Source organism: Falco cherrug, chromosome 21 (genome assembly GCF_023634085.1).
Source record: "Falco cherrug isolate bFalChe1 chromosome 21, bFalChe1.pri, whole genome shotgun sequence".
Lineage (NCBI taxonomy): Eukaryota > Metazoa > Chordata > Aves > Falconiformes > Falconidae > Falco > Falco cherrug.
The window spans coordinates 1-550335 of record NC_073717.1 but is presented as its reverse complement, the minus strand read 5'-3'; the positions used below and the strand labels follow the sequence as shown (position 1 = coordinate 550335).

Sequence of the window (550335 nt, the reverse complement as noted above, 5' to 3'; positions counted from 1 at the left end):
CCCACGACAGCCCGTCCGGGACCACCGCGGCCCGTCCCGGACCACCGCGGCCCACCAGGGCCCGGCCCGGCCCAGCACAGCCCGTCCCAGCCCACCTGTCTTAGGAACAATATCTCACCTTCTTGATGTTGGCACCTCCTTTCGCTACGATGTTCTTGTGGAACTGTTTGCAGATGGGGACAGAAATAGAAAAGCTGTTTTCAACCTAAGGGAGAAAGGAAGGGAGAACTGAAGATTACACTGTCGTGGCAAGGGAGGCCCGACTTCAGGAGCTCTGATAAACGAGCTTTTGAAAACAGACCCAAGGAAGTTCTCTATACGAGGGACTTTTGTAAGACTAAACAAAGGCAAGGACGTTCCCCTATAGCCTTCCCATAACAGGTACTACCCCCTGCCTCCATTCAGCCAAAACAGCGCCGACAGCTCCCTCCTCTTGAGGTGTTTTAGCTCTACCCAAGCCAGTAGAGCTCTGCTTTGCCCCAGGGTTATCCAGGCACGTAGAAGGGAAGAGCAGGCAGACCTCCTTACCAGGTCTGCCACCATCTTTTCCATCGCAGCCCACCACAGCCCATCTCAGCTCACCACAGCCCTTCCCAGCCCACCACACCCACCACAGCCCGTCCCAGCCCACCACAGCCCGTCCCACCCCACCACGGCCCATCCCGGCCCCCCATGGCCCGTCCCGGCCCGGCCCGGCCCACCACGGCCCACCAGAGCCAGTCCCGGCCCATCCCAGCCCGTCTCGTCCCATCCCAGCTCGTCCCGTCCCGTCCCAGAACAGCCCGTCCCGTCCCAGCCCACCACAACCCGTCCCGTCCCTTCCCAGCACAGCCCGTCCCAGCCTGTCCCGTCCCGTCGCAGCTCGTCCCGTCCCGTCCCAGGCCTTCCCAGCCCACCGCAGCCCGTCCCAGCCCGTCACAGCTCGTCCCAGCCCGTCCCAGGCCTTCCCAGCCCACCCCAGCCCGTCCCAGCCCACCGCAGCCCGTCCCCGCCCACCGCAGCCCGTCCCCGCCCACCGCAGCCCTTCCCCGCCCACCGCAGCCCGTCCCCGCCCACCGCAGCCCATCCCCGCCCACCGCAGGCCGTCCCCGCCCACCGCAGCCCGTCCCCGCCCACCGCAGGCCGTCCCCGCCCACCGCAGCCCGTCCCCGCCCACCGCAGGCCGTCCCCGCCCACCTTAGCTCGTCCCAGACCACCGCAGCCCGTCCCAACCCACCGCAGCCCGTCCCAGCCCGTCCCAGCCCACCTTAGCTCGTCCCAGCCCACCACGGCCCGTCCCAGCCCACCACAGCCCGTCCCAGCCCACCAGAGGCCGTCCCAGCCCGTCCCAGCCCACCGCAGCCCGTCCCAGTCCACCGCAGCCCGTCCCCGCCCACCGCAGCCCGTCCCCGCCCACCGCAGCCCTTCCCCGCCCACCGCAGCCCGTCCCCGCCCACCGCAGCCCATCCCCGCCCACCGCAGGCCGTCCCCGCCCACCGCAGCCCGTCCCCGCCCACCGCAGGCCGTCCCCGCCCACCGCAGCCCGTCCCCGCCCACCGCAGGCCGTCCCCGCCCACCTTAGCTCGTCCCAGACCACCGCAGCCCGTCCCAACCCACCGCAGCCCGTCCCAGCCCGTCCCAGCCCACCTTAGCTCGTCCCAGCCCACCACGGCCCGTCCCAGCCCACCACAGCCCGTCCCAGCCCACCACAGCCCGTCCCAGCCCGTCCCAGCCCACCGCAGCCCGTCCCAGCCAACCACAGCCCCTTCCAGCTGTCCCAGCAAATCCCAGCCCACCACAGCCCGTCTCAGTTCACCACAGCGCGTCCCAGTCCACCACACCCACCACAGCCCGTCCCAGCCCAATCCAGCACACCACAGCCCACCGCAGCCCGGTCCCAGCCCACCACACCCCACCGCAGCCGGTCCCAGCCCACCATAGCCCGTCCCACCACACCAGAGTCCGTCCCAGCCCACCACGGCCCGTCCCAGCCCGTCTCGGCCCGTCCCAACCCGCCACGGCCCGTCCCAACCCGCCACGGCCCGTCCCAGCTCGCCACGGCCCGTCCCAGCCTGCCACGGCCCATCCCAGCCCACCACGGCCCGTCCCAGCCCACCACGGCCCGTCCCAGCTCACCACAGCCCGTCCCAGCCCACCACTGACCACCACAGTTCATCCCAGCCCACCACAGTTCGTCCCAGCCCGCTACGGCCCGTCCCGGCCCACCACGGCCCATCCCAGCCCACCATGGCCCGTCCCAGCCCACCACGAACCACCACGGCCCGTCCCAGCCCACGAAAGCCCGTCCCAGCTTACCACATCCTGTCCCAGCTTACCATAGCCCATCACAGCCCACCACGGTCCACCACAGCGCACCACAGCCTGTCCCAGCCCACCATGGCCTGTAACAACCCACCACGGCCCGTCCCAGCCAACCATGGCCCGTCCCGGCCTACTACGGCTCGTCCCAGCCCACCACAGCCTACCCCAGCCCACCAGAGCCCATCCCAGCCCACCACCGCCTGTCCCAGCTCACCACGGCCCGTCCCAGCACGTCCCAGCCCACCACAGCCCGTCCCAGCCCACCACAGCCCGTCCCAGCCCACCACAGCCCGTCCCAGCCGTCCACAGGCCACTACAGCACACCACAGGCAATTACAACACACCACAGCCCGTCACAGCTCGTCCCAGCCCTTCCCAGCCCACCCCAGCATGCCCCAGGCCCGCACAGCCCACGACAGCCCATCCCAGCCCAAGACAGCCCGTCCCAGCCCACCACAGCCCGTCCCAGCCCACCACAGACCACTACAGAACACCACAGACCACTACAGAACACCACAGCCTACCGCAGCCCACCACAGCCCGTCCCAGCTCGTCCAAGCCCGTTCCCGCCCACCACAGCCCGTCCCAGGCCTTCCCAGCCCACCACAGCCCGTAACAGCCCACCACAGCAAGTACCAGCCCGTCCCAGCCCACCACGGCCCGTCTCAGCCCACCACGGCCCGTCTCAGCCCACCACGGCCCGTCTCAGCTCACCACAACCCATCCCAGACGACCACAGCCCGTCCCAGCCCACCACAGTCCACCACAGCCCGTCCCAGCCCACCACGGCCCGTCCCAGCCCACCACAGCCCGTCCCAGCCCACCAGAGCCCGTCCCAGCCCACCAGAGCCCGTCCCAGCCTGTTTCAGCCCACCACGGCTAACCACGGCCTGTCCCGGCCCACCACGGCCAACCACGGTCCACCATGGCCCACCAGAGCACACCACGGCCCACCACGGCCCTTCCCACTCCACCACAGCCCACCACGGCCCGTCCCAGCCCACCACAGCCCGTCGCAGCCCACCACGGCCCGTCCCAGCCCACCACGGCCCGTCCCAGCCCACCACGGCCCATCACAGCCCACCACAGTTCACCACAGCCCGTCCCAGCCCACCACAGCACACTACGGCCCACCACAGCCCGTCCCAGCCCACCGCAGCCCGTCCCAGCCCACCACAGCCCGTCCCAGCTCGTCCCAGACCACCACAGCCTCTCACAGCACACCACAGCCCGTAACAGCCCACCACAGCAAGTACCAGCCCGTCTCAGCCCACCACAGCCCGTCTCAGCCCACCACGGCCCGTCTCAGGTCACCACAACCCGTCCCAGACGACCACAGCCCGTCCCAGCCCACCACAGCCCGTCCCAGCCCACCACGGCCCGTCTCAGCTCACCACAGCCCGTCCCAGCCCACCACAGCCCGTCCCAGCCCACCACAGCCCGTCCCAGCCTGTCCCGGCCCACCACGGCCAACCACGGTCCACCATGGCCCACCAGAGCACACCACGGCCCACCACGGCCCTTCTCAGTCCACCACAGCCCACCACAGCCTGTCCCAGCCCACCACGGCCCGTCCCAGCCCACCACGGCCCGTCGCAGCCCACCACGGCCCGTCCCAGCCCACCACGGCCCATCACAGCCCACCACAGTTCACCACAGCCCGTCCTAGCCCACCACGGCCCGTCCCAGCCCACCACGGACCACCACGGCCCATCTCAGCCCACCACAGCCTGTCCAAGCCCAGCACAGCCCTCCACAACCCTCCACAGCCCGTCCCAACCCTCCACAGCTCATCCCAGCCTACCACAGCCCGTCGCACTCCAACACAGCTTATCCCAGCCCACCGCAGCCCGTCCCAGCCCACCGCAGCCCGTCCTAGCCCACCGAAACCCGTCCCAGCCCACCGCAACCCGTCCCAGCACACCACAGCCCACCACAGCCCATCACAGCCCACCACAGCCCGTCCCAGCTTACCACAGCCCACCACAGACCGTCCCAGCCCACCACAGCCCGTCCCAGCCCACCACAGCCCGTCCCAGCCCACCAGTGCCCGTCCCAGCCCACCACTGCCCGTCCCAGCCCGTCCCAGCCCGTCCCAACGCACCAAAGCCCGTCCCAGCACACCACAGCCCACCACAGCCCATCACAGCCCACCACTGCCCGTCCCAGCCCGTCCCAACCCACCACAGCCCGTCACAACACACCACAGCCCACCACAGCCCACCGCAGCCCATCCCAGCCCACCACGGCCCGACCCAGCCCGTGCCAACCCGTCACAACACACCACAGCCCACCACAGCCCACCAAAGCCCGTCCCAGCCCACCACAGCACGTCCCAGGCCACCACAGCCCGTGCCAGCCCACCACAGCCCGTCCCAGCCCACCACAGCCCACCACAGCTTGTCCCAGACCACCACAGCTCTTCCCAGCCCACCATAACCAACCACAGCCTATCCCAGCCGATCCCAGCCCACCACTGCCCGTCCCATCACACCACAGCCCACCACAGCCCGTCCCAGCCAACCACGGCCCGTCCCAGCCCACCACAGCCCGTCCCAGCCCACCACGGCCCACCACAGCCCACCACGGCCCATCCGGGCCCAACACAGCCCACCAAGGCGCACCACAGCCCATCCCAGCCCATTACAGCCTGTCCCAGACCACCACATCCCATCTCAGCCCACCACAGCCCGTCCCAGCCCACCACAACCCGTTCTAGCTCACCACAACCCACCACAGCGCACCATAGCCCACCACAGCCCACCACAGCGCACCAGAGTCTGTCCCGGCCCACCAGAGCCTGTCCCAGCCCACCACAGCCCGTCCCAGCCCACCGCAGCCCGCCACGGCCCGTCCCAGCCCACCAAAGCCCATTCCAGACCACCAGAGCCCTTCCCAGTTCACCACAGCATGTCCCAGCACACCACAGCCCACCACAGCCCGTCCAATTTCACCACAGCCCGTCTCAGCTCACCACAACCCACCACAGCCCGTCCCAGCCCACCACAGCGTATCCCAACCCGTCCCAGCCCACCACGGCCCGTCCCAGCCCACCACAGCCCGTCCCAGCCCGCCACGGCCCGTCCCAGCCCGTCCCAGCCCACGACAGCCCGTCCCAGCCCACGACAGCCCGTCCCAGCCCACCAGAGCCCACCAGAGCCCACCACAGCTCGTCCCAGCCCACCACAGCCCACAAGAGCTTGTCACAGACCACCACAGCCCGTCCCAGCCCACCAGAGACCACTACGGCCCACCACAGCCCGTCCCAGCCCACCACAGCCCGTCCCAGCCCACCACAGCCCGTCCCAGCCCACCACAGCCCGTCCCAGCTCGTCCCAGACCACCACAGCCTCTCACAGCACACCACAGCCCGTAACAGCCCACCACAGCAAGTACCAGCCCGTCCCAGCCCACCACGGCCCGTCTCAGCCCACCACGGCCCGTCTCAGCTCACCACAACCCGTCCCAGACGACCACAGCCCGTCCCAGCCCACCACAGCCCACCACAGCCCGTCCCAGCCCACCACGGCCCGTCCCAGCCCACCACATCCCGTCCCAGCCCACCAGAGCCCGTCCCAGCCTGTTTCAGCCCAGCACGGCTAACCACGGCCTGTCCCAGCCCACCACGGCCAACCACGGTCCACCATGGCCCACCAGAGCACACCACGGCCCACCACGGCCCTTCCCAGTCCACCACAGCCCACCACAGCCTGTCCCAGCCCACCACGGCCCGTCCCAGCCCACCACGGCCCGTCGCAGCCCACCACGGCCCGTCCCAGCCCACCACGGCCCGTCCCAGCCCACCACGGCCCGTCCCAGCCCGTCCCAGCCCGTCCCAGCCCACCACAGCCCACCACAGTCCACCGCAGCCCATTCCAGCCCACCACGGCCCGTCCCAGCCCGTGCCAACCCGTCACAACACACCACAGCCCACCACAGCCCGTCCCTACCCACCACTGCGTGTCCCAGCACACCACAGCCCACCACAGCCCGTCCAATTTCACCACAGCCCGTCTCAGCTCACCACAACCCACCACAGCGCGTCCCAGCACACCGCAGCCTATCCCAACCCGTCCCAGCCCACCACAGCCCGTCACAGCCCACCACGGCCCGTCCCAGCCCACCACAGCCCGTCCCAGCCCGTCCCAGCCCACGACAGCCCGTCCCAGCCCACGACAGTCCGTCCCAGCCCACCAGAGCCCACCAGAGCCCACCACAGCTCGTCCCAGCCCACCACAGCCCACAAGAGCTTGTCACAGACCACCACAGCCCGTCCCAGCCCACCACAGCCCACTACGGCCCACCACAGCCCGTCCCAGCCCACCACAGCCCGTCCCAGCCCACCACAGCCCGTCCCAGCCCACCACAGCCCGTAACAGCCCACCACAGCAAGTACCAGCCCGTCCCAGCCCACCACGGCCCGTCTCAGCCCACCACGGCCCGTCTCAGCCCACCACGGCCCGTCCCAGCTCACCACAACCCATCCCAGACGACCACAGCCCGTCCCAGCCCACCACAGCCCACCACAGCCCGTCCCAGCCCACCACGGCCCGTCCCAGCCCACCACAGCCCGTCCCAGCCCACCAGAGCCCGTCCCAGCCTGTTTCAGCCCACCACGGCTAACCACGGCCTGTCCCGGCCCACCACGGCCAACCACGGTCCACCATGGCCCACCAGAGCACACCACGGCCCACCACGGCCCTTCCCACTCCACCACAGCCCACCACGGCCCGTCCCAGCCCACCACGGCCCACCCCAGCACACCACGGCCCGTCCCAGCCCACCACGGCCCGTCCCAGCCCACCACGGCCCATCACAGCCCACCACAGTTCACCACAGCCCGTCCCAGCCCACCACAGCACACTACGGCCCACCACAGCCCGTCCCAGCCCACTGCAGCCCGTCCCAGCCCACCACAGCCCGTCCCAGCTCGTCCCAGACCACCACAGCCTCTCACAGCACACCACACCCCGTAACAGCCCACCACAGCAAGTACCAGCCCGTCTCAGCCCACCACGGCCCGTCTCAGCCCACCACGGCCCGTCTCAGGTCACCACAACCCGTCCCAGACGACCACAGCCCGTCCCAGCCCACCACAGCCCGTCCCAGCCCACCACGGCCCGTCTCAGCTCACCACAGCCCGTCCCAGCCCACCACAGCCCGTCCCAGCCCACCACAGCCCGTCCCAGCCTGTCCCGGCCCACCACGGCCAACCACGGTCCACCATGGCCCACCAGAGCACACCACGGCCCACCACGGCCCTTCTCAGTCCACCACAGCCCACCACAGCCTGTCCCAGCCCACCACGGCCCGTCCCAGCCCACCACGGCCCGTCGCAGCCCACCACGGCCCGTCCCAGCCCACCACGGCCCATCACAGCCCACCACAGTTCACCACAGCCCGTCCTAGCCCAGCACGGCCCGTCCCAGCCCACCACGGACCACCACGGCCCATCTCAGCCCACCACAGCCTGTCCAAGCCCAGCACAGCCCTCCACAACCCTCCACAGCCCGTCCCAACCCTCCACAGCTCATCCCAGCCTACCACAGCCCGTCGCAGTCCAACACAGCTTATCCCAGCCCACCGCAGCCCGTACCAGCCCACCGCAGCCCGTCCTAGCCCACCGAAACCCGTCCCAGCCCACCGCAACCCGTCCCAGCACACCACAGCCCACCACAGCCCATCACAGCCCACCACAGCCCGTCCCAGCTTACCACAGCCCACCACAGACCGTCCCAGCCCACCACAGCCCGTCCCAGCCCACCACAGCCCGTCCCAGCCCACCACTGCCCGTCCCAGCCCACCACTGCCCGTCCCAGCCCGTCCCAGCCCGTCCCAACGCACCAAAGCCCGTCCCAGCACACCACAGCCCACCACAGCCCATCACAGCCCACCACTGCCCGTCCCAGCCCGTCCCAACCCACCACAGCCCGTCACAACACACCACAGCCCACCACAGCCCACCGCTGCCCATCCCAGCCCACCACGGCCCGACCCAGCCCGTGCCAACCCGTCACAACACACCACAGCCCACCACAGCCCACCAAAGCCCGTCCCAGCCCACCACAGCACGTCCCAGGCCACCACAGCCCGTGCCAGCCCACCACAGCCCGTCCCAGCCCACCACAGCCCACCACAGCTTGTCCCAGACCACCACAGCTCTTCCCAGCCCACCATAACCAACCACAGCCTATCCCAGCCGATCCCAGCCCACCACAGCCCGTCCCATCACACCACAGCCCACCACAGCCTGTCCCAGCCAACCACGGCCCGTCCCAGCCCACCACAGCCCGTCCCAGCCCACCACGGCCCACCACAGCCCACCACGGCCCATCCGGGCCCAACACAGCCCACCAAGGCGCACCACAGCCCATCCCAGCCCATTACAGCCTGTCCCAGACCACCACATCCCATCTCAGCCCACCACAGCCCGTCCCAGCCCACCACAACCCGTTCTAGCTCACTACAACCCACCACAGCGCACCATAGCCCACCACAGCCCACCACAGCGCACCAGAGTCTGTCCCGGCCCACCAGAGCCTGTCCCAGCCCACCACAGCCCGTCCCAGCCCACCGCAGCCCGCCACGGCCCGTCCCAGCCCACCAAAGCCCATTCCAGACCACCAGAGCCCTTCCCAGTTCACCACAGCATGTCCCAGCACACCACAGCCCACCACAGCCCGTCCAATTTCACCACAGCCCGTCTCAGCTCACCACAACCCACCACAGCCCGTCCCAGCCCACCACAGCGTATCCCAACCCGTCCCAGCCCACCACGGCCTGTCCCAGCCCACCACGGCCCGTCCCAGCCCGCCATGGCCCGTCCCAGCCCGTCCCAGCCCACGACAGCCCGTCCCAGCCCACGACAGCCCGTCCCAGCCCACCAGAGCCCACCAGAGCCCACCACAGCTCGTCCCAGCCCACCACAGCCCACAAGAGCTTGTCACAGACCACCACAGCCCGTCCCAGCCCACCACAGCCCACTACGGCCCACCACAGCCCGTCCCAGCCCACCACAGCCCGTCCCAGCCCACCACAGCCCGTCCCAGCCCACCACAGCCCGTCCCAGACCACCACAGCCTCTCACAGCACACCACAGCCCGTAACAGCCCACCACAGCAAGTACCAGCCCGTCCCAGCCCACCACGGCCCGTCTCAGCCCACCACGGCCCGTCTCAGCTCACCACAACCCGTCCCAGACGACCACAGCCCGTCCCAGCCCACCACAGCCCACCACAGCCCGTCCCAGCCCACCACGGCCCGTCCCAGCCCACCACATCCCGTCCCAGCCCACCAGAGCCCGTCCCAGCCTGTTTCAGCCCAGCACGGCTAACCACGGCCTGTCCCGGCCCACCACGGCCAACCACGGTCCACCATGGCCCACCAGAGCACACCACGGCCCACCACGGCCCTTCCCAGTCCACCACAGCCCACCACAGCCTGTCCCAGCCCACCACGGCCCGTCCCAGCCCACCACGGCCCACCCCAGCCCACCACGGCCCGAACAAGCCCACCACGGCCCGTCCCAGCCCACCACGGCCCGTCCCAGCCCACCACAGCCCACCACAGTCCACCGCAGCCAATCCCAGCCCACCACGGCCCGTCCCAGCCCGTCCCAGCCCGTCACAACACACCAGAGCCCACCACAGCCCGTCCCAGCCCACCACAGCCCGTCCCAGCCCACCACGGCCCACCACAGCCCACCACGGCCCATCCGGGCCCAACACAGCCCACCAAGGCGCACCACAGCCCATCCCAGCCCATTACAGCCTGTCCCAGACCACCACATCCCATCTCAGCCCACCACAGCCTGTCCCAGCCCACCACAACCGACCACAGCCCACCACAGCCCACCACGGCCGACCACAGCCCACCACGGCCGACCACAGCCCACCACGGCCCATCCAAGCCCACCACGGCCCATCCAAGCCCACCACGGTCCACCACAGCACGTCCCAGCCCACCACAGAGCACCACAGCTCGTCCCAGCCCACCACAGTATGTCCCAGACCACCAGAGCCCGTCCCAGCCCACCACAGCCCGTCCCAGCCCACCACAGCCCACCACGCCCCGTGCCAACCCACCAGAGCCCGTCCCAGCTCACCACAGCCCACCACAGCCCGTCCCAGACCACAAGAGGTCGTCCCAGCCCACCACTAACCCACCAAAGCCCGTCCCCGCCCACCACAGCCCGTCCCAGCCAACCACAGCGCACCACAGCCCGTCCCAACCCACCTGAGCCCGTCCCAGCTTACCACAGCCCACCACAGCCCGTCACAGCCCGTCCCAGCCCACCAGAGGTCGTCCCAGCTCACCACAACCCACCAAAGCCCTTCCCAGCCCGTCCCAGCCCACCACAGCCCGTCCCAGCCCACCACGGCCGCCGCAGACCATCAGAGCCCGTCCCAGCCCACCACAATCCCGTCCCAGCCCTCTATAGCCCGTCCCAGCCCACCACAGCCCGTCCCAGCCCACCACGGCCCACGAAAGCCCACCACAGCCCACCACAGCCCGTCCCAGCCCACCACAAGCCGTCCTAGCCCACCACAGACCTCCAGAGCCCGTCTCAGCTCACCACAGCCTATCCCAGCCCACCACGGCCCACCACAGCACACCACGGCCCACCGCAGCCTATCCCAACCCGTCCCAGCCCACCACGGCCCGTCCCAGCCCACCACGGCCCGTCCCAGCCCGTCCCAGCCCACGACAGCCCGTCCCAGCCCACGACAGCCCGTCCCAGCCCACCAGAGCCCACCAGAGCCCACCACAGCTCGTCCCAGCCCACCACAGCCCACAAGAGCTTGTCACAGACCACCACAGCCCGTCCCAGCCCACCACAGCCCACTACGGCCCACCACAGCCCGTCCCAGCCCACCACAGCCCGTCCCAGCCCACCACAGCCCGTCCCAGCCCACCACAGCCCGTCCCAGCTCGTCCCAGACCACCACAGCCTCTCACAGCACACCACAGCCCGTAACAGCCCACCACAGCAAGTACCAGCCCGTCCCAGCCCACCACGGCCCGTCTCAGCCCACCACGGCCCGTCTCAGCTCACCACAACCCGTCCCAGACGACCACAGCCCGTCCCAGCCCACCACAGCCCACCACAGCCCGTCCCAGCCCACCACGGCCCGTCCCAGCCCACCACATCCCGTCCCAGCCCACCAGAGCCCGTCCCAGCCTGTTTCAGCCCACCACGGCTAACCACGGCCTGTCCGGGCCCACCACGGCCAACCACGGTCCACCATGGCCCACCAGAGCACACCACGGCCCACCACGGCCCTTCCCAGTCCACCACAGCCCACCACAGCCTGTCCCAGCCCACCACGGCCCGTCCCAGCCCACCACGGCCCGTCGCAGCCCACCACGGCCCGTCCCAGCCCACCACGGCCCGTCCCAGCCCACCACGGCCCGTCCCAGCCCACCACAGCCCACCACAGTCCACCGCAGCCAATCCCAGCCCACCACGGCCCGTCCCAGCCCGTCCCAGCCCGTCACAACACACCAGAGCCCACCACAGCCCGTCCCTACCCACCACAGCGTGTCCCAGCCTACCACAGCCCACCACAGCCCTTCAGAACCCACCACAGCCCACCACAGCCCGTCCCAGCCCACCACAGCACGTCCCAGGCCACCACAGACCACCACAGCCCACCACAGCCCATGAAGCCCACCACAGCCCGCCTCAGCCCACTACAGCCCGTCCCAGCCCACCACAGCACGTCCCAGGCCACCACAGACCACCACAGCCCACCACAGCCCATGAAGCCCACCACAGCCCGCCTCAGCCCACTACAGCCCGTCCCAGCCCACCAAATCCCGTCCCAGCCCACCACAGCCCACCACAGCTTGTCCCAGACCACTACAGCTCTTCCCAGCCCACCTTAACCAACCACAGCCTATCCCAGCCGATCCCAGCCCACCACAGCCCGTCCCATCACACCACAGCCCACCACAGCCCGTCCCAGCCAACCACGGCCCGTCCCAGCCCACCACAGCCCGTCCCAGCCCACCACGGCCCACCACAGCCCACCACGGCCCATCCGGGCCCAACACAGCCCACCAAGGCGCACCACAGCCCATCCCAGCCCATTACAGCCTGTCCCAGACCACCACATCCCATCTCAGCCCACCACAGCCCGTCCCAGCCCACCACAACCGACCACAGCCCACCACAGCCCACCACGGCCGACCACAGCCCACCACGGCCGACCACAGCCCACCACGGCCCATCCAAGCCCACCACGGCCCATCCAAGCCCACCACGGTCCACCACAGCACGTCCCAGCCCACCACAGAGCACCACAGCTCGTCCCAGCCCACCACAGCCCGTCCCATCACACCACAGCCCACCACTGCCCGTCCCAGCCAACCACAGCCTGTCCCAGCCCACCACAGCTTGTCCCAGCCCACCACAGCCCGTCCCAGCCAACCACAGCGCACCACAGCCCGTCCCAACCCACCTGAGCCCGTCCCAGCTTACCACAGCCCACCACAGCCCGTCACAGCCCGTCCCAGCCCACCAGAGGTCGTCCCAGCTCACCACAACCCACCAAAGCCCTTCCCAGCCCGTCCCAGCCCACCACAGCCCGTCCCAGCCCACCACGGCCGCCGCAGACCATCAGAGCCCGTCCCAGCCCACCACAATCCCGTCCCAGCCCACTATAGCCCGTCCCAGCCCACCACAGCCCGTCCCAGCCCACCACGGCCCACGAAAGCCCACCACAGCCCACCACAGCCCGTCCCAGCCCACCACAAGCCGTCCTAGCCCACCACAGACCTCCAGAGCCCGTCTCAGCTCACCACAGCCTATCCCAGCCCACCACGGCCCACCACAGCACACCACGGCCCACCGCAGCCTATCCCAACCCGTCCCAGCCCACCACGGCCCGTCCCAGCCCACCACGGCCCGTCCCAGCCCACCACAGCCCGTCCCAGCCCACCACAGCCCACCACAGCTTTTCCCAGACCACCACAGCTCTTCCCAGCCCACCATAACCAACCACAGCCTATCCCAGCTGATCCCAGCCCACCACAGCCCGTCCCATCACTCCACAGCCCACCACTGCCCGTCCCAGCCAACCACGGCCCGTCCCAGCCCACCACAGCCCGTCCCAGCCCACCACGGCCCACCACAGCCCACCACGGCCCATACGGGCCCAACACAGCCCACCAAGGCGCACCACAGCCCATCCCAGCCCATTACAGCCTGTCCCAGACAACCACATCCCATCTCAGCCCACCACAGGCCGTCCAAGCCCACCACAACCGACCACAGCCCACCACGGCCGACCACAGCCCACCACGGCCCATCCAAGCCCACCACGGCCCATCCAAGCCCACCACGGTCCACCACGGCACGTCCCAGCCCACCACAGCCCGTCCCAGCCCACCACAGCCCACCACAGCCCACCACAGCCTATCCCAGCTCACCACAGCCCACCACAGCCCGTCCCAGCTCACCACAGCCCGTCACAGCCCGTCCCAGCCCGTCCCAGCCCACCACAGCCTGTCCCAGCCCGTCCCATTCCACCACACCGAGTCCCAGCCCACCACAGCCCGTCCCAGCACGTCCCAGCCCGTCCCAGCCCGTCCCAGCCTTTCCCTGCACACCACAGCCCGTCCTAGCACACCACAGCCCCTCCCAGCCTAACACAGACAATCCCAGCCCACCACAGCCCGTCCCAGCCCACCATAGCCCGTCCCAGCTCGTCCCAGACCACCACAGCCTCTCACAGCACACCACAGCCCGTAACAGCCCACCACAGCAAGTACCAGCCCGTCCCAGCCCACCACGGCCCGTCTCAGCCCACCAAGGCCCGTCTCAGCTCACTACAACCCGTCCCAGACGACCACAGCCCGTCCCAGCCCACCACAGCCCGTCCCAGCCCACCACGGCCCGTCCCAGCCCACCACAGTCCGTCCCAGCCCGTCCCAGCCCACCACATCCCGTCCCAGCCCACCAGAGCCCGTCCCAGCCTGTTTCAGCCCACCACGGCTAACCACGGCCTGTCCCGGCCCACCACGGCCAACCACGGTCCACCATGGCCCACCAGAGCACACCACGGCCCACCACGGCCCTTCCCAGTCCACCACAGCCCACCACAGCCTGTCCCAGCCCACCACGGCCCGTCCCAGCCCACCACGGCCCACCCCAGCCCACCACGGCCCGTCCCAGCCCACCACGGCCCATCACAGCCCACCACAGTTCACCACAGCCCGTCCTAGCCCAGCACGGCCCGTCCCAGCCCACCACGGACCACCACGGCCCATCTCAGCCCACCACAGCCTGTCCAAGCCCAGCACAGCCCTCCACAACCCTCCACAGCCCGTCCCAACCCTCCACAGCTCATCCCAGCCTACCACAGCCCGTCGCAGCCCAACACAGCTTATCCCAGCCCACCGAAACCCGTCCCAGCCCACCGCAATCCACCACAGGTCACCACAGCCCACCACCGGTCACCACAGCCTGTTTCAGCCCACCACGGCAAACCACGGCCCGTCCCAGCCCACCACGGCCCGCCATGGCCCACCACAGCTCGTCCCAGATAAACACGGCCCACCACAGCCCGTCCCAGCACACCACAGCCCACCACAGCCCATCACAGCCCACCACAGCCCGTCCCAGCTATACCACAGCCCACCACAGATCGTCCCAGCCCACCACAGCCCGTCCCAGCCCCTCCCAGCCCGTCTCAGCCCACCACAGCCTGTCCCAGCCTGTCCCAGCTCGTCCAAGCCTGTCCCAGACCCCCAGAGCCCGTCGCAGCCCACCACAGCCCGTCACAGCCCGTCCCAGCTCTCCACAACCCACCGCAGCCCGTCCCAGCCCACCACAGCCCGTCCCAGCCCACCACGGCCCACAAAAGCCCACCACAGCCCACCACAGCCCGTCCCAGCCCACCATGGCCCGTCCCAGCCAACCACGGCCCGTCCCAGCCCACCACGGCCCGTCCCAGCCCGTCCCAGCCCACGACAGCCCGTCCCAGCCCACGACAGCCCGTCCCAGCCCACCAGAGCCCACTAGAGCCCACCACAGCTCGTCCCAGCCCACCACAGCCCACAAGAGCTTGTCACAGACCACCACAGCCCGTCCCAGCCCACCACAGCCCACTACGGCCCACCACAGCCCGTCCCAGCCCACAACGGCCCGTCCCAGCCCACCACAGCCTGTCCCAGCCCACCACAGCCCGTCTCAACTCACCACAGCCCGTCCCAGCCCACCACAGCCCGTCCCAGCCCACCACAGCCCGTCCCAGCCCACCACAGGCCACTACAGCAAACCACAGCCTACCGCAGACCACCACAGCCCGTCTCAGCCCACCACAGCCCACCACAACTTGTCCCAGCCCTCCACAGCCCTTTTCAGCCCACCACAGCCCATCCCAGCCAACCACAGCCCATCCCAGCCCACCACAGCCCGTCCCAGCCCTTCCCAGCCCACCACAGCGCGTCCCAGCCCACCACGGCCTGTTCCAGCCCACCAGAGACCGTCCCAGTCCACCAGAGCCCGTCCCAAGCTACCACAGCTTCTCCCGGCCCACCATAGCCCGTCCCAGCACACCACAGCCCGTCCCAGCCCACCACGGCCCGTTCCAACCCACCAGAGCACGTCTCAGCCCACCACAGCCTGACCCAGCCTGTCCCAGCCCACCACAGCCCGTCCCAGCCTGTCCCAGCTCACCACATCCCACCACAGCCCGTCCCAGCCCACCACAGCCCGTCTTAGCCCGACCCAGCCCCCCACAGCCCGTCCCAACCCACCACAGCTCACCACGGCCCGTCCCAGCCCACAACAGCCCACCACAACCCACCACAGCCCGTCCCAGCCCACCACGACCCGTCCCAGCCCACCACGGCCCGTCCCAGCCCACCACGGCCGGTCCCAGCCCACCACGGCCCGTCCCAGCCCACCACGGCCCATAACAACCCACCACGGCCCGTCCCGGCCTACTACGCCCTGTCCCAGCCCACCACAGCCCGTCCCAGCCCACCACAGCCCGACCCAGCCCACCACGGCCCATCCCAGCCCACCACAGCCCGTCCCAGCCGACCACAGCCCTTCCCAGCCCACCACAGCCCATCCCAGCACACCACAGCCTACCATAGCACGTACCGGCCCACCACAGCCCGTCCCAGCCCACCACAGCCCATCCCAGCACACCACAGCCCGTCCCAGCCCACCACAGCGCGTCCATGCCCACCACAGCGCGTCCCAGCCCACCACAGAGCGTCCCAGACCACCACAGCCCGTCCCAGCCCACCACAGCCCGTCCCAGCCCACCACAGCGCGTCCCAGCCCACCACAGCGCGTCCCAGCCCACCACAGCACGTCCCAGCCCACCACAGCCCGTCCCAGCACACCACAGACTACAACAGCACGTCCCGGCCCACCGCAGCCTGTCCCAGCCCACTACGGTCCACCACGGCCCGTCCAGGCCCACCATGGTCCGTCCCGGCCCACCACTGCCTGTCCCAGCCCACCACTGCCCGTCCCAGCCCACCACAGCCCGTCCCAGCCCGTCCCAGCTCGTCCCAGCCCACCACAGGCCTTCCCAGCCCCTCCCAGACCCCCAGAGCCGGCCCAGCCCGTTTCAGCCCGTCCCAGACCGTCTCAGCTCACCACACCCCACCACAGCCCATCCCAGCCCACCACGGCCTGTTCCAGCCCACCAGAGCCCGTCCCAACCTACCACAGCTTGTCCCGGCTCACCATAGCCCGTCCCAGCCCACCACAACCCGTCCCAGCCCACTGCGGCCCGTCCCAGCCCACCACAACCCGTCCCAGCCCACAACGGCCCACCACGGCCCACCACAGCCCGTCCCAGCCCACCACAATTCGTCCCAGTGCACCACAGCGCGTCCCAGCCCACCACAGCCCGTCCCAGCCTACCACAGCCCGTCCCGGCACACCACAGCCCGTCCCGGCACACCACAGCCCGTCCCGTCCCACCACAGCCCGTCCCGGCACACCACAGCCTACCACAGCCCGTCCCAGCCCACCACAGCCCGTCCCAGCCCACCACAGGCCACTACAGCACACCACAGGCTACCGTAGACCACCACAGCCCGTCGCAGCCCACCACAGCCTGTCCCGTCCCACCACAGCCCACCACAGCCCGTCCCAGCCCGCCACAGCCCGTCCCAGCCCACCACAGGCCACTACAGCACACCACAGGCTACCGTAGACCACCACAGCCCGTCCCAGCCCACCACAGCCTGTCCCGTCCCACCACAGCCCACCACAGCCCGTCCCAGCCCGCCACAGCCCGTCCCAGCCCACCACAGCCCACCATAGCCCAATACAGCCCACCACAGCCCGTCCCAGCCCATCTCAGCTCACCACAATTCACCACAACCCGTCCAAGCCCACCACAGCCCATTACAGCTCGTTCCAGCCCGTTCAAGCCCAGCAGAGCCCGTTCCAGCCCACCAGAGCCCACCAAAGCCCGTCCCCCGCCCAACACAGCCCGTCCCCGCTCACCACAGCCCGTCCCAGGCCACCACAGCCCTTCCCTGCTCACCACAGCCTGTCCCCGCCCACCACAACTTGACCCGGCCCACTAAAGCCCGGCCCGGCCCACCACGGCCCGTCACGGCCAACCAAGGCCAGTCCTGGCCCACCACGGCCCGTCCCAGCCCACCACAGCTTGTCCCAGCCCACCACGTCCGACCACAGCCCACCACGGCCCACCACAACCCACCACGGCTTACCACAGCCCACCACAGTTCACCACGGCACACCACGGCACGTCATAGCCCACCACAGCCTGTCCCAGCCCACCACGGCCCACCACAGCCCACCACGGCCCACCGCATCCCAGCCCAGCCCACCACAGCCCGTCCCAGCCCACCACAGCCCGTTCCAGCCCACCACAGCTCGTCCCAGCCCGTCACAGCTCGTCCCAGCCCATCACGGCCCGTCCCAGCCCACCACGGCCCGTCCCTGATTACCACAGCCCGTCCCGGCCCACCACGGCCAGTCCCGGCCCACCACGGCCCGTCCCGGCCCACCAAGGCCCATCCCAGCCCACCACGGCCCATCCCAGCACACCACGGCCCGTCCCAGCCCACCACGGCCCACCACGACAGATCTCAACCCACCACAGCCTGTCCAAGCCCACCACAGCCCTCCACAGCTCTCCACAGCCCGTCCCAACCCACCACAGACTGTCTCAGCTCATCACAACCCAACACAGCGCACCAGAGCCCGTCCCAACCCACCACAGCCCGGCCCAGCCCACCACATCGTGTCCCAACTCACCACAGCCTGTCCCAGCCCACCACAACCCACCACAGCCAAACACGGCCCACCACAGCCCGTCCCAGCCCACCACAGCTTGTCCCAGCCCACCACAGGACACTACAGCACACCACAGCCTACCGCAGACCACCACATCCCGTCCCAGCCCACCACAGCCCGTCCCAGCCCTCCACAGCCCACCTGAGCCCACCACAGCCCGTCCCAGCCCGTCCCAGCCCACCACAGCCCGTCCCAGCCCACCACAGCCCGTGCCGGCACACCACAGCCCGTCCCGGCACACCACAGCCCGTCCCGGCACACCACAGCCCGTCCCGCCCCACCACAGCCCGTCCCGGCACACCACAGCCCATCCCGGCCCACCAGAGCCCGTCTCAGCACACCACAGCCGGTCCCGGCTCACCATAGCCCGTCCCGTCCCACCACAGCCTACCACAGCCCGTCCCAGCCCACCACAGCCCGTCCCAGCCCACCACAGGCCACTACAGCACACCACAGGCTACCGTAGACCACCACAGCCCGTCCCAGCCCACCACAGCCCGTCCCGTCCAACCACAGCCCACCACAGCCCGTCCCAGCCCGCCACAGCCCATCCCAGCCCACCACAGCCCGTCCCAGAACACCACAGCCTTTCACAGCACACCACAGCCCGTAACAGCCCTTCCCAGCCCACCACAGCCTGTCCCAGCCCACCACAGTGCGACCCAGCCTACGACAGCCCGTCCCAGCCCACGACAGCCCATCCCAGCCCACCACAGCCTACCACAGCACGTCCCGGCCCACCAGAGCCCGTTCCAGCCCACCACAGCCCGTCCCAGCCCGTCACAGCTCGTCCCAGCCCATCACAGCCCGTCACAGCCCCCCACGGCCCGTCCCTGATTACCACAGCCCGTCCCAGCCCACCACGGCCCGTCCCGGCCCACCACGGCCCGTCCCGGCCCACCAAGGCCCATCCCAGCCCACCATGGCCCATCCCAGCACACCATGGCCCGTCCCAGCCCACCACGGCCCACCACGACAGATCTCAACCCACCACAGCCTGTCCAAGCCCGCCACAGCCCTCCACAGCTCTCCACAGCCCGTCCCAACCCACCACAGACTGTCTCAGCTCATCACAACCCAACACAGCGCACCAGAGCCCGTCCCAACCCACCACAGCCCGGCCCAGCCCACCACAGCCCGTCTCAACTCACCACAGCCTGTCCCAGCCCACCACAACCCACCACAGCCCGTCCCAGCCCACCACAGCCCGTCCCAGCCCACCACAGGCCACTACAGCAAACCACAGCCTACCGCAGACCACCACAGCCCGTCCCAGCCCACCACAGCCCGTCCCAGCCCTCCACAGCCCACCTGAGCCCACCACAGCCCGTCCCAGCCCGTCCCAGCCCACCACAGCCCGTCCCAGCCCACCACAGGCCACTACAGCAAACCACAGCCTACCGCAGACCACAACAGCCCGTCCCAGCCCACCACAGCCCGTCCCAGCCCTCCACAGCCCACCTGAGCCCACCACAGCCCGTCCCAGCCCGTCCCAGCCCACCACAGCCCGTCCCAGCCCTTCCCAGCCTGTCCCAGCCCGTAACAGCCCACCACAGCCCGTCCCAGCCCACCACAGCCCGTCCCAGCCCACCACAGCCCTTCCCAGCCCACGACAGCCCATCCCAGCACACCACAGCCTACCACAGCACGTACCGGCCCACCAGAGCCTGTCCCAGCCCACCACAGCGCGTCGCAGCCCACCACAGCGCGTCGCAGCCCACCACAGCGCGTCCCAGCCCACCACAGCCCGTCCCAGCCCACCACAGCGTGTCCCAGCCCACCACAGCCCGTCCCAGCCCACCACAGCCCGTCCCAGCCCACCACAGCCCGTCCCAGCCCACCACAGCCCGTCCCAGCACATCACAGCTTACAACAGCACGTCCCAGCCCACCAAAGCCCGTCCCAGCCCACTACGGTCCACCACGGCCCGTCCAGGCCCATCACCGCCCGTCCCGGCCCACTACGGTCCACCACAACCTGTCCCAGCCCACCACAGGCCACTACAGCAAACCACAGCCTACCGCAGACCACCACAGCCCGTCCCAGCCCACCACAGCCCGTCCCAGCCCTCCACAGCCCACCTGAGCCCACCACAGCCCGTCCCAGCCCGTCCCAGCCCACCACAGCCCTTCCTAGCCCACGACAGCCCATCCCAGCACACCACAGCCTACCACAGCACGTACCGGCCCACCAGAGCCTGTCCCAGCCCACCACAGCCCATCCCAGCCCACCACAGCCCGTCCCAGCCCACCACAGCCTGTCCCAGCACACCACAGCCTGTCCCCGCCCACCACAACTTGTCCCCGCCCACTACAGCCCGGCCCGGCCCACCACGGCCCGTCCCAGCCCACCACAGCCTGTCCCAGACCTTCCCAGACCACCACAGCGCGTCCCAGCCCACCACAGCCCGTCCCAGCCCACCACAGCCCGTCCCAGCCCACCACAGCCCGTCCCAGCCCACCACGGCCCGTCCCAGCCCACCACAGCGCGTCCCAGCCCACCACAGCCCGTCCCAGCACACCACAGCCTACAACAGCACGTCCCGGCCCACCGCAGCCTGTCCCAGCCCACTACGGTCCACCACGGCCCGTCCAGGCCCATCACCTCCCGTCCCGGCCCGCCATGGTCCGTCCCAGCCCACCGCGGCCGACCTCAGCCCACCACAGCCCGTCCCAGCCCACCACTGCCCGTCCCAGCCCACCACTGCCCGTCCCAGCCCGTCCCAGCTCGTCCCAGCCCACCACAGGCCTTCCCAGCCCCTCCCAGACCCCCAGAGCCGGCCCAGCCCGTTTCAGCCCCTCCCAGACCGTCTCAGCTCACCACACCCCACCACAGCCCATCCCAGCCCACCACGGCCTGTTCCAGCCCACCAGAGGCCGTTCCAGTCCACCAGAGCCCGTCCCAACCTACCACAGCTTGTCCCGGCCCACCATAGCCCGTCCCAGCCCACCACAGCCCGTCCCAGCCCACTGCGACCCGTCCCAGCCCACCACAGCCCGTCTTAGCCAGACCCAGCCCCCCACAGCCCGTCCCAACCCACCACAGTTCACCACGGCCCGTCCCAGCCCACAACGGCCCACCACGGCTCACCACAGCCCGTCCCAGCCCACCACAATTCGTCCCAGTGCACCACAACGCGTCCCAGCCCACCACAGCCCGTCCCGGCACACCACAGCCCATCCCGTCCCACCACAGCCCGTCCCGTCCCAACACAGCCCGTCCCGTCCCACCACAGCCCGTCCCGTCCCACCACAGCCCGTCCCAGCCCACCACAGCCCGTCTCAGCACACCACAGCTCGTCTCAGCACACCACAGCCCGTCCCGTCCCACCACAGCCCGTCCCAGCCCACCACAGGCCACTACAGCACACCACAGGCTACCGTAGACCACCACAGCCCGTCCCAGCCCACCACAGCCCGTCCCGTCCCACCACAGCCCACCACAGCCCGTCCCAGCCTGCCACAGCCCGTCCCAGCCCGCCACAGCCCAATACAGCCCACCACAGCCCAAAACAGCCCGCCACAGCCCGTCTCAGCTCACCACAACCCACCACAGCCCGTCCAAGCCCACCACAGCCCATTACAGCTTACCACAGCCCGTCCCAGCCCACCAGACCCCGTTCCAGCCCACCAGAGCCCACCAAAGCCCGTCCCCGCCCACCACAGCCCGTCCCCGCTCACCACAGCCCGTCCCAGCCCGTCCCAGGCGACCACAGCCCTTCCCTGTTCACCACAGCCTGTCCCCGCCCACCACAACTTGTCCCCGCCCACTACAGCCCGTCCCGGCCCACCACGGCCCGTCCCAGGCCACCACAGCCCTTCCCTGCTCACCACAGCCTGGCCCCGGCCACCACAACTTGTCCCTGCCCACTACAGCCCGGCCCGGCATGGCCAACCAAGGCTGGTCCTGGCCCACCACAGCCCGTCCCAGCCCTTCCCAGCCCACCGCAGCGCGTCCCAGCCCACCACAGCGCGTCCCAGCACACCACAGCGCGTCCCAGCCCACCACAGCCCGTCCCAGCCCACCACAGCCCGTCCCAGCCCACCACTGCCCGTCCCAGCCCACCACAGCCCGTCCCAGCCCGTCCCAGCTCGTCCCAGCCCACCACAGGCCTTCCCAGCCCCTCCCAGACCCCCAGAGCCAGCCCATCCCGTTTCAGCCCCTCCCAGACCGTCTCAGCTCACCACACCCCACCACAGCCCATCCCAGCCCACCACGGCCTGTTCCAGCCCACCACAGCCCGTCCCAGTCCACCAGAGCCCGTCCCAACCTACCACAGCTTGTCCCGGCCCACCATAGCCCATCCCGGCCCACCACAGCCCGTCCCGGCCCACCAGAGCCCGTCTCAGCACACCACAGCCTGTCCTGGCTCACCGCAGCCCGTCCCGTCCAACCACAGCCCACCACAGCCCGTCCCAGCCCACCACAGCCCGTCCCAGCCCACCACAGGCCACTACAGCACACCACAGGCTACCGTAGACCACCACAGCCCGTCCCAGCCCACCACAGCCTGTCCCGTCCCACCACAGCCCACCACAGCCCGTCCCAGCCCGTCCCAGCTCACCACAACCCACCACAGCCCGTCCAAGCCCACCACAGCCCATTACAGCTTACCACAGCCCGTCCCAGCCCACCAGACCCCGTTCCAGCCCACCAGAGCCCACCAAAGCCCGTCCCCGCTCACCACAGCCCGTCCCAGCCCGTCCCAGGCGACCACAGCCCTTCCCTGCTCACCACAGCCTGTCCCCGCCCACCACAACTTGTCCCCGCCCACTACAGCCCGGCCCGGCCCACCACGGCCCACCACAACCCACCACGGCTTACCACAGCCCACCACAGTTCACCACGGCACACCACGGCACGTCATAGCCCACCACAGCCTGTCCCAGCCCACCACGGCCCACCGCATCCGACCACAGCCCACCACAGCCCGTCCCAGCCCACCACAGCCCGTCCCAGCCCTCCACAGCCCGTCTCAGCCCACCACAGCCCACCACAGCTTGTCCCAGCCAACCACAGTCCGTCCCAGCCCACCACAGCCTACCCCAGCACACCACAGCCCATCCCAGCCCTTCCCAGCCCGTCCCAGCCCATCCCAGCCCACCACAGTCCGTCCCAGCCCACCACAGCCCGTCCCAGCCCACCACAGCCCGTCCCAGCCCACCACAGCCCGTCCCAGCCCACCACAGCCCATCCCAGCACACCACAGCCTACCACAGCACGTCCCGGCCCACCAGAGCCAGTCCCAGCCCACCACAGCCCATCCCAGCCAACCACAGCCCGTCCCAGCCCACCACAGCCCGTCCCAGCCCTTCCCAGCCCACCACAGCACGTCCCAGCCCACCACAGCGCATCCCAGCCCACCACAGCCCTTCCCAGCCCACCACAGCGCATCCCAGCCCACCACAGCCCACCACAGCTTGTCCCAGCCCACCAGAGCCCGTCCCAGCCCACCACAGCCCGTCCCAGACCACCACAGCCCACCACAGCTTGTCCCAGCCCACCACAGTCCGTCCCAGCCCACCACAGCCCGTCCCAGGACACCACAGTCCGTCCCAGCCCACCACAGCCCGTCCCAGCCCACCACAGCCCACCAAAGCCCGTCCCTGCTCACAACACCCCGTTCCCGCCCACCACAGCCCGTCCCTGCCCACCACAACTTGTCCCCGCCCACAACAACTTGTCCCCACCCACTACGGCCCTTCCCGGCCCGTCCCAGCCAACCAAGACCGGTCCCGGCCCACCATGGCACGTCCCAAAACACCACGGCCAAGCCCAGCCCACCACAACCCACCACAGCCCATTACAGCTTACCACAGCCCGTCCCAGCCCACCACAGCCTGTTCCAGCCCACCACAGACCGTGCCCACCCACCACAGCACACCCAAGCCCGTCCCAGCCCACCACAACCCGTCCCAGCCCACCACAACCCGTCACCACCCACCACAGCCCGTCCAAGGCGTCCCAGCCCGTCCCAGCCCATCTCAGCCCGTCCCAGCCCACCAGAACTCGTCCCAGCCCACCACAGCTCGTCCCAGCCCACCACAGCCCGTCCCAGCCCACCAAAGCCCGATCCAGCCCGTCCCAGCCCACCAAAGCCCGTCCCCGCCCACCAAAGCCCGTCCCCGCCCACCACAACCCGTCCCAGCCCACCACAACCCGTCACCACCCACCACAGCCCGTCCAAGGCGTCCCAGCCCGTCCCAGCCCATCTCAGCCCGTCCCAGCCCACCAGAACTCGTCCCAGCCCACCACAGCTCGTCCCAGCCCACCACAGCCCGTCCCAGCCCACCAAAGCCCGATCCAGCCCGTCCCAGCCCACCAAAGCCCGTCCCCGCCCACCAAAGCCCGTCCCCGCCCACCACAACCCGTCCAAGGCGTCCCAACCCGTCCCAGCCCATGTCAGCCCATCCCAGCCCACCACAACTCGTCCCAGCCCACCACAGCCCGTCCCAGCCTGTCCCAGTCCATTGCGGCCCACCACATCCCGTCCCAGCCCGTCCCATCCCACCATAGACCACCACAGCTCGTCCCAGCCCACCACAGCCCGTCCCAGCCCGTCCCGGCCCACCACAGCCCGTCTCAGCCCGATCCAGCTCACCACAGCCCGTCCCAGCTCACCACATCCCGTCATAGCCCCCCACAGCTCACCACAGTTCACCACGGCCCGTCCCAGCCCACAACGGCCCACCGCGGCCCACCACAGCCCGTCCCAGCCCACCACGGCCCGTCCCAGCCCACCACGGCCCGTCCCAGTTCGTGCCAGCCTGTCCCAGCCCACCACAGCCCTTCCCAGCCCACCACAGCCAGTCCCAGCCCACCACAGCCCACCACAGCCCGTCCCATCCCACCAGAGCCCACCACAGCTTGTCCCAGACCACCACAGTCCGTCCCAGCCCACCGCAGCCCGTCCCAGGACACCACAGTCCGTCCCAGCCCACCACAGCCCGTCCCAGCCCACCACAGCCCACCACAGCCAACCACAGCCCGTCCCAGCCCACCACAGCCCGTCCCAGCCCTTCCCAGCCCACCACAGCATGTCCCAGCTCACCACAGCGCATCCCAGCCCACCACAGCGCATCCCAGCCCACCACAGCCCGTTTCAGCCCACCACAGCCCACCACAGCTTGTCCCAGCCCACCACAGCCCGTCCCAGCCCACCACAGCCCACCACAGCTTGTCCCAGCCCACCACAGTCCGTCCCAGCCCACCGCAGCCCGTCCCAGGACACCACAGTCCGTCCCAGGACACCACAGCCCGTCCCAGCCCACCACAGCCCGTCCCAGCCCACCAAAGCCCGTCCCCGCTCACCACACCCCGTCCCCTCCCACCACAGCCCGTCCCCGCCCACCACAGCCCGTCCCTGCCCACTACAACTTGTCCCCGCCCACCACAACTTGTCCCCACCCACTACGGCCCTTCCCGGCCCACCACGGCCCGTCCCAGCCAACCAAGAACGGTCCCGGCCCACCACGGCACGGCCCAGCCCAGCCCACCACAACTCACCACAGCCCATTACAGCTTACCACAGCCCATCCCAACCCACCACAGCCTGTTCCAGCCCACCACAGACCGTGTCCGCCCACCACAGCACATCCAAGCCCGTCCCAGCCCACCACAACCCGTCACCGCCCACCACAACCCGTCACCACCCACCACAGCCCGTCCAAGGCGTCCCAGCCCGTCCCAGCCCATCTCAGCCAGTCCCAGCCCACCAGAACTCGTCCCAGCCCACCACAGCTCGTCCCAGCCCACCACAGCCCACCCCAGCCCACCACAGCCCGTTCCAGCCCACCACAGCCCACCAAAGCCCGTCCCCGCCCACCAAAGCCCGTCCCCGCCCACCACAACCCGTCACCCGCCCACCACAACCCGTCCAAGGCGTCCCAGCCCGTCCCAGCCCATGTCAGCCCGTCCCAGCCCACCACAACTCGTCCCAGCCCACCACAGCCCGTCCCAGCCTGTCCCAGCCCACCACAGCCCGTCCCAGCCCACCACAGGCCACTACAGCACACCACAGCCTACCGCAGACCACCACAGCCCGTCACAGCTCGTCCCAAACCATCACAGCCCGTCACAGCCCGTCTCAGCCCACCACAGCCCGTCCCCGCCCACCACAGCCCGTCCCAGCCAAGAACAGACCATTCCAGACCAGCAGAGCCTGTCCCTGCCCACCAGAGACTGTCCCCGCCCACCACAGCCCTTTCCCGCCCACCACTACCCGTCCCCGCCCACCACGGCCCGTCCCAGCTCAACCACAGCCCGTCCCAGCCCGTGCCAGCCCACCACAGCCCACTACAGACCGTCCCAGCACTTCCCAGCCCGTCCCAGCCCACCACAGCCCATTCCAGACCACCAGAGCCCGTCCCCACCGACCAAAGCTCGTCCCAGCCCACCACAGCCCGCCCCGGCCCTACACAGCCCGGCCTGGCCCACCACAGCCCGGCCCAGCCCACCACAGCCCGTCCCAGCCCACCACAGCTTCTCCCAGCCCACCACAGCTTCTCCCAGCCCACTAAGTCCCACCACAACCCACCACAGAACACCACAGTTCACGACGGCCCACCACGGCACGTCCCAGCCCACCATAGCCCGTCTCAGCTCACCACAGCCTGTCCCAGCCCACCACGGCCCACCGCAGCCCGTCCCAGCCCAGCACGGCCCGTCCCAGCCCACCACGGCCCGTCCCAGCCCACCACGGCCCGTCCCAGCCCGTGCCAGCCAATACCAGTCCACCACAGCCCGTGCCAGCCTGTCCCAGCCCACCACAGCCCTTCCCAGCCCACCACAGCCCGTCCCAGCCCACCACAGCCCACCACAACCCGTCCCAGCCCACCACAGCCCACCACAGCTTGTCCCAGACCACCACAGCCCGTCCCAGCCCACCACAGCCCGTCCCAGCCCACCACAGGCCACTACAGCACACCACAGGCTACCGTAGACCACCACAGCCCGTCCCAGCCCACCACAGCCTGTCCCGTCCCACCACAGCCCACCACAGCCCGTCCCAGCCCGCCACAGCCCGTCCCAGCCCACCACAGTCCACCATAGCCCAATACAGCCCACCACAGCCCGTCCCAGCCCGTCCCAGCCCATCTCAGCACACCACAACCCACCACAACCCTTCCAAGCCCACCACAGTTCATTACAGCTCGTTCCAGCCCGTTCCAGTCCAGCAGAGCCCGTTCCAGCCCACCAGAGCCCACCAAAGCCCGTCCCCGCCCAACACAGCCCGTCCCCGCTCACCACAGCCCGTCCCAGGCCACCACAGCCCTTCCCTGCTCACCACAGCCTGTCCCCGCCCACCACAACTTGTCCCCGCCCACTACAGCCCGGCCCGGCCCACCACAGCCCGTCACGGCCAACGAAGGCCGGTCCTGGCCCACCACGGCCCCTCCCAGCCCACCACAGCTTGTCCCAGCCCACCACGGCCCACCACAACCCACCACGGCTTACCACAGCCCACCACAGCCTACCGCAGACCACCACATCCCGTCCCAGCCCACCACAGCCCGTCCCAGCCCTCCACAGCCCACCTCAGCCCACCACAGCCCGTCCCAGCCCACCACAGCCCGTCCCAGCCCACCACAGCCCGTCCCAGCCCACCACGGCCCGTCTCAGCCCACAACGGCCCGTCCCAGCCCACCACGGCCCGTCCCAGCCCACCACGGCCCGAAACAGCCCACCACGGCCCGAACAAGCCCAGCACGGCCCGAACAAGCCCACCACGGCCCGAACAAGCCCACCACGGCCCGAACAAGCCCACCACGGCCCGAACAAGCCCACCACGGCTCGTAGCGGCCCACCACAGCCTGTCGCGGCCCACCACGGCCCACAGCGGTCCGTCCCGGCCAACCACGGTCCGTCGCAGCCCACCATGGCCCACCTCAGCCCACCACGGCCCTTCCCAGCCCACCACAGCCCGTCCCAGCCCGTCCCAGCCCACCACAGCCCGTCCCAGGCCACCACAGCCCGTCCCAGCCCACCACAGCCCGTCCCAGCCCACCACAACCCACCACAGCCTGTCCCAGCCCACCAGAACCCGCCTCAATCCAAAACAGCTCCTCCCAGGCCACCACAGCCCGTCCCAGCCCACCACAGCCCGTCCCAGCCCACCACAGCCCGTCCCAGCCAGTGTCAGACCGTACCAGCCCACCACAGCCCGTGCCAGCCCGTCCCAGCTCGTCCCAGCCCACCACAGCCCGTCCCAGCCCACCACAGCCCGTCCCAGCTTGTCCCAGCCCACCACAGCCCGTCCCAGCTCGTCCCAGCCCACCACAGCCCGTCCCAGCTGGTCCCAGCCCACCACAGCCCGTCCCAGCCCACCACAGCCCGTCCCAGCCCTCCACAGCCCACCTCAGCCCACCACAGCCCGTCCCAGCCCACCACAGCCCGTCCCAGCCCACCACAGCCCGTCCCAGCCCACCACGGCCCGTCTCAGCCCACAACGGCCCGTCCCAGCCCACCACGGCCCGTCCCAGCCCACCACGGCCCGAAACAGCCCACCACGGCCCGAACAAGCCCAGCACGGCCCGAACAAGCCCACCACGGCCCGAACAAGCCCACCACGGCCCGAACAAGCCCACCACGGCCCGAACAAGCCCACCACGGCTCGTAGCGGCCCACCACAGCCTGTCGCGGCCCACCACGGCCCACAGCGGTCCGTCCCGGCCAACCACGGTCCGTCGCAGCCCACCATGGCCCACCTCAGCCCACCACGGCCCTTCCCAGCCCACCACAGCCCGTCCCAGCCCGTCCCAGCCCACCACAGCCCGTCCCAGGCCACCACAGCCCGTCCCAGCCCACCACAGCCCGTCCCAGCCCACCACAACCCACCACAGCCTGTCCCAGCCCACCAGAACCCGCCTCAATCCAAAACAGCTCCTCCCAGGCCACCACAGCCCGTCCCAGCCCACCACAGCCCGTCCCAGCCCACCACAGCCCGTCCCAGCCAGTGTCAGACCGTACCAGCCCACCACAGCCCGTGCCAGCCCGTCCCAGCTCGTCCCAGCCCACCACAGCCCGTCCCAGCCCACCACAGCCCGTCCCAGCTTGTCCCAGCCCACCACAGCCCGTCCCAGCTCGTCCCAGCCCACCACAGCCCGTCCCAGCTGGTCCCAGCCCACCACAGCCCGTCCCAGCCCACCACAGCCCGTCCCAGCCCTCCACAGCCCACCTCAGCCCACCACAGCCCGTCCCAGCCCACCACAGCCCGTCCCAGCCCACCACAGCCCGTCCCAGCCCACCACGGCCCGTCTCAGCCCACAACGGCCCGTCCCAGCCCACCACGGCCCGTCCCAGCCCACCACGGCCCGAAACAGCCCACCACGGCCCGAACAAGCCCAGCACGGCCCGAACAAGCCCACCACGGCCCGAACAAGCCCACCACGGCCCGAACAAGCCCACCACGGCCCGAACAAGCCCACCACGGCTCGTAGCGGCCCACCACAGCCTGTCGCGGCCCACCACGGCCCACAGCGGTCCGTCCCGGCCAACCACGGTCCGTCGCAGCCCACCATGGCCCACCTCAGCCCACCACGGCCCTTCCCAGCCCACCACAGCCCGTCCCAGCCCGTCCCAGCCCACCACAGCCCGTCCCAGGCCACCACAGCCCGTCCCAGCCCACCACAGCCCGTCCCAGCCCACCACAACCCACCACAGCCTGTCCCAGCCCACCAGAACCCGCCTCAATCCAAAACAGCTCCTCCCAGGCCACCACAGCCCGTCCCAGCCCACCACAGCCCGTCCCAGCCCACCACAGCCCGTCCCAGCCAGTGTCAGACCGTACCAGCCCACCACAGCCCGTGCCAGCCCGTCCCAGCTCGTCCCAGCCCACCACAGCCCGTCCCAGCCCACCACAGCCCGTCCCAGCTGGTCCCAGCCCACCACAGCCCGTCCCAGCCTGTCCCAGCCCACCACAGCCCGTCCCAGCCCACCACAGCCCGTCTCAGCCCACCACAGCCCGTCCCAGCCCACCGCAGCCCGTCCCAGCCCACCGCAGCCCGTCCCAGCCCACCGCAGCCCGTCCAAGCCGTCCCAGCAAATCCCAGCCCACCATAGCCCGTCTCAGCTCACCACAGCGCGTCCCAGTCCACCACACCCACCACAGCCCATCCCAGCCCATTCCAGCCCACCACAGCCCGTCCCAGCTCACCACAGCCCACCGCAGCCAGTCCCAGCCTACCACAGCCCACCGCAGCCGGTCCCAGCCCACCACAGCCCACCGCAGCCCATCCCAGCCCACCACAGCCCGTCCCACCACACCAGAGTCCATCCCAGCCCACCACGGCCCGTCACAGCTTACCACGGCCCACCACGGCTTGCCACGGCCCATCCCAGCCCACCACAGCCCGTCCCAGCCAACCACGGCCCACCACAGCCCGCCACGGCCCGTCCCAGCCCGCGACGGCCCGTCCCAGCCCGTCCCAGCTCACCACGGCCCGTCCCAGCCCGTCCCAGCCCACCACAGCCCGTCCCAACCCACCACAGCCCGTCCCAGCCCACCACAGCCCGTCCCAGCCCACCACAGCCCACCACAGCCCGTCGCAGCCCACCACAGCCCGTCGCAGCCCACCACAGCCCGTCCCAGCCCACCACAGCCCGACTCAAGCTCACCAGAACCCACCACATCCCACCACAGCCCAACACGGCCCGTCCCAGCCCACCACTGCCCACCACAGCCCACCACAGTTCACCACGGCCCATCCCAGCCCACCACGGCCCGTCTCAGCCCACCACAGCCCGTCCCAGCCCATCCCAGACCACCACAGCCCGTCCCAGCCCACCACAGGCCACCACAGCCCGTCCCAGCCCACCACAGCCCGTCCCAGCCCACCACAGCCCGTCACAGCCCGTCCCAGCCCACCATATAAAGTACAAGCCCATAGAAGCCCACCACAGCCCGTCCCAGCCCACCACGGCCCGTCCCAGACCACCACAGCCCACCACAGCCGGTTACAGCTTATCACAGCCCATCCCAGCCCACCACAACCCGTCCCAGCCCACCACAGCCCGTCCCAGCCCGTCTCCGCCCACCACAAACTGTCCTCGCCCACCACAGCCTGTCCCCGCCCAGCAAAATCTCTCCCCGCCCACCACAGCCCATCCCAGCCCACCACAGCTCACCACAAACCACCAGCAGCCCACCACAGCCCGTCCCAGACCATCCCAGCCCATCCCAGCCCACGACAGCCCGTCACAGCCCGTCCCAGCCCACCGCAGCCCGTCCCAGCCCACAACAGCCAGTCCCAGCCCGTCCCAGCCCACCACAGCCCGTCCCAGCCCACCACAGCCCGTCCCAGCCCACCACAGCCCACCACAGCCCGTCGCAGCCCACCACAGCCCGTCGCAGCCCACCACAGCCCGTCCCAGCCCACCACAGCCCGACTCAAGCTCACCAGAACCCACCACATCCCACCACAGCCCAACACGGCCCGTCCCAGCCCACCACTGCCCACCACAGCCCACCACAGTTCACCACGGCCCATCCCAGCCCACCACGGCCCGTCTCAGCCCACCACAGCCCGTCCCAGCCCATCCCAGACCACCACAGCCCGTCCCAGCCCACCACAGGCCACCACAGCCCGTCCCAGCCCACCACAGCCCGTCCCAGCCCACCAGAGCCCGTCACAGCCCGTCCCAGCCCACCATATAAAGTACAAGCCCATAGAAGCCCACCACAGCCCGTCCCAGCCCACCACGGCCCGTCCCAGACCACCACAGCCCACCACAGCCGGTTACAGCTTATCACAGCCCATCCCAGCCCACCACAACCCGTCCCAGCCCACCACAGCCCGTCCCAGCCCGTCTCCGCCCACCACAAACTGTCCTCGCCCACCACAGCCTGTCCCCACCCAGCAAAATCTCTCCCCGCCCACCACGGCCCATCCCAGCCCACCACAGCTCACCACAAACCACCACAGCCCACCACAGCCCGTCCCAGACCATCCCAGCCCATCCCAGCCCACGACAGCCCGTCACAGCCCGTCCCAGCCCACCGCAGCCCGTCCCAGCCCACAACAGCCAGTCCCAGCCCGTCCCAGCCCACCACAGCCCGTCCCAGCCCACCACAGCCCGTCCCAGCACACCACATCAAGTACCAGTCCGTCCTAGCCCACCACGGCCCGTCCCAGCCCACCACGGCCCGTCTCTGCTCACCACAGCCCGTCCCAGCCCTCCACAGCCCGTCCCAGCCCTCCACAGTCCACCACAGCCCGTCCCAGGTCACCACAGCCCGTCCCAGCCTACCACAGCCCACCACGGCTCACCACGGCCCACTACGGCCCACCACGGCCAACGACGGCCCGCCACAGCCCGCCACAAACTGTCCCGGCCCGCCAAAGCCCATCCCAGCCTGCCACAGCCCGACCCAGCCCACCACAGCCTGTCACAGCCCACCACAGCCCGTCCCGGTCCACCACAGCCCGTCCCTGACCACAACAGCCCGTCCCAGCCCACCACAACCCACCACAGACCGTCCCAACCCACCACAGACCGTCCCAACCCACCACAGCCCGTCTAAGCTCACCATAACCCACCACAGCCCACCACAGCCCGTCCCGGCCCACAACAGCACGTCCCAGCCCGTCCCAACCCACCACAGACCGTCCCAACCCACCACAGCCCGTCTAAGCTCACCATAACCCACCACAGCCCACCACAGCCCGTCCCGGCCCACAACAGCCCGTCACAGCCCACCACAGCCTGGCACAGCCCGTCCCAGCCCGTCCTAGCCCGGCATAGCCCGTCCCAGCTCGGCACAGCCCACCACAGCCCGGCAAGGCCCACCACAGACCGTCCCAGCCTGTCCCAGCCCTTCCCAGCCCGTCCTAGCCCACCACAGCCCGGCACAGCCCACCACAGCCCACCACAGCCCACCAGAGCCCGGCCCGGCCCACCAGAGCCCGCCCCGAGCCACCACGGCCAGTCCCAGCCCACCACGGCTGACCACAGCCTGTCCCAGCCCACTACAGCCGCTGCCAGCCCACCACAGCCCACCAGAGCCCATCCCAGCCCACCACAGCCGGTCCCGGCCCACCACGGCCCACCACAGCCCGTCCCAGCACATCACAGCCTGTCCCAGCCCACCACAGCTCGTCCCAGCCCACCACAGCCCGTGCCAGCCCACCACGGCTGACCACAGCCCGTGCCAGGCCACCACGGCCCACCACAGCCCATCACAGTTCACCACGGCCCTTCCCAGCCCACCACGGACCACCGCAGCCCACCACGGCCCGTCCCAGTTCACCACGGCCTGTCCCAGCCCACCACAGCCCATCCCAGACCACCACAGACCGTCCGAGCCCACCACAGCTTGTCCCAGCACAGCACAGCCCGTCCCAGCCAGCCACAGCCCACCGCAGCCCATCCCAGCCCACCCCAGCCAGCCACAGCCCACCACAGCCCACCACAGCACGTCCCAGACCGTCCCAATCCTTCCCAGCCCGTCCTAGCCCAACAAAGACCGCCACAGCCCACCACAGCCCGTCCCAACCCACCAGAGCCCGTCCGGAGCCACAACGGCCCGTCCCAGCCCACCACGGCTGACCACAGCCCGTCCCAGCCCACCACAGCCCGTCCAAGCCCACCACAGCACGTCCCTGCCCACCACAGCACGTCCCCGCCGACCACAGCCCACCACAGCCCACCACAGCCCAACACAGTGCATCCCAGCCTGTCCCAGCCCACCACAGCCCATCACAGCACGTCCCAGCTCGTCCCAGCCCACCACAGCTTGTCCCAGCCCACCATAGCCCGTCCCAGCTCACCACAACCCACCATAGCCCGTCCCAGCCTGTCCCAGCCCGGCCTAGCCCACCACAGCCCGTCCCCGCCAACCACAGCCCGTCCCCGCCCACCACAGCCCGTCCCCGCCCACCACAGCCCGTCCCCGCCCACCACAGCCGGTCCCAGCCCACCACAGCCGGTCCCAGCTCACCACAGCCCACCACAGCCCGTCCCAGCTCACCACAGCCCGTCACAGCCCGTCCAAGCCCGTCCCAGCCCACCACAGCCTGTCCCAGCCCACCACAGCCTGTCCCAGCCCGTCCCATTCCACCACACCGAGTCCCAGCCCACCACAGCCCGTCCCAGCACGTCCCAGCCCGTCCCAGCCTGTCCCTGAACACCACAGCTCGTCCCAGCACACCACAGCCCGTCCCAGCACACCACAGCCCGTCCCAGCCCACCACAGCCTGTCCCAGCCCACCACAGCCTGTCCCAGCCCCACACAGACAATCCCAGCACACCACAGCCCGTCCCAGCTTACCACAGCCCACCACAGCCCGTCCCGGCCCACTACAACTCGTCCCAGCCCACCACAGCCCACCACAACCCGTCCCGGCCAACCACAGCCCGTCCCAACTCACCACAGCCCGTCCCAGCCCACCACAACCCGTCCCAGACCACCACAGACCACCACAGCCCACCACAGACCACCACAGCCCGTCCCAAACCACCACAGCCCGTCCCAGCCCACCACAGCCCACCACAGTCCGTCCCGGCCCACTACAACTCGTCCCAGCCCACCACAGCCCACCACATCCTGTCCCAGCCCACCACAGCCCGTCCCTGAGCACCACAGCCCGTCCCAGCCCACCACGGCCCATCCCAGCCCACCACAGCCCGTCCCAGCCCACCACAGCCCACCACAGCCCGTCTCAGCCCACCACAGCCCGTCTCAGCCCACCACAGCCCGTCTCAGCCCACCACAGCCCGTCTCAGCCCACCACAGCACACCACAGCCCGTCCCAGCCCACCAGAGCCCGTCCCAGCTTACCACAGCCCACCACAGCCCGTCTCAGCCCACCACAGCCCGTCCCGGCCCACTACAACTCGTCCCAGCCCACCACAGGCCACCACAGCCCATCCAGCCCGTCCCAGCCCACCACAGGCCGTCCCAGCCCACCACAGCCCAATACAGCACACCACAGCCCGTCACAGCCCGTTAGAGGCCACCAGAGCTTGTCCCGGCCCACCAGAGTTCATCCCAAGACACCACGGCCCGTCCCAGCCCACGACAACTGACCACAGGCCGTCCCAGCCCACCACGGCCCGTCCCAGCCCACCACAGCCCGTCCCATCCCACCACAGACCACCACAGCCCGTCCCAAACCACCACAGCCCTTCCCAGCCCACCACAGCCCACCACAGTCTGTCCCAGCCCAGTACAACTCGTCCCAGCCCACCACAGCCCACCACAGCCCATCCCAGCCCACCGCAGCCCGTCCCTGAGCACCACAGCCCGTCCCAGCCCACCACGTCCTGTCCCAGCCCACCACAGCCCATCCCAGCCCACTACGGCCCGTCCCTGCCCACCACAGCCCGTCCCAGCCCACCACGGCCAGTCCCAGCCCACCACGGCCCAGCCCAGCCCACCACGGCCCGTCTCAGCCCACCACGGCCCACCACAGCCCACCACTAGCCCGTCCCAGCCCACCACAGCCCGTCCCAGCTCGTCCCAGCCCACCACAGCCCGTCCCAGCCCACCACAGGCTGTCCCCGCCCATTACAGCCCATCCCAGCCCGTCCCAGACCACCACAGCCCGTCTCAAGCTCACCAGAACCTACCACAGCCCACCACAGCCCGTCCCAGACCACCACGGCCCACCACAGCCCACCACGGCCCGTCCCAGCCCACCACGGCCCGACCAAGCCCACCACGGCCCGAACAAGCTCACCACGGCCCGAACAAGCCCACCACGGCTCGTAGCGGCCCACCACAGCCCGTCGCGGTCCACCACGGCCCACAGCGGTCCGTCCCGGCCAACCACGGTCTGTCGCAGCCCACCATGGCCCACCTCAGCCCACCACGGCCCTTCCCAGCCCACCACAGCCCGTCCCAGCCCGTCCCAGCCCACCACAGCCCGTCCCAGCCCACCACAGCCCGTCCCAGCCCACCACAGCCCACCACAGCCTGTCCCAGCCCACCAGAACCCGCCTCAACCCAAAACAGCTCTTCCCAGGCCACCACAGCCCGTCCCAGGCCACTACAGCCCGTCCCAGCCCACCACAGCCCGTCCCAGCCAGTGTCAGACCGTACCAGCCCACCACAGCCCGTGCCAGCCCGTCCCAGCTCGTCCCAGCCCACCACAGCCCGTCCCAGCCCACCACAGCCCACCACAGCCCGTCCCAGCTCGTCCCAGCCCACCACAGCCCGTCCCAACCCACCACAGCCCGTCCCAGCCCACCACAGCCCGTCCCAGCCCACCACAGCCCACCACAGCCCGTCGCAGCCCACCACAGCCCGTCCCAGCCCACCACAGCCCGACTCAAGCTCACCAGAACCCACCACATCCCACCACAGCCCAACACGGCCCGTCCCAGCCCACCACTGCCCACCACAGCCCACCACAGTTCACCACGGCCCATCCCAGCCCACCACGGCCCGTCTCAGCCCACCACAGCCCGTCCCAGCCCATCCCAGACCACCACAGCCCGTCCCAGCCCACCACAGGCCACCACAGCCCGTCCCAGCCCACCACAGCCCGTCCCAGCCCACCAGAGCCCGTCACAGCCCGTCACAGCCCACCATATAAAGTACAAGCCCATAGAAGCCCACCACAGCCCGTCCCAGCCCACCACGGCCCGTCCCAGACCACCACAGCCCACCACAGCCGGTTACAGCTTATCACAGCCCATCCCAGCCCACCACAACCCGTCCCAGCCCACCACAGCCCGTCCCAGCCCGTCTCCGCCCACCACAAACTGTCCTCGCCCACCACAGCCTGTCCCCACCCAGCAAAATCTCTCCCCGCCCACCACGGCCCATCCCAGCCCACCACAGCTCACCACAAACCACCACAGCCCACCACAGCCCGTCCCAGACCATCCCAGCCCATCCCAGCCCACGACAGCCCGTCACAGCCCGTCCCAGCCCACCGCAGCCCGTCCCAGCCCACAACAGCCAGTCCCAGCCCGTCCCAGCCCACCACAGCCCGTCCCAGCCCACCACAGCCCGTCCCAGCCCACCACAGCCCGTTCCAGCACACCACATCAAGTACCAGTCCGTCCTAGCCCACCACGGCCCGTCCCAGCCCACCACGGCCCGTCTCTGCTCACCACAGCCCGTCCCAGCCCTCCACAGCCCGTCCCAGCCCTCCACAGCCCACCACAGCCCGTCCCAGGTCACCACAGCCCGTCCCAGCCTACCACAGCCCACCACGGCTCACCACGGCCCACTACGGCCCACCACGGCCAACGACGGCCCGCCACAGCCCGCCACAGACTGTCCCGGCCCGCCAAAGCCCATCCCAGCCTGCCACAGCCCGACCCAGCCCACCACAGCCTGTCACAGCCCACCACAGCCCGTCCCGATCCACCACAGCCCGTCCCTGACCACAACAGCCCGTCCCAGCCCACCACAACCCACCACAGACCGTCCCAACCCACCACAGACCGTCCCAACCCACCACAGCCCGTCTAAGCTCACCATAACCCACCACAGCCCACCACAGCCCGTCCCGGCCCACAACAGCACGTCCCAGCCCGTCCCAACCCACCACAGACCGTCCCAACCCACCACAGCCCGTCTAAGCTCACCATAACCCACCACAGCCCACCACAGCCCGTCCCGGCCCACAACAGCCCGTCACAGCCCACCACAGCCTGGCACAGCCCGTCCCAGCCCGTCCTAGCCCGGCATAGCCCGTCCCAGCTCGGCACAGCCCACCACAGCCCGGCAAGGCCCACCACAGACCGTCCCAGCCTGTCCCAGCCCTTCCCAGCCCGTCCTAGCCCACCACAGCCCGGCACAGCCCACCACAGCCCACCACAGCCCACCAGAGCCCGGCCCGGCCCACCAGAGCCCGCCCCGAGCCACCACGGCCAGTCCCAGCCCACCACGGCTGACCACAGCCTGTCCCAGCCCACTACAGCCGCTGCCAGCCCACCACAGCCCACCAGAGCCCATCCCAGCCCACCACAGCCGGTCCCGGCCCACCACGGCCCACCACAGCCCGTCCCAGCACATCACAGCCTGTCCCAGCCCACCACAGCTCGTCCCAGCCCACCACAGCCCGTGCCAGCCCACCACGGCTGACCACAGCCCGTGCCAGGCCACCACGGCCCACCACAGCCCATCACAGTTCACCACGGCCCTTCCCAGCCCACCACGGACCACCGCAGCCCACCACGGCCCGTCCCAGTTCACCACGGCCTGTCCCAGCCCACCACAGCCCATCCCAGACCACCACAGACCGTCCCAGCCCACCACAGCTTGTCCCAGCACAGCACAGCCCGTCCCAGCCAGCCACAGCCCACCGCAGCCCATCCCAGCCCACCCCAGCCAGCCACAGCCCACCACAGCCCACCACAGCACGTCCCAGACCGTCCCAATCCTTCCCAGCCCGTCCTAGCCCAACAAAGACCGCCACAGCCCACCACAGCCCGTCCCAACCCACCAGAGCCCGTCCGGAGCCACAACGGCCCGTCCCAGCCCACCACGGCTGACCACAGCCCGTCCCAGCCCACCACAGCCCGTCCAAGCCCACCACAGCACGTCCCTGCCCACCACAGCACGTCCCCGCCGACCACAGCCCACCACAGCCCACCACAGCCCAACACAGTGCATCCCAGCCTGTCCCAGCCCACCACAGCCCATCACAGCACGTCCCAGCTCGTCCCAGCCCACCACAGCTTGTCCCAGCCCACCATAGCCCGTCCCAGCTCACCACAACCCACCATAGCCCGTCCCAGCCTGTCCCAGCCCGGCCTAGCCCACCACAGCCCGTCCCCGCCAACCACAGCCCGTCCCCGCCCACCACAGCCCGTCCCCGCCCACCACAGCCCGTCCCCGCCCACCACAGCCGGTCCCAGCCCACCACAGCCGGTCCCAGCTCACCACAGCCCACCACAGCCCGTCCCAGCTCACCACAGCCCGTCACAGCCCGTCCAAGCCCGTCCCAGCCCACCACAGCCTGTCCCAGCCCACCACAGCCTGTCCCAGCCCGTCCCATTCCACCACACCGAGTCCCAGCCCACCACAGCCCGTCCCAGCACGTCCCAGCCCGTCCCAGCCTGTCCCTGAACACCACAGCTCGTCCCAGCACACCACAGCCCGTCCCAGCACACCACAGCCCGTCCCAGCCCACCACAGCCTGTCCCAGCCCACCACAGCCTGTCCCAGCCCCACACAGACAATCCCAGCACACCACAGCCCGTCCCAGCTTACCACAGCCCACCACAGCCCGTCCCGGCCCACTACAACTCGTCCCAGCCCACCACAGCCCACCACAGCCCGTCCCGGCCAACCACAGCCCGTCCCAACTCACCACAGCCCGTCCCAGCCCACCACAACCCGTCCCAGACCACCACAGACCACCACAGCCCACCACAGACCACCACAGCCCGTCCCAAACCACCACAGCCCGTCCCAGCCCACCACAGCCCACCACAGTCCGTCCCGGCCCACTACAACTCGTCCCAGCCCACCACAGCCCACCACATCCTGTCCCAGCCCACCACAGCCCGTCCCTGAGCACCACAGCCCGTCCCAGCCCACCACGGCCCATCCCAGCCCACCACAGCCCGTCCCAGCCCACCACAGCCCACCACAGCCCGTCTCAGCCCACCACAGCCCGTCTCAGCCCACCACAGCCCGTCTCAGCCCACCACAGCACACCACAGCCCGTCCCAGCCCACCAGAGCCCGTCCCAGCTTACCACAGCCCACCACAGCCCGTCTCAGCCCACCACAGCCCGTCCCGGCCCACTACAACTCGTCCCAGCCCACCACAGGCCACCACAGCCCATCCAGCCCGTCCCAGCCCACCACAGGCCGTCCCAGCCCACCACAGCCCAATACAGCACACCACAGCCCGTCACAGCCCGTTAGAGGCCACCAGAGCTTGTCCCGGCCCACCAGAGTTCATCCCAAGACACCACGGCCCGTCCCAGCCCACGACAACTGACCACAGGCCGTCCCAGCCCACCACGGCCCGTCCCAGCCCACCACAGCCCGTCCCATCCCACCACAGACCACCACAGCCCGTCCCAAACCACCACAGCCCTTCCCAGCCCACCACAGCCCACCACAGTCTGTCCCAGCCCAGTACAACTCGTCCCAGCCCACCACAGCCCACCACAGCCCATCCCAGCCCACCGCAGCCCGTCCCTGAGCACCACAGCCCGTCCCAGCCCACCACGTCCTGTCCCAGCCCACCACAGCCCATCCCAGCCCACCACGGCCCGTCCCTGCCCACCACAGCCCGTCCCAGCCCACCACGGCCAGTCCCAGCCCACCACGGCCCAGCCCAGCCCACCACGGCCCGTCTCAGCCCACCACGGCCCACCACAGCCCACCACTAGCCCGTCCCAGCCCACCACAGCCCGTCCCAGCTCGTCCCAGCCCACCACAGCCCGTCCCAGCCCACCACAGGCTGTCCCCGCCCATTACAGCCCATCCCAGCCCGTCCCAGACCACCACAGCCCGTCTCAAGCTCACCAGAACCTACCACAGCCCACCACAGCCCGTCCCAGACCACCACGGCCCACCACAGCCCACCACGGCCCGTCCCAGCCCACCACGGCCCGACCAAGCCCACCACGGCCCGAACAAGCTCACCACGGCCCGAACAAGCCCACCACGGCTCGTAGCGGCCCACCACAGCCCGTCGCGGTCCACCACGGCCCACAGCGGTCCGTCCCGGCCAACCACGGTCTGTCGCAGCCCACCATGGCCCACCTCAGCCCACCACGGCCCTTCCCAGCCCACCTCAGCCCGTCCCAGCCCGTCCCAGCCCACCACAGCCCGTCCCAGCCCACCACAGCCCGTCCCAGCCCACCACAGCCCACCACAGCCTGTCCCAGCCCACCAGAACCCGCCTCAACCCAAAACAGCTCTTCCCAGGCCACCACAGCCCGTCCCAGGCCACTACAGCCCGTCCCAGCCCACCACAGCCCGTCCCAGCCAGTGTCAGACCGTACCAGCCCACCACAGCCCGTGCCAGCCCGTCCCAGCTCGTCCCAGCCCACCACAGCCCGTCCCAGCCCACCACAGCCCACCACAGCCCGTCCCAGCTCGTCCCAGCCCACCACAGCCCGTCCCAGCTCGTCCCAGCCCACCACAGCCCGTCCCAGCCCGAACCAGCTCACCACAGCCAGTCCCCGTCGACCACAGCCCGTCCCAGCCCACCACGGCCCGTCTCAGCCCACAACGGCCCGTCCCAGCCCACCACGGCCCGTCCCAGCCCACCACGGCCCGAAACAGCCCACCACGGCCCGAACAAGCCCACCACGGCCCGAACAAGCCCACCACGGCCCGAACAAGCCCACCACAGCCCGTCTCAGCCCACCACAGCCCGTCTCAGCCCACCACAGCACGTCCCAGCTCACCACAGCCCACCGCAGCCAGTCCCAGCCCACCACAGCCCACCGCAGCCGGTCCCAGCCCACCACAGCCCACCGCAGCCCATCCCAGCCCACCACAGCCCGTCCCACCACACCAGAGTCCGTCCCAGCCCACCACGGCCCGTCACAGCTTACCACGGCCCACCACGGCTTGCCACGGCCCATCCCAGCCCACCACAGCCCGTCCCAGCCAACCACGGCCCACCACTAGCCCGTCACGGCCCGTCCCAGCCCGCGACGGCCCGTCCCAGCCCGTCCCAGCTCACCACGGCCCGTCCCAACCCGTCCCAGCCCACCACAGCCCGTCCCAACCCACCACAGCCCGTCCCAGCCCACCACAGCCCGTCCCAGCCCACCACAGCCCACCACAGCCCGTTGCAGCCCACCACAGCCCGTCCCAGCCCACCACAGCTTGTCCCAGCCCGTCCCAGCCCACCACAGCCCGACTCAAGCTCACCAGAACACACCACGCCCCACCTCAGCCCACCACGGCCCTTCCCAGCCCACCACAGCCCGTCCCAGCCCGTCCCAGCCCACCACAGCCCGTCCCAGCCCACCACAGCCCGTCCCAGCCCACCACAACCCACCACAGCCTGTCCCAGCCCACCAGAACCCGCCTCAACCCAAAACAGCTCTTCCCAGGCCACCACAGCCCGTCCCAGCCCACCACAGCCCGTCCCAGCCCACCACAGCCCGTCCCAGCCAGTGTCAGACCGTACCAGCCCACCACAGCCCGTGCCAGCCCGTCCCAGCTCGTCCCAGCCCACCACAGCCCGTCCCAGCCCACCACAGCCCGTCCCAGCTCGTCCCAGCCCACCACAGCCCGTCCCAGCTCGTCCCAGCCCACCACAGCCCGTCCCAGCTGGTCCCAGCCCACCACAGCCCGTCCCAGCCTGTCCCAGCCCACCACAGCCCGTCCCAGCCCACCACAGCCCGTCTCAGCCCACCACAGCCCGTCCCAGCCCACCGCAGCCCGTCCCAGCCCACCGCAGCCCGTCCCAGCCCACCGCAGCCCGTCCAAGCCGTCCCAGCAAATCCCAGCCCACCATAGCCCGTCTCAGCTCACCACAGCGCGTCCCAGTCCACCACACCCACCACAGCCCATCCCAGCCCATTCCAGCCCACCACAGCCCGTCCCAGCTCACCACAGCCCAGCGCAGCCAGTCCCAGCTCACCACAGCCCACCGCAGCCGGTCCCAGCCCACCACAGCCCACCGCAGCCCATCCCAGCCCACCACAGCCCGTCCCACCACACCAGAGTCCGTCCCAGCCCACCACGGCCCGTCACAGCTTACCACGGCCCACCACGGCTTGCCACGGCCCATCCCAGCCCACCACAGCCCGTCCCAGCCAACCACGGCCCACCACAGCCCGTCACGGCCCGTCCCAGCCCGCGACGGCCCGTCCCAGCCCGTCCCAGCTCACCACGGCCCGTCCCAGCCCGTCCCAGCCCACCACAGCCCGTCCCAACCCACCACAGCCCGTCCCAGCCCACCACAGCCCGTCCCAGCCCACCACAACCCACCACAGCCCGTCGCAGCCCACCACAGCCCGTCCCAGCCCACCACAGCCCGACTCAAGCTCACCAGAACCCACCACATCCCACCACAGCCCAACACGGCCCGTCCCAGCCCACCACTGCCCACCACAGCCCACCACAGTTCACCACGGCCCATCCCAGCCCACCACGGCCCGTCTCAGCCCACCACAGCCCGTCCCAGCCCATCCCAGACCACCACAGCCCGTCCCAGCCCACCACAGGCCACCACAGCCCGTCCCAGCCCACCACAGCCCGTCCCAGCCCACCAGAGCCCGTCACAGCCCGTCACAGCCCACCATATAAAGTACAAGCCCATAGAAGCCCACCACAGCCCGTCCCAGCCCACCACGGCCCGTCCCAGACCACCACAGCCCACCACAGCCGGTTACAGCTTATCACAGCCCATCCCAGCCCACCACAACCCGTCCCAGCCCACCACAGCCCGTCCCAGCCCGTCTCCGCCCACCACAAACTGTCCTCGCCCACCACAGCCTGTCCCCACCCAGCAAAATCTCTCCCCGCCCACCACGGCCCATCCCAGCCCACCACAGCTCACCACAAACCACCACAGCCCACCACAGCCCGTCCCAGACCATCCCAGCCCATCCCAGCCCACGACAGCCCGTCACAGCCCGTCCCAGCCCACCGCAGCCCACCACAGCCCACAACAGCCAGTCCCAGCCCGTCCCAGCCCACCACAGCCCGTCCCAGCCCACCACAGCCCGTCCCAGCCCACCACAGCCCGTTCCAGCACACCACATCAAGTACCAGTCCGTCCTAGCCCACCACGGCCCGTCCCAGCCCACCACGGCCCGTCTCTGCTCACCACAGCCCGTCCCAGCCCTCCACAGCCCGTCCCAGCCCTCCACAGCCCACCACAGCCCGTCCCAGGTCACCACAGCCCGTCCCAGCCTACCACAGCCCACCACGGCTCACCACGGCCCACTACGGCCCACCACGGCCAACGACGGCCCGCCACAGCCCGCCACAGACTGTCCCGGCCCGCCAAAGCCCATCCCAGCCTGCCACAGCCCGACCCAGCCCACCACAGCCTGTCACAGCCCACCACAGCCCGTCCCGATCCACCACAGCCCGTCCCTGACCACAACAGCCCGTCCCAGCCCACCACAACCCACCACAGACCGTCCCAACCCACCACAGACCGTCCCAACCCACCACAGCCCGTCTAAGCTCACCATAACCCACCACAGCCCACCACAGCCCGTCCCGGCCCACAACAGCACGTCCCAGCCCGTCCCAACCCACCACAGACCGTCCCAACCCACCACAGCCCGTCTAAGCTCACCATAACCCACCACAGCCCACCACAGCCCGTCCCGGCCCACAACAGCCCGTCACAGCCCACCACAGCCTGGCACAGCCCGTCCCAGCCCGTCCTAGCCCGGCATAGCCCGTCCCAGCTCGGCACAGCCCACCACAGCCCGGCAAGGCCCACCACAGACCGTCCCAGCCTGTCCCAGCCCTTCCCAGCCCGTCCTAGCCCACCACAGCCCGGCACAGCCCACCACAGCCCACCACAGCCCACCAGAGCCCGGCCCGGCCCACCAGAGCCCACCCCGAGCCACCACGGCCAGTCCCAGCCCACCACGGCTGACCACAGCCTGTCCCAGCCCACTACAGCCGCTGCCAGCCCACCACAGCCCACCAGAGCCCATCCCAGCCCACCACAGCCGGTCCCGGCCCACCACGGCCCACCACAGCCCGTCCCAGCACATCACAGCCTGTCCCAGCCCACCACAGCTCGTCCCAGCCCACCACAGCCTGTGCCAGCCCACCACGGCTGACCACAGCCCGTGCCAGGCCACCACGGCCCACCACAGCCCATCACAGTTCACCACGGCCCTTCCCAGCCCACCACGGACCACCGCAGCCCACCACGGCCCGTCCCAGTTCACCACGGCCTGTCCCAGCCCACCACAGCCCATCCCAGACCACCACAGACCGTCCCAGCCCACCACAGCTTGTCCCAGCACAGCACAGCCCGTCCCAGCCAGCCACAGCCCACCGCAGCCCATCCCAGCCCACCCCAGCCAGCCACAGCCCACCACAGCCCACCACAGCACGTCCCAGACCGTCCCAATCCTTCCCAGCCCGTCCTAGCCCAACAAAGACCGCCACAGCCCACCACAGCCCGTCCCAACCCACCAGAGCCCGTCCGGAGCCACAACGGCCCGTCCCAGCCCACCACGGCTGACCACAGCCCGTCCCAGCCCACCACAGCCCGTCCAAGCCCACCACAGCACGTCCCTGCCCACCACAGCACGTCCCCGCCGACCACAGCCCACCACAGCCCACCACAGCCCAACACAGTGCATCCCAGCCTGTCCCAGCCCACCACAGCCCATCACAGCACGTCCCAGCTCGTCCCAGCCCACCACAGCTTGTCCCAGCCCACCATAGCCCGTCCCAGCTCACCACAACCCACCATAGCCCGTCCCAGCCTGTCCCAGCCCGGCCTAGCCCACCACAGCCCGTCCCCGCCAACCACAGCCCGTCCCCGCCCACCACAGCCCGTCCCCGCCCACCACAGCCCGTCCCCGCCCACCACAGCCGGTCCCAGCCCACCACAGCCGGTCCCAGCTCACCACAGCCCACCACAGCCCGTCCCAGCTCACCACAGCCCGTCACAGCCCGTCCAAGCCCGTCCCAGCCCACCACAGCCTGTCCCAGCCCACCACAGCCTGTCCCAGCCCGTCCCATTCCACCACACCGAGTCCCAGCCCACCACAGCCCGTCCCAGCACGTCCCAGCCCGTCCCAGCCTGTCCCTGAACACCACAGCTCGTCCCAGCACACCACAGCCCGTCCCAGCACACCACAGCCCATCCCAGCCCACCACAACCTGTCCCAGCCCACCACAGCCTGTCCCAGCCCCACACAGACAATCCCAGCACACCACAGCCCGTCCCAGCTTACCACAGCCCACCACAGCCCGTCCCGGCCCACTACAACTCGTCCCAGCCCACCACAGCCCACCACAGCCCGTCCCGGCCAACCACAGCCCGTCCCAACTCACCACAGCCCGTCCCAGCCCACCACAACCCGTCCCAGACCACCACAGACCACCACAGCCCACCACAGACCACCACAGCCCGTCCCAAACCACCACAGCCCGTCCCAGCCCACCACAGCCCACCACAGTCCGTCCCGGCCCACTACAACTCGTCCCAGCCCACCACAGCCCACCACATCCTGTCCCAGCCCACCACAGCCCGTCCCTGAGCACCACAGCCCGTCCCAGCCCACCACGGCCCATCCCAGCCCACCACAGCCCGTCCCAGCCCACCACAGCCCACCACAGCCCGTCTCAGCCCACCACAGCCCGTCTCAGCCCACCACAGCCCGTCTCAGCCCACCACAGCACACCACAGCCCGTCCCGGCCCACTACAACTCGTCCCTGCCCACCACAGCCCGTCCCAGCCCACCACGGCCAGTCTCAGCCCACCACAGCCCGTCTCAGCCCACCACAGCACACCACAGCCCGTCCCAGCCCACCAGAGCCCGTCCCAGCTTACCACAGCCCACCACAGCCCGTCTCAGCCCACCACAGCCCGTCCCGGCCCACTACAACTCATCCCAGCCCACCACAGGCCACCACAGCCCATCCAGCCCGTCCCAGCCCACCACAGGCCGTCCCAGCCAACCACAGCCCAATACAGCACACCACAGCCCGTCACAGCCCGTTAGAGGCCACCAGAGCTTGTCCCGGCCCACCAGAGTCCGTCCCAAGCCACCACGGCCCGTCCCAGCCCACGACAACTGACCACAGGCCGTCCCAGCCCACCACGGCCCGTCCCAGCCCACCACAGCCCGTCCCATCCCACCACAGACCACCACAGCCCGTCCCAAACCACCACAGCCCTTCCCAGCCCACCACAGCCCACCACAGTCTGTCCCAGCCCAGTACAACTCGTCCCAGCCCACCACAGCCCACCACAGCCCATCCCAGCCCACCGCAGCCCGTCCCTGAGCACCACAGCCCGTCCCAGCCCACCACGGCCTGTCCCAGCCCACCATAGCCCGTCCCAGCCCACCACAGCCCGACTCAAGCTCACCAGAACCCACCACATCCCACCACAGCCCAACACGGCCCGTCCCAGCCCACCACTGCCCACCACAGCCCACCACAGACCACCACGGCCCATCCCAGCCCACCACGGCCCGTCTCAGCCCACCACAGCCCGTCCCAGCCCATCCCAGACCACCACAGCCTGTCCCAGCCCACCACAGGCCACCACAGCCCGTCCCAGCCCACCACAGCCCGTCCCAGCCCACCACAGCCCGTCACAGCCCGTCCCAGCCCACCATATAAAGTACAAGCCCATAGAAGCCCACCACAGCCCGTCCCAGCCCACCACGGCCCGTCCCAGACCACCACAGCCCACCACAGCCGGTTACAGCTTATCACAGCCCATCCCAGCCCACCACAACCCGTCCCAGCCCACCACAGCCCGTCCCAGCCCGTCTCCGCCCACCACAAACTGTCCTCGCCCACCACAGCCTGTCCCCACCCAGCAAAATCTCTCCCCGCCCACCACAGCCCATCCCAGCCCACCACAGCTCACCACAAACCACCACAGCCCACCACAGCCCGTCCCAGACCATCCCAGCCCACGACAGCCCGTCACAGCCCGTCCCAGCCCACCGCAGCCCGTCCCAGCCCACAACAGCCAGTCCCAGCCCGTCCCAGCCCACCACAGCCCGTCCCAGCCCACCACAGCCCGTCCCAGTACACCACATCAAGTACCAGTCCGTCCTAGCCCACCACGGCCCGTCCCAGCCCACCACGGCCCGTCTCTGCTCACCACAGCCCGTCCCGGCCCTCCACAGCCCGTCCCAGCCCTCCACAGCCCACCACAGCCCGTCCCAGGTCACCACAGCCCGTCCCAGCCTACCACAGCCCACCACGGCTCACCACGGCCCACTACGGCCCACCACGGCCAACGACGGCCCGCCACAGCCCGCCACAAACTGTCCCGGCCCGCCAAAGCCCATCCCAGCCTGCCACAGCCCGACCCAGCCCACCACAGCCCGTCCCAGCCCACAACAGCCAGTCCCAGCCCACCACAGCCCGTCCCAGCCCACCACAGCCCGTCCCAGCACACCACATCAAGTACCAGTCCGTCCTAGCCCACCACGGCCCGTCCCAGCCCACCACGGCCCGTCTCTGCTCACCACAGCCCGTCCCAGCCCTCCACAGCCCGTCCCAGCCCTCCACAGCCCACCACAGCCCGTCCCAGGTCACCACAGCCCGTCCCAGCCTACCACAGCCCACCACGGCTCACCACGGCCCACTACGGCCCACCACGGCCAACGACGGCCCGCCACAGCCCGCCACAGACTGTCCCGGCCCGCCAAAGCCCATCCCAGCCTGCCACAGCCCGACCCAGCCCACCACAGCCTGTCACAGCCCACCACAGCCCGTCCCGGTCCACCACAGCCCGTCCCTGACCACAACAGCCCGTCCCAGCCCACCACAACCCACCACAGACCGTCCCAACCCACCACAGACCGTCCCAACCCACCACAGCCCGTCTAAGCTCACCATAACCCACCACAGCCCACCACAGCCCGTCCCGGCCCACAACAGCACGTCCCAGCCCGTCCCAACCCACCACAGACCGTCCCAACCCACCACAGCCCGTCTAAGCTCACCATAACCCACCACAGCCCACCACAGCCCGTCCCGGCCCACAACAGCCCGTCACAGCCCACCACAGCCTGGCACAGCCCGTCCCAGCCCGTCCTAGCCCGGCATAGCCCGTCCCAGCTCGGCACAGCCCACCACAGCCCGGCAAGGCCCACCACAGACCGTCCCAGCCTGTCCCAGCCCTTCCCAGCCCGTCCTAGCCCACCACAGCCCGGCACAGCCCACCACAGCCCACCACAGCCCACCAGAGCCCGGCCCGGCCCACCAGAGCCCGCCCCGAGCCACCACGGCCAGTCCCAGCCCACCACGGCTGACCACAGCCTGTCCCAGCCCACTACAGCCGCTGCCAGCCCACCACAGCCCACCAGAGCCCATCCCAGCCCACCACAGCCGGTCCCGGCCCACCACGGCCCACCACAGCCCGTCCCAGCACATCACAGCCTGTCCCAGCCCACCACAGCTCGTCCCAGCCCACCACAGCCCGTGCCAGCCCACCACGGCTGACCACAGCCCGTGCCAGGCCACCACGGCCCACCACAGCCCATCACAGTTCACCACGGCCCTTCCCAGCCCACCACGGACCACCGCAGCCCACCACGGCCCGTCCCAGTTCACCACGGCCTGTCCCAGCCCACCACAGCCCATCCCAGACCACCACAGACCGTCCCAGCCCACCACAGCTTGTCCCAGCACAGCACAGCCCGTCCCAGCCAGCCACAGCCCACCGCAGCCCATCCCAGCCCACCCCAGCCAGCCACAGCCCACCACAGCCCACCACAGCACGTCCCAGACCGTCCCAATCCTTCCCAGCCCGTCCTAGCCCAACAAAGACCGCCACAGCCCACCACAGCCCGTCCCAACCCACCAGAGCCCGTCCGGAGCCACAACGGCCCGTCCCAGCCCACCACGGCTGACCACAGCCCGTCCCAGCCCACCACAGCCCGTCCAAGCCCACCACAGCACGTCCCTGCCCACCACAGCACGTCCCCGCCGACCACAGCCCACCACAGCCCACCACAGCCCAACACAGTGCATCCCAGCCTGTCCCAGCCCACCACAGCCCATCACAGCACGTCCCAGCTCGTCCCAGCCCACCACAGCTTGTCCCAGCCCACCATAGCCCGTCCCAGCTCACCACAACCCACCATAGCCCGTCCCAGCCTGTCCCAGCCCGTCCCAGCCCACCGCAGCCCGTCCCAGCCCACCGCAGCCCGTCCAAGCCGTCCCAGCAAATCCCAGCCCACCGTAGCCCGTCTCAGCTCACCACAGCGCGTCCCAGTCCACCACACCCACCACAGCCCATCCCAGCCCATTCCAGCCCACCACAGCCCGTCCCAGCTCACCACAGCCCACCGCAGCCAGTCCCAGCCCACCACAGCCCACCGCAGCCGGTCCCAGCCCACCACAGCCCACCGCAGCCCATCCCAGCCCACCACAGCCCGTCCCACCACACCAGAGTCCGTCCCAGCCCACCACGGCCCGTCACAGCTTACCACGGCCCACCACGGCTTGCCACGGCCCATCCCAGCCCACCACAGCCCGTCCCAGCCAACCACGGCCCACCACAGCCCGCCACGGCCCGTCCCAGCCCGCGACGGCCCGTCCCAGCCCGTCCCAGCTCACCACGGCCCGTCCCAGCCCGTCCCAGCCCACCACAGCCCGTCCCAACCCACCACAGCCCGTCCCAGCCCACCACAGCCCGTCCCAGCCCACCACAACCCACCACAGCCCGTCGCAGCCCACCACAGCCCGTCGCAGCCCACCACAGGCCGTCGCAGCCCACCACAGCCCGTCCCAGCCCACCACAGCCCGACTCAAGCTCACCAGAACCCACCACATCCCACCACAGCCCAACACGGCCCGTCCCAGCCCACCACTGCCCACCACAGCCCACCACAGTTCACCACGGCCCATCCCAGCCCACCACGGCCCGTCTCAGCCCACCACAGCCCGTCCCAGCCCATCCCAGACCACCACAGCCCGTCCCAGCCCACCACAGGCCACCACAGCCCGTCCCAGCCCACCACAGCCCGTCCCAGCCCACCACAGCCCGTCACAGCCCGTCCCAGCCCACCATATAAAGTACAAGCCCATAGAAGCCCACCACAGCCCGTCCCAGCCCACCACGGCCCGTCCCAGACCACCACACCCAACCACAGCCGGTTACAGCTTATCACAGCCCATCCCAGCCTAACACAACCCGTCCCAGCCCACCACAGCCCGTCCCAGCCCACCACAGCCCGTCCCAGACCACCACAACCCACCACAGCCCGTCCCAGACCACCACAACCCGTCCCAGCCCGTCCCAGCCTACCACAGCCCGTCCCAGCCCACCGCAGCCAGTCACAGCTTGTCCCAGCCCACCACAGCCCACCACAGCCTGTCCCAGCCCATCCCAGCCCACGACAGCCCGTCACAGCCCACCACAGCCAGTCCCAGCTTGTCCCAGACCACCACAGCCCGTCCCAGCCCACCACAGCACGTACCAGCCCACCACATCAAGTACCAGTCCGTCCCAGCGCACCACGGCCCGTCCCAGACCACCACGGCCCGTCCCAGCGCACCACGGCCTGTCTCCACTCACCACAGCACGTACCAGCCTGTCTCAGCCTACCACAGCCCGTCCCCGCCCACCGCAGCCCGTCCCAGCCCAGCGCAGCCCGTGCCAGCCCACCACAGCCCGTGCCAGCACACCACAGCTCGTCCCAGCACACCACAGCCCGTCCCAGCTCACCACAGCCCACCGCAGCCAGTCCCAGCCCACCACAGCCCACCACAGCCCGTCCCAGCCCGTCTCCGCCCACCACAAACTGTCCTCGCCCACCACAGCCTGTCTCCGCCCAGCAAAATCTCTCCCCGCCCACCACAGCCCATCCCAGCCCACCACAGCTCACCACAAACCACCACAGCCCACCACAGCCCGTCCCAGACCATCCCAGCCCATCCCAGCCCACGACAGCCCGTCACAGCCCGTCCCAGCCCACCGCAGCCCGTCCCAGCCCACAACAGCCCGTCCCAGCCCGTCCCAGACCACCACAGCCCGTCCCAGCACACCACATCAAGTACCAGTCCGTCCTAGCCCACCACGGCCCGTCCCAGCCCACCACGGCCCGTCTCTGCTCACCACAGCACGTACCAGCCTGTCTCAGCCCACCACAGCCCGTCCCAGCATGTCCCAGCCCACCGCAGCCCGTCCCAGCCCACCGCAGCCCGTCACAGCACACCACAGCCCGTGCCTATCCACCACAGCCCGTCCTAGCCCACCACAGCCCGTCCCAGCCCACCACAGCCCACCACAGCCCGTCCCAGCCCACCACAGCCCTCCACAGCCCACCACAGCCCGTCTCCACCCACCACAACCTGTCCTCGCCCACCACAGCCTGTCCCCGCCCAGCAAAATCTCTCCCCGCCCACCAAAGCCAATCCCAGCCCACCACAGCTCACCACAAACCACCACAGCCCACTACAGCCCGTCCTAGACCATCCCAGCCCATCCCAGCCCACGACAGCCCGTCACAGCCCGTCCCAGCCCACCACAGCCCGTCCCAGCCCATCCCAGACCACCACAGCCCGTCCCAGCCCACCACAGGCCACCACAGCCCGTCCCAGCACACCACAGCCCGTCCCAGCCCACCAGAGCCCGTCACAGCCCGTCCCAGCCCACCATATAAAGTACAAGCCCATAGAAGCCCACCACAGCCCGTCCCAGCCCACCACGGCCCGTCCCAGAACACCACGGCCCACCACAGCCCGTCCCAGCCCACCACAACCCGTCCCAGCCCGTCCCAGCCTACCACAGCCCGTCCCAGCCCACCGCAGCCAGTCACAGCTTGTCCCAGCCCACCACAGCCCACCACAGCCTGTCCCAGCCCATCCCAGCCCACGACAGCCCGTCACAGCCCACCACAGCCAGTCCCAGCTTGTCCCAGACCACCACAGCCCGTCCCAGCCCACCACAGCACGTACCAGCCCACCACATCAAGTACCAGTCCGTCCCAGCGCACCACGGCCCGTCCCAGACCACCACGGCCCGTCCCAGCGCACCACGGCCTGTCTCCACTCACCACAGCACGTACCAGCCTGTCTCAGCCTACCACAGCCCGTCCCCGCCCACCGCAGCCCGTCCCAGCCCAGCGCAGCCCGTCCCAGCCCAGCGCAGCCCGTGCCAGCCCACCACAGCCCGTGCCAGCACACCACAGCTCGTCCCAGCACACCACAGCCCGTCCCAGCTCACCACAGCCCACCGCAGCCAGTCCCAGCCCACCACAGCCCACCACAGCCCGTCCCAGCCCGTCTCCGCCCACCACAAACTGTCCTCGCCCACCACAGCCTGTCTCCGCCCAGCAAAATCTCTCCCCGCCCACCACAGCCCATCCCAGCCCACCACAGCTCACCACAAACCACCACAGCCCACCACAGCCCGTCCCAGACCATCCCAGCCCATCCCAGCCCACGACAGCCCGTCACAGCCCGTCCCAGCCCACCGCAGCCCGTCCCAGCCCACAACAGCCCGTCCCAGCCCGTCCCAGCCCACCACAGCCCGTCCCAGCCCACCACAGCCCGTCCCAGCACACCACATCAAGTACCAGTCCGTCCTAGCCCACCACGGCCCGTCCCAGCCCACCACGGCCCGTCTCTGCTCACCACAGCACGTACCAGCCTGTCTCAGCCTACCACAGCCCGTCCCAGCATGTCCCAGCCCACCGCAGCCCGTCCCAGCCCACCGCAGCCCGTCACAGCACACCACAGCCCGTGCCTATCCACCACAGCCCGTCCTAGCCCACCACAGCCCGTCCCAGCACACCACAGCCCACCACAGCCCGTCCCAGCCCACCACAGCCCTCCACAGCCCACCACAGCCCGTCTCCACCCACCACAACCTGTCCTCGCCCACCACAGCCTGTCCCCGCCCAGCAAAATCTCTCCCCGCCCACCAAAGCCAATCCCAGCCCACCACAGCTCACCACAAACCACCACAGCCCACTACAGCCCGTCCTAGACCATCCCAGCCCATCCCAGCCCACGACAGCCCGTCACAGCCCGTCCCAGCCCACCACAGCCCGTCCCAGCCCATCCCAGACCACCACAGCCCGTCCCAGCCCACCACAGGCCACCACAGCCCGTCCCAGCACACCACAGCCCGTCCCAGCCCACCAGAGCCCGTCACAGCCCGTCCCAGCCCACCATATAAAGTACAAGCCCATAGAAGCCCACCACAGCCCGTCCCAGCCCACCACGGCCCGTCCCAGACCACCACGGCCCACCACAGCCCGTCCCAGCCCACCACAACCCGTCCCAGCCCGTCCCAGCCCACCGCAGCCAGTCACAGCTTGTCCCAGCCCACCACAGCCCACCACAACCTGTCCCAGCCCATCCCAGCCCACGACAGCCCGTCACAGCCCGTCACAGCCCACCACAGCCAGTCCCAGCTTGTCCCAGACCACCACAGCCCGTCCCAGCCCACCACAGCCCGTACCAGCCCACCACATCAAGTACCAGTCCGTCCCAGCGCACCACGGCCCGTCCCAGACCACCACGGCCCGTCCCAGCGCACCACGGCCTGTCTCCACTCACCACAGCACGTACCAGCCTGTCTCAGCCTACCACAGCCCGTCCCCGCCCACCGCAGCCCGTCCCAGCCCAGCGCAGCTTGTCCCAGCCCAGCGCAGCCTGTCCCAGCCCAGCGCAGCCCGTCCCAGCCCAGCGCAGCCCGTGCCAGCCCACCACAGCCCGTGCCAGCACACCACAGCTCGTCCCAGCACACCACAGCCCATCCCAGCCCACCACAGCCCACCACAGCCCACCACAGCCCGTCTACGCCCACCACAAACTGTCCTCGCCCACCACAGCCTGTCCCCGCCCAGCAAAATCTCTCCCCGCCCACCACAGCCCATCCCAGCCCACCACAGCTCACCACAAACCACCACAGCCCACCACAGCCCGTCCCAGACCATCCCAGCCCATCCCAGCCCACGACAGCCCGTCACAGCCCGTCCCAGCCCACCGCAGCCCGTCCCAGCCCACAACAGCCAGTCCCAGCCCGTCCCAGCCCACCACAGCCCGTACCAGCCCACCACATCAAGTACCACTCCGTCCTAGCCCACCACGGCCCGTCCCAGCCCACCACGGCCCGTCTCTGCTCACCACAGCACGTACCAGCCTGTCTCAGCCTACCACAGCCCGTCCCAGCATGTCCCAGCCCAGCGCAGCCCGTCCCAGCCCACCGCAGCCCGTCCCAGCCCAGCGCAGCCCGTCCCAGCCCAGCGCAGCCCGTCCCAGCCCACCGCAACCCGTCCCAGCCCGTCCCAGCCCACCACAGCCCGTCCCGGCTCACCACAGCTCGTCCCGTCCCAACACGGCCGACCACAGCCCATTACGGCCCACCACAGCCTGTCCCAGCCCACCACGGCCCGTCCCAGCCCACCACGGCCCGTCCCAGCCCACCACGGCCCGTCCCAGCCCACCTCAGCCCACCACAGCCCGTCCCAGCCCACCACAGCCCGTCCCAGCCCACCACGGCCCGTCCCAGCTCACCACGGCCTGTCCCAGCGAACCACAGCCCGTCCCAGCCCACCACAGCCCACCATAGCCAGTCCCAGCCCACCACAGCCCGTCCAAGCCCACCACAGCTCGTGCCTGTCCATCCCAGCCCACCACAGCCCACCACAGCCCGTCCCAGCCAACCAGAAGCAGTCCCAGCCCACCACAACCCATCCAAGCCCACCACAGGTCGTACCTGTCCATCCCAGCCCACCACAGCCCGTGTCAGCCCGTCCCAGACCGTCCCAGCTCACCACAACCCACCACAGCCCGTCCCTGCCCAGCAGAGCCCGTCCCCGCCCAGCAGAGCCCGTCCCCGCCCAGCACAGCTCGTCCCAGCCTGTCCCAGGCCTTCCCAGCCCACCACAGCCCGTCCCGGCCCACCACAGCCCTGTCCGGCCCACCACGGCGCACCACAACCCACCACAACTTGTCCCAGCCCACCACAGCCCGTCCCAGCCCACAACAGCCAGTCCCAGCATGTCCCAGCCCACCGCAGCCCGTCCCCGCCCACCGCAGCCCGTCCCAGCCCAGCACAGCCCGTCCCAGCCCAGCGCAGCCCGTCCCAGCCCAGCGCAGCCCGTCCCAGACCACCGCAACCCGTCCCAGCCCGTCCCAGCCCACCACAGCCCGTCCCGGCCCACCACAGCCCGTCCCGGCCTACTACGGCTCGTCCCAGCCCACCACAGCCTACCCCAGACCACCACAGGCCACTACAACAGACCACAGCCCATCACAGCTCGCCCCAGCCCGTCACAGCTCGTCCCAGCCCTTCCCAGCCCACCACAGCCCGTCTCCGCCCACCACAGCCCGTCCCATCCCGTCCCAGCCCACCACTGCCCGGCCCGGCCCACCACGGCCCGGCCCGTCCCACCACGGCCCGTCCCAGCTCACCACAGCCTGTCCCAGCCAAACACAGCCCGTCCCGGCCCACCACGGCCCGTCCCGGCCCACCACGGCCCGTCCCGGCCCACCACGGCCTGTCCCGGCCCACCAAGGCCCGTCCCGGCCCACCACGGCCCGTCCCAGCCCACCACGGCCCGTCCCAGCACACCACAGCCCGTCCCAGCCCACCACAGCCCGTCCCAGCCCACCACAGCCCGTCACAGCCCGTCCCAGCCCGTGCCAACCCGTCCCAGCCCGTCCCAGCCCACCACAGCCCGTGCCTACCCACCACAGCCCGTCCTAGCCCACCACAGCCCGTCCCAGCCCACCACAGCCCGTCCCAGCCCACCACAGCCCGTCCCAGCCCACCACAGCCCACCACAGCCCGTCTCCGCCCACCACAACCTGTCCTCGCCCACCACAGCCTGTCCCCGCCCAGCAAAATCTCTCCCCGCCCACCAAAGCCAATCCCAGCCCACCACAGCTCACCACAAACCACCACAGCCCACTACAGCCCGTCCCAGACCATACCAGCCCATCCCAGCCCACGACAGCCCGTCACAGCCCGTCCCAGCCCACCACAGCCCGTCCCAGCCCACAACAGCCAGTACCAGCATGTCCCAGCCCACCGCAGCCCGTCCCCGCCCACCGCAGCCCGTCCCAGCCCAGCACAGCCCGTCCCAGCCCAGCGCAGCCCGTCCCAGCCCAGCGCAGCCCGTCCCAGACCACCGCAACCCGTCCCAGCCCGTCCCAGCCCACCACAGCCCGTCCCGGCCCACCACAGCCCGTCCCGGCCTACTACGGCTCGTCCCAGCCCACCACAGCCTACCCCAGCCCACCACAGGCCACTACAACAGACCACAGCCCATCACAGCTCGCCCCAGCCCGTCACAGCTCGTCCCAGCCCTTCCCAGCCCACCACAGCATGTCCCAGGCCCCCACAGCCCACGACAGCCCGTCCCAGCCCACGACAGCGCGTCCCAGCCCACCACAGCCCGTCCCAGCCCACCACAGACCACTACAGCACACCACAGCCTACCGCAGCCCACCACAGCCCGTCCCAGCCCGTCACAGCTCGTCCCAGCCCGTCACAGCTTGTCCCAGCTGGTCCCAGCCCACCACGGCCTGTCCCAGCCCACAAGAGACCACCACAGTTCGTCCCAGCCCGCCACAACCCGTCCCAAACCGCCACGGCCCGTCCCAGCCCACCATGGCCCGTCCCGGCCCACCACGGCCCGTCCCAGCCCTCCACAGCACACCACAGCCCACTACAGCCCATCCCAGTGCACCACAGCCCGTCCCAGCCCACCACAGCCCACCACAACCCCTCCCAGCCTGTCCCAGCTCATCCCAGCCCACCATAGCCCACCACAGTTTGTCCCAGCCCACCACAGCCTGTCCCAGCCCACCACAGGCCACTACAGCACACCACAGGCCACTACAGCACACCACAGCCCGTCACAGCTCGTCCCAGCCCGTCACAGCTCGTCCCAGCCCTTCCCAGCCCACCACAGCATGTCCCAGGCCCCCACAGCCCACGACAGCCCGTCCCAGCCCACGACAGCCCGTCCCAGCCCACCACAGCCCGTCCCAGCCCACCACAGCCCGTCCCAGCCCACCACAACCCGTCCCAGCCCATCACAGACCACTACAGCACACCACAGCCTACCGCAGCCCACCACAGCCAGTCCCAGCCCGGCACAGCTCGTCCCAGCCCGTCCCAGCCCACCACGGCCCGTACCAGCCCACCACAGACCACCACAGTTCGTCCCAGTCCTCCACAACCCGTCCCAGCCCGCCACGTCCCGGCCCAGCCCACCACTGCCCGTCCCGGCCCCCCACGGCCCGGCCCGTCCCACCACGGCCCGTCCCAGCTCACCACAGCCTGTCCCAGCCAAACACAGCCCGTCCCGGCCCACCACGGCCCGTCCCGGCCCACCACGGCCCGTCCCGGCCCACCACGGCCTGTCCCGGCCCACCAAGGCCCGTCCCGGCCCACCACGGCCCGTCCCAGCCCACCACGGCCCGTCCCAGCCCACCGCAGCCCGTCCCAGCCCACCACAGCCTGTCCCAGCCCACCGCAGCCAATCCCAGCCTGTCCCAGCCCACCGCAGACCGTCCCAGCCCACCGCAGCCCGTCCCAGCCCACCACAGCCCCTTCCAGCCGTCCCAGCAAATCCCAGCCCACCACAGCCCGTCTCAGCTCACCACAGCGCGTCCCAGGCCACCACACCCACCACAGCCCGTCCCAGCCCATTCCAGCCCACCACAGCCCACTGCAGCCGGTCCCAGCCCACCACAGCCCACCACAGCCCACCACAGCCAGTCCCAACCCACCACAGCCTGTCCCGGCCCACCAGAGCCCATCCCGGCTTACCACAGCCCGTCCCGGCCCACCACGGCCCGTCCCGGCCCGTCCCAGCCCACAGCCCGTCCCAGCTCACCACATCCAGTCCCAGACCTTGCCAGCCCACCACAGCCCACTACAGACCGTCCCAGACCGTCCCTGCCCGTCCAAGCCCACCACAGCACGTCCCCACCCACCACAGCCCGTCCCTGTCCACCACATCCCGTCCCAGCCCACCGCAGCCCATCCCAGCCCACCACAGTCGACCACAGCCCGTCCCAACTCACCACAGCCCACCACAGCCCGTCCCGGCCTACCAGAGCCCGTCCCGGATTACCATGGCCCGTCCCAGCGAACCACAGCCCGTCCCAGAACACCACAGCCCGTCCCTAGCCCAACACAGCCCGTCCCAGCCCGTGCCAGCCCATCCCAGCCTGTCCTAGCCCACCACAGCCCGTCCCCGCCCATCCCAGCCCACCACAGACCAGCACAGCCCGTCCCAGCACACCACAGCCCGTCCCAGCCCGCCGCAGCCCGTCCCAGCCCACCACAGACCGTCCCAGCCCACCACAGACCGTCCAAGCCCACCACAGACCGTTCCAGACCACCACAGCCCGTCCCCGCCCACCACAGCCCGTCCCATCCCACCACAACCCATCCCAGCTCGTTCCAGCCCACCACAGCCCGTCTCAAGCTCAGCAGAACCCACCACAGCCCACCACAGCCCGTCCCAGCCCGTCTCAGACCACCACAGCCCACCACAGCCCGTCCCAGCACACCACAGCCCGTCCCAGCCCGTCCCAGCCCGTCCCACCAAACCACAAACCGTTCCAGCCCACCACAGCCCACCACAGCCCTTCCCAGCCTGTCCCAGCTCACTACAGACCATCACCGCACACCACAGCCCTTCCCAGCCTGTCCCAGCCCACCACAGCCCGTCACCGCCAGCCACAGCCCGTCCCTGCACAACACAGCCCGTCCCAGCCCACCACAGCCCGTCCCAGCCCGTCCCAGCCCACCACAGAATGTCACAGCCCGCCCCGGCCCACCACAGCCCGTCCCGGCCCACCACAGCCCGTCCCGGCCCACCACAGCCCGTCACAGAATGTCCCAGCCCACCACAGCCCGTCCCAGCCCACCACAGACCGTCACAGCCCACCACAACCCGTCTCCGCCCACCACAGCCCATCCCCGCCCACCACAGTTCATCCCCGCTCACTACAGCCCGTCTTGGCCCACCACAGCTCGTCCCGGCCCACCTCAGCTTGTTCCAGACCACCAGAGCCCGTCCCAGCCCACCACAGAATGTCCCAGGCCACCACAGCCTGTCTCAGCCTATCCCAGCCTGTCCCAGCCCACCACAGCCCGTCCCAGCCCACCACAGCCCGTCCCAGCCCGTCCCAGCACACCACAGCACGTCCCAGCCCGTCCCAGCCCATCGCAGCCCGTCCCAGCCCACCACAGCCTGTCCCAGTCCACCACAGCCCACCACAGCCCGTCCCAGCCCGTCCCAGCCCACCACAGCCCGTCCCAGCACACCACAGCCCATCCCAGCCCATCCCAGCCCATCCCAGCCCGTCGCAGCCCATCCCAGCCCGTCCCAGCACACCACAGACCGTCCCAGTCCACCACAGACCGTCCCAGCATGTCCCAGCCCATCCCAGCCCATCACAGCCCGTTCCAGACCACCACAGCCCGTTCCAGCCCACCACAGCCACCGCAGCCCTTCCCAGCCTGTCCCAGCTCACCACAGACCGTCACCGCCCACCACAGCCCGTCACCGCCCACCACAGCCCGTCCCAGCCCACCACACCCCATCCCTGCTCCTCCCAGCCCGTCCCAGCCCACCACAGAATGTCCCAGCCCACCAGAGACCGTCCCAGGCCGTCTCCGCCCACCACAGCCCGTCTCTGCCCACCACAGCCCGTCCCCGCCCACCACAGCCCGTCCCCGCCCACCACAGCCCGTCCCCGCAAACCACAGCTTGTCCCAGCCCACCACAGCCCGTCCCAGCCCGTCCCAGCCCAACCACAGCTCGTTCCAGACCACCAGAGCCCACCACAGCCCACCACAGAATGTCCCAGGCCACCACAGCCTGTCTCAGCCTATCCCAGCCTATCCCAGCCCGTCCCAGCCCACAGCAGCCCGTCCCAGCCAACCACAGCCCGTCCCAGCCCACCACAGCCCGTCCCAGCCGACCACAGCCCGTCCCAGCCCACCACAGCGCGTCCCAGCCCACCACAGTCCGTCCCAGCCCACCACAGACTGTCCCAGCCCACCACAGACCGGCCCACCACAGCCCGTCCCAGCCCACCACAGACCGTCACAGCCTGTCCCAGCCCACCACAGACCGTCCCAGGCCACCACAGCCCATCCCAGCACACCACAGCCCGTCCCAGCCCGTCCCAGCCCAACACAGCACGTCCCAGTCCACCATAGCCCGTCCCAGCCCATCACAGCACGTCCCAGCCCACCACGGCCCACCGCAGCGAGCCACGGCCCAACACAGCCCACCACGGCCCGTCCCAACCAACCACAGCCTGCCACATCCCACCACGGCCCACCACAGCCCACCCCTTCCCATCCAGGCCCAAAACGGCCCACCAGAGCCCACCACGGCCCGTCCCTGCCCACCACGGCCCACCACAGCCCGTCCCGGCCCACCATAGCCCGTCCCAGCCCACCACAGCCCGTCCCAGCCCACCACAGCCAGTACCAGCACACCACAGCCCACCACAGACTGTCCCCGCCCACCACAGCCCGTCCCATCCCGTCCCAGCACACCACAGCCCGTCCCAGCACACCACAGCCCGTCCCCGCCCGGCACAGCCCGTCCCCGACCACCACAGCCCGTCCCCGCCCGCCACAGCTCGTCCCAGCCCGTCTCAGCCCGTCCCAGCACACCACAGTCCACCACAGCCTGTCCCAGTGACCATAGCCCGTCCCAGACCGCCACAGCCCACCACAGCCCACCACGGCCCGTCCCGGCCCACCACGGCCCGTCTAGGCCCCCCAAAGACCGTCCCGGCCCACCACCCGTTTCAGCCCACCACAGCCCGTCCCGGCCCACCACAGCCCACCATAGCCCGTCTCAACTCACCACAACCCACCACAGCACACCACAGCCCGTCCCAGGTCACCACAGCCCACCACAGCCCGTCCCGGCCCACCACAGCCTGTCCCAGCCCACCAGAGCCCGTCCCGGCCCACCACAGCACGTTCCGACCCATAACAGCCTGTCCCAGCCCACCACGACCCACCACGGCCCGTCCCCACCCACCAGGGCCCGTCCCGGCCCACCACGGTCCATCCTGGCCAGCCACGGCCCATCCCGGCCCACCACAGCCCGTTCCAGCCCACGATAGCCCGTCCCAGCCCACCACACTCCACCACAGCCCGTCCCAGGCCACCACAGCCCATCCCAGCCCACCACGGCCCACCACGGCCCGGCCCGGCCCACCACGGCCCACCTTCAGCCCGTCCCAACACGTCCCAGCCCGTCCCAGCCCAGTACAGCCCGTTCCAGACCACTAGAGCCCGTCCCAGCCCACCTGTGTTAGGAAGAATATCTCACCTTCTTCATGTTGGCACCTCCTTTCGCAACGATGTTCTTGTGGAACTGTTTGCAGATGGGGACAGAAATAGAAAAGCTGTTTTCAACCTAAGGGAGAAAGGAAGGGAGACCTGAAGATTACACTGTCGTGGCAAGGGAGGCCCGACTTCAGGAGCTCTGATAAACGAGCTTTTGAAAACAGACTCAAGGAAGTTCTCTATACGAGGGACTTTTGTAAGACTAAACAAAGGCAAGGACGTTCCCCTATAGCCTTCCCATAACAGGTACTACCCCCTGCCTCCATTCAGCCAAAACAGCGCCGACAGCTCCCTCCTCTTGAGGTGTTTTAGCTCTACCCAAGCCAGTAGAGCTCTGCTTTGCCCCAGGGTTATCCAGGCACGTAGAAGGGAAGAGCAGGCAGACCTCCTTACCAGGTCTGCCACCATCTTTTCCATCGCAGCCCACCACAGCCCGTCTCAGCTCACCACAGCTCTTCCCAGCGCACCAACACCACCACGGCCCATCCCGGCCCCCCATGGCCCGTCCCGGCCCGTCCCGGCCCACCACGGCCCACCAGAGCCAGTCCCGGCCCATCCCAGCCCGTCCCGTCCCGTCCCAGAACAGCCCGTCCCAGCCTGTCCCGTCCCGTCCCAGCTCGTCCCGTCCCGTCCCAGGCCTTCCCAGCCCACCGCAGCCCGTCCCAGCCCGTCACAGCTCGTCCCAGCCCGTCCCAACCCATGACAGCCCGTCCCAGCCCATGAAAGCCCGTCCCAGCTTACCACATCCCGTCCCAGCTTACCACAGCCCATCACAGCCCACCACGGTCCACCACAGCCCACCACAGCCTGTCCCAGCCCACCATGGCCCGTCCCAGCCGGCCACGGCCCGGCCCGGCCCGCCATGGCCCGTCCCAGCCCACCACGGTCCACCACAGCCCACCCCAGCCTGTCCCAGCCCACCACAGCCCGTCCCATGACACCACAGTCCGACCCAGCCCACCACGGCCCATCACAGCTTACCACGGCCCACCACGGCTTGCCACGGCCCAGCCCAGCCCACCACAGCCCGTCCCAGCCCACCACGGCCCGTCCCAGCCCACCACAGCCCGTCCCAGCCCGCCACGGCCCGTCCCAACCCGCCACGGCCCGTCCCAGCCCGCCACGGCCCGTCCCAGCCCGCCACAGTTTGTCCCAGCCTACCACAGCCCGTCCCAGATCACCACAGCCCGTCCCAGCCCACCACAGACCACCACAGTTCATCCCAGCCCACCACAGTTCGTCCCAGCCCGCCACGGCCCGTTCCGGCCCACCACGGCCCGTTCCGGCCCACCACGGCCCGTCCTGGCCCACCACGGCCCGTCCCAGCTCACCACAGCCTGTCCCAGCCCACCACAGGCTGTCCCAGCCGACCACGGCCCGTCCCAGCCCGTCCCAGCCCACGACAACCCGTCCCAGCCCACGAAAGCCCGTCCCAGCTTACCACATCCCGTCCCAGCTTACCACAGCCCATCACAGCCCACCACGGTCCACCACAGACCACCACAGACCACCACAGTTCGTCCCAGTCCTCCACAACCCGTCCCAGCCCGCCACGGCTCGTCGCAGCCCACGACGGCCCGTCCCGGCCCACCACGGCCCGTCCCGGCCCACCACGGCCCGTCCCAGCCCACCACAGCCTGTCCCAGCCAAACACAGCCTGTCCCAGCCAAACACAGCCTTTCCCGGCCCACCACGGCCCGTCCCGGCCCGCCACGGCCCGTCCCGGCCCACCACGGCCCGTCCCAGCCCACCACGGCCCGTCCCAGCTCACCACAGCCTGTCCCAGCCCACCACAGGCTGTCCCAGACGACCACGGCCCGTCCCAGCTCACAACGGCCCGTCCCAGCCCGTCCCAGCCCACGACAACCCGTCCCAGCCCATGAAAAACCGTCCCAGCTTACCACATCCCGTCCCAGCTTACCACAGCCCATCACAGCCCACCACGGTCCACCACAGCCCACCACAGCCCGTCCCAGCCCACCACGGCCCATAACAACCCACCACGGCCCGTCGCGGCCCATCATGGCCCGTCCCAGCTTACAACGGCTCGTCCCAGCCCACCACAGCCTTTCCAAGCCCACCAGAGCCCGTCCCAGCCCACCACAGCCCGTCCCAGACCACCACGGCCCGTCCCAGCCCGTCCCAGCCCACCACAGCCCGTCCCAACCCTCCACAGCCCACCACAGCCCACTACAGCCCGCCCCAGCCCACCACAGCCCACCACAGCCCACCACAGCCCACCACAGCCCGTCCCAGCCCATCCCAGCCTGTCCCAGCTCATCCCAGCCCACCACAGCCCACCACAGTTTGTCCCAGCCCACCACAGCCCGTCCCAGCCCACCACAGGCCACTACAGCATACCACAGGCCACTACAACACACCACAGACCGTCACAGCTCGTCCCAGCTCGTCACAGCACGTCCCAGCCCACCACAGCCCACCCCAGCATGTCCCAGGCCCCCACAGCCCACGACAGCCCTTCCCAGCCCACGACAGCCCATCCCAGCCCACCACAGCCCGTCCCAGACCACCACAGACCACTACAGAACACCACAGACCACTACAGAGCACCACAGCCTACCACAATCCACCACAGCCCGTCCCAGCTCGTCCCAGCCCATCCCCGCCCACCACAGCCCGTCCCCGCCCACCACAGCCCGTCCCCGCCCACCACAGCCCGTCCCAGCTCGTCCCAGCCCGTCCCAGGCCTTCCCAGCCCACCACAGCGCGTCCCAGACCACGACAGCCTGTCCCGGACCTACCACAACCCGTCCCCGACCACCACAGCAGGTCCAAGCCCACCACAGCCTGTCCCAGCCCACCACAGACCGTCCCAGCTCTCCACAGCTCTCCATAGCCCGTCCCAATCCTCCACAGCCTGTCCCAGCCTAACACAGCCCGTCCCAGCCCAACACAGCCTGTCCCAGCCTAACACAGCCCGTCCCAGCCCACCACAGCCCGTCCCCATCCCACCACAGCCTGTCCCAGCCCACCACAGCCCGTTCCAGCCCACCCCAGCCTGTCCCAGCCCACCGCAGCCTGTCCCAGCCCACCATGGCACACCACAGCCCACCACAGCCCGTCCCAGACCACCACAGCCCACCATGGCTTACCACGGCCCACCACAGCCTGTCCCAGCCCATCCCAGACCACCACAGCCCGTCACAGCCCGTCCCAGCCCACCACATAAAGTACCAGCCCATAGAAGCCCACCACAGCCCGTCCCAGCCCACCACGGCCCGTCCCAGCCCACCAAAGCCCACCACAGCCCATCTCAGCTCACCACAACCCGTACCAGACAACCACAGCCCACCACAGCCGGTTACAGCTTATCACAGCCCATCCCAACCCACCACAGCCCGTCCCAGCCCGCCACGGCCCGTCCCAGCCCGCCACGGCCCGTCCCAGCCCGCCACAGTTTGTCCCAGCCTACCACAGCCCGTCCCAGATCACTACAGCCTGTCCCAGCCCACCACAGACCACCACAGTTCATCCCAGCCCACCACAGTTTGTCCCAGCCCGCCACGGCCCGTCCCGGCCCACCACGGCCCGTCCCGGCCCACCACGGCCCGTCCCAGCTCACCACAGCCTGTCCCAGCCCTCCACGGGCTGTCCCAGCCCACCACGGCCCGTCCCAGCTCACCACGGCCCGTCCCAGCCCGTCTCAGCCCACGACAACCCATCCCAGCCCACGAAAGCCCGTCCCAGCTTACCACATCCCGTCCCAGCTTACCACAGCCCATCACAGCCCACCACGGTCCACCACAGACCACCACAGCCCGTCCCAGCCCACCACGGCCCATAACAACCCACCACGGCCCGTCGCGGCCCACCACGGCCCGTCCCAGCCTACTACGGCTCGTCCCAGCCCACCACAGCCTGTCCAAGCCCACCAGAGCCCGTCCCAGCCCACCACGGCCCGTCCCAGCCCACCACGGCCAGTCCCAGCCCGTCCCAGCCCACCACAGCCCGTCCCAACCCACCACAGCCCGTCCCAGCACACCACAGCCCGTCCCAGCACACCACAGCCCGTCCCAGCCTGTCCCAGCCCGTCGCAGCTCACCACAGCCCGTCCCAGCCCACCACAGCTCGCCCCAGCCCACCACAGCCCGTCCCAGCCCACCACAGCCCGCCCCAGCCCACCACAGCCCGTCCCAGCCCACCACAGCCCGTCCCAGCCCACCACAGCCCGTCCCAGCCCATCCCAGCCCACCACGGCACACTACAGCCCGTCCCAGCCCTCCACAGCCCACCACAGCCCACTACAGCCTGTCCCAGCCCACCACATCCCGTCCCAGCCCACCACAGCCCACCACAGCCCGTCGCAGCTCACCACAGCCCGTCCCAGCCCACCACAGCCCGCCCCAGCCCACCACAGCCCGTCCCAGCTCATCCCAGCCCACCACAGCCCACCACAGTTTGTCCCAGCCCACCACAGCCCGTCCCAGCCCACCACAGGCCACTACAGCACACCACAGGCCACTACAACACACCACAGACCGTCACAGCTCGTCCCAGCTCGTCACAGCTCGTCCCAGCCCACCACAGCATGTCCCAGGCCCCCAAAGCCCACGACAGCCCTTCCCAGCACACGACAGCCCATCCCAGCCCACCACAGCCCGTCCCAGCCCACCACAGCCCGTGCCAGCCCACCACAGCCCGTCCCAGCCCACCACAGACCACTACAGAAAACCACAGCCTACCGCAGCCCACCACAGCCCGTCCCAGCTCGTCCCAGCCCGTCCCAGCTCGTCCCAGCCCGTCCCCGCCCACCACAACCCGTCCCCGCCCACCACAGCCCATCCCCGCCCACCACAGCCCGTCCCCGCCCACCACAGCCCGTCCCAGCTCGTCCCAGCCCGTCCCAGGCCTTCCCAGCCCACCACAGCCCGTCCCGGACCACGACAGCCCGTCCCGGACCTACCACAACTCGTCCCCGACCACCACAGCAGGTCCAAGCCCACCACAGCCTGTCCCAGCCCACCACAGACCGTCCCAGCTCTCCACAGCTCTCCATAGCCCGTCCCAATCCTCCACAGCCCATCCCAGCCTAACAAAGCCCGTCCCAGCCCAACACAGCTTATCCCAGCCCACCACAGCCCGTCCCAGTCCACCACAGCCCGTCCCCGCCCACCACAGCCCGTCCCAGTCCACCACAGCCCGTCCCAGCCCACCACAGCTCGTCCCAGCCCACCACAGCCCGTCCCAGCCCACCACAGCCCCACCCAGCCCATCACAGGCCACTACAGCACACCACAGCCTAGCGCAGACCACCACAGCCCGTCCCACCCCGTCACAGCTCGTCCCAGCCCGACACAGCCCACCACAGCCCGTCTCAGCTCACCACAGCCTGTCCCAGCCCACCACGGCCCACCACAGCCCGTCCCAGCTAAACACAGTCCGTCCCAGCCCGTCCCAGCCCACCACACTCACCACAACTCGTCCCAGACCGTTCCAGCACAGCACAGCCCATCCAAGCCCACCACAGCCCGTCCCAGCCCACCATAGCCGTTCTAGCCCGTCCCAGCCCACCACAGCCCTTCCCAGCCCCCCACAGCCCACCACAGCCCCTCCCAGCCCTACACAGGCCGTCCCAGCCCGTCCCAGCCCACCACAGTGCGTCCAAGTCCGTCCCAGCCCACCAGAGCCCGTCCCAGCCCTCCACAGCCCACCAGAGCCTGTCCCGGTCCACCCCGGCCCATCACAGCCCGTCTCAGCTCATCACAGCTCGTCCCAGCCCACCACAGCCCGTCCCAGCCCACCACAGCCCGTCCCAGCCCACCACAACCAACCACAGCCCGTCCCCATCCCACCACAGCCTGTCCCAGCCAACCACAGCCCGTTCCAGCCCACCACAGCCCTTTCCAGCCCACCGCAGCCTGTCCCAGCCCACCATGGCACACCACAGCCCACCACAGCCCGTCCCAGACCACCACAGCCCACCATGGCTTACCACGGCCCACCACAGCCTGTCCCAGCCCATCCCAGACCATCACAGCCCGTCACAGCCCGTCCCAGCCCACCACATAAAGTACCAGCCCATAGAAGCCCACCACAGCCCGTCCCAGCCCACCACGGCCCGTCCGAGCCCACCCCAGCCCACCAAAGCCCACCACAGCCCATCTCAGCTCACCACAACCCGTACCAGACCACCACAGCCCACCACAGCCGGTTACAGCTTATCACAGCCCATCCCAGCCCACCACAGCCCGTCCCAGCCCACCACAGCCCGTCCCGGACCTATCAGAACCCGTCCCTGACCACCACAGCAGGTCCCAGCCCACCACAGCTTGTCCCAACCCACCAAAGCCCATTCCAGCCCTTCCCAACCCACCACAGCCGGTTTGAGACCACCAGAGCCCGTCCCCGCCCACCACAGCCCGTCCCCGCCCACCACAGCTTGTCCCAGCTCGTCCCAGCCCTTCCCAGGCCTTCCCAGCCCACCACAGCCCGTCCCGGACCACGACAGCCCATCCCGGACCTACCACAACCCGTCCCCGACCACAACAGCAGGTCCAAGCCCACCACAGCCTGTGCCAGCCCACCACACACCGTGCCAGCCCACCACAGCCCATCCCAACCCACCACAGCCCATTCCAGCCCTTCCCAGCCCACCACAGCCCGGTCCATACCACCAGAGCCCGTCCCAGCCCACCACGGCCCGTCCCAGCCCACCACAGCCCACCACAGTTCGTCCCAGCCCGCCACAACCCGTCCCAGCCCACCACGGCCCGTCCCGGCCCACCACGGCCCGTCCCAGCCCACCACGGCCCGTCCCAGGCCACCACGGCCCGTCCCAGGCCACCACGGCACGTCCCAGACCACCACAGACCACCACAGTTCGTCCCAGTCCGCCACAACCAGTCCCAGCCCACCACAACCCGTCCCAGCTCGCCAAAGCCCGTCCCGGCCCACCACGGCCCGTCCCGGCCCACCGCGGCCCGTCCCGGCCCACCACAGCCCGTTCCAGACCACCACAGACCGTCGCAGCTCACCACAGAAAGTCCCAGCCCGTCACAGAACACCACAACCCGTCACCGCCCACCACAGCCCTTCCAAGGCGTCCCAGCCCGTCCCAGCCCACCACAACCAACCACAGACCGTCCCCGTCCCACCACAGCCTGTCCCAGCCCACCACAGCCCTTTCCAGCCCACCGCAGCCTGTCCCAGCCCACCATGGCACACCACAGCCCACCACAGCCCGTCCCAGCCCACCACAGCCGACCATGGCTTACCACGGCCCACCACAGCCTGTCCCAGCCCATCCCAGACCACCACAGCCCGTCCCAGCCCACCACAGGCCACCACAGCCCGTCCCAGCTCACCACAGCCCGTCCCAGCCCACCAGAGCCCCTCCCGGCCCACCACAGCTTGTCCCAGCTCATACCAGCCGACCACAGCCCGTCACAGCCCGTCACAGCCCACCACATAAAGTACCAGCCCATAGAAGCCCACCACAGCCCGTCACAGCCCACCACAGACCGTCCCAACCCACCACAGACTGTCCCGGACCTACCAGAACCCGTCCCAGCCCACCACAGCAGGTCCAAGCCCACCACAGCCCGTCCCAGCCCACCACAGCCTGTCCCAACCTACCAAAGCCCATTCCAGCCCTTCCCAACCCACCACAGCCGGTTTGAGACCACCAGAGCCCGTCCCAGCCCACCACAGCCCGTCCCCGCCCACCACAGCCCGTCCCCGCCCACCACAGCCTGTCCCCGCCCATCCCCGTCGACCACAGCCCGTCCCAGCCCACCACAGCCCACCAGAGCCCGTCCCAGCCCACCACAGCCCGTCCCAGCCCACCACAGCCCATTGCAGCCCATCACAGCTCGTTCCAGACCACCAGAGCCCGTCCCAGCCCGTCCCAGCCCACCACAGCCCGTCCCAGCCCACCACAGCCCGTCCCAGCCCACCACAGCCCGTCCCAGCCCGTCCCAGCCCAACTCAGCCCATCCCAGCACACCACAGCCCATCCTAAAACACCACAGCCCATCACAGCCCACCACAGCCCGTCCCAACCCATCCCAGCCCACCGGAGCCTGTCCCAGCCCGTCCCAGCCCACCACGGCCCATCCCAGCCCACCACGGCCCACCACAGCCCACCACAGTTCACCACGGGCCATCTCAGCCCTCCATGACCTGTCCCAGCCCACCATGACCTGTCCCAGCCCACCACGGCCCACCACAGCCCATCCCTTCCCATACCGGCTCAAAACAACCCACCACGGCCCACCACAGCCCACCACGGTTCACCACGGCCCGTCCCAGCCCACCACGCCTCACCACAGCACATCCCTGCCCACCACAGACCGTCCCAGCACACCACAGACCATCCCAGTCCACCACACACCGTCCCAGCATGTCCCAGCCTGTCCCAACCCACCACAGCCTGTCCCAACCCACCACAGACTGTTTCAGACAACCACAGCCTGTTTCAGACCACCACAGCCCGTCCCAGCACACAACAGCCCGTCACAGCACACCACAGCCCGTCCCACCATGGCCCAGCACACCACAGCCCGTCCCAGCACACCACAGCCCGTCCCAGCCCATCCCAGCACACCACAGCCCGTCCAAGCCCACCACAGCCCGTCCCTGCCCACCACAGACCGTCCCAGCACACCACAGACCATCCCAGTCCACCACACACCGTCCCAGCATGTCCCAGCCTGTCCCAACCCACCACAGCCTGTCCCAACCCACCACAGCCTGTTTCAGACCACCACAGCCTGTTTCAGACCACCACAGCCCGTCCCAGCACACCACAGCCCGTCCCTAGCCCACCACAGCCCGTCCCAGCCCACCACAGCCCGTCCCAGCCCGTCCCAGCCCACCACAGCCCGTCCCCGCCCGTCGCAGCCCACCACAGCCCGTCCCCGCCCGTCCCAGCCCACCACAGCCCGTCCCCGCCCGTCCCAGCCCACCACAGCCCGTCCCAGCCCGTCCCAGCCCACCACAGACCGTCCCAGCCCACCACAGACCGTCCCAGCCCACCACAGACCGTTCCAGACCACCACGGCCCGTCCCAGCCCACCACGGCCCGTCCCAGCCCACCACGGCCCGTCCCATGCCACCACGGCCCGTCCAAGCCCACCACGGCCCGTCCCAGCCCACCACAGCCCGTCCCAGCACACCACAGCCCGTCCCACCATGGCCCAGCACACCACAGCCCGTCCCAGCACACCACAGCCCGTCCAAGCCCACCACAGCCCGTCCCAGCACACCACAGCCCGTCCCAGCCCACCAGAGCCCGTCCCATTCCACCACAGCCCGTCCCAGCTTGCCACAGCCCGTCCCAGCCCACCAGGACCTGTCCCAGCCCACCACAGCCCGTCCCAGACCTACCACAGCCCGTCCCAGCCCACCACAGCCCGTCCCAGCCCACCACAGCCCGTCCCAGCATGGCCCAGCCCACCACAGCCCGTCCCAGCACACCACAGCCCGTCCCAGCCCGTCCCATCACACCACAGCCCGTCCCAGCCCACCACAGCCCGTCCCAGCCCACCACAGCCCGTCCCAGCACACCACAGCCCGTCCCAGCCCGTCCCATCACACCACAGCCCGTCCCAGCCCACCACAGCCCGTCCCAGCCCACCACAGCCCGTCCCAGCACACCACAGCCCGTCCCAGCCCGTCCCAGCCCACCAGAGCCCGTCCCAGCCCACCACAGCCCATCTCAAGCTCACCAGAACCCACCACAGCCCACCACAGCTTGTCCCAGACCACCACGGCCCACCACAGCCCATCCCAGCCCACCACGGCCCACCACAGCCCACCACAGTTCACCACGGGCCATCTCAGACCACCATGACCTGTCCCAGCCCACCACGGCCCACCACAGCCCATCCCTTCCCATACCGGCTCAAAACGGCTCACCACAGCCCACCACAGCCCACCACGGTTCACCACGGCCCGTCCCAGCCCACCACGCCCCACCACAGCCCATCCCTGCCCACCACAGCCCGTCCCAGCACACCACAGCCCGTCCCAGCACACCACAGACCATCCCAGTCCACCACACACCGTCCCAGCATGTCCCAGCCTGTCCCAACCCACCACAGCCTGTTCCAGACCACCACAGCCCGTCCCAGCCCACCACAGCCCGTCCCCACCCGTCCCAGGCCACCACAGACCAGCACAGCCCGTCCCAGCACACCACAGCCCGTCCGAGCCCGTCGCAGCCTGCCGCAGCCCGTCCAAGCCCACTACAGACCGTCCCAGCCCACCACACACCATTCCAGACGACCACAGCCCGTCCCCGCCCACCACAGCACGTCCCAGCTCGTTCCAGACCAACAGAACTCGTCTCAGCCCGTCCCAGCCCACCACAGCCCGTCTCAAGCTCAGCAGAACCCACCACAGCCCACCACAGCCTGTCCCAGCCCGTCCCAGCCCACCACGGCCCGTCCCAGCCCACCACGGCCCGTCCCAGCCCACCACGGCCCGTCCCAGCCCACCACAGCTCTCCACAGCTCTCCATAGCCCGTCCCAATCCTCCACAGCCCATCCCAGCCTAACACAGCCCGTCCCAGCCCAACACAGCTTATCCCAGCCCACCACAGCCTGTCCCCACCCACCACAGCCCGACCCAGCCCACCACAGCCCAACCCAGCCCACTACAGCCCGACCCAGCCCACCACAGCCCCACCCAGCCCATCACAGGCCACTACAGCACACCACAGCCTACCGCAGACCACCACAGCACATCCCACCCCGTCACAGCTTGTACCAGCCCGACACAGCCCACCACAGCCCATCTCAGCTCACCACAGCCTGTCCCAGCCCACCACGGCCCACCACAGCCCGTCCCAGCCCACCACACTCACCACAACTCGTCCCAGACCGTTCCAGCACAGCACAGCCCATCCAAGCCCACCACAGCCCGTCCCAGCCCACCATAGCCCACCACAGCCCGTCCCAGCCCCCCACAGCCCCTCCCAGCCCTACACAGGCCGTCCGAGCCCGTCCCATCCCACCACAGTGCGTCCATGTCCGTCCCAGCCCACCAGAGCCCGTCCCAGCCCACCAGAGCCCGTCCCAGCCCGTCCCAGCCCACCGCAGCCCGTCCCAGCCCACCGCAGCCCGTCCCAGCCCACCGCAGCCCGTCCCAGCCCACCGCAGCCCGTCCAAGCCGTCCCAGCAAATCCCAGCCCACCATAGCCCGTCTCAGTTCACCACAGCGCGTCCCAGTCCACCACACCCACCACAGCCCATCCCAGCCCATTCCAGCCCACCACAGCCCGTCCCAGCTCACCACAGCCCACCGCAGCCAGTCCCAGCCCACCACAGCCCACCGCAGCCCGTCCCAGCTCACCACAGCCCGTCCCACCACACCAGAGTCCGTCCCAGCCCACCACGGCCCGTCACAGCTTACCACGGCCCACCACGGCTTGCCACGGCCCATCCCAGCCCACCACAGCCCGTCCCAGCCAACCACGGCCCACCACAGCCCCCCACGGCCGGTCCCAGCCCGTCACGGCCCGTCCCAGCCCGCCACGGCCCGTCCCAGCCCGTCCCAGCTCGCCACGGCCCGTCCCAGCCCGTCCCAGCCCACCACAGCCCGTCCCAACCCACCACAGCCCGTCCCAGCCCACCACAGCCCGTCCCAGCCTGTCCCAGCCCCTCCCAGCCCACCACAGCTTGTCCCAGCCCTTCCCAGCCCACCACAGCCCGTCTCAGCCGACCACAGCCCGTCACAGCCCACCACAGCCCGTCCCAGCCCATCCCAGACCACCACAGCCCGTCCCAGCCCACCACAGGCCACCACATCCCGTCCCAGCCCACCACAGCCCGTCCCAGCCCACCAGAGCCCGTCACAGCCCGTCCCAGCCCACCATATAAAGTACAAGCCCATAGAAGCCCACCACAGCCCGTCCCAGCCCACCACGGCCCGTCCCAGACCACCACAGCCCACCACAGCCGGATAAAGCTTATCACAGCCCATCCCAGCCCACCACGGCCCGTCCCCGCCCACCACAGCCCGTCCCAGCCCACCACAGCCCGTCCCAGCCCACCACGGCCCATCCCAGCCCACCACGGCCCGTCTCAGCCCACCACAGCCCGTCCCAGCCCACCACTAGCCCGTCCCAGCCCACCAAAGCCCGTCCCAGCTCGTCCCAGCCCACCACAGCCCGTCCCAGCCCACCACAGGCCGTCCCCGCCCATTACAGACCATCCCAGCCCGTCCCAGACCACCACAGCCCGTCTCAAGCTCACCAGAACCTACCACAGACCACCACAGCCCGTCCCAGACCACCACGGCCCACCACAGCCCACCACGGCCCGTCCCAGCCCACCACGGCCCGAACAAGCCCACCACGGCCCGAACAAGCCCACCACGGCTCGTAGCGGCCCACCACAGCCCGTCGCGGCCCACCACAGCCCACAGCGGTCCGTCCCGGCCAACCACGGTCTGTCGCAGCCCACCATGGCCCACCTCAGCCCACCACGGCCCTTCCCAGCCCACCATATAAAGTACAAGCCCATAGAAGCCCACCACAGCCCGTCCCAGCCCACCACAGCCCGTCCCAGCTTGTCCCAGCCCACCACAGCCCGTCCCAGCTCGTCCCAGCCCACCACAGCTGGTCCCAGCCTGTCCCAGCCCACCAGAGTCCGTCCCAGCCCACCACGGCCCGTCACAGCTTACCACGGCCCACCACGGCTTGCCACGGCCCATCCCAGCCCACCACAGCCCGTCCCAGCCAACCACGGCCCACCACAGCCCCCCACGGCCCGTCCCAGCCCGCCACGGCCCGTCCCAGCCCGTCCCAGCTCGCCACGGCCCGTCCCAGCCCGTCCCAGACCACCACAGCCCGTCCCAGCCCACCACAGGCCACCACAGCCCGTCCCAGCACACCACAGCCCGTCCCAGCCCACCAGAGCCCGTCACAGCCCGTCCCAGCCCACCATATAAAGTACAAGCCCATAGAAGCCCACCACAGCCCGTCCCAGCCCACCACGGCCCGTCCCAGACCACCACAGCCCACCACAGCCGGATAAAGCTTATCACAGCCCATCCCAGCCCACCACGGCCCGTCCCCGCCCACCACAGCCCGTCCCAGCCCACCACAGCCCGTCCCAGCCCACCACGGCCCATCCCAGCCCACCACGGCCCGTCTCAGCCCACCACAGCCCGTCCCAGCCCACCACTAGCCCGTCCCAGCCCACCAAAGCCCGTCCCAGCTCGTCCCAGCCCACCACAGCCCGTCCCAGCCCACCACAGGCCGTCCCCGCCCATTACAGACCATCCCAGCCCGTCCCAGACCACCACAGCCCGTCTCAAGCTCACCAGAACCTACCACAGACCACCACAGCCCGTCCCAGACCACCACGGCCCACCACAGCCCACCACGGCCCGTCCCAGCCCACCACGGCCCAAACAAGCCCACCACGGCCCGAACAAGCCCACCACGGCTCGTAGCGGCCCACCACAGCCCGTCGCGGCCCACCACAGCCCACAGCGGTCCGTCCCGGCCAACCACGGTCTGTCGCAGCCCACCATGGCCCACCTCAGCCCACCACGGCCCTTCCCAGCCCACCATATAAAGTACAAGCCCATAGAAGCCCACCACAGCCCGTCCCAGCCCACCACAGCCCGTCCCAGCTTGTCCCAGCCCACCACAGCCCGTCCCAGCTCGTCCCAGCCCACCACAGCTGGTCCCAGCCTGTCCCAGCCCACCAGAGTCCGTCCCAGCCCACCACGGCCCGTCACAGCTTACCACGGCCCACCACGGCTTGCCACGGCCCATCCCAGCCCACCACAGCCCGTCCCAGCCAACCACGGCCCACCACAGCCCCCCACGGCCCGTCCCAGCCCGCCACGGCCCGTCCCAGCCCGTCCCAGCTCGCCACGGCCCGTCCCAGCCCGTCCCAGCTCACCACGGCCCGTCCCAGCTCGTCCCAGCCCACCACAGCCCGTCCCAACCCACCACAGCCCGTCCCAGCCCACCACAGCCCGTCCCAGCCCGTCGCAGCCCGTCCCAGCCCACCACAGCCTGTCCCAGCCCACCAGAACCCGCCTCAACCCAAAACAGCTCTTCCCAGGCCACCACAGCACGTCCCAGCCCACCACAGCCCGTCCCAACCAGTGTCAGACTGTACCAGCCCACCACAGCCCGTGCCAGCCCGTCCCAGCTCGTCCCAGCCCACCACAGCCCATCCCAGCTCGTCCCAGCCCACCACAGCCCGTCCCAGCTCGTCCCAGCCCACCACAGCCCATCTCAGCTCGTCCCAGCCCACCACAGCCCATCCCAGCTCGTCCCAGCCCACCACAGCCCGTCCCAGCCCGTCCCAGCTCACCACAGCCAGTCCCCGTCGACCACAGCCCGTCCCAGCCCACCACGGCCCGTCTCAGCCCACAATGGCCCGAAACAGCCCACCACGGCCCGAAACAGCCCACCACGGCCCGAACAAGCCCACCACGGCCCGAACAAGCCCACCATGGTTCGTAGCGGCCCACCACAGCCCGTCGCGGCCCACCACGGCCCACAGCGGTCCGTCCCGGCCAACCACGGTCCGTCGCAGCCCACCATGGCCCACCTCAGCCCACCACGGCCCTTCCCAGCCCACCACGGCCCGTCCCAGCCCGTCCCAGCCCACCACAGCCCGTCCCAGCCCACCACAGCCCGTCCCAGCCCACCACAGCCCGTCCCAGCCCACCACAACCCACCACAGCCTGTCCCAGCCCACCAGAACCCGCCTCAACCCAAAACAGCTCTTCCCAGGCCACCACAGCCCGTCCCAGCCCACCACAGCCCGTCCCAGCCAGTGTCAGACCGTACCAGCCCACCACAGCCCGTGCCAGCCCGTCCCAGCTCGTCACAGCCCACCACAGCCCGTCCCAGCCCACCACAGCCCGTCCCAGCTCGTCCCAGCCCACCACAGCCCGTCCCAGCTCGTCCCAGCCCACCACAGCCCGTCCCAGGTGGTCCCAGCCCACCACAGCCCGTCCCAGGTGGTCCCAGCCCACCACAGCTGGTCCCAGCCTGTCCCAGCCCACCACAGCCCGTCCCAGCCCACCGCAGCCCGTCCCAGCCCACCGCAGCCCGTCCCAGCCCACCGCAGCCCGTCCAAGCCGTCCTAGCAAATCCCAGCCCACCATAGCCCGTCTCAGTTCACCACAGCGCGTCCCAGTCCACCACACCCACCACAGCCCATCCCAGCCCATTCCAGCCCACCACAGCCCGTCCCAGCTCACCACAGCCCACCGCAGCCAGTCCCAGCCCACCACAGCCCACCGCAGCCCGTCCCAGCTCACCACAGCCCGTCCCACCACACCAGAGTCCGTCCCAGCCCACCACGACCCGTCACAGCTTACCACGGCCCACCACGGCTTGCCACGGCCCATCCCAGCCCACCACAGCCCGTCCCAGCCAACCACGGCCCACCACAGCCCCCCACGGCCCGTCCCAGCCCGTCACGGCCCGTCCCAGCCCGCCACGGCCCGTCCCAGCCCGTCCCAGCTCGCCACGGCCCGTCCCAGCCCGTCCCAGCTCACCACGGCCCGTCCCAGCCCGTCCCAGCCCACCACAGCCCGTCCCAACCCACCACAGCCCGTCCCAGCCCACCACAGCCCACCACAGCCCGTCGCAGCCCGTCCCAGCCCACCACAGCTTGTCCCAGCCCTTCCCAGCCCACCACAGCCCGTCTCAGCCCACCACAGCCCGTCCCAGCCCATCCCAGACCACCACAGCCCGTCCCAGCCCACCACAGGCCACCACAGCCCGTCCCAGCCCACCACAGCCCGTCCCAGCCCACCAGAGCCCGTCACAGCCCGTCACAGCCCACCATATAAAGTACAAGCCTATAGAAGCCCACCACAGCCCGTCCCAGCCTACCACGGCCCGTCCCAGACCACCACAGCCCACCACAACCGGTTACAGCTTATCACAGCCCATCCCAGCCCACCACAACCCGTCCCAGCCCACCACAGCCCGTCCCAGCCCACCACAACCCGTCTCAGCCCACCACAACCCGTCCCAGACCACCACAACCCACCACAGCCCGTCCCAGACCACCACAACCCGTCCCACCACGGCCCAGCCTACCACAACCCGTCCCAGCCCACCGCAGCCAGTCACAGCTTGTCCCAGCCCACCACAGCCCACCACAACCTGTCCCAGCCCATCCCAGCCCACGACAGCCCGTCACAGCCCGTCACAGCCCGTCCCAGCCCACCACGGCCCGTCCCCGCCCACCACAGCCCGTCCCAGCCCACCACGGCCCGTCCCAGCCTACCACGGCCCATCCCAGCCCACCACGGCCCGTCTCAGCCCACCACAGCCCGTCCCAGCCCACCACTAGCCCGTCCCAGCCCACCACAGCCCGTCCCAGCCCACCACAGCCCGTCCCAGCCCACCACAGGCCGTCCCCGCCCATTACAGACCATCCCAGCCCGTCCCAGACAACCACAGCCCGTCTCAAGCTCACCAGAACCTACCACAGCCCACCACAGCCCGTCCCAGACCACCACGGCCCACCACAGCCCACCACGGCCCGTCCCAGCCCACCACGGCCCGACCAAGCCCACCACGGCCCAAACAAGCCCACCACGGCTCGTAGCGGCCCACCACAGCCCGTCGCGGCCCACCACGGCCCACAGCGGTCCGTCCCGGCCAACCACGGTCCGTCGCAGCCCACCATGGCCCACCTCAGCCCACCACGGCCCTTCCCAGCCCACCACAGCCTGTTCCAGCCCGTCCCAGCCCACCACAGCCCGTCCCAGCCCACCACAGCCCGTCCCAGCCCACCGCAGCCCGTCCCAGCCCAGCGCAGCCCGTCCTAGCCCACCGCAACCCGTCCCAGCCCGTCGCAGCCCACCACAGCCCGTCCCGGCTCACCACAGCTCGTCCCGGCCCAACACGGCCGACCACAGCCCACTACGGCCCACCACAGCCCGTCCCAGCCCACCACAGCCCGCCCCAGCCCACCACAGCCCGTCCCAGCCCATCCCAGCCCACCCGGCCCGTCCCAGCCCACCACGGCACACTACAGCCCGTCCCAGCCCTCCACAGCCCACCACAGCCCACTACAGCCCACCACAGCCCACCACAGCCCGGCCCAGCCCACCACAGCCCGGCCCAGCCCACCACAGCCCACCACAGTTTGTCCCAGCCCACCACAGCCCGTCCCAGCCCACCACAGGCCACTACAGCATACCACAGGCCACTACAACACACCACAGCTCGTCACAGCTCGTCACAGCTCGTCACAGCACGTCCCAGCCCACCAAAGCCCACCCCAGCATGTCCCAGGCCCCCACAGCCCACGACAGCCCTTCCCAGCCCACGACAGCCCAGCCCAGCCCACCACAGCCCGTCCCAGACCACCACAGACCACTACAGAACACCACAGACCACTACAGAGCACCACAGCCTACCGCAATCCACCACAGCCCGTCCCAGCTCGTCCCAGCCCATCCCCGCCCACCACAGTCCGTCCCCGCCCACCACAGCCCGTCCCAGCTCGTCCCAGCCCGTCCCAGGCCTTCCCAGCCCACCACAGCGCGTCCCGGACCACGACAGCCCGTCCCGGACCTACCACAACCCGTCCCCGACCACCACAGCAGGTCCAAGCCCACCACAGCCTGTCCCAGCCCACCACAGACCGTCCCAGCTCTCCACAGCTCTCCATAGCCCGTCCCAATCCTCCACAGCCTGTCCCAGCCTAACACAGCCCGTCCCAGCCCAACACAGCTTATCCCAGCCCACCACAGCCCGTCCCAGCCCACCACAGCCCGTCCCAGCCCACCACAGCCCCACCCAGCCCACCAAAGCCCGTCCCAGCCCACCACAGCCCCACCCAGCCCATCACAGGCCACTACAGCACACCACAGCCTAGCGCAGACCACCACAGCCCGTCCCACCCCGTCACAGCTCGTACCAGCCCGACACAGCCCACCACAGCCCGACTCAGCTCACCACAGCCTGTCCCAGCCCACCACGGCCCACCACAGCCCATCCCAGCTAAACACAGTCCGTCCCAGCCCGTCCCAGCCCACCACACTCACCACAACTCGTCCCAGACCGTTACAGCACAGCACAGCCCATCCAAGCCCACCACAGCTCGACCCAGCCCACCATAGCCGTTCTAGCCCGTCCCAGCCCACCACAGCCCTTCCCAGCCCCCCACAGCCCACCACAGCCCCTCCCAGCCCTACACAGGCCGTCCCAGCCCGTCCCAGCCCACCACAGTGCGTCCAAGTCCGTCCCAGCCCACCAGAGCCCGTCCCAGCCCTCCACAGCCCACCAGAGCCTGTCCCGGCCCACCCCGGCCCATCACAGCCCGTCTCAGCTCATCACAGCTCGTCCCAGCCCACCACAGACCGTCCCAGCCCACCACAGCCCACCACAGCCCGTCCCCATCCCACCGCAGCCTGTCCCAGCCCACCACAGCCCGTTCCAGCCCACCCCAGCCTGTCCCAGCCCACCGCAGCCTGTCCCAGCCCACCATGGCACACCACAGCCCACCACAGCCCGTCCCAGCCCACCACAGCCCACCATGGCTTACCACGGCCCACCACAGCCTGTCCCAGCCCATCCCAGACCACCACAGCCCGTCCCAGCCCGTCCCAGCCCACCACATAAAGTACCAGCCCATAGAAGCCCACCACAGCCCGTCCCAGCCCACCACGGCCCGTCCGAGCCCACCCCAGCCCACCAAAGCCCACCACAGCCCATCTCAGCTCACCACAACCCGTACCAGACCACCACAGCCCACCACAGCCGGTTACAGCTTATCATAGCCCATCCCAGCCCTCCACAGCCCACCACAGCCCACTACAGCCCGTCCCAGCCCGCCACAGTTTGTCCCAGCCTACCACAGCCCGTCCCAGATCACCACAGCCCGTCCCAGCCCACCACAGACCACCACAGTTCATCCCAGCCCACCACAGTTTGTCCCAGCCCGCCACGGCCCGGCCCGGCCCACCACGGCCCGGCCCGGCCCACCATGGCCCGTCCCAGCTCACCACAGCCTGTCCCAGCCCTCCACGGGCTGTCCCAGCCCACCACTGCCCGTCCCAGCCCGTCCCAGCCCACGACAACCCAGCCCAGCCCACCACAGCCCGTCCCAGCTTACCACATCCCGTCCCAGCTTACCACAGCCCATCACAGCCCACCACGGTCCACCACAGCCCACCACAGCCCGTCCCAGCCCACCACGGCCCATAACAACCCACCACGGCCCGTCCCAGCCCACCACACCTTATCCCAGCGCACCACAGCCTGTCCCAGCCTGTCCCAGCCCACGACAGTCCGTCCCAGCCCACCACAGCCCGTCCCAGCCCACCACAGCCCGTCCCAGCCCACCGCAGCTCACCACAGCCCACCACAACCCGTCCCAGCCCACCACAGCTTGTCCCAGCCCACTACAGCCCTCCACAGCCCGTCCCAGCCCACCACAGCCCACCACAGCCCGTCCCAGCCCACCACGGCCCATAACAACCCACCACGGCCCGTCCCAGCCCACCACACCTTATCCCAGCGCACCACAGCCTGTCCCAGCCTGTCCCAGCCCACGACAGTCCGTCCCAGCCCACCACAGCCCGTCCCAGCCCACCACAGGCCATCCCAGCCCACCACAGCCCACCACAGCCCACCACAACCCGTCCCAGCCCACCACAGCTTGTCCCAGCCCACTACAGCCCTCCACAGCCCGTCCCAGCCCACCACAGCCCACCACTGCCCGTCCCTGCCCGCCACGGCCCACCACAGCCCGCCACGGCCCACCACAGCCAACCACAGCCCACCACAGCCCACCACTGCCCGTCCCTGCCCGCCACGGCCCACCACAGCCCGCCACGGCCCACCACAGCCCACCACAGCCCACCACTGCCCGTCCATGCCCGCCACAGCCCACCCTGACACGCCACAGCCTACCACGGACCGCCACGCCTTGCCAGAGCCCACCACGGCCCGTCAAAGCCTGTCCCAGCCCGCCACAGCCCGACACAGCCCACCACGGCCCACCACAGCTTGTCTCAGCCCACTACAGCCCTCCACAGCCCGTCCCAGCCCACCACAGCCTGTCCCAGCCCACCACAGCCCACCACAGCCCTCCACAGCACGTCCCAGCCAACCACAGCCCTTCCGAGCCCGTCATAGCCCATCCCAGCCCACCACACCTTATCCCAGCCCACCACAGCCCGTCCCAGCCCGTCCCAACTCACCACAGCCCGTCACAGCCCACCACAGCCCGCCCCAGCCCACTACAGCCCACCACATCCCGTCCCAGCCCACCACAGCTTATCCCATCCCACCACAGCCCGTCCCAGCCAACCACAGCCCACCACAGCCCACAACAGCCCAGCACAGCCCATCCCGGCCCACCATGGCCAACCAAGGCCCGCCACGGACCACCACGGCCCGTCACAGCCTACCACAGCCCACCACAGCCTGTCCCAGCTCACCACAGCCAACCAAAGCCCACCACAGCCCGTCACAGCCCACCAATGCCCGGCCCTGCCCACCACAGCCCGTCCCGGCTCACCACAGACCGTCCCAGCCAACCACAGGCCGTCCCAGCCCGCCACAGCCCACTACAAACCACCACAGCCCAAAACGGCCCGCCACAGCCCGTCCCACACCACCACAGCCCACCACAGCCCACCACGGCCCACCATGGCCCACCACAGCCCGCCACGGCCCACCACGGCCCACCACGGCCCGTCCAGGCCCGCCACGGCCCACTATAGCCCACCAAACCCCGTCCCAGCCCGCCACAGACCGTCCCAGCCCGCCAAAGCCAGTCTCAGCCCACCACAGCCCGTCCCAGCCTACCATAACCCGTCCCAGCCCACCACAGCCCGTCCCAGGCACCACAGCGCGTCACAGCCCAGCACATCCCGTCCAAGCCCACCACAGCCCGTCCCAGCCTATCAAAGCCCATCCCAGCCCACCACAGCCCACCACAGCCCGTCCCAGCCCACCACAGCCCACCACAGCCCGTCTACGCCCACCACAACCTGTCCTCGCCCACCACAGCCTGTCCCCGCCCAGCAAAATCTCTCCCCGCCCACTAAAGCCAATACCAGCCGACCACAGCTCACCACAAATTACCACAGCCCACTACAGCCCGTCCCAGACCATCCCAGCCCATCCCAGCCCACGACAGCCCGTCCCAGCCCGTCCCAGCCCACCACAGCCCGTCCCAGCCCACAACAGCCAGTCCCAGCTTGTCCCAGACCACCACAGCCCGTACCAGCCCACCACATCAAGTACCAGTCCGTCCTAGCCCACCACGGCCCGTCCAAGCCCACCACGGCCCGTCTCCGCTCACCACAGCACGTACCAGCCTGTCTCAGCCTACCACAGCCCGTCCCAGCATGTCCCAGCCCACCGCAGCCCGTCCCAGCGCACCGCAGCCCGTCCCAGCCCAGCAAAGCCCGTCCCAGCCCAGCGCAGCCCGTCCCAGCCCAGCGCAACCCGTCCCAGACCACCGCAACCCGTCCCAGCCCGTCCCAGCCCGCCACAGCCCGACCCAGCCCACCACAGCCCGTCCCAGCCCACCACAGCCCGTCCCAGCCCGCCACAGCTAGTCCCAGCCCACCACAGCTAGTCCCAGCCCACCACAGCCCTCCACAGCCCTCCACAACCCACCGCAGCCCACCACTGCCCACCAAGGCCCACCACAGCCCGCCACGGCCCACCAAGGCCCACCACGGCCCGTCCAGGCTCGCCACGGCCCACTATAGCCCACCAAACCCCGTCCCAGCCCGCCACAGACCGTCCCAGCCCGCCAAAGCTGGTCTCAGCCCACCACAGCCCGTCCCAGCCCACCATAACCCGTCCCAGCCCACCACAGCCCACCACAGCCCACTACAGCTTACCACAGCCCAGCACATCCCGTCAGAGCCCTCCACAGCCCACCACAGCCCGCCACAGCCCGTCCCAGCTTACCACAGCCCGTTCCAGCCTAACAAAGCGCACCACAGCCCGCCACAGCTCACCACAGCACACCACAGCCCGTCCCAGGCACCACAGCCCATCCCAGCCCACCACAGCCCGTCCAAGCCCACCACAGCCCGTCCCGGCCTACCACAGCCCGTCCCGGCCCACCACAGCCCGTCCCAACCCACCACAGCCCACCACAGCTTATCCCGGCCCACCACAGCCGGTCCCGGCCCACCACAGCCCACCACAGCCTACCACAGTCTGTCTCGGCCCACCACAGCCCGTCCCAGCTCACCCCAGCTTGTTCCAGCCCACCACAGCCCGTCCCAGCCTGTCCCAGCTCACCACAGCCCGTCACCGCCCACCACCGCCCGTCACCGCCCATCACAGCCCGTCCCAGCCCACCACAGCCCGTCCCCGCCCACCACAGACCGTCCCAGCCCGTCCCAGCCCGTCACAGCCCATCACAGCCCACCACAGCCCGTCCCAGCCCACCACGGTCCACCACGGCACACCACGGCCTACCACGGCCCGCCACATCCCACCACGGCCCGCCACGGCCCACCACAACCCACCACGGCCCGCCAGACCCCACCACGGCCCACCACAGCCCGTCCCAGCCTGTTCCAGACCACCAGAACCCGTCCCATCCCTTCCCAGCCCACCACAGCCCATCTCAAGCTCACCAGAACCCACCACGTCCCACCACAGCCCACCACGGCCCGTCCCAGCCCAACACTGCCCACCACAGCCCACCACAGCACACCACAGTTCACCACGGCCCGTCCCAGCCCACCACGGCCTGTCCCAGCCCACCACAGACTGTCCCCACCCACCACAGCCCGTCCCAGCCCGTCCCAGCCCACCAGAACCCGTCCCAGCTCGTCACGGCCCACCACAGCCCGTCTCAAGCTCACCAGAACCCACCACAGACCACCATAGCCCGTCCCAGACCACCACGGCCAACCGCAGCACACCACGGCCCGTCCCAGCCCAGCACGACCTACCACAGCCCACCACAGTTCACCACAGCCCACCACGGCCCACCACGGCCCGTCCCAGCAGACCACATCCCGTCCCAGCCCACCACAGCCCGTCCCAGCCCACCACAGCCCACCATAGCCCACCACAGCCCACCACAGCCTGTCCCAGGAACCACAGCCCATCCCAGACTATCACAGCCCATCCCAGTACACCACGGTCTGCCACAACCTGCCATAGCCCACCACAGCCCGTACCAGCCCGCCACAGCTCGTCCCAGCTCGCCACAGCCCGTCCCAGCACGCCACAGCCCACCACAGCCTACCACAGCCCGTGCCAGCCCACCACAGCCCGTCCCAGCCCGTCCCAGCCCGCCACAACCCGTCCCAGCCTGCCACAACCCGTCCCAGCCCTCCACAGCCCACCACAGCCTGCCACAGACCGCCACAGCCCGCCACAGACCGCCACAGCCCGTCCCAGCCCGCCACAGCCCGTCCCAGCCCGCAACAGCCCGTCCCAGCCCACCACAGCCCGTCATAGCCCAGCACAGCCCATCCCAGCCCACCACAGGCTGTCCAAAACCGCCAAAGCTTGTCCCAGCCCAGCACAGCACTCCAGAGACCGTCCCAGGCCACCACAGCCTGCCACAGCCCACCACAGCCTGTCCCAGCCCACCACAGCCCGTCCCAGCGTACCACAGCCCACTACAGCCCACCAAATCCCGTCCCAGCCCATCACAAATGATCCCAGCAAACCACAGCCCGTCCCAGCCCACCACAGCCCGCCCCAGCCCACCACAGCCCGTCCCAGCGTACCACAGCCCACTACAGCCCACCAAATCCCGTCCCAGCCCATCACAGATGATCCCAGCAAACCACAGCCCGTCCCAGACCACCACAGCTCGTCCCAGCCCACCACAGTCCGTCCCAGCCCACCACAGCCCGTCCCAGCCCAGCACAGCCCACCACAGTCCGTCCCAGCCCAACACAGCTCATTTCAGCCTACCACAGCTCTCCACAGCCCGTCCCAGCCCACCACGGCCCACCACAGCCCGCCAAGTCCCACCACAGCCCAGCAGAGCCCACCACCGCCTGTCACAGCCCACAAAAGCCCACCACAGCCCATCCCAGCCCACCACAACGCACCACAGCCCGCCAAAGCCCGTCCCAGCACGCCACAGCCCAGCCCAGCCCACCACAGCCCACCACGGCCCGCCACAGCCCACCACAGCCTGTTCCAGCCCATCCCAGCCCACCACAGCCCACCATAGCCCACCACAGCCTGTCCCAGGAACCACAGCCCATCCCAGCACACCACGGTCTGCCACAACTTGTCCCAGCCCGCCACAGCCCGTCCCAGCCCTCCACAGCTCGTCCCAGCTCGCTACAGCCCTCCACTAGCCCGTCACAGCCCACCACAGCCCGTCCCAGCCCTCCACAGCTCGTCCCAGCTCGCTACAGCCCTCCACTAGCCCGTCACAGCCCACCACAGCCCATCACAGCCCACCACAGCCCGTCCCAGCCCACACCAGCCCACCACGGTCCACCACGGCCTACCACGGCCCGCCACATCCCACCACGGCCCACCACGGCCCGCCACAGTCCACCACAGCCCGTCACAGGCCGTCCCAGCTCGCCACAATGCGTCCCAGCCCACCACAGCGCGTCCCAGCCCGTCCCAGCCCGCCACAGCCCGTCCCATCCCACCACAGCTCGTCCCAGCCTACCACAGTCCACCACAGCCCGTCCCAGCCCACCACGGCTTATCCCAGCCCACCACAGCCCGTCCCAGCCCACCACAGCCCATCCCCGCCCACCACAGCCTGTCCCCGCCTACCACAGCCCATCCCAGCCCACCACAGCCCGTCCGAGCCCACCACAGCCAGCCACAGCCCGTCCAAGCCCACCACAGCTTATCCCAGCCCACCACAGCCCATCCCAGACCACTACAGCTTATCCCAGCCCACCACAGCCCGTCCCAGCCCGACATAGCCCACCACAGCCCACCACAGTCCGTCCCTACCTGCAACGGCCCACTACGGCCCGCCACGCCCCGCCACGGGCCGTCCCGGCACGCCACGGCCCACCACTGTTGAACACGGCCCACCACGGCCTGCCACAGCCCGTCCCAGCCCGCCACAGACTTTCCCAGCCCACCAAAGCCCATCCCAGCCCGCCACAGCCCGTCCCAGCCCACTACACCTTATCCCAGACAACCACAGCCCGTCCCAGCCCGTCCCAGCCCACCACAGCCCGTCACAGCCCTCCACGGCCCATCCCAGCCCACCACAGCCCACCACAGCCCGTCCCAGCCCACCACTACCTTATCCCAGCTCACCACAGCCCGTCACAGCCCGTATCAGGCCACCACAGCCCGTCCCAGCTCACCACAGCCCGTCCCAGCCCACCAAAGCCCGTACCAGCCCACCAAAGCTCACCACAGGCCACCACAGCCCACCAGAGCCCACCACGGGTCGTCACAGGTTGTCCCAGACTGCCACAGCCCGTCTCGGCCCGCCACAGCCCATCCAAGACCTCCACAGCCCATCACAGCCCACCACAGCTTATCCCAGTCCACCACAGCCCGTCCCAGCCCACCACAGCCTGTCGCAGCACACCACAGCCCGTCCCAGCCCACCACAGCCCGTCCCAGACTCACCAGTGTCCGTCCCAGACCACCACAGCCCGTCCCAGCACACCACAGCCCGTCCCAGACTCACCAGTGTCCGTCCCAGACCACCACAGCCCGTCCCAGCACACCACAGCCCGTCCCAGCCCACCACAGCCCGTCCCAACCCACCACAGCCCACTACAGCTCACCAAAGACCACAACAACCCGTCCCAGCCCACCACAGCCCACCACAGCCCGTCACCACCCACCACGGCCCACCACGGCCCACCACTGCCCGTCCCAGCCCACCACGGCCCACCACGGCCCACCACAGCCTATACCTACCCGCCACAACCCGTCCCAGCCCACCACAGCTTACCACAAACCACCACAGACCACCACAGCCCGTCCCAGCCAACCACAGCCCATCCCAGCCCGCCACAGCCCACTACAAACCACCACAGCCAAAAACGGCCCGCCACAGCCTGTCCCACACCACCACGGCCCACCACAGCCCGCCACGGCCCACCACAGCCCGTCCCAGCCCGCCACAGCCCACCCCGGCCCGGCCCGGCACACCGTGGCCCGCCACAGCCTACAACGGCACGCCACGCCTTGCCAGAGCCCACCACGGCCCGTCACAGCCCATCCCAGCCCGCCACAGCGCACCACAGCCCACCACAGCCCGCCACAGCCCACCACAGCCCACCACAGCTTATCCCAGCCCACCAGAGCTTGTCCCAGACCACTACAGCCCTCCACAGCCCGTCCCAGCCCACCACAGCCCATCCCAGCCCACTACAGCCCGTCCCAGCTCACCACAACCCACCACAGCCCACCACACCCCTCCACAGCACGTCTCAGCCCACCACGGTCCACCACAGCCCGCCACGGTCCACCATAGCCCACCACTGCCCGTCCCTGCCCGCCACGGCCCACCACAGCCCACCCCGGCCCACCTCGGCCTGCCAGAGCCCACCACGGCCCGTCCCAGCCGACCACAGCCCACCACAGCTTATCCCAGGCCACCAGAGCTTGTCCCAGCCCACTACAGCCCTCCACAGCCCGTCCCAGCCCACCACAGCCCGTCCCAGCCCACCACAGCCCGTCCCAGCCCACCACAGCCCGTCCCAGCTCACCACAGCCCACCACAGCCCACCACAGCCCTCCACAGCACGTCCCAGCCCACCACGGTCCACCACAGCCCGCCACGGTCCACCATAGCCCACCACTGCCCGTCCCTGCCCTCCACGGCCCACCACAGCCCACCCCGGCCCACCATGGCCCACCACGGCCTGCCAGAGCCCACCACGGCCCGTCCCAGCCGACCACAGCCCACCACAGCCCACCACAGCCCGTCCCAGCCCACCACAGCCCACCACAGCTTGTCCCAGCCCACTACAGCCCTCCACAACCCGTCCCAGCCCACCACAGCCTGTACCAGCCCACCACGGCCCGTCCCAGCCCACCACAGCCCACCACAGCCCGCCACGGCCCACCGTGGCCCACCACGGCCCACCACTGCCCGTCCTGACCCGCCACGGCCAACAACGGCCCGCCACGGACCACCATGGCCTATCACGGCCCACCACGCCCCGCCAGAGCCCACCACGGCCCGTCACAGCCCGCCACAGCCCACCTCAGCCCACCACAGCCCTCCACAGCACGTCCCACCCCACCACTGCCCACCACAGCCCACCACGGCCAACCACAGCCCACCAATGCCTGTCCCTGCCCGCCACGGCCCACCACAGCCCACCCCGGCCCGCCACGGCCCACCACGGCCCACCCTGGCCCGCCACAGCTAACCACGGCCCGCCACCCGTTGCCAGAGCCCACCGCGGCCCGTCACAGCCTGTCCCAGCCCGCCACAGCCCACCACAGCCCACCACAGCCTGACAGAGCCCGACACAGCCCGACACAGCCCGTCCCCGCCCACCACACCTCGTCCCCGCCCACCACAGCCCATCCCCGCCCACCACAGCTCGTCCCAGCCCGCCACATCCCGTCCCAGCCTGTCCCAGCCCGTCCCAGCCCACCACAGCTCGTCCCAGCACACCACAGCCCACCACAGCCCACCACAGTTCACCACAAGCCGTCTCAGCCCACCATGACCTGTCCCAGCCCACCACGGCCCACCACAGCCCATCCCTTCACATACCGGCCCAAAACGGCCCACCATGGCCCACCACAGTTCACCATGCCCCACCACAGCCCGTCCCAGCTCACCACAGCCCGTCCCAGCCCACCACAGCCCGTCCCAGTCCATCTCAGCACGTCCCAGCCCACCACGGCCCATCCCAGCCCACCACGGCCCACTACAGCCCGTCCCAGCCCGTCCGAGCCCACCACAGCCCGTCCCAGACCACCAGAGCTCATCCCAGCCCGTCCCAGCCCACCACAGCCCGTCTCAAGCTCACCAGAACCCACCACAGCCCACCATAGCCTGTCCCAGAGCACCACGACCCACCACAGCGAACCACGGCCCACCACAGCCCACCACGGCCCACCACAGCCCACCCCTTCCCATCCCGGCCCAAAACGGCCCACCACAGTTCACCACGGCCCATCCCCGCCCACCACGGTCCACCACGGCCCGTCCCAGCCCACGACAGACCATCCCAGTCCGTCCCAGCCAGTCCCAGATCGTCTCAGCGCGTCCCAGCCCACCACAGCCTGTCCCAGCTCACCACAGCCCGTTCCAGGCCACCACAGCCCGTCCCAGCCCACCACAGCTTGTCCCAGCCCGTCCCAGCACACCACAGCCCGTCCCAGCCCACCACAGCCCGTCCCAGCACACCACAGCTCGTCCCAGCCCGTCCCAGCCCGTCCCAGCCCACCACAGCCCGTCCCAGCCCACCACAGCTTGTCCCAGCCCACCACAGCCCGTCCCAGCCCACCACAGCTCGTCCCAGCACACCACAGCCCGTCCCCGCTCACCACAGCACATCCCTGCCCACCACAGCCCGTCTCCGCCCACCACAGCCCGTCCCATCCCGTCCCAGCCCGTCCCAGCACACCACAGCCCGTCCCAGCACACCACAGCCCGTCCCAGCCCACCACAGCCCGTCCCAGCACACCACAGCTCGTCCCAGCCCGTCCCAGCCCGCCCCATCACACCAAAGCCCACCAGAGCCCACCACAGCCCGTCCCATCCCGTCCCAGCACACCACAGCCCGTCCCAGCACACCACAGCTGGTTGCAGCACATCACAGCTCGTTCCAGACCACCAGAGCCTGTCCCAGCCCGTCCCAGCCCACCACAGCCCATCTCAAGCTCACCAGAACCCACCAAAGCCCACCACAGCCTGTCCCAGACCACCACGGCCCACCACAGCCCACCACGGCCCGTCCCAGCCCACCACGGCCCACCACAGCCCACCACAGCCCACCACAGTTCACCACAAGCCGTCTCAGCCCACCATGACCTGTCCCAGCCCACCACGGCCCACCACAGCCCATCCCTTCCCATACCGGCCCAAAACGGCCCACCACGGCCCACCACAGTTCACCATGCCCCACCACAGCCCGTCCCAGCTCACCACAGCCCGTCCCAGCCCACCACAGCCCGTCCCAGTCCATCCCGGCCCGTCCCAGCCCACCACGGCCCACTACGGCCCGTACCAGCCCGTCCGAGCCCACCACAGCCCGTCCCAGACCACCAGAGCTCGTCCCAGCCCGTCCCAGCCCACCACAGCCCGTCTCAAGCTCACCAGAACCCACCACAGCCCACCATAGCCCGTCCCAGACCACCACGACCCACCACAGCGAACCACGGCCCACCACAGCCCACCACGGCCCACACCAGCCCACCCCTTCCCATCCCGGCCCAAAACGGCCCACCACGGTCCACCACGGCCCGTCCTAGCCCACCACAGACCATCCCAGTCCGTCCCAGCCAGTCCCAGCTCGTCTCAGCGCGTCCCAGCCCACCACAGCCCGTCCCAGCCCACCAGAGCCTGTCCCAGCTCACCACAGCCCGTTCCAGCCCACCACAGCCCGTCCCTGCCCACCACAGCTTGTCCCAGCCCGTCCCAGCACACCACAGCCCGTCCCAGCACACCACAGCCCGTCCCCGCCCACCACAGCCCGTCCCAGCACACCACAGCTCGTCCCAGCCCGTCCCAGCCCACCACAGCCCGTCCCAGCCCACCACAGCCCGTCCCAGCCCACCACAGCCCGTTCCAGACCGTCCCAGCCCACCACAGCCCGTCCCAGCCCGTCCCAGACTGTTCCAGACCACCAGAGCCCATCCCAGCCCGTCCCAGCCTACCACAGCCTGTCCCCGCCCGTCCCCATCGACCGCAGCCCGTCCCAGCACACCACAGCCCGTCCCAGCCCACCACAGCCCGTCCCAGCCCACCACAGCCCGTTCCAGAACACCAGAGCCCGTCCCAGCCCGTCCCAGACCACCACGGCCCAGCACAGCCCACCACGGCCCGTCCCAGCCCACCACAGCCCACCACGGCCCACCACAGCCTACCACGGGCCGTCTCAGCCCACCATGACCTGTCCCAGCCCACCACGGCCCAACACAGACCATCCCTTCCCATATCGGCCCAAAACGGCCCACCATGGCCCACCACGGCCCACCACGGCCCACCACATTTCACCACGGCCCGTCCCAGCCCACCACGGCCCACCAAAGCCCGTCCCAGCCCACCACAGCCCGTCCCCGCCCACCACAGCCCATCCCAGCCCGTCCCAGCCCGTCCCAGTTCGTCCCAGAACACCACAGCCCGTTCCAGACCACCAGAGCCCACCACAGCCCACCACAGAATGTCCCAGGCCACCACAGCCTGTCTCAGCCTATCCCAGCCTATCCCAGCCTGTCCCAGCCTGTCCCAGCCCCTCCCAGCCTGTCCCAGCAAACCACAGGCCACCACAGCACACCAGAGATCACCACAGCCCCCCAGAACCCGTCCCAGCCCACCACAGCCCACCACAGCTCGTCCCAGCCCGTCCCAGCCTGTCCCAGCCCGTCCCAGCCCGCCCCCGCCCACCACAGCCCGTTCCAGCCCACCACAGACTGTCCCAGCCCACCACAGACCGTCCCAGCCTGTCCCAGCCCACCACAGCCCGTCCCAGCCCGTGCCAGCCCGTCCCAGAACACCACAGCCCGTCCCAGCCCGTGCCAGCCCGTCCCAGAACACCACAGCCCATCCCAGCACACCACAGCCCAGCACAGCCCACCACAGCCCGTCCCAGCCCGTCCCAGCCCACCACGGCCCGTCCCAGCCCGTCCCAGAACACCAGAGCCCGTCCCAGCCCGTCCCAGACCACCACGGCCCACCACAGCCCACCACGGCCCGTCCCAGCACACCACGGCCCACCACAGCCCACCACGGCCCACCACAGCCCACCACGGCCCGTCCCAGCCCACCACGACATGTCCCAGCCCACCACGGCCCACCACAGCCCACCCCTTCCCATCCCGGCCCAAAACGGCCCACCACTGCCCACCACGGTTCACCACGGCCCGTCCCTGCCCACCACGGCCGACCACAGCCCGTCCCAGCCCACCACAGCCCGTCCCAGCCCACCACAGCCCGTCCCAGCCCACCACAGCCCACCACAGACCGTCCCCACCCACCACAGCCCGTCCCAGCCCGTCCCAGCACACCACAACTCGTCTCAGCAAATCACAGCCCATGCCAGCACACCACAGCCCATGCCAGCACACCACAGCCCGTCCCAGCCCACCACAGCCCGTCCCAGCCCACCACAGCCCACCACAGCTTGTCCCAGCCCGTCCCAGCCCATCCCAGCACACCACAGCCCGTCCCCGCCCCCCACAGCCCGTCCCAGCCCACCACAGCCCGTCCCCGCCCACCACAGCCCGTCCCAGCCCACCACAGCCCGTCCCCGCCCACCACAGCCCGTCCCCGCCCACCACAGCTCGTCCCAGCCCGTCCCAGCCCGTCCCAGCCCGTCCCAGCACACCACAGCCCGTCCCAGCACACCACAGCCCGTCCCAGCCCACCACAGTCTGTCCCAGCCCACCAGAGCCCGTCCCAGCCCGTCCCATTCCACCACAGCCCGTCCCATTCCACCACAGCCCATCCCAGCCCGTCCCAGCCCGTCCCAGCCCACCACAGACCGTCCCCACCCACCACAGCCCATCCCCGCCCACCACAGCTCGTCCTTGCCCGCCACAGCCCGTCCCAGCCTGTCCCAGCCCGTCCCAGCACACCACAGCTCGTCCCAGCACACCACAGCTCGTCCCAGCCCACCACAGACCGTCCCCGCCCACCACAGCCCGTCCCAGCCCACCACACCCCGTCCCAGCCCACCACAGCCCGTCCCAGCCTGTCCCAGCCCGTCCCAGCACACCACAGCTCGTCCCAGCACACCACAGCCCGTCCCAGCACACCACAGCCCGTCCCAGCACACCACAGCCCGTCCCAGCCCGTCCCTTTCCACCACACCCCGTCCCAGCCCACCACAGCACGTCCCAGCCCGTCCCAGACCACCAGAGCCCGTCCCACCCTGTCCCAGCCCACCACAGCCCATCTCAAGCTCACCAGAACCCACAAAAGCCCACCACAGCCTGTCCCAGACCACCACGGCCCACCACAGCCTACCACAGTTCACCACGGGCCGTCTCAGACCACCATGACCTGTCCCAGCCCACCACGGCCCACCACAGCCCATCCCTTCCCATACCGGCCCAAAACGGCCCACCATGGCCCACCACAGCCCACCACAGCCCACCACAGTTCACCACAAGCCGTCTCAGCCCACCATGACCTGTCCCAGCCCACCACGGCCCACCACAGCCCATCCCTTCCCATACCGGCCCAAAACGGCCCACCACGGCCCACCAGAGTTCACCATGCCCCACCACAGCCCGTCCCAGCTCACCACAGCCCGTCCCAGCCCACCACAGCCCGTCCCAGTCCATCCCGGCCCGTCCCAGCCCACCACGGCCCATCCCAGCCCACCACAGCCCGTCCCAGCACACCACGGCCCGTCCCAGCCCATCACGGCCCGTCCCAGCCCACCACGGCCCACTACAGCCCGTCCCAGCCCGTCCGAGCCCACCACAGCCCGTTCCAGACCACCAGAGCTCGTCGCAGACCGTCCCAGCCCACCACAGCCCGTCTCAAGCTCACCAGAACCCACCACAGCCCACCATAGCCCGTCCCAGACCACCACGACCCACCACAGCGAACCACGGCCCACCACAGCCCACCACGGCCCACACCAGCCCACCCCTTCCCATCCCGGCCCAAAACGGCCCACCACGGTCCACCACGGCCATTCCCCGCCCACCACGGCCCGTCCCAGCCCACCACAGACCATCCCAGTCCGTCCCAGCCAGTCCCAGCTCGTCTCAGCGCGTCCCAGCCCACCAGAGCCTGTCCCAGCTCACCACAGCCCGTTCCACCCCCCACAGCCCGTCCCTGCCCACCACAGCTTGTCCCAGCCCGTCCCAGCACACCACAGCCCGTCCCCACCCACCACAGCCCGTCCCAGCACACCACAGCTCGTCCCAGCCCGTCCCAGCCCTTCCCAGCCCACCACAGCCCGTCCCAGCACACCACAGCCCGTCCCAGCCCACCACAGCCCGTCCCAGCCCACCACTGCCCGTCCCAGCCCACCACAGCCCGTTCCAGACCGTCCCAGCCCACCACAGCCAGTCCCAGCCCGTCCCAGACTGTTCCAGACCACCAGAGCCCATCCCAGCCCGTCCCAGCCTACCACAGCCTGTCCCCGCCCGTCCCCATCGACCGCAGCCCGTCCCAGAACACCACAGCCCGTCCCAGCCCACCACAGCCCGTCCAAGCCCACCACAGCCCGTTCTAGAACACCAGAGCCCGTCCCAGCCCACCACAGCCCACCACGGCCCACCACAGCCCACCACGGCCCGTCCCAGCCCACCACAGCCCACCACGGCACACCACAGCCTACCACGGGCCGTCTCAGCCCACCATGACCTGTCCCAGCCCACCACGGCCAAACACAGACCATCCCTTCCCATATCGGCCCAAAACGGCCCACCATGGCCCACCACACCCCACCACGGCCCACCACAGTTCACCACGGCCCGTCCCAGCCCACCACGGCCCACCAAAGCCCGTCCCAGCCCACCACAGCCCGTCCCCGCCCACCACAGCCCATCCCAGCCCGTCCCAGCCCGTCCCAGTTCGTCCCAGAACACCACAGCCCGTCCCAGCCCACCACAGCCCGTCCAAGCCCACCACAGCCCGTTCTAGAACACCAGAGCCCGTCCCAGCCAGTCCCAGCCCACCACGGCCCACCACAGCCCACCACGGCCCGTCCCAGCCCACCACAGCCCACCACGGCCCACCACAGCCTACCACGGGCCGTCTCAGCCCACCATGACCTGTCCCAGCCCACCATGGCCAAACACAGACCATCCCTTCCCATATCGGCCCAAAACGGCCCACCATGGCCCACCACAGCCCACCACGGCCCACCACAGTTCACCACGGCCCGTCCCAGCCCGCCACGGCCCACCAAAGCCCGTCCCAGCCCACCACAGCCCGTGCCAGCACACCACAGCCCATCCCAGCCCGTCCCAGCCCGTCCCAGTTCGTCCCAGAACACCACAGCCCGTCCCAGCCCACCACAGCCCGTCCCAGCACACCACAGCCTGTCCCAGCCCACCACAGCCCGTCCCAGCCCACCACAGCCCACCACAGCCCGTCCCAGCCCACCACAGCCCGTTCCAGACCACCAGAGCCCACCACAGCCCACCACAGAATGTCCCAGGCCACCACAGCCTGTCTCAGCCTATCCCAGCCTATCCCAGCCTGTCCCAGCCTGTCCCAGCCCCTCCCAGCCTGTCCCAGCAAACCACAGGCCACCACAGCACACCAGAGATCACCACAGCCCCCCAGAACCCGTCCCAGCCCACCACAGCTCGTCCCAGCCCGTCCCAGCCTGTCCCAGCCCGTCCCAGCCCGCCCCCGCCCACCACAGCCCGTTCCAGCCCACCACAGACTGTCCCAGCCCACCACAGACCGTCCCAGCCTGTCCCAGCCCACCACAGCCCGTCCCAGCCCGTGCCAGCCCGTCCCAGAACACCACAGCCCGTCCCAGCCCGTGCCAGCCCGTCCCAGAACACCACAGCCCATCCCAGCACACCACAGCCCAGCACAGCCCACCACAGCCCGTCCCAGCCCGTCCCAGCCCACCACGGCCCGTCCCAGCCCGTTCCAGAACACCAGAGCCCGTCCCAGCCCGTCCCAGACCACCACGGCCCACCACAGCCCACCACGGCCCGTCCCAGCACACCACGGCCCACCACAGCCCACCACGGCCCACCACAGCCCACCACGGCCCGTCCCAGCCCACCACGACATGTCCCAGCCCACCACGGCCCACCACAGCCCACCCCTTCCCATCCCGGCCCAAAACGGCCCACCACCGCCCACCACGGTTCACCACGGCCCGTCCCTGCCCACCACGGCCGACCACAGCCCGTCCCAGCCCACCACAGCCCGTCCCAGCCCACCACAGCCCGTCCCAGCCCACCACAGCCCACCACAGACCGTCCCCACCCACCACAGCCCGTCCCAGCCCGTCCCAGCACACCACAACTCGTCTCAGCAAATCACAGCCCATGCCAGCACACCACAGCCCATGCCAGCACACCACAGCCCGTCCCAGCCCACCACAGCCCGTCCCAGCCCACCACAGCCCACCACAGCTTGTCCCAGCCCGTCCCAGCCCATCCCAGCACACCACAGCCCGTCCCCGCCCACCAAAGCCTGTCCCCGCCCCCCACAGCCCGTCCCAGCCCACCACAGCCCGTCCCCGCCCACCACAGCCCGTCCCAGCCCACCACAGCCCGTCCCCGCCCACCACAGCCCGTCCCCGCCCACCACAGCTCGTCCCAGCCCGTCCCAGCCCGTCCCAGCCCGTCCCAGCACACCACAGCCCGTCCCAGCACACCACAGCCCGTCCCAGCACACCACAGCCCGTCCCAGCCCACCACAGTCTGTCCCAGCCCACCAGAGCCCGTCCCAGCCCGTCCCATTCCACCACAGCCCATCCCAGCCCGTCCCAGCCCGTCCCAGCCCACCACAGACCGTCCCCGCCCACCACAGCCCATCCCCGCCCACCACAGCTCGTCCTTGCCCGCCACAGCCCGTCCCAGCCTGTCCCAGCCCGTCCCAGCACACCACAGCTCGTCCCAGCACACCACAGCTCGTCCCAGCCCACCACAGACCGTCCCCGCCCACCACAGCCCGTCCCAGCCCACCACAGCCCGTCCCAGCCCACCACAGCCCGTCCCAGCCTGTCCCAGCCCGTCCCAGCACACCACAGCTCGTCCCAGCACACCACAGCCCGTCCCAGCACACCACAGCCCGTCCCAGCACACCACAGCCCGTCCCAGCCCGTCCCTTTCCACCACACCCCGTCCCAGCCCACCACAGCCCGTCCCAGCACGTCCCAGCCCGTCCCAGACCACCAGAGCCCGTCCCACCCTGTCCCAGCCCACCACAGCCCATCTCAAGCTCACCAGAACCCACAAAAGCCCACCACAGCCTGTCCCAGACCACCACGGCCCACCACAGCCTACCACAGTTCACCACGGGCCGTCTCAGACCACCATGACCTGTCCCAGCCCACCACGGCCCACCACAGCCCATCCCTTCCCATACCGGCCCAAAACGGCCCACCATGGCCCACCACAGCCCACCACAGCCCACCACAGTTCACCACAAGCCGTCTCAGCCCACCATGACCTGTCCCAGCCCACCACGGCCCACCACAGCCCATCCCTTCCCATACCGGCCCAAAACGGCCCACCACGGCCCACCAGAGTTCACCATGCCCCACCACAGCCCGTCCCAGCTCACCACAGCCCGTCCCAGCCCACCACAGCCCGTCCCAGTCCATCCCGGCCCGTCCCAGCCCACCACGGCCCATCCCAGCCCACCACGGCCCATCCCAGCACACCACGGCCCGTCCCAGCCCATCACGGCCCGTCCCAGCCCACCACGGCCCACTACAGCCCGTCCCAGCCCGTCCGAGCCCACCACAGCCCGTTCCAGACCACCAGAGCTCGTCGCAGACCGTCCCAGCCCACCACAGCCCGTCTCAAGCTCACCAGAACCCACCACAGCCCACCATAGCCCGTCCCAGACCACCACGACCCACCACAGCGAACCACGGCCCACCACAGCCCACCACGGCCCACACCAGCCCACCCCTTCCCATCCCGGCCCAAAACGGCCCACCACGGTCCACCACGGCCATTCCCCGCCCACCACGGCCCGTCCCAGCCCACCACAGACCATCCCAGTCCGTCCCAGCCAGTCCCAGCTCGTCTCAGCGCGTCCCAGCCCACCAGAGCCTGTCCCAGCTCACCACAGCCCGTTCCACCCCCCACAGCCCGTCCCTGCCCACCACAGCTTGTCCCAGCCCGTCCCAGCACACCACAGCCCGTCCCCACCCACCACAGCCCGTCCCAGCACACCACAGCTCGTCCCAGCCCGTCCCAGCCCGTCCCAGCCCACCACAGCCCGTCCCAGCACACCACAGCTCGTCCCAGCCCGTCCCAGCCCACCACAGCCCGTCCCAGCCCACCACTGCCCGTCCCAGCCCACCACAGCCCGTTCCAGACCGTCCCAGCCCACCACAGCCAGTCCCAGCCCGTCCCAGACTGTTCCAGACCACCAGAGCCCATCCCAGCCCGTCCCAGCCTACCACAGCCTGTCCCCGCCCGTCCCCATCGACCGCAGCCCGTCCCAGAACACCACAGCCCGTCCCAGCCCACCACAGCCCGTCCAAGCCCACCACAGCCCGTTCTAGAACACCAGAGCCCGTCCCAGCCCACCACAGCCCACCACGGCCCACCACAGCCCACCACGGCCCGTCCCAGCCCACCACAGCCCACCACGGCACACCACAGCCTACCACGGGCCGTCTCAGCCCACCATGACCTGTCCCAGCCCACCACGGCCAAACACAGACCATCCCTTCCCATATCGGCCCAAAACGGCCCACCATGGCCCACCACAGCCCACCACGGCCCACCACAGTTCACCACGGCCCGTCCCAGCCCACCACGGCCCACCAAAGCCCGTCCCAGCCCACCACAGCCCGTCCCCGCCCACCACAGCCCATCCCAGCCTGTCCCAGCCCGTCCCAGTTCGTCCCAGAACACCACAGCCCGTCCCAGCCCACCACAGCCCGTCCAAGCCCACCACAGCCCGTTCTAGAACACCAGAGCCCGTCCCAGCCAGTCCCAGCCCACCACGGCCCACCACAGCCCACCACGGCCCGTCCCAGCCCACCACAGCCCACCACGGCCCACCACAGCCTACCACGGGCCGTCTCAGCCCACCATGACCTGTCCCAGCCCACCATGGCCAAACACAGACCATCCCTTCCCATATCGGCCCAAAACGGCCCACCATGGCCCACCACAGCCCACCACGGCCCACCACAGTTCACCACGGCCCGTCCCAGCCCGCCACGGCCCACCAAAGCCCGTCCCAGCCCACCACAGCCCATCCCAGCCCGTCCCAGCCCGTCCCAGTTCGTCCCAGAACACCACAGCCCGTCCCAGCCCACCACAGCCCCTCCCAGCACACCACAGCCCGTCCCAGCCCACCACAGCCCGTTCCAGACCACCAGAGCCCACCACAGCCCACCACAGAATGTCCCAGGCCACCACAGCCTGTCTCAGCCTATCCCAGCCTATCCCAGCCTGTCCCAGCCTGTCCCAGCCCCTCCCAGCCTGTCCCAGCAAACCACAGGCCACCACAGCACACCAGAGATCACCACAGCCCCCCAGAACCCGTCCCAGCCCACCACAGCCCACCACAGCTCGTCCCAGCCCGTCCCAGCCTGTCCCAGCCCGTCCCAGCCCGCCCCCGCCCACCACAGCCCGTTCTAGCCCACCACAGACTGTCCCAGCCCACCACAGACCGTCCCAGCCTGTCCCAGCCCACCACAGCCCGTCCCAGCCCGTGCCAGCCCGTCCCAGAACACCACAGCCCGTCCCAGCACACCACAGCCCGTCCCCGCCCACCACAGCCCGTCCCAGCCCGTCCCCGCCCACCACAGCCCGTCCCAGCCCACCACAGCCCGTTCCAGAACACCAGAGCCCGTCCCAGCCCATCCCAGACCACCACGGCCCAGCACAGCCCACCACGGCCCGTCCCAGCACACCACGGCCCGCCACAACGAGCCACGGCCCAGCACAGCCCACCACGGCCCGTCCCAGCCCACCACGACATGTCCCAGCCCACCACGGCCCATCCCACCCTGTCCCAGCCCACCACAGCCCGTCCCCGCCCACCACAGCCCATCCCAGCTTGTCCCAGCCCGTCCCAGTTCGTCCCAGAACACCACAGCCCGTCCCAGCCCACCACAGCCCGTCCCAGCCCACCACAGCCCACCCCAGCCCTTCCCAGCCCACCCCAGCTTGTCCCAGTCCACCACAGCCCACCACAGCTCGTCCCAGCCCGTCCCAGCCTGTCCCAGCCCGCCCCCGCCCACCACAACCCGTTCCAGCCCACCACAGACTGTCCCAGCCCACCACAGCCCGTCCCAGCCTGTCCCAGCCCACCACAGCCCGTCCCAGCCCGTGCCAGCCCGTCCCAGAACACCACAGCCCGTCCCAGCACACCACAGCCTGTCCCAGCACACCACAGCCCAGCACAGCCCACCACAGCCCGTCCCAGCCCGCCACAGCCCACCACAGCCCGTCCCAGCCCGTTCCAGAACACCAGAGCCCGTCCCAGCCCGTCCCAGACCACCACGGCCTGTCCCAGCACACTACGGCCCAACACAGCCAACCACGGCCCGTCCCAGCCCACCACGGCCCACCACAGCCCACCCCTTCCCATCCCGGCCCAAAACGGCCCACCACGGTCCACCACGGCCCGTCCCAGCCCACCACAGACCATCCCAGTCCGTCCCAGCCAGTCCCAGCTCGTCTCAGCGCGTCCCAGCCCACCACAGCCCGTCCCAGCCCACCAGAGCCTGTCCCAGCTCACCACAGCCCGTTCCAGCCCACCACAGCCCGTCCCTGCCCACCACAGCTTGTCCCAGCCCGTCCCAGCACACCACAGCCCGTCCCAGCACACCACAGCCCGTCCCCGCCCACCACAGCCCGTCCCAGCACACCACAGCTCGTCCCAGCCCGTCCCAGCCCGTCCCAGCCCACCACAGCCTGTCCAAGCCCACCACAGCCCGTTCCAGAACACCAGAGCCCGTCCCAGCCAGTCCCAGCCCACCACAGCCCACCACAGCCCACCACGGCCCGTCCCAGCCCACCACAGCCCACCACGGCCCACCACAGCCTACCACGGGCCGTCTCAGCCCACCATGACCTGTCCCAGCCCACCACGGCCAAACACAGACCATCCCTTCCCATATCGGCCCAAAACGGCCCACCATGGCCCACCACAGCCCACCACGGCCCACCACAGTTCACCACGGCCCGTCCCAGCCCACCACGGCCCACCAAAGCCCGTCCCAGCCCACCACAGCCCGTCCCCGCCCACCACAGCCCATCCCAGCCCGTCCCAGCCCGTCCCAGTTCGTCCCAGAACACCACAGCCCGTCCCAGCCCACCACAGCCCGTCCCAGCACACCACAGCCCGTCCCAGCCCACCACAGCCCGTTCCAGACCACCAGAGCCCACCACAGCCCACCACAGAATGTCCCAGGCCACCACAGCCTGTCTCAGCCTATCCCAGCCTATCCCAGCCTGTCCCAGCCTGTCCCAGCCCCTCCCAGCCTGTCCCAGCAAACCACAGGCCACCACAGCACACCAGAGATCACCACAGCCCCCCAGAACCCGTCCCAGCCCACCACAGCCCACCACAGCTCGTCCCAGCCCGTCCCAGCCTGTCCCAGCCCGTCCCAGCCCGCCCCCGCCCACCACAGCCCGTTCCAGCCCACCACAGACTGTCCCAGCCCACCACAGACCGTCCCAGCCTGTCCCAGCCCACCACAGCCCGTCCCAGCCCGTGCCAGCCCGTCCCAGAACACCACAGCCCGTCCCAGCACACCACAGCCCGTCCCAGAACACCACAGCCCATCCCAGCACACCACAGCCCGTCCCCGCCCACCACAGCCCGTCCCAGCCCGTCCCAGCCCACCACAGCCCGTCCCAGCCCACCACAGCCCGTTCCAGAACACCAGAGCCCGTCCCAGCCCATCCCAGACCACCACGGCCCAGCACAGCCCACCACGGCCCGTCCCAGCACACCACGGCCCGCCACAACGAGCCACGGCCCAGCACAGCCCACCACGGCCCGTCCCAGCCCACCACGACATGTCCCAGCCCACCACGGCCCATCCCACCCTGTCCCAGCCCACCACAGCCCGTCCCCGCCCACCACAGCCCATCCCAGCTTGTCCCAGCCCGTCCCAGTTCGTCCCAGAACACCACAGCCCGTCCCAGCCCACCACAGCCCGTCCCAGCCCACCACAGCCCGTCCCAGCCGAACACAGCCCGTCCCAGCCCGTCCCAGCCCGCCACAGCCAGTCCCAGCCCACCACAGCCCACCCCAGCCCTTCCCAGCCCACCCCAGCTTGTCCCAGTCCACCACAGCGCACCACAGCTCGTCCCAGCCCGTCCCAGCCTGTCCCAGCCCGCCCCCGCCCACCACAGCCCGTTCCAGCCCACCACAGACTGTCCCAGCCCACCACAGCCCGTCCCAGCCTGTCCCAGCCCACCACAGCCCGTCCCAGAACACCACAGCCCGTCCCAGCACACCACAGCCTGTCCCAGAACACCACAGCCCATCCCAGCCCACCACAGCCCAGCACAGCCCACCACAGCCCGTCCCAGCCCGCCACAGCCCACCACAGCCCATCCCAGTCCGTTCCAGAACACCAGAGCCCGTCCCAGCCCGTCCCAGACCACCACGGCCTGTCCCAGCACACCACGGCCCACCACAGCCAACCACGGCCCGTCCCAGCCCACCACGGCCCACCACAGCCCACCCCTTCCCATCCCGGCCCAAAACGGCCCACCACAGCCCACCACGGTTCACCACGGCCCGTCCCTGCCCACCACGGCCCACCACAGCCCGTCCCAGCCCACCACAGCCCGTCCCAGCCCACCACAGCCCGCCACAGCCCACCACAGCCCGTCCCAGCCCACCACAGCCCACCACAGACCGTCCCCGCCCACCAACGCCTGTCCCAGCCCGTCCCAGCACACCACAACCCGTCTCAGCAAACCACAGCCCATGCCAGCACACCACAGCCCGTCCCAGCCCACCACAGCCCATCCCAGCCCGTCCCAGCCCGTCCCGGCCTACCACAGCCCGTCCCGGCCCACCACAGCCCGTCCCAGCCCACCACAGCCCGTCCCAGCCCACCACAGCCCGTCCCAGCCCACCACAGCCAGTCCCAGCCCACCACAGCCCACCACAGCCCGTCCCCGCCCACCACAGCCCGTCCCAGCCTGTCCCAGCACACCACAGCCCGTCTCAGCACACCACAGCTCATGCCAGCACAACACAGCCCATGCCAGCACACCACAGCCCGTCCCAGCCCACCACAGCCCACCACAGCTTGTCCCAGCCCGTCCCAGCCCATCCCAGCACACCACAGCCCGTCCCCGCCCACCACAGCCCGTCCCAGAACACCAGAGCCCGTCCCAGCACATCCCAGCCCGTCCCATTCCACCACACCCCGTCCCAGCCCACCACAGCCCGTCCTAGCACGTCCCAGCCCGTCCCATTCCACCACAGCCCGTCCCAGCCCACCACAGCCCGTACCCGCCCACCACAGCCCGTCCCCGCCCACCACAGCTTGTCCCAGCACACTACAGCTTGTCCCAGCCCGTCCCAGCGCGTCCCAGCCCGTCCCAGCCCGTCCCAGCACACCACAGACCGTCCCCGCCCACCACAGCCCATCCCCGCCCACCACAGCTCGTCCCAGCCCGCCACAGCCCGTCCCAGCCTGTCCCAGCCCGTCCCAGCACACCACAGCCCGTCCCAGCACACCACAGCCCATCCCAGCACACCACAGCCCGTCCCAGCACACCACAGCCCGTCCCAGCCCACCACAGCCCACCAGAGCCCGTCCCAGCCCATCCCAGCCCACCACAGCCCGTCCCAGCCCACCACAGCCCGTTGCAGCACATCACAGCTCGTTCCAGACCACCAGAGCTAGTCCCAGCCCGTCCCAGCCCACCACAGCCCATCTCAAGCTCACCAGAACCCACCAAAGCACACCACGGCCCGTCCCAGACCACCACGGCCCACCACAGCCCACCACGGCCCACCACGGCCCACCACAGCCCCACCACGGCCCACCAAGGCCCACCACAGCCCACCACAGTTCACCACAAGCCGTCTCAGCCCACCATGACCTGTCCCAGCCCACCACGGCCCACCACAGCCCATCCCTTCCCATACCGGCCCAAAACGGCCCACCACAGTTCACCATGGCCCGCCACAGCCCACCACGCCCCACCACAGCTTGTCCCAGCTCACCACAGCCCGTCCCAGCACACCACAGCCCGTCCCAGTCCATCCCAGCACGTCCCAGCCCACCACGGCCCGTCCCAGCCCGCCACGGCCCACTACAGCCCGTCCCAGCCCGTCCGAGCCCAACACAGCCCGTCCCAGCACACCACAGCCCATCCCAGCCCGTCCCAGCCCGTCCCAGAACACCACAGCCCGTCCCAGCCCACCACAGCCCGTAACAGCCCACCACAGCCCGTCCCAGCCCACCACAGCCCACCACAGCCCGTCCCGGCCCACCACAGCCTGTCCCAGCCTTTCCCAGCCCGTCCCAGCCCACCACAGCCAGTCCCAGCCCACCACAGCCAGTCCCAGCCCACCACAGCCCGTCCCCGCCCACCACAGCCCGTCCCCGCCCACCACAGCCCGTCCCAGCCCGTCCCAGCGCACCACAGCCCGTCTCAGCACACCACAGCTCATGCCAGCACACCGCAGCCCATGCCAGCACACCACAGCCCGTCCCAGCCCACCACAGCCCGTCCCAGCACACCACAGCTCGTCCCAGCCCGTCCCAGCCCGTCCCAGCCCACCACAGCCCGTCCCAGCCCACCACAGCCCATCCCAGCCCACCACAGCTCGTCCCAGCACACCACAGCCCGTCCCCGCTCACCACAGCACATCCCTGCCCACCACAGCCCGTCTCCGCCCACCACAGCCCGTCCCAGCACACCACAGCCTGTCCCAGCCCACCACAGCCCGTCCCAGCCCACCACAGCCCACCACAGCCCGTCCCAGACCACCAGAGCCCACCACAGCCCACCACAGAATGTCCCAGGCCACCACAGCCTGTCTCAGCCTATCCCAGCCTATCCCAGCCTGTCCCAGCCTGTCCCAGCCCCTCCCAGCCTGTCCCAGCAAACCACAGGCCACCACAGCACACCAGAGATCACCACAGCCCCCCAGAACCCGTCCCAGCCCACCACAGCCCACCACAGCTCGTCCCAGCCCGTCCCAGCCTGTCCCAGCCCGTCCCAGCCCGCCCCCGCCCACCACAGCCCGTTCCAGCCCACCACAGACTGTCCCAGCCCACCACAGACCGTCCCAGCCTGTCCCAGCCCACCACAGCCCGTCCCAGCCCGTGCCAGCCCGTCCCAGAACACCACAGCCCGTCCCAGCCCGTGCCAGCCCGTCCCAGAACACCACAGCCCATCCCAGCACACCACAGCCCAGCACAGCCCACCACAGCCCGTCCCAGCCCGTCCCAGCCCACCACAGCCCGTCCCAGCCCGTTCCAGAACACCAGAGCCCGTCCCAGCCCGTCCCAGACCACCACGGCCCACCACAGCCCACCACGGCCCGTCCCAGCACACCACGGCCCACCACAGCCCACCACGGCCCACCACAGCCCACCACGGCCCGTCCCAGCCCACCACGACATGTCCCAGCCCACCACGGCCCACCACAGCCCACCCCTTCCCATGCCGGCCCAAAACGGCCCACCACCGCCCACCACGGTTCACCACGGCCCGTCCCTGCCCACCACGGCCCACCACAGCCCGTCCCAGCCCACCACAGCCCGTCCCAGCCCACCACAGCCCGTCCCAGCCCACCACAGCCCACCACAGACCGTCCCCACCCACCACAGCCCGTCCCAGCCCGTCCCAGCACACCACAACTCGTCTCAGCAAATCACAGCCCATGCCACCACACCACAGCCCATGCCAGCACACCACAGCCCGTCCCAGCCCACCACAGCCCGTCCCTGCCCACCACAGCCCGTCCCAGCCCACCACAGCCCACCACAGCTTGTCCCAGCCCATCCCAGCCCGTCCCAGCACACCACAGCCCGTCCCCGCCCCCCACAGCCCCTCCCAGCCCACCACAGCCCGTCCCCGCCCACCACAGCCCGTCCCAGCCCACCACAGCCCGTCCCCGCCCACCACAGCTCGTCCCAGCCCGTCCCAGCCCGTCCCAGCCCGTCCCAGCCCGTCCCAGCACACCAAAGCCCGTCCCAGCACACCACAGCCCGTCCCAGCACACCACAGCCCGTCCCAGCCCACCACAGTCTGTCCCAGCCCACCAGAGCCCGTCCCAGCCCGTCCCATTCCACCACAGCCCGTCCCAGCCCACCACAGCCCATCCCAGCCCGTCCCAGCCCACCAGAGCCCGTCCCCGCCCACCACAGCCCATCCCCGCCCACCACAGCTCGTCCTTGCCCGCCACAGCCCGTCCCAGCCTGTCCCAGCCCGTCCCAGCACACCACAGCTCGTCCCAGCACACCACAGCTCGTCCCAGCCCACCACAGACCGTCCCCGCCCACCACAGCCCGTCCCAGCCCACCACAGCCCGTCCCAGCCCACCACAGCCCGTCCCAGCCTGTCCCAGCCCGTCCCAGCACACCACAGCTCGTCCCAGCACACCACAGCCCGTCCCAGCACACCACAGCCCGTCCCAGCCCACCACAGCCCGTCCCAGCCCACCACAGCTCGTCCCAGCACACCACAGCCCGTCCCCGCTCACCACAGCACATCCCTGCCCACCACAGCCCGTCTCCGCCCACCACAGCCCGTCCCATCCCGTCCCAGCACACCACAGCCCGTCCCAGCACACCACAGCTCGTCCCAGCCCGTCCCAGCCCGTCCCATCACACCAAAGCCCACCAGAGCCCACCACAGCCCGTCCCATCCCGTCCCAGCACACCACAGCCCGTCCCAGCACACCACAGCTGGTTGCAGCACATCACAGCTCGTTCCAGACCACCAGAGCCTGTCCCAGCCCGTCCCAGCCCACCACAGCCCATCTCAAGCTCACCAGAACCCACCAAAGCCCACCACAGCCTGTCCCAGACCACCACGGCCCACCACAGCCCACCACGGCCCGTCCCAGCCCACCACGGCCCACCACGGCCCATACCAGCCCACCACAGCCCACCACAGTTCACCACAAGCCGTCTCAGCCCACCATGACCTGTCCCAGCCCACCACGGCCCACCACAGCCCATCCCTTCCCATACCGGCCCAAAACGGCCCACCACGGCCCACCACAGTTCACCATGCCCCACCACAGCCCGTCCCAGCTCACCACAGCCCGTCCCAGCCCACCACAGCCCGTCCCAGTCCATCCCGGCCCGTCCCAGCCCACCACGGCCCGTCCCAGCCCACCACGGCCCGTCCCAACCCATCACGGCCCGTCCCAGCCCACCATAGCCCACTACGGCCCGTACCAGCCCGTCCGAGCCCACCACAGCCCGTCCCAGACCACCAGAGCTCGTCCCAGCCCGTCCCAGCCCACCACAGCCCGTCCCAAGCTCACCAGACCCCACCACAGCCCACCATAGCCCGTCCCAGACCGCCACGACCCACCACAGCGAACCACGGCCCACCACAGCCCACCACGGCCCACACCAGCCCACCCCTTCCCATCCCGGCCCAAAACGGCCCACCACGGTCCACCACGGCCCGTCCCAGCCCACCACAGACCATCCCAGTCCGTCCCAGCCAGTCCCAGCTCGTCTCAGCGCGTCCCAGCCCACCACAGCCCGTCCCAGCCCACCAGAGCCTGTCCCAGCTCACCACAGCCCGTTCCAGCCCACCACAGCCCGTCCCTGCCCACCACAGCTTGTCCCAGCCCGTCCCAGCACACCACAGCCCGTCCCAGCACACCACAGCCCGTCCCCGCCCACCACAGCCCGTCCCAGCACACCACAGCTCGTCCCAGCCCGTCCCAGCCCGTCCCAGCCCACCACAGCCCGTCCCAGCACACCACAGCCCGTCCCAGCCCACCACAGCCCGTTCCAGACCGTCCCAGCCCACCACAGCCCGTCCCAGCCCGTCCCAGACTGTTCCAGACCACCAGAGCCCATCCCAGCCCGTCCCAGCACACCACAGCCTGTCCCCGCCCGTCCCCAACGACCGCAGCCTGTCCCAGCACACCACAGCCCGTCCCAGCCCGTGCCAGCCCGTCCCAGAACACCACAGCCCGTCCCAGCCCGTGCCAGCCCGTCCCAGAACACCACAGCCCATCCCAGCACACCACAGCCCAGCACAGCCCACCACAGCCCGTCCCAGCCCGTCCCAGCCCACCACAGCCCGTCCCAGGCCGTTCCAGAACACCAGAGCCCGTCCCAGCCCGTCCCAGACCACCACGGCCCACCACAGCCCACCACGGCCCGTCCCAGCACACCACGGCCCACCACAGCCCACCACGGCCCACCACAGCCCACCACGGCCCGTCCCAGCCCACCACGACATGTCCCAGCCCACCACGGCCCACCACAGCCCACCCCTTCCCATGCCGACCCAAAACGGCCCACCACCGCCCACCACGGTTCACCACGGCCCGTCCCTGCCCACCACGGCCCACCACAGCCCGTCCCAGCCCACCACAGCCCGTCCCAGCCCACCACAGCCCGTCCCAGCCCACCACAGCCCACCACAGACCGTCCCCACCCACCACAGCCCGTCCCAGCCCGTCCCAGCACACCACAACTCGTCTCAGCAAATCACAGCCCATGCCACCACACCACAGCCCATGCCAGCACACCACAGCCCGTCCCAGCCCACCACAGCCCGTCCCAGCCCACCACAGCCCGTCCCAGCCCACCACAGCCCACCACAGCTTGTCCCAGCCCATCCCAGCCCATCCCAGCACACCACAGCCCGTCCCCGCCCCCCACAGCCCGTCCCAGCCCACCACAGCCCGTCCCCGCCCACCACAGCCCGTCCCAGCCCACCACAGCCCGTCCCCGCCCACCACAGCTCGTCCCAGCCCGTCCCAGCCCGTCCCAGCCCGTCCCAGCACACCACAGCCCGTCCCAGCACACCACAGCCCGTCCCAGCACACCACAGCCCGTCCCAGCCCACCACAGTCTGTCCCAGCCCACCAGAGCCCGTCCCAGCCCGTCCCATTCCACCACAGCCCGTCCCAGCCCACCACAGCCCATCCCAGCCCGTCCCAGCCCACCAGAGCCCGTCCCCCGCCACCACAGCCCATCCCCGCCCACCACAGCTCGTCCTTGCCCGCCACAGCCCGTCCCAGCCTGTCCCAGCCCGTCCCAGCACACCACAGCTCGTCCCAGCACACCACAGCTCGTCCCAGCCCACCACAGACCGTCCCCGCCCACCACAGCCCGTCCCAGCCCACCACAGCCCGTCCCAGCCCACCACAGCCCGTCCCAGCCTGTCCCAGCCCGTCCCAGCACACCACAGCTCGTCCCAGCACACCACAGCCCGTCCCAGCACACCACAGCCCGTCCCAGCACACCACAGCCCGTCCCAGCCCACCACAGCCCGTCCCAGCCCACCACAGCTCGTCCCAGCACACCACAGCCCGTCCCCGCTCACCACAGCACATCCCTGCCCACCACAGCCCGTCTCCGCCCACCACAGCCCGTCCCATCCCGTCCCAGCACACCACAGCCCGTCCCAGCACACCACAGCCCGTCCCAGCACACCACAGCCCGTCCCAGCACACCACAGCCCGTCCCAGCCCGTCCCAGCCCGTCCCATCACACCAAAGCCCACCAGAGCCCACCACAGCCCGTCCCATCCCGTCCCAGCACACCACAGCCCGTCCCAGCACACCACAGCTGGTTGCAGCACATCACAGCTCGTTCCAGACCACCAGAGCCTGTCCCAGCCCGTCCCAGCCCACCACAGCCCATCTCAAGCTCACCAGAACCCACCAAAGCCCACCACAGCCTGTCCCAGACCACCACGGCCCACCACAGCCCACCAGAGCCCGTCCCAGCCCACCACGGCCCACCACGGCCCACCACGGCCCACCACAGCCCACCACAGTTCACCACAAGCCGTCTCAGCCCACCATGACCTGTCCCAGCCCACCACAGCCCACCACAGCCCATCCCTTCCCATACCGGCCCAAAACGGCCCACCACGGCCCACCACAGTTCACCATGCCCCACCACAGCCCGTCCCAGCTCACCACAGCCCGTCCCAGCCCACCACAGCCCGTCCCAGTCCATCCCGGCCCGTCCCAGCCCACCACGGCCCGTCCCAGCCCACCACGGCCCGTCCCAACCCATCACGGCCCGTCCCAGCCCACCACGGCCCACTACGGCCCGTACCAGCCCGTCCGAGCCCACCACAGCCCGTCCCAGACCACCAGAGCTCGTCCCAGCCCGTCCCAGCCCACCACAGCCCGTCCCAAGCTCACCAGACCCCACCACAGCCCACCATAGCCTGTCCCAGACCGCCACGACCCACCACAGCGAACCACGGCCCACCACAGCCCACCACGGCCCACACCAGCCCACCCCTTCCCATCCCGGCCCAAAACGGCCCACCACGGTCCACCACGGCCCGTCCCAGCCCACCACAGACCATCCCAGTCCGTCCCAGCCAGTCCCAGCTCGTCTCAGCGCGTCCCAGCCCACCACAGCCCGTCCCAGCCCACCAGAGCCTGTCCCAGCTCACCACAGCCCGTTCCAGCCCACCACAGCCCGTCCCTGCCCACCACAGCTTGTCCCAGCCCGTCCCAGCACACCACAGCCCGTCCCAGCACACCACAGCCCGTCCCCGCCCACCACAGCCCGTCCCAGCACACCACAGCTCGTCCCAGCCCGTCCCAGCCCGTCCCAGCCCACCACAGCCCGTCCCAGCCCACCACAGCCCGTCCCAGCCCACCACAGCCCGTTCCAGACCGTCCCAGCCCACCACAGCCCGTCCCAGCCCGTCCCAGACTGTTCCAGACCACCAGAGCCCATCCCAGCCCGTCCCAGCCTACCACAGCCTGTCCCCGCCCGTCCCCATCGACCGCAGCCCGTCCCAGCACACCACAGCCCGTCCCAGCCCACCACAGCCCGTCCCAGCCCACCACAGCCCGTTCCAGAACACCAGAGCCCGTCCCAGCCCGTCCCAGACCACCACGGCCCACCACAGCCCACCACGGCCCGTCCCAGCCCACCACAGCCCACCACGGCCCACCACAGCCTACCACGGGCCGTCTCAGCCCACCATGACCTGTCCCAGCCCACCACGGCCCAACACAGACCATCCCTTCCCATATCGGCCCAAAACGGCCCACCATGGCCCACCACAGCCCACCACGGCCCACCACATTTCACCACGGCCCGTCCCAGCCCACCACGGCCCGTCTCAGCCCGTCCCAGCCCACCACAGCCCGTCCCAGCCCGTCCCAGTTCGTCCCAGAACACCACAGCCTGTCCCAGCCCACCACAGCCCGTCCCAGCACACCACAGCCCGTCCCAGCCCACCACAGCCCGTCCCAGCCCACCACAGCCCGTCCCAGCCCACCACAGCCCGTTCCAGACCACCAGAGCCCACCACAGCCCACCACAGAATGTCCCAGGCCACCACAGCCTGTCTCAGCCTATCCCAGCCTATCCCAGCCTGTCCCAGCCTGTCCCAGCCCCTCCCAGCCTGTCCCAGCAAACCACAGGCCACCACAGCACACCAGAGATCACCACAGCCCCCCAGAACCCGTCCCAGCCCACCACAGCCCACCACAGCTCGTCCCAGCCCGTCCCAGCCTGTCCCAGCCCGTCCCAGCCCGCCCCCGCCCACCACAGCCCGTTCCAGCCCACCACAGACTGTCCCAGCCCACCACAGACCGTCCCAGCCTGTCCCAGCCCACCACAGCCCGTCCCAGCCCGTGCCAGCCCGTCCCAGAACACCACAGCCCGTCCCATCCCGTGCCAGCCCGTCCCAGAACACCACAGCCCAGCCCAGCACACCACAGCCCAGCACAGCCCACCACAGCCCGTCCCAGCCCACCACAGCCCATCCCAGCCCATTCCAGCCCACCACAGCCCGTCCCAGCCCATCCCAGACCACCACAGCCCGTTCCAGACCACCAGAGCCCACCACAGCCCACCACAGAATGTCCCAGGCCACCACAGCCTGTCTCAGCCTATCCCAGCCTATCCCAGCCTGTCCCAGCCTGTACCAGCCCCTCCCAGCCTGTCCCAGCCAACCACAGGCCACCACAGCACACCAGAGATCACCACAGCCCCCCAGAACCCGTCCCAGCCCACCACAGCTCGTCCCAGCCCACCACAGCCCACCAGAGCCCGTCCCAGCCCACCACAGCCCACCAGAGCCCGTCCCAGCCCATCCCAGCCCACCAGAGCCCGTCCCAGCCCACCACAGCCCGTTGCAGCACATCACAGCTCGTTCCAGACCACCAGAGCTAGTCCCAGCCCGTCCCAGCCCACCACAGCCCATCTCAAGCTCACCAGAACCCACCAAAGCACACCACGGCCCGTCCCAGACCACCACGGCCCACCACAGCCCACCACGGCCCACCACGGCCCACCACAGCCCACCACGGCCCACCAAGGCCCACCACAGCCCACCACAGTTCACCACAAGCCGTCTCAGCCCACCATGACCTGTCCCAGCCCACCACGGCCCACCACAGCCCATCCCTTCCCATACCGGCCCAAAACGGCCCACCACAGTTCACCATGGCCCGCCACAGCCCACCACGCCCCACCACAGCCCGTCCCAGCTCACCACAGCCCGTCCCAGCACACCACAGCCCGTCCCAGTCCATCCCAGCACGTCCCAGCCCACCACGGCCCGTCCCAGCCCACCACGGCCAACTACAGCCCGTCCCAGCCCGTCCGAGCCCAACACAGCCCGTCCCAGCACACCACAGCCCATCCCAGCCCGTCCCAGCCCGTCCCAGCTCGTCACAGCCCATCCCAGCCCGTCCCAGCCCACCACAGCCCGTCCCAGCCCACCACAGCCCGTCCCAGCCCACCACAGCCCACCACAGCCCTCCACAGCACATCCCAGCCCACCACGGCCCGCCACGGCCCGCTACGGCCCACCACAGACCGCCACGGCCCATTACAGCCCGTGACAGGCCGTCGCAGCACGCCACGGTCCACCACTACCCACCACGGCCCAACACGGCCCACCACAGCCCGTCCCAGCCCTCCACAGACTGTCCCAGCCCACCACAGCCCGTACCAGCCCACCACAGCCCATCCCAGCCTGCCACAACCCGTCCCAGCCCGCCACAGCCCATCCCAGCCCTCCACAGCCCATCCCAGCCCACCACAAACCACCACAGCCCGCCACAGCCCGTCCCAGCTCGCCGCAACCCGTCCCAGCTCGCCACAGCCCATCCCAGCCCGCCACAGCCCGTCCCAGTCCGCCACAGGCCCACCACAGCCTGTCACAGCCCACCACAACCCGTCCCAGTCCACCACAGACTGTCCAAACCCGCCAAAGCTTGTCCCAGCCCACCACAGCCCACCAAAGCCCACCAGAGCATGTCACAGGCCACCACAGCCTGTCCCAGCCCACCACAGCTCACCACAGCCCACCACAGCCTGTCCCAGCCCACCACAGCCCGTCCCAGCCTACCACAGCCCACCACAGCCCACCACAGCCCGTCCTAGCCCATCACAGATGATCCCAGCAAACCACAGCCCGTCCCAGCCCACCACAGCTCGTCCCAGCCCACCACAGCCCATCCCAGCCCACCACAGCCCGTCCCAGCCCAGCACAGCCCGTCCCAGCCCACCACAGCCCACCACAGACCGTCCCAGCCCACCACAGCTTACTGCAGCCTACCACAGCCTGTCACAGCCCGTCCGAGCCCACCACAGCTTATCCCAGCCCACCACAGCCCGTCCCAGCACACCATAGCCCACCACAGCCCGTCCCAGCCCGACACAGCCCGTCCCGGCCTGCCACGGCCCACCACGGCACATTACGCCCCGCCACGGGCCGTCCCGGCATGCCATGGCCCACCACTGTTCGCCACAGCCCAACACGGCCCGCCACGGCCCACCACAATCCCGCCACAGCCTGTCCCAACCCGCCACAGCCCGTCCCAGCCCACCACAGCCCACCACGGCCCGTCCCTACTTGCCACGGCTCACCACAGCCCACCGCGGCCCCCCACGGCCCGCCACAGCCCACCACAGCCCGCCCGAGTCCACCACAGCCCGTCACAGCCCACCACAGCCCACCACAGCCCTCCACAGCACGTCCCAGCCCACCACGGCTCGTCCTGGCCCACCACAGCCTGTCCCAGCCCACCTGTGTTAGGAACAATATCTCACCTTCTTGATGTTGGCACCTCCTTTCGCTACGATGTTCTTGTGGAACTGTTTGCAGATGGGGACAGAAATAGAAAAGCTGTTTTCAACCTAAGGGAGAAAGGAAGGGAGAACTGAAGATTACACTGTCGTGGCAAGGGAGGCCCGACTTCAGGAGCTCTGATAAACGAGCTTTTGAAAACAGGCTTAGACCCAAGGAAGTTCTCTATACGAGGGACTTTTGTAAGACTAAACAAAGGCAAGGACGTTCCCCTATAGCCTTCACATAACAGGTACTACCCCCTGCCTCCATTCAGCCAAAACAGCGCCGACAGCTCCCTCCTCTTGAGGCGTTTTAGCTCTACCCAAGCCAGTAGAGCTCTGCTTTGCCCCAGGGTTATCCAGGCACGTAGGAGGGAAGAGCAGGCAGACCTCCTTACCAGGTCTGCCACCATCTTTTCCACCGCAGCCCACCAAAGCCCGTCCCAGCCCACCACGGCCCACCCTGGCCTGCCACGGCCTACCACGGCCCACCACGCCCCGCCAGAGCCCACCATGGCCCGTCACAGCCCGTCACAGCCCGCAACAGCCCGTCCCAGCCCACGCCAGCACATCCCAGCCAACCACAACCCACCACAGTTCACCACAGCCCGTCCCAGCCCACCACAGCCCACCACAGCCCGTCCCAGCCCACCACAGCCCGTCCCAGCCCACCACAGCCCACCATAGCCCACCACAGCCCACCACAGCCTGTCCCAGGAACCACAGCCCATCCCAGACTACCACAGCCCATCCCAGTACACCACGGTCTGCCACAAGCCGCCATAGCCCGCCACAGCCCGTCCCAGCCCGCCACAGCACGTCCCAGCTCGCCACAGCCCGTCCCAGCCCGCCACAGCCCACCACAGCCCACCACAGCCCGTCCCAGCCCACCACAGCCCGTCCCAGCCCGTCCCAGCTTACAACAACCCGTCTCAGCCCGCCACAGGCCCTCCCAGCTTGTCCCAAGCCACCACAGCCTGTCCCAGCTCACCAAAGCCCGTCCCAGCTCACCACAGCCCATCCCAGACCGCCACAGCCCGTCCCAGACCGCCACAGCCCGTCCCAGACAGCCACAGCCCGTCCCAGACCACCACAGCCCGTGTCAGACCGCCACAGCCCGTGTCAGACCGCCACAGCCCGCCACAGCCCAGCCCAGCCTGCCGCAGCTCGTCCCAGCCCACCACAGCCCGTCACAGCCCACCACAGCCCACCACAAAACGTCCCAGCCCGCCAAACCTTATCCCAGCCCACCACACCTTATCCCAGCCCACCACACCTTATCCCAGCCCACCACACCTTATCCCAGCCCACCACAGCCCGTCCCAGCCCATCAAAGCCCGTCCCCGCCCACCACATCCTGTCCCAGCTCGCCACAGCCCGTCCCAGCCCGCCACAGCCCACCACAGCCCGTCCCAGCCCACCACAGCCCGTCCCAGCCCGTCCCAGCCCACCACAGCCCGTCCCAGCCCACCACAGCCCGTCCCAGCCCACCACAGCCCACCACAGCCCGTCCCAGCCCACCACAGCCCTCCACAGCACATCCCAGCCCACCACGGCCCGCCACGGCCCGCTACGGCCCACCACAGACCGCCACGGCCCATTACAGCCCGCGACAGGCCGTCGCAGCACGCCACGGTCCACCACTACCCACCACGGCCCAACACGGCCCACCACAGACCGTCCCAGCCCTCCACAGACTGTCCCAGCCCACCACAGCCCGTACCAGCCCACCACAGCCCGTCCCAGCCCGCCACAGCCCGTCCCAGCACGCCACAGCCCAGCACAGCTTATCCCAGCCCAACACAGCCCGTCCCAACCCGTCCCAGGCCACCACAGCCCATCCCACCTCAACAAAGCCTGTCCCAGCCCACTACAGCCCACCACAGCCCGTCCCGGACCACGACAGACCGTCCCACCCCACCACAGCCCACCACAGCCCACCACAGCCCACCACAGCCAGTCCCAGCCCACCACACCTTATCCCAGCCCAACACAGCCCGTCCCAGCCCGACACAGCCCACCACAGCCCGTCCTACCTCAACAAAGCCTGTCCCAACCCACCACGGCCCACCACAGCCCGCTACGGCCCACCACGACCCACCACTGCCCGTCCCAGCCCGCCACTACCCGCCACTACCTGCCACGGACCACCACGGCCCGCCAGAGCCCACCACGGCCCGTCACAGCCCGTCCCTGCCCACCACAGCTTGCCACAGCCCGTCCCAGCCTACCACACCTTATCCCAGCCCACCAAAGCCCACCAAAGCCCTCCACAGCCCACCACAGCCCGTCACAGCCGACCACAGCCCACCAAAGCCCACCACAGCCTGTCCCAGACCGCCACAGCCAGTCCCAGCCCATCCAAGACCACCACAGTCCGTGCCAGCCCATCACAGACGGTCCCAGCCCACCACAGCCCGTCCCAGCCCACCACAGCCCACCACAGCTTGTCCCATCCCACCACAACCCGTCCCAGCCCCTACAGCCCACCACGGCCTGCCACGGCCCACCACAGCCCGCCACGGCCGACCACAGCTCACCACTGCCCGTCCTGGCCCGCCACGGCCCACCATAGCCCACCACTGCCTGTCCTGGCCCGCCACGGCCCACCACGCCCCGCCAGAGCCCACCATGGCCCGTCCCCGCCCACCACAGCCCGCCAGAGCCCGCCAGAGCCCACCACAGCCCACCACTGCCCACCACAGCCCATCCCAGCCCACCACAGCCCACCACAGCCCGTCCCAGCCCACCACAGCCCACCACAGCCCTCCACAGCCTGTCCCTGCCCACCACAGCACGCCCCAGCCCACCACAGCCTGTCCCAGGCTACCACAGCCCGTCCCAGCCCACCACAGCTCATCCCAGCCCACCACAGCCCGTCACAGCCCACAACAGACCACCACAGCCCGTCCCAGCCCGTCCCAGCCCACCACAGCCCGTCCCAGCCCACCACAGCGCACCACAGCCCGTTCCAAACCACCGCAGCCCGTCCCAGCCCGTCACAGCAAGTCCCACCCCGTGCCAACCCGTCCCAGACCGTCCCAGACCGTCCGTACCCACCACAGCCCCTCCCAGCTTACCACAGCCCACCACAGCCCACCACGGCCCGTCCCAGCCCACCACAGCCCGTCCCAGCCCGTCCAGACCACCAGAGCCCCTACCAGCCCGTTTCAGCCCGTCCCAGCTCGTCCCAGCCCACCACAGCCCGTCCCAGCCCACCCAGACCACCACAGCCCGTCCCAGCTCGTCCCAGCCCACCACAACCCATCTCAGCTCACCACAGCCCATCCCAGCCAACCACACCCAGCACAGCCCACCACAGCCCGTCCCAGCCCACCACAGCCCATCCCAGCCCACCACAGCCCGTCCCAGCCCGTCCCAGCCCACCACAGCCCGTCCCAGCCAAACACAGCGCACCACAGCCCGTCCCAGCCCGTTACAGCAAGTCCCAGCCCATGCCAACCCGTCCCAGCCCGTCCCTACCCACCACAGCCCCTCCCAGCTTTACCACAGCCCACCACAGCCCACCACGGCCCGCCACGGCCCAGCACGGCCCACAACACCTCGTTCCAGCCCACCACAGCCCGTCCCAGCCCATCCGAGCCCACCATAGCCCGTCCCAGCCCATCACAGCCCGTCCCAGCCCACCACAGCCCGTCCCAGCCCACCACAGCCCGTCCCAGCACGACCCAGCCCATCACAGAGGGTCCCAGTCAACCACAGCCCGTCCCAGCAAACCAAAGCCCATCCCAGCTCACCAAAGCCTGTCACAGCCCACCACAGCCCATCCCAGCCCACTACAGCCCACCACAGCCCACCACAGCCTGTCCCAGACTACCACAACCCACCACACCAAACCACCGCCCGTCCCAGCCCACCACAGACCGTCCCAGCCAACCACAGCTTCTCCCAGCCCACCACAGCCCGTCCCAGACTACCACAGCCCACCACACCACACCACCGCCCGTCCCAGCCCACCACAGACCGCCCCAGCCAACCACAGCTTCTCCCAGCCCACCACAGCCTGTCCCAGCCCGCCACAGCCCGTCCCAGCCTGTCCCAGCCTGTCCCAACCCACCACAGCCCAGCCCATCCCACCACAGCCCGTCCCAGCTCGCCAAAGCCCGTCCCAGCCCACCACAGCCCGTCCCAGACTACCACAGCCCGTCCCAGCTCACCGCAGCCCGTCCCAGCCCGCCACAGCCCGCCAAAGCCCGCCACAGTCCGCCACAGACCACATCTGCCTGTCCTGGCCCACCACGGCCTGCCACAACCCATAATGACCCGCCAGAGCCAACCACGGCCCACCACAGCTCGTCCCAGCCCACCACAGCCCGTCCCAGCCCACCACAGCCCGTCCCAGCCCCCCACAGCCCGTCCCAGCCCCCCACAGCCCGTCCCAGCCCGCCGCAGCTCATCCCAGCCCACCAGAGCCAACCACAGCCCGTCCCAGCCCACCCAGACCACCACAGCCCGTCCCAGCATGTCCCAGCCCATCACAGCCCGTCCCAGCCCACCACAGCGCACCACAGCCCGTCCCAGCCCGTTACAGCAAGTCCCTGCCCGTGCCAACCCGTCCCAGCCCGCCCCTACCCACCACAGCCCCTCCCAGCTTTACCACAGCCCACCACGGCCCACCACGGCCCAGCACGGCCCGCCACGGCCCACCACAGCTCATCCCAGCACGTCCCAGCTTCTCCCAGCCCACCACAGCCGGTCCCAGCCCACCACAGCCCGTCCCAGCCTATCCCAGCCCACCACAGCCCGTACCAGCCCACCACAGCACACCACAGCCCGTCCCAGCCCACCACAGCCCGTCCCAGCCCACCACAGCCCGTCCCAGCCCCCTACAGCCCGTCCCAGCCCGTCCCAGCTCATCCCAGCCCACCACAGCCAACCACAGCCCACCACAGACCGTCCCAGCCCACCACAGCTTATCCCAGCCCACCACAGCCCGTCCCAGCCCGTCCCAGCCCACCACAGCTTATCCCAGCCCACCACAACCCGTCCCAGCCCGACATAGCCCACCACAGCCCACCACGGCCCGTCCCGGCCTGCCACGGACCGACACGGCCCACCACGGCCCGCCACAGCCCACCACAGCCCGTCCAAGTCTACCACAGCCCGTTCGAGACAACACGGCCCGTCTCGGCCTCCCACGGCCCGCCACAGCCTAACACAGCCCGTCCCAGCCCACCACAGCCCACCACGGCCCACCACTCCCCGTCCCGGCCCACCACGGCACGCCAGAGCCCACCCCAGCCCGTCACATCCCGTCCCAGCCCGCCACAGCCCATCCTGGCCCACCACAGCCCGTCCCAGCCTACCACAGCTTATCCCAGCAGACCACAGCCCACCGAAGCCCACCACAGGCCGTACCAGCCCACCACAGCCCGTCCCAGCCCGCCACAGCCCGTCACACCTTATCCCAGCCCAACACAGCCCGTCCCAGCACGTCCCAGGCCACCACAGCCCGTCCCACCTCAACAAAGCCTGTCCCAGCCCACTACAGCCCACCGCAGACCGTCCCAGCCCACCACAGCTTATCCCAGCCCACCACAGCCCGTCCCGGACCACAACAGACCGTCCCAGCCCACCACAACCCGTCCCAGCACAGCACAGCCTGTCCCAGCCCACCACACCTTATCCCAGCCCAACACAGCCCGTCCCAGCCCGTCCCAGCCCACCACAGCCCGTCCCACCTCAACAAAGCCTGTCCCAACCCACCACGGCCCACCACAGCCCGCCACGGCCCACCACTGCCCGTCCCGGCCCGCCACTATACGCCACTACCTGCCACGGCCCACCACGGCCCGCCAGAGACCACAACGGCCCGTCACAGCCCGTCCCAGCCCACCACAGCCCACCACAACCCGTCAAAGCCCGACCCAGCCCATCACAGAGGGTCCCAGTCAACCACAGCCCATCCCAGCCCACCAAAGCCCATCCCAGCTCACCAAAGCCTGTCACAGCCCACCACAGCCCGTCCCAGCCCACCACAGCCCACCACAGCCCGTCCCAGGCAACAACAGCCCGTGCCAGCCCGTCCCAGCCCGTCCCAGCCAACCACAGCCTGTCCCAGCCCACCACAGCCCGTCTCTAGCCCGTCCCAGCCCACCACACATTATCCCAGCCCACCGCAGCACGTCCCAAGTCACCACAGCCCGTCCCAGCCCACTACAGCCCACCACCGACCACCACAGCCCACCACAGCCCTCGACAGCCCGTCCCAGCACACCACGGCCCACCACGGCCCGCCACAGCTGGCCACGGCCCGCCACAGCCCATTCCAGCCCACCACAACCCACCACAGCCCACCAAAGCCTGTCCCAGCCCGCAAAAGCCCATCCCAGCCCACCACAGCCTGTCGCAGCCCGCCACAGACCACCACAGCCCACCAGAACCTGTTCCAGCCCATCACAGCCCACCATAGTCCATTACAGCCCACCACAGCCTGTCCCAGGCACCACAGCCCATCCCAGACTACCAAAGCCCACCCCAGCACACCACAGTCTGCCACAATCCGCCATAGCCCGCCACAGACGGTCCCAGCCCGCCACAGCTCGTCCCAGCTCGCCACAGCCCATCCCAGCCCACCGCTGCCCGTCCCACCACACCACAGCCCGTCCCAGACCACTGCTGCCCGTCCCAGCCCACCACGGCCCGTCCCAGCCCGTCCAGCCCACCACAGCCCGTCCCAGCCCACCACGGCCCACCACAGCCCACCACGGCCCGTCCCAGCCCACCACAGCCCACCACAGACCGTCCCAGCCCACCACAGCTTATCCCAGCCCACCACAGCCCGTCCCAGCCCGACATAGCCCACCACAGCCCACCACGGCCCGTCCCGGCCTGCCACGGACCGAAACGGCCCACCACGGCCCGCCACAGCCCACCACAGCCCGTCCAAGTCTACCACAGCCCGTCCGAGACAACACGGCCCGTCTCGGCCTCCCACGGCCCACCACAGCCCACCACAGCCCGTCCCAGCCCACCACAGCCCACCACAGCCCACCACTCCCCGTCCCGGCCCACCACGGCCCGCCAGAGCCCACCCCGGCCCGTCACATCCCGTCCCAGCCCGCCACAGCACATCCTGGCCCGCCACAGCCCGTCCCAGCCTACCACAGCTTATCCCAGCAGACCACAGCCCACCGAAGCCCACCACAGCCCGTCCCAGCCGAACACAGCCCGTCCCAGCCCGTCCGAGCCGACCACAGCCTGTCCCAGCCCACCAAAGCCCGTCCCAGACCACCACAGCACGTCCCAGCCCACCACAGCCCGTCCCAGCCCACCACAGCCCGCCCCAGCCCACCACAGCCCACCAAAGCCCGTCCCAGCCCACCACAGCTTATCCCAGCCCACAACAGCACGTCCCAGCCCGTCCCAGGCCACCACAGCCCTTCCTAGCCCACTACAGCCCACCACAGCCCGTCCCAGCCAACCACAGCCCACCACGGCCCGTCCCAGCCTGCCACGGCCCACCACGTCCCGCCACGGCCACCCACAGCCCACCACGGCCCGCCAAAGCCCATTACGGCACGCCACGGGCCGCCACGGCCCACCACTGTCTGCCACGGCCCAACACAACCCGCCACGGCCCGCAACAGCCCGCCACAGCCTGTCCCAGGCCGCCACAGACTATCCCAGCCCACCACAGCCCGTCCCAGCCCACCACAGCCCACAACAGCCCACCACAGCCCGTCCCAGCCCACCACAGCCCACAAAAGCCCACCACGGCACACCACGGCACGCCACAGCTGGCAACGGCCCGCCAGAGCCCATTCCAGCCCACCACAACCCACCACAGCCCGCCACAGCCCGTCCCAGCCCGCCACAGCTCGTCCCAGCCCACCACAGTCCACCACAGACCACCACAGCCCGTCCCAGCCCACCACATCTTATCCCAGCCCACCACAGCCCGTCCCAGCCCGACCCAGGCCACCACAGCCTGTCGCAGCTCACCAAAGCCCGTCCCAGATCACCACAGCCTTTCCCAGCCCACCAAAGCCCGTCCCAGCCCACCACAGCCCGTCCCAGCCCACCACAGCCCGTCCCAGCCCACCACAGCTTATCATAAGCCACCACAGCCCGTCCCAGGCCACCATAGCCCGTCCCAGCTCAACAAAGCCTGTCCCAGCCCACCACAACTTGTCCCAGCCCACTACAGCCCACCACAGCCCGTCCCAGCCCACCCCAGCTTACCACAGGCCACCACAGCCCATCCCAGCCCATCACAGACGGTCCCAGTCAACCACAGCCCGTCCCAGCCCACCACAGCCCATCCCAGCCCACCACACCTTATCCTAGCCAACCGCAGCCCGTCCCAGGTCACCACAGCCCGTCCCAGCCCACTACCGCCCACCACCGACCACCACAGCCCACCACAGCCCTCCACAGCCCGTCCCAGCACACCACGGCCCACCACGGCCTGCCAAGGCCCACCACAGCCCACCAGAGCCCACCACCGCCCGTCACAGCCCACAAAAACCCACCACGGCCCGCCACGGCTGGCCACGGCCCGCCACAGCCCATTCCAGCCCACCACAACCCACCACAGCCCGCCAAATCCCGTCCCAGCCCGCCACAGCCCATCCCAGCCCACCACAGCCTGTCGCAGCCCGCCACAGACCACCACAGCCCACCACAGCCTGTTCCAGCCCACCACAGCCCATGCCGGCCCATCCCAGCCCACCACAGCCCGTCCCAGCGCACCACAGCCCACCACAGCCCGTGCCAGCCCACCACAGCCCGGCCCAGCCCAGCCCAGCCCGTCCCAGCCCGTCCCAGCCCACCACAACCCGTCCCAGCCAACCACAGCCCAACACAGTCCACCACAGCATGTCCCAGGTCACCACAGCCCACCACAGCCCACCATAGCCTGTCTCAGCATGTCCCAGCCTGTCCCAGCCTGTCCAAGCCCGTCCCAGCTCACCACAGCCCATCACAGCCCGCCACAGCCCGTCCCATCTGACCACAGCCCGTGCCCGCCCACCACAGCCCATCCCTGCCCACCACAGCCCGTGCCAGCCCACCACAGCCCGGCCCAGCCCAGCCCAGCCCGTCCCAGCCCACCACAGCCCACCACAACCCGTCCCAGCCAACCACAGCCCAACACAGTCCACCACAGCACACCACAGATCACCACAGCCCGTCCCAGCCCACCACAGCCCGTCCCAGCCTGTCCCAGACCACCAGAACCCGTCCCAGAACACCAGAACCCGTCCCAGCCCGTCCCAGCCCACCACAGCCCGTCTCAAGCTCACCAGAACCCCCCAATAGCCCACCACAGCCCGTCCCAGACCACCACGGCCCACCACGGCCCGTCCCAGCCCACCACGGCCCACCACAGCCCACCACGGCCCACCACATCCCGTCCCAGCCCACCACAGCCCGTCCCAGCCCACCACAGCCCCTCCCAGGAACCACAGCCTATCCCAGACTACCACAGCCCATCCCAGTACACCACGCTCTGCCACAACCCGCCATAGCCCGCCACAGCCCGTCCCAGCCCGCCACAGCTCGTCCCAGCTTGCTACAGCCCGTCCCAGCCCGCCACAGCCCACCACAGCCCGTCCCAGCCCACCACAGCCCGTCACAGCCCATCCCAGCCTGCCACAACCCGTCCCAGCCCGCCACAGCCCATCCCAGCCCTCCACAGCCCATCCCAGCCCGCCACAAACCACCACAGCCCACCACAGCCCGCCACAGCCCGTCCCAGCTCGCCGCAACCCGTCCCAGCCCGCCACAGCCCATCCCAGCCCGCCACAGCCCGTCCCAGTCCGCCACAGGCCCACCACAGCCTACCACAGCCCACCACAGCCCGTCCCAGCCCACCACAGCGCACCACAGCCCGTCCCAGCCCGTTACAGCAAGTCCCAGCCCGTTCCAACCCGTCCCAGCCCGTCCCTACTCACCACAGCCCCTCCCAGCTTTACCACAGCCCACCACGGCCCACCACGGCCCGCCACGGCCCAGCACGGCCCACCACGGCCCACCACAGCCCACAACACCTCGTTCCAGCCCACCACAGCCCGTCCCAGCCCACCACAGCCCATCCCAGCCCACCATAGCCCGTCCCAGCCCACCACAGCCCGTCCCAGCCCGACCCAGCCCATCACAGAGGGCCCCAGTCAACCACAGCCCGTCCCAGCAAACCAAAGCCCATCCCAGCTCACCAAAGCCTGTCACAGCCCATCCCAGCCCACTACAGCCCACCACAGCCTGTCCCAGACTACCACAACCCACCACACCAAACCACCGCCCTTCCCAGCCCACCACAGACCGTCCCAGCCAACCACAGCTTCTCCCAGCCCACCACAGCCCGTCCCAGACTACCACAGCCCACCACACCAAACCACCGCCCGTCCCAGCCCACCACAGACCGTCCCAGCCAACCACAGCTTCTCCCAGCCCACCACAGCCTGTCCCAGCCCGCCACAGCCCGTCCCAGCCTGTCCCAGCCCGTCCCAGCCCACCACAGCCCAGCCCGTCCCAGCTCACCAAAGCCCGTCCCAGCCCACCACAGCCCATCCCAGACTACCACAGCCCGTCCCAGCTCACCGCAGCCCGTCCCAGCCCGCCACAGCCCGCCAAAGCCCGCCACAGTCCGCCACAGACCACATCTGCCTGTCCTGGCCCACCACGGCCTGCCACAACCCATAATGACCCGCCAGAGCCAACCACGGCCCACCACAGCTCGTCCCAGACCACCACAGCCCGTCCCAGCCCACCACAGCCCGTCCCAGCCCACCACAGCCCGTCCCAGCCCACCACAGCCCGTCCCAGCCCCCCACAGCCCGTCCCAGCCCGCCGCAGCTCATCCCAGCCCACCACAGCCAACCACAGCCCGTCCCAGCCCACCCAGACCACCACAGCCCGTCCCAGCCTGTCCCAGCCCACCACAGCCCGTCCCAGCCCACCACAGCGCACCACAGCCCGTCCCAGCCCGTTACAGCAAGTCCCTGCCCGTGCCAACCCGTCCCAGCCCGCCCCTACCCACCACAGCCCCTCCCAGCTTTACCACAGCCCACCACGGCCCACCACGGCCCGCCACGGCCCAGCACGGCCCGCCACGGCCCCCCACAGCCCACCACAGCCCGCCAAAGCCCATTACGGCACGCCACGGCCCAACACAACCTGCCACGGCCCACAACAGCCCGCCACAGCCTGTTCCAGGCCGCCACAGACTGTCCCAGCCCGCCACAGCCCGTCCCAGCCCGCCACAGCCCGTCCCAGCCCACCACAGCCCATTCCAGCCCACCACAACCCACCACAGCCCGCCAAAGCCTGTCCCAGCCCGCCACAGGCCATCCCAGCCCACCACAGCCTGTTCCAGCCCGACCCAGCCCACCACAGCCCACCACAGCCCGTCCCAGCCCACCAAAGCCCACAACAGCCCACCACGGCCCGTCCCAGCCCACCACAACCCGTCCCCGCCCACCACAGCCCGTCCCAGCCCACCACAGCCCGGCCCAGACCAGCCCAGCCCGTCCCAGCCCACCACAGCCCACCACAACCCGTCCCAGCCAACCACAGCCCAACACAGTCCACCACAGCACACCACAGATCACCACAGCCCGTCCCAGCCCACCACAGCCCGTCCCAGCCTGTCCCAGACCACCAGAACCCGTCCCAGAACACCAGAACCCGTCCCAGCCCGTCCCAGCCCACCACAGCCCGTCTCAAGCTCACCAGAACCCCCCAATAGCCCACCACAGCCCGTCCCAGACCACCACGGCCCACCACGGCCCGTCCCAGCCCACCACGGCCCACCACAGCCCACCACGGCCCACCACATCCCGTCCCAGCCCACCACAGCCCGTCCCAGCCCACCACAGCCCCTCCCAGGAACCACAGCCTATCCCAGACTACCACAGCCCATCCCAGTACACCACGCTCTGCCACAACCCGCCATAGCCCGCCACAGCCCGTCCCAGCCCGCCACAGCTCGTCCCAGCTTGCTACAGCCCGTCCCAGCCCGCCACAGCCCACCACAGCCCGTCCCAGCCCACCACAGCCCGTCACAGCCCATCCCAGCCTGCCACAACCCGTCCCAGCCCGCCACAGCCCATCCCAGCCCTCCACAGCCCATCCCAGCCCGCCACAAACCACCACAGCCCACCACAGCCCGCCACAGCCCGTCCCAGCTCGCCGCAACCCGTCCCAGCCCGCCACAGCCCATCCCAGCCCGCCACAGCCCGTCCCAGTCCGCCACAGGCCCACCACAGCCTACCACAGCCCACCACAGCCCGTCCCAGCCCACCACAGCGCACCACAGCCCGTCCCAGCCCGTTACAGCAAGTCCCAGCCCGTTCCAACCCGTCCCAGCCCGTCCCTACTCACCACAGCCCCTCCCAGCTTTACCACAGCCCACCACGGCCCACCACGGCCCGCCACGGCCCAGCACGGCCCACCACGGCCCACCACAGCCCACAACACCTCGTTCCAGCCCACCACAGCCCGTCCCAGCCCACCACAGCCCATCCCAGCCCACCATAGCCCGTCCCAGCCCACCACAGCCCGTCCCAGCCCGACCCAGCCCATCACAGAGGGCCCCAGTCAACCACAGCCCGTCCCAGCAAACCAAAGCCCATCCCAGCTCACCAAAGCCTGTCACAGCCCATCCCAGCCCACTACAGCCCACCACAGCCTGTCCCAGACTACCACAACCCACCACACCAAACCACCGCCCTTCCCAGCCCACCACAGACCGTCCCAGCCAACCACAGCTTCTCCCAGCCCACCACAGCCCGTCCCAGACTACCACAGCCCACCACACCAAACCACCGCCCGTCCCAGCCCACCACAGACCGTCCCAGCCAACCACAGCTTCTCCCAGCCCACCACAGCCTGTCCCAGCCCGCCACAGCCCGTCCCAGCCTGTCCCAGCCCGTCCCAGCCCACCACAGCCCAGCCCGTCCCAGCTCACCAAAGCCCGTCCCAGCCCACCACAGCCCATCCCAGACTACCACAGCCCGTCCCAGCTCACCGCAGCCCGTCCCAGCCCGCCACAGCCCGCCAAAGCCCGCCACAGTCCGCCACAGACCACATCTGCCTGTCCTGGCCCACCACGGCCTGCCACAACCCATAATGACCCGCCAGAGCCAACCACGGCCCACCACAGCTCGTCCCAGACCACCACAGCCCGTCCCAGCCCACCACAGCCCGTCCCAGCCCACCACAGCCCGTCCCAGCCCACCACAGCCCGTCCCAGCCCCCCACAGCCCGTCCCAGCCCGCCGCAGCTCATCCCAGCCCACCAGAGCCAACCACAGCCCGTCCCAGCCCACCCAGACCACCACAGCCCGTCCCAGCCTGTCCCAGCCCACCACAGCCCGTCCCAGCCCACCACAGCGCACCACAGCCCGTCCCAGCCCGTTACAGCAAGTCCCTGCCCGTGCCAACCCGTCCCAGCCCGCCCCTACCCACCACAGCCCCTCCCAGCTTTACCACAGCCCACCACGGCCCACCACGGCCCGCCACGGCCCAGCACGGCCCGCCACGGCCCCCCACAGCCCACCACAGCCCGCCAAAGCCCATTACGGCACGCCACGGCCCAACACAACCTGCCACGGCCCGCAACAGCCCGCCACAGCCTGTTCCAGGCCGCCACAGACTGTCCCAGCCCGCCACAGCCCGTCCCAGCCCGCCACAGCCCGTCCCAGCCCACCACAGCCCATTCCAGCCCACCACAACCCACCACAGCCCGCCAAAGCCTGTCCCAGCCCGCCACAGGCCATCCCAGCCCACCACAGCCTGTTCCAGCCCGACCCAGCCCACCACAGCCCACCACAGCCCGTCCCAGCCCACCAAAGCCCACAACAGCCCACCACGGCCCGTCCCAGCCCACCACAACCCGTCCCCGCCCACCACAGCCCGTCCCAGCCCACCACAGCCCTCCACAGCCCTCCACAGCCCGTCTCAGCCCACCACTACCCACCACAGCCCGCCAAGGCCCACCACTGCCCGTCACAGGTTGTCCCTGACCGCCACAGCCCGTTTCGGCCCGCCACAGCTCATCCAAGACCTCCACAGCCCATCCCAGCCCACTACAACCCACCATAGCCCACCACAGCCCGTCCCAACCCACTACAGCCCGTCCCAGCCCACTACAGCCCGCCACGGCCCACCACCGCACGTCCCAGCCTGCCATAGCCCGTCCCAGCCCACCACAGCCCACCACGGCCCTCCACAGCCCGTCCCAGCCCACCACAGCCCACCACAGCCCACCACGGCCCACCACTGTCCGCCACGGCCCACCACGGCCCGCCACAACCCATTACGGCCCGCCAGACCCCACCACAGCCCGTCACAGGCCGTCCCAGACCGCCACAGCCCGTCTTGGCACGCCACAGCCCATCCAAGACTGCCACAGCCCGTCCCAGCCCACTACAGCCCACCACAGCCACCACAGCCTGTCCCATCCCACCACAGCCCGTCCCAGACTACCACAGCCCACCACACCACACCACAGCCCGTCCCAGCCCACCACAGACCGTCCCAGCCAACCACAGCTTGTCCCAGCCAACCACAGCCCGTCCCAGCCCACTACAGCCCGCCACGGCCCACCACAGCACGTCCCAGCCCGCCATAGCCCGTCCCAGCCCACCACAGCCCACCACAGCCCTCCACAGCCCGTCCCAGCCCACCACAGATTATCCCATCCCACCACAGCCCGTCCCAGCCTGTCCCAGCCCGTCCCAGCCCACTGCAGCCCACGGCGGCCCGTCCCAGCCCACCACAGCCCACCACGGCCCGCCACGGCCCACCACGGCCCACCACTGCCCGTCCTGGCCCGCCACGGCCCACCACGGCACGCCGCGGCCCGCCACGGCCCGTCACAGCCCGCCACAGCCCACCACAGCCGTCCACAGCACGTCCCAGCCCACCACGGCCCACCACAGACCACCACAGCCCACCACGGCCCACCAATGCCTGACCCTGCCCGCCACGGCCCACCACAGCCCACCCCGGCCCACCACGGCCCGCCACAGCCTACCATGGCCCGCCACCCCTTGCCAGAGCCCACCGCGGCCCGTCACAGCCTTTCCCAGCCCGCCACAGCCCACCACAGCCGACCAGAGCCCACCACAGCCTGACACAGCCCGACACAGCCCGACACAGCCCGTCCCAGCCCACCACAGCTTGTCCCAGCCCACTACAGCCCTCCACAGCCCGTCCCAGCCCACGACAGCCCGTACCAGCCCACCATAGCCCTCCACAGCACATCCCAGTCCGCCACGGTCCACCACAGCCCGCCACGGCCCACCATAGCCCACCACTGCCCGCCCCTGCCCGCCACGACCCACCACGGCCCGCCACAGCCCACCCCGTCCACCACAGCCCACCATGGCCCACCACAGCCTGCCAGAGCCCACCACAACCCGCCCCAGCCCACCACGGCCCGCCCCAGCCCACCACAGCCCACCACGGCCCACCACGGCCTGCCACGGCCCACTACAGCCCACCACAGCCCACCACAGCCCACCACGGCCCATTACAGCCCGCCACGGGCCATCGCGGCACGCCACGGCCCGCCACAGAGTGTCCCAGCCCGCCAAAGCCCGACCCAGCCCACCACAGCCCGTACCAGCCCACCACAACCCGTCCCAACCCGGCACAGCTAGTCCCAGCCCACCACAGCCCACCATAGCCCACCACAGCCCACCACAGCCCTCCACAGCCCTCCACAGCCCGCCACAGCCCACCACGGCCCACCACGGCGCACCACGGCCCACCACGGCCCGCCACAAGCCACAACGGCCCGCCAGACCCCACCACAGCCCGTCACAGGCCGTCCCAGACCGCCACAGCCCGTCTTGGCACGCCACAACCCATCCAAGACCGCCACAGCCCGTCCCAGCCCACCACAGCCCACCATACCCTGTCCCAGCCCATCACAGTTAGTCCCAGCCCGCCACAGCCCATCCCCACCCACCACGGCCCGTCCCCGCCCACCACGGCCCGTCCCCGCCCACCACGGCCTGTCCCAACCCGCCCCCGCCCACCACAGCCCACCACGGCCCGTCCCAGCCCACCACGGCACGTCCCAGCCCACCACAGCACGTCCCAGCCCACCACAGCCCACCACGGCCCGTCCCAGCCCACCACAGCTCACCACGGCCCACCACGGCCCGTCCCAGCCCACCACGGCCCGTCCCAACCCGCCTCCGCCCACCACAGCCCACCACGGCCCGTCCCAGCCCACCACGGCCCGTCCCAGCCCACCACGGCCCGTCCCAGCCCACCACAGCTTGTCCCCGCCCACCACAGCCCGTCCCCGCCGACCACAGCTTGTCCCAGCCCGTTCCAGACCACCAGAAACCGTCCCAGCCCATCCCAGCCCACCACAGCCCGTCTCAAACTCACCAGAACCCACCACAGCCCGTCACAGCCCACCACAACCCGTCCCAGCCCATCCCAGCCCACCACAGCCCGTCCCACCCCACCACAGCCCACCACAGCCCGTCCCAGCCCACCACAGCCCGCCCCAGCCCACCACAACCCGTCCCAGCCCGTCCCAGCCCGTCCCAGACCACCACAGTCCTTCCCAGCCCACCACAGCCCGTCTCAAGCTCACCAGAACTCACCACAGCCCGTCCCAGACCACCACGGCCCACCACAGCCCACCACGGCCCACCACATCCCGTCCCAGCCCACCACAGCACGTCCCAGCCCACCACAGCCCGTCCCAGCCCACCACAGCCCGTCCCAGGAACCACAGCACATCCCAGACTACCACAGCCCATCCCAGTACACCACGGTCTGCCACAATCCGCCAGAGCCCGCCACAGCTCACCAAAGCCCACCACAGCCCGTCCCAGCCAACTACAGCCCATCCCAGCCCGTCCCAGCCCGCCACAACCCGTCCCAGCCCGCCACAGCCCATCCCAGCCCTCCACAGCCCGTCCCAGCCCGCCACAGACCACCACAGCTCGTCCCAGCCCGGCACAGCTAGTCACAGCCCACCACAGCCCACCATAGCCCACCACAGCCCACCACAGCCCTCCACAGCCCGTCACAGGCCGTCCCAGACCGCCACAGCCCGTCTTGGCACGCCACAGCCCATCCAAGACCGCCACAGCCCGTCCCAGCCCACCACAGCCCACCAAAGCCCGTCCCAGCCCACCACAGCCCACCACAGCCCGTCCCAGCCCATCACAGATGGTCCCAGCCCGCCACAGCCCATCCCCGCCCACCACGGCCCGTCCCCGCCCACCACGGCCCGTCCCCGCCCACCACAGCCCGTCCCAGCCCGTCCCAACCCACCCCAGCCCACCACAGCCCACCACGGCCCGTCCCAGCCCACCACAGCTCACCACAGCCCACCACGGCACGTCCCAGCCCACCACGGCACGTCCCAGCCCATCCCAGCCCACCACAGCCCGTCCCACCCCACCACAGCCCACCACAGCCCACCACAGCCCGTCCCAGCCCACCACAGCCCATCCCAGCCCATCCCAGACCACCACAGCCCGTCCCAGCCCACCACAGCCCGTCCCAGCCCACCACAGCCCGTCCCAGCCCACCACAGACCGTCCCCGCCCACCACAGACCGTCCCCGCCCACCACAGACCGTCCCCGCCCACCACAGTTCGTCACAGCCCGTCACAGCCCGTTCCAGACCACCAGAACACGCCCCAGCCCGTCACAGCCCACCACAGCCCGTCTCAAGCTCACCAGAACCCACCACAGCCCGTCCCAGACCACCACGGCCCACCACAGCCCACCACGGCCCACCACATCCCGTCCCAGCCCACCACAGCCCGTCCCAGCCCACCACAGCCCGTCCCAGCCCACCACAGCCCGTCCCAGGAACCACAGCACATCCCAGACTGCCACAGCCCATCCCAGCCCGCCACAAACCACCACAGCCCACCAAAGCCCACCACAGCCCGTCCCAGCCAACTACAGCCCGTCCCAGCCCGCCACAACCCGTCCCAGCCCGCCACAGCCCATCCCAGCCCTCCACAGCCCGTCCCAGCCCACCACAGCCCGTCCCAGCCCACCACAGCCCACCACGGCCCACCACTCCCCGTCCCGGCCCACCACGGCACGCCAGAGCCCACCCCAGCCCGTCACATCCCGTCCCAGCCCGCCACAGCCCATCCTGGCCCACCACAGCCCGTCCCAGCCTACCACAGCTTATCCCAGCAGACCACAGCCCACCGAAGCCCACCACAGGCCGTACCAGCCCACCACAGCCCGTCCCAGCCCGCCACAGCCCGTCCCAGCCCGCCACACCTTATCCCAGCCCAACACAGCCCGTCCCAGCACGTCCCAGGCCACCACAGCCCGTCCCACCTCAACAAAGCCTGTCCCAGCCCACTACAGCCCACCGCAGACCGTCCCAGCCCACCACAGCTTATCCCAGCCCACCACAGCCCGTCCCGGACCACAACAGACCGTCCCAGCCCACCACAACCCGTCCCAGCACAGCACAGCCCGTCCCAGCCCACCACACCTTATCCCAGCCCAACACAGCCCGTCCCAGCCCGTCCCAGCCCACCACAGCCCGTCCCACCTCAACAAAGCCTGTCCCAACCCACCACGGCCCACCACAGCCCACCACGGCCCACCACGGCCCGGCCCGGCCCGCCACTATACGCCACTACCTGCCACGGCCCACCACGGCCCGCCAGAGACCACAACGGCCCGTCACAGCCCGTCCCAGCCCGCCACAGCCCACCACAACCCGTCAAAGCCCGACCCAGCCCATCACAGAGGGTCCCAGTCAACCACAGCCCATCCCAGCCCACCAAAGCCCATCCCAGCTCACCAAAGCCTGTCACAGCCCACCACAGCCCGTCCCAGCCCACCACAGCCCACCACAGCCCGTCCCAGGCAACAACAGCCCGTGCCAGCCCGTCCCAGCCCGTCCCAGCCAACCACAGCCTGTCCCAGCCCACCACAGCCCGTCTCTAGCCCGTCCCAGCCCACCACACATTATCCCAGCCCACCGCAGCACGTCCCAAGTCACCACAGCCCGTCCCAGCCCACTACAGCCCACCACCGACCACCACAGCCCACCACAGCCCTCGACAGCCCGTCCCAGCACACCACGGCCCACCACGGCCTGCCACAGCTGGCCACGGCCCGCCACAGCCCATTCCAGCCCACCACAACCCACCACAGCCCACCAAAGCCCGTCCCAGCCCGCAAAAGCCCATCCCAGCCCACCACAGCCTGTCGCAGCCCGCCACAGACCACCACAGCCCACCAGAACCTGTTCCAGCCCATCACAGCCCACCATAGTCCATTACAGCCCACCACAGCCTGTCCCAGGCACCACAGCCCATCCCAGACTACCAAAGCCCACCCCAGCACACCACAGTCTGCCACAATCCGCCATAGCCCGCCACAGACGGTCCCAGCCCGCCACAGCTCGTCCCAGCTCGCCACAGCCCGTCCCAGCCCACCGCTGCCCGTCCCACCACACCACAGCCCGTCCCAGACCACCGCTGCCCGTCCCAGCCCACCACGGCCCGTCCCAGCCCGTCCAGCCCACCACAGCCCGTCCCAGCCCACCACGGCCCACCACAGCCCACCATGGCCCGTCCCAGCCCACCACAGCCCACCACAGACCGTCCCAGCCCACCACAGCTTATCCCAGCCCACCACAGCCATTCCCAGCCCACCACAGCTTATCCCAGCCCACCACAGCCCGTCCCAGCCCGACATAGCCCACCACGGCCCACCACGGCCCGTCCCGGCCTGCCACGGACCGAAACGGCCCACCATGGCCCGCCACAGCCCACCACAGCCCGTCCTAGTCTACCACAGCCCGTCCGAGACAACACGGCCCGTCTCAGCCTCCCACGGCCCGCCACAGCCCACCACAGCCCGTCGCAGCCCACCACAGCCCGTCGCAGCCCACCACAGCCCACCACGGCCCACCACAGCCCACCACTCCCCGTCCCGGCCCACCACGGCCCGCCAGAGCCCACCCCGGCCCGTCACATCCCGTCCCAGCCCGCCACAGCACATCCTGGCCCGCCACAGCCCGTCTCAGCCTACCACAGCTTATCCCAGCAGACCACAGCCCACCGAAGCCCACCACAGCCCGTCCCAGCCGAACACAGCCCGTCCCAGCCCGTCCGAGCCGACCACAGCCTGTCCCAGCCCACCAAAGCCCGTCCCAGACCACCACAGCCCGTCCCAGCCCACCACAGCCCACCACAGCCCACCACAGCCCACCATAGCCCACCACAGCCCACCACAGCTTATCCCAGCCCACAACAGCACGTCCCAGCCCGTCCCAGGCCACCACAGCCCTTCCTAGCCCACTACAGCCCACCACAGCCCATCCCAGCCAACCACAGCCCACCACGGCCCGTCCCAGCCTGCCACGGCCCACCACGTCCCGCCACGGCCCCCCACAGCCCACCACGGCCCGCCAAAGCCCATTACGGCACGCCACGGGCCGCCACGGCCCACCACTGTCTGCCATGGCCCAACACAACCCGCCACGGCCCGCAACAGCGTGCCACAGCCTGTCCCAGGCCGCCACAGCCCGTCCCAGCCCACCACAGCCCACAACAGCCCACCACAGCCCGTCCCAGCCCACCACAGCCCGTCCCAGCCCACCACAGCCCACAAAAGCCCACCACGGCACACCACGGCACGCCACAGCTGGCCACGGCCCGCCACAGCCCATTCCAGCCCACCACAACCCACCACAGCACGCCACAGCCCGTCCCAGCCCGCCACAGCTCGTCCCAGCTCGCCACAGCCCGTCCCAGCCCACTACAGCCTTCAATGGCCCACCACGGCCCACCACGGCCCACCACAGCCTGTCACAGCCCGTCACAGCCCGCCACAACCTGTCCCAGCCCTCCACAGCCTTTCCAAGCCAGCCACAGTCCGTGCCAGCCCTCCACAGCCCGTCCCAGCCCGACATAGCCCACCACAGCCCACCACGGCCCGTCCCGGCCTGCCACGGACCGCCACGGCCCACCACGGCCCATTACGCCCCGCCACGGGCCGTCCCGGCACGCCATGGCCCAGGACTGTCTGCCACGGCCCACCACGACCCGCCACAGCCTGTCCCAGCCCACCACACCTTATCCCAGCCCACCACCTCCCGTCCCAGCCCGTCCAAGGCCACCACAGCCCGTCCCAGCTCAAAAAAGCCCGTCCCAGCCCATCACAGCCCGTCCCAGCCCACCAAAGCCCACCACGGCCCTCCACAGCCCGTCCCAGCCCACCACAGCCCACCACGGCCCACCACTGTCCGCCACGGCCCACCACGGCCCGCCACAACCCATTACGGCCCGCCAGACCCCACCACAGCCCATCACAGGCCGTCCCAGAACGCCACAGCCCGTCTTGGCACGCCACAGCCCATCCAAGACCGCCACAGCCCGTCCCAGCCCACTACAGCCCACCACAGCCACCACAGCCTGTCCCATCCCACCACAGCCCGTCCCAGACTACCACAGCCCACCACACCACACCACAGCCCGTCCCAGCCCACCACAGACCGTCCCAGCCAACCACAGCTTGTCCCAGCCAACCACAGCCCGTCCCAGCCCACTACAGCCCGCCACGGCCCACCACAGCACGTCCCAGCCCGCCATAGCCCGTCCCAGCCCACCACAGCCCACCACAGCCCGTCCCAGCCCACCACAGCCCTCCACAGCCCTCCACAGCCCGTCTCAACCCACCACTACCCACCACAGCCCGCCAAGGCCCACCACTGCCCGTCACAGGTTGTCCCAGACCGCCACAGCCCGTTTCGGCCCGCCACAGCTCATCCAAGACCTCCACAGCCCGTCCCAGCCCACTACAACCCACCATAGCCCACCACAGCCCGTCCCAGCCCACCACAGCACATCCCAGCCCACCACAGCCCGTCCCAGCCCACCAAAGCCCGTCCCAGCCCACCACAGCCCACCACGGCCCATCCCAGCCTGCCACGGCCCACCACGTCCCGCCACGGCCCCCCACAGCCCACCACAGCCCGCCAAAGCCCATTACGGCACGCCACGGCCCAACACAACCTGCCACGGCCCGCAACAGCCCGCCACAGCCTGTTCCAGGCCGCCACAGCCTGTCCCAGCCCGCCACAGCCCGTCCCAGCCCGCCACAGCCCGTCCCAGCCCACCACAGCCCATTCCAGCCCACCACAACCCACCACAGCCCGCCAAAGCCTGTCCCAGCCCGCCACAGGCCATCCCAGCCCACCACAGCCTGTTCCAGCCCGACCCAGCCCACCACAGCCCACCACAGCCCGTCCCAGCCCACCAAAGCCCACAACAGCCCACCACGGCCCGTCCCAGCCCACCACAACCCGTCCCCGCCCACCACAGCCCGTCCCAGCCCACCACAGCCCTCCACAGCCCTCCACAGCCCGTCTCAGCCCACCACTACCCACCACAGCCCGCCAAGGCCCACCACTGCCCGTCACAGGTTGTCCCTGACCGCCACAGCCCGTTTCGGCCCGCCACAGCTCATCCAAGACCTCCACAGCCCATCCCAGCCCACTACAACCCACCATAGCCCACCACAGCCCGTCCCAGCCCACTACAGCCCGTCCCAGCCCACTACAGCCCGTCACGGCCCACCACCGCATGTCCCAGCCTGCCATAGCCCGTCCCAGCCCACCACAGCCCACCACGGCCCTCCACAGCCCGTCCCAGCCCACCACAGCCCACCACAGCCCACCACGGCCCACCACTGTCCGCCACGGCCCACCACGGCCCGCCACAACCCATTACGGCCCGCCAGACCCCACCACAGCCCATCACAGGCCGTCCCAGAATGCCACAGCCCGTCTTGGCACGCCACAGCCCATCCAAGACCGCCACAGCCCGTCCCAGCCCACTACAACCCACCACAGCCACCACAGCCTGTCCCATCCCACCACAGCCCGTCCCAGACTACCACAGCCCACCACACCACACCACAGCCCGTCCCAGCCCACCACAGACCGTCCCAGCCAACCACAGTTTGTCCCAGCCAACCACAGCCCGTCCCAGCCCACTACAGCCCGCCACGGCCCACCACAGCACGTCCCAGCCCGCCATAGCCCGTCCCAGCCCACCACAGCCCACCACAGCCCTCCACAGCCCGTCCCAGCCCACCACAGATTATCCCATCCCACCACAGCCCGTCCCAGCCTGTCCCAGCCCGTCCCAGCCCACTGCAGCCCACGGCGGCCCGTCCCAGCCCACCACAGCCCACCACGGCCCGCCACGGCCCACCACGGCCCACCACTGCCCGTCCTGGCCCGCCACGGCCCACCACAGCCCGCCGCGGCCCGCCACGGCCCGTCACAGCCCGCCACAGCCCACCACAGCCCACCACAGCCGTCCACAGCACGTCCCAGCCCACCACGGCCCACCACAGACCACCACAGCCCACCACGGCCCACCAATGCCTGACCCTGCCCACCACGGCCCACCACAGCCCACCCCGGCCCACCACGGCCCGCCACAGCCTACCACGGCCCGCCACCCCTTGCCAGAGCCCACCGCGGCCCGTCACAGCCTTTCCCAGCCCGCCACAGCCCACCACAGCCGACCAGAGCCCACCACAGCCTGACACAGCCCGACACAGCCCGACACAGCCCGTCCCAGCCCACCACAGCTTGTCCCAGCCCACTACAGACCTCCACAGCCCGTCCCAGCCCACGACCGCCCGTACCAGCCCACCATAGCCCTCCACAGCACATCCCAGTCCGCCACGGTCCACCACAGCCCGCCACAGCCCACCACAGCCTACCACGGACCACCATAGCCCACCACTGCCCGCCCCTGCCCGCCACGACCCACCACGGCCCGCCACAGCTCACCCCGCCCACCACAGCCCACCATGGCCCACCACAGCCTGCCAGAGCCCACCACGGCCCGCCCCAGCCCACCACGGCCCGCCCCAGCCCACCACGGCCCACCACGGCCTGCCACGGCCCACTACGGCCCACCACAGCCCACCACGGCCCATTACAGCCCGCCACGGGCCATCGCGACACGCCACGGCCCGCCACAGAGTGTCCCAGCCCGCCAAAGCCCGACCCAGCCCACCACAGGCCATCCCAGCCCTCCACAGCCCGTCCCAGCCCGCCACAGGCCACCACAGCTCGTCCCAGCCCTCCACAAACCGTCCCAGCCCACCACAGCCCGTCCAAGCTCTCCACAGCCCGTCCCAGCCCGCCAAAGCCCGACCCAGCCCACCACAGCCCGTACCAGCCCACCACAGCTCGTCCCAGCCCGGCACAGCTAGTCACAGCCCACCACAGCCCACCATAGCCAACCACAGCCCTCCACAGCCCACCACAGCCCGCCACGGGCCACCACAGCGCACCACGGCTTACCACGGCCCGCCACAGGCCACAATGGCCCGCCAGACCCCACCACAGCCCGTCACAGGCCGTCCCAGACCGTCACAGCCCGTCTTGGCACGCCACAGCCCATCCAAGACCGCCACAGCCCGTCCCAGCCCACCACAGCCCACCACAGCCCGTCCCAGCCCATCACAGATGGTCCCAGCCCGCCACAGCCCATCCCCACCCACCACGGCCCGTCCCAGCCCACCACGGCCCGTCCCAGCCCACCACAGCCCGTCCCAGCCCGTCCCAACCTGCCCCAGCCCACCACAGCCCACCACGGCCCATCCCAGCCCACCACAGCTCACCACAGCCCACCACGGCACGTCCCAGCCCACCACAGCCCACCATAGCCTGTCCCAGCCCATCACAGTTGGTCCCAGCCCGCCACAGCCCTTCCCCACCCACCACGGCCCGTCCCCGCCCACCAAGGCCCGTCCCCGCCCACCACGGCCTGTCCCAACCCGCCCCCGCCCACCACAGCCCACCACGGCCCGTCCCAGCCCACCACGGCCCGTCCCAGCCCACCACAGCACGTCCCAGCCCGTCCCAACCCGCCCCAGCCCACCACAGCCCACCACGGCCCGTCCCAGCCCACCACAGCTCACCACGGCCCACCACGGCCCGTCCCAGCCCACCACGGCCCGTCCCAACCCGCCTCCGCCCACCACAGCCCACCACGGCCCGTCCCAGCCCACCACGGCCCGTCCCAGCCCACCACGGCCCGTCCCAGCCCACCACAGCTTGTCCCCGCCCACCACAGCCCGTCCCCGCCGACCACAGCTTGTCCCAGCCCGTTCCAGACCACCAGAAACCGTCCCAGCCCATCCCAGCCCACCACAGCCCGTCTCAAACTCACCAGAACCCACCACAGCCCGTCACAGCCCACCACAACCCGTCCCAGCCCATCCCAGCCCACCACAGCCCGTCCCACCCCACCACAGCCCACCACAGCCTGTCCCACCCCACCACAGCCCACCACAGCCCACCACAACCCATCCCAGCCCGTCCCAGCCCGTCCCAGCCCGTCCCAGCCCGTCCCAGCCCTCCACAGCCCGCCACAGCCCGTCCAAGCCCACCACAGCCCATCCCAGCCCGCCACAGGCAACCACAGCCCACCACAGCGCACCACAGCCCACCACAACCCGTCCCAGCCCGTCCCAGCCCACCACAGCCCGTCACAGCCCACCACAACCCGTCACAGCCCACCACAGGCTGTCCAAACTTGCCAAAGCTTGTCACAGCCCACCAAAGCCCACCAAAGCCCACCAGAGCCTGTCACAGGCCACCACAGCCTGTCACAGCCCACCACAGCTCACCACAGCCCACCACAGCCTGTCCCAGCACACCACAGCCCGTCCCAGCCTACCACAGCCCACTACAGCCCACCACAGCCCGTCCTAGCCCATCACAGATGATCCCAAAAAACCACAGCCCGTCCCAGCCCACCACAGCCCATCCCAGCCAACCACAGGCCACCACCGCCCGTCCCAGCCTACCAAAGCCCACAACAGCCCACCACAGCCCGTCCCAGCCCATCACAGATGATCCCAGCAAACCACAGCCCGTCCCCGCCAACCACAGCCCGTCCCCGCCCACCACAGCCCGTCCCAGCCTGCCACAGCCCGTCCCAGCCCACCACAGCCCACCACAGCCTGTCCCAGCCCATCACAGATGGTCCCAGCCCGCCAGAGCCCGTCCCCGCCCACCACGGCCCGTCCCAGCCCACCACGGCCCGTCCCAGCCCACCACAGCCCGTCCCCGCCCGTTCCAGACCACCAGAAACCGTCCCAGCCCATCCCAGCCCACCACAGCCCGTCTCAAGCTCACCAGAACCCACCACAGACCGTCCCAGCCCACCACAACCCGTCCCACCCCACCACAGCCCACCACAGCCCACCACAGCCCGTCCCAGCCCACCACAGCCCGTCCCAGCCCACCACAGCCCGTCTCAGCCCACCACAGCCCGTCCCAGCCCACCACAGCCCGTCTCAAGCTCACCAGAACCCACCACAGCCCGTCCCAGACCACCACGGCCCACCACAGCCCACCACGGCCCACCACATCCCGTCCCAGCCCACCACAGCCCGTCCCAGCCCACCACAGCCCGTCCCAGCCCACCACAGCCCGTCCCAGGAACCACAGCACATCCCAGACTACCACAGCCCATCCCAGTACACCACGGTCTGCCACAACCCGCCAGAGCCCGCCACAGCCCACCAAAGCCCACCACAGCCCGTCCCAGCCAACTACAGCCCATCCCAGCCCGTCCCAGCCCGCCACAACCCGTCCCAGCCCGCCACAGCCCATCCCAGCCCTCCACAGCCCGTCCCAGCCCGCCACAGGCCACCACAGCTCGTCCCAGCCCACCACAGCCCGTCCCAGCCCACCACAGCCCGTCCAAGCTCTCCACAGCCCGTCCCAGCCCGCCAAAGCCCGACCCAGCCCACCACAGCCCGTACCAGCCCACCACAGCTCGTCCCAGCCTGGCACAGCTAGTCACAGCCCACCACAGCCCACCATAGCCAACCACAGCCCTCCACAGCCCACCACAGCCCGCCACGGGCCACCACAGCGCACCACGGCTTACCACGGCCCGCCACAAGCCACAATGGCCCGCCAGACCCCACCACAGCCTTTCACAGGCCGTCCCAGACCGCCACAGCCCGTCTTGGCACGCCACAGCCCATCCAAGACCGCCACAGCCCGTCCCAGCCCACCACAGCCCACCACAGCCCGTCCCAGCCCATCACAGATGGTCCCAGCCCGCCACAGCCCATCCCCACCCACCACGGCCCGTCCCAGCCCACCACAGCCCGTCCCAGCCCGCCACAGGCCGTCCCCGCCCACCACGGCCCGTCCCCGCCCACCACGGCCCGTCCCAGCCCACCACAGCCCGTCCCAGCCCGTCCCAACCCGCCCCAGCCCACCACAGCCCACCACGGCCCATCCCAGCCCACCACAGCTCACCACAGCCCACCACGGCCCGTCACAGGCCGTCCCAGACCGCCACAGCCCGTCTTGGCACGCCACAGCCCATCCAAGACCGCCACAGCCCGTCCCAGCCCACCACAGCCCACCACAGCCCGTCCCAGCCCATCACAGATGGTCCCAGCCCGCCACAGCCCATCCCCACCCACCACGGCCCGTCCCAGCCCACCACGGCCCGTCCCAGCCCACCACAGCCCGTCCCAGCCCGTCCCAACCTGCCCCAGCCCACCACAGCCCACCACGGCCCATCCCAGCCCACCACAGCTCACCACAGCCCACCACGGCACGTCCCAGCCCACCACAGCCCACCATAGCCTGTCCCAGCCCATCACAGTTGGTCCCAGCCCGCCACAGCCCGTCCCCACCCACCACGGCCCGTCCCCGCCCACCACGGCCCGTCCCCGCCCACCACGGCCTGTCCCAACCCGCCCCCGCCCACCACAGCCCACCACGGCCCGTCCCAGCCCACCACGGCCCGTCCCAGCCCACCACAGCACGTCCCAGCCCGTCCCAACCCGCCCCAGCCCACCACAGCCCACCACGGCCCGTCCCAGCCCACCACAGCTCACCACGGCCCACCACGGCCCGTCCCAGCCCACCACGGCCCGTCCCAACCCGCCTCCGCCCACCACAGCCCACCACGGCCCGTCCCAGCCCACCACGGCCCGTCCCAGCCCACCACGGCCCGTCCCAGCCCACCACAGCTTGTCCCCGCCCACCACAGCCCGTCCCCGCCGACCACAGCTTGTCCCAGCCCGTTCCAGACCACCAGAAACCGTCCCAGCCCATCCCAGCCCACCACAGCCCGTCTCAAACTCACCAGAACCCACCACAGCCCGTCACAGCCCACCACAACCCGTCCCAGCCCATCCCAGCCCACCACAGCCCGTCCCACCCCACCACAGCCCACCACAGCCTGTCCCACCCCACCACAGCCCACCACAGCCCACCACAACCCATCCCAGCCCGTCCCAGCCCGTCCCAGCCCGTCCCAGCCCGTCCCAGCCCTCCACAGCCCGCCACAGCCCGTCCAAGCCCACCACAGCCCATCCCAGCCCGCCACAGGCAACCACAGCCCACCACAGCGCACCACAGCCCACCACAACCCGTCCCAGCCCGTCCCAGCCCACCACAGCCCGTCACAGCCCACCACAACCCGTCACAGCCCACCACAGGCTGTCCAAACTTGCCAAAGCTTGTCACAGCCCACCAAAGCCCACCAAAGCCCACCAGAGCCTGTCACAGGCCACCACAGCCTGTCACAGCCCACCACAGTTCACCACAGCCCACCACAGCCTGTCCCAGCACACCACAGCCCGTCCCAGCCTACCACAGCCCACTACAGCCCACCACAGCCCGTCCTAGCCCATCACAGATGATCCCAAAAAACCACAGCCCGTCCCAGCCCACCACAGCCCATCCCAGCCAACCACAGGCCACCACCGCCCGTCCCAGCCTACCAAAGCCCACAACAGCCCACCACAGCCCGTCCCAGCCCATCACAGATGATCCCAGCAAACCACAGCCCGTCCCCGCCAACCACAGCCCGTCCCCGCCCACCACAGCCCGTCCCAGCCTGCCACAGCCCGTCCCAGCCCACCACAGCCCACCACAGCCTGTCCCAGCCCATCACAGATGGTCCCAGCCCGCCAGAGCCCGTCCCCGCCCACCACGGCCCGTCCCAGCCCACCACGGCCCGTCCCAGCCCACCACAGCCCGTCCCCGCCCGTTCCAGACCACCAGAAACCGTCCCAGCCCATCCCAGCCCACCACAGCCCGTCTCAAGCTCACCAGAACCCACCACAGACCGTCCCAGCCCACCACAACCCGTCCCACCCCACCACAGCCCACCACAGCCCACCACAGCCCGTCCCAGCCCACCACAGCCCGTCCCAGCCCACCACAGCCCGTCCCAGCCCACCACAGCCCGTCTCAGCCCACCACAGCCCGTCCCAGCCCACCACAGCCCGTCTCAAGCTCACCAGAACCCACCACAGCCCGTCCCAGACCACCACGGCCCACCACAGCCCACCACGGCCCACCACATCCCGTCCCAGCCCACCACAGCCCGTCCCAGCCCACCACAGCCCGTCCCAGCCCACCACAGCCCGTCCCAGGAACCACAGCACATCCCAGACTACCACAGCCCATCCCAGTACACCACGGTCTGCCACAACCCGCCAGAGCCCGCCACAGCCCACCAAAGCCCACCACAGCCCGTCCCAGCCAACTACAGCCCATCCCAGCCCGTCCCAGCCCGCCACAACCCGTCCCAGCCCGCCACAGCCCATCCCAGCCCTCCACAGCCCGTCCCAGCCCGCCACAGGCCACCACAGCTCGTCCCAGCCCTCCACAAACCGTCCCAGCCCACCACAGCCCGTCCAAGCTCTCCACAGCCCGTCCCAGCCCGCCAAAGCCCGACCCAGCCCACCACAGCCCGTACCAGCCCACCACAGCTCGTCCCAGCCTGGCACAGCTAGTCACAGCCCACCACAGCCCACCATAGCCAACCACAGCCCTCCACAGCCCACCACAGCCCGCCACGGGCCACCACAGCGCACCACGGCTTACCACGGCCCGCCACAAGCCACAATGGCCCGCCAGACCCCACCACAGCCCGTCACAGGCCGTCCCAGACCGCCACAGCCCGTCTTGGCACGCCACAGCCCATCCAAGACCGCCACAGCCCGTCCCAGCCCACCACAGCCCACCACAGCCCGTCCCAGCCCATCACAGATGGTCCCAGCCCGCCACAGCCCATCCCCACCCACCACGGCCCGTCCCAGCCCACCACAGCCCGTCCCAGCCCGCCACAGGCCGTCCCCGCCCACCACGGCCCGTCCCCGCCCACCACGGCCCGTCCCAGCCCACCACAGCCCGTCCCAGCCCGTCCCAACCCGCCCCAGCCCACCACAGCCCACCACGGCCCATCCCAGCCCACCACAGCTCACCACAGCCCACCACGGCACGTCCCAGCCCACCACGGCCCGTCCCAGCCCACCACGGCACGTCCCAGCCCACCACGGCACGTCCCAGCCCACCACAGCACGTCCCCGCCCACCACAGCCCGTCCCTGCCCACCACAGCTTGTCCCAGCCCGTTCCAGACCACCAGAAACCGTCCCAGCCCATCCCAGCCCACCACAGCCCGTCTCAAACTCACCAGAACCCACCCCAGCCCACCACAGCCCGTCCCAGACCACCACAGGCCGTCCCAGCCCGTCCCAGCCCGTCCCAGACCACCACAGCCCGTCCCCGCCCATACTGTTTGTCACAGCCCGTCCCAGCCCGTCCCAGACCACCAGAACACGTCTCAGCCCGTCACAGCCCACCACAGCCCGTCTCAAGCTCACCAGAACCCACCACAGCCCGTCCCAGACCACCACGGCCCACCACAGCCCACCACGGCCCACCACATCCCGTCCCAGCCCACCACAGCCCGTCCCAGCCCACCACAGCCCGTCCCAGCCCACCACAGCCCGTCCCAGGAACCACAGCCCATCCCAGACTGCCACAGCACATCCCAGTACACCACGGTCTGCCACAACCCGCCACAGCCCGCCACAGCCGACCAAAGCCCACCACAGCCCGTCCCAGCCAACTACAGCCCGTCCCAGCCCGTCCCAGCCTGCCACAACCCGTCCCAGCCCGCCACAGCCCATCCCAGCCCTCCACAGCCCGTCCCAGCCCGCCACAGACCACCACAGCTCGTCCCAGCCCTCCACAAACCGTCCCAGCCCGCCACAGCCCGTCCAAGCCCTCCACAGCCCGTCCCAGCCCGCCACAGGCCACCACAGCCCACCACAGCGCACCACAGCCCACCACAGCCCGTCCCAGCCCGTTCCAGCCCACCACAGCCCGTCACAGCCCACCACAACCCGTCCCAGCTTACCACAGGCTGTCCAAACCCGCCAAAGCTTGTCACAGCCCACCAAAGCCCACCAAAGCCCACCAGAGCCTGTCACAGGCCACCACAGCCTGTCACAGCCCACCACAGCTCACCACAGGCCACCACAGCCTGTCCCAGCACACCACAGCCCGTCCCAGCCTACCACAGCCCACTACAGCCCACCACAGCCCGTCCTAGCCCATCACAGATGATCCCAGCAAACCACAGCCCGTCCCAGCCCACCACAGCTCGTCCCAGCCCACCACAGCCCATCCCAGCCCACCACAGGCCACCACAGCCCGTCCCAGCCTACCAAAGCCCACTACAGCCCACCACAGCCCGTCCCAGCCCATCACAGATAATCCCAGCAAACCACAGCCCGTCCCCGCCAACCACAGCCCATTCCAGCCCACCACAGCCCGTCCCAGCCTGCCACAGCTAGTCCCAGCCCACCACAGCCCACCACAGCCCTGCACAGTCCCTCCATGGCCCACCACGGCCCACCACGGCCCACCACCGCCCGTCACAGGCCGTCCCATCCCACCACAGCCCGTCCCAGCCCACCACAGCCCGTCCCAGCCCACCACAGACTGTACCAGCCCGCCACAGATTATCCCATCCCACCACAGCCCGTCCCAGCCTGTCCCAGCCCGTCCCAGCCCACTGCAGCCCACGACGGCCCATGGCAGCCCACCACAGCCCACCACGGCTCGCCACGGCCCACCGTGGCCCACCACGGCCCACCACTGCCCGTCCTGGCCCGCCACGGCCCACCACTGCCCGCCGCGGCCCACCACGGCCCGTCACAGCCCGCCACAGCCCACCACAGCCATCCACAGCACGTCCCAGCCCACCACGGCCCACCACAGACCACCACGGCCCACCACGGCCCACCAATGCCTCACCCTGCCCGCCACGGCCCACCACGGTCCACCACAGCCCGCCACAGCCTACCACGGCCCGCCACCCCTTGCCAGAGCCCACTGCGGCCCGTCACAGCCTTTCCCAGCCCACCACAGCCCACCACAGCTGACCACAGCCCACCACAGCCTGACACAGCCCGACACAGCCCGACACAGCCCGACACAGCCCGACACAGCCCACCACAGCTTGTCCCAGCCCACCACAGCCCTCCACAGCCCGTCCCAGCCCACCACAGCCCTCCACAGAACATCCCAGTCTGCCACGGTCCACCACAGCCCGCCACGGCCCACCACAGCCTACCACGGACCACCATAGCCCACCACTGCCCGTCCCTGCCCGGCACGGCCCACCACGGCCCGCCACAGCACACCCCGGCCCGCCACAGCCCACCATGGCCCACCACAGCCTGCCAGAGCCCACCACGGCCCGCCCCAGCCCACCACGGCCCGCCCCAGCCCACTACGGCCCACCACAGCCCGCCATGGGCCATCGCGGCACGCCACGGCCCGCCACAGAGTGTCCCAGCCCACCAAAGCCCGACCCAGCCCACCACAGCCCGTACCAGCCCACCACAGCTCGTCCCAGCCCGGAACAGCTAGTCCCAGCCCACCACAGCCCACCACAGCCCTCCACAGCCCTCCACAGCCCTCCACAGCCCGCCACGGCCCGCCACGGCCCGCCACGGCCCACCACAGCCCACCACGGCCCACCACGGCCCGCCACAAGCCACAACGGCCCGCCAGACCCCACCACAGCCCGTCACAGGCCGTCCCAGACCGCCACAGCCCGTCTTGGCATGCCACAGCCCATCCAAGACCGCCACAGCCCGTCCCAGCCCACCACAGCCCACTACAGACCGTCCCAGCCCACCACAGCTTATTGCAGCCCACCACAGCCCATCACAGCCCGTCCCAGCCCACCACAGCTTATCCCAGCCCACCACAGCCCGTCCCAGCACACCATAGCCCACCACAGCCCGTCCCAGCCCGACACAGCCCGTCCCGGCCTGCCACGGCCCACCACGGCCCGTCCCAGCCCACCACAGCCCACCACAGCCCTCCACAGCACGTCCCAGCCCACCACAGCCCACCACAGCCCTCCACAGCACGTCCCAGCCCACCATGGCCCACTACGGCCCACCACGGCCCGCCACGGCCCACCACGGCTTGCCAGAGCCCACCACGGCCCGTCACAGCCCGTCCCAGCCTGCCACAGCTTATCCCAGCCCACCAAAGCCCACCACAGCCCGTCACAGCCCACCACAGCCCACCACAGCCTGTCAAAGCCCGCCACAGCCCGTCACAGCCCACCACAGCCCGTCACAGCCAACCACAGCCCACCACAGCCCACCACAGCCTGTCCCAACCCACCACAGCCTGTCCCAGCCCACCACAGCCTGTCCCAGCCCACCACAGCCCACCACAGCCCACCACAGCCCACCACAGCCCACCACGGCCCGTCCCGGCCCGCCACGGCCCACCACGGCCCGCCATGGCCCCCCACAGCCTACCACAGCCTACCACAGCCTACCACAGCCCACCACAGCCCACCACAGCCCACCAAAGCCCGTCACAGCCCACCACGGCCAACCACGTTCCGCCACGGCCCATCACAGCCCAACACAGCCGCCAAAGCCCACCACATCCTACCACAGCCTGTCCCAGCCGACCACAGCCCGTCCCAGCCCACCACAGCCTACCACAGCCCATCCCAGCCCATCACAGAAGGTCCAGGCCATGCGCAGCCCGTCACAGCCCACCACTGCCCACCACGGCCCATTACAGCCCACCACGGGCCATCGCGGCACGCCACGGCCCGCCACAGAGTGTCCCAGCCCACCAAAGCCCGACCCAGCCCACCACAGCCCGTACCAGCCCACCACAGCTCGTCCCAGCCCATCACAGCCCACCGCAGCCCTCCACAGCCCGCCACAGCCCGCCACAGCCCTCCACAGCCCGCCACAGCCCACCACGGCACACCACGGCCCACCACAGCCCACCACGGCCCACCACGGCCCACCACGGCCCACCACAGCGCACCACGGCCCGCCACAAGCCACAACGGCCCGCCAGACCCCACCACAGCCCATCACAGGCCGTCCCAGACCGCCACAGCCCGTCTTGGCACGCCACAGCCCATCCAAGACCGCCACAGCCCATCCCAGCCCACCACAGCCCACCACAGACCGTCCCAGCCCACCACAGCTTATTGCAGCCCACCACAGCCCATCACAGCCCATCCCAGCCCACCACAGCCCGTCCCAGCACACCATAGCCCACCACAGCCCGTCCCAGCCCGACACAGCCCGTCCCGGCCTGCCACGGCCCACCACGGCCCGCCACGGCCCACCACGGCACATTACGCCCTGCCATGGGCCGTCCCGGCATGCCATGGCCCACCACTGTCCGCCACAGCCCAACACGGCCCGCCACGGCCCACCACAATCCCGCCACAGCCTGTCCCAACCCGCCACAGCCCGCCCCAGCCCACCACAGCCCACCACGGCCCGTCCCTACTTGCCACGGCTCACCATGGCCTGCCACAGCCCACCACGGCCCGCCAGAGCCCGCCACAGCCCACCACAGCCCGTCACAGCCCACCACAGCCCACCACAGCCCTCCACAGCACGTCCCAGCCCACCACAGACCGTCCCAGTCCACCACAGCCCGTCCCAGCCCACCACAGCCAGCCACAGCCCTTCCCAGCACGTCCCAGCCCACTACAGCCCTCCACAGCCCTTCCCAGCCCACCACAGCCCATCACAGCCCACCACAGCCCGTCCCAGCCCACCACAGCCCGTCCCAGCCCACCACAGCCCGTCACAGCCCACCACAGCCCGTCACAGCCCGCCACAGCCCGTCACAGCCAACCACAGCCTGTCCCAGCCCACCACAGCCCACCACAGCCCACCACAGCCCACCAAAGGCCACCACAGCCCGTCACAGCCCACCACAGCCCACCACGGCCCGCCACGGCCCCCCACAGCCTACCACACCTTATCCCAGCCCACCACAGCCCACCAAAGCCCACCACAGCCCGTCACAGCCCACCACGGCCAACCATGGCCCGCCACGGCCCACCACAGCCCAACACAGCAGCCAAAGCCCACCACATCCTACCACAGCCTGTCCCAGCCCACCACAGCCTACCACAGCCCATCCCAGCCCATCACAGAAGGTCCAGGCCATGCGCAGCCCGTCCCAGCCCACCACAGCCCGTCCCAGCCCACCACAGCCCACCAGAGCCCGTCCCAGCCCGTCCCAGGTCACCACAGCCCGTCCCAGCCCACCACAGCCCACGACGGCCCACCACAGCCCGCCACGGCCCACGACGGCCCACCACGGCGCGCCACGGCCCATTACAGCTCGCCACGATCCGTCGCATCACGCCACGGCCCGCCACAGACTGTCCCAGCCCGCCAAAGCGCGACCCAGCCCACCACAGCCTACCACAGCCCATCCCAGCCCATCACAGACGGTCCAGGCCATGCGCAGCCCATCCCAGCCCACCACAGCCCACCACGGCCCGTCCCTACTTGCCACGGCTCACCATGGCCTGCCACAGCCCACCACGGCCCGCCAGAGCCCGCCACAGCCCACCACAGCCCGTCCCAGCCCACCACAGCCCTCCACAGCACGTCCCAGCCCACCACGGCCCACTACGGCCCACCACGGCCCGCCACGGCCCACCACAGCTTGCCAGAGCCCACCACGGCCCGTCACAGCCCGTCCCAGCCTGCCACAGCTTATCCCAGCCCACCAAAGCCCACCACAGCCCGTCACAGCCCACCACAGCCCACCACAGCCCGTCACAGCCAACCACAGCCCGTCACAGCCAACCACAGCCCGTCACAGCCAACCACAGCCCGTCCCAGCCCACCACAGCCCACCACAGCCCACCACAGCCCACCAAAGGCCACCACAGCCCACCAAAGGCCACCACAGCCCGTCACAGCCCACCACGGCCCGCCACTGCCCCCCACAGCCTACCACAGCTTATCCCAGCCCACCACAGCCCACCAAATCCCACCACAGCCCGTCACAGCCCACCACGGCCAACCACGGCCCGCCACGGCCCACCACAGCCCAACACAGCCGCCAAAGCCCACCACATCCTACCACAGCCTGTCCCAGCCCACCACAGCCTACCACAGCCCATCCCAGCCCATCACAGAAGGTCCAGGCCATGCGCAGCCCGTCCCAGCCCACCACAGCCCGTCCCAGCCCACCACAGCCCACCAGAGCCCGTCCCAGCCCGTCCCAGGTCACCACAGCCCGTCCCAGCCCACCACAGCCCACGACGGCCCACCACAGCCTGCCACGGCCCACGACGGCCCACCACGGCGCGCCACGGCCCATTACAGCTCGCCACGATCCGTCGCATCACGCCACGGCCCGCCACAGACTGTCCCAGCCCGCCAAAGCGCGACCCAGCCCACCACAGCCTACCACAGCCCATCCCAGCCCATCACAGACGGTCCAGGCCATGCGCAGCCCGTCCCAGCCCACCACAGCCCACCACGGCCCGTCCCTACTTGCCACGGCTCACCATGGCCTGCCACAGCCCACCACGGCCCGCCAGAGCCCGCCACAGCCCACCACAGCCCGTCCCAGCCCACCACAGCCCACCACAGCCCTCCACAGCACGTCCCAGCCCACCACGGCCCACTACGGCCCACCACGGCCCGCCACGGCCCACCAAAGCTTGCCAGAGCCCACCACGGCCCGTCACAGCCCGTCCCAGCCTGCCATAGCTTATCCCAGCCCACCAAAGCCCACCACAGCCCGTCACAGCCCACCACAGCCCACCACAGCCCGTCACAGCCCACCACAGCCCGTCACAGCCAACCACAGCCCGTCACAGCCAACCACAGCCCGTCACAGCCAACCACAGCCCGTCACAGCCAACCACAGCCTGTCCCAGCCCACCACAGCCCACCACAGCCCACCAAAGGCCACCACAGCCCATCACAGCCCACCACAGCCCACCACGGCCCGCCACGGCCCCCCACAGCCTACCACACCTTATCCCAGCCCACCACAGCCCACCAAAGCCCACCACAGCCCGTCACAGCCCACCACGGCCAACCACGGCCCGCCACGGCCCACCACAGCCCAACACAGCCGCCAAAGCCCACCACATCCTACCACAGCCTGTCCCAGCCCACCACAGCCTACCACAGCCCATCCCAGCCCATCACAGAAGGTCCAGGCCATGCGCAGCCCGTCCCAGCCCACCACAGCCCGTCCCAGCCCACCACAGCCCACCACAGCCCGTCCCAGCCCGTCCCAGGTCACCACAGCCCGTCCCAGCCCACCACAGCCCACGACGGCCCACCACAGCCCGCCACGGCCCACGACGGCCCACCACGGCGCGCCACGGCCCATTACAGCTCGTCACGATCCGTCGCGTCACGCCACGGCCCGCCACAGACTGTCCCAGCCCGCCAAAGCGCGACCCAGCCCACCACAGCCCGTCCCAGCCCACCACAGCCCACAACAGCCCGTCCCAGCCCGTCCCAGGTCACCACAGCCCGTCCCAGCCCACCACAGCCCACGACGGCCCACCACAGCCCGCCACGGCCCACGACGGCCCACCACGGCGCGCCACGGCCCATTACAGCTCGTCACGATCCGTCGCGTCACGCCACGGCCCGCCACAGACTGTCCCAGCCCACCACAGCCCGTCCCAGCCCACCACAGCCCACCAGAGCCCGTCCCAGCCCGTCCCAGGTCACCACAGCCCGTCGCAGCCCACCACAGCCCACGACGGCCCACCACAGCCCGCCACGGCCCACGACGGCCCACCACGGCGCGCCACGGCCCATTACAGCTCGCCACGATCCGTCGCGGCACGCCACGGCCCACCACTGCCCGCCACGGCCCAACACGGCCCACCACGGCTTGCCACAGACCGTCCCAGCCCACCACAGCCCATCCTAGCCCGCCACAGCCCGTACCAGCCCACCACAGCCCGTCCCAGCCCGCCACAGCTAGTCGCAGCCCACCACAGCCCACCACAACCCTCCACAGCCCTCCACAGCCCGTCCCAGCCAACCACGGCCCACTAAGGTCCCCCATGGCCCACCACGGCCCGCCAAGGCCCACCACAGCCCACCACGGCCCACCACTGCCCGCCCCGGCCCGCCACGGCCCACCACGGTCCACCACAACCCACCACAGCCCGCCAGACCCCACCACATCCCGTCACAGGCCGTCCCAGACCGCCACAGCCCGTCTTGGCACGACACAGCCCATCCAAGACAGCCACAGCCCATCCCAGCCCACCACAGCCCGTCCCAGCCCACCCCAGCCCGTCCCAGCCCGTCCCAGCCCACCACAGCCTGTCGCAGCTCACCAAAGCCTGTCCCAGGTCACCACAGCCCGTCCCAGCCCACCACAGCCTGTCCCAGCCCACCACAGCCCGTCCCAGCCTGTCCCAGCCCACCACAGCCCGTCCCAGCTCAACAAAGCCTGTCCGAGCCCACCACAGCCCACCAAAGCCCACTACAGCCCACCACGGCCTGTCCCAGCCCACCACAACTTATCCCAGCCCACCACAGCCCGTCCCAGCCCACCACAGCCCGTCCCTGCCCGCCACGGCCCACCACGGCCCGCCACAGCCCACCACGGCCCACTACGGCTCACCACGGCCCGCCACAGCCCATTATAGCCTGCCACAGGCCGTCGCGGCACGCCACGGCCCATCACTGCCCGCCACGGCCCAACACGGCCCACCACAGCCTGTCCCAGCCCGCCAAAGCCCATCCCAGCCCACCACAACCCGTACCAGCCCGCCACAGCTAGTCCCAGCCCACCACAGCCCACCACAGCACACAACAGCCCTCCACAGCCCTCCACAGCCCACCACAGCCCGTCCCAGCCCACCACGGACCACCACAGCCCACCACAGCCCACTACGGCCCGCCAAGGCCCGCCACAGCCCACCACTGCCCGTCCCGGCCCGCCATGGCCCACCACGGCCCACCACAGCCCGCCACAGCCCACCACGGCCCGCCAGACCCCACCACAGCCCGTCACAGGCTGCCCCAGACAGCCACAGCCCGTCTTGGCATGCCACAGCCCATCCAAGACCGTCACAGCCCGTCCCAGCACACCACAGCCAACCACAACCCACCACGGCCCGCCACAGGCCACCACGGCCTTCCAGAGCCCACCACGGCCCGTCCCAGCCTACCACAGCCCACCACAGGCCACCACAGCTTATCCCAGCCCATCACAGCCCATCCCAGCCCGCCACGGCCCGTCCCTGCCCGCCACGGCCCAACACAGCCCGCCACGGCCCAACACAGCCCGCCACGGCCCAACACAGCCCGCCACGGCCCGCCACAGCCTGCCACGGCCCACCACGGCCCATCACAACCCACCACGGCCCGCCAGACCTCACCACAGCCCACCACAGGCCGTCCCAGACCGCCACAGCCCGTCCTGGCACACCACAGCCCATCCAAGACTGCCACAGCCCGTCCCAGCCCATCACAGCCCTTCCCAGCCCACCACAGCCCGTCCCAGACCACCACAGCCCGTCCCAGACCACCACAGCTTATCCCATCCCACCACAACCCGTCCCAGCCCGTCCCAGCCCACAACAGCCCACCACGGCCCACCACAGCCCGCCACAAACCACCACAGCCCACCAGTGCCCGTCCTGGCCCACCACGGCCCACCACGGCCTACCACGCCCCGCCAGAGCCCACCACGGCCCGTCCCAGCCCACTACGGCCCGTCCCAGCCCACCAAAGCCCACCACGGCCCACCACGGCCCACCACAGGCCCACCACGGGCCGCCACGGCCCATTACAGCCTGCCACGGGCCGTCGCGGCACGCCACGACCCACCACTGCCCGCCACGGCCCAACACGGCCCACCACGGCCCGCCACAGCACGTCCCAGCCCACCACAGACTGTCCCAGCCCACCACAGCCCATCCCACCTCGCCACAGCCCGACCCAGCCCACCACAGCCCGTCCCAGCCCGCCACAGTTAATCCCAGCCCACCACAGCCCACCACAGCCCTCCACAGCCCTCCACAGCCCGTCCCAGCCAACCACGGCCCACTAAGGCCCCCCACGGCCCACCACGGCCCGCCAAGGCCCACCACAGCCCACCACGGCCCGCCACGGCCCTCCACTGCCCGCCCCAGCCTGCCACAGCCCACCACCGCCCAACACGGCCCACCACGGCCCGCCACGACCCACCACGGCCCGCCAGACCCCACCACAGCCCGTCACAGGCCGTCCCAGACCGCCACAGCCTGTCTTGGCACGCCACAGCCCATCCAAGACAGCCACAGCCCGTCCCAGCCCACAACAGCCCGTCCCAGCCCACCACAGCCCACAACAGCCCGTCCCAGCCCATCACAGCCCGTCCCAGCCCACCACAGCCCGTCCCAGCCCACCACAGCCTCTCGCAGCTCACCAAAGCCTGTCCCAGCTCACCACAGCCCGTCCCAGCCCACCACAGCCTGTCCCAGCCCACCACAGCCCATCCCAGCCTGTCCCAGGCCACCACAGCCCGTCCCTGCCCGCCACAGCCCACCACGGCCCGCCACAGCCCACCACGGCCCACTACGGCTCACCACGGCCCGCCACAGCCCATTACAGCCCGCCACAGGCCGTCGCGGCACGCCACTGCCCACCAATGCCCGCCACGGCCCAACACGGCCCACCACAGCCCACCACAGCCCGTCCCAGCCCGCCACAGACTGTCCCAGACATCCCAGCCCGCCACAGCCCACCACAGCCCGTACCAGCCCATCACAGCTAGTCCCAGCCCACCACAGCCCACCACAGCCCACAACAGGCCTCCACAGCCCTCCACGGCTCGCCACAGCCTGCCACAGCCCACCGCAGCCCGTCCCAGCCCACCACGGACCACCACAGCCCACCACAGCCCACTACGGCCCGCCACAACCCACCAAGGCCCCCACAGCCTACCACAACCCACCATGGTCCACCAGACCCCACCACAAACCGTCACAGGCCGTCCTAGACCGCCACAGCCCGTCTTGCACGCCACAGCCCATCCAAGACCGCCACAGCCCGTCCCAGCCCACCACAGCCCACCACCTGAGCGTCCCAGCCCACCAGAGTCCGTCCCAGCCCGTCCCAGACCACCAGAGCCCGTACCAGCCCGTTTCAGCCCGTCCCAGCCCGTCTCAGCTCACCACAAACCACCACAGCCCATCCCAGTACACCACAGCCCACCACAGCCCCCCACAGCCCATCCGAGCCCACCACAGCCCGTCCCAGCTCGTCCCAGCCCACCACAGCTTGTCCCAGCCCGCCCCAGCTCGTTGCAGCCCACCACGGCCCGTCCCAGCCCACCAAAGCCCACCACAGCCCACCAGGGCCCGTCCCAGCCCGTCCCAGCCCACCACAGCCCGTCCCAGCCCACCACAGCCCGTCCCAGCCCACCACAGCCCGTCCCAGCCCACCACAGCCCGTCCCAGCCAGTGTCAGACCGTACCAGCCCACCACAGCCCGTGCCAGCCCGTCCCAGCTCGTCCCAGCCCACCACAGACCGTCCCAGCCCACCACAGCCCGTCCCAGCTCGTCCCAGCCCACCACAGCTTGTCCCAGCCCGTCCCAGCTCGTTGCAGCCCACCACGGCCCGTCCCAGCCCACCAAAGCCCACCACAGCCCACCAGGGCCCGTCCCAGCCCGTCCCAGCCCACCACAGCCCGTCCCAGCCCACCACAGCCCGTCCCAGCCCACCACAGCCCACCACAGGCCATCACAGCCCAACACGGCCCGTCCCATCCCGTCCCAGCCCACCCCAACCTCTCCCGGCCAGCCACAGCCCGTCCCAGCCCACCACGCCCCGTCCCGGCCCACCACGCCCCGTCCCGGCCCACCACAGCCCACCAAAGCCCACCACAGACCGTCCTCGCCCACCATATCCCGTCCCGGCCCACCTACAGCCCGTCCCAGCCCACCACAGCCCGTCCCAGCCCACCACAGCCCGTCCCAGCCCACCACAGCCCGTCCCAGCCAACCACAGGCCGACCCAGCCCACCACAGGCCGACCCAGCCCACCACAGGCCGACCCAGCCCACCACAGCCAGCCACAGCCCACCACAGTTCACCACGGCCAGTCCCAACCCACCACGGCCCACCACAGCCCGTACCAGCCCGTCCCAGTCCACCACAGCCCGTCCCAGCCCAGCACAGCCCACCACGGCCCACCACGGGCTGCCACGGACCATTACAGCCTGCCACGGGCCGTCGTGGCACGCCACGGCCCACCACTTCCCGCCACGGCCCACCACAGGCCACTACGGCCCACCACTGCCCGCCACGGCCCACCACAGGCCCACCACAGGCCGCCACTGCCCACCACGGCCCACCACTGCCAGCCACGGCCATTACTACTTCGCCACGGGCCGTCGCGGCACGCCACGGCCCACCACTGCCCGCCACGGCCCAACACGGTCCACCACGGCCCACCACAGCCCGTCACAGCCCGTCCCGGCCCGCCACGGCCCACCACGGCACGCCACAACCCACCACGGCCCGCCAGACCCCACCACAGCCCGTCACAGGCCGTCCCAGACCGCCACAGCCCGTCTTGGCACGCCACAGCCCATCCAAGACAGCCACAGCCAGTCCCAGACCACCACAGCCCGTCCCAGCCCGCCACAGCACGTCCCAGCCCACCACAGCCCGTCCCAGCCCACCACAGCCCGTCCCAGCCCACCACAGGCCACCACAGCTTATCCCAGCCCATCACAGCCCATCCCAGCCCACCACAGCCCGTCCCTGCCCGCCACGGCCCAACACAGCCCGCCACGGCCCCCCACAGCCCGCCACAGCCTGCCACGGCCCACCACGGCCCATCACAACCCACCACGGCCCGCCAGACCTCACCACAGCCCACCACAGGCCGTCCCAGACCGCCACAGCCCGTCCTGGCACACCACAGCCCATCCAAGACCGCCACAGCCCGTCCCAGCCCATCACAGCCCTTCCCAGACCACCACAGCCCGTCCCAGACCACCACAGCTTATCCCATCCCACCACAACCCGTCCCAGCCCGTCCCAGCCCACAACAGCCCACCACGCCCCACCACAGGCCCACCACGGCCCACCACGGGCCGCCACGGCCCACCACTGCCATTACTACTTCGCCACGGGCCGTCGCGGCACGCCACGGCCCACCACTGCCCGCCACGGCCCAACACGGTCCACCACGGCCCACCACAGCCCGTCACAGCCCATCCCGGCCCGCCACGGCCCGTCCCAGCCCACCACAGCCCAGCACGACCCAGCACGACCCAGCACGACCCAGCACGACCCAGCACAGCCCACCACGGCCCACCACTGCCCATCCCGGCCTGCCACGGCACACCACGGCCCACCACGGTCCACCACAGCCCAGCACGACCCAGCACGACCCAGCACGACCCAGCACGACCCAGCACAGCCCACCACGGCCCACCACTGCCCATCCCGGCCTGCCACGGCACACCACGGCCCACCACAGCCCACCACTGCCCGTCCCGACCCACCACAGCCCACCACGGCCCGCCAAGGCCCACCACACACCACCACAGCCCACCACTGCCCGTCCCGGTCCGCCACGGCCCACTACGGCACGCCTCAACCCACCACGGCCCGCCACGGCCCACCACAGCCCGTCACAGGCCGTCCCAGACCGCCACAGCCCGTCTTGGCACGCCACAGCCCATCCAAGGCAGCCACAGCCTGTCCCAGCCCACCACAGCCCGTCCCAGCCCACCACACCTTATCCCAGCCCACCACAGCCCGTCCAAGACAGCCACAGCCCGTCCCAGCCCACAACAGCCCATCCCAGCCCACCACAGCCCACCACAGCTCGTCCCAGCCCACCACACCTTATCCCAGCCCACCACAGCCTGTCCCAGCCCGTCCCAGCCCAACACGGCCCACCACTGCCAGCCACGGCCATTACTACTTCGCCACGGGCCGTCGCGGCACGCCACGGCCCACCACTGCCCGCCACGGCCCAACACGGCCCACCACGGCTTGCCACAGACCGTCCCAGCCCACCACAGCCCATCCTAGCCCGCCACAGCCCGTACCAGCCCACCACAGCCCGTCCCAGCCCGCCACAGCTAGTCGCAGCCCACCACAGCCCACCACAACCCTCCACAGCCCTCCACAGCCCGTCCCAGCCAACCACGGCCCACTAAGGTCCCCCATGGCCCACCACGGCCCGCCAAGGCCCACCACAGCCCACCACGGCCCACCACTGCCCGCCCCGGCCCGCCACGGCCCACCACGGTCCACCACAACCCACCACAGCCCGCCAGACCCCACCACATCCCGTCACAGGCCGTCCCAGACCGCCACAGCCCGTCTTGGCACGACACAGCCCATCCAAGACAGCCACAGCCCATCCCAGCCCACCACAGCCCGTCCCAGCCCACCCCAGCCCGTCCCAGCCCGTCCCAGCCCACCACAGCCTGTCGCAGCTCACCAAAGCCTGTCCCAGGTCACCACAGCCCGTCCCAGCCCACCACAGCCTGTCCCAGCCCACCACAGCCCGTCCCAGCCTGTCCCAGCCCACCACAGCCCGTCCCAGCTCAACAAAGCCTGTCCGAGCCCACCACAGCCCACCAAAGCCCACTACAGCCCACCACGGCCTGTCCCAGCCCACCACAACTTATCCCAGCCCACCACAGCCCGTCCCAGCCCACCACAGCCCGTCCCTGCCCGCCACGGCCCACCACGGCCCGCCACAGCCCACCACGGCCCACTACGGCTCACCACGGCCCGCCACAGCCCATTATAGCCTGCCACAGGCCGTCGCGGCACGCCACGGCCCATCACTGCCCGCCACGGCCCAACACGGCCCACCACAGCCTGTCCCAGCCCGCCAAAGCCCATCCCAGCCCACCACAACCCGTACCAGCCCGCCACAGCTAGTCCCAGCCCACCACAGCCCACCACAGCACACAACAGCCCTCCACAGCCCTCCACAGCCCACCACAGCCCGTCCCAGCCCACCACGGACCACCACAGCCCACCACAGCCCACTACGGCCCGCCAAGGCCCGCCACAGCCCACCACTGCCCGTCCCGGCCCGCCATGGCCCACCACGGCCCACCACAGCCCGCCACAGCCCACCACGGCCCGCCAGACCCCACCACAGCCCGTCACAGGCTGCCCCAGACAGCCACAGCCCGTCTTGGCATGCCACAGCCCATCCAAGACCGTCACAGCCCGTCCCAGCACACCACAGCCAACCACAACCCACCACGGCCCGCCACAGGCCACCACGGCCTTCCAGAGCCCACCACGGCCCGTCCCAGCCTACCACAGCCCACCACAGGCCACCACAGCTTATCCCAGCCCATCACAGCCCATCCCAGCCCGCCACGGCCCGTCCCTGCCCGCCACGGCCCAACACAGCCCGCCACGGCCCAACACAGCCCGCCACGGCCCAACACAGCCCGCCACGGCCCGCCACAGCCTGCCACGGCCCACCACGGCCCATCACAACCCACCACGGCCCGCCAGACCTCACCACAGCCCACCACAGGCCGTCCCAGACCGCCACAGCCCGTCCTGGCACACCACAGCCCATCCAAGACTGCCACAGCCCGTCCCAGCCCATCACAGCCCTTCCCAGCCCACCACAGCCCGTCCCAGACCACCACAGCCCGTCCCAGACCACCACAGCTTATCCCATCCCACCACAACCCGTCCCAGCCCGTCCCAGCCCACAACAGCCCACCACGGCCCACCACAGCCCGCCACAAACCACCACAGCCCACCAGTGCCCGTCCTGGCCCACCACGGCCCACCACGGCCTACCACGCCCCGCCAGAGCCCACCACGGCCCGTCCCAGCCCACTACGGCCCGTCCCAGCCCACCAAAGCCCACCACGGCCCACCACGGCCCACCACAGGCCCACCACGGGCCGCCACGGCCCATTACAGCCTGCCACGGGCCGTCGCGGCACGCCACGACCCACCACTGCCCGCCACGGCCCAACACGGCCCACCACGGCCCGCCACAGCACGTCCCAGCCCACCACAGACTGTCCCAGCCCACCACAGCCCATCCCACCTCGCCACAGCCCGACCCAGCCCACCACAGCCCGTCCCAGCCCGCCACAGTTAATCCCAGCCCACCACAGCCCACCACAGCCCTCCACAGCCCTCCACAGCCCGTCCCAGCCAACCACGGCCCACTAAGGCCCCCCACGGCCCACCACGGCCCGCCAAGGCCCACCACAGCCCACCACGGCCCGCCACGGCCCTCCACTGCCCGCCCCAGCCTGCCACAGCCCACCACCGCCCAACACGGCCCACCACGGCCCGCCACGACCCACCACGGCCCGCCAGACCCCACCACAGCCCGTCACAGGCCGTCCCAGACCGCCACAGCCTGTCTTGGCACGCCACAGCCCATCCAAGACAGCCACAGCCCGTCCCAGCCCACAACAGCCCGTCCCAGCCCACCACAGCCCACAACAGCCCGTCCCAGCCCATCACAGCCCGTCCCAGCCCACCACAGCCCGTCCCAGCCCACCACAGCCTCTCGCAGCTCACCAAAGCCTGTCCCAGCTCACCACAGCCCGTCCCAGCCCACCACAGCCTGTCCCAGCCCACCACAGCCCATCCCAGCCTGTCCCAGGCCACCACAGCCCGTCCCTGCCCGCCACAGCCCACCACGGCCCGCCACAGCCCACCACGGCCCACTACGGCTCACCACGGCCCGCCACAGCCCATTACAGCCCGCCACAGGCCGTCGCGGCACGCCACTGCCCACCAATGCCCGCCACGGCCCAACACGGCCCACCACAGCCCACCACAGCCCGTCCCAGCCCGCCACAGACTGTCCCAGACATCCCAGCCCGCCACAGCCCACCACAGCCCGTACCAGCCCATCACAGCTAGTCCCAGCCCACCACAGCCCACCACAGCCCACAACAGGCCTCCACAGCCCTCCACGGCTCGCCACAGCCTGCCACAGCCCACCGCAGCCCGTCCCAGCCCACCACGGACCACCACAGCCCACCACAGCCCACTACGGCCCGCCACAACCCACCAAGGCCCCCACAGCCTACCACAACCCACCATGGTCCACCAGACCCCACCACAAACCGTCACAGGCCGTCCTAGACCGCCACAGCCCGTCTTGCACGCCACAGCCCATCCAAGACCGCCACAGCCCGTCCCAGCCCACCACAGCCCACCACCTGAGCGTCCCAGCCCACCAGAGTCCGTCCCAGCCCGTCCCAGACCACCAGAGCCCGTACCAGCCCGTTTCAGCCCGTCCCAGCCCGTCTCAGCTCACCACAAACCACCACAGCCCATCCCAGTACACCACAGCCCACCACAGCCCCCCACAGCCCATCCGAGCCCACCACAGCCCGTCCCAGCTCGTCCCAGCCCACCACAGCTTGTCCCAGCCCGCCCCAGCTCGTTGCAGCCCACCACGGCCCGTCCCAGCCCACCAAAGCCCACCACAGCCCACCAGGGCCCGTCCCAGCCCGTCCCAGCCCACCACAGCCCGTCCCAGCCCACCACAGCCCGTCCCAGCCCACCACAGCCCGTCCCAGCCCACCACAGCCCGTCCCAGCCAGTGTCAGACCGTACCAGCCCACCACAGCCCGTGCCAGCCCGTCCCAGCTCGTCCCAGCCCACCACAGACCGTCCCAGCCCACCACAGCCCGTCCCAGCTCGTCCCAGCCCACCACAGCTTGTCCCAGCCCGTCCCAGCTCGTTGCAGCCCACCACGGCCCGTCCCAGCCCACCAAAGCCCACCACAGCCCACCAGGGCCCGTCCCAGCCCGTCCCAGCCCACCACAGCCCGTCCCAGCCCACCACAGCCCGTCCCAGCCCACCACAGCCCACCACAGGCCATCACAGCCCAACACGGCCCGTCCCATCCCGTCCCAGCCCACCCCAACCTCTCCCGGCCAGCCACAGCCCGTCCCAGCCCACCACGCCCCGTCCCGGCCCACCACGCCCCGTCCCGGCCCACCACAGCCCACCAAAGCCCACCACAGACCGTCCTCGCCCACCATATCCCGTCCCGGCCCACCTACAGCCCGTCCCAGCCCACCACAGCCCGTCCCAGCCCACCACAGCCCGTCCCAGCCCACCACAGCCCGTCCCAGCCAACCACAGGCCGACCCAGCCCACCACAGGCCGACCCAGCCCACCACAGGCCGACCCAGCCCACCACAGCCAGCCACAGCCCACCACAGTTCACCACGGCCAGTCCCAACCCACCACGGCCCACCACAGCCCGTACCAGCCCGTCCCAGTCCACCACAGCCCGTCCCAGCCCAGCACAGCCCGTCCCTACCCGTCCCAGGCCATCACAGCCCGTCCCAGCCCACCCCAGCCCGTCCCAGACAATCCCAGCCCACCACAGCCCCTCTCAGCTCAACAAAGCCCGTCCCAGCCCGTCCCAGCCGACCACAGCCCGTCCCAGCCCACCACAGCCCATTCCAGACCACCAGAGCTCGTCCCGTCCCACCACAGCCCTCCACAGCCCGTCTCAGCTCACCACAATGCACCACAGCCCACCACAGCCCGTCCCAGACCACCACAGCCCACCACAGAGCATCCCAGCCCACCAGAGCCCTTCCCAGCACACCACAGCCCGCCTCAACCCGTCCCAGCCCATCCCAGCCCACCACAGCTCACCACAGTCCGTCTCAGCTCACCACAGCCCACGAAAGCCCGTCCCAACCCACCACAGCCCGTCCCAGCCCACCACAGCCCGTCCCAGCCCCCCACAGCCCGTCCCAGCCCCCCACAGCCCGTCCCAGCCCCCCACAGCCCGTCCCACCTCATCCCAGCCCACTACAGCCAACCACAGCCTGTCCCAGCCCGTCCTAGCCCACCACAGCCCGTCCCAGCCCACCATAGCCCATCCCAGCCCGTTCCAGCCCGTCCCAGCCCACCACAGCCCATCTTAGCTCACCACAGCCCACCACAGCCCATCCCAGCCAACCACAGCCCATCCCAGCCGGATCCAGCCCACCACAGCCCATCCCAGCCGGTTCCAGCCCACCACAGCCCACCACAGCCCATCCCAGCCCACCACAGCCCACCACAGCCCGTCCCAAACCACCGCAGCCCGTCCCAGCCCGTCACAGCAAGTCCCAGCCCGTGCCAACCCGTCCCAGCCCGTCCCTACCCTCCACAGCCCCTCCCAGCTTACCACGGCCCGTCCCAGCCCACCACAGCCCACCACAGCCGCCACAGCCCGTCCCAGCCCATCCCAGCCTGTCCCAGCCCACCACAGCACGTCCCAGACCACCACAGCCCATCTCAGCCTGTCCCAGCCCACCACAGCCTGTCCCAGCTTACCACAGCCCACCACGGCCCGTCCCGGCCCACCACAGCCCACCAAAGCCCACCACAGACCGTCCTCGCCCACCATATCCCGTCCCGGCCCACCTACAGCCCGTCCCAGCCTACCACAGCCCGTCCCAGCCCACCACAGCCCGTCCCAGCCCACCACAGCCCGTCCCAGCCCACCACAGGCCGACCCAGCCCACCACAGGCCGACCCAGCCCACCACAGGCCGACCCAGCCCACCACAACCCGACCCAGCCCACCACAGTCCGACCCAGCCCACCACAGGCCGACCCAGCCCACCACAGCCAGCCACAGCCCACCACAGCCAGCCACAGCCCACCACAGTTCACCACGGCCAGTCCCAACCCACCACGGCCCACCACAGCCCGTCCCAGTCCACCACAGCCCGTCCCAGCCCAGCACAGCCCGTCCCAGCCCGTCCCAGGCCATCACAGCCCGTCCCAGCCCACCACAGCCAGCCACAGACCACCACGGCCCACCACAGCCCACCACAGTTCACCACGGCCAGTCCCAACCCACCACGGCCCACCACAGCCCGTCCCAGCCCACCACAGCCCGTCCCAGCCCACCACAGCCCGTCCCAGGCCATCACAGCCAGCCACAGCCCACCACAGCCAGCCACAGCCCACCACGGCCCATCACAGCCCACCACAGTTCACCACAGCCAGTCCCAACCCACCACGGCCCACCACAGCCCGTACCAGCCCGTACCAGCCCACCACAGCCCGTCCCAGCCCACCCCAGCCCGTCCCAGCCCACCCCAGCCCGTCCCAGACAATCCCAGCCCACCACAGCCCCTCTCAGCTCAACAAAGCCCGTCCCAGCCCGTCCCAGCCGACCACATTCCGTCCCAGCCCACCACAGCCCATTCCAGACCACCAGAGCTCGTCCCAGCCCACCACAGCCCTCCACAGCCCGTCTCAGCTCACCACAATGCACCACAGCCCACCACAGCCCGTCCCAGACCACCACAGCCCACCACAGAGCGTCCCAGCCCACCAGAGCCCGTCCCAGCACACCACAGCCCGCCTCAACCCGTCCCAGCCCATCCCAGCCCACCACAGCTCACCACAGTCCGTCTCAGCTCACCACAGCCCACGAAAGCCCGTCCCAACCCACCACAGCCCGTCCCAGCCCACCACAGCCCGTCCCAGCCCCCCACAGCCCGTCCCAGCCCCCCACAGCCCGTCCCACCTCATCCCAGCCCACCACAGCCAACCACAGCCTGTCCCAGCCCGTCCTAGCCCACCACAGCCCGTCCCAGCCCACCATAGCCCATCCCAGCCCGTCCCAGCCCGTCCCAGCCCACCACAGCCCATCTTAGCTCACCACAGCCCACCACAGCCCATCCCAGCCAACCACAGCCCATCCCAGCCGGATCCAGCCCACCACAGCCCATCCCAGCCGGTTCCAGCCCACCACAGCCCGTCGCAGCCCACCACAGCCCACCACAGCCCACCACAGCCCGTCCCAAACCACCGCAGCCCGTCCCAGCCCGTCACAGCAAGTCCCAGCCCGTGCCAACCCGTCCCAGCCCATCCCTACCCTCCACAGCCCCTCCCAGCTTACCACGGCCCGTCCCAGCCCACCACAGCCCGTCCCAGCCGCCACAGCCCGTCCCAGCCCATCCCAGCCTGTCCCAGCCCACCACAGCACGTCCCAGACCACCACAGCCCATCTCAGCCTGTCCCAGCCCACCACAGCCTGTCCCAGCTTACCACAGCCCACCACGGCCCGTCCCGGACCACCACGGCCCACCACGGCCCACCACGGCCCGTCCCAGCGTACAACGGCCCGTCCCAGCGTACCACGGCCCGTCCCAGCTCACCACGGCCCGTCCCATCCCACCACGGCCCGTCCCTCCCACCACGGCCCGTCCCATCCCACCACGGCCCATCCCAGCCGGTTCCAGCCCACCACAGCCCGTCGCAGCCCACCACAGCCCACCACAGCCCATCCCAGCCCACCACAGCCCACCACAGCCCGTCCCAAACCACCGCAGCCCGTCCCAGCCCGTCACAGCAAGTCCCAGCCCGTGCCAACCCGTCCCAGCCCATCCCAGCCTGTCCCAGCCCACCACAGCACATCCCAGACCACCACAGCCCATCTCAGCCTGTCCCAGCCTACCACAGCCCACCACGGCCCGTCCCGGACCACCACGGGCCACCACAGCCCACCACGGCCCGTCCCAGCGTACCACGGCCCGTCCCAGCTCACCACGGCCCGTCCCAGCTCACCACGGCCCGTCCCAGCTCACCACGGCCCGTCCCTCCCACCACGGCCCGTCCCATCCCACCACGGCCCGTCCCATCCCACCACGGCCCATCCCAGCCGGTTCCAGCCCACCACAGCCCGTCGCAGCCCACCACAGCCCACCACAGCCCGTCCCAAACCACCGCAGCCCGTCCCAGCCCGTCACAGCAAGTCCCAGCCCGTGCCAACCCGTCCCAGCCCATCCCTACCCTTCACAGCCCCTCCCAGCTTACCACGGCCCGTCCCAGCCCACCACAGCCCGTCCCAGCCGCCACAGCCCATCCCAGCCCATCCCAGCCTGTCCCAGCCCACCACAGCACGTCCCAGACCACCACAGCCCGTCTCAGCCTGTCCCAGCCCACCACAGCCTGTCCCAGCTTACCACAGCCCACCACGGCCCGTCCCGGACCACCACGGCCCACCACAGCCCACCATGGCCCGTCCCAGCGTACCACGGCCCGTCCCAGCTCACCACGGCCCGTCCCAGCTCACCACGGCCCGTCCCATCCCACCACGGCCCGTCCCATCCCACCACGGCCCGTCCCATCCCACCACGGCCTGTCCCAGCCCACCACGGCCTGTCCCAGCCCACCACAGCCCGTCCCAGCCCACCACAGCCCGTCCCAGCCCACCACAGCCCGTCCCAGCCCACCACAGCCTGTCCCAGCCCACCACAGCCCGTCCCAGCCCACCACAGCCCGTCCCAGCCCACCACAGCCCACCACAGCCCTCCACAGCACGTCCCAGCCCACCACAGACCGTCCCAGCCCACCACAGCCCGTCCCAGCCCACCACAGCCAGCCACAGCCCTCCACAGCACGTCCCAGCCCACTACAGGCCGTCCCAGCCCGTCCCAGCCCACCACAGCCCATCACAGCCCACCACAGCCCGTCCCAGCCCACCACAGCCCTCCACAGCATGTCCCAACCCACTACAGCCCGCCACAGCTCGTCCCAGCCCTCCACAGCCCGTCCCAGCCCGCCACAGCCCATCAGAGCCCTCCACAGCACGTCCCAGCCCACCACAGCCCGTCCCAGCCCACCACAGGCCACCACAGCCCACCATAGCCCACCACAGCCCACCACAGTCCATCACAGGCCATCCCAGCCCATGACAGATGGTCCCAGCCAACCACAGCCCGTCCCAGCCCACCACAGCCGGTCCCAGCCCATCACAGACGGTCCCAACCCATCACAGACGGTCCCAGCCCACCACAGCCCATCCCAGCCCACCACAGCCCACCACAGCCCTCCACAGCATGTCCCAACCCACTACAGCCCTCCACAGCTCGTCCCAGCCCTCCACAGCCCGTCCCAGCCCACCACAGACGGTCCCAGCCCGCCACAGCCCGTCCCAGCCCACCACAGCCCATCACAGCCCTCCACAGCACGTCCCAGCCCACCACAGCCCGTCCCAGCCCACCACAGCCCACCACAGGCCATCCCAGCCCATCACAGATGGTCCCAGCCAACCACAGCCCGTCCCAGCCCACCACAGCCCACCACAGCCCGTCCCAGCCCATCACAGACGGTCCCAACCCATCACAGACGGTCCCAGCCCACCACAGCCCACCACAGACTGTCCGAGCCCACCACAACTTATCCCATCCCACCACAACCCGTCCCAGCCCGTCCCAGCCCACCACAGCCCACCACAGCCCTCCACAGCACGTCCCAGCCCACCACAGCTCGTCCCAGCACACCACAGCCCACCACAGCCCATCCCAGCCCATCAGAGACGGTCCCAGCCCACCACAGCCAGTCCCAGCCCACCACAGCCCACCACAGCCGGTCCCAGCCAAACGCAGCCCACCACAACCCACCACAGCCCGTCCCAGGTCACCACAGCCCGTCCCAGCCCACCACGGCCCACCACAGCCCGCCACGGCCCACCACGGCCCATCCCAGCCCGCCACAGAGTGTCCCAACCCGCCAAACCCCATCCCAGCCTGCCACAGCCCACCACAGCCCGTACCAGCCCACCACAGCCCGTCCCAGCCCACCACAGCTAGTCCCAGCCCACCACAGCTAGTCCCAGCCCACCACAGCCCTCCACAGCCCACCACGGCCCACCACGACTTGCCACAACCCACCACGGTCCACCAGACCCCACCACAGCCCACCACAGGCCGTCCCAGCCCATCACAGACGGTCCCAGCCCACCACAGCCCGTCCCAGCCCACCACAGCCCACTACAGCCCTCCACAGCACGTCCCAGCACACCGCAGCCAGCCACAGCCCTCCACAGCACGTCCCAGCCCACCACAGCCCACCACAGCCCTCCACAGCACGTCCCATCCCACCACAGCCCATCCCAGCCCACCACAGCCCGTCCCAGCCCACCACAGCCCTCCACAGCACGTCCCAGCCCACTACAGCCCTCCACAGCTCGTCCCAGCCCACCACAGCCCTCCACAGCTCGTCCCAGCCCACCACAGCCCATCACAGCCCACCACAGCCAGTCCCAGCCCACCACAGCCCACCACAGCCCTCCACAGCATGTCCCAACCCACTACAGCCCTCCACAGCCCGTCCCAGCCCTCCACAGCCCGTCCCAGCCCACCACAACCCGTCCCAGACCACCACAGCCCGTCCCAGCCCACCACAGACCACCACAGCCCTCCACAGCACATCCCAGCCCACCACGGTCCACCACAGCCCGCCACGGCCCACCACAGCCCAGCACGACCCAGCACAGCCCACCACGGCCCACCACTGCCCATCCCGGCCTGCCACGGCACACCACGGCCCACCACACACCACCACAGCCCACCACTGCCCGTCCCGACCCGCCACGGACCACCACGGCCCGCCAAGGCCCACCACACACCACCACAGCCCACCACTGCCCGTCCCGGCCCGCCACGGCCCACCACGGAACGCCTCAACCCACCACGGCCCGCCAGACCCCACCACAAACCGTCACAGGCCGTCCCAGACCGCCACAGCCAATCTTGGCACGCCACAGCCCATCCAAGACAGCCACAGCCCGTCCCAACCCACCACAGCCCACAACAGCCCGTCCCAGCCCACCACACCTTATCCCAGCCCACCACAGCCCGTCCAAGACAGCCACAGCCCGTCCCAGCCCACCACAGCCCGTCCCAGCCCACAACAGCCCACCACAGCTCGTCCCAGGCCACCACACCTTATCCCAGCCCACCAAAGCCTGTCCCAGCCCATCCCAGCTCACCACAGCCCGTCCCAACCCACCACGGCCCACTACGGCCCACCACTGCCAGCCACGGCCATTACTACTTCGCCACGGGCCGTCGCGGCACGCCACGGCCCACCACTGCCCGCCACGGCCCAACACGGTCCACCACGGCCCATCACAGCCCGTCAGAGCCTGCCACAGCCCGTCAGAGCCCGCCACAGCCCGCCACAGCCCACCACAGCCCACCACAGCCCACCAGTGCCCGTCCTGGCCCGCCACGGCCCACCACGGCCTACGACGGCCCACCACGGCCCGCCACGGCTTGCCACAGACCGTCCCAGCCCACCACAGACTGTCCCAGCCCACCACAGCCCATCCTAGGCCGCCATAGCCCGACCCAGCCCACCACAGCCCGTACCAGCCCACCACAGCCCGTCCCAGCCCGCCACAGCTAGTCCCAGCCCACCACAGCCCACCACAGCCCTCCACAGCCCGTCCCAGCCTACCACAGCCCACCACAGCCCCCCACGGCCCACCACGGCCCGCCAAGGCCCACCACAGCCCACCACGGCCCGCCACGGCCCACCACGGCCCACCACTGCCCGCCCCGGCCCACCCCGGCCCGCCCCGGCCCACCACGGCCCACCACAACCCACCACAACCCACCACAGCCCGCCAGACCCCACCACAGCCCGTCACAGGCCGTCCCAGACCGCCACAGCCCGTCTTGGCACGCCACAGCCCATCCAAGACAGCCACAGCCCGTCCCAGCCCACCACAGCCCGTCCCAGCCCACCACAGCCCACAACAGCCTGTCCCAGCCCATCACAGACGGTCCCAGCCCACCACAGCCCGTCCCAGCCCGTCCCAGCCCACCACAGCCTGTCGCAGCTCACCACAGCCCGTCCCCGCCCACCACAGCCCGTCCCCGCCCACCACAGCCCGTCCCAGCCCACCACGGCCCGCCACGGCCCACCACGGCCCACCAGTGCCCGTCCTGGCCCGCCACGGCCCACCACGGCCTACGACGGCCCACCACGCCCCGCCAGAGCCCACCACGGCCCTTCCCAGCCCACCACTGCCCGTCCCAGCCCACCACAGCCCACCACGGCCCACCACAGGCCACTACAGCCCACCACGGGCTGCCACGGACCATTACAGCCTGCCACGGGCCGTCGTGGCACGCCACGGCCCACCACTTCCCGCCACGGCCCACCACAGGCCACTACGGCCCACCACTGCCCGCCACGGCCCACCACAGGCCCACCACAGGCCGCCACTGCCCACCACGGCCCACCACTGCCAGCCACGGCCATTACTACTTCGCCACGGGCCGTCGCGGCACGCCACGGCCCACCACTGCCCGCCACGGCCCAACACGGTCCACCACGGCCCACCACAGCCCGTCACAGCCCGTCCCGGCCCGCCACGGCCCACCACGGCACGCCACAACCCACCACGGCCCGCCAGACCCCACCACAGCCCGTCACAGGCCGTCCCAGACCGCCACAGCCCGTCTTGGCACGCCACAGCCCATCCAAGACAGCCACAGCCAGTCCCAGACCACCACAGCCCGTCCCAGCCCGCCACAGCACGTCCCAGCCCACCACAGCCCGTCCCAGCCCACCACAGCCCGTCCCAGCCCACCACAGGCCACCACAGCTTATCCCAGCCCATCACAGCCCGTCCCCGCCCACCACAGCCCGTCCCCGCCCACCACAGCCCGTCCCAGCCCACCACGGCCCGCCACGGCCCACCACGGCCCACCAGTGCCCGTCCTGGCCCGCCACGGCCCACCACGGCCTACGACGGCCCACCACGCCCCGCCAGAGCCCACCACGGCCCTTCCCAGCCCACCACTGCCCGTCCCAGCCCACCACAGCCCACCACGGCCCACCACAGGCCACTACAGCCCACCACGGGCTGCCACGGACCATTACAGCCTGCCACGGGCCGTCGTGGCACGCCACGGCCCACCACTTCCCGCCACGGCCCACCACAGGCCACTACGGCCCACCACTGCCCGCCACGGCCCACCACAGGCCCACCACAGGCCGCCACTGCCCACCACGGCCCACCACTGCCAGCCACGGCCATTACTACTTCGCCACGGGCCGTCGCGGCACGCCACGGCCCACCACTGCCCGCCACGGCCCAACACGGTCCACCACGGCCCACCACAGCCCGTCACAGCCCGTCCCGGCCCGCCACGGCCCACCACGGCACGCCACAACCCACCACGGCCCGCCAGACCCCACCACAGCCCGTCACAGGCCGTCCCAGACCGCCACAGCCCGTCTTGGCACGCCACAGCCCATCCAAGACAGCCACAGCCAGTCCCAGACCACCACAGCCCGTCCCAGCCCGCCACAGCACGTCCCAGCCCACCACAGCCCGTCCCAGCCCACCACAGCCCGTCCCAGCCCACCACAGGCCACCACAGCTTATCCCAGCCCATCACAGCCCATCCCAGCCCACCACAGCCCGTCCCTGCCCGCCACGGCCCAACACAGCCCGCCACGGCCCCCCACAGCCCGCCACAGCCTGCCACGGCCCACCACGGCCCATCACAACCCACCACGGCCCGCCAGACCTCACCACAGCCCACCACAGGCCGTCCCAGACCGCCACAGCCCGTCCTGGCACACCACAGCCCATCCAAGACCGCCACAGCCCGTCCCAGCCCATCACAGCCCTTCCCAGACCACCACAGCCCGTCCCAGCCCACCACAGCTTATCCCATCCCACCACAACCCGTCCCAGCCCGTCCCAGCCCACAACAGCCCACCACGCCCCACCACAGGCCCACCACGGCCCACCACGGCCCGCCACGGCCCACCACGGCCCACCACTGCCATTACTACTTCGCCACAGGCCGTCGCGGCACGCCACGGCCCACCACTGCCCGCCACGGCCCAACACGGTCCACCACGGCCCACCACGGCCCGTCACAGCCCATCCCGGCCCGCCACGGCCCGTCCCAGCCCACCACAGCCCACCACAGCCCTCCAGAGCATGTCCCAGCCCACTACAGCCCTCCACAGCTCGCCCCAGCCCACCACAGCCCACCACAGCCAACTACAGCCCACCACAGCCCTCCACAGCCCTCCACAGCATGTCCCAACCCACTACAGCCCTCCACAGCTCGTCCCAGCCCTCCACAGCCCTCCACAGCCCACCACGGCCCACCACGGCCCACCACGGCCCAGCACGACCCAGCACGACCCAGCACAACCCAGCACAACCCAGCACAACCCAGCACGACCCAGCACGACCCAGCACGACCCAGCACGGCCCATCCCGGCCTGCCACGGCACACCACGGCCCACCACAGCCCACCACTGCCCGTCCCGACCCGCCACAGCCCACCACGGCCCGCCAAGGCCCACCACACACCACCACAGCCCACCACTGCCCGTCCCGGTCCGCCACGGCCCACTACGGCACGCCTCAACCCACCACGGCCCGCCACGGCCCACCACAGCCCGTCACAGGCCGTCCCAGACCGCCACAGCCCGTCTTGGCACGCCACAGCCCATCCAAGACAGCCACAGCCTGTCCCAGCCCACCACAGCCCGTCCCAGCCCACCACACCTTATCCCAGCCCACCACAGCCCGTCCAAGACAGCCACAGCCCGTCCCAGCCCACCACAGCCCATCCCAGCCCACCACAGCCCACCACAGCTCTTCCCAGCCCACCACAGCTCTTCCCAGCCCACCACAGCCTGTCCCAGCCCACCACAGCCCAACACGGCCCACCACGGCCCACCACTGCCAGCCACGGCCATTACTACTTCACCACGGGCCGTCGCGGCACGCCACGGCCCACCACTGCCCGCCACGGCCCAACACAGCCCACCACGGCTTGCCACAGACCGTCCCAGCCCACCACAGCCCATCCTAGCCCGCCACAGCCCGACCCAGCCCGCCACAGCCCGTACCAGCCCACCACAGCCCGTCCCAGCCCACCACAGCTAGTCGCAGCCCACCACAGCCCACCACAACCCTCCACAGCCCTCCACAGCCCTCCACAGCCCGTCCCAGCCAACCACGGCCCACTAAGGCCCCCCACGGCCCACCACGGCCCGCCACAGCCCACCACGGCCCACCACTGCCCGCCCCGGCCCGCCACGGCCCACCACGGCCCACCACGGCCCACCACAACCCACCACAGCCCGCCAGACCCCACCACATCCCGTCACAGGCCGTCCCAGACCGCCACAGCCCGTCTTGGCACGCCACAGCCCATCCAAAACAGCCACAGCCCATCCCAGCCCACCACAGCCCGTCCCAGCCCACCCCAGCCCGTCCCAGCCCACCCCAGCCTGTCGCAAGCTCACCAAAGCCTGTCCCAGGTCACCACAGCCCGTCCCAGCCCACCACAGCCCGTCCCAGCCTGTCCCAGCCCACCACAGCCCGTCCCAGCTCAACAAAGCCTGTCCGAGCCCACCACAGCCCACCAAAGCCCACTACAGCCCACCACGGCCTGTCCCAGCCCACCACAACTTATCCCAGCCCACCACAGCCCGTCCCAGCCCACCACAGCCCGTCCCAGCCCACCACAGCCCGTCCCTGCCCGCCACGGCCCACCACGGCCCGCCACGGCCCACTACGGCTCACCACGGCCCGCCACAGCCCATTACAGCCTGCCACAGGCCGTCGCGGCACGCCACGGCCCATCACTGCCCGCCACGGCCCAACACGGCCCACCACAGCCTGTCCCAGCCCGCCAAAGCCCATCCCAGCCCACCACAGCCCGTACCAGCCCGCCACAGCTAGTCCCAGCCCACCACAGCCCACCACAGCACACAACAGCCCTCCACAGCCCTCCACGGCCCACCACAGCCCACCACAGCCCGTCCCAGCCCACCACGGACCACCACAGCCCACCACAGCCCACTACGGCCCGCCAAGGCCCGCCACAGCCCACCACGGCCCACCACGGCCCACCACAGCCCGCCACAGCCCACCACGGCCCCCCAGACCCCACCACAGCCCGTCACAGGCTGCCCCAGACAGCCACAGCCCGTCTTGGCATGCCACAGCCCATCCAAGACCGTCACAGCCCGTCCCAGCACACCACAGCCAACCACAACCCACCACGGCCCGCCACGGGCCACCACGGCCTTCCAGAGCCCACCACGGCCCGTCCCAGCCTACCACAGCCCACCACAGGCCACCACAGCTTATCCCAGCCCATCACAGCCCATTCCAGCCCGCCACGGCCCGTCCCTGCCCGCCACGGCCCAACACAGCCCGCCACGGCCCAACACAGCCCGCCACGGCCCAACACAGCCCGCCACGGCCCGCCACAGCCTGCCACGGCCCACCACGGCCCATCACAACCCACCACGGCCCGCCAGACCTCACCACAGCCCACCACAGGCCGTCCCAGACCGCCACAGCCCGTCCTGGCACACCACAGCCCATCCAAGACTGCCACAGCCCGTCCCAGCCCATCACAGCCCTTCCCAGCCCACCACAGCCCGTCCCAGACCACCACAGCCCGTCCCAGACCACCACAGCTTATCCCATCCCACCACAACCCGTCCCAGCCCGTCCCAGCCCACAACAGCCCACCACGGCCCACCACAGCCCGCCACAAACCACCACAGCCCACCAGTGCCCGTCCTGGCCCACCACGGCCCACCACGGCCTACCACGCCCCGCCAGAGCCCACCACGGCCCGTCCCAGCCCACCACGGCCCGTCCCAGCCCACCAAAGCCCACCACGGCCCACCACAGGCCCACCACAGGCCCACCACGGGCCGCCACGGCCCATTACAGCCTGCCACGGGCCGTCGCGGCACACCACGACCCACCACTGCCCGCCACGGCCCAACACGGCCCACCACGGCCCGCCACAGCACGTCCCAGCCCACCACAGCCCATCCCACCTCGCCACAGCCCGACCCAGCCCACCACAGCCCGTCCCAGCCCGCCACAGTTAATCCCAGCCCACCACAGCCCTCCACAGCCCTCCACAGCCCGTCCCAGCCAACCACGGCCCACTAAGGCCCCCCACGGCCCACCACGGCCCGCCAAGGCCCACCACAGCCCACCACGGCCCGCCACGGCCCTCCACTGCCCGCCCCAGCCTGCCACAGTCCACCACCGCCCAACACGGCCCACCACGGCCCGCCACGACCCACCACGGCCCGCCAGACCCCACCACAGCCCGTCACAGGCCGTCCCAGACCGCCACAGCCTGTCTTGGCACGCCACAGCCCATCCAAGACAGCCACAGCCCGTCCCAGCCCACAACAGCCCGTCCCAGCCCACCACAGCCCACAACAGCCCGTCCCAGCCCACCACAGCCCGTCCCAGGCCACCACAGCCTCTCGCAGCTCACCAAAGCCTGTCCCAGGCCACCACAGCCCGTCCCAGCCCACCACAGCCTGTCCCAGCCCACCACAGCCCGTCCCAGCCTGTCCTAGGCCACCACAGCCCGTCCCAGCCTGTCCTAGGTCACCACAGCCCGTCCCAGCCCACCACGGCCCACCACAGCCCGCCACGGCCCACCACGGCCCGCCACGGCCCATCCCAGCCCGCCACAGAGTGTCCCAACCCGCCAAACCCCATCCCAGCCTGCCACAGCCCACCACAGCCCGTACCAGCCCAACACAGCCCGTCCCAGCCCACCACAGCTAGTCCCAGCCCACCACAGCTAGTCCCAGCCCACCACAGCTAGTCCCAGCCCACCACAGCCCTCCACAGCCCTCCACAGCCCACCACGGCCCACCACGGCCCACCACGGCTTGCCACAACCCACCACGGTCCACCAGACCCCACCACAGCCCACCACAGGCCGTCCCAGCCCATCACAGACGGTCCCAGCCCACCACAGCCCGTCCCAGCCCACCACAGCCCACTACAGCCCTCCACAGCACGTCCCAGCACACCGCAGCCAGCCACAGCCCTCCACAGCACGTCCCAGCCCACCACAGCCCACCACAGCCCTCCACAGCACGTCCCATCCCACCACAGCCCATCCCAGCCCACCACAGCCCGTCCCAGCCCACCACAGCCCTCCACAGCACGTCCCAGCCCACTACAGCCCTCCGCAGCTCGTCCCAGCCCACCACAGCCCTCCACAGCTCGTCCCAGCCCACCACAGCCCATCACAGCCCACCACAGCCAGTCCCAGCCCACCACAGCCCACCACAGCCCTCCACAGCATGTCCCAACCCACTACAGCCCTCCACAGCCCGTCCCAGCCCTCCACAGCCCGTCCCAGCCCACCACAGCCCGTCCCAGCCCACCACAGCCCGTCCCAGCCCACCACAGACCACCACAGCCCTCCACAGCACATCCCAGCCCACCACGGTCCACCACAGCCCGCCACGGCCCACCACAGCCCAGCACGACCCAGCACAGCCCACCACGGCCCACCACTGCCCATCCCGGCCTGCCACGGCACACCACGGCCCACCACAGCCCACCACACACCACCACAGCCCACCACTGCCCGTCCCGACCCGCCACGGCCCACCACGGCCCGCCAAGGCCCACCACACACCACCACAGCCCACCACTGCCCGTCCCGGCCCGCCACGGCCCACCACGGCACGCCTCAACCCACCACGGCCCGCCAGACCCCACCACAAACCGTCACAGGCCGTCCCAGACCGCCACAGCCAATCTTGGCACGCCACAGCCCATCCAAGACAGCCACAGCCCGTCCCAACCCACCACAGCCCACAACAGCCCGTCCCAGCCCACCATACCTTATCCCAGCCCACCACAGCCCATCCAAGACAGCCACAGCCCGTCCCAGCCCACCACAGCCCGTCCCAGCCCACAACAGCCCACCACAGCTCGTCCCAGGCCACCACACCTTATCCCAGCCCACCCCAGCTCACCACAGCCCGTCCCAACCCACCACGGCCCACTACGGCCCACCACTGCCAGCCACGGCCATTACTACTTCGCCACGGGCCGTCGCGGCACGCCACGGCCCACCACTGCCCGCCACGGCCCAACACGGTCCACCACGGCCCATCACAGCCCGTCAGAGCCTGCCACAGCCCGTCAGAGCCCGCCACAGCCCGCCACAGCCCGCCACAGCCCACCACAGCCCACCACAGCCCACCAGTGCCCGTCCTGGCCCGCCACGGCCCACCACGGCCTACGACGGCCCACCACGGCCCGCCAGAGCCCACCACGGCCCTTCCCAGCCCACCACGGCCCGTCCCAGCCCACCACAGCCCTCCACAGCCCACCATGGCCCACCACAGGCCACTACGGCCCACCACGGGCCGCCACGGACCATTACAGCCTGCCACGGGCCGTCGCGGCACGCCACGGCCCACCACTTCCCGCCACGGCCCACCACAGGCCACTACGGCCCACCACGGCCCGCCACGGCCCACCACGGCCCACCTCGGCTTGCCACAGACCGTCCCAGCCCACCACAGACTGTCCCAGCCCACCACAGCCCATCCTAGGCCGCCATAGCCCGACCCAGCCCACCACAGCCCGTACCAGCCCACCACAGCCCGTCCCAGCCCGCCACAGCTAGTCCCAGCCCACCACAGCCCACCACAGCCCTCCACAGCCCGTCCCAGCCTACCACAGCCCACTAAGGCCCCCCACGGCCCACCACGGCCCGCCAAGGCCCACCACAGCCCACCACGGCCCGCCACGGCCCACCACGGCCCACCACTGCCCGCCCCGGCCCACCCCGGCCCGCCCCGGCCCACCACGGCCCACCACGGCCCACCACAACCCACCACAACCCACTACAGCCCGCCAAACCCCACCACAGCCCGTCACAGGCCGTCCCAGACCGCCACAGCCCGTCTTGGCACGCCACAGCCCATCCAAGACAGCCACAGCCCGTCCCAGCCCACCACAGCCCGTCCCAGCCCACCACAGCCCACCACAGCCCGTACCAGCCCACCACAGCCCGTCCCAGCCCACCACAGCCCGTCCCAGCCCGTCCCAGCCCACCACAGCCCGTCGCAGCTCACCACAGCCCGTCCCCGCCCACCACAGCCCGTCCCCGCCCACCACAGCCCGTCCCCGCCCACCACAGCCCGTCCCCGCCAACCACAGCCCGTCCCAGCCCACCACAGCCCGTCCCAGCCCACCACAGCCCGTCCCAGCCCACCACAGCCCACCACGGCCCACCACGGCCCGCCACGGCCCACCACGGCCCACCAGTGCCCGTCCTGGCCCGCCACGGCCCACCACGGCCTACGACGGCCCACCACGCCCCGCCAGAGCCCACCACGGCCCTTCCCAGCCCACCACTGCCCGTCCCAGCCCACCACAGCCCACCACGGCCCACCACAGGCCACTACAGCCCACCACGGGCTGCCACGGACCATTACAGCCTGCCACGGGCCGTCGTGGCACGCCACGGCCCACCACTTCCCGCCACGGCCCACCACAGGCCACTACGGCCCACCACTGCCCGCCACGGCCCACCACAGGCCCACCACTGCCCGCCACGGCCCAACACGGTCCACCACGGCCCACCACAGCCCATCACAGCCCGTCCCGGCCCGCCACGGCCCACCACGGCCCACCACAACCCACCACGGCCCGCCAGACCCCACCACAGCCCGTCACAGGCCGTCCCAGACCGCCACAGCCCGTCTTGGCACGCCACAGCCCATCCAAGACAGCCACAGCCAGTCCCAGACCACCACAGCCCGTCCCAGCCCACCACAGCCCGTCCCAGACCACCACAGCCCGTCCCAGACCACCACAGCTTATCCCATCCCACCACAACCCGTCCCAGCCCGTCCCAGCCCACAACAGCCCACCACGGCCCACCACAGCCCGCCACAAACCACCACAGCCCACCAGTGCCCGTCCTGGCCCACCACGGCCTACCACGCCCCGCCAGAGCCCACCACGGCCCGTCCCAGCCCACCACGGCCCGTCCCAGCCCACCAAAGCCCACCACGGCCCACCACGGCCCACCACAGGCCCACCACAGGCCCACCACGGGCCGCCACGGCCCATTACAGCCTGCCACGGGCCGTCGCGGCACACCACGACCCACCACTGCCCGCCACGGCCCAACACGGCCCACCACGGCCCGCCACAGCACGTCCCAGCCCACCACAGCCCATCCCACCTCGCCACAGCCCGACCCAGCCCACCACAGCCCGTCCCAGCCCGCCACAGTTAATCCCAGCCCACCACAGCCCACCACAGCCCTCCACAGCCCTCCACAGCCCGTCCCAGCCAACCACGGCCCACTAAGGCCCCCCACGGCCCCCCACGGCCCGCCAAGGCCCACCACAGCCCACCACGGCCCGCCACGGCCCTCCACTGCCCGCCCCAGCCTGCCACAGTCCACCACCGCCCAACACGGCCCACCACGGCCCGCCACGACCCACCACGGCCCGCCAGACCCCACCACAGCCCGTCACAGGCCGTCCCAGACCGCCACAGCCTGTCTTGGCACGCCACAGCCCATCCAAGACAGCCACAGCCCGTCCCAGCCCACAACAGCCCGTCCCAGCCCACCACAGCCCACAACAGCCCGTCCCAGCCCACCACAGCCCGTCCCAGCCCACCACAGCCTCTCGCAGCTCACCAAAGCCCGTCCCAGGCCACCACAGCCCGTCCCAGCCCACCACAGCCTGTCCCAGCCCACCACAGCCCGTCCCAGCCTGTCCTAGGCCACCACAGCCCGTCCCAGCCTGTCCTAGGTCACCACAGCCCGTCCCAGCCCACCACGGCCCACCACAGCCCGCCACGGCCCACCACGGCCCGCCACGGCCCATCCCAGCCCGCCACAGAGTGTCCCAACCCGCCAAACCCCATCCCAGCCTGCCACAGCCCACCACAGCCCGTACCAGCCCAACACAGCCCGTCCCAGCCCACCACAGCTAGTCCCAGCCCACCACAGCTAGTCCCAGCCCACCACAGCCCACCACAGCCCTCCACAGCCCTCCACAGCCCGTCCCAGCCAACCACGGCCCACTAAGGCCCCCCACGGCCCACCACGGCCCGCCAAGGCCCACCACAGCCCACCACGGCCCGCCACGGCCCTCCACTGCCCGCCCCAGCCTGCCACAGCCCACCACCGCCCAACACGGCCCACCACGGCCCGCCACGACCCACCACGGCCCGCCAGACCCCACCACAGCCCGTCACAGGCCGTCCCAGACCGCCACAGCCTGTCTTGGCACGCCACAGCCCATCCAAGACAGCCACAGCCCGTCCCAGCCCACAACAGCCCGTCCCAGCCCATCACAGCCCACAACAGCCCGTCCCAGCCCACCACAGCCCGTCCCAGGCCACCACAGCCTCTCGCAGCTCACCAAAGCCCGTCCCAGGCCACCACAGCCCGTCCCAGCCCACCACAGCCTGTCCCAGCCCACCACAGCCCGTCCCAGCCTGTCCTAGGCCACCACAGCCCGTCCCAGCCTGTCCTAGGTCACCACAGCCCGTCCCAGCCCACCACGGCCCACCACAGCCCGCCACGGCCCACCACGGCCCGCCACGGCCCATCCCAGCCCGCCACAGAGTGTCCCAACCCGCCAAACCCCATCCCAGCCTGCCACAGCCCACCACAGCCCGTACCAGCCCAACACAGCCCGTCCCAGCCCACCACAGCTAGTCCCAGCCCACCACAGCTAGTCCCAGCCCACCACAGCCCTCCACAGCCCACCACGGCCCACCACGGCCCACCACGGCTTGCCACAACCCACCACGGTCCACCAGACCCCACCACAGCCCACCACAGGCCGTCCCAGCCCATCACAGACGGTCCCAGCCCACCACAGCCCGTCCCAGCCCACCACAGCCCACTACAGCCCTCCACAGCACGTCCCAGCACACCGCAGCCAGCCACAGCCCTCCACAGCACGTCCCAGCCCACCACAGCCCACCACAGCCCTCCACAGCACGTCCCATCCCACCACAGCCCATCCCAGCCCACCACAGCCCGTCCCAGCCCACCACAGCCCTCCACAGCACGTCCCAGCCCACTACAGCCCTCCACAGCTCATCCCAGCCCACCACAGCCCTCCACAGCTCGTCCCAGCCCACCACAGCCCATCACAGCCCACCACAGCCAGTCCCAGCCCACCACAGCCCACCACAGCCCTCCACAGCATGTCCCAACCCACTACAGCCCTCCACAGCCCGTCCCAGCCCTCCACAGCCCGTCCCAGCCCACCACAGCCCGTCCCAGCCCACCACAGCCCGTCCCAGCCCACCACAGCCCGTCCCAGCCCTCCACAGCACATCCCAGCCCACCACGGTCCACCACAGCCTGCCACGGCCCACCACAGCCCAGCACGACCCAGCACAGCCCACCACGGCCCACCACTGCCCATCCCGGCCTGCCACGGCACACCACGGCCCACCACAGCCCACCACACACCACCACAGCCCACCACTGCCCGTCCCGACCCGCCACGGCCCACCACGGCCCGCCAAGGCCCACCACACACCACCACAGCCCACCACTGCCCGTCCCGGCCCGCCACGGCCCACCACGGCACGCCTCAACCCACCACGGCCCGCCAGACCCCACCACAAACCGTCACAGGCCGTCCCAGACCGCCACAGCCAATCTTGGCACGCCACAGCCCATCCAAGACAGCCACAGCCCGTCCCAACCCACCACAGCCCACAACAGCACGTCCCAGCCCACCATACCTTATCCCAGCCCACCACAGCCCATCCAAGACAGCCACAGCCCGTCCCAGCCCACCACAGCCCGTCCCAGCCCACAACAGCCCACCACAGCTCGTCCCAGGCCACCACACCTTATCCCAGCCCACCCCAGCTCACCACAGCCCGTCCCAGCCCACCACGGCCCACTACGGCCCACCACTGCCAGCCACGGCCATTACTACTTCGCCACGGGCCGTCGCGGCACGCCACGGCCCACCACTGCCCGCCACGGCCCAACACGGTCCACCACGGCCCATCACAGCCCGTCAGAGCCTGCCACAGCCCGTCAGAGCCCGCCACAGCCCGCCACAGCCCACCACAGCCCACCACAGCCCACCAGTGCCCGTCCTGGCCCGCCACGGCCCACCACGGCCTACGACGGCCCACCACGGCCCGCCAGAGCCCACCACGGCCCTTCCCAGCCCACCACGGCCCGTCCCAGCCCACCACAGCCCTCCACAGCCCACCATGGCCCACCACAGGCCACTACGGCCCACCACGGGCCGCCACGGACCATTACAGCCTGCCACGGGCCGTCGCGGCACGCCACGGCCCACCACTTCCCGCCACGGCCCACCACAGGCCACTACGGCCCACCACGGCCCGCCACGGCCCACCACGGCCCACCTCGGCTTGCCACAGACCGTCCCAGCCCACCACAGACTGTCCCAGCCCACCACAGCCCATCCTAGGCCGCCATAGCCCGACCCAGCCCACCACAGCCCGTACCAGCCCACCACAGCCCGTCCCAGCCCGCCACAGCTAGTCCCAGCCCACCACAGCCCACCACAGCCCTCCACAGCCCGTCCCAGCCTACCACAGCCCACTAAGGCCCCCCACGGCCCACCACGGCCCGCCAAGGCCCACCACAGGCCACTACGGCCCACCACTGCCCGCCACGGCCCACCACAGGCCCACCACTGCCCGCCACGGCCCAACACGGTCCACCACGGCCCACCACAGCCCATCACAGCCCGTCCCGGCCCGCCACGGCCCACCACGGCCCACCACAACCCACCACGGCCCGCCAGACCCCACCACAGCCCGTCACAGGCCGTCCCAGACCGCCACAGCCCGTCTTGGCACGCCACAGGCCATCCAAGACAGCCACAGCCAGTCCCAGACCACCACAGCCCGTCCCAGCCCACCACAGCCCGTCCCAGACCACCACAGCCCGTCCCAGACCACCACAGCTTATCCCATCCCACCACAACCCGTCCCAGCCCGTCCCAGCCCACAACAGCCCACCACGGCCCACCACAGCCCGCCACAAACCACCACAGCCCACCAGTGCCCGTCCTGGCCCACCACGGCCTACCACGCCCCGCCAGAGCCCACCACGGCCCGTCCCAGCCCACCACGGCCCGTCCCAGCCCACCAAAGCCCACCACGGCCCACCACGGCCCACCACAGGCCCACCACAGGCCCACCACGGGCCGCCACGGCCCATTACAGCCTGCCACGGGCCGTCGCGGCACACCACGACCCACCACTGCCCGCCACGGCCCAACACGGCCCACCACGGCCCGCCACAGCACGTCCCAGCCCACCACAGCCCATCCCACCTCGCCACAGCCCGACCCAGCCCACCACAGCCCGTCCCAGCCCGCCACAGTTAATCCCAGCCCACCACAGCCCACCACAGCCCTCCACAGCCCTCCACAGCCCGTCCCAGCCAACCACGGCCCACTAAGGCCCCCCACGGCCCACCACGGCCCGCCAAGGCCCACCACAGCCCACCACGGCCCGCCACGGCCCTCCACTGCCCGCCCCAGCCTGCCACAGCCCACCACCGCCCAACACGGCCCACCACGGCCCGCCACGACCCACCACGGCCCGCCAGACCCCACCACAGCCCGTCACAGGCCGTCCCAGACCGCCACAGCCTGTCTTGGCACGCCACAGCCCATCCAAGACAGCCACAGCCCGTCCCAGCCCACAACAGCCCGTCCCAGCCCACCACAGCCCACAACAGCCCGTCCCAGCCCACCACAGCCCGTCCCAGCCCACCACAGCCTCTCGCAGCTCACCAAAGCCCGTCCCAGGCCACCACAGCCCGTCCCAGCCCACCACAGCCTGTCCCAGCCCACCACAGCCCGTCCCAGCCTGTCCTAGGCCACCACAGCCCGTCCCAGCCTGTCCTAGGTCACCACAGCCCGTCCCAGCCCACCACGGCCCACCACAGCCCGCCACGGCCCACCACGGCCCGCCACGGCCCATCCCAGCCCGCCACAGAGTGTCCCAACCCGCCAAACCCCATCCCAGCCTGCCACAGCCCACCACAGCCCGTACCAGCCCAACACAGCCCGTCCCAGCCCACCACAGCTAGTCCCAGCCCACCACAGCTAGTCCCAGCCCACCACAGCTAGTCCCAGCCCACCACAGCCCTCCACAGCCCACCACGGCCCACCACGGCCCACCACGGCTTGCCACAACCCACCACGGTCCACCAGACCCCACCACAGCCCACCACAGGCCGTCCCAGCCCATCACAGACGGTCCCAGCCCACCACAGCCCGTCCCAGCCCACCACAGCCCACTACAGCCCTCCACAGCACGTCCCAGCACACCGCAGCCAGCCACAGCCCTCCACAGCACGTCCCAGCCCACCACAGCCCACCACAGCCCTCCACAGCACGTCCCATCCCACCACAGCCCATCCCAGCCCACCACAGCCCGTCCCAGCCCACCACAGCCCTCCACAGCACGTCCCAGCCCACTACAGCCCTCCACAGCTCATCCCAGCCCACCACAGCCCTCCACAGCTCGTCCCAGCCCACCACAGCCCATCACAGCCCACCACAGCCAGTCCCAGCCCACCACAGCCCACCACAGCCCTCCACAGCATGTCCCAACCCACTACAGCCCTCCACAGCCCGTCCCAGCCCTCCACAGCCCGTCCCAGCCCACCACAGCCCGTCCCAGCCCACCACAGCCCGTCCCAGCCCACCACAGACCACCACAGCCCTCCACAGCACATCCCAGCCCACCACGGTCCACCACAGCCCGCCACGGCCCACCACAGCCCAGCACGACCCAGCACAGCCCACCACGGCCCACCACTGCCCATCCCGGCCTGCCACGGCACACCACGGCCCACCACACACCACCACAGCCCACCACTGCCCGTCCCGACCCGCCACGGCCCACCACGGCCCGCCAAGGCCCACCACACACCACCACAGCCCACCACTGCCCGTCCCGGCCCGCCACGGCCCACCACGGCACGCCTCAACCCACCACGGCCCGCCAGACCCCACCACAAACCGTCACAGGCCGTCCCAGACCGCCACAGCCAATCTTGGCACGCCACAGCCCATCCAAGACAGCCACAGCCCGTCCCAACCCACCACAGCCCACAACAGCCCGTCCCAGCCCACCATACCTTATCCCAGCCCACCACAGCCCATCCAAGACAGCCACAGCCCGTCCCAGCCCACCACAGCCCGTCCCAGCCCACAACAGCCCACCACAGCTCGTCCCAGGCCACCACACCTTATCCCAGCCCACCCCAGCTCACCACAGCCCGTCCCAACCCACCACGGCCCACTACGGCCCACCACTGCCCGCCACGGCCCAACACGGTCCACCACGGCCCATCACAGCCCGTCAGAGCCTGCCACAGCCCGTCAGAGCCCGCCACAGCCCGCCACAGCCCACCACAGCCCGCCACAGCCCACCAGTGCCCGTCCTGGCCCGCCACGGCCCACCACGGCCTACGACGGCCCACCACGGCCCGCCAGAGCCCACCACGGCCCTTCCCAGCCCACCACGGCCCGTCCCAGCCCACCACAGCCCTCCACAGCCCACCATGGCCCACCACAGGCCACTACGGCCCACCACGGGCCGCCACGGACCATTACAGCCTGCCACGGGCCGTCGCGGCACGCCACGGCCCACCACTTCCCGCCACGGCCCACCACAGGCCACTACGGCCCACCACGGCCCGCCACGGCCCACCACGGCCCACCTCGGCTTGCCACAGACCGTCCCAGCCCACCACAGACTGTCCCAGCCCACCACAGCCCATCCTAGGCCGCCATAGCCCGACCCAGCCCACCACAGCCCGTACCAGCCCACCACAGCCCGTCCCAGCCCGCCACAGCTAGTCCCAGCCCACCACAGCCCACCACAGCCCTCCACAGCCCGTCCCAGCCTACCACAGCCCACTAAGGCCCCCCACGGCCCACCACGGCCCGCCAAGGCCCACCACAGCCCACCACGGCCCGCCACGGCCCACCACGGCCCACCACTGCCCGCCCCGGCCCACCCCGGCCCGCCCCGGCCCACCACGGCCCACCACAACCCACCACAACCCACTACAGCCCGCCAAACCCCACCACAGCCCGTCACAGGCCGTCCCAGACCGCCACAGCCCGTCTTGGCACGCCACAGCCCATCCAAGACAGCCACAGCCCGTCCCAGCCCACCACAGCCCGTCCCAGCCCACCACAGCCCACCACAGCCCGTACCAGCCCACCACAGCCCGTCCCAGGCCACCACAGCCCGTCCCAGCCCGTCCCAGCCCACCACAGCCTGTCGCAGCTCACCACAGCCCGTCCCCGCCCACCACAGCCCGTCCCCGCCCACCACAGCCCGTCCCCGCCCACCACAGCCCGTCCCAGCCCACCACAGCCCGTCCCAGCCCACCACAGCCCACCACGGCCCACCACGGCCCGCCACGGCCCACCACGGCCCACCAGTGCCCGTCCTGGCCCGCCACGGCCCACCACGGCCTACGACGGCCCACCACGCCCCGCCAGAGCCCACCACGGCCCTTCCCAGCCCACCACTGCCCGTCCCAGCCCACCACAGCCCACCACGGCCCACCACAGGCCACTACAGCCCACCACGGGCTGCCACGGACCATTACAGCCTGCCACGGGCCGTCGTGGCACGCCACGGCCCACCACTTCCCGCCACGGCCCACCACAGGCCACTACGGCCCACCACTGCCCGCCACGGCCCACCACAGGCCCACCACTGCCCGCCACGGCCCAACACGGTCCACCACGGCCCACCACAGCCCATCACAGCCCGTCCCGGCCCGCCACGGCCCACCACGGCCCACCACAACCCACCACGGCCCGCCAGACCCCACCACAGCCCGTCACAGGCCGTCCCAGACCGCCACAGCCCGTCTTGGCACGCCACAGCCCATCCAAGACAGCCACAGCCAGTCCCAGACCACCACAGCCCGTCCCAGCCCGCCACAGCACGTCCCAGCCCACCACAGCCCGTCCCAGCCCACCACAGCCCGTCCCAGCCCACCACAGGCCACCACAGCTTATCCCAGCCCACCACAGCCCGTCCCAGCCCGCCACGGCCCAACACAGCCCGCCACGGCCCACCACGGCCCGCCACGGCCCCCCACAGCCCGCCACGGCCTGCCACGGCCCACCACGGCCCATCACAACCCACCACGGCCCGCCAGACCACACCACAGCCCACCACAGGCCGTCCCAGACCGCCACAGCCCGTCCTGGCACACCACAGCCCATCCAAGACCGCCACAGCCCGTCCCAGCCCATAACAGCCCTTCCCAGACCACCACAGCCCGTCCCAGCCCACCACAGCTTATCCCATCCCACCACAACCCGTCCCAGCCCGTCCCAGCCCACAACAGCCCACCACGCCCCACCACAGGCCCACCACGGGCCGCCACGGCCCACCACTGCCATTACTACTTCGCCACGGGCCGTCGCGGCACGCCACGGCCCACCACTGCCCGCCACGGCCCAACACGGTCCACCACGGCCCACCACGGCCCGTCACAGCCCATCCCGGCCCGCCACGGCCCGTCCCAGCCCACCACAGCCCACCACAGCCCTCCAGAGCATGTCCCAGCCCACTACAGCCCTCCACAGCTCGCCCCAGCCCACCACAGCCCACCACAGCCCACCACAGCCAACTACAGCCCACCACAGCCCTCCACAGCCCTCCACAGCATGTCCCAACCCACTACAGCCCTCCACAGCTCGTCCCAGCCCTCCACAGCCCTCCACAGCCCACCACGGCCCACCACGGCCCACCACGGCCCAGCACGACCCAGCACGACCCAGCACAACCCAGCACGACGCAGCACAACCCAGCACGACCCAGCACGACCCAGCACGACCCAGCACGACCCAGCACGACCCAGCACGACCCAGCACGACCCAGCACAGCCCACCACGGCCCATCCCGGCCCATCCCGGCCTGCCACGGCACACCACGGCCCACCACAGCCCACCACTGCCCGTCCCGACCCGCCACAGCCCACCACGGCCCGCCAAGGCCCACCACACACCACCACAGCCCACCACTGCCCGTCCCGGTCCGCCACGGCCCACTACGGCACGCCTCAACCCACCACGGCCCGCCACGGCCCACCACAGCCCGTCACAGGCCGTCCCAGACCGCCACAGCCCGTCTTGGCACGCCACAGCCCATCCAAGGCAGCCACAGCCTGTCCCAGCCCACCACAGCCCGTCCCAGCCCACCACACCTTATCCCAGCCCACCACAGCCCATCCAAGACAGCCACAGCCCGTCCCAGCCCACCACAGCCCATCCCAGCCCACCACAGCCCACCACAGCTCATCCCAGCCCACCACACCTTATCCCAGCCCACCACAGCCTGTCCCAGCCCGTCCCAGCCCAACACGGCCCACCACGGCCCACCACTGCCAGCCACGGCCATTACTACTTCACCACGGGCCGTCGCGGCACGCCACGGCCCACCACTGCCCGCCACGGCCCAACACGGCCCACCACGGCTTGCCACAGACCGTCCCAGCCCACCACAGCCCATCCTAGCCCGCCACAGCCCGACCCAGCCCGCCACAGCCCGTACCAGCCCACCACAGCCCGTCCCAGCCCACCACAGCTAGTCGCAGCCCACCACAGCCCACCACAACCCTCCACAGCCCTCCACAGCCCTCCACAGCCCGTCCCAGCCAACCACGGCCCACTAAGGCCCCCCACGGCCCACCACGGCCCGCCAAGGCCCACCACAGCCCACCACGGCCCACCACTGCCCGCCCCGGCCCGCCACGGCCCACCACGGCCCACCACGGCCCACCACAACCCACCACGGCCCGCCAGACCCCACCACATCCCATCACAGGCCGTCCCAGACCGCCACAGCCCGTCTTGGCACGACACAGCCCATCCAAGACAGCCACAGCCCATCCCAGCCCACCACAGCCCGTCCCAGCCCACCACAGCCCGTCCCAGCCCACCCCAGCCCGTCCCAGCCCACCCCAGCCTGTCGCAGCTCACCAAAGCCTGTCCCAGGTCACCACAGCCCGTCCCAGCCCACCACAGCCCGTCCCAGCTCAACAAAGCCTGTCCGAGCCCACCACAGCCCACCAAAGCCCACTACAGCCCACCACGGCCTGTCCCAGCCCACCACAACTTATCCCTGCCCGCCACAGCCCGTCCCTGCCCGCCACGGCCCACCACGGCCCGCCACGGCCCACTACGGCTCACCACGGCCCGCCACAGCCCATTACAGCCTGCCACAGGCCGTCGCGGCACGCCACGGCCCATCACTGCCCACCACGGCCCAACACGGCCCACCACAGCCTGTCCCAGCCCGCCAAAGCCCATCCCAGCCCACCACAGCCCGTACCAGCCCGCCACAGCTAGTCCCAGCCCACCACAGCCCACCACAGCACACAACAGCCCTCCACAGCCCTCCACGGCCCACCACAGCCCACCACAGCCCGTCCCAGCCCACCACGGACCACCACAGCCCACCACAGCCCACTACGGCCCGCCAAGGCCCGCCACAGCCCACCACTGCCCGTCCCGGCCCGCCATGGCCCACCACGGCCCACCACAGCCCGCCACAGCCCGCCAGACCCCACCACAGCCCGTCACAGGCTGCCCCAGACAGCCACAGCCCGTCTTGGCATGCCACAGCCCATCCAAGACCGTCACAGCCCGTCCCAGCACACCACAGCCAACCACAACCCACCACGGCCCGCCACGGGCCACCACGGCCTTCCAGAGCCCACCACGGCCCGTCCCAGCCTACCACAGCCCACCACAGGCCACCACAGCTTATCCCAGCCCATCACAGCCCATCCCAGCCCGCCACGGCCCGTCCCTGCCCGCCACGGCCCAACACAGCCCGCCACGGCCCAACACAGCCCGCCACGGCCCAACACAGCCCGCCACGGCCCGCCACAGCCTGCCACGGCCCACCACGGCCCATCACAACCCACCACGGCCCGCCAGACCTCACCACAGCCCACCACAGGCCGTCCCAGACCGCCACAGCCCGTCCTGGCCCACCACGGCCCACCACGGCCTACCACGCCCCGCCAGAGCCCACAACGGCCCGTCCCAGCACACCACGGCCCGTCCCAGCCCACCAAAGCCCACCATGGCCCACCACGGCCCACCACAGGCCCACCACAGGCCCACCACGGGCCGCCACGGCCCATTACAGCCTGCCACGGGCCGTTGCGGCACGCCACGACCCACCACTGCCCGCCACGGCCCAACACGGCCCACCACGGCCCGCCACAGCATGTCCCAGCCCACCACAGCCCATCCCACCTCGCCACAGCCCGACCCAGCCCACCACAGCCCGTCCCAGCCCGCCACAGTTAATCCCAGCCCACCACAGCCCACCACAGCCCTCCACAGCCCTCCACAGCCAACCACGGCCCACTAAGGCCCCCCACGGCCCACCACGGCCCGCCAAGGCCCACCACAGCCCACCACGGCCCGCCACGGCCCTCCAGTGCCCGCCCCAGCCTGCCACAGTCCACCACCGCCCAACACGGCCCACCACGGCCCGCCACGACCCACCACGGCCCGCCAGACACCACCACAGCCCGTCACAGGCCGTCCCAGACCGCCACAGCCTGTCTTGGCACGCCACAGCCCATCCAAGACAGCCACAGCCCGTCCCAGCCCACAACAGCCCGTCCCAGCCCACAACAGCCCACAACAGCCCGTCCCAGCCCACCACAGCCCGTCCCAGGCCACCACAGCCTCTCGCAGTTCACCAAAGCCTGTCCCAGGCCACCACAGCCCGTCCCAGCCCACCACAGCCTGTCCCAGCCCACCACAGCCCGTCCCAGCCTGTCCTAGGCCACCACAGCCCGTCCCAACCCGCCACAGCCCACCACAGCCCACCACGGCCCACTACGGCTCACCACGGCCCGCCACAGCCCATTACAGCCCGCCACGGGCCGTCGCGGCACACCACAGCCCACCAATGCCCGCCACGGCCCAACACGGCCCAACACGGCCCACCACAGCCCACCACAGCCCGTCCCAGCCCGCCACAGACTGTCCCAGACCATCCCAGCCCGCCACAGCCCACCACAGCCCGTACCAGCCCATCACAGCTAGTCCCAGCCCACCACAGCCCACCACAGCCCACAACAGGCCTCCACAGCCCTCCACGGCTCGCCACAGCCTGCCACAGCCCACCGCAGCCCGTCCCAGCCCACCACGGACCACCACAGCCCACCACAGCCCACTACGGCCCGCCACAACCCACCAAGGCCCCCACAGCCTACCACAACCCACCATGGTCCACCAGACCCCACCACAAACCGTCACAGGCCGTCCTAGACCGCCACAGCCCGTCTTGCACGCCACAGCCCATCCAAGACCGCCACAGCCCGTCCCAGCCCACCACAGCCCACCACCTGAGCGTCCCAGCCCACCAGAGTCCGTCCCAGCCCGTCCCAGACCACCAGAGCCCGTACCAGCCCGTTTCAGCCCGTCCCAGCCCGTCTCAGCTCACCACAAACCACCACAGCCCATCCCAGTACACCACAGCCCACCACAGCCCCCCACAGCCCATCCGAGCCCACCACAGCCCGTCCCAGCTCGTCCCAGCCCACCACAGCTTGTCCCAGCCCGCCCCAGCTCGTTGCAGCCCACCACGGCCCGTCCCAGCCCACCAAAGCCCACCACAGCCCACCAGGGCCCGTCCCAGCCCGTCCCAGCCCACCACAGCCCGTCCCAGCCCACCACAGCCCGTCCCAGCCCACCACAGCCCGTCCCAGCCCACCACAGCCCACCACAGGCCATCACAGCCCAACACGGCCCGTCCCATCCCGTCCCAGTCCACCCCAACCTCTCCCGGCCAGCCACAGCCCGTCCCAGCCCACCACGCCCCGTCCCGGCCCACCACGCCCCGTCCCGGCCCACCACGCCCCGTCCCGGCCCACCACGCCCCGTCCCGGCCCACCACAGCCCGTCCCGGCCCACCACAGCCCGTCCCGGCCCACCACAGACCGTCCTCGCCCACCATAGCCCGTCCCGGCCCACCTACAGCCCGTCCCAGCCCACCACAGCCCGTCCCAGCCCACCACAGGCCGACCCAGCCCACCACAGGCCGACCCAGCCCACCACAGCCAGCCACAGCCCACCACAGCCAGCCACAGCCCACCACAGCCAGCCACAGCCCACCACAGCCAGCCACAGCCCACCACAGTTCACCACGGCCAGTCCCAACCCACCACGGCCCACCACAGCCCGTACCAGCCCGTCCCAGTCCACCACAGCCCGTCCCAGCCCAGCACAGCCCGTTCCAGCCCGTCCCAGGCCATCACAGCCCGTCCCAGCCCACCACAGCCAGCCACAGACCACCACGGCCCATCACAGCCCACCACAGTTCACCACGGCCAGTCCCAACCCACCACGGCCCACCACAGCCCGTCCCAGCCCACCACAGCCCGTCCCAGCCCACCACAGCCCGTCCCAGCCCACCACAGCTTGTCCCAGCCCGTCCCAGCTCGTTGCAGCCCACCACGGCCCATCACAGCCCACCACAGTTCACCACGGCCAGTCCCAACCCACCACGGCCCACCACAGCCCGTACCAGCCCGTACCAGCCCACCACAGCCCGTCCCAGCCCACCACAGCCCGTCCCAGCCCACCCCAGCCCGTCCCAGCCCACCCCAGCCCGTCCCAGCCCACCCCAGCCCGTCCCAGACAATCCCAGCCCACCACAGCCCCTCTCAGCTCAACAAAGCCCGTCCCAGCCCGTCCCAGCCGACCACAGCCCGTCCCAGCCCACCACAGCCCATTCCAGACCACCAGAGCTCGTCCCAGCCCACCACAGCCCTCCACAGCCCGTCTCAGCTCACCACAATGCACCACAGCCCACCACAGCCCGTCCCAGACCACCACAGCCCACCACAGAGCGTCCCAGCCCACCAGAGCCCGTCCCAGCACACCACAGCCCGCCTCAACCCGTCCCAGCCCATCCCAGCCCACCACAGCTCACCACAGTCCGTCTCAGCTCACCACAGCCCACGAAAGCCCGTCCCAACCCACCACAGCCCGTCCCAGCCCCCCACAGCCCGTCCCAGCCCCCCACAGCCCGTCCCAGCCCCCCACAGCCCGTCCCAGCCCCCCACAGCCCGTCCCACCTCATCCCAGCCCACCACAGCCAACCACAGCCTGTCCCAGCCCGTCCTAGCCCACCACAGCCCGTCCCAGCCCACCATAGCCCATCCCAGCCCGTCCCAGCCCGTCCCAGCCCACCACAGCCCATCTTAGCTCACCACAGCCCACCACAGCCCATCCCAGCCAACCACAGCCCATCCCAGCCGGATCCAGCCCACCACAGCCCATCCCAGCCGGTTCCAGCCCACCACAGCCCGTCGCAGCCCACCACAGCCCACCACAGCCCACCACAGCCCGTCCCAAACCACCGCAGCCCGTCCCAGCCCGTCACAGCAAGTCCCAGCCCGTGCCAACCCGTCCCAGCCCATCCCTACCCTCCACAGCCCCTCCCAGCTTACCACGGCCCGTCCCAGCCCACCACAGCCCGTCCCAGCCGCCACAGCCCGTCCCAGCCCATCCCAGCCTGTCCCAGCCCACCACAGCACGTCCCAGACCACCACAGCCCATCTCAGCCTGTCCCAGCCCACCACAGCCTGTCCCAGCTTACCACAGCCCACCACGGCCCGTCCCGGACCACCACGGCCCACCACGGCCCGTCCCAGCGTACAACGGCCCGTCCCAGCGTACCACGGCCCGTCCCAGCTCACCACGGCCCGTCCCAGCTCACCACGGCCCGTCCCAGCTCACCACGGCCCGTCCCATCCCACCACGGCCCGTCCCTCCCACCACGGCCCGTCCCTCCCACCACGGCCCGTCCCTCCCACCACGGCCCGTCCCTCCCACCACGGCCCGTCCCATCCCACCACGGCCCATCCCATCCCACCACGGCCCATCCCAGCCGGTTCCAGCCCACCACAGCCCGTCGCAGCCCACCACAGCCCACCACAGCCCATCCCAGCCCACCACAGCCCACCACAGCCCGTCCCAAACCACCGCAGCCCGTCCCAGCCCGTCACAGCAAGTCCCAGCCCGTGCCAACCCGTCCCAGCCCATCCCTACCCTCCACAGCCCCTCCCAGCTTACCACGGCCCGTCCCAGCCCACCACAGCCCGTCCCAGCCGCCACAGCCCATCCCAGCCCATCCCAGCCTGTCCCAGCCCACCACAGCACGTCCCAGACCACCACAGCCCGTCTCAGCCTGTCCCAGCCCACCACAGCCTGTCCCAGCTTACCACAGCCCACCACGGCCCGTCCCGGACCACCACGGCCCACCACAGCCCACCACGGCCCGTCCCAGCGTACCACGGCCCGTCCCAGCGTACCACGGCCCGTCCCAGCGTACCGCGGCCCGTCCCAGCTCACCACGGCCCGTCCCATCCCACCACGGCCCGTCCCATCCCACCACGGCCCGTCCCATCCCACCACGGCCCGTCCTATCCCACCACGGCCTGTCCCAGCCCACCACAGCCAGCCACAGCCCACCACAGCCAGGCACAGTTCTCCACGGCCAGTCCCAGCCCACCACAGCCCGTCACAGCCCGTCCCGGCCCGCCACGGCCCACCACGGCACGCCACAACCCACCACGGCCCGCCAGACCACACCACAGCCCACCACAGGCCGTCCCAGACCGCCACAGCCCATCCTGGCACACCACAGCCCATCCAAGACCGCCACAGCCCGTCCCAGCCCATAACAGCCCTTCCCAGACCACCACAGCCCGTCCCAGCCCACCACAGCTTATCCCATCCCACCACAACCCGTCCCAGCCCGTCCCAGCCCACAACAGCCCACCACGCCCCACCACAGGCCCACCACGGCCCACCACGGGCCGCCACGGCCCACCACGGCCCACCACTGCCATTACTACTTCGCCACGGGCCGTCGCGGCACGCCACGGCCCACCACTGCCCGCCACGGCCCAACACGGTCCACCACGGCCCACCACAGCCCGTCACAGCCCATCCCGGCCCGCCACGGCCCGTCCCAGCCCACCACAGCCCACCACAGCCCTCCAGAGCATGTCCCAGCCCACTACAGCCCTCCACAGCTCGTCCCAGCCCACCACAGCCCACCACAGCCCACCACAGCCAACTACAGCCCACCACAGCCCTCCACAGCCCTCCACAGCCCTCCACAGCCCTCCACAGCCCTCCACAGCCCTCCACAGCCCTCCACAGCCCTCCACAGCCCTCCACAGCATGTCCCAACCCACTACAGCCCTCCACAGCTCGTCCCAGCCCTCCACAGCCCTCCACAGCCCACCACGGCCCACCACGGCCCAGCACGGCCCAACACGGCCCACCACGGCCCGCCACAGCACGTCCCAGCCCACCACAGCCCATCCCACCTCGCCACAGCCCGACCCAGCCCACCACAGCCCGTCCCAGCCCGCCACAGTTAATCCCAGCCCACCACAGCCCACCACAGCCCTCCACAGCCCTCCACAGCCCGTCCCAGCCAACCACGGCCCACTAAGGCCCCCCACGGCCCACCACGGCCCGCCAAGGCCCACCACAGCCCACCACGGCCCGCCACGGCCCTCCACTGCCCGCCCCAGCCTGCCACAGTCCACCACCGCCCAACACGGCCCACCACGGCCCGCCACGACCCACCACGGCCCGCCAGACCCCACCACAGCCCGTCACAGGCCGTCCCAGACCGCCACAGCCTGTCTTGGCACGCCACAGCCCATCCAAGACAGCCACAGCCCGTCCCAGCCCACAACAGCCCGTCCCAGCCCACAACAGCCCGTCCCAGCCCACAACAGCCCACAACAGCCCGTCCCAGCCCACCACAGCCCGTCCCAGGCCACCACAGCCTCTCGCAGCTCACCAAAGCCTGTCCCAGGCCACCACAGCCCGTCCCAGCCCACCACAGCCTGTCCCAGCCCACCACAGCCCGTCCCAGCCTGTCCTAGGCCACCACAGCCCGTCCCAACCCGCCACAGCCCACCACAGCCCACCACGGCCCACTACGGCTCACCACGGCCCGCCACAGCCCATTACAGCCCGCCACGGGCCGTCGCGGCACACCACAGCCCACCAATGCCCGCCACGGCCCAACACGGCCCAACACGGCCCACCACAGCCCACCACAGCCCGTCCCAGCCCGCCACAGACTGTCCCAGACCATCCCAGCCCGCCACAGCCCACCACAGCCCGTACCAGCCCATCACAGCTAGTCCCAGCCCACCACAGCCCACAACAGGCCTCCACAGCCCTCCACGGCTCGCCACAGCCTGCCACAGCCCACCGCAGCCCGTCCCAGCCCACCACGGACCACCACAGCCCACCACAGCCCACTACGGCCCGCCACAACCCACCAAGGCCCCCACAGCCTACCACAACCCACCATGGTCCACCAGACCCCACCACAAACCGTCACAGGCCGTCCTAGACCGCCACAGCCCGTCTTGCACGCCACAGCCCATCCAAGACCGCCACAGCCCGTCCCAGCCCACCACAGCCCACCACCTGAGCGTCCCAGCCCCCCAGAGTCCGTCCCAGCCCGTCCCAGACCACCAGAGCCCGTACCAGCCCGTTTCAGCCCGTCCCAGCCCGTCTCAGCTCACCACAAACCACCACAGCCCATCCCAGTACACCACAGCCCACCACAGCCCCCCACAGCCCATCCGAGCCCACCACAGCCCGTCCCAGCTCGTCCCAGCCCACCACAGCTTGTCCCAGCCCGTCCCAGCTCGTTGCAGCCCACCACGGCCCGTCCCAGCCCACCAAAGCCCACCACAGCCCACCAGGGCCCGTCCCAGCCCGTCCCAGCCCACCACAGCCCGTCCCAGCCCACCACAGCCCGTCCCAGCCCACCACAGCCCGTCCCAGCCCACCACAGCCCACCACAGGCCATCACAGCCCAACACGGCCCGTCCCATCCCGTCCCAGCCCACCCCAACCTCTCCCGGCCAGCCACAGCCCGTCCCAGCCCACCACGCCCCGTCCCGGCCCACCACGCCCCGTCCCGGCCCACCACAGCCCACCAAAGCCCACCACAGACCGTCCTCGCCCACCATATCCCGTCCCGGCCCACCTACAGCCCGTCCCAGCCCACCACAGCCCGTCCCAGCCCACCACAGGCCGACCCAGCCCACCACAGGCCGACCCAGCCCACCACAGGCCGACCCAGCCCACCACAGCCAGCCACAGCCCACCACAGCCAGCCACAGCCCACCACAGCCAGCCACAGCCCACCACATTTCACCACGACCAGTCCCAACCCACCACGGCTCACCACAGCCCGTACCAGCCCGTACCAGTCCACCACAGCCCGTCCCAGCCCGTCCCAGGCCATCACAGCCCGTCCCAGCCCACCACAGCCAGCCACAGACCACCACGGCCCATCACAGCCCACCACAGTTCACCACGGCCAGTCCCAACCCACCACGGCCCACCACAGCCCGTCCCAGCCCACCACAGCCCGTCCCAGCCCACCACAGCTTGTCCCAGCCCGTCCCAGCTCGTCCCAGCCCGTCCCAGCCCGTCCCAGCCCACCCCAGCCCACCCCAGCCCCTCTCAGCTCAACAAAGCCCGTCCCAGCCCGTCCCAGCCGACCACATTCCGTCCCAGCCCACCACAGCCCATTCCAGACCACCAGAGCTCGTCCCAGCCCACCACAGCCCTCCACAGCCCGTCTCAGCTCACCACAATGCACCACAGCCCACCACAGCCCGTCCCAGACCACCACAGCCCACCACAGAGTGTCCCAGCCCACCAGAGCCCGTCCCAGCACACCACAGCCCGCCTCAACCCGTCCCAGCCCATCCCAGCCCACCACAGCTCACCACAGTCCGTCTCAGCTCACCACAGCCCACGAAAGCCCGTCCCAACCCACCACAGCCCGTCCCAGCCCCCCACAGCCCGTCCCAGCCCCCCACAGCCCGTCCCAGCCCCCCACAGCCCGTCCCACCTCATCCCAGCCCACCACAGCCAACCACAGCCTGTCCCAGCCCGTCCTAGCCCACCACAGCCCGTCCCAGCCCACCATAGCCCATCCCAGCCCGTCCCAGCCCACCACAGCCCATCTTAGCTCACCACAGCCCACCACAGCCCATCCCAGCCAACCACAGCCCATCCCAGCCGGATCCAGCCCACCACAGCCCATCCCAGCCGGTTCCAGCCCACCACAGCCCACCACAGCCCATCCCAGCCCACCACAGCCCACCACAGCCCGTCCCAAACCACCGCAGCCCGTCCCAGCCCGTCACAGCAAGTCCCAGCCCGTGCCAACCCGTCCCAGCCCGTCCCTACCCTCCACAGCCCCTCCCAGCTTACCACGGCCCGTCCCAGCCCACCACAGCCCGTCCCAGCCGCCACAGCCCGTCCCAGCCCATCCCAGCCTGTCCCAGCCCATCCCAGCACGTCCCAGACCACCACAGCCCATCTCAGCCTGTCCCAGCCCACCACAGCCTGTCCCAGCTTACCACAGCCCACCACGGCCCGTCCCGGACCACCACGGCCCACCACGGCCCACCACGGCCCGTCCCAGCGTACAACGGCCCGTCCCAGCGTACCACGGCCCGTCCCAGCTCACCACGGCCCGTCCCAGCTCACCACGGCCCGTCCCAGCTCACCACGGCCCGTCCCATCCCACCACGGCCCGTCCCATCCCACCACGGCCCGTCCCATCCCACCACGGCCCGTCCCATCCCACCACGGCCCATCCCAGCCGGTTCCAGCCCACCACAGCCCGTCGCAGCCCACCACAGCCCACCACAGCCCATCCCAGCCCACCACAGCCCACCACAGCCCGTCCCAAACCACCGCAGCCCGTCCCAGCCCGTCACAGCAAGTCCCAGCCCGTCACAGCAAGTCCCAGCCCATCCCTACCCTCCACAGCCCCTCCCAGCTTACCACGGCCCGTCCCAGCCCACCACAGCCCGTCCCAGCCGCCACAGCCCATCCCAGCCCATCCCAGCCCGTCCCAGCCCACCACAGCCTGTCCCAGCTTACCACAGCCCACCACGGCCCGTCCCGGACCACCACGGCCCACCACAGCCCACCACGGCCCGTCCCAGCGTACCACGGCCCGTCCCAGCGTACCACGGCCCGTCCCAGCTCACCACGGCCCGTCCCATCCCACCACGGCCCGTCCCATCCCACCACGGCCCGTCCCATCCCACCACGGCCAGCCACAGCCCACCACAGCCAGCCACAGTTCTCCACGGCCAGTCCCAGCCCACCACAGCCCGTCCCAGCCCACCACAGCCCGTCCCAGCCCACCACAGCCCGTCCCAGCCCACCACAGCCCGCCCCAGCCCACCACAGCCCGCCCCAGCCCACCACAGCCCGCCCCAGCCCATCCCAACCCACCACAGGCCGTCACAGCCCAACACGGCCCGTCCCAGCCCGTCCCAGCCCACCCCAACCTCTCCCGGCCAGCCACAGCCCGTCCCAGCCCACCACGCCCCGTCCCGGCCCACCACGCCCCGTCCCGGCCCACCACGCCCCGTCCCGGCCCACCACAGCCCACCACGGCCAGTCCCAACCCACCACGGCCCACCACAGCCCGTACCAGCCCGTCCCAGTCCACCACAGCCCGTCCCAGCCCAGCACAGCCCGTCCCAGCCCGTCCCAGGCCATCACAGCCCGTCCCAGCCCACCAAAGCCAGCCACAGCCCACCACGGCCCATCACAGCCCACCACAGTTCACCACGGCCAGTCCCAACCCACCACGGCCCACCACAGCCCGTCCCAGCCCACCACAGCCCGTCCCAGCCCACCACAGCCCGTCCCATGCCATCACAGCCCGTCCCATGCCATCACGGCCCGTCCCAGCCCACCACGGCCCATCACAGCCCACCACAGTTCACCACGGCCAGTCCCAACCCACCACGGCCCACCACAGCCCGTACCAGCCCGTACCAGCCCACCACAGCCCGTCCCAGCCCACCACAGCCCGTCCCAGCCCACCCCAGCCCGTCCCAGCCCACCCCAGCCCGTCCCAGACAATCCCAGCCCACCACAGCCCCTCTCAGCTCAACAAAGCCCGTCCCAGCCCGTCCCAGCCGACCACAGCCCGTCCCAGCCCACCACAGCCCATTCCAGACCACCAGAGCTCGTCCCAGCCCACCACAGCCCTCCACAGCCCGTCTCAGCTCACCACAATGCACCACAGCCCACCACAGCCCGTCCCAGACCACCACAGCCCACCACAGAGCGTCCCAGCCCACCAGAGCCCGTCCCAGCACACCACAGCCCGCCTCAACCCGTCCCAGCCCATCCCAGCCCACCACAGCTCACCACAGTCTGTCTCAGCTCACCACAGCCCACGAAAGCCCGTCCCAACCCACCACAGCCCGTCCCAGCCCACCACAGCCCGTCCCAGCCCACCACAGCCCGTCCCAGCCCCCCACAGCCCGTCCCAGCTCATCCCAGCCCACCACAGCCAACCACAGCCTGTCCCAGCCCGTCCTAGCCCACCACAGCCCGTCCCAGCCCACCATAGCCCATCCCAGCCCACCACAGCCCATCTTAGCTCACCACAGCCCACCACAGCCCATCCCAGCCAACCACAGCCCATCCCAGCCGGATCCAGCCCACCACAGCCCATCCCAGCCGGTTCCAGCCCACCACAGCCCGTCGCAGCCCACCACAGCCCACCACAGCCCATCCCAGCCCACCACAGCCCACCACAGCCCGTCCCAAACCACCGCAGCCCGTCCCAGCCCGTCACAGCAAGTCCCAGCCCGTGCCAACCCGTCCCAGCCCGTCCCTACCCTCCACAGCCCCTCCCAGCTTACCACGGCCCGTCCCAGCCCACCACAGCCCGTCCCAGCCGCCACAGCCCATCCCAGCCCATCCCAGCCTGTCCCAGCCCACCACAGCACGTCCCAGACCACCACAGCCCGTCTCAGCCTGTCCCAGCCCACCACAGCCTGTCCCAGCTTACCACAGCCCACCACGGCCCGTCCCGGACCACCACGGCCCACCACAGCCCACCACGGCCCGTCCCAGCGTACCACGGCCCGTCCCAGCGTACCACGGCCCGTCCCAGCTCACCACGGCCCGTCCCATCCCACCACGGCCCGTCCCATCCCACCACGGCCCATCCCAGCCGGTTCCAGCCCACCACAGCCCGTCGCAGCCCACCACAGCCCATCCCAGCCCACCACAGCCCACCACAGCCCGTCCCAAACCACCGCAGCCCGTCCCAGCCTGTCACAGCAAGTCCCAGCCCGTGCCAACCCGTCCCAGCCCGTCCCTACCCTCCACAGCCCCTCCCAGCTTACCACGGCCCGTCCCAGCCCACCACAGCCCGTCCCAGCAGCCACAGCCCGTCCCAGCCCATCCCAGCCCGTCCCAGCCCACCACAGCACGTCCCAGACCACCACAGCCCATCTCAGCCTGTCCCAGCCCACCACAGCCCGTCCCAGCTTACCACAGCCCACCACGGCCCGTCCTGGACCACCACGGCCCACCACGGCCCGTCCCAGCGTACCACGGCCCGTCCCAGCGTACCACGGCCCGTCCCAGCGTACCACGGCCCGTCCCAGCTCACCACGGCCCGTCCCAGCTCACCACGGCCCGTCCCAGCTCACCACGGCCCGTCCCAGCTCACCACGGCCCGTCCCAGCCCAGCACAGCCCAGCCCAGCCCAGCACGGCCTGTCCCATCCCACCACAGCCAGCCACAGCCCACCACAGCCAGCCACAGTTCTCCACGGCCAGTCCCATCCCACCACGGCCCGGCCCGGCCCAGCCCACCACAGCCCCTGCCAGCCCACCAGAGCCTGTCCCAGCTTACCAAAGCCCGTCCCAGCCCGTCCCAGACAATCCCAGCCCACCACAGCCAGCCACAGTTCACCACGGCCAGTCCCAACCCACCACGGCCCACCACAGCCCGTCCCAGCCAACCACAGCCCGTCCCAGCCCGTCCCAGCCCGTCCCAGCCCGTCCCAGCCCGTCCCAGCCCGTCCCAGCCCACCACAGCCCACCACAGCCCACCACAGCCCACCACAGCCCACCACAGCCAGTCCCAACCGACCACAGCCCGTCCCGGCCCACCACAGCCCACCACGGCCCGGCCCGGCCCAGCCCACCGCAGCCCGTCTCAGCCCACCGCAGCCCGTCCCAGCCCACCGCAGCCCACCACAGCGTACCACGGCATGTCCCTGCCCACCACAGCCCGACCCAGCCCGACCCAGCCCACCACAGCCCATCCCAGCCCACCACGAGTCGTCCTAGCCCATCACGGCCCGTCCCAGCCCTTCCCAACCCGTCCCAGCCCACCGCAGCCCGCCACAGGCCACCGCAGCCCGCCACGGACTGTCCAAGCCCGTCCCACACCGCCACAGCCCGTCCCAGCCCGTCCCACACCGCCACAGCCCGTCCCAGCCCGTCCCACACCGCCACAGCCCGTCCCAGCCCGTCCCAGCCGACCACAGCTTATCCCATCCCACCACGGCCCACCACGGCCCGCCAGAGCCCCTCACAGCCCTCCACAGCCCTCCACAGCCCCCCACAGCCCCCCACAGCCCTCCACAGCCTGTCCCAGCCCACCACGGCCCTCCATGGCCCGTCCCAGCCCGCCCCAGCCCGCCACTCCGTGCCAGAGCCCACCACGTCCCGTCCCAGCCCACCACAGCCCACCACAGCACGACATAGCCCAAAACAGCCCACCACAGCTTGTCCCGGACCACTACAGCCCTCCACGGCCCGTCCCAGCCCACCACGGCTCCTCCCTGCCCGCCACGGCCCCTCCCTGCCCGCCACGGCTTGCCACGGCCCACTACGGCCCACCACGGCCCATTCAGCCCGCCATGGGCCGTCGCGGCAGGCCACGGCCCGCCACATCCCGTCGCGGCAGGCCACGGCCCGCCACGGCCCGTCCCGTCCCGCCACGGCCCGTCCCGGCCCGTCCCACACCGCCACGGCCCGTCCCACCCCGTCTTAGCTCACCACAGCCTGTGCCGGCCCGCCCCGGCACACCACGGCTCGCGCCGGCCCGCCCCGGCACACCACAGCCCATCCCAGATGGTCCCAGCCCACCACGGCCTGTCTCAGCTCACCACGGCCCACCACAGCCCGTCCCGGCCCACCACGGCCCACCACAGCCCGTCCCGGCCCACCACGGCCCACCACAGCCCGTCCCAGCTGGTCCCACCCAGACACAGCCCGTCCCCGCCCAGACACAGCTTGTCCTAGCCTACCACAACCCACCACAGCCCGTCCCCGCCCAGACACAGCTTGTCCTAGCCTACCACAACCCACCACAGTTCGGCCCGGCCCACCACGGCCCGGCCCGGCCCACCACGGCCCGGCCCGGCCCAGACCACCAGAGCCCGGCCCGGCCCACCAGAGCCCATCCCAGCCCGTCCCAGACCACCAGAGCCCGTCCTGGCCCGTCCCACCCCGTCTTAGCTCACCACAGCCCGTGCTGGCCCGCCCCGGCCCACCCTGGCACACCACAGCTCGTCCCGGCTCGTCCCGGCACACCACGGCCCATCAAAGACCGTCCCGGCCCACCACGGCCCATCAAAGACCGTCCCAGCCCGCCACGGCCTGGCCTGGCCCGCCACGGCCCGGCCCGCCACGGCCCACCTGTGTTAGGAACAATATCTCACCTTCTTGATGTTGGCACCTCCTTTCGCTACGATGTTCTTGTGGAACTGTTTGCAGATGGGGACAGAAATAGAAAAGCTGTTTTCAACCTAAGGGAGAAAGGAAGGGAGAACTGAAGATTACACTGTCGTGGCAAGGGAGGCCCGACTTCAGGAGCTCTGATAAACGAGCTTTTGAAAACAGGCTTAGACCCAAGGAAGTTCTCTATACGAGGGACTTTTGTAAGACTAAACAAAGGCAAGGACGTTCCCCTATAGCCTTCCCATAACAGGTACTACCCCCTGCCTCCATTCAGCCAAAACAGCGCCGACAGCTCCCTCCTCTTGAGGTGTTTTAGCTCTACCCAAGCCAGTAGAGCTCTGCTTTGCCCCAGGGTTATCCAGGCACGTAGGAGGGAAGAGCAGGCAGAAGACCTCCTTACCAGGTCTGCCACCATCTTTTGCATGTACTCGGTGCACTTCTCCACCTCGTTTTTGGGACCTCGGAGTTGGACGATGTCACTCTTGTGTGCAGGGTCTGGGAAGTTGATGATAACCTGCAGGAGCGGTCATTTCTAGTTAGCTCAAGCAAAAGCAAGAACCCTTGTGTCAGACACATGCAAAGGTTGGGGGGATCCTACTCATGCCCTTTTCCCATTCAGAAACGGGGAACCGTGTTAGCGGCCTCTGGCTAAAAGAACTATCTTCTCAGACACTTGCGCTACAGAGCCACTAAAGTTACGACTTCTGTGACGACAGGCCTACTACCCATGTAGGAAATAACCCCTCTGGATTCCTCCTCTCCTACAAAGCCTTACCTCTGGGAATTGCTCCCGGATTTCCCAGACCCGCTCAGCCTTCTGCCCAATGATGGTCCGGTGGAATTTCTGCTCAACGATTAGGTCCGCAGCGTGTTCATTTTCCTGATGGGAACAGAGGGCACACTGAGTGTTCAGCCGGAGAGCCATCTACTTTGACTTAGCGGTTTGCTGCCCGACGGTTTACTTGCCAGCACTGTCCCTCTTTTCTCCAGACAAAATTCACTCTGCGTTGACAGAGAAGGGCTACCCGAGGGAACAGAGGAAGACATTTGTGAAGAGGAACTTGCACTTGTCATGAGATCTAAGTGCTCGGTGGGCAAGGGGCACACACTCGCACCAGAAGGTTACAAGGGAACACGAGAGCCCAAACCCTGCAGTCTCCCAAACATCACATCCTACTCACTCACCATGGGGACATGTTGCAGCACTATCAAACTAACAGACCGCAACAAGGCTTTACCATTGGCCATATTCTACTGCCGGTGCTGTAGCACCTTCCTCCAGAGGCCAGACCACACTGCTCCTCCTCCAGCTGACACCCTCTCCCACAAGCCACAGGGCTATTTAACCCCTTAGCGGGAACCAGCTACACCTGCACATCGTCCATGTCAATCAACCCACTGCCTCTGAGGCAAGGCCACAGCTGCGTGTTATCAATGCTAATCAACCCACCGCCTTCATTCCTCTACAGGGAGAAGCTCACCAAGCACATTTCCACCACCCACAACTGGCTGCTAAAATGTCATTCGCACAGAGCAACGTGTGGAAAAAAAAAAAATTCCTCCAGGACACATCAAAGTAATTCCACTACTGTTCAGGCTCCCAAGGTACTTTCACACGTTAAAGCCATCGCAAGGCCTCACGGCCCATTTCTCTCCTTGTACCACCACCACTCCAGAAAAGCAGAGGAAATGTGATGGAGACAGCACACTGGGTGAGCTACAGAGCCCCTGATACCATCTACTAAACACGAAGAGTGTGAGCATGGGAAGGACTAGAAAGGCACTCCACTTACCGTTTAGCTGCGTTCTTGCCAATGAGGTGTCGGTGGAATTGGTGGTCAGCCTTGATTATTGCGTAATCCATCCCGTGGATCTAAAAAGAATTATATTTTTATATCTATATCTATATACGTATGTATGTCCAATATTATATATTATATTATATAGGGCCAGGTAGGACAGGCCACCGCTTCTGTCTCGTGCCCTAAGTAACTGCCTACTGCCAGTATTGGCACTGACTCACCAGCGGTCAGCTACAAGCACTTCTGCTCTTCAGCAGAGCACAAGCATTCCTCTGCTTTGAGAAGAGAGCATTGTGCTCATGAAACATTGAAAAGACTTACTTCTATGCCTCTCCAGCTATAACCAAGAGAATCCTTCCTTCTCCGCACCAAAAAAATTAATGCTGACTTTTCAAGGATGCTATGGATGAGTTTCATAACCAAGGGGTGTCATCCACCTGCCACACAATTTGTCTCCTGCAAGTTCGATTAAGCATGTCAAGACATCCTATGGATGTGACAAACACCTCATCACCTCTGCTCTGTTGCCCCTTCTTCCCCCAGTTTCTTACTGGAACTAGTAACTGCAGCTCACCAGTTCCTTGAGCATGGCTTCAATCTGTTCCTGAGCCACATGCACATCTTCTGTAGGTCCTTCCAAAGTGATGTTATCCTCTCCTCCAGTGAATTTGATGCGAACCTTGAGGTGAAAGACAATGAATCTCTTAAGAATTTGCCAAGATCCAAGCCAGGCCAATGCTCTTGGTCAGGCCTACACCATCGATCCCTGCCACTGAGAGATGTGCTCCTTCCCAAAAAGCCCAAACCAAATCCCCACAATTTTACAAGTCAGTAACTTAACAATTTCGGCCATATGGCAGTGCCTAGAGCCCAAGGCTCTGGTGCTGCCCCGGTTTCTGCAACGGCTTTGGAGAAGTTTACTCATCTAGCCTTTATCTAGATACCGTCTAACTCCCCAGGGAGAAGCCTTGCTGCACTCGCCATTTCCAGGTATCCTACTACATCAGTTCTCAAAACAGCACCACATAAAGCTTCCTTGGAAGGGCTCAACCCATGACAATAACATAGGAGGAGCAGTGTTTGCAGCAGTAAAAGAGAGGGTTCCCTTGAACAGCAAAGATCTGTGTCATTTCCCCCTGGGTTTACCCATGCTAGAAGACACCTCTCTCTTCCGTGACGAGTGATCTGGACTAAACCTTTTTCTACGCCGGGGGTGCTAAGCTAACCAGCTCATCCATACCTTTGGCATCTGCTGAGTTATTTTGGCCAGGTTCTGTCCTTTCTTTCCAATAATGAAACGATGAAGCCAAGAGGGGGCAGAGACCGAGGAGATGGTAAAACTGTTGGCCTGAGAGACAGAAAAACAGAGAAGCTGTTTGATGGACAAACTGGAAGAGGCCTTCACAACAATTCAGTTCCAATTCCCACGCTGCACCTCCGGTATTGACTTCTAAGCTGCACCTCTAATGGCCCAAGAGAGAGCACCCCCGCTACACCTGTCAGTGCTCACAAATGGATCTTCATGGGACCTTCAGAGGAGGCCTAGCCCATCTTGTCAGTACCTTTGCATAGACGTCAGTCAATGCTTGCCCAAGTTTTTCAGGCTCGCCTCGCAGTATCACCGTCTCCGAGCTCCTGTCAGTGGGTGGGATCTCGACAGAGACTCCAGTCTTCTCCAAGATCTCCTGCAGGGAATTCCCCTTGGGGCCGATGACATACTTGTGCTGGGACTTCTTCACCTCCACTGCAAGAGTAGTAGTCTTCTTTTTCTGTAGGGGCAGAGACACTGAGGCATCAATCACAAGGGGGCGGGGAAGGACAAGAGCGACAGGAAGAGGCACAAGATGCAGTCAAACTCTGCACCCAGCAAAGAGCAAAGCCAAGCTGAGCACAGTGGCTCGGCAGCACCCTAGCACCCCTTGGACCCCTGCCTACAGAAAGCCTTGTGCTCAAAAATTCACAGGGCAAGTACAAAACTAGCATGCTGTGTCAAGCTCCCTGGGACACGGCATGCAAGAGACCACACACACACACAGGCATGTCGTTGTCGTCGTCCCCGTCCCCCCCGTTGGACAACAGGGTTCAGCTCCCAGCCGTCTCCCAGGCAGTGCTGTGATGCAACACTGTGCAGGCTATAAGCCGATTGTTGAAATCCGGACTGGTACAAATACAGACCTAACCACGAGGAAAAACAGCCCAGCAACCCACAACAAGGATATTCACAGCAGCGTTGGCTGTGGGAAATAAACTGGAGTGACATTCACTCTTCAGCAACTTCTACTTAGGTAGCAACTTTGATACTGTCAGCTGGCCACCACTGTAGACTTCACGCTTCTTTCCTTCCTTAGTAGCACCGGTGTGAACAAGAGCTCTTGGTGGCCTGCTAAGTCCCACGATACAGAAAAGCGAGAAATCTGTCACCTCCCTGATAGTATCAGCCCAGCTCCCACTCTGCCGAGTGAGGAAACGGTAGGATTCGGGGTCATGTACTGCAAGGGCTGCTGAGCCAGGTGCAACAGAGGGATGCACAAAAGTAGAACACGAAGGGAAGAGTGCCTAGGAGCGGGTGCCAGGGGAAGGTGGGAAGCTTTATGGACCATCCGTACCTTCTCCTCATAGATCTTCTTAACTCGAGCCACAGCCTGGGCTAGTTGCTCCTTTTCTCCGCTGAAGACTATCTCGGTCTTGTTGACACTGGGTGGAGGAATGTCGATGCGCGTCCCTGTGTCCTTCATGAGCTCCCTCACCAGCTTGTTGTAAGGGCCAGCAATGAAAGGGTGGTACACTTGCTCCACGTCCAGCCGCTCCACGGCACGCTTATCCTGGAAGAGCCCACAACAGACCTTGGTGGGAACTGCCCTCTGTATTACAGTCTCTGCCAGGCACAGCTAAGTTCCCAGGGCTGTCCTGCCTGACACTCTGGCCCAAGCAACCTTCTCAGTTTGCGGGCTTGTAGATCTCCACCTCTTTCCATCTACAAATATGGTTGCTGCTGCTGCTCCTTGTTTACGATATTCACCCCTGTGATCTCCTGCCTTATCTCAGCTGGCACCTAAGACGCGTCGCTTCAACTATCAAATGCTTGTTTTGGCCTCAGAGATGGACAAAACGCAGCACAAGAAGTTTCAGGACCTGGCAGCGGTGCTCATACAGCCGGCGAGTGGCACAGTATACCACTCTGTTCAGGCTAACGTTAGCCACTGACTGTAGCCACGGTGGCTGCAAACTCCGACTGTACCGTGGGGAAGCAAAATGGCTGACCAGCTAATGCCATGAGAGAGATCATACTGAGGTACCTGCTCAGCGGAGATAAGCAGGATCTCGTGCCGGGCCTTCTCAATCCCTTCTTTAGTGCCGCTGATCTTGATCTGGTTGCTGGGGTCATCTGGGCGGGGGACCTGCATTTTGGTTGCAGTTTTGAGCTTCAGGTCCTGCAGCCTCTCACCCTTCTTTCCAATGACAAAACAGTGGTGCTCCTTGGGGATGGCAACTGTTGCTGAAGCCTGCGGCAGAAGAACCAAGCATCTGTGAAAAGCCTTGCCTGCACTGGCAGATCCACAGGAACAGAGCCAGGGAAAGCAAGGTAGACGCTGCTCAGTGGTACTGCTCCTCAGAGCAAACACAACGCCTTCCCAGCACATTCTGTCCGAGGGCTGACACTGTACCAGTTGATCTACAGTGCCTCCATGCCAGGCGTATAAACCCCACCTTTCCCTCAAAACCCTTCTGTTTGCACAGGAGCAGTACTCTGAATTAGCAAAGGCCTTCCGACACAGACGAGGAGGTGCCTCTCCTCCACTGTAAGACACCGGACAACAACTGAGATGGCAGCGCACAGCTGGAGTTTATCTGAACTCTGACATCTGCTGCCAAGGCTACAGAGAACAAGACATACAGTATGACTCCTAGGAAAGAGAAATTCAACACCAGAAACCTACTGCAGGAGGCAGGCAGCTAGCACATGCTTACCGCTACTTAAGTGCTAGGTGTCTTCAAGTGTAGCACATGCGGCTCCTGGGACTGCTTCTAGAAGGCCCCACATGCAAAAGGGGTCCTTCTCAATCTACCATTAAAGGGATGCTCTATACAAGGGCTTCCCGACTTCTTCCCTTCTCATTGAGTTTTTGCAGGTCTGGTAGCTGATGACTGCTATCGTGCTCCTGATCCCTCTGATTAGGTAACCACTAACAGCAATCAGACAATGAAAATGCAAGCTATAATGGAAAAATAAAAGGTGAAGAAAAGATCACTCGGTGTGACTTTTCAGCTCTGTGTTCCTGTCCTGAAGCCAGCCAAGCCTAAGAGAAGCTGGAACAGAGACACAGCTTCCAGACCTGGGGCCAGGGCAGTAGGAGGTATATTTGAGAACAGTGGCTCATGGATCTGTGGCGGCACAACCTGAACTGTTTTTTCAGATGCACTTTGTGGATGTAGGGTTTCGTTCCTTTCTCTTTCCTCTGGCAGGGTATGACACAGGGGCTGAACAGCGCTAAGCAGACATGGTATTAACATCGTATTACCTACCTTTGGCATTATACTTTAAAACACACTGCAACACCTGGCTGCGATACATCCTAACAAGAGCTACCACCTTGACTATGAGCTCAAGAACCATAAGGGAAGAGATCAAAACCTAGAGGACTGAAGCAACCGAAACAACAGGGTTGTGGCTCCTTACCAGTGTGCCTTGAGTTACACAAGGCAGAACCCTGACCCGAAGCTTTTGGCTTTTGGCAGGACTTCCTTTTCTCTACTTTTCTTTCTCCCAGCCTTCCACGTTCTCCTCTGAAGGACTTCAGGAAAAGCACAGTCCCGTTCTCACACACTACTAGCTTTGTGTGTGAGGCTCCTGCACCAGCACCTCAGCACAAAGTCACTGGTTGCAACTCAAATGTTCCAGAGATGGCAGACTCCACGCTTCATGCAACACCACGGCCTGTAATTAACTTGGAACCCTATTTGAAGCCTCATTCCCATTCCAAATTGCCAATTGGGTGCTTTGAAAACGTATGGCGAAGCTGAATTAGTCACGTAACAACATACCTCTTTGGCTTACAAGCACACGGGCCCAAGGGTCTCAGAGCATTTGCGAGTCTTGGGGAAGAGCAAAGACGAAGGCAGAAACAGTTAGATGCCCTCACCTGAGTCTGCAGTCGAGCGACAATCTGCTTCCGAGCCTTCGTGACTGCTTCTGGCTTGCCAGAGACCACGATCGAAAGGCCCTGGTCCTTTGCGAGAGACAGCTCCAGGTGAGCCCCTGTCTTCTGCATGATGTCAAGGCAGATCTTGGCCTGCTCGCCTTCTCCAAACTGATTCATGTCCTTGTATTTCCTCTCCTCCAGTGGCACATGGAACACCTGCTCAGCCACGGGACAGACAAAAGCAGGGCACAGCAAGGTGTCAGTGTGCTTTTGATTATCAGTGTCTCCCTCTCTTACTGCCATACAGGAGGACTTCACTGGTGTACTAAGTTCCCAGATTTAGGCGACCCATCAGCCTTTCCAGTGGAGACACCAGCTGCAGTACAAGGGCACGGCAGCAGGCAGTGTGTCCCAAACTGAGTGCTCTCCTAAAGAACATGCTGTTGGGGGGGGGGGGGGGGGGGGGGGGGGGGGGGGAGGAGGGGGACCACTTCAATGCATTAGCACTCACCCCTTGAATTCTGCAATCCTCCCTTCAGGCCTGTTCCAGCTATCTGTGGAACAGGGATGCAGAGCTTCTTCTGGGCAGTTTTTCAACACATCCCTCCCCCTCCGGAGCAGTCCTAGCATTCAGCTGCGGTCTTCCTTGTGCCTCAGGGCAAAGTACAGCAAAGAGGCAGTTACTCTGACACACTAAGGGATTTCATACTCCAGGGAAAGCTTCACTTCACCTACTTTTTGGAGGGATGAAAAGGAGGGACATAAGACACCCACTCCCACCAACCTGAGTGATGACAGAAGCCTTTATTGGCTGCACCTGTTCTGATTCTTTGGCCACCCAGAAGTTTACATCTCAATCCTTCCCGGCTTTGGAATCATCTCACACGTCGTAACCTATTACGCAGGCAAAAAAGAACCATTCGGCTACATAGGAATAGTCTGAGCCACAACGAAGTGGTGTGGAGCCGAAGGGGACTGCGATTTAACGGTGATGGAGCCATTTGGACTGAGTCTTGAAGATCTCTTCGGTTTTTGTTCAAGGAAACTTAGTCTCGAGACAGTCCTATTGCTCGCTGGCAAAATGGTAGGAACCTGCTTTGTTGATGTTGACGACGCAGTATGTTGGAATATTAAGATTCCTTGAGAGATCAGAACCAAATAGGTTGTTTCTCTAATGTAAAGGTGAATAGGCCTGTATCATTAAAGGAAAGACTCAAAATGGGTTTTGTTTCTCTTAAGTACAAAGTGCCCCATCTAAAGTGATTACAAAGTCTTAAATGATTGTTAAAAAGCAGACTTGTGCTGTTTGCAAACCATCTGTTGCACTGCTCAAAGACAAAAGACGTTCACCAGAGAAAGTTTTTGGAAAGAAATGTCAAATAGGCATGGGGAAAGAGCTGGAGAGGTTTATGTATTGTCTATCGAATTATGTTCTCTTTCATGCCCTTACATTTTACAATAAAAAGTTTCATGACCTCTTTTCTCGTTAAGACAATGTTGCTAGTCTTTTTATAAGGAAAAAAAAGCGTCTGCCTAGTCTCTCGAGTGATTTTTTTTGTTTTTCTTTCTTTTTCTCTAGACTAGTTGAATCGAATATGTTCGCTCTAAGACCTTCATCCACCGAGATGTGAAGCCAGGCAACTTCCTAACGGGCCGTGGGCAGAGTTCCCTTATTGATTCCATTCCTATAATAAACTGTGCAGTCTGTTAGATAGACGGGCTGCAGTACCCAATTGTTTTCGCCAGGCGGCAGCACCGCCCCATGCGGAGTAAGGGCAGGGCATGCGCAGAAACGGCTTGACGCCAAAGGGGCGGGGCTTCCGGGCACGTCGTATGCATATGATGCAATCCCGCTTTGACGCATGCGCAGAAGGCTTCCTGGCAAACCAGGGGCAGCGCATGCGCAGAAACGGCTTGACCCCTAGGGGCGGGGCTTCCGGCCTCGTGCGTATGGGCTACGCATACGGCCCCGGAAGGTGGGTTCATTTCCGGCCCGCGAGGCGCGCGGCTCCTCCAAAAGAACCGGCTGCAGTACCCATTTAAATTTCGCTAGGTGGCAGCAGCGCTCCACCAACCGGGCGGCTGCAGTACCCTTTATATTTCGCTAGATGGCAGCAGCGCTCCACCAACAGGGCCGGCTGCAGTACCCAATTATATTTCGCTAGATGGCAGCAGCGCTCCACCAACAGGGCCGGCTGCAGTACCCAAATATATTTCGCTAGATGGCAGCAGCGCTCCACCAACAGGGCCGGCTGCAGTACCCAAAAATATTTCGCTAGATGGCAGCAGCGCTCCACCAACCGGGCCGGCTGCAGTACCCTTTATATTTCGCTAGATGGCAGCAGCGCTCCACCAACAGGGCCGGCTGCAGTACCCATTATATTTCGCTAGATGGCAGGAGCGCTCCACCAACAGGGCCGGCTGCAGTACCCAAATATATTTCGCTAGATGGCAGCAGCGCTCCACCAACAGGGCCGGCTGCAGTACCCAAATATATTTCGCTAGATGGCAGCAGCGCTCCATCAACAGGGCCGGCTGCAGTACCCAAAAATATTTCGCTAGATGGCAGCAGCGCTCCACCAAAAGGGCCGGCTGCAGTACCCAATTATATTTCGCTAGATGGCAGCAGCGCTCCACCAACAGGGCAGCGCATGCGCAGAAACGGCTTGACGCCAAAGGGGCGGGGCTTCCGGGCACGTCGCATGCATATGACGCACTCCCGCTTTGGCGCATGCGCAGAAGGCTTCCTGGCAAACCAAGGGCGGCGCATGCGCAGAAGCGGCTTTGACCCCTAGGGGCGGGGCTTCCGGCCTCGTGCGTAGGGGCATATGACGCATCCGGCCCGGGAAAGGAGGGTTCACTTCCGGCCCGCGCGGCGCGCGGCTCCTCCGAAAGGACCGGCTGCAGTACCCATTTAAATTTCGCTAGGTGGCAGTAGCGCTCCACCAACCGGGCGGCTGCAGTACCCTTTATATTTCGCTAGATGGCAGCAGCGCTCCACCAACAGGGCCGGCTGCAGTACCCAAATATATTTCGCTAGATGGCAGCAGCGCTCCACCAACAGGGCCGGCTGCAGTACCCAAATATATTTCGCTAGATGGCAGCAGCGCTCCACCAACCGGGCCGGCTGCAGTACCCAAATATATTTCGCTAGATGGCAGCAGCGCTCCACCAACCGGGCCGGCTGCAGTACCCAAATATATTTCGCTAGATGGCAGCAGCGCTCCATCAACAGGGCAGCGCATGCGCAGACGCGGCTTGACGCCGAAGGGGGCGGGGCTTCCGGCCGCGGGCGTACGGGCAGAGGACGCACTCCCGCTTTGGCGCATGCGCAGAAGCCTTTCTGGCCGACCGAGGGCGGCGCATGCGCAGAAGCGGCTTTGACCCCCCCCCCTAGGGGCGGGGCTTCCGGCCTCGTGCGTAGGGGCAGATGGCGCATCCGGCCCGGGAAAGGCGGGTTCACTCCCGGCCCGCGCGGCGCGCTGGAGCGGCCGTGGAGGTGCGGAGCCTTCGCCGGGAGCCCGGAAGACTTTCGGGCCGGGACGTGCGGCGGCGCGCTCGGGCTGAAGGGCGGCCGGGGGCCGGCGGGCAGCGGCCCGGTCGGGGGGGATGTGGCGGCCCGGCGCTCGGCCGCGGCAGGGAGCGCCTGGTGCCGGCGGCGGGCGGGCTGAGGCAGGCGGGCGGCCCGGCCCGGGACCGGCGGGGCTGCCGCCGGTTCTCGTCTCCCCGGCAGGGACGGTGGTCAGCGGGCTCCTCACGGGGCTGCCCTTTTCTGGGTGGGTGGTTTTTTGTTTGGGTTTTTTTTTGGTTTTTTTTTTTTTTTTCTCTCGGAGCCGCGCCGCTACCTCGGCGAGGAGCGGCGGCGGGGCGGCCCCGGTGCTCGCTCGTGGCGGCGGCGCCCGGGAGAGGGGTCGGCCCGCGCCGCCCCGCCGCCCACCCGCCGCCGCCTGCGGGCTGCCCGGGCAGCCGCCGCAGCCCTGCGCGGGGCTTTGTCTTTCCCCCAGCCGCTGGCCTGAGCCGTGGCAGCCGGCTGGGGCTGCCGGCCCCCGCGGGCCGCAGAGAGGCTGCCTCGGGGCCTGCGGTAACGCTGTCGCGGGGGGGGGTGGCTCAGGAGCCTCTTCCCGCCCCTGGGAGCGGGCAAAGGCAAGAAAAGAAAGCCGGTAGCAGAATCCCCAGCCGTCGCCCCCGACTGCTGCTTTCTCCGCAAGCCTTTTAACTGCCGGGGAGGGCTGGGAGGCAGCGGCAGCTCAGGGGTCTGGCTGATCTTGTGTCGTGACAGTCAGCTCCGGGGCCGGAGCAGCCGAGGGGAAGAGGCCTTTTGGTTTGCTTCCCCGCGAAACGGGGGTCTTTTGTTTTTCCTTTGTTCCTAGGTTCGTCCGGAATCGTACGTTGACAAGTCAAGGGGAGCTGAACTGAAGGTCAGTCGAGATGTTTTTGCCTTAAGCGTGTCTACCTTTCAGGGTAACGCTTTCTTGGAAGTTGGAAACTGTCCTTTTTTAACACCAAACCAAACCCCGTACCTGGGAGGGCCATTTAGGGTGCTGCACTGTGTGTTTTATTCCCTGTCGGTCACTTGACACTAGCTGTACGTGCTCTCCAGGTTTGGCATGTTCTTACCCTGCTGGCTGAAAGATTCTGTCTTTTCACTTCCTCAGTTTGCCACAGGCCATAACACTTGTGTGTTCATAGACCGCTTTCCTTGCTCGCTGCTTTCAGATTTGAGCGTCAGTGCCATGGAAGTAACAGGAGAGCAGCAGCAGGACGTAGAGCACAAGCCATTTAAACAACGCTTGGATAAAGCTGCCAGTCCTGTGACTCCAGAAGCCGCGACACACGGTAGGATGCTATTCTGGCCATTCTTGGATGGATGCTCTCATAGTCTTTCATCACGGTATGCCTGCTATGATATTCATGGGAACAAGGGACGGCTGAATTCACAGCGTTTTAAACACCACAAACTCTTGAAGAGTTTATAGGACACAAATCTATTACACTGGTAGATCAGACAAGCTCCTCTGTGTGTGTGTGTATATATATTACACTCAGAATTTTTGCGAGGCAAGTCTTTGCCTGGTCCCTCTGAAACTGGGACAAGGACTCATGGATGCATTTCAGGAGCAAAGCTGCTGAGTGAACAGGCTTTTTCTACTAGAAATCAAGCAGCTACTCTGGCAAAACTTGACTTTGGTTGCATCTTTAAATCCTAGGAGGCTGACAATGGGACGAGCTGGTTAGAGGAAAGAGCCTTTCCAGGGAAGGCTCCGCTGACTTGACCCTTAAGCCTAAACTTGTTTCTTCCTACATTTGCTTTGTGTGTGTTAATGCATACCCAATTAATAGATTTCAGTTGATTTATCAGTTACAAGTTGGAGTAAGTGGTCCTTGGCCACATAAACCTCTCCTCTGCCTTTTTTTACATGTTATGACTTACTGTTGTACTTAATACAAACTGGGAACGATTCTGGTAGTGTTGCAGTCAAACAGTAATGCTGTCCCGACTTTGTCTTTCTAACATGTGAGCTCCTTGTTATCTGTTCTGGGAGATAGTGTAGTTCTGTGTATTGGCATGAACAAATTTGCTGATTTGTTGTAACTCAGATTTAACTTTTCTCTTCTTAAAAGCTGAAAGACTAAGCTAAGCCAAGACCTTCTCCTGGTGTCACAGAAGTGAGGTGATAGCGTTCTTACTGTTGTGTCACTTAGCAGCCTTTCTGTATTCAGAGGCTGTGGCGTGACGAATGTAATGTCTGGGGTCAAACCCCGCTTTTCTGTATCTAATTCTCTGTTAACACCTGTAGGCCTCCTGCCTTACTTGTGTTGCCAGCCTCCACTGGGATTACTGGGTCTGAACCGGTTGCTCTCGCTCCTTATATTATCAAGGGAGAGGAAGAGAAACTTGCAGGGAGCAAACAGTCTCATCCAGGAGAGGCATTTTGAAAGCGATCAAATTGCATTGCATGCAACAAGCAATTTCTTCTGCTATCTGGAAAAAGCGTATGGCTAGTTTGATTTCCACCACACGTGTGGCAAGTTAGATTGGAAGTGTCCACCCACCTTTGTGAAACTATGATTATCAGTTTCTGTTAGTAGCACTTGATGTTCAGTCAGTTATTTAAATGGCAACTATAGCAGTGTTGTCTGGTAAAGGGAAAATCCACACAGACGTGGTTACCGCCGGGCTTGCTTTAGTCACGACTCAGAGCTGGGCCACCCCCCCAGTGGGTGACAGAGAACCAAGGCATACAGCGTAGGTTATATACACTTACCAGATCATTAGTCAATGTCTGAAGTTTTTAGGCGTTTCCTTTGGTCCTGTTGGTTCTGTGAATCCATCACCTGACTGTCCCAGTTGATTCACCTGCTCTGTTCCAGTCTGCCTCGGTTCCAAGCTCCTCCTTGGATCGTGATCTTCTTTCTGCCTGCTTTAACTCACATGCTCCTTCAAGCACGCTTAGTCTTTGAACAAGCAGTTCCTATTCGCATATACCAGTTTTTCTCGAAACACCTGTGTTTCTGAGACCACCTGTGTCCACAAATTGAACATCTGTTGCTTCTCTGTTCTCCCACCGATTAACTGGGCTGGGTTTTAAACCAGCCTTGTGTTAGGGCTATGCTAGGGACGGGGCCTGGTTCTGCCACTTAGCTGCTTCAGCACTTTAAATTTCTTATTTAAAAATACATTTTGTCTAACATTAACCTTAAATTTAGTAAAGCATACATAAATATTATGGAGTAGTATGTGGAGGCATTTCCTGATCATAGTTACATTAAAATAGTTAATAGCTTAATGATTTCTATGGTAGGTTGCATTCTGTGCTGGGATGTCATCTCATTAACTTCCATTGGATGGCGATAGAGGATTGAATTTTTTAAATTTTTAATTATTATTATTATTATTATTTACTGTTTCCTTCCTTTTTAACATGGGCCGAGTTTTCCAGCGTCATGTGTCATATCTGCATGCAAGTCGAGGACCATGTTAACAGCACGAAACTTTGCATGTGGGGTTTTATGTACTGCGGTTTCTTTATAGTATCCAAGCTGTGTGCAGTACCTCTGGGTGCTCTCTGAGATGACTCGACAGGCGGCTACCGATTACATTCAGAAAGCTGTTACTAGTTGCTGGATCTTGAAAGACTCCATGTGTTGTACAGGTGGTGTTCTTCAAATGGCAGGAACCATGGCTTTGACAAAGCGTAGGAATTATTAAGCTGCATTCTTCCTGACGCTATCTCTTAGTGTAATTACAGGATCAAAACCCATACTGGTTGAATTCTTAAGTGTACTTTCAACTTGTTTGAGTGTTGTAAGCTGTAGAAAGTCAGTCTCATACAGTGGTTTAAGAATGGGTATATTTTCCTGAAAGTTTTTATTTGCTTGATCATAACTACCATGAAGTATTTGATTAAAGAAGCAAGGTTAATGATTGATTTTCATGCATGTTTCAGTCTTTCTAATTAAAATCTCTTTCTTTTTTCTGTGGCTAATACAGATGTCTTTAATACTCATTTCTGTCCACCTGGTATACCTCCCAATCTCAGCAGAGAGGGTCCCGATAACATTTTGTCCCCTCAGCAGTGCCTGACTTATCACCTGCCCTGGCCTTAGTTATCCAAGAATCCACCTTTTCGAGGCTCGTAAGAGGGTAGTGCGGCAGTGCCTAGACAGTGAGCCTTAGAGGGCTTCTGTAACCCAGCAGACTTGGTCCTGTCCTTCAGGATTTGAGCGAAACAGCCTGTTTTTAAGGGGCCTCTTCTAATAAGAACCCATGTTTCTGAAAATTTTAGACATGCAGTTCCTTGGCTTGCTTATTCTGAACTCCAAAGTTTACAGACCTTTCATATTTGTTTTGGTTTTTGGGAAAACAAAGGTCCTGTTTGAGTTTTCTGGAGGCATGTCTTGCCCTTTGGCAGGTTTCAGGTGTCACCAGCTCTCATCTCCTCTGTTAAGAGTCCCTCTGCAGCCTTCTGCATTTAAGAACATAAAACTCCATGAGTTTGTGCCCCAGCTGTACTGCAGCTGTGCATTCAACACACAGGTGGCACAGACACTTGCAGAATTGTAAAATCGTGACAAAGATAGAAATTCCTTGGAGATTTCTAGTAAGCCAGTGGTTGATGTGTGTGCATTGTCAGCATCGTTGTACTGGAGAGCTGAGTGTCAGTTTTCCGCTTGGGAGATTCCCGCTGTGATCTAGTTTCACAGCAATGTATAACTGTGTTCCCTACATACCTTGGGACAGGATTATGTGCTATGCGCTGCTGTCTGCTATCTAAAACGTTGTTTGTCTAACAGGTCCTGTATCAGTAGCAGTTTGCTGTTTGGGTCTGCTTTAGACAAAGTTTTAACGAAGCCTTTGTGCAAGTAACATCTGATCGGCGCTCCGGCAAGGCTTACAGGTGGCTGGTTCTTTCTGTGGAGGGCGTTCTTCAGACGACAAATGCTACTCTGCTTCTTGATCTTACTTTGCAGCTCAACAGGCCCTGCGCATTCTTTCAGGTGAACTTCGGGTGCAGGATGCGCAGATTCTGACACAAAATCATTTTATTCATGTGTAGAACAGTTTCTGTGCGTAGAGCAGAAATACAAGATAGTGTTTCTGGATGTGCCTCGTCACTTTGAATCCTCTTTTGTCTTAGAACTGGGGAAAGAAGAAGAAAAGGTGTTCGATCCAAATGCTTTGGATGCCGATCGCTGTGAAAGCTGTTACGGGGCAGAGTCAGAGGACATTCGGTAACCTTTACATCTTCTTAGTGCTTGAATCGGTACAGTCAATGTGGCATATGGTTGGAGCTTTTATTCCAAAATGTCTGTGAAGGTCCGTACAGTGAAATCCTCCTGAGCACCTGTTCAGAGAATGGTGAGAGCTGTTGTGTTATCGTACGCCTGTGCTGCGCTCACGATTGTTAAAGAGCGTGCACAGTTAGGTTGTCTGTTTTGTCTGCGTGCCTGTTTAAGGGCAGTAGCACAAAGATTGTATCTTAGCAAACAGAACCTTTTCTGGGATTACTTGGTGTCCAGAGGGGAGCTGTGTAAATTATTTCACGGTTCTGTGAGCTGTCTCAGAATAAAACCCGGTTATGACTTTGCCTTCTCACTTCTGCTGCAGACTTTGCGTCCTTATGGGAGCAAAGACCAGACACCTATCACTCAGACAAATGACGGGTGTCATTCGGTGTTTCTCATTCCTTCTACCTGCAAATTTGTGTAAGAATGGATTCATGATAGTCCACAGGTTCTGGACTATCCTTTGCTATTATTGTCTCTGTAGTAACTTAGTTTGTCACATCTGTCAAGTTGCATCCTTCCCCAGAGATGTTTCCATCTTGAGGGATTCATGATGCGAACCTTCAACTTTTTGTTTTGTCCAGCACAACACGGAACAGAGATAGACAATTGTTTTTTCTGGTGACCGAGATGTTGGCCAGAAACAAAGAAAGTTTGCCGTTAACCCTGCCTCTGATGTTGGCAGTCTTGCCCCAAGAACAGAGGAAGGGAGGAATAGAAACAGGTAGATGCTTTGTTCACATGAGGAAGTTCCAAGCTGCTCAGAACTGTGGGACACTGATGTTGTTTCTGTAGCAAGTTTCTTTGCTGAGGATTGACTTGGCTGTCTGAATGGACAGCTAAAGCCCTCTTCAGATTTAAGGGCTGCATTAAAACAGCTTGTATCCTCGTGCCAAAATCTCAGCAAGTACTTCAGGAAGCTTAAGCTCCTTCAGGAGCATTAGACCACCTTTCATTGTCAGTCCCTTATGTTTGCTTCATTGATTTGTTAAAATAAGATCCACCAGGGATTCAAATCCTGAGCTGGAGTGTCTCTGTATCGCTGTAAAGATGATAAGGTGATGTTTGTGCTTTTGCAGGTGGTGTAATACTTGTGATGATGTCAGAGAAGCATACAGGCGACGAGGCTGGGCCTTTGAGAACCTGGATAGCGTAAAGCTGTGCAAGAGGGAGGGATTTAGCCAGAAAATGCAAGAGTGGAAGAACGAGGGCTGCCAAGTGTATGGTTCCCTAGAGGTCAACAAGGCGAGAGCTGGGTTTTACCAAGAGCCTGTTGCATGGTGGTGATGAGCATCAGAAGGCACAGTCGGGGCATTCCGCTCCTTCTCCAGCTTTAGGTGTTCACAGGACTGTAATAACCCCTGGGCTCAGCGAGGTACTTGTGCCTGTAGGGGGGTTCAGTAGGAGGGTCAGGAAAAGGGTGGGAAGGGGCTAATTCCCTGTTTCATGAGGTGGGCTGGCTGGAGAAGCTTAGCCTTTTCTACCATCTAGCTAGTGAGTCTTTTTACCGAGGTTTCTGGAAGAGGAGAGGCAGCTTCTTTGAGGTTAGGTCATCCCATCTGCCCGTCTAGTCTCAAAACAGAGACCACCTGTGGGTGCTGGAGATAACAGTAGCCAGCAACTTGTCAGCAGAGGTGCTGGAGGGAGTGAAATGTTCCCTTCTTTAGAAAACCAGTGGAAGCAAGACTTGGAGTTGATTTTCAAGGTTGAAGATGCTCAAAGCGGTAGGTTTTGCAACTGGTGCGTGAAAATGTAGTACAAGATACACCAGATGACTATGTAACTACCCTGTCATTTGGCAGGTTACCGAGCTCAAAACACTTGCATGTGCAGGTCACGTACCCAAGTACATTCTAGCACTCAGGCCCAGGCTAGTTTTTTTAATTTTATTTTTTTATTTCAAAATCTGAAGGTTTTTTTACATCTTTGTGTACTATTCCTGGAGGCAATATTCTTTATTTCTGGGAAGAAAAAACAAAACAAACAAAAAAAAAAATCAAACCAAAACACACCCCACCCTTTCACTCATGAAGCCAGACATTGTGCTTTGAGCACCATCATGGGTGCCGAACCATTACAGGACCCTTTGTCACAAAGCGTGATGAGCAGGAGAGATTCAAGGGGGAGTGCTGTGGGTAGCAAGGGTCCAAGGGTGGGTGGGCATCACTAGGGAAATTTCTGGGGGCCATTGTTAGGCACTTGCACTTTTGCACATCTCCATTCTCATCGGGTCCGCAGTTAACATACGCGATAGGTTTGCACGGACATTCAGAGGTGTAATGTAGCGTGTGAGCTTGATGCATTGAAATCTTCCAGGGGAGGGTGTGTATGATTGCTAGCAAGTGTCAGGGAGGACTGACATCTAATATCCATATCCTTTTCATATTCAAGGTTAAAATTTTAATAACCTTTGTCTTTGGGGGGTTTTGGGTGGTTTTTTGGGGTGTAGTAAGTTTAGTGCTTTATTTTTGAACGCAGCTTGTTTTCATGGATGCATACATAGGACCACTCTTGTTTATTGCATTAAGGGTTTTCTTACCCTGCCAGCTCACCCTCTCGGTTACTTTCTCCCCTCCTTTCCTGTGATACCTTTTTGTATTTCCTACAGCAGCAGTTAAGTTCCCTCCCAGTAGACTTAATTCCTCCTCCTTCCTATTTTTATGTCAACTAAAATACTCTGCATAGAACAGTTATTATCAACATCGGTATGTGATGGTGGCTTTCCACATGACTGCCTGTGAGGAAGAGGGGAAATTCATATCTCTTTTAGGACAGTGTTTGCTGGTATTGTCACCCATGACAATGAGTTGCTTATTGTCTATCTTATTTAAACTAAAATTTGAAAATCCAACCACCGGTATGACTGCTTTATTTATACAGATTCAGGCCTTTTAATGAAAGATTACTGTCTCCAGCAGGTAGCTGGAAATTTCCACTTTGCACTGGGAAAAAGTTTCCAACAGTCTCATGTACATGGTAAAGTATTTTCTTTTCCTGCTTATTGTGACCTTTAGATTCCAAGTGTTTGTGGCCATTTTCTTTGAATATCTTTGCATTGCTATCCGTGATAACAGCAGCACTGCTTCAGGGGGGAGGATGTTGGGGAAATTTTGTTAGAGAGGTTTAGAACCATCATGAACAAAGAGGAAAGTGTTTTCTGAAGGTGCTGCCACGTGGGTGTGGGAGAACATGGAGGAGAACGTGTCTGGGCAGTCTCTCGGCCTCACTTGTTCTACAAAACTTTGCTGCCCTGCTGTAAAACAACCTCAGGTACGGTGTTCGGTCCAGGACCTGAGTATCAGTATGTCTGGAAGGGATATCTTGGAGAAAACCTCGTGAGAATTTTAAAGCAATTCAGAACTTTCGTAGTAGAATTTCCATTGTGAAGGACTTCCTCAAGTATATATAAATAGACAGTGGCCAGAATAATAGTGGTATGGGAACATATTGGCGATTCACAAAAATTAACAAAAACATATTCCCCACATACATTTGATTGTGCACTGTGTTCAATCAGACTTTCCCGTGCAAGCTTTTTAAATAAGGTTTTACAGGATTCGTAACAGATGATTTTAAAATTCCAGGGCGATTGTGGGCTTGATGTGGGCCTGTCACCAACATCAGGAATAAATCCCTTAACTCCAGTCTAGTATTCAGAAACAGACATCCTCTTTATTGCAGTGCTGGATGCACAGGGGTTCACTTTACCCAATGTGCACACCAAGTTACTTGAGGGTTTACCTTATATGCAGTAGAGTACTTGCATATTCATAGTGCATTACACACATTTTCATTCAGACACAGGATTGGTTACAAGTTTCTTGCTTCTAATGCAAACTAGCATGCATCCTTAGACAGCACTGGTGAAGTATTTGCTAACTCCACATGCTCCCCAAGCAGGGGCTTGCCCTTTCTTGGAGGGGCTGTTTTGAATTGCGGGTTCTCCCACACCCATGTGGCAGCACCTTCAGAAAACACTCTCCTCTTTGTTCATGATGGTTCTAAACCTCTCTAACAAAATCTCCCACTACCACAGTTAACCTTTGTCCTACTCTCAACTAACTTGCTGTGGACTACGACACCTTATCAGCTCGTCTCCTCTTGTGGCCAGAACTTCCTTGCTTGAATGTTTTCCAACCACATTGTCTGGCCAAATGTTCATCCGTATCTTCCTTGTTAACATACCAGGCCCTCCTTCTCAAGGTTAGTATAGCTAGCATATCCCTTAAGCATTGCTAAATGGTCAGAGTTTTGACCACATATTTACATATGGGTGACTTTGACTTGTAACAGTTCCCCTCTTTGAGACTTCCAAAGTAAGATTTCTTTGGGAGCCTCACCTAAATTGCCTAATTCTGATAGTATCTTCAGCTTGCAGTATGTGCAGTTGGGTACAACCTGACACAATTAAAGGTAGACTATTTGGTTTTCCATATGGTACCTCGTAAGGGCTAATTATACTCCTCGACCTTGGTTGTATTCTGATTCTCAAAAGGGCTAGTGGGAGGGCCCGTGGCCACTTTAAAGAAGTTTCTTGGCATGTTTTAATAATCTGCTGCTCAGGGTTTGGTTCATTTTTTTTCTACCTTCCTACTCAACTGAGGCCTCTAGGGAATATGTAAATTCCACTTCATGCCAAGGATTTTACTTAACTGTTGGACTAAATCTGCCACAATATGCAGGCCCGTATCAGGACATTCCTATGGGTACCCCAGACCCTGGTATTACTTCTTTGAGTAGTAGCTTAGTTACTTCCCTGGCTTTGTTGGTACGACAGAGGAGAGCTTGTGGCCATCCAGAGAAGGTGTCAACCAATACCAGGAGATACCTATAACCATTTTGTGTTGGCAATTCAGAAAAATTAATTTCTCTGTAATCTCTGGGGGAATTTCTTTGCCTAGCGGCCCCTGGGGACAATCTTTCCATGTTCATGGGATTATTTTTTAAACAAATGGGGCATTTTGTTATTACAGACCTTACTACTCCAGTCATCCCTACACATATAATCAAATTCTGAAGACTAGAAATCATAGCCTCACTACTGCAGTGTTTCCTCATGCCTCTTTTCTACAATCTCAGGCATTATCTGTGGTGGAACAATGACTCGTTCCGTGGGAGTTACTAACCAGCCCTCTCTGTGGTTGCTTTAACAGTGATGCCAAATGTTGATCTGCCTCACTATAATTAGGTTTCAGAATGGGGAGCTTCACCTGGTTTAGTGGTACCAATGCAAGGATGCTTTGTTCAGCCACCTCTTTAGCAGTTTTGTAAGCCGATCGATTACCCACGTTTACTGTGGTTTGCCCGAACTGATGTGTTTTGCAATGCATTACTGCCACCTCCTTAAGTTTTTTAATATGCTGTAGAAGTTGGAGAATTTCTTCCTTGTATTTAATAGCTGAACCCTGAGCCGACGACAATCCTCTCTTCTTTCAGATAGCCCCATGTGCATGGACTATTCCAAATGTATACTTTGAATTGGTCCATATATTTACTTTTTTCCCTTCAGCTAACTTCAGGGCTTGTCTCGGTGCTACCAGTTCCAGCTTCTGGGCTGATGTGTCAATGGATAGGGCTCCAGCCTCTATTATCTGTGTAGCTGTGACTGCTGCATACACAGCCATCTCTTTCCCATCTTGAAGAAAGCTGCTACCATCTGTAAATAGCTCCAAATCAGGATTAGTTAATGTTTCACCTCTTAGATCCTGTCTGCTCAAATATAAGTCTTTGATAGTTTGCAGACAGTCACAGTACAAGGGTTCGGAGTCCCTCACTTCTGAATTCAAAAACATCACTGGGTTGATGGCTGTGCTGGTTTTAAGTTCCACATCTTCCTGTTCCAACAAGATAACTTGATATTTAAGCATGTGACTTGGAGACAGCTAATGCCCTCCCTTTTGCTCTAAAGACAGAAATCCCCATATGCAGAACACGCGCCATGATTCTCTGTCCTATTTTTAATTTTCAGGCTTCTTGGATTAAAAGAACAGTTGTGCTTACAGCCTGCAAACATCCTGGCCATCCTTTTTTCACATTGCCCAGTTGTTTGGAGAAAGACCCCACAGCTGTTCTCTATGTTCCCAGTCTTTGAGTGTTCAAACCCAGGGCAAGGTGTTGTCATTCAGGTACAAACAGCTCAGAGGGCTTAGACAAACTGAGCGGTCCCAATGCAGATGCAGGCATCGGAGCCTTTTTTTAAGTCCTTAAAGGCTACTTGGCATTTAGGGTTCTCTTTTGACCCCTTTGAGGTTTCACAAAGGGGTTTTACCAATAATCCATAGTTAAGAATTCAGTCTGCACCACCCGACCACACCCCAAAATGCCCTCTGCTCTTGTTCAGTTCTTGCTTCTGGAGTTTGGCAGATCACGTATTTTCTGTCAGCTCACTGTCTCTGTTGTCCACGTGAAATCTCAAAATCTAAATAAATCAGTATTTTTACCACCTGAGCTTTGCTTTTTAATACACAAGATCCTTCTTGTCCTAAGAAATTTTAACAGCCTTATAGTCATCTGCAGACGCTCTCCCAGAGTCTCTGCAGCCAACTAAATGTCATCTACTTATTGCTGTATTGTTCCTTGTGGGTTTTCCTTTTTCCACAATTCCAGCTCTTCTGCCAACTGGTTGCCAAATATTGATGGACTATTTTTGAACCCTAGAGGTAGCACCATCCAGGTAAGTTGTATTTTGCGTCCAGTGGTGGGGCTTTCTCATTCAAAGTTGGCTACTGCCTGCCTTTGTCTACAGGTATGCAGAAAAAAAGCATCCTTTAGATCAAGTACAATAAACCATTTATGCTTTTCCTTCAAGAATGTCAGCAATATATATGGGTTAGCCTCTGTTGGGTTGGTATCTTGAACAATCTGACCCATGGCTCTTAAATCCTGAACTAATCTATATTCCTTGCCATGTTGCTTTTTCACTGCTACTATCAGGGTGTTCATATTCTGATTCGCACTCTACAACCCATAATTCAAAAATGTTTGTTATTAATTCTTGCAATCCCTTTCAAGCCTCCCACTTTTAATAGGCTACTGGTTTTGTCCTAACAGTTTAGTTCCAGATTTTGGAACAGCTTTGCTGGTTTCACCAATTTAAACCAAGCTGGGATTCCACTAGCCTGTACCAAGGGTGTTACTGCATCCTCTGCATCTGCAGAAATCTGGTTTTTGTGTGTTCTGTAACATAAAAATTCTCGCTTCCACAGCTTTTGGTTCAGGTATTAGTGGTTGCACCTCTCTATTATAAGTTATCTGCACGTCTAATTTACACAATAAATCCCTTCCCATCAAGGGTATCAGACATGCAGGCATATATAAAAATTGGTAAAGTTGCCCATTGTTTCCATAGCTTAAAATTTAACGGCTGTAAAAAGGGCTGATTTTCTCACTTCCCTTAGTTTCATGGCTGAGGTTTTCTCTACAAGCATTAAGTACAGAGTAAGTGACTCCTCTATCAACTAGAAATTCTACCTCCTTGTTTCCCAGCCTTTGTGTAACCAGGGGTTCTACCAGGGTAGATTTCCCCAATCCCTTCCAGGTTTCATTGTCCTGTGTTCATCAGCTTGATGGCTGCAGGGCCAGTTCCAAGGTTCCAGCCTGAGTACATTCCCTTTTCCAGTGCCCCCTCTCTGCAGGTAAGACAGGGCTGCACAGAAGTGGGTCATTTTCCCCTGCCCCCGCTTTTTTCCCACTCCTCAGTACCCCCATCCTGTGCCACCGTAGGTTCCCCCAGGAGCCCTTGTGGAAGCAGTGATCCATCTCCCCTCTTAGGTTTTCCCTTCAGAGGCGTCATGTCTCCTTTTCCTTTTCCCTGGCATTAAAAACAGTCCACGCTACCTCTAATGTCTTTCCCAAATCCCTTGAGTCCACCCCTTTTAACTTTTGAAGTTTCTTCTGTCTGGGACTGAGTCCCATAAAGATGGGAGCTAACTGAACAGACGCTTCTGGCTTTCCAGGGTCCAGATTACCCTGTTTCCTGGCAGTGACTTTTAAATGCTGCATGCAGGCAGATGGGGATTCATTGGTTCTTGTTCAGCCTCACAGAATGCAGACGGTTCACTTCCGGGACAGACCCAGAGCAAGGGCAAGGACTCTAGGGATGAACCTGGCACATCAAGGCTTGGGCTGCCTGGCTCCTGAGCTGAGGGAGCGGCCGCAGTGTGTTCTTGGCTCTACCAGAGACCCTCAGCCACAAATGCAAACACCTCAGCTCCCACAGGCAAGGCGCCAGGCGTTTGGGCCCCTCAACCCCTCCCAGCCCCCCCAAGTCCCGTCCGCCACCCCACCCCCCTTCCCCCATTGAAAGGGAACTCAAGCATCTGGCGCAGCACAGGGGCCATTGGGTTTATTGAGTCCCCTAGACATGGATATCGGGGGCCAGGGGGATCCCGTGGGTCACTGCAGGTCCCATGTGGGTCCTGGGGGGTAGCATGGGTCCCTGTTGGGGTCCCTGTGGGTCACTAGGTGTCCTGTTGGGGTCCCTGGTGGGTACTGGGGGGGTCCCATGGGTCCCCATATGTGCTGTGGGTGACTGCAGGGGTTCCATTGGTCACTGCTTCTGCTGCAGGGCCTCCTTGCGTGCTGCATCCTGTAGCAGCTGCGTGTCCACCTCGTCAGCTGGCAGCTGGACGTAGCGCACCACCGAACCCCGGATGAAGCAGTTCTTCACCGACAGCTGTGCCCCGCGTCAGCATGCCCCATGGGGGGCCTGGACCCACATCTGACACACTTCCCCCACCCCGACTCCAAGGGACTGCCCCAGACCCACATCCAACCCTCCCAGAGCCCCAGGGACCCTCCAGGACCCGTGTCAGACCCCGCAAGAACCCCCCAGACCTGTATCCAACCCCCAGGGACCCTCCAGAACCCACATCACACCCCGCAAGAACCCCCCAGACCTGTATCCAACCCCCAGGGACCCTCCAGAACCCACATCACACCCCGCAAGAACCCCCCAGACCTGTATCCAACCCCCAGGGACCCTCCAGAACCCACATCACACCCCGCAAGAACCCCCCAGACCTGTATCCAACCCCCAGGGACCCTCCAGAACCCACATCACACCCCCAAGAACCCCTGACCTGTATCCAACCCCCAGGGACCCTCCAGAACCCACATCACACCCCCCAAGAACACCACCACCTCCAGACCCACATGGGACCCTCCCAGAATGCCCCAGACCCCCATATCCAAACCTCCAGGACCCTCAAGTCCAGGTAAGCCACCCCCAAGACCCACATCAGACCCACATCCGTGTCCAGGTGGGACCCCTGACCCCCCCCCCCCCCCCCCCCAAGTCTGCCCTCCACATGTGCGTTGGGGGGGCCATACCATGTGGGGGTACTTCTCAGGGTCAGTGACGCTGATGTCTGTCAGTTTGATATTCAGGTACTGGGAGGGCACAGGGAAGGGGGGGGCCGTCAGAGCCCCCACAGAACCCCTGACCCCATAGATATCCCACAGAGCCCCCCTCCCCCCAGTCGTCCCCCCCGGCCCCATAGGTGCCACACAAAGCCCCATGCCCAACAGATCCAAAAGCCCCCCGGACGCCCCCCAGCCCCCTCTCCCTACCCCACGGAGCCCACTCAGCCCCACAGATGCCCCACAGCCCCCTGCCCCCCTCACCTGATCCACCGAGTGCAGAGTCCCGCAGATGCTGGAGAGAGAAATGGGGCTCATGGGGGGGGGGCTGGGGGGGTCCCGGGGGGGTTCATGGCGGGGAGTGGGTGGGAGGGGAGTCTAAAGGGGGGATCCATAGGGGGTCCATGGAGTGAATCCCTGGCGGGTCCGTGAGCCCCAGGGGGGATCCTGGGGGGGGGGGGGTCTTTGGAGGAGCCCCTGGGGGCGACCCACGGGGTGAGGGGGTTCCGGGGGGGCCCTCACCTGAGGTCGTTCTTCAGCTCCACCACCACGTCCTTCCCCACCAGGGATTTAAAGAAGGAGTAGAACAGCTGGGGGGCAGACAGGGGGGTCAGAGGCCACGGGGGGGGTCGGGGCGGTCAGGGGACCCCGTATCACCCCCACCCCCCCCTCCCGCTCTCACCATTGCGGCCGCCCGGAGCGCGCGCGCTGGACGCCTCGCCCCTTCCGCCGCGTGACCTCAATCCCGCCTACCCCGCCCGGAGACACCGCCGAGGCCCCGCCCACCCCGCGGGGGCAGCGGGACGGAAGTGACTCACCCGCCCTCGCGCTGGGCCAAAGGTCAAGGGGCGGGGCCAGGGGCAGCACTGTGCTGCGTGCCCCGTGTGCCCCCCCCGGCCGTCACATGGCCATCCATGTCCTCTCGTCGCCTTGTCCCCACATCCCCCTGTCTCTGGGCTCCCTGTTCCCACCTCCCACTGTCCCCACATTCCCATTTCATGTGCTCGTGTCCCACTAGCCCCACACCCCTGTGTCCGCGCATTGCCCTAGCCCCGCTGTCCCCATGTCCCCTCATCTCCTGTCCCATTCCTTCTAGCCCCACGTCCACGTGTCCCCTCGTTTCGCTGTCCCCATATCCCTATCCCATGTGCTCTGTGTCCCCGTCCCCACATCCCCGTCTCCACATCCACATGTCCCCCGCATCCACATCCCACTGTCCTCGTGCCCCCACATCACCCTGTCCCCACATCCGCACATCCCCACTGTCCCCATGTCCCCCTAGTCCCACATCCCCCTGTCCCATGTCCTCCATGTCCCCTCGTCCCCCTGTCCCCACATCCCCATCCCGTATGCTCCGTGTCCCCCTAGCCCCACATCCGCATGTCCTCACATCCCCATGTCCCCACATCCACATCCCCCTGTCCTCACATCTCCATGTCCCCCATCCCCAGATCCCCCTGTACCCTTATCGCTGTGTCCCCACAACCCCCTGTCCCCATGCCCCACAGGCACCCATGTCCCTACAGCCCATGTGTCCCCCGTGTCCCGTGTCCCCCATCCCTGTGTCGCCTCCCAGGCCACCACCACCCACGCTGGGCTGGGGCCGGGTGGGGACCGGGCAGACCGGCCGTGCAGCCCCATGACGACATTGTCACCTGTCACTGTCCCTGTCACCGTCCCCCCCATCCCTGGGGATTTAAGGGCAGTTCCGCAGCCCCACAGCACTGACAGGAGCGTGTGGTGAGTGGGGACATGGGGACGGGGATGGGGACATGGGGATGGGGACAGGGATGAGGGGACAGGAGGGGGACATGGGTACAAGGATGGGGATGTGGGGACACGGGGACAGGGATGGGGACACAGGGACAGGGATGCAGGGATGGGGGGCACAGGGACAGGGATGGGGGCTCAGGGACAGAAGAGGACATGGGGGGACAGGGACATGGAGGGGGACAGGGATGTGGGAAGAGGACAAGGATGAGTATGCAGGGACAGAGGTATTGGGATGCGAGTCGGGGGGGGACATGGGGGGAACAGGGATCTGGAGACAGGAGGAGGGAGGCACAGGGACAGGGATGGGGACGCCGGGACAGAAGAGACCATGGGGGGGACAGACACAGGGACAGGGATGTGGGGATAGGGACATGCTGGGGGGACATGTGGACACCGGGGTATGGAGAAGGGACGAGGGGGCTGGGGCCTGTTGGCCCACCCCGTGTGTCCCACCCTGACCCTGACCCCTGGCTCCAGGCAGGATGTGTGCGGGTGCCCAGTGTCTGCTGAACCTGCTGCGCTGGGCCTGGGGGGTCCTGCGGGGCCTCTTTGGGGGGCACAGCGGTAAGGAGCACCCCAGGGGCGTGGGGGGGGCACGGAACCCATGGGGAGTATGGGGACATGGGGTGGTATGGCACCCATGGAGGGGGGTATGGGTCCCATGGGGGGGGGGCACCTGGGACCCACGCAGGGGGCACGGCACCCATGGGGGGGGCACAGGGACACGGGGGGATCGCAACACCCACCAGGGCCACCTGGGTCTGATGGCGGGGCACATGGAGGGTGCGCAGGACCCACAGGTGGGGGGTGGGGGGGCTGCAGGGAAGCTGGTTGTGGCGAGGAGGGGGTGACACCCATGTCCCCAGGGGGACAATGGGGGTGTGGGCAGGGCCAGGACACCTGGGTCCCCGCTTCCTGCCCACACCAGCTGCCCGACCCGCCCAGCTGGGGGGGGGGTCAAAGGTCACCAATGATACACACCTCGCTGGGGGGCAGGGGTCAAAGGTCACCAATGGTACACACCTCCCTTCCCCCTCCCCCCCCCCCCCCCCCCCGCAGTGAGCCCCCCGCACCCACCAGCTGAGAGGACAACACTGGTTCCTGGCAAAGAGGACTGAGACCCCCAAACATCCTCCTGGACACCCCGAGGACCCTCAATACCGGCTCCCCAGACCCCCACCCCACTCCCCAGCTGAATAAATGACCTTGACACCGTGGCCATGTCTGTCTTTGGGGAGGGTCGATCTGTCTTTTTTTGGGAGGGGGTGTGTGTCTGTCTTTGCGGGGGGTTGAGACTCCACTCCGGGGATCCAGGCGTCTGCCCCCACCTCCCTTTTCACCCCCCTTCCCCCCTCCGCCCCCCCACGGGGGTGGCCAGTAGGGGTGGGCACGCCCCACACCCCCACACGCTGTTCCCCTGAGCTAAGCGGTGCCCGCTGAGGATCCCCCCCACCACCACCCTCCCGTGCCTCGGTTTCCCCACAGTTTCGGTGGTAGTTGAGGGGACAGGGCAGGCAGGCAAGGGGTTACAGCCCCCCCGCGGGGGTCACCTCCCCAGACCTTATTTATGCGCCATTCGGGCACTGGCACTGCCCCCTCAGCCTGACAACAACGAGGAGCCTACGGACACAAGGGGTCCCCCCCACTACCCCCTCATCGGACACAGGGACCCCCTATGGACGCCTGGAGCCCCCCGCACCCCACCTTGGACACTCAGACAAAGGGAAACCCACCAGGCCTCGACCCCCTCCCACGACACCCTACTTTGAACACAGGGACCCCCATGCAACACCCCCAGACTCTCCCCACTGCCTGGAGCGCAAAGACCCACTCACACGCCTCTCCCCTCACGGGACACAGGGACACCCCAAGCCCCTCTCACCAACCCCTTCGTGCCCCGTCACTGGGGTCCCGCCCAGAGACCCCTGGGCCCGGCAGCACCCGCAGCCCCATGGCGATTGGCGATGGAGAGGTACAGAGGGTCCCAGCAAGTGAGGGGTCCTTAGATGGAGGCAGGGGGTCTCGGACACCGGGGGGTCTTGGACATGGGCAAATCCCAGTAACACGGGGGTCCTGCTGGGGGTCCCCAACACGGAGGGGTACTGGCGGGAGGGGTGTGTGTGTGGCAGGGCTCCTGGAAAAAGGGGGTCCCGGGGGTGGGTGGGTCTCAGGTGGGGAGTGGGTGTCCGGACACAAGAGTGGTCTCAGACACAGGGAAGTGCCAGGGAGGGATCCCCAGGGCCAGACCACCCTGACCATGGCCCCTGAGCTCAGGACAGACATTCAGCCAGACCCCCCTGACTGTGACCCCTGACCCCAGGACAGAAGTTCAGCCAGAACTGGGTGGTTGAGGGGGGGGGCACCCCAAGGTCACCTGCGTTGCTGCCAAGACTGGTGCTGGACAAGGGTAAGGGGGGGCACAGGTGGGGCTGGAAGGGGCATGGGAGGAAATTAGGAGGCAAAGAAGCTGGACAAAGATATGGCAGGAACCTGGGGCTGGACAAAAAAAAAAAAAAAAAAAAAAAAAGTTCTCAGGTTTTTCCACCCAAGAAATTCCCCTCCTCATCCCATCCCAATCCTCATCCTATCCTGCTCATCATCATCATCCCAATCTCCATCCCATCCTCATTCCATCCTAATCCTCATCCTTATCCCATCCCCATCCCACTTCCCAGCAGGACTTGGAGAGCTTCAACTCCCTCCGGGCACAGGAGCCATGCCAACACCCATGGATGCTCTTGGTGATTTTTATTAAATGTAAAAAACATGTAAAATGATCAAGGAAAAAGAAGGAAAGAAAAAAAAAAACAGTGAGCCTTCCCCTCTGAGCACTGTTGAGGGCGTGGGACCTGGCTTCTGCCGGGGAGCAAGAGGAAAATTGCCCCCAGTGCCCAGGATTTCCAGAATTAGCCGTACCTGTGAGGTTTTGTCTCAGTCAGAGGATGGGAAGAGGAGAATGTTACTCAAATCTGCCTTTTTTTTTTTGGCCTAGAAATGCCCCAAAGAAAGGTGAGGAAGATGTGCCAGTGAATGTGATTCTTCTGCAACATCCTCGTTGGGTGGCCATGGCTTCTGTGGGAGGACTGGCATCCTGGGGCGGGATGGGGACAGCATGGCCATGGCAGTGAGGACCACATCGATGAAGACATGCTCTTTGCCTTGCAAAGCAGCTCAGACCCTTGGTCAAGATGAAAAATGTCCTCTCTCTGTGTGGAACTCTCTGAGGTTTCTCTTCAGCCCTTCTCCTGTCTCATGGAAGGAAAGCAAGATGGGTGTCCACCTCTGCGTCTGGATACCTCAGCCAGAACCTTGCAGCCTGTCTTCAGGTGGAGCAAGCAGGCACTGGTCTCAGCAGGTCCCAACCCTCCCACCTCCTAATCCATGTGCATCTTCATGTGGGACATCAAGGAGACCTTGGTCCTGTAGCAATTCCCACACTCAGAGCATCGGTACGGAGCTTCACCTGTGTGGGTCCTCTCATGTTCCAGGCATTTGGAGCTCATGGTGAAGCCCTTCCCACATACGTGGCATCTATAGGGTCTTTCCCCAGTGTGGATCCGCTGGTGGACGATCAGGTGGGAGGTGTTCGTGAAACTCAAGCCACACTCAGGGCATTTGTGGGGTCGCTCCCCGGTGTGGAGCTTCTTGTGGAGCTTGAGGTTGAACCTCCGTGTGAAGCTCTTCCCACACTCGGAGCAGAGGTGAGACTTCTCAGACTTGTGCGGGCCCTGGTGGAAGAGCTCCGCGCTTATCATGAATGTGCTGGGTTGCTCACTGGGCTTCTCCAGCTGGTGAATCTGCTGGTGGGACGTGAGGGCAGAGCAGTTGCTGAAGCTCTTCCCACAGTCAGGGCACTTGCGGGGCTGCTCCTGGGCATGAAGCTGCTGGTATTGGCTCAGGCTGTTCCTACAATCAAAGGTTTTCTGGAATTCATACACCCGCTCTTTGGCACAGACCGTCTCCTTGGGGTCCTCCAAGATGTCCTCATGAGGACACCACTGCTCCTGCCTCTCCTCGGGCCAAGACTCTGCTCTTGACTGCTCTTTTAGGACTTTGTCCTCCTCAAGAGCCCAACAGCCCCCACATTTCTCCATCCTCAAGCTGGATCTGTTTGGTTCTCCTTGCCAGGAGTCTCCAGGCTGGGGATTCTCCTCTTGGTAGCCACCATCACCTGCTGATAGACAAGAGGGCCAATATGTGACAGCCCCAACAGAAAACGGGGGGAGGAACAACTGTGGGGGATGTCTCCAGATGGAAAAATAGGGGCCTCCACACCCCAAGGACCTTCCTACCCCATGCCCGGCACAGCTTTAACCCAACACAACCCACGGATGTTTTCATGGATGGACCCAAACCAGGGGATGGCGCAAGGACCTAGAGTAAGTCAAGGTTACCTGGTGGGGCTGTGGTCCCACAGCTGCTCTGCTGGGTGTCCTGGGATGGAGGTGTTGGCTGGCTGACCTCCTTGCTGTGAGCCTTTTTATGGGCATTACAGCGGAAGTTTTGGGTGAAACCCTTCCCACAGATGGGACACTTGAAGGGCTTCTCGCCTGTATGGACTGTCTTGTGTCTGACCAGGTCAGAGCTCTTCCGGAAGCTTTTTCCACAATCCCGGCACTCGTAGGGTCTCTCACCCGTATGGACCCGGCGATGCATGAGGAGATATTGCTGCCGGGCGAAGCTCTTCCCGCAGTCAGGACAGACATAGGGTTTCTCATTGGTGTGGACCACTTGGTGGGAGATGAGGTGGGAACTTTGGCTGAAGCTCTTCCCGCAATCCAAACACTTGTAGGGCTTCTCACCCCGATGGAGCATCTCGTGGATGAGCAATGGTGAGCCATCGTTGAAGCCCTTCCCACAGATGGAACACTTGTAGGGCCTCTCACCCGTGTGCAGGCGTTGGTGGCGGATGAGGTGGTTCCTCCAGTTGAAAATCCGGCCACATTCCTCGCACTTGTGGGGCTTCCTCTTGGATTTCGGTTTCGGCTGGGACTCACTCTCACTCAGATCATCGAGATTTCCATGGCTGGTGGCTTCTCCCCAGTGCTCCCCAGCTCTGTGTCCTTCCAGCCTCCAGTTCTGGCAGCCTTTGTCTCGTGTTGCCTCCTCATCGTCATCATCCGCTGCCCCTGTGTCTTGCTCCACCTTCACCTGGACCTTCTCGGGGTCCTCCTTCTCCTTGCTTGCCCACCCCATACCTGTGGGGACAATGTGGGGCGGGGGAGGAGGGTCATCAGTACCGTCACAGCCACTCTTCAACACCCAACACACGCCGGGGATAAAGAAGAGCTCTTATCCAACCTGCCCCATCGTGAGGCGGATGCCACCATGGGATGGATGGAACCGCAATGATGGAAGGCCTACCCCTATGGGGGGGAGAGGGCACATCCCTAAGGAAAACCCTGGCTCTAGAGACCACTGGGCAGAAGGGACCTTCCCACCGTTTCACATTTCCCTGCCCATGCTGCTGCCCGACCCCCGCTGCCTGCACACAACCCACCCCCCAACAACCCACCCGCTCCACCTTAGCGCTTGCTTCTAAGGTGCCTTCAGCTTTGCGCCCACCCCCCAAAAAAAAGGGGTAAAAGGATTTTTCCACGCCAGGTGGGGGGGCTGCGCATTCACCACCACCACCACACCCCCTGCCGCGCTAGGGGGCATGCGGACCCCGGGTGCTGGGCGCCCCCCGCCCCAGCCCCGAGCCCACGGGCCGGTCCTCACCGCCCTGCGCAGCCCGGGGGGGTCCCCAGCGCTGCCACCGCCACCCCCTCCCACCGCCGGCACTTGTCCCAGCCCCTTCCTGTGTCTCCGCACAGGCAGCCGGGCTGCAACCGGCCCCGAGCCGCGGCGGGGGGCCGGGGCCGAGCGGGGGGGTCTCCAGCTGAAGAGGGGAAGGTTGGAGCATCCCCCCTTCCTCGCTCTGCCCTCCACCCCCGGAACGAAGGTAGGCGGGATGCGGGGGGAGCAGTAGCAGCATCCCCCCACCCCGAGCAGAGCAGCAGCAGCCTCCGGGCGAGCTGCATCCCTGCATCCCCGGAGGGGCATCGTCCCCCAGGAAAGCGTCATCCCTGGGGGAGCATCAGCCCCGGGAGAACATCATCCCCCGGGAGAGCATCACCCCCTCCCCGGGCGTGCAGCATCCCTCGGGGAGCATCACCCCCGGGCGTGCAGCATCCCCAGGGGAGCATCACCCCCGGGCGTGCAGCATCCCCGGGGGAGCATCCCACAGCCAGAGTGGAGCATCTCCCACGGGCGCAGCGAGCCCACTGAGGATGCAGCCCACGGCTGGGTGTCTTGATCCATTTTTGGGTGTATAATCCCCCAGGAGAGCATCACCCCCGCCCCGGGCGTGCAGCGTCCCTGAGGGATCCCACTTGGGGTAAATCATCTTTGGTGCCTCCATCCCCAAAACACCCTTTGCTGGTCACATCTCCCATCCATGTCCTGCTGACAGGAGGCAGCCAGACCCCTAGGGAATCCCAGAAAAAAAATAATTGCTAAACCCAGGCAAAATAGAGATTTATTTTTTTTTTCTCCAGCCTGATGGAAATAAATTTGTCTCCTGGACAATAAACCCCAGAAGCAAAGCCACCACAAGCGAGGTATTTGAAGATTTAAGCGCAAGAACCTGAGAGTCTCACCCTGCACCTGTGCATCAGACCTATGTTTTGGTGTAAAATCAGGGGGAAATGGTCTAATCCAAAGGGGGGAGCACAGGTTCTTCTGCCTCTCAGTTGAGGAGTCTCGCTTTCTTTTCTAGAGCCCAGGTATTTCCTTGGCTGCCAACCATGAGCAGGGCAGGTTTGGGGCTCAGGCAGGTATCCCCCACTTTGTGGAAGGAAACTGGTTTGTGGTTTTGTTTTTTTTTTTACCTTTTAACTCAAGTATTTCGTATTTCAAATGGATGTGCTGGAACCCACCTGCAGGCCTGCAGTTACTGTTGAGGATCCTCAATTCTTATGGAAATATCCTTCTCATCTCTGTTAACCCCATCCTCCTCAACTGGAAGATGAAATCTAAGTATGTAGGAAAAGCTTTTAATAACACATAAAAACGTTTCAATAGCTGTGAAGCCATCGTGTAAAGATAAATTGTAAAATCTTTCATATTATTGCTGCCTGAGAAAATGTAATTTCACTTTATAATAAAGGTCTGAAGTAGATGATTAAGTCTTTTGAAGTTATTTTAGGGAATGCTTTTTTTCTGCCTAGTTAATTGCTGAAAAGAATGCGCTTAGGAGGGATAAATAATAAAACAGAATATTCCATCAGCTTTCAAACTTTTGATTCCCAAGTTGTGTTAAATCCCATTCCAGCCTTGGCTGCAGAAGAGGATTCTCATGGTCAAGTGCAGATTTCTGTTGCAGGGAAAATAAACCTGCTGCCTCTATAAACTGAAAGAATCGAGACTTTTTTTCCCTCTTCAGGACTTAGAAACCTCCTTCCATCCCTATTTATTTCTCCTTCCATCCCTATTTCTCTCTCCATCTCCATGCTCGTTCGTTCTTGGCTCCATCTCCTACTAGAGGGACAAATCCCTGCATGTCAGGAGAGGGGCAGTGGGGACAGGCCAAAATATAGCTATTTGGGCAAATAATTTTATATATATTGGAAATGGGAGAGGGTAAATGGATGGAGGGGAGTAATTAAATTTATAGGTTTATCTCCAGATTTGTTTTTCCCAGCCATGTCAGGTGAATACTTTTGTGCCAAGGGGATGAGATTAAGGTTAGTTTGGGGAGAGGAGGGTTTGTCTTTGGGGTAGGGGCTGCATCTGGGACTCATTTTGAGGTAAAAGCAGCTTTTTTTTTTTTTTTCTTTTGAGGAGCAGAAGGATATCACATTTGATTGCTGTTGCAATGATGTTTTCCTACCATCCTGGCTGGGAGGAAAGGGGTTAAGGCCATTCCCTCCCGGAGGGACTACTGGGAGGGTTAATGGGGCTCTTGCTTTGCACAATGGGCAGGAATATCCCAGATGGATGGCAGATTTACCCCCTGTGGGGTAATGACCCCCACCAAGAGGGGGTAGAAACCGCCTGTGATCCCAACCCCACAACTCTTGAGGTGTTGGGGTCCCTGGGATGCTTTGGGGATTTGGCAGAGACATCACCACCTGCCAAAAAAAAAAAGAAAAAAAAAATCCCAGGGGGTTAATCATCCCAGGTTTTCTTCCCAATAAATCATTCAGCTCCATCAACCCTGTTCTAGGGGGTGGGCATGTTCATTTTGGGAGATGGGGAAGGGATTTTAGGGGTGCAGATGCTCTGCAGCCCCAACTTCTCACCCTGATGCAGGTAAACATCCCTGTCCCCCCTGCTGCTTGTCCTTAAATTGCAACCAAAGCAAGGGGATTAAGCCTCTGCGAACATGGGAGTGTGGGTTTATCTCATGGGGGAGTATCATGGTTTGGAGACCCCGTGCGACGCAACGCATCCCATGGCCCATCCTGAAATAGTCAAACCCCAGCTCTGGTAGGTGGGAGAGGGGTTTCTCTGCTGCTTTACTACTAATTAATTAATAGTCATCAGGGAAGGGATGTAGTTATGAGGATTTTCCTTGTGCATTGGGTGAAGATCTCACCCCAGCATCTTGTGATGATGATGAATATGCTGATAAATAATGTTAAATAAGAGTTACAGTGTCTGTAAGGGCCTCCTTAAGGAATTAAATTAACCTTATTTAAAGGTAATCAAGATGCTTGTTGCTCTGGGGTAGTTGATGGTGGAAAATAATCTAACCAGGAGGGATTTTGTACACTTTACCTTAACTGGAGGCGGGGTGGGGAAGAGCAGGTGCAGATCCCTCCCCTTGGCCCTGGAATAAGCCTCTGGAGACTTTCCAGCTGAATGGCTGAATTAGGGATGCATCAGATGGGTGATCTTGGGAAGAAAGGGTAGTTGGCACCTGCAGGGTGGTCCTGGATACCAGGGGTGATAAGGTGGATACATTTGTTTTCCTCCCCTCAGGGAAAAGGAGGAGGTTTTCCAGCAAGATACAGGAGAAGGGACATCTTACAGAGCTCAGATTTCCTTTTTGGTTTTGACTCCTATTCTCTGGGTGTTTATTCCTTTAGGCGGACCCATCCTGGGTCATCTCTCATGGCCTACACCCTGATGAGGAGGGTCTTGCTTCATCATGTCCCATCTCTAGCCTCCCAAACCAGTTCCCCTCTTCCCTGTGGCTTTGATTTCCATGTTGACTGGTCCTGTTTCCCCGGGGATGAGCATCTCCAGGGCAGGCTCTTGCACCATCAGCTCTCCACCTGTGGATATGAGGAGATGATGAGTGGAGCAATGTGGCATGGATTGACATTCCCACGCATGAGAACCTGGTTATGCATAGACTCCATCTCCCATGCTTTTAGCAAGAAGTGTCTCTATCGGGATGTGTTCTCCACAAATGAAGGTCTCCAGCCCTGTTACAGAGATGATAATGCCTCAAACCATCCCAGAGAAGGACAGGATGGAGTTGGGTCTGATTTTCAGTCCTGGGAAGTCTTATTCTGCTTTGCTCCTCTTTCAGGTTTACCTCCTCCATCACCTCAAACACAGATCTGCTCCTGGCTTTTCTCCTCCCTTATCCCACCAGGGATGGCTTGGTGGTTAGACGGTCCTTTGTGGACTCTTTTTGATCCAGGAGGCCAACCTAAAGACATATAATGAGTGCAGTCGTGATGCCATAATGATCTAAGGTCTGGATGGGGGAGAAATGTTCCATAAATAGTTACAGCTGGAAAAGGATGAGGAGAAACCAATCTGGACCATGGGCAACGAATCCAAACCACTTTATTTGGGTAAATAAATTTATTCAAGTAGTAAAGGGTGGGCTTTGAAAATTAAACAGAGGTGTTCTTTTCTAATTTGATTTTGGGGTAAATAATGGAAAAGCTTCTCATATGGTGAATAAAGAATTTATTGACATGAATGTAGGATGATGAAAAGTTATTTATTATTTTGTTATATACTTAAGTTTATATATTACATATTTAATATTACTTTTATTATTGTATTAGAATCTTAGGTTTTATAATTAATTATATCCTTATATTTCAATTATACTTGTATGATATATTAATATTTATTATTACATTATTGGATTCTTATAGTGTCATATTATTATTTGTTAGTCTTTCTGCGGCTGCAATACTTTTATGCAGTTTGAGGTGGATGAGGTCTGATTAAGCCTCTAAGGAACATACATGTCTGATTAAGCCTCTATCTAAGGAACATACATGCCTCTAGAAATATATTTTTTTCTAAGCTGTTTTCTTCATTGTTGGAAATGCATGGGGATGTTTTGTTCCTAAATTTGAGTGAAAATCTAAAGATCGGCCCTTTTTTTTTTTTCAGGTGGTGGGGGAGGAAATGGAGCTGGGGGGGAAACCACAGCTCCCATTCATCAAAGGGGATAAAGAAATTACCGCATTTCCCGATGACAAACATTTGTCGGGGATTTTCTTTCTTTTTTCAGGGAAAAAAAGGGTAGGCCCTGCTGAAGAAGGTGTTAAAAAAAGGGGGGGGGGGGGGGGGCGGGGGCGGGCGGGTGAAGGAAGATCCCAAATAACCCTTTAACTCCACAATGCAATTTAAAATCTCCCTCTGCAGACCTAAATTTCATTTTTTTTCAACCAACTTTCAGCAATGTGCATTTATTTTCTTGGAGAAAAGATTTGGAGCAGAACAGTTACACATTTTTTAAAGATTTTTTTTTTTTTTCTTGCATGGGATAAATAAATTTCCTTTGGTAATTTCTTTAGGGAGTTTTTGCTGCTTGGAGCTGCATCACATCCCATCCTGCACTGCGAATCCCAGGTGAAATAAAAATTCGCTGTAAACCCAAAATTTTGGTTTTTTCCTCCACAATTTCTTTGGATCCTGCACTGAGTATCCCACAGGGACATGAAAAAATTGCTTGAGAAACAGATTATTTTGTTTTCAATTTCTTTTCTTTTCTTTGGATATTTTCATTGTCAGAACAGAAGTGTGGGAACAAAACCCCATTTTAGCTTTAAAATAACTGCAATCTATCCCCAGGCTGACACTTTTTTTTTTTTTTTTAGCTGCAAAATAATATTTTCTCAATTTTTATTTCTTCCCTCCTTGGCCACGGGTGGATTTTGGGCTCGAATTGGGTTTCTTAGCCCCAGATTTCTTATTTCTGAAGAGAAACTTCAGGCGCTGCAGTTACAAAAGAAGAAAAAAGGGAGAGGAGGAAAAAAAAAGGAAAAAAGTAGGGAAAAAAGGGGGAGAAAGGGAAAAAAGAAAAAGGGGGAAGGAAACAGGAAAAAAAGATAAAAGGGGAAAAGGAAGAATTAAAAAAAGAGAGAAAGTTAAAAGAGAAAAAGGGGAGAAAGGGAAAAAAGGAAAAACACAGGAAAAAGAGCGGGGGGGGGGGGAAGGAAAAGAAAAAGGAAAAAAGGTAAAAGAGGAGCAAAAAGGTGGAAAAAAGCGAAAAAAAAGTTAGAAAGAGGAGCCAAAAAAGGGAGAAAAGGATAAAGGCGGGGGGGGGGGGGGGGGGAAGGAAAAAAAGGGCCAAAAGGACAAAAGCGGGAATAGGTGGAAAAGGCGTTTTTCTCCCTAAAAGGGGTGCCGGGGGGGCGCGGGCCGACTCCATCCCCGCCCACCCCGCGGTGCCGGGGTTGGCTCGGGCCGACCCTCCCCGCCCGCGGGAGGCAGCGGCGGGCGCGCAGGTACCGCCGGGGATGCGCAGGGCCAGGGATCTCCGCGGGGCACCGGCCATGGCCGCGCTGGAGCCGGCCCAGGTAGGGCTGGGATCTCGCACGGGGCGGGGGCTGCTCACCTTCCACTGCTTTTTTAAAGTAGTTTTGTAGAATTTATTTCTCACTTTGCTTTTTGAAATTTTTTCTTGCTTTGTTTGAGTTTAATGGCTTACTTTGTGTTTTTTAAAATTTTATTTCTTACTTTGGTTTTTAGTTTTTAATTTCTTACATTAGTTTTTAAAATTTTATTTATTTGGCTTATTTGTATGGGGGTTTGTGTCTGTGTTTTCTGTTTATTTCTTTGTTCTTCCTAATTTCTTTGTTTTTTAATGAGTTTTTTATTTTATTACTTTATTTTTATGTCTTTTTTAGTTTATTTCTTACTTTTTATGTCTGCGGTTTTAAAGATTGTATTTCTTTGGGGGGTTATGTGTTTCTTTGGGGTTTTTTATTTTATTTCTTTGGTTTTTATGTTATCTCTTACTTTTTATTTCTTTCTAAATTTTTATTTCTTTTGTAAGATTTTCTTTCTTACCTTGCTTTCTTTAGTTCCTACTTGATTTTTTTTATTTTAGTTCTTCGTTTTTTTAAAAAAAATATTTAGTTCTTACTGTTTTTTGGATTTTTAATTCTTCATTTTTACTTTGTGATTCTTTGTTTCTCTGTGATTTTCTTATTTTGGTTCTTTGTGTTTGGGTTTTTTTTTAATTTGGGTTCTTTTATATTTTGGGGTTTGGGGTCTTTTTTTAAAATTTTGGTTCTTACTTTATTTTAGATTTTTGGTTTTTAAAACGTAGCTGCTTTGTTGCCCATTTAATTCCTTTCACACAAACACACACAACCCTCCCAGGTGCCCGAGGCTCTCCAGGAGGTGACTGTCACCACCACTGGGAAGCCGTGGCCATTCTCCAACCAACCCCCTGCCCTCCCAGCAGGTAAGGACGTCACCCCCCACCCATAGTTTCTGGGACATCATGGTGGTCTGCCCCGTAGCTCTTCATGGGCCGTGGGGCAGGAGGACCCCTCCAGCCCCTCTCCCAGCACTGGCGTTCCCTGCGTGCCTTTTCCAGGAGCTCCTGCTTTCAACCAACAAGACTCCTTTTAAAAGAAACTAATCTAATCCTCATTTCTCATGTTTCAGAGGTCGTGTGTCTCTATCAGAGAGTCATGGTGGGCTTCCAGGTTTCATGCCACTTCACATGCCCAAGATAATTGCTTGTGTTTGCTCTTCCCACCTCAGTTCCTGGGATAAATGTAATTTTTCCCCAGGATATGATGTATGTGAACACCAGTGAAAGGGAAGGTAATGCTAGTGGTCATGGGAGTGGTGGGACCAACCTTAAATCCTGTCAGGTTTTCCTTGTTCTGCCCTGGGAGGCAACTCATGGAGCTTTCTTGACTTTTTCAGTGCTTTGATGCTCTATAATTAGGTGGTTTTAATTAATACTGTCCAAGAAATTTAGCTGAGAACTTAGTTTAAATGCCCAAGCCTTGTCTTCATCCTCAACAGGAGATGAACGAGATCACGGGGTACTCTCCTCAACACCCACGTCCCTCAAGACACCCACTGAGGTGCTCCAAGCATCCCAACCTGGGCAGATGGATGCTCTTCTCCCACCTACGCCACGAGTAAAACTGCCAGTAATTAGTTAAAATACAGGAGGCAACTTGATAGAGGGATGTCTGGCTGGGAGGTGGGGCTCGGCAGCTCCTTCAGGCTCACAGTGCCCTCTCCTGATGGCTGCTGCCCATCTGAAAAGGGACATCCACGGGGATGGAGAACTACCCAGGTCTCCTCCAGCCCTGAGATGGTGAGTTGTGGATCCAGGAGGGGAGCAGGCAAGATGGAACGTTGACTCTCCAGTTGAGTTTTTAGGGTGCTTCGGTGGGGGGGGAATGCTTTGGGGGTCTGGTTCATACAACTTTGAGTGGCTTGATCATAAGATGAATTTATATCAACTTAATCTCACTGTACCACAGGTTTCCCATTTTTTTAATGGTCCTTCTTGCTCTTTTCTAATCTGATTTAATTCTGGGTCTGGGTAGCACCAGTATTTAACCTTTTCAGCTTAACCTTTCAGGTTAGTGCTGATTTCCTAGAGGATGCCTGTGAGAAGACCATGCCATCCTCGGGCATGCTGCACCACTCCATCTAAGAAATAATTAATGCCAACGATTCAGCCTTGAAGGGCACTAATAAAAGTCGTGCTTTGACACGCAGCTCGGTCCTTGAGCATAATCTCCTCCTTCACATGCTCCTTCTCCAACATCCTGCTCTTGGAGTAGATGTTCCAATGGACCCAAGTGTCTGATTTACCAGGTTGCAACCCCTTAATTTGAGAGCATGGCTTGTGCACTGTGCCCCGAACTAAGATTTTTCTGAAAGTAAAATCAGGGAGCAGGTCACTTGGGCCAGACACATCCAAGCTGTACAGTTGGCATGTGTGGTTTTACTTCTCAGTTTTTCCAGCCTTCCTTTTTTTCCTCCTGCTCCATATTCCCTGAGTCTTTCCAGATGGACAATCTCTGCCTTTCTCAAATGCTCCTCATCTCACTGGGCTTTTCTGTCTTCTCAAAGTGGTCTTGGGGCTGATTCCTCTCTGGTTCAAGCCACTTATTGCCTGGGATGACTTCTCCATCACCTGGAAAGCTCCTGTAGATACCCTCAGGAAACCCTGCTAGGACTTCCCTCCTCAGGAGACCTGAGCACCTGGATTTTCTCTCTCTTTTTGAAGAGGGATGAGTTTTGAGGTCACACCTCTGTCTCCTGTGATGAAGCATCACAGACTGGTCATTATCTACCCAGTAATCCAACACTGTCTACCTGAGCAGGCTTCCCCATGTATAATAAGCCTGACCTGCTCGCTCAGCTGAAGCAAGAGGAGGAGGCTTGGATCCCCGACATACAGAGCTCAGAGGAGGAGGAACAACTGGTGAGACCCCTCTTGAGGTTACAGACAAGGAGAAAGAAATGGTGGAGAAGCTGCCAAGACTCTGGGAGCTCCTCTGGCTCCAACTTCTCTCACTCAGGTAAGGGACTTGTTTTACACCCCAAAATGGAGATGCCAGTCATAGCTCCTTGCCTCCACCAAGCAAGGTGCTACTGCAAACTGGTGTGACTGGGAGGAGGGTGGTTCAGGGCTGCAAGGACACATTTAGGCATCAGCAGCCAGAGGTAACAAACGCTTCTCCTGGCAGGAGGGTGCTGTTTCTTGTGGATCCAGGTAGGACTGAGGGATGAAATCAGTCACTTTTTTGGGTCCTTCTCTCCAGCCCTCCTCATGCTCCCTCCCCAGCACATTCAGGGTGGAGGCAGAGGTGGATTCCCTTTCATTTTGGGTTGTTTGGGTTTGGTTTTTTTTTTTTTTTCCCTTGGCAGCCAATGGATGGACTAGTGAGACAGAGGAGAGTTCCCAGGAGGAAGACAAAGAGCTGCAGGGTGGCTTGGTGAGGAAACCCAAAGGTGACATCTCCCTGGGCTACAAGTACCACAAGAGCAACTCGCGAAGGAGATCTGCTTCTTCCAGCCACAATGAGAGAAAACCCAACACCAAGAGCCCCTCAGGAAGACAGCTGGGGCACCACAAGCACGCTTGCAGCAAGTGTGGGAAGAACTTCAGCCGTAGTTCGTCCCTCAGCCGGCATCAAAGGGTCCATGTGGGGGAGAAACCTTTCACCTGCTCCAACTGCAGGAGAAGTTTCACGTGCAGCTCCACACTAAAGGACCATCAGAAGACCCCCTGCCAGGAGAAACCCTACAAATGCCCCAGCTGCGAGAAACACTTTGTTTCTGCCAAGTCTCTTGGAAAACATCGCAAGCTCCACCTGGAGAATGGGCTGCACCGGTGCTCTGACTGTGGGAAAAATCTCACTTCCAACTCAACTCTTATCATCCACCGGAGGATACACACCGGGGAGAGACCCTACAAGTGCCCTGACTGTGGGAAAACCTTCATGGCCAACAAATCCCTCAACAAGCATCGCAAGATACACACAGAAGATGCAGTCTTCATCTGTCCAGACTGTGGGAAGAAACTCAATTCCAAGTCCACTCTCATCATCCACCAGAGGATACACACTGGGGAGAGACCCTATGAATGCCCCGACTGTGGGAAAAGCTTCATGGCCAACAAATCCCTCAACAAGCATCGCAAGACTCATACAGAGGAGAGGATCTATAAGTGTCCTGAGTGTGGGGAAACCTTCCCCAAACACTCAGTCTTCATAGCCCATCTCAGTACCCACAGGGACAACAAGCCTGGCTATGTGTGCTCCGACTGTGGTGAAGCCTTCTTTGAAAGCTCAGCTCTAAAACAACACCGGAGAAAACACTTGGTAAAGAAACCCTACCAGTGCTCTGACTGTGGGATCAGCTTCACTGTCCAGTCGGCCCTCCTCCTCCATCAGAAGAGCCATGTAGGACCTAGGCCCTATGTCTGCTCCGACTGTGGGAAAGCTTTTCGAGAGAACACCACACTCCGTAGGCACCAGCGTATTCATACGGGTGAGAAACCCTACCACTGTTCTTACTGTGAGAAGAGCTTTCGGGCCAGGTCCACCCTCATCATCCACCAAAGGATCCACACCGGAGAGAAACCTTATAAATGCACCAAATGCACCAAGTGCTTCGTGTCCAGCTCTTCCCTCATGAAGCATCTGCAGACGCATCTCCGCAAGGAGCTGCTGGTGAGTCCGAATCAATGACTTGTTTTTCCCAATCTCTTCAAGGAGCCTTAGGGTGCCCACCTCAGCGATGGATGGATGGACGGGTGTATACCCCTTCCCACAGCTCATCCATCCCAGAAATGCATTTCAGCATAATTTTCACACCCTTCTTCCACACACGTTTAGTGGCAGTGGGTGTTCTCTGGACCAGGCATGCAGCAGTGGGTTGAGGCACAGCGCTGGGCTGCTCAGTCCCCAACCCCTGGGCTGGCTGCAGGGACGTAGATGCCCTGATGGTATGGAGCCTGGGGTTTAGGGACCACTTGACATGGCTCACACATTAGGAACCTGCTGGAGTAGAAATCTAGGTCCTCCTATAAAGGCTAAAAAGCCTCTTTTTGGCCTCCCACCTTCAAAGACATTTAAATATGTTAAGAAAAGGCCCACCCTGAAAGCGAGGGGTCACCATACCCAGAAGGTTTGGTCTGTTTGGATCATTGCTTTTGTCGGATAGAGCATTTTCCAAAAACACAGTTTCTTCCCCAATTTCCCCCTTGTGCTCACTGTCTCTCACCTGACTTTTCTACTGCCACCTTCAAAATACACCACAATGAATTTGGCCTGGCTGTGACACGTTGTTTGTGGGTACCTGCTTTCAAATGAGGTACATTAAAGTGGAACTGGGTTTCAGGGAGTGCAGGACCATAATTTGACTGCTCAGTTGGGAAACTGGAGGCAGGGGTGAGGGACCCCCCTGCATGTTCCCTGCTCCCCACATCTCCAGGTGGTCCTGGCACTGTCCTGAGCACGTAAGGTGCTCTCAGCTGGCAAAAAGATGAGCTGCACTGGAGGCTGAGCATGCACAAGGGGTACGTGCATGGAGGCATCGTCCTGGGGAGCCACCTGCACGCCAGCCAAAAGCTGGAGAACCTGGTGGAGCTGGGACTGGAGGGCTGGAGGCCCCTGACAGTGGAGCTGGAGGGGATGTGCCTGCAGGTGGGGTGGCCTTGGGGTGTTCCTGCATGTGGGGAGGGCTGTGATGGGCCCGAATTCCCATGTATCCCTGCATCAAGGGCACGTTGGGTTTGCAGGATGGTGGGGATGGGGTCTGGGATGGCTTCTGCACTGCTGTGGGTCCCACCGTGTGGGACCAGGCACTGAGTCTGTTGTGCTTCCCTTCTCCAGGACATCAGGAGCACCATGAGTGAGTACGTCCCATCCTGGGCACCCTTAGTGTGGGATGCCATGGGTGGGCTCCCGGGGAGTTCTTAAAGGGACCCCAAGGTGGGCAGAGGCAGGGTGGTAGGCACCGCGCTGTGGGGATGGGCGAGGGGGGTTTGGGGAAGGTGGGATCTGCTGCGTGGGGTGGTGTGACAACCACCCATCGTGGTGCCCTGGAGTGTTGCACCCGCACCATTGGCAGAGCTCAAAATGAGTTCCCCTAAAATCCTCTGGAGCCAGAAGAACATGGAGGAAGTGAGGAAGACTGGGGCAGAGGCAAGAGATGGATCTGGGCTGGATCCTTCCCCTGGATGTTCAGTGGGAAGAGTGGCTGGGTCCAACATTCCACCGGGATTCAGCATGCCAGTGCTGGTCTGGTACTGGGCTGCCCAGAAGTGGTCAGAGCTCTCCAGATGTGGCCTCACCCCTCCACACACTCCAGATATGGCAACACGCAACATCCAAGATGTCACCTCAACCCCAGGTCACTCCAGATGTGGCATGACATTGTGCTCTAGATGTATCCTGCAAAGCTCCAGATGTGCTTTCACCTGTATGGTGCTCCAGATGTGCTTCCACTCATCTGGACCAGGTAAGGGTTGCAGATGCACAACCATTTGTGCGGATGTCCCCATCAAGGTAGTTTCGTGTTGTCTCGCAGGATTTTGGACGAGCGTGGCACATGGTGCTGGGCATCACATAGCATCAATATACCCTAACTGTGACCACCTTCTCTTCCTTCCAGTGGACTTGACCTTGGACCCTGCCTCTGTTTATCCCAGCTTCCTCCTGTATGAGGACGAGTGGAGATCTACCTGGATTGCAAAGGTGGATAAATGAACTTCTGCAATGCCACCGACCAGACCCACCTCTACACCAACAGTGGGGCCTCCGCTGGCATCCTGTGATCCTTCTTCATCCTTGGCTTGACCCAGGGAGGGAGCGATGCTGAGCCCCCCATGGTCTGCCTAGCCATGGAGTGGGGATGAGGGCAGCCAGCTGCCTGTCCCCACCTGCAAATCCAAATCCAAATCAAAGTCCATCGTTGGGGGAATTTGAGGGTTAGAGCAATTGTATATCCCCAAAAAGGATGACAGCTGGACCACTGCAGAAAATAATGGCTTTTTCCCCTGGGAGTGTCAATGGAATTTTGATTCACCTGTATTTGAGGAAAAAAAAAAACCCAACCCATGGGTGTTTGGGATAAATTTCTACAAACATCCACTATCCTTTCTTTGGAAATGCCAGAGTTTTTATTGATTAAAAAAAAACAAACCAACAACAAAAAAACAAAAAGGCTGCCAGGGTTTGTGTAAGTTGCAGCAGTGAAGCTGGGCAGAAAACTGGGGACAAGACCAAAACCAGGAGGTTCTGGGCATCTGGGAACTGTCCCCAAGCTCCCTTGTTCGTGTTACCTAGCCAGAGCTCTGTCCTTTGGCTTCCAAAGGGACAAGGAGCTGAGCGGGACCCCCAGGGTGGCAGGACAGGGCTGAGACCCCATTTCCCAACTCGCTTTAAAACCCCCCCATTACGAATTTTGCAGAATTCCCGATTTCTTTTCGTATTATTTTCCATAATGAACCCAAGGATAGCGTGACCCCCAGGGTGGCAGGAAAGGGCTGAGAACTCATTCCCATCTCACAACCCCCTAAGAATTTTGTGGGATTCACCAATTTTTGTCTTCCTGTTTCATGTAATGAGTTGAACTTTTTCCAGCAGGGTAGTGTGGCCGAGCGGTCTAAGGCGCTGGATTAAGGCTCCAGTCTCTTCGGGGGCGTGGGTTCGAATCCCACCGCTGCCAGATGCTTTTTTGGGCTCCACAGGGAGCACAGCTGCAGCACGGGGTGGTGCCACAGCTGCAGAGGCCTGTGTGTGGAGGGGGGAGCTGACATCTGGAGGAGTACTGTATGCTAGTTTGGGGCTTTCCCAGTACCAGAGAGGCACCGGTGTGCTGGGCCTTCCCCTCTTTGCTCCCCCCACGTTCATTCTTCTGGCTCCAGAGGATTTTAGGGGAACTCATTTTGAGCTCTGCCAATGGTGCGGGTGCAACACTCCAGGGCACCACGATGGGTGGTTGTCACACCACCCCACGCAGCAGATCCCACCTTCCCCAAACCCCCCTCGCCCATCCCCACAGCGCGGTGCCTACCACCCTGCCTCTGCCCACCTTGGGGTCCCTTTAAGAACTCCCCGGGAGCCCACCCATGGCATCCCACACTAAGGGTGCCCAGGATGGGACGTACTCACTCATGGTGCTCCTGATGTCCTGGAGAAGGGAAGCACAACAGACTCAGTGCCTGGTCCCACACGGTGGGACCCACAGCAGTGCAGAAGCCATCCCAGACCCCATCCCCACCATCCTGCAAACCCAACGTGCCCTTGATGCAGGGATACATGGGAATTCGGGCCCATCACAGCCCTCCCCACATGCAGGAACACCCCAAGGCCACCCCACCTGCAGGCACATCCCCTCCAGCTCCACTGTCAGGGGCCTCCAGCCCTCCAGTCCCAGCTCCACCAGGTTCTCCAGCTTTTGGCTGGCGTGCAGGTGGCTCCCCAGGACGATGCCCCCATGCACGTACCCCTTGTGCATGCTCAGCCTCCAGTGCAGCTCATCTTTTTGCCAGCTGAGAGCACCTTACGTGCTCAGGACAGTGCCAGGACCACCTGGAGATGTGGGGAGCAGGGAACATGCAGGGGGGTCCCCTGCAATGGGAGCAGCCATAAAGACAACATGGTTATAATGGGGAAAAACACTGACAGGAGATGTCTGCTGGTTCAGGAGCCCTGAGCATTTTTGATAAGCACAGGCAGGAGCCTGGGTCATCCTAAATAAGTGCAAAACAAAGCAAGTGCTATAAAAAACTGGCCTCTGGAGAGAGCAGAAGCCAACAGCAGCCATGTCCTGCACACACATATTTAGACGTAATGCTTTTGGTCCTGCCTCTCCTCGATGGCATGCCTCTGGGAGAGGAGTTACACAGATCTACTCATTACCAGCCCAGTCGGTGGACTGCACGCTGGGAATCGAGCAAGCTACCACTGTACCTTGATCCAAGCCTCAGGGTCTGGGACAGGGATCTTCATCACTTCCAGAAAACCAAGGGTCCTGGAGAAAGCCCATACGGTTTATCCGTGAACAAAAGCCCTGTTGCACGGCACACACCCCCACGCTGCAGCAAGGAAGAGGAAGAGCCTTTACCATGTTTCCACCCCCCACCCCCTCTTACCCCCCAATTTATTTTTTAAAATTTTTTCAGGCTTCCGTCTTGACGGTCCTCATTTCCTCTCACATCTGCCACCAAGGGATGGAGATCAGCCAGGCATGAAGGGAGCTGGTAAATAAACACAGGCATCTCCCAAACAGCCTCAGCACAGCCGGAACTGTCTCCCCTCCCCCGCACCTCCCCCTTGGCTTTTTCCTGTGCCTCAGCACAGCAACCCGGCCAGCAACGCAGAGCGGCTGCGGCTGCTGCGGGCAGAGCTGAGCGGAGCATCCTGGGGACCCTGGCGGGACAGGACCGCATCGCCCAGCCCCAGGGGTCAGGCGACCCACAGCATCGCTTACCCCAAGGGGAGGATAAAGAGTGGCCCAGGGGTGCTGTGCTGTGTGATTTCGGGTGTGGGGGAGACGGCATCGCAATCAAAGGGGTCGTGGAAAACCATCCTCCCACCCTGGGGAAGAGCGGGTGTCCCACCCGTGATTTGGCTGTGCACTCCTGGGGAAGGGAGCACTGACAGCAGTGTATCTGCCCCCAAAATAGGGCTTTCTGGCCCCAAATCGGCCTCTGCATGGAAGAAGGGGGAGAGACGGTGGCACCTGGTCCCATGGTGAGAGAGGAGATGGGCGGCTCTGGGCGCATCCATGCAGGTGAGAAATTGGGGTACGGGAGAGGAGCCACCAGGTGTTCCTTTCATTTCACTCCCATCAGTGGGTGAGGGTCATATTGGTGGGGTGCTCCTTTGAAAATCATCCCTCTGCAGTCATCCTCCAGCCCACAACTCAGTGGACCCTGGAAACAGCCACCAATGTATTTGGGTACTGTTCCATCCTGGGGCAAAACATAACTCAATTTCCATCTAACCCAGCAGGAGACAGGATGCAGATGGAGGGTGAAGGGCACCGTGCAGACCAGGGATGTCCTGGTGGAGCTGAAGAGGGTGAAACTGTGGTAAAATCTAAAGGGAATAACCATGGAAGAGCTTCTGAGAGCAACCAGGGGATGGAGGGATGCCTGGGGATGGAGCAGAAGGATGAATTCACCCATGGCAAGGGAGATCAGCAGCTTTTTGCAGAAGAAAGTCTCTATGAATGTTCCCACTGCAAGAAATGCTTCCAGGACAGGTCAGAGCTCATTTGCCATCAGAGGTTGCACAGAGGAGTAAAGACTTTTAAATGCCAAGAGTGCAGAAAGGAGTTTGGGGAAAGCTCAGACCTTAGTTCCCATCAGAAAAGTCACATGGTGGAAAAGCCCTACCAGTGCTCAACATGTGAGAAGTTCTTCAAGGACAGGTCGACCCTCATCAGACACGAGAGAGTGCACACGGGAGAGAAGCCCTACAAGTGTCTAGAGTGCGGGAAGAGGTTCACCCGCAGCTCGGACATCATTGTCCATCAGCGGATTCACACAGGAGAGAAACCCTTTGAGTGCTCTGAGTGCGGGAAGAGGTTCAGCCAACGGTCCAACCTCTTCACCCATCAGATTGTACATACTGGGGAGAAACCCTTCACCTGCCACGAGTGCGGGAAAACCTTCGCCCGGAGATCAGAGCTCACCATCCATCAGCGAACGCACACTGAGGAGAAGCCCTACCAGTGCTCCCAGTGTGAAAAATCCTTCCGGGGGAGGTATGGGCTCTTCAGGCATGAGCGGTTACACACAGGAGAGAAACCCTATGAGTGCTCTGAGTGCGGGAAGAGCTTTGGCCAGAGTGGGGACCTTATCACCCACCAACGTTTTCACACAGGAGAGAAGCCCTACCACTGCTCACAGTGTGGAAAGTTCTTCTGCAATAAATCCAGCCTCGTTAAACACCAGAAATGGCATCTGGGGGAGAAGCCCTACAAATGCCACGACTGTGGGAAGAGCTTCGGGCAGAGCTCAGACCTCATCGCTCACCAGCGGACCCACACAGGTGAGAAGCCCTACCCCTGTGCCGAGTGCGGGAAGAGATTCACCAGGAAATCCAGCCTCATCGTTCATCAGCAGGGACACAGAAGACACAGAACTGGAGAACGCTCAAAATGTGGGAAGAGCTCAGAGGAAGACTCTAGCACTGGTGCTGCCAGGAACGTGGGCATGGAGGACAGCTTGTCCCTGTGCTCCGAGTGTACAAAGCCCCTCGAGGAGGCATCAGGCCTCCTTGATCAGCAGAGGTGATGCAGAGGAGAAAAAAATCCTCCCAAGTGCCTGGAAGAGGAGAAATGGCTTGGCTTATCTTGGCTTGGCTTGGCGCCAAGATCACACAAAAGAAGAAGAAATGAGAGGAGCGTGGGACATCTTCCTGTGTGAGATTTAACCTTTTTTTTTTTTTTTTTTTTTTTTTTTAAGTCAGAGACTACTCAGGGGAAGAAAAAAAGAGTTCAACACTACAGCATGGGTTCATCAGTGATGGAAAAAGGCCAGTTCCTCCTAATTCCTCACATTATCATGTAGATCATTCAGTAGCCTTCACTTAGCTCCCCCAGAAGCTTCATCCAAACTGTTTTCTCCATGGTGAGAGCCCTTCTATCATCCTATTCCTTCTTTTTTTTCCCTAACACCTTGCTGTTGCATTTTTTTAAGGTTAGCTGAGACATGGTCCCTGCCCCTGTCCAAGTGTCTGTCACACATCCAGCCTTGATGCATTAAACCTCAACTTAAAAAAAATGGGTTGGCTGTTCCTAAGGAGATTTTTATTTTCATACTAGATATTTGTGCATATGATAAAAATATAAGGAAAGTTTATATTGCTAGAGGAGTATTAGAGGAATAAGCATTTTTCCTCTGGCAGGTGTAGATGTTTTAAATGGTGGAGAAAATTAAAACAACTGTCATTGCTGGGGACAGGAGAGGGCATCCTCCAGGCAATCCAAGGGATAAGAGTGAGATTTCAGTGAAAAGAGCATGAACTAAAAGGATTAGTGGCCCAAAAGGAAACCATTGGAGGCAATTTATATCAAATATTCAATAAATAACCTGTTTCTTGCCTTTGGTGGCATGCTCTGGGTCATCATTGTGGCTTGCAGGAGGGTGGTCATCTGTGCTGGTGCCATGGGTGGGATAACCGTGCCACCATGAGAAACACCAGTGAGAGCTCTGTGTTGGGGCTGGTGGTTTTTACTGGGAGGATGTGGCAGTCTCGGGATGCAGGTCTCCACTCTCCCCATCCCAGGCACCCTCTGTGCCTGCCTCTTGTCACCTTGGGGTCAAACTGGTCCCAGTACTGGTGTTATGGCTGGAGTGTGCAACCAGCTTCAGCTTCTGGTGGTGTGAAGCTGCTCTGTGGCACAGCCCAGAGACCACAGTGATGGTACCGGTCCAAAAAGTTCCATGCCTGTGCCCAAAATTCTGGGTGGACCCTCACCTACATCTTCAGACCCACAGTGCAGGTTGGTTTTTCCCTTGACTTTGGTGGGCATCCAACATCTCCAATCCCACTGATACTGAAGGATTATATGGTGGGGAAGAAGCCGGGAGGGCAGCCCATGGGGTGGGGGAACATCTAGGGTTGAGCTAGACACTGGTGCTGCTCCAGCAGAACCAGGCTGGTGGGCAGCAGGCTTGAAGGCCTTTGGAGTGGGGAGTGTCCAAGGGATGCGCCAACATCCTAGTACTGTCCCCATCCAGCAGCAGGTCGCGGCAAGAGGATAGGGTGGATCCCCCCGCTCTGTAGATGCTCCATGATGGTAAAAGGGTCACCATGGAGGGATGGTAAGGTCCTGCTAAGGCCACATGCAGTCCCTGAGCCACATGGCAGCAGGTGAAGGGTGGTCCCAGGTGGGGTGGGGTACACCAACCCCTTCAAAACCCACCCTCCTGTGACCACAGAGGTCCACACCTGGGTTGCAATGAGCTGGGATGGGAGCTGGGATGGGGACTCAGGTGTTTGGGGTGGGGGGCACCCAGATGTCTGGGCGGAGATCCAGAGATCCAGTGGTGGGGACCCAGGCATCCAAGGGGGGGGACCCAGGGATGTGAAGGGGGGTAGCCAGGTGGCTGGGGACGTGGCAGACAGGAAGGTGCAGAAGCATTCATGGAGCTGTTGTGGGCCCAGGTGGAGAAGGACCGAGGCAGCGCCAGAGCTGCCTGGGCATCGCTGTCTGCTCTGGTACCGGGGAGGGGGGGTGTGTGGAGAGGGCCGTCTTCGGCACTGCTCCTAGGACACTTAGCACCAGTGGTCCCGCTCACCCCGGCCCGGGATAGAGCCGGGAAAAGTTCCCCTTGCAAAAAAATGAAACCTTTTCCAGGGTGGTTTTTTTGTTTAAAAAAAATATTGGGGGGTGGGTGGTTTTTTAGCTTCTTACGGCTGTTTTACAGCCTGGAGAGAAGACGAAAGTGGGGGGGGCAACACTTTTTGCATCCACTTGGGGGAAGGGGCCAGGGGTGGGGGGGGCACATGGATGGATCCCTCACCCTTCACCAAGGGAAAATTATGGCAAAGGGGAAAAATTATCATCATGTATGAGACCTCCCCAGATTATGGGGAGGGGGTGTCTCTGTCCTTGGAGAGGTTCAGCCCTCACCTGGACACAGCTCGGAGCGAAGCGAAGGTGTTGGCTCTGCCTTTGAGCATGGGGATGGTCCAGGGATGCCCTCCAGGTTGAACTACTCCAGGATTTCCTACTGCTGCAAGAAATCCACCTATTAATTGTCCCAAATGCTATTTGTGTGGTGGGTACGATGACGTGGAGTGTTACCACACAGCAGCATCTCATGTGTGAGAAGGATTTATCATATATTTGTTTTCTCTCCCCTTAGAGAAGCAGTTTTCTTCCTCCCAAGGATGGCAGCGACCCTGCCCACTCTAGCCAGCTGCTCCAGAGCCAGACTGAGCTGACGGGATGGAGTAACAGAAAGCCAATCCCCAACAGAGGAACCGGAGACCCCAGGAGACCCTTGCAGAGGTGAGAGCTGCACCCCAGGGTCCCATCTTTTATCTTCTGTCTTTTCCCCTTTCTGCTGCACTGTCTGCTTGTAAATGATATTATTACTTCTAACCCTGCAGGACATGGGATGGAGAGTAGGAATGAGAGCAGGGACACCCTGATCTCCTTGTCTGCATCCAGGAGGGCTGTGGCTGGACAACCCTGTCCTCTTGCTTTCGGCTAGGTGACCCATTGCTATATGGAATGGTCCCATCACCTTGTCAGCTGGTGCCCAGGAGATGGGGAGATCCCTACTGGGAAGGTGCCTGGGCTTGCCAGAGACCACTTTAAGGTCTAGGGTGGCCGTGATGACACATAAGTAGCCACAGACCTGAATTTGGCCAAGAAGTGATAGTGATACTCTCACTTCTCTATCCAAACCCTAGATAAACCTCTTCTGGACCATCTATCCATTCACAACATTCAGAAACTGTGTGATGTGACCCTCACCACCAGTTCACAGCCAGGACATTATTAATGCAACTCCAACCCAACCCTGCAGAGTGGCACGGGAGAAACCAACTACCATCTTATATCAAAGCAGCACTGTGGTGTAACAATTACAGCTTAGATACTCAGTTTTGGCTATCAGTGATACATTGGCTGCCCCAACAGACCACCTGGGTTCTAAATGCATTGGAGATTAGTGCTGGTTTAAGGTCAGAAAGTTATAGGGCAGCTACATCAACAGAAAAGGTGGCAACAACCACGCCAGCAAGCAGCGGTGATACCATTTCTATGGTGTTCCTGCAGATCTTTGCTGTGGTGGCCACCATGGGCAGCTCTAAGTATTTCGGAGGAAAGCAGGAGATAAGGAGAGAAAAGGGAATGGGAAGTAGGTCCCACTGCACAAAGAAGAGGAAAGGGAAGAGGAAGATGAAACCAAAGAACCAAGCTCTTCATAAAATACCTGGAGCACCCCAATGGCTATGGGCCGTCTCTCATGCTAGGTCATGAAAGCCTGGTAAAGGACTTGAAGGTGGTCTTCATCCCTGTGAGCCTGTGTCTGGCACGGCAAAGCCAAGCAGCTGCTGGCTCTTCTGGAAACCAAGGCAGAAATAGTCTGGCCAAAGAGACCAGATTTCCCAGTCGTGGTCAGGCTTTAGTTGGAGCTTCCTGCACCAAGGCTTGTTTTGGCTCCACTAACCAAATCTGAGCAGCTTCCAAGCTCAACCCCAGCTCAGGAACAAGAGAAACCCACCTGACTCCTTCACGTACCCCCACACCCACACACCCCCAACTCCCCCAAAACCTATTGGGAAAGTGCGATTTCCCCAAAGCTTGCTTTCCTCCAGGATGCAAAACTGGAAGGGACAAGGACCAGCCCCAGGCCAGTTCCCAGACACTGGGTTTCACCAAGATCTCACTGTTTTCTCCTACTTTATAAACAGGCAGCTCCTACCCCCTGGTCACCAACATCTTTTAGGAAGCTCTTTGCAGTTTTCCCCTCTTCGCTTTTTAACAGCAGCAACTTCTCCCTGCTGTGCAAGAGCAAATAATAATGTAATATCTAGCTATTTAGCTAGCAGAAAAATACAAGGAAAAGATGATATTCCTTAGGAACAGAGGGCCCTTTTTTATTGAGGTGCATACATACAAAGGCGAGGGAAGGATGTGCAGAGGAAGATGGACTTCTACAGTATCTTTGAGGTGCTGAAAGGTACCCAGCCTGGAAAATGTCAAAGGATTTAAGGAAGGGTGATTTAAAGGCTTTAAAGACAGATGATGGGATGACGTAAAGCCTGAAACAGGAGATGGTTTGACTGAGGAGTGGTGGGAGTGAGTGGATCATGGACCTATTGAGTAAACGCAATAATAAGAGGAAATAATTAGCATTAAAAAAAAGTATATTATTTAGTCATCAGCCTACTTTAGATCATTTGCATGGGGTGGGGTTATTTTTTTTCCCCACTTTTGCAGTCTTTGAAGAATTTTATTTAGGAGAAGCGCTGATTTTTTCTCTTTCATGTACAGCATCTCAACTCTTCCCAAAACTCCTTCACTGCTTGGAGCACTCGCAAAGCTGTTTCTCCCTGGTGTTATCTCTGGTGTTCGATGGGGTCTGATCCCTTCTCAAAACCCTCTGCACACTGGGGGCACTGGCGAGAGTCCTTCCCCACTGTCATGCCAAAATGTGAGTTGGGCTGGAAGCTTCTCCCGCATTTCTGGCACTTGCAAAGCCCTCTGTGCACCCTCTGATGCACGATGAGGTTGGATTTCCTGCTGAAGCTCTTCCCACAGGCCGGGCAGGGGTAGGGCTTCTCCCCAGTGTGAGTCCGCAGATGGGCGATGAGGTCTGAGCTCTGCCCAAAGCTCTTCTCGCACTCGTGGCACTTGTAGGGCTTCTCACCAGCATGGAGCCGCTGGTGCCGCACGAGGCTGGACCTGTTGCTGAAGAACTTTCGGCACTGGGAGCACTGGTAGGGCTTCTCACCTGTATGGAAGCGCTGGTGTGCGATGAGGTCTCCGCTCTGCCCGAAGCTTTTCCCGCACTCACTGCATTCGTATGGCTTGATTCCTGTGTGCAGCCTCTCGTGCCTGAAGAGGGTTGACCTTCCTCTGAAGAACTTCTCGCACTCAGAGCAGTGGTAGGGCTTCTCCCCGGTGTGGGTCCGCTGGTGGACGATAAGCTCTGAGCTTTGCCCGAATCGCTTCCCACACTCTTCACACTTATACGGCTTCTCCCCTGTGTGCATCCTCTGGTGTCGGAAAAGATTTGACCGGTGGCTGAAACTCTTCCCGCACTCGGGACACTGGAAGGGTTTCTCCCCGGTGTGTGTCCGCTGGTGGACAATGATGTCCGAGCTGCGGGTGAACCTCTTCCCACACTCGTGGCATTTGTAGGGCTTTTCCCCTGTGTGCACCGTCTCATGCCTGATGAGGGTGGACCTGTCCTTGAAGCACTTCTTGCACGTGGAGCACTGGTAGAGCTTCTCCTCCACGTGGATCCTCTGATGGAGGTTGAGGTCCGAGCTCTGCCCAAACTCCTCCCCGCACTCATAGCACTTGTAGCGTCGCTCTCCCATGTGCTGCCGCTGATGCTGCAGCAACTTGGATTTTTCCCTGAAGTGTTTCCCGCACTCAGTACACTGGCAGAGTTGTTCTCCTACATGCACCTTCTCGTGGACAAGAAGTCTTGACTGGTGAAGGAAGCTTTTCCTGCACTGCTGGCATTTAAAAGGTTTTTCTCCTATGTGGACCCTCTTGTGCCTGATAAGCAGTGACCTGTCTGGGAAGCACTTCTGGCACTTGGGGCACTCGTAGAGCTTTTCTCCTGTGTGAGTCTTCTGGTGGACGATGAGGTTTGAGCTCTGCCTGAAGCACTTCCCACATTCGTGGCATTTATAAGGTTTCTCTCCGGTGTGGATCCGCTGATGCACAATAAGGTTGGAGCTCTGCCCGAAGCTTTTTCCACACTCGTTGCACATGTACTTCTTATCCCTGGTTGCGGTTCTGTACTGGGCTTTGGATTCTTTGGTGATTTTTTGGTTTCCTCCGTGAGTGATGAGTTTATCCTCTCCCAGCCTCGTCTTGCTCTCATTTCCTTCCTGTTTTGCAACTCCGTGCCCTCGCTCAGAACTTTCTCGCTTCAGGTTCGGCTCTTCCTTCATTCTGGCGGCACATGCTGCTATGGGTTGCAAACAAGAGCAATGTCTTGATTTCTTGAAGGGAAACCATGTCATGGCAGGGGACGGTGAAGGGCAGGTGCGGAGCTCCGCCACTTCTTCACCCTCAACCCCAACAGATTCAGGGAGGATGAAAGTGGGGGGAGAGACATGGTGGTGGGGCTTGGGTGGTCCTTCCACCATGGGAATGAGCTCCTCACCTGCAAGGGGGTCTCCCAGGGTCTCCCCTTCTTTTCCTGGCTGAGGATTGGGGTCCAGCAGCTCGTTGGCTCGCTCCATCCAAGGCAGCTTCAGGAAAGGGAACCCCTGCTCCAAGGGCTAGAATCAACAGAGACCCCCCCAGCCCTGGTACCACCACAGCAGCAAGCACCCAGCCCACCTTGGCCCTTGGCAGGCAGAGCCCCCCACAGCCCCTGGCACCGACCCACAGCGATGCCCCGCTACCTACCCCTGGTGCTGCTCCCACCCATGCCTTCATGGCCCCGGTGCCCCCCAGGCTGCCCCTCCGCATCTCCCCGTGTCCCGTCCCCCGTCCGTCCCCCCCCCCCCAGTTTCTACTCCTGGCTGCCCCCAGTTGCCCCTCCACGGTCCCAGTGTCGCCCACCCAACCGTCCCCGGTGGCCCTTGGGCCGCCCCTCCGCATCCCCTCCGCGCTACCCCCCCGCCCCAACCCCGGCACGGTCCCCGGTGCTGCTCCTGACAGTCGCTCCGCATGTCCCCGTGCCCGGGTTCCGTTCCCGGCTGCCTCCGGTGCTGCCCCCGGTACCGCCCTGGTACCGTCCCCAGCGCTGCTCCCGGTGCTGCCCCGGCCTCTGTTCCGCGATCCCGCTGCTCCCCGGGCCGTGTTATCCCCGGTCCCCGCCCCGGTCCCGTCCCTCTCCTACCCCGGCCCCTCCGCCGGCGCTGCCCGCGGCCGCTCCGCGCTGCTCCCGCCCCTTCCTGCGCACCGCCCCCCCCCCCCGACCCGTGCTCGCTCCCGGAGCATCACCGGCCGGGCGTCCACGGGGGGAAAACTCGCGTGGCGCTGAAGGTGCGGCGGAGGGAGCGGGAAACTGGGGAAGGAAGCTCCAGAGGCCACCAGCAGCCCCGGGTAGGCTTCGGGGCTTTTTTTAAAAAACATTATATTCTCCCCACCCCCTTCTCATTAATATTCTCCGGAAGGGATTTCGTGGCTGAGCAGCAGCGCGGGGTGGGGTGGAGGGTTAGGGTTGTGTGAGAAACTATGGGCCAGGGTATTGTTTATTAAGATTTATGTTAAGCTCAATGTAAAGGTTAGGCAACAAAAGGTATGAAAACGCTTATGCAAACAGCTACCAGACACCGCTTGTGTAAGATAAGATAACCGCAATCGCTTACACAAACTAAACCAGATACCGCTTGTGCAAGATAACCGCCAGATGTCTAGGAACCGACAGAAACAGGACAAACGACCCCATATAAGGACATATGAGTGAGGGGTCAACTATGGGACGAAGGAGGAAGACTTCTTACTTCGGCCTCAACGACCACCAGGAGGCAGAAAACGACCCCCTAACAACAACTGAAGCATGCGCAGAGTACCTCCACTACCTCATGAACACGGGAGTAAAGATGTATAAAAAGGGACTGTTTGAACTGCTCAGGACGGCAGTTGGCGGAGCGCAGACTCCCCTGTCGTCCAGCGCTGGTTTTGCTCATATTCTACTTGCTATAATTAATAAAATTTTAATTGGATTATGATCCGTTGTGGTCTCAGTTTATAACAGTTGTGCGTTCGCTGTTTCTTCCCACCCACTCCTGGAGGAGGGATAGAAGTTACCACCCAAGCAGGGTTGATGCTCACCCAGCTGCTGGTGTCCACGCCACAGGGGTCTGACGTGATGCAGTGTGTCAATCCTGTACAACTGGGACTCCCACCCGCCCATACAAAGCTTCAGCTGGTCTTCTTCATGCATGGTGGCTGCTGGAGACATGCCAGCACCCCAGAGGCCCACCACAGTGGAAGGTGGGACCCCGTGAGATAAGGAAAGCGTTAGAAGTCATCTTGAAGTTGCTATGAATGGAACCAGAGAATAAATTCAGGCTGGATAGGAATCTGGGGTAGCGGTAGCCCTGCTCTGAGCATCCACAGGGTTCCCTGCACTGCAGAGCCCCAAACTGGACCCAGTGCCCAGATGTGGTCTCGCCCATGCTGTGAAAACCCTTCTATCTTTGAGATGCTCAGCGATGCAAGACAACACACACCCGCAGAAAGGCAAGGATCTGTACTGGAGGAAATAACCTTCTTTTGTGCTTTCTGGGAATTTTTTTGGGGGGGAATCTAGAGGAAAATAACAAACAGCTGCATGGTGCAACCTCAAATGTTCCCAGAGGTCTTTGTTCTTGCCCTTGGATGGTGTGGTTGTCCTCCTGCCTGGCCCATAGCAAATGCCTCCTCCTCTAACCCTCGCAGGGGGGGGGTCGCAGCATCTGGACATACCAGGACTGCTCCTTCCCTAGGGAGATGCTGGGGCTACGCCTGCTTAGGAGGTCCCCACCATTCATTATCCTGGTTTTCAACCAAAAAAGGTCTTTCCAAGACATTTCTGATACAGCAAGAGCTACAACAGCCTAAGGAGCACAGGCACTAGCCTGCGTGTTTCATTTCCTCCTGCATCACACTTGCACCTCGGACCATGGTGAGGGTGCTGCCTGCCTGAGGCTTCCTGCAGTGAAAAAACAGGAAACACACACGGTTTTTTCCAGCTCTGCAGCTCCTGAGTCACACGTAGGCTGCAGATTGTGGTTTCTTGGGTTTTTTCCCCTGTCTTTTGTTAGTTCACCTCAAATCCAGCTCCCTACCAGCATCACTCAGAGGGGTTCAGATGCAAGAGGAGATGCATCAACTGGCCAAACCATTGTGAGGAATGTGATGAAGACCACCAAAAAGAGCTGGTTTTCCACAGGTCATCTGGCTTATTTCCGTATGAAATCCACACAGGTTGTACAAAACCCACTGCACTTTGTGAGCCCAACTGCTCTACACATGGCAATTAGCAACTCCGCTTCCTCGGTGACCTACCTCTGAGGTATTTAATAGCTCCGCTTGTGTGCAGACCAGCTCATTTTTGGCAGGGTATAATTTTTATTGAATGATTTTCCCAGCTTTCATAGGTGCAAACACACCTACAAAAGGTTCTTCGTACATTTGAACGTGTGTGCTTTCGGGTATCCTATACATCTGCATCCCACACATGACTTCCAGCATTTAACTAGGCAGGATCTGATGCTGAATGACCTTCCACACCTGCAGCCAGTCCGTCCCCTGGGTGGGGGCTTGTCTGGGTGCTTCAGGGTGGTCTGTAACAGAATGTGGCAGCCTGTCGGTCCTGGGGGACAAAGCAAGAAAAGGAGAGAAAGGAGGAAGGAGAGAAGAAAGAAGGAGGAAGAAAGGAAAGGAGGAAGAAAAGAGGAAGAAAGGAAAGGAGGAAAACAGGAGGGAGGAAGGAGGAAGAAAGGAAGGAGGAAGGAAAGAGGAAGGAAGGAATAAGGATGTCCGTGTGGGTGACCCCGTACAACTCAGAGGTTCGTTACGGTTCCTGGAGGTCGGAGAGGAGCTGGCGGCGTCCCTGGCCGCCGTGCCACAGCCAGGGGCTTTGGGGAGGGAGGGGGACACCCCCCCCACACTCCCTGTCACCCGCGGGGTGGGGGGTGGGGCTGTCTCCAGCGCCCCGGCCTCCGGCAGGAGGCGCCGTTCCCGACAGAAGGGGCGCGGGACGGGGCGCACCGGGGGCGCCCCCCCCAGTAGAAGGGGTGCGGGGGGCGGGGGGCTGGAGCTATAGCAAGGTCTGAGTACCAGTGGGGGCCGCAGCCAGACCTGAGGAGGGGGACCAGGGCAACCCTATCTCTCCCGCGAGGGCTGTCGGGGAGCCGGTACCCAGCCCCGGGGGGTGGGGCATGATGTCCCGTACCCAGCCCAGAGCATCCTCCGCCTCTTACCCGGGTTTCGTTTTCCGCTCGCTTTGCGCAGCCCCAGCTCCTTCTTGCGCGTCCCCCACCCCTTCCCGCGTCCCTCTGGGCTCGGCCACTCCCGGCCCCAGCAGCATCCCAGCAGCCGGTTAGGAAGGGGATTATAGAAATAAAATTAAAAAATAAAAATAAAATCGGTGTTGGTCAGAAAGGAACTGTGTGGTCTAGAGGGATGCTCAGGGAGCAGGGGCATCCCAGGGGACGCATGGTGCTGGCAAAGTTTAGGGCTCTCCAGAATGAAGGCAGAGGTGTGCCCGAGTTCTGAGCGCCCCCAGGCTCCTGCTCCCACCCTGCTGCAAAACCCCTGTTACAGGCAGCAAGGAGTCAGGACGAAAAAGGCCCCAGGAACCACAGTGGCCAGACCCCACATTTGCTTACAAACCATTATTGAACCCTTCCCACAGCCCCAGGAGCTGCTGGACAACATTAAAAAAGGAAAGAAAATTGCTTTTTTTTTTTTTTTTTTTTTTTTTTAGTGCATTCTAGTGGAAGAGATTCTTTTGCAACATCATAGAAAAGGAAAAAGGTGCACAATGAGCAGAAGAACAGCTGGACTGGGGGTGAGGGCAGGGAAAGCTCATGGGCAGAGACGGAGATGGGAGCCTCTCCCCACCCAGAAGAAAGGGAAGATGCTCTCCCCACCAAATGAGACTTGTTGAAAGGTAAAGATGGGGGGCTCATGCTTGGCGAGGTAAAATGCCACTTTCCCCTCTCCACAGTCCAGAGTCACCCACACCCTCCCAGTTTTCCCAGTGGCAGGGAAAGTGGTGATGGGGGAAGTGAAGACGCGGTACTGACTCCCACAGCGCCCCATTACCCAGATTCCCTTCTCTGGTTGAAACTCAAGCCAACCCTTCCTGGACACAGAACGTTGGGCCACCCCCAGTGCCCAGGTCCTGCCTCCGGCCACCTCCACCTCCCAGCAGTGTCTCCCCATGGTGAAGCCTTGACAGCCCAGTACACAGGAGGAGATGTCAAATCGCTGCGGGGTGGTGGGCAGATCCTGCCCTGCATCTGTCCATCTCACCCCCCGCCGGTCCCGGGAGAGGACAAGCTGGGCGTTTGCAGTGTCAGGGTCCAGAGTCACAAACACTATCGGGGATGGAGAAGAAAGTGGTGTTGGAGGACATCACCCCCCAAAAAAAGCCCTGCTCTGGGCTGGGACAAGCCCCAGCATCACATGTCTGCCTGTGTCTTGAGCTTGGGAGCAGAGATGTCTCTACATCTTCCTGCTTGGGAAAGCCTTGCCTCATGCTGGAGAACTGGGCAGAGCTCCTTTGTACATTCAGGAACCCCAAAGCAAGCTCAGCTCATCATTTCCCAACCATTTTAAACACTATTTGGGTTAAAACTGACTTTGCTGGAGCCTTCCCTTGCAGCTGCTCCTCCAAAGAGCCTCACCTTTTCCATCTCCTCCTGGAGATGGTCCTTGCTCTTTCTCCAGTTCAGATGGCAAAATGTCTAGGAAGATAAAGAACAAAGGTTGGACATCATGCTCTCTGGCTGGTAATTCTGCTCACTCATGCCCCTGCCATGTTTTTCCTGGGAAGAAAGGAAAGACAGCAGCACGTAGAGCTGCCCCTTCCCATAATGGGGGCATAACCCCCATCAGCCCAGCCATGCTCCACCGTACCTTGAAATCTCCCCAGCGTCTCTCTGAGGACAGAGTTTTGTCGAGAAATAACATGGAGCGTCCTTTCCAGGTCCAAGAAGGTCTCAGTCATCCTCCGGGCACTGCCCATCTCCCACCTGGATGCAAACCTTTTCCCCTTAGATATGGGACTTGTAATGGCAGGAGATGCTGGGACCATTCCTCCAACCCCTGCCCCCCAGGCAATTTGGGGATGGTGGATGAGCTGGCTGTCCCCTCTGTCCCAGGCTCAGAGATGCCAACCCGCTCTGTACAGGAGGACACGTGGTCCCTGATGCCTTAATGGCCAAGAAGACCTGCAGTCTTAGGGTGCTTCTTCTTGTGGCATCCCCACACTGGGGTTCAAGGCACCTTCTTGTCTCCATACCTCTCCAAGCCTCACTTCAAGCCCTGCCTGAACAGCCAAAATTTCCATCTCTGTTGTAGAAACCATGGGGATGCTGCCTGTGAGCCCTCCTCCCCCCCTTTCCCCCCCAGCCCCCGACCCTTGAAGAACACGTACCTGTCCACAGTGCTTCGGGCATTCTGGAATAGAAAAAGAGAGAGAGAAATAGCCTCAGCCTCCTGTTCCAAAATTGGGGGAAGACTCCAGCCAAGGCGACATGGGACCCTCTTCCATCTTGCCTGGTAGAACACCTGACCTGCAGGAATCTGCTCACAGGTTGCTCAAGCTTCTTCTCCATCTCGCAGATCAGGACATCAAGGAGAGCAATCTCACCAGACATCTTGGTCTCCTCTTCCTCCTGCCTTCTCATCATCTCTCTGTCCAGCTCTCCCAACCGAGCCAGGAAGACAAGCTCTTGGTCCTTCAGAAACCGGCGCAGCTGCCGAAATTCAGACACAATCTTCTGCCTCTCGACCTCTGTCTGTGTCTGCAGAACATGGAAAGACAACAGCATGGACCACACTGGTCCAACACTTTTATATTTTTTCTGGGTGATGGCAACAGCTACTTACCAAATAGTCCTGGCATCGCCTCTCTCCACTTGTTTTCCATTCCAAAATCTCTTTCCTTTGTTTCTTGAGCTTCTCCAGGTCACTGCGTATTTGGTCCTGGAAGAAGAAAAATTATTTGGAAGGGTATTCAGGGGGGAGTGGGGAAGGGCTGGGGGATGATTAGAAATATTCCTCCCCCAATTTGGGGGAAAAAAAAAATGCAGCATGGGCATGAGGATGGAGCAAATGCAGGAGGACAGAGCAGCCAGCTTCATTCTCATATGAAATAAATTGGAAAATACCTGTTGACTGATTTGGGGCAAAGGGTTTAGTCTCAAAATTAATATTTTCATATTTTTAGCCAAAAGGAGTTACATGTTGTTTTTATTTAGCTCTCCCCAATTATTTCCATTTATTTATTTTCATGGACAAAGAAAACCCCAGCTAAGAGAACTTCAAAGCTGGCTTGAAGCCCATGATCCTGACAAGCTCAAAGAAACCAGAGCAGCCCTTCAGGTGGTCAGAAAAAAAAATTGAGAAAAGGACTAATGCAAGCTCAGTCATGGATCTGACCCTGTCCTCCTGGGTAGATTCTACACAGGCTGTAGTGGGACCTCCATGAGCCCTTGGTCCATCACAGCTGGAGCCAGATGCTTTTGCATCACCCTTGAAGGTGACTGTCCTCTTGCTCCACACACAGAGTTGCTCCTTCTCCTCCCTGCCTCCTTCCAAACCCAAGAGCTTCAGCTTCTCCGCTAAATGCTCCAAATGCTGTTTCGGCTGGAAATTTCCTTTCCTGAGCCGGCTTCGGTGGCTGGCTGCCTGGGCATCTCCAAGCCTTCCTTGCTGCAGCTGGGATTGGGCTGTGCTTCCTCTGCAGCTGGTGGGGTCACAGCCCAGATGGCCACCATCCAGCCAATGCTGTAGGACAGTGTGGTGAGTGCTTTCTTTTCCCCCTTCCCTTGCTCTAGATGAACCAGAAGCCATGGCAACACGTTCTCCAGTCTCCCTGCTTCCTCTTCCCCTTGCTGCCTGCAGTGGAGTGAAGACATAAAAGGTCTCAGCATGGGTGGAGGAAGGAGGAGCAGTGGAGGAGACCTCTAATCTCTTTTAGATGTTAATTTTAGGAAGGGATGAGTTGCCGTCTAGCCAGCCTTGGACTTTAACACCCATCTCTTAGGCATCAAGGTTTGTCTTGCCTACGTTCAAGTCTACATTATGGGCACTGCCACCTCAGGTTGGCATCTCCACTCCTGGGATGGCCAAAGGAGACGGAGCCAACCTTCCCACCTGGTAGGAACTGACATTTCGTCCCCAAAGCTCAGGCTGTAACCTGCTCTCTTGCTGGTACATGACCTGACATCCCCCCACATCTGCTTCCCACCCTTCAAAGCATGGACCAAAGCTTAAGGGCCAACGCAGAAACCCTCCAATGTTGCAGATGTGTTCAGAAACTGTGCTGGAAGGCAGCTCTTGTCTCTTCTTGCTGCTTTCCTTTTATTTGGAACCAATTTTAATCAATTAACACAGGAGATGCAGAACCTAAAAACATTCCTGAAGCAGGCTCCACAACACGACTCCCCCTTGACAACTTGCATTTCAAGGACAGACCACAGCAACCCCAAATTTAATAGCCCTTCATCTTTACACTTGGAAAAACATCTCTGCAGTGCCAGGATGTCCCCCGACTGTCCCCAAAGAGACACTTACCCATTAGGCAGCAGCACAGGGTCCCTGCAGGCTTTTTTTAAGAGTTGGGTAATTCAGTCCACAGGGCTCCTTCTCCAGCCACCCCGGGGCTGTTTGAACTTGAAGTTGGATCACATGGAAGACAGAGAGAAAATACCAGCCCTATTTAAGGAAACATGCAGAGGAATGTGCTGCCTGGTGTCTCCCTGCCAGGGACAGGCTCATTTACATCCTGCTGCAGATTAGTGTCCTGAACTGGGATTTTTCAATATAAGATAAAGCTTGGGTTGAAAATACTTTCTCGTTTTCAGCTATAGTATAGGATAAATTATTTTTTGGCTACTGGGCAAGATGGGGCATCTCCCACCATGCAACACAGGGCTCATGCCAGCACAGATACTTCCCAGGGCTTCATGACCTGCCTTGGCCATCACCAGGGCAAAAAATAAGCACAGTGGTCATCCAATTGCTTTAAATAAAGAGCTGGGCAGCTTTCTCATCTTCCATCCAGCCTCTTTCATGGGTTAAAAGCAGCACAGGAACACCTTCCTGATCACTACTTTTAATTATAGCAAAAACAGCTTTATAAACTTGTGCTTCAAAGTCACTGGTGGTGATTTCCAACATGGAGGAAGGGCAGTTTCTTGTCTGTGGTGCTTCCCACCTTGATAGGTACTTAAAAAAGAGGATTAAAAAAAAATTAATATATTATTATATATTTCCCCCTGCAATTTCTGTCTGCTGACAGAAGGAATGGTACTTTGAACTGCTACAGCAAACGTGCTTTCTTAGCTGGTATCATCTTGAGGCCCTCGGACATGAATAATCTGTCCCTTTCCTCCCTCTTCCCCCTGCTTGGGTCTTCTCCTGCCTACCCTGCACCAGTGCCACCACAAATACGGGTTACAAGGGCAGTAACAAAGGTTTCTGGTCCAATAAACTGCAGGAAGAAAACCTTAAAATCACAGGGCTGAGACCCTGAGATGCTCCAACCATTGCTCATGGGTGGGAGATGATAGCATCCCTCCCCAGTGGGATCACACACTGGGATCCACCTCAACTAACTCTCCTAAAAATGAGGGGAAAGTGGGGCAAGATGCTGCAAGGAGAGATCTGAAAGGGCCAGGATGACCCCATGTTGAATGACCTGGCTGGAAAAAGAAATCAAATACTCTGTAAGAGTCTCAAGTGGTTTATTGTCAGCTGGAAACTACCAGCTGTCCATCCCATGGTGGGGCGAAAGACAAGATTTAAGGCTTTACAGGTGGCTAAGAGCAAGCAGGGATGAAAGAGGAATTCACCAATGCTATTAAAGCGCAGTGAGATGTCGTGAAAGGTGAAGACCATGGTGTCCATCCCCTCGAGCAGCTTCAGTGATGTCGTTAATCACCCACCTTCCAGCATGGCTGGCCCCATGCTGATCTCAAGCACTGGCGTGATCCCCTCCATTAATCTATTTAGAGCTCCCAGTACCCTCACTGGAAGCTTTATGGCAACATGATGCAGAGCTCCTTGCTGGTGTTAGCCTCTTCAAACCTTTAATCCATATGGTCTGGATGTTTGTCACCTCAATTTTCACCCGAGGGCATCATGCCAGCTTGGTCTTGAATCCAGGCTTATCTCTTCTCCCAAAGGCTGAGCAAAACTCATGGACTCTGGCTAACACATCTGGAAAAAGATCATCTGCCCAGGCCAGATTTGAGTCAAATTTAGTCCTGCCAAAGGACCTGGCTGCACGCAGCTCCAGTATAAAGGATTATGGCACCAATACTTTGACCAGCAGCACGGTGGCTGGAGTATCTTCACCTGTGGAGCTGTTGGTGCATTGACCAGGTGCTTGGGAGCTCTGTGGACAGTCATGGAGGGTTTGCCACATTCTTTCTCTGGCCAAGGGAAAAGGGCCTGAATTTGTATGCAGGTTGGGCAAAGGGGAGTTTTTTAATCTCTTCCAAGTGTAGAGTCCTCCAACAGTTGGTGATGAGAGATAGGCACACAGAAAGCATGATTTGCCTGTCCTATTTTGATGTCTATGTCTGGATGAGTTGCCCATGAAAAATGTTTCTTTCCATCTGCCTGCTATCCAAGTGGTGCAAATGATTGAAATCTACACATCAACCACCATCTGATGAGAAGAAAACGCTGGTGGGAGCCTGCGCTCCCACTCAGGTGATGCAGGCAGCATGAACAGTGACATACGCTGGTGCCCACCTCTTTCCATCAGCTGAAGGAGGAACCTAGGTCTCTCTGCAGGTCATTTGATGTTCTTCTACACTGGAACTGCAACCATGAGACAACCGAGCCAAGGGCTGAGGCTGGGCAGACCTTCTGCCACCTAATGTTAAGGACACTCAGGATGGGCTGTCTTTCCTTTGCACGATGATGGCTAAGGCACTCGATTGGGAATGGGGGCGAACGAGATGCTGCTCTTCCCGAGAGTGTTTCTATTCTGGTCTCTACCCTGCTGCAGTTTACCACCTAGCTGTTGGTGTCTGGATGGAGTAATGTGCTTCCACCGCTCCTCCTGCCCCTCAAGCCACCTGCTCACCACCAGTGCTGAGCTCTCTGTGCAAGGAGGCATGCAAGGGTCATCGGACCAGAGACAGTGAGCCCAGCTCCACCCAGAACCACGGCCGGATCCGCTCCCCAGCAAAGGAAGCCGAAGGAAAGGTGAAGATTGGTATTTTGTTCTCCACATCAAAAAATGCCACCTCTCCCCATTCGTAGTCAAGAGAGATCCGGATCTTTCTGGGGACCCGTGGCAGGTTAAGGAGGGTTGGAGGAGAAGTGAGGGCACGGTTCTTAAATCCCCATTGCTGCACTGCCCAGATCCCTTCCTCGGGATTAAAGTTGATGGGTCCCTTCCTCCGCAGAGACTCTTTGCTAACCCCAACCGCGCAGTACTGTCCCTCAGCTAGATCCACCACCCAGTAGTGTCTTCCAGAGGTGAAGGCTTCGCAACCCAGCACACAAGGATCGGCGTCAAACCGCTCAGGGCTGTCGGGAGACTCCTGCAGCATGTATTCCCATCTCACGCTCTTCTGGTCCTTGGAGAGGATGAGGCGGGGGTGTGCTGTCTCTGGGTCCAGTGTCACACTTGCTGTGGAAGAAGAAAAAGAGGGTGAGAATGAGAATTAAATTTATTTAACACTCCTTTTGCCTGGGGACTGATACTCTTGGAAATCTAATAAGGGTGTTTTGTCATTCTGTAGTTCAAGGCTCAATAACTTGGTATGGAGCTTTCACTACGCATAGACACGACACAATTCAGCAAACCAGCGTACAAAATTACTTACCAATTTTTTTCCTTCATCTTTCTCTAAATTACTTACCCATTTTTTCTTCCTCTTTCCCTAAAAATGCACAATAATAATAAAAAAATATTAGCAATGACGTAAACTTAAATCCAAAAGCCAAAGGGGTATTTGTAGAAGGGAGAAAAATGCACTTACTGTGCTCTTTGATGCATTTTCCTTAAAAAAAAAATAATTAAAAATTTAAAAGCCATTTTAATGAGGGGTTTTTTTATTCCAAAGATGCCTCCAGTTCATGCTAACTTTTTAATTTCCTTTCTTCCCCCAAAAAAGTGTTTTGTTTTTTTTCTAGCATGAAATTCAACTGTTGCAAAATAAGACCTCCTTGAGACTTGTGTCTGTAACTTGACCAGATAAAATGTTAACCTAATAAACGAATGATGCGATAAATAAATAATTCAGATTAAACCTCAGGAAAAAAACACAGATGCTTAAAACTAACAGGGAGGTCACCACACAGAAAAAAAAGCTCTAACAGGTCATACAGGAATTTCTGCTCCAATTAGAGGGCATCGCTTGTATACTTTGCATGGGGAGGAAGGTGCATGGGTGCTCTGGGAAATCATGACCAATATTTTCACCTTTTGCGGGTGATCTCTGTGATGCTGAAGCCCATGGGGGTTAAAGAGACAAAAATCTCACAGCCCACCTATTCCAAAAGACCCCTAAAATCTCGTAGGTGCTTTACTGCTCCAGAAGGTGAGGAGAAGAACACTCACGCATTTTTGCTTTGTATTCCTCTGAAAAGAGAAATGATAGAAATGGTTAGTGCACATTTCTCTTCCTTTTTGTGTTACAGCTTGCTAAGACTTTCTTGGCTCCCAAAGCAAAAAATATGTATTTCTGTGCCTAGTGATTATTATTGTTAGCACTGATTATTATTATGATATTAAATACTTATTAAAAATATTTTGAAATACGTAGATATACACATATATAATATATTAAAATATAAAACAGATATATACAATTGCTATATATAACATACAATACATATAATTTACTATATATTTGTGTGCATGTATATATAAAAAATTATAATGCATGTATCTTTTATACTTCGTCCTCTTTAGACCAAGTTTCCATAAAACTCCCAAAGTAGCTCAGAAAAAGGCTTAATAAATACATACGTATATCTAGGAGACAAACATAAGACTTTTATATCTTTCTTTCTTGCAATTAAAGTGACTTACCAAGCTCTGCAGTGAGTTCATCTGAAAAGAGAAAAAAAAGAAAGGATTTCCATCCCAGTTCACACCAAGGTGGATCTTACTGATATTACAAACAGACAAAGTTCATGTCTCGGGAAGAAGTTTGATACTCACCAATTTTTCTATTGCGTTTTTCTAGATAAAGGAAAAGAAGAAAAAAAGAATATCAAAGTTGTTATAATCTATTTTTTCCTTTCATATAAAAAATAAAACCAAAATACAGACCATAAACTTTGTATATTTGTTTTGCTGGAAGTAAAGAAAAAACACTTACCAATTTCTGCAGACAGTTCATCTTAAAAGGAAAAAAAAAAAAACCACAACCAAAACCAACTGATTTTCATTATAATAATTAAAACAAAAGTTGTGATTCCATGTACCAAGTTCCATGGGATTCAGGAAGGAGGTGGACACATACCAATTTTGGTATCACGTTCTCCTAAGAAAGGAAAAATAGAAAGGAAAGTGGAAAAAAAAAGTTATTCCTAAGTACTCCCCCTTCTCTGTGTGCGTTCATCATCTAGAGATAAATCTGATAATTTTCCATTCCATATAGAGAATTATAATTGTAATATCCATTTTGCCTCAGATTTTGTATAGATTAACCCATCCCCTATTTGACTTTCCGAATCTTACAGCAAAGATCACAACCAAACCTCAAACTAAATAGAAACAAGATATTCACACACATTTTATTTTTTTAAAAGGACTTACCCAGCTCTGTATTGAGTTCATCTAGAAAGAGTGAAAGGAAAACTGGGTTTAATTATGAGTATTTTTTTACCCTTATAGAGACACACTTAAGGGTTCATTGGGGGTGTCTACATTTCTTTTCAAGAACACATGTGTAGATTTTTAATTTTAATTGCTCTCAGTGGAGTTAAGCATCACTGATTTGAAGAGAGACCTTGGCAACAGAAAACCAAACCAAAACAGCTCCTTATTATCCAAAATGTAATACAGAAGGGCATCTGGGCTGCCCAGGGAGAACAGAGAGAAGCAAACAAGTAGCATCCAAGGACGTGAAGTTTTGGAACAGGCTTTTTATCTCATCTTAAATAAGATGACCTCTATTTCTGAGAAATATTTGCACCTCTACATGCTTTCCCATCCTATGAAAGTCAGAAGGCTCAGAGAGAAAAAAATGCTTACCAATCTGTGCAGTCCGTTCCACTGAAAAAGGAAAAAAAAAAAAAAAAAAGAAGGAAAAATATCTTTAAATTTCAATATCCCAGAAGTGTCCTCCATAGGCTTTTGTCACTTTGCATCACCTACAGATTGCAACTTGACAGTTTCCCAGTAAGCTTTACTGTTGGTTATTACTATTTTTTTTTTTCACTTTGCCCATGATTTTTTCCCCACTAAACTGAGATAAAGAAGAAAAGACAAAACTTAAAAAGTATGTAGAAGAGTAAGAAGGGGGGCGGAAATAAATGAGGGGGGAAAGGAAAGAAATTACTTACCAAGCTCTTCAGTGATTTCCTCTTAAAGGAAGGAAATAAATGAAAAAATTAGGATTTCTTTGCTCAACTGGTACCTCAGGAGGGCTGAAAAAATACGAGATCTCAACAGAAATCTCATGAACTCTCCCAATATTCAAAGAACTGTAGGGAAATTTGGTATTTATGGGTGGAAAAGCCACTCCCTGAGCTCTTCTGGGGACTGGGATAACACAGCCACCACTCCTCCACTCTGAGAAGAGCACCAGAGCACCCAAAATATGCCCAAAAGGACCTGGAAAATGAGAACAAAACTCACCTATTTTTCTGTCACGTTCCCCTAAAAAAAGGAAGGAAAAACCAAGATTAAAATAATTTAAAAGTATCTGCTGATATTGTATCAGAGATAGGACTTCTCCCAAATGGATTTTTTTGTTAGTTGTTTATTATATGAAATTACATTGCCTGTGGGCACTCATTACCCTCTATCCAAGCCTCTATTTTCTTGTTGTGTTAAAGTTAGTATCTGGGCAACAATAAAACTTCAGAAAGCTTTAGAAAAGCTTTTGTTAAAGGTTAAAAAGCAAAAAAAAACCCAACCAAAAACCCCACATATCAAGTCCTTCAGCGACTTCATCTTAAGAGAGAGAAAAACATAGATTTCCATCAGGATCTGTTTATTCCCCACATATTTTCTCCATCTCTACTGTTATCCATCTCCTTCATTATTAGAAAACCCAAATTTCCTCCACTTCTGCAGTTAAAACATGGAGAAATGCAAAAAACTGCTTCTGATGATGAAGTAAAATCAGTTTCTTTTTTAAATTTTCAGTAGCTAATTTTGCTGACGTTTGCCTCATTTATTTGTTGTGACAACAGACTACAAAGCTTCTGACCAAACTCAACAAAATTCAACAGAAAAATTGAAATGTTGGGTATTTGGTGTTGGCAAAGGAAGGAAGTGACTTACCAAGTTCTTTGTTGAGTTCATCTTAAAAGAGAAAAATAAAAAATTGTCACAGTGGCACACTGAAGGGGGATTTCTTCAAATCAAAAGGTTTTTCTGCCTTGGCAGGAAGGAAAACAATGCTTACCCCTTTCCAGAGCACTCTCCCCTGCGGGGAGGGGTGTGGGGCAGAGCAGGGGAGTTAGGGAAGAGAGAAAGAAAGGGAAAAGGAAAAGAAAGGAGGAAAAAAAAGGCAGAAAAGGGGGGGCGAAGAGAAGAAAAAAATTCAGAACTTTTACTAGCCTCTATCCTTTAAGCTGCATCCTTCTGACAAATATTATTTCCATTTATTACTAAGTTGCAAACTCATTTCAAATTAAACACACCCCATTTATTTTTTTATAAAGAGAAAATAGTCCAGCCACACCAACCTAACATGCATGTAACAAGATTTATAACCCAAAACCTGATCCATCCCTTTTTTATCAAATTAAAAGGAAAACAAAGGTTTACCAAGCTCCTCAGAAGATTCATCTGCAAAAGGAATGAGATGAATGAATTTGGCATCACCAGCCCTGGACACGCACCTTCCTTCGAGCCTTTTATGTCCTAACACTTAGTAGGCATTTAAAAAAACCACAATAATCATGACTCCTACAGTTTTTGCTTCAGTCCCATAACTACATTAGATTTTAGTCTCGAAACTTATATATGCATGTGTGTGTATATACATAAATACACACATACTTTTAAAATATATATAACATACATACATAATAAATATTATAAATATTAATAAATTTTAAAATACATAATTACAAACTCCCTTGAACTTTCTAAATTTTTTGAGAAGGGAAGGAAAACATCACTTACCAGCTTCCTGGTCATTGAATTCCTCTAAGAAAAAGAAAAAAGAAAAAGAAAAAGGTGGAACACAGGTTTTCCTATTGTACCCCAGATTTTTTTGTATTCGGATACAAGCTCATTTCTATTCCATTGCTATTTTTTTTTCTGTGCCTTACTGTTATCTGTTATTATTTTAGAAGTCACCTGCACTAGTCCTTTTTCCGTCTGCTTCTACAGTTATCTCAAAAACTATACACAACCAGTTAACCAGAATTCTGGGAAAAAACAAAAAAACCCACCAAAACCCCAGATCAGTTTTGCAAAAGGAATAAAAGTAGCTTACCAAGCCTTGTCGTCAATTTTCCTTAAAAAGGAGAAAATAAAATTTGTTTTAATCAGGGCTTTTCCTTCCCAAAGATATGAGAGAGACTTGATGGGTACTCAAGGTACTCAGATCCTCTGAGATGGGCAGATACTTTATGCTTAATTAATTTTTTTTAAACAATTTGATTAATTTACAGTATTTTGACTAAAATACTAAGCCAAAACCACAGCAGCAACATCATCCTGCTTATGACCCCCAAGAGATTACATTTCTCAGAAAATAAGAATGACACTTACTAATGACAGCATCCTGTTTTCCTAAAAATAAAACAAAAAAAGGAATAGAAGTGAATAACAAATATAGAAATAAAACACTTTTTCGCTTCAATATTAGATTTTCACTACATAGGAGCTCTGCAGAAGAAAGTCACCCAGTTTAGCAAAAAAAAGCCTAAACCAAACCAAAACAAAACCAAAGTACTGGTTCCACACATGCAACTACAAGTGTTTCTCTTTTTCTTTTAGCATCCAGGACATTTGTGGGGGGAGACTTGTGCGTATCACTCCATGGAAGGGCAAGAAAAAAAATTTCCGAGATAAGAGTCTTGCAAGTGAAAAACAAATAGAAACTCTTATAGTGATTCAGGACAGAGAATCAGATCTCCAGGACATTTTCCTCTAACACCCAATGTATTTCACGGAGTGTTTTCTCCAAATATATATATTTTTTTTTTTTTTAATTAGTAATTAAATTGAACATACTTCTTTGGTGAAAGTGAGCACCAGCACAACTTGTTTTAGGGGAACCTGCTTCCCTTGGAGGATTCACTTCTCCAAGGTGCACAAATAGACTTACGAACTTCCGAATCCCGGTCCTCTGCAAACAGAAAATAGAAATTATTTCACCATTTTTTCCTGTGGGATTTTGCTAAAGCACCTTTCTTAAAGCCCTGACTCCCACCATCTTGTATTTCCTAGCTGTTATTTTTTCCAAATTACATTTTAATAAATTATAGCTGCTTTTGAGCGTAGCAGTACGTCAAAAAAGGGGTGCAACCAAATAACCCAGGGCACCAGCTGTGCTGCCTACATGCTGGATTTATTGACAGGGAATGCACTCACCAAGCAGCTCAGTAAGGCGCCCTTTAAGCAGAAAAACATGTATTACTTCCAAGCAGAACTTTTTAACACCAGAATTATATATATTATACAATTTGTAATATAAAAGTATTATTGTGTATGTATATATATATAAAAAAATATAAAAATATATTGTGAGAACCATACATTTATAACAGAAACACTATATTTATAGTATAGAAATAATAATATAAACAGCAATACAAATATATTCTATAAAATATAAATATGATTTTTATATAATATAGATTAAAAAGGTCTCGGACATAGTGGAGTTGTTCCTCAGCTGAGCCCGAAGGCAATCTGACAGCGGCAGAATTTGGGGTCCCACGTGTAGCCCCAACCCCATCCCATGACACGGTCATGGAAAAACCGTAATTTTTATTCCCTCCCCCCCCCCCCCCCCCCCTTCCATTCACTTTTACTCTTCAGCAAGGAACTGAAACAGCTTGGACCATTAAAGCCCCAAATTCTTGCTTTCTTCACTCTTATATATGGGTTTCTAGGGGAATTTCTGCAGGGAGAATCCTTTTCTATTCTGTATGCAGGATTTTAAATCAACAGCTTGTTCAGCATTTGGGTTAAGCAAGAGACTCCCCATACTGTGGGGTATGGAAAAATGACACTTACTTATCTCTGCTTCATTTTCCCCTAAAAGGAAAAATAAAAAGGGAATAAATAACAGAATCACTGATTTTGTCTTCACATCATATCCCTATATTATCAGTGCAACATCTTTGGGTCTTTATTTTATTTCCATTACCACCTGCTGTTTAAAAGTGCCTCTAGCCTTGGTGAAATTAGTATTTGCAGCAGAAAAATAGGCTCAAGCAATCCCACAAATCCAAATATGATGCAATAAGCATCCAAATGTGTTTTTTTACAGGAGGAAAGAAAATGCCATATCTAGGAAAAAAAGCAAGTATTGATTGGCTCTTGGGTTTTTCTGCTCTGCAGATCTGATTGTTGCTTTCTGCAGTCAGTATTTTATATTTATTCCCTTCCTGCTGGGCAGTTACATCTTGTATTGCCTATGAGCTCATCCATAAAAATAGCAAACATCAAGCCTGGCTGCATGGCTTGCAAAGCAGGGGGATACTTACTGATTTTCACATCCCGTTCCTCTAAAAATGGTAAAGAAATAAAAATAAATTAGCATGTAGTTGCATTCTACAAGTGCTGAAGTCAAGCTCTGCCTAGGGTTCATTCTGGAGCTGTTATACTATCTATAATTGCTTGGAAGTTGTATTTTGTGAAATATATATTATATATTTAATGTATTGTGGAATCTATCATGGAATCTATTATAATATATATTATATCTTAGCTTTCGCATACATGCTGCTAACCTTGAACAAAATAGTCATTATCCCCTTAAAAACTTCAGCTATTCAGAGATAACTGTAAAAAAAATCATTTTGAGCAAAACAGAGAAATTCCTTACCAAGTTCTGCTGCATGCATTCCTTAAAATAAAGAAAAACACAACAAAACAGGAATTTTGCGACATTTCTCAATGACAGAACAGATGACAAAATTCTTGGGTTAATTCTCAGGATTTAAAAAAGGCACTTACGAAGTTTTCTGTTGCAGTCCCCTGAAAATAAACAGAAATAAATGATTATTGCATCGCTCAGTTCCTGTCTGCATGTATCATTTCCACCTCAATCGAGATTAACATGAAAAATGACTTACCGATGTCTGCAGTAAGTTCACCTGAAAAAAAGAAGGGAGGGAAGTTAGCTTTTTAATTTTCCAGCAAAAAATGGAATGGATGGTGATTTCTGAGTCAGATTTCCTCCCCAGAAATTAATTCAGAGATTTTCAGGGCAGAGGAACAGAAAACCTACCTATTTTTGTGTGCCGCTCTCCTAAAAATGAGTGAAAAAAACCCACAAGTGTGTGTTATTTCTCATGGTTTCTGCCTTTCACATCTTTACCTGTCTGCATAGTTTGGAATACGAAGTAAGCCCATGTAGCCCATCTTATTCTTGTTTCTAATTATTTTGGGGTTTAAAACTTCTCTACTACCTTTAAGACACTGGTTTTCACCAGGGAAACAGGCAGAAACAACTTCTGAGTTTTGCTTCTATAATTGCATTTTAAAAATACAATCTAATGATTTATTTGCAATTTAATAGTTATTAAAAATTTAATAATTAAAAATAATTCATTAAAAAATGCAGAAGAAAGAAAATGGACTCACCAAGCTCTACTGTAAATAATCCTTAAAGCAGAAAATAACATTTGTTCCCGTTAGATTTCCCAAACACCGCAACACAAATCAAACCTTCACGTCTCCAACCCATCCCAGTTCTTCCTATGGCAGTTTTCCTGCCCATTATATTTTCCTTTTTCCCCTTGAACTTTGGCTTCAGGCTCCCCCAACCCTGGCAAACCAAGGGATCATTTCTTCCCACAACCCACATTTAGTTTAATTAAGAAATTCTTGCATGCCTTCAATGCTGAAATGCCAACCAAACCATCCTGAGGTGTATGAAGAGGAAATGCCACTTACTAATTGTTGTATCACATTTTGCTAAAAACAATAATAATAGAAAAAAATAGATATCAATCAGTTTTCAGTGCCTCTGGCTACCCTTTCCCCCTTCTTCCCTCTAATACAGGAAAGAAATTTACTTACCAAGTTCTGCAGTGAGTTTCCCTAAAAAGAGAGAAATATAAGTTTATTTTAAAAGAGATGTTTCTCTCTCCTCCCTGGACACAATGTAAATAATTCTCCAGTTTAAGCTTACACAGTGTTTTATAAAATAATATAATGTGTACTATAGTAGTATAACAAAATTCATATGTATTTTAGTAGTGAATGTAAGGAATTTTATTATATAATATAATAGGGGAAACCACCAATTTGGACAATACATATATTTAGGAGAGATATAAGGTGTTGAATTCAGAAATGCAGGAAAAAGGAGAAAACGGGTGCCCAGGATGAAAGACACTTTTGGAAACACACCAGCCCACTGAGGAAGATCCACTTTTAGACCAAGATTTTATGTGTCAGGAGAACACTACTTACGAAGCCTTGAGTCGCGGTCCCCTGAATGAAAAAAATAAAGAAAAAGAAGAAAAGTCAGCATTTGTTTTGTTGTTTGTTGGTTTTTTTGTCCTCTTCCCCAGGACAATAGGTCCTGAAGCCAAAACTCAAAAAGTTTCTGCTGCAAAACTGATTTTGCTCACTTTTCTAATTATACTTTATTTAAAAAAACAAACAAACAAACAAAAATCTGCATGTTGAGTTCACATTTTTTAAGGAACAACAGAAACACACAGCCCAGGTTGGGGAGAAACTGGAGATGTCCAGCTGAGGTTGTCCCCAAGGAATGTGGTCTTACCCTGCCAGGAGCCCTGGTGAGCACCAGGAGGCTGGACCTAGGACCTCTAGAGGTTCCTCCAACGTAATTGCATAAAATCATGCAAAGATTTAATTACAACAAACTTCACAGAAGGTTCTGTACAAAAATCAGACTTACCAAGCAGTGCAGTGAGTCTACCTTTTAAAGTAAGGGGGGGGGGGGGGGGAAGAGAGGTATTAATTGAAGTGAAGCGACAAAAATTTACCCTAGAAAAGAGGTTTCTAAAGCCCCAAACCCATTGGTTTGGTTTTGAAAAGCAAGAAAAAGGACTTACGTGTTTCTGCTGCAAGCTTGGCTGCAAAGAGAAAAAATAATATTTGTGTTTATTTGGGTGGTTTTTCTCTGCAGGAAATGCACAAGCCCAGGCCGCAGCTTGGGGGAAAAACGTTTTATTTGCCACTTTTCAAGGACAGGGCATCAGAGAGGCTTCTCCTCCCCCAAAACAAGGAATTTTTACCCCAAAAGCACAATGAAGAATGACACTTACTAATTTTTCTATCACGTTCCTCTGGAAAGAAAAGGAGGGGAGAAAAAAAAAACAACCAGAAAAATGATTATTAAATATTTCCTTCTTTCCTCTGCATGGCTCTACAGCATCCCTAGAGTGCTCAGATCAGAAATGTTGGGTTTTTCCCGCCCAATACTGCCTCTATACTGATGATTATACTTTGAAATTACACCTTGTTGTGAATGTTATTCGATCTAGAAAAAAACTCTAAGGTTTTCAGCAGGAAACTCCCTCTCTGCTCCCATTTTCAAAGACAAAACAGCAGGCACGTATGCTCCTCAGCACCCATCCAAAGAGGAATTTACTTACTGATTTTTGCATCGCATTCACCTAAAAAACATGAAATAATCAATAAATACAGAGAAATGCAAAGCAACTCCTCCTGCACCCGATCCCCTCCTGCAGCGCTTTGCCTTCACACCATAAAATGTAAACCTGATGGAAATTTTATTCCACCTTCCCCTATAATATTTTAAAAATAAGGTTTGTTAAGGAAGAAATCCCCCATAAGCCATCCATTCTTAAAAACTCACAAAACCTCAAAATGTTCTATTTTTAATTTATTTTTTTTTATAGCCAGCACTGTTGCATAATTACGGATAATTTCCATTTTAAGGAAATAAAACTTCTTACCAAGGTCTGATGTAAGCTTGCCTTAAATAAAAAGAAATAAATGAATATTAGCTTTAAATCAACCTTTATTTCTCCATGAACATCACCTAGCTGATAACGTGGTTTGAGCTTCAAATTCTGCAGCTTGGTGCAAACCCCAAACCTCCCACATATTCCAAAAACAATTTAATAACTGGATCTGAAACACACAAGCGCCCTCAGGGCGATCTGGCATTGTCCAAGGCTTTTACTTCTACCAGAAAAGGAAAATGACACTTACTAATTCTTCTGTCACGTTCCTCTAAAAGAAAAAAATAAAGAGAAAACATTTATGGTCAACAAGTGCTCGCCCGTTCTCCATCACGCTTGTGAACCTCACATCATTCTCTGCCTCCAAATTGTGTTTTTACTGGTGATTATAATTTGAAAATAAACTTTTTTCTTTAATTCATTGACTTTATTTCTAGCCCAGATTGGATGTATGTGCCTTTTGAGGGGGGAATAACCACCTCTTCCCCCTAAATCCCACAGTGAAATAAAGACAAAAAGGAAGGAAGCCACTTACCAAGCTCCCCAGTCAGATTGTCTGAAAGAAAACAAAAAAGGAAACAAGAGAAAAATAAATATTGGTTTTCACAAGGACCTCTTGGCACCAGGGATGTACCATACCTGATTTCACCCTCACTTGCTCAGAAAATAAAGCTATCCTGCATCCAACACTTGACACATTTCCCCCATTTGCAACACCTACCATGAAAGATGGGACAACTGGAACTGGAAAAGGCATTTTTGCAAAATTTAAGTATCTTGAGAGGGATTAAATCCTATATTCTGCAGATGCTGGATCTCAACAGCCCCAAATCCAGCACGGCTGTCTCTTACGTTGCAGGGCTGCACACCATCTATGCTCATACATGGCTTGGCTTAGAAATTCCCTTTATTCTCTTTATTATTATTCGTTGTTATATTTATTTTCATTATTTAAAGTTATTTTTATTTATTCATTACTTATTCTCTTCCTAGCCAGAGCAACCTGCAAGCCCCCTGTTTTCTGTAAATCTCTTGTTTTAAAATATTAGTTCTTGTAAAAAATGAATACATCTCCTGCTTTTTTAAAAACAGGCAAGAGAAAGGGAAGAAACCCAAGGCAAATCAGCTAAAACATGACCCAAAGCTATACAGAAATACATTTGATGGGAGGTAAATCATGACTTACCAATTTCTGCTGTAAGTTCACCTTAAAAACAGAGAAATAAACCAGGATGCATGTTAAAGGACTGCTTGAATCTGTTCTCTGGCTGGCCTTCAGCTTGCCATTTACAGATTTGGCATTAACTAACAACACAGGGTCAAGGGGAGACCCTAGAGCAGAGCTGATGGGATTGCAGATATATGTGGCATCCTGGGTACTCACGCAGGGTTTGTTAAACAAGAAATTCCCTTATTGGAATCAATTTGCAAAAGATAAGAAAGCGATACTTACCTATTTCTGCATTTTATCCCCCCCAAAAAAGAAGAGAAAGAGAAGGGAAATGGCTTTAAGTTATTTTGCATCACTTCCATCTATTTATTTTGTTCTTACTCATCTCTGTCTGGGCATATTCTCTTTATAATGGGCACTGCCAATCAGTTTTATCTTTTAAGACCTTCCACAATGAAGCCAAAATGAAAAAATACAAACAAACTGCAACTTTCTATCAGCAGCCCTGCCCAAAGCACTTTGGGGAAGGAATATGACTCATGGAGCATCACAGGAAAAATTCCCAAATACAGAGAAAAGTATTTATTTAAAAACAAAAAGAGTATGTATTGTAAAAAAATATTTCATTCCAACAATGTGTGATTGAGGCTGATTTGAGGGGCACTATTATTTAGAATAATTTTTAAATTGTAGAAAGACACTTACCATTTTCTGTGTCACATTCCTCTAAAAATAAGAGAGAAATAAATACAGGTCAGTCATAAGAGCTCTCCACCTCTGACATGCTTCTACAAGCGACCAGGAGCCTGAAGAAGAGATTAGAGAATGCTGCTGGATTGCAGGGAGACAGCGTGTCTCCTCCAAAGTGGGATGCCTTGCGTAACAGGGATAGATTATACTGCGTGAGCGTTTTGGGCCCCTTCTTAAATTGTGTGCCTTGACTGTATCTGGGTATAAATTTCAGATCTGAAGAATCACATCTGCTTCAATAAGTCCATCCTCTATACAAAATAACTTTTTCCATCTTCAGTAGCAGCAAAAAACCACACCCGAACAAGCCTAAAACACCACTTACCAAGTTCTGTGTCGCTTTCTTCTAAATGGAACAGAAAAATAACAGACAGACATGTTGGTCACGGCTAATGCTACAGCTGCAGAAACACACACATTCAAACTCAGGCATGAGTAAGGAAGGTAAAATGACTTACCAAATTCTTCTGTTAACTTCCCTTAAAATAAATTAATATTAGTTCAAGCCTTAAGCACCAAAGTTTTACCATCAGGAGGAAGGGGAAGGAAAAAAGAAACAGATGACACTTACTGATTTTTGCATTCCATCCTTCTAAAAGAGAGACAGAGAGAGAATTTAGCCCCTAGTGGGTCCTTTGGTGGTATTTTTGGTTTGTACTATAGGACGTGTATTAAAACATGATTATGTACTGACTTTTTTTTGATCATAACATTCAAAAAATTATACTGGTTATGAGTTTATCTAATGTGGTCTAGAATATAAGATAATATTAATAAGCCTACACATCCAGCTAAGAAAGGCCATAGGAGATGCATATTAATGAAACTTGTTTTGACAGAAGGAAAATCACTTACCAAGATCTGCATTACTTCTCCCTTAAAAAGAAGAAAAGGGGAAAAAGAAAGGGTAAATTTTTTTCTGCACTGGTTACAACTGAAGTGGCTCTCTAGCCTAGCTGCATCCCTCTGAGACTAAACATTAATATTGCTTTCTTGAATGAGCACAACCCATTGACAGCCAGGAAGAGCATCGAACTAGAAATGCTGGCTTTGGGAAACAATCACAAACCAGCCCAAAAGCAAGCAGAGCATGGACTGAACACACTCAAGCACGGCAAAGCTGGGGTTTTGGGTGCCAAAGGAGCCAGGACTTGGCACATGCTTTGTTAATAAAGATGTTCTCACGTACCTGACTCCATCATCACGTTTGCTTCCTAACTGGAACCTCCTTCAAGAGCTTTGGCAACCTGATGGGACAAGAGGGAACAGTGTTGAAACATCATGTCCAGGGAAACCCAGGCCTTCACAGTGATGCAGCATGAAGGAAAAAGTGTTTTCTAAGGAAACCTGCTGATCCGGGAATATTTTTGCCCATGTGAGTAAACACAATAAGGGAGAAATGTGTGGAGTCACAGAGGCTATTTCTCATTTTCCCCCAGTCATTAGACTGCGTGACTTGAGACATTTTCTGGGCGAATGGTAGGAAAGAAGGATCTACTGTAGGTGCGATGAACCTCCCTTGGCATCTGTCACCCCAATGATCACAGAAGGGGTCCAGGGCAAATAGCTCAGTCTTAAAAACATCTAACTTTAGTTGTCTGAAGTAGCGTGAGCTTCATTTCCCCTCTCTGTCTCATATATTATTTGATAATGACGTTTATCACTGCTATAGGCAGCCCCATATGTGGAGAACTTGGCGTTACCATCTCTTTTGGCCAAAACCACAGAAACTGTTTTGAACTGAATTTTATACTAAGAGCTTCTCTCCTCTGTTGTGTTACTGCTCTGTTTCTTGTCACTGTAGATGTGGTGATTTCTAGTCCACGCTAATGTTTTGCACTGATTCTTATTAATTAAAAAACAAAAAAAGGATTAGATTGCCACAGGAGATGGCATAGGCTGAGTGAAGGGATGCAGATTTTGTGCCATTGTCTTGCTCATTATTGATACACCAAAGAGGGCAGACTGCATAATGTAATTTTTCTTCCCCAAAATCACTCATACTGGCCAGGGATATCATTATAATTTCATTTTCATGTTCATAATCCAATGTGCTGAATACAGTAAGCCTTCCTGGAGGAACTGAGCTGCAGCTGTGGAAAGGCAAAAAGGACCAGTCCAAAACCAGCGCGGGAAAAGGCATCGGATTGTATCGGAAAGGAAATTATCGAATGCTTCTCCTGTGCTATATTAACACCTTCCATAAACTGCAGGTGGTATTAGGAGCTAAGTTAGAAAAACACTGTTATAAGGACATAAATTTATGGAGAACTGGATAAACAGAGCAAGGAAAGTGGCACCAATCGTTTCTGTACAATATTTTCCTAAGAGGAAAAAAAGTTGAATACAATTCATTCTTTTAATCCTTTTCCTGTTTTTCAGTATTGTCAGATTCACATATAGGAGTAAAAAAAAAATCATTTCGTTCTAGGCTTCTTCCAGCTATCACAAACATATCATGTTTCTTCTGCTTTCTAAAGGCATCTCCCAGCCTTTCCTATCCAGGAATAGGATACCCACAAATTATGTTTTCCCCGCCTCTCTGGTGCTTGTGGAAAGAAAAAAAGGCTTACCGAGACCTGCAGTTGATTTTCTGTAATGCTGAAGTTGGCCTAACTGGGGCTGTTCTGCTCCCAGGGCACACGAGCTGCGACGGTTGCGTATGTGGGGGTTGTCCGTGCTAAAAATTTTGGCAGGTCCAAGCTCGTCCTGGGACTGTGGTGCCCTGGGAAGCAGGAACCCAGACGCGCTGGAGGCTTTGTGGGTCTGCACTGAGCTGGAAGAGCCGTCGCGGGTACGACAGCTGTGCTAGCAGCGGGGAGGGGACCTTTCCACTGCCTAATTTTAGCCAGTTTAAATGCTGAGATGGAAGTGGGGGGTGGTGAATCCCTATATAGTCAATGTAGGAACGGGATCCTTCAGGAGAGGAATAGAAACAGAGGTGTGACCTGGTCACACTTGGCCACCCTCCAGAGGTGCCAGCACCTCACATGGGTTCTTTAGAGGACGTGGTAGCTGGGTCTGCGAGCAATGACCTGTGGGTTCAGCATCTTGAGATAGTGTGTGAACAACACTGAGCATTTTGGATGCGCAGCGATCCTGAGGAGCTTCTGTTTGTGCAGAAATCTTCCCTCTCTGAAGGGAGACAGCATTGATTTCTGGTTTGTATTGCCCTAAAATAAAAAGAGACTTGAAATAAGCTTGTACGTTTCTCCCTCCTTTCTGTCGCTCCTGCTCACCAGGACCAAGCAAGAGCAAGTCTTCTCCTGAGGCCAGGATTTCTCATCACTTTGGGTTATTTTAAAAAAGAAAACAAAAAGCCAGCTCATCAAATGCCTCTCCCCATACTCTCTCATTTGCTTCAAAGACACAGCTCCCCACAGCTACAAGAGACAGATTTGAATTTTTTTTTTTTACAAAAGCTCTGCAATGATTTTTCCTTAAACCAGACAAATAAGCATTAAAACACAGACCACTCCCATAGATATATCCCTAGAAGACTCATTTTTGCCAGTTAACTGGCTTAAAGCAGCAGGAAGTTAGTGAAAGACATCTAAAATTGTTGATCTCTCCCCGAATTAGTCACCCGGCACTTCTTTTTAATAGTCAACAGAGAGAAAATAGTTTTAGATGGTGCTGTTCATGTGATCTCTCTCAGATCTGAGTCAGTTGCCTAAACTCTCAGGATGGTTAACGAAGAGAAATAAGATACTTCAATGGTATTACGACACAGACTGGGGCAGATGTCTAACTAGGAAGGAGCATTCTGGGCTTGGCTTCTGCCAAGTTGTATTTCCCACCAGAAATGCTGAGAAAATGCGCTAAACTAAAACAAAAACCCCACCCCGCTCAGAGGCTTGGAGAAGTAAAAGCCAGTTCTTGAACCTGAAGGACATAGTATCTTTGCCGGGAGCTCTGTCTGCCAAGACACGCAGGCTGGCAGCTTCTTTTCCAAAGCTTGAAAATGAAGGAGGTAAGAAGACATGAACAACACGTGAAATTCAGAGAGGTCTCCTTGATCTCCAAACCCCGTCAAAGGCCACAGGCTGATGGCAAAAGGCTTGCAATGATGCTAAGAAGGGAAATGTAGGAGAGCTCCCCCCTGGAATAACGGGGCATCGCCGCATCGGCCACCCTGGTTTCGAGCTGTGAAAAGTGCAGGCAATGCTGAGGATGGGAGAGGATGAGGGTTAAGGTTAAAGCTGAAGATAAGAGACCACGACCTGACACCAAACTCCAGTGACTAAATCCTCTGGATTTGCAAGAGGAAAAAAACCCCACAAATACAGCCACAGGGTAAAGAAACAGACAGTGCTTGTCTCAGGAAACCTGAGCAAGGGAAAAGGGGATCATGGTGAAGGAGATGCCATTCTTTCTTGGCATCAGAGGTCTGGTATTTGGAGAAGACAAAATAACCAGTGTGCTCCCGAGGGTTCTGCCGAAAGAGAAACCTTGCAACACGACAACGGTACATCCAGGAAGGTCAGCAGCACCTCCAAGACATTTTGAAGTTGTTCACCAGCTGCACCTTGGCAAAGGCTCCTAAACTGCTCACTGGCGTTGATAAGCAAATCCTCCAAAGGCGATCCATGCGATGTGCCAGGAGGCATTTCTTTGGCATGAAGAGCTGAAGCGCCTGCAGCTTTAGCATTTCAGGCCTCTGAACGACACCAGTTAGGAATGTCTGGGCTGAAACTTAAGATGCCAGCCTGAGGGGGCCATGAGAACCAGTGGTGGAGGGCTTTTTATCACCGGTGTTACCTAGCCAAAGTATTCCCCCCAGGGTGTTTGTACTTGTAGAGTTGTATTTTATAGGCAATTTTCTCGCATGCCTGGATTTTAAAGCACGTAGGAACATAAAATCACTTTATTTCCTTAATTCTCTGCCGCAGTGCCAGTCCCCCAAGGCCTGCCCCGTCCCCCACAGCCCCCCTACCCCACTACCAGTCCCCCAAGGCCTTCCCTGTCCCCCACAACTCCCCTACCCCATTGCCAGCACCCCCCCCGATCCTCCCTATGCCCCCCCCATTACCAGCACTCACCGCTACCCCTCTTTCCGTACAGCTCCCTGGGCGCCGCCATGTTGCCCAGCATCCCTGGGCGCCGCCATGCTGCCGTACCCCTCCAACGCTATTTCCGCTTCCGCCGGAAGCCGCCTCGGTCTCTTTCTCTCGCTGTGTTGGTGGCCGCCGTTTGCGGCCGGGCGGGACCGGGCCGTGGCCTCCATTGAATCCGCCACCATCCTCCCATCCCGCCGCCGCCATGACAGAGCAGATGACCCTGCGGGGCACCCTGAAGGGCCACAACGGCTGGGTGACCCAGATCGCCACCACGCCGCAGTTCCCGGACATGATTCTCTCCGCCTCGCGCGGTGAGGGCCGCATCCCGCCCGGGTCGGGGGAGAGAGGGTCGGGAGAGACCATCGGAAGGGGGACGTAGGTGTCGGGAAGAGACCGTCGGACCGGGGTAGGGGTAGGCCGTTGCCCTGGGTGAGGAGGGGAGCAGGGAGAGACCACATAGGTCGAGGCGGAAGGGTACCGGGGGAGACGGGCGGGGGGAGAAGGGGCACGGGGAGACTGAGGCCGGAGGGGAGTGGGGCAGGGAAGGCCGTGGGGCCTGGGAGGAGAGAGGCGTGAGGCGAGACCGTGATTTAGGGGACCCAGGGAGAGTGCAGAGGGAGAGGGACAAGGGGAAACCATGGGCCTAGAGGGGGGGACAGGCCAGAGCCCCCTCGTTTAGGGCAGTCTGGCCTAGGGATGGGACTGGGGTGTAGCAGGGCAAGGAAGAGGCAGGGCCCTGCGCTGTGCGATGAGGACAGAGGGATGGGGAGGAGGGGGCAAAGGAGCAGAGACCTGATCTGTTTAGAGACCCCCCCTTTTCTCTGGTAGCCCCCCCATTCGTGCGGGTTAGAAGGATGGGCTGGGTGTGGGCAGAAGGCTGCGGTTCCCCCCACCTTATCCCTCTCTCTGCATCCTCCACAGACAAAACCATCATCATGTGGAAGCTGACCCGTGACGAGACCAACTACGGGATCCCACAGCGAGCTTTGCGCGGTCACTCGCACTTTGTCAGTGACGTGGTCATCTCTTCCGATGGACAGTTTGCTCTCTCTGGTTCCTGGGATGGCACCCTGAGGCTCTGGGACCTCACAACGTGAGCTGTGGGAATGAGGGTGTTTTGGGTGGGAGGGCTGTAGCATGTCTTCCTGCTTTGTTTGGGTGCTGGGAGGGGGGTTGAGGTCACCCATGCACCTTGGAACTTGAACGATTTTGGGTTTGGGCTGGAAGATAAATCCCAGTGCAGCAGGGGCAGTTTTGTGTGGCCAGTGCCACAGTTTTGGATGGAGGTGTTCGGCTGCTCTTCCTTGGCTCCCTCTTCCGATGATTAGATCTGACACAGTCTGCTGATCCTCTGGGATCTGAAGACACGTCCTGCAATTATGATGGGAGAGAAGCAGGAGGGGGGGATCAAACTGTTTTCTGGGGGTCATTTTGGGCTGAACGGGGGGGGTACAGCCAGGAGAAGAAGGTTGGGATCTGTAGAGCCAGGCATGTATGCGGGCTAAACTCATCCTGATTTCCCCCCATCCTTCTACCTTTGTAGAATCTCCTTTTGAAGGAGAAATGAAATGATCACTCCTTACCCTTTTGTAGACCACACTGTGGGTTTTCCTCCAAATATTTGATTATTCCCCCCCTCCTTGGTGGAATTTGTGAGATCTGCTATTGTCTCATCTTCCTTTAGTGGCACCACCACCCGTCGCTTCGTGGGTCACACCAAGGACGTGCTGAGTGTGGCCTTCTCCTCCGACAACCGTCAGATAGTTTCAGGCTCCAGGGACAAGACCATCAAGCTCTGGAATACCTTGGGTGTCTGCAAGTACACCGTGCAGGTGAGCGCCAGGGAAGGTGGGCTTCCAGATCACACTTCTGTGAGAAAGGAGCTCCGTGAACTTGCTTTTAGATCTGTTCCCACCACTTTTATTGGGGATCCAGGTCTCCCAGCCCTGTCCTAATGATTAGAAGCAAGACGTTGCCTGACAGCCTCTCCCTGGGGGGTTTCTGAGGAGAAGTCCTGCAATTATGAGGGATGGGGGAGGCCTGGGAAAGCTGTGGAACAACAGGATGCAGCAGGTCTGATCTTGCAGTGCCCTGTGGATGGGGCAGGAAAGACTCGTCCGTGTTTCCTCGCCATGAACCCGGCATCGTTCCTCTTCCCCAGGATGAGAGTCACTCGGAGTGGGTGTCGTGTGTGCGTTTCTCCCCGAACAGCAGCAACCCCATCATAGTCTCCTGCGGCTGGGACAAGCTGGTGAAGGTGAGGTGGGATCAAAGGCTTCCCAAACAGCAAGCATCCTTCTCTGGGGTCCCTGTGATGGCAGTGGGAGGATCAGAGCAGCCAGAGTGCTCTGGGGAAGGGTTTTTTTCTCCTCTTTGTATCCCCAGAGTTGGGGTGCAGTAGCAGTGTTTAACCCCTTTTTCTTCTGCCCCCGTTTTTTTCCTCACCCAGGTTTGGAATTTGGCTAACTGCAAGCTGAAGACTAACCACATCGGGCACACAGGCTACCTGAACACAGTGACCGTCTCCCCTGATGGCTCCCTCTGTGCCTCCGGTGGCAAGGTATCTGTCGTGCGGTGGAGGGAAAGCTGAGACCCCCCCTGAGATGAGATCTTGGCATCCTACCAGCATTTCTGTCTCCCACCATGCGAATGGGCTCATCTTGGTCACAGCTTGAGTGGAGTGGTAACAGCCTAAAAATGGGGCCTGGTGGCAGATGTCAAGTGAGAGCAGGGAAGACCATGGCAAAGATGCTCCCCCAGTTCCAGGGACTTCTCTTTAGCTCTTCTGTTTTAGCCCTTGATGTGTTTTCTTTCCGTGTCCTTTAATTTTTCCGTATCCACCTTGGCTTGTAGCAAAGTACTCCAGCTTAACTGTGGTTGTGGAAAAGGGGCCTTGCCAGGGCAGGACAAATCAAGGCACAGGTGACAAGCGCTGGGGTTTGTTCCAACTCCTTCTGCTCTGCAGGACGGCCAGGCCATGCTGTGGGACCTGAATGAAGGCAAACACCTCTACACCTTGGATGGAGGAGACATCATCAATGCTCTCTGCTTCAGCCCCAACCGCTACTGGCTCTGTGCTGCCACTGGACCCAGCATCAAGATCTGGGTATGTCACCGCTCCAGTCCTCAGCCCCCTCTCTGTCCCATTTGGGCAGGGTGCCTACAGAAGATGCAAATACCTTCAGTTTCTGGGTTGTGCTGGGTTTGGAGTCACCTTCCTGGGTGGAGATCCTCACCTTAGCCCACAGATCGTGGAGGAAAAGCTCTCCTGGAGGAGTGTTCTCTGGGTTACACAGCAGCAACCGGTGCCTGTGGCCTCATCCCTTGGTCGTGGAGGGTTGCGGTGGCCGTAGGGCAGAGCCACCATGCCATGATGAAACATTTCAATGCCATCTGACTGCATCTCTGTGTGGAAATCCAGAGGCTGTTTCTGAGCGACCCTCTGCTCCCTTGTGCTGTTCCAGAGTTGGGATTTGGTTGTGGGAATCTTTGTGCTGGACCCCTCATTCCTTCACGTGTTTTTTTTTTTTCTTTTTTTTTTTTTCCTTTTTTCCTCTTGCAGGACCTGGAAGGCAAAATCATTGTGGACGAACTGAAGCAGGAGGTGATCAGCACCAGCAGCAAAGCTGAACCACCCCAGTGCACTTCCCTGGCCTGGTCTGCAGATGGGCAGGTAAAAACCATTCCCTCCTTGCTGTCCCAGGATCCCAGCCCTGGGGAATGAGGATTGGAGGGATCTTCCTGCTGCTTTTGGGGCACAGGAACCATGAAGAGACACTTGTGCCACACTCCTCGAGCTCTCTGCCAGCAAGGGAAAGAACTTCCTTGGGTTCCTTCCATCCCTGGGTCCCTTCTCAACCCCTGAGCTCGTCTCCTTCATCTTCCTAACCCCTGGGGCTGGTAGTTGTCCCTCTCTGCTTTGGGATTTGCTTTCTGAGGACCATAGGCCCTCGTGTCCTGAGGCTGGACCCGTCCAGCCCTTCCTGTGACCCAACTCGTTTCTCTCCACAGACACTGTTTGCTGGCTACACAGATAACCTTGTCCGGGTGTGGCAAGTCACCATTGGGACCAGATGAAGATGCGGTAGTGAGAAACCATAGATTTTTGTGTACAAAAAAAAATAAAGTCAATGAAATAATGCTCTGTTGAGCTTGCAGCCACCTTGTGTCCACTGTTGGGTCATCCCACAACCTGGAGGTTCATGGAAGATGTGGGGTTGGGGCTTTACTCTGGCAGGTGCCACATCAGGAACGTCAGAGGGGCAAAAGCCCAGTGTTCCTGATGCAGAGAGCTTTATGTCTGCAAGTAATTGTCCCCACACCTTCAAGGTTGGAGATGTCGCAGTAGGACAGGGCCTGGCGATGAGGATGGGGTGACTGGCAGAACTTTGAGAGCCCTGAGCGGTACTCACCTCATGAGTTAAAACCCCCTGAGGGCAGAATAATTATAGCAGATGGAGATACTCTACTGTAGGCAGCATGGTGGGACATGAAAGATGTTCTCTGTCCTTCTGGCTAATGAGGGAATCGTGGTTTGGTTTTTTTTTCTCCTACATGTGGTGTCGCTGCAGATCTGGGAAAACTTAAGACTATTCCGAAGAGAACCCAGAAAGTAGATACATTTAAGCAGCAGCCATGGTTAGCCTTGTTGCCCACCAGTGGTGCTGTTGAAGGAGAGGTTTTAACGTGAAACTTGGTAACCCAGCAGCCTCCAGGCACTGAGTCCACATACAAACTGCCATTTTCTACAGATTTGAGAGGTGGGGGGGGGCTCTTTCTTGGCTGGTAGACTTGTGAGCCACCCCTGCCACCAAACTGGAAGGGACTTCGACCCCTCAGTGATGCTGGATGATGCTGGCAACAGCCTCTTGCCGATAAAAAGCTTTGGGAAGGGATATGGACATGTGGCTCTGGGTCTGACCTAATCTAATTAGGAAGGATTAGGTCAAGATTAACAAGGCAAGATTTAAAACACATCTGTTTAACAGGAGGTGATGCAGTGACAGCAAGGCCAGGCAGGCTGTGAGGGATCTGGACCCTGATGTGTGATTTAAGCCAGACTCATTTGGAAATAGCTCCCAGACCTTTCAAGCCTCAATAACCTAGAGACTCAGGTTTACAACCTTATTCTTTATTATTATTTCTTGACATTTCATAAAACTAAATCTCCATTTAATTCTCATTTTACCCAAAAATATTTTGAACTAGCTCTGTAATGCCAACAGGAAAAAAAAAAACAAAAACAATCCACCAACCAAAAATAAACAAACAAAAAAAACCCACGACCGGTGCAGTCAGAGTCTCTCGAGTGGGACAGGATTCAGCTGGAAACTTAGCAGCTGAGGAAAAAAGAAAAAAGGGGAGAAAAAATAAATATCCCCCATCTCTGAGAGCTCTCAAGCTGTGAGGGGAAAACAGGAGGCTGGTTCCTGCCACTGCAGCCAGGTTGTGCTGGCTCTGGGGGGCGGAAACTGGCTCTTGCACCCTCCTCTGCCCCCGGTAAAGTGCCAGGCCCACAAGCAATGGTTACGAAGGGAAGGGGTGGGGGTCAGGAAAGCTCAGACGTGGCCCCACCCCCCAAAAAAATGATGGGGAAAGCAAGGAAAAAACAACACGGGCCATTAAAGCAGGTTTGACTCTGGGTCCAAACACCAGCTGGGGTCTTGGAAGATGGTCAGGTGAATTCCAAGAGATCCAGGCACCTTGGTGCAACTGGGATACGCAAGCCAATGATTTTTGGAAGGGTGACGATGGGGATTTCAAAAAGCCAAGAGCACTTGCTCCCCACTGTGCAGACCCCTGAGATGCCCCCAAGGCATCAAGCTCTGCATCCGAAGAGAGCAGATGCACTTCAAAATGCAGTCCAGGAGTGGAGAGCGTGCCAGAAAGCTTTTAGGCATTGACTGGGAGAGAGGAGCTCCAAAAAGACATAAAACGCTAAAAAAAACCCCTACACCTCTGAGGTGGATCCTTCCCTATTCCAAACAAAACCAGATTCGGATCAGCATGGTGGCAGCAGTGGGATCCTGGGGAGGAGCAGACAGGAGGCTGAAGGAAGAGGCATTGTGAGCAAGCAGGTGCAAGAAGACAAGTGCAGCGTTGGATCCCAAGATGGGATCTGCAGGATTAAGGGGGAAAGAGCATGGCTGTGTGCAAGGCCGGATCCTGGGGCGATGCCGGATCTGGCACAGGTAGAGGTGGCTGGCAGGGAGGGTGAGGGATGGCTGGTCAGGCGCAGATTTTGATGCGCGTACCCTTGGCTAAGATGCGAAAAAAAGGGAAGATGCGCTCGTGGAAGGAGGCGTTGAAGGTGTGGATGTGGGTCATGCTCTCGGCATTGTAAAAGCAGAGCTGGCCTCGCTCGTAGTCCAGGTAGACGCCAAAGCGCCGGGGCCGTTCACTGGGCAACAGGGCTGTCTGCTCTGTGGCTGTCAATGCCTGGTACTTCTTCCCATTGGTGCCCACGCACCAAATTTCTCGTTTTTGGTGAGGACCCATGGTTTTCTCTTTGCGTCGAGCTGTTTCACGGGCTGCACCCACTGCCCAGCCTCGTCGGCCTCCCACCTCTACCTCCCAGTAGTGGCGGCCAGTGGTGAAGCCCTGGGAACCCAAGACGCAGTAATCCGAATCGAAACGTTTGGGGTTGTCGGGCAGGTCCTGGCGGCGTTCGCCCAGCTTGACGCTGCGTCGGTCAAGGGAGAGGCTTAGGCGAGGGTGGGCTGTGTCAGGGTCCAGAGTCACGTCGGCTGGAAGGGAGACGGCAACATTACAGGGTGTGTGTGTCACTGGTCACCCCCGTCTCTTGGGGTCCCAATCCCAGGGTTTGTTGGTCTGTTTTTTCCCCCCCCTCCTTTTAGTTTCCAACCCCAAATCCTCAACCCTGTCCATACCCACAGCACCAGTGGGTGACAGCCCCCACTGTGGGCCTGCTTTTGACTGCAACAGAGTTCAACCCCTTTAACCCCTCCCCAAACTCCTTTAACCCCCAAAACTCCCTTTAAACCCCAAATTCCTTTAACCCCAAATTCCATTTTAACCCCTTTAATCCCCCAGTTCCCTTTTAACCCTGGAGCAGGTCTGGCTTCAGCCCCACACAGAGCTGTCAGCAACTCTGGATCCAGCTGTGCTTTTAGGGTGGAAAGAGGTGACAGCCACGTTAGGGGAAAATGAAGACCAACGGACAGAGCAAGGCGTGGGGAGGAAGAAGGGAAGAGGCTGGTATTAAGGGGACTGGCAGACTTTAAAAGGGGGCATGAAATCTGGGAAGGCAGAGGTAAAGAGGGAAACCCAACACAGCTGGGGATATGCAAGACATCCCAGTGTCCATTCCCTAGGACCACGACAAGAAGCTGCTGTGTCCCCTTGGGCAGAGGACCTAGGTCTCACTCACCTTGAGGGACTTTACTGAAGACTTTCTCCATCTTCCTCATCACCACATCCTGCAGAAAGTAGTTGCGATATTTTTTCCCCACATCCACCGGCACCATCTCAGGCTCCTGAAATTTGATGTTCTCGCATCTGCCAGGGGAAAGAAAATGGGGATTCAGCATGCTCAGGGGGAGGCAATGACACAACAGGAGAAACAAGGTGCCCTGCACACAGCCAAAAAACCCAGAGCGGGGCAGAGATCAGCCCAACCGGTTACACTGGCACAGCTGCAGTCCCCACCCCGTCTCAGCCGCAGGAAGCAGCCAAACTCCTGGCAGAGGTGCAGCCGCATCCACCCAGCGCTGGTGACAGCCAGGCCCTGCTCCGGCACAGCCCTGTTACCTGCCAACGAGTGGCTGGGGGCTGATGTAGAAGAGCAGCCGCTTGTTTGATTTAAAGATGACGGGAAACAAAATGATCCCTCCATATTTACCAGCAGCTCCTGCTTCCTCGGGGCATGAGGTCTGCACAGGCACACCCAGCTCTGCTCCCAAAAAGCAGCTGCCAGGTGCTGCAAGGGACTCTTGAGATCTCTTCCCAGCCTTTCTCTTCTCCTGTGCACCCCCGGTTATTCCATGTATACCCCACTAAGCCATCAGGCAGGAGTTCCCACCATCACATTCGTTTTGGCACCAGCCACAACCAAGCTGTCCCTTGTCATTACCCAACCCCAGCCTGGAAAAACGCCCACCACACGAGGCTTGAAACAAAAGCCCAAGGTTTTCTGGTTTTGTGTTGCCCTCTCCTCCCCCCGAAGCTGTTTACAGTGAGAAGATGCCAATGGAAAGTCACTGACCTGATAAAAGTGCCTTTGATGTCCTGCGAAAAGGAAGCAGCCAGGTTGGAAGCGAGGAAGAACGAGAAAGAAAAGATTAGGGAGGATGGGGGCTGATCACACTGTGGCTCGCACTAAATCCTCTTAGCAGCCAAGGCTCAGCACCGTGCTGATCTACATCAAGCCAACCACCCCGATGGCCAGGATGAGTCCCCTCCCATGAGTCTGCTGAGGGGAATATTCCACAGAGAGGCACATTCCATGGATTCACCCCTCGGTAGAGGCTTTTCCCACTAATACAGACACCCTATCAAACCCCAAATCTCTTGTGGCATCCCGATTTCCCCCCTGTGGTCCCACAGACGATGCGGGACAGGGAAGGATCTAGTAATCGGGTAAGGATGCTTTCCCATGAGGAATACCCTTTCTGAAGTAAGGTCTGCTCCCCTCTTGGCAGCTCTGCTTAATTCTCGCTGCTAACATTCTCTCCTTGCTATAAAACAGGGCCAGAGCTCCTCAGCTGCCAGCAGAGAGCTTGAGCGAGGGTTCATGGTCCAGAGATAAACTATGTGAATCATCTGAGCTTACAGCTCTTTGGGAAGATTCAAAAACATATGCAAGAGGCCTTGCCTGGCAGGGCACCTGGGCTCTGCCCTCCTGCTGGGATCCCCGATTGCGACTGTCCCTCTTCCCACCCCAGGAATGGGGGTGGGGTGAGTGGGTTGGGAAAGACCTTGAGCAGTTGCAGCCCATCCTGTTTGCTCTTGTCCTCTGCCTCAGCGATGAGCCGGCTGAGGGCAGCGCTCTGCTCTTCCAGCTGGCTGATGTTGCTGCTCTGACGGGCCAACAAGCTCTCATAGCGTTCCTCCAGCTGGTGTAAGAGCAGGACTTGCTCCCCAATGAGGAACTGGTGCAGCAGCTCGAAGTCAGACTCGAATTCCTTGATCTCCAGCTTCATCTTGTCCTGCGGAGTGGTGAAGAGGGAGGAGAGGTATCCTTAGCTCAAGTAGCGGACCCAAAGGACACAAATTTGTTCTCTCTCCCAGGCTACCAATTCCCACAACACATTCAGGTACAAAACCCCCTTAATTAAGCTCTAATTCAACAGGGAAATAGCTTCCAGCCCTTGTGATCCTGACAACTGCAGCAAAGGGACCGCAACGCCTCCATGAGAGCTCAAATCTGCAAGGCAGAGGGGGAAAAGTTTCCCTGCTCATCCCCCTCACCAGACTTCGGGCCAAGAAACACTCTTTAGCAGAGGGCTGATTATTTTTTGGCAGCGTGAAAGGTGGAAGACAGAGAAATGGGGAAATAAATAAGTGTGGAAAGGAATCGTGCACAGGATGATCTGCTGTGCCAGAGGCAGCCAGCTCTTACCCTCAGCTCTGTGATCTTCTCCTCCTCGTTGGATTTCTGCTTCAGGACCACATCCAGCTTCTTCTTCAGTGGCTCCAGATGGCTCTGGAGCTTATTCTGCAAAAGAAATGCATGTCTGTCATCCCTGCCTCAGGTAATGCCTGCCTGCCTTCCTCTCCTCTCTCAGTCCTCCAGTCCCCAACTCCACAGCAGGGCTGAAAACAAAACCTCCTGCCCCGATCTCAGACCATTTCCCTTCCGCTTTCCGTAACTGCTCATTCTGGGAGCCACTTCTAATTAGAAAGTGAAAAACCCTGCCCTGCTCAGATCAGGGAACATCTGCAAAGGCCAGATACACAGTCACCAAGCACAGACTGTTACTGTCTGTTGCACGGCTGCGGCCATCACGCACATGTCCCACTGGGTGGGGATCAGGACCCAGAGAGGGATCTGTGCTCCTAAACTCAGTGCAGACCTAGGACAGACTTAGGCCATCCTTTCAGGCTGCGCCTTTCGGTAGCGGCATGGTCCTAGATCAGCTTAAGCCAATGACAAAACCAGTACCTGCTTCATTGGTCATGACTCCCTGTGCTGAATAAGCTTTGGCATTTCCAAAAAAACACACAACCAAACCACCAACCCACAAACCAACTGTTTCTGCCTTGCTGTCCTCCCAGGACACTCCCTCTGCCCTTCACAAAGAGCTCTCCCTTTAGCAATTAATTTTTCTGCCTCCTTGAGTGTTTGCAGCAGCTTTCCTACTGCCAAGAAAAGGCGAAAACGGACTGAGCCAACCCAAAAGCAAAAAGTGCTGCTGGCCACACTCCGACAGCCCACCACAAAACAGCCTGACACAGGGATGAGACGCCCCAGCACTGTCCTTTCCCCTCCAAACCACCTCCACCTCTCCAAGCCTCCTCCTGGCTACCAAACCCCACCCAAAAGTCTCCAGGGGCTCCAAGGGTGTTGACTCTGATGGGAGCAGCCAAGACCAGAGCACCAGAGAGCTTCCAGTGAGGGAAGACAAAAGCGAGACATGACCTCGCAGCAGCAACTCCTCCAAGACACCTTTGGATATTACAGGAACCAAAACCCCAACTCCTTGCTTCCAGAAGGCCCCAAAAAGCGAGACATGACCTTGCAGAGAAACCAGAGCGACAAGCAGCAGGGCAAGTAGCAGCCTGAAGGGCTCAGCGACCACCATCCCCTGTCTACCCGCCATGTTTTTTGGGGGGGGGGGGGTTCTCCAGTCATGTCCAAGTGGGAAGCGACACCTTTGAGACAGCAAAGCTATTCAGTCAAAACCCCTAATGAAGGGCCTCCACCACTGGATGCTTGGGGTCAGGCTCTGCAGACCCTCAGGCAGGTATCACCCAAGCTGAGGGAGGCCAGACAGACCCTGGGAAGAGCTTTCTAAATTGTGGAGCCACCATGACATGGGTGCTCATTTCAACTCGCCACAGCCCAGAGGGGTTTCACCCAAACCCAGGCCAGCAGGACCAGCTGAGCTCACCCACTCCTCACCAGGATAATGTCTCCACGATCCTTCGCTACCATTGCTGCCTGATCCCCAAATCTCCTTCCCCGTGGTTAACCAGACTCTTCCCATCCAAGCCAAGCCAGCCACCAGCTTTGTGGCTTCCCAGCCTCCTGCACCCCAACCCACACAGCCCGTTCATCTCCTTCCCCCTCTCCGCTCACTGAACCAGCCCAGCGAGACCCACCTGTATGCCGCCTCCAACCACCCAACGCCATCTGCCTGCCGCCAGCAGGACCCAGCCCGTGCCACTGGCTCCTGATGGTGCTGACAGCTGTTTCCCACCCCACTCTCCTCCCCACTCCCCCATCAAAAAAAACCCAAACCACTCCATTACCCTGACACCGAAACCCTCATACCTTGTAATCCTGCACGACCTCCTCGAGAGGGACAACACTGTGATGCTTGTGGCTCCGTGACTCCCTGCACACCACGCAGATGGCTTGTTCATCCACCTCACAGAACAGCTTGAGAGGCTCCTGATGCTTCTCACACAAATTTGGTGGCCCCTGACCTCCCACTGCTACCAGGGCCCCTGGGACACCCACTGTGGCTCCTGAAACTGAGGGACCAGCAGCAGGTGGTGCAAGGCGCTGTGGGTGTGGGTGGAGCTGGCGGATGATTTGCACCATGTTGGCCAGCTGAAGGTTGGGGCGGAAATTCCTCTGGAAAAAGGTTTTTCGGCATTGTGGGCAGGTGAAGGTCTGGAGGCGTCGAGGCCGTGTGGCCAGAACGGGGGGAGGAGGTGTCTGCACCTCCTCTTCCTCCTCTTCCACCTCCTCCTCTTCCTCCACATCTTCCTCCATCACATCCTCATCATAGTCCTCATCCCCAAAGTAAAGCTCTCCCCCGACCCCACCGTCCCACATGTCCTCCTCCACGGGATCTTCCCACAGGTCAGTGTCATCTTCTTCTTCGCTCCACATATCATCTTCCTCCTCCTCTGCACCACCATCCTCCTCCTCCTCCTCCTGCTCCACATCCAGCTCGTCCTCATCCAGCTCATCCTCCTCATCCTCCAGATCCTCTTCCAGCACATCGCCCATCCCCACCTCTCCGCCACCCACTGCTGCAGCCCCCGGGGCCACCTCGTACTCAGCCTCACCACCCCACAGCTGTGAGATGCAGACACGGCAGAAATTGTGTCCACAACCGATGGAAACGGGATCTACAAAATAGTCCAAGCAGATGGCGCAGATGGCTTCCTCCTGCAGTGTCTCCACTGGGTTCAGTTGCCCACTGGAGCCCCCTGAAGGGTCCCCATCTCCTAAAACCGCTGTGGCTGCCATGGGGAGAGTGGGGAGGAGAGTCACCTCTTCCTCACAGGACCCTAAGCTCCTTGTCGACCCCTTAAGTTCTCCTATGCTTGGGTGGGCACCAGCTCGAACCCAGAAGGGTGGCCGGTCCCCACCCAGATGCCACTTCCTCCTTCACCCCCTCCAATTTTTCCCCACCTTCCAGGGCCAGCACTGCTCTAACCCTCGCTACTGCTTCCCTTCAGCACCCCTTCGTCCCCCCAAAACCGGGGGCTGGCCCCGATCCTGCCCTGCCTCGGCACCCTGGAGCCGGGCCTGACCCTCCTGCCCACCCCACAACACCCCCAAGGCCCAACTGGGACCCGGTAGAGGCCTGGCTCCTGCCCCAAGCACCCCGTTCCCCCCAGCAGGGCCCGGCTCTAGGCCTCACTACACCTTACAGCGCTCCCCGCCGCGGGGCCCGGCCCCAGCCTCAGCCCAACCGGGCCCGCAGGTGCCTCCCGCGCTAGGCCGCTGCCCCGCCACCCGCCCCGCTGCTCGCGGGCCCCGGCCCGAGCCCGGAGAAGACGCTCTATCCCCTCTCCCGCCCCCGCCGCCGCTGCTCTCTATAGTGCGGGCTTCGCCAACAGACGGGAAACGCCGCAACGCTTCCGCTTTCCGGCCTCCCACCGCAACGCCCGCCCCTTTAGCGCCACATGACCGGAAGTGGCGCTCTAGGCACGGGCAGTCAGTTGCTAAGGTACGGGGAGGCCGTCGCTGTCACCGCCACCCGTGTTGCCGTGGGGCTCCGAGGGCCCCGTTGTCCGTGCAGCTAGCGCGGAGGGAAGCGGCGACAGAGGCTACGGCGACCCAGCGCTCTCTGTGCTTTCCGCCCGGCGTCGGGCTTGTGTGCCCACCCATCTCGTTGCTCTTGGAGGTCTGGAAGCGGGGGACGAATCGGCGCTGAGGGTGTGGGCAGGGCCTCCGCGGGAGGAGGCGTGGCTGCTTGGGGCAGTACCTGTGGTGCGAGCGCGCAATGCTCGCGGAGCCCGGCTAGCTCAGTCGGTAGAGCATGAGACTCTTAATCTCAGGGTCGTGGGTTCGAGCCCCACGTTGGGCGGCGTGAAAGCTTTTTAAATTTCCCCCCCTCCCCGTATACTTTTTTTTGTTGCCACACTGGACTCTTCCCTCCGACGGAGCCGCGGAGTCCCCGGCGAGACCCACAACCCTCGGTTGCCCCCACACCAGAAGCAGGCTGCACGGTCGCAGGCACGCGGGGCGATACCTCCTTCACCGTGTTTCTGTAGTGTAGCGGTTATCACGTTCGCCTCACACGCGAAAGGTCCCCGGTTCGAAACCGGGCAGAAACAGTGAATTTTATTTTTCTCCCGCTTCCTTTTTATTCTCTCTTCCCCACCTTCACACAAGCACTTTTAACGATTACACACACCCTGCTCTCGCGGCTTGCAGCAGGGCTGGGCGGTAGCCGCTGGGTGACACACGGCTATTCCCCCCGCACCGGGGAGCGGCTGTGCTCCGGGGCCGTGAGGGTTCCCGGTACCGGCTCCCGGTGCCATTAAATCCCCGCGATTGCTGCAGCGTTATGGCTGCAGTGTCAGGACGGTTTATGAGAGAGCTAGCTCAGCGGCAGCCCGGCTAGCTCAGTCGGTAGAGCATGAGACTCTTAATCTCAGGGTCGTGGGTTCGAGCCCCACGTTGGGCGCTTGAATTTTTCTACTCCTCTTCTATCCTTTTTCCTTTATATGTTTTAATCACAGCTCTTCTTCCACCATTTCCCCATTGTATACATTTTAATCACAGTCCTTCTTCCATCATTTTTCCTTTATATAAGTTTTCCGAGCCCAATTCCCATCACACAGGGAATCAGGGCCCCATCACAGCCCGTTTCTTACTCCCTTTTGAAGCAGAAAGGACTGCAGTGTGAATTCCCCTTGCTGCCACTTTTTTTTCCTCCACACTCATTTCCTGAGGGTTTTGGTGGGGTTTTTTTTTGCTTCATCTTCCTCTCTGAGTTTTAGAGGTACATACCGCTTTTTTCACTCATAATTTAGAGAAGTTGTGAGGTGGAAGAGCTCACACTGATGCACAAAGTCAATGCCTGAGGAAAGCAAGAGCTGCAGCGTCGTAGCAGTTATATATATACATACATACATATATATATATATATATATATATATATATATATATGAGGTATACAAAAAACCTGCTGTTCTGGAGAGACCCCAGAGCTTGAACTGAGGCCAAATTGTTACCACACTTGTGAAAAATGGAAAAGGGCGTTTTATTTTACTTTAGCCTTCCTGAAAAGGGCTTGCTATGATCTTACAGTTACCCCACCCATAGATACTGATTGGTACCGTGTATAATAACCACAGGTACCACACCAGGGGTCAAAATTATGGCTGCAATGGCAAACGAGGAAAGGAAATCAGCATCTTCTCAGCTGAACTAGAGATTTTCAAATCATCTTGAATTAGTGGCAATGAGCCATGAGATCAAAGGAGCAGCCAAGGTGGCATCAGGAGTGGTGGAGGGTGGTGGGGATGCTGCTGGAAAAAGTGTCAAGTTTGCTCATCTTAAAAAGGGGGAAGGAGGGAGACAGCGGTGAATTTAGATTGGTCAGCGTAGCTTCATTTCCTGCGATGTACTGGAAAAAATAGCTAAGTCATTCATCACCTGAAAAATAACCAAGGACGCTTTGCAGCACATTGAGTTCCTTCCTTGTGGGGAGGAGAAAAAAATGGAGATTTTAAAATCTGGATGGACCAGGATTTTGAAACTCCCGTACAGCAAATGAGGGGACTGTGGATTTGCTGATAATTCAATGCTGAGTATTGAAACCTGGCATCCAGCTGGATAGGTTTGGTGAGGGTTGGGTTGTCCACAAGCCTGTTGCGAGCCTGGTGTTAATTAATACTTCCCCAAAGCTTTGGCTGAAGGAGGTGGGGTTGTTGGCTTCACAGGTCAGGGGTGCAGGGGAGGATGCTGAAGGTTGGGATCAGCATTTGCATCAGTGGGCAACATGGGTGGGTACTGGATGAACATTTATTTGGAATCATGGAATCGTTTAGGTTGGAAAAGACTTTTGAGATCATCAAGTCCAACCATTAATTTGGTACCAGGGAATGCAGATCCCATGCCCAAACGTGCAGGCAAGAGTATTTTTGACATAGGAAAAGCCTTTCCCCCAGGCGGAAAATTGCCCATTGCTGGAGGAGAGCACAGGGGTGTCCGTGAAAGCATCTCAACCAAAACCCTGTCAAGAAGGGTTCAGTCCTGGTGCCTGACCTCGGGGCAGGGAACGACTGCAGTGACCCTGACTTAGCTCACTGAGGATGCCTGAAGCATTAATCTGGCTTTTGGTTTTGGGGTGGGTTTTTTTTGGTGCTACATGATTCACTTCCTCTGTCGAGTCACTTCTTGCAGCTCGGGAGCTGCAAGCGTCCTGCATGGCCACAGCTTGCAGCTGCAGAGGTGGCCACAAAGCAAGCAAAGCTTAGATTACTCATTTGCAATTAAACCAGCGACTCCTTCATTTGAGCACGTACAGAGGAAGGGAAGAGCTACACGACGATGCACAAATGTGTCGCAGGGCTGTAACCTGATTTGGGTGATTTGCCCTGGCTGAAAATTAAAATATACACCGAGCTGATTCAGCTTGGGCAGGGTTTGGCCTGGAGATCCCTCAGGCTGGGTTTATTCCCGGTCCTGGTAGTTATGTGGGAGCATCCTGCCCTCCTCTGGGCTGGGATCACTTCCTAAATGAGCAGTGCGGATGCTGACCGCTGTGATATGGAGCATGCAGCAGGGCTGGGCTTGGGTATTGCTGGGTGGACCACACAGCTGGGCTCAAAAACACCTGGGAAAAAGAGGGGAAAAAGGGCTTTCCTTGTTGTAATTTTGTGGTTTGGCTGCACAGAGGTGCTGGTGAGCAGCAGGGAGAGAGCCGTGGCATCCATAAGCTGTTCTTTCTGCCAAACACTCCCTGTCGTCAACTCATTATTTGGGACTCAGAGGTCATGAGTCAGGAAGAGGAACTTCTTTTCCCTCTTCTCTCTTTAGCAGAAAACTCATGAAGACCTTGAAACTCCTTTTGGAGTGACTCAGGTTTCAGAGGGGTGTTGCAAATCTGCATTTCACACAGAAAACAGACTGAAATTCCCCTTTCTCCGCCCCTCCTTCCTTTTACATCCTTTACGAGTCTGCACTTTTCAAACAAGACCTCCCAGTTCAGATAGTAAAAGCTAATCAAGAAGAAAACTCCCAGCTGCTGCCAAAAGAAAAAAAATAATCAATGAAGTGAAAGTAACAGTGTCATTCTTCTTCAGCCATGGCTGAATGTGACCCACTGGAAAGTCTGCAGAAAGAAGCATCTTGCTCTATCTGCCTGGATTATTTCCGTGACCCTGTGTCCATCAACTGTGGACACAGCTTCTGCCGGGACTGCATCACGCGATGCTCAGGAAAATCAGACCGGCGCTTCACCTGCCCCCAGTGCCGAGGAATTGCCCAGAAAAGAAAATTTAGACCAAACCGTGAGCTGAGGAACCTGGCAGAAATTGCCAAGAAGCTGAGCTCGCGGGCAGGGTACGTGGCCGGAGCAGGCAGCCTGTGCCAGAAGCATCAGGAACCCCTCAAGCTCTTCTGCCAGGAGGACCGGGTGGCCATCTGCGTGGTGTGCGACCGCTCCCACGCTCACCGCGCTCACACCGTCGCACCCATCGAAGAAGCTGCCCAGGAGTGCAAAGTAAGAAATCACAGTGCTGTGCTTTGCTCTCATTTTTTATTTTGTTTCTGGTATTTTTCTTTGGCTTTGTTTGTTTGTTTATTCATTTGGGGGGCTATTTTGTATATTTTTTGGCCCATCAGAGGCTGAGGTCTGCTAGCCAGCAGCTTCTCCACTTTCCCGAGGATACGGGGAAAGTTGTCCCATAGAATTTCCCAAAATTTGGGATGTAGCAGCTTGGGCTGAACTGGCTGATCCTCTAGCTGGGGTTACTTGGCATTGCTGTCTTTGCTGCAGCCCTGCCTGGATGTGATGCAGCCACCCTGGGTCTGCAGGTGCCCAGATGCACCAGATGTGAGGGGCACAGCTCAGCTTGGGGGCATGCAGGGGCAAGCAGAGACTTCAGGCTACTGGGTCAGACCTGGCCCACCAGCAAAATCCACTCACAGGGTCAGTCCCAGACAGCGTAAATTGATTAAAGCCTGGTTTTTTTCACCACGATCTCCAAAGAGGGATTTAAATTTAAGCTGCTCAGGGTGACCCAGCTTGGATTCCTTCACAAAAAACCCACCACTTTATTTGCTGTCACCCTACAAGGGAACTACAAAGGAAGCTGAGGTTGGTAGCTCATAGAAAATACCCAAATTAGCAGGGCTGGACCCCACCTTCACTCCCTTCTGCACAGGCAGGGCTCTTGCTGCTAGTTTTTGTGCAAGAATTGGATTGGAAAACCCGGACGAGTTTTTCTTTCTGCTGCAAATCTCTCCCTGAAGGAAGTTTATTCTGAGCAACTATTTCAGGATAACTGTGGTGCTTCTGGGAGGTATTTTTAATTCCCTTGAGGGAGGATGGGGTCAGGAGGAGGAGTCTGAGTCAGTGCTTGTGCAGAGGAAGCTCAGTGACATTTTGTCCTGCCCACAGGGGAAGAAGTGACTGGGAATGGGGAGGTGAAAGGTGACATTAGTCATGCTGTGAGCATGAAACACGATGGGGGGTGGGGGGGTGGGGAAGAAGTGATAAGCAGCAGGGAGAAAATAAGCTGCTAAAAAATAAGAGGGGGTCGGGGCAGGATGTGCGCACTGCAAACTTCCATCAGTATTTGTCATGGGAGGGTCTTCTAGGAGCAGATGTTAAAAAAAAGGGCGTTCCTAAGGTGTGCTCTATCTCCTCCTTAAAACCAAACTCTGGGGACAGTATTCATACTCGTTATTCCTTGGTCTGCAGAAGGAGCTGAAGTTTGGGCAGAAACACTGGTTCTGCAGATGATGGGAAGTTGCAGCAATTTGGGGGACCTAATTAAGGGTTAAAAAAATAAATATATTTGATTTTATGCTTATGAGGGGATAAAATGAGTCATCGAAGACAGAACAGATTACTGTGAGTGCAGAAAATAACTGGCCACAAATAGACTGGGAGATGGAACTGGCAAAGACCAGAACAGGGGTATAAACAAGGCAGCAATATTAAATATCACCTTTACATGACTCTTCATTCATGAGATGCTTCATAGAAATGTTTTAGGGGTGAAGAAGGGCAACAGAGTGAAGAATATTTAAATATTCCCAAGTTCTGGAGGCCTCATGCTCAAATACACCAGGATTTTGCTACAGCAACATTGGAGCTGTGCATCCCTCTCCCCAACAACTTGCAGATTATTTTGTTTGTTTGGTTGGTTTTTGTTTTTGTGCTCAGGAGCAAATCCAAAGCAAACTGAAGAGCCTCAAGGATGAAAGAGAAAGGCTTCAAGGATTAAAACTGACCAGGGAGAAGAGAAGCCAGAAGTATCTGGTAGGTACTTACCACTGCTGGATGCATGGATGAGTCTTCTGCAAGTTGAAAGATGTTCGGTCATCACCTAAATTTGCAGTGAGGAGGAAAACGCCTCCAGCTGCTCTACCCAGACAGGGCCCTCTTGCACTTGCTCCATCTTGGTGTGGCACCCTGTGAACGAAACGCAGATGTTTCTTGAGGGGAAATCAGAAGCCGCAAAAGGGTAATGGAGAGCGAGGTGATTTCCGAATGGCTGAAGGGAGGTGCTTGCAGCTCAGCCGAGCCACCCTTGGGACAGAGGAGACGAGCATGTGGGTCCCCTTGGGGAGATTTACACCGTGGGGTGGTAGGATGGTGCTCCAGGACTTCATCTCTGCTGCAGATTGCTGCACCCTGGGAGTGCTTTCTACCAGCCCAGCCCTGGAGATGGGTCAGCCACACTGAGCATGAGGTCTATGCGGGTGCTTGTGTCCAACTTGGACCCTGATGGGGCTTTTCTACTGCTGTATAGCTGTCTGAGTGCTGGTGAGGTGGTGGCTCTCATGGCACCTTGGGGCAGCCAGATACAGACACATCTCCTTTGGAGAGTGCACCACATGCCAGAGGTTTCCACGGCCACCACCTCCCAGCCCTGTTTTGGCCTACCAGAGGTTGGGGGATGTATCTGTGGCTCTAAGGAAGTGAGAGATGGTGAGTTCCTCAAAAGCAGAAAGGATGGCAGATGTTTCACTGCAGCTTCATGAGAACAGGCGGGCTGCTGGGTGAAGGTGAACAGAGATAGGCAATGGCTTTCCTGCTAAATAAAGTGGGGATGGAAGGAAAGCACCAAGAACGTGCTGCTGGTTGCTCGTGCTCATGGTCCCTGGCCTGGATTTGGATCCATCCCATCCAGCTACTGCCCTCAGTGCCAACACCTGGGAGTTCTGGGGAACTGCACATGCCAGGGACCATTTCCAACAGCCTCCACAGGATCTCACCACTTTGGAATCCTTCTCTCAGCCCAGTGTCCTCAATCACTCTCCCAGCAGGATTTGTTCCACCAAATACTCACAGATGCCTGCATGCAATGCCTGGTCTTTTCTAGGCTGTGGGAAAAACATGAAGCAACACTGCCTGCAGTAGTAGTTCTAGAGCAGTAAAATAAAACCAACCCCCTAAAAAGACTGGGCGTATTTTATGACTCCACAGGGCATCACATGAAGCTCAGAGGGGACCCAGAGCCACACGCTATGGACTTAGACTGGCCTCAAAGCTAAAGACCTTGCTCCTGCTTTATTTAACCAGGTTTTGTACGTCTCTGATTTGTTCCATTCTCTTCCCTCCCCATCTGTTCCTTGTAGCAGCAGGCAAGAGCCGAGAGGTGGAAAATCATGTTGGTGTTTAAGCAGCTGCACCAGTTCCAGGATGAGCAGGAGCATCTCCTCCTGATGTGGCTGGAAGATGTGGAGAAGCAGATAGTGCAGACCCAGGTGGAGAATGACAGGAAAATCTCCATGGAGATCTCCCACCTGGGCAACCTCATCCATGAGCTGGAGGGGATGAGCCCACAGCCAGAGAACAAATCCCTGCAGGTGAGAGCGAGGAGCTGGGCAGCAGAGTTTGTGGCACTCAGAATGTGCTGTTGAGGCGGTACTCTCTGCCCCTCTCCTCAGCCTCTTTGCCTTGACATTTTGAGGAGTTTATTTCAGATGCTGATTTAATGAAGAAGTATTGTACATCATATATCCATATTGATGAGCTATGCTATGTCATATCCAACCCATGGAGAGAAGTACCACAGAATTATTGTTTCAGCATCTTGGAAGTGTCCACCGCTTCCCTCCCAACCCCAAGCAAAGCCAGAAAGATTGATGCATATCTTGCGTGACTATGGCAAGAGCTAATAAATGAATCCTGGCTTAAGACCAGGACGAGGAGGCTACCTAGCATAGGACCACACTTTCCCTCCCCAAGAGACAATGGCAGGCAGTAAATCAGCAGAAGCAGTGTTTAGAAGTGGATATGATATTCCACCAGCTGTGCCTGAGCATTTCTTCTAGCCAGGGACCAATCAAATGGGCCATTGGATGAGCACAAGGTATCCCTGATCTTGCTCTGTGCTGGCACAAGAAAATCTAAACCAAGCAAAATGTGCTTGCAAACAACATCTGAGGGAGATAGGAGATAGAAATGGGCCTGAAGATCACACAAGGTTTAATTCCCATCTTCTTTCTCCTTTAGGATGCCAGGAGTGCCTTGACCAGGTACGTGGCTCTCCCTTTCCAGAGGGGACAGTTGTCCCCAGCACAATGTCACAAAGCAGACACAAAAGGTGGAGTGCAGGAGGGGTTATCCTCTCTACTGGTGTCCCCAGCAGGGAGCAGATGGCCCTGGGCTGAGATCATGTCCCCATCACCTCCTCCCTTCAGCTGGAGGAAGCCAATATCCATCACTGAGGACATCCAGAGCAAGTGGGTGTCCTCCACAGTGACACTGGGACCACTGATATGCCCAGCAATCTCTCAACTGACCCAATCTGATGCCTGGGGAGAAATAAGCTTACCCAGCAGGTTTTCTAAACAGTGTCTCTACGTAGCTCGTTCAGCAAGAAAGGAATACAAAAGTCTTCTCCTTCCAGGTGTGAAGCAAGGATTTCCCAGCAACTGACAGAGAAGTTTCCCAGAGTGGAAAAGAGACTCAAGGATTTATCTCAGAAAAACCTTGTTCTGAAGGAAGCCCTGAGGAAATTCAAAGGTACAAAAGAAGGGGAAAATTAAACACCATTCTGCAGCTGGAAAGGAGCGAACACTAGCCAGTTGCCAGCATAAAGCCCCAGCTAAGGAATGCTAACGATGAGTTACTCAGTAACCCTCTTATCTGGGGCTGGAGCTGGAAAAGGGAAGGGTACTGTGTTCTCAGGCGTATTGGCACACAGGTCTGAGTGCCTGAGTAACGGGAAGGAAGAGAGCAAGCCCCTCCCTTTGGCTACAGAAGGAAATTAATCACATTCTTGGTTCCCATCCTATCCTATTTAAACCAAAGAGGCTGTAGGTAGCATCTAGCCATCCGCAAGGGAGTCAGCGTGAAAAGCCAACTTGTTGCAGACAGATGGTGGTGTATGCATAGATAAACCCTGAATGAGCTATTTTGAGACCGTTCTCCGTGTTCAGACAACTGCCCCATTCCCTCCTCTGATCTCCAATTAGTAATTGGTGGAGTGAACTCTGAATTCAAGAAATAATCTCATAAAACTGGTATATTGGGTTTGAAGGTCCGTCTATCCATGAGCTGGGCTTGTTCACCTGGTGGTTTTGCTTGTTTTGCAGGAGGAAAAGAGCACTCCCTTCTATTTACCCCTGTCTAATACGCTTCCTCTCCCCCCTAAACAAACTAATAGCACTTCTCTCTCCTTCCAGAGAGCCTCCCAGTTGAACTGGATGTGCAATGGGGTAAGTCATGGGAGACTGGAGGTATACTGGAGTGAAAAAGGGGGCACAAGTGAAAAAAGACAGCAAAAGCAGGGAATTCACACTTTCCTGGTGGGCTGGCAAGATGGATTCCTATTCCCCTTTGATGGGAGGTAAAAATAGCACAAATCATTACAGCCTTTAAATAGATCTGTATGGCATATTTCATGGAGAAAGCCTTTACTGAATGGCTTCCGTCAGGCCAAGGTTTCATTCCTGGAAAAAAAAAAAAACCAGGAGGGTCCAGATGGAGAGAAATATCCGCCACCTTCCCTCTGACATGCTGTTTTTATTCTCTTGCACTTTCCTTCCCATCAGCGAACGTGACTCTGGATCCAGACACAGCAAACCCCCACCTCATTCTCTCCGAGGACCGGAGGAGTGTGAGGTGGGATGAAACACCCCAGAATTTGCCCAACAATCCCCAGAGATTTGATACCTACTGCTCCGTCTTGGGTTGCGAAGGCTTCCTGGTGGGGAGGCACTACTGGGAAGTGCAGCTGGGGAGCAGGGGATTTTGGGCTGTGGGGGTGGCCAGAGACTCGGCGTGGAGAAAGGGTTGGATTAATCTTGACCCTTCCCAGGGGATATGGGCTGTTGGCATCTGTGGGGACAAGTTTCAAGCTTTCACCTCTTTTGAAACTGTTCAGCCTCTGAATGGGAGACCAAGGACTATCCGGGTCTCTCTCGATTACGAGAAGGGACACGTGGCTTTCTTTGATGCTGATAACGAGACCTTGGCTTTTGCTTTTCCTCTGACTTCTTTCAATGGAGAGAAAATCCTGCCTTTCTTCTGGGTTTGGGAGTCCAGCATCCAGCTGGCTCCCTAAGACAGCATGGGCAGCAAGATGGACATCACATGCTCTGGACAAGCCTTTGGTTTGATCCAGGAAACCACACCATTTTTTTGGGACTCTGTGGATGGTAAAGAATAAAGCAGAGCAAATGAGTCCCGGTGTCCACTTGGAATCTCATTCCCATGGGGTTTTCAAGAGCAGCAGACTAAGAAGGGACCATCTTGGGCAGACCTCTGGATTTGTTAACACTTGGGTACTCTCCAAGATTTTGCTGGGGAATATCACCCTGGGACAAGCAGGGAAATGAAGCCTATAATTTGTGCAACAGCCCCTGGGACACCAATTTCACAGCTTTAAATCTCTTCTACTCTTCTCCCATCCTTTCCCATCTTTCCTTACCCTGACGTTCAATGGTGTTGCCTGTTGACATTCAGTAATGATGTTCCTGTGGGGCTGAAGAAGCTGACTTTGGTTCCTGGTTTAGTTACTAGAAAGGAAAAGAGTATATCAGTGAATTAAGTGTAATATGTGCTGTTTTCTCACCAAGACCTCTTAGGAGCCAAAAACCTGACAGTATTGGCAAGAACATACACATTTTAAGGCTTTGGTGTTGAACCCTATGGCTTTCAGCCGTGTTTCTCAGTTGTGGGGTGGGAGAAATCAGAGGGTGGAGGAATAAAGATGAACAGAAAGAGCTTGAACTCTACCTTTCTGCAATTTATATATATACATTTGGGACAGGAAGCTTAGTAAGCAGGTTTATATAAATTTTTATACGCAGAATGACTGTATTAAAGATTCTTTCTGTATTTCAAGGGCTGTTTTCTCTTTCTTGTTAGAGAGAAACTGGGAAAATGGTGCTGTGCCACTGCTAGCATGGCAAACCCTGGTAGCTTTGCTGCCCTCCCTTGACCTCTTTCTTGTAAACCTCAAATGAAAGCACTTAATGAAGCCTTTCTTACTTCATCGCTGCTGTGATGGAAAGGAATAGCACCAACTCTTCCTGCCTATGTGCCTGAAAACCCACCTGGACTGGAAATCAGTTGATTGGCCATAGGAAATGAAGGATGCTGGAAAGAAGGGACAACACCAATTTTTGAAAGAAAAGGCATTTAAAGAGCAGGAAAACAAAGGAAAGACGATCAGTCCAGGCTCTCAGCTATGTTGCTGCAGGTCAGAGAAACCTGCTGGTACCTTGCAAGGTTCTGGAGGCACCAAGAGTCTTCAGGGAAGTGTGAGCATTTTTGATCCATAGCAGTCTCTGCGGGATGTTAGTCTGATGTCCCACCTTACCCAAAGGGCAAAGCTGATGTCCCAGGGGTCAGGAGCAGCAGAAATTTCTTCTGACAGCCAGGAAGGCCCTGCCCTGCAGTGAATTGTACATTTGAATGTTTAGGGTCACCCGGGAGATGTTGAGTCCTCCCAAACACCTCTACAGATGCTGTCCTGAAGGGTGCCCAGGTCCTTCCCAAGTCCTAGCCAGGTCCTGTCACTTCTGATATCTCAGAATCATTTTCAGCCAGTTGTTGTCTCCCACCCCAGCTGCAGCACAACCTCTCTTAGGTGCTAGTAGAGTGTGAAACTCCTGTTCTGGCTGCTGTCAAGTCATCAAATCCACAGGTCTCCACTGATCTGAGAGACAGGCTCTGGAGACTGAAAAATCCCGGTGCCTTCAGGAAAGGGTAAATATGGGATGGGCATCTCCAATTCTCCTCCTTCCCAGCTGTCTAACTGCTGCTTCCCAGCAGCAAAATGCCATCCTCCAGTGACTGAAACTTCCTTACATCAGCAGCAGATGCCAGTGCCAGACCTATCTGTCTCCTGCTGCTGCGGACTGGCTGGTGTTAGATGTGAAAACTCTTCAGCTGGCCTGCTTGCATTGCTCTAATTTGGCATTGAGCTATTTTTATCTCCTGGCTTCACACCTCACAAGGTACTTTCCAGCAATAATGCCACTATGGGCAGCTCAGACCAACCTGAAATCTCTTTCTTCCTGCAACAGAGAAGCTAGAAAGACCCAGGATGAGTTTTGAGCCAGCTGTGCATCAGGAAGCATCATTGGCGTTGCAATAGTAATGAGCCAGATCTGATGGCAGACAACAATATCATTAAACAAAGGACTCAGTTCTTTCTTCTCAGGAACAAGTTCAGACCCAGCTGCAGCTTCTGAAATAAGAGCAAGAGGCATTTCAATCTCATGTGGATCAGCAGCAACCATAGCCATGCATGGATGCTCCAGGGCTGAACTTAAATAGAGCCCCTGGACCATGGGTGGGGGTGGGGGGTCCCAAGTGGATCTGCATAGGGTTGTTAATTGCCATTAGGACCCTGACACAACCACCTCAACCTCATCCTTTCACAGCTGAAGCAGATCAGTGAACATCTGCAAGGGTGATGTGTGATCACATTGTATAGTTTGCTAAGATGCACGATACAGTGCTGAGCCATCATCTTCCCTCCACGAATCCCGACTGCTGATAAAACACAGAGGAGCAAACTACAACTACGTGTAAATACATCCCCTCTTTCCTTCCAGGTACAAGAGGGAAACATCCTCACAGTCACTTGATGTTTCCCCTTAGCTGGAAAAGAAATTCTGTGATTTCACAAACTGCAGTTGTCAAGGAGGCTATGGAGAAATTTGTGTGCAGGTCTGGAAAGGAAAATGCCACTGTGCTTCTTGGTGGGGAGGCGTGGAGCCCTCTCGGGGCCGCTCCTTTTGGTGGTGCTTCCACATGATCCCTGATGTACTGCATTTTAGTCAAGCAGGAGAATGGACTTTTTCCTTGAGAATATACAACAGACACAGGGGTTCAGGTGAAGGTCCGTCAAGTCCTTGCCCTGTTTCTCAATAGTAGATGCCTAGGAAAGCCGAAAAAAGCAGGGCAAGGATGACTATGGGCCCAGGAGGTCTGTTTAAGCAGCCTAAATGGGTAATTAAACAATTAAAAAGGTATAATGAGAGGCATGGAGAGATGTGGTTTGGCTCTGTCCTCTCTCTAACCCTTTTGAGCAGCTGCAGACAGCGATTCCATCCTTTTCTTTTCCAGGCTGGATATTCCCAGTCTCTCTCCACCTATCCTGGGCCTCAGTTTGGTGGCCTGACCCTGTCTGCCTTGTACTGGGAAGGCTCAAACTGGCCCCTGTACACAGATATGTCCTCACATGTGCTGATGGAGGGGAGCAACCCCACCACCACCACCACTCTTGCTAATGCAGCCCCACATGGGGTTGATACCTTTGGTGCACAATCCCACCACCATTGACAGCTTGTCACCTCCAGGACCCTGAGGTCCCGTTCCATAGTTGGTCCTGGTGTGGGGAGGATATCCCGCCCCAGTTTACATGAGATTCCTCCCCAGCTACCTCTCCCGCCCATCCCAGCCCTGCTGAAGAGCAGCCCTGCCCTCCAGCCTCTTATCTGCTAACCCACATCTGGCTCAAAGTTAACTGATCTGAAACTTGTGGGAGGCTGACAGGAGGTGAGGAGGAAGCATCACACATGCTTACCCTCTTCTCTCTCCTCTCCACACCTCCCGTGGTGGTCATTGCATGGTGTTAGGGCTGGGAGCTGATTTTCCCCCATTCACTACGAGAAACCAGCCAAGCCAGAAGGAGCAACATCCTCCTCTTCTTCCTGCAAAGCGAAGCTTATTTGATCCTGTCCCAGAGATAGGCTGGGAAGAGCCATGGCTATGCAGAACCCGGTGGAAAACCTGCAGAGTGAAGCCTCCTGCTCCATCTGCTTGGGTTATTTCCAAGACCCTGTCTCCATCCACTGTGGGCACAACTTCTGCCGTGTGTGCATCACCCGCTGCTGGGAAGGGCTGGAGGCACCTTTCTCCTGCCCACAGTGCAGGCAGACTGCCTTGCAGAGAATTTTCCGTCCTAGCAGGGAGCTGGCAAATATTGCCAAAATCACCAGGCAGCTGAGCCTGCGGGCAGGAGGAGAAGCAGCGGGATGGAATTTGTGCAAGCAGCACCAGGAGGCTCTGAAGCTCTTCTGCAAGGAGGACCAGCAGCCCATCTGTGTGGTGTGCGACAGGTCCCAGGCTCACCGCTTCCACCCTGTGGTCCCTGTTGAAGAAGCTGCCCAGGAATATAAGGTAAAGCCTAGGGATGTGCTTGCATCTTCCCATCTCATGGAAAATCCATTTCCAGGGGCAAAGTGCAGCCATTCGGGTGCATCCACTCTCCGTGCCCCTTTGTGGCACAGCTGCAAACAGGGATCTTTGGGTGTCACCAGTGTGCTTCCTGCTTGCATTTTATTGCATGGACATTTGGTTTTAGCAATGTTCCTATCAGGGGTTTTCTTCCCCCCTCTTTAATTTATTCATCTTTACCAACAGCCTGGGAGAAATAAAAAAAAATACCTTGTTAGTCTTTTTCTTCTTTGAACTCTGCTGTTGACTTGGCTGAACTGAAATACTAATAGTGATAATATTCAAAACATGTTAAAATACCCAAGAATTGTTTTGGGGTTTTTTGTTGTTTTTGTTTTGTTTTGTTTTGGTTTTTAACTGTTACATTGAGGGCAATTTTGCAAATTTGTTCCACTATCCACTGTATCTTCAGTTTCGAATACAGAGAAATAACTGTTTCTATTTCTTCCCCTTCCCTGCTCCTTCCCTCTTTTCCTGCTGGTCCAGACCTGCTCTCATCATCTTTCTTACCTAGAAGTTGAGCACTTGGCAGAGCCATACAAACACAGTGCAGTATCGTGCAGCATTAACAGGAGGAACTCCTTGCTGCCAGATGTTGCTGATGCTAAAGGTTTCTGTGGGTTTGAGAAACACTTACGTAAATGCACACTGAATAAATCCACTGAGGGTTATCAAGTACAGAGGTATTTATCCCAGAGCTACCAATTTCTGGAGGCTGAAAGTGTTTTTGAGGGAAATCTCAAGCAAGAGATAAGCAAAAGGCACTTATCTTGCTTTTGCATGCTTCCCTGGACGCTAACTATTGATTAGTGTCGGTGTTTTGCTCTTCTGCAAAAGTTTTTCCCAGTGCTGGCAGCAAGGATGGTGTTTGAAGGTTGCATTTGCTTTGCACAGATCTTCAGAGCACTGCTGGTCACTTGTGGACCTTCCTCCTCCCCCAGCTTTGCCCCTTGCAGAGGAGCCAGTGTTTAGGCAAAGGCTCACCCATCTAAAATAAGGGCAGAAGGAATTTCAGTGGAAAAAGGGTTTTTTTCTCAGTTCCTCCAAGACCATCTTTTGTTTTTCCTCAGGAAGAAATCCAAGCCTGCCTACAGGCTTTAAAGGAGGAGAGAGAAAAATACCTGGAAAGCAGAAAAACTGGAGTAAGGAAGAGCTTGTACCTGGTAGGTGCCTTCCAGCAGGAACATGGGGGAGTGGGAGTCTCTCCACCCACCCCAGCATTACTGGTGGATTTTGAGGTCGGATCTTGTTTATTTGGTTTGCAGAGTGTTGTGCTATTTGCTCTGGGAACCGGTCAGCCCTGTGTGTTTTATCTGCTGGGGTTTCACATCAGCTGGAGCCTGCACTGGGGAGATAACACTGTAGCTCCTCTGCAAAGGGAGCTGGGGCGGGATGGGGATGGGGGGAGGGGACAGACAGCCTTTGCCCTCATCATCCCCTTTGCCCTCATCTCTGATCCTGGCAGGAGAAAACCAAAAATGAAGGAAAGAAGATAGTGTGGGAATTTGAGCAATTGCACCAATTTCTGAAGGACCAAGAGCGCCTCCTCCTGACTCAGCTGGCAAACTTGGACCAGGCCATCACCAGGGTCCAGGAGGAAGCAGTGGCGAAGGTCTCAGAGGAGATGGCCCACCTCGACACACTGATCTGGGAGATGGAGGGCAAATTCCAGCAGCCGGCAAGCCAATTCCTGCAGGTGAGAGCCCAAAGCATCAGGGCTGGTGGGGAAAGGAGGGATAGAGCAAAGCCTGAGACCTGGGAACCCAAATTCAGCTCCATGGGAACTCCCTGGTGTCTTGTAGCATTGCTGCAGGTGGGATCATCACATGGGTAGGGTCCTTCTTTGCTACTCCACTGTGATAAAAAAAAAAAAAAAAGAGTAAAGTTTGTTAGAACACCCAACACTTGTAGTTCCTCTTCCTCAACTGTCTCTCCTCTCTCTTCTCACCTCTAGGACATCAGAAGACTCTTGAATAGGTAATGTGGTTCCCTTTCACTTCACCCACACTTGGAGAGGTCTGGATGTCACCTGGGTGAATCCTGAGGTCGGGCTTTCAGACCAGATGGATCCAGTCGATAGCTCAGCCTCCCAGGACAGTGCTTTGTGTTCAGAAACATCTGTCCAGTGATTGCCTGGGGGAAACAAACTGCAAAGAAACAGGGCAGGGAAAAGCAGGGTTTTATTTGTGCTTGGATAAGTATCCCCATCCCATCCCATAGATTCTCCCAGATTATTCGAAGAGAACAAAATGAGCAATCAAATATATCACACATGGGGGGGTTTGGCCCTCTTTCACTCTCTTTGCAGTTGTGAGATGATGAAGTTCAACCCTCCAGTGGAGATTTCCTCTGATCTGGAAAGAAGTCTTGAGGACTTTGCTCAGAGAAACATCCTCGTGAGAGACACACTGAGGAGATGCCAAGGTACACTGACCAGGGTTAGGAGAGGGCACGTTGCCTTGTGTACTTGATATCTGGGAGAAACTGGGTACTTGTGTGCTGGCTGCTAATGCAAAACCCACCTAGTAACCATTGTAAATAAATGCGGCTGAAACTTTTAACTGGAGAAGGACACTGACAGTTTTTCCTGGGGAAAAATTACTTGGGAAGTGGAGAGAAGAGAAAAAACAAGCTCAGCAAAAGAGTCTCCTCTCCCATGTCTCATGTGAAAAGCAAATTCAAACAGTGCTGCTTATGCGGTTGTTCCCATTACTTCCAAGCTGGTGGGAAAATTAAAGTTCACGTGGGTACAAAGCCAGGGAGAGGATGCTACAAGGGGAGAAATCTGTTGCAGAATCTCTTGGAGATGAGATGAGCTTAGCTTGGCCAGGAGGTTCATCTCCCCTGGCTTTGGGAGAGTTGTATAGCTATCACAGCATCAATACCTGCACCAAAGCAAGCCAACTCAGAGCCTTTGCAGCCAGCCAAGCCCTCACACCCTCAATATTTCCAATTCTAAGTCCCCTATTAGCTGTTTTGCCTCCCCAGCCTTCATGATAAAGCTAAGCTGCAGCCAGTTTGTCTGACACACAAACCTGATACCACAAAATCTCTTTCCTCTTTAGACAGCCTGATGTTTAAATTGCAAGAGCCAAGTAAGTCGATGGTAGTGGGTGGGAGAAAAATGGGGTTTTGGCTTGTGGAAGAGATTTCCATGGAAGAAACAATGCAATCCCCACAGGGGGAAGGAAGGGAAGGGTGACAGCATCCTGATATTGATACTCCTGGTGTATCCAGGGGCTGAGATATGGTCCTAATAAAGCCAAATGCCGCCACGGGAACCAAAGAAAGGGAACACCTGAGAAGAGCATTTGTGCTTCCCCTTTCTTCCCCAGGAATTTCCCCCTATCCCTTTCCCATGCCTCTGCTCTATGCTTTGTCCTCTCCCTCTGCTCCTTCTACCCAGGGGCATCTCTGCTGGGGAACCCCAAGTCTAGTGCCAGCCCCAGCCCTGCCCATGATCCCCATGAAACATCCAGAGCTGGGAGAAGCAGAACAGGGCGGGTCCCAGATGCTGGGAGGAAAAGAAACATCTCCAGCCTCTCCTAAGGCCAAGCCCTACCTCTGGTACTCTGGTTCTCCCTTGTCCTGCAGCCGATGTGACCCTGGACCCAGTCACGGCTCACCCCAACCTTCACCTCTCTGAGGACCGAAAACAAGCCAGGGGCCAGTTGACACAGCAGGACCTCCTGGACAACCCGGAGAGATTTGACTTTGAACCCTGTGTGCTGGGCTGCCAGGGCTTCACCTCGGGGAGGCATTTCTGGGAGGTGGAGGTGGGGCAGGGGGGTGTCTGGGCCATAGGGGTGGCCCGAGCATCAGTCAAGAGGAAGGGACCGATGAGCTTCACTCCCAAGGAGGGGGTCTGGGCACTGGAGGCTTATCATTCTCTCACATCCCCCCGTGCCAACCTGCGCCTGAACCAGCTTCCCAGGAGGATACGAGTTGCCTTGGACTATGAAGGGGGGCGGGTAGCATTTTTCAGCACAGATGATGATGTTCCCATCTTGGTTTATACTAGAGCGTCATTCAATGGGGAGAGGGTCCTCCCCTGGTTCAAGATGGGGATAGGGGCTCGTTTGCAAGAAATCACCCAAACCCCACCCTCAGAGGACCAGTCCATGACCAGGCAGCTGATATCCCCTCTGGACTGGGTAGGGTTCAGGTTTCCCCTCTGGATCTGCCCTTGAGACATCTGCCAGACTGACCTTAGCAAAAGGGACGTGTCCTGTGTGATGCCAGCTGTTTGCTGTGGTTGCTCAAAACATTGTGCTGAAGGAACTTGCTGCTCCTTTCCCAGTGGAGGACATGGGAGCTTCGGCACCTGTATGATGAGGATGGGGAGGTGGGTACACCAGTGAAGAGGAAAAACCAGCCAGTACAAGGTGATGGAGTCAGCACATCGGAAGGAAGGGAACATTGAGGCGTTGATCAAGGGTGGAGAGCACTCGGAACTTTGAGATGTGGTCTCTTTAAAATTATTTTGCCTTTAATGGACTGAATCTTCCCTGGTTTATATCTCTTTCCAAAGTGTTTTCTTTCTGACATCAATGGCAAAGCACATCTAGAGTCTGTTCTGCCAAGGGAGGTAGCCTTTTATGACAGACTGGCTTGGTTTGGGGAGCCGGTCTCTGTATACATTTCTGATGTTTATTTTAAATAAAAGAACATTTTTTTTTTTGCATGTTCCACTTTCTGCCTTGTTATGGTTGTATTGTTCAGGATTTCTTAGCCTTTGGGTCAGCAGGATTAAGAAAAGCTGCACAGGATGACACCTTGTGGACCTCCGGCCATTCAAGCCCTCTTTGCAGGCAGCAAAGGGAAACAAACACACCTGGAATGTGATTTTCCACACCATTATACACATCTAGCTTCCTGGATAATTCCTAAGAAAAGCCTGTTCCTCACTGTTGGTATTCAGGAGGAACAAGCCGAGATAAGTGGTATAGGAGGCTCCTGGTTAGATGTTCCTTGACTATAAAAGCAGGTGGAGTGGATTGGTAAGATACAAGTTCTGGCATTATTGCCAGGCTCACTTAGATTAATTCCCTCAAAACCTGCTGATTTTCTTCTGAGGAAACCCAAAAGAGGAAGAGGCATCACTGAAATAAATACATGTTATTGATTATAGAACCGAGAAGAGGAACCAGAAGCAAGAGTGGGAGGGCGCAGGCAATGTTGGGCTCAGAATAACAGACGAGATATGAGTGGCCACCCTGTGATGAAGCCCCATCTCACCATCCCCACAGGTCCCACTGGGGGCAAACTTATGGCTGGTGTTTCAGTGCTCTTTGTTGCGTTGTGACATCTCCCCTCCATCCATGCTCCTCAGTCTGGTGCATCACTGTCACTTGGTCACATCATTTGGGAAACATGGGGGATCCTGCTGCAGGATAGACATCATCTTTCTGCAAAGCCAACCTGAAATCACTGCAGGAGCTCAAGCATGAGTATTTATGAAAAAAAAGGGCAATCAGGGCTACTGGGAAACACTTTTGAGCAAACAGCCTTGAGTATTTTTTTGCTCTTTCTCCCATCTCATCCTCTTTCCCTTTGCCACATCTCTGTCAGGAAGGAGTATGATCCTGCATGCTGGGTCCACATCCAGACATGGATCCAAACCCAGCTGGGAAAGGCAGAAGGGAATACAAATAGACAGGCTGACAGTGCAGGAAGGACCAAAGAAGAAAACCAAGGTGAATGAAGGGAAAAGCTCTTGAGCTGGTCTGCAAATCCCGAACTACCATGGTCCCACCATGCTCCTCTCAGAGGCACCTCCTGAGAAACAGAAGGCACAAAGCCCAGGTCCCAGTAAATCTGTGCTTTCCTTAGAGGTAGAAATCAATGTTTTTCTGACTCTTTCAGGACCACAAGGTCCCTTCCACATCTGTGATATCCATCCAGCTCCCTCCCAGCTCCAGCTTTCTTCCAGGGTGTCCCTTTGCTCTAGAAATATGCAATGCAGATATCTCCACCCCAGCTGGTTTTCCAGGCTCTGTAGACGATTTTAGGGTGCGACTCATTTGCCCAACCGTAGGCACCTGATTTTGAGATGAAAGGAGCTGTGCCCTAGGCTCTGCCGACAGTGCGGAGCCAATCTCCGCTGAAGACCAAAGCAGCCCAGCTCAGATGGAGGTGTCTGGTTAGATGCCAACATTCACTTGGTTGCGCCCACCTCCTGCGTCTGCCAGAACAGGTTGCCTCCCAACTGTCCACCCCAGGCCAGTCTTCCCTGGGAAGTGGTTTTACTTCAAGTCCTGCTGTTCCCAGGGAGAGCAACTCCCCCCACAGTTCTTCCTGGTGGGAAAGAGCTCCGTATCTTTCTGGCAGCCTGAATGTCTTCTTTTGCCTCCAGCCCTTTTCTGGGAGGGCTGATGGTTTCACCTGGTGCCCAACTCAAAAAAAAACAACCAAAAAACCCCAGCAAACAAACAAAAGAAATGAGGTGACAGCCCTCAGCAGCTTCCCAGAATAAAAAGCTGGAAGGTTGACAAGGGAGAAAGATGATGCTCCCAGCAAATCAGGCCAAGGGTATCACCACCTCCTGCCCAGGAGCCATGGCGTGAGTCTCTCAGACTCAACACATCCCTGCCGCAGTTTTACCCAGGACTGGGAAGGAACAGGAAGAGAAAGACCCAACCCTATCAAAGGGGTAGAAGCAACAGGGTTTTTTTGTTTGGTTGATTGTTCTTTTTTTTTTTTTTTTTAAGTTCACCTTGGAGGAAATTCAGGCAGATATTAAGTTTTCTAAAGGAAGAGAGAGAAGGTCTCTGAGGAGGGACAGCTACTCTGGAGTGCAGAAAGCTGGAGGATCTGGTAGGTGTCAACCTCCCTGACCTCTCAAGTCCCTGGGCAGTAATAAACCGGCATTAGGGTAATTTCTTTAGATCCTTTTTGGTTGCTTTGCACCACTGCTGTGCTGCTTAAGTGCGGGAATATCATGGCTTTCTGCCCAAGTTCATGGAAGTGTGTTCGTGGCTTTTATCAGCACATGTTGCTTTTTTGCATCAGGTTTGATTTTTTTTTAATCCAAATTTCTCCAGGAATTCAAGACAAATTAGTAGGGATTTGGGTTCATGGGTGATCTCGTCCTGTGGGAAATGGAAAGGCATTTTCCTCATGCTCTTTTCCATCCCACTGCTCCTTTGCATCTTAAAAGGGGAGGATAGAAGCTGAGCACTCGTAGACTGCACTCAGACTTTAGGGACACTGCAGGTCCCAGGAGGACACAAGCTCTCCTTACTTTCACAGCTGGAAGACCTGAAAAATGAGATTGAGAAGAGGCAGGCAAAAAATGCCACCAAACTCTCAGAGATTTCCCAGCTGGACACCCCGACACAATGGCAAGAAGAGAAGAATCAGCAATCGGTGAGCAAATTTTTGCAGTTTACAGCTTTTCAAGGGAATGTTGTAGGGAGTGTCCTCCCCACCATGTAGCTGCTGGCTTAATTACTTGGGCTTTTCTGGTTCCACCTTGCTGCTGTTCCCTCTGTAGATATGAAAACCCCAAGGGCATGAGGACAGGGAGACCTACAACCTGGAAAGATGGAAAAAAAAGGGAATAAAATCACTGTCTGTGGGAAGGAATAGTGAGGGCTGGTGATTCCCTACAGTGTGTGGAACTAAGCATGGTAGTGTAGGGAGTAAGAACGTCACCAGCCTTCCCACCACCTTTTCAGTACCTGAGAGAGGGGAGCAGAGCAGCCCAGAGCACCAGGTAGGTCCATAGGCAGGAGCTGGGAACGCAGCCCACAGGGTGAATCAAGCAGGGTCCATGGCCACATTCCTTACAAAAGGACTAAATGCCCCAGGACTGATCCACCCGAGAGCCCCTGGGCCACGGGTGGAGTCTTAGGTGGTGCTGAGAGGGTCATTAATGTCTATTAGGGCTGCTGGGGGCCCTGGTAATCTGCGGTGGTCTAATGGGATTACGGAGCAGACAGAGCCCGCATCTCAGAGGTGTCCAGTGAAAGGGTGGGAGGCAGCTAGCACAGGTTGCAACAAGATAAATTTTTTCTACATTTAGGGGAAAAAATGTTTTCCCTGTGAGCATGGTGCCTCCCTCATTCAGGGTCTTTCTAGATGTGGGTATCTCCATCCTTCCACATATTCAGATCTTTGCCTGGACACGGCGCTGAGCAAAGGGTTGGAACAGAGACCCAAGAAGTCTGTCCCCAATGAAATAATTGCAGCATTGCTACAATTTAAGGAGAAAAGCTCACACTGAGCTTCCTTTTCTCTTTCTCTCTTCTTTTACTAGGATGTGAAAAGCACCATCAGCAGGTACATGGACTCTCTGAAATGCTCTTTCATGAGCTTTTTAAACACCATCACCTCATTTCTGGTGGCATCAGATTTCCTGAAATGAGGACGATCATTCTGAAAAGCGTGAGTTGTTTGGTTTTGGGTTTTTTTTCCCCAGGCGTGGGAAAGTGACTTTCCAGCTGCCAGTAGGTGTTTCTTCAGAGTCAGAAGAGAGAGTTTGTCGCTTCTCATGGAGGAACAATGCTCTGAAGGAAACTCTGAAGAAGCTACAAGGTACTGAGAAGGGCTTGAGGAGGAGGAAAAAATAGACTAGCCATATTTTGGGGCTAGCTGGAAGAGCTGAGCTGCCTGTAGCTCATTCTGGATATCCTTTGGGAACAGAAATGCCTGAGATGGAGGAGAGGAAGAGCAAAGGGCTTTTCCTGGTCAGAAGAAATGACAATTTGAAACTCGCTTAATGCCACATTTATCACTCTCTTAATTATGCATGTTTTGCCCTAATTCCTGAAGGATGCTCATGTATGATGGATGGGCTGCTCTCTGGTTTGTCTCCCCCTCCAGCCTAGCCTTTCCCCAAACTGGCTTTGGCTGAGCGTGGGAACACCAGAGCAGCCGTACCTGTTAGGTGAAGGTGCACCTAGCCCAAAGTAGCCAAAAATAGATACTAAGGGAAGAATATGAAAATTAGGGCAACCCAGCAAGTTTTCGAAGCCCTGCAGCTGGAGCCTCTGCATAATGCTGGAGGAAAACCCACCCCAGGGTAGAGCCCTTGCCTTGAAACCTAACTATTTCCCTGAAACAAACATGGAAACAGAGTGACCTAATTCATCACCCTGTCTTCAGGCTTTAGCGCTTTTTTTTTTTTTTTTTTTTTTTAAACCACAGGCTCAGCCAAACCAGTCTGGTCTTGTCCTGTGGTTGCTGTAGGAGACAATCAGCTCAAGATTTCACTGGTTTACATCCCACGGATTGCTTCCCTTCATTTTTTTTAACTTCCCCCAGCATTTATTTTTGGCCTGACGTAGCATAAAGTCTGCAGGGATTTCTGCACGAGCCTGTTACCATTACTGTGTGCCTTGTCTTTTTGGGTTAAAAACAGCTTTTCTACTTCAAGGAGAGCACTATTCCCCATCCTGGGGATGTGTCCGTCTTGAGGATGCTTTTGCCCCTTGGATGCTATCCTGGGTTCTGCTGGCTGCCCCACATCCCCTGCATCCCTGGGGGGCATAGCCCTGCTTCTGACACCCCTGTCCCCTACCCCACAGCCACCATGACCCTGGACCCCAACACAGCTCATCCTGACCTCATCCTCTCCGAGGACTGTAAGAGCGTGAGACGTGGGGGAGGACGACGGGACCTGCCCGATAACCCTGAGCGATTTGACTACTGGCCCTTCGTGCTGGGTTGCCAGGGTTTCATGGCTGGCCGACACTTCTGGGAGGTGGAGGTGGGGGACGGGGGGGATTGGGCTGTGGGGGTGGCCCGTGAGTCCATTTGTCGGAAGGGGCATCTCAGCCTTTGCCCCCAAGGAGGGATCTGGGGGGTGGAGAAATGGGGGGGGCAAGTCCGGGCACTCACCACCCACAAGGTCACCCTCCTACCCCTCCGCTGGGTGCCCCGGAGGGTCAGCATCCACCTGGACTATGGTGGAGGGACGGTGGCGTTTTTTGACGCAGATGAAGGGAGGCTCATGTTCATTTTTTCTCATGCTTCCTTCACTGGTGAAAGGGTCCGTCCATGGCTCTGGGTGGTGGGGGCCAGGTCCCAGCTCAGGTTGTGTCCCTGAGACATGGGAAGCAGTGTCCTCCCCACGTTTTATGGCCTCAGGGGAAAAACACATGCCTTCTTGCTGCCCTTGGGATCATGGGGAACAGGAGAAATCGGGACTTTGGCTTTTGCATTTCCTTTTCACCATGAAACTGGGTGATTGATGCACAGGGAATAAAAGAAGAGATAAACCTGAGAAAAAGAAGGCAAAGAGGGTGAAAAAGCTCTGGAGAGGGGACGCTGGGGCATAGAAATGTGAAATAGTGGGAAAAGGGGGAAAATCTAGAGTGGTGGCAAGGAAAAGGCAAGTTTTCCCAAGGTTTGCCTACTTAAGCATAGATGTCCCCATCTGAGACAGTCACCTCCAAACCAAGGGGGTCCAAACATTACCTATTTTTTGTTCTTTTTTTCCCAAACCTCCCAGTGGGTGCAGCTGCCCTAAACCAGTCAGTTTCTCCCTGATAAAGGATCCTGTGGTGACCGGGTCAGATGCAAACATCTGCTCTATGAATTTCTCATATCAGATGAGATCAACACCATTCTTCAGGGCTGCAAGATGGGGTCTCACCAAGGTGATACCACTGCTAATGGGAAGTTCATGCATGGCAAAGCTGTTCCTGAGCCTCAACTGTTTCCTCTCTTCTCCTCCAACAATTTATATTTGAAACATCTATGATGTGTGGTTGGATGGTCTCAAAAGTCTTCTCCAAACTAAATGATTCTATACCATTAAGTAATAAAAAAATACATGATTTTTCTCCTCTGTGTCTTTCCCTCTGGATGGCACTGCCAGCAGACAGGAGAGCAGTGTGGCACATGGCTTCTAGGGATGGCCCTAGGTCACTACGCGGGGCTTGTGGACCTTTCTCGGTGTAGACACAGCCAACTCACAGGCTTTGTGTGAATATTAGGAATGAGTTTTAGTCAAGCAGAAGTCCAGCTTCCCCCCCTTGCACCTGACACCCAGAAGCAGCAAATAACCAGACAGAGAATGTTACAGCACATAAATATTTTTACTTCATCTAAAACCGTAAGAGAAAAGAGAAAAGCAGTCAAGCTGGTGCAAGATGCTGTGGGGCAGACGTGGCTCCATTTGTCAGCCACTGATACCCCAGGTTGGGGGTGACCACGTGGGACACTGACCCACAGAGACACTCAACCCTTCAGCATCACCAAGGATGGAAGGAAAGGCCAGAAAGGCCAACTAGGACTTCAGTAGGCAGAAGTCCTCCAAAGTGCTGGAAATAGGGATGTTTGAGACATGAAACTTGTGTTTGGGAGAGCTTCAGGGACACAGTGTGATCTGGGACCCCTCACTCCACACCAGGAACCAGGGATGAATACTCTCCCCTTTGAATGAGACTGCTGGGAAAGTGAAGATCAGGGCCCTCTTATCTGCATCGAAAAATGCCACCTGACCCTTTTCATAGTCCAGGGAGACCCGAACCCTTCTGGGGACCTGGATCTGGTATAGCGGGATACGCTCGAGGGAGGTGAGCGCCCAAAACTGACCCTCACAGAGACCCATAGACCAGAGCTCCATCTCAGAGCTCACAGCAGTCTCCTCCTTCCTCTTCAGGGACTCCCTGGCCACCCCCACGGCCCAGGAGCCTGGGGGTGACACCTCCACATCCCAGCAGAATCTCCCCGAAGTGATGCCCTCGCAGCCCAGCACATAGGGATCTGTGCCAAACCCCTCAGCAGATGGGTCCTGCTGGGCATCTTCCCACCTCACACTCCTCCTGTCTTCAGACACGACAAGCTGGGGGTGAGCTGTGGATGGATCCAGGGTCACCTTCACTGCAAGGGGCAGAGAGTAGAGCATCAAAGGAAACCAAACCATTTCCCATGGCTCCAGGTTCTGCTTCACTGCTGGGGCTGAGCAGGAAGGTCCTGTAGCATCACCCATCCCGTGGTTTGGGACACTCTGCCCTTGCAGCAAAGGCAGATGTTGCTTTCCCCATCCCACATGACTCAGGGTGAGCATCAGAAGAAGCTTCCCAAGAGAGCAAGAGAACAAGCTCCAGGACAGATGAGTAGGAGACACCTCCCCCTGCTTTTTTTTGTGTGCCCAAAATGCCAAAACACACATTGGTCCCTGAACATACTGATGTGAGGGGCAGAGCCAGTCTTCATGTAGCTTAGCAGCTCCGTCAAAGGAATGAATCCAACAACATTATGGTGAAGATTCCCTTACCCCTAATGGTGTTTTTGCCTCCCCTCCCATTCATTGTTTTGTTCAGACACAGCAGCATCTTCCCCCAGACGACCCCCCAACTCATGGCCCATCCCAGGTTGGGCTCAGCCTTCCCTTGGTCCTTCCCACTCCCTCATGTCCAGGAGGTGCGGACTTACTCTTTTCAGGCAACTCAAACATCAGGACATCTAAAGAGGGAAGAAGAGAGACATTAGTTGATACAACATGCAGGTATCAGCATGAACATTAAAACAGAGAGATTCTGCCATGCTGAGATCACACATATAATCACATTAATAATATTTAATACAATTTATACTCCAAGTAAATCAATATAATTCATGTTCACACAGGTATCGCTCCATTTCCCCACCCCAGCCCACGCTCACTACCTTGGAAGCTCTTCAGAATCTCCTCTACAGCAATATTTTTTTCCCTGAAGTGACTGATTTTCTTTTCCTGCTCTGAAAGAAGCAATGGCAGCTGCTGGAAATTTTCATTTTGAAACCTAGAGAAAGAGGCCAAGAATGAAGAGGTAAGGATGCATCTCCTCTGAGGGAGACCAAATGAACCCGTAGGTTGGAGGAAGTGCTGCAGGCTTTCATAAACCTGATGTATGGTCAATGATGGGTAGAGACACCTTTGCTCAGAGATCTGTCCACAAAGCAAAATATTTGGCCTCTGGGTGAGGCCAAACACAAGGTCCAACCTGCTCTTCCCAGCCTGGGGTGAGAGGAGAAGCTCAGGAAGGCCCATACCTGTTCAAGGTGCTTCGGATGTCCTGGAAAGGAGAGAGGGAAGAGGAAACTCAGTGAATGGGTCTTGGTAGCAAAACACCTACTGAAACACCAACAGCATGGATCTGGCTTTGGAGCAGAGCACAGTCCAGGTTTGCCTGCATCAGCAGGCAATACCCAGGGCCAGACCACAGCTTGGATCCAGGCTGTGATAACCCGGCTCCATTCCCTTCTCCCTCACCTGCAGAAATTTACTTGCTGGTTGCTGGCACTTCTCCTCCATCTCCTGGATCAATGTGTCTAGACAAGAGATCTCCTTTGTCAGGCTCGTGATGTTTTCTTCCTGCATTTTCTCAATGTCCCTCTCCAGGACTCCCAGCTGAGCCAACAGATCACGGGCATGGTCCTCCAGGAAGAGGCGCAACCCTTCGAATGTTGAGAAAACCCTCTGCCTCTCGGCTTTGGTCTTCTCCTGCAAGGAGGGGGCACAAGGGAAGAGATTGGGGGGGGGGGGGGGGAGGGTGCAGCAAGGTCTAATGCATGCCAGTGACTGCACATCTAGAGTCAATGTCTCTAGTATGGTATATCCTATAGAGATATATACTGCTTTGCACTCAGCAATTGAGTCCCTGGCAGGGCTCCAAGCTTGATCTGTTATTTTTTTCCTACAAGGCAGGGAAAAGCCGGGCAGCATTTGGTTTGGTGCCTGGAGAAGGACCCCAGGCCCAAGGCAAAGCAGGACAATCTCCCACACAGCATCTCATCTAAAGCCAAACATCCAGGCCCTCATCCCCCCTCATAAAAACATTTACCAAGTACTCCCAGTTCCTCCTCATTTCAACATCTCGAAAACCCAGGAGTTTGTCTCTGTCTTCTTTCAGGGCTTGAAGGCGAGCCTGGATTTGTCCCTGAGGGAAGAAAAAAAAATAATAACGAATCCTTGTCACTGGAGATTGGAATAGCCTAAAAAAAATTAAAAAAAAAAAAATCCTCAGGGGAGGAGATTGCACCATGGTCAACTCCAGACCTTTTCCTTGTGTCCCTCTTGGTCGGGAAGGGTCCTGAGCTGAAGATTTAAAGCTTTCCATGCTTTAAATTCCACATAGTGCAGAAAGCTTTCTGCACCAGCTCTTGCCTGCATCAGATCCTTTCTCTGAGCTGATATAACTCACTGATGCAGCAAGACAACACGTTCTTTTTTATTTGCCCACGTTCCTGCCAATTTAGAGAGCATCCTGGGATCAGCAGATACCCAGAAAGCACCAGAGCTGGACAAAGGCTTGAATTTTGCAGCAGGGAAGAGAAGATTAAGACTTCATCCCTTCAGCCACAGAGCATCGGGCCCTTAGGTGAGAACTGAGACCACGGAAGCAGTGGTGCGTGGTCTACACTGTCATTTTGAAAAAGGCCAGTTCGCTCTGGGTGAAGCGTGGAGGCAAACACCCCAGGAGGGGCAACATTTCTGCCCCCAGCCTACTGCCCTGGGTGATGGCAAGATGTTTCACAGCCTGATGGTGACATGCTGCTAGGGGAACATCAAGCCCTGACGGTGCTGGTCTGGCTCCTAGCGCACGCCTAGATGGAAAAAATCCTCTTTACCTTGTATTCCTGGACAGCATCCTGCACTGGAAGCATCGTGTGAGACCGGTGCAGTCGGGACTCCCGGCAGACCACACAGATGAAGGCTTCATCATCTTTGCAGAAGACTTTCAGAGGTTCCTGGTGCCTCTCGCATCCTTCCACCTCAACCGTCTCCCCTCTGGCCGCCTGCGAACTCAGCCGCTTAGCTATTTCAAGCACCCGCGCCAGCTCTCTGCTGGGCCGTAGGTTTCTCTCCGGTGCCGTTTCGTGGCACTGTGGGCAGGAGAAATTTGCCGTGGACCACTCCCAGCAGCGGGTGATGCACGCTCGGCAGAAGTTATGACCACAGTGGATGGAGACAGGGTCTCGGAAATACTCTAGGCAGATGGAGCAGAAGGCTTCGCTGGGGAGCCCTGTGGTGGGGCTTGGCACAGCCATGGGGCCCCCGAAGATGTGAGCTGTGAGACAGCAGCCACTTTCATTTTCCTCTGAGCAAGGGAAAGGCGTTTCCCTTCCTGCCACCCCCAGGGCGGGCAGAACCAAAGCTGAGCCTGAGTGGGAAGGGAGAAAGCCAGTGATGGCCAAAGACTGCCTGGTTACATCCCCCAAGGTGGTCCCCATCCCCAAAATAGCTGGTACCTGTGGTTTCCTGGTACCCCCAGCCTGGCAGGGAGGAAGGCTGGGGAAAGTGAGCCCTGCCAGCTCTGAAGATGAGACCCACACCCTGGCAGGGAGCTGGACACAGAAACAAAGACCATTTGGGGAGGGGGCTTGGCATGGAAAAGATAGGGAAGAGCATCCATGGAAAAGGTGAGGCTGAAGGGTAGCTTGGGAAGGAGGTTGCATGTCATGGGGAGGGTGAAGAAGAAGGAACCAAGCCAGAAGTGGGGGCTGATGGGCACCCACATGGAGTGGGAGAAGGGTCCCAGGGTGGGGAGGGGGTTTGGTCCTCCCCTCAGCAGCAAATCAATGCTGCTGGCAGGCATGAGGCCAGCATCGGTTCTGCCTTTGCAGCAAAGGGTGCCCAAGGTGGGGGGAAAAGCAGAAAAAGGAGGTGGGAAATGGGAGCCCATCCAGCTCCCTCTGATCACGGGAAATCTGCAGCCACCTCTTCCCCATTTCTGTCAGATCCCACCTCCCTTCAGCTTCAGGCTTCAAACTGCTCCCTGCTTCTGCATTCCAAATCAGGATCAATTCCCAAGTCCCGGCTAATTATCATAGTATTTCTCCAGGCACTGATAGATGCCAGCACCCCAGGGGTTCCACTTCCAGCACAAAGGGGGCTAGATGCCACAGCCAAGAGCAACCTCATCTCCTGCCTCCCCGGTGGGAAGGGCAGCACTTAGTCTTTGCATCCCTCTGGGGAAGTCTTGTCTGCACTATGTGGGGCTTTGAACCGCTTTAACATCTGAGCCATCCTTTTGAACTGACCCATTTGCAGCTTTGGCCATCACCATCTCGCCTTCCCCAACCTCTGCACAGTCAGGCATCAAGCAGCCTGAAAAAAAACACCCAACCTTTCCCAATGGACCTATTTTTCAGCCCAAACTGTTCCCCTGAAAGCCAGACCTACAGGGATAAAAACACCCCTTTCCCTGGTCTGTATCCAGATTTAACCTTGAAGCTGTGGGAAAAGGAGGCAGAAGCAAAACCACACAATGCAAGAAAGGAGGAAACTGAGACAGGGTGGTTTGTGCCTGATGGTTAATTCTGGTTGCCCCGTATCTACCCCTTGAAGCAATTCAGCAGAATGTCACAGAAAAACCCTTGATTACTAATTTTCTTTTTCCTCTTGCACAAAGACAATGAGCAAATGTCCTCCTGTCTTTCAAAACAGAGCCTCCAGCTCCACCTTGGGACCACACTCATTAATAGTCCCCGTTGGTTACACACAGCCGATGAAGGGCTCGTTTGGAGAGGAGTGTCATTATTTTTAACTCGTCTCATGCCCAGCCCAGTTTACTGCTTAGACAGCTATAATGCAAGATTTTAACTGTAAAAAAAAAAAAAAAAATCCTGTTGATATTTAAGACCAAGTTCAGCATCATCTAGACACAGCAAGCAAATTTTTGCCCATGTCCCAGTCTCTCCCTTAGCACACCCCCTCAACACCCCTCTTTTCTCCATCCTGGCAGCACCAAGCCTCTGCTGAATTTTCTCAGGGAATAAAATTTCCTTACCGAGGGCACTACAGTAAAGAATCACCAAGGGATGGATCAGCAAAGTCCACGGCTGTGCATAGGTCCTCCTCCAAGGCAGCTTGCAAAAGGACTGCCCCCCAGGACTGAGCTTAAAGAGAGGCCATGGGCAGGGGGTAGGAGCATCCCAAGTGGAGCTGCTTAAATGCTCATCAGTGGCCCCAGGGCCTGGAAACATCAAATTATGTTGATGGGTTTGGAGATCCTTTTCCAGGCACACCAAGCTCTGCTTCAAGCCCCAAAAAGCAAAGCTGCTGCAGGCAGTTGCCACGAGATTACTCCAATTGTGTGGTGCATGTATTTAACTGGGGAGGAAACGTGACTTTTGGTGTTGGGGCAGAGGTGCTGATGCTGCCAGGGCTTGTGAGACAGCAGGAAGAAGAGCAGGAGAGAAACCAGTGTCCTAGATGCAGAAGTCAAAGTTAAGCAGTTCCTCAGGGGTATCCGTCACAACACCAGTCTCTCTGCAGATCTCATTCCCCATTAAATCAACCCTTAAAACCAGATTAACAAAAAAAAAAAAAAAAAAAAAAAGATGCCTTGACTATGAAACCATACCACAGGTTTCAGTGTGAGTGTTTGTGTGCACAGAGCTCTGCACTGGAAAATCATGACCCCCAAAAACACTTGTAACCAAATAACGGTGGATGTGTTATTTACTGATTTGCTCAGGACAATGTGTCACTTCGTTACTCAGCCTCAGCCCAATGCAAATAACTTCTGTTCGCTTCAGCATGCTAAGGGCTGCAGAGCAGGAGCAGGTCTTCCACATGCCATAGCTTGATGGTCTGTGGGATTAAATGGCTTAGGCGTTTCTAGTCAAAGAGGAAGGAGAACGATGTTGCTGTCCCTCCAGGAGAGGGATGGAGGAAAGGAGGACGTTTACTGCTTTGATGTTATAAATCCTGGTTTGGGATGAAGTCTTGGTGGATCTGGGGGCTCATTGCTACAGCCCAAGGCCAGGGGCTTTGCAGGAAAACCAGAGGTGCTGAGGATTTAAAAAACTGATGATGCACAAAAAGCATCCAACTGACTGTGCAAGGTCAGCACAGCTGGAGGAAAGTGACGTTGCAAATTGAAAAGCAGCCATGGGAGGGGAGATTTCCATTGCTGAAAAGATTTTCCTGAAATGTCACCTTTTTTCCCCAAAATGCAGTGGCTGAGGGCTGAAGGATACTCTCCTGCAGTGCAGTGGGATCTTGGGTGAAGGAGAACCTGTTTCTGAGCAGATTGAGTGAGGGGTACAGCTGGTCATGAAGTTATTTCATTTACAGCGTGGAAGAAAATCCCTTCCTCTCTTTAACTGCAGGCAAGCTTGGAGCAAAAGGAAAATTAAAAATAAGAGGGTGCCATGGTAATTAGCTGCTGCTTGACTCCAGGCTCAGCCCTGAACCGTGGAAGAAATGACATCCTGTTTAAAAGGAGAATTGAAAGTAACGATAAAAGTATTTATAGATGCACATACACACGCAGAAGTGAGGATGCTGGTGGGCTGGTGGTGACGCCAGCAGTGAGGTGTGCTAAATAATAAAGAGCTGAAATGAGCAACGAAGGATGTGCCTCAGTGGTTTACCATGAAGAAAGGAGACTTATTTGTGACAGGGGGCTTGCTTAAGCTCCATCCCCACGGCCATGCCCTTCAATTAATAAATTTAATGCACATTTATTAATGATCAATGAAACCAGTGTGGCTTCTGAGTGCCAGACCCCATGGGGGAGGCTTGGGGCAGGGGCTTCTTCTCAGTTTGCCTGAGTATTTTTTGGGGGAAGAAGGGTGATACAAAAGAGGCAGGTGGATCTTGAACAAGCCAGGAAATTACGAAGGATGTTTATTTTCCATTTAACCTCTTTTCAACCCACCAGGATCCCTGTGGAAAAGGCGATTCTCCCTTCCCCTCTGCAGCTGCTCAGCACAGGGTTTTGCTCCACAGCCATCATAACCTGGAGAAAACCTCATTGCATCTTAGCAGTAAATCTCTTCTGCCGCTTGCTTTCACCTCCCTCGGGGCCCGAGACACCTGCAGGAAGGGGAACAGTCAACAGGCAAGACCTGCTGGGGCGGAAAGCGAAAGCTACCCCGTCATCCTCGCCGCCAAGACCATGGCTGCAGACAGCCCTGCTGAAAGTTTCCGTGATGAAGCCTCCTGCTCTATCTGCCTGGGCTTCTTCCAAGACCCTGTCTCCATCCATTGTGGACACAACTTCTGCCGGGCGTGCATCACCCGCTGCTGGGAGGAAGCTGAGGAGAATTTCGCCTGCCCTCGGTGCAAAGAGACAGCCCCACAGAGGAACCTGAGACCCAACCGGGAGCTGGCAAAAATCATTGAGATAGCCAAGCAGTTGAGCTTGCAGGCAGCCAGAGGAGGGGCGGGGGGGGAGAGGCTGTGCGAGAAGCACCAGGAAGCTCTGAAACTCTTCTGTGAGGAGGATCAGACCCCCATCTGCCTGGTTTGCAGAGAGTCCCAGGCTCACCGGGTCCATGCCGTGGTCCCCATCGAGGAGGCTGCACAGGAGCATAAGGTGGGACGTGCGTGGCGTGGGGATCAGGGAGGAGGAGGGGACCAGGTCAGAGAACTGCCCTGTGGGTTCCTCTGCTTGCAGAAATCTGGATATCTGCTTTCTGCATCGTGGTTGGAGCATTGAATTACAGCGACCTCAACCCTACCTGCTCTGTGCACCCCCTCATTTACATTGCTGGTCACCCTTTCTGTCTTGAAGCTTCCATTCCTGCATCATAATGGTGTCCTCATATAAATCCTGTTGGAAAGGAGCCCAGGAGGTCATCTAACCCGAGCTCCTGCTCAAAGCAGGATCAGCTATGCTGGCTCGGACATTTGGGGTGCAGGACATGCTGCGTGTAGATGTACAGGACAGAATTGGGTCTTACGGTGCTGGTTTTTCCAACACGTCGGTGGTCTGGGCTCCAGTTCTCACTGGAGCTGTGTGGTGTAACCTGGGTCTCACTGCACAAGGGTGATGGAGGGTATGGTCTCCTCACCATAAACTGGCTTGAGCGTCCCCTCCAGAATTTGAGAATGTGACCATAAGCACATTCCTGGGCAGCTGAAGTGAGTAAACAGCCTGAGGTTATAACTTCTGGGGCAGCTGAACCTGGGCAGATGCCAGCAGGGTGCCCCCAGCCATCTAAAGCTCCTTCTCTGCTGAGTTGGTCCTTTGCCCAAGTCTTTTCCAATCTATGCCGTGAATTTCACCCTGGTTGTTGGAGAAAGCAAGCTGTTCTGGCTGCCCTGCTCTGCCAGAAATCAGGGTTTATGAATTCCTAGAGCCAGATTATTGTGTTATGAAGCAAGGAAGAATTTGAGTTTGTAGGGGATAAACCTGTATAGCTGAGATGAGGGTAGAGGGCTAGACCAGCTAGAGGAAGAAAATGCGCCAACAAGTTGTTTCTTCTCCACTCAGGAGAAATTCCGGGCTCACGTGCAGATCCTGAGGGACAGGAGAGAAAAGCTGCTGGGGCTGAAGATGGCTGAAGAAAGGAAAAGCCTGGACTTCCTCGTAAGTGTCTATCCCTGGGCGGCATTGGCTTTCTCCCTCTCCTTTTGGTTGTCCCTCTGGCCATGACGACGTATGTGGAGACACAAGGTGTGCCATGGCCAAAGATCACATTTCCACAGTCACTTGCACATGCACGGAACGTCCTCTCCACTGGGGTGAGGTCTGGGCACTGGTGACAGCCTGTCACTGGGGTAGATTAAAAACCATTCCCTTTTCCCCCATGTTTCCTGCCTCTTGTATGCATTAGCAGGCTGGGAGCATGTGTTGGATTTTGCCGGGTTATTGCTGATCATCTTCTTCCCCAGCTTGCTCACAAGTGGGGCACGTTCCTAGATTCCCCCTACTAATACACACAGAAAATGGGGTTCACCCAATTGCATCTTTTTGTCTTGTTTTCCCTTTCCCTGACGTCTTTTTCTGACTAATCTGTTTATGGTTTTATTTTGATATGGTTTATCTCCCCTTGTTGTTCTAAGGTCTGGAGCATTTCGGGTACAAAGATTGTAGTCCATGCAAAATGTCCCTTGCCAGCAACTTCAGCCTAGAAATGGCAAAAAAACCCCTAACAAATAAAAAAAATTAATATCATATTAATTATTCTTCTGCTCTGCAATGGGCACTGGAACTTACGGCTGTGTTATGAGTCATCATGTCAGATCAGTTCTGTTGCAATTTTTCTTGACCATTTCTGTTCCCAGCCCTGCCTTTCCCTTGTGTGCATTGGTTCTTATTGCAGGAACAGGTGGAAACGGAGAGGCAGAAGGTTGTGTCTGAAGTCAAGGAGCTGCACCAGTTCGTGGAGGGACAGGAACGTCTCCTCTTGGACCGGCTGACAAAGCTGGACCAGGAGATTATGAGGAGACAGGAGGAGAACATCAACAGGCTTTTGGAGGAGATCTCTTCCATTGGCAAGCAGATCTGTGAACTGGAGGAGATGTGTCAGCAGCCAGTGTGTGAATTCCTGCAGGTGAGACCTCAGGCCCCTCTGAAGACCACTGGCTTTGGACACCACCGGTGTCACCAGTCCAGGAGTCAAATTAATTCTAAATACTCCTTTTAAAATTTTCTTTTAAAATGTATCTTTCAAAGCTTCTTTTTTTTTTTTTTCCTTTTTTTAAAATTATTTTCTGCAATGATCACAACTGTCCACTTGAATATTTGAAATCAACCGCCGCCTCTTTAAATCACTATTTACATGGGTATGAGATTCATCCATCTGATTGAACATGTCTACATACAAAACAATTGTCCAGGTTCCTTCATAGTGGAGAAACACTCAGGCACTCATCTCATCTTCATCCAAACCCATCACCTGAACCCACCTCCAGGCTCTAATTAACGCTTTTTTGAAACATTTAAATATGCTGAAGCAGTGGTGTGCATTAGAAGTAATAACACCTGTACTGGAAGAGTGGGGATGTGAAAGGTGGTGGGTGATGGCAGATAACTACGATGAGCTGCTCTTTAAGTGATGTTGCCATGAGCTCACCTAACTCCCCAGCAGACCTGCAAACGCTCTGCAGGCAGACCAGTGTGAAGGCACTCGTCTGAGGCCCACAATTCAGACAGAGCAGTGCCTAGAGTACATCACCCCACACTCCTGCGGTAGCTGCTTGTTGTTTACCATCATGACTTTGCTCTGACCTAATGCTCTATCTCTCATCTTTTCCTTGTAGGACAGCAGAAACATCTTGAGCAGGTTTGCAGCTCCTTTCATGCGTTCTTGTGATGTTAATGTTTATCTCTATGGTGGTGACACCGATGGACTCCGAAACCCCAGCAACTTATGATCCCTGTATGCTAGGGACTGTAGAGACATATAGGACACGACTAGGACACTGCAAAAGGTCCAAGTAGGATGCTGAAGACCAGGGAAAGGTATCAGATGGGATGATGGTACCTCCAGCCTTGCTGCTGCTTTCTTCTCTATAGTCCATGCAAAACTACCTGTTCCTGAAGGGCTGAGCTTTCACTCCTTGCAAGCACACCAAAAATAGCAAGCCAGCAGCTAAAAATACACAGGTGTTTAAATGCCAAGGAACGCATCCAGGTGGAAGGGAATCCAGTATGAACTTCCAGCCCTATAGCAGACCTTTTCATGTCCTCTTTGGACACGGATCGAGAAGGTGGGTTATTGGAAAGACAAAAGCAAGCAAGGAAAGGCATTTTTCATTGCCTGTGGTTCCCCGTGATGTAGGGTGCTACTGGTCATGAGAGAAAGCCTTTACTATCCAGGGACTCTTCACTGGTGTTTGGGAACAACATACTTACTGTGGGTCAACAAACTCTTCTCTGGGAGCTTATTAATGACTGCCTCAGGACCAAGCCTTTGCTTTAGTCCTACTATTACTTATTTCCTTCTAAGAAAATCCAGCTGAAAATTGATCAGTGCATAATGACAATTATGAGTGAAGGAAGTATTATTAGAAAGGTCTTCCTTCTTTCCAGGCTTGAGAAGGACAGTGCCCAGAAGCCAGCAGAGACATCACCTGACCTGGGAGAGGAACCCACTGGTCTTCCTCAGAAAAATATTGCCCTCAAAGAGATGCTGATGAAATTTCAAGGTACAGAGCAACTGGGGAGGAGGAGGGTTTGAGAATGCGTAAGGAAGCTAGGTAGAAGTCCTGGTGGAATGCTGTGGAGGGAGACTCCCAATGCACCCTGCAGAGCTATAGCCACATTAGCATAGCAAGAAGTAACTGCTGTTGTTGATTACATGAGAGAGGGCATTCTTCCCTCCCGGCAGCGCTCTCTGGGGTGCTGGGTGATCTCACGAAGGCTCAGCGTCACGTTTGGGAATCACCTCTCTGAATGAGACCAAAGATGAAAATTGCAAATATTTCCACATGGGAAGTCATGAGACACCTGAGGATTTCTTCCCTCTTTTCAATGGCCGGGAGACTCCCAGCAAAAATGGAAAGCCTTACCTTTACTCTAAACCAAGTTCCCTTCATGCAGCTGTCTTTTCTACTATTCCAACCTTGCTCACAGGCATAAAACCATTCCTGCTCAGCTCCGGCAAACAAGGACTGGGAGCTGGAGCATCCCAAGGGGAAAGATGGGGAAAATGTGTCCCTAATGCCCTTGAGGAATAAGCTGCACTTGCAATGCTCATCTTCTCTCTATCCCCAGTAAGTCTGACATTGGATCCAGAGACAGCGCATCCCCGGCTGGTCCTGTCTGAGGATCGCAAGCATGTGAGATGGGAAGACACCCGCCAACCTGTACCTGACAACCCCAAGCGCTTCGACTCATCTCGCTGTGTCTTGGGCTGTGAGGGTTTCAGCACGGGGAGGCATTACTGGGAGGTGGAGGTGGGCGATGGGGAAGCCTGGGCAGTTGGGGTGGCCAAGGAGTCAGTCAGGAGGAAAGGACGGATCAGCATCAACCCCAAGGTGGGGATCTGGGCGGTGGGGCAGTGTGGGAGCCAGTACCAGGCTCTCACCTCTCCTACCATCCCCATCTCCCTGATTGCTGCCCCCAAAGTGATTGGGGTTTACCTGGACTATGAGGCAGGGCGAGTGGCGTTTTTTGACTCCAATAATGAAGCACCAATCTTCACCTACCCCCTGACATCCTTTGCAGGGGAGCAAATCCTCCCTCTGCTCTGCCTGGGGAGGGGGTCCCAGTTCACACTCTCCCCCTGACCCAACCATGGGACAGCATCTGCTTGGGTGCCACTCTTGCCAGGGTCTAGGGAGATGGTAGAGGGGTCACCACCCCAAAGATGGCTTTTGGGAGCACAAAGAATGTGCTACCTGGGATGGAAAATTCTCCTTTCTCCAACATTTTTGTCAGCAAGAAGCATTGGTTGGTCCAGAGCTTGTATGGGAGAGGGGCTGCTCTGCTCCCCAAAATAACATCTGTCATCAGACAGCTCTGCCAACAATGCCACCCTGGTGCATCCATGCCCATAAACCCCTTCCAAAAACCTCTCTGTTGGAGGACAGGGATAGAGCTGAGCCTAGCACACTGGATCCCAGTTCCTCTCCCTCCGCCTTCCCTGACTGATCCTGCACTCCTGCTCTTTGCTGGACCCTTTCTTTGCCTCACTGAGCTTTCAGTTGTGCAACTGAGCATAGATGCTGTGGATGGCGATGCAAAAGCCTGGAGGACTCCATGATGACTTCTAGTTTTATGTGGACAAGGTGGTAATAATCACAGGTGAGACAGGCAAGACCTGATCTGGTGGAAGGGTACTTTAAATCATCCAAAGTACCTCTGTCCCTGTGAGCTTGTGTTGGATCAGTGGTTGGTGCTGCATGATGTCCTCACCACTGGGCGTTGCAAGGACTCACCTCTTCATATGCATCCATCCAGGCTACGGTCCCTCCAGGGTCAGTGGAGAACGGTGGCAAATTGTAATTTATCTCACCTAGAAATGGCTCAATGAGTGCATGTAAGAGTATTTCCTTCTCCCCACTGATTACAGAGGGAGCCCAGATTAACTAGGTGGCATGGAGACATGCCCAAAACCAAGAGAAATAAATCTCCCCCAAGGCAGAGATGGCTTTAACCTCTTATTGAGCAACAGCTTTGGGCTGAGCTGTTGGATAATGAGTATTTAGGGGTGTAAGGAGGAACCTGGGAGGGATGGAGGGTGTTCACAGGAGCATTTCGTAATGGATAGAGTCAGTGTTTTCAGAGATCCAAACCACTTGTAAGGATGTGCCTTTGATCGCTTGAAAAGCTTTGTTTGCCTCAGCTGCCAAATGCAAACTATGGAAATGAGAATAAGAAATTGCCTCCTTTGCAGCCTGGTGTGGTTATTTTGTCTGGCACTTCAAGGGCAGCGACTGGGAACCTCTGCAAAATCCCCAGCTGGGCAGGGCAAGGTCTTCTGTTAGTGATAAGTGCTCCTGCATCCCACGGTAGCACTTCTGCTTAAATTCCCAAGAGTTTCATAATTAGGAGCCAAATTAATAATTCATAATTAGGAGCCAAAATGCATTTCAGCAGCTTGGCCTTAAATAGCAGCAGATGATTGAGGATGTTCTCACAGGCCTCCACACAGCCAGGTATATGCAAAACCCTTCTGGAAGCTGCTGCACACCCCACAATTTTATTTTATTTTATTTTTTTTAATGCAAAGAACAGCTCCGCTTGTTTGCTTTGCATAGGCAGGAGAATCCACAGCACGAGCAGTACAGCCAGAGTGCAACAGCGAGGTGGTGCACCCCAGGGAGAGCACACCCAGGATGAGCAACTCCAAACTGGTTCCCAGTAATGAGCTGCATGCAAGGAGAGCAAGGGGTGGTCCTTGCTCCCTTTCCCTCCAAGAAACACCTGGATTTGGGTAAATCGGATCACGGGGTGGCCATCATTCCCTGAAGGGAAGCCACAGGGTGGCTGCTTGGGACAACCAACCTTTCTGCATGAGCTGCATCGATGAGTGGATGAGGTGGAGTGCAGTGAGGACAGGGGAAAAGGACCGAAAATAAAAGGGAGACAGGTCAAAGAATTGCAAAGATTAGTCCTGGTTGCGATCCAGAGGTGTGCGAGACTTTAGTCACCGCCTCCCTGGTGGTCTAGTGGTTAGGATTCGGCGCTCTCACCGCCGCGGCCCGGGTTCGATTCCCGGTCAGGGAAGATGCTTTTTCCCCCGACCAGACCGCTTTTTTTTTTTTTTTTTTTTTGCTTTCTTGTTTTTTGGGTTTTTTTTTTTTTTTTTGAAAAAGCCTTTTCTATTATAACAAGACCCTCCCTCCCCTCCCCCAAACATTCCTTACCGCCTCTTTTTGCTTCGATACCTCCTCACACGTGCACACCTCCCTCGGCAGGATGTCCCCACTTTCACACCTGTTACAGGCATCCCTAACGCCATTTGATAGCTTGTTGCAGCCCAGCCGCGCCACTGTTATTTAGCAAGGGTATTGTTTATTTCTCTATGAGTATTATTTACTAGATAGACGTTTTCTTTAATATGGATAGTACCTAGGAGTATTTATCTGAACCATGCAAAAAACTGGGAGAAATTGGAAAGACAGTATTTTACGAAAAAAAAAAAAAAAAAAAGGCGGGGGGGGGGGGAATAATACTTAAAAAAAGGAATAGAATAAATAATAGAAAAGATAGATTAAAAAATAAGTAAAGGAATAAGTAGAAAAAGGAATAAGTGAAAAAAGGAATAAAAAAGGAGTAAATTAAAAAGAAATAAATTAGAAAAGGAATAAATTAAAGAAGGAATAAACAAAAAAAACCACCCCAAAACCACGAAAAGCAGCTCGCCAGAACAAGGAAGGGAAAACAGTGAAAAAAACGTAGGTGTTTCTGCCCGGTTTCGAACCGGGGACCTTTCGCGTGTGAGGCGAACGTGATAACCACTACACTACAGAAACTCCGGCTGTGGCAGCTCCTTTCTGTCCTCACTGTGACTGCACCTGCCCGCACATTCCTCCCTGCACAAAGAGCGCCGAGACACCCCAAACCCGCTGCTTTCAAGGGGCTGCTCCTAACCCCCCACCTGATTCTGGGGGGCTACGTGGCTAATTTCCAGAAAAGCTGGTTTCACCGCGGAGGTGTGCAAAAAAAAAAAAAAATCCTGGACGCGGTAAAAAAAAACCCCAGAAGTAGCCCTTCTGTAGTCTTCGTACTCCGTAAGTGGGTGAAAAGACCCGTCTAATGATTTTTGAGGGGTGATCACAGCGTTGGGCTGCTTTCAGGCCAGAGGGAGCAGCTCGAAGAGGAAAATGAATTTTTTCAGGAATGTGCCCAATAAAACGGTACCTGTCAGGAGTGGGATTTGAACCCACGCCTCCACACGGAGACCAGAATACCCAACTGTAGGAAGGCAGAGCCTTGAGTCTGGCGCCTTAGACCACTCGGCCATCCTGACGGTGGCTAACCATTGTTAAAAAGGGTGATAGAGCGATACTAAAAAGTAAGGTTTTTCTTTTTGTGTGTATGTTTTTGGTGGTTTTAATTTTTGTGCGAAGGGAGGCGCTTGCAGTTGTTATCAGCGGTGGAGCACTGAAAAATCGGGAGTTATTTTCAACCGAATCGTGCTAACTTGAGGGTTGGTTAAAAAAATTCGGCCGCCCAACGTGGGGCTCGAACCCACGACCCTGAGATTAAGAGTCTCATGCTCTACCGACTGAGCTAGCCGGGCTCTGGGAAAGCTCTTTTCTGTCCTCATTTTGGTGCGGGATTCGAGTGGTTCCATACCCTCTTCTCTGCCCACATTCTGGCTGAGAAGGTAGTGAAACGCCCCAGCAGAGAGATTTTTTTGGAAAGGCTGAAAAATCTCCTCACCCAGGGCCCCCGATGCAATTTTGGCGACATTTATGCAATTTTTTTGCATATTAAATTAAACGCTTCCCGCTCGGATAAATAATAGAGACAGCAGCAAGCGGGGGGGGCGGGGGGGGGGGGGGCGGAATTCCATGTGAATTCGGTGGAAAAGATTTTTTTTTTTCTTTACCCCCACACTTACTTTAATACCAAAAAGGGGTTAAGGATGGGGGTACAGGTGAAGTCTGGGGGCCCCCAGAGTGAGGACGTGGAGGGTTTCTGTAGTGTAGTGGTTATCACGTTCGCCTCACACGCGAAAGGTCCCCGGTTCGAAACCGGGCAGAAACAACCTCAAATCTTTTTCGCTTTTAGTCCTTGCCATTAAATTTGTGGAACAATATTCCCCTCATGTCTGGAATACCCGCGCTTGGAAAAAAAATCTTTATTTATAGCACAAGTTGCAGAAGGGGATTTATTTTAATCTGTACATTAATAGTTTTATATGGGGACACAGTGACAAGTTGGGCAGGGGGTTCAGCACAGCCTGGAGCCTCACTCCATCATGGAGGTATCGCTGCTCCTGTCTCCTTTTTGGGTAGGAACATGCAGGAATCTGTTAAAGTGTCTGTGTCCCCAGAGATTCCCCCCCCACAAAGGGAAAGGGAGCAGAAAAAATGCTCTGATAGATTTAGTCCCACCAGACCATAGGATTATTCTTGCAGAAATAGTTCGTCAGCCTTATCTTACGTGGATTTGGAATTGTCTTTTACTTTCTAGGGAAAGGCAGAAATCTAGCAAAGATGGGAAGGCATTTATAAATTCAACTTAATTTTTTTAGAAAAAATTGATTACCTTTTCCCTGACCGGGAATCGAACCCGGGCCGCGGCGGTGAAAGCGCCGAATCCTAGCCACTAGACCACCAGGGACCTGATAAATACCCAAATTCTACCAATCTGATCTTTTATTTCGGCACATTTGGCTGTTCTGGAGTTGCTGCTTCTCATCACACCAACAGCAGCTGCTTTGCTTCGACAGCAAAACTAATAAAAATTAACAAACTTAATTAAACCCGACAAAAAAATTTTTTTAAAAAGAGCAAAAGTAATTAAAACCATTGATTTTCCCCCAAACCAGCTCTCCCTGATGGTCTAATGGCTAGGATCCGGTGCTGCCACCGCCGTGACCCGGTTCCGATTCCCGGTCAGGGAAAGTGTCTCCAGAAAAAAGCTAATTCTTTAAAAACCCAACTTTTCTTCCTCGGGGGTCCTGCAGGACTTCTCTGTGTTGAGCCATGGCTCAAACAAACTTGTTCTTCTTTTTACCCTCGAGTGCGGGTGGCTACAAAAAATGCTCATTTTCTAATGGTGATGGCTAATTTGAGGTGAATTTCGCTAGAAAAGGAGCTAGGAGAGGGTGGTAGAGACCTAGATTCATCCTGCGAGAGGGGGGTCCCCCGCAGCGCCCCACAGTCGGGTTTCTGTAGTGTAGTGGTTATCACGTTCGCCTAACACGCGAAAGGTCCCTGGTTCGAAACCAGGCAGAAACATCTGCTTTTGGGGCTTTTTTAGGGTATTTTTAAAGCATCTCCTTGGGTTTTCACTCATTCGTAACCTTCAGCAAAACACTGCTTCCAAACTGCAGAGCAGCAGGGCTGCAAATTAAAAAGCATGAAGGGCCGTCCCTGCTGTTGAAACCTTAATTTCTATATTACAATGCACACTTTTATGGATAACTTTAAATAGATCTATAATATACGTCTAAATGCCTTGATTTTTCAAAAAAAATGCATTAATATTCAGCAAAGGAACTGACTCCTTTTCTTCCTCCTGGGTTTTACTGTGGAGGAACCCAACCCAAACCCAGATTTGGTGAAATGCCTGATCAGGCTGTCTGGATGGTGTGGCAGAAACAAGTGGCTTGGGGGTTTTTTTGTGTTTTCAGGAAAAAGATGAGGCTGTTTCTGCCCAGTCGTGCGCCGAGGACCTTTTGTGTGTGAGGCGAATGTGCGACTGAGTGTGCAAACCCCTTGCACGCAGCAGGACAGCTCCATGTTTCCGGGTGATGTTCCAGAAGCTGGAGAGCAACAGGCAGAGAAAATGGGTTCAGATGAAGTGGGTTTGGGGTCTGGCTGAGGGGAGCAATACGGGAGAGGGGGTGCGTTTGCCAGAGGGGTTTGAGGTGCCTGGGAGCACCCGCTGAGGGGAATGGGGATCACCCTATTCCAGGTATGATGCAAAGGCCTGACCTCACCCCGTTTCTGTAGTGTAGTGGTTATCACGTTCGCCTCACACGCGAAAGGTCCCCGGTTCGAAACCGGGCAGAAACACTCCTTTTTACGGTTTTTTCCCTCCCTATCTTGCAGATATTAAAGGAGTTGGGTCATTCTGTGTGAAGATGGGTGACCACAGAGTGTCATTTAGCTCTGGTTTGGCCAGCTGGAGAAGGGGCCATGGCCCTGCCCATTGCAAAGCAGTGGCTGGGGACTCCAACTCCTTCTTTGGGGTATCTGAGGAAGGCATTGTATAGTGCATTTTCTCCCTGAAAAAGCAGTTTTAATCGGAGAATTCCCTCTGAGTGTCAAAAAGTATTATGTGTTGGGTTTCTCTTGGTTGTGTCCTTTGCTTTCACCACCCTCAGGAGACCATGAGACGTTTAAAAGACACGTAGAGGCTGTGCTTAGGGACATGGTTTAGTGATGAACTTTACAGCTCTGGGTTAACAATTGGACTTGATCTCAAAGGTCTTTTCCAGCCTAAATGATTCCACAACTCTATGATTCTGTGAAGAAAAGTGGCCTGGATGAGTGTTGGCAAAGGGAGAGAGAGAAGCTTTTGTGGTTGTTGGTCTTGGAAGATGAGGTGAAAAACCCCAAAGAAGCAAAAGGAGGAAAAAAGGGGCAAATGGATGTAGGGAGCGTCACTAGGAATGGGGAAAATTCGGTGGAACAACCTTTATTCTGGTTTTCCACAAACATGACCCCCCCCCTCCAAGAAAGCAGGTTTCTGTAGTGTAGTGGTTATCACATTCGCCTAACACGCGAAAGGTCCCTGGTTCGAAACCAGGCAGAAACACTGCTTTTTTTGAGGGGTTTTTTCCCTTTTTTACCATTTTCCATCCCTCTCTGCAACGCGCTCATACAGGACACCCACGTGCTCTTTGAGATTTAATTTAGTGGTTATTTTGGGGTGGTTTTCAACCTGGGACCCGTGGAGAGGGTGGGATGACTTCTTCAACCATGCACATCTTTTACATCTGTAATTTTAGACATTTGCTTTCCACATGGATAGAGAGGAAAAATTTGCATTTACACCCTGCTGCTTCATGAGATCTCTTCTTTTTTTTTTCCATCACCAGGCTAGAGAGAGCTAAAGCAGACTCTGCTGTCACATCCTGAGCTCATGCAGAGGGGTATTGCTGTGCCTGTGGCAATCATCAGCCCTTCTTCCTAAAGTGGAAAGGCCAGCTGCCCAGCTGAGGGCACTAATTAATGGCCCTGGACAGCCCCACCTGGGACACCCTGCCCATGCCTGGGAGCTCTATTTAAGCTCAGTCCTGGAGATTTCAGCCCTTTTTGCAAGCTGCTTTAGAGGAGCATCTGTGTGTGGCCATGGATACTGCTGATCCACCTCGTGGGCTGCATTCCCAGCTTGCCCTCAGCCCTGCCTCCTGCCCCACAGACTTCTCTGCTGCCCTCACTCAGATATTGTAGGGCAAACCCTGAACAGAGAGCCCAGGATGGGAATTATCCAACATGGGGGGTTTATATACCAAGGGGGTAGGGTTCTTCTGCTGCATGATGGTGAACAACTTTGGTGCTGTCCCTACGTGATGTTGGTTTTGTTCCTGGGATGTTGCTATTTCTTTGACTTAAGTATTGCTTAAATATTTTGTGGCTCTTCCTCTTGCATCTTTACTCCTCCATCCAGCTTGTCTCTAGCCCAGGTTGAGCTCCTTCCCATGCTTGTCTCATGGCTTAGCTTTATTTCTGGATGTTGTACCCACAGAGATAATTCCACTATCCTCAAAATCAAGAAACCAGTTTGTTCCTTTCCCTGCAAAAAACATTTTGCATTCGTTCATCCCATGAATGAGCTGGGGGAAAAAAAAACAAACTGTGTAGAGGGGGAGACTTTGCAGTCATGCATTCCTGCTTCTGGATGGAATTATTTGTTCTTGGGACATGACCTAGAATAGCAGCCAGATCTCAGGCTCCTCATTCAATTAACTCTCTGGAGCACAACCCACTGTCGTTAAATCTGGTCTTTCCCCTCCTTGATGCATCTGTGCTGACCTACATCACCACATAGCTTTTGTTAAAGCTCTTTGCTGTTCACATTCCCACTCTTCCAGAAACTCCCATAAAGGACCTGGCAGGAGAAAGCTTTTTCTACTGAACTGTTCTCATCCTCCTCCCGTCTTATTTCTATTCTGTGTGTAGATATGTGCCAAAATAATGGGACTTGTAATGTGGCACATCAGGAGCTGAAGGGAGTCTCTTCTGAAAATGGAGAATTCCCTCAAAAATCAGGAGATCTGTGTGCAGTAGCTGGGGAAAGAGGCCTGTGTAACAACTGAACTGTGTTCAAACATGGGGAAAACGCCTAAAAATCAGTAAGTGGTCTGAAATTATCATGAATCTCAAGGATCAGACTGATCCCCTTGCAGCAACATCATCATCCGCAGCTCTGCATATTTTTATAGAGCTACTGAGATGCCAGTAACCTGCTCTTTTTCACCCATTGCGCCCAAGAAATGGAGGAACTTGGGGCTTCTGGGGCGTTTTCAACCCAGCTGAATGCATTGAGATTGAATCCAGCAGCTGGAAAGTTGGGAAGACCTTCCAGTTCTGATGGGAGCAGACAAACAACCATGTGTTTGGGGACCAGGTGTCCCCAGGAGGAGGGGGAAAAAGGCATTTGGTGGCTGGTGACTTTCAGACTCCCAGGTGCTGGAGAAACCACCGAGAAGGGCTTGCTGCTGGATGGCAGCAGAAAATAAACACAAGGGGGGGTGTGGGGGGGTGGGGGGGTCCTTTTTAGCTGCTAAAGGAAGGAAGAGGAAAACACCCTCCTGTGCAACCGTTTGTGCCCCCGCGTATCTGAGCTCACATTGGGGGAAAACACCCTATCGCAGTTCCCTGGTGGTCTAGTGGTTAGGATTCGGCGCTCTCACCGCCGCGGCCCGGGTTCGATTCCCGGTCAGGGAAGAGAGTTTTAATTTTTTTTTTTTTTTTTTTTTTACATTTCGCAGATTCAGCTGCGCGATGCAAAGCATCCCGCCCCCCCTCCCGCCCTCCTCCGCTGTCCGAGTGCTCCCGGACGTGGGTGCGGAGTCTGGTTGGGCACAGACCAAAGGGGACTTGGCGCTCCAGCAACCACGTCGGGAGAAAGAAAAGGGAGCTGCCGGCCTGGAGCTTTTCCTGCTGCGTTCTCTCTCCTGAGACGAACCCCCGCCCCCCCCCAAGGTCACTGCCTGCGCCTGGGGTGATGCTGAGAAGCTGCCGTACAGGGCTGCAAGCAGAGCCCGGCTAGCTCAGTCGGTAGAGCATGAGACTCTTAATCTCAGGGTCGTGGGTTCGAGCCCCACGTTGGGCGTTTCTTTTCTTCTTATTTTCTCCCCCTCGTCAAAATTTCAGGGATGTTTGCCACAGGGTGGATCACTAACTCCGAGAGAGGAGCTGTCTCCCAACAAATCCAGTGCCATCTGGTAGTCAGGGTGGCTTTCCTTTTTTTCGGAAAGGAGAAAAGTTGGCTCCTTCAATCTCTAGCACTTCAGAGTGATTTCTACTTGCCCCTGTCTCAAGCCCTAACATTACGTTATTCCTTATTGCTTTGATGCAGTCTTTGAGCCATGTAAACCTCTCCAGACTGGAACTGGGTAATAAATTGGAGCAAATCCAACCCCAGGTACTCTCAGAGTGCCTGATAAGTCCCAGGAAATCCACGGTCTTCACTTTACAGCACATTTCTAAACACAAGGGAAAAAATATTTACTAACCTATTTTGTTGTGTTTAATGCCTTAGATTGAGAGTATCCCTTCTGGTTTAGACCAAAGCCTTTTGCTCCACAGCAGAGGATGCACCACATGTGAGAGCAAGGTGAACGGTGCTGTGCAGCAGAGATGAAAACAAGCTGAGCTTTGGACTGGGAAAGTATTACACTGTGCTTCTTTCCAGAGTTCTCCGGAGCAGGATGTGTGTTGAATTCATACAAGGACCCAGCCCTCTGGGAACTTCTTCCACTTGCTCTTTGATTCTGGCTGCCTGGAGGAGCTGAGCTTGGCTTCATGCTCCAGAAAATGCAGGTATCATCTGTACTTCTCCTGTCAGCACAAGAACAGCTGCATAAACATCGTGTTGGGTTGGTACAGGTGAAGCCAAAGGACTTGGAAATAACTCGAGGCAGGTAGGCAGGTTTCTGAGAATCATGTCCTAATTAAACATGTCATTACTTCAGGCCATAACCATGCAGCTTCAACCCTCCAGAAAAAAGGTCTGACTGTGGGCACCAGGCCCTCTTATGACCCATATTTCTCCAGCATGTGTAGTCCATGGGTTGTGTTAGTTCTTGGAGCACTTGTTGTGTTGAGCAAGCATCCACCCGTGGGGCTTGTCAACTGGATTGACCTGTGTCCCGTCAAGGCCATGACACAAGCTGGTTTGCTCCATGAGAAATAACATAAGAGTTCATGCAGCTCTGCCACCCATCTGTGTCTTAAAAGAAGCCAACCTCCTGGTCTGTACTTGAACTCCTGGTTTGACTTGAAGGTGTGTGAAAAGATGCATTTTAGCTCTTCCAGGTCCCATGCCTGGAGTAGCTCAGCTGAGGGAAAGGCTGGATAAGAAAATCGAAACAAGAAAAATACAGCAATGAGGGGGGGACAATAGGAAGTACTGAAAGTCTTTTTCTCTTCTGCAAAGTCCTGCTTGCTTAGGAGAAATGGGCTCCAGGATAAGGCGAAAGTTTCCCATCCCTTGATGCTTTTTTTTTTTTCCCTCTTCTCTGCTCCATGAAAAACCGCACCCAACGTGATGAATCAGTGTGATTAAACATGATGCTGAACAGGGAGGGGGATAGAGAAGGGAGATGGGAGGGTGTGCTTTTTGGCAGGACTCCTACGTGGGATAAGGCACATCCTTCTACCCTTGTTATTGGAGGAAAACCCAAATTAGCTGGTCTCAAAAGGGGACTGGTGAAGGTGCTGCCTTCACAAGCAGAGAAGGGCTGTAGACTTACTCGTTTGTCTATAAAATCTGCCTCTTTGGGTCTTTCCTGCAGAGTTAACCCTGAGTTGACTTCAAAGTTGGGTGCTGGGATTGAAATGAGATTCAAGGGCCTGAGAGCCTGCAGACTCGCCCATGTAATGAATAACTCCATGCCATGGAAGGTCTGCCTGGGCTCGAGGAGGAGCCGTGTTTACCCAGGTGTGAGCAGAAGCATTGTTCCCACCAAACAATATCCCCCACCTGCTCCGAGGTCATTCAGGTCCTGGGTCAGCCCAAGAGCAGGAGAGAAATAAAAGCAGCAGGGACACGTGGCTTGTGGATGCCTGGAGCTCCGAGGGAAAAGCAGAGTCTGGTAAGGGACCTTCTCTTGGGGTTTTGCTTTGGGACTTTCCTGTGTCTTCCTTCTGTGCTTGCATCCACTGGCACCATCCCAACACACCCTCTTAAATCCCCCAGGAAAGGGCCTCCACTTACTTGAATACCCTTTGTTTTATGCTCATAAAATTGGGCATTTTGCTAAATCAGCATCCAATTTATGCTTTCTGTGAGAAAAATAATGGAACTAGATAATTTTGGTTTCCTGGCTAGTTCAGTTGGTAGAGTATAAGACTCCTAGTGCCAGGGTTGGGCGTTCAAATATTTTTCCCCTTTATTTGCCTAAACCTGCCTGTTTCTGCATACATGCAATTGCTGGTGCTATGTCTAAGCAAGAGGTGGAAGCATCTTAGGAAATAAACAGATGTGTTGTTTTCCCTCATAAGATCATTTTATTCACTTGGAGATTTCTGCCTTGAATGCATGGCTGTAAAAATTGATAGAAGAAAAAAGATGGAATTGTCTGTATTTCAGCTTTTTAAGGTGCTGGAGGATTATCTAATAATGTGCTTCAAGTTCCTCTACTGGTTTTGCCCTAAAACAGAGATCAGAAACATCTGTACTGTGAAGTTTTTGCCTGATTGGTTTCCTCCTGCTAGAAGGCTGATAACTGAGGAAACTCATTACAGGGATGAATAAACCGCATGAGCCGTTCTCGTTCACAGGTAACCCTGTGCTGGGCTGAAGTGCAGCTGGAAGGTCAGGATCTGTCCCGTTTCCCAAGATGAAGGTGCTCTTCATGGGGCTGACTCTTGCCTTGTGCATCGGAGTCGGTAAGTGGAGGGTTACAGTTAAATAGGATTTAATAAAGGGAATATCTGATGGTAGTTGGATGAGTCTTTCCAAGCTCTTGATGTCTGCAGTGCTGTCTCTGCGTGAGCTGGGTATCATCTGCTCTGAGTCTACAGCCAGTGGCGAGAAATCTCTGCGACTGTTCTCATCATTGCTTGCATGAAAATTTTTCACTTCCCAGGAGAGCTATTGCACCCAAACAGACCTCCTCTGGGCCAGCACCTTCAGCGGCAGGTTGCTGGGTCCTGGGCTGGATGCGCACCTGTTCTGCCCCAGAGAGCTGTTGTGATGGTCTTGCTGTGGATGAACCCCATTTCATCTGGGTAAACCCCACCCTAAAGCCCACATCCACATTCATGTAGTTTGGTTTGCTCACCAGAGGCTGTGTCTGTCTGCAGAGCTCTGCCCAGAAGTGTTTACTGTCCATCATCTCCCTCTCCTGACAGACGAAGGCTCCCGTTACCACGTCTGTTAGTGATGGTGATACTTGGTCCCTTCCCTGGTGGGCTCTACATCTTCTCTGGGGTCACCCCCATCTTATTGTAGGGGTGTTTGAAGCAAAACCGCCCACAGCTCTGCAGAATGGAGCCTCATGTTCATTGCCTCTTCTGTCTGCTGCAGTCCAGGCTCTTCAATGCAAAGTCTGCAAGTACAAGATCCCCTTCATCGGGTGTTTCCGCGGAGCGAATGAAACTACTTGTGAGCGGAGAGAGAAATGTGCCATCATTAAAACCTCCCTGGGTATGCAGAGGCAGGGGGGTGTCAAAACCGTGTGTTGCCTTTGGCTCAGCAGGGGTTGTCCTGGCCTTTGGAAAACTAGTTTGATTTGCAGAATGAATGAGGATGGGACAATGAACCCGATCAGGGGAAAGGGCTAACGCAAGGGGCCAGATTCCTTCTCTCAGTGGAGGCTGCATGATGTATGGTTAAAAAAAAAGGGTCCTTTTTAGGCAAAGGAGAGACTCTTACTTGAAGAACCCATGTGAGCTTTGTCTGTATGCACGTGCCCCAGCGAGCTCTTTGTCCTAATTAAAACAAGCAAGGTGTGACTTCATTTGGCTGTGCTATTTAAGGGGCTGGTTTCCCACCTTTCCAAAGCCCACCACTGATTTTTTTGTTTTGTTTTAGTTTGGTGCTGCTTTCTTCTAACCACGGTCCCCTCTCCCCACCACCTCTACAGGGAAGGTGACCCTTTATTACCAGCAAGGCTGCACCTCCGTGATGAACTGTGGCCGAGAACGGGCGTCTGACGCAGAGTCCCGCCTGACGTCCCGGTATTCCTGCTGTGAGACAGACCTCTGCAACGAGGAGTGGGATGAGGATCCCACGGACTAGCCTGCAGCAGGGGCAGGACCAGGGCCACTGATGTGGTCCAGCCATTTCAACACTCTGAGTCCTCAGTTTAATCCTGAACCGTTATCCCCCTAAATTCGGATGGTTGGACCCCTGCAGGGCTCCCCTATGTCTGGCCTGATTCTGTTTCAGCTCTAGCAATAAACCTGCAGGCTTATAACTGGCAGCCACATTTGGCTTGTGTGCGTGTTTTCCTTCTCCAGACAGACGCTCCTATTAACAGCTCTTCAGACTCAGCATTCCTGGTGGTCTGGAAGCAGCTTGTGGCCCTGAACATAATCCTGCTGCTAAAGCCCCAAGGGCAAGCCAAGGTGCTTTCCCCTGGTTGCATCCCATTTTACCCTACAGTGCAGTGCTGGGAAAGCCTTGGCTGGGAACTTGGCACCAAAGGTTGCAAAGGGAAGCATCAAGGAGCTGCTGGAAGCCAAGAGAAATAAAGAACATGTATATCTAATAGATATTAGGTATTTATATCACCTGTGCTAACCCAAAATTCCAGGCAACAGGAGCCAAGTCATCCATCTAGGGTAGACAACAAATGGTCCTTCAGGAGGTATCTGACTCCTGCTGCTGACTTTGGATGAAACTCAAAGGAACAGCTTGATCTGTTCAGGACACCTGTAGCTGCTGCCTGCAGCTCAAAGGCCCTGAAGAGGAGAAAGCAATGCATTACAGGCAGTTTTCAAATAAATGGACTTTTTTTAGCATCACCCATATTTTTGAGGGCAAAACTTCTATGGCAGGAGAAGAAACCATGAGCGTAAAGTGTGGGAATCCTGTAGAGGTGCTGATTCTGTTGTTGTCACTGCCTGCTCTAAGAAAATGGATATTCTGGACTTTATTTCATCTTATTGCAGCAAAAGGGAGAGGAAAAAAGGCAAGAGGGGGGTTTATTTTGTCTGATGCATTTTCCGCTGGGAAGCTCAGTGCAGCAAGAAATTACTTAGCTAAATGACAGACGGTATTTTTTAATGAGGATAAAAAAAAAATCCTGTTTACTCCACTGGGCAGCAGAGGGAAGGGATAGTCCTTTTCTTTATTACTTCCTGAAGAGTTTGTTTTGCTGAGGAACTGATAGCTGCAGCGATTGCTGTGTGGCTTGGGGCTGTAGGGACTGCTGCTTTGTGTGGGTACAGGTATCTTCTGAAGCCAGGTTCGACTTCGAACCTGTTTCTGGAGTGAGGAGTTTGGAGGAGACCTATCCCAGCCCTGGGGCTGAGCCCAAATCTCTGTCCATCCAGCCTCGCAGCTGGCGCCAGTTTTTGGGTGAGCAGCGGGACCTGCAGTGCAGGATGGTGATTGCTCACCCATGTCCTACCTGGAGGCACAGGCATGAGGGCTTGAATGTTCTTGGACTTGCCTAACATAGGACAGAATCCAAAGGGTGATCAATGGTTTGGCACCAACAGTTAGTCCGGCAAGAAACCACATTATTAGAGTTGCATTTTTTATCTTCCCTCTCCTCCCTGCTGTTTTGGGTGCCCCAGCCTCTCTTTAGCTGAACAAGCTTCCCATGGTAGGTAGGAGATGTCCTGCAGGAGATGTTTCTGCCCTTCTCTACAGGTGCTGCCCCAAATATGAGCTGGGAGGTGAATCATTCATCGATGGCTTTGGAGGAGGGATGAAAAGCTTCACACTTTCCTGAGGCCCTACTCCTCTGGAAGCAGAAGTGAGGCATTAGAGAGGGTTAAAGGGCTGCAGAGAGGGTCTGGACTTGGAGACAGGTGGAGGGAGGTGCTGGAAATGTGATCCTGGCTCTGGGCAGGGAAAAGAGCTTTGGCACAGGGGGAGAGAGCAGAGCTGAAGAGGCTGGGGAGGAGGAGGAGGAGGGCAGGAGTTCGGTGGGTGCCCAGGATAGATGCAATGGGGGAGGGGAAGGAATGGTAAGTGAGATGCAGTGGGGGTGGACGGGTGACAGAGGGGACAAATGGGGCAACGGAGGCCTAGGAAGGAGCAGGAGCTTGAGCGGCACCAGAATGTCAGAGGTACCCAGGACTCAGGCTGGTTTCCTTCGTCAGAGCGTGGTGGAGCGACTGCCGCGGGCTACCTCCCGCTGGGACCCCTCGGCCACCAGGCTCGTCCCCCACCTGGCCCCCACTAGCACTCTCCCGACGCAAAAGGTTGGGCGATTTGGGAGGATGCCCCTTTCCTACACCTCTGCTCCGAGGTACGCGGGGTCACCTGGGCTCACAGGGAGGGCAGTGGGATGCGCTCGTCTGTCTGTCCAGGCATCGTCTGTCCTGGGTTTCCCCCTATACCCACCTTGTTCTCCTCCTGCTTCTCCCACTGGGCTGCCCATTGTTTCTGTTGAGGTGTCGCTCCCTTTCTTCGCTATTTATGCATCCCTGGATAGCTTATGGATTCCCCTCCAGCTCATACACCACCACCTCTTCCTTTCTCTCTGCAGATATGGGATGAAAAATGCATGCGTGAGATAGGAAAAACGTACAGTTTGTGTTTATTTACAGATCAAGAGAAGTGGAAAGTGGAAGAGAAAGCTATTTTCCTTCCATAGGGACCGACGTGCATGTGTGTATATTTATCACTGTATATGAGAAAGGGTGGGTAGGTAAAACTACACAGAGGTGGAGATGGTGGTCTGCAGAAAAATTCCTTTCCCATAGGGAATTGTGTACATATAAATGGGTATAATTACATGTCTGGTGTATATATGTGTACATATATATGGACCTCCATATATATGAGTCTCTGTCTGAATATATACATATAAATACATATATATATATTCTGCTTCTTGCCTGAGTCTTTTGTCCTGTTAATTCTGATCATAAATGGTGGGCCATAGCAAACGCCAGTATTTAGACTTTATTTTCCTCTGAGAAAATGAGGGATTCCTCTCCAAGCCCAGGATTGTTTTTAAACTGACCTGAAAAAGCTCATTTCCAGTCCCAAATGAGCAAGCCTGGATTAGCAGTAACCGCATGCATGAAGTCTGATGCTGCCGTTTGGCAGATGCTAGAAAATGCAAATGCCAGAAAAGTTTTCAAGTAACAGAAGTTCAGGTAGAGGATGGATACCCCTCCTCCGTGTGACTTTTTTTCCCCAACTGCAAAGATATCGGGATGGATGCAACCTGTAATAGAAATCAGAAACCCTTTGCAAACCACTGGCATCAGCACGCCAAGGCTAGTTTTGCTAGTATAATTCCTGCAACGCAACCTCTGGGGTCGGGATTTGTCTCCCCTTAGCTCCCGATGTCTCCAAGGGAAAGATCTCGACTTGGATGTGTCAGATAACTGGGCTGACTCTGAAACCAGCATTTATGGTCTGTGTTCAAGTCCTCATTAGGAGAAGATGAATCAGTCTCCAGAAGTGCCTACATTTCTCTGTTGATGGTAATGTGACCTCCCCAAGTAACTAGATGACTGTCACTCACCTTTTATCTCCATAACCAGAGCTGTGATGAGCAGCTCAGGTGGAGACAACCTGACATGTTATAGACAAACTTCAGCCACGGAAGGTCCTCACATATTAATTATCACTCCCATTTAATGCAAGACCTCCAAAGCTGCACACAATCTTCCTGGAAGACAAAAAGTATTTTCTGAGATGCAGGACCCCCATCCAGAGCTTAATCTTTATGGATTTGGGAAACCCACCCCCAGATCTTGATATGGACTTTGTGTCCTTGCGTATTACCTTTCTCCTGTTGCTTTTTATGGCCCCTGTTGAGCTCTGGAGCTCAACCAAGTCATTTGAGTCCCCAGCTGAAGCATTGAGGGTGAAATGGGTCTTTAACGAGAGCTCAGATGGTTACTTGGATCAGAGCCTAGAGCAGCTGCCGAACACAAGCCTCAGGACTCAGATCTTGCATTTTGGCACATGATGAGCCAAAAGGCAATGACACCCAGATCTGGTGGCTGTATCCCAAATGATTTCCCTTTTCCCACCTCCCTCCTTGAAGAAAAAAAAAAAGAGCCATGAGCCCAGGATTTGTGGGGCAGCAGAGGGTAGGGATTATTCCTGCTTTCTTCCTCTTCCACCTACGTGTTGTCCCCTAATGTCGAGGTCTTCGTTACTGGTTTAAGGAAACCAGACACTGCAGAAGTGACCTTGGGCAGCAGGCTTGTTCCTGGAAGAGGAACGCCCACTCAGGGCTGGATGCCAAGCATTCATGTTCCACGTCCAGCCCTGGTGAAATCAGTCCTTGCCCGTAGGAGAGAGGCCATGGCGGCGGTGTTTCTGCCTGGCAATCTCCAGGATGAAGCCACTTGCTCTGTCTGCCTGGAGTTCTTCAAAGACCCCGTGTCCATCGAGTGCGGGCACAACTTCTGCCGGGCGTGCATCATCAAGAGTTGGAAGGACCTAGAGATGGATTTTCCCTGCCCACAGTGCCGGGAGGTCTTCCAACAGAAGAGCTTCAGACCCAACCGGCAGCTGGCAAACATGTCCGAGATCATCAGCCAGTTCACCCTCCGTGGGGCCAAGGGTGCCGAGGAGGAAGGGCTCTGCACAAAGCACAGGGAAGCCCTCAAGCTCTACTGCAAGGACGACCGGAGAACCATCTGCGTGGTGTGCGACCGGTCTCGGGAGCACCGGCCGCATGCTGTTGTACCTGTGGATGAGGCATCCGAGGAGTACAAGGTACCTGTCTGTCTGTCTGTCTGTCTGTCTGTCCGCCCCGAGGAAGACCCCCCAGGTCTTTCTGCCCCCTGGCCGTACGCGTTGTGCCGTGTATTTGTGCACGCTTGGTCACCGGCGTTTCCCATGCCCAGCTTCATGCTCAACCACCCTGCAGAGAACCAGCTGCTGCTTTCTAGCTTTTCAAAGACCTGGAAAACCTGTCCGCTTTCCAGATATGCAAAACCCCCTCACGTGTTCACATCATCTCCGCAGCTGAGGAGAGCGTGGGATTAAACGGAGGGCAGCCGGGAGGCTGCGAGACAGAGTTGCTTCTGTGCAAGCTCCTGCAAACCCCCTGGGCTTGAGCCACGTGAGTGTCACGCTGCAAAGACTACCCGAGGGCACCCACCTTACTGGCAGGGTAACAGCTGACAGAGCAAACACCCACATCTCTTCTAGGTCCGAGCGAGCATCCAAAGATGAAGCTACGCTGATTAAAGCCAGGCTGAGTTTTGCTTTGCCGAGAGCAAAGGCTGGGGAGGTAGCAGCAGAGCCGACGAAAGGCGTGCATGTACCCTCCCCTGCCGTCCTCGTCTCCTTTCTTTGTGTTTGCTGCATGCCTGTGAGCTTGTGGCAGTCCTTGGGGCTTGCAGATGGGGGTGACTGGGTGAGTGTGGGCAGTGCTGAGCCAGCGTGCTCTCCCAGTGAGAGTGCTCAGCTGGTTCCCTCGCAATCCTGCTTGTCTTTGCACGGCTGAAAAGAGCAAACCGTGTGCAGGCAGAGTGATACAGCAAAAGAAATTGATTGCAGCAAAAGAAAGAAAGGAAACCCAGTAATACCTTCTTTCTTTGTTCCTAGGAGAAAATCCAGGGACGCTTGGATTTCTTGAAAAAGGAGAGGCAAGAGCTGCTGGAGTTTAAAGTGAATGATGATAAGAAAACCCAGGAGCTCTTGGTGCGTTCCTGCAATGCAGCAGTCTGGGGGGGGGGGAGTCCCGGTTGGGATGCATGGAGGGGGTTAGGACCCACCAAGCTGCTCCATCTCCTCCTCGCCACCGCTCTGCCAGTGCCTGAAAAGGGGAAACGGATGTTTTTCTCCTTCTGTCACCATCGGGACTGGCAATACATCAGCCGCTGTCTTAGCAGCCCCCAGTGATACGTGCTGCAGCATCCCTGAGACCTAGGCTGGCTATAAAGCTCTCCTTCAGCCGGTTGTCCCAGGGTCAGCAAAAGGCAGCACAGCATTTGCCGCAGGGAAGCCCTCCTCCCCCCTGCTAAGAACACCTCTCCCAGACCATCACCCCCAAGACAAGACGCTTTGAGTGGCTCGTGTCCCCCCTACTTCAGACAAGCACCACCAGGCCGCCCTCAACCCATGTTTCTGCTCTATCATCCCTGTGCAACAGGGTTCTTACCACAATTTGCTGGTTTGTTGGGTTTTTTTTCCCACCGGCAGGGCTTGAAATAGCACCAGCCTGCCAAGAGCCATGGTTTCAAACATGACAAAAAAGGCAAAGCGTGAAAGCCCATGTTTTGAGGGCCAGGTGGGCCTGTTGGACCTGTGCTGAAGGGCAGTGTGGAGTGAAGCAACCAAAACGCATTCAGCCTCACCCATGCTGCCAAAGGGTGCGTGTCCTGGGGCAAAATGTTCCGATTTGCCCCTGGGCTTTGTCTCAGAGGCGACTTGTTGGTCTGCTTGTGAATACAACCCAAGCAGAACCTGGGATATTGGCAGGGGTGATAAACAGGGCATCACGGCAAGGCAGGGACTGGGGTTTGTCTGAGGATATAGATGCCTCCCAGGGAGGGAGAAATGCTGCTCCAAGCGGGTTCTCCTACACAACCCCTTCTCCCAGTTTGTGTGGTGGGACCAGCAGATGATGACAGGGACTAGGACAACCTCTTGACCACCAGTCCCCACCTCTGCTTTGCTGAGTGCTGATTAACTGCCCAGCACCCCAGGGGAGAAAAAGGAAGCCTGTGTGTCCAGTGTAGAAGAGCAAAACCACTGGAGATCTGCTGTGGAGGTGAGGTACCTGCCTCAGGCATGGTTTGGTACCTCTTACCTCCAGAAAAGGGCCACAGGGACACAGCTGCAATGAAGGTAACAGCTGTTTGTGCAGCAATTGCCTCCCATCCCCACCCCTCCTCAAGGCCTTTGCCCAGGCATGCCACACACAACATCTCCTCGCCCCTCCCCAAGTGAAGGCACCCAGTCTCACAAGCAAGCCAGCAAGCAGCAGTGACGACACTGGCAGGTGCTCCAAATTCACCGGGTGGCCCCTCTCTGCCCCAAAATCATTGCACCAGCTTAAGACCCTTTTTTTGCTGCATTTCATTCCCAGAAAACCATCGAGAACGAGCGGCAGAAGCTGCTCTTGGAGTTTGAGAGGCTGCGGCAGTTCCTGCACGACCAGGAGCACATCCTCTTGGGGCAGCTGGAGAAGATGGAGAAGAACATTGCCAAGAGGCAGAATGAGAACATCACCGACCTCTCCAAGGAGATCACACTCCTCAACAAGCTCATCACAGAGCTGGAGGAGAAAATCCAGCAGCCCATGCTTGAATTCCTCAAGGTGAGAGGTTTTAATATGTTTCTGGATAGTGTAGAGGCATTTTGAGGGTAAATGTCCGTATTTTTTTTCCTACCTTTAATGAGTAGATGGTGCATAGCAGTATCTGAGCACCCTGAGCTCTGCTACACCAGCATGCAGCAACTCCCTCTGGCTCAGGGACATCCTGAAACAGAAATGTACTCTTCACATTTAATAGCCTCTAATAAATTTTTCTCCCATTAATTTGTCCGGACCCTTCTAGCACCCATAAATTTCTGTTTCAAGGTGTTCAAAGCTGAATTAGACCTTGCATGAAGAGCCACCACAGCGGTACTGGCGCAGTCCTTAAACCAAGCAACTCCTTTTGCAAATAAAGGTCTTGATGGGTTTGCAACACAGAAGGCTTGTGGCGTGCCAGGTCACAGGTGTCCACTCCTCCAGCTTAAAGGCGTTGGCGAGGGCTTGGAATGCAGTTGAGTTTGGAGGCACGTGGAACTGGACTCAGCAGGACAAGGCTCTGCCAATTTTTGCAGCAGAGCACTGGCTGTGGAAGGTTGGCCTGAAAGCAGAGCTGGGTTTTCAAGTCAAAACGAGCTATTAACCAAGCTGGAAAGTATGAGGGAGAGAGCAGATGGAGTGCAGGTATTGATTGCGTTGCAAAGAAAGAAGCTGGAGCCCATCCAGCCCTCCCTGTTTCCCAAACTCTCCTTCGCAGAGGAAGCGGGGTTGGAAAAACAGATCTGAGCTGCCCACCCCAAAATTGAACAGCCCTGTCCTTCACCGAATGGCAAAAGGCAAACGAGTGACCTTCTTTTAATTGACAGGGCTTTGATTAAACTAAGTAGATTGTGCTTCTGGTGCATGCGGATCTGCACGGAGTTAAATGCCCTCCAAAGCAGGGCTGAAAGCACGGTAAATATTTGCAGGTGGTTTCTGTACTTGGCTATGGGTGAAAGTTTATTTCACGCGGTCTTTGCTCACCCATCACCACTGCATGCAAAACCCATCCTGTAACAATAGGCAATTTGCTTTTAAAAGGCCAAGTTGGAAATTCGAAGCCAGCTCCTTTTCCATTCCCTGGGAGATGGGTATGGCTTTGTGTTGCCTTTGAACCACGTCCAATGTGCTCGCCATGGGTTTATGCCCTTCTTTGTATTATTTTAAAGGCATCAGAAAGAGCAAATAGTGGCATGGACTGGACTTAGCATGGGTTTCATCTCAGTGATTTTTTTTGTCATGTCACAACTAGTTATTGAGGGTACTTTAACCTATAGTTACCTCCATAACCCACCCTTCCTGAAGGCGAATAATTTTCACTGTTGGAACATCCATCCCAGGGTGGGATGAATCACCCCTTGGGGGCACCTTAAACTCTTCTTGGGGGTGATGAAACCATGGGAGCCCAGATATTACAGAGACTTAGATGTGCGAGTTTTAATGCCAGCTTTCTAGCTGGCCACATTATGGTAGATGATGTCCCTTTGGCTCTTAGGCAGGTGGATACTTGCAGGTGTCCTTCTGTATCTCGAGACTTTGCATGGGAGAGGTTGACAGGACCTTCTCAGAAGTGGGAGACCAGCAGAGAGACCCTCAGACATCTCAAAGGGTACCAGATGCCTACACCTGGGTTCACAACAACAATGGTCAAACACTGGAGTAGGGATCAGAGAACATTTTGCAGTCACCACACCTGAGGATACTCCCAACTCACGGGGGCAAGGCCCTGGATAACCTGACATGCTTTGAGCAGCAGGATGGATGAGAGACCTCCAAAGGCATCTTCCAGACTAAACCGCATCATTATTTTACGGGCATAAAGCTGGAGGACCATCTGGAAAGCTTGCCCCCACCCCAGAGAAGTGTCTGGGTCTTTAGCTGCAGCAGTTGGGTGGGATTTGGTGGGACTGTGGCCTTCCAAAGCTGAAATCAAACATCTGAGGCATGGATCCATGCCTATTTTTTCCAGCCATAAGGCATGGATGTGCTGACTGGGTTTAACCAAAGGGAATTTCTCTCACGCTGCGTCAGGGGAGACATAGCACATGTTGCACGGGGATTTCACTCAGTCTCTCTTTTTCCTTTCTAGGATGTCATGAACATCATCAGCAGGTATGGAGCACTGCTTCTCCCCTTCTTTCATGCTTTTTCCCTCCGCTAGCACTGTTTAAAGGTCAGTGTTGTCAGTCCAGATGCCAGAGGGAGGCATCGGGGCAGATGGAGCTTGCCTCCTACTTGGCACAAGCTTTGGGGTCTCTTCCAGCTTCTTGGAAAACTTAGCATTCTCACCAAGTCTTTTCCTACCAGGCAGTTTCTTCAAAGGTCAAGTGAGACCAGAAACTCCAAGTCATCTTATTTGCCTGATGTGCAGTTCAGCCAGGGCAATGGTTTAGGCACCACGTAACCCCCCAAAATTACATGTAAGCTGCAGCAGGAAGAGCCAAGTGGGGGTAACCCAGCAGAGATACCCTTTCCAACAACCAGCCAAGGTTTTCAAAGCTGATGTGCAAATCCTGGTATCCTCAGCCCAGGGTGAGGGAAATCCCAGTATGATCCTTGCCGTGTGATGCCGAGCACTTGGACAGAGTGCCGGTGGGATGGGGAGGGAGCATTGTGTACTGTCAACAGCAAATGAAAAAGAAAGGGCGGGAATAACAACAATATTCTTATTGTTTTTACTTTTTTCTTTGCAGAAGTGATGATGTGAAGTGCCAGAAGCCTGTACCAGTATGCACAGATATGAAAATGCACATCTGCAATTTTTCCCTCAAGACTGTTGTCCTTGAGAAAGTCTTAAAGAAATTCAGAGGTATGTGGAAATGAAGCTGGGTCATTTAAAATAGGCCTGGCCTTTAGCAGGTGGTGGGGAAAAGGGATGAGGCGTGCTGGGGATGCTGCACATGTCTTGAGGTCCCTCAGCATGTGCCTGGCCAGCAGTACTGAAATAGAATAAACTGTGTTGGAAAGAGCTTCTGGAGATGGGTATGAACAAGAGATTTGCCCTTCCAGGCAGAGAATCAGATGCAGGATTTTTTAAAGAGGGAAAAACCTGAACACCTGCTTTAGTGCAACAAAACCTGGAAGTTTTGGCATCTGGGATAGTTTGAGGCCAGTATAACAAAACTCCGCAGGTAAAAGCCAACCGCGTGCAGTAACGCGGCTCAGCCACATGGTGGCGCTGCGGGATCAGGAAAGGCCCCCGGCGCCCGGCGGCAGAGATGGCGCCAAAAATCCCGGAGGCAGAACTGCGCGCTGGAGCGACAATAGCCTTAAAGCATTGTGCTAAAAGTTGGAAACTCATAATACGAGGAGAACAAAATAGGGCAGGGCATGGTAAGTAAGGCTTAAACAGATCCTGCATTCTCTTGATGTCCAGCAGCTTTTTTTTTTTTTTTTTTAATATTAAAATGTATTTCGGATTAATTTCCCTTGTCACTTGTCCCCATTGCACACGCTGGTGGGAGCTGGCATTGCCCCATCCTCAGCTCTTGCTGCCTGTTGAGGCCCGTTGGCAAAGATGGCACTTTGGCGATGTGGTGTGGGTGTAAAAGTCGCCATAAAGGGGATTTTTGTGGCTCCCTCTGGCTCTCTCGGTGCTGCTATTTATTCGCTTGTCTCTTTTCAGAAAACCTGCAAGATGAACTGGGAAGAGGTGAAAAAGGTAAAAGGAAAATAATTAAGACATAGTGCCCTGGAGCAAAGACTTTAAATTGTGGTTGTATTTTGCAAAGCTGGTTTTGCGAAGCCAAAGAAAGGGGGAAAAAAAAGAAAAAAGCCACTCTAGATTTTTTTTTTTTAATTTCTTCTCTCTCGATGATTTCCAGATCCAGCCTGCTCAGTTCAAGAATCAAAAGACGATTTTTCTAGCTGACGCCGGGGATCTGACAGCTAAGCTAGGTCCTTTCTGCCTGTTTGCACTTAACAAAACTACAGTGCGGAACAGAAAGAACAGATATTTGAACCCCCTAATGGATTTGTACCCTTTCAAGCCACAACTTGCTTTAAGTCTGCTGGATTTGCTCTGTGGCCTGTGGTCAGCCTCCTATTTCCACCAGGGTTTGGGATGGAGGGGTGCGAGCACTCCGTAATCTGCTCCAGTGCAAACTCAGATGACCTAAATTCTGTGGAAGGTTGTGGGGAATTGTGGCTGGGGGCAGACGGTTGCTTTCAGATCATGCCCTGCTGGAGATGGCTTGCTCGCAGCTCTCTGGGGTTGGCAAAGGAGTCATGAATTTGCAACTGCCCAAACCCAGATTTGACTCTTTCAGTGCCGGACAAGCTTCTGCTTTGCTTCGCCGACGGTGGTGGGGACGGGAATGCCAGTGAGCCAGGAAACCACGGCGATGGGCTCTGCCGTGTCTGCTGCCAGCCTGATCCCTCTGACCTTGCGCTGTGATGGTGCAAGGCATGGGCAGATGCTGTTAAAATCTTCCCCCATCTTCCAGCTCCCTTGATGTGAAGGTTGCACAGCCATGCCCAGAGCAGCCAGAGTTATCCTGGCAAAGCCAAGCCCTCTTCTAGAAGAGAAGGCTTATTCTTGCTTTTAGGGTGGTGGTCTTCAGCACGGGGTTTGCAAAGCCCTTGGTGGCGGCAGAGGAGGACAAGCCATGGGCTGGATCCTTTCCAAGGACCATCCAGCTTAGGAGGAGCCAGGCTCTGCTCACAAACATCCCCAGACCCTTCTGGAAAAGGGGTTGGCAAAGCAATCTGGAAAATGCCAAGGGGTTGGCAAAGCAAAAGAAGAAAGGCTGATGACCGCCGTTTAAAAGCAAATTGGCAAAACGACCCTCACTGCATGTCCGTGGTGGTGTGTGTGCATGTGTAGAGGTAAAATTCGGCTGGTGCGTTATACCAGCAGTCCCTCAGAAAGCAGGTTGGGCCACAGCTTCTGCTGCTGGGGGGTCAATGTGTGAAGAGGGGACCCCTGAAACCTCATAGCAGTTGTTGAATCCCACTGCTCTGACTGCCTTAGTTCATCTTTTCCAAGAGCTTGGAATGCTTTTTTTTTTTTTTTTAATATGATGTCTGAGCTCCTGGAGTCGTATTTATGTATTTTTTAAACCGAGCCAAATCATCAGTCACAACCTCTGCAGCTGAGTTGAAGTTCAAACCCAAATCCTAATGACTCCAGCAGCTGGAGATGCAAGAGGAAGGAAGGAAAATGACTTTTAAAGATTAGCATCAAGAAGATTTGCTCACCCAATCTGTTTTCCTTAGCTTTTGCTAATGGACACTTTGAAAGCACCCATCTCTTGGCCTGGTGCAATAGTGCAACATGCAGGAGATGTTTTTTTAAAACCAATCTCCCAGTTTTGGGGAGGAACATGGTGCTTAGTTTTGAAGGAAAAAAGGGCCTCCTCTTTCCTGTGGTTCCTATCGCTTTTCCGACCCCTCTGAAACACCATGAAGCTTTCAGCCCCATCATGGCCCTTTTGGACTTCATAGGCAATTTTCAGGCCTGAATCTGTGGATTTTGAAAGAGCATAAAGAACTTTAGCTAAATTAACTCTGGTGTGGCATCCAAGACTTTTCGGCTCTGAAGTTCCCATCTTAGATCCCCCCCAAGGGTCTCGTTCATTCATGGCAACTTTGCTGACTACAACCACAATTTGAGGTCACCAACGTGCTCGCTGCTTCTTTTGAGCCTGGTTTTGGAAGGGGACAATGTAGAGAGCTTTATGGCAGGTGCTGGAGGCCACGATGCCTGTGAAGCTCTCTACAGGACAAGATGTTAGTATCAAACTCCATCTGCATGCAGGTTTCTTTTGAGCTGTCCAGTGTGACCTGGTGTGTAAAGATGCCCTTAGGTCATGGCTTTCCATGAAACCTTGTCATCATGGGGTAGTTTGGGGACAGGTACTCAGCAGTTTACAATCTGAGGGGCGTGCATATCACATCTTGTGTGTTGTGCATCAGATGAGCCAGAAACAAAAAGAAAAAATGGATTTATTTGGGAAAAGTCTCGATCTAAGGTCCATTTTTACTGTATGTAATTGCTAATTGCATGTGGGTTTATTGTGTTCTTTGCTCCTAATGCCCTTACGTTTCTTAGCAGCAGCAGCATGAGTTTTGTCCTCCCGTGAAGGGAATTGGGGTGTCCATGTGGGAGGACAGATGAGTCCCCCTTGGTCAGTGTTTGAGGGATGCTGGCTGGTGGCGTTGCTGAAGGATCACGAGCTCATCAAAGAGCCAAAGACTACAAAACAGTTGTAGGTCTCCCGCTAGGACATCCTGAGCCAGATCTTGGTCCTCACTGGCCATGATTTGCTTTGCCGTATTCTTCTTCACCTTTACCTGGTGGGACTTAACCCCTAAGTAAGGATGTGAAAAAGTGAGGTAGGTGTTTGTCCTGTATCTTTAACTGGGACCTTCCTCACCCACCTCCAATTTTCTTGCACACGTAGCTTGTCCCTGTGTGCTGGTAGAGAGAAGCAGCACATTTGTTAACACCTAAAATTACTCCTCTTAAAATTAGCCCTGAGCCTTCAGGTTTCCTGCAGAGTCAATGGTGAGAGGAGACGTCTCAAGGACCTCCAGGCTGAGCCGGTATCTGAACTTGGCTTTCCTCCACCACAGGCTGTCCAGGGAGCTGAAAAGGAGCAGTTATGGAGATAGGGATGTGATGATTGTGGTTGGGATGTGATGGTCGTGGTTGGGATGTGATGATCGAGGTTGGGATGTGGTGATCGAGGTTGGGATGCGGTGATCGAGGTTGGGAAGTGATGATCGAGGTTGGGATGTGATTCAGCAACTGATAAAAGCATCTCCAGCTTGAGCTTTAAGTTGTTAACATTCTTACTGAGTTATTATCGCTGTCACTGCTGTCATCAACAGAGGACCTGACCCTGGACCCCGACTCGGCAAACCACCTCCTCATCCTGTCTGCAGACCTCAAGAGCGTGAGGATGGGTTGTAGGAAACAGGAGCTGCCTGACAACCCCAAGAGATTCGACACGAACTCGCGGGTGCTGGCTTCCACGGGCTTCAAGTCGGGAAGACACTACTGGGAAGTGGAGGTGGGGGCCTCGGACGGCTGGGCCTTTGGGGTGGCCAAGGAGTCCGTCAGGAGGAAAGGTCTGACGCAGTTTTCCCCCGAAGAAGGCATCTGGGCGGTACAGCAAAACGGAGGTCGCTACTGGGCGGTCACTTCGCCCCAGCGCACTCCGCTGTGCCTCAGCCAGAAACTCAGCAAGGTCAGGGTGTACCTGGATTATGAAGGGGAAGAAGTCTCCTTCTACAACGCCGACAACATGCAGCACATCTTCACCTTCAACGTCGCCTTCCAGGAGAAGGTGTTCCCTCTCTTTTCCGTCTGCTCCACCGTCACCTACATTAAACTGTGCCCCTGATTTCTTGTGAGCTTTGCTGAGGACCTGTCTCCGTGGTCTTCACTGGATGGTGCCTGGGCAGCAGCGAGGAGCACGAGGGATGCTGCAATCAACCATGCAGCCTGGTTCATAGGCAAGCTGATAGATGGGTAACCAGGTAGTCAGGGCAAAATATCACAAGGAAGGTGTTCCAATCAGCTTAAAACAGCTATTGAAGTCATCAGCAGTCCCCAGAAGGTCGTGGTCACCATCTTAAACGCATCTCTGAACCAACTCACCTCTTAAGCAAGAAGGAAACCACTGGTAGTTGGTTTGTGGCTCCAAGTCTGGTAATGGACAAGCATTTTTCTTTTCTCATGTGGGTCTAAGGATCAATATTAGAGCTGGTGGAAGTTTTGGAGTGGAACCTCCACCTTTTTAGAAGTGCCAATGACTTAAAACCAAAATGTTTAGTGGGTAAATGCCCCGTGGGAAAGGTGGAGAGAGTAACACCGAGTAGGACACTTTGGACATCCATCCAAAGCCAGAATAGGCAAAGCTCATTTGTATTTGATCAAGTAAAATCAAATTATAAAGTTTTGTTCCTCCTGAAGTGAATGTAATGGGGATTTTCCCATTGTTGTATTATACTGTTGCTCCCAGCAAACCATAGCCACCATCTCTGTGCCAAAAGTGGAAATCCTGCCCAGGTGCCTTCACTCCTAGAAGATTTAGGAGAAGATATTTAGGCTGATTAACTGCTCCTGGGGAGTAATTGGATTTCAGCACGTCAGGATGCTTGGTGAGGATGCTCACGGCCTCATGCTGGGCTGTGTGGGTGGTTATAAAGGTCTCAGCTGGAGTTTCAGGCTTTTTCCTCTTGCTCCTGCTGGGAAGAAAGGTCCCCAGTGAAGGGTGGGTGCTTGGTTACTTATTCTAGCTGGTGCCCCTAAAAACTGGGGTAATAGCTGGACCTCAAAGGCTGTTTTTGCAATGTTGAGATGGTGGTCTGAGCTGTCCCAAGTGATCTAAACCATACGGCTACCAAGATCTGGCCTGCCTTGGAGTCCGGTTGGGGTTGAAGAGTTGCTGTGGACTTTTGGTTGCCCTCTCCATCAGCTTGTGTAAGTGCTCTGTACTTTGCTTTTCTGTCTACGGCTCCTCTAGGGAGGAGGGAGAGGTATTGCTGCTGCCCTGGAAAAGGCTGAAAGGTGCTTTTTTTTTTTTTTTTTTTGCGTTTTTTTTTTTTAAGCAACAAATATTAATGTTGCTCAGGTGTGTTTGTCCTACTGGATGTGAGCAAGAACTATGTTTCTGAAATTTGGTGCTCCTATGTGACTCCTCCTGAGGTACCCTCTCTGCAGAAGATGGTGTTTTCAAAACAATCCCTCATGGCTATTTGCTCTTCACCGTCAGGGTGGTGAGGTGCTGGAAGAGGCTGCCCAGGGAAGCTGTGGATGTCCCATCCCTGGAAGTGTTCAAGGCCAGGTTGGACGGAGTTGTGAGCAACCTGGTCTAGTGGAAGGTGTCCCCATGGTGGGGGCGTTGGAACTAGATGGTCCTTAAGGTCCCTTTGAACCCGAACTATTCTACAGTCCTTTACCTGTAGTAACCTAGACTTTAGGTGCTCAATCTTGTATTTCCTCAGACTCTCTTTACTGCTCAGCTCTCAGAAAAAACATGCATTTACCTTCATCTCCTGCTTTCTTTTTCTGGAATTCCTCACTACCAAGACAACAAAAGTGCAACATGCAGCTTGCTTTGTTCACTGTTGCTTTTGCCAAAACAAAGCAGCTGTTAAAAAAATAACGGGCATATTATTGTCTGAAGTGATAAAAAATACAGTTTCTGGTTCGGGGGTGTTGTTGGTTGGCTTCTTAACCTTTTCTAGAGAACATGCAAATACTTTTAAGGAAATACACAGTTGGGATGAGGCGGGGAGCTTTTTTTTTAATGAAGAACAACATTTCCTCATTGATTCTAAGATGAGAAAAAGGCATTTCTCTGTGTAGCTAATCTTCATACGTGCCCAAACCTACTGGCAAACCCCTGATCAACTCCAGCAATCTGTGCGTTTCCTACACTTCGGGGGTTTAAACTCCTCTGCAGTAAATCCGTGTCACAGCAGCAGAATAAAATGAAAAGGCTGTGGTCCTCTCCCAGGGCCCACAGATGCTGTGTGTGCAGGTGGGTGGTTGCCCCCAACACCTTCGATTGCTTCCACCAGCTTGTGCCCTTGGTGGTGAAGACGTGCTGCCCATCGACCGCTGCCTTAGAAAGTGGCCTGACTGATGCAAAAGGTGACATCAAAACCCAAACCGACCAGAAGTGAGGTGAATCCATACGAGAACATCATGATGCTGCTGACTTGAAGAGGTGCTTTACTCCCAGTGTTACAGGTGTATCTTCCCATGCATGGCTGAAGGTTTTCTTTGTGCACGGCTGAGCCCTTAGCTCTATCCCAAATAATGGAAATCTGCCCAGGAACTACTGGAGATGAAGCACAATCCATCTTCTAGGAGATGAATTAATGCAGGATCAGGTGAATTTCAGATACCATTAGTCATAAAAAGAGCTGGGGGTGACTGGTTTAGGTGTGACAATCTCCATTTTGAGTGGGTGGGTTCTTTCCTACTTTGTCTGCTTTTTTTTGTTTGTTTGTTTAATGAGTTTGGCTTTAAACCCACATTATTTAAAGCTGCAGCAACTCTTATAAAGGTCAGGCCATGAACAGGTGAGCAAAATGCCTGAATTTCCTGAGCTCCCTCCATTGTTGAAGCTATGCCACTGTAGAAATTACATCAATAAATAAAAATCCCTAGAACAAAAAAGGTATTAGCAGAAGCCACGGTATTTCTTATGTTGTGACTCGGTGGGGTTTTTTATCTGTACATGAGAAATGAGTCTTCTACAAACCACGGGGAGCAAAAATCATCACCTGAGTGGATTTGAAACCTCCCAGATTGTTCCTAGCCCATGTGCTAGAAATAAAACGTGAAGGTGCTACCTGTGCTCATCTCCTGTTTATTATTCCCAACTGCTAACAGGCTGGAGAACATCAGGATTGTGAGTTGGAGGACTGTCCTGCTTGGAATTTAAGTGTAAAGAAAGAATTTAAGGGAAAGCGCATATATATATATATAGGGGAGGGGTTTGGCGTTTTTTTCCCCCACATCTGTTTGTTAAGCACAAACCCAGCCTTTGCATATTCCTGAAATTAGGGCTGCAATAGAAAGCCGAAGATAAAAACCGAGTTGACCTTTGCCTTGGTACAACCTTAAAGCAGAGAAATGGGCATCACCACCCAGGTTATTCTGGCAGCAGCGCAGAGCTTTCCTCGCTGCCCGTACTTCGGCCAAACCTCCTGCAAAACCAAAACAAAAAAAACCCCAAAACCGACACCAACAAAAAAAAAATAAATGCTGGAGGTGCCAAGGGCTGAACCCCAACTTCTGGTGTTCTAGGGATGCAGGATGGTTTCTGGCCGTGCCGCGCTCCTTGCTGCTGCTGCTTGTCCTCCTGTTTAGCGGAGCTGGCCCAGGCTGGTGCCTGGGCCGGGTTTTGGGGGGTGATGGCGATTTGGGGCGATGCAGCCGGTTTCGGGGTTCCGCCCGGTGACCACCGCGAGGCCGGTTTCTTCTGGGCTGGCTCCATAGCTCAGGGGTTAGAGCACTGGTCTTGTAAACCAGGGGTCGCGAGTTCAAATCTCGCTGGGGCCTCGCGGGTTTTCTTTGCTTTTTTCATTAAATTTCATTTCCCCCTCTCCTAAAAAGTGCCGCCGTTTTCCTGCAGGCGGGGACCGGGCAGAACCAGGGACGGCGGCCGGGGGTGGCCGCGACCCGGGCGGACCCGCTCCGGGCAGGGAGACCAACACCCAGCAAGTCTTCGCCACGGCGGCTCGTTGGTCTAGGGGTATGATTCTCGCTTTGGGTGCGAGAGGTCCCGGGTTCAAATCCCGGACGAGCCCTATTTTTACTTCCTGCCTTCCACCCCCGCGTCCTCTCTTTTCCCTTTTTTTCTTTGTTTTCCTTTTGTGTTTGTTTCAGGGGGTTTTTTTTGTTGTTTTGGTTTTGTTTGGTTTGGTTTGGTTCCCCCCCGTGTCTTATCATACTTTCAAAATTAAATATTTTAAGTAATTATTTTTTTCCCCCATCCTTCCACAGCTTTTTGAAGTCCCATTCCACCTGCAGCATTCTCAGCAGCTCCCTGGGAAAAACCTCCCAGCAAGGACCAAACCACCCAGGTTTCAGGACCTTTTTTGCAGTTACACAGCTCAGGCAGGCATCTGAGTTTCCCTGTCACTTGTAAATCAGCTCTGCCCTGCTAAGATTTTTCATTACCCTCCCAAACCACATAAAGAAGAGGCACGCAGCCTCCCCAGGCCTCCGCTCTGGCATAAATATTCTCATAGTTTGTGCACAGCAGCGTAAATTCAGCATTTTCTGTTGCACAACCACTGTGGATACACAGAAACTTTTCAGATCTTTCCCTCGTGGGCTGTTACCTCTCCTGTGCTGATCTTGGCTCAGTCCCTGTGCAAAAAAATAAAAATAAAAATTTATTAATAGCAGCCGTGAATAAGCAGCTCCTGCTGTGTGTAACTCAAGAAATAAAAATTGTTCAGGAGCTGGGGTGAATCAAGGTCAGGACACGAGGTATGTGAGAGAAACAAGAGTGTTTTTCCTTCCCCCCCCCCCCCAAGAAACACACAAAAATCCAACTCGTTTTAACAGCTTTGCCAAAGAAGGATGGGCAGGAGCAAGCTGCGTTAGAACCCTCTCTTCTTCCCATAAGGAATGTACTATTAATTATTTCCGAAGTAATCTACAGGGAATGATAAAGAATATTGTTTCTCAAGCAAAAGCCCAGGATCAAGGACAGCCCAGTGCCTGTGTATGGCTGTGCGCACACCCTCACTGCCACCAGCCTCACGGGAAGGTGGAAACTGCAGAGAAATAATAAAATTACGGCCAGATATAACGCAAAAATCCTACCTTAACAAACTTTTTTCTGCCCCTTGAACCCACTGAATCTCCATTACACCCCGCAGCAAGGAGTTCCCCAGCTCAGCCAAACCCTGCAGCTCCTTTTGGCAATGCCAGCTGCTGATTTCTTATCCTGGACGCGAAAAATTAATTTTATTCCCATTTTTTCCCATGCTGAGCGTGATGTTATGAGCCTTGTTTTAGAGACCCAGGTGTCACTTGTCCACGCACAAGCCACGTGAGTGCACAGGCGCCTGCACATGTGTGTTTCCCCTCCCAAAACAGGCAGCTGGGGAGGAACACGTCGAAAAAAGGATGAAAAAAAGTCAAAATAAGGCTTAATCCCCTCTGCCGAGTGTTGGGGTGCAGGAGGCCGGGAAGCTCCAACGTGGGGGTTTCTGTAGTGTAGTGGTTATCACGTTCGCCTAACACGCGAAAGGTCCCCGGTTCGAGACCGGGCAGAAACATCGCCCTGGTTTTTTTTTTTTTCTGTCTTTCTTTCTTTCTGTCTGTCTGTCTGTCTGTCTGTCTTTCTCTTTTCCCTGCTCTCCTGGTGGGTACAAACTCGTTAGACCGATACAAAAAAACACCGCAACAAACAAAATCACCTCCAATTTTATAACGAATACGCTGGTGTATGTGTTTTGGTTTGTTTTTTTTTTTTTTTTTTGCAAAGCTGATGGAGATGAAAGGGGCTAAATAGGAGTAAGGGGCACTAAGCGGATTTAAAACGCTCCTAGCCCGCCTGGGGAGGGGAGGAGGAGAGGGTGGGAGAAAGAAAAGGGGACGGGGAATAATGGGGTGAAAAGGAAGAAAAATCCTCCTGGCAGCGGTGGGATTCGAACCCACGCCCCCGAAGAGACTGGAGCCTTAATCCAGCGCCTTAGACCGCTCGGCCACGCTACCCTCTGGGCGGCGCTCCTCGCGCCTTGCTCTGCTGTCTGGCTTCCCCCTCATCTTCATTCCCATCCACATTCCCACCTCTTCCCCATCCCGTCCTCATTTTTAGCCCAATTTTCTTCCCATTCCCATCCTCATCCCACTCTTATCCCAGTCTCCATCCCATCCCACCCCAAACCCTCCTGCAAATAAATCAAGGAAAGCCGTCAGGGCTGTTTGGGGCTCAGAGGAGGTATTTGCCCAACTGGCTTTAAAGGAGCATCAGTGTGAGCTTCTGCTTTTGTCCTCCAGACTCCTTAGAACACTTAGTGTCTTCCCAAGGGAAGAACACACGGAACAGTCACCCCACGAGACGCAGAAGCTGAGCGGGAGCAGGGCAGAGACCCTGCAAAGAAGCGAGGGGAAAGGCCGAGATCCCCTCTGCTCCTAGGTGGACCCAGAAAGCCGAGAGCTGCCTGGCAAAAAGGGCCCCAGACCTCATCTCCTCTAAGCCAGGTCCTGCAGTCGGAGCATGGCTTCACACACCGCTTAAGTCCATCTATCATTAAATTGCTCCTCCCACTCCACCCACCTTTGGGGCCATATTTCTGCCCTGTCTTTGAAACTGAGCATCTTGCAAATTCACACCAGCCAGACCATTTTAATCACCTGTCTCTCGCCAGCTCATCTGCGAGAAGATAAAGCCTGTGTTTGATCTTTATCGGCAGGTCATATTTTTGTGCTGGAGTCAAGGATGAAGGTATGGCAGCGTATGATGTTTCTTTGCAAAACCTCCTTTTCCTCCACCGGCACTTCACAGTGGCCACCACAGAGATCCCTTCTGCAGGAAACAGAGGGCGAGGAATCATGACAAGGGGTGAATTTGCCCTTAAATACATCACTTTTAGGTACAACAGTTGCGTGCATCGCCGCTGGTGCGGGGCTTTTGGGGTGAAAAAGGAAAAAAGTAGCGCCTTGCCACGGCTCCATAGCTCAGGGGTTAGAGCACTGGTCTTGTAAACCAGGGGTCGTGAGTTCAAATCTCGCTGGGGCCTCCCTGGTGCGGCAGGGTTGGCTTTTTCCCTGTAGCCTGGGAAAATAAAGAGCGTTTCTCGGTGAAAAGCAGGATTTTACCAGCTCTGACACGAAGATGTTCTTCTGGGGAGTTAAGTGGTGGGGGAAAAGCAATGTAATGTGCTGGAGGGTTTCAAAACCTGGGCTGTATGCGGGGGAGCTGCAGCTCGGCAATGGTTTTATAGCTTCTGCTGCTGGTGGGTTTGGAGATTTCATATGACCCAGTGGAAAAGGGATTGCAGGAGCAGCCCACAAACATGACGCGACATGCAGCCTCATCCATTCTCCCACCAGCAAACCCTTCCTGGCTGCCAGTCCACCTCTGAACCACGTGAATAGCTGGAGATATGGATTGTGGAGGTGGCAGAACTGGCCTGAAATAAATTACTTCAGCATCACAAGGCCTTTGGTTTTCTTTTCAGCTGATTTTTAACTTGCAATCCCAAGCGCATCAGCAGCAGGGATCAGGACTTGACAGAGTTCCCCAAGAGCCTCATGCGAAGGATTTGGTTGGAAAGAGGAGGATTTGCTTTACTCTTTCCACCCAGGGTGCTTTTCCAGCTCTTCTCCAATCCGTCCTTCACCGAATAATAACTCAAGCATTGATGATACTGCTAATGTGCAAATGCAAAAAATGTCCAGGCTAAAAAAGATGCTGCATGTCCCGACAGGGCATTTTGAGGCAATACGTAAAACGCTCATTATTAGCTTTTTCTCACTGTTACTGTCCTCACCAAGGGCCAGCTCCGAGGCAAACCCTGCAGGGTTTCAACAGCAAGGGACACCCCCCCCATCCCCATCCCTTTGACCAGGCCGCTTTCCTCATCATCATCCTTGTCAACATCCCGAGGTCACTGCTTTGCACCGCTGAAATTAAGCTTAGCTTTGCGCCGGGATGATTTTTTTTTTTTTTTTTTTTTTTTTTTTTTTTTTTTTTTTACGGCTGTCGGGGTGTTAAAATCAGGTAAACCCGCTTTGTGTTGGAAAAAAACGATGCTATCCGGCTTTTGCATCATTTTTCTGGATTTCCGACCTTTTCAGCGCGTCTCTGTGGCGCAATCGGTTAGCGCGTTCGGCTGTTAACCGAAAGGTTGGTGGTTCGAGCCCACCCAGGGACGCCAGGCGGTCATTTTTTGGTTCACCGCCTTCCCGGAAAAAGCGTTAGTGACACCTGCGGAGAGGGGAGATGCTGCTAATTAATGGGGGTTAATTGCCCCGAGCAGCCCTGCCCTGCCCATGGCCCAGGGGCTCTATTTAAGCTCAGTCCTGGGGACGCAGCCCTTCCGCAAGCTGCCTTGGAGGAGCATCTGTGCTTTGTTCAGGTGCTGAGGGATGGAGCTGTGGCTGGTGGGTGCTGCTGCTCTAGGGGGGGTCCCGGACCTTCAGCAGCCAGGCTAAAGCAAGTATTTGCTTTGCTAAAAATAATTGGTTTGTGGGAAGGGAGCTGGTGTTCTGCAAAGGCTGGGACCGACGTGCAGTTATAAAATGTGAAAACTGGAGTCAGAGGCAATGTGATAAACTGAGCAAGTAAAAGCCTTCAATTTTCTCTTTTTGCAATGCTTCAAGTTTTGCGTGATACTTTTCCCAGTGTAACTGATGCTGCACGTTGAGACTGGCTCTGTTCTAAGCTTAAGGTGATGTTTGTGGCCTTTTTGATCAGTTTTCTGCTGCGATGCAGCTCCTTGCTTGCCTTGATTTGAGGTTACATGTGTGATCTTTTATCATATCAAAAAGCAAGCTCGTGTCCCAGATCGCCACGCTGCTTACAGCGGTACAGCACGTGTGTTTGTGGCAATTCTTGAGTAGGTGAAGGAAACTTGATAATGATTAGCCATGAATTTTTACATTTCAAAACATCACTGTGGGTGGTTGGGCCTCCTTGAGTGATGTGAGCTCATTGCAAGGAGCCGCCTGGCCAAGCTCTTAACTTGCTTGGCTAAAATGCTAATGTTTATTGCTCTGTACTAATTTAATTATCACCTGTATTTAATTGTTTTAAGCTACTGCACATCTTTGTCTCAGCAATGCCTGGGGGAATTCTGTAATTAGGGCCAGTCCTTCCCTGGGCGTACTGGTCTCCACCAGTTCTGTCCCTGCTCCCTCTAGGAAGGGCTGAACCTGTGGTTCTTGGGCTGGAGAAAGCCGTGAGCCATTCTGCTTCAGCTACGTGGAGTCAGAGGCTGAGGGACAGGTTTGTGATTTATAGGGAGCGAAATGAATTATACATGACACAGCGAAGTGGCTGCAGCAAAGGTCTGGTGTGAGGTACTTAGCAGCTGGTCTTGTTTTTCCTTTTGCTTATTTATCAATATCTTTCCAATAATCTGAAAAAAAAAAAACCCAAACCCCACACCTGCAACACAGATTTCCAGGACCATGAAATTTAGGACAACAATTAGTGAGAGGAGAAACTTTGGCGTTTCTGTGCACAGGCTGTACTGCTTCTGGGTTTGCTTTGCATATTTGTGACGTTACATCTGTCCCTACAACCTGGTGTTGGCCATGCTTTGAGCTCAGCGAGATGGGTAGAAGAGACCGTGGAGGTCAGACACCAGGATTGCATCCTGACCTGTCCCTGTGGGGGTTAGGAGTGGTGGTGTTGGGCAAAGGAAAGGACAACTCGGAAGCAATGAGTTCTCCCAGATTCTGGAAGGGGAGGAAGATCCAGCAGATGGCTGATGAGCTTCTAAATGGCTGAAGTGAGGTGAGATGACTTGTATGGGATGACACTTCTGTTTAGGGGGAGATTGAGGCACCTCAGAGGCAAGGAACTGAGAAATATCCACCTTTATTCCATTTTAGTCATTTCCTGAAGTACTTTGTACATAAGTAAGTTATAAAACACTGCAGTGTGTCTGAGAAAGGGCAATATTAGAGTCATGAAAGCTACCTGGATATTACTTTTTTCTAGTATTCCCTCCTATCCTCATTAAGTGTTTAAAAGCTGTGTAGATGTGGCGCTTGGGGACACAGTTTAGCGGTGAACTTGGCAGCCCTGGATTAACGGTTGGACTTGATGATCTTAAAGGTCTTTTCCAAACGAGATGGTTCTATGAAGCTTCAATCATGTAGCTATTAGTCCAAGTCAGTGTTCTTTCAGTTTGGTTCTTCAACCCCCTTGGCTGCTGATGTCCTTCTGTTGGCTTTGCTTGGAGAGAAACAAACACCACTAAACGTGCCTTCAAGCCAGTGAGTTCAGCGCAGGAGTCCTGCTCAGAGATCTTCCTTCAGCAAGAAGCTCTCCGGCTGCTCCCACTGTCCCTCCTTGTTCAGCACGTGGGCTTCGCCACTGTCATGATGGATATTGCTTGCTGCCCTGACTGCCGCTTTCATGGCGGTGTCGATCCAGGCGTGAGGCTGAGCCGTGTGTTCTCCTGCAAAATGCACCCTGCCCTCGTGCTGGAAGAGATCCTGCGAGTAGTCTGTGAACTGGTAGGGGGTGAAGGCAGCGAACGCCCCCAGGGAGTGTTTGTCCAGCTGCCACTTCTGCACCACGTACTGGTCACAGGTGTACTGTAGGTAGTCCTTGCTCACGCGGTGGATATCTGACAGGTCTTGGAGGACGATGTCCAGGCACTTCTCATCTGTGAGGGGCAGGAAAACCTCGGAATCATCATTCCAGGTGTAGGAAGCCAGGATGACCCCCACCCCACTGGAGAAGTTGTGGCTGGGGTAGTAGATAAACCGGGAAGGGCGGTCAGTGATGGACTGTCCACCTCGGATGCCGTCCTTCTCCCAGAACTTCTCGGAGCAAGCCAAGATTATTTTGGAGGCGCTTCCATAGTGGATGGAGCGCAGGGCGTGGGTCTTCGCAGGAGAGAGTGGTGGCAGGAATTTGATGTGCCTGGTGGCTTTGGCGGAGGACGTGACTAGGACGTAATCTGCAGTTACTATGGATGGGACCAGAGTGTCTGGAGCACGGTAAAACACCTGAACTTTGTTTCCCTTGGTGATGACTTTCTCCACTGTGCAATTGAACTGGATGACATTGGGCAATGCTTTGTGGAAGGCTTTGGGCAGTTGGTCAAAGCCCCCTGTGATTTCATAAAAACTGAAAGGAAGAAGAAGCAGGAGATGAGGGAAGGACATTGGGGTTTAGGAGCTGTAAAACCTGACCTCTTCTAGAGAAGCTAACAGAGCTTGGTGGCCCTTTCAGTCTGAGTGATTCCCATTCAGACTTCCAGAAGCCACTGAAATTTCCTCTTCCGAGCGGATGGCTGTGGAACAGCACAGAATGGGGTTTGCCGTAAAAGCCATCGCCTTACCTGTCGTCAGAGAAGACTTCAAAATCCCACAGTGAGGCAAGGAAGGACAGATAAAATCCAGAGTCCTCATTCAACAAGTCACCGATCATCTGAACCGCTCCTTGGCTTAGATTTCCTACTTTAATCAAATACTCCTAGAAAAGCCAGGAAGAAGACATAGCCTGATGTCAGTGCACATACCCCCTTTATATCCCAAGCCAAAAGTCATGCCCTGCTGCCTTGTTCCTGTTCCAGATCTGCTTAAAGCCTGGACCAGAAGCTTCTTTATTTTTTTTTTTAACATAGCTCTGTATCTTCTTGTAGGACATCGGTGTCTCCTGTGGTTTAGCACAACAGAAGTTCTGGGGATGAATGAATATGGGATTTGTGGCTTGGTGTATCCACTCTGAGACAGCTGGATCAAATGAAAATGCAGCGGATTGCTCAGTAATTCCTCTCCAGTGCTTGATCACAGAAACACAGAATGGTTTGCGTTGGAAGGGACCTTAAAGACCATCTAGTTCCAACCTCCCTGCCATGAGCAGGGACACCTTCCACTAGACCAGGTTGCTCAAAGCCCCATCCAGCCTGGCCTTGGACACTGCCGGGGTTGGGACATCCACAACTTGATACTCCATCATGTCTGATTAAGAGACCCATGATGGAAGAACATGGAATTTGGATGGATTTGCAGAGCATATCCAACCACCCCTGTTTGTCATTTATTTCCAAATGATGGGACTGCTCCATTGGAGTCATGCCTTGCTCCTTTCTCAGCATTTTAAGTAGAAAGCAGCACTGATTAGGGAAAAGGCATGCAAAAGTGTCAACAGAGGAAGGGACTAGAGTGATTCAGATCCTTTCTCAAAGCAGGGATGGAAGGTTAATAATCAGTAGGGGGGCAGCATATTTACCCTCAGGCCCCAGCCCTTTACCTTGGTGGAGAAGGAGTCATGTTTATTCAGATACGTTTTGCAGTCTTCACTCTGGAACATCTTGAAGGCCTGGAGGGGAAACATTGATATAGTCATGAGAAAGTGCCTTTCCCAAAGTGTTGCCCCAAATTCTGTTAGGATTCATCTGGGATATTCAGTCTTGGGCTTTGGTAACCCCTGAGGCTGAGCTAAAGCTAGTGGATCCAACTGTTTGGACTTCAAGTTTTGGGACGCCATGCCTTGGTGTGGCATTTTCTGCTTCATCCAAGTCTTGGGGAACCTTCTCAACCCACCGCACAGGTGAGGGTGCACCAGAGCTCAGAGGAAGTAGTTTCAATGTCTCTCGGATGAGCAGCCTTGCTGGCGGGTAGCATCCCTTCCCCACGGGCACGTACCTTGTTCAGTGCTTCCCTGTAAAGCTGGCTGGCGCTCTTGCCTCTCTCCGATGGTTTCACTGTGTAGTTTAGGATGTCGGGTCTCCTGTTCACTTCCTTGGTTCTTACCAGAGTGCCATTCACAAAATACCAGGTGTTGTCATCTGTCTGGATGAATGGGTTCAGCTTCAAGCCAAATTGCCTAATGAATTCATGGACAAGCCTAGCGAAGAGGAGAGCACACTGGGGACAAGTGCTTGCAAACGACAGAACCCAAAAACCCTGCCACCAGAACATTAGAAGCATAAAAGGACACTTTCCCACTGAGTGTGTTGGTGTAGTCGTGTATTATTTTGACTTGTCAGTGGAGATTGTGGCTATTGAAGGCACTGCCATCTCTGGTTCTCGTTGTTTGAAGTTGTCCTGCCTGCTCCCCAGCTCAGTGCAGCATGAGGCTATGGAGAAAGGTGCGCTCTGGCTGATGTCCTCTCCAGCTACTGGTTGCACAAGGATGTAACCCCGAGGAAGAGCAACGCCGTGATGAAGTGGGAGGGCAGGGGTTACCTACAGCCCTGACCCTTCTTGGCATGTGGTGCAGTTGGTGACTGAACCCTCTCACAGAACCCGGGTTGGACGCGCTCCCCATCAGAGCTGATGGGAATTCATCCCATCTTCTGATGTTGTGACTTCCAGAATGGAGGTCTGACCATGCACAGACATGACACTTGAAATGAGACGTCTTCCTTCATTCTCCCAACCCAAATGCGGGTGACTGTGCTTTCTGCCCCTTGAACGCAGTTGCTAAGCTCTGGAGGAGAGATGGGGCAGACATCTCCTTCCTCCTGCTGTGCTACGCCCATGTCCAAGTCTTCAGCCCCATCCCAAACCATAGCCTTGCTCCTCAAAACGGGCCGGTTCCTCACCTGCTCGTGGCTGTGAGGTGGGACAGTGCCTTACCTGTGCTTGCTTGGCAGGCGCATGGCTCCCAGCTCCACGTACCAGTCCTGTCCCTCTGGTCGATACGTCCTGATCCGCCCACCGACCTGATCGCTTCTTTCCAGAATGGTAACCTAAAAATCAGGATGGAGAGGAGATTGCAGATGTTCAGGCAATGACTGTTGTAAGCAAACCACCTACAAAGCAAGTTCACAGGCACTGTGGTAGGCAGTGTTCGTAGCCTGTAGGGTGGGACGGGTCCCCTCCAGATGGCAAATGAACCATCTGTGGATCCAAACCTCTCTGTGTGGGCCAAGATGCCTCTACCTACATGTCAGTTTGCCAGTTCCTAACTTGTGTCATGTTTGGACACCGCCTTTCTGGTGAGAGGCTCCTAGTGGTGCTTCAGATATTTCTTGTGCTGGAAGGGTAAAAGAGGACTTTGAAAACAGCCAGAGGAAGGCACCAACCTGTCCCTCCATGCCTTTGAAACCTTCTTTTGAAAAATTCATGTATTTGAATTTTGCCTAGTACCCTGGGATGGTCAACACAGCTTTGAAACCCCTGGACTACCCGCTGCCTTCACAAGGCAGGATTTGAAGGGCTCACAAGTCTTGTGCTGGTTGATCTGCAGCAACGGCCACCGCTGGGCTGCAGGTTGCAGAAAGCTGGAGAATTGTAGAAGCTGAGGTTGGAGGTGCCTCTAGAAGGGGTCTAGTCCAACCTCCAACTTGAGCAGTGCTGCTTCCAATTGTCTCAGGGCAGCTGTAGCTCTGCCTGATCTCAAAGCCCCTCAAGGACAGAGAAGGAAGACTGCCTCTTCTTACCTTTGCTGCTTGCATTCATGTGGGGAGCATCTAAACGAGTTGCTGGCGTTCAGCTTCCCCTTACCCCTTCCTGCCCCTGCTTGTGGTTTTGAAAATTGAGCCTCAATCAGATGAAATTTCTGGAGCCTAATTGCTTTTCCTTCTTCCTCCCACCACTGTGGTCCACTTCCTTGCACTTCCTCCTCCCTCTCCAGGCTGGAAAATCCTTAGTGTAGGAAACCAAGACCCAATGGCACTCACGGCTCTCGTGCAACTACTTACCATGTGGCCAGCGTCTTTGAGCAATTTTGCTGCTGTAAGCCCACTTATTCCCGAACCGACGATGACCACTTTTGCTGAATGAGCTGCAGGTTCCAGCCCATCTTTGACAATCTGCAGCAATTCCTCGTAGTCTGTGTCATGAAGGCAATATTCAGGGAAACATTGAAACCTCTTTGCACTTAGGAGGCCAACTAGCAGGAGTATTTGGAAGAGGACTAGGAGAAGAGGAGAAGAAAATACTGCAGTGAAGGCACCTGGCAATCAGCATGCAAGTTCATTCCTGACAGCCCAGGAAGGAGGTGACAGCCAGGCTGTCTCCAAGTGTGTTGGTATCCAAATTCCAAAGAGGAATGTCTAGCAAACCTGTTTTCAAACCAGCTGGCATGGTTATGAAATCCATGGCATCAACAGGTCTCTCGCGACTGCAGCCAGATGTCACGTGGTGTCAGTGAATGTCACTTATTTTTTTTAAGGAGAAATCGAACCCATAGATGGTTGGTTCCCCGCCCCCCCCCCCCCCCCCCCCCCATGTTCTGTTTCTGCAGCTGCTGTGACGAGCTCCCAAAATGAGCTTGGTGCACTTCGAATAAGCTCAGAATACTCCATAATGAAGAACGGTAATTAGCATCATTCATGTGCACAGAATTAAGGCAATCCTGTGGTCCCAACCGCCCTCCCATACCAGAGTACTTCATGGCGTTTCTGTGCAGTGGATAGACAGGTGGAGGGAGGGAGGACATAGAAAGATGAAGAGATTAGATAGGTGATGGGACTTCTGTTTGTTTAAAATGATTTAGTTTCTGAGATTCCCTGCAGGGAATAGAGATACCTATAGGGAACAGCAAGCAGACTGCAGCTCATTCAGAAAAAAAAGTTTCTCCCAGACCAGACACAACAACGTATTAATATTTTCACAGGAGAAGGAAGTTTGAACAGAAACCATCCCAGGATTTCTCTAGTTCTGGTTTCTGTTCTCCAAAACAACTACAGGGCAACTTTTCATTTTCTTTTCCTTCCTCCAAATACTGCCAGTTTCCTTCCAGGGAATTTTTTTTTTTTAAAATAACGAGCTTTTGAAACCAAACCCTGAGTAATTCTTACTCCTGGGGAATCCCTGCTTTTGCTGGAACAGCACCAGACCTGCAGACAACCTGGGCTGAAGTGCACCTGCTGTGAATAAACTTCAGAGCTGTTATCCTGGAGGTGGCTTTCTGAGAGACCCAAGTCCATCTCCTGGAAGCAAGTCTTTCTACAGCCCGTACAGCTGATTCAGCTTCCTGAAGACACTGACTGCGGCAGCAAAAAAAAAGTTAGAAAGAATCTACTACAGCTTGCCTGTTAACAGCAGAGTGGCCTTCTGCAAAGCATGGTGGAAAGTGGTATCGTGTTGATAGAGTTGCATCAACCTTCCTGACTCGGTGCTGCTGCTGCCCTGCTCTTCCTTGAGAACTTGGGATGCCGCCTTGAGTTGTGTCTTTGGTGTGTGTGAGGTTCATAGTGGTGCAGAGGCAGCAGCCGGTCTCGCTGCCCTCATCTCACCCAGCACGGCAACCCTAAAGACCTACGGACCATGTGGAAGACAAAGGAGATCCTTTTTGGAGATCAGGCTTTCTGTGGGAGGAGAACAACTCTATTGGGACCAGCTCTTGGAAATGGCTGACGGATCTCCATCTTGCATCAGACCTGCTTGTGTTAAGGTAGATGTGGGGAAACCACAAACCTGATGCAAGGAGGTGTCTTCCAGGAAAGTCCCTGGAGATTCTGAGCTTGTGCCTGCGTTTCCATCTATCCCTGCACAACTAGGAATGTCCCACTCCCCAACTTGCAAGGGAGGTCACCTTCTCACTGCTCACAGTGCTGCAAAGTCTAGCTCCAGGTGGTCATGAAATACCCTAGCTGAAGAAAGGCAGGTTCATGGTTATGCTCTCGGAGGCAGCACAAAAGGCAGATGTTCCACCAGATTAAAAAAATAATACTAAAATAAATCTTCCCCCAGGCACTGAAGATGGAAGAAAACCAGAAAATACCCCAAAAAACAGCAAACCCAAACAGAGAGAGAGCTCGAGGTTCAGGGGAGAGTCACTCACCGATCCCAGTCATCCTTCCAGTGTAGGAAGACAAGTCCTTTGCCGAGATCTGCTTTCATTTTATACTTAGGCTTAACAAAACAAAGCAAACAAAAAAACACCGCCAACATAGCTGCGGGGGTGCAAAACAGTTCTGCCAATCAGTTCACCCCAGAAGAGAGCAAAGCGTGATTTGTCATAAGAAGGGGAACTGTTGATGAGCACGTAGTTAGTTCCTCTGTAGGGTTGGGTTTTTTCCCCTTTACTCGCTGTTGTTACCAGCTTTGGACATCACCCATCAATCCATGGCACATTTTAGGAAGTGCTATGGTTACTGGAACACAGCAAGGGCGGCCGCACCCTCTTCTGTGAAGGGCAGAGAACTTCCCAGCAGTGCAATTAGCAGTTTGGCTTTTTCCTTGTATTGCGCAGAGGCACCCAACGAAATCTAAACACTACAGGATTCATTCTGCATCCCAGGGAGACCTCTGAGCTAGCATCCGAAATATCCTTTCTGGCGATGAAAATGGGCATTTCCAGACAACAGTTCATCTATTGGACCCTCTTATGTTAATTGTTGTACAATTTTGGCTTGATCCTCTCTCCATGGGCATAGATGGGATCAAGAGCTCAGATGTCCTTTGCTGAAATGGCAAAAACTGGGTGAGTTGTACCAGCATTTTTCCAGAGTGGAGAACTTGGACCTAACCAAGCACTACAAACCAACCTGAGGAACCATCCCCTGGCTGGTTCACCCCACCGTTCCCACCATATGGACATTCCCAGCTCTCTGTAGGCACCTTGGCTGGCCTGCTCCTAAAAATAAACCCACCACAAACTACCCTTCTTCCCCTCCAAACTTTCTTCTCCCTTCTGTCCCTTGCCCTATGCAAAAGCCTGTCTTTTCCAGTTAATCAGACTACTTGCTGACTTGACTGAGGAAATGAAACTCAAACCTTAGTACTTCCCCGACTTCTGAACCCTGAGGGGTGATCTCGGCGCTGAGGCAGGTGCCAGCCTTGTAGCAGGGGCTTCTCCTGAAAAGTGTGGTGCTAGAGGTGGTTTTGCAAGCCTCTGTAGTGATTTGCTTTGCTTTTAGTACTATTTTCTTTCTAAAATAATCCTTTCTTTTTTTTTTTTTTTTTTTTTTTTATCCCTGCAGTGCTTTCGGTTCTTGCGTTGGAGCAATGCAATGCAATTCGGTTCTTGCACTGGAACATTGACTTGTTTTCCTGGTGTCCCGGGAGCCCTTGGGTAAAACTAATCCTATTTTATTTGTTATGTGGATTAGTCACCTTATTGTTTTTGCCATGTGCTGTTCCATGTTTTATAATATTAATTCAACACGTTATAATTAACATGCAATTTGCTACTATGGTTTCACCCAATGGCATTAAACAAGTTCAAGTGGTATGCCGAAATGTACAGTTGACAATACAGATTATATAGTTAACACAGTAACAATTTAATAGCAAACAAGAACCTGGGAATAATTAACTATTAACAATTCATATAACAGCAAAGAAAGAAACCGCCAGAAAAGCCTAGATGAGGATGTGGTAACATCTTTTATACTTTTCCACCTCCGCCATAAGTTCTTGATGTGTGACAGCAGAAAAAACACACCCTCTGCCTAAACAACAACAGGAAGAAAGGTTTCGATCCCCTTTATAATGAACCACACAGGTCAGACGTTTAAACCCCACTCACCTTACGGGATGTTCAGAGGGGGAAATGCGCACTCAGAGCCTTCCTCCCTGGCAGGTGACGTGGCGGTCTGATGGTGAGAAAACTTTGCACTGAAAGCAAGGACCTGTCGTTTGGCCATAGCGCCATAAGAAATGGGTCAGGGACTTTCATCTGGACACTCAGCATCCATCTTTTATCACACGAATGATCCGTGTATGCCTTTGAACACGCACATGCGCAATTTTAAACCCCACAGAATGTATTGGAAAAATCTGGAAAGACCATGCATGCGAAATCCCTATAGTCTAGCCATGATGGTGGCAAAATAAATTTAGTCACGATAATGCAAAGGCTGAACGGCAAAACCGTGCAGAGTGTGTCAGCTCCTGCTCCCATCTTTTTCAAGAGATCAACATTTTCCTTTTGTCTATATAGCAGTCTCTCGCACTCTGCTTTGGTATCCCACGAGTTCCGCTATTCGGGACGAATTGTGAGATAGGTATTACCCAACCTTTTTAATTTAAAGCACTCACAGAAACACATACTGATGGTTACTGTAATCCAGCAAAGTCTTATGTAATGCGAAAAACAAACTTCCTCACTCGTGAGTCCAGCACAGTCCTGAATAATGTCGGGGCGGTAACTCCATCTGTTCCCTTAATGATAGGCTGTGCCTGGTCCTTGGTGTTTTTCTTCATGAGGTGACAAAGATGAACAGAAACGGGTAACAAGTCACATGCTAACTTATATTACTTCAATGTTCTGTTTGGTGCTGTCGAATAACGCTCAGAGAGCATGATGATTTTTAGAACGGGGGGGTTGAATAATGAGCTACGTACCATGAGTGATGAATGGTATACTACTTTTCTAGAAAATGATGTGCTTATATATAATTATCCAGAGTTGGGAGGCGTTCAAGGACCCTTATTGTCAACATGATGAATACACCAAGACCCTTAGTGTCAGCACCACGGATGTACTAGACACAAGGTCCTTGGATTCGTTACCTTTATAAGGGCCGTCTGGTCCCAAGTTTCTGTTGTGCACATAGCGTGGCCAAAACAAGGACTTTGGATCTTGCTCGTTAGTCTATCGAGGAACAGAGTCTGTGCAGAAACAAGCAGGTAAAAAAGGTTCACTGGAGGAAGGCTCCTGATCTTCATCCTGAAGACCCCCAGACAACCACTCCTCAAGGACATTGCACAGGAGCGAAATATGTAAATGAATTCCTGGAATGTTAATGAATATGTAGATGGTTTCTCGATGGAAACCATATAGGTGGGATACTCTCTTTGGCTGGTCACCTTCTGCAACAGGGATTCTTAACGCTCTGGTACACCCCATTGTGATCTTATCGATCAGTTTAGGAATTTCCTTAATGCTAACCATTATGTTGTATTTGTGGGTTTGGGGAATGTTTAGAAGGGTAACGCTTATGCGTGATGCTTTATATCATTCGGGAAGGCTGCTTAAGTAAAACAATTTACTTAGTTTGATAGAAAAGGGGGGATTGATAGGGAGAAATAGTGCAAAATAGGGACAATAAACATCGATTGTGATTGTATATGTCTGCTCAAGGAGTGCAGGTAGGGTGATTGGTCACGTAACCAAATAGTTTTAAGGAAATACCTGCTCAAGGAGTATAGGTGTGGTGGTTGGTCACATATCCATATAATCTTAAGGAAATACCTATCCTTCCCGTAACAAAGGGGCTACTTATAAAAAGTATGAGAAACATTCCAATGTTATCTAGAGCTCTCCTTCTAAAGAAAGCCCGATGATTGACGAGGACATGAATTAGCTGCAAACTTGCAAGACCACTGCTGTAATAAGTAGCTAAGGGTAATCTTGCGCTCAAACAAGTTAAGCCAGAGGAACAAACCCATTGTGGTGTTCTTGAGATCTCCCTGTTTAACAAGAAGAGACATGTCCACAATGTTACCTTGCTACACCAAGCACAGGAACGTCCTGTTTGACAAAAAGAAGTTTAACTGCTTAATATCTAAAAGAATAGATTGTATAAGCTGATTCTGTAACCCACATTTTATCTAAACTACCTCGAGCAAGAAACCACGATAACTAAAGAAGCTGAGGGGCATACGGAAGATGTCAGAAGCGACCTCGGTGACGATAAAAAGAGCTGCTCGGCTCGCTGGAATTGGCGAGCCCTCGGTGGAGCTGCGACTCCCCGGCCGCCCAGCGCTGCTTTTGCTTTCCTACCTTAATAAATTTTTTAGTAAATCCATTTCGGACTTGGTTTATTTAAATTCAACTATAACAGCCACATTCCAGGAAAAGGACTGATAAGCTAATTAACTTACGGAGCGAGGGTATGCGGGTTGGGGTAACGAGCATGCATAGGCGTCAGCTGAACATTCGTTTGTTTTATTGTATAAATACGGGACGGTTCGCCACCCCGGGCACGCACGCTGGCGGAGGAGCGATCCCCCCTGCATCCACGCGCAATAAACATCCCTACTTTGTAACTTTCGAGTTACGGAGTTTAATTCCGCAGGGCCGCGAGGGGGTCCTGCGTGCGCCCCACGCGTGCTGGGGAGCCCGAGGGTCGGGGGGAGCCGGAGGGAGGGTCGGGGGGAGCCGGGGCTGCGGTACCTCTAGAGGGCTCCGGGTGAACTTCGTGGCGCGGAGCCGGTCCCCGGCTGCTGCTTGGCGCCTCCTCCCCCCGGATACCGGCCGGGGCTTCCGGAGCATCGCCGTGCCCGGCGCCGCCCCCATTGTGCCGGTGCGGGAGCGCGGCGGGGGGCGAGGTGCGGGTCGCCATCCCCCCCTCTGGCAGCCTTCGCCTGGGAAGGGGGAGGGGGCGGATTTCAGACGTTTACCGAGCCAGCGCCGGGCTCGGCAGGGAAAACCCTTGAGCGGGGCCGTGCTCCCGCTCTGCAGCGGGTCCTCGGCTGCGCCGGGGCTGGAACGCGCAGGGGCCGGCCCTTGGGGATGTTCCCCACCACGTTTCTCGAGGCACCCCCAGAAAAAAGCATCAAAACCCGCAGGAGAAGCACCACGTAAGGGCCTTCCTCCATTGAAAGGGATTTCTCTTCCCCGCAGGAGGTTTTGAGGAGCCCTGAGTGAGGAACAGAGGGAGAGCCCCGGCTGCCCGCGCCTCTCCCCGCTATGGAGCCGTGGGTGATGCTGGACCCGCGGCAGAAGGCCCTGTACCAGGACGTGATGCACGAGAGCTACGAAACGCTGATGTCCCTCGGTAAGCAAACACAAAATACCCTCTTTCTTTCTTTCTTCCTGTGAACATCCCCCTCCTTTTTTCCCTGCTCTTCCTTCTCCCCCCCCCCTCCCCCTGCCAAGTCTCCGACAGGGAAGCGAAGAGCTTGGAGCTTGCAAGCAGGATGGGAAGAGGGGAGGAGGAATCCAGGCAGGTTTCAAGGGGGATTTCTCCAAACCCCAGCCATCTCCTTAGGTTTTTTTCTGCAGAAAAATGTTATTGATCTCTCCACTTTTGGTTTCTTTAATAGGAAGTACGGGTAATGGTGTGTGCTTAGCATCTCCACGTTCCCAGTTCAAACTGGGATCAGGTCTCCCATCACATCTCTCTTCCTCCTCCTCTCCGAGAGACCCAAGTTTTTTAGGGGAATCCTGTTCCTGCTCCATCCATTTAAAAGCCACTCCCTGCTCCGGTCAAGGCCACGCTCTCCCCTTTTTCTCCTTTTCCCATTTCCCCAGCAGCACAGGGGCTGGTGTGTGAAAAAGCAGCAGAGGAAGGAGCAGCGGAGGAGAGCTGTGAGGAGCTCAGAGCGTGTTCATCCCGCAGCCCGGAAAGGGAGAAGACCCTTGGCTCGAACAGGCGGAAGACGAAGCGCCCGGATAAAGCCATGCCGCACAGTGCTGCCAGGATGCCCAAAGCCGCGGTGGTCCCCAAACTGGACTGCGCCAAACCTCTACACAGGGGGGCCGGCAAGGGAACGGCACGGGAACGGCCGTTCAGCTGCGCTGACTGCGGCAAGAGCTTCCCGTGGGCATCACATTTGGAGCGGCACCGGCGGGTGCACACCGGCGAGCGGCCTTTCAGCTGCCCGGAGTGCGGCGAGACCTACAGCCAGAGCTCCCACCTCCTCCAGCATCGCCGTACCCACGCCAGCGACCGGCCACACAAGTGCAGTGACTGCGGCAAGCGCTTCGCTGGTGCCGCTGAGCTGGCAGCACACGGCCAGGGCCATGCCACCGAGAAACCCCACAAGTGCGGCGACTGCGGCAAGGGCTTCGTTTGGGCATCCCACCTTGCCCGGCATCGGCGGGTGCACACTGGCGAGAAGCCCTACCGCTGCGCCGAGTGCGGCGAAGCTTTCAGCCAAGGCTCGCACCTCGCCAAGCACCACCGCAGCCACACCGGCGAGCGGCCCCACCGCTGCCCGGCTTGTGGCAAGACCTTCTGCCAGAGCTCTGACCTGGCCCGTCACCGCCGCACGCATCTCGGCAAGAAAGCCCTGCGCTGCGGTGACTGCGGCAAGCTTTTCCGAGCTGGGCCAGCGCTGGCGCGGCATCAGCGGTGTCACCGGCGAGAGCATGCCCACCGTTGCGCTGACTGTGGGAAGGGCTTCGTTTGGGCATCCCACCTGGAGCGGCACCGGCGGGTGCATACGGGTGAACGCCCCTTTCCCTGCGGCAGCTGCGGTGAGCGCTTCGCCCAAAAAGCTCACCTCCTCCAGCACCGCAAAACCCACTCCCCTGACCGGCCCTATAAATGCGGTGACTGCGGCAAGCGTTTCGGCGAGGCTTCCCCCTTCCTCGCCCATCAGCGGGGCCATGCTGCCCTGAAAAGCTACACTTGCAGCGAGTGCGGCAAGGGCTTCGCCTGGGCGTCCCACCTCGAGCGGCACCACCGCGTCCACACCGGCGAGAAGCCCTTTGAGTGCCCCGAGTGCGGCGAAGCCTTCAGCCAGAGCTCCCACCTCACCAAACACCGCCGGAGCCACCTCCCCAAGGCCACTTTCCCCCTCGCCCCACAACTGCTGCCCCTCTCCAGGACCCAGCTGGTGGGGGAGAAGCCCCACGGCACCACGGGGCTGGTGAAGCCCCCCGTACCCTGCAGCGGTGAGGAGCCCTGAAGGACCAAGACACCCCCCCCCCCCGCCATTGGTGCAATGGATGGGGAGGGAGGACCGTGCCCAAGGGAAGACTTGGCCTGGGGACAAATCGAAGGACACCGAGTGACATTTCAGGGGTGGAGGGTGGCACCGCGGGTGGGTGATGGAGCTGCTCCAGCAAGGCAGCAGGGTGGGATTTGTCCTTCCCGGTGTCTCCCAGCAGCGACGGGTGAATGGTGCCTGCGCCCTGCTGCGATGCGGACCCTGGAAAACGACTGTCTTGGCGGAGAGGGAGCTTCTTCCCAAGGGAAACGGCGCACTTCTCCACGGGGAGGGGACGGGGGTAACCTGGGGCTGGCTCTTACGCCGAAATACAGCGTCGTTTGCGCCTGCTCCTCCCTGCCAGCAGGCTGGAGAAGGGGATACACACCGATGGAGAGGGCAAGCCGCCGAGGGCACGGTGGGCTAGGCGCTGGGAGGTGCCAGCGTGGGCAAGGAATAAAGAGGGAGCCGTACCCCACAGCTGCCTGTGTCCGGCTCTCCTTGCGCGCTGACCCTAGGCCTCATCGCTTCTCCCTGCTGCCGGCGGGAAACACCACGAGCATCTTCCCCCTCTCCAAAGACAAAACCAGGCCGAGACATGTGAAGGGGTTTTTCTTTTTTGCTGAACTGCCTTCTACTTTTATTACCTGCTAACGCGAGCCGAGGGAACCCAGCCTCTCCACCCCTGCCGAATTCCCGGCTTGACACATCCCAAACTGCCCTTAGTGCAACTCGAGCAGCATTTCGGGGGTCCCAGCGAGGAAGCAGCCGAGCTGGTGACGGATGCAGGTCCCCGTAGCTCTTCTCTGAGCTGTTTGCCCCCCAAAAGTCCCCCACGGAAGGGGGTTCCCTGGATGATTTTACCAACGGGTCCACTCCCGTACACCCAAGCTGTGTCGCTTTCCCGCTCCCCTGCAAGAGTGGGGCAGAAGATAAGGACGGTTACAGGGAGAAGTGTCATCTCCCCATCACCCTCCATTATCACCCAGCCCTCCCCAAACCCACCCCGGTCTCCCCTGTCCCGCTCGCCCCCCAAAGCCCCTACGCTGGTCGCTACTCCTGGCACGTCCTGCTCACCCTCCCCGTCGCCCCCTCCCCACCACCACTTGACACCCCTTTTCCCATCCTGACCCCCACCCCAGGGACCCACCAGCTACTGCAACCGCCCTTTCCTACCCTGTGCTGGAGGCAGGGGGCACGGGCCAGCCCCCCACCCTGGCTGCGGGCTGTCCCCAAAGGCAGAGGGTGGCTCTGAGCACCCCCTGGTCCCCACGGCCCCATCTCAGGAGCTGGGGGGAGGCAGGGAAGCCCAGGGCTCCTGGGGGGCAGAGGCATCGCTTTGCAGGCTGTCCCCCTCCCCAGGCCTCCATGCCACGGTGGGGGGCAGGACAGCCTTGGCAGCCCAGCCCCTGGGGGCTGCAGAGGAGGAGGAAGGCACGGGGTGCTGCTGGAAAACAGAGCTGGGCTCTTCGGGCCAGAGCTCAGGGGGGGTAGGGGTGCCCCCTCGCCTCTCACCCTCCCACCACGCCGGCGGCAGCAAGGAGAGGGGCCTGTGGCCCCCGGCGCTGGTGCTGTGCAGTCGCTGGTGAGCTGCCAGGGCCGTGCCGAGGCCGAAGGCTTTGCCACACTCGGGACAGATGTGCCGCTTCTCTGGGCCGCCCTGCGTGTGGGCACGCTGGTGCCGGTTGCGGTGGGAGCTGCGACCGAAGCATTTACCGCAGTGGGCGCAGGAGAAGGGTTTCTCACCGGTGTGGGTGAGCCGGTGCCGGTCATAGTGGGAGCTCCAGGCAAAGCCTTTGCCACAGACGCCACACTGGTAGGGTTTCTCCCCGCGGTGAAGCCGCCGGTGCCGCTCCAAGCTGGCCGGCGTGCTGAAACCCTTGCCACACTCAGGGCAGGCGTGGGGTCGGCCCGGCTGGGCGGCGTGGGTACGGCGATGAGCCAGCAAGGTGGAGCTGACGGCGAAGCTCTTCCCGCACTCGCCGCAGCGGTAGGGCCGCTCCCCAGTGTGCACCCGGCGGTGCCGTTCCAGGTGGGAGCTGACGGCGAACGCCCGCCCGCACTCCCCGCAGCGGAAGGGCTTCTCCCCGGTGTGGATGCGGCGATGGCGCTCCAGGTGTGAGACCCAGCCAAAACTCTTCCCGCACGCCCCACACGGGTAGGGTTTGCCCCCTCCTCCAGTGACGGCTTCCTCAGCGGTTGCCAGCACGGCGTGAGTGGAGTCACCAGCTTGCTGCTGCCGGGCGTGGGTGCGCTGGTGCTTGGCCAGGGCTGAGCCCCAGCGGAAGCAGCGCTGGCAGTGCGGGCAGGGGTACGGCCGCTCGCCAGTGTGGACACGCTGGTGTTTGAGGAGGCTGGAGCTCTGACCGAAGCATTTGCCGCACTGCTCACAGCGGTAGGGCCGTGGGGGGCTGCTGGTGGCTTTGGCACCGGACGGTGGTGTCTGGGTGCCCTTGTGCTTGAAGCGCTGCGGGTCGGTCTGGTGGTTGAGGCGCTTGCCACAGTCGGCACATTTCTTGGGGGGGGGGGGGGGGCTCTTCCACTGCTTCCCCATCCTCCTCATCCTCCGAGGTAGCAGCGGCAGCGTGGGTGCGCATGTGGCGGTCGAGGTGGGAGCTCCAGGCGAAGGCTCGGCCGCATTCAGCGCACTGGAAGGGCTTCTCACCGGTGTGGATGCGCCGATGCCGCTCAAGGTGGGAGCTCCAGGCGAAGGCTTTCCCACACACACCACATTCGTAGGGTTTCCCACCCAGGTGGCTCTTCTGGTGCCGGTCGAGGGCTCCTGGATTGGCAAAGCTGCGGCCGCACTGGGGGCAACGGTTGGGTTTCTCCCCGCCGGGTGCGTGGGTACGCTGATGGGTGAGCAGGGAGGAGCTGACGCTGAAGCGGCGCCCGCAGTCCGGGCAGGCGTAAGGCCGCTCCCCTGTATGGACCCGCTGGTGGATGGTGAGGTCCGAGCGCTGGATGAAGCACTTGCCGCAGTCAGGACACTCGTGTGGGCGGTCACCGGTGTGGATCTTCTGGTGCTTCACCAGGGCTGACTTGTGGCTGAAGCTCTTCCCACACTCGCCACACGTGTTGCTGGGCTGGCTCTCGCCCAGGCGCGTGCCCGTCTCTCCCGGTCCCCTGCTTTTGCCTGCCTTTGCCCCAGTCTTGGCGAGGCTTGAAGGATGCTCCTCACCTGCAGGTTTCACCACTTCAGGCTCTTTCTCGGCAGCTTCTTCTTGAGGGGGTTCCTGCTCCACTCCTGCTCCATCCTCTGTGGGGCACAAAGACAGACAGACACAACCCGGGCAGGAGACATCATCTCTCCCGGGGCTGGGAAGGTGGTGGGAAAAGGAGAGCAAGGAGGGATTCCTTGTCCTTTTTTATTTCACACACTCTTCCAGGTAAGCACCTCTAGCTGAGGCATCTCCAATCCCCCTCTCTCCTCTCTGCCACCCACACGAACATGGCAATTAATCCACCACCACCTCCACTGTACCTCTGTGGACCACTCCAGAAATGCAGCTGTCTAGGCAGGGGGTCCAGCATTTCCATTTTGGCCAAGACATCCCTCCGGCATTGATGCGTCTCCTCCCCAGCATCTTTCTTCCATGCCACAGCCAAACCAGGGCTTGCAGCCTGGGGTACAGCGGCGGCCATTACGGTGGGATTTTGCCCACTTTGGGGAGAGGTTGGTGGTGGAGGAAACCCTCCACACTTCCAGGAGCCGAACCCAGGGTCTTTCCCCGCTGTGGTCGAAGCGCAATCGGAGGCTCACCTGCGGTTGGTGTGTCCCTGGGCACATGGAGATCCAGGGCTGTAGGTTCATCCCTGTGGTCCAAGCGGGACAGCAGATCGGGTTTGGAAACAGGGAATTCTGGAAAAAGAGGGGGAATGAGCAGCATGGGTCAGGCGGGTCTGCCCTCCCCAGCAGCCCCTCAACCCCAGCACCCCTTGAATGAAGACGGGAGGATCCAGCTTGCTGGATCCTCTGTCCACTCCAAATGTTCTGGGTTACTCACCCAGTGCCATCAGCGTCTCATAGCTCTCCTGCATCACATCTCGATACAGTGCTCTCTGCCGTGGGTCCAGCAGCACGTACGGCTCCATGGCTGGTGCCACCAGACCCCCTGAAAGACGGAGAGCCCAGCATGCCACCGTCACCAGCCACCACCCTATGGATTTGCACCCCTCAGTTGGACTCTTCATGCAGAATCCTCTATTTTATTAACCTGTGGATTCTCTAATAATCTAATAGTTTATTATTCTTTACTAAGCTAACAGAAAGGCTAAGCTGTATCACAAAACGGGGATAAGGCATGGGGACAGGTGGCTAATAAAAACATCCATCCTTTACCCCACGTATTTTCCCAAATCCTGCAGGAACTTTACACCCTCCGCTTCTATCCAATCTAGCTGAACAATTATATTTTCTTCCAAAAGTTAATGGGGAGGAGGAAGTGCAATTCCTTAAAAAAAAAAAAAAAAAAAAAAAAAAAAAGAGAGATAAACCCCAGCCTATGAAGAACGTATTTCTGTAACCTGCAGGTGACACTCTGCTCAGAGATCCTTAGCCGAAAATTAATTTTCACCCCGAGTTTACCTAACAGCTAATTCCTACTGCACCAAACCCTGGGTGCTTGTCCACAGGACCCTTCACCTTCCCAGAGACTCCCGTCCCAAATTTTCCAGACCATTCACCAAAAAAACCCCGACCCTATAGCAATCTCATCTCCTTCTCAAAGGGGACAAATCACTCAGTTACTTCTCCATGTGAATCTCCAGCGCTCAGAGCCTGTGCCTGGGGAAAAACACGAGTTTTCCCAGCTTTAGGAAGAGAGTTTGGTGCTCTCCTTTGCAAAAATCATTTAAAAGCAAATTATCACTTCCCCAACCCTTTCCTCACCCTCTTCTGGGAGCAGCAGGCGTATTAGGATCTCAGGGCATGGGCTGAATTTTATGTTTGTGGGTTTTTTTCTAGCACCAGAAGTGTTACAGCTGCAGAGGATGGGGGAGGTGGGTTGGGAAAAGGTGGATTTGCAGAAGGTTGGCACCAACTTACCGATGCCAGGAATAAATGGGCGATTTCAAGCATGGACCGCAGATCCCTCCTGCAGTTTGGGGTTTTTTTCTGGTTTTTTTTTTTTTTTTTTTTTTTTTCTTTCTCTGTTAAACCCCTAGCAGCATCTCAGCCTGCTTCATTTATTCTCCGGTAGTTTACCATCCTGCTGAAAAAAATAAAAATAAAGGGGTCAATACTGCACGCCCCTGGGAGCCGCCTCCGCTCCTGGCCCCCCCGGCAGCCCCGTCCGAAGCTGGAACCCACCCGCCCGGGTGAAGCCAGGGGGAAGGGGCTGGGGGGGGGGGGGGGTGTCGTTGTTTTTTATTACTAAGGGACGGGAGGGGAGAGGAAGGGAAGGATGGAGGAGGAAAGGAAAGAGATGGGGGGGGAGAAGGAGCCATTTTCTGCTCCCTGTCCGCATCCAAAGACCGAACCTCCCCGTTACCTGCAGTCTCCGGCTTGGGAGGTGCTGTCGGCAAAGCCCGGAGATGCCCACCCTCCCCCACCCACCCCAAAAAAAAAAAAAAAAAAAAAAAAAAAAAAGCCCTTTTTCCACCCAAGAAATGGGGCAGGCAGCGAGGGGCTGCGCGTGTGTGTGCGGGGGATGCGAGGGCCACGGGAGCAGGTCAGCAGGGAAGCTCGGTCCTTTTGATATCCCGAGCTATAAGAGTTAAAAAAAAAAAAATAAAGGAGGGGGGGAGGGAGGGAGGAAGGAAGGAAGGAAGGAAGGCATGAAAAAAAAAAAAAAAGTTGGGGGGTGGGGGGGGTGAGCCAGAAAAAGAGCTCAAAGAGCTCCGCACAATTGCCAGGGCCCTCTGGCGGCAGTAGCGGCGGGTGGAAATTAAAAAAAAAAAAACAAAAAAAAAAACCCCAAACAACCAAAAAAACCCACACAACAAACGACCATGCAAAGTGAAAAATGCTTACTGGTTTCCTGGAGAGTTTCGGTTTTGTTGCTGGCTTTTTTTTCCCTCAAAATGTGGGAAAAAAGGGCCGTTTTGGGGTTCGCCTGCCCTGCTGCGGGGATGGGGATGTGCCCCCCGGAGGCGTTTTCCTCACAGAGGGCGGTGGTGGTGGAGCTGCTTGCTGCCGGCCGTAAATTTATTGGTGACAAACCCATTAGGGACGGTTCTGGGGACACATTCCCTAAATTTGGAGCTGGGGGAGAATCCTGGGGGGTGGTTTAGCAAGCGTGGACTGAGGGAGCTGGGCTGCCGGGCTGCAGAAATCCTCCCATTGTAGCAGCCGTCCCGATTCTTTACGCAGGGCGAAAGCAACTGGTTTTGGGGGTAAAAAAGGTGTTTTCTGTCAATGGAGGGGGGCTGCCTGCATGGCGGGGATGTCGGGCCAGCAAAGAGCGTGGCCCAAAAGTGTTTCAGAGCCCCACGAGGAGTTTGGGGCTCAGAGAGGCCTCAAAAGCAGCCCTGTCCCCCCCTCCCCCCGGGCCACCGCAGCCCTTCAGGGGAGCCCTCACCCAAGATGGACCCACGCACTCATCCCCCAGGGGCCACCCTGAGCTGGGTGGCAAGGGGAAAGCCACGGCCATCGCGCCGCCACGGCGGCAGGAGGCCGCAGCCGCCTTCCCCCTCGCCCTCTCTGAGGGTGATGCTGCCATTTTGGAAGAGGGCGGTGACCGCCATTTTGGAAGCGGGCGGTGACCGCCATTTTGGAAGAGGGCGGTGACCGCCATTTTGGAAGCGGGCGCTTCCCTTCTGAGGCTTCCTCCACCTGCAGGCCCTGAATTAACCGTTTTTCATCCTAATTTCTGCCCTCCCCAACCCAGGAGTAGTGACTTCCGCCCGCAAATATTTCCTCCCCAAAGAAAATTTCACCAGAGACAGGAAAATGTAAAGAAAAGCAGAGAAATCTTGGTGGTGCCTCCTCATCTGCCTCACGCTTCTGCAGCGAGACGATCGCTCCTGATAGGGATTGTAAAGGTGGGGAAGGGCTATTGTGTGAGTGCAGGGAGGCTTTGGGTTATTACTCCCTGAAATCAGGTTCCTCAAGCTGATCTGCGACACTCAGGGTGACACGGTGGAGAGGCTGGCACAGCAGAGAGGCCAGCACTGTGAAAACCACCCCAAAAAAATCCCCCTTCCCACCTTCACACCAAAACCCTCCACTTTAGTGACCACCACCCCTGAAAACAGATTTCTGAAGGGAAAAAGGTCCCCAGGAGGCTCCTGCAACTTTTTTTTTCAACAGTATTTAATCCTTTACGCTGGAAAACCCAGCTGCTGGATGACAGGTGAGCAAATCTGGGGCAAAAATGTGCCCCTTTCCTCAAAAAGTGCCGATTTTGAGGCAAAACAGGCTGCCTCGAGCATCTGCTGTGACCCAGGACAGCTCCAAACCTGTCTGGCATCTCCTTTAGTTAACAAAAAAATGGTTTAAAAATTATAAAAGGTAAAGCCAGGCCCACCACCCGCTGGTTGATACCACCATTAAGAATTAATTGTGATCGCAAAGCTGTGACTTAAATTAATGAAGTGCTGCAGAGGTTGTTGAGATGGGGTTTGAGCACGCACCTCAACCCCTCCAGGATGCTCCTGGTGCCTCAACCCCAACCCCTCACCCCTGCGGGTGAATTAACCTGGTTTAGGGGCACCCCAAAAACATCCCTTCACTCTGGCCTGGTGGTGAAAAACAGAGGGAAAAAGCAAGAAAAATGGGGGGATGTTTCATTAGGGCTGTCAGAAGAATTAAGGAAAAATAAAACAGCAGGTGGCCCACGCTCAGCCTAAGTAAGTCACTTCATTGTTAAATTTGAGATGTTAGAGGACGATGGCTTTTAGTGATTATTAATGTGTGTTTTAATAGTATCCCTTTAAATGAGGCAGGATGAGGAGATGTGGATAAATTAACGTGTATTTAAAGTTTATTTTCAGGAGAGTCCTGGGATTTTGGAGCTTTGTGGACGTAAGGATGCTCCATGGGGCTGCTGCCCGCCACACGGAGCACCTCAGGGGCCCACGGCGGCTCCCGGGGATGCTCCGTGGGGCTGGCACCTCAATACCAGGGGGTCCCCGGCCCTGATCCCCCCGTTTTACGAGACAGGCAGGGGGACCCATCTGGGCCCCGCCCCCCATCCTATAGGCACCGCTGCATCCCTCCCAGCATTCTATAAGGACCCCACTGCCCCCAGCAGCCCGTAGGGACAACAGACCTTCCCCCGGCACCCAGCAGGGACCGAGACGCGGTCTGCCCCCGCCCCTCTAACTCACAGGACTCCCCGAAAGCATCCCGTAAGCACCTATACATCCGCCCTCCGAGATCCTGTAAGGACCCTGACCATTCATTCGGGCTCCCCCAGCACCCTGCAGGGACACACGTCCCCTCCCGGCACCCGCACCCCCCGCCACATCCTAGAGCGACCCCCGGCACCCGCGCTCCCCCAGCGCCCTATAGGCCCCGCCCCCTCGGGCCCGCAGGCCACGCCCCCCGCGCATGCGCCGCTCCGCCGCCTCGCGGGGAACGACGCAGGCGCGCGCTCGCGCCGCCGCGCATGCGCCGCCCCGCCCCCGGCGCTCGCCCCGCCCCCGGCGCCCGCCCCGCCCCCGGCTCCCGGCAGACGGGCGGCGCAGCGCGGAGCGGAGCGCGGGGCGCAGCGCAGCCGCGGAGCCGCCATGGAGGCGCCGCCCGCTCCCCCCGCCGTACCGCCCGCTCCCTGTAGCGCGGCCCGCAGCCTGCAGGACGAATTGACTTGCCCGGTGTGCTTGGAGTACTTCAACGACCCGGTGCTGGTAGCCGAGTGCGGTCATAACTTCTGCCGCGCCTGCGTGACCCAGTGCTGGGAGGACTCGGCGCGACGGCTTTGCTGCCCGCAGTGCCGGGAACCGGTGCCGCAACGGCTGTTTCGCCCTAATCGTTCTCTCGGTAATATCGTTCACATCGTCCGCCAGCTCGGGCTGCCGCCGGGCCCCGCAGAGCCGCCGCCGGGCCCTCCCGCTCCCGCCCCGCCGTTGCCCGCCGCCGCTCCGCCCGGGCCTCCCGGGCCGCCGCGCTGCCCCCGCCACGGCGAACCGCTGCGGCTCTACTGCGTGCAGGATCGCCGCGCCGTCTGCGTTGTCTGCCACCTCTCCCGGGAGCACCGGACCCACACCGTGCTGCCCGCCGAGGAGGCGGCCCACGCCGCAGAGGTCAGTGTTAGAGGGGGCAGCCCCCACCCCCCGCCCATTGGGAACTCTCCGGAATGCTGGGGTGCAATGGGAGCACCCCCCGGGGAGACCACCTCGGGTGCGGTAGGGGACACCCCACCCCCCCGGGAGAAAGAGTACTGGGAGCCCCCCCCGGAATGCAGGGGTGCAGTGGGAGCCCCCCCCGGGGAGCCGTTCTCCCCTCCCTGCAGCACGGGGGATGCGCCAAGGGAAGAGCACAAGGGGCACCCCCCACCCCCCCTTCGCTTTAGGGGTGCAATAAAGGCTCCCCGTGACGTGGGGGAGCCCCTCCCCGCGGGAGGCAATACCCCTTGGGTTCGGTAGGGACCCCCCCCCCTTCCCGTGGGAGTACAGAGGTGAAGCCGCTTACCCCTCAGCCTGTAAGGTGCGGTAGGGACCCCCCCCCCCCAACGTGTTTCCCCCCTTCATTCAGACGTACCTGGGATGCAGCGAGGACAGTAGCACCCCCCTCAGCGTGTGGGGCGCAGAATGGGGACCCCCTTCCAAGCTTCCGTGCAGGGAGGCAGGATGTGGGGTGCAATACGGACTCAGGGCTCAAATCCACCCCCCACCGCCCCCCAACAGGGACACACTGGGGTGGGGGCTGACCGTGCGATAGGGCGGGATGGGGGAATGCCCTCGATGCAGAATGGAGCTGAGTTTAACTGGGAAGATACTGGGAGGGGGTGTCAGCTGGTTTGGTTTCCTGTGTGAAATGATGCTGAACTAGTATGGGAATCCCTGGAGATCTGGGCGGGTGTGAGTGTGCAAAATAGGGTTAGGCACCCCAAAATCCTCAGCTCCCGCTTCCCTGGGCAGAAAAGCTCTGGAGTGAGCGTGGAGCCTGGCTTCTGCAGGTAGAGGGGTGGGTTTCTAGCACCAAGCACAATCTGGGGTTAAAGCGGAGCAGGGATCCTTCAGGAGTGGCTTACCCCCTCCCCCCCCCCCAGAAAGAAAAACAAAAACCACCCCCAAAAAAAAAACCAACCCCAAACCAAAAAAAACCCAACAGCCAAACAAAAAAACCAGCACAGGGCAGCTGAGCAACGTGACGCAGAACACAGAGTGAATCCAGAGCCTGGCCTCCGCGGCTCGATCTCTGCCGAAACCACCGTGGTGATGAAGGGGAGACCCCCACATCGCCGTGCGGGGGGCTCCTTGATGGAGATAACTAGGAATTAATAATTAGGGGGGGGGAGGGTGAGCGTGGCAGCCTGACCCTGAGCGGCCAGGCCTCGTTCCTCTGGCAGGGTGGAGGAAAACCAAGATGCCGGACAGGGAGCAGATGTTTACTGCGCAGCAGCGGCTGGAGGAGGAGGGTGGCACTGGCACAGCCGGGGTGATCCCGACAGGGGAAGGGGCTTGCGTGATCATTAACAGCTGCATATTAATTCTTGCAATTAGCGCTGTCGAGGCAGGTGGCACCAAAGGCTTTGCTACTGAATTTTGCACCGAAATTGTGGCGGGTGCCCAGTTGCGCCATCCTTGCCAGCTTCGATGGCCGGGGTTGCTCTTGATGGGAAGCTGAAGCTTGAGTTGGCATTGTTTCCCCCCTCGCCCCCAAATTCGGGATCTCGTCCTTTTTTTAGGACCACAGTGCCCATAGGCAGGTCCGCCACTGAATGCTGCTCAGGCTGTTGCTCTCTGTGGGTTTCCCCGCCCCCCCACCCACCCCCCGTCACTAATAGGCTTTTACGTGTTTTTAACAACTGGTTGTTGCTCCTTGGAGGCCGCTCGTAACCTGCGCTCCCGCCTTTCTGATCATTGCTTTTCTCTCGTGCTTAAATTCTGCGTTACCATCAGTTCTGTGGTAGCAAGGCCCGGTTCGCACAGCTGGTTAACAGCAGCAAAATCTCTGTAGCTTTGCGTTTTATTTATGAAAGATCTGGCGTTGCTTGCTCCCTAAAGCCCTGCTGCTTTTTGTTTAGTGTTGCTAGGAGTCTCTCCAGCTTCCTTGGAGGTCAAATGATTTAAACAAGGACAGGCATGACAGTTTCCACTAATAAGCTGTTAATAAACTTAGCAAGAAGCCTGGAGGCAGGCGGCCCCTCCGTCTTGGTGGGGTTCAGGCAGATGTGGGGGTGCCTTGGCTGGTCTCCCCTGCTCGTGGCAGGGCTGGGATGTGAAAGCTGATCCCGAGAGGCACAGAGGCTGAAGGGGTTTTCGTGTGGGTGGGACTTGGTGCCTTGTGTTTGCAGCTGCGCTCTTATAGGGAGCTAAAAATTAGCTTTAATTTTTGTTGTTGTTGTTGGGGTTTTTTTGTTTGTTTGTTTTGCCTTACTGCGTTTTATTCCTCCTCCTGCACCTGGCTCCATACTGCTCAGGCTGTTCAGGGGACAGTTTTTTTGGGCTGTCTGGGGAAAGTTTTTGGCTTTCTTGGCATGCCCAAAACTTAACAGTTGGAGATAACGGGGCAGGGGAAGACGTGCAGCGATGGCCTGACCTCAGTTCGGGTTCGTGGTGTTCTCCAGCTGCAAAAAAACCCCATGTTTGATGAAATTTGGCCAGTTTTAGCAGCAGTGCTGGGGGGAACCCCCCATCATCCCTTTCCTCCGTATTCCTGATCCCGAATAGGAAAGATTCCCAACAGATCTCTTTTCTCTCCTTCCAGGAGGTGCCACAGGAGCATTTGAGCTCCTTGAGGAAAGGGCGTGAAGAAGCCAAGGCTGAGAGGGAGAGGCAGAGCGAAGACTTGCTGGTGAGTGCCTCGGGCTGGGGGTTTCCCCAGACCTCCCCTGGCCACGGGGATGTCTGTCTCACGTGGGTTTCCCCTCTGGGTTTCGTAGAAGCAGACGGAAGTGGAGAGGCAGAAGATTGTGGCCGAGTGCAAGGAGCTCCGAGGCTTCCTGGAGGAGAAGGAGCAGCTCCTGCTGTCCCGTCTGGAGGAGCTGGACAGAGACATTGTCAAGAGGAGAGATGAGAGTGTCTCCCGGCTTTCTGAGGAGATCGCCCAGCTCGATAAGCTGCTGGGTGAGCAAGGAGAGAACGGCCCCGGCAACCAGTCTGGGCAGGTGAGACTCCTGGGACTTGTCCTCCCAGCCCAGAGGTTATGGTGTAGTAGGTACAAAACTTGGGAGAGCTCGGGGTTTGGATGCCTGGGGACAAAAATCCATTTACGGGGACCACAGGATGCTGAGGTGCTCTGCTGAGGAGCAGCTCGGATCCAATGAAGTCGGTGCTGGAGCTGGCCCAGCTGTGAGTCGGGGTTTTTGACTGGCTGCAAGGCTGCTGGGCTGTTTTTGCAAGTGGGACCCCAGATTTTAGCACAGCTTTGGGGGGTTGGGTTGGCCTTTGTAGTAGCGAAGCTGCTTGGTTCTCTTTTGATAGAAATAACCAGACAAATGTCCCAGATGCTTTGTGTTGCTCCATTGTTGCTGTGAGCCCTGAATCCTTACGGCTTTTGCGGCTTGATGGCAATCATGATTTTTCTTAGTGTCTTTTAAAAAAAGCACTTTTTTCCCGCCCCCACCCACACCAAAAAAGAAAAAGGGGAAGGAAAAAAAAACCCCAACCCCATATTTATAAACTAATTCTGCCACCTCCGTGAGTCCGACTGTGTGGTGCTTTGGAAACAGCTGCTGAGAGCTGATCCCCTCAGCAAAGCAGCCATGGGGCCAGTTTTGGGGAGGATTTTGGAGGCTGTGAGGTAGAAGAAAGACTTGTACTGATTAGTTTGTTGTTTGGTTTTTTTTTTTTTACTCTCTCTCCAGGGTGTTGCCCCAGCTGGAAGCAGGTGAGTGAACCTGGGCCCTTGCTGGGTTAACTGGGAGGCTCACAGCGGAGGCAGAGCTGGTGTTGCGAGGATGTACACCCCATCCAGCTTTGCTTCTGCCTCCTTTATGGTTCTCACCCACACCCGGGTGTTGCCTTTGAGGCACACCCAAACCTTCACGAAGGGGATTCATGACCGGTGGGGTCGCGGGAGGGTTTGGGTGTCCTCAAACTGCAGCGTAACTCAGCTGGTGAGGGACTAAACCCCTGTGGTTAAGGACCAGTATCAAAAGCTGGATCAGGCTGCTCAGGGCTGAGCCTCAGCAAAGCATGGAGATCCCCCGCCAGCCCCACATCTCTGTGCCTCGTACTGGGCAGCCCCAAACTGGACTGGTCCTTGGGTCCAGTTTGGCCTCACAAGTGCTGACAGAGGTCCAACACCAAACCTCTTCAGTGCCAGGGCAGGTTTCTTCCCTGCCTCTAGTTTGGAGATTGTATTTTTTTCTGGAGGGAATCTTAACGCTGCTTTCTCCTCCCCAGCTTTGAGAGCTGGATGTTTTGCAAGCCGGAGGCTGGCTTCGCAGAGTTGGAGAAGAAACTAAAGAGCTTTTCCCAGAAGAGTGCAGTGCTGAAAGAAGTCTTGCTGGAGTTCAAGGGTGAGTGCTGAAAAAGGTTTTCTTTAAAAGCTGGTGCCCCTTCACATGAACCTAACACTTAATTCAACTCAGAAGATGGTTTGAGCTGGGCTCTTATTTTTCGCTTGGGCTTGTTGGGAGAAGTCTTGATTGTCTGAGCGTCTGCTTATCGAAAAGAAAAAGCTCTGGTCGCTTGAAAAGCAGCACATTTCCCTCGGATTTCTGCATGGAAGTCTGACGTAGCTGTACGTGGTTGTTCCCAAGCAGCAGTAAGGCAGGAGCAAGGTCGTGTGTGCGTAGGCAGTCCCCGGGGACTCCCCATGTGCAAAGGGATCTAAATTTCTTTCTTTTCTTCCCTCAGAGAACCTCCGGTTCGAGCTGGAGAATGACACAGGTGAGCACGGTTTGCGTTTTGGGAGTCTGACCTTCATTTTTTGCAAGGCTTAATTTGGGAGTTTCAGCTTCCGTGGGGAGGATCTAAGCGGTAGGACCTTCAAGCTAGCTTGGAGGTCAGGAGAAGAGAAAATTACTGCTGTGCTGCCAAGGGAGGGGGGCGGGAAACAACCCCGAACCAGATCCAGCTGCTGGATGGAGTCCATGAAGGGGGCAGCCCATGAGTTGGGTAGGAAACTGCGGGGTTAGGAGGACTCTTCAGAAGCTGATCCACTCTACCCGAAGCGAGGAGACCTTTGGCCCCGCTAGCGGGTGTTGAGTTAGCTCAGAGATGGACTTTGCAAGCTTTGCATGTGCTGCTGGGAGTTCAGGGATGTCGCTGGGCTCAGGACAGACCCGTTTTGCCTTTGGCAGGCCCTGATCTTCCCCACTTGCAGTTGTTTTCAGACCGTGCAGCGCCCCGAGTACAGAAGCAGCCCTTAAACACGAGGGTATCTGTGCTCATTCCTCTCTGGCACTTGCTAGTGACTTGGGGAGAGGGAGGAAAAAAAAAAAAAAAAGTGATTTCTGCTCAAAAATTTCTATTCCAGAGCAAGGAGGCGCCTCGGATGGGGCAGGCCAGTGGGCCTGCAGTATAGACCTGGCTGTTTCTCTGCTTGAATTAGAAAGTGGAGCCTGATCTTTGTTCCCCTGCGGGTTTGGGTGCTTCAGGCTGTTGGAGGTGACTCTCCTGGTGTTGTCCTGGTCTGGTTTGGGGCAGAGATGATGGATCCCCTCGGAGGGTGGCTCATGTCTGTGTTTCCCCCTTCTCAGGTGATCTCTCTCTGGACCCAGACACGGCCAACCCCTACCTGGTGCTGTCGGAGGACAAGAGGAGCGTGCGGCTCAGGAGCGCTCCCCAGGAACTCCCAGCAAACCCCAAGAGATTCGATTACTCCTTCTGCGTGCTGGCGGCAGAGGGTTTCGTAGCTGGGAGGCATTACTGGGAGGTGGAGGTGGGAGATGGCGAGAGCTGGGTCCTGGGGGCAGCCCGTGAGTCTGTGCGAAGGAAGGAGAAAATCGACTTTGCTCCGGAAGAGGGGATCTGGGCGGTGGGGCTGAACTGGAAGGGGAAGAATTGGGATCAGTATCAGGCTTTCACCTCCCCAGAGACGCCCTTGTCCCTGTGTGAGAGGCCCAGGAAGATCGGGGTGTACCTGGACTACGAAGGCGGGTGGGTGGCGTTTTACAATGCCGATAACATGGCTCCCATCTTCACCTTCACAGCCGCTTTCACCGAAAAGATCTTTCCTTTCTTCTGGCTCTTCTATGTGGGCTCCTCGCTTTCCCTTTGCAATTGACCCGTCCAGTTTCTTTAACCCTCCCCAAGGTGACCTGCAAGTAGTGCCCAGTCCTGTCCCCTTTTCCCCCTTGCTTTCAGAGGACCCCACAACTCCTGACTGTCCCTTGTTCGGCTTTCGGGTTAACGTTTTCTTGTTGCGTTTTAAAGTTTTGAGTCTCTTTAACCCTGAAAAAACCTTCCTTTGGGGCATCGACCATTGAGGGGGGGCTGCTTAAATAGCCCCTACGTGGGGTTATTTCCCCCACTATGGCCTGTTGTGTAAGCAGCCCCATTTTTATTATTATTTTTTTTTTTAGTCTTGTTTTGTTTGAAGTTGGCTGCCCCATGTAAACAGGGATGTAACCAGGGAGAAAAGCTTCCTTAGGGGTTTATCGCATCCTGCATTGATCCGTAGCCAAAGCCACCTGCTTTTGTGCACCCCGGGAAGTTCTTGAGGGCTAGAAAACCTGCGCGAGGAGGAGAGGTGCTGTATCCAAGCCCCGATTTCTGACACCTGTTGCTCTGCAGGTCACCTTTTAGCTTCCCCCCCACCCCATCCTCGCTTTCCTTTCCTCCTTGGGAAAGGGTCCAGCCTGTTCCGTGGCTGCTAGCGCTAAGAGAGCAAAACCCGACGATCTCCCTCGTCGCTTCCCCCCCCCCCCCCCCTCCCCGTTAACGCTGAAGCATCCACAGGGCTGGAGTAGAGCGGAGCCCTGGGGAGCGAGTAAAGGGGCGATGGATGCTTTGGGGTCACCCCAAAAGCTGGCAGGGGTGTAGCTGGAGGGGAGAGCCCGCGGGGGCTCGGGCGTGCTCGGCCTTGCAGAGTGCGTGGGGTTGGCTTTGTGGGGGGGGGGAGCTCCCTCCCGCTGGAAGCTCAGGCCGTGTCGTGGGGAAGGAGGGGGAAGCCTTGTTTTAGGTGTGATCTCGCGCGTGCTTACAAACCCCTGCCTGCCCTTGTGTGATCCCGCGATGCTGTTACGTCTCTTTGCCCTGTCACTCTGTTTAGTGGGAAAATAAAAGTTGCTGTGCAAAAAAAAAAAACAAAACAAAACAACCAAAAAAACCCCAACCAACTAAAAAACCCACAAACCCAGTACCCTCAAAAAAAAGTGCCCAACAGTCTGATGTTTTTCTGTTCTGGCTGCAGAAGGAAAAGGGCAAGTACCCACCATCTGCGCCCAGGAAAGGACGGGGTGGGGAAGGGGTGCTGGGCTGGGGGGAACGGGGGTGCTTGTTCCAGGAACTGCCCCAGATTTCAGGAAAACCCTGAGCAGCAGCGGGGCAGGCGCCCATGATACGGGGCATCTCTGTGCCGCCGCTAACCCTGCTGTTTGCCCTTGGGCCAGGAGCTCTCACAACCCATTTTTGGGGTTAAATGCCTTCGTTATCACTTTCTCTAAGCCGACAGCACAGTTGGGAGAAGGGGCCACACTCTGGCTCACAGCTGGGATTTAGTCCTTGTTGCAGCTGCTGCTCAGAATCAGTGGAAAAACCCACCTCTAGCACTCTTCTCTCCTGGAACGTGCTTTTTTTTTAAATTTTATTTTCACCCTCCAATTGCTATTTGAGGTCACAGCCTGACTTGTAATCCCTACAGCCAGCCCCAGTTTGAGTCCCCGGTTCCCACAGGCGCTCCAGCCTCCCTGCAGCCCCTTTATCTGTGTCAAAAGCATCTTCCAGCCCCCACTTGGCAGGGTTTTGGGTTTTTTGATAAACCCTGTTGAGCTGTGACCTTCAAGGCTGCGTAACTACTACAGTCCTTTGCAAAAAGGCTCAATAAAAGGCAAGGGATGCTCAGAGGGCTGGGGGAAGCGTCACCGGATCAAGTAATGCCCATTTCTGAGGCCAGAACCTACTGTTGACTTCCCGATCTAACTCGCCCTTATTTTTTTTTTTTTTATTGTGCTAAATACAGATGACCTTTGGCCGGGGTGTTGAGGCAGGCTGCACACACAGAAGTCTTGCTTTTCTACCTCTTGTTTTTCATAGAAACAGCACTGAGGTGCAGAGGCGGCTGGCGCAAGTGGGGAAACCCACTTTTTTTTTTTTTTTTTTTTTTACATAAAATAAAAAAGTCTTTATTAAGGGCCCTGGCAATGCCTCCGGCAGCCTCACGCTCCCTCCTCGCAGGAAGATGCTCTCTGCTTGTGGCGGTGCTGCTGCGAGCTTGAGGGAAGCCCAGGTTGGGGTGGGAAAGCCTTCGGTGGGATTTCCCCCTGTCCCTTGTATTTTTGGCACCTGGATGTGCTGCTGCCACGTGCCGTGGGGGCCGGCGTCATTTCACCTTGCTCCCTTGGTCCTCCTGGCCCCACGGGAGGCCATGAACTGGAGGATGAGTCCTGCTACAAGCCAACGCCATCCGTCACCTGGCCTCAGGGCGCAGCTGGATCCTGCCCACCGCCCCTCTGATACTCGGATGAGGCTGCAAAAGGAGACGGGGGGGTCTTCTCCGGTTCACCGCTACTCCCCGGAGCGTCTCCGAGCCCTGGCATCTCCACGGCCACCATTCCGGGTACCTCCGGCTGCTCCAGCCCTGCCTGCATCCCTGCGCCGAGGTTGGGCGGTGGGGATGGCACAGTCTGCCCCTGGCCCCCCTCAGCTTGTGGGGGTCCACCGGGCACCTCCGGGTGACTTTTGCTTTTATGGGCAGTGACGTTGTCTTTCTTCTCAAACTTCTTGCCACAGATGTCACAGGAGAACTGGTAGAAGGAGTCAGCGTCGTGTTTCTTCATGTGCCAGTTCAGGGAGGCTTTCTGGCGGCAGGTGAAGCCACAGATCTCACACCTGGGAGAAAGCGGGGCAGGATTCAAGGTAAAATCATCTTGAAAAAAACCCCAGAAAGGTGCTACAAGGGATTAAGCACGAGGGAGAACGGGCCCCGCATCATCTTGATGCTGCAGTTCTAGGTGGGTTTAGCAAAGCCACTGCTCTTAGTTCTGTGTGGCTTCAGCACACCCTCCAGGCAAGGAAACGCACTGCTCTCATCAAATCCCAGCTTATTAAAAGCTTCTCCAAATCGAGCCCACGCCCTGAAGCTGCTGGATCAGACCGCAGCCGGCCCTGGGGCCAGGAACCTTCAGGCAAAGCAAAAATAACAGCCGGTCCTCCGGCTGCCCGTGGCAGGCAGCTCGGGTCTCCATAGAGCCACGCACCAAGAAGCTGATTTCGAGTTGAAGAGCAACAAGAAGAAATCCTGATGGCACCCGGGGAGTCCAACGGTCACAAGGATGGGACTGGTACTTACTGCAGGGGTTTCTCCCCTGTGTGGATACGCCTGTGGATGATCAAGTTGCTGCTGGTACGAAAGGAACGGGCGCAGAATTCACAGATATAGTCCCGCTTGTCTGTGGGGCAGAAGAAAAAACAAAAAACCAAACAAAACCAACAACTAGGGGCTGATCCAGCCTAGAAGAGCAGTCTGGGGGCCCTTCCTGATGTATTTTAGGAGGCAGGATGCTTTCCCAGCACAGAAACAGAGATGGACAATAGATCTTGGGAGCAGAAAGCAAAGAGGTGTGGTGAACATCTACCAGGGACGCAAACGTGAATGGTGAGGCGGTGGCGATGGCCAGCCGTAACCCAGCAGAGGTGGGACCTGCGCAGGGGAGGACGTACGGGGAGGTACGTATCTGTACGGGAGGGGTCCGTGCCTGCAGACAGGCAGCCAGCTCTCACCGCTGTGCAGTTTCTCGTGCTCCTTGAGGTGCTTCTTGAAGTTGAAGGACTTCCCGCAGCTGGGCTCTGAGCAGGTGAAGGTCTTCTGGTGGACATGCTGGTACTTCTTGTGGTGCTGCCGTTTGGAGGAGAAAAAGGGGGAGGAAGAAGAGAGGAGGTCGGTGCTGAGAAGCTGCGCTTGAAGAAAGCCCAAGGGCACCTTCCAGCAACACCCCCACCCCACCCCCCATTTTGCTCCCTGAAGCACAAAGTGGGACATCAAGTGACCTCCGGCACCCTGAGCCGCTGCTGAGCACACGGGGCCAGGTCCCGTACCTATCACCCAGCTTCAAAAAGCCACAGGCAATTCAGGTTGCCCAATTCCAGCTCTGGAACAACAGCCAAGACACCCCGAACCAAGCTTGGCCAGGCAAAACCTGACTCATCTGGTGGGTCACCAGAGCTCCCAGTAGCCCCAGAAGAGACGGGGAGGGGGAGGGCTGCTCGGCTGCACCTCCCGGGGTGCGAGAGGGGGATTTAAGCCCAACAGTTGCCCCCAGCCCTCACATTCAGGTACTGGCGGTTGGAGAAGATCTTGCCACAGCCTTCAAAGTCGCACAGGAGGATCTCGCGCTTCGCTGCCTTCCTGCGGGAGACAAGGTGGAAGCCATCATCAGGATGAGCAGGAAGGAGAGCCAAAACAGCTGCGGCTTTTGGATTTGGCACCCCGCTAAGTCCTCCTCCCCCATCTTCCCTCTTACCCACCCACCAAAGGCTTAAGTTAGGCAAATAAAGTCCTTCGGGAGGCTCCCGTCAGAGCAAGCGTTGCTTGTCCAGGGTGTCCCACCATGGAAGGGCTGGGAAATGGCACGTCAGCTTCTCCCTTCCCCACCAGCCCCACGTACCTGATCCTCTTCGGGCCGATCTGGGCCATGTCCTCGTCGCACGGCCGGGCTCGCCTCTTGCAGCTGCAACGAGAAAGAAGCACCTTGAGCGAGGGTCTTGTCCCCTCTCTCTGTCCGCAGCCTCAGAGCCAACAAGCCGTGGTCCTCCAGCCTCGCAGCTGATGGGTTTCCGAGCAAACCCTACATTAAAATCATCCTCTGGGCGACCATTTATCTTTTATTTCTTCCATTTTGGGAATTCAACCTCTCTCACCAACAGAGCAGGAAACTGCGTTAACAAATGCACCTTTCAGACACTATAAATAGGAATATATTCTTTATTACTCATTACAAAAAGTCTTTCACATGGTTTTGGGTATGTCCCAGGTCATTTAAGATTGCTGTCAACCTCACGCCAGCCTCGTTCAATCTACAATTTATCCTCAGCTCCGTGGAAACAGCAGCTATTTCTGGCTGACATCCTGAAATTAAAGAAAGCTACGTTAAAAAAACAGGCGTTCTTTTGTGGGGAGGAGAAATAAAGAGATCGTTAATAGATGAGGATGCCAGACCACATCCTCAGCACTGAATAAAAATAGGGGCTGGGCATCTTTGTCCACAATCTCTTAAAAATGTTTTGGCATCAGCTCATGATGGCATTGCCTTTGGGAAGCGAGAAGAAGATGAGTACACCCAAGTCTGTAAGCTCTTGCTTTCACTCATAAAATAGTATTTTATCTCTATTCTTCCAGTTGCTGCAACGAGGGCGGGGAAAATGAATCAAACGCTTGTAAATACAACCTCTGTAACCAAACTCAGCGTTAGAGAGGGCAGCGCGGACCTGAACTTTACAAAGGGCTTTGGAGACAGAGGGTTGAAAGCCCCAAAACTGCACCGGTGGCCCAGGAAAGCCAACGGCCGCTTGCATCAGCCGCTTCTGCAAATCTCCGGGTGCATCTTTAGGCACTAACGCGCTTTTGGAGGTCTGAACGCCAGGATTTTGAATGGAAAGCATGCAGGACTTCAAGAAATGCCAGAGAGAGAACGAAAATAAAAATATCCCTCTTCTAATTTGCTTTTGGCCTTAACAAGGACTACCTAGAACTAACCCAAACCTTTCCACCCTCAAACTGAATTTAAGAGCCTGGTGTCCCCTGCTGCTACGTGTCCAGCAATGGGCAGGGAGAGGAGAAAAGCAACTGCCAGATTTACCGTCACATTTTCCTTTGCTGGGACTGGGTCTCAGGGAGGGCATTCACTCTTCCAGTGAGCTGCGAGGCAGTTTCAGAGCTGAAAGGAGACAGAAGGGTGTTTAAAACAAAAAAGCGGCAGCAATACCATGTCAAAGTGAAAAAGTAAATTGATAAAAGCCTTAACAGAGCAGCACAATACTTACGTGGCAAGTTCTGGGGCATGTGTTTTGCTGCTGGTCCCATCTTTCATAGGACACAGGAAGGCAAGATGTGTTACAGAGCGGTGTTACATGGTCACTCCAGCTAACTCCAGTGAAAAAAAGGGGGTTTTAACGCCCTCGTCGTATTCAAAGTGTAAGAAAATCCAGCAAGGCGATATCTCCTTGTGCGTCAGACCCAAGGGGCAACGCACGGACAATCCTCTTGTTTCAGCATTGAGACCAAACTCTATGTTAAATATTCTTGCATAAAGACCCAGCAAATAACTGAGTTATGATCTGAGCTTATTTAGAACAGAAAAGTGAACCCTGAGCCCACACGGCTGGGAAGAAAAGATTAAAACCTGACCCTCGGCCGCAAACAGGCAGTGGTAGAGTGCTTGCAAGATAAGTTAATTGTAAATAAGTCATTACCAAGCTATCCCTTGACCAACACTTGGGTCACAGGTGCTGCTGTTGCTTCTCATCTCCCCATGGGCTTGAGCTGCTGGGCAATAGAGCTGGGCACATAGAACTGTTCTGGCTGCTGGAAGCCCCGTATCTATAGGTGGAGACAGCAGTCCCTGCGCTTACGCAGAAGGCGGAGGGGTGGGACACATGCATTTTTTGCTACTGCAACCTCCAGGCTGCTCAGTGGCCTCAGCACCCACCACAGTGGAGATTTAAGGGGTCTTTGTCCCCCTCTGAGGGCAATCCTTGCCCCAGCAGTACATCCTTGCTCCTTGACCACCCAGGACCGGTTCCATGAGAGACACAGTGGACGAAACAAAGACTCGTTAAGCCCTGCCGTAGCGCGATCGGTATGCCAGACCCCAGCTTTGCAAGTTCCAGCAGGCAGCGAGGCCAAGGAACGCAGCTCTGCCCTGTGGATGATGGCACCACGAGAAGGCTTAAACCCCCCCTGGGGACACGTGGCTCTTGCCTGACCCAGAGCTCAGGGCTTGAACATCATTTCTTGTTGGGTTGGATGGTTTCCATCTGGTTTCTTAGCACGCAAAGTAGCATCACCTCCAACATACCCCAAAACTCTCGTTCGGTGTCCACGGAGAGAGCCCGATGCCCGTCTCTCATGTCATCACACTGATGTGGCCACCATGGCTCACCTGACTCGTCCACTCATCTCCGATGGGGTGGAGCTGGTCAGACTCGGCTCATTTCGGGGCTGCTCCTCCTTTATGGGTTTCTTACGGGCTTTGGTCTGGCTTTGTTGTCGCTGCAGCTCAGAGTCACTGGGGGAGAAGACAAGACATGGGACAGGGAAGATCGTTTAGATGGTTGGATGTGGTAGAACATTGCTTGGATGCGGCTGGATTTGGCTGGACATGATTGGACGTGGTTAAGCGCTCCTCACCTGTCCAGAGATGGGTGGTAGTTCTCATCACGCAGGTCATCGGTGTAGGCAAGGTCATCATCCTCGGCAAAGTCCTCGTCCTCCTCTTCCTCTTGGGGCTCAGCCCCCTGCTCCGTTTTCTCCTCTGGAACGAGTGCACTGCAGGAACACAACCATCAGTCAGCTCTGCTGCAGCACATTTTAATCAGGGAAGGTCTTTACTAAAACACTGGCTGCCCACTGAAGAACTCGAGGGATGAGATGGATGGGTCCAAACTTGACCTTCAACTCCAGAGAGCCCACTTAGACACCGGGGGGAAGAGTCATGCATAACGCCACTCACCTCCTGTGATCTTCTGCCGTGGTCCCCATCTCTGCTGGCACTTTGGGAGCTGCAAGAAGATGACGGGAGCTGCAGTAAGTTGAAGTGGGGCTGGTTGAGCCGGGATGTTGGGAGAGGCAGAGGAGGGCAGGGAGTGGGCTAGCAGCAGGGGTGGGAAGCCTGCAGGTTTTGGAAAGGACCTGCATGCTGCCACCCCACTGACCAGGAGAAATGAGGGCCAAGTTACTCCAAAACACTCTACTGGAAGAAGCTCAGCCTCTTCTCAAGTAGCTACTACAGGGCACTGCATGGAAAAAAGAGACTTTTCTCCCCGATTTTCAGTCTGGGTGAACAACAAGAGCTGCGGCTCTTGGAAACTGCTGAGAGCTGCATCTGTGTGGGCTCAGCAAGGTCTTCTGCTCAACACCTGTAATGAACCTGAGGTCCCCCAGTTCTACTTTTCCAGGGGAAGGACGGAGAAGATAAGGGTTCATTTTGTGGTAGGAACGAGTCTGGTGGGAGACGCCTTTACCCATTTTTCCAGCAAAGGCCCAGAGATTTGTTTTACATGATGGTGCTGTCAAATATGGAGCAAGAGGGAGACAACAGGGTTGGGGCAACATCTTATCCCAGTGAGGTGGTGGTCAATGTGCCCCTAGGACTGGGAGAAGGGCTGAAGATGGGGAATCAAGAAGCCAATGGGGAAATGAGGGTGGAGAAGGAAGGGGATGCAGAGGAGCTCACCTGCATCACCATCATCACCACCATCGCTACCAGCTGCTGGCTCCTCTCTCTGGTCCCCATCAGCGACGGGCGACTGAGCTGCTCCCTCCAGTTTGGCTTCGCCCTTCCCAGCACCGGACCCAGCGGCCAGCCCTGCTCGGCGGAGCGAGCGCCGGCGGCCGGTGGTTGGTGGGGGCGTGCACCCCGAGTCCCCCTGTTGTTCCTCTCCGTGGTGGCTGGTCGTGGGGGTCCGGTACCCCGCTGCCTCAGGGACACCCCAGGAGAAGCTGTGCCCAGCCACACATTCCCACACCAGCTGGGACGTGCTGCCTGGAGCTGGGGGCTTCACGTCGGGGATGAAACCACACTCTTGGCCATGACCATGGGACAGGGCAACCAGGCGCTGCAGGGCATCGGCATGGAGAAGGCTGGGCTCCGGCTCGCCTGGTGAAGGCACAAAAAAACCAGACGAATTGGTGAAGGTCAGCTTTGTAGTTGCTCTCCACCGTGTAAAGCCAGTGTAGGGCAGCTGGGACATCTGCCAGGGTCACCCTCCACCTTCCCCACCACCTCATGCAGGCTCTGCTGTTCCCACCATATTAAGACCTCCACTTTTTTACCAACCCCCAAAACCTCAAATATCCCACACCCACCCCACCCCCCCCAAAAAAGAAGGCTGGGGATGCCAACAACGCAAACACAGCCAAACCCAGGGAGCAATTTGCCCCCTGCCAGGGGGGTGAACGACTCCAGGTCCATCTCCAGCGCCCAGGTGCTCAGCACAATGCGCATCTCCTCTCTTGACCGTAAACCCCTTTTTGGACCCAAAATCATCGAGGATTTGGGGTGGGAGGCACCTACCTGGGCTCCAGACGCAGCCGTGGGAGCTGTACCTGCAGTGGGAGGAGGGGGAGTGAGCAAGCTCAGACCTTTCTTTTCCCCGTCCCAAGGGTTTTTAAGGGTTTTGCAGCCCCCCGCTCAGACCTGTCGAGGAGGAACTGGGCCAACTGGGAGTGCAGGGCGAAGCCGAGCTGCTCCTTGAGGCGACACCAGCGTTCCAGGTGCCCCCCGATGCGGATGCGGCATTTACTGCGGCGGGCATCCAGCTCCCGGCGCTTCTGCCGTCGGATGCAGTCGGGGACGCGCTGCCGGCCCGGGCGGCCCAGCTCCATGGCGGGGGGCTGGGGGGGCACACAGGGATGGGACACGGGAGGGGATCCCGGGGTGGCCAGGCGCCATGCGGGGGCGGGCACGGAGGGTGCTGGAGGGGGAGTCGGGGGGACACGGGGCGGCCCAGCACCGCGGCGGGGCCGGGGGGCCGCAGCGTGGGCCCGGGGCACAGGCCACCGCGCCCGCCCCCCGCCAACTGAAACCCCGCCCCCTCGCCGCAGCCCCGCCCACAACTCCGCTTGGCTCCTCCCCTCCCGGATCCCGCCTTTCTCCTGTCGCCCCCACCCGCAAGCCCCGCCTCCCGCCTTCCCGCCATTTCCCCCCGCTCCCCCCCCCCCCCCCCCCCCCCGACCTCCCCCGCCGCAGCCCCGTTCCCGCCACCGGGCCTTAAAGCGGGCGCTGCGGCGGGGGAAGGGAAAGACGACGGGAAGAGAAGGGCCGGGGCTCCGGCCCGCTACCGCCATCCCGGCCGCAGCCGTCCCGCCCGCCGGCAAACCTCCTCCGCCGGGCCGCGCTCCATCTCACCCCGAGGTGGCCCCACCCCAGGGCCGTGCCCCCTTTAAGAGCCAGAGGCGCCCCCCCCCCATCGCTCACGCTGCTCAGGGACCGGCACAAGATGGCGAAGGGCCCGCCCCGCCGCGCATGCGCAGCACGGCCCCGCCCCCCTCCCCCCGCCCGCCGCCGGCCCCACGCTCGCGGGCGCCATGTTGGACTCGGGATCCAGCGTCAGGGGAGCGGGGGTAGACGTGGTCCCGGTTTCGGTCTTTTTTGAGGTGAAATATTCCTCCTTGCAGGCAATTTTACAGCCGCGCCGAAGGTATTTTTCATCTCCACTCTTGGGGTGTGGTTTGGTTGCCATCAGAGGAGAAGGTGGAGCCCAGAACCAGCCCCATACCCCTTCCCTTGGAGCCGGCCCCGAAGCCGTACCAATAATAATAATATAAGTATAAACAGTAAGATAAAAGCTAACGCAGCTGTAGTGTCACCCCAGTGTGGCCTGTTCCATGCTCGCCCTATGCTCCTTCCCATTGCTCCAAGGTTTTTTTTCCAGTGACGGCTGAGTCATGCCCATTGCCCAAATTATCCTGGTTTTACATACCGTTTTCCCCACCCACTTGAGCATCTTTTTTTTTTCGGGCTCTGCTCTCCCAGCAACAGCTTGTCTCATCGACAAAGCTGTTAGAAACTTAGCACGTCTTGCCAGCGTATTTCTACCTCATTTTCCCACAAAAGAGGGTGTTTTCTTAAAAAATTAAAAGGTATTTTAATAATCGCTTGTATATTTTTTTTTAATATAGAAATATTTCCCATTCCCTTACCCCAGCATCACATCCTGCAGGGTGGCTTCCATCCGCAGGGCACCCACCGTGCTGCTGCTCAGTGAAGCCTCGTGGATGGCCTCGATGGTGCCACCAGACGATCTCATTGTCATAAAAATCATTTTTCACCCCATGATGATTCTTTTTTTTTCCCTGCTCTGAGCATCCACCCATAGTGATTTTTTGGGGGGATGCGACTGAGGATTTTGGTGCTTTTGGACCAGTGTCTCCAATGCTAGTGGCTTCACCCCGTGGTTTGTCCTGACCGGCCCCCCAACCGTCGGAGCTGATCCTGTTCTCCCTCAGCATCCCGCAGCTTTTGTCTTTATCTCAGAGGCTCAGCCGGAACCTGCGGGTGCAGGAGGGAGCCCATGGCACGTCAGGAAGGTCCCTTGGGTGACGGTGGGGCCGCCACCACGACACCCATCCCTCCCCGAAGCACTCCGGCTCCGGTCCCTGCGGGAGCCATTCAGCCAGGTCCAGCCCTTCCCAGCAGAGAGGACGGTGAGGCCAATCCGGAAGATCTGGTGGGTTTCCGTATGGTTTTATTTAGGAAATCCTATATCGGGAGAGAGGGCTAGGGGTGACGATGACGTGCCGGGGTCGCTAACCCAAACCAGGCTCCAGCCTGTCCCCACACTGACCCCACGGCTGTCCCCCACGCTCTGGCGCTGGCTAAGTCATGCTGGAGGCTTGGTTGGGCACAGGGTGCTGACCCCAGGTTTCTCGGTGAGACTTTAGCGCTTCCCCAGGTGCCACCAGCCCCTCCTGGCATCCATCCCCCATCCCCAACGCCATCGGTCCCTTCCCTGGTCCCCCAGCACCAGCAGCTGGGTGCCTGGATTGCTGGTGTTCCAGGGGCTGGTCCTGCTGGCCACTCAACAGCACTGGGTCCTGTGCAGCGTCCAGCTTGCACCCCTCACCCTCTGAGAGGTAGTCAGTGCCTCCTTCAGCCGCCAAGAAGCCACCTTGTCCCCCGCACATCCAAAGAAGGACAAGTGTGCCGGTCCTGTTCGCTCCCCAGGTACACCGGGATGCCCTGAGCTTCACTTAGTTCTCCGGTTCAGGGGGAAAGCTGGGAAAGCTGGTGGTGCAGAGGTGCGTTGTGGCCGGGGCACGCTACCTTGCGGCTCTGATGAGCAGAGACCTTTCCTCAGCTCCGAGCCGACGTCCTCCAGGATGGTGTTGCCATCTCCTACGTTCCTGCTCACGTTTCTGTGGGTTCCTGGGCTCTCTGGCTGCTGGTGGAGAACTGCAAGGCAAGGATGGAGCACACAGAGGGACTGGCTCCCCAGGCGTGATGCCCACCGAGATCTACTGGCACGTGGCCCAGCAGGCTGCAGGGAAGTGCCTGGGATGGATCCTGACGCCAAGTGGGAGCTCAGAGCCCCCCAGCCCTCCCCTCCCCCTTCCTGTTAGCTCAGCTTACCCCAAGCCTTGGTCTGAGCATCTCATGGCAGGGGGTCGAGAATTGGCCTCGTGGTCCCAACCCAGAGCAGAGCCCAGGCCACCTCCTTTTGGGGTGCAGGGTCATCACCTCTGTGTCCACCCCCCCACTTAGAGCTGCCTCCACCCCGCTGCTGCTTTGCACTGGCGACAGGACGGTGCCCCTCCACCCCTGGCGTGAGGTGGCACGTGAGATACGGAGGCATCAGAGGGGATGGCTGCAGGAAGCCCTACGGGAGTGGCCTCTGCCACAAAACAAGCTGTGCCGGCTTTATCCGTGCAGCCCCCGGGGGCCAGACACAAGGGTGAAGGGCTCTTCACCACCTTCCAGCGACCCCTCGCAGCACAGCGCGCCCACGGACACCCGCAGCGTGCTGACGGCGGGTTTGGTTGGGGGTCTCTGCTGTTCTGGGCGCGCACCGACTTCGAAGGCTCATCCCCAGATCGCTGCTGGCCCCAGATCCACCCAGCAATGGGGACAGTGGATCCTGAAAGAAGCCGCTGTGCCCCGGCTCGTGGCTTGCACCCAGAGTTGCTCCCACATCCTGACGGCATTCCTTGGGCACTAGACAAAAGCGCCTTTGATTTATTTTCACGTGCTGCTTGCGAGGCCATTGCTTCACTGGTCAGCAATGTTTCCCCTTACCAAGGCCATGATCTAGAACAATGTTTGCCTGTAACATTTTTGACATGATTTTTGGGACACAAGTCCTTTATTTCCCACAAGCCCAGTGCATTTGGGAGTATTTTCTGACGCTCCAGTTTGTTGTTCCCCGCTTGGTGCCTTTTCCCCGCCTCTTCATCATCTGCTGGTTTAACTCCAAAATGCACCAAGCTGAAGCCTGGGGGAGGAATAATTTTTGGGGACGGTAGCAAAAAGCTACATCCATCAAAACCAACTGAAAACAAGTGTTTGGGGAGAAAAAAAATATCCTTTTTATTCTTCCCTTGGCAAAGACATGAAGGTTGTTCTTACTTGATAAATATTTGCTACAGATTGGGGTAGGTAATAGAATTTGTGTTTACAGGGGTGATGCTGAGCAGTACGCCAGCTGTGCGTCTGTTGCAAGAGCTGTGTGTATATATACATATACACACAGTTTCAGTCAGTGCGGAGGTTCTTTCTTCGAAAAGCTGCACCTGTCGAGGACTTTTTGAGGGTTCGTTGAAGGATCTGCAGATGCTGCTTTCTGTTTTGCACAGCTGGATATTTTTTTTCTGTTACAGCAGGGGGGTTTCTTGTAAAAATAGCTCCGATGGCATGGCTTTTGCTTCTCTGAGAAGAAACTCAAATCTGTTGATGTTTTACTGTGGGATCTGGAACCAGGACAAGATCAAAACCCGGAAGAGTTTAAAGTAAGTAGTCTTATTTAAATTTTTAAATCAAATCTAAATTAAAGTCTTTACATTTAAAGGAATACCTGGCTGTGGGAGGTTTCTTCTGAGTGGATGTAGGCGGGGATATGGAAAAAGGAGGAGGAAAAGAAGCTTCGAGGAAAGCAAGAGATTTAGAAAAATGTGCTGCTTTTGTGCTGCTGAGCAAACTCTGAGCTTTTGAGGGGATTGTGAGCTTTTCTTCTTTTTATTCTGCTGACCACAGGAGCATCCTGGCAAAACCCCGGGACTGAGAAGAACCTGGCTGGTCCCTGGTGCCGTGCTGCGGTCTCGGGGTGTCCTTGACCTTCCTTACCTTGCTTCTGGTGGAGGTGAGGGACACGCTCGTCCCCAGAGGGTACTGCTGTCCCCTCAGAGGCACCAGGGATGGCAGAAGCTGTTCCCGATGCAGGTACATACGCGCCATCCCCTGTCCCAGATACTTTAAGAGCTGCCTTGTGGGTGACAGGGGGGGTAGAGGGGGCGGTTTCTGTGCTTCGGGCAGGGGGACGTGGCTCAGATAGGTTCAAGGGCCATCCAGCACATCTTGGGGTGACCTGGGGGTCCTGGAGTGGAGATTGGAGCTGAAGACACCTTATAGCTGAAGAAGTGGGGAAGTAATTAAGACAACATCTCTCCAGGGCAAACAAAGCGTGGCACAAGCCAATAAAGTCAAGGCTGGCTTGGAAAAACAAAGTGAATCCCTTTTTTCTGAAGGTGGAAATCACGTTTTCCTTCCTACCATGCATGTAGACCGGATGAAAGGAAAACACTGCTTTTTTCCCGGGACAGGTAAAGGTTTCGGCAGTGGGGTGGCTACAGGGGTGGCTTCTGTGAGACGAAGCCAGAGGCTTTGGCCATGTCCCATGGGGCCGGTGCCAGCTGGTTCCGAGATGGGCCAGCTGGTGGCCAAGGGAGAGTGAACCAGTGACAGTGGCAGTGCCCCTGTGATTGCATATTAAGAAGGAAAAAACAAAAACCTGCTCCAGCTGAAGAGACTATGTGAGAGCAACAGCCCTGCCAGGGCCAGGGAAGGAGGAGGGGCAGGAGCAGAGACCCCCGTGGTGAAGCCCACGGCAAGGCAGGCCGTGTCCCTCAGCCCGTGGAGGTCCACGGTGGAGCAGTGGGATGCCCAGATGAGGCTGTGACCTGTGGGAATCCTGCGCTGGAGCAGCCCCTTGCTGGAGGGCTGCGCCCCACCAGAGGGACCCCACGCTGGCGCAGGGGCAGCGTGAGGAGGAAGGAGCAGCAGAAACGTGTGATGAACTGACCGTAACCCCCATTCCCCAGCCCCCCGCGCCGCTCAGGAGGAGGACCTAGAGAAACTGGGAATTCCATTACGCCTGGGAAGAAGGGAGGGGTGGGGAAAAGGTGTTATTTCTGATGTGAACGGTAATAAATTAAACTAATTTTCCCCAAGTCGAGTCTGTTTTGCCCGTGACGGTAACTGCTGAGTGATCTCCTGTCCTGATCCCCACCCACGAGCCCTTCGTTGCATTTTCTCTCCCCTGCCTGGCTGAGGACACGAGTGATGGAGCAGCTTTGATGGGCACCTGGCATCCAGCCAGGGTGAACCCACCGCCCTTTTACTTGCGTGAGCTTCTTGCTTTTGTACAGGCGAAGACCCACCCACCGTGACGGTTCTGTCGCAGCGGACAGCGGAGGAAGGGAGCCGTAAGCGTCTTGTTTTGGGGATGTTGTTGCGGAGTTTGCGGCTGGGCTTAGCGTGACGGTGGGCAGCTAAAATTCAGTTAAAATGGCTGGGGTGAGGGGGGTGTAAGAAAGGCGAAGCTGCTTGCAAGCTTGGGCACAGGGCAGCCCAAGCTGCGGGGCTGGGGGTTGGTGCCCATCTCCCGTGGTGGAGGAGGGGTGGAGAGGATGCGGCGAGCTCGGGCAGTCCCAAAAATCCTTGGAGGCTGATGGAGGCACTGGGATGCACCCCCTGAACCGAGCCTGCACCCCACGGTGCCCCCCCCACATGCTTTGTGGCTGTATTTAAAGGTGCTGAAGGCACCTGGGGCAGGGAATACAAGAGCTGCAGGGAGCTTGGGATGCTCTTCGTGCCACGGGTTTGCCGGCCGTGCCTCTTCCGTGTGGTTTGTCCCCAGGTTTTAGCCTCAAGTGCATTAAAGATAAAAAAATCCCCATCGGGGTCACCGTGGTCATAGCAGCATTGCTCATCACCATCATCGCGCTGGCAGGTAAGTGCCCGCCAACAAAATCTTCTCCTCCCCTGGAGAAAACCCACTGGTGTAAGACACCAGGATGCGTTCTGCTTCTTTCCAGCTAAGAAACGCCCGTCCTGTCCCTCCTGCCCCTCTCCCGTCCTTCCCAGCTGCCTGGAAAATGGGATCGGGTACAGGGGGAAGTGCTTTTACTTCACGGAGGACGAAGCGGACTGGAACAGGAGTCAGATCTCTTGCCTTTCTCATGGAGCCCACTTGGCCACCATCGACACCCAGGAGGAGCTGGTAAATAAGAAATCCCTGAGGAACTGGTGTGTCAATTTGGGAAGCAGATTTGGGATTCCCCTGGAGGGAGACGCAAAGATATATATGATGCTTGCTTTCCCCCCCCCCCCTTCCAGCGTTTTCTCTTGCGCTACGGGAAGCTTTTGCATTACTGGGTTGGTCTGCGAAGGGAAGGTGCTGGACCTTGGAAATGGTTCAACGAGTCTCTCTTCAACAACATGTACGTCCTGTCTTCTGGAGAGCATAACCATGCCCTGGGCTGAGATGGGTCAGGGATTGAAGGCAAGAAGACACACATATATATATAAATTTAATGAGGTGGGAGCAATTAAACACCACTTTTTTTTTTCGCTTGAGCTAAAGCACTTGGGCTGCAGCCCGTGGATTTGTGTGATGCAGGTGCTGGCAGGGGATTGAGGGCATCCCTGGATGAAACCCCCTGGGACCAAGCAAGTGAAAATATTCCCTCCTTTGTGGAGCGCGAGGCAGTTTTTGTTCTGCATGGGGCGGGTTGTTTGCTGGGAAACATTGCTGAGCACCACTAATCCGTATGGGAAAGGCTGAACTGCGGACCTGTGGCTGACAGTGACCTTTTTGCTTCCCTTTTAGTTTTTCCTTCTGGTCTTTCATGCAGGTTCGATGTCCGGGGCAATGGACAATGTGCCTATATCAATGCTGACGGGATCAGCAGTGACTGGTGCTCCCAGATGAAATACTTTGTCTGCAGCCACTGGCAAAAGCTCCCCAACAGGACTCAGAAGGATTTTAAAACCCTTCTGGATTTCTCCTGACATTTCCTCCTCGTCAGAGGAGATCAACCACAAGGTGCTATTAACCCCATGCAACAAGGCAGTGAGTTTTCCGATGGAGCATGTTTATTTCAGTTTTAACTTAGAAAAGTCAAAACTCCTCATGACAACGACACGGAGCTGTGACCAAAGGATCCTTGCTTTACTCTAACCGCTAGTGTCTTTCCAGCTTTTGCAGTTGTGAGGAGGCTTGGCAATATTCCGGAGGCTTGGGAATATTCAAGAGACTTGGAAAACTCCCTGCTTTGCTGGCAGTTGCTGCGCTGTGAAGCTCAGTTTTGCTGGTTTTGGGGTGTCTTTTTTTTTTTTTTTTTTTTTTTTTTTTTTTTGTGTGTTGTGGATTTGGAGGAGCTGGAGGTGAGGGGCAGAAATGCAAAGTGGAGAAATAAAGTAGAATTGCTTCGGGGTCCCTCTGGCCAGTGCGTGGGAGAAGCCCCCAGCCTCAGCAAGGAGCCACCAAACTGCTGCTCGGGGATGTTGTCGCGGCTTAAACACACCGGTGACTGAGCCCCACGCAGCCCACCCCCCACAGTGGGATGGGGGAGCCGATCAGAAGAGTAAAAGTGAGGAAACTCATGGGCTGAGGTAAAGACGGTTTAATAGGTGAAGCAAAAGCCGCACATGCAAGAAAAGCAAAACAAGGAATTTGTTCACCGCTCCGCGTCGGCAGGCAGGTGCTCAGCCATTGCCACCAGCTTTGTGGGAAGACCCAAATATTGTCCTTGAACCTTCCCAGCTCCTTTTTGAGCTGGAGGGAAACCAAAAACCGAAAGCAACCGAACAAGAAGCCCCGTGCTGGTTCCACCCCCAGCAGCGTCTTGCTCACCTCCGCCCTGCGAGGCGCCAAAGGATGTGGCTTTTTGCAGCATCCACTCACAGGATGCTCTTGTGCCTCTACTGACAAAATTATCATCCGCTGCCAGAAAGCTCAAAACATGGGGCAGAGCAGAAAGAACATCTCCAATGTGCGGTCACTTTGTCCTTTTGTGTCCGCGTGGCTGCAAAAGAGCGAGTTTGAGGTGCTTCTTTTGAGGCCTTGGTACTTTCAGTTCTCTAATTTTGGTGCAGCTTATGACCCTTCAAGTGAGCTGTGAGGTTTTCACATGAAATAGCAAGAGAAAAGAAAAAGAAGCAACCAGAAATGGTCTTCCTCCTTTGCTTGGGCTGGGATGAGGCAACTGACTTGGCTGGAAGATGGTGATGGGGTCGCTATTATTGCTTGTTTTTATTAGGAGAAGGGGAAATAATGCACCCTGTAGAAATACCTAAGAACTAGAATTTATTGTCAGACCGACAGATGCTTTAACTTGAAGTACAACTGCTTCTTAATGCTCCAGTTACAGAAATAATCCAAATGACTTGATTTTTGTTGAGGCTTATCCATAACACAGGCAGTCCAAAGATAGTCCTTTCCTTGGATATTCAGCTCTTTGCCACCCACTGTGGTGGCACAGTGAGGTTTTCAGCATCCCATATCCCCTGGAATAATAAAATATTGGTGGTGGAGGTTTGCTGGGAGTTACTGTTAAATATTTAGCCAACCTGTTTGCTAACTGGTTATGCCCTTTCCTCTTTTTACTGGTCCAGAGGGTGGTTTATGCCACAGTTACAGGTTTTAGACATTGCACAAAGCTTTGCGAAACTGAGACGGAAAGGGATTGCGTTATAGCAGAAGGTCAGGGAAGGGCTAGTTTTCCCTCCAGAACTTTTTCATCCATTGCTAAGACTTTGGCAATAACAAACAGGCTGAGCTGTGAGGCCGTAAAGTTTGATTGGCAAGGTTGGGTATGAGTGGTACCACCTGTCACGGGGCGTGCCTGGGGAACAAAACACATTTTGGAAGACTTTATGGAGAAATGAACTGCGCTGAGTGATGGATGAACCGGTTGAAGGCATCAGGGGCGCAGCACGAGGTACCGCTGCATGCAGCGTGCTGACTTTGCTGGTGCGAGGTTAAATCTAACCCCAGCAAAACAAAAATGCAATAGCGAGAGTTGCGCCATCCTGAGCATTGGCAAAAAAAGGAGCAGGAAAAAAGGAGTAAGGATCGCTAAGGAATTAAATTTCTTTGTATGGACTTCCAGGGTCGGTAAGAGGCAATGCCAGACTGGCCATCGTTTAGGGAGGTGAAGCTGGAGATGCCCAGAGGCTGAAGCTTGAAACCACCGGACAAAATGCCCCCCCAGGCACCTTGACGAAATTTTCTGTGGTGTTGCTCACCCCTGCAGTGACGCTGAGGGGAAGCCCAGGGAAGGATGGAGAAAACAAACTGCAAAAATTGCTGCTGCCCGTGGTTTCTTCTTGTGGCCATTCTGGCCGAGAAGATCCCCAGTACCTGGGTCCACCACCTGGGATGTCAGGGTGGGGTCCTCACCTTCCGTTGGGTCATGACGGTGTAACCTTCATCATCCTCCGTCACTGATGTCAAGGGCGTGTGAAGTGAGCGATGGGTGGAGAAGGAGGGAAGCTTTTCTGAGCAGAGGCGGTGCGGTTAGGTGAAGCTGGTGGAGGAAACCCTCACCGCTCTTCCTGCTGCACAGTGTAGCCCTCTGCGAGGTGCAGGCTCCGGTGGGTGGGTGGCACGGGGCTGGGGGGGCTGGGGGCAGCTTGTGACACCTTGCCTTGGCAGGCTGCTGAGGCCTTGGGCTCTTCCTTGCCAAGAAAAGGTAGGAGACCACCAGGAAGCATGAGGAACCTCAAAATGGGAAAACACTGGATGCTAAAGCAGACAGCACCAGCATCCTTGATGATGTGGGAGCGCTTCTCCTTCTCCCAAAGAATTCTGTGGCTAGCCACAACGCTGTGGTGGTGGGGTTTTTGCAGCCTGCTGTCACTTTGGGGAAGACCCTGCCCGCCACCTTGAGTGACCTCCTGGGTCTGGCTGTGCACGGCCTGGTGCCCCTTTTTTTTCCCCTGTGTGTTGCCTTCACACCTGATGGCATGAAATTCAGCACCGTGACCCAGGTGATGCCCTCCCAGGACCAGCAATAGGGGGATACCTGAATCTTTGACCCCCAAGCTCTGAGCCTTGGGGCTTGCGACTGGAGCGGGATCCTGAGGGTGTCTTCTATCAGTATAAGCAGCAGCAGCAAGACCCCAAATAATTTCCTATGACTCGTATGACTATGGGCTTACCGCCGGCCTCTTGACTCAGTTCTCCTTGTGGAAAGCATACGTCACCCCCGGGTGCGCGGCTCGCTCGTGAGCATCTTCACTGGATGCATCTTCAAGAGGTTGAGGTGGATTGTGTGGGTAGGCGATGATGAGCAGCCACCTCCTTTCCCGGGGACACGCTGTCTGTGGTCAGGGGGCTTGGCATACTGAGGGGGTGGCCACACTGATCACCCCCGACCCATCTCCACAGCCAGCTCACCCAAACGGTGGTTTTGCAGATGGCTAGAGCAGCATTTAATTTATATAAATATTTTTTTTCTTCAAACAGGGAAAGTGGGCGGTTTCTCTGGGGAAAGGGGGGGGGGGGGGGGGGGGGGTGGGCGCATCACAGAGGGTGCAAAGAGCCTCCCAAGCCCCAAAGGTCTCCAATGCTCCAAGACAGGGACCACATAGTGCAGGGATGTCACCTCCAGGTACACGTTTCCAAGAGAATTTGAGGGCAGAAACTGGTGGGGATGGCAACAAGAAATAGTGTGTTGGGCCCAAACCCAAACGCATCCCGTTAAGAACGAAAATCTATCTTCATCATCCTCGCTGCAGCTTGCTCCATCTCCCCCTTCACTGGTGCGCCCCCAGAAGAAGACCCTGGCCCTGTCTCTCCCGCATCACCCATCAAGCAAGGTGGGCAGCCCCTGGTTTGATGAGAAATGAAGAAATCACCGTTCCTGTGAGGCAGGGAATGGGGTGAACCGGGATCTACCAGCATCAGCCAGGACCGGGGTCATCCAGGACCAGCACCTAGCAAGCTCATCGCTCCCGAAAACCATCATCCTTTTTCTGGAGGGAGGAGAGGCTGCTTCAGGCGGCCCACCAGCTGCCGTGTGTCTGCGGCCAGACGACATCCCCGCCACTTCCCGTGCTCCTGCGGTGACAGCCACGGGGGTCCCCAAAGGCAGGGCGGTCCCCGCGCGCTTGCTCCCCCTGCCTCCATCCTCCCCGCGCTCCCCCTCACCTACACGTTTAATTCCACGCCTTTCTCCTGCGAGCGCTTCCTTCTCTCCCCACGCCGGTTTTCCTCCCGGTCTGTTGCTTTTCCCCCCCGAGCGGCGAGCACCGGCGCAGCTGCAGCGAGCGGCTGCGCCCGCAAATCGCCTCAGGCCGCTGCGAAGGGGGGAGCGCGGAGCCCGGGGTGCGCTCCCCGCCGGCCGGGCGCGCAGGCATCCCCGCTCGCCTGCGCGGAGCAAAAAGAGCAAATGAAAAACCCCAAACCACGCACCGATACCTGGAAACTGTTAAGCACGGAGCACCGGGCACCGCTCCCTTCTGGGGGTGGCGCCTGAGCCCCCGGCGGCGCCGGTGCTGCGGGGCGCTGGGGAGCGCTGGGGAGCGCTGGGGAGCTGCCGGTGCGTTGCGCGGGGTGAGCTGCGCGGGGTGTGCTGCGCGGGGTGAGCTGCGCGGGGTGCGAGCCGGTGCGCTGCGCGGGGTGAGCTGCGCGAGGTGGGCTGCGCGGGGTGCGAGCCGGTGCGCTGCGCGGGGTGCGAGCCGGTGCGCTGCGCGGGGTGAGCTGCGCGGGGTGCGCTGCGCGGGGTGCGAGCCGGTGCGCTGCGCGGGGTGCGCTGCGCGGGGTGAGTGCGGAGCTGGGCTGGCTGCCAGGGGCTGCCCACAGACAGGGCTCTTCGGGGGGGGGGGGGTGCGCGCAGAAAGAATCGGGCAGCCAACTTACAAGCGGCAAATTGAAGGGAGGAGAGCCCCCCCCATCCCCCCCCCCCATCCCCCCCCCCTCCCCCCCCCCCCTCCCCCCCCCCCCCCCCCCCCTCCCAGACTGTCGCTGCTGCTCAGCCGGGCTTATTGAGGCTGCTGCCCCCACGGCTGCGCTGGCCCCCTGCCTGCGCTGCTGCGGGTGATTTCAGGGGACACGTTTCTTCGGCTGCTTCTTTTTTCCGTTCCGCTGTTTCGCAAGAGCTTTGCGGTGCTGAGGGGCGGAGGGCTCAGCCCCTTCCAGCCGGAGGGGTTGCTTTCGCTGGAAGGGAATGAAGAAAATCGTGGGGAAAAGGGGCAAATAATTACACCATTAAAAAAAAAGACTTAAATATATTTAAATTCAGTGGAATGAATAGTGGTTTGGGAGCAGATGGACTGAAAAGGCTGGAAACCACAGTGGGCTTGGGAGGGGTAAAGCCTGGGCAGGAGCTCAGCATGCTCTGTGTCACGTCTTAATTTTGGGGGGGTTTTGTGTGTGAAAAATGTGAACCTCTGTGGGGTCATTTTTAACGGACTTAGTTCAATTTTTACGTTTATCATTGGAAAGCTGAACCGAAAACGCACAGAAAGCTTCAGTTTGATACCAGCGACCTAAACAGTTCGGGTAGGGACATTTTCAAGGAACCGACTTTTTCTTTCGTTTCCCAAGTATTTTCGTTATGATGCAGCACGGAGCAGCCCCCAGCCCACGGAGGAAATTCCAGCTCCCACCCAGCTCGTGGCAGCGAGGGGCCTCTGCTCTACTGGTCCTGGCACCTCCAGGGATGGGGAGCATCGCCCCTTCCCAGCCCACCCTGGTTGGGGCTTTTTTTCTTCTCTTCTGCCACATTTCACCCTAAAACTGCTCCTGAAACGCTGTTCCCCAGCACGGCTTCAAGCATTTTCCTCCTGCAAATCCCCTGTGCAGGGAAAGGGAGTTTCTTGCCGCTTTTTCCCTGCTCTATTTATTGACAACAAAGACCTGCCCTGACCTTTAGAGCTGGTTCCCAGAGCGAAATGGTACAGGAATGCCCTTCGTAAGACCAAGGGAAGAAGTAAAAGCTGTTGTAACCCGGAAGCTCAGATACAGGAACTCAGATTAAGGTCTTTCCAGAGAGCAAAACAAGTTGTTTTCAGCATGAGCAGCTGGTCTAAATTCAGTTTCCTTTCCTCCTGTGGGTTTCTGGGGAGGGGGTCAGACCACGAGCTCCGCTCTGACCCGTCGGGGAGCTTGCTCCCTCCCTTCAGCAACTGCTGATGACCCCTTAACAGGCTTGCGTCCTCTTGTAAACACGTAAACTGCTTTTATCAACTGCGGATGGTTAAAAATTTTCGTTTTTCTTTTAATATTTAAACTCCCTTTAAATTTCTCTTTTCTCCCCTCTCCCCTTATCTTGTCTTCTCTTTCTTCCTTTATCTTTCCTCTTCAGGTTTTCTCTCCCTTTATCTTTTCTTTTCCACCCTTCTCTTTTATTCCCCCTCCCCTCTCACTGGGTCTTTCCTTCTGGCTTTCTTTTCTCCCTTAACGTGTTTTCAGCATCGGACGAGCACGCTCCCCTGCCACGGCTTCACATGGTACCTCTCGCCCCTGAGGCCTGGGGGTGTTGCAGAGGCCAAAAAAGATCCTCTGGAAGCTTCATGGGATCTTGAAATGCAAGAGGCATGGCTGGCTGTGGATTTTTCTCAGCCTTTTCTTTGTTGACACACAGCCTGAGCCACGATCCCTGCAGACACCAGTGGATGTGAGCCCCCGGGTCAGGCACTTCTCTGCCCACGATGGGGAAAGGAGCCCAAAAGCAGAATTCTTCAGATCAAGAGGAAGTGTTGAACAATTGCAGTGATGCAGAAAAGCAGTACAAATGGGGTAATGGCGAGGAAAAACCCCAACGACCCAGGTGAGGGCAAGGGGTGGGAAGAGCATCTTGCCCTGGTGGAGCACCAGTGGGATGGGGACGGAGTTTTCGGGTGGGTACGGATCAACCCAGGCACATCTGCACTAAATTTCACACGATGTGGCCACCTCTAAAGGCTGAAAAGCCCTAAATCCATCCCTAGGTCCTCAAAAGCATATTGGTGCTTTTGAAGGGGGACATGTTTGCTCTCCCCACCTTGTGGGCAGCCCCTTGAGCCCCCTGCAAGCTCTCCTCACCCTCCCGAGCCCCAGAAAGGTCCCTGTCCCAGCCAGGGCGCAGGATGGGCTGAGGATCCAGCAGAAAAAAAGGGCAAAGCAGGGGGAAAAGGACCCAGCTGAGCCCCTCGCCTATTCTTTCCTCCCCCAGGGTCCAACACCAGCAAGTCAGACTGGAAAAGATCCCACTCAGTGCGTGTTTCCGTCGTGGTGTGTGTGATGCTCATGCTCCTCGTCTTCACCCTGCTGGTGACCTTGACTGGTGAGTCCTGTCCAGGCATCCCCCACGGGGAGGATCCAGGCCAGGCAGCTCTGGTTTGGGGAAGTGGGGGGGATCCCGGGATTTTCCCGGCATCAAGGGATGCTCCCTAAGCAAAGCACCAAGCCTGCTTCAGGAGGGACCTCCTTTTTCCCTAAACCATGGTCCGGGTGACCTGGCTCCTCACTCAGTTACACTATTCCCAAGGGCATCACCCCCAATTTCCCCCCAGAAGCTTCAAGGGAAAAAAAAATAATTAAAAAATCCAGTTGTCCTGCTTTTTAAGGCTGCCTGTGCATCTTGCCTTTCTCTTTTTCAGTTGTCCGTGTGGGGTCCAGCTCGCCCCAGCCAGACTTCTCCCATGTGTGTCCAGACACGTGGCTTGGTTTCCAAGGGAAATGCTATTATTTTTCTGAGGATGAGAGCAATTGGACCACCAGTCAGGAAAGCTGTGTGGCCCTGGGAGCTTCGCTGGCCTCCATAAACACCATGGATGAACTGGTAAGAACGGCTGCTTGAGCCCCTGCAGTAGTTACCAGGGTGGGAAACATGGGGAAAACCAAACCAAACCAAACCAAAATAAAAAGAGATTTAAAAAAAGACAAAAAAATCCCCAAACCCAAACAAAAAAACCTGCTTGGCCCCAGATTGCACCCAGTGCTGTAGCCAGGAGCAGATACCTTGGGGAAAGCACCATCCCTGGGTGGGGTGATGGACACAGGTGGAAGAGAGGAGGCGGAGGAGGCAAGAACAGCTAAAAGACGACGCTTCTTTGATTTAAAGGTTTTCATTAAACGCTATAAAGGCGAAGCTAACCGTTGGTTTGGGCTGCGAAAGGAGAAGGATGAGAGCTGGTGGTGGACCAACGGCACAGCCTTCAACAACTGGTTGGTCCCTCTGTCTGCGTTGGGTGCTCGGAGTTGGCAACTGGGGCAGGTTTCTCTCTTGGTGTGGTTTGAAACGGCCCCGGGGGGGATGTTGCATTGCTTCTCCCATCTTGGATGGGTTTTCTTGGAGGCTCTGGGATGACCCGTTCTCCTGCCACCATGTCCGAGCAGCTCCTGGCTTTCCATGGGATGCCTGGGACGGAGCAAAGATGCTGCACACCAGCCCCCTATTAGATACCCTCAGCCAAATGCCATCCCTTCTTCTCCTAGAGAGGAAATGCCAGCTTGCCTTAATTTTTTTTCGGGGGTATCCTTCTTCCTTTCCTGCTTTTCTTACTCTCCTGGTGGTGTCGGCATTGCAGGTTTGAGGTGCGGGGTGGTGGACCCTGTGCATACCTGAACCAGGAGAGCATCAGCTCATCCCTGTGCCAGACCAAGAAGAACTGGCTCTGCAGCAAGCCCGACAGCTACGTCCTCTGGAAGCAAACAGCATATCCATAGCAAAACATTCCCAGAACAGGGGCTTCACACCAGCAGATCGAGCAGAAGTCAGCAGTTCGGCAAATCCCTGTGTCTGATTTTATCACCTGCGTTTATAAGCTTGTGTTTCAGTGAAACTTTCTCATCAGTACCTCTCTTATCGTCTTTGACAAGGTTAACTCTCCTTGGTCTGTCATTGCTGTTGGACCACTGCATCAGAAAAAGCTTGTTTTATTTGTGTTTTGAGATCAGTATTTTGCCTGTGAGCTGGTTGGGCCAGTAAGTGACTCACTTGAGTTTAATCCCCTGTTAAATTTGTTAAAGTGGTGGATTTGCACGGGCTTGGAATGCTTTAGAGTCGAATGTTTCTGCAAAAACCCCAAAACCTCAGAACCCAACCTTGCCCCCAAAACCCCTTAAAACCTCAAACAAAAGAACCCCAACTCAAACCCCACCCCCCTCCAAACCAACAACAACTAATCTCACAACTACAAAAAGACCCAGAAGACAAAATAACCCACCCCAAGACTCAGCCACCCTCCTGTGTCCTGGCGCTGATGCTCTCCGGTGCGCCCAGGGAGGCGCATGCCCGGCAGCGCATCCCTAGGAAAAATTTTTTGACTTGAGCTTTGCGATATTCATCATGTCTTCTGTGCCACCTGTAGTCTTTATTTTTTTTACAAGCCTGCCTTATTTCAATAAATTGAAGAAAGCTGGTTTTATAGGTTTTTATTGATGTCGTAGCTCTGCGCCCCTACAGAATTGTCTTGACCCACATGGGAAGTGGATTTGCAAACCCTGAAATCCCCCCCAGAGCCGTAGGGGCGAAGACGGGGCGGACGTCACCCCAGATATTGGCAGCAAGTGTCTTGCAGGCTGGATGTGTGGGATGGGCACGTGTCAGATGGAGCCGTCACATTTCTCCCCGCCTTCTGCCATCAGTGGGGAGAGCTGGAAGGGCTCTTTTTGGCAAACCCACTCATGTTCGCCCTTACAGGTGTCGATCTCCAACATCGCGTCTTTCAGCGTCCCGCACCCGTCATCCGCCTCCTGCAGCGTGCCAAACCTGCAGGACAATGATTTTATTGCCCCAGAGGAGCCAGCTCTTCCAGGCTGGCACAAGAGGGCAGGTGGGGAGGTCCTCTTGCCCTTTTCCTGCCACCGTCTTATGGTGCTACAAACACCACCTCGCCGGTGGTGGCCCAGATCTGACCGCAGGTTGCTGTGCTTGCAGTAAAACCTGCAAGGAGCATGCGCGGACCGGTAAAACCCGTGTCGGTTGCATGGATACGGTGGGACGTGTTGGGTTACCGTGCTCCGTAAACCCAGCGCTCGGTCTGCAAAGCTTTGGCAGGGTGAGTACAAGACCGTTGCAGGGACCACCAGCTCTTGGCAAGGTGGATCAGGGCATGCGGTGATCTGAGATGGAGCAAAGCTGCTTTTCATGCCAGCAGGTTGCCGGGTACACTCACATTTTGGTGTTAAAGGGCGTGTGGTCCACCCACATCCAGCTCCTATGGGATGACATTAATCCGATCCACACTGGCTGCGTGCCTCTGCCTGTAATATTCTTGATGTACTCCTGAGAAATGAAGGCGGTTGGTTGCTCCCAGAATCTCTCCGCGGAGAGTTTCGTGGAAGTGCAAAGCCACGGAGTTAACTCCGAGTCATTTAACCCCCAAGCAGAAGGGATGCGAAGGTCTCCTGGGCTTTGAAGGGCTGGAAACAGCTTCAGTTCAGCGCCCGAGACACCAGTGCCTCCACCTGGGCTCTGCATCCCTCCTCTTCCTCCTATGCCACCCGTGGGTGGGGGGACATAGAGGGGCTTCAGGTGACAATTCAGCCCCTTCTTCTTCCCCGTCACCTCTTAGGAGACATCAGAGCAGGAGACGGGCGAGAGCCGGTTGTATCCCCACACCTCCTGCTCCCGCGCTTAACCACTCCCCTGCCCACCCCCCCCAAAAAAAAGACTTTCAGGACTTTTTCAAGCCTTCTCCTCTATATTTACCTTTTCTTTCTCATTCCGCAGCACTACCAGCTGAGACTCCTGATTTTCGCAGCCCTTCTTGCCCCGAGTCCACTCTCCCTTTTCCTTGGAAAGCTGGTAGCACATGTCCCCATGGAGCTGCCAGTTCTGGGGACACAGCTTGCAGCCAGCACAGGCTGAAGAGGAGAGAGAACCATGAGACACCCCAAAGGGTGGTCAAGGTCTTCCCCAACCACCAGCCGAAGGGCACCGAGGGCTTCCTCATCCCACAGCCCGGCTCTTTCCCCATCCTTCGGGGTTTTTTCACACTGTTGTGGCTTTTCCTGCTCGCCCTGCAGCTGGGTGACCGCGAGGATGCTACCGGCTGGTTGGGATGGAGGAAGGGCGGTGAGGAACCTCCTCCCTAGGGTTGACCCTGGTCCTCCACGGAGGATGGGTCAGCAAAAACTGCACGCAAAGAAATAATTCTTCCTTGCCAGCTCCCCTCTGCTATCACAGCCTCCCATCTCCAGGGGCCTTCCTTGCAGTTGGGTGGGAGGGAAGCCCCGCAAAGGTCCCACCTCAGCATCTCCCAGCAGAGCTGGGTGGGAAGGGAGGTTACCTGTGCGGTTTTCCTGCTGGGACTTGCAGAAATACCCCATCAGGGATGCCAACACGCATCGCTCTGTGTGGTTCCTTCCCCAGGTCTCGTTGCCTTGCCGGGGAGCGACCGTCGCCGCCGGCTGCAGACAGCCCTGAAAAACTTGGAGGAACAACCTGGGGTGAAAGACTGCGGCCGTTTGAGGGTAAAACCCACAAAAACAGGTAGGGCTGGGGTTGATTTTGTGCAATCCTCTTTTTTTTCCCTGCTGCAAATGCACCCAATTTGTTAAGCCAGCCTGAAAAACATGGCTTGTGTCCTCCACCCTCGCCGAGGGGGTTACTCTTGGTGGGGGACGTGTCTAGGTGCATCTTCATGGGGCAACCTCGTCCCCTCCGAAGGCTGAAATGAAACCCGATTTCCCCTCCGCGCTCGCTCACTGGGGTTTTGAGATGTAGGTAAGAGCTGGTTACTCACCCTGCCTGCTCAGCACCGCCACCAGCACCAGCAGGATGAGGTGCCCCAGTGCACTGGCTTTGAGGAGGACCCCATGCCACCGTGGGCACAAGGCAGGAGTGAGAGTGGCCACCTTTGCTGAAAAAAAAAAAAGAAAGCACATTTTCACATGAAAAAGCTGGGGTTTTTAGAGGAAAAAAAAGAACCACCCCCACCCCCCCTTTGTCAAGCCAGCAAGCTTGAGCAGAAGTTTATGGCTGCTTTGCTTCCTCAGAAATACAAATCACTACTGATGGGGTCCAGAGGTCGGATGCAGACATGAGGGCATCACCTAAGGGTGGGTTTTCAGGTGGTGGAGGGGCTACAGGCAGCCTTGGGCACCCACCAGTGGAGCTCAGGCCTGAAACCTTCTGCAGCTGGCTTAACTTAGAGCAGGAGGAACCCACTCGCGGTGGAGCTGGGAGCCGGCGGGACACAGGTCTCTCCAGCGTCTCCACCAGGATCCCCTGCGTGGGCTCAGCAGCAGTTTTCCATCGAGGTGCGTTGGCTCGTGTCGGGTGCCTCGGGACCCGTTTTTTGCCACAAGTGGCGGGTCTCAGAGGTGAAACTCTTCAACCTCCAGATGTTTGCAAGCTCCCCTCTCCCCCATCCCTTCTGCGCAGTTTTCCCCTCTGTGCCAGCCGGGATCCCACCGTCGGGGGTGTTTAATCCAGCCAACGTTTCCCATCTGTCTTGGAAACCTCCACATGGGGATGGATAAGCAAGAACCCCCCAAAGTCTTCCCAAAGCAAAGCTCGGAATAAGCGCTTTTTCCCCAAAATAACACTTACTGTGACACTTCTTGGCAGAAGAAAAGCTCTCCCCGGGGTGTCTTAAATCAGCATAAACTATTTCCCCAGCCATGATGGCTCAGGAGGTTGCAAGAGCGTCTGAAGAGTGAAGTTGTTCTTGGGCAACCTCACCTTATGACCGACTCGCTTGCGCCTGCGTCCAGCTCCAGGAAATGGCATCGTCTGGGCCTTTTATTTCCTTTTGTTAAAAAAATAAATATTAATTTTATATATGTATCTCCAACAGGCTTCCCTTGTAAATTAAGGTCAGTCGCGGGTAGGTGTCCTCTAGCCAGGAGGAGGTCGCACATCTGGAGGTGCAGAAACACCTATGGGCGTAATGATTGCACTGAGCAGGCGGGAAAACATGCAGAGACAAAAAAAAAAAATAAAATTAAAAAAGCCTTTAAATAAGGTTTTTGAGGGTCAGGCTGAAGCACATCAAGGCTGGGATCAGCGTGGCCAGAAGCAGACAATCAGGTGACTTGGCAGCGGGCGATATTTCGTGGTTTTTCCCCAGAATATTGGCTGCCAGCGACTTGAAACGGCTTTTGCTGTACGCGGCTGTTTCTTCTGCTGCTTTTGATGCAATGGTCAGTCTCTGTCCTACCTGCTGGCACGGAGGGTTGTAAAAGCACGGGGCGCGCAGGGACTGCCCGGCTCTGGCACTGGAACGAAGCAGAGTGGGTTTTTTCTAGCCGTTTCCTGCAGGCTGCTAATTAATTTTATCCTGTTTTACTGTCGGTTTTTTTTAAAAAAAAATCTATTTCTTTATTTCACTTTATTTTGTCTTGCTTTATTTTACTTCTGCTTTACTTATTTCGATTTTTATTTGGCAACCTCCCAGCCCCGGCGGGTGACTTTAGGGCATCCAGACGGATACTGCGTTTCCTCTTCTCCTGCAGGTTTGGGACCATCGCACAGAGCAACCAGCAGCACAGTCCCCGGCTATCCTGCCCTTTTTCCCTTCCCTTTTCCTCTTTTTTTTTTTTCTTTTTTTTTTTGCTATTAACCCCATTTGCAGACATCTTTTTATAGAGATAGAAAGATAGAAACAAGTTTTGTTTTGGTTTTTTTTTGCACGTACCTAAAAGACAGCAAGAAAAACCCCAGAACTTTGCCCCAGTACCTGTCAGCAGCAAGAAATCAGGTAAAAGCAGAGAAACCCAAAGGCTGCAGCAGAAAAAGCGTGGCCTTTCTAAAATCTTTTTTTTTTAATGCTTTCTTTTTTTCAATTATTTTTTTTTCTCTACCTGCAGGCTTCATTAGCCCCATGGAAAGTTTTTGTGGTGAGCTGCTTTACACTTCACTCTTCCTGCGCTCTGCAAAAGCGGCGGCTCTGATGGTGTGTGACTATTGCTTAAGAAGAAAAAAAAAAAAAAAGAAAATGGAAAAAAAAATTACGTTTTGGGGTAAAAACCTGGAGTTGGATAGCTTAATTGCAAGAGCACTTTTTTTTTAATAGTGTTTTCCCTGTTGGATGCATTTACTTGATGACCCCATTTATTGGGGGTGGGGGGAGACAGGATCAGTCTCGGCTCAAGGATGCAAATTTGAGGGAGGCAGTGGTGTGGAAAAAAGATTTTTATTATAAGAAAATCATAAAATGGGCTGGAGGGAACTGCCTGCTCATGTACCTCATAGCATCTTTGAGGTCCCTTTCAGGGTATCCCAGCACCCTGGAGCAAAGCGATCTCCAGCAGCAAGCATTTTCCCCTCCTGCACCCCAAAAAAAGCATTTTTTGGGGATAATTTTTCCTCCCCAACTGGAAAAAAAAAAAAAAAAGGCTGGAAATGCAGGAAAAGGATGTGAAGAGGGTGGGGGGTGGGAAACTACAGCAGCTTTGCTCATGGGCAGCCCCTTCCCCATCTGCCCCGGAGCATCCTCATGAAAATCCCCTGGAAAAAAAACCCAACCAACAAACAAAATAAAAAAATATTTAATTCTTTAATACTTTCTATTTCACATTTCTTTTGGCAGGAGAGGGTTGTGCCTCAGCATCCCGCTTGTTCCCACCAGCTGGATCCAGGTAAGGGGGTTTGGGATGAGCTGGGGGGAGTTGGACTCCAATTTTAAACTGGGGGGGGATGGGAAGAAAACTGTAATTGCAGGGAGAAAATAAGTGTCGTTGTTAAGAGAAAGCTTTAATTAGGAGGAGATTTTAATAGGGTGGGTGAAAACCGATGTCCTCTTAAAAAAAAAAAAAAAAGTGTTTTTTGTTCAGGAAAGCAGCTTCGAAAAACACAAGAGTCGCCATCGAATGTCTTATCATGCTGCTCTCCACCGAGGCAACCACTCGTCCCGTGGAATTGATGATGTTTATTTTCCTCCTGCAGCATCGTGCTTTGTGCTGCCTGCCAGTACCGCGAACCGGCAGCTTTGATTTAATAGAACGTGAGATTGGATTGGGTTGGCGTTATTAAAATAATTTTGTAGATTTTAGAGAGACGAGAGGATTTGTAGAGCTTGTGGTGCAAAAACCAGTGTTCCAGGGGTAGAGAGGGCGTCTGGGGCAGGGGGTTCCCACCTCTGCCCGCGGATGGTCCCTGTGGGTCCTGGGGGGAGGCTGAGGACCGACAGCCTTCGTCGCACTCGTGATGGATGGAACCTCGTCGGCAGGTGGGGCGGAGGCAGAGGAACCCGCTGGGAATGAAGGGAACAAGGGACTATCCTGGATTTTTGGGCGCGGAAAGGAGCAGGCGCACAGGTAACTGTGGAGCAATGAACTGGGTAACCACTGGGGTTTGGTTTTTTTTTGGTTTTTTGGTTTTTGTTTTTTTTTTTTTAAATACTTCTATAATTCAAGAACAAAAACCAGCTGAGGTAAGGGAGAGGGGGAGGGGCTGTAGGGGGAAAAAAAAAAAACCAACTTTTTCTAGCACTTCCCTCAGGGGAAAATTTTTGTTGACCAGCAGATGGGCTTTTTGCTGTAAAGTCTCATTTCAACCACTCCGGGCTACTCTCGTATGTGATTAATCCTTCCTGAGGCACTGTTTCTTCTGGGTCTTTTCTTTTTTCCCCTCAAAAAGGTACAAATTTCTGCTTTATTCTGAATTAGAATCAAGGAATTTTAGAACAGCTTGAAGTGTTAAGAAGACACACACACACACACACCCCCCCAAAAAAAAAAGCCTGGGATTTCAGTCCAGTTTAGACACATCAGCAAAATATTAATCCCTGCCTTCCCTGCAGCATTGCCCTGTTTCAGTTCTCCTGACCCTTCCTCCCATCTCCATCCTCCTCTTGGTGCACAAGGTGGTAGAAAAGGGGATTTTCGGATCTTTTCCATCACCTCTTTACCCAGGCAGGGACTAAGATTTTTGAGGATTTTCTTCCCCGCCCCCCCCCTTGGCTTATTTCTTTTTTTATTTATTTGTTGGGCGGGGTTTTTTTTTTCAATGTCTTTTATTATTTGGCAAATTTTGCTGCTGACTCGCTTTCTAATACTTTTTTATGCATGGGGAGGAGGGGAGCAAGAGTAGAAGGGAGGGTTTGTCCCACGAGGTTTGATGCATGTGGTAGGTGGGGACAAACAGGGGGAAGCTTGAAAGAAAAAGAAGGGAAGTCTCACGGGCTGAAAACACTGAGATTTTTTAGTTAAAACCCTTAGGGCACAGAAATTTCTTTGCTCATGGTGAGAGGAAAGGGCATGTTGTGGATCACAAGATGCAGAGATGGAGTGACCACGACTCGGATTATTTGCAAGACCCAACGTGTCTCAGTTTAGGTGGAGAATGAAGTCCGCTGAGCTTTAATAATGAAGCAGAACGCAGAAATTACAGCATAATTTGAATTATGGTGCATTTCAGAGCAGGAGTTTACAGCTGGAACTGGGGAGACTAATGTTCCAGACCAATAATGTTCCCCTGCTAAGGAAGCGCTCCCCAAAGTAAAAAAAATACAGAATTTTATTCTACACAGAGAAGAATTTTTGCAATTTCTCACCCAAAATGACAGCAAAAGCCCACCTGGCAAGGGGAGGAGACTAGCCTCTCACCATCTGGGCATCAAACGGTGCCTGTGCTTTAGGAAGCCTCTTCCAGAAGATGCTTTGGATGAGCATCACCCAAGCGCTCAGACGCGGCGCTCGGTGCTCTCCATGATGACTCAATATGGGAAGTTTCCATTAAAAGTCCCTTTCATCCTCAAGGAAAAGGAGAAAAAAACATCTTTTGGGCCAACAGCCTGGACCTGGAGCATGTTGCTCCCATCGGCACCCCCTCAAAGGCATTGAAGGTCTCTTCTCCTGCAGGTTACAACCTTGAGATGAAGCCAGAGGCACGTGTTGCCTGCCAGGTGACAATGGCGGTGCTGTTCGTAGCTCTGCTCATCACAGCCATCACCTTTGCAGGTGAGTATCGAGGTTTTAGTCTCATGAGGAACGTCTCTGAGATGCTCTGAGTTGTTGCACATGTGCCAGATCCACCTCCGTGGTCCCAGGGAAGACGCAGCCCAACCCAAGGTGTTGTCCTCTCCAGGAGAGGGACGTGTCCACAAGCAGAGAAGCCTTTCTACAAAGACCAAACCCATCTCCTCTGTGTAGGAGCTGATATCGCTTCGAAACCTATAAAAAACAAACGGAAAGAGCAGTGTCACGGGTACAGTCGCCTGAGATTTCCCAAAGGTGCTTTTTTCAAAGAAGGGACCGTTTCTCTGCTGCTCGTCCAAGCAGAAGATGTTGGCACGAGTCCCACCAAGTCTGCAGGAACGAGGCAATTTTTTTTTCTGTCCTTTGCCCATCTTTTGCGTGAACGACAGTAGCAATACCTAAGGGCACATGTAGGGATAGGGCTGCTCTGGAACTCCTCTTAAAACTTGTTTCTTTGAAGGTCACCACCCTGTGAAGGTATGGCACCCACGTTTCTTGTCCAATGCCACAAGCTGGGCCATGACTTGAGATTGTTTTCTCCTTCCAACCCCCCCGATGTATCTCTTGGTCTCTTGATTTTTCTTTCCTCCCACCGCTGAGGCAGATCCAAGATTTTTTTGAAGGACATGGGGTGGGGGACGACCTTCCCCACCCTGGTGAGGCAAGGGGAAGGTGCCGCTCCTTGACGCTGTTGCTCTATCGATGACAGTGCAGGCTTTTCAGCCGCGGCCGAGACCCTGCTCTCGGTGTCCATTCGACTGGATTGGGTACAGAGGGAAATGCTACTATTTTTTGGAGGTTCAGCAGAACTGGACATCCAGCCAGGACAACTGCTCAGCACTCGGTGCTTCCTTGGCCATGCTCGACAGCTTGGAAGACTTGGTAAGGAGACATGAGAGCATGCTTAGCGGGGGGGGGGGGGGGGGGGGCGGGGAGCTACCAGCATATTTGCCACTGTTTGACGACTTTGCTCTTCCAGGACCTTCCTTGGAGATCTGGGGCAAGGGGATGAGGACCATTGTTTTGTTGAGAGTAGGTTGTCATGGGTGTCTTCACGTTTCTCACCAGAATGAACCAATGCAAGAACTATGGAAACACCCCCCCCACCCCCCATTTCTAGGCAATAATAAAGCTCTGCCTTAAAAATTACACTTTTTGGTAGCAGATTGAAAAGTTCAAGCACCGAAGGAGCACGAGCAACCAGTGAAATGTGGTTGGAGGGAGGTTTCTGCAGGTGGGGACTTGCTGGAGATGTCCTGAAGCCCTGTGACCTGCCGCAAAGCCTTTCTCTCTCCTCTTTTTCAGAACTTCGTGATGAGATATAAAGGCATCTCGGAGCACTGGATCGGCCTTTCTCGGGAAGACAAGGAGCAACCGTGGAAATGGGTGAACCGCTCGCGTTTATCTCACCCGTGAGTCTGGTTTTCATCATTACGTCATGGGTCGGTCTTTCCTCAGCCCCAGAACGAGCATTTCTTCTGGCACTTGAGGTGCATCCAGAGGTGGCGGTGGGACAATGTTTGGGAAAGGCAACGTTGTGTCCAGAACTTGCTTCTCCCCTCTGACTTGAGAGGTGGAAGTGGTGCATTTGGGGGGGAAACACTCCTCATTTGATGTGTTGTTTTTTTTTGGTTTGTTGGGGTTTTTTTCTTGCAAAGTGTTTGGTTTCCGACGGTCAACCTGGAGTGCTGCCAAAACAGAAATATTTTGGGGCGTAGCGATGCCCATGAGGATGCCTGAGAACTGAAGGGGGGTGGGGAAGCTAACGTGATTTTTTTTTCCCCCCTTTTTTCCTGCTGTCCTCACCTGAGGTGGGATGTCTTCGTCTGTCCTCCCAGGTTTCAGGTCCGTGGTGGTGGTCTCTGTGCCTACCTGAACGACAGCGGGCTCAGCTCCTCCTGCTGCGGCGCCCGGAGGAGCTGGGTTTGCAACGCGCCTGAGCTGCAGAGCCCAGGCAGGAGCCACCAGACGAGACGGGCTCCAAACCTTTGCATCAGCTCCTGAGGGGCTGCAGGGAGCGCTCCCCAAACCCACACACCACAGGGAAACCAAAGAAAACCCGAGAAGAAAGGTTTGGGCTTCTTCGAGGAAAAGAACAAATTAAAAAAAAATGGGTTTGGGTCTTTCCATGTGCCTTGAACCCACAGGATTCACCCCTGCGGCATCCACCAGATGGAGGTGGCATAAAAACACCGCGTGAGAGATTTCCCAGGAAACCTCCAAAAATCCGTGGGTGAACAAGCAAAACTGTGCCCTTTTTTTTTTTTAAATGTGCAATTTTAAAAAAAAAAATTTAAATTTTTAAAAAATTTGCAATTCCTAATTTCTGTGTCGTTGCACCAGGTGCTGTGAATTAATGGTGGCAATTAGCATATTATATATATTAAAATTTAATTAATCAAATTGAATTAATGAGAATTATATAGAGAATTATATAGAGAATTATATAGAGAATTATATAGAGAATTATATAGAGAATTATATAGAGAGGGTAATAGAATTAATAGTGATTTTTAGTGGCTGACACTTTGGAGATGTTTTCTGCACAATACATCGCTCCCATTCGTTACAGACCGAGTAATTATTTGTGTTGATTGTACACAATAAAAATTGACCCTTGGTTAACGAACCTGTTCTGGTGCTGCCCCTGACCTCCTGCTTGCCTGGAAGCGCTGTGGAAAATGCTCCAGCTGGTGCCATTTCCCAATTTTATTTTTTTTCTCCCCCAGCCTTTGCACACCAGCATGAGGGGAAAAACCTCCTGCTTCAGGTGCATCAAGCATGGGGGGGGGGGGGGTGGAGATCCCCGACACAACCCTTCTCCCACCCAACCCGGAGCATCTTTTAGCATCGCTGAGCTCCTCAAGCACCCACCAAGCACGTTAATTTTTAAAGCCTACCTGCCATTTGTTAAAGATGCTCTCCAACAAGCAAGGCGTGGGTGAGTTGCGGTGAAGTTTTCCACGGTTTCTTCGTGGCTTCCTGAGACGTGGTGTTAGGACACCTCCACGGTCTTAACATCGTTGGCCAGGGTTGGGATTGCTCCCCGCATCAAAGCTGTCTGCGACGCTTTTCTGCCTCCTGCAGAGCTGGGAAGGACCCCTGGGTTCAGCTGGTCTGGGGGGGGTATTAAATAAAACCCCTAAATGACTAAAGAATTAAAATCCAAAGAACTAACCCCCCTAAAATACTAAACAACTACGCACACGCACAAAGTAAAGGACAAAAATCCTAAAAACCTAAAATACTAAAGAACTAACCCCCCCCCCCCCAAATAATCAAAATATAAGTTAAAACTTTATTTAATAAATAAACCAATTATTTTTAAAGGAAGTGAATAAGCATCCAGAACCACCCTGGTCCATAGTACCCCCCTGTGGGCCATTTCTGTTACTGCTTGCAATTATACCCTGAAATTTTGATTATTTTTTTTTTTTAATTACACCTGCTTGCTTTTGCATGTTCGACAGGTGGAACCAGGCTGCTCCCTCATGCACAGCCAGGCTTTGCACACACGGTGCTGAAGCCGAGGAGCATCTCTCACCTGGAGATGATGATAAAGGAAAAAATATTTTGAATTTACCCCCAACCCCTGGGAAGTTACCCTGGTGAAGGCATTAAAAAAACCACCAACCAAACCCCCAGAACTGGGGAAAAAAATTAACAAATGAGGAATATTCTCATATTCTTTGCCCCCACAACTCACCAGTGTTCCCTTCTCCCTTCCTCCTGCCGCCTGCTCCAGCGCAGGGAGATGCTTCTCTTGGCATTCACAGCCAAGAGCCCAAACACCAGCAGAAAATGAGTGCAAATCACTTTGTACAGCATCTCATATTCCCCTGCAATCCACAGCTGATTTATTTTATCTTATTAGTTACTTTAATTTTTTTTAAGGCTGCTGACAGCACTTTATAGTGGTCCTGGGAACAGTTTACATCGACTTCCAATTCCCAACAGAGCCATGCCCCAGGAGCAGCATCCCCCCAGCCAGGCACCCTGGTAAGGCACTTAGTTTAAATTTAACTTTCTTGTTTCTGATTTAACGTAAACGCACGTCATTTGGTTTGGGATCCCATGTAGGCGAAGCCCTGGGGGGGCTCATGGGGCCCCCAGGAAGAGTTGGGAGGCAAAGGCAACCTTTGGGGTCCCATATGGGGCAGCCCCGAGGGGCCAGGGCAGCCTGGCAGTGGATCAAAAGCAGAAACTTCCTCCTCTTTATAGCAAAAAAAAACCAACCCAAAAAAGTATTTATTATATTCTGAGCACATTTATAATCAATCACACGTTAATTACTGAGAAATACATACTGAGCGTGGCAAAGAGCAGAAGAAAATGAGGGGAAAGTAAGCATGAGCACAGCCTCATGATGGCAAAAATCAATTTTAAGCTGAGGTAGTGGCTGGTAGTAACGCACAGCCGGCAAAAATTCCGATTTTAAATTGCGTGTGGAAGCCCAGCCAGCGACCAGCGTCAAGGTAGAGGAAAAGAAACCTTCAGAGGGGGCCGAGCTTGGGAGGGAAAAATCCAAGTTTTCAGCTTAAAACCAGCTCAGAGAAGCCCAGCTCCCATTAACGACCTTAGGACAAATTAACAGCAGCAGCTTTCAGGTGAGATGAGACGCACCGAGCCGGGACCTGAAACCCCCTGGCTGTAACCCAAACCAGAGACATCTAAGGTGGAGGTAGGACCATGAGGTGAGGTCAAAATGACTCCAAGACCTGGAAAATCAGAGCTGAGGGGCATCAAGGAGCATTTGCAACCACCTTCACGGGGATCCCGCTGGCATATCAACCCTTGGGGGACAGTCTGATGGTGGAGAGGAGCACGCAGAAGTAGGGGAAGACCCTCTCCCCACTGAAGGAGGCCACGGGGAAGGTGAAGATGCGTTGGCGGCTGCCAACAGCATAGAAGGAGACCTGTCCCAGCTCGTAGTCCAGGTAGACCCCGATCTCCCCGTTGAGGAGCGGGACAGAGGTGTTAGAAGGTGCCGTGAGGGCCACGCAGAGCTCATCATACTTCTGCAAGCCCCAAATCTCAGCGCTGGGCTTGAAGAGGACCCGGCCTTTCCTCTGAACCGACTCACGGGCCACCCCAACAGCCCAGAAGCGCCCATGGGCCTCCACCTCCCAGTAGTGACGGCCTGAGGTGAAGCCCTCGCTGCCCAACATGCACGGATCTGTGTCGAACTGGCCTGGACCCTCAGGCCACCGGTGTCCAGGTCTGCCCCAGGTGGCCTCTTTGAGGTCCTCGGAGAGGATCACCTCGGGACCCGCTGTGGCTGGATCCAGGGTCACATCCACTGGTGAGCAAAACAGAGAAGGCATTAGAAGCCCAACTCGGGTGCAGCAGATGCAATCCCCCAACAGTCCTTTCACTGGTTACTTTGCAAGGAGAAAGCGTGAGGTTGGAGATGGAGGTGGGAGATGGAGGACCTCCTCCAGGCGAAGCTGGAAGTGACAAAAGACGGAGGTGGGAGATGGAGGACCTCCAGCTGAGGTTGGACACAGAGGAGCCAAGAGGCGGAGGTTGGCAATGGGGAGATAGAAGGTAGAACTGGAGGATCTCCAACTCTAACGGACATCTCACTGAATGTAGCCCAGAAAACAGGAATTGGTACTTTTGTTCCTCTCCAGCTGCCTTTGGTTACCTTCAAACTGTTTGACCGTGTGGTAGTCCAAGGCAAGATCCCACGTGCGTGGCCGTGGTTTGAGGTAGAAAGCCATCACGCCTGCAACGTCCTCCCTTCCTGGCTGGAGACACAGAAAAGGGAAAGAAAGAATAAAATTACTGCCCTGCAAAAGGGCACATCTCAGCTTTCCACCCCTTTTATGTCAGAAAACAAACTAAACCACTGCATTTAATCAAAAAACTGGAAAGAAAATGCCATTTTAGCTCCAGCAGTTGCAAAGGAACTTGGTTTGTTTACGGGAAGACCCACAGAGGTGGATTAAAGCTATTAACTCCCCACTGATTACAAAGGGAAGATGAGGAGCACGTTGGGATGGACCCATCTGCCTTGTGGATATGATTTCACCCCAAAAATCCCCATTCCTTGTGCTGGCTGAGGGCTTGAGGGATGAAGTCACCCTATATCCATCTCTGCCTCCACCATTCATTTTCTTGGGCAATCAAATCCTATGACATTTACATGAATGAGAAAAATCCTTGAAATTGAGATAAGCTGAGTCCACCTCTCCCCACATCCAGAAAAGTCCTGCAAGAAGTGGAGAAATTTGCTGCTGGCCCCAGGGGAAAATGTGTGCGGGGGAGATAAGGGCTGGCGTCAAAGGGCCTCAGATCCATCCTCCACAACCTGGCGTGTGGTTTTGAGTGCAAACAAGCAGTCACCTACAGCAAAGGCCACTGGAAATTAGTAACAAAGCCCCAAAATTGTTGAATACACCACGCTGCGATGCTAAAAAATAAACAGGTTGCTTCTTTTCACACGCTTTCTGCGGCAAAACTGCAGAGAGGGGAATTAAAGCAGCAGGTGGATGAGTAAAAGTGGGGGAAAAGGTGGGGAAAATCACCTTTAAATGAAGATAAAAGCAGGAGTTGTGCCGTTTCTCACCCAAACTTCCCCAGCCAGATTGTTACGGGTAGATGAGAAGCAAAGAATAACCATGACCGAACACCACAAAACACCTTTAAATCTAAAAAAAACCACAAACCACAACATCCTGAGGGCAAAGCAGGGATGAGTCTGCTTTCCTTCTCTTATTGATAGGATGGGAAGAGTGCTCAAAAATCCCCTTTTCCCCCCAAAACACAGCAGGGCAATGTAACCCACCCGCAGCACCGGGATTTTCCCCTCTTTCCAACCTTTCAGTGTTTTCCTTGGCAGCACTGGCACCACTTTGGGGTTCCTCCAGCTGCTTTTCCTCCACCAGCTTCTTCTCCACTTGGTTTTTTCCCCTCCCCTGGGATTTCCCCCCAAACCCCCCAGCCTCTGGCACAGGCTCAGCAAAAGCTCAGTCTCATCTCTGCCTCCACCAGCTTTTATCAGCCGGGGAGGGAGGAGACCTCCAATCTCCTGCTCACAGACGGGGCTGCGAGAGCTCAGACGCCTCCTGCACCCTCCAATTGCACCTTTTCCCCCCCTCATTGCAGGGCCATTTATCTTCTCAATATAGGTGTCAGGGAAGGAGGAGAAAAAAAAAAAAAAAAAAGGCAGTGCAAAACCTGTGCATTCTTGCAGTGCACTGCAGGGAAGAAGTGGGTTACATTTCTACTCCTCAAGTCCCCAAATGTGGCTGCAGCCCACCCCAAAGTCCCCAAATGTGGCTGCAGCCTGTTCTGCATGATGGTGCTGAGCAAGGGAAAGCAGAGACAAGGATGGGAGCAGCTTCCAGGCAAGGGATGAGGCAGCAAAGCCTGGAAATGAGACAGCCTAGGGGAGATAAAGCATGTTGAAAGGCACGGTGGGTGAGGAAATTTGCTTTTCCCACCTGTGAAGGTTGTGCCAGGAGCCGAGCGCGGCGGTTCGAAGGAAGGCCACCGTGCCAGCACCGGTTCCTTCTCACCGGGAGGGAAGCATGGCCATAGCAGTAGTGTAAAACCTCCGTGCCGAGATCGGCCACGTCACCGCTGTCATCGTCTCCAGGTGTCGAAGAAGCAAAATCCCCTTGGGACCAACCAGCAGCAATGGACAAGCAGCCAAGGGCTGCAGCCACGAAGCTTTTTGGGGGACCCGCTGAGACCTGCGAGGTAAGTTCACCTTCCTACGACCAATCAGGCCTCTTCCCCCTTAAAAAAAAACAAACAAACCAGTGCAAAGTGAAAATATTTAAATTTCTTGGAGGAAAAACAAAGAAAGATACAGCACCCAGTCCTCTTTGTGGGAGGAATTTAAAGTGAGACGATTCCTGCTTTCAAGGGAAGGCAGTGAGATGGCTTCTGGCCAGGAGATTATTTCCTTCCCCCCAGCCCCCCCAAATAATTTAAGATTTTAAAGGCAGGGTTATATAAATAAGCCAAGCCGATTGCTTTAACAAAAAATTTTTTTTTTTATGCATTCAGGAGGCAATCCAGTTTCACCTGCGATCCCTAAGGCAGGCATTGGCAGAGTTCCTGGATTGGCAAGTGAGTGGAGAGAAGCGACGCCTGGACTACCTGGTAAGGGTCCCCTCAGCCAAAATGGGTCCTTGGGTGTATTTTTCCCCCCCCGAAACACACAGGATTGTCTCTACAATGCGTCCTAGTGCCCCTACAAAGCCCCAAACCTGGTCAGAGCCGCTGGTGCAGATCCTGAGCAGGTTTGGTGAGCGTCACCTCAACATGCAGCTGCTTATTTCTCTGCTTTGAATAATCTTATTTTCATCCCAGGTCAAGTCCTGAATGGACGCTTGCGGCGAATGAAGAGACGGGACGCAGCTTGATGCAAGCAAATGTCAATTTATTGTACAGAAGCACGAGGTTTTATACACTTTCAGAAGCTGCGCGTTTGAAACAGATTGGTTCTTGAGGCTAAGCCTTGCATACTAGGCAATCCCCGATTGGTGGTTAACTACCAGCAATTAACAGCAAGGTGTTACCTTTCCTTGGGCCATCCGTCCCCCCCTCCCCTGTGCTCTGCAAACATCTCGTCATGTTAATTGTTGTCCAGACCAGCTCGAGCACATTCCCCTCAGCCGACCGATTGCCACGCGTGGTCCTAGTTTCCAGCCCGCTCCTGCAGACGCTCATTAAAATGGAATTAACCCTTTATCCTGCTTGATTTTGGACCGACCATAAAAAGAGAATGGCAACAGGGAAGGGAAAAGCAGCATCAGGTGACACGCTTCATTACAGTCCAGTTATTAAATTAAGCACATCCCCAGCTCTGCCCCAGTGTTATGGCCCCCCTGAGTCCAGCCAAAGCGCTTTGTCCTTCAGCTTGAAAGGGAAAAAATTCGGGTGTGGGGGCCGTGTGTGGACTGTGGATTTTTCTTTTTTTTCCCCCTCTTCCAGGAGAGGAGCGAAGCTGAGCGGTGCCACATCAGGGCCAAGTTTGAGTGGCTGCACCAGTTCCTGGTGGAGAAGGAGCAGGCAGTGCTGGGGCGGCAGGCAGTGCTGGATGCTGCCTTCGAAGCCACCCAGGCAGAAAAATCTTTGCAGGTGGCTGAGGGGATCACACAGCTCCACAGGCTCATCAGGCAGCTGGAGGCCAAGTGCTTGCCCCAGGTGAGACCCCTCCTCCTTGAAAAGCTCTCCCAAAGTGCTACCTATGGGGTCCTGAACCCCCCTTTTCTCCCTTTCCCCCCTGCTTTTAAGACAATGGGAACATCCAAAACAGGTATGTGGCACCTGGCTGCTTCCCCCACCTTGTCACCCCGAGTGTGGTGAGGGGCTCAGCTCGGTGACACACCCCTCGTGTGACATCTGTCTCCATCGTTTCTCTTCCCAGTTGGAGCGAAATGATGCTTCACCTCCCCTCCGGGCTCCCCCCCGAGCTGGGGAAGAGCCTGAGCTCCTGCCGCCAGCAGCAGGACGCTCCCCAGGAGGCCCTGAAGGAATTCAGAGGCATTAGAGATTGGGAGAATTTACAGGTTATTTGGGGGTGGGGGAATTCAGAGGTATCTGGAAGGAATTGGGTTATTTTGGGAGAAATCAGAGGCATTTTGGGAAGAAAAGGTTATTCAAGGGAAGGCAGCAGGAGGCACAGCACCACTCACCTCCTGCCTCCTTACAGACACAGGGAGACCCAAAACACAGCCGGGAACCAGCAGCTATCCCAGTGCAGAGCGAAAAGGTGCGGGGACTTTCCCGTTTCCTCATTCCTGCCCCTAAGGTGGTCTCAGCCTCTGACCTGTGTTTCCCCTCAGTCAAGGCACCTCCAGCGCCCAGCACAGCACCACTTCCACAGCTCCTGCCAGATCGGAGCAGCAAGCCTGCGGCGGGACGAGGAAGGGCAGGACAAGACTGGAGAGCCACACTGAGGCCAGGAGCCGGCCAGCAGCTGCCGAGGGCTCAACCTGCGAGATGCAGGACGCAGGTACAGCAGCCGGACCCTGGGGGATGCCGCTTTTCCCTCTGGACACCCAGGTGCTGCCTGTGCCCCCACAAAATGAACATTTTATACACAGAACTCCCTCCCAATTCAGATCTTCAAGGAACCAGGAGCCGCAGATCCTGCCAAAGCCAGTTCCACCCCAAATTTAGCCCCAGCAGCTGCCTTGTGTCTTTACCTTGAAACCCAGCTTGTGGCAGAGATGCTGCTGCCTGCCACTAGTATAACAAAACAAAATTAACACCAAACCCCACATTTTATCGTATCAGATAAACTTTAAAATATTGCTTTGGAGGGGCCGGGGAGGAGGCAGCAGCAAAGCACAGGGCTGCGGTGCCCGAGTCCTGGCCGGCGCGGTGCGGACCTGGTTGAGAACTGCACCGCCGGGCGCGACCCCCACCCGCCGGCGCCCAGGCGCTTCCGGACCTGATTGAAACCACCGCCAGTCCCGGCCCCGCGGGGAGGAGCCGTTGATGGCGCAGCTCTGCCGGTGACGCCGGCACCGGCCGCCCCTCGGGGCAGCTTTCAGCGACACGAGGCAGCAGCCGACCCCTCCCCGAGTTTCTACCCCTTATCTCACCTTTTATTACCCACTCGCATCCCCCGTCCTTCAGGTGTAACCCCTTACCGCCTCCCCTGCCCCTCGCATCAGCTTTCAGCAGCGCAGGGCAGCAACCGTCCCACGGCAGAGCTTTTACTTTCCCTCGGCACAACTTTATTACTCCCCGCGCACCTTTCCTCGGTGTGGGGCCTTCAGTGCCTCGCCTGTCCCTCGGTGCAGCTCTTTCAGTGACACGCGGCAGCGGCCACCCCTCAGCACGGCCCTTACTCCTCCCCTGTCCTTTGGCAGAGCTTTACCCCCTCACACATCCCTTGCCCCAGCATAGCCCCTCGCTGCCTCGCCTGGCCCTCGGTGCAGCTCTTTCAGTGACACACGGCAGCAGCCACTCCTTGACGCTTTTCCTCATCCCCCGCCTTTTTCTCAGCGCAGCTTTTATTAACCCCTCACATCTCCCATTAAGTACAACCTGTACCACCACCCTGCGCCTCGGTGCGGCTCTTTCAGTGACACATGGCAACAACCACCCCCGGACACACCACCCTGTGCCTCGGTGCGGCTGTTTCAGTCACACATGGCAACAACCACCCCCCGACACACCACCCTGCGCCTCGGTGCGGCTCTTTCAGTGACACATGGCAACAACCACCACCCCCGGACACACCACCCTGCGCCTCGGTGCGGCTCTTTCAGTGACACACGGCAACAACCACCCCCCGTCACACCACCCTGCGCCTCGGTGCGGCTCTTTCAGTGACACACAACAACAACCACCCCCCGTCACACCACCCTGCGCCTCGGTGCGGCTCTTTCAGTGACACACGGCAACAACCACCCCCCCCGGACACACCACCCTGCGCCTCGGTGCGGCTCTTTCAGTGACACACGGCAACAACCACCCCCCAACACAGCTCTGTTTGCCCCCTCACCTCCCTGTGGCACAGCCTTTATTGCTCCCTCGCATCCCCTTTCCCTCAGTGTAGCCCCTCGCTGCCTCGCCTGTCCCTCGGTGCAGCTCTTTCAGTGACACGCGGCAGCAGCCACTCCTTGACGCTTTTCCTCATCCCCCGCCTTTTTCTCAGCGCAGCTTTTATTAACCCCTCACATCTCCCATTAAGTACAACCTGTACCACCACCCTGCGCCTCGGTGCGGCTCTTTCAGTGACACATGGCAACAACCACCCCCGGACACACCACCCTGTGCCTCGGTGCGGCTGTTTCAGTCACACATGGCAACAACCACCCCCCGACACACCACCCTGCGCCTCGGTGCGGCTCTTTCAGTGACACATGGCAACAACCACCACCCCCGGACACACCACCCTGCGCCTCGGTGCGGCTCTTTCAGTGACACACGGCAACAACCACCCCCCGTCACACCACCCTGCGCCTCGGTGCGGCTCTTTCAGTGACACACAACAACAACCACCCCCCGTCACACCACCCTGCGCCTCGGTGCGGCTCTTTCAGTGACACACGGCAACAACCACCCCCCCCGGACACACCACCCTGCGCCTCGGTGCGGCTCTTTCAGTGACACACGGCAACAACCACCCCCCAACACAGCTCTGTTTGCCCCCTCACCTCCCTGTGGCACAGCCTTTATTGCTCCCTCGCATCCCCTTTCCCTCAGTGTAGCCCCTCGCTGCCTCGCCTGTCCCTCGGTGCAGCTCTTTCAGTGACACGCGGCAGCAGCCACTCCTTGACGCTTTTCCTCATCCCCCGCCTTTTTCTCAGCGCAGCTTTTATTAACCCCTCACATCTCCCATTAAGTACAACCTGTACCACCACCCTGCGCCTCGGTGCAGCTCTTTCAGTGACACATGGCAACAACCACCCCTGGACACACCACCCTGTGCCTCGGTGCGGCTCTTTCAGTCACACATGGCAACAACCACCCCCCGACACACCACCCTGCGCCTCGGTGCGGCTCTTTCAGTGACACATGGCAACAACCACCCCCCGACACACCACCCTGCGCCTCGGTGCGGCTCTTTCAGTCACACATGGCAACAACCACCACCCCCGGACACACCACCCTGCGCCTCGGTGTGGCTCTTTCAGTGACACACGGCAACAACCACCCCCCCCGGACACACCACCCTGCGCCTCGGTGCGGCTCTTTCAGTGACACACGGCAACAACCACCCCCCGTCACACCACCCTGCGCCTCGGTGCGGCTCTTTCAGTGACACACAACAACAACCACCCCCAGACACACCACCCTGCGCCTCGGTGCGGCTCTTTCAGTGACACACAACAACCACCCCCTGACACACCACCCTGCGCCTTGGTGCGGCTCTTTCAGTGACACACGGCAACAACCACCACCCCCGGACACACCACCCTGCGCCTCGGTGCGGCTCTTTCAGTGACACACGGCAACAACCACCCCCCAACACAGCTCTGTTTGCCCCCTCACCTCCCTGTGGCACAGCCTTTATTGCTCCCTCGCAACCCCTTTCCCTCAGTGTAGCCCCTCGCTGCCTCGCCTGTCCCTCGGTGCAGCTCTTTCAGTGACACGCGGCAGCAGCCACTCCTTGACGCTTTTCCTCATCCCCCGCCTTTTTCTCAGTGCAGCTTTTATTAACCCCTCACATCTCTTGTTAAGTACAACCTGTATCACCACCCTGCGCCTCGGTGCGGCTCTTTCAGTGACACACGGCAACAACCACCCCCCGACACACCACCCTGCGCCTCGGTGCGGCTCTTTCAGTCACACATGGCAACCACCACCCCCGACACACCACCCTGCGCCTCGGTGCGGCTCTTTTAGTGACACACGGCAACAACCCCCCCCCGACACACCACCCTGCGCCTCGGTACAGCTCTTTCAGTCACACATGGCAACAACCACCCCCTGACACACCACCCTGCGCCTCGGTACAGCTCTTTGTCACACATGGCAACAACCACCCCCTGACACACCACCCTGCGCCTCAGTGCAGCTCTTTCAGTGACACATGGCAACAACCACCCCCCAACACAGCTCTGTTTGCCCCCTCACCACCCTGTGGCACAGCCTTTATTGCTCCCTCGCAACCCCTTTCCCTCAGTGTAGCCCCTCGCTGCCTCGCCTGTCCCTCGGTGCAGCTCTTTCAGTGACACACGGCAGCAGCCACTCCTTGACGCTTTTCCTCATCCCCCGCCTTTTTCTCAGCGCAGCTTTTATTAACCCCTCACATCTCCCATTAAGTACAACCTGTACCACCACCCTGCGCCTCGGTGCAGCTCTTTCAGTCACACACGGCAACAACCCCCCCCGACACACCACCCTGCGCCTCGGTGCGGCTCTTTCAGTGACACACAACAACAACCCCCCCCGACACAGCTCTGTTTGCCCCCTCACCTCCCTGTGGCACAGCCTTTATTGCTCCCTCGCATCCCCTTTCCCTCAGTGTAGCCCCTCGCTGCCTCGCCTGTCCCTCGGTGCAGCTCTTTCAGTGACACGTGGCAGCGGCCACCCCTCAGCATGGCTTTTACTCCTCTCCTGTCCCTTGGCAGAGCTTTACCCCCTCACACATCCCTTGCCCCAGCATAGCCCCTCGCTGCCTCGCCTGTCCCTCGGTGCAGCTCTTTCAGTGACACGCGGCAGCAGCCACTCCTTGACGCTTTTCCTCATCCCCCGCCTTTTTCTCAGCGCAGCTTTTATTAACCCCTCACATCGCCCATTAAGTACAACCTGTACCACCACCCTGCGCCTCGGTGCGGCTCTTTCAGTGACACACAACAACAACCACCCCCGGACACACCACCCCGCGCCTCGGTGCGGCTCTTTCAGTCACACATGGCAACAACCACCCCCCAACACACCATCCTGCGCCTCAGTGCGGCTCTTTCAGTGACACACGGCAACAGCCACCCCCCGACACACCACCCTGCGCCTCGGTGCGGCTCTTTCAGTGAGACATGGCAACAACCACCACCCCCGGACACACCACCCTGCACCTCGGTGCGGCTCTTTCAGTGACACACGGCAACAACCACCCCCGACACCCCACCCTGCGCCTCGGTGCAGCTCTTTCAGTGACACACGGCAACAACCACCCCCGACACCCCACCCTGCGCCTCGGTGCGGCTCTTTCAGTGACACACGGCAACAACCACCCCCCGACACACCACCCTGCGCCTCGGTGCGGCTCTTTCAGTGACACATGGCAACAACCACCCCCCGACACACCACCCTGCGCCTCGGTGCGGCTCTTTTAGTGACACACGGCAACAACCCCCCCCCGACACACCACCCTGCGCCTCGGTGCGGCTCTTTCAGTGACACACGGCAACAACCACCCCCCGACACACCACCCTGCGCCTCGGTGCGGCTCTTTCAGTCACACATGGCAACAACCACCCCCGGACACACCACCCTGCGCCTCGGTGCGGCTCTTTCAGTGACACATGGCAACAACCACCCCCCAACACAGCTCTGTTCGCCCCCTCACCTCCCTGTGGCACAGCCTTTATTGCTCCCTCGCATCCCCTTTCCCTCAGTGTACCCCCTCGCTGCCTCACCTGTCCCTCGGTGCAGCTCTTTCAGTGACACACGGCAGCAGCCACTCCTTGACGCTTTTCCTCATCCGCCTTTTTCTCAGCGCAGCTTTTATTAACCCCTCACATCTCCCATTAAGTACAACCTGTATCACCACCCTGCGCCTCGGTGCGGCTCTTACAGTGACACACAACAACAACCACCCCCCAACACACGACCCTGCGCATCGGTGCGGCTCTTTCAGTGACACATGGCAACAACCACCACCCCCGACACACGACCCTGCGCCTCGGTGCGGCTCTTTCAGTGACACACGGCAACAACCACCACCCCCGGACACACCACCCTGCGCCTCGGTGCGGCTCTTTCAGTCACACATGGCAACAACCACCACCCCCGGACACACCACCCTGCGCCTCGGTGCGGCTCTTTCAGTCACACATGGCAACCACCACCCCCAGACACACCACCCTGCACCTCCGTGCGGCTCTTTCAGTGACACACAACAACCACCACCCTGGGACACACCACCCTGCGCCTCGGTGCAGCTCTTTCAGTGACACATGGCAACAACCACCACCCCCGGACACACCACCCTGCGCCTCGGTGCAGCTCTTTCAGTGACACATGGCAACAACGACCACCCCCCGACACACCACCCTGCGCCTCAGTGCAGCTCTTTCAGTGACACATAGCAACAACCACCCCCCAACACAGCTCTGTTTGCCCCCTCACCTCCCTGTGGCACAGCCTTTATTGCTCCCTCGCATCCCCTTTCCCTCAGTGTAGCCCCTCGCTGCCTCGCCTGTCCCTCGGTGCAGCTCTTTCAGTGACACGCGGCAGCAGCCACTCCTTGACGCTTTTCCTCATCCCCCGCCTTTTTCTCAGCGCAGCTTTTATTAACCCCTCACATCTCCCATTAAGTACAACCTGTACCACCACCCTGCGCCTCGGTGCAGCTCTTTCAGTGACACACAACAACAACCACCCCTGGACACACCACCCTGTGCCTCGGTGCGGCTCTTTCAGTGACACACAACAACAACCACCCCTGGACACACCACCCTGTGCCTCGGTGCGGCTCTTTCAGTGACACACAACAACCACCACCCCCGGACACACCACCCTGCGCCTCGGTGCGGCTCTTTCAGTGACACACGGCAACAACCACCCTCCGACACACCACCCTGCGCCTCGGTGCGGCTCTTTCAGTGACACATGGCAACAACCACCCCCCGACACACCACCCTGCGCCTCGGTGCGGCTCTTTCAGTGACACACAACAACAACCCCCCCCGATACAGCTCTGTTTGCCCCCTCACCTCCCTGTGGCACAGCCTTTATTGCTCCCTCGCATCCCCTTTCCCTCAGTGTAGCCCCTCGCTGCCTCGCCTGTCCCTCGGTGCAGCTCTTTCAGTGACACGTGGCAGCGGCCACCCCTCAGCATGGCTTTTACTCCTCTCCTGTCCCTTGGCAGAGCTTTACCCCCTCACACATCCCTTGCCCCAGCATAGCCCCTCGCTGCCTCGCCTGTCCCTCGGTGCAGCTCTTTCAGTGACACGCGGCAGCAGCCACTCCTTGACGCTTTTCCTCATCCCCCGCCTTTTTCTCAGCGCAGCTTTTATTAACCCCTCACATCGCCCATTAAGTACAACCTGTACCACCACCCTGCGCCTCGGTGCGGCTCTTTCAGTGACACACAACAACAACCACCCCCGGGACACACCACCCCGCGCCTCGGTGCGGCTGTTTCGTTCACACATGGCAACCACCACCCCCCAACACACCATCCTGCGCCTCAGTGCGGCTCTTTCAGTGACACACGGCAACAGCCACCCCCCGACACACCACCCTGCGCCTCGGTGCGGCTCTTTCAGTGAGACATGGCAACAACCACCACCCCCGGACACACCACCCTGCACCTCGGTGCGGCTCTTTCAGTCACACGCACAACAACAACCCCCCCCGGACACACCACCCTGCGCCTCGGTGCGGCTCTTTCAGTGACACACAACAACAACCCCCCCTGGACACACCACCCTGCGCCTCGGTGCGGCTCTTTCAGTGACACACGGCAACAACCACCCCCGACACACCACCCTGCGCCTCGGTGCGGCTCTTTCAGTGACACACGGCAACAACCACCCCCGACACACCACCCTGCGCCTCGGTGCGGCTCTTTCAGTGACACACGGCAACAACCACCACCGACACACCACCCTGCGCCTCGGTGCGGCTCTTTCAGTGACACACGGCAACAACCACCACCCCCCGACACACCACCCTGCGCCTCGGTGCGGCTCTTTCAGTGACACACGGCAACAACCACCACCCCCGGACACACCACCCTGCGCCTCGGTGCGGCTCTTTCAGTCACACATGGCAACAACCACCCCCAGACACACCACCCTGCGCCTCGGTACTGCTCTTTCAGTGACACATGGCAACAACCACCCCCTGACACACCACCCTGTGCCTCGGTGCGGCTCTTTCAGTGACACATGGCAACAACCACCCCCCAACACAGCTCTGTTTGCCCCCTCACCTCCCTGTGGCACAACCTTTATTGCTCCCTCGCAACCCCTTTCCCTCAGTGTAGCCCCTCGCTGCCTCACCTGTCCCTCGGTGCAGCTCTTTCAGTGACACACGGCAGCAGCCACTCCTTGACGCTTTTCCTCATCCGCCTTTTTCTCAGTGCAGCTTTTATTAACCCCTCACATCTCCCATTAAGTACAACCTGTATCACCACCCTGCGCCTCGGTGCGGCTCTTACAGTGACACACAACAACAACCACCCCCCAACACACGACCCTGTGCCTCGGTGCGGCTATTTCAGTGACACACAACAACCACCCCCCAACACACGACCCTGCGCATCGGTGCGGCTCTTTCAGTGACACATGGCAACAACCCCCCCCGACACACCACCCTGCGCCTCGGTGCGGCTCTTTCAGTGACACATGGCAACAACCACCACCCCCAGACACACCACCCTGCGCCTCGGTGCGGCTCTTTCAGTCACATATGGCAACCACCACCCCCAGACATACCACCCTGCACCTCCGTGCGGCTCTTTCAGTGACACACAACAACCACCACCCTGGGACACACCACCCTGCGCCTCGGTGCAGCTCTTTCAGTGACACATAGCAACAACCACCCCCCAACACAGCTCTGTTTGCCCCCTCACCTCCCTGTGGCACAGCCTTTATTGCTCCCTCGCATCCCCTTTCCCTCAGTGTAGCCCCTCGCTGCCTCGCCTGTCCCTCGGTGCAGCTCTTTCAGTGACACGCGGCAGCAGCCACTCCTTGACGCTTTTCCTCATTCCCCGCCTTTTTCTCAGCGCAGCTTTTATTAACCCCTCACATCTCCCATTAAGTACAACCTGTACCACCACCCTGCGCCTCGGTGCGGCTCTTTCAGTGACACACAACAACAACCACCCCCGGACACACCACCCTGCGCCTCGGTGCGGCTATTTCAGTGACACATGGCAACAACCACCACCCCCGACACACCACCCTGTGCCTCGGTGCGGCTCTTTCAGTCACACATGGCAACAACCACCCCCAGACACACCACCCTGTGCCTCGGTGCGGCTCTTTCAGTGACACACAACAACCACCCCCGACACACCACCCTGCGCCTCGGTGCGGCTCTTTCTAGTGACACATGGCAACAACCACCCCCCGTCACACCACCCTGCGCCTCGGTGCGGCTCCTTCAGTGACACACAACAACAACCACCCCCCAACACAGCTCTGTTTGCCCCCTCACCTCCCTGTGGCACAGCCTTTATTGCTCCCTCGCAACCCCTTTCCCTCAGTGTAGCCCCTCGCTGCCTCGCCTGTCCCTCGGTGCAGCTCTTTCAGTGACACACGGCAGCAGCCACTCCTTGACGCTTTTCCTCATCCGCCTTTTTCTCAGTGCAGCTTTTATTAACCCCTCACATCTCCCATTAAGTACAACCTGTATCACCACCCTGCGCCTCGGTGCGGCTCTTACAGTGACACACAACAACAACCCCCCCCCAACACACCACCCTGTGCCTCGGTGCGGCTCTTTCAGTGACACACAACAACCACCCCCGACACACCACCCTGCGCCTCGGTGCGGCTCTTTCAGTGACACACAACAACAACCACCCCCCAACACAGCTCTGTTCACCCCCTCACCTCCCTGTGGCACAGCCTTTATTGCTCCCCCGCAACCCCTTTCCCTCAGTGTAGCCCCTCGCTGCCTCGCCTGTCCCTCGGTGCAGCTCTTTCAGTGACACACGGCAGCAGCCACTCCTTGACGCTTTTCCTCATCCCCCGCCTTTTTCTCAGCGCAGCTTTTATTAACCCCTCACATCTCCCATTAAGTACAACCTGTACCACCACCCTGCGCCTCGGTGCGGCTCTTTCAGTGACACACGGCAACAACCACCCCCAGACACACCACCCTGCGCCTCGGTGCGGCTCTTTCAGTGACACACGGCAACAACAACCCCCGGACACACCACCCTGCGCCTCGGTGCGGCTCTTTCAGTCACACACGGCAACAACCCCCCCCAGACACACCACCCTGCGCCTCGGTGCGGCTCTTTCAGTGACACATGGCAACAACCACCCCCCAACACAGCTCTGTTTGCCCCCTCACCTCCCTGTGGCACAGCCTTTATTGCTCCCTCGCATCCCCTTTCCCTCAGTGTAGCCCCTCGCTGCCTCGCCTGTCCCTCGGTGCAGCTCTTTCAGTGACACGTGGCAGCGGCCACCCCTCAGCATGGCTTTTACTCCTCTCCTGTCCCTTGGCAGAGCTTTACCCCCTCACACATCCCTTGCCCCAGCATAGCCCCTCGCTGCCTCGCCTGTCCCTCGGTGCAGCTCTTTCAGTGACACGCGGCAGCAGCCACTCCTTGACGCTTTTCCTCATCCCCCGCCTTTTTCTCAGCGCAGCTTTTATTAACCCCTCACATCTCCCATTAAGTACAACCTGTACCACCACCCTGCGCCTCGGTGCGGCTCTTTCAGTGACACACAACAACAACCACCCCCGGACACACCACCCCGCGCCTCGGTGCGGCTGTTTCGTTCACACATGGCAACAACCACCCCCCAACACACCATCCTGCGCCTCAGTGCGGCTCTTTCAGTCACACATGGCAACAACCACCCCCAGACACACCACCCTGCGCCTCGGTGCGGCTCTTTCAGTGAGACATGGCAACAACCACCACCCCCGGACACACCACCCTGCACCTCGGTGCGGCTCTTTCAGTCACACGCACAACAACCACCCCCCCTGGACACACCACCCTGCGCCTCGGTGCGGCTCTTTCAGTGACACACAACAACAACCCCCCCTGGACACACCACCCTGCGCCTCGGTGCGGCTCTTTCAGTGACACACAACAACAACCCCCCCTGGACACACCACCCTGCGCCTCGGTGCGGCTCTTTCAGTGACACACGGCAACAACCACCCCCGGACACACCACCCTGCGCCTCGGTGCGGCTCTTTCAGTGACACACGGCAACAACCACCCCCGGACACACCACCCTGCGCCTCGGTGCGGCTCTTTCAGTGACACACAGCAACAACCACCCCCGGACACACCACCCTGCGCCTCGGTGCGGCTCTTTCAGTGACACACAGCAACAACCACCCCCGACACACCACCCTGCGCCTCGGTGCGGCTCTTTCAGTGACACACGGCAACAACCACCCCCGACACACCACCCTGCGCCTCGGTGCGGCTCTTTCAGTGACACACGGCAACAACCACCCCCGACACACCACCCTGCGCCTCGGTGCGGCTCTTTCAGTGACACACGGCAACAACCACCCCCGACACACCACCCTGCGCCTCGGTGCGGCTCTTTCAGTGACACACGGCAACAACCACCCCCGACACACCACCCTGCGCCTCGGTGCGGCTCTTTCAGTGACACACGGCAACAACCACCCCCGACACACCACCCTGCGCCTCAGTGCGGCTCTTTCAGTGACACACGGCAACAACCACCCCCGACACACCACCCTGCGCCTCGGTGCGGCTCTTTCAGTGACACACGGCAACAACCACCCCCGACACACCACCCTGCGCCTCGGTGCGGCTCTTTCAGTGACACACGGCAACAACCACCCCCGACACACCACCCTGCGCCTCGGTGCGGCTCTTTCAGTGACACACGGCAACAACCACCCCCCGACACACCACCCTGCGCCTCGGTGCGGCTCTTTCAGTGACACACGGCAACAACCACCACCCCCGGACACACCACCCTGCGCCTCGGTGCGGCTCTTTCAGTCACACACGGCAACAACCACCACCCCCGGACACACCACCCTGCGCCTCGGTGCGGCTCTTTCAGTCACACACAACAACAACCACCCTGGGACACACCACCCTGTGCCTCGGTGCGGCTCTTTCAGTGACACATGGCAACAACCACCCCCCAACACAGCTCTGTTCGCCCCCTCACCTCCCTGTGGCACAGCCTTTATTGCTCCCTCGCAACCCCTTTCCCTCAGTGTAGCCCCTCGCTGCCTCGCCTGTCCCTCGGTGCAGCTCTTTCAGTGACACACGGCAGCAGCCACTCCTTGACGCTTTTCCTCATCCGCCTTTTTCTCAGTGCAGCTTTTATTAACCCCTGACATCTCCCATTAAGTACAACCTGTATCACCACCCTGCGCCTCGGTGCGGCTCTTACAGTGACACACAACAACAACCACCCCCCAACACACGACCCTGTGCCTCGGTGCGGCTATTTCAGTGACACACAACAACCACCCCCCAACACACCACCCTGCGCCTCGGTGCGGCTCTTTCAGTCACATATGGCAACCACCACCCCCAGACATACCACCCTGCACCTCCGTGCGGCTCTTTCAGTGACACACAACAACCACCACCCTGGGACACACCACCCTGCGCCTCGGTGCAGCTCTTTCAGTGACACATAGCAACAACCACCCCCCAACACAGCTCTGTTTGCCCCCTCACCTCCCTGTGGCACAGCCTTTATTGCTCCCTCGCATCCCCTTTCCCTCAGTGTAGCCCCTCGCTGCCTCGCCTGTCCCTCGGTGCAGCTCTTTCAGTGACACGTGGCAGCGGCCACCCCTCAGCATGGCTTTTACTCCTCTCCTGTCCCTTGGCAGAGCTTTACCCCCTCACACATCCCTTGCCCCAGCATAGCCCCTCGCTGCCTCGCCTGGCCCTCGGTGCAGCTCTTTTCAGTGACACGCGGCAGCAGCCACTCCTTGACGCTTTTCCTCATTCCCCGCCTTTTTCTCAGCGCAGCTTTTATTAACCCCTCACATCTCCCATTAAGTACAACCTGTACCACCACCCTGCGCCTCGGTGCGGCTCTTTCAGTGACACACAACAACAACCACCCCCGGACACACCACCCTGCGCCTCGGTGCGGCTCTTTCAGTGACACATGGCAACAACCACCCCCCGACACACCACCCTGCGCCTCGGTGCGGCTCTTTCAGTCACACATGGCAACAACCACCCCCAGACACACCACCCTGTGCCTCGGTGCGGCTCTTTCAGTGACACACAACAACCACCCCCGACACACCACCCTGCGCCTCGGTGCGGCTCTTTCTAGTGACACATGGCAACAGCCACCCCCCGTCACACCACCCTGCGCCTCGGTGCGGCTCTTTCAGTGACACACAACAACCCCCCCCGACACACCAACCTGCGCCTCGGTGCAGCTCTTTCAGTGACACACGGCAACAACCACCCCCCAACACAGCTCTGTTTGCCCCCTCACCTCCCTGTGGCACAGCCTTTATTGCTCCCTCGCATCCCCTTTCCCTCAGTGTAGCCCCTCGCTGCCTCGCCTGTCCCTCGGTGCAGCTCTTTCAGTGACACGTGGCAGCGGCCACCCCTCAGCATGGCTTTTACTCCTCTCCTGTCCCTTGGCAGAGCTTTACCCCCTCACACATCCCTTGCCCCAGCATAGCCCCTCGCTGCCTCGCCTGTCCCTCGGTGCAGCTCTTTCAGTGACACGCGGCAGCAGCCACTCCTTGACGCTTTTCCTCATCCCCCGCCTTTTTCTCAGCGCAGCTTTTATTAACCCCTCACATCGCCCATTAAGTACAACCTGTACCACCACCCTGCGCCTCGGTGCGGCTCTTTCAGTGACACACAACAACAACCACCCCCGGACACACCACCCCGCGCCTCGGTGCGGCTGTTTCGTTCACACATGGCAACCACCACCCCCCAACACACCATCCTGCGCCTCAGTGCGGCTCTTTCAGTGACACACGGCAACAGCCACCCCCCGACACACCACCCTGCGCCTCGGTGCGGCTCTTTCAGTGAGACATGGCAACAACCACCACCCCCGGACACACCACCCTGCACCTCGGTGCGGCTCTTTCAGTCACACGCACAACAACAACCCCCCCTGGACACACCACCCTGCGCCTCGGTGCGGCTCTTTCAGTGACACATGGCAACAACCACCCCCGGACACACCACCCTGCGCCTCGGTGCGGCTCTTTCAGTGACACATGGCAACAACCACCCCCGGACACACCACCCTGCGCCTCGGTGCGGCTCTTTCAGTGACACACGGCAACAACCACCCCCGGACACACCACCCTGCGCCTCGGTGCGGCTCTTTCAGTGACACACGGCAACAACCACCCCCGACACACCACCCTGCGCCTCGGTGCGGCTCTTTCAGTGACACACGGCAACAACCACCCCCGGACACACCACCCTGCGCCTCGGTGCGGCTCTTTCAGTGACACACGGCAACAACCACCCCCGGACACACCACCCTGCGCCTCGGTGCGGCTCTTTCAGTGACACACGGCAACAACCACCCCCGACACACCACCCTGCGCCTCGGTGCGGCTCTTTCAGTGACACACGGCAACAACCACCCCCGACACACCACCCTGCGCCTCGGTGCAGCTCTTTCAGTGACACATAGCAACAACCACCCCCCAACACAGCTCTGTTTGCCCCCTCACCTCCCTGTGGCACAGCCTTTATTGCTCCCTCGCATCCCCTTTCCCTCAGTGTAGCCCCTCGCTGCCTCGCCTGTCCCTCGGTGCAGCTCTTTCAGTGACACGTGGCAGCGGCCACCCCTCAGCATGGCTTTTACTCCTCTCCTGTCCCTTGGCAGAGCTTTACCCCCTCACACATCCCTTGCCCCAGCATAGCCCCTCGCTGCCTCGCCTGTCCCTCGGTGCAGCTCTTTTCAGTGACACGCGGCAGCAGCCACTCCTTGACGCTTTTCCTCATTCCCCGCCTTTTTCTCAGCGCAGCTTTTATTAACCCCTCACATCTCCCATTAAGTACAACCTGTACCACCACCCTGCGCCTCGGTGCGGCTCTTTCAGTGACACACAACAACAACCACCCCCGGACACACCACCCTGCGCCTCGGTGCGGCTCTTTCAGTGACACATGGCAACAACCACCCCCCGACACACCACCCTGCGCCTCGGTGCGGCTCTTTCAGTCACACATGGCAACAACCACCCCCAGACACACCACCCTGTGCCTCGGTGCGGCTCTTTCAGTGACACACAACAACCACCCCCGACACACCACCCTGCGCCTCGGTGCGGCTCTTTCTAGTGACACATGGCAACAGCCACCCCCCGTCACACCACCCTGCGCCTCGGTGCGGCTCTTTCAGTGACACACAACAACCCCCCCCGACACACCAACCTGCGCCTCGGTGCAGCTCTTTCAGTGACACACGGCAACAACCACCCCCCAACACAGCTCTGTTTGCCCCCTCACCTCCCTGTGGCACAGCCTTTATTGCTCCCTCGCATCCCCTTTCCCTCAGTGTAGCCCCTCGCTGCCTCGCCTGTCCCTCGGTGCAGCTCTTTCAGTGACACGTGGCAGCGGCCACCCCTCAGCATGGCTTTTACTCCTCTCCTGTCCCTTGGCAGAGCTTTACCCCCTCACACATCCCTTGCCCCAGCATAGCCCCTCGCTGCCTCGCCTGTCCCTCGGTGCAGCTCTTTCAGTGACACGCGGCAGCAGCCACTCCTTGACGCTTTTCCTCATCCCCCGCCTTTTTCTCAGCGCAGCTTTTATTAACCCCTCACATCGCCCATTAAGTACAACCTGTACCACCACCCTGCGCCTCGGTGCGGCTCTTTCAGTGACACACAACAACAACCACCCCCGGACACACCACCCCGCGCCTCGGTGCGGCTGTTTCGTTCACACATGGCAACCACCACCCCCCAACACACCATCCTGCGCCTCAGTGCGGCTCTTTCAGTGACACACGGCAACAGCCACCCCCCGACACACCACCCTGCGCCTCGGTGCGGCTCTTTCAGTCACACGCACAACAACAACCCCCCCTGGACACACCACCCTGCGCCTCGGTGCGGCTCTTTCAGTGACACATGGCAACAACCACCCCCGGACACACCACCCTGCGCCTCGGTGCGGCTCTTTCAGTGACACACGGCAACAACCACCCCCGGACACACCACCCTGCGCCTCGGTGCGGCTCTTTCAGTGACACACGGCAACAACCACCCCCGACACACCACCCTGCGCCTCGGTGCGGCTCTTTCAGTGACACACGGCAACAACCACCCCCGACACACCACCCTGCGCCTCGGTGCGGCTCTTTCAGTGACACACGGCAACAACCACCCCCGGACACACCACCCTGCGCCTCGGTGCGGCTCTTTCAGTGACACACGGCAACAACCACCCCCGGACACACCACCCTGCGCCTCGGTGCGGCTCTTTCAGTGACACACGGCAACAACCACCCCCGACACACCACCCTGCGCCTCGGTGCGGCTCTTTCAGTGACACACGGCAACAACCACCCCCGACACACCACCCTGCGCCTCGGTGCGGCTCTTTCAGTGACACACGGCAACAACCACCCCCGACACACCACCCTGCGCCTCGGTGCGGCTCTTTCAGTGACACACGGCAACAACCACCCCCGACACACCACCCTGCGCCTCGGTGCGGCTCTTTCAGTGACACACGGCAACAACCACCCCCGACACACCACCCTGCGCCTCGGTGCGGCTCTTTCAGTGACACACGGCAACAACCACCCCCGACACACCACCCTGCGCCTCGGTGCGGCTCTTTCAGTGACACACGGCAACAACCACCCCCCGACACACCACCCTGCGCCTCGGTGCGGCTCTTTCAGTGACACACGGCAACAACCACCACCCCCGGACACACCACCCTGTCCCTCGGTGCAGCTCTTTCAGTGACACACGGCAGCAGCCACTCCTTGACGCTTTTCCTCATCCGCCTTTTTCTCAGTGCAGCTTTTATTAACCCCTCACATCTCCCATTAAGTACAACCTGTATCACCACCCTGCGCCTCGGTGCGGCTCTTTCAGTGACACACAACAACCACCCCCGACACACCACCCTGCGCCTCGGTGCGGCTCTTTCTAGTGACACATGGCAACAACCACCCCCCGTCACACCACCCTGCGCCTCGGTGCGGCTCCTTCAGTGACACACAACAACAACCACCCCCAGACACACCACCCTGCGCCTCGGTGCGGCTCTTTCAGTGACACACAACAACCCCCCCCCGACACACCACCCTGCGCCTCGGTGCAGCTCTTTCAGTGACACACGGCAACAACCACCCCCCAACACAGCTCTGTTTGCCCCCTCACCTCCCTGTGGCACAGCCTTTATTGCTCCCTCGCATCCCCTTTCCCTCAGTGTAGCCCCTCGCTGCCTCGCCTGTCCCTCGGTGCAGCTCTTTCAGTGACACGCGGCAGCAGCCACTCCTTGACGCTTTTCCTCATCCCCCGCCTTTTTCTCAGCGCAGCTTTTATTAACCCCTCACATCTCCCATTAAGTACAACCTGTACCACCACCCTGCGCCTCGGTGCGGCTCTTTCAGTGACACACAACAACCACCACCCCCGGACACACCACCCCGCGTCTCGGTGCGGCTGTTTCGTTCACACATGGCAACCACCACCCCCGGACACACCACCCTGCGCCTCGGTGCGGCTCTTTCAGTGACACACAACAACAACCACCCCCCAACACAGCTCTGTTCACCCCCTCACCTCCCTGTGGCACAGCCTTTATTGCTCCCCCGCATCCCCTTTCCCTCAGTGTAGCCCCTCGCTGCCTCGCCTGTCCCTCGGTGCAGCTCTTTCAGTGACACACGGCAGCAGCCACTCCTTGACGCTTTTCCTCATCCCCCGCCTTTTTCTCAGCGCAGCTTTTATTAACCCCTCACATCTCCCATTAAGTACAACCTATACCACCACCCTGCGCCTCGGTGCGGCTCTTTCAGTGACACACGGCAACAACCACCCCCAGACACACCACCCTGCGCCTCGGTGCGGCTCTTTCAGTGACACACGGCAACAACAACCCCCGGACACACCACCCTGCGCCTCGGTGCGGCTCTTTCAGTCACACACGGCAACAACCCCCCCCAGACACACCACCCTGCGCCTCGGTGCGACTCTTTCAGTGACACATGGCAACAACCACCCCCCAACACAGCTCTGTTTGCCCCCTCACCTCCCTGTGGCACAGCCTTTATTGCTCCCTCGCATCCCCTTTCCCTCAGTGTAGCCCCTCGCTGCCTCGCCTGTCCCTCGGTGCAGCTCTTTCAGTGACACGTGGCAGCGGCCACCCCTCAGCATGGCTTTTACTCCTCTCCTGTCCCTTGGCAGAGCTTTACCCCCTCACACATCCCTTGCCCCAGCATAGCCCCTCGCTGCCTCGCCTGTCCCTCGGTGCAGCTCTTTCAGTGACACGCGGCAGCAGCCACTCCTTGACGCTTTTCCTCATCCCCCGCCTTTTTCTCAGCGCAGCTTTTATTAACCCCTCACATCGCCCATTAAGTACAACCTGTACCACCACCCTGCGCCTCGGTGCGGCTCTTTCAGTGACACACAACAACAACCACCCCCGGACACACCACCCCGCGCCTCGGTGCGGCTGTTTCGTTCACACATGGCAACAACCACCCCCCAACACACCATCCTGCGCCTCAGTGCGGCTCTTTCAGTCACACATGGCAACAACCACCCCCAGACACACCACCCTGCGCCTCGGTGCGGCTCTTTCAGTGAGACATGGCAACAACCACCACCCCCGGACACACCACCCTGCACCTCGGTGCGGCTCTTTCAGTCACACGCACAACAACAACCCCCCCTGGACACACCACCCTGCGCCTCGGTGCGGCTCTTTCAGTGACACACAACAACAACCCCCCCTGGACACACCACCCTGCGCCTCGGTGCGGCTCTTTCAGTGACACACAACAACAACCCCCCCTGGACACACCACCCTGCGCCTCGGTGCGGCTCTTTCAGTGACACATGGCAACAACCACCCCCGGACACACCACCCTGCGCCTCGGTGCGGCTCTTTCAGTGACACACGGCAACAACCACCCCCAGACACACCACCCTGCGCCTCGGTGCGGCTCTTTCAGTGACACACGGCAACAACAACCCCCGGACACACCACCCTGCGCCTCGGTGCGGCTCTTTCAGTCACACACGGCAACAACCCCCCCCAGACACACCACCCTGCGCCTCGGTGCGACTCTTTCAGTGACACATGGCAACAACCACCCCCCAACACAGCTCTGTTTGCCCCCTCACCTCCCTGTGGCACAGCCTTTATTGCTCCCTCGCATCCCCTTTCCCTCAGTGTAGCCCCTCGCTGCCTCGCCTGTCCCTCGGTGCAGCTCTTTCAGTGACACGTGGCAGCGGCCACCCCTCAGCATGGCTTTTACTCCTCTCCTGTCCCTTGGCAGAGCTTTACCCCCTCACACATCCCTTGCCCCAGCATAGCCCCTCGCTGCCTCGCCTGTCCCTCGGTGCAGCTCTTTCAGTGACACGCGGCAGCAGCCACTCCTTGACGCTTTTCCTCATCCCCCGCCTTTTTCTCAGCGCAGCTTTTATTAACCCCTCACATCGCCCATTAAGTACAACCTGTACCACCACCCTGCGCCTCGGTGCGGCTCTTTCAGTGACACACAACAACAACCACCCCCGGACACACCACCCTGCGCCTCGGTGCGGCTGTTTCGTTCACACATGGCAACAACCACCCCCCAACACACCATCCTGCGCCTCAGTGCGGCTCTTTCAGTCACACATGGCAACAACCACCCCCAGACACACCACCCTGCGCCTCGGTGCGGCTCTTTCAGTGAGACATGGCAACAACCACCACCCCCGGACACACCACCCTGCACCTCGGTGCGGCTCTTTCAGTCACACGCACAACAACAACCCCCCCTGGACACACCACCCTGCGCCTCGGTGCGGCTCTTTCAGTGACACACAACAACAACCCCCCCTGGACACACCACCCTGCGCCTCGGTGCGGCTCTTTCAGTGACACACAACAACAACCCCCCCTGGACACACCACCCTGCGCCTCGGTGCGGCTCTTTCAGTGACACATGGCAACAACCACCCCCGGACACACCACCCTGCGCCTCGGTGCGGCTCTTTCAGTGACACACGGCAACAACCACCCCCGACACACCACCCTGCGCCTCGGTGCGGCTCTTTCAGTGACACACGGCAACAACCACCCCCGACACACCACCCTGCGCCTCGGTGCGGCTCTTTCAGTGACACATGGCAACAACCACCCCCGGACACACCACCCTGCGCCTCGGTGCGGCTCTTTCAGTGACACACGGCAACAACCACCCCCGGACACACCACCCTGCGCCTCGGTGCGGCTCTTTCAGTGACACACGGCAACAACCACCCCCGACACACCACCCTGCGCCTCGGTGCGGCTCTTTCAGTGACACACGGCAACAACCACCCCCGACACACCACCCTGCGCCTCGGTGCGGCTCTTTCAGTGACACACGGCAACAACCACCCCCGACACACCACCCTGCGCCTCGGTGCGGCTCTTTCAGTGACACACGGCAACAACCACCCCCCGACACACCACCCTGCGCCTCGGTGCGGCTCTTTCAGTGACACACGGCAACAACCACCACCCCCGGACACACCACCCTGCGCCTCGGTGCGGCTCTTTCAGTCACACATGGCAACAACCACCCCCCAACACAGCTCTGTTCGCCCCCTCACCTCCCTGTGGCACAGCCTTTATTGCTTCCTCGCAACCCCTTTCCCTCAGTGTAGCCCCTCGCTGCCTCACCTGTCCCTTGGTGCAGCTCTTTCAGTGACACACGGCAGCAGCCACTCCTTGACGCTTTTCCTCATCCGCCTTTTTCTCAGTGCAGCTTTTATTAACCCCTCACATCTCCCATTAAGTACAACCTGTATCACCACCCTGCGCCTCGGTGCGGCTCTTACAGTGACACACAACAACAACCACCCCCCAACACACGACCCTGTGCCTCGGTGCGGCTATTTCAGTGACACACAACAACCACCCCCCAACACACGACCCTGCGCATCGGTGCGGCTCTTTCAGTGACACATGGCAACAACCCCCCCCGACACACCACCCTGCGCCTCGGTGCGGCTCTTTCAGTGACACATGGCAACAACCACCATCCCCGGACACACCACCCTGCGCCTCGGTGCGGCTCTTTCAGTCACATATGGCAACCACCACCCCCAGACATACCACCCTGCACCTCCGTGCGGCTCTTTCAGTGACACACAACAACCACCACCCTGGGACACACCACCCTGCGCCTCGGTGCAGCTCTTTCAGTGACACATAGCAACAACCACCCCCCAACACAGCTCTGTTTGCCCCCTCACCTCCCTGTGGCACAGCCTTTATTGCTCCCTCGCATCCCCTTTCCCTCAGTGTAGCCCCTCGCTGCCTCGCCTGTCCCTCGGTGCAGCTCTTTCAGTGACACGTGGCAGCGGCCACCCCTCAGCATGGCTTTTACTCCTCTCCTGTCCCTTGGCAGAGCTTTACCCCCTCACACATCCCTTGCCCCAGCATAGCCCCTCGCTGCCTCGCCTGTCCCTCGGTGCAGCTCTTTTCAGTGACACGCGGCAGCAGCCACTCCTTGACGCTTTTCCTCATTCCCCGCCTTTTTCTCAGCGCAGCTTTTATTAACCCCTCACATCTCCCATTAAGTACAACCTGTACCACCACCCTGCGCCTCGGTGCGGCTCTTTCAGTGACACACAACAACAACCACCCCCGGACACACCACCCTGCGCCTCGGTGCGGCTCTTTCAGTGACACATGGCAACAACCACCCCCCGACACACCACCCTGCGCCTCGGTGCGGCTCTTTCAGTCACACATGGCAACAACCACCCCCAGACACACCACCCTGTGCCTCGGTGCGGCTCTTTCAGTGACACACAACAACCACCCCCGACACACCACCCTGCGCCTCGGTGCGGCTCTTTCTAGTGACACATAGCAACAACCACCCCCCGTCACACCACCCTGCGCCTCGGTGCGGCTCCATCAGTGACACACAACAACAACCACCCCCAGACACACCACCCTGCGCCTCGGTGCGGCTCTTTCAGTGACACACAACAACCCCCCCCGACACACCACCCTGCGCCTCGGTGCGGCTCTTTCAGTGACACACGGCAACAACCACCCCCCAACACAGCTCTGTTTGCCCCCTCACCTCCCTGTGGCACAGCCTTTATTGCTCCCTCGCATCCCCTTTCCCTCAGTGTAGCCCCTCGCTGCCTCGCCTGTCCCTCGGTGCAGCTCTTTCAGTGACACGCGGCAGCAGCCACTCCTTGACGCTTTTCCTCATCCCCCGCCTTTTTCTCAGCGCAGCTTTTATTAACCCCTCACATCTCCCATTAAGTACAACCTGTACCACCACCCTGCGCCTCGGTGCGGCTCTTTCAGTGACACACAACAACCACCACCCCCGGACACACCACCCCGCGTCTCGGTGCGGCTGTTTCGTTCACACATGGCAACCACCACCCCCGGACACACCACCCTGCGCCTCGGTGCGGCTCTTTCAGTGACACACGGCAACAGCCACCCCCCGACACACCACCCTGCGCCTCGGTGCGGCTCTTTCAGTGACACATGGCAACAACCACCCCCGGACACACCACCCTGCGCCTCGGTGCAGCTCTTTCAGTGACACATAGCAACAACCACCCCCCAACACAGCTCTGTTTGCCCCCTCACCTCCCTGTGGCACAGCCTTTATTGCTCCCTCGCATCCCCTTTCCCTCAGTGTAGCCCCTCGCTGCCTCGCCTGTCCCTCGGTGCAGCTCTTTCAGTGACACGTGGCAGCGGCCACCCCTCAGCATGGCTTTTACTCCTCTCCTGTCCCTTGGCAGAGCTTTACCCCCTCACACATCCCTTGCCCCAGCATAGCCCCTCGCTGCCTCGCCTGTCCCTCGGTGCAGCTCTTTCAGTGACACGCGGCAGCAGCCACTCCTTGACGCTTTTCCTCATCCCCCGCCTTTTTCTCAGCGCAGCTTTTATTAACCCCTCACATCGCCCATTAAGTACAACCTGTACCACCACCCTGCGCCTCGGTGCGGCTCTTTCAGTGACACACAACAACAACCACCCCCGGACACACCACCCCGCGCCTCGGTGCGGCTGTTTCGTTCACACATGGCAACCACCACCCCCCAACACACCATCCTGCGCCTCAGTGCGGCTCTTTCAGTGACACACGGCAACAGCCACCCCCCGACACACCACCCTGCGCCTCGGTGCGGCTCTTTCAGTGAGACATGGCAACAACCACCACCCCCGGACACACCACCCTGCACCTCGGTGCGGCTCTTTCAGTCACACGCACAACAACAACCCCCCCCGGACACACCACCCTGCGCCTCGGTGCGGCTCTTTCAGTGACACACAACAACAACCCCCCCTGGACACACCACCCTGCGCCTCGGTGCGGCTCTTTCAGTGACACATGGCAACAACCACCCCCGGACACACCACCCTGCGCCTCGGTGCGGCTCTTTCAGTGACACACGGCAACAACCACCCCCGGACACACCACCCTGCGCCTCGGTGCGGCTCTTTCAGTGACACACGGCAACAACCACCCCCGGACACACCACCCTGCGCCTCGGTGCGGCTCTTTCAGTGACACACGGCAACAACCACCCCCGACACACCACCCTGCGCCTCGGTGCGGCTCTTTCAGTGACACACGGCAACAACCACCCCCGACACACCACCCTGCGCCTCGGTGCGGCTCTTTCAGTGACACACGGCAACAACCACCCCCGACACACCACCCTGCGCCTCGGTGCGGCTCTTTCAGTGACACACGGCAACAACCACCCCCCGACACACCACCCTGCGCCTCGGTGCGGCTCTTTCAGTGACACACGGCAACAACCACCACCCCCGGACACACCACCCTGCGCCTCGGTGCGGCTCTTTCAGTCACACACGGCAACAACCACCACCCCCGGACACACCACCCTGCGCCTCGGTGCGGCTCTTTCAGTCACACATGGCAACAACCACCCCCAGACACACCACCCTGCGCCTCGGTACTGCTCTTTCAGTGACACATGGCAACAACCACCCCCTGACACACCACCCTGTGCCTCGGTGCGGCTCTTTCAGTGACACATGGCAACAACCACCCCCCAACACAGCTCTGTTTGCCCCCTCACCTCCCTGTGGCACAGCCTTTATTGCTCCCTCGCAACCCCTTTCCCTCAGTGTAGCCCCTCGCTGCCTCGCCTGTCCCTCGGTGCAGCTCTTTCAGTGACACACGGCAGCAGCCACTCCTTGACGCTTTTCCTCATCCGCCTTTTTCTCAGCGCAGCTTTTATTAACCCCTCACATCTCCCATTAAGTACAACCTGTACCACCACCCTGCGCCTCGGTGCGGCTCTTTCAGTGACACACAACAACCACCACCCCCGGACACACCACCCCGCGTCTCGGTGCGGCTGTTTCGTTCACACATGGCAACCACCACCCCCGGACACACCACCCTGCGCCTCGGTGCGGCTCTTTCAGTGACACATGGCAACAACCACCCCCGGACACACCACCCTGCGCCTCGGTGCAGCTCTTTCAGTGACACATAGCAACAACCACCCCCCAACACAGCTCTGTTTGCCCCCTCACCTCCCTGTGGCACAGCCTTTATTGCTCCCTCGCATCCCCTTTCCCTCAGTGTAGCCCCTCGCTGCCTCGCCTGTCCCTCGGTGCAGCTCTTTCAGTGACACGTGGCAGCGGCCACCCCTCAGCATGGCTTTTACTCCTCTCCTGTCCCTTGGCAGAGCTTTACCCCCTCACACATCCCTTGCCCCAGCATAGCCCCTCGCTGCCTCGCCTGTCCCTCGGTGCAGCTCTTTCAGTGACACGCGGCAGCAGCCACTCCTTGACGCTTTTCCTCATCCCCCGCCTTTTTCTCAGCGCAGCTTTTATTAACCCCTCACATCGCCCATTAAGTACAACCTGTACCACCACCCTGCGCCTCGGTGCGGCTTTCAGTGACACACAACAACAACCACCCCCGGACACACCACCCCGCGCCTCGGTGCGGCTGTTTCGTTCACACATGGCAACCACCACCCCCCAACACACCATCCTGCGCCTCAGTGCGGCTCTTTCAGTGACACACGGCAACAGCCACCCCCCGACACACCACCCTGCGCCTCGGTGCGGCTCTTTCAGTGAGACATGGCAACAACCACCACCCCCGGACACACCACCCTGCACCTCGGTGCGGCTCTTTCAGTCACACGCACAACAACAACCCCCCCCGGACACACCACCCTGCGCCTCGGTGCGGCTCTTTCAGTGACACACAACAACAACCCCCCCTGGACACACCACCCTGCGCCTCGGTGCGGCTCTTTCAGTGACACATGGCAACAACCACCCCCGGACACACCACCCTGCGCCTCGGTGCGGCTCTTTCAGTGACACACGGCAACAACCACCCCCGGACACACCACCCTGCGCCTCGGTGCGGCTCTTTCAGTGACACACGGCAACAACCACCCCCGGACACACCACCCTGCGCCTCGGTGCGGCTCTTTCAGTGACACACGGCAACAACCACCCCCGACACACCACCCTGCGCCTCGGTGCGGCTCTTTCAGTGACACACGGCAACAACCACCCCCGACACACCACCCTGCGCCTCGGTGCGGCTCTTTCAGTGACACACGGCAACAACCACCCCCGACACACCACCCTGCGCCTCGGTGCGGCTCTTTCAGTGACACACGGCAACAACCACCCCCGACACACCACCCTGCGCCTCGGTGCGGCTCTTTCAGTGACACACGGCAACAACCACCCCCGACACACCACCCTGCGCCTCGGTGCGGCTCTTTCAGTGACACACGGCAACAACCACCCCCCGACACACCACCCTGCGCCTCGGTGCGGCTCTTTCAGTGACACACGGCAACAACCACCACCCCCGGACACACCACCCTGCGCCTCGGTGCGGCTCTTTCAGTCACACACGGCAACAACCACCACCCCCGGACACACCACCCTGCGCCTCGGTGCGGCTCTTTCAGTCACACATGGCAACAACCACCCCCAGACACACCACCCTGCGCCTCGGTACTGCTCTTTCAGTGACACATGGCAACAACCACCCCCTGACACACCACCCTGTGCCTCGGTGCGGCTCTTTCAGTGACACATGGCAACAACCACCCCCCAACACAGCTCTGTTTGCCCCCTCACCTCCCTGTGGCACAGCCTTTATTGCTCCCTCGCAACCCCTTTCCCTCAGTGTAGCCCCTCGCTGCCTCGCCTGTCCCTTGGTGCAGCTCTTTCAGTGACACACGGCAGCAGCCACTCCTTGACGCTTTTCCTCATCCGCCTTTTTCTCAGTGCAGCTTTTATTAACCCCTCACATCTCCCATTAAGTACAACCTGTATCACCACCCTGCGCCTCGGTGCGGCTCTTACAGTGACACACAACAACAACCCCCCCCCAACACACGACCCTGTGCCTCGGTGCGGCTATTTCAGTGACACACAACAACCACCCCCCAACACACGACCCTGCGCATGGGTGCGGCTCTTTCAGTGACACATGGCAACAACCCCCCCCGACACACCACCCTGCGCCTCGGTGCGGCTCTTTCAGTGACACATAGCAACAACCACCCCCCAACACAGCTCTGTTTGCCCCCTCACCTCCCTGTGGCACAGCCTTTATTGCTCCCTCGCATCCCCTTTCCCTCAGTGTAGCCCCTCGCTGCCTCGCCTGTCCCTCGGTGCAGCTCTTTCAGTGACACGCGGCAGCAGCCACTCCTTGACGCTTTTCCTCATCCCCCGCCTTTTTCTCAGCGCAGCTTTTATTAACCCCTCACATCTCCCATTAAGTACAACCTGTACCACCACCCTGCGCCTCGGTGCGGCTCTTTCAGTGACACACAACAACCACCACCCCCGGACACACCACCCCGCGTCTCGGTGCGGCTGTTTCGTTCACACATGGCAACCACCACCCCCGGACACACCACCCTGCGCCTCGGTGCGGCTCTTTCAGTGACACACGGCAACAGCCACCCCCCGACACACCACCCTGCGCCTCGGTGCGGCTCTTTCAGTGACACATGGCAACAACCACCCCCCGACACACCACCCTGCGCCTCGGTGCGGCTCTTTCAGTGACACACGGCAACAACCACCACCCCCGGACACACCACCCTGCGCCTCGGTGCGGCTCTTTCAGTCACACACGGCAACAACCACCACCCCCGGACACACCACCCTGCGCCTCGGTGCGGCTCTTTCAGTCACACATGGCAACAACCACCCCCAGACACACCACCCTGCGCCTCGGTACTGCTCTTTCAGTGACACATGGCAACAACCACCCCCTGACACACCACCCTGTGCCTCGGTGCGGCTCTTTCAGTGACACATGGCAACAACCACCCCCCAACACAGCTCTGTTTGCCCCCTCACCTCCCTGTGGCACAGCCTTTATTGCTCCCTCGCAACCCCTTTCCCTCAGTGTAGCCCCTCGCTGCCTCGCCTGTCCCTCGGTGCAGCTCTTTCAGTGACACGCGGCAGCAGCCACTCCTTGACGCTTTTCCTCATCCGCCTTTTTCTCAGTGCAGCTTTTATTAACCCCTCACATCTCCCATTAAGTACAACCTGTATCACCACCCTGCGCCTCGGTGCGGCTCTTACAGTGACACACAACAACAACCCCCCCCCAACACACGACCCTGTGCCTCGGTGCGGCTATTTCAGTGACACACAACAACCACCCCCCAACACACCACCCTGCGCCTCGGTGCGGCTCTTTCAGTGACACACAACAACAACCCCCCCCGACACAGCTCTGTTTGCCCCCTCACCTCCCTGTGGCACAGCCTTTATTGCTCCCTCGCATCCCCTTTCCCTCAGTGTAGCCCCTCGCTGCCTCGCCTGTCCCTCGGTGCAGCTCTTTCAGTGACACGCGGCAGCAGCCACTCCTTGACGCTTTTCCTCATCCCCCGCCTTTTTCTCAGCGCAGCTTTTATTAACCCCTCACATCTCCCATTAAGTACAACCTGTACCACCACCCTGCGCCTCGGTGCGGCTCTTTCAGTGACACACAACAACCACCACCCCCGGACACACCACCCCGCGTCTCGGTGCGGCTGTTTCGTTCACACATGGCAACCACCACCCCCGGACACACCACCCTGCGCCTCGGTGCGGCTCTTTCAGTGACACACGGCAACAGCCACCCCCCGACACACCACCCTGCGCCTCGGTGCGGCTCTTTCAGTGACACATGGCAACAACCACCCCCCGACACACCACCCTGCGCCTCGGTGCGGCTCTTTCAGTGACACACGGCAACAACCACCACCCCCGGACACACCACCCTGCGCCTCGGTGCGGCTCTTTCAGTCACACACGGCAACAACCACCACCCCCGGACACACCACCCTGCGCCTCGGTGCGGCTCTTTCAGTCACACATGGCAACAACCACCCCCAGACACACCACCCTGCGCCTCGGTACTGCTCTTTCAGTGACACATGGCAACAACCACCCCCTGACACACCACCCTGTGCCTCGGTGCGGCTCTTTCAGTGACACATGGCAACAACCACCCCCCAACACAGCTCTGTTTGCCCCCTCACCTCCCTGTGGCACAGCCTTTATTGCTCCCTCGCAACCCCTTTCCCTCAGTGTAGCCCCTCGCTGCCTCGCCTGTCCCTCGGTGCAGCTCTTTCAGTGACACGCGGCAGCAGCCACTCCTTGACGCTTTTCCTCATCCGCCTTTTTCTCAGTGCAGCTTTTATTAACCCCTCACATCTCCCATTAAGTACAACCTGTATCACCACCCTGCGCCTCGGTGCGGCTCTTACAGTGACACACAACAACAACCCCCCCCCAACACACGACCCTGTGCCTCGGTGCGGCTATTTCAGTGACACACAACAACCACCCCCCAACACACCACCCTGCGCCTCGGTGCGGCTCTTTCAGTGACACACAACAACAACCCCCCCCGACACAGCTCTGTTTGCCCCCTCACCTCCCTGTGGCACAGCCTTTATTGCTCCCTCGCATCCCCTTTCCCTCAGTGTAGCCCCTCGCTGCCTCGCCTGTCCCTCGGTGCAGCTCTTTCAGTGACACGCGGCAGCAGCCACTCCTTGACGCTTTTCCTCATCCCCCGCCTTTTTCTCAGCGCAGCTTTTATTAACCCCTCACATCTCCCATTAAGTACAACCTGTACCACCACCCTGCGCCTCGGTGCGGCTCTTTCAGTGACACACAACAACCACCACCCCCGGACACACCACCCCGCGTCTCGGTGCGGCTGTTTCGTTCACACATGGCAACCACCACCCCCGGACACACCACCCTGCGCCCCAGTGCGGCTCTTTCAGTGACACACGGCAACAACCACCCCCCGACACACCACCCTGCGCCTCGGTGCGGCTCTTTCAGTGACACATGGCAACAACCACCCGCCAACACAGCTCTGTTTGCCCCCTCACCTCCCTGTGGCACAGCCTTTATTGCTCCCCCGCATCCCCTTTCCCTCAGTGTAGCCCCTCGCTGCCTCGCCTGTCCCTCGGTGCAGCTCTTTCAGTGACACGCGGCAGCAGCCACTCCTTGACGCTTTTCCTCATCCGCCTTTTTCTCAGCACAGCTTTTATTAACCACTCACATCTCCCGCTAAGTACAACCTGTATCACCACCCTGCACCTCGGTGCAGCTCTTTCAGTGACACACAACAACCACCCCCCAACACAGCTCTGTTTGCCCCCTCACCTCCCTGTGGCACAGCCTTTATTGCTCCCTCGCATCCCCTTTCCCTCAGTGTAGCCCCTCGCTGCCTCGCCTGTCCCTCGGTGCAGCTCTTTCAGTGACACGCGGCAGCAGCCACTCCTTGACGCTTTTCCTCATCCCCCGCCTTTTTCTCAGCGCAGCTTTTATTAACCCCTCACATCTCCCATTAAGTACAACCTGTATCACCACCCTGCGCCTCGGTGCAGCTCTTTCAGTGACACATAGCAACAACCACCCCCCAACACAGCTCTGTTCACCCCCTCACCTCCCTGTGGCACAGCCTTTATTGCTCCCTCGCAACCCCTTTCCCTCAGTGTAGCCCCTCGCTGCCTCACCTGTCCCTCGGTGCAGCTCTTTCAGTGACACACGGCAGCAGCCACTCCTTGACGCTTTTCCTCATCCGCCTTTTTCTCAGTGCAGCTTTTATTAACCCCTCACATCTCCCATTAAGTACAACCTATACCACCACCCTGCGCCTCAGTGCGGCTCTTTCAGTGACACACGGCAACAACCACCCCCAGACACACCACCCTGTGCCTCGGTGCGGCTCTTTCAGTGACACACAACAACAACCACCCCCGACACACCACCCTGCGCCTCGGTGCGGCTCTTTCAGTCACACACGGCAACAACCCCCCCCAGACACACGACCCTGCGCCTCGGTGCGGCTCTTTCAGTGACACACAACAACAACCACCCCCCAACACACGACCCTGCGCCTCGGTGCGGCTCTTTCAGTGACACATGGCAACAGCCACCCCCCAACACAGCTCTGTTCGCCCCCTCACCTCCCTGTGGCACAGCCTTTATTGCTCCCTCGCAACCCCTTTCCCTCAGTGTAGCCCCTCGCTGCCTCGCCTGTCCCTCGGTGCAGCTCTTTCAGTGACACGCGGCAGCAGCCACTCCTTGACGCTTTTCCTCATCCCCCGCCTTTTTCTCAGCGCAGCTTTTATTAACCCCTCACATCTCCCATTAAGTACAACCTGTACCACCACCCTGCGCCTCGGTGCGGCTCTTTCAGTGACACACGGCAACAACCACCCCCCAACACAGCTCTGTTTGCCCCCTCACCTCCCTGTGGCACAGCCTTTATTGCTCCCTCGCAACCCCTTTCCCTCACTGTAGCCCCTCACTGCCTCGCCTGTCCCTCGGTGCAGCTCTTTCAGTGACACGTGGCAGCGGCCACCCCTCAGCATGGCTCTTACTCCTCCCCTGTCCCTTGGCAGAGCTTTACCCCCTCACACATCCCTTGCCCCAGCATAGCCCCTCGCTGCCTCGCCTGTCCCTCGGTGCAGCTCTTTCAGTGACACACGGCAGCAGCCACCCCTTCACATACCTCTACCGCCACCTCACACAGCTACCCGCTCAGTGTACACCTCGTACCAACAACCCTCTCCCATTCATATAATTTTTATTATTCCCTCACACCTCCTCTCAATACAAGCCCCTCCCCGCCACCACCCTGCCCTCAGTGCAGCTCTTTTAATTACACCACGCAACAACCACTCTTACTACAGCTTTTCCATATGCACCTCATACCTTTCCCTTGATGCAGCTCTTTTCATAATGTGAAGCAAGGACCACCCCAGTGTAACTCTTTCATTCATACCTCACACCTCTCAATGCAGAGCCAGCTCACCTCAAAATAACCCACCGTGGCCCCCTCGCGTCCAGGGGGAAAGCCAGGCACCACACCTCCACCCTCCCACCGCCCTCACATCACAGCCCCGCATCCTCAACTGACCATGCTGGGATGGCTCCTAAAAAAATCCATTAGTTTAAGTATTTACTGCTCCATCCACCTCCTTCCTGAAGCTTGCCCTCCAGCACCCTCCACACCCCCAGCAGCCTTTAGGGCTTCTCTGTCATTTCCCTGGCTGCTACTACTGCATCAGTGCCTTTGAAGTATCCCCATCCCCTGACCTTAGCAGGGCACCGATAGATTTCGCTAGCTGTCTCCACTTGCTCCATCTCCACACAGCCAATACAGACTGCTCCAACACTCCAACCCATCACTTACTACAGCAAATTCTGGTTTTGGATTCAAAATTGCTGTCTTCAAACACCCGCTACTTTGCTGCAAGCTGCATTCTTTACTTATAATTACTTTCCTACCACCAATCTACTACAACCTCTCATCACACCATTGAAACACACATCGTGTCCAGAACCAGCCCTGGGCACCACCGAGCTAGCGGCGGCGCCGGCAGCAGCAGCGACTGTCGGCGCTCCAACAGCCTACCCATGCTTCCAGGCCACCGGGCTTCGCGACGTCCCTCGGGGCGGCCGCAAAGCCGCCGCCGCCGCGCTCCTGCCGCTCTCCCGCCGCGCTCCTGCCGCTCTCCCGCCGCGCTCCTGCCGCTCTCCCCGCCGCGCTCCCCGCCGCGCGCCCCGCCGCCGCCTCCTGACTGCGCCGCAGCGCTGCCCGGCGGCGCCTTATATACCCCCGCGCCGGACGCCGCCGAATCAGCGCCTGCCACGTCATGCCCCCGCCCCCTCCCTGCCCCACGCCCCCCGCGTCAACGCCCACGGGCCTCCGCCCGCCTTCCCCCCATCCCGCTGGCGCCATAATGGGTCCCCCCCCCCAAACCAACGCACCTCACTCCCACGGGCGCTGGGTTCACCCACCCGCACCGCGGCTTCTCGTGGCCCTGCAGGCACAGTCTATGTAATTGTCCTAAAATAATAGAAATTCCCCCAAAAAGTCAAGCGGGTGTGACGCATGTTCACACCAAGGCACTGTGACTCCGGTAGCTCTTCATCACCAAAAAATAGAATTTTAATAAGCCACGAGCAGTGGTATTTTTTTATACATGTGTGTATAAATAACGTAATTGCACAAAAATTAGACTTTCTGGGAAAATATTTGTATTTAACACAACCCTGGTTTTTCCTTCTGCTGCCAAAGCCTCTTGCAGGCTGAGATCCGCCTTGGAAAGGGGCAATAAGCATCCCAAACAACTAAAACCTGATTAATTATAAGTCTTAGCTGTTAATCAAAATTCTACTGCAGGTATTTCCTCAAAAATCACGTAGTTAAAAAAAAAAAAAAAAAAAAAAGAGGTTCGGATAGGTTTTTTTTGCCCCCTTTTGTGCAGTGAGATGTGATTAGAGATGAAAATTTGGGATTTATTTCGTTTGGTTTCTCCTGTTGTGTCCCGTCCCGTCGCATCGCGCTCTGCCGCGCCGCACCCTCGAAGCTCCTCACGGGTGTGAATAGAGGGAAAGGCGATCGCAAACGACGGTTCTTATTGGCCGTCGGACGCGCTGAGGCTTCCCATTGGCTGCCCGAGTCAACCAATGAGAATAGATTCTTCCGATCCTCTCTTCCGCGGCCAAGGTTCGCCCCCCGCCCCAGTCCCCGCTCCCGCACGGGCCACTCCAGGTCTATTAACGGGGTTTTCACGTGGGTAGCAGCGGCCCGGTGGGTTTTTGCGTCGCTCTTGCCTATTTTTGCCCTGCTTGCAGCCGGGCGCGGGGGTCTGGCAGCCCCTCTGCTTTCCCTTGAGGAAGGGGCTGTGTTTTCCTGGAGAGAAACCAAAGCTGGTTAACCTAGGGATCAGCAAGCTGTGCTTTTTACAGTTTGGGAATATCCAACTTATTTTATTGCTTTATCAGCCTTATTCGTAACTATAATAATACATGATCAGTCTCTTTTAAAAATTATTTTTACGTGGGCTATATTCTATACAAATGAAACTTCCAGCTCAAAGACCCTCACTCAGTCTGGTTCCCTGAAATAATTTTATTATACAACTGCATTAACATTATTCATTCCTAGGATGGGCCACTAACACCACTTCCACCCACAGATCCTGCACCAGATAGCTCTTTCCACCCCCCCCACCCCCCGCTTTTTATTTTTCATACCCAATTTGGGTGCTAAGGTTTAGCAGCGGGTTTTAATTTCACCATAAACCCCCCACTGGGTTTATTGCTGTCGCACAGCTAATAGACGGGTGAGCTCTGCGGGATGTAGCAGGAACTCTGCCCACTTGTTGCACTCCTGCATTAATCCCTCCTTTCTACAGCTATTCTCAACCCCCCAACCCCGCCCCCTGTGCAGCTGGAGTGGTAAAAAACTCACCTTGCAAATAAATCACCCTCTTAAAACCCTGACAGCCGCTGCCTGTGTTCCCCCGCTGTCGTTAAATCCTCGCTAGCCTTGTCCTTGGGGTTTTTTTTATTGCTGGGGCGGTGGGAAAGTCGGATAAGCGCTGCGTTGCTTTTCCCTGTGAGGTTCCAGATGCCGACACCAGCCTCCTGCCCCGTCACCGCTTCCAGGAAAACCATTGCCCAGCCCCTTTGCGTGGGCATTTCTCTGAATGCTCATAAAAACAACCCCGTCACACCAGTCATGGCTGCGGGAAACGCTGTGGAACATCTCCAGGAGGAAATCACCTGCGCCATCTGCTTGGATTTCTTCCATGATCCTGTCATGATCCTGAGTTGCGGGCACAATTTTTGCCGCCGTTGCCTTGAACGTTGCTCCGCGGATGCCTCCAGAGCGGGGTCTTGCCCCCAGTGCCGTTTACCTTTCCCCCACGGTGGCTTCCGTCCCAATCGGCAACTGGCCAATGTGGTGGCAGCCGTCCAGGAGCTGGCAATGCCGGCGGCGGAGGAGCTTTGCCAGCGGCACCACCAACCCCTCACCCTTTTTTCCCGCCGGGATGGGAGGCTCCTCTGCACCACCTGTGCTGAGCATCGCGCCCACCCCGCCGTGCCCCTCGAAGAGGCTGCTTGCTGGTACAGGGTGAGTGAAAACCCAGTCCAACCCCCTCTCCCTGCCTGAGTGATGTTAAAAAACCCAATTTCCATTAAAAGTCAGCCACACAAATATGTATTTGCAGATGTGGCAAAGCTTTTCCCCATTATTCCGGGGGGGGGGGGCGGGGGAGGGGAAAGCACTTTGAGCATCCAAAAGTAAAAATTGAGGTGAAATACCACAGTTTGCTAAGGCTTAAGTATGCATGGGGTGGGATGGGGGGGTGAGGGGGTGGGTGGAAGTTTGGGGAACCAAAAACTCTGAAGATGAGTAGTTTAAAAGCTCCTGCAGTCACCCAGCGCCTGCGCTGTTGGAGGTTCCTGCTCCGCCTCCGGGTGCGGAAGGGAAATGGGGGTCCCCAAAGGGGGTCTGGGCCCAGCTGGGGGTGCAAGGAGGGGGGAACAAAGAAGGGCTGGGGTGTTTAAAGGGCCGGTGGGGATTTTTTAGGGGAGGTCATGGAGGGATGGGGGCTGGAAGACCCATAGTGACCATACAGCACTACGTATTTATAAATCTGTATAGGTAAGGTGTGGGTATACATATTGCATAGCTACAGACTAATTATGAAGTGGATATAGATGCACACATCTGCTTCAGCACAGCTGGAGAGGAGGATGAGGCCACCCGTGCTGGCTATATCCTGGGTGCTTTAGGGGTCCCAGCCTCCCCAACCCCCGCCCCGGCCTTTCCCCTCACCTTCAGGAGCCAAAACCCCTTTTCTTGGTTGCAGGACCAGTTTGAAGCTTCCCTAAAAGCCCTGCAAGAGGAGGATGAGCGACGTGCTGGGCTGGCGGCAGCAGCAGAGGAGACAAGACAGGAGATGCTGGTGGGTGCTCCCGCTGTTGGGGTGCACTGTGGGGGACAAAATGCTTCATCCCCCCCTCCAGCATCCTTCTCCTTTCCCTTCATCTCCCAGAGCAGAGTTGATGCCGAGAAGCAGAAGCTGCTGGCGGTGCTGGAAGGGCTTCGGCGGGTGCTGGGTGAGCAGGAATCACGGTTCTTGATCCGTCTTGGCCGCTTGCGCCTAAGGTTGGAGGAGCAGCGACGTGGTGAAGCCGCCGAAATGGCCCGGCTCCAGCAACGCCGCTCCGAGCTCCAGGCCAAGTGCCGGCAACCAGACAGTGACCTGCTACGGGTGAGCCAAATCTTTTTCCAAAATCCCTCTTGTTTTCCCCCTTTTGGCTTTTATTCCCTGGTAAACAGCCCTGAGCATTTCTCTCCCTTCCTCTCCAGGATGCCCAAATCACCCTGAGCAGGTACCAGGGGCCAAAAAGCACCACCTGGAATGCCGTTTTTGGGCCAAAAGCCTCCGTTTTGCGGGTCTCCTCCTCACCCTGCATCCTTTTCCCCAGGGATTTTTGCTTTTGAGTTGGGAGGGTTGATGGTTAATCCAGAGCCTGGAGGGGGAAGGCGGTGGAGGGAAGCGTAGAATCTATCATCACATCTTGCAGGAAGGAGCTGGAGCTTTTCCTGGGGAAATAAAGCTTTCCCCATGGTTCTTCAGCACAGGGAAGGGAAATTTGGGGATTTCTTCACATTAAACACACCGATTTGCCCCCCCTCACCCCGAGGTGCACAGAGTGGAGGGCGCAGCCGTCGCTGCCGCTGATGCCGGAGCTGGAAGCGGAACTCGAGGATTTTGCCCTGAAAACCAACATGCTGGCAGAGGCAGTGATGCAGTTTAAAGGTGTTTGGAGGGGAAAAACTGGCAAAAAGGGGGATTTAGTAGGCAGAAATGGGAGCTAGGAGCGGGGTTGGGGGAGTGCAGAGACCTCCTCGGGTTTCACAGAGTTTGGCTGGAAGGTCCAAGCATCATAAATGTCCCTTTAATTAAGAACATTTCAGGGATTTATCCCTTTTATAGCAGCCTTAGGGGGTGGGCAACTGCAGGTGGGAGGTGCAGAGGGCTTCTAGGTGTTAACCAGCACCCAAATTGGGACATGAATTAGGTGCAGAGGGGGGCAATGCACCACACAAAGAGGGTTTGAGGGTCCCACCTCCAGCAGTTTCACCCTCTCCATGTGATGAGGAATGAGGGGGACACATGGGGCAGGGCTGGATCCAGGGTTACAAGTCTCCGGGGTCACTTTCTATTTCCAGACATCGTGGGGTGCTCACTGGAGGAAGACTCAGGGGGATACCGGAGAGGTGAGTTGGGCTTCGAGGACGACAGATGGGTTCAGCACCTGGGGCTGATGCTCAGGTTCAGCATCCAGAGCTGGGGCTCAGCTGCAAAATCTGGAGCTGACGCCCTGGTGCAATGCCTGGGACTGATGCTTGGGCGCAATATTTGAAGCGGATGCTCTAGTGCAATATTTAGGGCTGATAATCAGGTGCAAACATTTGAAGCTGACGCTCTGGTGCAACACCTGGGTGCAGAGTCCTGGGCTGATGCTCAGGTGCAATATTTGGAGCTAAAGCTCCAGTGCAATGCTCAGACGCAGTATTTGAAGCTGATGTTTCAGTGCAACATTTAGAGCTGGTAATTAGGTGCAAGACTTGAAGCTGATGCTCTGGTGCAACACCCAGGGCAGAAGCTTGGGTGCAATATTTCAAGTTGATGCTCTTTTGCAGTGCCTGGGGCTGGTGCAACATGCAGAACTGATGCTCAAGTGCAATATTTGGAGCTAATACCAGGATGCACCAAGCCCCCCTAACACCCCTCTCCCCCTCCCAGCAACCGTGACGCTGGACCCGGCTACAGCTCACCCCCAAATCCTGGTGTCAGCAGATGGCCGGACCGCAGGACGCCGGGAATCCCCCCTGGCTCCTCTTCCCTCGGGAACCGAGCGTTTCGAGTCTCTCCGCTGCGTTTTGGGTCTGCAGGGCTTCTCGGGGGGCCGGCACCGCTGGGCTGTGGAGGTTCGTCCCGGTCCCGACTGGGCACTGGGGGTGGCTCGGGAATTCATGTCCCGTAAGGGCTGCTTCGGTCTCAGCCCCGAACGAGGGGTCTGGGCCGTGGGGCAGTGGTTGGGGCAGCTACGGGCTCTCACCTGGCCCAGCCCCACATCTCTGCCCCACAGCCGCGTGCCCCGACGCATCGAGGTGGCTTTGGATTATGCTGGCGGGCGGGTGGCTTTCCGCGATGCTGACAGTGAGACCGAAATCTTCGCCTTCCCTCCAGCAACTTTCGCCGGTGAACGACTCCGGCCACTGCTCTGGCTGGGTGAGGGGCCAGCTCTGCTCACTCTCTGCCCCTGAATCCCCCCGAAACAAGACCCTTCCACCATTCCAATGAACCCCCCTGCTCCATAAGAGCACGCACACACATCAGCCCCATCTGCTTTTCCTTTTAACACTTAATTTAGCCAAATTAGTCACAAAAATTTCACCCTCCCACTCCTTGCCACATTTGCACGGACCATTCTTTGCAGCTTGGCTGGGCAGTTCTCCAGTGAACATAAGCCTCGAAAGGGGGGGGGGGGGGGGGGGGGGGGAAGAAAAAAAAGACAAGGGGGTATCTTGCTTCCCACTGCTGCTTTGCAGTGCTCACCCCAAACCACTTTCTCAACCCACCCTGAATGCACGTTTTTCATCCATTTAACTATTACTATTTTTTTTTTTTGGGGGGGTGGGGGGAGGGGATTAAAGATAGAGGAGGAAATTGCATGTGGGCCTGGAGCAGAGCAGGGTTTTTCCACACTGGGGAGAGGGGACACACTCAAGGCATGTTTTCTTTCCAATTTAATGCTTTCTGTTGGGTTTTTTCCCCTCCTGTTGAGCTGCAAAACACCCACATTTCCCCACAAGGAAACATCCTTAGTGGGAGAGTGGAGAGATTTTTGCTTCCCCAGCTGTTTGTCAATGGAAATATGTCCCAGAAAAACAGGGAGAACCCCCCTCCCAAAAATTTAAAGAGGTCACTCTGAAGAAGAAAAAGGGCTTTGCTGCTGCTGGTGGGTACCTCGTAGGAAGGCTTTGCAAGCAGAAAAGCTTCTGCTTAGGATTTGCAGAGAATTTAGGGGAACTGGGATAAAAACCACTTTTTGTGCCTCCCAGGATCGCTTAGGCTGGGGCCTCCCTGTGGTTGTGCAATTGCTGCCAGGATGCAAGGAGGGAGGGAAGCCACAGACAGGATTACATGCCCCGTTTCAACACCAAGAAGTGAATAAAGGGGGAAAAAAATTAAGCAAACCAGCACCTTGAGACTGCAAGAAGTCTTTTTTAGAGTTAAACCACGTCACAAAGTGCTGTTATCAGGCAGCACAGGGCAGGTCTCTGCCTCTTACAGCCAAAATTGTTCTGTCTCTGCTGCCAGACTTTGACATTGACCTGAGGAAGAGGAGAAACCACCAGGAAAGGTAGCAGGAAGGGCAGCTGCTTTCATCTTCAGGGCCCTAATTTTAAACACGGCCCCTGAAAAACCCACAGATCACTGCTAAACCTAAATTACAGCCTGGCTTGGTTGTGTAATCAGTCATTTCCTCGCTTGGCTCACAGCAAGGTAGGTCATAGGTGGTGTCTCCCTCGAAAGAAAAGAGCTTGTTATAGCACAAAGTCTGGTGACGCTTCGTGTCACAAATGTAAATTGAAAGTGCTTCTTCAAAGCATCACGTGCCAACACACGCGCTTCTGATGCTCCACTTGATCTGGAAAGCTTTATAAAAGTTTAAGCTGAAAGTCCACACAAAAAAATAAAGCATAAACAAGAAGTAAAAAAATAAAAAAGTTGTCTTTCTGAGTGGTTCAGCAGGCCCAGGGTTGACTATCCAACGGGGGGGGGTGGGGGGGGTGGGGTAGAAATCAGCCTCTTTTCAACGGAAGGCACCTCACCAGCCTCACATCAGCAATTTGGATGGCAGGTCGCTTGGCGTGGAGGGCGCACAGCCCCCGCTCCTCCAGCTGAGCCAGCGGATGCGCCTCACAGCCCTTCCACAAACCGCCCACAGCGGCCCCGTGCACCCCGAAACCCCCCTCCGCCACCACCTGACGGATAAAACTGGCAGCAGCCCACGAGAGGAGCCGCTGGAGAGCTGCCGAAGGTTTTTTTTCTGCGAGAGACGGAGCTTTTGCCGCAGCGGTGGAGCGCGGGGGGCCGGCGGGCCCGTTCCTGCGGGGCTCGGCGCGGTTTGAGGCCGGTTTCTAACGAGCTTCGCCAGCGCCACCCCACCCGCGCCGCTCCCGCCGAGCCCCCGCGCCCCGCCTTCTCGAGGCTGCCGGCGCACTCTGATTGGCTGCCTGCCCTCCACCGCAGCACCTCATTGGCTGCTCCTCCCCGCGCGGCCCCGGCGCTAGGACCACCCTCAGGGGCGGACCTGGGTGGGAACCGCGAACCCGCGAGGCGGGGCCGGCGCGGAGGAGCGGACCTGAGTGAAGACCGCGGTGCCCCCGCGAGGGCGGGGGCGTTGACCCTGCGCTGCTCCTCGTGGAGGGCCATTTTAAGTGAAAAAAGGGCAGGTTTGGGGGGCGGCTTTGCGACTATTCGGGTCAATAATCGGCGGCTGTTTATAAAAAATGGGGCTCAAAAGGCACTTTTTTTAATCGCCAGCTCGTGAAACCCAAAACCCACCGATTTGATCATATTTCCCCCCAAAATGCAGCTCCTGTGCAAACTGGGGGTGTGTATCAGTGATTTAAATCCTGGTTTTGGGCGGGGGGGTGGGGGGGTGTTACATTGTCTGCATTTCCTCCAGGGAGCAGCCAGCATGCTGGGAAATGGGGATTTTCTGCCTCCAAATTTTCCTCCACAGGAAAGAAACCCCCAAACTGGAGAGGAATTGCTTAATAAGAGGGGTTCTGCGCTGCGGCCTGGAGTAGAAAGTGCAGGAAAACCCCATAACCCCCTTCTTTTTGGGTGGACTGTCCCCCTTTTAAGTAAAAATAAAAAGATGTGGTGTATTCAGCACCAGTAGTGGTAGTGGTGAGGAAACGGCTCCAAAAATATCCCTAAACCCACACAGATTTAACCCAAATCCTGCGGGGGCCATAAATCCCTCCCAGTGTTACCAGTTTGCCCAGTCCTTCCTGCTCCATTGGCCATTCCCCCTCCTTTTATCCCAGTTTCATGCGATAAAACGTCGTAATTTCATTTCTTCCATTTCATAATTCCCCCCGTTCTGAACAGAGGCTTTTTCTTCCCAAAACAAAGCTGAGCGGGATGCTTCTCCCCCCCTAAACCCCTTGCTGCCCAACTCCCCCCAGAAAAGCCACGCCCGAGGGATTCTTTCAGATAAAAAGGGGGACTTTTTTAACACAAAAAGGGCTTTTTAGCACCAGAAGTGATGCCTCCTCCAGACCCCTACACTCCAATCCTGGAACATATGGGGCAGAACATATAGACTGGCAAGCAGGCTGTGGTGTAGGGCCTAAGTAGAGCGAGGGGAGTATATGGACTGTGATATAGGGCCTGGACATAGTGCCAAGACCCTACAGCCCCATATAGGGACAGGATCGCATAGCCCAGACCATATGGCCCCATATAGTATAGCATATATATGTATAGATGGTTTATATATAGGGCCTAGACCCCACAGCCACACACAGGGACTAGGGCACAGCCCCTTATTCAGGTCCTAAACCCCACAGCCCGATCCAGGGCCTGGAATATAGGGTCAAGACCATACAGAACGCAGGGTACCTAGGCCTGTATAGACTCCCATAGATCTGTATAGACCCATATAGCTGCGTACGGACCCCCACAGACCTGTATAGCTGCCCATAGGTCAGTTTATGGCCTGCAGCGCCCAGAGCATTGAGCTGAATATAGGGAAGAGGGCGTAGAGTGCAATACAGGGCCTGGGTGGCACCGACAGCTGGGCTGAGTGATAGTAGCAAAAGAAATCTAAATTTTGGGGCGGGTAGATTTTAGGAGGTTTTTTTGCCTTTTATTCTGGAAAATAATTTCTCCACTCAGAGCTGCCTTTGCCCTGAATTTCCCCCATCACGGCACCGGAGAAGCGGCAGGCGAGCTGCTCTTTGCTGCATGCCAAATCCTCTCCACTAAAGACACATCAAAAAAAAAACCCAAAACAGACAAACAGTTATGAAAAAGGGGGACACCCACCCACCCCCAAAAAAAACCAAAAAACCACAACAAGCGGAGCGACAGCACCCGCTAACTCCAGCTGGGATCATAACCCGTCCAGTCCGAAGGAGGCGCGAGATAAACGCGACGTCCCCGATAGACGAAGCTGACAATGCCGCGATAACCAGCGCGAGGGACACCGGATTTGAGGTCGTCCATCAGCCCCAGGGCTTTGGCAAAGGCTTTGAAGGAATCGCGAGCCGCCGTACTGCAGGCGGACGGCGCCCAGCTCCCGCCGCCGGTTCCCTTGGAGATCTTCCACCCTCACCTCTGGCGCGGCGTAAACCTTGGGGAGGAAAGAACGTTCATACTCTTCCTTTTTGAGGTAAGAAAGATCCAGCTGGGTAAAAGGCACGAAACGGTCATTAAGTTTGATAAATTTTAAATATTGATCGAAAAATTGCCCGTGGCTCACTCCTTTACGACCAAACGTCATCGTACGGGAAACTTCGGGGCGGATGCAGGAACGATCTCGCCGTTGCTCGGGTTGACGCATCCAGTCGTCCCAAAAAGCTCGCGGCCATTTGGGTTCAAGTTCATCCCAAAGTTCAGCTAAAAGCAACCAACCGAGACCGGGAAAAAAATCAGTCCGATAAAGCAATTCAGCTTGTCCAACATCCACCATTTGCTCTTTCCCGTTGTCATTCCACGCAGAGATGCACCAGAGGCTGCGATCGGCGAGGAGCAGCGGGAACGCCGCCTGGAAATACTCGAAAAAATCCGGAGCAACTTCTAAATCATCCTCCACCACGATGGCGGCGCGGTAACGGAAGGTCCGGAAAACCTGTCCTAACGCCCAACGGTAATGCCGAGCGATTTTATAATAACCTTGGAATTTACGGTGCTCTGCCGGCACCGGGATATCGCTAAGATCGGGTTGTCGGATATGAGCCACGGCGTCGCCGTAGGAGGCGATGACACGAGCCGTCTCGGCGTGACCGCAATCCTGGCTGACGATGACAGGGAAACGTTGCGCCGAAGGTCGGTAACGTAAGAGTTTATCCAAACACCGCCGGACGGTGCTGCGGTCACAAGCCATCACCAGGACGGGTAACACCGTGGCAGCGGGATCGGTGAGTTGCGGTGGGGCCGGGGAGGGCGGGGGGGGAGGGTTGGGGGTGATTCGAACCCCGCGCCGCTGCCCCCACAACCCGCTGTAACGGTGGATTTGGCGCAGGAGTTCTTTTTGCCGTTCCAGTTCGGTTTCAGCATCTTGAGCCAAACGGATCACTTCCGCCGTCAGCCGGTCGCCTTCACCGGGGGAGGCCGGGCGGCTCCAGAGGAAGAGGAGGAGGAGGCCGTTCCAGGCGATGAAGAGCACCGCCCCCCACACCACCAAGCTGCTCTTCTTCAGCATCCTTCAGCACTCACTCCCACGCCATGGACCTGGGGGGGGGAAACACATGAGGGGGGGGGGGGTGTTAACAGCGAGGGGACCCCCCTGTCACCCCCAAACCGGTGCTGAAGAGGGACAGGGACGCCTCGCAGTTGTGTCACCCCAAAACACGTGGGGAAACCTTCACCCCCCGACTCCACCAGCCTCCCCAAAGGAGGAACACCCCCCCCGCGGGGAGAGGAAGCGAAACCGCGGGGCCCCGGAGCCTCCCACCAGAAACGTGGCATCGCAGAGATACAAAAAAACCACCTTAAATAAGGGGAAAAAAATGCAATAATAACCCCGAAACCCACATCTTGGTGCGGGGAGGAGGGGGCAGAGTCCGCTCCTGTCAAACATTAACCCAGCAGCCAGCTCAGGTGAGGATTTGCCACTGTGAGGGGGGTGGGTGAAACGGGGGTGGTTTCTGTTGGAAAAACGGGGACAAATAAAATACCAAATTTAAGTACTAAAATCTTTGCAAAGTCAGGTTTTCAGAGAGTTTTTACTCACCCGGAGCCCGGCCCAACTCCCGCCGGCGGAGGCAAGATGTCAGCGCGGGCAGGAATGGGGAGGACTGGGGGTGGGGGGGACGGGGGGGGGGACGGGGGGGAAAGGGGAATTAAGAGGGGGAAAAAAAAAAAAAAAAAGAAGAGGGAAAAAAAAACAAGAGGGAAAAAAAAAAGTGATTGCTTAACTCCAGGGAAGGAGCGGCACGGGCAAGCGGCTCAAGGGTTAACACTGCCGCAGGCCACGTTGGCGGGCGGAAAAAGGGAATTAAAAGGAAAGAAAACACCCGGAAAAGGGGTATTAAAGAGGAAAAAAGGGGAAAAAAGGGGTGTAGAGCAGTAGGAAGGAGAGTGAGCCCAGCAGCACCACATTTTGGTCCCCCCAGGAGGGGAAGGGTGAAGGCAGAAAGTGCCGGCAGTGCTGAGAGCCGCCGGCGCGGTTCCCCCTTCCCGGCCCTGAAAGCCTCATCTGGCCCCGGAAAATCAGCTGGAAAGAAGAGGTGGGGAAAAAAAAAAAAAAAAGGTGAAAAAAGTAAATTTCGGGGATCTGGTGCTTCTTAGTTGGGTCCCTGTGGAGAAAGACACTGGGATTAAGCCGTACCTGCGGGGGCCGAAAGCAGCTCAGCCTCGTAGCAGCCCAAAACGCCAGTGTTTTGGCTGAGAACAAGGGGGTTTGGCCCAAAACACGGGTGTTTTGGCCCAAACCGAGGGTGTTTGGCTCAAACCGAGGGTTCAGCTGTGGTTTTACCCAGCGTTTCTCAGCAGCGAGGCAGGAGCCAGCGGCGAGGCGCTGAGTAAGCAGAGCTGGGGATTTTCCCTGCCCTCAGCTTTGCTCCAGGGGAGACTCCGAGCGAGCGATACTTATTCAAATTAAATCCTCCAGTGCCCAAAAAATCCCCCCAAATCCGGGGACGGGGGCAACATTCCCCCTATTTTTTCCCCTCAGGGGCTTTTGGAGGTGAAACACCTCAAATCCAAACACTCCTGGAGTTTTTGGGAAGATTTTAAGCTGCTTTCCCTCGTCACAGCATCCCCCAGAGACACCAAAACCAGCAGATTTTGGGCAAACGCCCACTGGTTTCATGCCACCACCTCTAAATTACTCATTAAATAGTCTTTTTAATTATTCCAGGCTCCTTTTTTGCACCCTGGGGGAAAGCAGCTCCAGCCTCAACACCACCAAAACCACCTGGAAGGGACCAAGGAAGCGAGCACTGCTTTCAGGGATCCCCCCGCCCTGGTTTTTCACCTCATTTTTCCACCTTTTTGGCTTCATTTCAGGCAGGACGATGCCAAACTAAACCACAACAACTCAGCTCAATGCAAACAAACCCTCGTCTTGGGCAAAACTAATCTCTTCTCCCATGGGATTCTCTGCTGAGTGTCACCCCAGCGCCTCAATCTTCCTGAAAATCCAATTTTTTTCCCCCTTTTTTTGCTTTTCAGTGAGATTTTAACCCCCTTTCAGTGGGAATTCGCAGCCGAGCAGACAGGAAAAACATTTCGCTTCTCTCTCCGGGTTAAAATCCTCGGGGTTTACCTGGTTGCAGCTCGCTCCAGGGGGAGGGGGGTCGCTGGGGTTCCCCCCTCCCCCCCCTTTTCCAGAGCTGCCTGGGAATCCCTGGGGAATGGGGGGGGGATGAAGTTGCTGCTTCTCTCCTGTCAGAGCTTCGTCAAGTGGGGGGAGGTCAGGCCATGGCAGTGGCCGCGTCCATCTGTCTGTCCGCTGGCTCGGGGCTTGGCATCCTCCAGTCCCCAGCCATGCTTTTTTGTGGGGGGGGTTGTCTCCAGGGAGCTCTAAAAGTGGGGAAGGAGAGGTTAAAATGCCCAAATTCTCTCCCACCCCCCTTTTATGGGGTGGTAGTGGTGGAAATAGTCCCCCCCCATATCTCCCCAGGGATGGTGCAGCCCCCCAAAATCCCTGAGGAGAGGAATTCCTGCAGGAAGTGGGGGGCGGCTTCCTCCCTGCCCCATAGGGACACGGAATTATCCCCGCGCCGACTCTCTAGGAGATACAGGACCCTCCCCTGCCCCTCCTGACACCCCTAGAGGGGTCAGAGGGCACCCCCCCAGCAGCCCTACTGACATCCCCGTAGGGATCGGATGAAAACCCCCCCCCCCCAGCCCCATAGCAGCCCCCCAGCCCCTCCTGACACCTCCGTATGGGGATCAGAGCCCCTCCAGCTCCGTAGCAGCTTCCCAGCTCCTCCTGACACCTCGGGGGGGATCACAGGAACCCCACCCCACCCCTCCTGACACCACTACAGGGCTCAGGGGAGCCCCCCAGCCCCATAGCAGCCCCCTCAACACTCTTATAGGGGTCAGGGGAACCCCCCAATCCCTCCCGACATCCCCATAGGGCTCAGGGGAGTCCCCCCTAGTCTCTTGTGACAGCCCTATAAGGATCAGAGGAGCCCCTCCCCCCCAACCCCAGAGCAGCCTCCCCAACCCCCTCACAGGGGTCAGGGGAGCCCCCCATTCTTTCTGACACCCCTATAGGGGTCAGGGGAGCCCCCCCAGCCTCTCCCACGAGCCCTATAGGGATCAGAGGAGCATCCCCCCAGCCCCATAGCAACCCCCCCCGCCCCTCCTGACAACCCCATATGGGGATCAGAGGAGCCCCCCAGCCCCCGTGCAGCCCCCCAGCCCCTCCTGACACCCCCATATGGGGATGAGAGGAGCCCCCCGGCCCCCCAGCGGCCCCCCCAGCACCTCCCGCCAGCCCCGCAGGGGACACTGAAGGCCCCCCCACCCCTACAGGCGACACAGGTCCCCCCTGCAGCCCCGAGGGCCACCCCCAGTGCCCCCCCCGGCGCCCGCAGGGCCAGCCCCGGGCCCGCTGCCCGCCCCAGGGCCCCCCCCCGGTACCAGCGGCGCCTCCCGGCAGCGGCCGCCACTTCCGCCCCGCCGCACCGGAAGCGACGCCATGGCAACGACAAAGCTCCGCCCAAGACTCCGCCCCCCACCAGGCCACGCTCCCCTGCGGTCGGGCCACGCCCCCATCCAAATCACGCTCCCGCAATGGCGTAGCCACGCCCCCTCCCCGCTAGGCCACGCCCCCTCCCGGGCTTCCCTAATGAATTAACGGCGACTTAATTAATCAACTCCTTGGCGCTTCCTCTAATCAGTCAATTAACACGAGCTTAATTAATCGATCCCTGGGGCTTCCAATAATTAACGTGGAGCTCCGCAAGCTTGGGAAGGGGGAAGTGACGTAGAGGAAGGGGTTTGACGGGGCGGGGCGGGAGAGTCCCCCCCGCGCGCGCTCAGGTCGGTTTGGGCAGCGCGGGGAGGTTCGACTTGTCTGCTCTGGGGGGGCACTGGGGGGGCGATGGGAGGGACTGGGAGGGATGTGGCGTGTTGGGGGGGGGCTTGCGGGGATGAGGGGCACTGGGGGGAGCAATGGGAGGGATTGAGGGGGCAGTGGGGGGCTATGGGGGGGATGTGGGGCACTGGGGGGAGCACTGGGTCGGTGGGGAACCGGGGCAGTGGGAGGCAATGGGGATGCTGGAGGGGGCATGTGGCACGGCGGAGCTGGGGATGATGGGGGGTTGCCTGTGAATGGGGGGCCAGTAAGGTGATGGGGGGGTGATTGAGGGCTCTGGGATGGTGAGAGTCAGCGGTACCAGGGATTGAGGGTGTGCTGAGAGGCGAGGACCCCTCCCTCGACACCCCCACAATTTTTGCTCCCCACCCCCAGGCATGGAGCTGCCCCCCTCCTGTTTCCAGTCTTCCCTGGATTTCTGCCCCGAGTGCGGCTCCGTCCTGCCACGGCCAGGCCCCCATAGCACCATCCGCTGCCCCCGCTGTGCCTTCACCCTCCGCAGCGCTGGTCAGTGGTGGGGGGGGGGTCTGGACATCTGGGTCTCTTCTGGGACATCCCCCCTCCCAGCACCCCTTGACTTCGTTTCCCCCCTTCCCCAGATTTTGAAGGTAAAATCATCCGCAGCACCATAGAGTTCAACCGGCTGGACCCCACGGCGGGGAGGGGGTCGGATCCTGCGCCCCGCCTTGAGGGACCGCTGGTGAGTGCTGGTGGGGGGGGGCAAACCCTGCTGGGAGAGCCCCCCACCCCAAAAAAACTACAGCAGGGGGGCTCAACTGCCTCTGGAACGATGCCCCCCACCCCAACTCTGGCCCATACAAACCACAACACTCCCTGGGCCAGGATATTTGGGGGTTACCCCCCCTAAGTTGGGTTTAACCCCCTCCCTAAGCCTTGGGGGGGGGGGGTATCAAGTCCCCCATGCCCAGAGCAGGGGATAACCCCCATAATTTTGGGGTGGGCAGGTGGAGCGGCGGTGCCCGCGCTGCGGCCACGAGGGGATGGCGTACCACACCCGGCAGATGCGCTCGGCCGACGAGGGCCAGACCGTCTTCTACACCTGCCCCCACTGCCGGTGAGGGGCTCCCCCATTTTTATCTCCCCCCCCCCCCCCCCATTTTTATACACACCCCCCTCCCCAAGCCACGGAGGGGGGATGTGCCCAAACCCTCCCCTAACTGCTGCTTCCTTTCCATGCAGGTTTCAGGAGAAGGAGGATTCGTGACTGGGTATTTGCTTCGCTCGGGGGTATTTGCCCCCTCCCATGTGGGTAATAAAAGCCCCCCAGGGTTTTTATCCGTGGCTGTGCTTGGGGGTGTCTCAGTTGCCCCCTCCCAACACCTCTTCAGCCCCATCTGCCCGCCCCGGTCTCTGAATTACCCTTCAGCTCCTCTCTGCCCACCCCTCAGGGCTTATCTGCCCCCCCAAAACTGCCCCCCAACCCCCAGCACCTATCTGCCCCGCAAACGTGCTGCCTGTCCCCCCCCTCCCCGCCCAGCCCCCAGGCCCTATCTGCCCCTACATACTGTTCCCTTGGCCCCTATCTGGCCCTCTAAGCCCCTGAGTTAACCCCTTTACGCCCCCAAACTGCTCCCTTGGGCCCTATTTGACTCCCCTAGCCCCTGAATGTCCCCTCAGACCCCCTCTACACCACCCCACCCCCCCCCCCCCCAAACTGCTCCCTTGGCCCCTGTTTGCCCCCCTCAGGCCTTATCTGCCCCCGACCCTGAATTGCCCCTCCAGACCCCGTCTACCCTCTCAAACTGCCCCCTTGGCCCTTATCTGCCCGCCCCAGGCCCTGGAGTGCCCCTTCAAGCCCTCTCTGCGCCCCCAAGGGCCCGGCAGCCCCGCGCATGCGCGCCGCAGCCGTACGGCGGAAGTGAGGCTGCGCAGGGGGAGCACATTCCCTGCCGGACCTACCGGAAGTGCCGCCGCCGGCCGGAAGTGGGGGCGGTTGTGGGCGCTACACCGGGGCGGCGGCGGCGGCGAGAGCGGCCCGGCCCGGCCCTTCCCGGCGCTCCCCGCCCGCAGCGGGGCCTCGGCGGCGGCCGGGAGGCCCCCACCGGCCCCGGGGCACCGCACCGGCCGGCTGCAGCCATGGCGGAAGCAGCGGACAGCGGCGGCTGCGGCACCGCCACCGTCACCGAGACCGGTGCAGCCGAGCCGGTAAGGCCCGAGGGGGCTATAGGTGCCGAGGAGGGGCTGTGGGTACCGGGGTGAGGGGCTATAGGTGCCGAGGAGGGGCTGTGGGTACCGGGGTGGGGGACTATAGGTGCCGAGGAGGGGCTGTGGGTACCGGGGTGAGGGGCTATAGGTGCCGAGGAGGGGCTGTGGGTACCGGGGGTGGGGGGCTATAGGTGCCGAGGAGGGGCTGTGGGTACCGGGGTGGGGGGCTATAGGTGCCGAGGAGGGGCTGTGGGTACCGGGGTGGGGGGCTATAGGTGCCGGGGAGGGGCTGTGGGTACCGGGGTGGGGGGCTATAGGTGCCGAGGAGGGGGCTGTGGGTACCGGGGTGGGGGGGCTATAGGTGCCGAGGAGGGGCTGTGGGTACCGGGGTGAGGGGGCTATAGGTGCCGAGGAGGGGCTGTGGGTACCGGGGTGGGGGGCTATAGGTGCCGAGGAGGAGCCAATACATACCTGAGAGGCATGTATACATACTGGGGGGGGGCTATAGATACTGAAGGGGGGCTGTAAATATTCCGGGGGATTTATAGATTCCCATGGGGGGCTAAGGATGCCAGGGGGGGAGCGACACAGACTATGGAGAACTATAGATACCAGGCAGATCTATAGGTACCATGGGGGCTATAGGCACCCAGGGTGGGCTATAAGCTGCAGGGGGTTATAAACACCCAGCAGGGTATACGTGGGGGGTGGGCGTGTGCTGTAAACAGCCAGGGCACCTACAGAAATATGGGGGGGGGCATGACAGGAGTGGGTGCAGGGCCAGCGTCGGGGGGATGACCAGAGGGCTGTTTTGGGGCAGTGTCGGAGCCCCCAGGAGGGGTTGTTCTCGGGGGGGGGGGGGGGGTCCTTGCCATGGTGTCATGGCGCTGGTGACACCCCCATCCCCCTTCCAGGAGAACCGCAGCCTGACCCTGAAGCTGCGCAAACGGAAGCCAGACAAGAAGGTTGAGTGGTCAAGCGACACCGTCGACAATGAGCATTTGGGCCGCCGCTCCTCCAAGTGTGAGTGGCCCTGGGGACACTGTTGTCCCCCTCCCCAGACACCTGTGTCCCCTCTGGAGACACCCGTGTCCCCTGACATCCCCCCCACACCATTACTTCCCCCCACCCCCCCCCCAGGCTGCTGCATCTACGAAAAGCCACGGGCGTTCGGGGAGAGCTCGACAGAGAGCGAGGAGGAGGAGGAGGAAGAGGAGGCGGCAGTGACAAGGGGAGGGGATGAAGGCTGCGGCCACCTCCACTGTGTCCGGGGACATAAACGGGGGCGGGGGGCGGCAGGGGGGGGCTGGGGGGGGGGATGCCGGGGGCTGGGGGTGGCCCCCAAGTGCTGCCCCCTGGGCCCCCCCACCCCTATGGAGCACTGAGGAGCCCTGTGGAGGGTCCCAGCTCCCCCTGCCCCCCCCCCCGCTGACCCACGGACCCCCCTGGCTGTCCCTTATTGACTCTTGAGCCCCTCCCCAGGTCCCCCAACCCCAAATATTGACTCTGGGCTTGAACCATACCCCAAGAATCACTCCTACCACATCACCTCGGGGGTCAGCACCCCCCAAATATTACTGCCTGAGCCCCCCCTTAAATCGATACCTGAACCCCTCAGCTCCTGAAGACCCTCCATCCCCAAAATGCCAGTCCTGTTTCCCCCAAATTGAGCCCCCCCCTTCCAAATATCACTGCCTGAGCCCCCTCCAAAACACCAATTCCTGCCGCCCCCCCCCCCCCCCACACATACACCCCAGTGTTTGGGGGTGGCATTTTGGGGTGTCCCCACCACCCCTCCTCGTGGCACCTGTGGGCATTAAAGGTGGCACCGCTGCGACTGCTGCCGTGGTGCTCGTGGAAGGGGGGAGATGGCGTTTATTGGGGGGGGGGGGGTGTCAGCGAGGAGGGAGGAGGGGGGCAGCTTTTGGGGGGTTCTTCCCCACTCCAGGTGCCTCCTCTGGGGATGGGGGGCGTAGGGGGGCGGCATCAGCTCGGAGCTGGGCCCCCAGGCTGTGGGGAGAAGGGGAGGGGGGGGTTGTTAGTGCAGGATGTCATTAAAAGGGAGGGGACAAAACACAACAAATGGGGCAGGAAGCCCATGGGGCAGAAGTGTCCCCAGGATGCCACCAGACCGGGGTGTGTCCCCACAGGAGGGACAAGGTGCCACCAAAACAAGTGTCACTTCCCAAAAATGTCACCCAGCTGGATCAGGCCCCACCCAGCACGTGCACCAGGATGCTGGGGTGTCGTCGTCGTCCCCCCCACCACTGCCCCAAGGCGATGGCGAGGTCACCTGGGCTGTGGTGACACCTGGCCCCGGGGGGAGGGGGGGGGGGCTCAGGTGTCCAGGCACGTGAGGGACAGGGCACAGGGTCACAGCTGGATGCCTGGGTCCCCCAGCACCCCTGAAGAGCTGGGGGCACCGCTGGGGCCCCCCTTAGCACCACAAGGTCCCCAGCCCCCCATGACACCTGGGTCACACACCCCCAGCCCTCCCAAATCCCTCTCAGACACCTGGGTCTCCCCCCAGAAGCTCTGGGTCCCCACGGCTCCCCCCTCCAGCCCCGTGGGGGTCTGCGTCCCCCCCAGCACCCCTGGATCAGCCCCCTCCCTCCCCTTGTCCCCCAAGTCCCTTCCAGCCCCACAAGTGCCCCCAGACACCTGGGTAACCCTAAATTCCCCACCCTCCAGCCCCCCAGGTCCCCCCAAGATGCCTAGGTGCCCCAAATTCCCTGTGAGCCCCCCAAGTGCGCCTGGATGCTTGGGTCCCCAGGTTCCCCCCCCCTACCCCTGATTCCCCCAGATGCCCCCAGTTCCCCCAAACACCTGGGTCCCCCTCAGACACCCACCCCTCCCCCCCCCAAGTCCCCCCTGCTCCCCTTTACCTGCAGCGCTGTGGCCGGCGGGGGGGTCCGGGTGTTCCCTGAGCCAGACGCTGGGCGATGCGACTCTCCACGGCCAGAGCCACGGGGGTGCGGAGGCGGCGGGGGGCGCAGGGCAGGCAGCACCGCGGGCAGGAGAAAGCAGCAGTGGGCTCGCCGGGGTGGGCGGTGGGCAGGCAGCGGCGGCAGCAGCTGTGGTTGCAGGCGAAGAGGACGGGGTCCCGCAGTGGCTGCCCGCAGGCCGGGCACAACGTGTCCCGCACCAGCTGGGCCAGCGGGCCCCGTTCCGGTGGCCCTGAGGGGGCCATGGCGTGTGGAGGCGTGTGCGAGGCGTGTGTGAGGCGTGTGCGAGGCGGGGAGGACAGCCCACGCGTGGGCGATGGCGGGGCGGGGATGGGGAGGGACATGGGAATGCGGGGATGGGGAGGGACACGGATGGGGGGACGGGGAGAGGGACGTGGGCACACGGATGGACACGTGAATGTGGCGACAGGGAGGGACACGGATGTGGGGACACACAGAGGGGCGTAAAGAGACAGGGAGGGACACGGACAGAGGGACGCTGATGGACAGGGACACGGGGGAGCAGACACGTGGGGAGGCACAAACTGATGTGGGGACACATGGGGGACACAGAGGGACACGCACGGGGCCAGGGACACACGGGTAGAGGGACACGGCCCTGCCACACGCCCGCACCTACCGCCACACGCCTCTGGTGCTGCCGCAGAGCCGGACCCGGCTGGTGCCAGACGCTGGGGAAGGCGATCCGGAGCCCAGTGGTGCCGCAGAGCTCGATGGCAAGGAGCAAGAGCCTGGCGGTGCCGGATGTCGGGGAGCCAAATCCCGGTGGCGCCGGAGCAGTGGATGTCAGGGAGCCAAATCCCAGTGGCGCCGGAGCAGTGGATGTCGGAGAGCCAAATCCCGGTGGTGCCGGAGCAGTGGATGTCGGAGAGCCAAGCCCTGTTTATGCCGGAGCAGTGGATCCTGGCGGTGCCAGATGTCCAAGAGCCAAATCCTGGTGGTGGTGCCGGATTGCCAGACCGTGGCAGTGCTGCATCTCAGCGAGCCAAATCCCAGCCGTGCCAGATCACCGGATCCCGGTGGTGCCAGATGTCAGAGCACCGGATCCCGGTGGTGCCAAACATCAGAGCGCCAAAAAACTCTGTCTATGCCGGAGCACCGGATCCCGGTGGTGCCAGATCTTGGAGAGCCAAACCCCATCTATACCAGAGCGCCGGCTCCTGGCGCTGCCAGATGTCATCAAGCCGAACGCCACCGGCACCGCTTTCCCCCTCACTCCCAGTCAGTGGGTGAACGGATAACCAGAGGCGCCGCGTTTTTCCTGCCGGCACGGATCCCGGGATAGAAAAGCGGCCAAATCTTTTCAGTGAAAGTATCGGTGAAGGTATAAATGTGGGAGCGATCCGTGACGTTATAAAAAGCCACTTTGCCGGCTTCGTAGTCCACGAAGACCCCCACCCGCTTGGGTTTCACCCGCACCGTCAGCGGGGTGAAGGGGGTGGTGGTGGCTGCGTATTTATTGCCATTCCAGAGCCGTACCCGCCAATATCCCGTCTCCGGCAACGGCGTTAATTCCCCTTTCCGACTCACGGAATCCTTACAAACGCCGAGCGCCCAGTGGGTTTTATCACCGACTTCCACCTCCCAGTAATGACGCCCAGAGGTAAAACCCTGCGCTGCCAAAACACAGGGGTAGATGGTGAAACGCCGCGGGGTATCGGGTAAATCCCGGGGTCGAACTTCCACGAAACGAACGCTTTTCCGATCTTCCGATAAAACCAGGTTGGGATGTGCTGTGTCGGGATCCAACGTCACCTCGCCTGGATGGCAACACCAGGAAGGAAAGGGGGAGGATTTAGGGGGTGGGGAGCAAGGGGAGGGGGGTCCCGGCTGCGGCACGATGCGGGGTTTCCTCACCGATGAGGCGCCGGGTGATTTTCCGGAGGGTGAAGTATTGCCGGGGGAAACTGCAGAAGTTTTTCTCCAGCTCGATGGGGACGGAAACCGGTTCTTCCACCGGCACTGCCGCCGCCTCGCACCTGCCGGCAGCCCCAGCGGAGGTGGGACGAGCCAGCCGCCGCACCCCCAAATCCCGCTTTTCTGCCCCAAAACACAGCCCGGAGAGCAGCACAAATCACCTGCACGGTTCTTACCTGGCCAGGGTGTCCTTTATGTCCTGAAACGGGGAGAGCAGGAAAAAAAGGGGGGTTAGGTGCGCCAGAACCCCCTCAAAGTCAACCTCTGGGGCAGGATCAGTCCCAACAGCAGGGATCCCAGCCCCCAGCAGCAATCCCAGCCCCAGGAATCCTGTCCCTGGCCACGATCCTGATGCTGACCCCATTCCCAGTGTTCCTGGTGGTGATCCCATCCCCAACACAGATCCCCCCTCCGCAGTGATCCCATCCCTGGGGGCAATCCTGTCCCCAAAACCAATCGCCTTCCCGGTGATCCCTCCCCTAAAACTAGTCTTGTCTCCAGGGATGATCCTGTCCCCAAAACCAATCCTGTTCCTGGGGATCCTGTCCCCAGGGGGGATCCAGTCCCCAAAACAGGTCCCATTCCTGGGGGCTATCTCCCAAAACTAATCCCACCCCTGGTGATCCCATCCCCAGCAACAAGCCCGTCCTAGGCCCACCACAACCCTGCCGCTGCTCCCATCCCCAGTGGTGATCCACCCGCCGCTAATACTGATCCCGCTCCTGCCCTACCTTGAGCATCTCGGCGCCTGACTGCAGACACTTCTCCTCCAGCTCTGCCACGAGGGCGGCCAGGACCCGGCGCTGCTCCCCGAGCCGAGCCAGGTTGGCCTGAAGCCGCTGCAGGATCTCGCGTTCTTCCTCCTCCAGCCGCTGCAGTAGCAGCCGCTCCTCCTCCTCCAGAAGCTGGTGAAGCTCCTCAAATTCCCGGGCGATGCGTTCCCGCCACAGGGCCACCTTCCTCTGCCGGGAAAAAGGCACCAGTGAGCGCCAGGAGTTGCTGGGATCCCCCTGGCATCCCCCAGCACCATCAACCTGCCTTCAGCTCGCCGGGTTTCTTCTCCTCCCGCGCTCGGCAGCCGGCCACCGCCTCCAGCTTCCGCTCCAGCGGCTCCAGGCAGCGCTGCAGCTTCTCCTGCCAGGAGGGGAGAGAGGAGGGCAGGCAACGGGATGGGACCCCCCTTCCCTGAATGCCTCCTCCAGCCCCGAATCCCTCCTCTGCCAGAGCTGAGCGAGTGGTGACCATGTGGAAGGCCTCGAGGAAAGGGTTTGGGGCTAAGCCCCACGGCACGGAGCTGCAGATGGGGACTAGCTAGGGTCTAATTCCCTCGGATGGTCTCGAGGAAGAATTTGGGGCTTAAAATGGAGACGGCAAAGAGCTGCTGCCCAAAATTTCTCCACAAACAGCCTCGGGGCAAGCTAAATTCCACCATCAGGGGCCAGAAATGGAAATACGGATGAGCCGTGGCCAAATTCCTTACACAAACAGTCCTCGGGGAGAGAGTCTGGGGCTAAATCCCATCAGGAGGGCCTGAAAGCAGAGACTGGGATGAGTTACACCTGAAACCCCTCCACCAGCTGCCCTGGGATCAATCGTGGGGCTAAAACCAAGACTTGGGGACACACTCCCTCTTCACCCCGCCAGGATTTCGCTCTCCCCCATCCCCCCACCTTATACTCGAGGGCTGCGTCGTCGAGGGGGACGAGGGCGTGGGCGCGGTGGGCGTGGGAGATCTCACAGAGCAGGCAAACGGGGGCTTGATCGTCGCGACAGAACCGGGCCAAAGCTTGGCCGTGAGCTTGGCAGCGACTCTCCTCCCTGGCTTTCCGTTTGGCACCGCGAAGCTGCCGGGCGGCTTCTACCATATTCCCGAGCTGCCGGTTGGGCCGAAGGGCACGATGGCGAGAGGTTTTACGGCAGACGGGGCAGGGGAAATCGCGCGCCAGCTCAGCCCACCAGCGGGTGATGCAACGGCGGCAGAAATTGTGGCCACATTCGATGATGACGGGATCTTGCAGGTATTCCAGGCAAACCGAGCAGCTGGCTTCCACCTGCAGCGTCTCCAGGGGGTCAGCACCCGACATGACGGCGCTGCCGTTGGCCCCCCTGAATTTGGGGTGGGGGTGGGGATGGCTGGGCTTGGATCAGGGGGATTGGGGAAGGGCTGATGGGAAGGGGAGGGTTGGAAGAAGTTTTGGGGTGAAAAGAACTTAAATCCCTGAAGGCGATGAGGCGGTTTTAGTAAAAATGCGACAGTAAGGTGCGGCGATGTGCGTTCCAAGTGGTTTTGGGGAGAAAACAGCTCAGTTCAGTCCAGGTGATGATATCGTTTGGGTGCGAAGCGATCCTGAGGCGGCGGCGCGGGTTCAAAGGGGTTTTGGGGCAAGGCAAAACCAGCTCAACTCCATCAAGGTGATGATGTCATTTTGCCGCGGAGGAATTCCCAGGCGGCGGTGCAGGTTCAGCAGGGTTTTGAGGTGAAACCAGCGTAATTCTCTCAAGGTGACGACGTCATTTAGCAAGGAGGTGACACCAAGGTGCTAGTGTGGTTCCCAAGTGCTTTCTGGGGGGAAACCAGCTGAATTCAGTTAAAACAAGAACATGCTGCCGGCAGTGCCTGTATAGGAGTCCCTGTAGCAGAAGTTCTGGGGGAGCCCTATATAGCAGTCGCTATAGGGAAGGCCTCTATAGGGGACTCCCTGCCCAGGGGGAGCCCCTATAGAGATATATCACAGGAAGAGGCTCTATAAGGGATTCCCCAGAGGGATGGGGGCCCTATAGGAGTGCCCCTATAGAAAAGGAGCCCTAAACTGGATGCCCTTTAGGGAGGGGGGGGACCTAGTTTACTATAGAGGATTCCCTATAGAAAAGGGGATGAATAAGGGGACACTCATTACAGAGGGGAAGTGCATGGGTCCCTATAGGGGAGTTCCTATAGAAAAGGGGACGCATAGGGGCCACCCCACACAAAGATGTTGGGAGTCCCTATAGGGTTGGCTCTATAGGAAGGATCCTTAGATCCTTAGAGGGGACACACCACAGGAAAAGGCCGTACCAGGATCCCCATAAATCGTGTCCCTACGGGAAAGGGCCCTATAGTGGAGGCTCTGAGGGCGGGAAGCTGTTCCGGGTCGCCATAGGGGTCCCTACAGGGGACAGCGCTCAGGGGTGGGCCGTGCCGGGGGTCCCTACAAGAAGGGCTCTATAGGGGACACCCTATAGGCAGGGGCCGTGCCGGGGGTCCCTACAGGAAGGTCTCTATAGGGGACACCCTACGGGGGGGGAAATCCCGGCCGCCTACGCCCCCACTCACCGCCAGCCGCCGCGCCGGGCCCAACGCCGGAAGTGACGACACAAACCCGCCCACCGTCTCGTGCTGGTGGCGCCCTCCCGCCCCTATTTGCCAGAAGGGCGGAAGGAGGCCCCGCCTCCCGGGGGCTGGCGCCGACCAATGGGAAGAGCCGGCTCCGCCCAGTGGGCAGGGCCAACGCGGGGCGCGATGGCGGCACCGGTGCGGGATCGGGAGGCGCTGCAGCGGCTCAGCTTCCTCTTTCAGGTGGGACGGGGGCGCCTCGGGGGGGGCGGTGGGGGTCCGAGGGAGCGGGGTGGCGCCTGCGGGTAATTATAGGGGTCTGGGGGAGGGCTGTGGGGGGGCTCTATGCAAGCTATGGAGATCTGCGGGGACTTGAGGGGGAAAATGAGGGGCTCAGGGGGGACTCTATGGGGCAGGGGGTGGACTGTGGGGCTGGGGAGGGTTATTGGGGGGGCAGAGTGGGGGGTCTGCAACTGTGCTCACCCCTCTGCAGGCTGCACACTGGGTGCTGCCCCACAGCCCTGCCCTCGCCCGCTTCTACTGCAGCACCCAGCGAGGGGCCGCCCGCCGCCTTGTCCTGCGCATGTGAGCTATGGGGACTTGGGGGGCCACCCCACAGCGGGGTGGGGGGTGGTGGCACGATGGGAGTCCTGACCCCCCCTATTGTGCACATGTTCCCACACAGGGCACCTTCGGTGAAGCGGGCCGTGTGCCGCCGCTGCTGCTCTCTGCTGCTGCCTGGGGCTGGGGGCTGTGTGCGCCTGCGAGGTGGGACTGGTGGGGGCTGCATCACTGCCCACCCCGGAGGGTGTTTGAGGCAGGGGAGGCAGGGACAGGTGGAGGGGAGAACAGGGGTCATCCCAGGGGGGTATGGGGTTGTGGGAAGGTGGGGAGAGAGGTGAGGGGGGTAAAGAAGAGTACCCCCTATGCCTGGGGTCCCTGGGGGGGCTGTGGGGCAGAAGGAGGGGGGGGGGCCTGAGCCTGACCCCCAGGTCCCTGCCGCAGGAGGGGGGCAGCCCCACATAGTACTGCACTGCCAGAGCTGCCGACGCCGACGCCGCTACCTCTGCCAGCAGAAGCACCGCCCCCTCGACCAGGCCACGCCCACCGGTCAGTGAGGGGCGGGATGACGCTAATAGGGGTGGGCCTAAGCCAAATAAGGGAAGAGGTGGGTGGGACTGTCAGATCGATCGCGCCATCTCTCCCCCCAGGCCCTGCCCCAGAGGACAGCCCAGCATGAACCCTACCCGGCGACAGAGCACCGACGGGACCTCCGACTGGTCCGCACAGAAGCTGCCTTTAACCAACCAGGAGGCACTGGCTGCAGAAATAAACCTCCCTTTATTTCATATATGGTATTAGCACAGTGGTATATGTCTTGACCTCTGATTGGCTCCGCCCCGAGGGGCGGGGCTAACACTCATCCTCTCCCAGCAGCGCAAAGGGGTTGTGGCCAGTGCTGGCAGGGGGCGTGGCCTCCACAGGCTCCACCTCCTCACCGCTGTCACTCCCCTCCTCCTCCGAGGTGGACCCCTCCCCAGGGGGGGCCGAGCCCCTCGCACCTGGGTCCCCCTGCTCCTGCAACGCCGCCAGCGCTGCCGTCTCAGGGTGCTGCTCCCACAGATCTGAGGGGGGAGAGGAAGGCACCGTGACCCAGCATCCCACTCAACCTCCCCCTCCCCTTCCCAGGATGAACCTGGCACCCCCCGAGGCTGGGAATGGTACTGGGGGGCTCACCCTTCTGGGCGGCATAGCCAGGGGGGCGCAGGCAGAGGCGGAGTCGCCCATCCGCTGCCAGCCGCAGGATGCTGTTGGCCGCCCGGTAGACATCGTTACGGGCTGCCTTTGCTGTCTTGTAGCCTCGCTTCTCAGCCCAGGCTGAGGAAAACACACATGAAAAAAAATAACAACAGTAAATAATAAAATAATAAGTAGCAAAAAGTACTAAAATCATATATATAATAATTAATAAATAGTACCAAATAGCAAATATCTAAAAAACAACAATATCATTTAATTGTTATTGTTACTAAGAAATTAACCAATGGCAAAACTAAATAACTAATGGCAAAAGAAAAAAAACCCTCCGATTTTAATTCATTCCCACCACAAACAGTGCACCTTCGCAGATGTCCCAGGCGGTCCAGCCGGCGGCGGTGCTGGGAGGCCGCAGCTGGAGCAGCAGTGGCAGCGGGAGGCGGGAGGCCAGGAAGCCCACGGCCGAGTAGGGCTCCTGCAGCTGCGAGATGGGGTAGACGCCCGCCAACACCTTGGGGAGGGGGGGACACACAAACAGGCAGGGCTCAGCAGGAGCAGGCGAGGCTCTGTAAGGGCTGGGGAGGGGGCTGGGACCCACCTGGAGAGCCGGGGGGGCGTGGGAGGGGAAGACGAGGCCTGGGCAGTCGCAGAGTCGGACACGGGGGGTGAGGAAATGCGTCTGGAAGTAGCGGGTGCGGCCAGGGGCACGGGAGACACTGACAGCGCTGCGCCCCACCAGCGCATTCAGCACCGAAGACTTGCCCGCGTTCGGCAGGCCTGTGGGGAGGAGCCATGCCTCCTCAGGCCACACCCCCTCTCAGGAGCCACACCCCCCTAGGCCTCACCCCCACAGCACAACAGAAGACCAACCAGCTCCCCTCCTCTTCTCCTGGTGGGCAAGGACACCGCCATAAGCCCCGCCTCCAGGGTCAGCCCCCACTCCTATCTGCCATAAGCCCCACCCCTCACAACAGGCCACACCCCCTACATGAAGCCCCACTCACAGATAAGCCCCCACCTTTCTAGGCCCCCCACCCCCTCGATAAAGCCCCACCTGATTAGGCCCCACCCCCTGACAAAGCCCTGCCCCCCAGTTAAGCCCTCCCCCGTTATGCCCCATCACTAGGCCAAGCCCCGCCCCTTACCAACACAGCCCAGCGTGAGGATGCCATGCCGGTAGCGCTCCCACTGCCGGGGGGCCACCATGGCGCCGGCGCTGTCCTCGTCATCGTCACCCGCCTCCTCACCATCCCCCACCTCCTCCTGCTGCTCTTCTTCCTCCTCTTCCTCTCCCCGTGCCGCTGCCTCCTCCGCCCGGTCCAGCCGTGCTCGCCAGCTGCTCAGGTCCACTGCAAAACCCATGGTGGGTGATGGAGGGCGCACCCGGGGGACCCACCCCAGCACCCAAAGGGATCCCCCCCCAAACACCGCCTGCCTGGGACACCCATCCCACCACGAAGCTCAGCAAGGTTTGCATTACACAAGGAGTGGATGGAAGACCCCACCCCACTCAGCCAGCACCCATGGGTGCTCCCCTTCCTAGCTCACCTTCTCCCCCTACAATGCTCTCACAAGCTTCCAGCAGCTGCCGGGGTCCCACAGCTCGGCTCCATCCACCCCCCCGCCTCTGCCGCCGTTGCAGCCCTGGGGGAGAAACAATGCGGTGGTGGTGGGCGTCAGAAACCCTGGGTGTGTCCGTCCCCTCCCAACCCTGACCAACTGGGTCCCTACCAGACGTGGGGGTCCGTTGGGGGGCAGAGGTGAAGGGGACAACGCGGGCGGAGGGGAAGCGGCGGCGCAGGAGGTGGCTCCAGGCGGTGGCCACAGCAGGCGAGGTCAAGTCCACTTTGTTAAGGATGAGGATCAAGCCCTTCCCCAGCTCCCGCGTCACGTGCGTAGCCAGCGCTGGCGGCACATTCAGTGCCTGAGATGGAGCAGGGAGACACATGGGGGGTTAGCTGCACCCCTGTAGCCTGATTCCCCCCACCCAGGATACCTGGCTCCTCCTTGGACTCACCGGATGCCGGGCGTCAGTGATGAGGAGGATGATGTCAGACATTTCCAGCACCCGCCAGAGCTGCCGCCATGTCTGGGCAGGGTGGGGGACAATGACACAGTGACCCTTCCATCCCATAACACCCCCATGATGACCCCTCAGGATCCCCCGCACACCCCCTCTCACCTCCAGGTTGTGCTCGAATGGTGCCACACCTCCTTCATCATCGTCACCATTGCTGCCCCCCTCCTCAGCCCCCCGGGGGTGCTGGTCCTCCCGGAGGGATCGGAGGAAGGCACTGAAAGCTGCCTCCTCCCGCACACGCAGCTCCTCCGGGCTCATGGCGAAGCTCCAGGGTGGCCGACGTGGGAAGTCCAGCCCTAGCATCCAGCAAGCTGGGTCCCAACAGCCCTGGGACCCCCCTCCAGGGGATATTCACCCATCCCAGGGACTATTTTCCCTACCTGGGGGCCACTTCCCTCCCCCCCATGTTCCTACTTGACCTCTCTGGGCCTACCTCAACCATTTTTAGCCTCCATCTTTAAGCCAATTTACTCTTAGGTGATAAACTACACCCCCTCCTAGGGCAAATCCCCCTCCCCGGGTGTTAGCTACATCCCCCAGCACTTTATTGCACGCCACCCCCCCAGCACTTAACTACCCCCCCCCCCCCCAAAAGCCCTAGCCCTACTTTCTCTGCTTATCTGCCCCCTCCTCAAGTTACTTATCCCCCCGCCGGTGTATTTTCCCCCTTCCCCAGGTCTTTCAGGCCCTCACCAAGGCCGTAGATACTATCAGGGTCCAGCTCAAGGGCGGTCTCGGGCAGCAGCTCCAGCAGCTCCTCCTGAGCCCGGCGCCGGCGGCGCGCCAAGGCTTCGGCCCGCGGCCCCCCCAGCTGCAGCCGAAACCTGCCACATACCGAGAACTCACATAGACACGCGGGTCCCCCTCACCTACCCGGGCGCCCTGCACCGCCCCGGGCCTCTCACGGTTACCTGCCGGGGTCGTGGCGGCAGGGAGGGGGCCACGGGTCTCCCGCTTCAACCGGGGCCGCATCGCTGCCCCGTTCCCGGCTCCCACTGCGGCTCCCCGGGCCCGAGTCCGGCCCTGCCGGGGCATCTGCGGACAGAGAACGGAGTGTCAGGGCCCAGCCGGCCACCGCTACAGGGCCCGGCCGACACTCCAGGGGCCCCGGCCCCGCTCACCACCCCGTTTCCGTTCGCGCCGATCGCGCAGCTGCTGCTTCTTCCGCTTCGCGCTGAACGGCCGCTTGCGAGGCATGACGGGAGCTCACGTGCCGGGGCGGAGCCGGCCGCAGCCAATAGGAGCTGCGGAGGGCGCGGGGAGGAAGGAGGAGTAGGAGCCAATGGGAAGGAGGATTACCTCAGCGCCGGGGCGGGACTAATCGCTGAGCGAGCTAATGGTGGGATCATCTAGCCAGGATAGACGGACCAGCGCAAACCAATAGGAGAGCACGTTACCCCAGAAGGGGGCGGGATAAACCCCCGAAAGCCTATGGGAGGAGGGATCACCATACAAGAAGGCGGGACGTAGCAGCCCGGCCCGAAACGGGGTCAGCGGGCGGGACTCGTTATTCAGCGAACCAATCGGAAGTAGCAACGGCCCGGGCCGGCGAGGTGGCGGACCGGAAGCGGCGCCTCTGCCAGTCGGCGCTCTAGGCGCATCTCTGTGGTTGCGCAGGCGCAGTACGCGGCGCCCGGCCATGCCGAAGGGAGCGCGGCCGGCGGCGGCCAAGCAGGAGGAATGGCGGGGGGAGGGCGATGGGCAGGGTAAGCCGGGGCAGCTGGGGCCCTCCGGCGGCGAGGGAGGGGTGTCAGGACACTCGGGAACTTGGGGGGGAGGGACCCGGGTACCTGGGCCCCTGACAGGAGAGTGAGGCCTGTGGGAGTAGGGGGCTGTGACAGCGGGAGGCCTGGAGTCTTGGGGGGGGGGGGGGAAATGAAGCCCTTGGGGTGGGAATTAGCTCTTTGGGGGCAGGATTTACACTTTGCGGGGTGACTAACACTTTGGGGGCGGATTAACTCTTTTTAGGGGAGGGAATTAACCCTTTTTGAGGAGGGTCTAACCCCAGATCTAAACCCTTTCTGGGGGAATTCACTCTTTTGGGGAACAAATTAAATCTTTCGAGGGGAATTGACATGTTTGTGGGGGGATCAGCTCTTTGGGGGAGGTTAACCATTTTCGGTAGGAAATTAACCCGTCGAGGGGGTAGAATTAAGCTTTTCTGGGGGGCCTTGGGCGCCTCGGTGTGTTGGTGGGGGGGCAAAGCGGATGGGAGGGAGGGGAAGTGCCCAGTCGGCTGGTTCCCCTGGGTCCCGTAGCACGTGGTGGGGGTTGGCAGGGGGCAGCTGGGTCCCTTGTGGTGGTGGGGGGCGCGGGGTGGCCCTGGGCACCTGGGTCCCTCATGGCAGCGTGGGGTGGGTGAGGCAGAGCCTGCCCAGACGCCTGGGGCCTCATGAGTGATGCTGTTTTCCCCTCCCTTCCCACCCGCCACGCAGACCAGCAGGTGAAGAAAGGCAAGAAAGACCGGCGAGGCAAGAAATCGGTGAGCGCTTGACCCCTGACCCCTGACCCTAACCCTGCCACCCCTGACCTCTGCTCTTTGCCCTTAGTTCTTCGAGGAGCTGGCAGAGGAGGAGAAGCCGGCACCCGCTGAGGTCCCCACCCCCTCGGAGAAGGAGGCACCACCCCAACAGGTTCGTTAGGGCTGTGCTAATGAGGAATGTGGAGCTTATTGAGATAAAGAGGTGGGGCTAAGGAGGGTGGGGCTGGGGGGGGGGGGGGGGACATTGGGGTACCTGGGGCTTAATGAATGGAGAGATGACAAGTAATTAAGCAGATGCTTAACGTGTTTTCCCCGCTGTCCCCAAGGCCTCCCGGAAGAAGCGAGACCGGCGGAAAGAGCGGCGGCGGCCAGGGGCAGAGCCTGAGCCTGAAGAAGTAGAGCTTAGCCGGCGCCTGCAGGAGCTGGCAGCTGCTGGCAGTGAGGAAGAGGAGGAGGAAGGTGAGTCCCGCGAGGGTGGGGGGTCCTTTATCACCTTCCCCCCACCCCCAGGAGCAGTGAGTCTGCCTGGGCTAGAGCGTCCCACCAGGAAGCGCTGCTCTAGGGCTTGGCTGACCTGCAGCTCTATGGCTCCTCACTAAACCCATCCCCGTCTCCCCCACAGCACCAGCCCCCAGGAAGGGGGGGAGGAGGAGGAAGGTGAGTGTGCGGGGAGGGTCCCCAAAATATGAAGTGGGCGGGACACCCTGAAAATGGGGAGAAGCAAGAATATGGGGAGAGGAGACTGAGGGAAAGGAGCCAGAATTTGGGTCTGGGGAACTGGGACTCCTGGAAATACTTTGGGGGGAAATAATTTGGGGTCCCTGGTCCACACCCCGTCATGTTCCCCTCCCAGGGTGGCAATGTCTTTGCGGCATTGAGCCAGGAACAGAGTGAGGAGGAGGAGGAGGAAGATAAAAAGGACGAAGGCTCACGGCCCGGCAAGAGCAAAAGCAATAAGGTGGGGGTACCTGGATGCCTGATTCCGCTTAGGGGTGGGGGCACCCCAAAAGCTGGATCATGTTTGAGGGGAGGGGCCTGGATGCCTGGGTCCCCCCTCTCTGACAGTTCCGGGCAGGAGGAAGAGGAGGGTGAGAAGAAGAAGAAAAGCCGGAAGAATGAAAAGACCAAGGCAAAGCGGCAGGTGAAGGAGTGGTTTGGCAGGGGAGGACACCCCAGGGTTGGGGGATCCCCATGCTTTGGGGTCTCACCCCACTGTTCCCCCACACACACACCCCAGGGAAAAGCCCCCAGCGAGGATGAGGCCGAAGGCTCTGATGAGGATGCGCAGCCCAAAGGCGGGAAGGTGAGGGGGTGGGGCAGGGCCGTCCCAGAGGCCTGGGTCGTTTGCGGGGGGATGGGGAGCTGAACCCCACCACCATACTGTGTCTGCGTACCTGCCTGCTGCAGAACAAGTTTACGGCTCTGCGTGATGATGATGATGATGATGAAGATGAGGCCGAAGAGCCCCGGAAGGGCAGCGAGCCTGTGAGTCCCTTGGGATGAGGGGGAGGGGGGAGCCCCCCAAATACTGGGGGCTGATGGCAGGGGGGTGCTGTCCCGTATCACAGCATGAGGAGGAGGAGGAGGCTGGGAGGAAGGCCGAGCCCGACGCCCGCGTCAGCAAGAAGGAGAAAAAGAAGATGAAGAAGCAGGTGAGGGGGGGGGCGGGGGGCAGAGCATGGTTCTAAATGGGTGTGGCCTGTGAGGGCGTGGCTTGGCGCTGACCCCGCCCCTTTGTCTCCCCCCCCGCCCCCCCAGATGGAGTACGAGCGACAGGTTGCTACCATAAAGGCGGCGGCGGCGGCAGGCGAGAACGACTTCTCAGTGTCACAGGCCGAGCTCTCCTCGCGACAGGCCATGCTGGAGAATGCCTCTGACATCAAGGTGACCCTGACACCCACCCTGGGGACCCCCCAGATCCCCCCAAAAGCCCCTCAGGTGGTACCTACTTTCTCCCCGCCTCTGTGAAGTGGTATCTTCCGTGTTCCCCCTCTTACGCTAGAGAGATGGAATCTTCCATCCCCCAGTGGGCTGCATCTGGTACAGAGATGAGCGGAACTGGGATGCACTGTTATATGGGAACGGGGGTGGGGTGGGGGAGGGGGGGAAGTGGGCCGTGCCATTTTATTGGGGGATGGGGGGTTTGGACCATGCCATTGTAGTGGGGAGAAGGGGATTGGGTCACCCCATTATACAAGGAAATGGGGGGGACCAGGGCACACCGTTACAGTAGGGAGGAGAAATAATTCGGCCATACCATTGTGCTGGGGAAAAGGAACGGAGGGTCAGGGGGGCTAGGGGGTCGGGGGGGGGGGGCTGGAGGGGGCAGGGGGCCACAGCTGGGGGGTTGGGGGCTGCCCCATTACTCAGGGGAGTTCCCTGACACCCCCCCCCCCGCCCTTACCTGTCGCAGCTGGAGAAGTTCAGCATCTCGGCCCACGGGAAGGAGCTCTACGTCAACGCTGACCTCTACATCGTGGCTGGGCGCCGCTACGGCCTCGTAGGACCCAATGGGTGGGTGCCCCCCGCCCTTGGGGGGGCTGGGGCGGGGGTAGGCAGGGTCGTTACCCCCCCACCCAGCAGGGTTTAACCCCTCACTCACCTGCAGGAAAGGGAAGACAACGCTGCTGAAGCACATCGCAAACCGGGCGCTGAGCATCCCCCCGAACATTGATGTGCTGCTCTGCGAGCAAGGTGTGCCCAGGGGTCTCGGGGTCCCCTGGATACCTAGCTCCCCCCAAAACACCTGAGCCCCCCCCCCAAAAAAAACCCCTTCCCCGTCCCCCAGAGGTGGTGGCGGATGACACACCGGCAGTGCAGGCGGTGCTGCGCGCCGACACCAAACGACTCCGGCTGCTGGAGGAGGAGAAGCGGCTGCAGGCGATGCTGGAGAAGGGTGACGATGCAGCTGCCGAGCACCTGGAGAAGGTACAGGGACACCTGGGGACATCGGGGACCCCCTGAGGACCCCTCAAAATTACACCCACTGCCCCCCAGGTGTATGAGGAGCTGCGGGCGATAGGGGCAGCCGCTGCCGAGGCCAAGGCGCGGCGTATCCTGGCCGGTCTCGGCTTCAATCCTGAAATGCAGAACAGGGCAACAAGGAAATTCTCCGGTGGGTGGCGGATGAGGGTGTCATTGGCCCGGTAAGTGACGGGGGGGACATTGTGGGGGGGTCACAGATGTGGCTGGGACCCGGTGGTGACACTGCTGTCACCTCAGGGCCTTATTTATGGAGCCGACGTTGCTGATGTTGGATGAACCCACCAACCACCTCGACCTCAACGCAGTCATCTGGCTCAACAAGTAGGGACGTGGGACAAAGAGGGGGGCACAAGGGATGTGGCGGGAGGGTCCCGGGGTGAGGGAGACCCGGCGCTGGGATGTCCCCAGGGTGTGGTGTCCCTGGCGGGGGTTTGGCCTCCCTGATTCGAGCTGTCCCCAAGCGTGGTGTCCTGCCGGATTTCCCCCAAGATGTGACTCCCCCAAGATGTGACTCCCCTATGGAGGGGGGCTTGTCCCTGTGCTGGGGGTTGTCCCCACAGCCAGGGTGTCCCCTCAACGTCCCCACACTTCGATGTCCCCATCCCCCTCCTACCCCAGCTACCTGCAAACCTGGAAGAAGACGCTGCTGGTGGTGTCCCACGACCAAGGTTTCCTCGATGACGTCTGCACCGACATCATCCACCTCGATGCTCAGCGCCTCTTCTACTACCGGGGCAACTACAGTGCGTAAGGGGGGGGGGGGGGTGTCAAGTTGGGGGAGGGGCTGGGGTAATTAGTGGGGGTTACTTGCCCCTCCCAGCCCCCCGTGACGTCCCGCCCGTTGTCCCTCACAGTGACATTCAAGAAGATGTACCAGCAGAAGCAGAAGGAGCTGCTCAAGCAGTTTGAGAAGCAGGAGAAAAAGCTCCGTGACCTGAAGGCTGGTGGCAAGTCCACCAAGCAGGCGGTGAGCGAGGGGAGATCCCTCTGGGATCCATTCCCTTGGGATCCCTTGCCCGCCAGGATCACCACCTGCCCCCAGCATCTCTCTTGTTACCCCGTGTCCCCCCAGATCCCTGCCCTGGGGACCCCCACCCCTCCTGGGATCCCCCTGCCACACAAGCTGCCTCCTCCTCCCTACAGCGGGGATCCACTGCAAGGATCTGGAAGGACCTGGGGGCCAGATTGGTGCCAGGGTGGGGTTACTAGATCTGTTACTCGTTGCGCTCCCCACTCTTTATCCTGCCATGTAGCCCAGCTCCCTGTAAGGGATCCGATGGTGGGTGTGAGGGGGGGCTCAGCAGATCCCAGAGCAGATCCCTGATGAGATCCCCTCCCCCCCCCCCACCCCTCAGGAGAAGCAGACGAAGGAGGCGCTGACGCGGAAGCAGCAGAAGTGCCGGCGGCGGACAGCAGCGGAGGAGGCAGCCGAGGCCCCGGAGCTGCTGAAGCGACCCCGGGAATACACCGTCCGCTTCACCTTCCCCAACCCGCCCCCCCTCAGCCCCCCCATCCTCGGCCTCCACGGTACCCGGGGGGCACCTGGCGGGTTGGGGGGCTGCTCCGGGAGGGGGGGTGTGGGGAAGATATGGGGCACGGGGGGGGTGCTTGGGGGGCTGTGGGGGTTTTAAGGGGCAATTTGGGGAGACTTGGGGCAGCAGAGGGGGGTTATGGGGCTCTGTGGGGCCTCGGGGGGGTGTCGGGGAGCGTTTGGGGGTGTCTAGGCCCCCCCCATCTCAGCCCCCTCCCCATGTGCAGGCGTTGATTTCGGCTACGAGGGGCAGGAGCTGCTCTTCCGCAACCTCGACTTCGGCATTGACATGGAGTCCCGGGGTGAGACCCGACGTAAACATGGGGGGAGGGGGGGGGAGGGACCCCCCCCTGCAATAACGGGGGGAGGGGGCCAGGAGACCCCACAATAACACAGGTCGCCGGGTGTCCCCCCTTTTCCTCTGCTCTCTCCCCCCCCCCCCCAGTTTGTATCGTGGGCCCCAACGGCGTGGGGAAGAGCACGCTGCTGCAGCTGCTCACCGGGCAGCTGACACCGGTATGGACACCCCACCCCACCCCCACCCCCCAAAAAAAATGTGGGGGTGCACCCCAAAAATAGGGTGGGAGGGGGGGGGGGTGTCTTGGTTTGGGGGTTCCTCTGCATTTTGGGGCTCCCCCCGTGTATTTGTGAGGCTCTTGGGGAGCAGGGGAAGACCCTGCATCCCCCCCACCCTGAGGGGTCTGGGGTGCCCCCGGGGATGGGGGGGGCGGGGGGGGGGGGGGCTCCCAGGGTGTTGGCAGGTACAGGGGGGGGCGGGTTGGGGACCCCCCGGTGCCTCTTGGTTGGGGTGAGGGGGGGGCTGGATGTTAGGGTCGTTCCCCACCCCCCCCCCCCAAAGACTATTTTCCTTCCAGACACGGGGGCAGATGCGCAGGAACCACCGACTGGTGAGTAGGGGCGGGGTCTCGGGGGGGCGGGGACTAGGGAGGGGCGGGGTCTCGGGGGGGCGGGGACTAGGGAGGGGCGGGGCCTCTGGGGGTTTAAGATGGGCGCTTTGGCAGGGGTTGTGTCCTGTGGTCATGGAGGCGGGGCTTCCAGGGGGAGGTGTGCAGATGGAGGGCGGAGCGTCTGGGTGGGGGCGTGGCATCCCATCGGTGAGCTTGGGGTGGGGGGCGTGGCCTGTACAGGGGGCGTGGCTTCCCACAGCAGTGTGGCCTTACCCCTGGGGCTGTACCACACAGCGAAGCCAAACTGGGGGGGGGGCGGGGGGGGCGGAGTTAAACCCGGGGGGGTGGCCGGTGGGCGTGGCCTGAGCGCGCCCCTCCCCTGCAGAAAGTGGGCTTCTTCAACCAACAAGCGGCCGAGCAGCTGCGGCTGGAGGAGACGGCAGCCGAGTACCTGCAGCGCAACTTCAACCTGCCGCACCAGGACGCGCGCAAGTGCCTGGGCCGCTTCGGGCTGGAGGGCCACGCCCCACACGCTGCAGATCGCCAAGCTCTCCGGTGGGGGCGGGGACTGAACAGGGGGAGGGGCTCTGGGGGGTGGGCGGGGCTCTGAGCCTGTCCCCTCCCCCCCCTCCCTGCAGGCGGGCAGAAGGGCGCGAGTGGTGTTTGCCGAGCTGGCCTGCCGCGAGCCCGACGTGCTCATCCTGGTGAGTGGGTGGGGGGCGAGGGGGCGGGGCTTGGATGGGGCCACACCCTTCCTGGACCCACCCACCTCCCTCGTTTCCCCTCCCCCACCAGGACGAACCTACCAACAACCTGGACATCGAATCCATCGACGCGCTGGCCGACGCCATCAACGACTATCGGGGAGGTGAGGCGGGGTGATGTCAAGGGGGGGGGGGGTTGGTGTGACATCGGTGTGACGTCATCGTGACGTCATCGTCGCCCGCCCAGCCGTCATCGTGCGCCCGCCCAGCCGTCATCGTGGTGAGCCACGACGCCCGCCTGATCACGGAGACGAGCTGCCAGCTGTGGGTGGTGGAGGAGCAGGGCCTCAGCCAGATCGACGGCGACTTCGACGACTACAAGCGGGAGGTGCTGGAGGCGCTGGGGGAGGTGGTCATCAACCGCCCCCGCGAGTGAGGGGGTGCTGCTGCGGGGGGAGGGGCAGGCAGCCTCTGCACCCCTCCCCCACTAATAAAAAGGACTGGTGCACCAGTGGCTGGAAAGTGCTTTGATTTGGGGGCCGCCGTCAGTGGGTTTCAGAGTGAGCGCTAGCGGGGGGCTTCCCTGACCACCACCATTAGGCTTCAGAGTGAACACCCGCCGCTGTATTTCAGCATCGACGCCGTCGGTAGGTTCCAGAGTGAACGCGCGTAACCCGGTGCTGACATCACTCGTTTTTGGATGTTTTTTTTTTTCCACCAGTTTATTATTAATGTACAAAATATACAAAAGGGGGAGGGGCGGGCGCAGGGCCCCTCCCCCGGCCAAGTTTTCACAGAAAACAGCATCCGGCGCAGCCCCTCCCGCCCCCACCCCCTCAAACACACACACTACCCCTCCCCCACCCAGCGGCGCAGCCCCGGCGGCGGCGTGGTGCACGTGCGAGTGCGAGGGGGGTGAATCAGGGACCCCCCATGGGGGAGAGGGGTGGCCCAGGAGGAGACACACACACCACCACCCACCCCCCCCTCAATGGGGTGGTTCTGACCTCCGGGGGGGTAATTACCCACTGGAAGGGACCATTTCTCACTGGGGGGGGGGTGTGTCAGTGCCCGGCACAGACCATCTAACTTGCAGGGGGGTAATTCCCCCCCCCCCCCCCAGCACACACCATTCTCTGCACGAGGAGGGGGGTAACTACACACAGCAGGGACCATTTTACACCCCCCGGGGGGGGGGGGGGGTAATTACCCCCTGCACATACCATTTCTCCCCAGGGGGATAACTGCCCCCTGGCACCCAACATTTTTTAGCGGGGGGGGGGGGGGGGGGGGGGGGCGGGGCAATACACCCAGCAGGGACCATTTTACAACCCCGGAGGGGGAAGTGCCCTTGGAACACACCATCATTCACTTCAGGGGGGGGAATCGCTCCCCGGCAGGGACCATTTTTTTTGCTGACGGGAGGTGTAATTACCCCCGCCACACATGGGGGAGGGGGGGGGTCACCTTGCCAATCGGCTTTTACCCCGGGGGGGGTGGGGTGTCCTCTTAATGCCCCACTGGGGTGTTTTGGCCCCCAAAACGGGGGAAATTGGGCCCCAGCAGGGTTAATTACACCCTGACAGGGGGGTACTGATACCCTGGGGGGGGATTTACATCCACAGGGGGTTACTTATAACCTGGCTAGCAGCATTTTAACCCCTGGGGGGGGGGTATAAATTAGTGTTGGGGGGTAGTTACACCCTTCTGAGATGCTTTATTTACCCCTCCTGACGGCGTTTGCACCGAGGAGGGGGGCATTAATGCCCTGGGGTGGGCATTTACCCCAGGGCAGGGCTGTTGGTGCCTGGGGGGGGGTGTCACCCACCCCTCGGGGAAGCGGGGGGGGTCTGGCCCCACTGAAGAGGGGATTTACAAACCGTGGGTGGGAATTTACCCCCTGGGTGGGTCATTATGCCCCATATTTATGCCCAGAGAAGATATTTACACCCCACAGATGGGTACTTACACCCTATAGGTGTGGATTTAAGCCCTGGGGGGGTGGTGTTATTTCTGCCCACAGGTGGGTATTTACACCCTGAGGGGGTATTTATCCCCCACAGATGGGTCTTTCTGCCCCACAGGTGGGTATTTCTCCCAGTAGCTGGTCATTTAAACCCCACAGGCAGGCAATTCTGCCCCACAGGTGGGTATTTATACCCCATAAGTGGGTATTTCTGCCCCACAAGTAAGCAATTCTGCCCAATAGGTGGATTTTTACACCCCTCAGGGGGCATTTACACCCCATAGGTGGGTATTTACACTCTGAGGGGGGTATTTCTGCCCTGTAAGTGGGTTCTTTCTGCCCCATAAGTGGGTATTTACGCCCCTCGGGGGGTATTTGCGCCGGGGAAGGACGGGGGGGGGGAGGATTGGAATTGAGCGCCAGGGGCATCACGGAGGCCTCACAGAAGCCATAAATTGGTGGCTGCAGCGCGAGTCTGAGAGGAGGAGGAAGGGGGGCAGGGGAGGAAGGGCAGGAGGAGGAGGAGGAGGAGGAGGGCTGGCGGGCGGCGGCGTGGGAGGAAGGGCGGCGGCGGGCGCTACGGCAGGGGCGGCCCGTTGACGCCGGGGTGGTAGAAGGCACAGTTGTTCTCGTACCTGCAGCTGCCCTTCAGCATGAAGTGGCGACAGACGGCGCGGCTCGACATGTCTGCGTGAGAGAAAAGGGGGGGGGGAAGGCGCGTCAGGCGCCGGCGCCCCGGCCCCACGGCGGCCCCACGGCAGCAGCTCTGGGAGAAGGGGGGATTAGGGGGGGAAATGGGGAGGGGGGGTGTGGGGAGGGGACACCACACACACATGTGGGATCGGCTCTCGGCCTCGCTTGGGGGAGTGGGGTGGCCGTGAGGCAGCAATGGGCCCCACGGTGAACCCCACCGGCCTGGCCCTGAGAGCTGGTGGGGAGCGGGTGCATCTATAGGGCTGGACCCCTTGGTATGGGGCAGCGGTGGAGCCCTATGGCACCGCAGTTTACGTCCTAACGTCAGCTGCATCTATGGGGCTTGCTCCAGCCACGGGGACGAGCCCCACAGCACCCCAATCCCTCCCTGCCCCATAGCCAGGTGCTGGAGCTGCTGTGTCCCTTACGGGGCGGCTGCGAGCCCCACGGCACCTTGACTGCCGCCCCATAGCCTGGCCGCAGGGCCAGGCTGGTCCCTCTGCACGGCTGTGGGGCGGCTGTGGGGCAGCCACGGACCTGCACGGTCCTCGAGCTCTGCTGGAGAGCTGGGCCGGTCCCTGTGCACGGCTGTGGGGCAGCCCCATAGATGCCGAGCTCCACCTCGCCCCCGCACTGCGCTGCAGCTCAGGACGCCGTGGGGCAGAGTGCCCTGGGCCAGGCCCTGTCAACAAGGTGGCCATGGGGCACCAAGGCAGCTCCCAGCATGCCTTGCAGCTCCCCCTAAACTACAACTCCCAGCATGCCTTGCTGCCACCCTAGGCTTGGTCTTAACTCCCAGCATGCCTTGCAGCTCTCCTAACAGCTGCCCTGCCCCTCCCGGCCTGCCCCACGGCCCACCCCGGAGCCACACCACCCTTCCCGGAGCTGGACTTGGCTCCCAGCATGCCTTGCTGCCCACCCTAGACCTGACCTGCTCCTCCCAGCATGCCTTGCTGTCCTAGCGCTGGTATCAACTCCCAGCATGTGTTGCGGCCTTGCCCTAGGCTGGTGTAAACTCCCACGATGCCTTGCGGCCCCTTCTAGAGCTGGTGTGAGCTCCCATCATGCCTTGCATCCCGCTCTAGAGCTGCTCTTAGCTCCCAGCATGCCCTGCACCCTGCCCTAGGCTGGTCTTAACTCCCATGATGCTTTGCAGCCTGCTCTAGAGCTGCTCTTAGCTCCCAGCATGCCTTGCTGTCCTAGCACTGGTCTTAACTCGCAGCATGTTGCGGCCTTGCCCTAGGCTGGTGTGAACTCCCATGATGCCTTGCAGCCCACCCTAGAGCTGGTTTCAACTCCCATCATGCCTTGCCGCCCCTCTTAACACTGGCATGAACTCCCAGCATGCCCTGCGGCCTGCCATAGAGCTGGTTTCAACTCCCATCATGCCTTGCGGCCCCTCCTAGCGCCAGTGTGAACTCCCAGCATGCCCTGCAGCCCCTCCTAGAGCTGCTCTTAGCTCCCAGCATGCCTTGCGGCCCCTCCTAGAGCTGGCTTCAACTCCCAGCATGCCCTGCGGCCTGCCCTCGCGCTGGTGTGAACTCCCAGCATGCCTTGCGGCCCACTCTAACGGTAACTCCCATCATGCCCTGCGGCACCCCCCCCTCCCCCAGCACCCCAGCTGCCCTGGGGGCGCGGGGCGGGGTCCCTACGCTCCCAGCATGCCCTGCGGCCGCCGTGGGGGGGTGGGGGGTGTTCTCCTCTCTGCCGCCCCTGCCCTAGAGCCCCATGGGGGGCCGGCGCCAGTCGGGGCCTCGGCCCCACGGCCCGGGGGGCTCGAGGGGCTGGAGGGGGTGGGGAGGGGGCTCCCCCCCCCGCCACCGGGGCAGGAACGGCGGGTGGGGGCGGGGGCGGGGAGGGGGCACCCACAGGCCCCTCCCAGCCGGGGCCGGGCCCGCCCCACAGCCAGGCCCCACAGCCGCCGCCCCCCCCCCCCCTCGCGGGGGGGGCCCCCCCGCCCCCCCGCATTTACCTCCTCCGTGACCTCCGCCGTGGCCCCGGGGGTGCTCGCCGGGGTGGCCTCTGCCGTGATCGCCGTGGCTACCGGGGGGCCCCCCCCTTGCGCCGCCGCCGCCATTTGGGGGGCCCCCGTTGCGACCCCCCCCTCCGCCGCCGCCACCACCGCCGCCGCGGCATCGGTACGGGGGTTCGGCGCCGCTACGGCCGCGGGGGCGGTGAAAGGGGCCCCCCCCCGGCATGCCGCCGCCGCCGCCGCCGCCGTGAGGGCCACCTCGGAGGTTTCCCCCCCCTTCCGGCGCTTCCCAAAAATCGCCGCCTCGTTGGGGGGGGGGCGGCCCTAAAAGTCGGGGGCCACCTGGGATCCCCGGACCTGGGGGGAGGCCAGGTCCCCCCCCACCTCCTCCGTGGGGTCCTGCGAGGGGAAAAAAAAAAAAAAAAGAAAAATAAAAAAAAAATAAGGGAGGGGGAAGGAGGGGGGATTGCAGGTGCCCCCCCACCCCCACCCCATCACCCCCCGGTGGCACTTACCCGGCATGGGCCCCCCCGGCGGGAAGTGCTGCATGGCCTTGGGGCCGGGCGGGAAGCCGTTGGCCATGGGGCCGGGGCCCAGCAAGCCGTGGGGCACTGCGGGGAGAAATGGGGGAGGGGTCAGTAAGCAGAAGGACCCCCGCCCCCCCCCCCCCTCGAGCCCCACGGGTCCCCCCCGCCAAGCAGGGGACAGTGGCTGGTGGTCCCACAGTGCCCCGCCCCCCCCCCCCCCCCAAAGTGCCCATAAGCAGGGAGATGTCCCCAATTCAAAGGGACAGCTGCCCCCCCCGGGGCACATCAGATGTCCCCAAGTTAAGGGGACCCCCCCGTGTCACCCCAGAGGGGTCCCCCCAAGTTAAGGGGACCCCCAATACCCCTCCCATGGCACCCCAGAGCGTGACAAGGTCCCTGATAGCACCCAGAAGTGTCCCCAAACCAAGGGGACCCCCAAACCCCCATGTCACCCCAGGGGACAGGGGGTCCCTGGCAGTGCCCAGAGCTTGTCCCCAAATTAAGGAGACCCCAAAATCCCCCGTGTCACCCCAAAGGACACAGGGTCCCCAACAGCACCCAGAGTGTGTCCCCAAAATGAGGGGACCTCCATACCCCCTCCTCCCCGTGTCACTCCAGTGTCCCCAAATTAGGAGGACCCCCGTACCTGCCTGTGTCACCCCAGAGGGCGACACAGGGTCCCCCATGGTCCCCAAATCAAAGGGACCCCCAATACCCCTAGTGTCACCCCAGAGGTGGGCACGGTGACGACGGCCATGTCCCCGGGGTTAAGGGGACACAGCCCCCCCTCCAAGTCACTTCCCAGCAGAGAGGGGACAGGTATCCAGTGACGGGACCCCAATGTCCCCCCCCACGTCCCCAAACCCAGGGGACATCCAAGTCACCCCCCCAGGGGAGGGGACAGACATCAATACTTCCCTCCCCGTGTCACCCCCCTGACACAGGGGACACATCACTGGCAGTGGCCCCACAGGGACAGCTGGGGACACGTGTCACCGATCCCCAAGCCGTGCCCCCCCCCCCCCTTCAGGTGCCCCCAGGTCCTCAAGCTGAAGGGACATTCGCCCCCCAGTGTCACCCCACAGCATGTCCCCAAATCAAGGGGACTCCCAGGGTAAGGGACAAGGTCCCTGGCACGTCTTGGAGCTGAGGGGACCCCTCTGTCACCCTGAGGTGGGGGACAGGGTCCCCAGCACTGCCTGGAGCACGTCCCCGAGCTTGAGGGGACCCCCATGTCACACCAGGGCAGGGCACAGTGTCACCACACGTGTCCCCAAGCGAAGAGCAACCTTGATTCCCTGCCAGGGCGCTGGACAGTGTCCCCAGGCGTGTCCCCAAGCCAAAACCACACTCTCACGTCACTGCCAGGGCGCTGGACAGTGTCCCCAAGCCAAGAGCAGTCCCACATGTCCACTAGGACACGAGACAGTGTCCCCAATGGTCCCTTGAGCATGTCCCCAAGTGAGAGCACCCCCACATCCCCATCAGGGCACTGAGCAGCATCCCCAAGCATGTCCCCAAGCCAAGGGCAGCCCCCTGTCCCTGCTGGGGGAGGGGACAGCGTCCCCAAGCCAAGGGCAGCCCAATATCCCCATCAGGGCACTGAACAGTGTCCTCAATTGTGTCCCCATCACGTCCCCAAAACAAGGACATCCCTAAGTCCCTGCTGGGGCAGGACACAGTGTCCCCCTCGTGTCCCCAAGCCAAGGACAGCCCTGTGTCCCCCTTCTGGGGAAGGGAAGAGCGTCCCCGACTGTGTCCCCAAACCAAGGACACCTCTATGTCCCCACTGGGGTAGGGGACACTGTCCCCAAGCCAGGGACACTCCTGTGTCCCCTCAAGGGCAGGGACCAGGCTCCCAGCGGTCGCCCACCCCTCCCCCCCACGCTCCTCGGGACACCCCCCACCCACCCCCATTGACGGGGCTGTCCCCACCGGTGACTGGATGTCCCCACCGTGTCCGTCACTCACCTCCACTTGGCCCCGGCGGCTGAGCCTGCAGATTTCCCAACAAATGTTTGATTTTATCCGAATAATCCGGTTGCTTCATCAATTCCTCCGCTTTGTGGGTGCTGGGCCCACCCTGGTGGGGGACACATGGAGAGTGAGTGGTGGGGGAGGGGGAAAAACCCAAGGGGTGACCTCCTTCCCCCTCCCCCGCAGCGCCGCCGCCGCCCCCCCCTTGCTGTGTCACCCTGGTGGGGGGTGGCTCTGTGCTGGGGACGAGGGAGGGGACAGTTACCATGATGGAAGTGAGGATCTCCTGCATGTTGATGGGGGCGGCGGGCGCTGGCCCCTGGGGGCTTTTACCAGCCCCCACGCTCCCCATCAGGTTGGCCAGCACCGGGGGCAGCTTGGCACCGGCACCGCCGGCGGCGTCCAGGGAGGGCGAGGCCGCGCCGGCTTCCAATCCTTCGGGATAGGCGACCTCCTCGGCAGAGCAATCCTGGGGAGGGCAGAGATAGGGGTGAGGGGCGAAGGGAAAAGGGGGGGGGGGGGGGGGGCTGCACTATTTTTGGGGGGGTGGCGGGGTGGGGGGGGCTATGGCGGCACGGCACGGCGCGGCAGCGGCACTTACCTCATCCAGAGGGATCAGCTTGGGCGGCAGCGGTTCGTAGGATTCCGGATCAGGTTCGTGAGGGCTGTCTGGGACGCTGTTGGGGGGAGGGGGGAAGGGAAAGGAAGGGGGGGGGGGGGGGTGTCAGAGGTCGATGGATCCCTGGGATCCACTGCCATCTGCCCCCTCCCAGGGGATCCTTGAGGATCTGGACCGCCAACAGCCTTCCCAGCTCTAGATCCTGGGTGTCCCCCCAAGACTTTGGATCAGCGGGGATCCTGTGCTTACCCCTACAAATATTACAGATCCTCAGGGGTCCTGTGTGCCCCCACAAAAGACTTCAGATCCTCGGGGATCCCATCCATCCGTCTTTCCCTCCTCTCCTCCCCCGCCCACCACTTTGGATCCTCAGGCTCCACAACGCTCCTCCTCCAGGCACCAGATCCTTGGGGATCCCAGGAGATCTGGGCTCCAGCAACCTGCTCCCCTCCCACCCAACTCTGAATCCATGGGGAGTCAGGTCCCAAAAACCTCCCCCTTGGCTCTGAACCCTCACAGATCCCAGAGGATCTGAGCCTCAAACTCCTCCCCTACCCCCCCTTCTGGGTCCTCAGGGATCCCAGGAGATCCGGGCTCTGTAAATCTCCCCCGTGGCCCTGGATCCTCACTGATCCCAGCAGATCTGAGCCCTCAAAAGCCCTCCCACTAGCTTAAGATCCTCAAAGATCTCAGGGAATCTGGGACCCAAAAACCTCTCCCCTCCAGCTCTGGATCATTGGGCATCCAGGCTTTAGAAACCTCCCCCCAGGATCCTCTGGGATCCCAGAGAATCTGGGCCCCCAAAATCTCACCCCACCAACTCTGGATTCTCTGGGATCCCAGGGAATCTAGACCCCCAAAACCTCCCTCGCAATGCTCTAGATCCTTAAGGAAGATTTGGGGCCCAGTCATCAGCTCATCCTTTCAGACCCCCAAAGATCTCAAGAGGATCTGGTGCCAGCAACCTCCCCTCAGCCTCTAGATCCACAGAGATCCAGACTGGCACGGTCTCTGCCCAGCCCCTGCATCCCCTATAAATCCTCACGCTGGGGGCAATCGACCCTCTAACCCCACTGATCTGCGGGGGCTGGGGCTCACACCCCCACCCCACCCCACGATTTGAAGCTCGTACCCAGCCTCCCGCAACAGATCTGCGGGGATCCTGGTGACACCCAGCTCCAGACCCCAGGGGGATCCTCAAGGGATCTGAACTCCAGACACATTCCACAGCCCCTGGCACAAGGATCCCTGAGGCAGCACCATAAAGGTGCCTCATACGTGCTCAATCCCCTGGGAATCCCGAGTGGATCCAGAGATGCAGGCTCTGGATCCTCAGGGTCCCCTGGGGATCCCAGCTCCATCACCCTCCCAACAGCATCTCCACCCAGGACACCTCTGCAAACCCTCACACTGGGGAGGATCAACCTCATTGATCCTTGGGAGTGGGATCAGGGTGCTGATGGGATCCCCTGGGGTGATCTGCCTCCCAAGTAGATCAAAAGTAAATCTAAAGGCAGGGCAGCAGGGGGGTTGCAAGGACAGGGGGAACCTGGAGTTCCTGTATCAAGAGCAGGCCCTTCCCGGGACTGGGCGGACAGGGGAGCCCAAGGGATCTACTCACCTCTCCTTGGACAGGAAGATCTCCTGCAAGATCCCTTTCTCTCTCTCGGCCTGAGTGAAGCGTTCCCGGCTGCCGCTGCCCGGCACCACGAGGGGAGCGGGGAGATCCAGGAGCTTGGGATAAAGCCAGGGCACCTTCTCCTCCATGGTGTCGTGGCTGAGGCGCCGGGCGGTCTCAAAGGCCTGGCGATCCATCAGCATCTCCCGCTTGGCCGCTTCCCCAAAATCCTTGATCTTGTTGACGTTGACTGTTGGGAAGGGACAAGTGTCACCCCTACAAGCCTGGGGACACCAAGGTGCGTGGGGACGGACACACACAAGGCAGGGGGGAGGGACGGCGCTCACCTCGCTCGGTTTCGTCCAGTTCGAAGTAGAAATACTCGCGGAGTTTGCTCTCTTCTGGCCAACTCACCGTTTTCTTTTTCCGACCTTTTTTGGTGAGCTGGCCGCCTTCCGCTGCATTTTCGGTGGCTTTGGCGTCACCGCTCACCTCCGCTGAGCCTGTGGGAGGAACCAGGGGGGGCTCAGCACCCACTTTAACCCCCCTGAGCCACAGGTTTCCCCCTTCCTCGTCACCCCAACTTACACGTCTCCATCGGCTCCGGCACTTCCACGGCCGGTACTGGCGTGCCGGGCCGATCCGTCTCCATCGGCTCCGAAGCAGCAGTTGGCTCCGGGGAGGAAGGTTTGGCAGAGCTGGCTTCAGGAGCTGGCTTCCCCTCGAAGGGACTGGGCTGGGGGGGGCGGAGAGGGGGTGGGGTGGTTATTATCTGGGACCCTGGTATCTGGGGAGGGAACCCCGGTATCTGGGGGGGCTCCTCCTCACCTTGGCCGCTGTGGGGGACAAGACTTTCTTCTTCTTCTTAATCTTGATGCCGGGGATGGGAGCAGAGTTGAGGGCGTCAAGGAAGCCGAGCCCTTCCATGGCTGCGGGAAAAAGAAGGGAGGTGTCACCCAAACCCCCCTGCATTATCCCCAAAAAGGCGCCTAAATCGTCCCCCAAAAACAGGATCCAAAGCGTCCCCAAACTGGTACCCAAATCGTCCCCAAAACAGCACCCAGGTATCACCCAAAACCACTCAGACCGTTCCCTAAAACGCACCCAAATCACCCCGTAAAATGGCACTCGGTGTCCCCCAAAACAGTACCTGAACTGCCTCCCAGAAGGCACCCAGCTGGCACCCAGCACCACCCCCAGTATCCCCCCAAAAAGGACACCCAAGGTGCCCCTCAAACAGGCACCCCACCTGCTCCCCGAAACAGCACCCATGTGTCACCCAAAGCCACCCAAATTGTCCCCAGAAAGGCCCGCAGTGTCTCCCAAAACAGCACCCAAGTTGTCGTCCCCCCCCAACTCACGTTGGGGCGGGATGATCTTGACTTTGATCTCCTTGGTGGCGTTGGGTGCTGTGTTCAGGGGTTTGTATTTCTTCTCGGCAGGAGGAACATCTCCAGGAAGGGACGAAATGCTGCGGGACAGGGAAGGACACAGGTCGCTCACAGGGAAGGACCCCAAAACCAGCCCACAGCTCTCCAAAAAGGGGTCAGGCTTCCCCAGAAGCAGCCCTGAAACCCCAGAGCGGTCCCAAGACCACCAGGAGTGGCCCCGAGACCCCCCCAAAAGCCGCCCCAGACTCACTTTTGCCTCTTTATGGGCATCGGTTTCAGATTGTATTTATCGGCAGTTGAAGAAGAGTTCATTTTCTTCACCGGTGCTAACGAAGGTGTCTCCATTTCCAGCCCTGTTGGGAAGGGATCGTTAGCGCATCTCCTTCCAGCACACCACGACTGAGCACGGCCCCTCGAACAGCCCCCAGAAAGCACCAACTCCCCCCGCGCCGCCCCACAGGAGAGCGGGAATTACCAGTGGAGCGGAATTTGGCATGGCTGGGAGCGGTGGTCCGCAGCGATTTAGGTTTGTCCCGCTTCTTCTCTGGCATCTCCTCAGTTTTTGCCTCAGTTTTAGCTTCCTGGGGTTTCTCTTGGACGGGTGTTTTGCTTTTACTTTCCTCTTTCCGCTTCTTTTTATCCCGTTCTGGGGAGGGGAGAAGGGAAAGACGGGAAAAGGGTTTAGATGCTGGCATTAGACTGAAGAGGGGAGGAAGAAGAGGGGGCGCGGGGGGGTGCTCACCGGTGGGCTGGGCGCTGCTCTGGGAGCGGATGACACCCATCCAGTCGCTGACGAGGATGGAGGCAAGGCGGCGCAGCTCTGCGGGGCAAGAAGGGGTTAACGGAAGGATTCAGGGGGCTTGGGGTGGGGGTCTGAGGGGGTTTCGAGAGCTGCTCACCTTCATCGTCGCTGGATTTGCTGAGCTGCTTCACAAGCTTGGCTGTGTTGTTCTGGAAAAGACGGAGATGTGCAGTGAGGGGCAACGTCCGCGGGGATTAAAGTCACCCCAGGGGGGACATAAACCAGCCAGGGGGACACAAAAGCCACCCGGCGGGGGGGACACACAAAAGCCACCCCGACCTGTTTGAGGTGGTCAACAGTGAGGGGTAGGTGCTGCAGGGTGAGGAGGATCTGCTGCAGGAAGGGGATGTTGTTGGAGGCTTTGGAACTGGTGAGCCACGTGTTGAGCAGCTTGTAACCCCCGATCCGGATAAATCTAGGGGGAAAAAAAAACGGGAAGAAAAATCCATCAGGATCCAGGCAGGAAGGGGTGCCCCCCCCAAATCCTGCTCTCCCTGGACCCCCCAGATCCCCCCTCGCTGCTCTTACTTAGCCAGGATGTCCTGCGCCCGCGTCTGCAGCAAGATATTCAAGTAGATGCAGCGACTCACCATCTTCTGCGAGTCCTTCATTAAGCTGGGTAACGAGAAAGGAGGTGTCAGACCCCCCCAAACGCCACAGGGGCACTGCGGGGGGGGGGGGGGGGAGGGGGACACACGACACACAAGGGACATTTTGGGGACTCACTTGAAGATTTTGGCGATGCCTTCCATGCTCTTGACCTCGCCATCGCGGCCCAGGAAGCAGTCCAAGCCCTTGAGGAGCTCCTTGGGGTCGATGGGGCCCGAGCCCATGGCAGAAAAGCCCTGGGGGTGGCGGGTGGAAGAGGAGGGGGGGGGGATTAGGACAGCAATGACAACCCCCATGTCCGTCCCCCCCACCAAGCTCCGTGTGGCTGTTCCAAGCGCTGCCCCCTCCCCACTTTTTGTCCCCTTTGAGAGGGTAACAAAGAGAAAAACCCACCCCCGGAAAAATTCTTGACCCCAAAGAGGGAGAAATCGCCCCCAAAACGTGGCTCTTGCAGCCAAGGGGGTGTCCAAGGGACCCCCAAGGGATCCCGAGGGGGTGTTACCCCCCCGCCTTCCCCCGGAGGTGACAGCACGGTGACAAAGTGGCCCCCATTTGTGTTTTTAATTGACGCTGCCACCCTAAGGCACAGAGACAGCAGCTTCTGGTCACAGCAGGGGACAGAACCCCTCACCGGGAGCAGGACGAGGGTCCTGGGGGAGGCACAGCACCCCCATTTTTAATCACACACACACACCGGCTTTACCCCAAGGGTTAATTAATGAGTCGGCACTTAACAAAGAGCAGAGGCCGAGGCAAGGAAGGACGGAGGCGCAAGGGAGAGGGGGACAGCAGTGACGGCGCAAGCTTTAGGGGTGTCATGTCCCCTCCCCGATCCAGGGCACAATTAAATCCAACAACTAACGAATCAGCTGTTAATTAGCAAGCTAATAATTAGGGCCAGCACCCTCCTAACAACCTGGCGTCCATCAGGTGCCTGACCTTGATCCAGCCTGACCTGCCGAGGGGGGATTTCATCCTGCTGACATCAGCGAGCTTCTTAATTACAGCTAATTAGAAGCTTCTCTAGCTTAATTATGCCCCAGTTTTGCTAACGAAGGCGGAAACATGGCAGGGCTGGGTGGATTTTTTTGGGTGGGGGGGAGTGAAAACAGCCCCAAAACACCACTAGCTTGGGGGGGGAGGCCTGAAAAACATCCCCATTTTTAGGGTGGGGAGGTGGCACCCAGCCCCCATTTTCTCCTCACAGCAAAGACTTAACGAGCTGGGACTTCGTTAAGTCCCCCCTGCTCAGGCTGATTAAAGGATACAGGCGGCGGAGCCCCCCCCTCCCCCTTCTTGGGGGGGTATAATTTTTTTTCGGGGGGGTCAGCAAGCCAGGCACGAGCCGCCCCTCTGAAAAGACACAAGAGCAAGTTAATTTGAGCACAACCCCTCCCAAAATACCACCCCCCCTCCCCTCCCCCCAAATCCTCCACCAATTAAAGGGGGGGCAACTTATTTTCACCCCAAATTGTTGTTGGTTTTTTTTTTTTTTAAACACAAAGGTCCCTTGTAACCTTCGACACACACCCCCCACCGATGAAAAGCAGCCAAGACCCAGCCTGGTGGCTTGCTATTTTGAGGGGGGGGGGACACCCCGCACGTGTGTCCCTGAGGCCACCACCCAGGTGACAAGGAGGCCCACAGCCCTGTCCTGGTTTGGGGTGGGGTCTTTGTACAACCCCCCCCCTCCCCCAAAAGAATTTGGGGGTTCACCCCCCCATCCTGAGGCTGGGGGGGGTGGGGGTGGGTCAAGCAGAAGCAAACACCGACCCGACACCCCCCTCCCCGGCCCCTCCACGTGGGGGTGAAACTGCTCAAAACCCAACCCGGCAGGGGTTAAAGGGGTGGGGGGGTGGGGGGCCAGAAAGCACCCAGCACCCCCCAAGGAGGTAAAGCATCTCCCCAGAGCGGAGGGGGCTACATCTCACCCCGCCCCCCCCCCCCCAATCGACCTGGGGGAGGCACCCTGGCCTGGTGTAGCCCTGCCACCACCCAGCCACGAGGCCGAGGAAGGCCTGACCCCCACCCCCCACCACCACTACATTTTTACGCCGCTTTCACTTATTATTTCCCCACCAAAACCGGTTTCCTGGGGGGACAGAACCCCCATTTTCAACACGGAGTGGGGGTCACACTGACCCCAAAACCGTGGGTCAGAGAGGGGCTGCCCGCTGTGCCCCCCCCCCCCCCCCCCCCAAGGGAAATGCTACCACTGGAAAGAAAAGGGCTCTTCCCCCACACACATCAGGCTCTTAATTTGGGAGGAAATCAATAAAAAATTAATCATTTTATTAACAAAATTTTAAATTTTTTCCTGGTTTTCACCAAAGTCCTTCTGATTAGGGTGTCAAGTGTTTGCCCAGGGCTGGGGGCAAAGGGGGGGAATAGATCCCGACCCAGCACAGCATCCGCATGCACCAGGAGACGGATGGTAAAGAAAAAAAGGGGGATTTTTTTTTTTAATTTTTTAATTAAAAAATAGATATAAATGAAGGTTGTGAAATGTAATTAAGACCAGAAAGGTTTTTTTGCTTACCCGGCGGGTTGCAGTTGTTCCCCTCCCTTTTGCTGAAGTAAAACCAAGTTCCCTTCGCTTCCTAAGCCTGCACCGCACACAGCACCTCCGCGCTGCCAAAACGGGGCAAATTCATTGAAAATCGGGAAAAAATATAGGATTTTTGGGGTGCGCCCCCCCCAATTGACTTCTTTGGGGGGGGGGGTGAAGCCCAGTGATAGCATTTCCCTGTCACGATAAATTAAAGGTTATAAGTTGCTCGAGGATGCTGTTCCCCCCCCCCCTCCCCCCCAAAACCGCCACCCAAAGCCACCAGGGAGGTCCCCCAAAAAAAGGGGAAGAAAGGGAAAGATGGAGGGGGGAGTAAAAAAAAAAAAAAAAAAAAAGAAAAAAAAAAGACCCTGTTTTTGAGGAAGAAAAGGGATTTTTGGCACAACCTACAAAAGAAGCAGCGGCCCGTAGGGTCCTATTCTGTACGGCACCGGGATCCTGCAGATGAAAGCCGGAGGGGGGGGTACGGTTAGAGCGGGATGGGAGGGGGGGGTGTCAGGATAAATTGGGGGGGGGAGAATAAGGGTGAGGAAGATATGGGGGGGCCCCCGGCACGGTGGGAGGGGTTTGCCAAGAGCCGGTTGCATCAGCCAGGGCCGGCGGCGAGGCCCAGGCGCCATTTTAGAAGCCGAAAAAATAAAAATCAAGTTTGGGGGGGTGAGGGTTGGGGGGGTGGGGGGGAGACGACACACACAAATATAAATATAACGACCCCCCCCCCGCCCCACCACCGCGCGACACCTACGCCAATTAAAACAGAACCATTAAATCCGCGTGGATCAGGGGGTTTGGACCCCCCCCCCCCAAATGCAAAGGGGCTGCAGTGCCCCCACACACACCACGGGGCAGGGGGGGGCAACCTGTGAAATAAATATCTAGGAAAAAAAACAGGGGAAGGGGGGGGAAAAGAAGGAAAATGAGTAAAAAAACAACGAAAAAAAAAAAAAAACCATTAAGACAAAGAGCAGGCGAGCGGCCACGCCATCTTGGCCCCAAAGCTCCCCGAGTCGGGCTCTTGGGCTGTTTTTTTGGGGGGTGGGGGTATTTTTGTTGGTTTTTGTTTTTTTTTTTTTTAAAGCCAACCTGGGGTTTTTTTGCATGAAAAAAGCCGGTTTTGGGGCAAAGCTAAGCCTGCCTAGCAATCTTTATTGCTAGATTGCACACCCCCCCCAGCCCGCCTTTAACCGCCCCTCCGCTCCCCAACCTTCTCCCTCCCTCCCCGCATTCCTCTGCGCAAAACAATCCTAAAATGGCACCTAAAAAACAAAAAATGTAAAATAAATCATCCTTTTTAACATTGGATTTGCAAAATCAACCCGGATTCCACGAGTTTTAACAGCCGCCCCGCAATCTTTATGTACAGATTGCTCGCTCGGGTCCCCAATTTCCGTCTCCCCCGCAAAAACCCAAGCGATTTCAGGATATTTTGAGGGTCTTTCTCTTTTTTTCCCCCCTTTTTGGTTTTTGCGTGGGAGCTCATGAACCCTCCGCCACCGGCTCCCACGTCTTTTTGAAAATACCCCCGAATTTGAAGGTTTAACCACCTTTCAGCAAAGCCTACGTCCTCCTCAAGCACACAGTTGGGGCTCTTCCTCCCATTATTTTTTCTCTTTGGTACCAATAAAGGGGTTTGGGTTTTTTTTTTTTTTGAGGGGAATTCAGCTGGTTGAAAATTCAACACTTACTATCCAATTAATTTTCTTGCCGACAGCGCTTCAAGGTTTGGATTTTGGCATTGGTGGTGTTATCAGAGCAAAAAAAGAATTGCTTTGTTTTTGGTCATGGCTTTAAAAAAACGCAGCAACTTTTTTTTTTCAGCTTGATGGAAGTTTTGGGGGGGTTTGTTGGTTTTTTTTTCTCTAAAGGGGTGGTTTTGTCGAGCTAAATGATGGAAAAAAATAAAAAAAAGTTGCTGGAATTAAAAAAAAAAAAGGGGGGATTTTGCCTTTGTTTTTGGGGGGAAAGAAGAGGGAGAATATGTTTTTAAGTGGCAGTTTCCTTCGAGTTTGAAACGGCTTCCCAAGGACGGTCCAAAGGACGGAGGCTGCGATGGCGGCTCTTCCACGGCACCGGGATGGGAGCGGGAAGGGGGGAAGAAAGCTTTTTCTTCCCCGCTTTTTTGTATTTTTTTGTTTGTTCGTTTGTTTTTTGTTTGTTTGTTTGTTTTTCTCGTGGTAAAGGCGACGGCGTCTCTCAAGAGCAACCAAACCTGGAGCGGGGAAAGGAAAAAAAAAAAGGGGGGTGGGGGGTGGGCACAATAAATAAAAAAAATAATGGAAAAAAAATTAGAAGCAAAGAAGAAAGACACGAAATGATTAGCAGTCATTATCCCCGGTGAGAGATTTAAAATTTTAAAGGGGGGAAAGGGCAGAGTCAAAAAACCGAGGAAATCGCCCTTGGGAGTGGGGGAAGGGGTGGTTTCACCTCAGCTCTGAGGGGAAACGGGAGGGCTGAGGGCCCCATCCCCCCCCCGGCCGGGCTAAGCAGGCTGAGGGACGCCATTTTCTAAAGGCAAAAGGACGCTGGCCCAACAAAAGGGCCCCCCCCCAGCGCCATAAAAAAGGGGGGGTGAAACCCCCCCTACCTCCCCCCGCCGCCCCGCCGTAGCTCTCTACTCACCTCCACCTCCACCCAGCCCTCAGAATGGCGGCGAAAGGCGCGGGCGGAGCTATTTATAGGGCGCCCCGCCCGGTCGGGCGGCCCGCCCCGTCCCCCGCCCCGCCCGGCCAATCGTCACAGCGCAGCCCCCGCGCGCCTGCGCCGCCCGCCCCGCCCCGCCCTTCCCCCCGCCCTCCCTCACGCCGCGCCTGCGCAGCCACCGCCCTGCGCATGCGCGGCCGCCGCCCGCTATTGTCCTCCGGCCTTGTGGCGCAGTTTTTATTCAGGCGGAGGCGAGCGCGCATGCGCCGCCCGGGGGGGGCGGGGAAAGGGGCCGTGCGGCAAGATGGCGGCGCCCCTCCCCTGGCCCCGCCCCTTCCCATGCGGCGCTGCGGCAAGATGGCGCTGGCCGGGGGGACGGCGCTGCTGCGGGCGGTGGTCGGCGGCCTGCGGGGCCCGGGGCGGCCGCTGTGGGCTCGGGTGAGGGACGCGTAGGCGGCGATGCTGTCACGGGGGTGGCCCGCGTGACGTCACGCGGCGTGGGGTCCTGCGGGGGGGCACGGGGGTGCGATGGCGCGGCGCTGTGTGACGCCATAGCCGGGCCGGCGCTGGTGACACCGGTGCCGCCCCGCCCCCCGTAGCACACCTGCCTCAAACAAGGAGCCGGTGTGATGTCACGGTGGCTGCGGTGGCACAGCCCCCAGGGTGGGCTATGCTGCAGGGAGGGGCAGCGCCCCGTGACGTCACTGCCATGGGTATGACGTCACACCGCCCCCATACCAGGACGCCCCCCAGCTCTGCAGCACCCAGGCAGCAGCTAAGGCCCCTCCGACACCCCCGTCCCCCTACCAGGAGAAGCCGTGGGCGTACCTGGAGAGTGAAGGTATTGGGGGGGAATCTGGGGGGGGACGGACACGCTCTGGGGGGTGTCCCCAACCCCTCCTCCCCTCGAAAACCACCCCGTCCCTCTCCCACGCAGAGTACCGTGCGACCTACGGTGACAACCCCGTCTGGCATGGCTACCGCCGCAACCACAAAGGTGCCATCCCACCCCAGCGCACCCGCAAGACCTGCTTGGTGAGGCACTGGGAGCGACTGGGAGGGGGGCGCTGGGAGGGGGAGGGGTGCACCCCTGAAACATGTTTTTCTTCCCCTTCCCAGCGCAAGGGGAAGCTGGTGGGAAACCCCTGCCCCATCTGCCGCGATCGCAACCTCCATGTGGATTTCCGGGTAGGTTGGGGGTGGGGCAGGATTTGGGAGGGCTCCCCTCCCCCACACACACTCTGCTTCCCCCATTTTCCTCCTCCTCCTCTCCCATTTTCCTCCCTCCATTTCGTCTTTGCCCACCTTTTCCTCCCTGTAGAATGTGAAGCTCCTGGACCAGTTTATCTGCCCCCACTCAGGCGTCATCTTCCACCCCACGTACACAGGTGAGAGGCACCCGTGGGTGCTGTGGGAGACCCATAGGTGCTGGGGGGGGCTACCCATGGGTGCTATTGCCCTCACAGCCACTAACCACGTCCCCCCCCCACCTCAGGGGTCTGCATGAGGCAGCACAAGCTCCTATCCAAGGCCATCACGCAGGCGCAGGAACACGGTGAGCACCGCAGGCGGGGAGTAGCACCCATGGGTGCCACGCCAGCCCCTCACACTCCCCCTTTCCCACCCATGCCAGGTCTCCTATGGCTACAGGTGCCCTACGTGCCTGTCCCTCAGGAAGATTTCTCCAACCGACACCCAGCTGTTGGCAAAACCCCGCCAGCACCCACCCTGGCCCCCGGACACCCTTGGTATCCCTGGTACGAGTGGCAGCCTCCCCCTGCTGCCGACATCGCCCGCATGCGCCGCCTCTACAAGGATTACTTGAAGGAAAAAGAATCTCCACCGGCCGTGGGGACACCCATGGATACACCTCCGGCTCCCTGCGTGGAGCCCAGGGGGGAATAAAGCGTTTACAGCCCTCTTGCGAGATGCGTTGCCTTCCTTCTTCCACACAGACACCGGAGGGGGGTTGGAACTGAGGCACGGTGCTGACAAGATGGTGGCCGCGCAGCCAAAATGGCCGCCAGCTCCTCAAAATGGCGGCGGGGTTGTTTACCGTCGTGCTTTGCGGCGGAGCGGGAAGCCGGTTGTCGAGGGCGGAGGGGTTTCGCGGACAGGCGGGGCTTGGTTGCTAGGGGAGGGGGAGGGGGAGGTGGTGATTGGCTGCGTGGTTGCTAGGGGGCGGAGCTAGCGTCGACAGCGTCCTGGCGGGAGCGGCGAAGCCGGGCCGGGCCCGGCGGGCGGAGGAGGCGGCGGCGAGGCCGGGGCCGGGCCCGGGCCCGGCGAGCGATCGAAGCGGCCATGGAGTTTCCCTTCGACCTCGCACCGGTGCTGGGTGACCGCTTCTGCGTGGTGGACCAACACCTCCGGCCCGCCGGGCGCCGTGGGCCCGCCCACCGGTACCGGAGACCTAGGCCTGAGGACTAGGCCTTGGCCCACCCGGGGCATGCTGGGAAACAAAAGGGGCGCGCGGGGCATGCTGGGAAACTGGAGGGCCTGCCCCCCCCTCAATTGCCTGGGGGCACCGTGGTGAATGGGGGTGTTGTTGCCCCGGGGGATGCTGGGAAACTGGGGATCCTCCAGGATCCTGCCCTAGGGCATGATGGGTAATGGCGCCTCAGCATGGCCACCCTGGCGTGTTTTGGCGGCGCGGGGTGGGGGGGTGGGGGGGGGAAGGGAAGGATTTGTGGTGACCCTGTGACCCTGTCCCCTCGCTGTGGCCCTGTGGCACAGGGGGGATCTGGAGCAGCAGCTGAGGACGGTCATCGATGAGCTGGGCAAGGCCTCGGCTAAGGTAGGGGGCTAATGGGGGGCAACTGGGGCCAATGGGGAGCAACTGGGGCTAACGGGGGGGGTAACAGAGGGCAACTGAGGCCAATGCGGACTAACTGGGGGTAACAGGGGCCAACTGGGGCTAATGGGGGGCCAACTGGGGCTAACAGGGGCTAATGGGGGGGTAACAGGGAGCAACTGGAGCTAAATGGGGAGCAGCTGGGCGGGGGGGGGGTAACGGCTCTTCCCGTGCAGGCCCAAGGCCTGCCAGCCCCCGTCACCAGTGCCGCACGAATGGAGGCCAACCGCCACGTCCTCTACATCCTCCGCGATGCCGATGGCCGGGGGTGAGCGCATACGTGTGTGTCCCCAGGGGTGACCCAGGCATCTAGGCACCCCCTAAATGCCTTCTGCCCTCCCCCAGGACCCCCAAAGGCGCTGTGGTCGGCTTCCTCAAGGTGGGCTACAAGAAGCTTTTCCTCCTGGTGAGTGTTGGGAGGGTGTGAGGGGGCGCACGGATGCTTGGGTCTCCCCCCTGATGGCCGTTTTGTCCCCCGCCAGGACCGTCACGGCGCCCACAATGAAGCGGAGCCACTTTGCGTCTTGGATTTTTACATCCACGAATCATTGCAACGACACGGTTACGGACGGCAGCTCTTCCAGCACATGCTGCAGGTTGGGAGCGGAACACAGACACAAAGGGATGTTGGGGGTCGTCCCCCCCAGCCCCACGCCTCACTTGCCCCCCTCCCCACAGAGCGAGAGGGTGGATCCCTGGCGTTTGGCTGTTGATCGGCCCTCGGAGAAACTCCTGGCATTTCTCCGCAAACACTACGGCCTTGTCGACGCCATCCCACAGGTGAGCGGGGGGACGCTGCGAACATCCCCAGAGGGGGTTGCAGTGCCCTTCTGGGGTGCCCCTGCCCCAGCTGTTAGTCACTAAGTTTATTCCTGGAGGGGCTAAATGGTTTCTCAGATTCGCCAGGTTGAGGTAAAGCTAAGGGAATTGTCCGGGGGGGGGGCAAAATTCACCTCAAATATTTGGCCTGTTAGGGGTTTAGAGGCTCAAGAGAGACCCGAGGGGGCAAATCGCCCCAGATTTTTGCACCATGGAGGGGTACAGCTATGGGAAGTGTCCTGCGGGGGGGGGGGGGGGGGGAGAATTTCACCCCACAGATTTGCCCTCAGGGCATGGGGGGGGGGCAGGCAGAGCAGCCCCCTCACCCCCAGCTTTCCTCCCCCTCCCCAGGTGAACAACTTTGTCATTTTCGAGGGTTTCTTCTCCAACCGGCCAGGTGAGCTTCTGAGGGGTTCCTTGGGGGCGGGGGGGGTGGGGTGTTGTGGTGGGTTTTGGGGGGGCTGCGTGGTGACACAGCCCCCTCCAGCCCTAATCACACTGCCACTGCCCTCCCTGCAGCCCCCCCCCCGCCGCCCGCATCTCGCTAAGCGCCCCGAGGAGGAGATCAAGCCCTACTCGCTGTCGGAACGCGACTGTAAGCCCACACCATGGGGGAAACTCGAGGCACAGCGCCCTCCCGGAGCTCCGCCCCATTCCTCCAGCAGGGGGCGGGGCTTGCCCAACCCCCATCCTGTCCCCCCCCAGTCTTGCGAGAAAGAGATGGAGCCTCCCTGGCCTTTCAACTTGACCTCGGGGCGAGCCGGGGGCTCCCCTGTGCGAGGGCAAGCCTCCGGCCGTTCCTGCTGCGGCGGGAGGCGCCGGACGGACACACGGACCCCCGGCCGCTGGACGGACGGACGGACCGCCCCCACCAGCACCGCCGCGCCAGGTGGGCTGCTCTATTTTCCTTCTTTTTTTTTGCCCAGTTTTGCCCATTTTTTATCCTCCTTTTTCACTCCCCTCTCTGCCATGCTGTTTTCTCACCCCCACAGCTCCCTCTGCGGCGCGCCAGTCACTGAGCCCCACAGCAGCTCTCCCCCACGGCAGGGCCGTGGGGCGCTCGGTGTCTTGCCGGGTGTGGGGCGGGGGGATGTGGGGTGCCCCTGGGGGCTGCCCGTCCCTGCCCCACAACCTGGCTGGGTGCCATTTCCTGACCCATAGCCCCTATGGGTGCCTGTCCCCAACCCCAGTGGGCGTCCGTTCCCGCCCATAGCCCCAGGGGTTGCTAGTTCCTGCCCACAGCTCTGGTGGGTGCCTGTCCCTGCCCCATAGATGCCTGTCCCCACCCCACAGCCCCTGTGAGTGCCCAAACCCTACCCCAGTGGAGGGGTCCTAGTTCCTGCTCCCCATAGCACCGTGGGTGCCTGTCCCTGCCCCACAGACCCAGTGGGTGCCAGTTCTTACTCCATAGAACCCCCGTGGGTGCCTCGTCCTCACCCCCTGGGTGCCTTTCCCCACCCCACAGCCCCTCTGGGGGGGTCCCAGTTCCTGCCCCATAGCCCCCATGGGGGCCTGTGCCCCTCCCCACACCCTCTGGGGTGCCCGTCCCTGCCCTGTGGTTGCCTGTCCTTGCCCCACAGCCCCCGTGGGTGCCCCTTCCCACCCCACAGTCCCCGTGGGTGCCTGTCCTTGCCCCCACAGCCCCCGTGGGTGCCCCTCCCCACCCCACAGCCCCCGCGGGTGCCTGTCCTTGCCCCACAGCCCCCGTGGGTGCCCCTCCCCACCCCCACAGCCCCCGCGGGTGCCCGTCCTCACCCCGTGGGTGCGCCCCAGCCCCGGGGACGGGCCCCTTTCTCCTCTCCCCCAGCCCCTTTTTTTGGTTACATTTCAATAAATCGGTGATTCCACTTGATGTCCCTGGTTCTGCTTGGGAGGGGGGCGGGAGGGGATCGCGGGGGTGTAGCCTCAGGAAGCCACGCCCCTTTGGGCGGAACGCCCCGCCTCCGTCCGGAAACAGCGCTCTCCTATTGGTGGCTGGCGACCCGGCCTCGCCTCCAGCAGGCGCGAAGGGGAATGAATGAGCCGGCTGCCCGGCGGGGAGGAGCGGTTGCGCATGCGCGTCGCGCCGCTCTCTCCGCCCTGCGCAGGCCCAGCGCCGCTGCCCACCGCGCATGCGCGGCCGCCCGGTCACCTTCCCTCGCGCTCCCGCCTGCCCGCGCCCCCGCCGCTGCCCTCGGCCGCCCCCCGCGCATGCGCAGCGCGGCGTGGGCGGGGCCAGCGGCGCTCGGCAGCGGACGCGCAAGCGCAGTACCGGCAGCGGCGTGAGGGGAGGAAGCGGGGGGGGGCTCCGCCATGTACCGGCAAGGCCGGGCCGCCGCTGCCGCCGCCGCGCACCTCCGCCCCGCCGCCCCGCTCCGCCTCTGGCCCCACCGGGGGCCGCCGGGGCCGGGCTGGACCCGCCGCGGCGCCGGTACCGAGCGCGGCCGCAGGTGAGGGGCGCTGGGAGGCGGGGCTATGCAAATAGGGAGGCAGGGGGGCGTCGCGCCGGTGCTGAGGGAGGCGAGGCCATGCAAATAAGCGCAGTGTGGAAGTAAGGTGGATAGGCGGCTGTTGGGGGGGCGTGGGTATGCAAATGAACCGGCCTAAGCGAGGTAGATCGAGGCTGCTGTTTGGGGGCGTGGCTATGCAAATAAATGCAGCGGAATGGGAATGCGGTATGGCAGGTGGGGGCGTGGCTATGCAAATAGATGTCGCGGAGCGGACTGCGGTATTTGCGGGTGGGGGCGTGGTTATACAAAGCGGGGCGGAGCAGCATTGACAGTGGGGCGGGGGTTCGTTTTGCGGGGCGTGGCTATGCAAATGTGGCGGGAGTGGGCTCCTGCAGGGGGAGCCGGCTGAGGGTCCCCCTGCGCGAGCAGCTCCATCCCCCCGCGGGGCCGACCCACCCTTGGGGGGGACCCACTGGGACCTCCCACAGGTCACATCCATCCCTGGGGGTCCTGCCAGCCGCCCCCAGCCCAACCCCACCCCCCCCCCAGCCCAAATCCCACCCCCCGTGGGGTCCCCCACAGGCCTCCCCCCACCCCCGCTATGGGGCAGCTCCATGTGCCCCCCGTGGGGACCTTCGCACCCCCCAGCCAGCACCTCTAACCCCCCCCCCCCCCTTCCTCCTCCAGGACCTGGAGCCCACCCGGGGCCCATGGCTCGCACTGCCCCTGCTGCCCCCCCCCGGCACCGCTGCGGCACCCCCCGCCCCGGCTCCCCGGCAGCCCCCGCGCTCGAGCCTTGTCCCCCACCGGAGGGGCTGGAAGGTGGCATCACCACGGTGGACGGGCAGCGGAAGATGACATCGCCGTGCGCGATGGCCCTGCCACCGCTGCCGCCATCCTCCTCCTCCTGCGACCCCCATCTCCCTTCCTGGCCCCCGCCGGGCCCCCCGCCGCCCCCCACCCAGCATGGAGGAGCACTCTGGCCGTCATGCACCAGAAGCTGCAGGACGAGGTGACAAGAGGGTGACAATAAGGTGACATGGGGGGGGGGGGGGAATGTGTGGGTCTGTCCTGCTATAGGGTGTCACCTGTGGGGTGGGTTAGGTGTCACCGTGGGGCATGTGGGGAGGTGGCAGTATGGGGGGGGTGACAAGGGGGGGGGATGACAAGGGGGGGTGGTGACAACACCTAAGCCCCCCAGCTCCGAGCCCTACCCCCAGCCCCATTGCAGTGATGCCAGCGGGGGGGTGGGGGTGGGGGCAGGTCTCCGTCTCCACGGGGAGGTGACACCCCACTGACCCCCCCCCCTCCCCAGCTCCCCCATTTCTTCCTGAAAATCCCCGACTACAGCCTCTACTCCCCCGACGTCGAGTTCATCAACCACCTCCTGCACCTCCACACGCAGTGAGTGACACCCCCACCCCCCCCTCCCTCCTGGGGAGGGTGACACTTGGGGACAGGCAGCGTGTGACAGCCCTGTCCCCCCCGCAGCGGGCGGCCCATGTACCAGGTGGCGGTGGCGCTGTGCCGGGCGGTGGCCTGGGCTTATTTCGCCAGTTTGCGGCTGGAGGTGCTGGCGCTGACCCGGCACCCCGAGGACTGGAGCATCCGGGCGCGCTGGCGCCTGGACGGGGCTGCCCCTCCACCTCTGCCTGCTGCGCTTCTACCCAGCCGCGACAAGCGCCAGCTCCTGCGGTCAGCACCCCCCGTCACCCCCCGTCACCCCCCTGTCACCATCACCCCCCTGTCACCCCATCACCACATTCCTTCTCTCACCCCGGTACCTGCTGCCATCATGCCCCACCCCCCCGTGCAATGTCCCCCTGACCCGGTGTCCCTGTCCCCCTGGGGTCCACAGCCCCCTGTCCCACTCTGTCACCCCCCCCCCGGTGTCCTGTCCCCCTGGGGTCCCACAGCCCCCTGTCCCACTCTGTCACCCCCCCATGTCACCTGCCCAGGCATCCCTGTCCCCCCTGGGGTCCCACAGCCCCCTGTCCCACTCTGTCACCCACCCCCCCGGTGTCCCTGTCCCCCTGGGGTCCCACAGCCCCCTGTCCCACTCTGTCACCCCCCCATGTCACCTGCCCCGGCATCCCTGTCCCCCTGGGTCCCACAGCCCCCTGTCCCACTCTGTCACCCCCCCCCCCCCCCCCCCGGCATCCCTGTCCCCCCTGACCCGGTGTCCCTGTCCCCCTGGGGTCCCACAGCCCCCTGTCCCACTCTGTCACCCCCCCCCCCCCGGTGTCCCTGTCCCCCTGGGGTCCCACAGCCCCCTGTCCCACTCTGTCACCCCCCCCCCCGGTGTCCCTGTCCCCCTGGGTCCCACAGCCCCCTGTCCCACTCTGTCACCTCCGTCCCCTTCTCCCACCCTGGTACCTGCCGCAGTTGGCATGGGACGTTGGGTCACCCCCTGTCCCCTCTGTCACTGCGGTCCAATGTCCTTGTCACCCCGTGGCCCAGCAGCCCATGTCCCCTTTGTCACTGTGTCCTTGACACTCTCTGTCACCTCTGTCACCCCAGTACCCGCTGCTGCTGCAGCGCTGTGGATGGGACTATGGTGGCACTCGGTGTCCCTTTTGTCACCACGGCCCTGTGTCCCTGCCAGTCTGCAGCCCTGTGTCCTTGTCACTCCACAGCCCAGCTGTCCATGTCCCCTCTGTCACTGGGGATGTCACCTGTGGCCCCTTTGTCACCAAGGACCCGTGTCCCCATGTCCCTGTGTCCCCCCCCGGTTGGGATGCCAGCCCCCTGTCCCCATGTCCCTGTCCCCCCCCGGGTGGGATGCCAGCCCCCTGTCCCCTGTGTCCTTGTCACTCCTGGGTGGGAGCGCAACGCCAGCCCCGTGTCCCCTCCGTGTCCCCACATGTCCCTGACCCCCGGCCCCCTCCCCACAGGTCCTACGATGCCTTCTCCACCTTCTTCCTCAACTCGCAGGGGCTCATCCGCTGCCACCGAGTGGACAAGGTAAGCCCAGGGGACACCGGGGGACACCCCCAGCCCCTCGTGTCCCCCCCCCCCTAATTTTGTGTGTGTGTGTGTGTCCCAGCTGATGCCAGCCCCCACAGCCGTGACCGAGGCTAAGAAGCTGCTGTGGCAGCGGCGGTGGGCGGTGGCACTGGCTGAGCCGGGACCGGCCTTACACCTCGCCCTGAAGCCCTCCGCCACCTCGGGGGACACCTGAGCCCCCACATCCCTGTCCCCTTTGTCACCCCCCACCCCCACCCTCCTCTTAACTTAATGTACAGAATAAAACCAGAGAAGGAGCTGCCGCAGCGGTGACAAGTGGGGACAGCCGTGTCCCGAAGGGCCAGGGGCAGAGGGAGCCGGGAGCTGCTCGTCTTCCAAACCAGCTGTATTTGGGGGGGGGTCCCCAAGTGTCCCCAAGTGTCCCCAAGGTCCTTCAGCCAGCTCCTCCCGGCTCTTGCCCACCTTCTTGGGCATCTTGCGGGCGCTGGCGTCCTCCAGCTCCTTGGCCTGGTAGTAATGGGGGGCCACCTCCAGCAGCCACGCGCTGTCGATCTCGATCACCTGGGGACAAAGGGGGACACAGGGCGGGGGGGGGTCATTGGGTGCCGTGACAGTCCCCGGGGCCACCAAAGCCCGCAGGGGGACACGATCCTGCTGACGGGCCCGTCCCCGGCCTTGGGCACCGGGTCCTCGTTGTCCCGTTGTCCTTGGTCCCCATGGGGACCTGGCCGCAGGGTCACCATCCTGTCACCACCGTCCCCACAGACACGGCCACCGGGTCCCCGTCACCCTGGTCCCCATGAGGATACTGCCACAGGGTCCCCACCCTGGTCACCCCGCTCCTCGTGAGGACACAGCTATAGGGTCTGCTCGCACCCCCATTCCCTAGGGGGGACAGAGGTCCCTGTCCCCACAGCAGTGGCCTTGTCCTCATCCTCATGTCCCTGGCCCTGTGACCACATCCCTGTCCCCCACGGTGACACCCCCGTGCCCACGGTGGTGGCCCTGTCCCATCCCTGTCCCCAGTGGTGAAATCCCAGTGCCCCACGGTGGTGGCCCTGTCCCCACGGTGACATCCCCGTGCCCATGGTGGTGGCCCTGTCCCATCCCTGTCCCCACGGTGACATCCCCGTGCCCACGGTGGTGGCCCTGTACCCCACGGTGACATCCCCGTGCCCATGGTGGTGGCCCTGTCCCCATCCCAACATCCCCACAGTGACATCCCCATGCCCATGGTGGTGGCCCTGTCCCCATCCCAACATCCCCACGGTGACATCCCCATGCCCATGGTGGTGGCCCTGTCCCCGTGGTGACATCCCCGTGCCCACGGTGGTGGCCCTGTCCCATCCCTGTCCCTGTGGTGACATCCCCGTGCCCACGGTGGTGGCCCTGTCCCATCCCTGTCCCCATGGTGACATCCCCGTGCCCATGGTGGTGGCCCCGTCCCATCCCTGGTCCCCCCCGGTGACATCCCCGTGCCCACGGTGGTGGCCCTGTCCCATCCCTGTCCCTGTGGTGACATCCCCGTGCCCACGGTGGTGGCCCTGTCACCATCCCTGTCCCACGTGGTGACATCTCCGTGCCCACGGTGGTGGCCCTGTCCCATCCCTGTCCCCGTGGTGACGTCCCCCATGCCCACGGTGGTGGCCCTGTCCCTGTGGTGACATCCCCGTGCCCACGGTGGTGGCCCTGTCCCCACGGTGACATCCCTGTGCCCACGGTGGTGGCCCTGTCCCCGTGGTGACATCCCTGTGCCCATGGTGGTGGCCCCGTCCCATCCCTGTCCCTGTGGTGACATCCCGTGCCCATGGTGGTGGCCCTGTCCCTGTGGTGACATCCCTGTGCCCACGGTGGTGGCCCTGTCCCCACGGTGACATCCCCGTGCCCACGGTGGTGGCCCTGTCCCCGTGGGTGACATCCCTGTGCCCATGGTGGTGGCCCTGTCCCATCCCTGTCCCCACGGTGACATCCCCGTGCCCATGGTGGTGGCCCCGTCCCATCCCTGTCCCTGTGGTGACATCCCCGTGCCCATGGTGGTGGCCCTGTCCCTGTGGTGACATCCCTGTGCCCACGGTGGTGGCCCTGTCCCCACGGTGACATCCCCGTGCCCACGGTGGTGGCCCTGTCCCCGTGGTGACATCCCTGTGCCCATGGTGGTGGCCCTGTCCCATCCCTGTCCCCACGGTGACATCCCCCGTGCCCACAGTGGGTGACCTGCTGTCCCTGTGGTGACATCCCCGTGCCCACGGTGGTGGCCCTGTCCCTGTGGTGACATCCCCGTGCCCACGGTGGTGGCCCTGTCCCCGTGGTGACATCCCCGTGCCCACGGTGGTGGCCCTGTCCCCACAGTGACATCCCTGTGCCCACGGTGGTGGCCCTGTCCCCACGGTGACATCCCTGTGCCCAACGGTGGGTGGCCCCGTCCCATCCCTGTCCCCGTGGTGACATCCCCGTGCCCACGGTGGTGGCCCTGTCCCCACAGTGACATCCCCGTGCCCACGGTGGTGGCCCTGTCCCCGTGGTGACATCCCCGTGCCCACGGTGGTGGCCCTGTCCCCACAGTGACATCCCCGTGCCCACGGTGGTGGCCGCTGTCCCCACGGTGACATCCCCATGCCCATGGTGGTGGCCCCGTCCCCATCCCAACATCCCCATGGCCACATCCCCTGCCCCCGGGTGTGTGTCCCCCCCCCGCCCGGTCCCCCGCGCTGCTGTCCCCAGCCGTGTCCCCCGCGTCCCCACCTGCCGCATGAACTCCTTGGTGGTGAAGACGAGCTCGTGGTAGATGACCCAGCGCGGCTGCTCCTCGAAGAGGGAACTGTTGGGGTGGATGAAAACCGTCTGCTGGTGCTTCACCGTGCGGTACCCGCCGCGCGTCAGCCGCGCCGTGTGGTAGAAGAAGCCGGCGGTGACGGCCTGGGGGTGACAAAAAAAAAAAAAAAAACCCAAAAAATAAAAACCACCTCCTGGAGGTTCCCAGGGTGGGAAAGGGGGTCCCCAGGGGAAACTTGGGGGTCTCAGAGTCTCCTGGGTATCCCTGGATTGGAAGGGGGGGTCCCAGGGGGGAAAAGAGCGGGGGGAGGTCCCAGGGGGAGAAAGGGGGGTGTCTCAGGGGGAAAGGGAGGGGGTCCCAGGGGGGAAAAGGGGGGGGGGGGGGGTCCCAGGGGGAAAGGGAGGGGGGGTCCCAGGTAGCCCGCCCCCCATCAGCCGCGCCGTGTGGTAGAAGAAGCCGGCGGTGATGGCCTGGGGGTGACCAAAAAAAAAAAAAACCTACAAAAAAACTCCCGGAGGATCCCAGAGTGGGAACGGGGGTCCCCGGGGGAAACTTGGGGGTCTCAGAGTCTCCTGGGTATCCCTGGATTGGAAAGGGGGGTCCCAGGGGGGAAACCCGGGGGGAAAAGAGGGGG

The 550335-nt window shown here is 60.1% G+C and overlaps 39 protein-coding genes, 5 long non-coding RNA genes, 21 other non-coding genes and 1 pseudogene across 147 annotated transcripts; 41 read left to right on the top strand and 25 right to left on the bottom strand.

Annotated features, from left to right (window-relative positions):
* Nucleotides 1-204494: 204494 nt before the first annotated feature.
* LOC129734454 (vigilin-like) lies at nt 204495-212799 on the bottom strand. Its single transcript, XM_055697973.1, has 13 exons — nt 212781-212799; nt 212664-212701; nt 211880-212095; nt 210035-210241; nt 209345-209560; nt 208301-208507; nt 207979-208086; nt 207313-207417; nt 206747-206809; nt 205712-205792; nt 205337-205450; nt 204918-205004; nt 204495-204545 (listed from the first exon to the last, which is right to left on the bottom strand). Exons 1-13 carry the CDS (start codon nt 212797-212799, stop codon nt 204495-204497), a joined length of 1512 nt encoding a protein of 503 aa, XP_055553948.1.
* Nucleotides 212800-212829: 30 nt separating this feature from the next.
* LOC106631267 (uncharacterized) lies at nt 212830-213374 on the top strand. Its single transcript, XR_008730049.1, has 2 exons — nt 212830-212963; nt 213062-213374. It is a non-coding gene; the product is annotated as an uncharacterized LOC106631267 (long non-coding RNA).
* Nucleotides 213375-216059: 2685 nt separating this feature from the next.
* On the top strand, nt 216060-227870 carry LOC114014767 (endoplasmic reticulum-Golgi intermediate compartment protein 3-like). Of its 10 annotated transcripts, XM_055697941.1 has the most exons (6): nt 216060-216297; nt 216596-216715; nt 220519-220612; nt 221746-221902; nt 223582-223642; nt 223830-225778. In XM_055697941.1, exons 2-6 carry the CDS (start codon nt 216613-216615, stop codon nt 224003-224005), a joined length of 591 nt encoding a protein of 196 aa, XP_055553916.1. In that variant the 5' UTR covers nt 216060-216297; nt 216596-216612; the 3' UTR covers nt 224006-225778. The 10 variants fall into 10 exon arrangements, 7 of the variants coding, with proteins under 7 accessions (XP_055553916.1, XP_055553917.1, XP_055553913.1 ...); XR_008730042.1 differs by lacking the exons at nt 216060-216297; nt 223830-225778 and adding an exon at nt 227273-227870 and having other exon boundaries at nt 216439-216715; nt 221746-222041; XM_055697942.1 differs by lacking the exons at nt 216060-216297; nt 223830-225778 and adding an exon at nt 227273-227870 and having other exon boundaries at nt 216442-216715.
* Nucleotides 227871-228983: 1113 nt separating this feature from the next.
* LSM2 (LSM2 homolog, U6 small nuclear RNA and mRNA degradation associated) lies at nt 228984-230809 on the bottom strand. 2 transcript variants are annotated; one of them, XM_055697962.1, is made up of 5 exons: nt 230709-230809; nt 230549-230616; nt 230291-230321; nt 229997-230056; nt 228984-229340 (listed from the first exon to the last, which is right to left on the bottom strand). In XM_055697962.1, the coding sequence occupies exons 1-5, from the start codon at nt 230709-230711 to the stop codon at nt 229215-229217; spliced, it is 288 nt and encodes a 95-aa protein (XP_055553937.1). In that variant the 5' UTR covers nt 230712-230809; the 3' UTR covers nt 228984-229214. The 2 variants fall into 2 exon arrangements, with proteins under 2 accessions (XP_055553937.1, XP_055553938.1); XM_055697963.1 differs by having other exon boundaries at nt 228984-229289.
* Nucleotides 230810-230868: 59 nt separating this feature from the next.
* LOC129734450 (uncharacterized) lies at nt 230869-233016 on the top strand. The gene is made up of 3 exons (XR_008730045.1): nt 230869-231766; nt 232277-232363; nt 232859-233016. It is a non-coding gene; the product is annotated as an uncharacterized LOC129734450 (long non-coding RNA).
* Nucleotides 233017-234532: 1516 nt separating this feature from the next.
* On the bottom strand, nt 234533-252556 carry LOC106630872 (zinc finger and SCAN domain-containing protein 2-like). Of its 4 annotated transcripts, none has more exons than XM_055697883.1 (3): nt 252454-252556; nt 236194-236997; nt 234533-235973 (listed from the first exon to the last, which is right to left on the bottom strand). In XM_055697883.1, the coding sequence occupies exons 2-3, from the start codon at nt 236993-236995 to the stop codon at nt 235174-235176; spliced, it is 1602 nt and encodes a 533-aa protein (XP_055553858.1). In that variant the 5' UTR covers nt 236996-236997; nt 252454-252556; the 3' UTR covers nt 234533-235173. The 4 variants fall into 4 exon arrangements, with proteins under 4 accessions (XP_055553858.1, XP_055553856.1, XP_055553857.1 ...); XM_055697881.1 differs by lacking the exon at nt 252454-252556 and adding an exon at nt 237521-237584; XM_055697882.1 differs by lacking the exon at nt 252454-252556 and adding an exon at nt 237521-237584 and having other exon boundaries at nt 234533-235970.
* On the top strand, nt 237598-248804 carry LOC129734447 (zinc finger protein 501-like). The gene is made up of 3 exons (XM_055697899.1): nt 237598-241205; nt 241323-246549; nt 246899-248804. The coding sequence occupies exons 2-3, from the start codon at nt 246360-246362 to the stop codon at nt 248221-248223; spliced, it is 1515 nt and encodes a 504-aa protein (XP_055553874.1). The 5' UTR covers nt 237598-241205; nt 241323-246359; the 3' UTR covers nt 248224-248804.
* TRNAL-AAG (transfer RNA leucine (anticodon AAG)) lies at nt 251125-251206 on the top strand. The gene has a single exon. It is a non-coding gene; the product is annotated as a tRNA-Leu (tRNA).
* Nucleotides 252557-252640: 84 nt separating the features above from the next.
* On the top strand, nt 252641-255596 carry LOC102046470 (zinc finger protein OZF-like). Of its 2 annotated transcripts, none has more exons than XM_055697931.1 (2): nt 252641-253276; nt 253498-255596. In XM_055697931.1, exons 1-2 carry the CDS (start codon nt 253198-253200, stop codon nt 254784-254786), a joined length of 1368 nt encoding a protein of 455 aa, XP_055553906.1. In that variant the 5' UTR covers nt 252641-253197; the 3' UTR covers nt 254787-255596. The 2 variants fall into 2 exon arrangements, with proteins under 2 accessions (XP_055553906.1, XP_055553905.1); XM_055697930.1 differs by having other exon boundaries at nt 253495-255596.
* Nucleotides 255597-259080: 3484 nt separating this feature from the next.
* On the bottom strand, nt 259081-262107 carry LOC106630871 (zinc finger protein 883-like). Of its 4 annotated transcripts, none has more exons than XM_055697893.1 (3): nt 262044-262107; nt 261360-261477; nt 259081-261161 (listed from the first exon to the last, which is right to left on the bottom strand). In XM_055697893.1, the coding sequence occupies exons 2-3, from the start codon at nt 261436-261438 to the stop codon at nt 259573-259575; spliced, it is 1668 nt and encodes a 555-aa protein (XP_055553868.1). In that variant the 5' UTR covers nt 261439-261477; nt 262044-262107; the 3' UTR covers nt 259081-259572. The 4 variants fall into 4 exon arrangements, with proteins under 4 accessions (XP_055553868.1, XP_055553865.1, XP_055553866.1 ...); XM_055697890.1 differs by lacking the exon at nt 262044-262107 and adding an exon at nt 261831-262037; XM_055697891.1 differs by lacking the exon at nt 262044-262107 and adding an exon at nt 261861-262037.
* Nucleotides 262108-262198: 91 nt separating this feature from the next.
* On the top strand, nt 262199-262878 carry LOC114014765 (uncharacterized). Its single transcript, XR_003558404.2, has 2 exons — nt 262199-262445; nt 262546-262878. It is a non-coding gene; the product is annotated as an uncharacterized LOC114014765 (long non-coding RNA).
* Nucleotides 262879-264928: 2050 nt separating this feature from the next.
* On the bottom strand, nt 264929-270467 carry LOC106630873 (E3 ubiquitin-protein ligase TRIM7-like). Its single transcript, XM_014276695.3, has 8 exons — nt 269444-270467; nt 268307-268765; nt 267755-267850; nt 267439-267669; nt 267300-267322; nt 266780-266895; nt 266548-266607; nt 264929-266238 (listed from the first exon to the last, which is right to left on the bottom strand). The coding sequence occupies exons 2-8, from the start codon at nt 268718-268720 to the stop codon at nt 265724-265726; spliced, it is 1455 nt and encodes a 484-aa protein (XP_014132170.2). The 5' UTR covers nt 268721-268765; nt 269444-270467; the 3' UTR covers nt 264929-265723.
* Nucleotides 270468-270598: 131 nt separating this feature from the next.
* LOC106630874 (tripartite motif-containing protein 10-like) lies at nt 270599-290243 on the bottom strand. 24 transcript variants are annotated; one of them, XM_055697905.1, is made up of 45 exons: nt 290129-290243; nt 286276-289918; nt 285942-285962; nt 285658-285678; nt 285545-285565; nt 285412-285432; nt 285036-285062; nt 284352-284372; nt 283701-283721; nt 283416-283436; nt 283157-283177; nt 282833-282853; nt 282503-282523; nt 282290-282310; nt 282133-282153; nt 281679-281699; nt 281283-281303; nt 281157-281177; nt 280845-280865; nt 280489-280509; nt 280334-280354; nt 280215-280235; nt 280084-280104; nt 279743-279763; nt 279270-279290; nt 278622-278642; nt 278356-278376; nt 277797-277817; nt 277519-277539; nt 277203-277226; nt 276843-276863; nt 276478-276498; nt 276354-276374; nt 275703-275723; nt 275408-275428; nt 275097-275117; nt 274659-274679; nt 274363-274383; nt 274219-274239; nt 274059-274079; nt 273927-273947; nt 273453-273473; nt 272872-272892; nt 272752-272772; nt 270599-272519 (listed from the first exon to the last, which is right to left on the bottom strand). In XM_055697905.1, the coding sequence occupies exons 2-45, from the start codon at nt 286286-286288 to the stop codon at nt 272008-272010; spliced, it is 1416 nt and encodes a 471-aa protein (XP_055553880.1). In that variant the 5' UTR covers nt 286289-289918; nt 290129-290243; the 3' UTR covers nt 270599-272007. The 24 variants fall into 24 exon arrangements, with proteins under 24 accessions (XP_055553880.1, XP_055553882.1, XP_055553883.1 ...); XM_055697907.1 differs by having other exon boundaries at nt 286276-288259; nt 290129-290210; XM_055697908.1 differs by having other exon boundaries at nt 286276-286333; nt 290129-290208.
* On the top strand, nt 290231-294307 carry RACK1 (receptor for activated C kinase 1). The gene is made up of 8 exons (XM_005435126.4): nt 290231-290457; nt 291068-291239; nt 291831-291978; nt 292308-292403; nt 292596-292706; nt 293112-293252; nt 293709-293819; nt 294158-294307. Exons 1-8 carry the CDS (start codon nt 290349-290351, stop codon nt 294221-294223), a joined length of 954 nt encoding a protein of 317 aa, XP_005435183.2. The 5' UTR covers nt 290231-290348; the 3' UTR covers nt 294224-294307.
* A 954-nt stretch (nt 294308-295261) lies between these two features.
* On the bottom strand, nt 295262-302809 carry LOC102046300 (E3 ubiquitin-protein ligase TRIM41). The gene is made up of 6 exons (XM_005435134.4): nt 301602-302809; nt 299727-299822; nt 299083-299313; nt 298371-298393; nt 297537-297664; nt 295262-296892 (listed from the first exon to the last, which is right to left on the bottom strand). Exons 1-6 carry the CDS (start codon nt 302529-302531, stop codon nt 296375-296377), a joined length of 1926 nt encoding a protein of 641 aa, XP_005435191.1. The 5' UTR covers nt 302532-302809; the 3' UTR covers nt 295262-296374.
* A 467-nt stretch (nt 302810-303276) lies between these two features.
* LOC102059566 (E3 ubiquitin-protein ligase TRIM7) lies at nt 303277-314052 on the top strand. 2 transcript variants are annotated; one of them, XM_005435127.4, is made up of 8 exons: nt 303277-303414; nt 306561-307245; nt 308917-309012; nt 310335-310565; nt 311215-311237; nt 311612-311727; nt 312390-312422; nt 312759-314052. In XM_005435127.4, exons 2-8 carry the CDS (start codon nt 306829-306831, stop codon nt 313268-313270), a joined length of 1428 nt encoding a protein of 475 aa, XP_005435184.1. In that variant the 5' UTR covers nt 303277-303414; nt 306561-306828; the 3' UTR covers nt 313271-314052. The 2 variants fall into 2 exon arrangements, with proteins under 2 accessions (XP_005435184.1, XP_027655361.1); XM_027799560.2 differs by lacking the exon at nt 303277-303414 and having other exon boundaries at nt 306356-307245; nt 310338-310565.
* Nucleotides 303525-303597, top strand: TRNAK-CUU (transfer RNA lysine (anticodon CUU)). Its single transcript has one exon. It is a non-coding gene; the product is annotated as a tRNA-Lys (tRNA).
* TRNAV-CAC (transfer RNA valine (anticodon CAC)) lies at nt 303775-303847 on the top strand. The gene has a single exon. It is a non-coding gene; the product is annotated as a tRNA-Val (tRNA).
* Nucleotides 304128-304200, top strand: TRNAK-CUU (transfer RNA lysine (anticodon CUU)). The gene has a single exon. It is a non-coding gene; the product is annotated as a tRNA-Lys (tRNA).
* On the bottom strand, nt 313223-316521 carry LOC106630876 (uncharacterized). The gene is made up of 3 exons (XR_008730046.1): nt 314432-316521; nt 313637-313724; nt 313223-313355 (listed from the first exon to the last, which is right to left on the bottom strand). It is a non-coding gene; the product is annotated as an uncharacterized LOC106630876 (long non-coding RNA).
* Nucleotides 316522-316701: 180 nt separating this feature from the next.
* On the top strand, nt 316702-322079 carry LOC102059734 (E3 ubiquitin-protein ligase TRIM39-like). 2 transcript variants are annotated; one of them, XM_005435128.4, is made up of 7 exons: nt 316702-317343; nt 318471-318563; nt 318866-319096; nt 319355-319377; nt 319709-319824; nt 320466-320495; nt 320995-322079. In XM_005435128.4, exons 1-7 carry the CDS (start codon nt 316927-316929, stop codon nt 321588-321590), a joined length of 1506 nt encoding a protein of 501 aa, XP_005435185.2. In that variant the 5' UTR covers nt 316702-316926; the 3' UTR covers nt 321591-322079. The 2 variants fall into 2 exon arrangements, with proteins under 2 accessions (XP_005435185.2, XP_014132169.2); XM_014276694.3 differs by lacking the exon at nt 320466-320495.
* Nucleotides 322080-323957: 1878 nt separating this feature from the next.
* On the top strand, nt 323958-327850 carry LOC106630870 (E3 ubiquitin-protein ligase TRIM39-like). The gene is made up of 6 exons (XM_055697972.1): nt 323958-323962; nt 324201-324216; nt 324652-324768; nt 325661-325683; nt 325823-325938; nt 326931-327850. The coding sequence occupies exons 1-6, from the start codon at nt 323958-323960 to the stop codon at nt 327449-327451; spliced, it is 798 nt and encodes a 265-aa protein (XP_055553947.1). The 3' UTR covers nt 327452-327850.
* A 576-nt stretch (nt 327851-328426) lies between these two features.
* Nucleotides 328427-334639, bottom strand: LOC102059897 (E3 ubiquitin-protein ligase TRIM7-like). Of its 2 annotated transcripts, XM_055697885.1 has the most exons (8): nt 334128-334639; nt 331966-332498; nt 331179-331274; nt 330608-330838; nt 330388-330410; nt 330022-330137; nt 329788-329817; nt 328427-329232 (listed from the first exon to the last, which is right to left on the bottom strand). In XM_055697885.1, exons 1-8 carry the CDS (start codon nt 334321-334323, stop codon nt 328718-328720), a joined length of 1740 nt encoding a protein of 579 aa, XP_055553860.1. In that variant the 5' UTR covers nt 334324-334639; the 3' UTR covers nt 328427-328717. The 2 variants fall into 2 exon arrangements, with proteins under 2 accessions (XP_055553860.1, XP_055553859.1); XM_055697884.1 differs by having other exon boundaries at nt 331966-334639.
* Nucleotides 334640-334677: 38 nt separating this feature from the next.
* Nucleotides 334678-342416, top strand: LOC102060063 (E3 ubiquitin-protein ligase TRIM39-like). Its single transcript, XM_027799561.2, has 6 exons — nt 334678-336665; nt 337566-337661; nt 338398-338628; nt 339338-339360; nt 340110-340225; nt 340794-342416. The coding sequence occupies exons 1-6, from the start codon at nt 336246-336248 to the stop codon at nt 341306-341308; spliced, it is 1401 nt and encodes a 466-aa protein (XP_027655362.1). The 5' UTR covers nt 334678-336245; the 3' UTR covers nt 341309-342416.
* A 762-nt stretch (nt 342417-343178) lies between these two features.
* On the top strand, nt 343179-343250 carry TRNAE-CUC (transfer RNA glutamic acid (anticodon CUC)). The gene has a single exon. It is a non-coding gene; the product is annotated as a tRNA-Glu (tRNA).
* Nucleotides 343251-343926: 676 nt separating this feature from the next.
* Nucleotides 343927-343999, bottom strand: TRNAV-CAC (transfer RNA valine (anticodon CAC)). Its single transcript has one exon. It is a non-coding gene; the product is annotated as a tRNA-Val (tRNA).
* A 389-nt stretch (nt 344000-344388) lies between these two features.
* Nucleotides 344389-344496, bottom strand: TRNAL-CAA (transfer RNA leucine (anticodon CAA)). The gene is made up of 2 exons: nt 344459-344496; nt 344389-344434 (listed from the first exon to the last, which is right to left on the bottom strand). It is a non-coding gene; the product is annotated as a tRNA-Leu (tRNA).
* Nucleotides 344497-344696: 200 nt separating this feature from the next.
* On the bottom strand, nt 344697-344769 carry TRNAK-CUU (transfer RNA lysine (anticodon CUU)). Its single transcript has one exon. It is a non-coding gene; the product is annotated as a tRNA-Lys (tRNA).
* A 397-nt stretch (nt 344770-345166) lies between these two features.
* On the top strand, nt 345167-345239 carry TRNAV-CAC (transfer RNA valine (anticodon CAC)). Its single transcript has one exon. It is a non-coding gene; the product is annotated as a tRNA-Val (tRNA).
* Nucleotides 345240-345746: 507 nt separating this feature from the next.
* Nucleotides 345747-345818, bottom strand: TRNAE-UUC (transfer RNA glutamic acid (anticodon UUC)). The gene has a single exon. It is a non-coding gene; the product is annotated as a tRNA-Glu (tRNA).
* Nucleotides 345819-346365: 547 nt separating this feature from the next.
* TRNAV-AAC (transfer RNA valine (anticodon AAC)) lies at nt 346366-346438 on the top strand. The gene has a single exon. It is a non-coding gene; the product is annotated as a tRNA-Val (tRNA).
* Nucleotides 346439-347145: 707 nt separating this feature from the next.
* Nucleotides 347146-347218, top strand: TRNAV-CAC (transfer RNA valine (anticodon CAC)). Its single transcript has one exon. It is a non-coding gene; the product is annotated as a tRNA-Val (tRNA).
* A 672-nt stretch (nt 347219-347890) lies between these two features.
* TRNAV-AAC (transfer RNA valine (anticodon AAC)) lies at nt 347891-347963 on the top strand. The gene has a single exon. It is a non-coding gene; the product is annotated as a tRNA-Val (tRNA).
* Nucleotides 347964-350026: 2063 nt separating this feature from the next.
* TRNAE-CUC (transfer RNA glutamic acid (anticodon CUC)) lies at nt 350027-350098 on the top strand. The gene has a single exon. It is a non-coding gene; the product is annotated as a tRNA-Glu (tRNA).
* Nucleotides 350099-350413: 315 nt separating this feature from the next.
* Nucleotides 350414-350486, top strand: TRNAK-CUU (transfer RNA lysine (anticodon CUU)). Its single transcript has one exon. It is a non-coding gene; the product is annotated as a tRNA-Lys (tRNA).
* A 2724-nt stretch (nt 350487-353210) lies between these two features.
* LOC129734451 (uncharacterized) lies at nt 353211-358466 on the bottom strand. Of its 2 annotated transcripts, none has more exons than XR_008730048.1 (3): nt 357526-358466; nt 356901-357039; nt 353211-356295 (listed from the first exon to the last, which is right to left on the bottom strand). It is a non-coding gene; the product is annotated as an uncharacterized LOC129734451 (long non-coding RNA). The 2 variants fall into 2 exon arrangements; XR_008730047.1 differs by lacking the exon at nt 353211-356295 and having other exon boundaries at nt 356930-357039; nt 357526-358182; nt 358299-358466.
* A 150-nt stretch (nt 358467-358616) lies between these two features.
* Nucleotides 358617-372086, top strand: LOC102045783 (E3 ubiquitin-protein ligase TRIM7-like). 2 transcript variants are annotated; one of them, XM_027799553.2, is made up of 7 exons: nt 358617-359243; nt 360081-360176; nt 361567-361797; nt 363863-363885; nt 364467-364582; nt 365399-365434; nt 368608-372086. In XM_027799553.2, the coding sequence occupies exons 1-7, from the start codon at nt 358761-358763 to the stop codon at nt 369120-369122; spliced, it is 1500 nt and encodes a 499-aa protein (XP_027655354.1). In that variant the 5' UTR covers nt 358617-358760; the 3' UTR covers nt 369123-372086. The 2 variants fall into 2 exon arrangements, with proteins under 2 accessions (XP_027655354.1, XP_027655356.1); XM_027799555.2 differs by lacking the exon at nt 358617-359243 and adding an exon at nt 359546-359889.
* A 640-nt stretch (nt 372087-372726) lies between these two features.
* On the top strand, nt 372727-372799 carry TRNAT-UGU (transfer RNA threonine (anticodon UGU)). Its single transcript has one exon. It is a non-coding gene; the product is annotated as a tRNA-Thr (tRNA).
* A 176-nt stretch (nt 372800-372975) lies between these two features.
* On the top strand, nt 372976-373047 carry TRNAP-UGG (transfer RNA proline (anticodon UGG)). The gene has a single exon. It is a non-coding gene; the product is annotated as a tRNA-Pro (tRNA).
* Nucleotides 373048-374459: 1412 nt separating this feature from the next.
* Nucleotides 374460-374532, top strand: TRNAV-AAC (transfer RNA valine (anticodon AAC)). The gene has a single exon. It is a non-coding gene; the product is annotated as a tRNA-Val (tRNA).
* Nucleotides 374533-374889: 357 nt separating this feature from the next.
* Nucleotides 374890-374971, bottom strand: TRNAL-AAG (transfer RNA leucine (anticodon AAG)). Its single transcript has one exon. It is a non-coding gene; the product is annotated as a tRNA-Leu (tRNA).
* Nucleotides 374972-375926: 955 nt separating this feature from the next.
* On the top strand, nt 375927-375999 carry TRNAT-UGU (transfer RNA threonine (anticodon UGU)). Its single transcript has one exon. It is a non-coding gene; the product is annotated as a tRNA-Thr (tRNA).
* Nucleotides 376000-377062: 1063 nt separating this feature from the next.
* Nucleotides 377063-377136, top strand: TRNAN-GUU (transfer RNA asparagine (anticodon GUU)). The gene has a single exon. It is a non-coding gene; the product is annotated as a tRNA-Asn (tRNA).
* A 1658-nt stretch (nt 377137-378794) lies between these two features.
* IL4I1 (interleukin 4 induced 1) lies at nt 378795-390063 on the bottom strand. Of its 3 annotated transcripts, XM_055697896.1 has the most exons (9): nt 389964-390063; nt 388358-388456; nt 387372-387438; nt 383596-383810; nt 382529-382641; nt 381593-381794; nt 381198-381266; nt 380284-380417; nt 378795-380069 (listed from the first exon to the last, which is right to left on the bottom strand). In XM_055697896.1, exons 4-9 carry the CDS (start codon nt 383596-383598, stop codon nt 379232-379234), a joined length of 1359 nt encoding a protein of 452 aa, XP_055553871.1. In that variant the 5' UTR covers nt 383599-383810; nt 387372-387438; nt 388358-388456; nt 389964-390063; the 3' UTR covers nt 378795-379231. The 3 variants fall into 3 exon arrangements, with proteins under 3 accessions (XP_055553871.1, XP_055553870.1, XP_055553869.1); XM_055697895.1 differs by lacking the exon at nt 389964-390063 and having other exon boundaries at nt 387372-389873; XM_055697894.1 differs by lacking the exons at nt 387372-387438; nt 388358-388456; nt 389964-390063 and adding an exon at nt 385683-386788.
* LOC114014761 (zinc finger protein CKR1-like) lies at nt 390022-392868 on the top strand. Of its 3 annotated transcripts, none has more exons than XM_055697901.1 (3): nt 390022-390118; nt 390414-390567; nt 391044-392868. In XM_055697901.1, the coding sequence occupies exons 2-3, from the start codon at nt 390480-390482 to the stop codon at nt 392423-392425; spliced, it is 1470 nt and encodes a 489-aa protein (XP_055553876.1). In that variant the 5' UTR covers nt 390022-390118; nt 390414-390479; the 3' UTR covers nt 392426-392868. The 3 variants fall into 3 exon arrangements, with proteins under 3 accessions (XP_055553876.1, XP_055553877.1, XP_027655360.2); XM_055697902.1 differs by having other exon boundaries at nt 390032-390093; XM_027799559.2 differs by lacking the exon at nt 390022-390118 and having other exon boundaries at nt 390119-390567; nt 391047-392867.
* Nucleotides 392869-392963: 95 nt separating this feature from the next.
* Nucleotides 392964-397999, bottom strand: LOC114014763 (zinc finger protein 345-like; annotated as a pseudogene). Its single transcript, XR_008730036.1, has 6 exons — nt 397939-397999; nt 397494-397659; nt 396454-396561; nt 396210-396308; nt 393962-395705; nt 392964-393358 (listed from the first exon to the last, which is right to left on the bottom strand). The product of XR_008730036.1 is annotated as a zinc finger protein 345-like (transcript).
* A 3036-nt stretch (nt 398000-401035) lies between these two features.
* LOC114014756 (E3 ubiquitin-protein ligase TRIM7-like) lies at nt 401036-408343 on the top strand. Its single transcript, XM_027799537.2, has 7 exons — nt 401036-401632; nt 404262-404348; nt 404437-404661; nt 405361-405383; nt 405902-406017; nt 406358-406390; nt 407203-408343. The coding sequence occupies exons 1-7, from the start codon at nt 401120-401122 to the stop codon at nt 407727-407729; spliced, it is 1524 nt and encodes a 507-aa protein (XP_027655338.2). The 5' UTR covers nt 401036-401119; the 3' UTR covers nt 407730-408343.
* Nucleotides 408344-409442: 1099 nt separating this feature from the next.
* On the bottom strand, nt 409443-417829 carry LOC102047509 (zinc finger protein 692). 2 transcript variants are annotated; one of them, XM_055697889.1, is made up of 12 exons: nt 417799-417829; nt 417019-417215; nt 416896-416927; nt 416056-416478; nt 415333-415381; nt 415011-415148; nt 414763-414888; nt 412270-412332; nt 411932-412010; nt 411386-411500; nt 410955-411054; nt 409443-410494 (listed from the first exon to the last, which is right to left on the bottom strand). In XM_055697889.1, the coding sequence occupies exons 2-12, from the start codon at nt 417204-417206 to the stop codon at nt 410083-410085; spliced, it is 1725 nt and encodes a 574-aa protein (XP_055553864.1). In that variant the 5' UTR covers nt 417207-417215; nt 417799-417829; the 3' UTR covers nt 409443-410082. The 2 variants fall into 2 exon arrangements, with proteins under 2 accessions (XP_055553864.1, XP_055553862.1); XM_055697887.1 differs by lacking the exon at nt 417799-417829 and adding an exon at nt 417701-417783.
* A 2349-nt stretch (nt 417830-420178) lies between these two features.
* Nucleotides 420179-426129, top strand: LOC102047334 (C-type lectin domain family 2 member G-like). 5 transcript variants are annotated; one of them, XR_008730038.1, is made up of 8 exons: nt 420179-421325; nt 421570-421755; nt 421985-422135; nt 422961-423017; nt 423452-423544; nt 423630-423814; nt 423931-424132; nt 424214-424584. XR_008730038.1 is itself a non-coding variant. In XM_055697935.1 (8 exons), exons 2-8 carry the CDS (start codon nt 421731-421733, stop codon nt 424603-424605), a joined length of 696 nt encoding a protein of 231 aa, XP_055553910.1. In that variant the 5' UTR covers nt 420186-421325; nt 421570-421730; the 3' UTR covers nt 424606-426129. The 5 variants fall into 5 exon arrangements, 3 of the variants coding, with proteins under 3 accessions (XP_055553910.1, XP_055553909.1, XP_055553911.1); XR_008730039.1 differs by having other exon boundaries at nt 420180-421325; nt 424449-424567; XM_055697935.1 differs by having other exon boundaries at nt 420186-421325; nt 422061-422135; nt 423931-424034; nt 424449-426129.
* A 2950-nt stretch (nt 426130-429079) lies between these two features.
* Nucleotides 429080-433948, top strand: LOC102047161 (C-type lectin domain family 2 member D-like). 8 transcript variants are annotated; one of them, XM_055697947.1, is made up of 6 exons: nt 429080-429206; nt 431187-431341; nt 431757-431867; nt 432184-432365; nt 432648-432751; nt 433114-433948. In XM_055697947.1, the coding sequence occupies exons 2-6, from the start codon at nt 431254-431256 to the stop codon at nt 433250-433252; spliced, it is 624 nt and encodes a 207-aa protein (XP_055553922.1). In that variant the 5' UTR covers nt 429080-429206; nt 431187-431253; the 3' UTR covers nt 433253-433948. The 8 variants fall into 8 exon arrangements, with proteins under 8 accessions (XP_055553922.1, XP_055553924.1, XP_055553928.1 ...); XM_055697949.1 differs by having other exon boundaries at nt 429102-429220; XM_055697953.1 differs by having other exon boundaries at nt 429131-429154.
* Nucleotides 433946-437224, bottom strand: LOC102046987 (killer cell lectin-like receptor subfamily B member 1B allele A). The gene is made up of 6 exons (XM_014276723.3): nt 437085-437224; nt 436276-436392; nt 435820-435960; nt 435240-435394; nt 434704-434813; nt 433946-434297 (listed from the first exon to the last, which is right to left on the bottom strand). Exons 1-6 carry the CDS (start codon nt 437155-437157, stop codon nt 434132-434134), a joined length of 762 nt encoding a protein of 253 aa, XP_014132198.1. The 5' UTR covers nt 437158-437224; the 3' UTR covers nt 433946-434131.
* A 1852-nt stretch (nt 437225-439076) lies between these two features.
* LOC102046811 (C-type lectin domain family 2 member E-like) lies at nt 439077-443843 on the top strand. 2 transcript variants are annotated; one of them, XM_055697946.1, is made up of 6 exons: nt 439077-439114; nt 439705-439792; nt 441338-441436; nt 442164-442336; nt 442760-442866; nt 443293-443843. In XM_055697946.1, exons 2-6 carry the CDS (start codon nt 439735-439737, stop codon nt 443456-443458), a joined length of 603 nt encoding a protein of 200 aa, XP_055553921.1. In that variant the 5' UTR covers nt 439077-439114; nt 439705-439734; the 3' UTR covers nt 443459-443843. The 2 variants fall into 2 exon arrangements, with proteins under 2 accessions (XP_055553921.1, XP_055553920.1); XM_055697945.1 differs by lacking the exon at nt 439077-439114 and having other exon boundaries at nt 439676-439792.
* A 1856-nt stretch (nt 443844-445699) lies between these two features.
* Nucleotides 445700-485069, bottom strand: LOC102046640 (butyrophilin subfamily 1 member A1-like). 9 transcript variants are annotated; one of them, XM_055697954.1, is made up of 5 exons: nt 484759-485069; nt 448903-449200; nt 447985-448107; nt 447102-447204; nt 445700-446753 (listed from the first exon to the last, which is right to left on the bottom strand). In XM_055697954.1, the coding sequence occupies exons 4-5, from the start codon at nt 447175-447177 to the stop codon at nt 446242-446244; spliced, it is 588 nt and encodes a 195-aa protein (XP_055553929.1). In that variant the 5' UTR covers nt 447178-447204; nt 447985-448107; nt 448903-449200; nt 484759-485069; the 3' UTR covers nt 445700-446241. The 9 variants fall into 9 exon arrangements, 8 of the variants coding, with proteins under 8 accessions (XP_055553929.1, XP_055553931.1, XP_055553930.1 ...); XM_055697956.1 differs by lacking the exon at nt 484759-485069 and adding an exon at nt 482914-482929; XM_055697955.1 differs by lacking the exon at nt 484759-485069 and adding an exon at nt 449677-449761.
* On the top strand, nt 484917-488858 carry LOC102053216 (E3 ubiquitin-protein ligase TRIM11-like). 3 transcript variants are annotated; one of them, XM_055697898.1, is made up of 8 exons: nt 484917-485424; nt 486167-486262; nt 486353-486571; nt 486670-486692; nt 487008-487123; nt 487537-487584; nt 488114-488298; nt 488460-488675. In XM_055697898.1, exons 1-8 carry the CDS (start codon nt 484918-484920, stop codon nt 488526-488528), a joined length of 1263 nt encoding a protein of 420 aa, XP_055553873.1. In that variant the 5' UTR covers nt 484917; the 3' UTR covers nt 488529-488675. The 3 variants fall into 3 exon arrangements, with proteins under 3 accessions (XP_055553873.1, XP_027653859.2, XP_055553872.1); XM_027798058.2 differs by lacking the exon at nt 487008-487123 and having other exon boundaries at nt 488460-488858; XM_055697897.1 differs by having other exon boundaries at nt 488114-488858.
* Nucleotides 488859-492234: 3376 nt separating this feature from the next.
* Nucleotides 492235-496390, bottom strand: MGAT1 (alpha-1,3-mannosyl-glycoprotein 2-beta-N-acetylglucosaminyltransferase). The gene is given in 3 exon segments (XM_027798060.2): nt 492235-492658; nt 492660-493846; nt 495885-496390. Coding segments are annotated over 2 exon segments (1326 nt in total). The 5' UTR covers nt 493818-493846; nt 495885-496390; the 3' UTR covers nt 492235-492490.
* Nucleotides 496391-497547: 1157 nt separating this feature from the next.
* Nucleotides 497548-498971, top strand: POLR1H (RNA polymerase I subunit H). Of its 2 annotated transcripts, none has more exons than XM_055697960.1 (5): nt 497548-497637; nt 498045-498176; nt 498269-498369; nt 498635-498744; nt 498870-498971. In XM_055697960.1, exons 2-5 carry the CDS (start codon nt 498047-498049, stop codon nt 498892-498894), a joined length of 366 nt encoding a protein of 121 aa, XP_055553935.1. In that variant the 5' UTR covers nt 497548-497637; nt 498045-498046; the 3' UTR covers nt 498895-498971. The 2 variants fall into 2 exon arrangements, with proteins under 2 accessions (XP_055553935.1, XP_055553936.1); XM_055697961.1 differs by having other exon boundaries at nt 497578-497614.
* Nucleotides 498972-499430: 459 nt separating this feature from the next.
* Nucleotides 499431-501672, top strand: PPP1R11 (protein phosphatase 1 regulatory inhibitor subunit 11). The gene is made up of 3 exons (XM_055697933.1): nt 499431-499835; nt 500750-500858; nt 500976-501672. The coding sequence occupies exons 1-3, from the start codon at nt 499767-499769 to the stop codon at nt 501218-501220; spliced, it is 423 nt and encodes a 140-aa protein (XP_055553908.1). The 5' UTR covers nt 499431-499766; the 3' UTR covers nt 501221-501672.
* Nucleotides 501673-504000: 2328 nt separating this feature from the next.
* On the bottom strand, nt 504001-508109 carry TRIM39 (tripartite motif containing 39). The gene is made up of 7 exons (XM_005434087.3): nt 508032-508109; nt 506389-507281; nt 505757-505852; nt 505450-505680; nt 504895-504917; nt 504659-504780; nt 504001-504561 (listed from the first exon to the last, which is right to left on the bottom strand). Exons 2-7 carry the CDS (start codon nt 506800-506802, stop codon nt 504014-504016), a joined length of 1434 nt encoding a protein of 477 aa, XP_005434144.2. The 5' UTR covers nt 506803-507281; nt 508032-508109; the 3' UTR covers nt 504001-504013.
* Nucleotides 508110-508130: 21 nt separating this feature from the next.
* On the top strand, nt 508131-509393 carry RPP21 (ribonuclease P/MRP subunit p21). 2 transcript variants are annotated; one of them, XM_055697959.1, is made up of 5 exons: nt 508132-508274; nt 508525-508616; nt 508717-508799; nt 509037-509141; nt 509243-509380. In XM_055697959.1, the coding sequence occupies exons 1-5, from the start codon at nt 508170-508172 to the stop codon at nt 509269-509271; spliced, it is 414 nt and encodes a 137-aa protein (XP_055553934.1). In that variant the 5' UTR covers nt 508132-508169; the 3' UTR covers nt 509272-509380. The 2 variants fall into 2 exon arrangements, with proteins under 2 accessions (XP_055553933.1, XP_055553934.1); XM_055697958.1 differs by lacking the exon at nt 508717-508799 and having other exon boundaries at nt 508131-508274; nt 509243-509393.
* GNL1 (G protein nucleolar 1 (putative)) lies at nt 509354-513150 on the bottom strand. The gene is made up of 12 exons (XM_055697886.1): nt 512991-513150; nt 512781-512904; nt 512563-512693; nt 511972-512165; nt 511807-511878; nt 511521-511713; nt 511338-511433; nt 510935-511138; nt 510388-510566; nt 510153-510300; nt 509769-509909; nt 509354-509656 (listed from the first exon to the last, which is right to left on the bottom strand). The coding sequence occupies exons 1-12, from the start codon at nt 513064-513066 to the stop codon at nt 509445-509447; spliced, it is 1770 nt and encodes a 589-aa protein (XP_055553861.1). The 5' UTR covers nt 513067-513150; the 3' UTR covers nt 509354-509444.
* Nucleotides 513151-513423: 273 nt separating this feature from the next.
* Nucleotides 513424-520976, top strand: ABCF1 (ATP binding cassette subfamily F member 1). The gene is given in 27 exon segments (XM_055697964.1): nt 513424-513575; nt 514305-514351; nt 514419-514502; nt 514678-514810; nt 514974-515008; nt 515205-515309; nt 515427-515492; nt 515589-515654; nt 515759-515836; nt 515920-516003; nt 516110-516235; nt 516765-516865; nt 516960-517045; nt 517140-517279; nt 517349-517497; nt 517574-517657; nt 517955-518079; nt 518191-518303; nt 518692-518863; nt 519095-519169; nt 519313-519383; nt 519743-519775; nt 520161-520301; nt 520303-520331; nt 520416-520479; nt 520571-520643; nt 520749-520976. Coding segments are annotated over 27 exon segments (2514 nt in total). The 5' UTR covers nt 513424-513508; the 3' UTR covers nt 520916-520976.
* A 787-nt stretch (nt 520977-521763) lies between these two features.
* On the bottom strand, nt 521764-537870 carry PPP1R10 (protein phosphatase 1 regulatory subunit 10). 6 transcript variants are annotated; one of them, XM_055697877.1, is made up of 22 exons: nt 537848-537870; nt 536908-537431; nt 535613-535660; nt 535193-535284; nt 532771-532889; nt 532573-532659; nt 532324-532459; nt 532142-532193; nt 531985-532062; nt 531718-531888; nt 531493-531595; nt 531213-531322; nt 530680-530780; nt 530440-530587; nt 530199-530354; nt 529855-530101; nt 528216-528291; nt 527880-528083; nt 527609-527720; nt 525626-525721; nt 525111-525509; nt 521764-523132 (listed from the first exon to the last, which is right to left on the bottom strand). In XM_055697877.1, the coding sequence occupies exons 5-22, from the start codon at nt 532875-532877 to the stop codon at nt 523023-523025; spliced, it is 2493 nt and encodes an 830-aa protein (XP_055553852.1). In that variant the 5' UTR covers nt 532878-532889; nt 535193-535284; nt 535613-535660; nt 536908-537431; nt 537848-537870; the 3' UTR covers nt 521764-523022. The 6 variants fall into 6 exon arrangements, with proteins under 6 accessions (XP_055553852.1, XP_055553851.1, XP_055553850.1 ...); XM_055697876.1 differs by lacking the exon at nt 535193-535284 and having other exon boundaries at nt 535609-535660; XM_055697875.1 differs by lacking the exon at nt 535193-535284.
* A 296-nt stretch (nt 537871-538166) lies between these two features.
* MRPS18B (mitochondrial ribosomal protein S18B) lies at nt 538167-539780 on the top strand. Of its 2 annotated transcripts, XM_055697966.1 has the most exons (7): nt 538167-538300; nt 538604-538703; nt 538800-538897; nt 538982-539050; nt 539184-539250; nt 539358-539417; nt 539496-539780. In XM_055697966.1, exons 1-7 carry the CDS (start codon nt 538202-538204, stop codon nt 539765-539767), a joined length of 765 nt encoding a protein of 254 aa, XP_055553941.1. In that variant the 5' UTR covers nt 538167-538201; the 3' UTR covers nt 539768-539780. The 2 variants fall into 2 exon arrangements, with proteins under 2 accessions (XP_055553941.1, XP_055553942.1); XM_055697967.1 differs by lacking the exon at nt 539358-539417.
* A 254-nt stretch (nt 539781-540034) lies between these two features.
* ATAT1 (alpha tubulin acetyltransferase 1) lies at nt 540035-543384 on the top strand. Of its 2 annotated transcripts, XM_055697970.1 has the most exons (8): nt 540035-540261; nt 540596-540656; nt 540890-540981; nt 541059-541119; nt 541196-541309; nt 541392-541493; nt 541884-541929; nt 542052-542112. In XM_055697970.1, exons 1-8 carry the CDS (start codon nt 540164-540166, stop codon nt 542078-542080), a joined length of 603 nt encoding a protein of 200 aa, XP_055553945.1. In that variant the 5' UTR covers nt 540035-540163; the 3' UTR covers nt 542081-542112. The 2 variants fall into 2 exon arrangements, with proteins under 2 accessions (XP_055553945.1, XP_055553944.1); XM_055697969.1 differs by having other exon boundaries at nt 540079-540656; nt 542053-543384.
* A 252-nt stretch (nt 543385-543636) lies between these two features.
* On the top strand, nt 543637-547230 carry C21H6orf136 (chromosome 21 C6orf136 homolog). Its single transcript, XM_055697971.1, is given in 8 exon segments — nt 543637-543961; nt 544649-544973; nt 545277-545365; nt 545453-545588; nt 545590-545628; nt 545631-545656; nt 546856-546925; nt 547008-547230. Coding segments are annotated over 8 exon segments (957 nt in total). The 5' UTR covers nt 543637-543824; the 3' UTR covers nt 547143-547230.
* DHX16 (DEAH-box helicase 16) lies at nt 547196-550035 on the bottom strand (the record flags this gene model as incomplete). The annotated part of the gene is made up of 2 exons (XM_055697968.1): nt 547196-547489; nt 549671-550035. Coding segments are annotated over 2 exons (659 nt in total), but the record flags the coding sequence as incomplete, so codon positions are not given.
* Nucleotides 550036-550335: the final 300 nt, after the last annotated feature.

Coding starts and splice junctions, on each gene's coding strand:
- LOC106630870 (XM_055697972.1), top strand. Junction 324,769..325,660: donor AAGAGAAGAATCAGCAATCG/GTGAGCAAATTT, acceptor TTCTTTTACTAG/GATGTGAAAAGCACCATCAG. Junction 325,939..326,930: donor AACTCTGAAGAAGCTACAAG/GTACTGAGAAGG, acceptor CCTACCCCACAG/CCACCATGACCCTGGACCCC.
- GNL1 (XM_055697886.1), bottom strand. CDS start 513,066: ATGCCTCGCAAGCGGCCGTTCAGCGCGAAGCGGAAGAAGCAGCAGCTG. Junction 512,166..512,562: donor TGATAGTATCTACGGCCTTG/GTGAGGGCCTGA, acceptor GCTGGATGCTAG/GGCTGGACTTCCCACGTCGG. Junction 511,139..511,337: donor GAGCATTGTAGGGGGAGAAG/GTGAGCTAGGAA, acceptor TGGGTTTTGCAG/TGGACCTGAGCAGCTGGCGA.
- IL4I1 (XM_055697894.1), bottom strand. Junction 382,642..383,595: donor TCAAAGACGCTGGCCACATG/GTAAGTAGTTGC, acceptor CCTGATTTTTAG/GTTACCATTCTGGAAAGAAG. Junction 381,267..381,592: donor ACAGGGAAGCACTGAACAAG/GTACGTGCCCGT, acceptor TTTCCCCTCCAG/GCCTTCAAGATGTTCCAGAG.
- LOC102046640 (XM_055697954.1), bottom strand. CDS start 447,177: ATGGCTTTCTACCTCAAACCACGGCCACGCACGTGGGATCTTGCCTTG. Junction 446,754..447,101: donor CACGGTCAAACAGTTTGAAG/GTAACCAAAGGC, acceptor TTTGCTCACCAG/TGGATGTGACCCTGGATCCA.
- LSM2 (XM_055697962.1), bottom strand. Junction 230,057..230,290: donor CTCTGCACTCGGTGGATCAG/GTGAGGGGGGCA, acceptor GTGCCCTCCCAG/TACCTGAATATCAAACTGAC. Junction 229,341..229,996: donor CTGAGAAGTACCCCCACATG/GTATGGCCCCCC, acceptor CGCGGGGCACAG/CTGTCGGTGAAGAACTGCTT.
- RPP21 (XM_055697958.1), top strand. CDS start 508,170: ATGGGAAGAGCCGGCTCCGCCCAGTGGGCAGGGCCAACGCGGGGCGCG. Junction 508,275..508,524: donor GGCTCAGCTTCCTCTTTCAG/GTGGGACGGGGG, acceptor ACCCCTCTGCAG/GCTGCACACTGGGTGCTGCC. Junction 508,617..509,036: donor CGCCGCCTTGTCCTGCGCAT/GTGAGCTATGGG, acceptor TCCCTGCCGCAG/GAGGGGGGCAGCCCCACATA.
- LOC102047334 (XM_055697934.1), top strand. Junction 422,136..422,960: donor CTGCTTTTTTCCCGGGACAG/GTAAAGGTTTCG, acceptor GCTTTTGTACAG/GCGAAGACCCACCCACCGTG. Junction 423,018..423,451: donor GACAGCGGAGGAAGGGAGCC/GTAAGCGTCTTG, acceptor GTTTGTCCCCAG/GTTTTAGCCTCAAGTGCATT.
- RACK1 (XM_005435126.4), top strand. CDS start 290,349: ATGACAGAGCAGATGACCCTGCGGGGCACCCTGAAGGGCCACAACGGC. Junction 291,979..292,307: donor TCTGCAAGTACACCGTGCAG/GTGAGCGCCAGG, acceptor CCTCTTCCCCAG/GATGAGAGTCACTCGGAGTG. Junction 293,253..293,708: donor GACCCAGCATCAAGATCTGG/GTATGTCACCGC, acceptor TTCCTCTTGCAG/GACCTGGAAGGCAAAATCAT.
- LOC114014767 (XM_055697937.1), top strand. CDS start 216,487: ATGTTCTTACCCTGCTGGCTGAAAGATTCTGTCTTTTCACTTCCTCAG. Junction 220,613..221,745: donor GCAGAGTCAGAGGACATTCG/GTAACCTTTACA, acceptor GTGCTTTTGCAG/GTGGTGTAATACTTGTGATG. Junction 221,903..223,581: donor AAGTGTATGGTTCCCTAGAG/GTCAACAAGGCG, acceptor TACTGTCTCCAG/CAGGTAGCTGGAAATTTCCA.
- LOC106630874 (XM_055697905.1), bottom strand. Junction 282,154..282,289: donor CAAGCTTGCAGCAGAAACAC/GTAAGTCCTTTT, acceptor TTACTTTAAAAG/GTAGACTCACTGCACTGCTT. Junction 281,700..282,132: donor TAGACTCACTGCACTGCTTG/GTAAGTCTGATT, acceptor TTTTTCATTCAG/GGGACCGCGACTCAAGGCTT.
- LOC129734454 (XM_055697973.1), bottom strand. Junction 212,096..212,663: donor AGGCTTCTGTCATCACTCAG/GTTGGTGGGAGT, acceptor GTGGCTGAGCAG/GTGTTCCATGTGCCACTGGA. Junction 209,561..210,034: donor TGCTTATCTCCGCTGAGCAG/GTACCTCAGTAT, acceptor GGGCTCTTCCAG/GATAAGCGTGCCGTGGAGCG.
- LOC102046987 (XM_014276723.3), bottom strand. CDS start 437,157: ATGGCTGGGGAAATAGTTTATGCTGATTTAAGACACCCCGGGGAGAGC. Junction 436,393..437,084: donor TTCTGCCAAGAAGTGTCACA/GTAAGTGTTATT, acceptor TTTTTTTTTCAG/CAAAGGTGGCCACTCTCACT. Junction 435,961..436,275: donor GGCGGTGCTGAGCAGGCAGG/GTGAGTAACCAG, acceptor TGTTCCTCCAAG/TTTTTCAGGGCTGTCTGCAG.
- LOC102059566 (XM_005435127.4), top strand. CDS start 306,829: ATGGCTGAATGTGACCCACTGGAAAGTCTGCAGAAAGAAGCATCTTGC. Junction 309,013..310,334: donor AGAGAAGCCAGAAGTATCTG/GTAGGTACTTAC, acceptor TGTTCCTTGTAG/CAGCAGGCAAGAGCCGAGAG. Junction 310,566..311,214: donor CAGAGAACAAATCCCTGCAG/GTGAGAGCGAGG, acceptor TTTCTCCTTTAG/GATGCCAGGAGTGCCTTGAC.
- LOC102047161 (XM_055697947.1), top strand. CDS start 431,254: ATGGGGAAAGGAGCCCAAAAGCAGAATTCTTCAGATCAAGAGGAAGTG. Junction 431,342..431,756: donor AGAAAAGCAGTACAAATGGG/GTAATGGCGAGG, acceptor TTCCTCCCCCAG/GGTCCAACACCAGCAAGTCA. Junction 432,752..433,113: donor GGCACAGCCTTCAACAACTG/GTTGGTCCCTCT, acceptor TCGGCATTGCAG/GTTTGAGGTGCGGGGTGGTG.
- LOC102053216 (XM_055697897.1), top strand. CDS start 484,918: ATGCCGACACCAGCCTCCTGCCCCGTCACCGCTTCCAGGAAAACCATT. Junction 486,263..486,352: donor AGACAAGACAGGAGATGCTG/GTGGGTGCTCCC, acceptor TTCATCTCCCAG/AGCAGAGTTGATGCCGAGAA. Junction 487,585..488,113: donor CTCAGGGGGATACCGGAGAG/GTGAGTTGGGCT, acceptor TCCCCCTCCCAG/CAACCGTGACGCTGGACCCG.
- LOC106630871 (XM_055697893.1), bottom strand. CDS start 261,438: ATGGAGCGAGCCAACGAGCTGCTGGACCCCAATCCTCAGCCAGGAAAA. Junction 261,162..261,359: donor CCTGGGAGACCCCCTTGCAG/GTGAGGAGCTCA, acceptor TGCAACCCATAG/CAGCATGTGCCGCCAGAATG.
- LOC102059897 (XM_055697884.1), bottom strand. CDS start 332,793: ATGCAACCTCCTTCCCAAGCTACCCTTCAGCCTCACCTTTTCCATGGA. Junction 331,275..331,965: donor ATGCTGTCCAGGAATACAAG/GTAAAGAGGATT, acceptor TTCTTCCCTCAG/GGACAAATCCAGGCTCGCCT. Junction 329,233..329,787: donor GTTTGAGTTGCCTGAAAAGA/GTAAGTCCGCAC, acceptor TGCCCCTTGCAG/TGAAGGTGACCCTGGATCCA.
- LOC102046470 (XM_055697930.1), top strand. CDS start 253,198: ATGGAAGAAGGGGGAGAGACGGTGGCACCTGGTCCCATGGTGAGAGAG. Junction 253,277..253,494: donor CTCTGGGCGCATCCATGCAG/GTGAGAAATTGG, acceptor CATCTAACCCAG/CAGGAGACAGGATGCAGATG.
- LOC106630873 (XM_014276695.3), bottom strand. CDS start 268,720: ATGGCTTCTGGTTCATCTAGAGCAAGGGAAGGGGGAAAAGAAAGCACT. Junction 267,851..268,306: donor AATCTACCCAGGAGGACAGG/GTCAGATCCATG, acceptor TTCTTCTTCCAG/GACCAAATACGCAGTGACCT. Junction 266,608..266,779: donor GACGCTGGGGAGATTTCAAG/GTACGGTGGAGC, acceptor TTATCTTCCTAG/ACATTTTGCCATCTGAACTG.
- ATAT1 (XM_055697969.1), top strand. CDS start 540,929: ATGGAGGCCAACCGCCACGTCCTCTACATCCTCCGCGATGCCGATGGC. Junction 540,982..541,058: donor CGCGATGCCGATGGCCGGGG/GTGAGCGCATAC, acceptor GCCCTCCCCCAG/GACCCCCAAAGGCGCTGTGG. Junction 541,120..541,195: donor ACAAGAAGCTTTTCCTCCTG/GTGAGTGTTGGG, acceptor GTCCCCCGCCAG/GACCGTCACGGCGCCCACAA.
- PPP1R10 (XM_055697876.1), bottom strand. CDS start 532,877: ATGGGCTCGGGCCCCATCGACCCCAAGGAGCTCCTCAAGGGCTTGGAC. Junction 528,084..528,215: donor AGCTGATCCCTCTGGATGAG/GTAAGTGCCGCT, acceptor TGCCCTCCCCAG/GATTGCTCTGCCGAGGAGGT. Junction 525,510..525,625: donor GCCGGGGGGGCCCATGCCGG/GTAAGTGCCACC, acceptor TTCCCCTCGCAG/GACCCCACGGAGGAGGTGGG.
- POLR1H (XM_055697960.1), top strand. CDS start 498,047: ATGGAGCTGCCCCCCTCCTGTTTCCAGTCTTCCCTGGATTTCTGCCCC. Junction 498,177..498,268: donor CTTCACCCTCCGCAGCGCTG/GTCAGTGGTGGG, acceptor CCCCTTCCCCAG/ATTTTGAAGGTAAAATCATC. Junction 498,745..498,869: donor TACACCTGCCCCCACTGCCG/GTGAGGGGCTCC, acceptor CTTTCCATGCAG/GTTTCAGGAGAAGGAGGATT.
- LOC102046300 (XM_005435134.4), bottom strand. CDS start 302,531: ATGGCAGCCACAGCGGTTTTAGGAGATGGGGACCCTTCAGGGGGCTCC. Junction 298,394..299,082: donor ATGGGCTGCAACTGCTCAAG/GTCTTTCCCAAC, acceptor TCCTTTTCGCAG/GACATCAAAGGCACTTTTAT. Junction 296,893..297,536: donor CTTCAGTAAAGTCCCTCAAG/GTGAGTGAGACC, acceptor TCTCCCTTCCAG/CCGACGTGACTCTGGACCCT.
- LOC114014761 (XM_055697901.1), top strand. CDS start 390,480: ATGGAGCCGTGGGTGATGCTGGACCCGCGGCAGAAGGCCCTGTACCAG. Junction 390,568..391,043: donor CGAAACGCTGATGTCCCTCG/GTAAGCAAACAC, acceptor CCATTTCCCCAG/CAGCACAGGGGCTGGTGTGT.
- LOC102059734 (XM_005435128.4), top strand. CDS start 316,927: ATGGCTATGCAGAACCCGGTGGAAAACCTGCAGAGTGAAGCCTCCTGC. Junction 318,564..318,865: donor TAAGGAAGAGCTTGTACCTG/GTAGGTGCCTTC, acceptor TGATCCTGGCAG/GAGAAAACCAAAAATGAAGG. Junction 320,496..320,994: donor GTTTAAATTGCAAGAGCCAA/GTAAGTCGATGG, acceptor CTTGTCCTGCAG/CCGATGTGACCCTGGACCCA.
- LOC102046811 (XM_055697945.1), top strand. CDS start 439,687: ATGGAACCTCGTCGGCAGGTGGGGCGGAGGCAGAGGAACCCGCTGGGA. Junction 439,793..441,337: donor GGAAAGGAGCAGGCGCACAG/GTAACTGTGGAG, acceptor CTTCTCCTGCAG/GTTACAACCTTGAGATGAAG. Junction 442,867..443,292: donor CGCTCGCGTTTATCTCACCC/GTGAGTCTGGTT, acceptor CTGTCCTCCCAG/GTTTCAGGTCCGTGGTGGTG.
- LOC106630872 (XM_055697883.1), bottom strand. CDS start 236,995: ATGGGGTGGGCAAGCAAGGAGAAGGAGGACCCCGAGAAGGTCCAGGTG. Junction 235,974..236,193: donor TGGGACCACAGCCCCACCAG/GTAACCTTGACT, acceptor CTTGTCTATCAG/CAGGTGATGGTGGCTACCAA.
- LOC102060063 (XM_027799561.2), top strand. CDS start 336,246: ATGGCTGCAGACAGCCCTGCTGAAAGTTTCCGTGATGAAGCCTCCTGC. Junction 339,361..340,109: donor AGCAGAAACATCTTGAGCAG/GTTTGCAGCTCC, acceptor CCTTCTTTCCAG/GCTTGAGAAGGACAGTGCCC. Junction 340,226..340,793: donor GATGCTGATGAAATTTCAAG/GTACAGAGCAAC, acceptor CTCTATCCCCAG/TAAGTCTGACATTGGATCCA.
- MRPS18B (XM_055697966.1), top strand. CDS start 538,202: ATGCGGCGCTGCGGCAAGATGGCGCTGGCCGGGGGGACGGCGCTGCTG. Junction 538,301..538,603: donor GGCGGCCGCTGTGGGCTCGG/GTGAGGGACGCG, acceptor CCCCCATACCAG/GACGCCCCCCAGCTCTGCAG. Junction 538,898..538,981: donor GCACCCGCAAGACCTGCTTG/GTGAGGCACTGG, acceptor TCCCCTTCCCAG/CGCAAGGGGAAGCTGGTGGG.
- PPP1R11 (XM_055697933.1), top strand. CDS start 499,767: ATGGCGGAAGCAGCGGACAGCGGCGGCTGCGGCACCGCCACCGTCACC. Junction 499,836..500,749: donor AGACCGGTGCAGCCGAGCCG/GTAAGGCCCGAG, acceptor TCCCCCTTCCAG/GAGAACCGCAGCCTGACCCT. Junction 500,859..500,975: donor GGGCCGCCGCTCCTCCAAGT/GTGAGTGGCCCT, acceptor CCCCCCCCCCAG/GCTGCTGCATCTACGAAAAG.
- LOC114014756 (XM_027799537.2), top strand. CDS start 401,120: ATGGAGGCGCCGCCCGCTCCCCCCGCCGTACCGCCCGCTCCCTGTAGC. Junction 404,349..404,436: donor GGCAGAGCGAAGACTTGCTG/GTGAGTGCCTCG, acceptor TGGGTTTCGTAG/AAGCAGACGGAAGTGGAGAG. Junction 406,018..406,357: donor AGTCTTGCTGGAGTTCAAGG/GTGAGTGCTGAA, acceptor TTCTTCCCTCAG/AGAACCTCCGGTTCGAGCTG.
- LOC102045783 (XM_027799553.2), top strand. CDS start 358,761: ATGCCAAGCATTCATGTTCCACGTCCAGCCCTGGTGAAATCAGTCCTT. Junction 360,177..361,566: donor AGAAAACCCAGGAGCTCTTG/GTGCGTTCCTGC, acceptor TTTCATTCCCAG/AAAACCATCGAGAACGAGCG. Junction 361,798..363,862: donor CCATGCTTGAATTCCTCAAG/GTGAGAGGTTTT, acceptor TTTCCTTTCTAG/GATGTCATGAACATCATCAG.
- LOC129734447 (XM_055697899.1), top strand. CDS start 246,360: ATGTATAATAAGCCTGACCTGCTCGCTCAGCTGAAGCAAGAGGAGGAG. Junction 246,550..246,898: donor CTCCAACTTCTCTCACTCAG/GTAAGGGACTTG, acceptor TTCCCTTGGCAG/CCAATGGATGGACTAGTGAG.
- LOC102047509 (XM_055697887.1), bottom strand. CDS start 417,724: ATGGAGCGCGGCCCGGCGGAGGAG. Junction 416,928..417,018: donor GCCCAGTTCCTCCTCGACAG/GTCTGAGCGGGG, acceptor CTCCCACTGCAG/GTACAGCTCCCACGGCTGCG. Junction 415,382..416,055: donor TGGTGATGATGGTGATGCAG/GTGAGCTCCTCT, acceptor ATCTTCTTGCAG/CTCCCAAAGTGCCAGCAGAG.
- TRIM39 (XM_005434087.3), bottom strand. CDS start 506,802: ATGTCGGGTGCTGACCCCCTGGAGACGCTGCAGGTGGAAGCCAGCTGC. Junction 505,853..506,388: donor ACGCAGCCCTCGAGTATAAG/GTGGGGGGATGG, acceptor CCCTCCTGGCAG/GAGAAGCTGCAGCGCTGCCT. Junction 504,918..505,449: donor CAGGCGCCGAGATGCTCAAG/GTAGGGCAGGAG, acceptor TCCCCGTTTCAG/GACATAAAGGACACCCTGGC.